This window comes from Cavia porcellus, unplaced genomic scaffold (assembly GCF_034190915.1).
Source record: "Cavia porcellus strain 051 isolate PalLab524CR breed Dunkin Hartley unplaced genomic scaffold, mCavPor4.1 scaffold_29, whole genome shotgun sequence".
Lineage (NCBI taxonomy): Eukaryota > Metazoa > Chordata > Mammalia > Rodentia > Caviidae > Cavia > Cavia porcellus.
The window spans coordinates 14720333-15297048 of NW_026947512.1; the positions used below are offsets into that span (position 1 = coordinate 14720333).

General features: G+C 37.6%; 2 protein-coding genes, 2 long non-coding RNA genes, 1 other non-coding gene and 2 pseudogenes across 12 annotated transcripts; 3 read left to right on the forward strand and 4 right to left on the reverse strand.

Moving 5' to 3' along the window:
- Positions 1-30817: 30817 nt before the first annotated feature.
- Rgs7 (regulator of G protein signaling 7) lies at positions 30818-470956 on the reverse strand. Of its 7 annotated transcripts, XM_063239886.1 has the most exons (18): positions 470826-470952; positions 260541-260637; positions 189305-189355; positions 144392-144498; positions 140975-141026; positions 102474-102538; positions 100975-101051; positions 100786-100867; positions 73036-73110; positions 64936-65034; positions 63794-63855; positions 62710-62820; positions 57830-57955; positions 53272-53458; positions 50070-50159; positions 48453-48506; positions 47525-47605; positions 30818-31516 (listed from the first exon to the last, which is right to left on the reverse strand). In XM_063239886.1, the coding sequence occupies exons 1-17, from the start codon at positions 470901-470903 to the stop codon at positions 47531-47533; spliced, it is 1488 nt and encodes a 495-aa protein (XP_063095956.1). In that variant the 5' UTR covers positions 470904-470952; the 3' UTR covers positions 30818-31516; positions 47525-47530. The 7 variants fall into 7 exon arrangements, with proteins under 7 accessions (XP_063095956.1, XP_063095957.1, XP_063095959.1 ...); XM_063239887.1 differs by lacking the exon at positions 189305-189355 and having other exon boundaries at positions 470826-470956; XM_063239889.1 differs by lacking the exon at positions 260541-260637 and having other exon boundaries at positions 470826-470955.
- LOC134473888 (small nuclear ribonucleoprotein Sm D3-like) lies at positions 195619-209467 on the reverse strand (annotated as a pseudogene).
- Positions 365515-372067, reverse strand: LOC134473954 (large ribosomal subunit protein uL10-like; annotated as a pseudogene).
- On the forward strand, positions 372191-399295 carry LOC134473955 (uncharacterized). Of its 2 annotated transcripts, none has more exons than XR_010044461.1 (6): positions 372191-372268; positions 373247-373453; positions 374024-374222; positions 378623-379003; positions 379532-379672; positions 399109-399295. It is a non-coding gene; the product is annotated as an uncharacterized LOC134473955 (long non-coding RNA). The 2 variants fall into 2 exon arrangements; XR_010044460.1 differs by lacking the exon at positions 372191-372268 and adding an exon at positions 372640-372775.
- A 1297-nt stretch (positions 470957-472253) lies between the features above and the next one.
- On the forward strand, positions 472254-476903 carry LOC134473956 (uncharacterized). Its single transcript, XR_010044462.1, has 2 exons — positions 472254-472446; positions 472560-476903. It is a non-coding gene; the product is annotated as an uncharacterized LOC134473956 (long non-coding RNA).
- An 86113-nt stretch (positions 476904-563016) lies between these two features.
- On the forward strand, positions 563017-563153 carry LOC111758367 (small nucleolar RNA SNORA2/SNORA34 family). The gene has a single exon (XR_002792553.1). It is a non-coding gene; the product is annotated as a small nucleolar RNA SNORA2/SNORA34 family (small nucleolar RNA).
- Positions 563154-567298: 4145 nt separating this feature from the next.
- On the reverse strand, positions 567299-568323 carry G0s2 (G0/G1 switch 2). The gene is made up of 2 exons (XM_005005855.4): positions 568053-568323; positions 567299-567949 (listed from the first exon to the last, which is right to left on the reverse strand). The coding sequence occupies exon 2, from the start codon at positions 567922-567924 to the stop codon at positions 567619-567621; it is 306 nt and encodes a 101-aa protein (XP_005005912.1). The 5' UTR covers positions 567925-567949; positions 568053-568323; the 3' UTR covers positions 567299-567618.
- Positions 568324-576716: the final 8393 nt, after the last annotated feature.

A 576716-nucleotide genomic window follows, 5' to 3' on the forward strand; every position in this document is an offset into this window, starting at 1 on the left:
TAAGAGTTTGGGAATTACAAATATAGTTGCTGTGAGCAAATTTGAGGCCACTCTGAGGGACAGGAAGCCTGATAAATAAATCTAGAAGAGCCCTTACTCTGGAATCAGAAGGAGCAGCATATCAAAAGCATTTCCACCAAACACGTGGTTTCTGGTATAGTATTCTGAAGCTCACAGCTACAGAGATGCTCAGAAAGATAAACTAAAAGACAAGTATATATGGATACATATGCATGAAGAAGAAGGTGCCCTCCTGTTTCCATGGTCTTGCTCTTTCACCTGTCCTGACGGGACCAAATTGGAGGTGGCCTTCAGCCTCTGGCACCCTTGTCCTCGCTGACACAGGCATGCTTTATTTTTGAAACATTAATTACAAGTCAAAGAAGAAGTAATTTTCCCTTTAGGAGATTATTGATATTTTTGCTAGTCTTACATAGACATTTTTAATTTTCATAAACCTTCTTCTATGTATTACTTTAAATATCTCATTAAGCATGATGCAGAGGGAGAAAGATAGGCTTTACAAGAGAGAATCATGGTTTCACCTCTGTCTCGGAGATTGTTGTACTTAAAAGTTTTTAACCCTTCTGAACTTCAATTCTTGTATCAAGGGAGTACATGCATACCTAAAAACCTGTTGTGAACATTAACAGAGATAAAGAATAAGGGGATACCTAGAAATTTCCTAGCATGTTACAGGTGTTTGAAAACATTTACTATTTATACACATGCTTGCAGGTGAATAAACACTGTCACCCCATGGTACCGGTGGGACTGGCTCCAGACCACCATATGCCCTAGTCTCTTATGCAAAATGGTCCAGCTTTTACATATCATTTATGCAATTCTCTGATATGCTTTAAATAATTACTGGATTAGTTATAGATTCTAATGCAATGAAAATGCTGTATAAATGGTGGCTATATTATTTTGGGAATAATGACAAATAAAATGTTTGTGTATGTTTAGGACAGAAGGAAATTTTTTCAAATGTTTTTCATAGTGTGATGGTTGAAGAACCCACAGATAAAAAGGGCTGACTGCAAATGTAATAATGAAAAATAAATCTGTGGGTTCCATGGGTGAGCAACCTTCAAAAATAGAACGTTGACTGACATGGGATTTTGAAACATAAATTGTTGAATGTAAAATGCACTGGTAATCACAGATCATTGAATCTCGGTGATTTCTGAGCAGCCTGGATGATGACAGTAATATATATACAGTTTATTTTATACATACATCAACATATATGGTGGGAATAAATATAAGAAAATAGACACAAATGCCAAACAAGCAAAAACAAAGTTAGTACAGAAAAGATGTATATGCAATCAAATACCCCAGTAAATAAGGAGAAGGGGAGAGAAAAATTAGAATCCTGGGAAAATTCATGGAAAAGAAGGAAGGAAATGCATGCTTCAGAAAGAAGACCACAAAGCAGCACAGTGAGAGAAGGAAGCATTTCTAAGAGAAAAGAAATAAAGCCAGTGAACATGGAACCTACGAAAGAAAAACTATTTGAACAAAATAATTGGATAAGAATAAGAAAATCAGTGGAAGTTATTAAGAACAAATTTTAAACTCTTTTATTATTAACATAATAAACTACCAATTTGGAAATTAAGAGATATTTTTAAAAGGCTGTCAATATTATTTTAACTGAAAAGAAGTACTTAGAGTCCCACTGATGATGTGCCTGGTAGGAAAAGTTGGGGTGGTGCCGTTACCCACAAATGCTGCTAGTGTTTCTTATTTGATTCTTTTGAGGTCAGAATTCCATAAAACTTTAAATTTCAGTTTAGATAATAAAGCTGCAGTTAGAGTGATATGAATTTGTTTAGGGTAAGTTTGTACGTTTTTGTTTAACTGTGTTACCTATGATTTCAAAAGTTCTTGATTTCCAAGAGGAAATGCCAGTACACTTTCCTTGATTTGGCCTTTCCTGAGTTTATCCTTCTTCATAGATGTAAATATGGAATAAGGCCAAGCATGTCAGAAGATATTTCCTTCCCTTTGCTCTGTCAGTTTCTGTCTCTTTCTCTTTCTCTCTGTCTCTGTCTCTGTCTCTATCTCTGTCTCTCTCTATCTCTCTCTGTGTCTCTGTCTCTCTCTGGCTATCTCTCTCTCTCTCCCCTTCTCTCTCTCTCTCATCTTTAGCTTTGTAATATTTAACCAGGTGACTTAGTTAAATCACTACATAAACTTACTATGTCACAATGTGGAGATAGGACAGCACATTGACACTTTTTTATATGGTGTCACAAAGTGCTTGACTAATGGTAGGTTTCAAGAGGATGTTCATTCTAGACTCTGCACGTATCACCTAATCACCAATCATCTTTCAAGTCTAAGCTCAAACACACTTCATCCAGGAAGGTTTTTCTGAACCTTCTCCTCTAGTTGGTACCACCATTTATGCTTCCTTAACACCCTATTTTGAAATGCACATGATTTTTATAATGATGTGCTCAGTACAGAATTTCTCAGCCCAGCTACTGTATAAGGTGCATAATAACTTGATTCTGGGACTTGTTCAAAGCTGGAAGTCTAGCACCTACCACCTTAGCTTGCCAGATGGCCTGCATTAGTAACTGTCATTTTGATGCATGAATAAGTAAATGAATAAGTAAATACATGTATAGAATAAAGAGACAGATTTGAAAGTGGTGTGAACCACAAGGAAAATGATTCCTGAGCTTTTAGTCACTTGTTCTTCCTAGCCTTGCTGTCAGCCTGATGAGGTAGGCATGTATGTCAGTCTTTCACACAGAGACATGATAAAATCAAGCCATTACAGACTTCCTGTTTTTGCCACAAGGAAAATGCTCATTTCTTTGAATTCATGTTAGTTCATCAGGACATATTTTGATTGTTTCCAATCTAAACCTTTATCACATCAATTCCCCATCATAAGTTTCTTATTTCTTAAATTTAGGCTGGTGTCAAGTACGGTATGTTGGCTTCCCACCAGTACATAAAGAAGGGGCTGAACTCTCAGAAATCTTCAAGGATCATGAGCATATTTCAGGTTTGTATAACGAAACAAATTGGAGCAGACTTGGATAAAACCAGAGTTTATTCAGTGAAGCGTCTTTGAATACAAATGGAGAGGAAACTTCAGGGATTGACAGGAATTACTGCCAACAAATCTTGGCAGATGAGAGAATTTTCAGTCACAAATAAAGATTTGGTTTTCTGGGAGAAATCATCAGCTGGATCTCTCAGTGCTTGTGGAACAAAGACCCCACCACACTGTGCAAGGGCTTCCCCAGTGTCCCTGGATTGCACGTCCCCTTCTCATAGTCACTCCTGAGCATCCTGAAATCATACCACAGCAGATTAACTCAACATGAGCTTACTTTTCTATCCAGAATATCTGTAAGAGAGCTTTGTTCTTCCCAGAGGGAAGTTATATTTGATCAGTGAATGCTGGATGAGTTTATCACCCAGACCCCCATTAATATGTGTAATTAGTAGAATTTAATAAAAATAAAATGATAATTTTAAAGAGAATTTTCTTTTTGTAGCACCCAGTACTCCTGAGAAATTCATGCTTATCTTTTAAGAACAACAAGTGTGGAAGGAATGATCAATATAGAATTATTCCAGGGGGAAATTTAAATTAGTTATAAAGGATATGACACATTGTCAGAGGACAAGGCACTTCAGGTGGATAATGAACAGGCAAGAATCAACAAGCATCACAAAGAAAATGAGGAAAAAGTGCAGGAGAGAGGACACTGAATGCCCAAATAAAGAGAAATTCTAGTTTCATAGCACAGTTTCTTAAATTGATACAAGGAAGGAAGGCAGGGAGGAAGGAAAGAAGGCAGAAAAAAAGGAAGAAGAGGGAGGAAGGGAGGAAGGGAAGGAAGGAGAAGGAAGAAAGAAAGAAAGAAAGAAAGAAAGAAAGAAAGAAAGAAAGAAAGAAAGAAAGAAAGAACAAACTTACCATGGCTTGACAGACCCTAAATACAGATCTTTCTTGGCCTCTAAGTATTGGTTTGGAAAATCTCAAGGAACTTGGTGCTATAACCAGTAGACTGACAATAAAAGTAATTTGCTCCTTATTCCATAGAAGTTCATTGGTAACTTTCTAGATGAAGATAATTAATAATAACATAAAATCACCAAGTACAGAAAATTTCTGAATATAAACTCAAAACCTCAAATCAACCTGCAGAAACACATAACAAGAAGCCTAACATGGGTGAGTGCCACTGTGTGCCCTGCTTTTGCTTGCTGGCATCCAATTTCACCCCCTTCTGGGTAAAAGTGGTGCATCCAAGGCTGATGCTGTGGATTGAAACTCTTTGGTGAAAGTCTGGCAGAGGGTGACATGTGACATGGGCAGCTGGGCAGAAATTCAAGTCATTGTGTGCAGCAGATGCCCCTCCCATACCTGCTAGTCGCCAAGGCTAAAATGAATTGTGTTCACGGGATTGGAAAATGCCTGAGTGAAAGCAACCAAAGTAATTTCCAGGAGGAGGAAGTTATCTGGGAGAAAGTTTTTCTTCTTTTTTGGGGAAATTTTTTCTACAGACATACAAGAAAAGAAATGTCTTCACTTGACGATGTGTGGATAAAATGAACAAAAGGCAGAGAGGACTTTAAAAGGCAGAATTTTCATTCCACTCCTTCCCAGACTAAAAACATTGATCATGAAGGCACCAGCCTTCATTTGCTGAACTCAAGTTTAAAATAAACATCTATGTCTCCTCTCTATCTCCTTTTTTACCCTTCCTACAGAGCAAAGTTGAGTAGCACATTCTTTTCCACTAAGCCAGAAGCAACAGAACACAGAAAGTCTACTCACGGTTTTAAAATAAATTACTGGGTACAAAACTAACAATAACAGTCCCATAGCTCAGCCAACCAATCAAATGTTTTGGATGATTAAAATGCAGGCACAGTCCCAAATCCCAGATTTTAAAAGAAATAATATTTAGATGCTATTAGAATTTCCATTTCACAAAGTAAATCCAGTGAGCTTTTATCTTCAACCACTGAAGTTTTTCTCAACAGCCTTTCCTACATTTCTGTGCAGTCAAGCCCTCCCCATTTCTTCACTTCCATTTTTAATCTGATTAAACAGCGGCTATCTCCTTGGAAGACAGCCTTGGATCAGAACCCTTCCTGATCTTCATTCTCTGTTCCCATGGCACTGAACTTCTTCATGCTTCCTCCCGTAGCCCATACCTTTCTGTCCCACTCCGGTTGATCTCCGTCCACTTATCCAGAGCTAACCTTTCTGCATACTCTTGGTGATTGTCTTCTTGGACCAACAAGTCCAAGAAGAGTCCAATCTCTTCACTCAAAAGTCTGCTGTAACAAGGAATGGTTCCAATCACTCCTTTTTTACTCATCTTGCCATTGTTGTTTAATGCTTTCTCTTATATTTTACTCAATATTACATTTTCCTATTTTTGTCATTTTATGCTTATACGTTTGTCAAACTAATGGCCACTGAAAGGTCATATTGATTTTAAAGTAGTTTCCCATCTAGTTATATAATCTGTGTTCTAAAGACAAATCAATTGGTTGAATCTGGTTCAGTTCAAACTTATAAACAAAACCTTTATATTCCATTACTCTCAAATTTAACTGAACAGCACAGCACACTACACATTAACTTTCCCATCTGCTTTTTCCTAATAGTCTCTAAAAAATGTTTCATTAAGACAGGTAAAGTTTAAAAGAAAGCACAATAATGTACAGTGGGAATATTGAAAATGAATTCTTACATTCAATGTCCCAGAATAAATTAGTTCATAATTATTGAGAAATACAAACAAATCCTAGTCCAGGAACTATTTTCCAAGTTCTAGTCTTTTAGAGTAGAGATTCTGACTTTCAGTAGCTCAAAGGTCGTTTCTTTGACTGCATACCCTGTGTCCTCTCCTCCTGTCTCTATATTCTTCCTTCCTCTGGCCCGCTGCCCTCTTTTCTTCCATTGTTAATGCCCTGGTCAGTAGACTCCTGTGCACTGAACACTTTGCTATTTGCTCAGGGCCTCTACATCCAGCAGTCAAACAGATCAGAACCCTCAGACATGAAGGTCAGGCACAAGGACTTTGGGGGGACTATTTTCAGTTTAGAATTGAAACAAAGTCAAGTATGACTCCTATAAACACTAAGTTAAATATCTATCCAACTTACTTTGGTAATTTGATAAAGGCGAATCTATTCAATTTATGCTTTTTCAAACAGTCTTTGTATAACTTGCATGATGCCAAGTAATTGTGATAATACCAACTTGACTTTGGTTGGGAGGCAAAGTAATACGTTGCATGCAGCAAGATTTTGGTTTAGAAACTAATCTTGTTGCAATTCTTCAAACCATGTCAAGTTTATCCATTTGCAGTCTGTACTACTTCATCCATGCCCTTGTATTGTTTTGAGGTCATTGTCATTTCCCATTCTTCCTCCTAGTTTATTAATTCTTCTGGAGAATTGAAGGGAGAGATAGCATCTTAACTATCACTCACAGGCTCTTAAGATTTTCAAAAACCCGTAAGGGATTTCTGTACAAACTGCTATTTAATCATACTTCTCTCTTTCCACACATTCTTCCCAGTCCCAAGCAGACTCTAACTCTATACCTTCTCCAGGAATTTTCAGGTCAAATAAAAGCTGAATGGTTACTTGACATCCTGCAATCTCATCGTGCTAGACTTTCATCTTTTAACTGAGTACAATGCTATTTTGCTTAGATACAATTTAAATGTAGTATTTACTTACGCTGCTTAGTGATCTGTTCATAGAGCTGATGAGGTTCTCATTTGGTTCAACATAAATTCCCTGTTTTAGGTCATGGACTCTTCACAGAGGAAGGGATTCTATAACGAATCTTGAAAACCAGTTATGTGACATGCACTGTGCTTGCTATTTTTATACACAGTCTGGCCTTCGTTTTCACTGAGTGGTACTATGTTCATTTCTATTTGCACTGTACAATGTCTAGTAAATCACAGTGGACAGATGCATATTCAGTCTTCCTTTGAGTCTGATCAGGATGGTGATATCCTTTATTAAAACAAAACAAAAACCTACAAATAGCAGCAGCCAAAACAAAGCCACAGATCACGCCTCCCAGACTGGAAGAATATCTTTCCAAAGTACAAAAGAGAAGTTTTTTCCTGAGGGTTAGGGTAGTGAGTGTCCTTGGGGCATATTGTTTTCTTGTGACATAAGTAAATCTGACAGCAGCTCTCGCTCTTCATGTTGATTTGTACTCCTCACTGTTAAGCCAAAGACTAAAAGGAGAAGGAACAGAGCAATAGGCCTGGGTTCCTTTGGGGCCGGGCACCCTCAAGTCCTCTGCCTTCCTGCTTTAAGGTTAACAGAGAAATGGTTTCCCCAAATCCTTTCCATGCAGAGTTACTTCCATCCAGCTCACCTTTCAACAAGTCTCTCTTCCCCTTTGTCTCAGCCTCCTCCCCCTATTCACTCTGTTCTCTGAAGCTGGCTATAAAAGACTTTGCATCTTGGTTTTGGGCTGGAGTCACATCAATTCCAAACACAGCAGGCAGGCTCCAAGCCTGTCTAGTTCCAAAGGGAACTGTCAGAAGCAAGGCTGTCTCTGTGTCGGAAGCCAGTGCACCAGGGGAAGCCACATATTTCAGACCCTGAGGGGGAAGAGCCTTGGCTCCACAGTGACAGACAGGAGATTCCACAGCTTCTAAACAACATGGAGCTGGAGCCGCCTCGAGCTGCACCCTGCTGCTGGGAGGTGGCACTTTCTACATTTTGGCTGGACTCTGGTTCTCCCCTTCTGTAGACATCGAAGCCAGTGATTAATGGTGGGACTCAGGGACTTGAAAGTTATGCAAGTGCTCTGTGGTCTCCAGGGAAACTGGTGCCATTTCAATGAATAGGGATACCGGTGTCTCTATTAGGCACTTGTAACTGAGCTAGGTATTTGGGGAAGAGAAGATACAAAAGAAGCAAATGACATCCTCCTTCACTTTCAGAGCTGCTATGCCAAGGAGAGAGCATGCATTGAAGTTCCATGATAGATAACGGAGTGAAAAGAAGTTTCAAGAATGGAATGGCTTATATATGACCTAGAGAATAAATTCCTTAGATATGAGTGAAAATATTGTCATGTGCCCTACAAAATGTGTAGTTAGAAAAAGAAATAAAGAGATAAGGAATAAATTTCACTTCCAAAGCATGGAATGATGCATGTATGTAAAAAAAAATTTTTTAAAGAAACTTATTCCAAATAACTCACTGGTAGTTAACAGGCAAGTAGGGGAGGAGGCTGGATGGAATTGCTTACAGCCAAATGGAGTAGTTGGGATCCAAGGCTCCAGAGTTCAATATAACTGGTTTAGAGACTGTGTCCAAGTTACCTCATCTCTCTGAGGCTCAGTTGTGAAAGAGGATATAACAGCACCTCATGGTGCTACAGTGAGAATTAAGTGAAATAAAGGCTGCCAGAGAATCACCTTGCCTGCCACACTATGATTACTCTAGCAGTAACACAGCCCAGGGATGAGCCAAGGGGAGAGGGCGAGGGTAGTAAACACAGAAACACAAAGACCTGTGTTCCAGAGCTCACTTAGTTACCAGTCCACTGCGTGATGGTCACTTAACCACAAGGTGGTGACCTTTTCAGCCCCACCATTTAATGTGCTACAAGTTGCTGTCACCTTTCCCTGGATTTCTCCCCTCCAACCAGCTATAGACACTGTCACTGGAGAAATCATTGGAAATTTTCAGAAATTGCAAGACTTCATAAGTTCCCTAACTAATGGGAATTTAGACCTGTTTTCCCAAGCAGGGAAACAGACTACAGTGTTTTCTAATCTCCTCACATTTTTCTGGGTGACCAGGAAACTATTATTATTCTTTGCTGTCTCTGCATGCTATTAAATAGATGCCAGATTCAACTTGGCATTTCATAAAGAGAAACAAAAAGTTTCAGGAACACAGACTGCATGGGGATGTAAGATTTTTATGCAAATATAAAACATTAATGCACTGAAAAACTTTTCAAACTTCAGTCCCTAAGAATAGTTTGCTTTTAGGTGCTCAAGTCAGTGCTTACTTAGTAAGAACTTAAGAGCTGTGAGGTGAGTTCCCGAGCCTCTCCCTCTCTGTGTAATGGTAAGGAGTTAGATGCCAACTCTGAAACAGTCTTCTTGAGATCTTGGTGGAGAAAGAAGAATGGAATTAGCTTCTACTTAATGATACCAAGGTGAAACAAATTACAAAGTTTGTAAGATAGGACTCCTAAGATCTGTGGTTCTACCTATTACATGGCAACTACACATCGTCTTCTCTCTTCCTCATCAACTTTTAATGGATACTGCCAAATTAACCCTTAGAAACACTGTCGCAATTCTCTTCCCTAAAAGTAGGTGAACAGAGTGCACAAACCTGATGAAAATCTGTTCTTTTCCTCAGTGGGAAAGAAGAATGGAACAAAAGTTAAATTGAGCGAAAATAAAATTTCATATTCTGAGACTCTTGCATATTCCTACCACCCACCAAAAAGATTTATGCCTGTCACTAATTCATGTAGCTAAGCCCAGTGTGTTTGTGATGGTGGGGGAAGGAGGGAGGTTTGTATAAACTTTGGAAACTGGGCTTGGATTTAAATTGTCTAAAAGAAAAATTTAGCTCAGAGGAACTCATAATCATGAAATACTATTCTCATATAATGTAGGCAGCTTACTTTTTAAGAATATTTGTCGTATTTTCAAAAATAATAATATATATTTGTTATAGAAAGTCTGGGTAAAATAGCACAAAAGAGGATACTTGACAGTCTCCAATACCTCAAAATAATATTTTGTTCATAGACTTTTTTTTTAATATACCAAGGATCAAACTCAAGATCTTATGCTTGCCAGGTAGGCACTTACACCACTGAGCATATCCCCAGCCCTGTTCATAGACTTCTGATGTACGATCTACATGTATTTCATATTATTGTTTAGGTAATATATATATATATATATATATACTTTTAAAGGGTGTTCTACTTTAATAAATTATGAAGATTTACCTGGACACCAAATAGTCTACTATCTAACATTCTTAGCAACTTTTTCCATCCTACAGATTCTGCAATGAGTTTTACCTAGGGTCATTAAATAGAATCCAAATTCGAACTAGGTAGAAGGAAAGCTAATCTGTCTTCATTCTCCACAAGATTTCAAGAAGACTATTCCAGAGTTAGCACCTAAATCCCTACTGAGATGCAGCATATAGTTTTATATGTTTGGACCACAAGGTCTGTTACCTCCCTTCCCACAGGTACACATACAAGTGCTTCCTTAGGTTCCCATGAAATGCTCTCTCATTTTCACTGTTTTTTAAAATTTTTTTTTTTTATTTTAAAGAGAATGGAACAAAACAATGCAAACAACACAGGTTTTCAAAACAAGATAATAGGAAATCAACAGTGGCTACCATAATGTCTGTTATTCTCATTTTCATCGTTATAAGAAAGACTTTGTATCATCTACAGTTTAACTGTGGTTGGTGCTAAAGTCAGTTTTTCTCTTTTTTCCCGTTTTTCTTTTCCATCTTCCTTCTTTTCTTATCCCTCCCTTTCCTCCTATTCTTATCCATTCTCTTCCACTTCTTTCTGATAGTAATTACATAGCCAATTACGGAGCAACCCCCAGCCTTTATATTGCTGAGCAAACCTATTAGATGTTAAATTCCAACCCCACCATGATGATACTAAGAACTGTGGCCTGTGGGAGGCGATTAGGTTAAGAGAGTTCTGCTCTCATGCATAGCATTATTAGTGTCGTAAGAAAAAAGGGTGAGGGAATCTGTCTTACCATGTAGGGCTACAGCAGAAGAGCCACAAGGCCTGGGCACTTAAACTGCTTTGCCTGGATCCTGGACTTCTTAGCTCACTGCTAGAACTATAAGCCATAAATGTCTGCTGTTCATAAGTGACCCAACATCAGGAACTGTGTTACAGCAGTTCGGGTTGAATTAAAACATCGTGTTTATCATTGACACAGCATTGCATGTGCATGGGTCTGCTTCTGAGCTGTGGATGCCACTGCATTGGTTTTTATTTGTTAATTTCATTGAAGCAGCTATAAAGAAAAAGATGAGATTAAATGCTCAGCCTGAGTTTTGTATTATTTAGTATGATAATTTCTCAGTTGATATTTTGGGGTGTTCTATTGCATTTTACTTCTTGATATTTATGAAAATTTTCCTGTTTTCTCATTGTGCTGCAGAGTGATTTTCAGAAAAAGTTTTAGAGTTGGTGCTGTTATGAATTATTATACTTCTTACATACTTAGATTGGCACTGTTATCTCTGACGTTCAGGGTGAGGCTAGCTTTTTTGATGAAGATGTTTTGTCATGTTAAGGAAACATTCTTCTGTTCATAGTTTATGAAGAAATATTTTTAAAATTATAAGTAGATGTGGAATTCTATAAAAAGAGTTTTTTCCTTGTTTCAAAGTGGGCATATGGTTTATTTGCTTTGATTTAGAGATGTGATGAAAATAGTAATATATTAAGTAATATCAAACCATCATTGGAATTCAGATGTTTGCATCTATGTTCATAAATAATGTATAATTCTTGAACGTTGGGAAAAAGTCAAAATATCTTTTACTTCTACTATATTAAGAAAAAGAAAAATAAGTTGAAGAATTTCAGATTTGCATTTAGTATGATGTTATTTTCCTTTCTCAAAAAAACCCCAACATGTATATGCATATATTTGCATAAATATAGGGGAAATTGTGGGAATATGCAGAACAAACTATCAGTTTTACCTGTGTAAGGAGACAAGAATTAGAAAATAGGAGAGTCTATTTGTATACTTTGTGTGTTTCATTATTACATGCATTGAACAAATGTGTGACATTGTGTTGTACCTCTGTAGTAAAAGAACGTAACATTTTTTTTCAAGAAAGAAAGATGTCAAATAATCCAAGAGCCAGGGATGTAGCTTAGTGCTTGAGTACTTGTCTGGTGTTTGCCAGTCCCTGTGTTCCATCTTCAATATTGGTAACAAACAAACAAGAATTTAAATAACATACTCACAACCACTTCATTTCTCCTAAGTAGAGGCTCCCAAGAAACTTACATTCCAATGATTTTGCCAAGGAAATACTTCTTTGTTCTTTGGTGCAAACCTTTGAAAAATGAGCTATTCCTGTCATTTTACAAGTTGAGGAACAAAAGGCATTGTTTCCTGCGTCTAGCGGTGAGTGTTGCTGGAGTTTGCATTGAGAGTTTTTCTGTTTTGCATCCACTTTCTGACATCCCATACCACTTGGACACTTCTGATGGAGATTTTGCTGCCACGTGTAAGCCAGGTTTTGTTTCCATAAATGTCCATGTCCTGCATCATTGTATTCTGCCTGTCTCTGACACAGGGGTCTGGTGTTTTCAGACAATCACATCTGGCACTGCTTTAGGGACAGGGGACACAGAATTAGTCATCTTTTGCCTTCAGAACACATAGGAAGCATATCTACTAACATAATAATAACTAATTTATAAAGGGTTTCATATTCCTTCCCTTTTAACTCTCCCATCTCTGAGTCAGTAGTGGTAACTCTAAAATACCAGGGATTCTCATTCCTTACTCATCCTCCCCCACCCCCATTGCTCACTCTTTCTGGTCCCACAACTCCCAAATCTTGCAGTGTGACCCTCATTAATTGCTCTGACCTCGCAATATCCCTCATTTGTTCCCCAGAGTGTTGCCTTAGATCTGTAGATCACTTTGATTACTTCCACATCTGGGATTCGTCACACGCTCGTGTTAACCATGACCATGTGCAGAATTACCCAGCAGGATTTAGGAGACACTCAGTCAGAAAAATCATCCCTACTAAGAACAACATCTGGAGAAAATTAAGAGAAGATACTTTCCATTGAGAATCTTTTGGAAATATATTTACGATGCAGAGACAGACAGACATTAGCACACAGGCAGAGCGGATGCCCTTTCTCTCCTGAGGACTGAGGAGGAGCGATACTCTTCAGAAGATTCCCAAATTAATTATTCACCATAAATGCAAATGTCTGGCAAAGTCATGAATAAACAAGGGATTTTCTCAGAAAAGTCTTGTTTAGAAGCAGGCGTCGTCTCCAATAGAAATGTCTCCATGGACTTTTCTGGTACCATGTGTGTGAACAAATAAAGATTCTATAAAAGGGAGAGGGGAAGTAGGCCATGTTTTCCTCAGTTGGATCATTGAATATCTCCAGCTATTTTTCCAAAGCTTAGGTTTGGCAAAAGCCAAAATGAGCTTTGCCAAGCATTTTTTCTCTTAATTTTTAAATCCATGTGCATTAAGGGAAATTTAATCCGTATGTTTCTGATTCATTTACACTTAACTCATCAAAATATTGTTTAGTTAGAGTCATTTGGCTCTCAACGAGACTTAAGAGCTAGCAGCACACAGATCCACATGGATGTACGCACCAGGCAGATCCACAGGCACACACAGCCTTGGTTCCTGAGTCTCAGTGATCACTTCCTCTCCCTGAACCTGAATCCAAATGGCTATGTCTCAGTAAGCCAGGGGTATTTAATTTTGGTTAGCTATATATTGACATTTAAACATTTTTAACAAAAAAAAAAAACATGCAATTAAAAAACACACATTTCTTCTGACTCTACTTGGAATGAATCATTTCAGGATTCCACACACTATCTTCATTCATAGCCATTTTCGTAGTTGAGCTGACATTACACGACTTAGTTTTTAGTGTTTCTTCAGTGCCACATGTGAAGCATAAATGCATTATTGTTGTTATTACTATTATTTGCAGTGCTGGGGATGGAATCCAGGGCGCTCTATTCAACTACTGAGCTACACTCCTACCCCACATTAATTTTTAAAAAATGGATTATAATAGTTCGGAAGAAGCCGGGCATGGTGGCTCACGACTGCAATCCCAGCACTCAGGAGGCTGAAGTGGGAGGATTGTTGTGAGTTCGAGAGCAGCCTGAGCTACAAAGTGAGCTCAAGTCCATCCTGAACTGCATAGCGAGACCCCATCTCAAAAAAGACAAAAAAAAAAAATAGTTTGGAGGAGACCATTAATGATGGACATAAGCAGAAAACGGACACACATGACTCTACGGAGACTGGGACTGAGGAAAGGCAAGCAATGTATGATGTAGGACGATGATGAATTTGGGAGGTTGCACCAATGTTTTGCTTTTATCCTGCCACACCTGAGCATACAGAAATGAGCCCAGACTGTAGTAAACATTTCAGAGGAGTTTGTGAAGTTTAACATTGCAAAGTGTTAAAATGTACTGTCAAGGGAGACATCAAAATATGTGAAGCCATCAACAATATGCCTTCAAGCAGCACAGCAAATTCCAGGACATCTGCGGGCTTAAGAAATTCTCATCTGACACATATTTTTATTAAGTTCCATCTTCCTATCTGGAAGGTAGGAATTTGGGGATGTACTTAAGGAGGCAGAAGCATGCTCAGATGGCTTATTAGGTATCAGTTACCTCTGTTCTTTACCCAAGGCAACAACTAGAGATTTGGGGAAATCAATTGTCATGTTTGCAAATCCACCTTGTAAGACACAGCCGTTTGCAAAACCACACTTGTGACTGGTGACAGCATCTTTTATGAAGGGATCTGTTTTTCTTTCTGATTGTTAATATGACATCATTTTTCTGCCCTTAATTCCCCACAACCACTTTTTTCAGGGAAAAGTGAATTGTTTAATTGCGTTTTTTACATTTGATAGCACATATTATTCATCCATAGCTGCCATTTTGCAAAAGACAATTTTGTCAGATTCTCAGAGACTTTTAAGTTATGAATGCTTGTAAGTTTTTCTGAGTATTTCTTTCCCAAGTGAAATTATGCTGGTTTACTTCTGCTTAGGATTAAATACTATTTATATTTCTCTTCCAGATCTTGGAAACAGAGTACCACATAATGGGCTTCATAAAAGGAATACACTTAATAGCCAATTAGATTAACTATCAGATGTGTTTGTGGAAAAAAGAAGAATCTAGTAATGGTTTGGTTTCACCAAACTACTTTGTATACTTTTATTTTCTTCTAAAAAATCTTATTTGCAGAAGTTTAAATTCTTCAAGTTTTTCCTCCGACTTAATGGAAACCACTATTTTCAAGGGAAATGGAATTAAAGAAAGATGATATTTTCTCACCCTGTAGAAAGTTGTACGCATGTGAACATAGATTGTTCACTGATATGGTTTTTCCCTCGTTTATGGTATGTTGAGTTGGGGTGGAGACCATTTTTCTTATTAAAAGCAAAGGCAACATAAAGTTCATCACATTCAAGTCTCACTTCTGGTCTGTCACTTTCACTCATCCCCACATTAAGGTTGTTGTTTCTCCTGTCCCAACACACGTGCCAGGACAGGCAGTGGGGCCACACCGCTGCACCTACAATGTCTTTCTCCTGTTTCCACCAGAATCTCTCTGCTGAACCAAATCAAGGGTGCTTCTAAAGGTCATAAGAGAATGTTTCCTCAAAAAACCATCCATTTGCTATTTTATCATGAGAAATTATAATAGTAGCTACCACTCACAATGCTCAGCACACGCCTGGGACTTATAAAGACAGCAATATTTGAACTCCACCCTCTCATGGCCAAGCATCACTTCCTAAGGTGTGAATTTAACATTTGTGTTGGGATCTATTTTCCCCAGTAGACTGGGAACTCCCTGAAATCAGGGATGATGTTTTATTCAGAATTTTAAATTCTGTCCCACTATTGACATGCTATGAAAAACACCCACCACATACTGATAGATGTTAATTGTTAATATAAAAGTTATAACAATGAATATCTTCTCAAGTAGAAAAATGTAGTTCTAAGGCCAAGACAGAATGACTCAATATCATACACCTGTAATATAGTACACATTACATCCCACTGTTGATTCGTTGAAGAATGTACTCTTTATTCTTTTTGCTTTGGTTTTTTTGTTGTTGGTGGTAGTGTTTTTTTGTTTGTTTTCTTTCTGGTACTGGAGATTGAACTCAGGGAACTGCTATCACTGAAGTATAACCCAAGCCTTCTTTCATTTTTTAATTTTGAGCCAGGGTCTTGCTAAATTGTTCAGGCAGGCTTCAAACTTGTGATCATCCTAGGATCCTACTAGGTACCAGGCACTGTTTTAGGTGCTGAAGACATAGTAGGTAACATAGAAGAAAACTTATTTGATCTCAGAGATCATAAATTCAAACAATGGGGAGAGAATAAACAATTGTATAACAGATACACCTTATATCATATAATAGGTCCTGTATTGAAAAATAAAACATGATAAGAAAAAAATATAAAAGGAAAAAGGGAAAAGATTACATGTATATAGTTATACATGTATACATGTGTGCATATATATATATATATACACAAGATAGATAACTATAGTACTAATCTCTATGTTAGTTCATCATAAACAACAGTCTGTGTTTTCATTGACTGTTTGATCATTTTTGTGCCTAAATCTTGTAACCTGAACAACTACTTCTGAGATACTATGCAATACATTAACTAGTGTTAATTTCCTACTATTTTTTAAAAATTCTGTATTGTTTATATCCTTTTTCTGTCTTGATTTTTAAAATAAAAATATGAAAAAAATAAAGTAGAATTCTGTATTTAAAAAAGTAAATGCAAGGAATGGAGGGAAGGAACTTACTGTAGTGCTAACAAAGAAAGTTTTGCTGATCAGGGAATATTTAAGCCGAACTGTGAGGAGAGCAGAGATGTTGGCCAAGCTAATGTCTAAAGGCAACTGTTCCAGACAGCAGGAACCACCCAATAGTGTCTCAAGATGAGAAGAGGGAGAGAACAGTGGGTGATGGCCACAGAGGGGATGGAGCCAGTCAAGTTGAGGTATTACTCAAATCGTGCAGGGGTTAGTGGTAGAGGGACTGTGAACAGAGCAAAGATGGTGTGGTTGGACTCAGTTCACAGAAACATTCTGGATGCTGTGTGTAGAACGAACACAGGGATTGAGAAGTAAAGTAAAGGACTTTGGAGGGAACTGATGCAATGTTTCTGGTGAGAGGAGCTGATGCTTGCACTGAGGTGTTGTGCTGGGCAAGATAAGAAATGTTCAGATTCTAGGTATACTTTTCAACTTGAGCCAGTAGGATTTGTAGTATATTTGAGAGTGTGAATCGCAACAGAAAGAGAAGAAACAAAGAGAATTTCATAATTCGAGGGCTTGAAAATTAGAGTTACAGTTCCTGAGATGGAAAAGAAAGTGAGGTAGAGAGTAGAGATCATTAAGGTCACCTATCTAAGACCAACCTAGACAAGGCCCAGTGCCATTGAACCTACCGGTAAAGATACACCAAGCCACTTTTCAATTTACACTGGGTGTTACCTAGATAGTGAAAATAAGAGGAAGTGAAAGGTACCAGTTCCCTGTGATCCTTGTCCCACACTCCAAAATAATGAGCCAAGAGAAAAGGAGCTGGATGTTGACAGGAGGCCTAGGAGATGCCTAGGAGAGGTACCAATTGTTAACGTCAACATGGCAACCACAATTTGAGGACTTCCACACTCTTCTGTTTGGGAGACTCTGTAGACATCTGCCAAAGCTAGCTATGGTATTCCAGGCCTATAGTCCGAGCACTTTGGATTGGCTCAGCAGGAGGATCACAAGTTAGAGCTCAACTTAGTAAAACTTAGTGACTAAGAGAGCATCTGCTACAAAATTAAAAAAAAAAAAATCAACATAGTAGCATGCAAACCTCTCAGCCCAGAATTTTCATGTCTCCCATTCCAAGGAGAAGTTAAATGGTAATCAGAGTAGAAAGACCCTGTGCAGTTGCCTGCCTTCTGAGAGCACACAGGCACAGAGAAATGAAACTATCTGCTTACTCATGCAAACCCAGTGGATCCAAGCTGTGATGCTACTCTTGTGAGAATGCTTGTCTTCCCCTTCAGAGCCCCACCTTGCCAGAATTCTCAGTACCAAACTCTCAGTGACAATTTTTCTGTCCAGAGCGTCAGTCCTAGGCATTACCCATGTGCTCAGACTGCTGTCAGCGCTGTCACACATATGGCTGCTGTTGTTAGATGATCTTGCTGTTGGGCCTGCTGGAGTCATTGTCCCCTTGGGTCAGATCACCAGTGAGCTTACTAAAGTGACATTTAACCTTGGCTTTGCAGACCTTCCGAGGTCTGGTCTAAACTATAGCTGTAATCATCTCTCTGCAAGTAGGGGATTGGTACTAAATTTAGCTAATGTTGCTCACTGACCACAAACCTGGCCTTCCAACCTTAGCTCCTAGTCATACAGCTCTTTAGACAAATAGATTTCACAGTGTCTCCACAAAGCCACTGCCCCAATGTGGCTCCCTATGAGGCGAGTAATCTTCTTGTTACCCCACTCTATCTTTGTCCTGTGTTCTTGACCTTGGTGAATTTCTACTCCATCTAATCTTATTTACCTTTGAGACTGCCTGCAGGTCAGAGGCCTTTTTTCAGGTAGGCTAGTGGAAGTTCCTTGAGTCTAAGAGTGATTCCCATCTTCATGGTAAACAACAATCCCTCCCCACCATGAAAACTGATGATTGCTAGGAAAACAATTGGGAAAAAAAACCCATAAAAGTAATGAAAACAGGTGGCATTCAAATACACAGAAATCTCTGCTCATGCCCAGGAAACACATGAATATTTCTCTCATTGATTTATCTATCTCTCCCTCTCATTTCTTTAATCCTATATCTGTAAACTCCTGACCCCTAATTGTTGGTCAAAAAGTTAATTAGCAAGTTTATCTGTCACTTTCTCTATTCTTGGACAAAGATGAAAACCTCCTTTGATGCTCAGCTGGTGTTTTCTCTTGTTGGTAACCCCACAATTCTAAGAGGGAAAAGACCCCATTTGGAGTAAAGTATCAGTAACAATCTTGCATGAAGCAACATTTAAGCTTCAGCCAGGAGAGAAAGCCTGATCCCAGGCCTGCCCATATCCTGCTCTAACGTTTCTTTCCAGGGCATGTGGCCCATGTTAAACATCCAATAACTGCTGTAAGTAGTGGAAGCTACATAGTTGAATGAATTCCAGAGGCCGTTCTCTCTTCCTGAGCATCACACCCATGCCCACTCTGTGATCACACATAGGAACACTTTCCAGGTCACTTGATAGGTGTATTTTTGGATCATAGGCCCCCAGAAACCTTACATTAGATCATTCATTGCAAGGTTTCTGACTCAGAGGAACCTGGAAGGACATCATAGGAAGATTCCTGAACAATTTGGAGATTCAGAATTTTTCCAGAAATTATGAACTGCAACTTGAATAATGTCATAGGTTATTTAGAGTGACTCAAAATAGCCTGCCTGCAAAGCAGTTTCAGGTCCATTCATGGTTACTGCCTAGACTCTATGGTCTGTAAATTTAAAGTCTTAGATCAGTCATGAATTCTCTAAGGGCTGGGCCTCAATTGGAACAATATATAGAGCATTGTCCTACTAGGAAACCATAGAGTATGGAAACCAAAATGGCACCCAAGAGCAAATTTGTTCTCTCAAGGAAATAGGGATAAGAAGGGAATACAAATTTCCTTTTTTCCCCCCTTTTCTTCTCTAAAATAGTCTCCAGCTGGGAACTATGATGCTCTAAAAGAGAAAATAAACAAAACCAAAACAGAGTCAAAGAAAGCTTGTCAAGATCACACATACATGTGAATAACACACACACTCAGGATAACTGTATTTGGGTTTTAAAAGATAATTTTTTTCAACCTACGCATTGATGACTCCATATTAATTTGTCAATTTCAAGAAGGAAAATTGCTCTTATATCTTCTTATTCAATGACAGAGACAATATGATGGGCTATTTTGTTCTAGTTGAAAAGTTTAAGGCTGAGGATAATGATTTGGCTCTTCCAACTCTTATTTATAGAAATTTGGCAACTTAACTTCTGTTTCACCCATGAAATGAACATTATAATATTTATTTTTCAAGGTTTCTAGGAATACAGCAGGGTTTAAAGCATTTTGTAGAAGACAGATCAAATAGTGTCACGTAACAGAGCCATTATTGTGATTGTTATTAAGAAATATGAACTGTCTGACGATCTGTTTTCTTTTTCTAATCCCCCTTTCTCTGGTGAAGTGACTCCAGAGAACTAGTGTCTCTAGGGTCCAAAGTCAGTTAACTCAGTCTCTCAGAGACAAGCACCACACACACACCTGAATGGCTTCCATAATTTCCGACCCTTAGATTCTAACCCAGTCTCACTGAACCCGATGGTCGGAAGCCTAGGACAACTTTCAGGCATTTTTCTATACATGATCTCAAACAAGGGTAGATCTGTCTCCTTTAGTTAACTTCAAAACATCAACTGGCCACTAGATGTCGGGCTTGTTAAATAGTTACAAAGGCATTATCCTGCCATCCCCAGAAGCTGGGAAACACATAATATTTTAAATTTCTTTTTAACGAAGTTTTCAGTAACCCTGACAACATTCCATGAATTTCTTGCTTCCTCATGTTTAGAACGTGCCTATATTTGGATCAATTTTATTGCTCCTCCTGCTTCGTGATTCATTCTGATATAATGTGCCTTGTGTTGAGAGAAAAGTTCAAAAACAGGTTGCTGTCTCTTCAGTCATATAATGGAACTGCTGATGCGTGTGTCTGTGCCCGTGGATCCAGGTTATACTGAGGAGTAAGGACAGCTAGAAAGTACGAAGGAAATCAGACGGTGATCAAGGAGACCAGGCTGGAAGAGGGAACTGATGTCAGTGACAACGATAAGAGGCTGTATCTAAAAGAAATAAACCACCTCTTCTTCTCCTTTAATTGTTCTGGATGCAGAAGCTGCCACGGAGTCTCTGATCAGGAAAGAGCTGGTTAAAGGTTAAAGAAGCATCTGGGGGACTCTCCCTCAGCTGCCTTCCCTAGTCACTTAAGCATTTAGTTCACAGCCATTTAGACAGCCGTTGATAAAACTGCCATAACAAGATCTAGAAAAAAGGCTGGATATGAGGGCACACACCTGTGATCCAAGCATCCTGGAAATGCAAGACAGGAAAATCATTAGGGAGAGCCCAGCCTAGGCAACTTAGCATCTTATGAACTTAAGGAAGGAAGGCTTAATTTAAGATGTCCAGTTCATCAATTGGAAGTAATAGATTCACATATATTGACATATACTGATAACTGATTTTTGACAAAAGTGCAAAAGTAATTCAATGAGAAAATAAATAGACTGGGGATGTGGCCAGGAGTTCGAAGACTCTAGGTTCAATTCACAGTACTGACAAATAATATAAAATCAGTTTTTCTTTTTTACACTAAATTCTGAGCTCTAAATACTTTCAAACTTTTGTCCAAAATGACACAAATGAAAATGAACAGATCCACATGAATAACTTAGAGATACGCTCCCACCACCACCGTATTAAGGAGTACATCTCTCAAATACAGGCATTTGCGCTGCCTGTCATCGCTGTGTATGTGGCCCTCAGTTCCCGCGATGGTGCAGGCTGCCCTGTGTGAATGTGACAAGAACACGAGCTTTGGAACCAGGTGCATCGGCGTTCCTCTCCCAGCTTTTAGCAGTTGCTAGTGGGCAGGGTAGCCTTCCCACACAGCTAATAAAGCAAACGTCTTCTGCCACACAGTGAGTTACCTTTTTGTCCTCATCACAGGGATTTTGAAGAGCAGAAGTTTTAAATTTAGATGAAATTCATTGTATTAATTTGTCCTTTTATGGTCCATGATTTTGGTACCATATCTAAGAAATGTTTGCCTAAACCGAGGCTGCAAATATTTTCTTCTATGCTTAGCTTTAGAAGTCTCATTGCATGTGTTTTATACTCCAGTATCAGACCGTTATGAGTTAATTACTGTGCATGGACTGAGGTCCAGTTGTGTTTGTTTGCTTTTTCAGATGTTGTTACTGATGGGTATCTGATGGTTCCAGCACTTTTTTTCCTGAAAAACCATCATTTCTCACTGAATTACTTTTGCACTTTTGTCAAAAATCACTTATCAGTATATGTCAATATATGTGAATCTATTTCTTCCAATTGATGAATTGGACATCTTAGATTAAATTAAGCCTTCCTTCCTTCCTTAAGTTCATTCATGGTTGAAGTTTTCAGTATATAGATCTTTCAGTTATTTTGTTAATTTTGTCTCTATGTAATTTTTAGGCCATTATAAATAATATTATTGAAAATTTCTATTTCTATTCATTGCTGCTATATAGAAAGATAATTGATTTTTATTATAACGATAATATACACATCAGGGTACTTTTTAACATATTTAACTCAGCATTTTTCATTCATTCATAGAATTGCACAACCATCACCATACTCTAATTTAAAAAAAACTTTCACTACCCAGAAAATCCACCCTGCAATCCCACACTCCTTCCAGCCCTTGGCAACCACTAATCTAATTTGCTCTCTGTTTGCCTGTTAGGGATATTTCATTCACTATTTGGTGAAATATTATTCTCATACTTTCCTTTAATTCTTTAGACATGGTTTCCTTTCATTATTGGCCACATTCACAACAGCTAAGTCCTTTAAAACCTTTGCTTAGTCAATTTAACATCTGGGTTTCTTCAGGGAAAATTTCTCTAATTCTGATTTTGTTCACTGTGTATGGGCTACACTACCTTGTCTGTGTAAATATCTTGTCAGTTTTGGATGAAACTGGATATTTTGAGTATTATATAACAACCCAGGAAATCGGACTCCCTCCACTGCCCTCCTCAGAGTTTCTGTTGTTTGTTCTTGATGTTACTCTGCTGCTTGTTGTGTGACTTTCTTGACTTAAAACTGTATGTTTTGACGTTTGCATCTACTAACGTCTCTGAGCTTACAGCTTTGTGGTCAGCTGAAAAACAGAGATTTCCTTAAGTACTGTGTTAGTGAGCTTTCCCTCACTGTCACAAAATAGCCCAGACAGTTTTCAGGGGTTCTAGTCCACAGCTGATTGGTGCTGCTATTTGAGGGCCTGTGACAAGGTGGTACATCATGGTTAGGAGCAGGTGACAGAGGAAGCTGTTTATGGCAAATTGGGAAGCAAATAGAAGACGGGCTCAAGGTCCCCACATTTCCTTTTGAGGGCATGCTTTTCAGGGCTATAACTCCTTCTCTCTAGGTCCCCCCATCTCTTAAAGCTTCCATCACTTCCCAATAGTGCTACAGTATGGAGACCAATTTGGGGGGATGCTTTTCCCAAACCATAGCACATGTCTGCACTGGTGAATTTCCAAGCATATTCCAAGTGACTGTGTATGTGCACAGGTAGTTTAGAATTCTGCCTTCACTTTTGGTTGCTGGTCTGAGTGAGGGATGAGTAGTTGGGCTTCCTGGTCTTCTTGGCATGTGCCAAACCCTGCATCTGTGTATGTGCAGGTAGATTCCTAGGAATATGTTCCACCTTTCCAAAGCTCCCAAGAGAGATTTTATTCTTCAGTTTTTCCTTTTAAGTTTATTTTTGTTAAATTCATTTAAATTCTTGCTGGTATCATCACCTCAGGCCACTGTGAGGTTAAACAATTTGTACTAATTGTTTTTTTTTTTTTTTTTTTTTTTTTTTGTCTTTTTCCTTTTTATCAGTACCAGGGATCGAACTCATGACTGCCTGCTTGCAAGGCAGGCGCTTATACCGCTGAGCTAAATCCTCAGCCCCTGTACTAATAGTTTTTAACAAACACCCCATCAATTGGGCTATTCTCACAGAACAGAGTCAGGTCACATATGAAGATATGGGCTGCGGATTTGGCTCAATGGGAGAGTGCATATCTAGCTCAGCAGGCATTCTGGGCCCTGGCTTCTACCCCCAGCACAGCATTAGAAAAAGTGTAAAGAAATGCTCTGAAAATGGAAACTTGCAGGAAGTTACTAGACAATCCAAGTGACATTTCTTTTGTGGTTGGGCTGTTGGGATGCTCCAAACCCACTTCATCCCATCCAGTTGCTTTTAGCCTGCTGTTTTTTTTTTTTTTTTTTTTTTTTACTATAATTATGAGACATTTGGATTTCAAGGTTACTGTGGAGCTGGCAAGAGGGGAATGGGAAAAGGGTAAATCAAAATACCAAACACTCATTGTTCTTACCAAAATGTAGTTGGCTTACATAAATGTTCTTCCAATTGTTGCAAGACTTTGGTTAGCTTCCAGAGTTCCAAAAAAAAAATCAGTTTTGATAATTTTTGCTAATGTTTTTTGTTTTGTTTTGTTTTTAATGGAGGACTTTACCATCCTGGAAGTACTTCTAATACCATTGGTTTTCATGTGTAAGTCTTTCAATTTAGAATCTTGCCAAACTCACTAGTTAGTGTCAATAGCTTTTATTTATTTATTATTTTTATCCTCTGTGGATTGAACCTAGGGCTTCTGCACTGAATTCCATCCCCGGCCCATTTGGAGACTCACTGGTGACTCACTCAATTGAATATGTGACCCTCTAGCCTCAGCCTTCTAGAGTGAGGAGATCATAGATGTATACAAACACGTATTGCTCAGTAGCTTCTGTGGTAGACTCCATGAGTCCAAAAATGTGGACCAATGAATCAGAATGCTCTTGCTAACCTCCTTTCATGCTCTGGGAAGAAGGACCTCAGGGTACATAAAGAGGCTAGACACGTTGGCAAACATTATTTTGGCTCAAAAACAAGGACCAGAGGCCTGCCTCTATTTTCTGTCCACAGGTTATAAACTCTTATGGGCACAGACTCCTCTCAAGGAACAAGTTCTCCATTATTTCTCTTTTATCAGTACGTGATTATGGGGAGCAATTTGAGATTTTAAAGTCTGACTGGAAAAAGTGCTCCGAACCTACCCTGAAGACTCAACTCTTTTTATAGATTTGCCAGAGTAGGTCAATCTCATGGTTTGGGTTGCAATTTATAACGTCTTTGCTTTACCTCGCCCTGTCTTCCTATAATTTCTCTGAAAGTTCTGATTGCAGTTATTTGCCAGTATTAGCCATAATTCTTAATAGAAACATGTGCTTTCTATTTGCATATATACAAAGATCCCTGCTTTTCCAGAATTTAGCAGAGGACAATGAGTCATTCTTGTGATGAGACCACTGAGGGAGAGTTTCTATTGAACTGTGTACAGGTAATTCCTACCTGTTTAATGGCTGTTCAGACATATGACTGAGGTGCACTGTTTGGACTTGAAACAAAAAAAGAGTGCTCAGATTAATGACTTGAATTTGTACTTACGATACAGAAATGTGAGTGGCAACAGGGCCTTATGGTAGCTCCTTCTACAGCACTATAATTTTTGCTGATTTTAGTGTACAGTTCTGTAGTTTTATGTTCTTCTATACATTACATACAGTATTCATGCGAGTTATGCAAATAAAAGCAAAATGAACAAGCTGAAATTCTTTTGATCTTTGTCCTGAATTTTGTAATATATATACTATATATAATTGCTCATTTAGTGACCAATTTATTTAACAATGTAGCTGCAGGAATGGAACTTGGTTGTTAAATGAGGAATGTCTGTATTGCAACGTTACCTGCCACATGCCCAGCCCAGCTTCCACCTGATTGGGATGATCACTCAGCCTAAATTGAGATCTCAGGCAAACATCACAGATGTTGTCTCATGAATGGAATCAAAATATTGACTCTCCAGAAATCGCCAAGACATTCCATGCCAAACTGTTCAGTTTTCCTGTGGGATGAATACCCTTGAATCAAGAGACTAGATAGCAGTCCAGCTGGAGAAATAGGCATGGTCTGTTAATTGTAAAACCCCAGGACACATTAAGAAACAGTTCCTAAAGCCCTGCAGAGATTTCTCATGAGAACTCCAGTGAGTTTCCCATAGGATGGCCTAGTCCTAGCAATCAGCCTGAGGGGCGGCATACACAAGACAGCTGCCACTGAGTTTAGGGCGACCAAGCATTTGGTTTTTTTCTTTTCTTTCTTTCTTTTTTTTTTGGACAGGGTCTCTCTATGCAGTTCAGGCTGGCCTTGAACTCACTATGTAGCCCACACGGGCCTTGAACTCTTGGCCATTTTTCTGCCTCAGTTTCCAGTCTTCTAGGATTACAGGTGTGTGTCACCATGCCTGGCTGACTACTGAGTTCTTTCATGGCAATCCACTCTGATGCTGTATACCTCCTTTTACTTGGCCCAAACTCACTCCACAGAGCATATTTCTTTTCTTACCTTTGATAAATGTAAAACCTCACAACCTGTTGTTCTTGTTTGACCAGTTCTTTGTTCAGGACAGAAAGAACACACTCTCCCTGTGTAGTGAAGGAAACCTCTGGAAACTTTATGTTGTGATAGAGATGCTCTTATACTACAGTTCTAGACAAAAATATCTTTGTGAAATAGATCAGGTGCCCTCATAGAAGAAGAGATGGTACTTCAACCCATGACCTGTTTCTTTTTCTCTAGACCCTTTGCTAATAACGTATGGAATGCATCTCCCCTTATTCCCTACACTCATTGTATCAAGGATTAGATGTGCTGAAACAGCCAGAAGGGCCCATGGATGTCTCCAAGGATGAAAATCACACTGATTCACATTTTACGCTAGGAGGAGATTCTGTAAAACACGAGAAACGGCATCAAAAACAAAATCCATACTCATGATCCAGTGGAAAACTACCACCCCTTAGTCCGTCCCGGAAGTACAATAAAAGCTCACTCCATTCTTCTGTTAATGGGCCAGTCTGTGCTCCATCAACTCTGTGCCCGCTTCAGCTATAGCTTCTCCAAAAAAGCATCTTCCTTATTTTTCTCTTCTTTCTCAATTGTCCTGTAAAGTCTTGCTACTACTGAGTCAGTTTTAATGTCTATTGAAATCAAAGTGAGTATTTTTGTGTGTCCTATCTCATCCGAACCCCATAAACTGGAAAAAAATAGTGTGCATTGTGGTTTGGATTTCAGATGTTCCCCAAAACCCATGTGCTAAAGTCTTGGCGGTAAGCTTGTGGTACAACTAGGACGTGCTGGATCCTCTAGAAAGTGTGGCTTAGCAGAGGGAAGGGTAGGTCACTGTGAGATGCCCTGGAAAGGAATTCTGGTACTCTGGCCCTATCATCTCTTTCTTTACTTCTTGGCCACCATGAGATAAACAGATCTCCTCTGCTATGATGTACTGTGCCACCACAAAGCATCAGAGCCAAAAATCCATGGGATGAACTTTACAAAACCATGAACAAAAATAAACCATTCATTTTCATAAGTTGTTTACAAGCATTTTGTCCCACAGCAATGGGAATTTGACTAATGCAGCCGTCACCTTACTACTTACTGCCATCTATTCTTGTGTTGGCTATACTCTCAGATAAAGTTCCATTCTATGCACGAATCAGGCAACAGGTGCCTTTGGACACATTGCTGCTTCTATTTCAGGTGCTTTAGTATTCAGAATCAACTTCCGGAAGACACAGACTCCTGATTTGGGCCAGTGTCACCCTTTGACACTGAAGCTTTACTGACACCACTTGATTGAGTACCAACCCTCCATCCTACCTGACATCACTCCGTCACTCCTGGTATTTCCCAAGGTCTCCGATACACGGACTCACTGCTCTGTTTTGGCCTTCTGAATTTTATCACTGTTTCCATGCCAGCTAGGATGTTACTTTTATCTATTCACAGTAATGGTCTTTTAAAGAAAAACAAAGAGCTGAGGGTAAGATAAGCAGTATTTCTTGGTTCATCAATTATGGACCAAGCAACCATATTTGCTGATTTATGTTCATTATCTTAATTCTTTCAACCAATCCTGGAGCTGGATATAATTAAATTTTAAAAGATATTACACATGCCCCAATTTATTGGATTTCCAAATAAGTGTGAAATGATTAAGGTCCTATAACCTAATAAAGACATTCAGATTTATGAATCAATTTATTAATCAAGAAGTATTCTTGTGTACTCAGCCACTAATGATCTTTTTGAAAATGAAGTTATAAACACATTACATTCCAGCTCCAGGGAAATGTCCCTCAACATTCAACAGTATATGCAAATTTTGTTTTAATATGACTTTTAGAAAATAGCATTTTATGTGCGATACATTATTTTTTAAAGTAAGTTCCAGGGCATAAAACTCTAAAGAGTTCCAAATGCTTGGTCACATAAAAAATGTATGTGGTACTTGTGTTATACATGAGTTTTTTCTCTTTGCATCTCTCACATTTCTTAAACCCTTCCCTGTCACTATTTCTTGAAATGTCTTAGGGCATAGATTGATATCTTTGCTTCTCTCCCACTGATGTTGTAGAGAGCGACTGGAATATGTAAAACAGTCACGAGTACACTAATACTGCTCAAAACCCAATGTGCCCTTTCATACGTGTACCTGTGTGTGGAAATAATAAATACATGTATTAAAATATATGGAATAAAATCCTGCTGATAGCCAAGATTTACCTCTCCAAAATTATTTATTGCTTCTCCAATAAATATATCAAAATTATTTATAAACCCTCAAGCAAAAGTGACTATTTAACCTGGACTAAACTGTGAGTCTTGAATATCAAGATCAGGTCAGACCCTGTATAATAATGGAAGCTTTCTGTCTTCATTGCTTTCTTTTGTTAGCAGCGAGCGTACAGTCGCAAGCCACACTTCTGTTATTCCGATCCAAGGAGAATATCTTTTGCAGAGCCACAGAAAATATTACTGTATATGGGATATTTGGGTTGATGTAATTTAGAGGATGAAATACTTTTGCAATGTGATTGTAAAAGCTCCGAGTTACTGGAGGATAGCATTTAAGATAGTCTTAAGGTAGAGAAAGACTTCTTAAAAACTATTTTATTCAGTGGAAATTTTTATATGACATAGATAAACAATAGTGGGGCAAGTGGGAAAGTGTTGACAGGTTTACTGGACTTACCTGCAGGAAATCCAAAACTTTTCTTAGTAATTCTCCTGAAATGCCAGATTTTTGTATCTGAGTCTTGTCTAAATCACATTAAACGGAATCACCAGGCCAGAAACCTGAGTGAACTTTTAAACTAGGAGTTCCTGATGTTAGACACACTTAGCAAAGGGTTCTCCTTTTCCTATTTTTAGACACTATTTTGCCCTTCATTTTTTCATGAATCCATTATTTGGAATTGCAAATTAGAATGGATGGCTAAGGACTCACAAGTCAAGAAAGCCACGGACAACCAGGCATCTTTGTGCACAATTCATTGTTTACACACCATATTTTTTAACAGGCCAATAATTTCCCTCAAATACTCTTTTTATTAAGTAGAGTTTAATGTAGCTTCAGTGCTGGGTGTGCCAACCTGTCTTGAAGCCCATTAATTTAATTTGCACTTAAGTATTTTTTAAAAAGCCATATAAGGATATAATTAAACCTTTCTCCAACTGTTTACAGTATTTAGATTATAGCCTATATACAAATTTCTCCAACAAATACTCACTTTGTGATTTTTACTAACTAGCTACCAGACTCTACTACTGATTGTTCATTAATGTTGGCAAGAGTTTTCAGTCTGTAACTTTACCTACAATAATTAAAAATCATTAATAACTTGATTTTTTTTTAATACCCAATGTCTGCAGTATCTAGGTACCAACATAAGGTCAGGCCTGGGTCCTGGCTGAATAACCTTCTGTGTGACCTATCTAGTGCTTTTAGGGGTCAAGCTGCTTACCTGGGGTCCACGGAGTGGCTCTTGTTTGGTCTGTGAGTCCTGATATTTAGAGCAGACGTTTCCTATGAGAAGGTATATGTAGATTTTCACATAACTTCTTACCAAAAGTTATTGGGCAGGTGTGATGTACTGTGCCCTGTCGTCAGAGTGCCTGGATTTGCATGCACATGGGATTCAAAACACTATTCCAAATATGGTATCCAGAATGTTGAACATTTTAAGCTGAAGGAATTTGAGAAACGGCAAGTATGAAAGATTCTGACTTTCTCTCCAAGCAGGTCCTAAGATCCCCCTGTGAAAGCTGCCCTCCCTAGACCTTCAGCAAAGGAGCACTCTTACCTCTGAATGTGGAGCGACACTATTGGAAGTCTGGATAATCACGTTGTAATGTGGCTCCCCCAGCTTACCATCCTTACTTCACATTCCCTGTGCTATGATATCTTCCCACGACTCAGTACTCTTTGTTGAAACTTTGTTTAGATCCTCTTTCTTTATGAAGTCCGCCACCAAAGAAAACTTCTGTTAAGTAAATGATTATGCTTGTCTTTTGTAAATCTTTTGTTGTTGTTTGTTTTTATGCAGTGCTGGGGATCAAACTCCGGGTACCACACATGCGTGGAGCCACATCCCTGAACCTTTTTATCTGTCTTTTGCAACAGAGTGCCGGTTGTAAAACTAGAAGGGCAGAGAAAAAACAAAGTTTTTCCCATAATCTTTTTTCCAGGGTTTCCAGGGATTGAACTCACGACCTCACATCGCGAGACACTTACGTCACTGAGGTAAATCACCAGGCCCATCTTCTATAATCTTAACTCACTACTTGGCTATGTGATTTCAAACAATTAACCTCTCTCTTCTTTTTCACAAAATTGCATATATATGAACTTAGAAGGCTTCTGTGAGGATAAAAATGTAGATATGCAAATTCATTACAAGGCAGAAAGCCCTCCTGTATAGCCATACATGTGGGTGTCCACATTCTTTGTTGTTCAATGGCCTGTAAAAGGTCTACCTTGCCCCAGCTTGGCTGTCACGTGAAACACTTTCGGTGCTGGTCATGGCTGCTGTACCATGCATGCTCGTCTTGAAACACCAGCATAAATTTCAGGGTGACAGTCTAACTGACAACTGTATGTCTGTGACTTCTTTCTCATCATTTTCTTCTACATTTACTGCTGAAGACAAAAGCTACGAGAGCAAGGAGATTCTGCATCTTTTAATGAAAGATAAAACAACAATATAAACATACACAAATTTACAGAGAAGGGATCAACTTTAATACATTTGGAGTAAAAGGTGTTTCTTATTTAAATATGGTATAAAAATAAACGCGGGAAACATTAACCGAGAATGTACAGAAAAGAGACAAAGACATGAGCTTGTTTTGGACTGTGAAAACACCAGTGAAGTGAAACTTTCTGTGCTAATTTATTGTTTAATAAATGTGAAGCCATATGTATACATATTGATATATGCATTTTTTTTACAATTCTTCCAGTTTGTGATTGATTGAATTATCAGTGAACAGTGTGTCTAGCAGAAGCTTTAAGAGAGAGGGATTAAAAAAAATGGTTTTACTTCACTTGACCTTGTTAAAAAGGAAAAGACAACAAATTCAGCTTAGAAGAAAGGAAGAGGAAGAGAGCAGACAACAGTTTGAAATGAGGCATTGAGATGGCAAAGAGTCCCTTGGAGATGGCGATGCCTTAATGTACACACGAGAAAGAACAAGTCAGGTCCTCCGTTCATGCAACAGCTTGGTCTAATGTCCTCTGCTCCAGGTTACATCAGAGAGCTACAGAGTATATGCCACGATGCCAGTCTGCTTCCATGCTACAAGGTGAGCCTTTTAGTAAGACTGAACAAGGCTTGTTAACCTCTTAGATGTGAGCGTTTTCCCCTGAGAAAAAATATAAAAGAAAGAAAGAAAGTATGATCACTGCAAACTTGCTTTCTAGCAGCATCCATTCATTGCAGATGATTTTTTGTGTAAAGATCATAAGTGAATCATCCCTCCCTCTTTTTGGTTTAGGCTCTGGGGACTTAACCCCAGAAGGATCACACATGCTAAGCACGTATTCTCTCAAAGTGCTAAACCCCCAGCCCCCAAATTTGAACTCTTTAAGAACATATTAATTAAAAAGTTTATGACAAATCTTCCTCCCCCCTCCTTCCCCTGACACACCAAACAGAATGACCCCCTTCCCTCTCCCTGCCCTCCCCCCAAGATCTCCCCACTGCAAACAGACTGATGGTTTCACAGCACAGATCAGCAAATCATAACACATGTCCATAAACGTTCCATCCAGGCTTAGCAATGAGTTTACACCTAGGTTCCCAATTAGTTAATAAACACATACATTAAATCTTAGTAAGGTACTCTGAAAGATAACAATGTGAATGCATTCTGTGAAATAAGTGTCTCACTGATAAATATTGAGAAATGTAGAGGGTATAATTTCATTAAATAAGTTTTTTGAGGATGCAATTGGTGGAACTTGATTCTACCCCCTCTGTTGTGCTGTTAATGGAAGAAAGGATGCCAATTATACATCTAGAGATAAAAGTTTACTCATTCCTTATTTCAAACTGTCAGTATCTTTCCTTTCCCATCCTCACTTCAAGCTCAACTGCAAACAAACCTGATATAATAGAATTCCATTCGTTGTGCTAATACGAAGTACCTATTTTTTTTTTAAATCTTGAAAATTACAAGTACGCTAAGGAAGTAAGTTTGACAATTTTAAATCCAAAATAGTTTGTGGACTAGTGTTTTGCCTCATCTTTCATTTTATATGTTCTAATATAGTATAGAATCAAACTTTTTTCTTTTTGGATGATGAAATAGTAAGGGAAAACCAGAAATTTTTAAGAAATATAATGTATTGGAAACAAATTCTATCATGGCAATAATCTTGATTTTTCCTAGTTAATTTCCTAGTTAATCAGAATTTGACAAAGGGGTTGGTATTACTGGGGGAAAAAATCATAACCATGGCCATTGTCTTAGTTGGTCTGAGCTGATGTAACAAACATCATAGGTTGAGTGATTTACGATCAAACATTATTTCTCATAGTTGTGCACTGGGTTTAGCCAGCACGCTTTTCTGGTGGCTGCATCGTGCATCCTCACTGTGCCCTCACATGGTGGAAGGAGCAGAGAAGCTTCCTGGGCCTCTGATACAAGGACACTAAGACAATTCTGAGACTTCAGTCCTTATGGCCCAATCACCTCCCAAGACGCCCCTCTACAGCCGTCACCCTGAGAGAAGGAATTCAACATAAAAATTTGGGGGAGCACAAACATGCAGATCATAGTAGCAACATTTTGGGCAAAGAATAATATGCCTAAGAAATGATTAATATCTACACTTTATAATCAATATGTTTTCTTTAAACACCACAGTTACTGATACGGATTTTTTTGCTGCTGCCGTGACTTCAGCAATGAAGACCATGCGCCATTTCCTCCTAGTTGGCACAAAGGGTTCACAGCAGCTTTTGGCAATGAACAGTAAAGATGCCCAAGATGAACAACTGTGTTTTCTCTAGCCTATGCTTTTGCCACTTATCAGAGGAAAAATAACAAGACGTGCACAGTGCTACTGAGAGAATCTACTTACACACACATGCATTCTTTGCCTGTGGCCATCTTATAAAGGAGGGCCAAGTGAGCTTGTTTGACCCTTTCACCATATGAGGACACAATGAGAACTTGCCACCTGTGAACGAGGAAGCAAGTCTCAACAGATGCCAAATCAGGTGTCATCATGGGCTTGAACTTGTATGTCTCAGAATTGTGAAAAATAAATTTCTGTTGTGTATAAATCACTCAGTCTATCGTGTTTCTGTTACAGTATCATGAATGTACTAAGATACCATTTCTATTTTTGTGTCTGTTTCTTCTTTCTAAAATGAGGATAATAATTTATTTTAAAATAAAAATACTGAATAAAAATAAAAATGAGGATAATATTTATTTTAAAAACTTGGCCCAAGGACTCATAAAACTATTACTCACTTAAAACTATTTTTTAGAATATCCTACGTACTCAGTTTATGCTAGCTACTACTTTATTATTGTTATTACTACTAATATTGTTATTTATATTCCCTCTGGGAAACACTAAGACCCAAGTCTTACCTATATACCCAGAGTCAAGATGACTAAGGGAGAAGATCACCAATGAATTGAAAACTCAAATTGTACTACTTCTCACCCTAAATTGGGCAATATATTAATCAAATAATATTAGAGTTTTAAAGCACTTCTCCATAGTTAATGTTGTTCTTACATTTACTACCTTAGTTTTTGTGCTACTGATATAACTGCATATGTGTGTATATTTTTTTTCTGAGATGCAATAATTTGTATTTAGAAAGGGTTTACTCTAATGCCATTTGTAGGATAAGGAAAGTAAATATTGGTTGACGCAAAAGAGTGAATTTTTCTGTGGTAGACATTAGACCACAGATGCTGATATAAAAGTATTTCTTTTAAAAGTTCAAATCACTGGACTTTGTTTCAAAGTTCTGGGAAAAAATGATTACATTCACACAGGACATTAAAAGTGAGTAACTTTTTACTTGAATTATGGACACTAATATCATATTTATGAATTTGATAAAAAGAATCTAAGGGCTTTTTCTAATTGTTTTTCAAATATGTCATGAAAAGTACTAGTACTTGGCCTGGTATGTACTTCATTAAAAATGGGATATGGTACAAGCTTTGCCTGACAATCTCTAATCCCTGGAAATAATTTAAAAGCATTCATTAATAGAAGTCCCTAGAGCATTGCAGGCTCACAGTGAAGCCTGGGGTTTGTGATAATACAAAAATAATAAGTGAATGTTGGAAGACCTGGATGTTTGGCTGTATTTGCAAACCACGTCCGGTTCACATACAATAAAGAAAGATACATAGGCCTCATTCTGGAGTGTGAAGAAAACATTGTGCACACACTATCCATTTTAAAAGTACTAAATTTCAAAGAATTGTTCCTTTCTTCTAGGGAAGTCTTTATTGGTCCAAATTTGCATGTCAGCACTGGACACCGCCCCTTTTAGGCACCTCTTGGGAAGGCAGATGAACCCAGCCTGGCTAATTATTTTTCGTAACGTTTCCATCTTGAATAACCTAAGACATGTTTACAGCTAAGTTCTAAAAATCACAGTTATAGCAATTAAAAGGACTAAAAAACAAATCCCTCTATCCTCCCTTAATAGCATTTTAAAACCAAATTGGTCACAATGGTTCAACAATTTTGTGTGAATAACATTTATTTTTACCACATGATATATATGGGTTAGGGATTTAAACCATTCCTGTTAGAGGCTAAAGGAAATAGGTGACATAGGAAGCAGAGATCTTTAAGGAAAGACAAACATGGACTCTTTAGGACAGACCACAATTCAGGATGCCATGAGGTTACATAATACCTAATGGACAAGATGCTAGAAAAAATAAGTGTATAATCAGTTTCAGGACAAAATAAACCTGAGACTTTAACTGGCACCTAAGCGAACCCAGAGCATCAATCTATTAATTCAATAATCATATAAACAAAGTTTTCTAGCATTGCAATAAAATTTCACTTTTGCCACACCAGTGCCTTTCAATCTTAAACACTATGTAGAGATTCTGTTATAATTAGTGGGAAACCCCAAAACTCAGAATTTCACAATTTTGAACTTTTCCAGAAAGCTGACAGAGAGCTCTGAGTCAACAGACATATACTCAGGCTCTTGGTGACAGCCTGAGTACCTGCCTGGAGCAGTTGGGAGACAAGCCCTGTCCACTGTCCTCCTCTGGGCACCCCATTCATATCCACAAAGAGTTAGAGAGAAACTACACTTGCATGTGTGACCGAGCCCACATATTTTATTACTGTCACCAAAATACATAGCACCCTGAACAGACCGAGCAGAAAAAACTAGGGTGCAATTTTAGAAGTTGGCCATGAAAGATTGATAGAGAACAGAGGCTTCTCATGATCTTTGGGAATTTTGTTTTAAAATTTAACCCTGAACTCTTGCTATTTTCTTACAGTTTCTACTTGTTTATGCCCTGTCAGTTCCTCCATGTCTTACCCTGATTCATAAGCAAACGCTCTAAAGCCTCTTGGGCTGCAGAGGCCAGGGCGAATGAGTGGGAATAGGAAAGTGCAAATCTTAGTGAACGCCTTTCTTCTGGCTTAGGTGATCCAGCTGTGTGATGGGATGCCCAGCCTCACAGACATTTAATAGAAACAGCAGGCAGCATGGGGGGCGTGGCATGCTCTTGGGGCAGACACAGGAAACACTTTTGTAAAAGACTGAATGAAGGATGTACTATGTTCTTTTAGTCCCATATTAAAAGTGCTTTGTTTTTCTTATAAATGCCAATGTCTTTGCTTAGGATCCAGAACATTCATCTTTGGCTTCTCTGGCTTTCTACACTCCCTGCTGTCTCTACTCTGTTCTTTGGCCGGACTGCTGCTCTTTATGCTGGGCCCTTCTGTGAACACAACTATTCAGATCCTACTCTTCAAAGATGAACTTCCTACCGGGTCCCTGCTGAAGCCTCTACTGCCCTCTCAATGCTGTGGTTGTCATCTTGGATTCTTCTTACCCATGAATCTGCACTAGTACATTCACAAGGTGTCTTGTATAATTTTGTCAGCTGCCTGGCTTGGGGAAGCAGTTGATAGCTATTAAGCAGCATTAATATCAGAAATGTCACCAAGTAAGTACTTTATTGTTTGCATGAACTGAACTACTTGGTTGGAAATTTTATTCTAAGAATACATTTTCTAGAAACCAGGGCAAGAAGATTTGAATACTGTGGAATAAGTTACTTTTAAATTAGGGAAGAAGAGGCTTAGGGGCCAGGAGTCAGGATCACTGGTCATATCCTTCACTCTAACCAGCTGACTACAGAATCTGGGTCTCTCAGCTGGGAAAGCAGAAAGAGGGAATTGAAGCTAGGTCAGATGTTTGGAAAGTTGTTCCCCAATTTAAATGAAACTAGTTCTTCTATATAAACCTAGGGCAAGTTTCCTGAAACACAACAAAATTGTAGAGAGTGTCTATGTTCTTAGAACACTAAAGATGAGCTCAAATTTTTGATGTTTAAGAAATAAAGAAAAAAAGGAAAGAACTCTATAAAACTGGTTGTATTTATTTTTCAACCTGATGATAAAAATCCTATAGTCCTAAAGTACTAAAACAAGATAGTTTATGAACACATATACATTTAAATATTAACTACTAGCTTGTCTGTTGGCTAAGGAAAAAAAGTAAATAAAGCAAATATTTTCTTAGTTGGAAATATTTTCCCATAATAAAACCAGTAGGTATTCATTAAAGAAAATGTGAAAAACAATGTAAACAAAAAGAATTACTAATTGAAATGCAATTATTTACCTATTATGCCTTATATTTTTAAATATGAAAATGCAAGTTTTAAAAATTTTTATTCTAATCAAAATGAGTTTATAGTGTGAATCAAGGTTTATTATGAATCACATATCAAATTAAATCATATTTTAAACAGTTACTCATACATGTTTTTTCTAAAATAATGTTGTCATTCAAGTGCAAGGCATTTAGTAGGTGAGGAAGTCTTCTAAACTGACATTTAGAAGAAAATATAAAATGGATAAGAAATATCAAAATATACTGCATCAAACAGTGGAAAGAATTGCTTGTGAAGCATTGTTTTTGTTTCTATGCACATATAAACATACATACACACAGTGTGTATGTAAATATATTTATACACATAAACTCATGTAAAATGTATTGGCCAAATGAGTCGATGTGGGTGGTATCAACAAAAGATAAAAGTCACTGCTCTAAAATCCAATTTTTAATATCTACACGTAGTCTATCAGTAGATATGCCTTGATGTATTTTAGAATTCACAACTAGTGCATATTCCAAGTGTGTTCTATATTTTTAATGAAGATAGGATGATTCAAAGAATATTCTTATACCTGTGGGAACTACTGTACTTTCTTAGTAGTAATTAAAGTGAGAGATTTTTGAGTCTTTTGGCATATTCTGTCAAATTAATAGTATTCCAGAAAAGTGATAGCTATAATCATAATAAAAGTGATAGCAAAGTCATAATACCACGGGCAGTGTATGAAATTACTTATTTTCTTATCTCTTTTATAAGGCTAGATATTATTTTAAGAGAAAACTAAACTTTTTGGAGGACTAAGTTACTGTATTGCTTTCTAAATTTTACTTGATTATCAATAGCTTTTTGTTTTCTCATGTATTAATAGGCTCTTTGCATTTTGCTGTTAAAATTTCCTACGCTCTTCGCTAAATCTTCAGTGGCATGTTGTTCTTCTGGTTGTTTATCTGTAAAGAACTTCTGGTATAGACTCTAATAGATCTTTATCTGTCATGGACATGCGCATTTACATTTTTTAAAAAGGGTTTACCAGGTTTGAGGACAGGAGCTTGCTTTAAACAAAGGCTCTTGGGCTAAGTAAGGCATGCAGCAGTCTTTCATGGGATCTCTGTGGATGAGACAGAGAGAGATGCAGTTCGTAACTAAGTAAGCAGCTATCTTCAAGGCACACTAATTATCAGCGCAGGAATTCTCCCTGTTCTTATGGCATTTTAATTCATAATGTAAATGACTAAACTAATGGAATTCTGATAAAATGCATGCATGATGCAAATCTGATTATCTCAGTTAAAAATCGGGGCAGCAAAGAGATACTTCAAATGTTTATGCAGAGCTATGAAGACGAGCTGCGAAATATAACCACCTGATAAAATTTAGTAGAAAAAAGGGTAAAAAAAATCAAAATTTTACTAAAACACACACAAAAATACAGTAAACAGAAAACCTAGAAATGAAAAAAACAAGACTGGAAAAATGTAATCACAGTGTGTGAGAAGAAAATTTAATGCTTTTAAAAAATGTTAAGCTCCATAATTGTGTACTGTGGTGTGGGTGGAGGCTCGGGCAAGGAAGCCAGGGCTGTCCTCAGGCCAGATTGGAAAAGCTCCAGGACACAAAGTCAGGGAAGTGACATTCTCACCCAGGCATCTGGGGAACATCTCAAGTACCATGTTCTGTTAGGACATGTGACAACCACTGATGAACAAATTTAGGAGGTGAGCAAAGATGATGGTGAAGGAATAGGAGATTCTTAGATGAGAAAATGTCAAAAGCTCATTTTCAGTGAAAATCCACTCAAATTTAAGCCAATGTAACTTTTAAGCTACTTTTATAAAAATCTTTTTAAGTGCTCAGTTTAGTTTTCATAGAAATGTCTTTTTTTCCGTATTCGCATTTCAATAGCATATATGCATATTTTAATAAATTGCATAAATGCATAAATTTGATTGCAAACAGCAATAGGAACACACACAATTAAATACCACACAATTCAACTGAAGGTTGCAGAACCGTGGGGACAGGACAAGAGCATGGTGGTTCAGCTGTAGCATGGGCTGTGTCCTTGACATTCATCAGGGCAGAGGGAAGAGTACCGGGTAAATCTAGGCCACAGGTTTTCAAAGCATGTTCTTAATGTCAGCTGCATCAGCAGCACAGAGAATTAATTTTAAGTGAAAGTTTTTGACTCCACCAGAAAATAAATGACTTAATTAGACTTTCTGTAGGCAGGGTCTAGCAGTCTGTAAAGAAAGCTCCCGTGATGGTGATGCACCTGAAATAAGCAGCACTGGTGTTTGGTACAGAGCTGTCAGGTCAGGAGATTTCTGGCTAGGGCATGATACTTACACCGCACTGTTCTTGAAATGACTGCGATCAATGGGGGGTAGGGGAGAGAATGATCTAATTTACTTTAATTGGAGGTTATAGAACCTGTGTTTCCCAAGTTCCTGGTGACTCTGAGATACAGTTGAACCATTTAGAAAAATAGTGAACTATAGATGTTAACCAGGGAAACAAAATAAAACGTGTGTGTGTGTGTGTGTGTGTGTGTGTGTGTGTGTGTGTATGCAAAGTGCATCTTCAAGTAATTAAATATATATATATATATAATTTTGGGGGGGGTGACCCTGGAAGCAGAACTAGAGCTAAAACTTGGAATTTTCAGAAGAATAGACAAAGCTAAAAATAGGGGAGGAATGTATAAGAAATGGAGCAGATCACCTCTAATATCTAAGGGTACTGTATCTCTAAAAGTCAGAAGGTATGTATCTCTAGAACTTAGGAGCTAGCAAATGTTGAATAATCATTTGAGTCTATGGGTAAGACCCATGCAATAGTTAGAGATAGCCCAGAAGAACAGAAGTCTTTTAAGTTCTTTCTTGATTCTGACACTCCAAAAACTACATCATTTTCAACACCTGAAAATACCTGGAAGATTAAATTGTAAAATTAGAAAAGAGAAAGACTTCACCATCTTTTTTCTGGTATTAGCATATGTTCTTGCTAGATACAGTACTCTGTATATTTCAACTGAACACTCTTATTAGTAGGTAATTGATATTCCCCATTTTGGTAACTGAGCAATGCCTACTGTGTCATTTCTAAATTTGTGATGAAATAGTGAAAAGTAAAAGATCTTCAGTGCTCCAATGAAGTCTGTATGACTTGCAGAAGTAAAAAAAAATAAGACTGGAATAGTTTTTTTTCCTCCACAAATAATACAGCAATAAAGACATTGGATTCCATCGGCTCAGTTAATGCTCTGTCCTATTTAGTACTGGTCTGTGCTGTTCTAAATTATAGATAGAATTAATGCATTTAGTATTGTCCAGTGTTTGCTCCTATTACTATCCTGGTCACTGGAAAATAATGACAACAGGCATCAAAATGTGTTTCATAGTGCAGAGGACACAGACTTTTGCGTAACGTGGGCAAGCTAGATAGTCTGCCAAAAGGATTTGAGGCATACAGTGTGTTGATAAGCACATAAAACATGCATGCTCAGATATAAATGCAATTTAGAGAAAGAGGTCTTCTGTCCTGCTATTTTAAATTGTCTGTGTCAGTGTTATTGCAAGTATTAGCACATATTATGGAAAAGTAAAAAATACATCTATAGCTTTTCATCAATCTGATACTTTCTTTTCAGAAAAATTTCCTTTAGAGAGGAATGCTGATGAATATACATGATGATACATGTGGCTTTAGAAAAGGAAAAATTAGAAATTGGTAGCTTGGTGATGCTATACAGCTGCATACTAAGGGCCTTGATAGCTAGAAGTCATATATTACTCTGTTATTAGTGGAAATTAAATATGGTATCATAAGAAGTCAAATTTTTATCTATTTAAATTTATAGATGTTTCCTGGCTATATGAAACAACTTTATAAAAAAAGAAAATAAAAATATTTTGTTCTTAGACCACTGATGAGCTTGTTTAACCTTATTTATTCTATTCACTACCATTTAACTCGATGAGGTAATTGAGATTGAATTGCTATCTGCAAACTACTTTACCGAATGCTATGATGCAACGTACATAAGTGCACAGAAATATGAATCTTTCTGCTTGTTTCTCCTTGCATATTAGTATGATATTCAGATTATATTTGAATAATATTTCAAGTATCTTCAAACAAAATCAAAGTGATAATGCAAACAAATGTGTTCACAGTTGTATAACTCTTAAGATTTCTAAGTGAGACAATTTGAGGGTTATTTAAACTTATCACTAGTAAAATGTTCTGTCACTATTATTGGTTCTCCGAGTCTTCTTCCTCCTTTGCTTCTATTTCACCATCCAAGTTTTTGTTATCACCTAATGTGTGTTTCATTAGAGAAGCTGTTGGTCCTGCCAAATCACCCTCCGATCTCTACTCTGGCTTTCTCTCCACTGCCACCTGCTGCAGAGCTGAAGAAAGCCCACATATAAATCCAGAACATGGAAGATCATGATTACTTTCTGTGCAGAAAACCTCCACAGTAGTCCTTGCCTAAATTTGTTGAATCTTTAGACCTTCTTTTTGGCTTTGCTTTTGTATTCTCCCCTGCAACGTTGGTTTCCCTAGATAGTGAGCTAGCTCTTTTCTTTGGGCAGTTAGGTGTCATGAGAAGAGAGAACCAAGGTAGATGCACATATTAGAAGCATCCCCAAAATAGTAATCTCGGTTCACAAAGGGTAAGATTCCTAAGAACTGGGGTTCTATGTTTTATTTTCTATATATTTTCAGATGCAGAAAAAGCACCCTGGCACACAATGTGCACTCAATAACTATATAACTAATTTTCATTGGATAAAAGAACCTGGTAGTATCTGCACACATGGTATTATTGGGCTATAAACTTGTCAAAAAGTCTCCAGAACGGTCTCCAGCTGAGGTCTCAGCTTTCACCACAGACCTAGGGCTACATGATGATCTGAACAGTACTTTGAGAAGTGCTGTTGACTTCTGCCTCCAGCATATGTAGCAGCAAAAAGGACATCCACACTAGGGCATGTCTGCTCAGAAGTCACATCAGCAGGGTTCACTGGGTGCTATATGACCCACTGCCACTACACAATTCACAACAAGAGTGGTGATTTAAGAACTAATGATGCCACCAGAAGAAAACCAAGACATATTGCCTGAAGTAAATGGGCTACATGGTCTGATACATCTCATACCAATCGATTTACATCATGCTTCGGGGAAACTAAAATTGTTTTCTCAGGCCGGTTATCACCACAACCAGTTGCAAAATATAAGACGAATAGCCACATCTGCCAACAGAACAATGATAAATGGGGTGAGTTTCAAGTCCATAACAGAGAAGGAGAAAATAGTTTATTTTTTTTTTTATCAGATTCAACTTTCTGTTTTGCTGGTAATATCTATTGGTGGGAAAGTCCAATGACAAGTTCATAAATTATTCTCTTGTAAGATGCTCTAAGAATTTTCTAACATAGTCTGTCTATATTAATATACCCCTGATTCCAATAGACAAAAGGGATAGAGTTTCATCAGAAAAGAATATGTAGAAAATCTTATGATGAATTCACAGGAGCATAGATAAAAAGTTAAAATCTTCCTTCTCATAGTTTTTACTTTTTAAATTTTTATTTATCTATTTTTTGGTGCCAGAAATTGAACTCAGGACCTTGAGCTTGCCAGGCAGGTGCCTGTGCCACCTTCTCAGTTTTTAATCTGCTCATCTGTTATGGCAGATATTTATATGAAGCAGACAATTTGATCTTGATAGTGGGTGTTTATGTAAATCGAGGATCTGACTTGCTCCCTGGAGGTCTTACTATGCTGTAACTACCTTGGTATAAATATGATGTAAAAAGTCATCTTTCCCAAGGTTTCTCTCTACTTCATTGATGTAGAAATTGACATCATAGGGAATGAAAGTAATACAGCCAATAGTTTTGTTTTGTTTGTGGTGCTGGGGATGGAACCAGGACCTCACATATGCTAAGCCAGAGCTGTACCACTGAGCTAGAGCCCCCAAACTAATACATGCTGATAAAGACTTAGCATAATGGTATACGAAGCAATGATATAATTATAACATGTGAGTTGGAACAAAGCTCCAGGTCACATTTTTTATTGCATTATTCATGTTGAGCAAATTCACTGGCAATAATACTTGCGCGTTGTTCCTAGGGTTACCATGGCTCAACAGAGTGGCTCCCAGTTTTCAATGTTGGTGGTTCTTTCACAAAAGAATTTAGCTTTAATAAAAACTAAGTTAAAAATCATTTAACCAGGGACTGGAAACAAACTCTAATGTGTTTTACAGTACCTTAAAAAAACAAGCTAAGCCTCCCAGAAACTGATTACAAGTCTTCACAGATTGAGGATCAGCTGGCAGGAGAGGCCAGTCATGAATGTCCATCACAAGTAGTTTTAGAAATTAGGAATACAAAGCCTGACTTGCACTGTACAGAGTAGGCTATTTTTCTCTCTGATGTGTGCTCAATGTGTTAGGGGAAAAGTTCAGGTAAAGGAGGGACATAAAAAAATAGATAAAGGCATCTCTCTTCTCTAAGTTCCAAGAAATTAAATTTTTATGAATATAAGAAAATCAGTATTTAACCTGAAGAATATTTACATACATAAATCTATAATAACAATATTAAAGGACAGCTTAAATGTTTGTCAACAGAGAATTAGAAAAAAATGTGTCATGCATGTATCCATTTAAAAGAATTTTGTGTGGTTAAAAAGGAGAATATGTGGAATAATATGAAACTGGCAAACATTTACATTGCATGATAAATGAATAAAGTATGCTTCAAAAGAATAGTCAAATATACTGTTATCTTATTTTTAAAATATTAACATATATTTGTAGAAAGTGGTAGCTGGAGCCATGTCTAAGTAGTGAGATTTTAGATGGAGAAACTGAGGGTCAGCAACTTAAACAATTTCTAAACATTCACACTGGAAGAAAGTATAAAACTTGTGCTCACTTCTGCAGCACACACGCTAAAAAAGAATGTGCAAAACTAGATCTGATACTTAAATGTGAACACATCAGACTTCCAGGCCTAGGCTCATTTTACCACATTTTTCTACTCAGATAAAATCTGCATAAGGCTATGTGAACTGGCAGCTCCATTATGAATTTGGATAAAGAACTTAATATCCTTTAATCAAAACAACATAGCAAAGAACTGAGTTTGTATCTTTCTCATTTTTAATACTTTAAGAACGTTACATGGGTCATATTACATTTTTCCTATTAATAGAGTTCAATACTGATTTGATCCTGAAAGAGCCAACGTCATCTTGCCCCTAATGTTCAATGAAGCAGGGTTGGAGGAGCAGGTAAGTGATACTGAGCTTGCCTAGCAAGTGTGAGGTCCTGGCTTCCATTCCAAGCTTTGGGGAAAAAAAACCCATAACAACAGTAACAACAATAACAACAACAAACCTCTCATGAGTGTAATTACCACTTCTCTTGGTAATTACACTGTGGTGTCTGGAAGGTAACTAAAAGCCTCAGAGCACTTTAGATATCAGCAGAAGGAATACTGTAGCCAAAAGGCTGTATTCACTTTACTGAATGTTCTAAAGGCTCTGCAGATAACTGTCTGTAGAAAAAGAAAAAGAACTATTCCACCAAAGAAGTTAAAATGGTGAATACCTTGGAGTTTGACAAAAACATTCTCTTACCATTCATTTCTATTTCTGTAGCCCCAATCCAGGCTGATTTAATTTCCTCCACACAGACTAAGAAGAGGAGTGTCATAAAGCTGGCGTGCCATTTATGAATTTTGAGTGAAGGCCCAGCTGATCAACCCTACTTCCCTGTTTCCCCCTTGTTTCTTATCTGTCAAAGTGCAAGGACTGGAAAAATGGTATTGGATTTGGTGGTGGTGAGAAAGGAACAAAACTGTTGTGATAATCAACAAACCTTTTAAACTTTGTCAAAACAGAATGAAGTCAACCTAATACAAATACCATCTAAAGGCATGAAAGGACACAGTAATCTTTGAAGGACAGACCTTATGAGTCTTCTTCAATGGCAAGGAAAATAAAGAAATAAAAGAGTAGGTCTCAGGAGATTAGACTTTTTTTAAGCCAGCAGCCAAAGTGAAGGCATTATAGAAATGTGAGTTATTCTTATCCCACCTGTTTTAGAGATAGTAGAAAAAATAAACGTAATCTGCAAAGAGTAATAGATCTGAAGTAAGAAAAATTTGCTTTTAGCCCTGGCTCTAACACTTACAAGCTGACTGGTATTGGTGATGTAGACTCTGCTCATTTCCTTCATTTGTTCATCTGTGAAAGTAAGGTAATTGCTGTGCTCCTAAGATTGTTATGCACATAAACAACAAAAAAAACCCAGCAAAGTAGAATGGATGTCCTTGGAATGCTGAAAATCTTATGCAACCCACAGCTACTTGTCATAAGTATGGTTGAATGTGTTTATTAATCTGAGTAAGTAACGGAAGTTCTAAAGGGTTGGAAGAGGTAGCTAGAAAATTTTCAGCTCTGGGATGAAACATTTCTATTACACAGTTTATTAAAATACTATTCTGGAAAATGTAAATAAACTCAGTAAAAGAGGCATAAATCTGAAATGGATTCAAGCTGAAGAAGAAGATATCATTGCGGTGCAGGGTTTATCCTGTATCAGAAGATTATCCAGGAGCAGCAAGGTCACTTGGGTAGAAAGAGAAAAAAAGTAGGAACAAAATAAATTTTGGGTCAGTATCATCTCCTTCACTATGTGATTTTGGGCAAATTACGTGCATCCTCTGACCTGTTAGTTGCTGAGCAAAATGTTAAAACAATGACATAATACCCACTTTGAAGGGTCAATAAATGGATTAAATTAAATTAGTCTAAACGATATAAAGTACTGGGACAGAGCTCAGTACATGACTGGTTCCCAATGAAAGTGAGCTAACTCATCCTCCAGTTCCTTTCATAGTGTGCACACTTGCTCATCCATATTTTCCCCATTGGGATAGAAAAATGTTTTTGGATATTGCCAGTCTGAGTCTCCCTATATCTCCCAGGACAACCTGAAAATAGGACTCTATTAAAATGTTTATATAAACTCCATCTTTTCCCATTATGTCTGATTATAACATACTCATAAATTCATCTTGTACTGAAGCTATTCTGCTGAACCCATACAGGTGCCTATTCAGTATATAAATACTTAGGATGCCTGAGACAGATGCCAGACCTAAAAATCATGATAACGTGGAAGAACATTCCAAAGAGAGCGTTGAGAGAATGTTTCTAATTTCCTTATTCCATGTCTTTGGAGTACAGTACACCAAAGCAAAATATTCAGTGGAAAAATGCCACTTTTTATTCCTGAATGGAAAAAGGTTAATGCATTCTGAAGTCTAGTTGAACATTTTTACAATGTATGTGTATGTATAAGGGGGTGGTGTGTGTGTGTGTGTGTGTGTGTGTGTGTGTGTGTGTGTGACTCACACTCTTTCTTGATTTTTTTTTAAGCAATTTTAACGGCATATCCTCTTTCAGAGTTTTTCCTTTCTTGGCTTACTGAAATACTGTCCTCCAGGTAAATGCTACTCTTTCTGGGAATTTGCACATTATATAGGGGTCTTTCTTCACCACCCTAACACCAAGCAGAGACAGTTAACCTTTTTTTATCCATTGTAACATTTTCTCTAAACCATTAGGTACCTTTTCATTTACACTTTATACCTTCTACATGTTCCCAAGATTTAGCAAAGTATTTAGAATGCAGTTGGTGCTTGCATGAATTTTGGTTAAGATGTGACTGATCAGTCCTGGCTTCCCTTTATTTTCCATTAATTCTCACTTAAAGTTTGCCTTATGTGACAAACAGTTGGAAAGTGAGTTTGATTTTGGTTAGTGTTAGAGAAAAGATAATTCTTTACTTCCCTATTCGATCTTTCCCAGGTTGTGTTACTATTTTAAGTATATCATAGAAACTTACATTATGGTCTCAAAAACAATAGTTTGTAAGCACTACACTAGAAAGTGATTCATTTGAAATAATTTTTAAATAATACACAGAGTACCTTGTAAAATTTCAGGGAAGTTTTTGACAGCCTCTTTCACTTTCCATGGTGACTTAGGAGACACATTTAAAGAAAATTCTATTTTAAAGGATGAAGGTTCTAGGAGAGCCAAGACTTTGTGAAGTTTATTGTATAATTAATTTCTGGAAACCCTCATTCTCCATCCCTTTAATTCATGCAGTCACATTGAATGTTCAAAGTATATAGTGCTGTTTGAAATACTCTGTGTACAGTCTCAATGGTAATTCAAAAGGAAAATGGAGTAACATTCCCCACCACAAAGAACCTTAAAGGAAACTGAAAGCAAAAACCATATCTTTGTTTCATCCACTTTGCTTATATTTTTACACACAGAACTCCACTTAACTGGCAATCACAGCAAAAGCCACAACACACACACACAGCAGCAGCATGGAGGTAACCACACAACTCAATGGACAATACAGACAAACTTGAGTATAAACCAAGATTTTTCTACCTCTTTTCATAACAGGTTAGTGCTGGCCCTCAGTGTTGGTGTACAGTTTTTATGGCATGGAAAAATAGGGATGTTTCTGCCCTACAAAAATAAATGTGTTGAAGGCTTTAGTTTGTGCTTATACAATGTCAGAAAGTTCCAAAGGCACTGGCACAATAACAAAAAATAAATAAATATATGAAAAAAAATCCCACGAACAAATATATATCACCAAAACACATGGCAAGATAATAAGAAAACTCTGATAGGAAAACAACTGGTTTCCTAGATGACTTATGCAACAGCTTTTGACATATTACTGACACATAAAGAATAAGAAGGCATGCTAGTGGGTCTTTGGTGGGACATTATCTTGTCATCAACCATCAGTCACATAAATTCTTTGGCTTTAAACTGCTCATTAGATCTTTTTTTTTCTCTGCAGAAGTAGAAAGCAGAGAAACTTCTTTGTCTTTAAACTTTTAAAGCTAAGGAAGGGTTAAGGGTAAAAGCATATACATGCATGCATTATCATTGATAAGAAAAAGGATACATGGAATAAAAACATAAATAATAATTTCTAAACCTTTATTTAATATATCATTATATACACTTACTTCTGACCCTTAATTTGACACATGGAGTTGTTCATGTGTGACATTTTTACCAGCTCTACAAAGGGTTGGGACAGAAAGGTAAGCAGGAAGCATGAAGTTCTGGATTTGAATAAAGGCAATTTTGACTTTTATTCTTTTTTCCAGTGCTGGGAATTGAACTGAGGTCCTCACACAGGCTAGGCAAGTGGTCTAGCTCTGAGTGACATCCCCAGTCCAGGGAAAAGATTTTTGCTGTTACATCAAAAAATTGCTAGATGAGCAATGGGGCTAGAAAACTGGGAAAATTTCATTCCACTTAATAATATGTAATTCCTCAACAAAATAAAACTTACCATATTCTGTGCAATTTTCTCAAAAGATGTTCTGCGATCCATTGAGTTTCCAGACTTACATGTAATAAGTTGGGGCAGGTGAAGGAAACAAGGGAAGATTTAAAAAAAAAAAAAAGAGCAAGAAAAACAGAGCAGAGAAAGATGGGGTGATGAATGATGTGACACTATATCCACAATGTAAATCAGGGGTCCCATGGAGGTGGGAGGGGTGACAAGGGCGGCCTCCTGGTACTGGATGTGGACTCTTTTGTGCTTTCATTTTTAACACCAAAACTTCTTGTTATGGGCAAACAAAATGGTATGATCGCCAGCAAAATCAAACTAAGCAAAAATAAAGTAGATAGGTGAAAAAAGTTTTTCTCCTGACCTTTGCAAAGCCTACCTATTTGAAAATGTAGTCGCATATCTTTAGAATTTCCTCATACTTTTCTCTTAGGGCTAGATTTCTGCTGATGACATCATCAATGTTGTAGATCTTTCTGATGGGTGGAGATTCCATTCAAGCTGTCCAGTAGTAAAGCCTCTATTTGTGGTTACTGAGCATTTGAAATCTGGCTAGAAATTTACGGATTTCTGATTAACTAAAATTTAAATGTAAAAAGCTCCCTGTAGCTTGTGGCTGCTGCACAAGACAGTGCAACCACAGAGTATCTATTTCCAGTTGCAAAGGAAATAGATTTTTTAAAAAACTCATTACCCTGAATGTTACATAAAATTATAATTTAGTCTCAAAATTTCAAGAAACTATGGTTTAAGCTGGGTGTAGTGGCACATGCCTATAATACCAGCACTGAGGGTGATGCAGGGGTATTGCTCAAGAGGCCAGCCTGGACTGCACAGGAAATTCAAGTCCAGCCTGCATTACAGAGCAAGACTCTGCCTCAAAAAAAAGTCTAAAAACAAAACAAAAAACACACTATTATAGATTTTTTAAACATTGAAACACAATGAATGATGCCGATATTTTGGTCACATTTTCCATATCCTATTAAACTGATCACATAAAGAGATACAGACAGTGAGACTTTGACCTTTGACTATATGAAATCTCACACAATTCTCCAAAAATGTGTCTGGGTACAATTTTTGGTGTATAAAATTCATCATATGGATATTAAGTAATTTGTGATACAAGTCAAATGAAAAATTCACATAGAAACATTACTGTATCCTGGCAGCTGTCTTTGAAACTGGATCTTACAAAAACAGGGTTTGTTTTCAGTTATGAATACACAATATAGCTTCTAAATAAAACCCTCTTTAAGGTTTTAACATTTTAATGTTTTGATACTGTTCTTGCTTCATTATGATGTTTTGATTTTCTTTAAAACTAGGTATACATAAGATTAACCTGAAACACGAAAAGAACATATAATAAACTTTGCAAAGCATGAACATCTGCAGAAACAAACAAAAAGCAAAAATAATAAAATAAGCAACCAATGAACAAAAAACAACTTAAATGACTCTTATAAAGTGAAATGTGTGTGGGGAGATAGGTTTTGAAGGATGTTCACTTACCATTTATTCAAGTACCGGGGCCTAGCCTCCATAATTAATCTATGTAATTATAACTGAGAACTAGGTAAGAACAAGAAAGTCACAAAGAACCAATACCTTTTTCTTTGCCTGTAGAAGTTCCTGATAGGCACTGGATCTTATAAAACGTGGGTATGAATCACTTTTCATCAACTTGTAAATATGCTCCTAAAAAGAGATGATGGTTGAGATGCTCTGTTATTGCTTCTCAGGGAAAATAAAATACCATGATAAGAACACCACATGTAGTGAAGAACAGCTCAAAAGCAGCTTGAAATAGCAACGGTGCCGCTGATGAGAATACCTTATGTTTACACCATGCTTAGATCTTCCAATTTGTTATTTCATTTATGGACCAATGTTTGAGGTGGTTTGGGAACCACTGAGGAGGAAATCATATCCAGGCCTTTGAAAAAGTAGAATTTTGTTTATTGGGATATTATGAAATAATTTCAAATCAAGTTATTGATTTATGTAGAACATTGGAGACTATAAATGAATCTGCTCTTTAAAAATGACTGTAGGCCAAAATGGATAACATGGGGTCAAGACTGAATCATCGTCCTGGTTACCCTGGGCTCCACACTTGCTGGGAGGCATAGACAGCCCAGAGGAATCCTCTCTTTGGTGCAAACTACATAGAGAATTGTCACCCACATCTCCTTTGGGTCAGAGCTCATTCTGAAAACAAATTTTGTGATATTTAATTGCTAACCCAAATTGTATTTGTACGTTTTCTTTTAAAAATTATGCAGCAAGCTGGACCTGATGGTGCACTCCTGTAACTCTATCACTCACAAGGCTGAGGCAGGAGGATAGCCACAAATTCAAGGCTAGCCTAGACTACCTAATGAGTTTTAATGCTAGTCTGGGCTACAGAGTGTGATCCTGTCTCAAAAAGAAAAAAAATCAAGCAGATTATGTAAATATTAAATCATTCATTCTTAATAAGTATGCAATGTTCTATTTATTTATTTAGGCAGAACTGGGATGTTACCCAGGGCCTCAAGGTTACTAGGCAAGCATTCTACCATTGAGCTACACCTCAGCCCATGTTCTATTTTAATGATGAATGTTTGCTGAAACAAAAACTAAACAAAGAAAAAAATGTATTCATTTGATTCAGTTTTGGTCTTGGGGAGATTGTCTAAAGTTTATGGCAGCTCAGGGAAACTGAAATGTTCCTTGGTCTTTCTAGACTACTGAAATCCCAGTTAAATGTAGACTTAGGAATATTTGAGCATGTACTGGATGTCCTAATTGCTTCTTATTTAGATAAAACATATATTTTAGGAAATGATTACATTTGTTTAAAACACCAGGAGAAATTTGAAGTTAACTGAAATCCACTCAATGACATTTAAACTTAAGCCTTAAGATCAAGCACAACTTTAACCTCTAAGGACATGGTAAACTTAGTTCTGCATCAAAATTGATTTGAAAAGTGAAAGAATATTTAGATTTGGAGATAAGCATTTTGGGATTGTGATCTGATATTGTCCAAGATCTACTACCTTCAAACAGTTCACATTCAGATCAGTTGGTTCATTTATCTGATTCTTAGTTTTCTAACATAAAAAACAACTCTTGTGACAATTAAAGGAATGAAAATAGTGGAGTTTGGGGTATGCACAGTAAGTACTTCAATATACTTGGTTACATGAAGGTCACTCTAGGAGCTGGTCCATTTTAGTTAATTTAGTACTTACAAAACCCTAAAGAGATTGCAAGGTGCTATTATATTTGGAGAACTGAGGTACTTGTAAGACCTTGCAAGCAGATTCAGATCAGAATAATCTCCAGAATCTGAGTTCTTTACTTACCTTGCATCTTTTCTCAAACAAATAACTGGTGTTATATCTTTGAAGGCAGGTTAAAAACATCCATAAAAACTGGAGTTAAATAATTAAGCTTAAATGAAAAAAATCCAAGCTGAAGGTCAAGTAGTAATGTTTTATGTATGGAAACTTTTTTTTCATTTTATTGAGGAGCCTGCTCAACTAGAATTTTTTTAGTGTCACAGACAGCAAAACAATGTTTTTGTAAAGACTTCGGGAAGGGCATGCAAACATTTTCCATACTGTAGACTCTAAAAAAAAAAAGCTTGACATGTTTATCTTCAATTCAAAGAAAGATAAATCAGAAGAGAAATGAGCAATAGGGCCTGAATGCTCATCTGCTTTCTGTCATGTGCCTTTGTAAAATGCAATTATTTCTCTATTCAAGACCATGGCTTAGCTACAGGGAATGGCTGGTTGTCTGGTTAGCTGTTATAATCTGCGTTTATTTTCTATACAGTGGCTCACTGTTTTCAGCCAAAGTCAAGAAGGAATGTGTTTCCCAATAAGAAATAGGAATGATATTTGTGTACACCCTTCTCTTCCATCCATATTTTATGTTTAGAAATGGTGTTATTAAGAATAAGATACTTTCAGAATTAAAATGTTTCTAATATGCCCACATTTAAAAGCTAACATTAACATATCATTAGGAAATACTATTCCCCTCTTTACAAGCTTGTTTTTCTCTATAGCACCAAATTATCTTTTCTTTTCCTGTTTTTTGGTGAGGAGAAGGGTACCGGGAATTGAACTCAGGACCTCATGCAAGCAGAGGCAGAAGGAATCACTGAGCTAAATACCCAGCCCAACACCAGTATTTTTCTCAGAAAAAGATATCTTAATGGTTTTCTAAGAAAGAAGTTAAGCTTCTGTTTAAGAAAAGAACACTGAAAATTTGTCTTAGAAACTTAAAATATATTACCTTTATTATTTCTATACATTCAAAAACTTAATTTAAAAAATTAACACATTCCTGAATTTAGGTTTTTTTTTTTCATTTTTTCAGCAGAGGAAAAACCTGATTTGAGTTTGACTGAACTTAATGCTAGTTGAGTTATGAAAATTCAAAATAATGCATAATTTAGGAAAGTCAGAATATTAGAATTCACATATCAAAGTGCACACACTAGGGTGGCACCCTTGTTAGAGTTTGCTTGAATACTGCATGCCAAACATGGGAAAAAACACAGTAAAAGTTTTCAAATATTTAGTATGTTCCTTTACGAAATCTCATGCAAAAAACTATTTAAATTTATGGAATTTTTAAAGGTTTTAGAAATCTATTGAAGTGAGTTTGCTTTTTTCTTAGATGAGTTATTTTATATACAGTTACTACCCAAACTGAAAATTTTACAAGTATCTGCTATATGCAAATGAAAATAAAATGTCAATTTCAGAGTTGTCCACATCTCTGGAGTCCCTCAGTGTCACACACCTACCTGAGCATCTTCAAACGTGTATCGTCCGGGTTCCTTTACATTGTGTGTCGTTTTGTCATAACTCTTAGAATCCAAATTAATGGCACTGGGGGCCCCTGGAGCCAGGAATTCTTGCCATATTTCTTGAACTCGCGAGGGCACTTCTCGAATGGGCCTTTTCTTCAGGTCTTCCACTGCCAGCCAGAACCTGTGCAGAATGCGACAAGAAGTGTTCACTTTGAAGGGCCAGGATCTGAAACCCTTCTCGTATTTCCTGATTGCACTGTTCATGAATCACAAAAGCAAACTTACTTTTCCTGACGGCTGTGGTATCAGGTCTGTGCTGGCTTTCTCTCCAAGTGTATTCAAAGATAAACTAATTCTATGGAAATTAATATTGAAAACTGTCTCTTTCAAATGGTTGTTATTAAAAACAATCTGCCAGATCCCTGATACTATACAATCTTAATTTGATGGAAGTAAAGTGGTACTGTTAGAAAATCACTTATTAGGAAGAGGAATAGAAAAAATTTCACAGCATGGGCACAGAGTTTCTAATGGGGGTATAAAGTAGTGGATTCTAACACATTCTTTGGATATTTTGTCCATCTGAGCAATGATGACTGGTACAGAAAGGCATTTCTGCTCTACTGGGTAAGGGGATTACCATGAAGCTTTCCTGGAGATTAAAGATGCCTATGCACAAAATCAGAAAATGCCCTACCTGGACAAAGCAGGGCAGTTATTTTAAGCAATTTATAGTAACTGAAGTATAATAAATGACAAATGTAGCAAGCTTTTGCATACATTTATTTGAAAGGCTTGAAAAGCAAAGGTATCACAGCATTTCATAAGCTATGGAAAAAATATACATGGACTTCTGCACACATATTTGCATAGAGAATATATACACTAACAGAACACAAGAGTACTTTGCTTTATAAACAGCAACATACAGAAGTGATCCAGATACAGGGTGAAATTTTAAATAACAAAAACTTATTACAGTAGAAGACATATTGCTTTTAATAGTCCACAAAACATGCCCTATTGCTTTTATCCTGTCCTACTTGCCACTTTCTGGAGCTGTTATGAAAGTCCTCTTTCCTGCCCACTATGAGATATGAGCACAAATGCATTGCATGCTATTGTGCAGTGCATTCCGGTGGGAAGCCTGGCTTGTGAAAACATTCCAGTGTATTATCACCTACCTTATTCACTGGACCTAGCACTATGTGACATCTGCTTCTTCCCAATGTCAAAATGACCAGGAATGATAAATGTTTTGAATTGATTCACAACATTGAGGCAGTCATCACAGCACAACTAAAGACAATCAAATAACAGGGCTTCCAGAACTGCTTCAAAAAGTGCCAAGTTGGTGGGGATTTAGCTCAGTGGCCCAAGCTCAGCGGTACAAGTGGCAAGCACAAAGTTGTGAGTTTGATTCCTGGTACTCCCCCACCCAAAAGTGACAAGAATGATAGGATATGTGTGTTTGAAGTGAGGGGGCTTTTCAGGGGATTAGTGGCACTGCTTCGTTTATTATAATGAATTAAAAAATTTAAACACTACATTTTTCGATCATACTATAAATACTAAGAAGGTGCCACATCACCATAAATTTAAATAACATGCTTAATCTTTTAAAAAATGACTAAGTTTTATCATTTTGGTTAGATTTAGAAATAATATTGAAAGGATGGATGCAGATATTTTGATAATTTGTAATAGAAATAATGTGTGACAAAGGAATTGTGAGGGTCCTTACTAGGTATGATCCTAAGTAGGCTAAATGTTGTTGCCACGTGCCATGCAAAAGAAAGCCACCAGAACAGCATATGCTGTGACCTGATCCACTGTGTTTACCAGATCTGGCACTATGTAACTTTTGGCTCTTCCCCAAAGCTAAAATGACTGTGAAAGGTAAATATTTTGACTCAGCTCAGACATGGAGGCAGCCATGCAGAAGCAAAGTGTGCACACTCTCCTGTCTCTGTCCGAATTTCTTTCCTGTTCTGTTTTTTCCCCCTGATCCTTCTCATCATCAGCTCTCAGCTTCTTGGAAGTCAATTCTCCTAGATTGTCTTTGCTGATCTCCACACTAAGGCACTCCTCTGGACGTCTACCTAAACTTTCATCATTTTGTGTTTCTTGTCTGCATCTGCTACAAGGCTGTAATTAAAAGAAAATCCAGAGCCATTATGTTTAACTGGCTACATGTCTCTGTAAGGCTCATGATTTGTTATTTCCTTGTCATGATTCTCATGGTGTCAGAATCTTTACAAAAATTTAGAGAATGACAGGAAAATCCATCCTCCTATTCACTAAAATGCCAAAAAATCATGTATCTGCTTAAATTTTTATGCTTTTCACTTAATCACTAGTGATTCAATTTCAGTGTGAAAAATACAGATCATAATCATCATAGGGAATTTGTACCTTTACATAATGTATTTTGATTCCTCTTTTTCTTCTTAATTTCCTTTCCTCTCTTCAACCCCTTTTCCCTCCCTATTTACAAAGGTTTGTTTCTGTTTTATCATTTTTTTCTTTCCCCTTCTTTCCTTCTTTCTCCTTTTAAATTCCTCTTTACTTGTGAACAGTTGCTTCCTATTTCACAATATCTATTGTACATTTTGGTCCTTATTTACTCTTTCAGATTCTCACACCAGAAAGACAACGCAATATTTACATGTGTGTCTGATTTATTTCATTGAAGAATATGTTCTCAAGGTGCGTCCATTTATGTAGAAATGTCTTGAGGTTATTCAGAGCATTACAGTATACAAACAACAAACTCACAGAGAGAGAGAAACAAGGGAAACTATACCTTTCACAACAGCATCCAAAAAAGGGGGAAGAAATACTTAAGAACTGATCTAACAAAATAAAAATTACAGTACTCTAAAAAGAAGATCAAAGAGGAAAACAATGCCTTGCTCATAGATAGGAAGCACCAACTTACTGAAAATGCTCATATTGCCAAAATTTTAATATAGATTTAATGCAATCTCTACCAAATACTGCTAGAATACCTCACAGAACTAAAGAAAATATTCCTAAAATTCATTTGGAACAGGAAGAGACTTAGAATAGCAAAAATAATTCTTTGCAACAAAGTCATCACACTCTCTCATTTGAAATTATACTATGAAGCTACTGTGATAAAAACAGCATGGTACTGGCAAAAACAAAATAATGAAAAAACAGACCAGAGAATCAACAGAACAGATTACAAGATGCAGAAACAACTCCAAACCTACTCAGTCACCTTATATTTGACAAATGCGCTAAACATATTCACTGGAAGAAAGATAGTCTCATTAATAAATGGTGCTAGAAAAACTGGCTTTCCACATGTTGAAGACTAAAATTGGACCCCCATGTCTATTACCTTGCACTAAACTAAAATCAATATGGATCAAAGATCTAAATATTAAAACAGAAACAGTAAATCTGGTATAAGATAGAATAGGCAAAACTCTTAAAGCTATAGGTGTAAGCAAGTATTTCATGAACAAAACCCCAATCATATGGGAATTAAACAAAGCTTCTATAAACTTGAAACAGAATAGGAAACTTCATGTCAACAATGCATGATATATATATAAAAAAGAACACCTGTAGAAACTAAACTCATCCAGGTAATATTTGTGGTTATCTTGCCTTTTCCTTGATGAATCTCTCAACCTTTCGCATATTGCTGAATTATTTGGTGTTGGTATCTGTTTAATCTCCTGAAATTAATATGATAATGCCTGGTGATGTTTAGTTCTGATGAAAACAAATGAATGACCTTTCTATAAATGAATTTCACAGGATTCTGTAAGTCATGGAAAGGTAAAAATAGAGTATCAGATTTCAAAAGAATAATGAATGAAAGAGCTAATGGAAAAAGTTTCATGTAGGGAAAAATTATCACTCACTTAGGTGATCTCACACAGAGCTATTAAAATCCACCCACGTGTATTACATTAATGAAATGCTGTTTCCAGATGTACCTTAAATTAGGATATTCCAAAAATAGATAAGGATGTTTATAACAGATGGGTAGAAGTTGTGTCTTGGCCTCATTAGCAGCTCAGTATAGTACTGCTCCCAACTGTCCTGTGGCTGTATTTAAAATTACAAAATAAATAAAGGGCCCCTAGAGTTTTGTCTAAAGATATTTGATTAACGTATCCATTCTCTTCTGTTACTCATTTGCAAAGAGACAAACAAAGTTAATATTGACAGACAGGTGATATTTTACTTTTTACAACTGGCCATTCTCCAACTTGACAAACATTGGTATAAGAATTAAACTTCTTTATGGAGTTCTTTTCAAAAGTACTAAAGTAGTATAGCTAAAAAAATTCAGAGGTAGTATGAAAATAAATTTTTTTTTTAAAGAACTGATGTTGTTGAACACTTTTTTTGGCTATCTTGTATCTTTCAGTTAGGTGGCAGAAATTCAGTGGGTCCATAATATCAGGATGTTGGCAGATGATTAACGCCTCTGTTCAATCTAAAATATCTAGACACATCATAGATAGTGTCTCTCTAGCTTGTATAGGAACAAAATATTATATCTTACCTTAAATTTTCTGAGCTGAATTCTGACTCTAGAAATTTAAGAAATTGTTCTCTCCCAACTGGGTCTTTCAAGGCCTCATCCATGCCAAAACCCCATCGTTTTACCCTTTGTTGGCTTGGTTCTTTGCTAAAGGAGATAAAATAAAGCCCATATATTACTTTCAGTATAATTCTTACTTTGTTACTACATTTCCCTTCAAAATCATATATGTCCTAAAGTTTCCATCTTTTACTTATTTTTAAGAAAAAAAATCACTGATTTTTTGTCAAATTATAATAATAAATAAATAATAATATTTATTGCTCATTGTTTGTTGACTTATTTGATATCTATTGATTTATACATATATTGATCATTAGATGCTAAGTAGTGCAGATAAAATATCTTTTAGGTTTTAGTACTAATTTTGAGACATAAATACTATTATTCTGATTGTACAGATAAGAAAACTGAGGCACAAAAACAATTATAATTTTCCAGTGTCAGATAAACAATCAAGAACAGAGATTCAGGCATTCTGACCCAGAGCTTCATTTCTTGTCTTTTTCCTTTTTTTTTAATTGGTACTGGGGATTGAACTCATGACTGCCTGCTTGCAAGGCCGGCGCTTATGCTGCTGAGCTAAATCCCCAGCCCTGGAGCTTCATTTCTTGATCATTATTTGCTGCAGTATCATGGTAGCGTGTCCTATTAGGGAAAATTTAATGGCAACAAAAAGGCCTTGGTACTAATTTATGACTGCTACAATGAATGTGACCTAATCCTTGCTGATTAATGACATTGTGAGGATTGAGTTTACTTATTTGTAAAATGTGTAACTTGTGGTTGAAGAGTCCTGGGCTTATGGCGTGTTGAAGCTCACGGCTGCCTATCCATAAATGTAATCTAGAGAACTTCTACAGAGACATGATTGCTGTTTGCTTCTGTCAATGTTGTTGCTATGATGCTTCCCTTACCTAGCTCATTAAAAACCTAGCAATCCTACATTATAAGTTGTCCCCCTAAGCCAGTCAGTTCCTTGTCAGTTTTTCATAGTGTTTATGGTAAATTCAAATAGTCATTTAATTGAATTTACAGACATACTTGCATTGGGCTTAAGTAACTATAGATTTAGCATTCATTTTATGTGAATGTATAGACATTTGTGACTGTATGAATTTTCAGAGAAGCTAACAGTAATGAACTAAATTTCAAGAACTGAAGATCTGAATATTAATACATTTTGAAACATGAGCTGTCTGTAACCTTGGTCACCATAATTTCATTCTCAATTTCTATGATGTCAATTTTTCTTTTAGATTTCAACATATGAGTTCAACTCATATGTTTCAACTCATAGTTTCAACTCATATGTTAAAATCTAAAAGCTTATTCCACTTGAATGGTGACTTCCAATTTCACCCATGTTGTCATAAATTAGAGAATTCCATCTTTTTATGTCTGAATAGTACTCTATCAACAATGAAAATATTAATACAAAAGCAAATGATGATGGTTTGAAAATCATTATCTTGACTTCTGGGAGAACATGGCAGATAGATAACAGCAGCTATGGAGGCTCTCTGAGATTGCAGCTTAGAATCCAGGAATGGTGTGGTGTAAGGAGTCCTAAGCAAGGGGAGATATACCCTGCCAACCCAGGAATGAACTACGCTGAGAGAAACCAACTGGAAATGCAATCCCGGTGCTATAACAGGAACAGATAAAATCTCAGCACAGAAGCTGGAAGCCCTGCCTCTGGAAATCGTGATATGAATTTCCTGCCACCGCGGCTGTGTCTGAATCAGCATAGCAGGGAGAGACGCAAAAGCTCTGAGAGCGGGAATCGGTGAACGGAGTTGAGAGCGGGACTGGCGGGGAGCCCTGCGTTGACCTGTGGTGAGTGAAAAGAATGGGGACCCTTCCATAGACTAGGAGGCTCCAAAAGAGGACATTCTGGGACAGGACAGACTAATTGGAATAGGACGCTGCAGTGACTTTAGTCACATATTCCCCTCTCAAGCAGGATTGGTGGGGAGTGCTTGGCCTGGGTGATGCCGCTGACTAAGACCCAGTGGGCTAGCCCAAACCAGGTCCCAGTGCCTGGTGGTGCACCCAAGCAGTGGAGCCTTCACTAGGTTGACCTGGAGGGGTGGGCCCAGCAGAGGCTGCCCAGGTCTGTGTCTCCTTAGTACACTACAGTGGGCGGGAACATCTAGCCGACGGATTCAAACAAACTGTAACCAACAAAGTAAAGAATTGGGCCTCATATATTCGCTTGTATGGAAGGAACAAAAAGTATGGGAAGAGGAAGCAACAAGAAAAGGCCCTCAGTTCCCAATCCTGAGAACACTGATCAAGGAAAGGTAAATGCAAAGGGGAATGAGGACAGAAAACATGCAATATCAGGCACGGCACCAATAGACATAAAACCATATCTCCGGAGCCTCATAGACAAGTTCAAAAGTGAAGTATTTAATGAAATAAAGCAAGATATAAGTAGAATAGTTAGAGAAATGCTAAGCACTGCCCAAGAAAAAAACAGATGGTAGAATGGAACAACAGAAAAAAAGGGGATAATTGCTTGATGGAGAAAATAGAGAAAACAATACGTGAAGCAGGTTCAAAGAGATTACCAGGAAACTAAAAAGTCTATTGAAAGCTGGTATAACAGCTTGAAAGAAACCAAGGATAGATTATCTGAACTGGAGGGCAGATTTGTAATGTGGGAGCATGAAATGAAAAACTTCTTAAAAATAACAAGAAAACAAATAGCAATAATACAAAGGCTAATAATACAAAGATGATAAGAGGATCTATAGTTTAAGAATTAAGAACATAAAAGAAGAAATAGGGACACAAACAATTGAACTACAAAAGCTACTCACAGAAATAATCTAGGAGAATTTCCCTAATTTAGCAAAAGGTAAAGATACTCAGATGTATGAGGCATACAGGACCCCAGCCACCTACAACCCAAACAGAGCTACACCCAGGCATATAATAATCAAAATTCCAGAAATCCAATATAAGAACAGAATATTAAAAGCCGTCAGAGACAAGAAACAGATCACTTACAAGGGAACACCCATCAGAATTACAGCAGACTTCTCAGTAAAAACCATCAAATCACGAAGAGCATGGGGGGAAATAATTCAAACTTTGAAAGATAATAACCTCCAGCCAAGATTGATATATCTTGCACAACTGTCCCTAGAAATTGATGGAAAAACAAGGTGCTTCCAGGATAAAGAGGAATTAGGGGAATTTGCAACCACCAATTCTACTCTACAGAGATTACTGTGGGATATTCTAAAAATGAAAAATACCAAGATTCCAGAAACAGTGGCAGAGAGGCCACAATGAATGAGGCAGAAAGCGAAATGAAGAAGACAAAGTGACAACTAATGACAGAAAAAGAGCTCAACAGAAATGAGGCAGAGAAAGTTGGATGGTAGGAACAGCTATTTTGGAGAAAACAAGACATCATAATAGCTAGTGATGATTTAATATCATCTTGTTTTAAAGTCCCATCAAGCTCTTGTTCTTCTGTCTCCATTGGTCTTAACATGTTGCATCTTATTGGATTTTATTATATGTGATAATATAAGCAAAAACTTTTATAGACAAGGATATTATACAGAAACTTTTGTTCATTTTCTGTTAGTTGATTCTAAATACCCTGTAATACTGTCATTCTGTTGAATGGTTTTACATTGTCTTGATATGTTTGATGCTACAGTATACGAAGTTATACTCAAAGATTTCAAGGAAAGAGACACTATCGTAACTACTTTTATGTTGGGATATCTTGTGGTGAAACACTATTTTGCTTAAATGGTTATGTTTTGACCTGTGCTGTTTTGTTGTTATGTCCTCTTTTATCTCAATTTCCTTTTATTATTATTTACTTTTTTATTTTTACCCTTTTAATTAAGGGAAAAATAAAAAATAGCAGGATATATTATCGTAACCCACTTTGATTGCCTATTAACTTGATTTGAAACCTTGTGTTGCTCTCACCATCTTGTTTTGACTGATTTTCCTCTATTCTCTTTTGCTTGATAGTACCAAGTTCAAAAGTATAGGCAACAACTGTGAAGACAGTAAGATTCATTATGACGCCCATTCTGGTTGACTATTATCTTCTTTTGAAGTCCTGTAATGTCTCCAATGTTTTGGTTTTATTGGTTTTGTTCTTTGCTGTTTTGTTCAATTTTATTATAACTGATGATATAGGCAATTCTTTTTAAGATAGCAAGAGGCAGTAAGGTAACCATTGTTATCACCTAGTATTTTGTTTTTACATTATGTATTATGTCCATCCTTTTGATTTGACTGACTCTATTCTGTTATGTCACATTTGGTTTTACTCTCTTCAAAAAAAAAGTAATAACAACTGTGGGAGTAATAAAATCCAAAATGTGTAATTGTCATTGTACAAAAGAGAGGAAGAGAAAGTGCTCTCAAGGATGTAACTGCATGTATATTTAAGTGTGTAAGATAGATAACCATATTACTGAGTTTTGCTGGATCATTGAACAGAACTGTTTGCAGTCTCACTGTTTGAAAGTCCATTTTTTATGCTTTAATTTTGTAACTTGAACAACTATTTCTAAGATGACAATATGTAATCTATTAACTAGTGATTTCCTACTGTTTATTTTTTTCTGAAATTCTGTATAATTTGTACCCTTTTTCTGTTTTTTTTTCCTTTTTCTCCTTAAATAAAATTTAAAAAAAAAGAAAATCATTATCTTGAAAAGAATATTATACCATGGGCCTATTTAGATAAAGGGGTAAAATCATTTTTTCAATTCATTATCTACAAGATTCTTCTCAGTAAACTCAAGTCTCCAAAATAAATGATACATTTGGGAGGAAAAGAAAATGCCACTTACCTTGCTTCAAGTTCCCAGAAAGTAGTGTCATCAGACAGCCATGGGTTGGATGGATCAGGTGGCACAAGAAATGGGTCATATTCTACATATTGTTCCGTATAACTTAGTAGACTAGGGAGGAAGAAAAATTCTGCCTTTTTAGTTTTCTGTCTGAAGATATGCCCAGGCAAAATCATGGAAACAATATAAAAATGTCTGGCTAAGGGACTACTCGTTTATAGAATAAAACACAATGGAAAAATTTCACGTTTCAATAGCACACATGAAGCAACTTATTGCACTTTTGGTAGACAGATGTGATTAAAGATTTCATCTCTCCATGAAAGTCAAAACAAGGCCACAGGCAGGCTGTATGTAAAGCTGATAGGGTCAAGTTTTGTCCTTAGTAAAACAGTTCATTCACAGGAGAACTGATTTTCACCAACTTGAAGAAGGAATTAAAAAGGATTTTATTTTGTTGTAAGTGTTTATGGGATTAGATAAAACAGAAATTACTGATTTAAAAAATTTTTTAAAAATCTGTATTTTATTACAAAAGTTAGGAGGACACAAAGATGTGGGAGAGGTAGGACATGGCACTGTCCCGAAGTGAAAAATATGAATGCCATTAAGAACAGATTTAAGTGAAGAAAAGGCAATTTGAAAAATCTGAGTTTAATTCAAATGCTAAAAACATTCAATAACAGAGTAGACTGCAAATGTTAAAACAAATTTACAAATATTCTCCAAGTTGCTTAAAACATAACCAGTTATATTAAGTTTCACTTCTTCTATCAAGAATGAAAGGAATTATTTCCTGGGGTCACCGTCTGTATTTTATTTTTGGTTGCACAAGGACCAAACCTCTAGGGAATTAAAACAATAATGAACACACTGTCCCTAAAGTATAATACACTGTCCCTAAACTATAACAGAAGAGTATGCTGAAAGATTTCTTAAGCGCTAAAAGGCAAAATAAAATTATATACTTATAGTGCTCCAATTATTTATTCCAATTCCTGTCTCTCAACAGTTTTCTTACCATTTTTAACCAACATATCTTATGACAAATGTAAAAATTTATAATGACATCTTGAATACTTACCTATCAGCAACTTTTGACATTTTTAACCGATGTCTGTCCAACTGTATTTGCCAGTATTTTATCTGAAAAATTACAGAAAATGTAAGGAAGGACATCTCAATTCTCATCTCTAAATTCTGATTAAAATATGTTTGAATATAACATAACCAGTGTGTTTATAGATTAGTAATGAGTGTGACTATTCTGGTTACTTTAACAAGATGGAATTTTATTTCAAAAGTGTTCTGAAAATTTTAAACATTTTATTATTGTGAATAAACAAATGCAGAATTAATTTCCTTACAAATATTTAATTCAAAAATAAATGTATTTTTTATTTGCTCTTATAATTTTAAAATAAATCCCACCTCCTGGCTACTATCCCAAGAAAGCATCAATGATTTGTGTTTTGAGAGTATTTTACCAAGTCATGACATAGGTAGGCTCATGTGCATACAAACAGACATGGAAAGCTTTTAACAACTTTCTAAATTACGTGTCCTTCATGGTGAATACAGATATAGCAGAAAAGTACATATTACACTCTTAATAAACCACAGTACAATAAAATGTTGGGAGGCAAAAAAGCTCAACAATTAAACCAATCAAGAGATATAACTATTATTTGATATGACACCTAAGTGTTTGCTTTGCAATATTTCTTGGAGTCAAAGTATTGATCAATGATTTGGAAAAAAAATTTTTTTCAAATCCATTTTGTTTCAAACATAAGAGAAAAGAAACAAAGAAGAAAAAAGTTACAATGAAATTTCAAATCATGTCAATCAGGGAGCATCAATAGTATATACATAGCACATTGTCATCCCCAAATCAATTGGAAAAATGATTTTTAAAAAAGTAATATTTGACCAGTGTTGATAGAAAAAAATTCCAAAAGGTTTAAGGAAATCAGCACTGTAGTAAGAAGAATAAGCACTTTTTTGTGATAATCATATTATATCATTAGCTATGAAAAACAGATTTACAGAATGGGTTTAACTTTTTGGCTTCTAATTGGCACAACTTACCTGAGAATATTTCAACTGAGACAGCTGACCATACACATTACCTTTGAAAATATCCACTATTCACGTTCACTATCTGGTGTTCATAGCTGTTTCTTTGCAAACCTTTAACAAAGGGCATTCTATAGGTGGACCCACCTGTTGGTGTAGCTCGTCTTCTGTAGGAGGTTTAGTTTCTGGTGTGGGTGTGTGGGTAGGACTGTGACTTCTAACATCATTTTGTAAACCATAGACAGACTATATTAAAATAAAACAATATATTAGGTCAAAATACCATTTGAAGTGACAAACTTTTATACTGTCCTGAAAGTAAATCTGTACTGTATATTCAACATGTAACTCCAAGTTTATTTGATGAAGATTCTTACCAAAATCCAAAGGGCATTGCTATAATAAATATAATATGCAAGTATAAAATAGAAGCACAGCTCTTTAAAAATATGTGGTGCATTATAAGCTTGAACAGGATAATTGACTACAAGTAAAAAATATGCTCAGAGCACTAAACTGGGGGTGACAAGGTTAAGTAACATTTAATAATTATGGATTGCAAAGTAAAATAGAGGTGGATAGAAAGTAGCATAGCAATTTAATAACCCAAAGGAAGATAAATATAAACCAATCACCACATAAGACTGTACTCTGGCACTACCCAGAATAAGTAGGTTAACACTTCTGATTTGGGTTCTGATGGCATGAACCAAGGGCCCCATGGTGTTCTGACTCTCTTCTTGACACTGGGCTGTGTACAACACTAGTCCTGTGACTGAGTACATCTGTAAACATTGGAGACTACAAAGCCTTCACAGGTCTTTGGGATTCTTGATGCGTATGGCTTCTTTATTAATTTGCTCCCAAGACAAAACTTACTATTTAAGAAGACTCTTTTTAAAGAAAGACCCATTGTTTTTTAAGTATAAGGAAGGCTGAGGGAAGACAAAACCAAGATCAGCTGAGCAGAGAAGGCAACTGTCTTTTTCTTTAGTATCAAATTACTTTTATTTTTGTAAAACAAAAAGCATTTCATGTGTACTCTCTTTGGACCTGAGGGTGAAAGGTGAGAACATAATAAACGTGCATGCACCTGGCAAAATCAGAACTGCCAGATATGGTTTGCAAGGAAACTGTTAAAATAAGACCAGAGGAGATGTAGATGCCTAACAGAACCTATTTCAGGCTCATCACTACCTGGAAGTTCAAATGTTCCTTGCTCCTCATCTACTTTTTCTAGGACCTTATGTGCTAAACCTTGCTTTTTGTTTCTATACCTGAATCCTTTGGATTGACTTTCCCCCACTGGGCTTCCTCAGTATTCTGCTGTTAGTGCCTTTGAAAAAGATTCCCATTTGCATTTAATCATTTGGATCCTTCAATTCTGGACTATCTTGGGCTGAGCCTTTCATCCTTCCTCCTCTCTTATGTCTGACCCATTAGAACCTGATCTCTGTTACTGGCCACCTTTCATTTCCACAAAGGACTGGCACGTGCTTTTCATTCACTGTTAACAGGGTTGTGTTAAGTAGCTTGGCCTTGCCCTTTTCATTCATTTATTCATTCATTTAATTTCTTTTTTAACTCTACTACATGCTGGAAACAGTGCCAACCATTAGAGATATAGAAACAAATATGCTTTCTTGTCATTTGGTACTTACAGCCCAGTGGAAGGGAAATCAGTTACACAATGACACAAATACAAGGTGTGATCCAAATATACAAGGAATGTTTAAATTTTTTAAAATTGTTACAGTAAAAGACATATTGCCATTAATAGCCTCAAATACTGCCCCTCACTTCAAACACACATCATTTCCTGCCACTTGTTTTTATTAGTGCACATTTGTAGTACAGAATTATTTTTGAAGCAGTTCTAAAGTTCTCTTTCTTTATTATACCATCTTTATGCAGTATAATAAAAATATACTGAATGGTGCTACTCAGTGCTATCTAACAGAGAGTCAAGCTTGTAAAAATTTTATAGCATGTCCTCATTCTCCTTATTCACCGGATCTGATACCCCACAACTTCTGGCTCTTCCTCAAAGACAAAAGGACCATGAAAGGTAAATGTTCTGTATTGGTTCAGGACATTCAGGCAGCCATGACAGCAAGACTTGTGACACTCATAAAACAGGACTTCCATAACTGCTTCAAAAAGTCCTAAGAATGATTTGATCAATGTGTTTGAAGCGAGAAGCAAGGTTTTGAGGGGGTAATAATAGCATTTGTGCCATTAATGTAATACATTTTTAAAAAGTCAGACACATACTATAATTATCAATGAGACTTTTTACACATATGAATAAATCTGTGTTAGGTATTTTGAAAGAAAAGAATTAAGAAGACCAGTAGATTTAATTTACACTTCTAAATATGGCCTAAATATGGCTATGATACTAGCCATATTTCAACATGACTAAATTAACCTTCTGAACTTTGAAATAATACTTGAAGCTGATTTTAAAAACTAGGCAAGTGAGAGGCCACCAGTGATATAATAATTGTATTTTCGAATTTTTCCACTTTATCACTATTTTTTTTCATGCTGAGTATTGAACACAATGTCTCATGCCTTCAAGGCAAGTGCTTTAATACCAAGTTACATTCCCAACCCTCACATTAATTTTTGGTAAGACAAAAACACTGAGACTTGAACTTTCCTTTTTTACTATTGTTTAATTATTAAATCTTTAATAAGAATTTATAAGTCATTAAGTAGTGCTTGCAAAACAATATAGCTGATAGTTTTAAAAGTAAGCTTCATGGTGAAGATCATAAATAATTAGAAAGACAGAAAAATGTGGGAATTTGTGATGTAAAAAATGAATTGATCTCTAAGTTACATTCAATCTCTACATTTCTATAACTATAACATTCAGGCATCTCATGTGAGTTTCCTGAAGTTCCATATAAGACTGTGACTCAAATCATTGGGAGTCTTGCTTAATGTCTCCCAGAAGCCTATTTGTTCTGAGCTTATATGGAGTTGTTATTTTATTGTCTAACAGGCAAGTAATTACACATCAGGAATTCTCACTGTCATCAAGCTGAGTGCAGTTTCTTTCCTGGGGACTTGCAATGGCTTTTAACTTTGATTCTTGGCTATCATAATGAATACAATATTATGTTGGGGCTTCTTTTATGGACAAAAGAGGTAAAGATACTGATCCATTTTTGACAGCCAACTCTGAGGTGTCTTTGCAACATGAAAGACTTTGCATTTTTGCAGAAAAAAATATATTAAAATAATTGTGCAGGGTTAGAGGAAATAAAGCTAGTGGCAGGTAGGGCTGTAGAGGAAGAGAAGTACAATGTTTTTTAATGTATTAATATTTATAGATGGGGAAAGTCAAATGAACAAACTGGGATTCATTTCATTTTTAATAGCAAAATGAATTGCTTAATTGAGATTCTTTGAATTAACATGCCCTATTATCACCCCTATTGCCTAGAAAAGATTTTCATATATGCCATTCAAATTATTCATTAAATGAAGCAAAGACAATTTCTACTCTAACTGGTTCATATGTAAGTTGTCCTCATATGTTAGAACTAAGAAAAGTTCCCTCTTAACTTTTGCAGTGCTATGTGGTCTTAGTATTTGTGACCTCCTCAGTTCATATGTTGAAACTGAGACTCCCTAAGTGATGGTACAGAAAGCTGGGCCTTTGGAAGGTTGGTTTCTGGGTGATAAGTGGGATTAGTCCCCTTATTCAGGAAGCCTGGTGCAGCCTGCTGGGTCTCTTCTGCCATTGTTAAGGGCACACTATGAAGAAGTCCCCTGTGAGACAGAGTGTACTCCCACAACATATCAGGTCATCTTCCCATGTCTGGTGTTGGACCTCTGCAGATCTTTGGAAGGTAAATAAACTTACGTTGTTTACAAATTGCTAAATCTAAGTTGTTTTGTTAGAGCAACCCAGGGGAACTAAGATAGACACTTTACAACAGGAATTTAAATGGGCAAAGTACAAGCAGCTTTTCTGTTTGTGGGAGTGTAATGCTTGGGCATTTACTTTCCTGGGCTCACAAATGAGACTATTTCTCTTTCTTTGTTGATTACTCAACTCTAGCAGAGAACAGACTGTGACCCTGTCTCACTCCACATGGAGGAAGGCAGAGCAGACAGAAGCAAAGAGAAATCACAGAGGGAGAGTGCGAGAGCTCTGGCGGTATGCAAGGCCCTCGGTCTGGCGTTACCCCTGCCTCCTCCAAAGGTGCCATCCAGACAGCCCCCCTTTATTTAGTGCAGTTTGAGAAGACCTGCTGTTGTCAGCAACTTTTCAGAATCTCTTACCCATTGTAAGACATGGGTGGTTAATTCTGCCATGTCATACATTAAATTTTAGATTCACACACCCCATAACTGGAAGTGAGGAAATGGCCACCTTCCAATGTATACACAGTTATGGCACTGCATTATTAATAGCACAAACACTACATATCTAATCATCAGTTTTCTAATTGCCTTCTCAGGATACGGACGTTAATAGCTCACATATGCGTTGACTGTAATGTTAACCATCCTAAAGTCCAATTGGAGATGTTGGGGGAAGGAGGCAGAAAACAGTCTGCTATTGTTCTTTAGTGTGAGTTCTGAGGGGACTGGAGACCATCCAAAAAGCAGCTTCAGTCCTTCACATGCAAATACCTTCCCACCCCCCACAGGGTTTGCTTTCTAGGATCCCTCCAGCTAACCTCACATTGATGGACCCAGTCTGAGATGCTTAATTTTATGTATCAACTTGACTGGGCTATGGTACCCAGATATGTGGATAAATATCACTCTAGATGTGTCTGTGAGATAGGTTCTAGATATGATTAACTTTTAAATTGGTGAACTTGGAGTGAATTACATTGCCCTTTGTAATCGGTGTGGGTCTCATCCAATTAATTGAAGGCCTACCTGGAGCAAAGACTAGTCTTCCCACAATAAGGGTGACCACCTCTAGGTGCCCTGGGGACTGGAACAGCATTGCTCACTGTGGTCTCTATGGTGTTTGTGAGTGCCCTCTTCTGAGCTTGGTCTAAGCCTCCATAATCATGTTAAAGCAATTCCTTCAACTCTCTCTCTCTCTCTCTCTGCCCCTACACACACCTGGACTAACACACAACCTGATTTTAACATCAGACCAAAGAACATCAGGCACATGGTGTCTATACCTTGAAACTTGTCTAAATTAGCTCAGTTTTCCTTGGCTATGCAACACTGTCATTCTTTCTTAGACACTTCAGGGAGTAAATATTTACCAATTTCCTTCTGTTTTAGTAAAGCTTGAAAACCAAGTGATCTTAAGTTTTTAAAAAGATCTCAAATCAACTATACATCTAAGCCATCTTTTCTCATATCTAGTAAACATGCTTGAAACTTAATGTTAAAATACAATATCCCCTACCCCCCAAATGTAAAAATAACCCTGATATTTTGAAGCAATAAGCTGGGTTATGATTTTAGGTATTTACTGAGTCTTTTATGCATGATACATAATCGTTAGAAATATTATTACAATGGACTCCCCAAGAATATGGCTCTTTTTGCTAAGAGCAGCAGCTGTTTTCAAAGATCAAACCTGGCTCAAGGTTTCACGTCCTAAGTGGCAGCAGTTAAGACAGAGGGCAGTCACACAGAAGCAAGGAGAGAAGCAGGGAGACAGCCCGGTCACTGCCAAGGCAGTTTCGTGGGGGAACTGGCCACTTCTGGCTAGTATTTGTCATTACACCATGTGGCCTGCTCCACAGGGACCAAGGGTGGTAGAAGAGTTTGTTACTTGTTGTCATGGTATTTACTGATAAAATTCTGAGGCAGTTTAGAATCACAAGCTTTTTAAATTCCTTTTATAACATATAGCATATAACAGGTTGAGGTGTACCCTAAATTAACATGCTAAATCTAGAAACTTTATATAATTCTACTTGGAGACTAGGTCTATAGAAGAAAATGATAAACCAGAACTCACATGCTCGGTCTCTGTCTCTGTCTCTGTCTCTGTCTCTCCTCCTCCCTCTCCCTCTCCCTATGCAGTCACAGAGGACACAGCAAAAATGCAGCCAGGTTCAAGCCAGAAAGAAAGCCCTCACCAGAAACTAACTTTGCCAGAGCCTTGTCTTGAAACTTGAGGTTTCAGAACTGTCACATATTCCTGCTGTTGAAGAACCCACCCAGTGTGTGGTGTTTTTTGAAGGCAATGCCAGCAGACTAACACATAAAATATAAGTAACATATGTAGTCAGATATGTGCTATCTGTTCCAAGTCTATGTCTTTATGAGACCATGAGCTGTGGGAGAAGGGCCTTGCCTGCCCCAGCCACTGCTGAATACCTGAAGGGCTATCTGTCTTTGGCACTTAGCTATTCTGATTGAGCTAATATAACGTGATGATAATTCTTCTGTTGTTTGAGACAAGGCCTCACTATATAGCCCAGGATGGCCTTTAACTTGCACCAACTCTTCTACCTCATCCTCCCAAGTGTTGAGATTATAGATGCACATCGCCATGCCCAGCATCAGCGGTAGTGATTCAGAAAGGCAAGTCACTATGTAGCTTAGAGTTTTGTAACCATCTATGTAAAATGGCATCATTATCTGTGTAGAGAACAGTAAATTCAATACTGCTGATGAAAAGCAATATTGATCAAAAGGTGAGAAAATCGGTTTCCTTCAACTCTGGAAAACAAGGGAATGTATGCTTGCTACATTTTATGTCTCAGAACTTTGGTTTTTCTCTAGTAGGTTAGCACTGTACAGCTCTGCAGTCAGGGCTTGTCATTCTATCATTGAGTCACAGGAAATTAGACTGCATCTTAGACCAATTAAGCTGATGCTCTATAATTCCTCCTCTTTACCAAGCACTTCACCTTGGGATGTCTGGTGGTTTTCCAGCATTAAATGTGCACTTACTGTACTCAAAGAGCAACACTGTAAATGAGTGCTTTTCAAACCTCGAGCACGGATGGCAGGTGAAATGCAGGTAAGACATCAATGCCAAACAGAACGCTAAAATGGAGAGGGTAAGTGATCACATTGCTACATTTAGGTTCTGTCATGTTAATGCAAACTCCTTCCCTTCTGAAGCAGAGCTGGAGCTGGTGTCAGGTTGGGGAAAACACGATAGTGAGGTGTTTGGGGATTAACTTCACAATTCAGAAGTACGGAGGAGTGGTTTATTGTGCTTTTTGGAGAGCTGATGGTATTTTTGAATCTTGCTCCTCTGAGCATCCTCTGGGGCACCGAGGGTGTGAACAGAGGATGAAAGGAGCATAGTGTGGCGCAGTGTAGGGAAAGCTGCAAACAGGTTTGCTTTGGGCTTGTTTGGCCTCTTTCCTCAGAGGATTCCTAGGGGCAAAACGTCTGAGTCTTGCATCTAAATGGGTTTTGTGATGCTTTCCTATGGTTTCCTTATTCTAACATCAAGGTAAACTGCCTTAAAAGGAAAAGATACACGGGTCATATTGGGGCCTTTGAACATGATGCTGTGTATCTAGGGACAGGAAAAAAGAAAACATGAAATAATAGTACAAAGTATTTAGTTCAGCCTGGTCTGCAAAGTGCTGCCACCACATAAAGAAAAAGCCACAGAAAACAGGGCGTGGGCTTTGTGGAATGTTTTCTTCCAGCTATATCAACCTTTGGGATGTATCTTCAGAGTGATTGCTGAAATTCTTATGTACATTATGGTCAATTCTCACAGAATAAGGAAAAATGCTCATTCCTTAAAGGAATTATTTTAAAAACTTGTCCATACAGTTGCTTTTTTCAAGGGGCTATTTAAAATGACATTGAATTCAGGACAGCTCTTTTCTCCAAACTAACTCTCCCAACGGAACAGACACTGAAATAATTCCCTTATCCTATGGCTGTGTCACAAAAGTCTCCCGTGTAAGGCTATGCTCACTTCCTCTCTATAATTAAATACCTTTTAGATGACTTCTCTCTATAAAATTACCCTTTGTGCATTAGCATTATTTTTTCCTTGATAATTTCCAACCCCATTTCCTGTCTTGTGGGGCCTGAAGATCACATCCTTGTCCATAATGGAGAGCAAGAGTCCTCAGTTTCCCTGTTCTCCTCTGGTCAGAGCCAGGCAGCATTCCCCCTCCTGCCTGGCACCCAGAGAGAAAGTGCGAGGAGAGGACAGAGAGGACCAGGAGTCAGAGGGGACACAGACACAGTGTTTTTGCAGTTGACGTCCTATAAGTAAAGCAGCACATCCCCCAGATCAGCCAGCGCCTGTCAGCTTTTTACCTTCCGGGTTTTGTGTGGGTTTCTCATTCGGGATGACTTCTTAATGTCCACTTCCGTGGTATTTACACATCCAGGCTGGAAGGAGAAAAACAGAAAGACAAAGGGATCTTTTGGTGTAGAGGTTCTGTCCAGGACACTCATTAATAACTCCTCATGGTGATACAAGTCACATCAGCGCCTTCTCGGTGGCAATAGCCACTTCCATCAGCTGTGATAGAAGAATGTATTGCACCTGGCAATCAACAAAGCTTCCACTACCTGCCAAATTCCTCTACTATGCACCAAGTTCCTCCACTGCATGCCGAATTCGTCTACAAAAACAATCTTGAATAGCAACTGGCAAAGGCTGAGGAAAACTGCAAGCATGACCATTTGTCCAAAAGTGACAGTGACTAAAATGACAAGTTAAATTATGGAAGCACACAGAGAATGTGCATTGACTCTTCCTTCAAATAGGTTTCTGGAGAAACAGACCAACTATAAAAAGCCCAAGGACTACATTTTCTTTGCACATCTGAGTCTCAATTAATTGAACTCTGCAACTCTTTCCATAAAAAGCTAGGATTCTAAATCAATTTGACTTTAGACCAATTGGGATAATTAACAAATGGCCTCAGAAATTGTGTCAACCATTGAAAGCAGAAAGTAGAAGAAATTTTCCCTGACAGGAACACATCTGAATGGCAGTTCAAAAGCGAATTAAACTTTTCATCCTTAAATTTCAAAGAATGTGACCTTTTAAATTTGATTAATGAACCATTAGCAGACATTTAAAATTCTTGCTTAAGCCAATTATTAACATCACTAACCAACAAATTAATAAGAAAGCAGTGACTATAAAAGCAAACATTATTAGAGTTTGAACCATGGATAACTTTTGTGACCCAGATTGCATTCCAGGAAAATAAAATCTAACAGTTTAAAATTTATCACTAATGGTACAATGATTAAAATTATAAAGCAAGAAGCAGGACCCAGGATGCCTGACCCAGTGGCTATATAATTCCTGTCATCTCTAAAAGAACTCTTGGGACAGCTCATAGTTAAACAGATCTATGAAATCTAAGTTATGTAGGGAATTTGGGGAGATTAAAAAAAACTTATTTGCCCACATTTGTCCAGTATTATTCTAAATAATTAAGGACATATAAACATTGAATAGCTCTTTCAGAAGCCAGAAACTGTGGTGAGTGAAATAGGACAATGTTTTTTACATATTTGTTTGTTTGGCACTCTTTTATTTAACAAATATTTCTTCCCACATCTAATTAAGTGTCAGGTCTCATGATGAACGGTGAAATAGAGAAATGAAGGCATCTTTCATTCCTTAATAATTTCCCAATGACAGACACAGAATAATCACATATGGGAGCATAACGTCAGGGTAAAAGATGACACAGGACATTATACAAAAGAACACTTCAGATATCCCAACTTATGTACATCCTTTTGATTTTCTCGAACATGGCACATAAATATTTTTAAAGTTTTGTTTTAAAATAAAAATCTCAACAGGACTGTGATTTCCTTTGTTGTTAAAAGAGAAAAGAAGTCAATTGTGTTTTTGAAGCTTATAATAGATGCCACTAGCTGGCACCAGATCAACATGAAATACTATGCATAAATTGGTTTTCCGTACAACTAGCTATGTATCACCAGTAAGACATAAATAACATTATCGTTAACAAATAGGCACTCCATAAAAATGTTCAAATGTGTTCTATTTGCTAGAAATAGTATTAAATACATAGTACTGTCAGATTTAGGGAATAATAAAGTACTGTTTACAATGATATAAATGGAATCATTATTTCTAGTGATTCAAAGGTAAATTCATTTGCAACCAAAGTAAGCTGTGCTGTAACATTGTAATATTACTTATTAGGCAACAGAATCTAATATTGTGGGGCCCATTCCTGAAGGAGAAAATGAGAATATCTTTGAGAAACTGAGACATATTACTGCCGCAGGGCTTCTGTGTCTTTATGAAGCTGCAATTCTTCATCCCATTATTGATATTTTATTGGAGAGAAGCTAAATGCCATTTAGTTCCTTCTAGTTCTGCATGTGTGCCTGTGTGTGCGTGTGGGGGTGGGGTGAATGGGTTTTTTCTGCTTATGTTAAGCAGCGCTCTGTCACTGAGCTACACCACAACCCACAAAATCTGTCTTCGTCCATTGACTGTAACAGAACAGGCCCTCGCGCAGGACCACCCGGGACAGCTTTAGGTGAGGGGCAACAAGGAGCATTATGAACGGGGTCAGCTCTCCTTCAGTTCCACTACTGGCGCCAATGAGGCCCTGAATAATAACTGACTAGAAGAAATGTGCACGTTCTGGCAATTTCAAAACAAAATCACGGTTCTGCGAAAATTAAGATTTTAAGTGCATATATATATACATATGACTATTGGTTCAAACAGAATTATATTAATGAAAAATACATATACTGGAATAATATAGCACAAGCTTTAAAAATTCAATGTATCCCATACTGGGCTTCAATTAAAAATGAACTTTTATCTTTATAGAAAGTAATTATAGATTATAGATTTGGAAAGTGTCTCAGGATTTCTTTTCACGGCCCATTTTAAACTTTTAGGTTTACCCAAATGGGCTAAAAACTTGTATGCACACACACAAAAAAACACACATAAGTGTTTATAGTACCTTTATTCATAATTGTCCAAACTTTAAAGCAACTTTAAAGATGTCTTTCAGTAGATAAATGAATAAAATGAATATTCCATCTAGGTAATGGAATATTCTTCAGCACTAGAAAGAATGAGTTATCAAGCCACAAATAAGACATGGAGGAAATTTAAAGACATATTAGTCAAAGAAGGAAATCTGGAAGAGCTATATACAGTATAATTCTAACTACATTTTGGAAAAGGCAAAACCACAATGACCATAAAAAGAGAAGTGGTTGACAGAGCTTTGTTTTGTTTTGTGTTTTTCTCTTTTTCCTCTTAAATAAAAAAAAAAAAAAAAAAAAAGAAAAAAAAAAGAGAAAAAGGGATGAGTAGCCCAATCATACAGGATTTTTAGGATAGTAAAACTATTCTCTATGATATGATGATGGTAAAGTCATGTTACTATACATTTGTTAAAACCTATGTAATTCGTAAGAATGAACCCTAATGTAAACTATGAATTCTGAGTGATAATGGTATTTCAATGTAACTTCATTGATTGTAACAAACATACTACTTTAGGGAGAGGGGATGTAGTGATAAGAGCTATAAATATGTGGGAGAAAGGATAGATAGGAATTTCTTGTACTTTCTAATCAATTTTTCTCTAAAACTAAAACTGCTCTAAAAAATAAAGTCTACTAAAAAACCAGGAGTAATGATTAGGATTGGGGCAAAAGAAGAGGCAAAGGAACCAGTTATAAAATTATTGCAATTACCAGGTGAGAAGTTCCAGTGATGTGGATTTGCATGTCATCATTAGATATGAGTGAAGTGGCTGTGTTGAAATATATTTTGAAACTTTAGTGAACAAAATGTGCTGAGCTTGATAAGGGAAAGCAATAGTTAAAGATGTCTCTTGGTTTTTCACACCTTGTGGAGTAGTGCCCTCTACTGGGATGGGGAAGCCCGTGAGAAAAAACTCTGTAAAAGCAGAGAAGACTCAAGAATGATTTCTTAAGGCTAGGAACTGTCATGCAGGCACAATTACAGACTCACAATTCTCAAGGACAACCAAGAGGAGACTAAACAATAGTTTACCTATGGTTTCTTTGCCATCCCTGGGACTGTCAATGTATAATGTTCACTTAAAATACTTAATATGTTCCCAGATAAAATTACTTTGAAACAAAAAGTAGCTAGGTAGAAACTGTGTTGCCATTGTAACCCTTAAACTAGGGACTTCTTGAAGAAATAAAAAGCCTATGGCAAGTATGCATGGACACCTCTTCCTCCTCCTCTGTCTCCACACTCTTTCTCCTCCTCCTGCTCCTTCTGCTTCAGTATCTTTTTCTCCTTCTCTTTCTTTTTTGGTGGTACTGAGGATTGAAACCATGGCCTTCGCACTGTGCTACATTTCCAGCCCTGCTTTTACTTCTGAGACAGAGTCTTGTGAAGTCTCTAGGTTATTCAGGCTGGATAGAATGTGTGATCTTCCTGCCTCAGCCTCTGTGAATGCTGGTATTACAGGCTGGTTACATGGATACTACTTTTTGGTTACACCTAACCCATCCTGCTGTGCAGATGGCTGAATGATATCCTTCTCTTTCTATGAATTTTATTTTATACAAAGCTGGCTTCAATGTGTAGACTTGTGAAGATTTTCAATTAGGGGAGAGAAAAAAAGGTTCCTCTTAGATTAGAGACTTAATACGCATGTGCTCTCATTTGCTCTGCTGCCACTGATTGGCACACCAAGCTCTTTCATAACCATCACTGACACTGAATCTTGATTCACATCACGTCACTCAATAGGCACAGCCATCATGGGATTGTGAGCAGCCACAGAGAATTCTGGGATTCTTGATCCATGGGTTTATTGCCATCAGCTACCTTAAACATTCTGATTTTAACCCTGAAATGTCTGTTGAATGTAGAAATTAAGGAGTAAAATCTAGGCTACCTCTCTGATGATCAAAGGAAAATCATCCCAGCATAAAAGTGAAAAGCCAAAGAGTAGGGAAATGGACCAGTACTGAATGAGTGAAAACAGTTTTTAGTTTTACCGCTACTGCGATTAGTACCGATGATTTAAATGCTGAACAGAATAAAACAATCCTTTGTAGTCTAAATAGTCTTCAGGAAGTTCAGAAGGCATACAAAAGGTATTATAATGGGTAATCACAGGTTAACTAGAAAATAAGTTTGTGAAACTCATAGTTAGCATTAACCTTAAATTACAATAGTAGTCTTGAAACTGTCAGAGGCTCCCAGATGGAAGATATAATCTCCCTGCCTTAGGCTTTTAGTCTGCTTTAATAAAATACCATAAACTGTGTGGCTTACAAACAATAGAAATTTAGTTTTCATTATCCGGGAGGCTAGAGAGTCTAAGTGTTCACACAAGTTATAAGAAACTTGCTTTCTGGTTTATAGAGGGTGATTTTACTGTATCCCTACCCACCAAGAGATCTATTTTGGGTTCTATAAAGGCATTAATCGCATGAAGGAAGGCAGAGCCATTGTCATCTGAAATGCGGTACTGCCTAATCTAATCACCTTGGAAGTTAGGATTTCAACATATGGCTTTGGGAATGAAGCACTAACATTCAGATGAGAACACTTCCTTTCCAGGTCAGACACAGCACTGAAAGGTTTTCTGTAACATACACCTCAGTTCAGCAGATGCCTAAAATTAATCGCAAAGACACATTCTGCTGCATTAAATGTGACTTCCAAAGGGAGAAAAAAGTAAGTACTTTATCCATTAGTGATGTTTGTCAAGAGGGTTTCAGATAAAATCCTTTTCTAGATGATGTATTTATTGCAGAGTGCTAAAACTATATTTTAATTTCATCATAGGGAAAAAAAATCTAGAAAAATCCCTACATATCTTTCTAGTCTCCACAATCACATCAAAACATGACTCAAGGTCATTAGTGGAACAGCACGATTTTGCTGTCCCTAAGATAGGAATGCCTGTGAGGCTAGATGGCCCTAATTCCTAATGCTTTCTGAGCTTTTGTGTCAGTTTATGCCATTTTTAGTGCCTCTGCCTTCCTCAGTCAGTTGTCACCTTTGTTGCTCTCGATGTCCTTGCCACCAGCAGTGCCCCTCACCCATTACTTTGTTATTTGGGCTCTGATGCTAGCAGAAAAGCAAGTACACACTTATACACAGTTTTAGCAAAGGCACCGATCAAAGCACATGAGTTAGAATGTGGGAGTTTTAACAACTATTTTGGTTAAGAGGTTAAGTTTTATTCCTCGGCTAAGTTTCAGAAAGGATTTTATTCTTGGGAAATACGAAAACTGTAAAAATATACAATATGGACATATTCTCATGACATCTTTTAGAAAACAACAGGAGATAAGCATTAGGCAAGGTCATTAAGGGGTTTGGAGTTAGACGGCATCAAATACTTATGTGGAATTCTAAGACAGCAGGCGGCATGGGGTTCAGGAACTGGGAGCTTGGTCTCTGAGGAATGGGGAGACAGACAAAGCAGTCACTTAAAACTTTGGCCGCTTCATGCCATGCTCCTCTTCATAAGCCCATACACGCCCAGTCACACTTAGGATACAAGGTGAACAATTTAAACTATTACACAAGGCACAAGACAGGCCTCTGGCTGCCTCTCCAACTCCGTAGGGTAGCTGTCTTCTTTTGGTCGCTTTGCTCTGTAGTCTCACTGTCCTTCCTGCTTGTTACGGCTTGTACCTAGAAGTCCCCCCAAACCTCATGCACTCACTGGTGGAGAGTTTCAAAAGCAACTGGATTAGGGTGGGAATGTGAATTAAGGGTGTGATCCTGGGGTTAGGATATGGATAATGGGAGCCCCAGCCTGGATAGAGGTGGCACCAGTCAATAGGTTTGTAACCTGGATGGAATATAAAAGAAGAGATGAAAGGCAGCCGGGATGCTTGTTGCTTACTGCTGTTGCCTGCAGCCTGCCACACTGTAAACAACTTCTCCTGTGATTCCCCTCTGTCTTATCACCGTGCCTTGGGGCCGGCTAACGATGGACTGAAACCTCTACGAAGTATGAGACAAAGTAAAACTTGCCATTTTCACCTTCAGGTGTTGGGTATTTTGTCTCAGCAATGAGAAAGTAAGATATTGTTCCTCTCCTATCCCAGGTATTTTCCTTTGTATCAGCTGTTACCTCTTTCCCAAAACACTGCATATTTGGTTTCTCATCCTTCAAGTCTCACAGATACCTTACTCCACTGTAGAACCAGTGTCCTCCCATAGGCTCTCGGATAAAGGCTAAAACCCTACATGAAAAAGTCTTCAGGATTAAAATTAATAAAACTAAAAATGATAATGAACCTCATATTGTGGAGTATTTTGATATTTCCAAAGCAGACCCACTGTCTAATTTGATTTCCCTCTTAAAATTATTATTATTTATTAACACATTTAAAGTACCTAATACATTCTCTGTGGGGAGTTGGTTCAAGTATATAAGACATCCCAATTCCTGTTTTCATCCTTTCACTCTTCCCTTTGTCCATCTCTTGATCTCCTTTCCATTTTAGAAAAATGTATCTCCCTATGTCCTATTATCTATCCATCAGTTAGCTCTTTATTTATAATCTGATCTTCATAAGCATTCTATAAAGTACTCAAGTCAGTCATAATGTATCCAGTTTTCACTGAATCACAATATTAACAATGCATATAACTGTTATAGATAGCAACTGTGTACTACTAAACAATTAAAACTATATAAAAAGCATAATTTGTAACAGTTAAATCTTGCAAACAACCAAAATGCACATCAACTGAGGAATGGATTAAAAAGATTTTTTTCATGTAATATAGTACTACTCAGCTACAAAGAAGGATAAACTCGAGGCATGTGTAAGGAAATGGATACAACTTAAGACCATATTCCTAACTGAAATAAATCAGACTCTCGTGTGTAAACATCATATTGTGTTCCTACTGTAAAAACCTGAGAGAGTAAGTAGGACCAAAAATGTACAATAGACATTGTGGCAGTGAAAAGGTGAAGACACTGCTTAAAAGGAAAGAACAACTGGGATGAGGGAAAGGAAAAAAGAAGGAAGGGTAAAGATCACATATATCTATATATCTATATCTACACATACACATGATAGGTAACTATATTACTAATCTGTTAGTTCACCAAAAAGAAGTTTGTACTGTCGTTATTTATTTTTTCATACTATATCTTGTAATCTGAACAACTACTTTAAGATAACAAGCAATATATTGTTAACCACTGTTAATCTCCTATTATGCTGTTTTCAAAATCTGTATCATAGCTTTTGTTCTTTTTTCATTTTGAAAAGAAAAGAAAAGAAAAGGTACTGTTATATCCACATAGTACTGCTTGGAGTGGGGAGATAATTTATATCCTTTTCTTATTAATTTAGATTTGTTTTTCCTAAGCAAGTTCACTTGAGGAAGACATTTGATATCATATTAAGAGAACACAGCCTTTATTTTTTCTTTAAAAGACATACTTTCAACATCTGTGGGAAATCAAGTGAACAGAAAAGAACTAGGCCCAGATAATTAAATGTTCCTTGAAAAATCAGAGTTCATAAGCTAGTTCTGTCAGGATTGGCAGACTGAACACACTTCTATTGGCCTACTCAGGTCTTAACACAATACATACATTTGTATGCATGTGTTTGTGTACATTTTTAACTTTGATTTGATATCAAATCAACAGAGAGAAGTACAAAGTCCTTCAATGAACTACTTGTGACCACTTCACCACGGTTCTCCAGTTGCTAACATTTTGGCCCTTCTATACTCTGTCCATTATTAAATGATTATTTATTGACCTTTGTTACAGGCAAACAGAACTTTACTTACACTACTGCTTATAGAAGGACCAGCCAGGAGAGGTGGTTTCTCAACAGCCCAGTAAAGCAAGAGGCTGCCTTTCCTGACACCAGCTCAGACACCCATATTTTCAGGCTAGAACAATGCTCTCCTCCCAGAGAATCAGCTGTTAACCTTTAGGGTCTTCCTCCTGCATAACCCTGATCATTCTCCACATCTTCCCATGTCAGAGGAAATGGGACAGAAATTTGGGCACTCACATCACTTTTCAACAGTTGCCAATCCATGGGCTACAGAAGCACTAACTTAGTAGAGACAGAGTTTTTATTCTCTCTGGCTACCCACGGCTTACATAAATAGCATCAGATATTACATAATAATAGGACATTATAACCACAAATGCATTGGGTGATAAAAAGAATAGACAGGGTGAGGTCATGAGTTCGATCCTCAGTTCAATCCAGAGAGAGAGAGAGAGAGAGAGAGAATAGACAGAAGTTAAAAGATGTAGCCAGGGAACAAAAAAGAACAATTTCGCTCATAGAAGCTCAGGATAGCCACAGCGTCAAAATATTTTTCAATCTAAAGGAAGAGATGGAAATAATAGATGGAATGCTGCCCTTTTTACATGACACAAAGGAAAGATTTGAATTTGGATTAATACATTTTAAGACAGTTAAAGGCATCAGTAATGAGATCATGGACTACTGATAGAGAGGCTTCATGTGCCAATTTGACCATCAAAGATAGGAAACTGTACATTCCTGTTGTATCCATTATTTCTCATGACTACCACAAAAGTGTCAAGATTATATCAGAAATATTACAGATATCTTTGCAGAGAAATGTTACAGGAACTGTTACCGTGTTCCTAGAGTCTAAGTTTTGAATGAACATTTCTTGAAATTATGTATGACAGTTGCAAAATTAAAAAAGAAACCTCACCATAATCTACAGAATATTACATGTTCTGGGTAAAGCTCAGAAGCAGACAAGAGAGGTTCTAGGAAATATCTTGACCTGCCACATTTATCTGTCACATTTCATGCACTGTTATTCTCTTAAAACAGGATACTGTGGCTGGTATTTAGCTGTGACGCTATGCCAACAGCTATATACTGCCCTCTGCCTGTCTCAGAGATCAAGCAGACATGGGAGGTACAGGAGACCATCTAATAAATGAAAAGCTCAGTCCATCTCTTCACTATATTTCACTAATACAAAATAAAAACTAATTGATGCACACAAAGCCAGATCTGGTGCAAGATAATATCCTCTGTGCATGAATAATTGACAAAGACAGACTGCAAACTACTCAGTGGAGATGGAGATGGAGTGGCGTTATGGAGCACAAGTCAGGCTTTTAGGCACAATTAAAGATTTACTATTGGCTCTACCACAGACAGTCCAACTCAGTTCCTTAAAATCTTGCCTTTTCTTGGTGTAAAGACAATCATTACCTACCCTACAAAGTCTCTATACAGAATAAGTGATGTAATGAATACAACAAAGATTTAGTAAGTGATACAATGAATCAAACCTATCTAATCAATATGAATACTGGTATAGGTAGTAATCCATATATATTATTGTTCTCTTATAGTGCAAAGTCAGGGCATGCAGGGAGGATGCATTTTACGCATGTTTTGGTGGACTACATTATGTGGACACAGGAATGGTTTGACCAGCTTTAGAGAGTGTGCCAGCCAGCCTCGTGCATCAGGACAGCCCACTCAGATGTGGTCACTGACATCCTGGTTGATTCAAATAGCAGAGCCTTGCGACAGAAAAACCCACATGGTAATAAACTAAGGTCGTGTGTTCAGTGTCTTCCAAAGGAGTGTGGGAGGGCTTGAAGGGGAGTAGATATTATTCATTCACTCATTCGAAATATGCCCATGGAGTGCCACAGGACTGAGTAGAGGGTCAAAGACAAGCGAGGCACAGATTTTTTAAAAGGCCAGTCATCACTTTATACCTACCATCTCATTCCCTACTATAAAAATCAATTACTTAATGTACTTTCACATTCATCTTGAGAGCTTTATTTTTTTCAGCATAAAGGAATTATTACTCTGGCTAACTCTGCTTAACAGTCGTGGAAGTGAAAGTTGAAAAAACTGAACACAACTCACTGAAAGTTACTGTGCATACTAAGAGGTATTTTTTGTTTTAGGAATTACTCTTGCATGTTCTTCCTCTGGCGACTTACCAGGGAAATCACCTGCACAGCCATGAGAAATATGTAGGGTCAGCCCCCATCCCAGGTCTTCTCTACTTCCTGCCTGAGTGAGGCGATTCCACTGTACTTGTACAAGTCACTCATTACCACGGCAAAGATTTTACTTATGCAAGAGTCTGGCCTAGCTTTAATTTTTTCCACCAAATTTCCAAAGTCTCTCTATTTAGTCAAATTCTACAGGGGTAGTTAACTCTCACAGTCCTTTATGATTTCCTCTAGTTTCTGGTTTTCTCTCTTCTGTGTGGTACTTCCACACCTCACATGGTACCCAGGTTGGTCTGTGTCAGCAATAGCCTATGAAGAGGTCATAGCTTGCCGCCTCAAGATGAGGCTATAAAAATGACACTTTAGACATGATGCTTTCTGTGTATTTTGGGTTGACAGAGAGAAATTACATGTTAGACATCCCTAAAGGGTTCCATGTGGCAAGAGGCTAAGCCATCTGGCCTGCTTCCAATCAACATAGGAATAAATGACCACTAGGTCCTTTAAACAACTACAGCCCTGGCCATCAAGAAAGACCTTGAGCTAAAATTACCCAAAAAAGCCACCTGAACATTGCTGATTCTCAAAAGCTGCATAACAATTGTTTGTTACTTTATGTTGCCAAGGTTTAGGGTAATTTGTTAATAGCCATAGAAGACTAATGTATTCACACTTTGAATTACAATTCTAGTTCTTCTGATTTCCACAAATCTTCCTGATCTTAGCAGGTATTACTATCTGCAAACCTTTCTGAACTACCTTACTGCTTGCTTGCTGGTCTTTTTTCAAAAACAAGACGACTCAGAACACTGATTACCAATTATTAGTTACTCAACAATGAATATGTGCCGGGTACCGCCCTAGTCAATTTACATACATAATTCCATATAGTCTCAGTGTCCTTTGAGGTATTTCAAATGATGGATTTGAGACTTGGAGACATTTTATAAATTATCTCACAAGAAGGGAGCTGGAAATTGAGTGAAATCTTTTTTTATCTGCAATGGCATCTACTGGACGTTATAGTTCAAAAACTGTATACGTGGGCTTGTTCATCCAATTGTTCAGTATTTAAGACCGGGAATACACAAATGAATAGCAAGCATCATATATGAAGTCTGTGTAGTAGGAAGCATGAATCTTTATCTAATTTATCATCTGAGCATTTAACTCATTCTAAAATGTTGCCCTTTACATAATCTTCCAACTATATTCTCCAGTTTAAGGAAACAATACAAATTCTTCACAAGGCTTTCCTAAATAGAAGAGTATGCTAAAATCAAGTAACATTACCATTCTTTATAGTAAAACTTTTACTGTAAAAAATCAGTAAAAAATCTAGTTTAAGTCCATTTCACTTTTGCATATACATGTCCAAATTCTAATTCAAGACAAACACACAAAATTCAAAGTTACATTAAAAAACAACACATCGCAACCATTTTAGGTTTATTTTCTCTGCAGTTTCAAAGACCATTTAACAGTAACAAGTCCATTCATAGAATTTACATATTATTAATGGATTTATAGACAAAAGGTATAACAATTTCCTTTTAAAATCTGCCATTAATTCCTATTTATAAAAACAAGACACAAAACAACAATGGTTTTCTTTCAAAGGTTCTCCAAAATCAAAATGATTCCCAGAAACTAAGACATTATTTGTCTTTCTTACAATCATTTCCTGTGAGTGCACAGTAGATGATCTCAGAGGCTGCATGACAGATGCTGTAGCCGAGGACAGACCAGGCAGGAGTCATTCTGCAGCTGTCTGCCTGGGACATCAAGATGCAAGCCATGTGCAGAAATATAAAACAATGCGACTCCTGCCACTAACTTCCCTTGGAAAATGCACCCCATTTGTTATTTAAATTATGCTGATTTTGTTATTAAATTAGTGTCATGTTACTATTTTATGAAGTACACAAATGTTTATAGTACATCACTTTAATTTTTAGTAAAATAAATACTAAGAGATAAAGCCCATGTAAGGTTGGGTTTATAGCTCAGTGTTACATCCCTCTTCTACCGTGCATGAGGACGTGGGTTTGCTTCCCTAAACTATAATAAAACAAAGCATAAACCAGAAATAAAAACTCCTTAGGGTACATACAAGTTTCAGCAGTGAAAAGGAAAAATATAACCAAAATGTCCAAAAACTGCAGCTTTATAAGACACAAATTAATATCTACTTTCTTAGTAGTATAAATAGTTTTAAAAATATTGAAACAACATTTCATTAAAAACAGTAACGAGTTTTGTTTTTCAAAAAATCACTAATATGAAATGCATATAACTTGCATGGAAAATACATTCTAATTATTCTATAAATTAAAACTAGCCTGATTAAAATGTCAAAATGACCCAAAATATAGCAAGGCTGAATACACCACAATATCTGATTTCAAATTATAATATGAAGCCATAGTAATAAAATAGCTTTGCATTGGCACAAAAACTGACACACAGACGAATGGAACAGAATAGAGTACAAAGAAACAAGCCCATGAGCTAAATCAGTCTGACACTTAACAAAGAAGCTCAAAATTCCTATTGGGGAAATGACAGACTCTTTAATAAATGGTGCCAGGAAATTGGAGAACCATATTGCAGAAGACTGAAACTTGATCCCTATTTCTCACCTTGTACAAAAATCAACTCAATATGGATCAGACCTAGGTAAGAGTTCCGTAACTTTGAAGCCAACAGAATAAAATATAGGTGAAACACTTAAATCAGTAGACACAGGCAAAGACTTCCTTAGTAAGACTCCAACAGCACAGGAAACAATAGCAAAGAATAAACAAATTGGATTATATCAAATTAAGACATTTCCATACAGCAAGGAAAACAACAGAGTGAAAAAGAAAACCTACAGAATGGGACAAAATGTTTGCCAGCAACTCTCTTGACAGGATTAATATCTAGAATACACGATAACTCAAACTTACAAAAATTTAAATATTCCAATCAATAGAGGCAAATGAATTGAACTGATAGTTCTTCAAAGAAGCAGTGTAGATGGCTAATAACATGAACAATACTAAACGTCTTTAGTCTTAGGGAAATGCAAATCAAAATTATACTGACATTCCATCTCTCTTGGATACTTCTCATCCTATTATTTGAAAAAATAAGTTAGTCAAATTAATCAAATGAATAAACAAATAACTAGGGAAGGCCTAAAATGACAAGAACACATGGGTGGGTGGAGCCACAAGAGCCAGCTTTTTATGACATTAAAGTATACTAAAATCAAATCAGTGAGGTGCAGGAGACAAAGTCTCCTACCCAGAGCATGTTAGGAGCTCCTCTTCCATTCCTGGCATACCACCCTGCAGTACATTTAAATAATAACATTCCTTGCTTTTTTCTCCTTTCCTTTACTCTAAAATTTTCTAGCATAATTCTATCATGTAGTGTGAGATTACCATACAAGAATATTCCAGAAAGAGGTCCATTTTCCTTTGGCTTTGTTAGTTTCACTCAGCAATCATACCTTCCTCTCCTTTGGTTTGTCTTAATTGCATCGTTTTAGAACTTGTCATGGTGACCCGAGGGCCTGGCCTTGGTAGCCCTGAGTTAGTGGAAGGGGCGCTGAGCTGAATCTATGCCTGGCTCCCATTACATGAGACACCTCTGGGGAAACATCACAGTACTCAACCTCTCTGAGCTTCAATTTCCTCATCTGTGAAATGGGGCTAAAATGAATGCCAACCTAACAGGGTAGTGTAAGCATTAAAAAGAGAAGATGTAATGGACCATATTGCAGTAGAGTCGGGCTTTGCCAAGAGGTGGGAAGGTATTGTGCTAAGAATAGGGTCCCTGGCCAGACCATCTGCCTTTAATACTAAATGCTCCATGTTTAACATGTGAAATGTCCCATTTCTGAGATTTCTTATCCATAGTAAAGAAGATAATGGCCTTAAGATGGCTTCTTAAGGCCATTGTAATGATTGAATGAGCTAATTTATATAAAGTACTAAGCGCTGGCAAATGGTTCTTAGGTTCTATGATCACCATACCATTTCCTTTCCTCACTGGCCAAAGTCAGAGACTAGTTCTCCCAATATTGCTTCTCTTCTCTAGGAAGACAGCTGCTGGGACCCAAATCCTTACACTCCTCCTTCATAATCAAAGGTAAAATCAACCAACCCTTCAAACGTTGAACCAATTAAGACAAAAAAGAAACCGCAATATAAACATCACATTTCTCTGTTTCCTAAAACATAGGCAGCTCAGCATTTGTAGCACTGTTTTGCCGTTGAGCTTAAATGATGCATTTCAAGAGTTTGAGACTTAACAAAGGAAAAGACAAACTTCAGGTAACCTAGAGAGTGTGGAATATCATCTGTGATGACCCTTGCAAGCATGTGGTGCAAGCTGGTGGTGAAATATCAAGCATTAATGAAGGTTGCTGAGGTTAACCACACAATTATATATATCTTCTCTAGCACATTTTGAGCACTAGAAAATGGATACATAAAATGTAGGATAGCCTATGAATAAATAAGCACATGCATATTTAAAGCAATTTTTAGGCTTGATTTTCTCAGAAAAAAAAATGTACTAACTATATTCTTTCCTGAAGAAAATTTAGTCTTGGGGAATATATCTGAGTTATAATTACTTTTCTTAAAGTTACCTAATAAAGAACATTCTTAACAGAAATAACAGGAGTGGAATACATGAAATTTTAGAGAAATCTCTTCCTCAAGATAAATGTTATCAACATGAAATAAGTATAGAAACAAATTATTTTTCTTATGAAATTCTTTCTCAAACATAATATAAGATAGGACTTGTTGATCCAAATTAATACAAAAACTACATTTCCAGGAAGTGAGGAAGCCAATGATGAGAACTGTTTGAAAATTTATCACCAGAAAATTTATTTCTGACAAAAATAACAATTGTCAACAAAACAGACACTATTAGTTGCAAAGATGGGTTCGATTTTTTTGAACTGGTAAGGAAACCCAAGCAATAACTCAATATGCTACTAGATTTCAAAGCATATTATTCATTTTAGAAATGACAAATATATGAGTGTCCATGCTGATTACTGTGAACAAGAAACAAGATCAAACAGAAAGAGTCAGGTTGAGGTTCCTCATATACTATGCCTAGAAGAAACAAGCGACCAGGCTTTAGTTATATCTACATCCAAGTAAACTTGGGACCCTATGGAAGCTGGACAAACTCTTCCCAGGACACATTAAAACTGCGCTAGACCAAAGAATGCTTCGTCTTGTAGTTTATGTGCTAATAGTCATATTCAAAGTGTATATTCCAATTCCATAGATTGCAGTAACCTCTTTTAACTCCATTCCTTTCCTAAGAATTTCTTTGTCCTTATCCTTCCCTGCTCCCTTGCTGAGAACTGCTTTACATATATTCTTCAAGTCACCCAATCTCCTTTCCTACAAGGCAGCTTTTTAGCTATGTGCATCACTCTAAATGCTTGACAAACTGATGTAACCCCTTTTCTACTCAAAGTTTTTGCCTTTAAAACTTATTTGAAATTAATAAGTCCCAGAACACATGTCCAATTCTTAAATCTGTGTCTTCTGTGCTACAACTCCAATCAGCCTAAATAAATTCTTTCTCAATCAGTTTGTGCCTCAGTTTCTCTTACATGTAAACAGCAAGAAATGATAAAGCTATTCAGTCATGGAACATCTGGAAAACTCTTCCTGGAACTACTTAAGAGGAAAGTCATATATACATCTCTGAGGGTGAATGAGATAGACAGTTTAGAAAACAGGTTTCACGTGTGTGAAAATCACACCCTGGTTTGACTAAATACCACAACATTGCCAAAAGAAAATTAGATTTAACTGCATGCAAAATAATAAACATTAGTCACGGGAAAAATTCAACCAAGGAGCAAATGTCACTCTCAATAATATAACAAGTAAATCTCAAATTCTTTTTCCTCCTTCTTGCTTCTCTAGCTTTTGTTTGCTTACTATGAAACAAAGTATAATATTTTAAAATCTGAAATGATAAAAAGCATGTACTATTTCTTTTCATTAAATTGGTTAGAATACAACCCTCCCAAATTTCAGTCTGAGGTCTTTGAATCGATAGCAAATTCCAATTTTGTCTTTTCTGAATGAAAAGCACTAAATCTTAGAAGCAAGGCTCATATGGTAATCTACAGAAGGGAAAAGTTTTGCTTCAACTGTGAACTATTCAGAAGACGGTCACCTCCCTGCTCTGTGATAAAATAACTGGGTAATTAGAAGGATGAATATGTTCTTCATTTAGACAAATCTCTCTCTTTTTATCCAAAGCAAACCAGACCAGTTCTTCTCCCTTTTCCAATGACAGCTGTTCAAATTCTTGAAGACAGATATGTAATAGCATCTATCTGCTTTGGCTTAAGCTTAATTTCCCACTATCTCTAACTTACAAATCTTATCACTCTCTCTGCTTCCCTTGTTATTTGGCTCACTATGTTCCAAAGATGGCCAGCACCTCTACATGTTATTCCAGACAGTGCAAGGCCAAGAATGGACTCCAAAGACCCAGGTATGCATTCAACATTTCTGGGCATGGCAGAAGCATGCCTACTCCTGGCCCAGAAGTTGGGGTTTAATTACAAGGATCTGAGAATATGTCATCAGACATAATTATTCCAAGTATAAATGTGACATGTTTCTTATAGAAAATTAAAATTGCCTATGATGTCAGCTGCCCTAGAATAACTACAGTTAACATTTAGTATATGCTCCAATTGTTTCTCTAGGCATCTGTTTTTAAAAAATAAAATAAAATTGGGCTTATACTGCATATTAGTTTGAATGAAATAAAATCAAACAATTTCAACTCACAGTTTGACATACAGATTTTCTCTGTATCTTTAAAATTCTCTGACACTCTCAAGTTGTATTATCTTATGGGCATATCTTAATCAATCTTTACAGGTAAATAGTTATGTTGATTCAGATTTTAGCCATCCTTACATTAACTACTTTAATTCCTCTGCGTAGTTTTGGAAAAGTTAATCTACTTGTAAACCCTTTACTTTATATTGGAGGAATTATTTTTCAGGAAGACAATATCAATGCCCAGAACGATGATAACATTTAGGATGACTTATCTACCTATTGCTTCTGCCAGGATTGCATATGGTTAACTTTAACTTAAAAAGTAAATGTAATAAGGAGACCAAGAGATAAAGAGAGGGAGGAGAGAAATGGGAAGAGGAGGGTATAAAAAGAATTAAAGGCATGTTATTTTAAAATTTATTTTAAAAGACTAAATTAAAATAACAATGAAAAACATACTGAAGAAAATTGGCCTTTTGCATTAATTTGCTTTTTTAATCATCAGAAAGGTTAAATAAATCTTTTGGTAGTTTGAAAAGCCATATACATACTTTTTGATAAATTACCAAAGATGGCCAACTGGTTCCAAGGCAGGGTAGAATGCACAGGGGCAACAGCTCATGGTGGTGGCAAACAGCAAAAGCAATAATATAAATAAATTTATGTGAAATCACATTTTCTTTCTAAATTGTACAACTATTTGTACAGTCAGAATTCTAAAGTTTATTTATCATATCTGTTCCAAATGCTTTTCAAAGACTATTTTCTCTTCTTTTCTTTTTTATCGGTACCAGGGATTGAACTCACAACTGCCTGCTTGCAAGGCAGGCACTTATGCCACTGAGCTAAATCCCTAGCCCCATCAAAGACTATTTTCATTTTAGGTATATTTGTGAGCATAAAACACTAAATTTTAAGAAAAAAACATTTGCCACTTATCTTTGTGCTTCTTTTTGCTGTCATTATGTACAAAGTTTTTTCTTTTTCCTAATACTCATTATATGCAAACTTCTATTTTTGAGTAGCTATAGACATAGCTCTACTATAAGTCTCGTCACAATATTTACTATTTGCACAATGATTACCTGGTATGTTGGTTACTTTTCTCTTGTTGCTAGTACAAAATACTCAACTCCCAAAATTAAGGAAGAAAAGGTTTATTTACTTCATAGTTTGTGGAGGTTTCAGGCCATAATCAACTGGTTCCAAGGCAGCATAGAATGGCACAGGGGCAACAGCTCATGGTGGTGGCAAACAGCAAAAGCAACAAAAGCAAAGAGGGAGGAACATGCAGAGAAGATGCTTTCTGTCCCTTATATTGTATGTAGGCCATAGCCACCCACAGTCCTACCCCCATAATCCCAGCATTGGACCATGAATTGAATATAAACTCTAGAAGCCTGACCCATGACCACATGAGGCTTTGAGGGAACATTCAAACCCAAATCATAACATTCTATCTCTCGCCTCCCAAAGACTCATGCACATCCTTTATGCAAAAGGCACTGAGTCCATCTCTAAGAATTACCAAAATCTCAACAGTTTCAGCATTTCTGAAAAGTCCAAGTCCAAAGTCTCTGAAATATAAGGCAAACTCTTAGCTGTGAGTCCCTGTACAAATGAAAAGTTAACACTTTCAACATTCAATGGCACATGATAAATTTTATGATTCCAAAGGGTACAAAAACACGGATACAAAGGAATGGGATCTAAGGAAGTCCAACATCCAGCAAGGCAAACATTAAGTCACGGAGTTCCACGAGCAGCATCTGAAGCAATCTGTGCCAAGATGTGAGCTCCAAAGGGCTTGGCTGTTTCTGCCCCTTCAGCACTTCCAGTGGTTGTAGCTCCCATGGCTTCTCTCACGGGCCTACTTTGTTCCCTCTTTGAAACTTTCCTTACACAATTCACATTCATGGCCTTTCCAAACTTCTGGGGTCTCCACTGCTCCTCTGGCTTCATACTCACAGCTTCAGACAATGCTCTCAAAGGCACACTGCCTAGGGTTGTAAGTTGAGGTGGAAGCCTTTTAAACCTCAGACCTCTTGCATTCTACATGCACTAAAACCAGAGCCACATGGATGGTGCCAAGGTCTGCTGCCAGGTGGAGCAGTAGACAAGCTTTCCCCTCTCTCAGACGCAGAGGTCAGGTGCCTGAATCACTGGACACACTGAATCCAATTCCAAGGAACAGATTCTCTGGGCTGCCCCCATTCTGGAATAGCCATCACCATTTGGAACCTGCTACAGCTGCTGTCATTGTAGAACACAGTTTGACTGCTGCCATTCAGCTTTTACCTCCAGAAAAAGTCTTTCACTTTTGCAGTTTTGAGGCTGCAAAGAGTAGTGACTTGCTGCTTCTTGTGGTGCCCTCAGGCCATCTTTAAATTTCCCTGTTCCTTGTCAGAAATTGAGATCTTCTCAGCTCTACTTTTGCAGTCTATAGCTTTACTGGAGCTTTTCTTCAGTCCAAATTCATAATGCTTTAAATCATCCTGCTTGGCTCTTTGCTCTGGATTCGCAAAATAGATGGCTAAAAGCCCCCAACAATAGCCATGCCACTTCCTCAACATTTGACTGCCTTGAAATTTCTTTTATCAGATTAATTAGTGTGCCATCCTTAATCTCAGTCTCAGGCAAAATCTCTGGACATGAGCAAAATGCAGGCAAACTTTCTTCGAAACCATAGCACACATTGAACTCCAACAACCAATGTAGTCCTTCTTCCTAGCAGACACCTAGTCTCTACTGGAAGTATTTTTATCAGCTTTCTGGTCTTCTGAGCTTTGACCAGAATCTCTTATCCAGAACAGCCCGAGGTATTCCAGCTCTACTCTTTCAGGTGACATCTCTGAACTTTTCTAACTCTTCCCACAAGCCATTCCTAAAGGTTCTTCAACCACATGGTCAGGCTAAGTCACAGCAATGATCTCACTTCTCTGGTACCAAATTCTGTCTTGGTTACTTTTCTCTTGTTGCTAGGACACAATACTCAATGCCAAAAATTAAAGAGGGAAGGGTTTACTTATCTCACAGGTAATGAGGTTTCAGTACATAATCGTCTGGCTCCAGGGCAGGGTGATTTGGCTGAGGAAAACAGTTCATGGCAGCAGAAGACAATAAGAACAAAAAGCAAAATGTAGTAGTGCTGAGAGAAGATTCTTTCTTTCCTTTATATTGTATGTAGGCTACACCCACCTTAGCGTGGGTGTAGTACTCATATCCATAATCCCAGCACTGGAGCATGAACTCTAGAAGCCTGACTCCATGACCACATGAGGTTTTGGGGGGACGTCCAGACACAAACCATATATAACACACAGATAAATCTGTGCTTCAATTACATAGGACTGTGAGTGCTCAATCTCAAGGACTATATTTTACTCAACCTTGTCTCTACTCTTTAGTGCAACAAGCTTCCATAATTGTTGGTAGAAAGTTATATAAATGAATGTTTAATAGTTTAATGTACAGATTTGTTCAGCAAAAGTCAATGAAATTTACTGTTTTATTTCATTTATTCATTCCTTTCTTGCAAAACTTTTCTATTAATGATGTATTTAGAAAAAGCTGCTTCCCAGGGGCAATCAAATCCTGTGATGTAGTGGTATGAGGTGCACAATTAGTAGATGGTCATGTTTCAGAATAGCATGTGGGAGGTAAAGATAACTTTGGTGCAGCTACTTCTTAAGAAAGAAAATTTTGAATTTTTCTTATTTTCTGAAGCCAATATTTTTAATGTACTTGTTATAATCCAAGAGAAAAATCATTTGCAGGGTTTCCTGTGCACTACTCATGAGGAGAAAATTATTTCTCACATGGAGCATTAACTAGATCCTTCAGAGAGACTTTTAAAAGAATCAGTAAAGTCCTTTTGTGGAGATCTGTATTTTCCCCATTATTTTTAATATATTCACTAATAAGACAAACAAAATCACGCACTCTAAATAAAACAGAAAACCAATAAACATGCGTCATTGAATTGTATTTCAAGATCTTGTCTATGCAATGCATAAAGAAACACAATGAAAGACCTAGCAGCTTTCCTACAAGGAAGGGTCCGACATTAAACCAAGAAAATTCATTTGTGTCTGCTAACATTATCAAATGATACTGTTTTGTCCTTTTGGTCAGAGATTATGTTGCGTTCATTAGTTTTCTTGTGAGAAGCCTCATGTTTTCACTTTGTAAAAATAGTTTCATCTATTTTTTTTAAGTCACAGACTGTTTATGAGAAATTTTAGGTTCATAAAACAAAAATACTGAGCAGAGTACAGTATAGAGAATTTTCCTACTCCCTCTCAGCCTACCAGTGTCCCATCAATTAACATCTCATATTAGTGTGGTACATTTGCTTCAACTGATGAGCCAATATTGATGCATCATTAAAGTATATATGTAATTAGGGATTGCTCTTAATGTTGTGTAGTGTATGTGTTTGACAAAGGCATAGTAACGTGCATTCACTGCTCATTTTCTGTCCTTCCTATTCAGTACTCCTGCATCACCCTCACTCTCTAAAAAACCACTGGTATTTTTTCTGTCTCTTAAATTTTGCTTTCCCTAGAATGTTATAAAATTGGACTCATACAATATATCTGGCCTTTTACTTAGCACTATGCATTTAAAGTATCTACAAGCCACTTATTTACTTTATTTGGTTTTTGTTTTACTTTGAAATAACAAATTTTTGGTTTCATTGATTTCTCACATTTATATTTTGCTACAATATGCTTGCTATCTCTTTGTGAATGTACCATGCATATTGAGAATAACGGATACTCTACTGCTATTGTGGAAAGATGCTAGATATGTCAATTATATCTATCTGATTGATTGTTCTGTTCAATTCAACTATGCCCTTTGTTACTTATTTTATGTTTGTTTGGACTACCTGCAAAGGAGTGTTGAAGTCTTCAAATATAATGACCTATTCATCTATTTCTCATTGCGTTACTATCAGTTTTTATTTCATACTCTCCACATATATTTGTTTCACCAAAATATTTCATATTGATTTATTTGAAGTGAAAAGAAAGATTGCAGGGAGTTTAAATACTTTTTCTGGAGTCATGGGACTATCATCAAGGAAGAAGAAAGACAAGAGACTACCCATCGATAGCAACTCTTCTTTGACCCTCATGCTTTCTTCTGACAAACAGGTTCTGCATCAGGGCTTGGTTACCTTTAACTTAATAAGTTTAAAAATTAATTCTGTATCCCAAAACATCTTGCAAACTTTGGTCCTGTGTCTATAATTACTGACAAGAACTCTGTCTGGATGTCTTATTGGCATATTCATGATGCTCTTAAACAAACATACCTTCAATGTCTGCAAAATCCTTTGAAAATCCAAGATTTCTACCCTGTCCTAACACTCCAAATTTTGCATTACATTGTGGGTTACAAAATGTTATGCTTAGTTTTAGGGAATTTTAGACAAAACCTCCGCTCTTTAAAAAGACCACAGTGTAACAAATTTCAAAGTATGTGCTCTGAGGAATTTCAGTGAAACCACTGTAAAATGCTAATACAGACGATAAAAAGCATTGGCTGTGAAAGGCATAAGTAAATCATGTATTTTCATAATTTTGCAATTAGTGTTTGCTTAACTTGAAAACTTGAAATGAGGAAGAGCTAGGTAGTTATTATTTTATTTGGAACATTCTTATGAAAGATATTTCCATTTCTCTCTTAAGTATTTTTATTCATGAAGTTTTCATTGAATATTTAGCATGCATTCATCCATAAACTAATGAGTTGGGGTAAAAAAAAGATGGTGATCTAATTCTTATTCAATGCTGGAACTCTAAAATTACTAATTTAATTCTTTATCCAAATACTGTCTTTTCTACACTCTATTTCTGTATCATTATTTCCAATCTCTACTTGAATTTACCTTTTCTATTATTGGAAGCTGGCAAAGATTTTAGATAGTTCTAAGCTTTAAGAAGCTTTTTCATTAGCATGTGTAGTATATAACCTCCCCTGACAGGTGTTATCTGCAAGGTCGTTGAGTACAAAGGTCAGAGCTTACAGTGTTTGCAAGATGTGCTGAAATCTGGACTTTTGAGAATTTCCAAAGGAATGGAAACAGTACTTGAAAACCACAAATAAATCATATCACAACATACCTATAAACAGATCTATCATTTGTGGAATGTAGGTAAGTACTTATGACTTCCTTGTGAAGGATGAAGGTATAAAGCTACGAGATCATTCTTTCTTCAGCCACTTCCTCTGCCTGGAGCCACACTACTTTTTGCCTTTAATTCTTGCTTCACACCAGCAACTATGTACACGCCCAAATCATATAAAAACCCATGAACATTCCACAAAGTAACTGACGTAGTCACACATATCTCATGATGTATTAGTGCCATGCCCTTAAAATGCTTCCACTGGATTGTGAGTTTTAGCAGTCACGACTGTATTTTAATCACTTTGCAGTGATTGCAGGTCTTACTACAATGTCTGGAACATACTAACACAGAGTCAGTCAATAGTATCACTACATGATAATGCATATTATGGGAAGGGTGACCATGGTCTGTTTCATGAGTTTCAATTCAGCTTTTCAAGGAAACAGAGACTAATCATTCCATTGGAAGGTAGCTCCAGTACAGATACATTTAAATTAAAAAAATGAGGACAAACATCATCCTTGTACAGCTCAAGAACTTCCATAGAGTGTCTTTTTAAACGGTCAACACAATCTAACTCATTAAAGTTCATCAAGAAGAGCCACTCTGCGGTGATTCTTGCATTGTCTCAATCTATGGGGCAAAGTCTCATTTCCAAAATAAATACCTAGGGGAAAAAGCATAAATAAAATTGAAGAGCTCAAAAATACAAACAGAATGAGAGAGAGAGAGAGAGAGAGAGAGAGAGAGAGAGAGAGAGAGAGAAAATGCCAACAGATTAGAGATTAGCACCATGATCATCTCAGATCAAATCAGCCCATTTTACACAAGGTACTCCCCCCTGCCCAAAGAACAGACAGAATCATAAGGCTGGAGGCAGGGAAGTGTTGTCAGAAATTATTTTTGTTGAGACCTCTGGATATAAAGGAAGGTTGTAATTCACTGTGATTGCATTCTGCTTGATGTACAGACATTTTTGAAAGTGACTAAATGCTGATGTCACATTTACTGTATCTGGTGAGATTCCATTTTTCTTGCACTACCCAATTTGGGGATACTGCATGCATCCCTTCAAAACTGAAGTACACATTTGTTATCCACATGCCAAATAGTAAGCCAGCTGCTCTTAATGCATCCAAGCTCTTTGAATGTTCATTACACGGCAAAGAAAAGTATATTTCCATTTTCTAAATGAGACTTCTAAATCTCAGAAGACAGATAATTACAGTATGCAAGTTAGGCATAGTAGATAACTTTCCTTGCTGCAAAACCCACTGCTTCCCACTCTGTAGTAGGTCTCCCATCTGCTATGGCTACTAGCCTTTGGCTGATAGATGAAAGCTGGAAGATAATACAAGATGACTGTTTCCTGCACTCCACAGGGGAGTGTGTGTGCAATAGTGGCCCTGGGCTGCACCAGGCTCAGCCTCTGTACAGCAGACCCTGTCTTGTATTTACCTGCATCCAGTTAGGGTTCTACATTTCTCAGGAGGCATCATTTGACATTAGAATGCAAAACCTGGCTTCACTGATCCTGTCTAGAAGATATTAAATTTAACAAGATGACAACCACAGGGCAGAAAGATTCTTCCAATAACTGCCACAGCAGGACCGGCCATGAAGGAAAAACCCAGTTACTGGAATGCCTATTCCACGTTAACTCTGCAGTATAGGATTTCATGTCTAAATATATTTATTTAAGGCTGATTACAATAGCTGCAGAATTTATTTCTAGAGAGGAATGTAAAGCAAGAGTCTCTTGGGAATTATCATAAATATTGTTGCTTTTTCCTATTCATTATCCACTTTATTTCCTATCCACTTTACTTTGTTATCTCAGAAAATAATTATTAATTATTAACTGACCACAATGAAGAAAGGTATACCTTATGTATCCGACCGAGGAAACAAACATTCAAAGATTTTTGAGGTTGAAGGCCCATCCGCGTCATCTTTATCGTTTAGCTCACTAAGTGGTCCTCACTAAGGACTCAGAAGGCTAAAACCAAGATAAAAAGAGCTGTGCAACAGACATGGCCTCCAGACAAGTGTTGGCATTTCATGAACATCTCAGACCACTTTCAAATGTTGAAATTTTAAATCTGCCAGTAGGTAAAGCTTGTAAAGTAGTGAAAGTTTAAGAAAAATAAACCATTGAAGGCAAAGTTGATTGAAGTGAATGCGATTCTCAAAAGCACACAGACAACCTGAAGAACCTCTAGAAAATAATCGACAGTTTTGCCTGTCATGGTAGATGATATACGGCTTCTCATAGGTGTCTTTAAATTGAATAAGGGAGAGTCGGGATTTAGCTCTGCAGCATAAGCACTTGCGTGGCAAGCATGAGGTTGTGAGTTCAATCCCTGGTCTCCTCTCCCCCACCCCCAAAAAAGTAAATTGAATAAGGGAGATGCAACTAATGCCTTTTGGGTGACTTCTGAAGTTTGCTTTCCTTGGGTTGACCTCCTACTTGGAAGCCTTGTAAGGGATGTGGCAGGGACTTGGAGGACACTCATTGTGCACCTTGCTGATTCAGGAAGGAAGAGAGGGACAGGAACCTGACTCCCATTAGAGAGAGAGAGAGAGAGAGAGAGAGAGAGAGAGAGAGAGAGAGAGAGAGAAAGAGAGAGAGAGAAAATGTAGGCAGATTCTGCTTGTTTCTACCAGGATTGCATAAAGGCTGAGTCCTTAGGCAAATGAGCAGAGGGACAGTTGTGACTAGTTTTCACATTCTGAAAGCTTGAGTATGCAAAGGCAGTGGGCGGCCAGAGGAGCCAAGGAGCTGGAAGTTCTATTAGGTTACCAGGAAGACATGCGTCATGTAAACTCTGTGAGGCTACACATGGGCCACCAGCTATTCAGGAAGCATAATGAGGGATACATGGTAACATGATATATTGAATGGTTTCCAGAGGCTGGTTAAAACAAACACACAAGTAAAAGTCCTACTTTGTATTCTTGCAAAAGCTGTGTGAGACTTCATCTTTTTTTCAATATGAGTAATAAAACTCAAACTGAATTTTGAATAGAAAAGTCAGTTAGTGCTTATTTATTTATTTATTTTTGTCTTTTTGAGACTGGGTCTCACTATGCAATTCAGGATGACCTTGGGCTCACTTTGTAACTCAGGTTGTTCTCCAACTTGCAACCTCAGCCTCTCAAGTGCTGGGGCTACAGGAGTGTGCCACCACCCCCAGCCTCTATTCTATCTTGAAAGAACTGAAAAGAGCAAATTTAAAATAGAAATTAACAATTGCTTTGCTATTTGAAATTGAAACATACATACAAACAAACATTTGAAGTCTATTTTAGTCTAAGTTGACAGGAAAATTTTTAGGTATCCCTAAGTGATTTTTCTTAATGATCTCTCATTTTGTAAACCTATTGTTTATCTTAGTAATATTTATGCAAATATTATTATCTACTACCTAGTCTATTTAAAATTGATAGAAGAAAAAAACATTGCATCGAAACAGAAATAAATGTAAGACAAGACATGCTATTTTACAATGTTCATAACCTGGTTTTGTACTTCCAATGAAGTTTTCTGATATTAATTAATTAACTGGATACAGTATTTGTCACACAGAGGCAAACAATGTAATGTTATTAACGAAGAAAAAAAGTATATTAAGATCTGATGCTACAACATTAAAAGTAATTTTGAATTCAAGACTACTTAAAATGTTTGTCTGTGAGAGTCATCAATAGGTGATTAACACTTTTTAAAAAAAGAAAAACAAATGTTTGACTTATCTATTCACTATATAACCAAAAATGTAAACAGTAAGCCATAAAACTGCTTTATTATTGCATTTTTCTTTTAAGTGTTTATAGTAGTACCAAGCACTTCAAATGTCAAAACCAAGTGGGCAAGTGATGTCGTGGTGGAAAGATGCATATTTTCATAAAGTAAACAACACTATTGAAGTGCAATCATCTTACTGAAAGTGGAAAATTCACTTAACGCACACTCCGAAGTGTGAGATGTGTGGTAGAGAATCCCAGCCTTTCCCTACTCTCAGAGCACCCTCATGTGTCACAACTGGGAACAGAAATCTGGAGGACATAGATGCGTTTGCTCACCACAGGTCTGTGCACATCCCAGAAGGCTCTCTCTTGGCTATCGAGGATCTTCCTTTCAATTTTGTCTCTCTTCTTGTCCACTCTGTCAACATCACAACAACCAAGAATAAGTAGAGTTAAGTAGAGTGTCACTATAGACAAAAGGTCACAACGTGAAACAATTCTTCCAAAAGACTCACAAGGACTCACTTTGCTTGAGCTTCTGCTTGCATAAAAATGAACTCCCATTTCCGGGCAAAAGCTCTCTGCAGCCTGGCCAGGCTCTCCTGAAAGAAAAGCCACAGGTGAAGACACTGTGGTGCTCATCTTTACAGTTTTCTGACAGCTTCTTTACCATATGGATTTGTGAAGGAGACAAATACAGAATTTCTAATGTAATAAGTATGGTCTGGTTCTAAATGACAAGCATGCTCAGTAATTCAGCTGCAGCGGTCGTGACAGTTAAACTGGATTGTCAACATAATTGGTTTCAGAGCTGAGGTATCAGAGAGCTCACTTGCCGGTGTCTATCTGGGTCGTAGAGGTGTGAACTCAAGCACTATAGCTGGTCTCTGGCTCTTTTTTTTCTGGCGCTGTCCCTGTACTCTACTTCCAGTCAAGAACTAAAATGTTATACTGTACTGCTATCTTTCCACAATGACGTCCCTGTCTTGAAGTCAGTAGACCATGAAGTGCATCCTCTGAACGATGAGAAAAATAAATCTTTTTCCTTTAAATTGTGTATGTCTAGTATTTGGTTCCAGCAATGGAAAAGATGCCTGATACAACAGTCTTAGAAGAAACAGAAATAAACAACGTATTGATTTTTAAGAACGACTTACGTTAGAGAAGATAACTAAATTCAATATGTAGTCAAATATTAAACCCAGTATATGCTAAATACCTAAGTTACCTCATATGAGAAAAAATGCTCAAGGCAAAGCTCTTGGATTTGTCTGTGCCCACTTATGTAGACACAGGAAAACAATGCACACATAGTGATGATTTAATCAGTGCACTCAGGTCTTGGCAATGAACATAAACCTTTTATAGCCAAGTCCCATTGCTACATGGTGGTTTGAATTCAGCAAAACACAACCAACACAGCAGCCATTTGTTCAAATTATACCCAGCTGTTTCATATGCCCTTGGTGGTCAACCTGAAGGTTTAGCAAAAACCATGTTTTCAGTGAAAATGATTATCATTCTCATTGTCTGGGTATTTCCTTTTTGTTGTGGGTGTTGTACTGGGAGTAAACAACAGAACATTCTACTACTGAGTCACATTCCTAACCCTTTTGGTTTTTATTTTGTGACAGGGTCTTACTAAATTGTCCAGATTGAACTCAACCTTGTCATTCTCCTGCTCCAGCCTCCTAAGTAGCTGGGATGATGGACCTGCACCACCACACCTAATACCTACTGGTATATTTGTCTGGAATCTTTAAGTTAAGTCAATGTTAGGAAATAGGATGAGCTTTCCCCTCCTACACTGAGAAAATGCGCTCAGTATTTCATCATCTTTAATGTAAATGAAGAGGAGAAGGAAGCACTCAAGGACTTTTTAAGCCATTGTGCCACTTGATCCATTGATATTGACCCTGATGATTCATAAATGCACAAAGTTAATGGGCAGCGTGCCAGAGATGACCAGCAACGTTATTCCCTTTCGTTTTCTCTCTCTTTCCCAGAAAGTCCTTGGTACTTACAGCTTCATAATCTGCTAGCTCTAGCCTTGCTTTGTTTTGCATTGTTCTCTTGCAGAGGTAAACCGCTGAAAGGTAAAAACAGAATCAGTCATTTTCACCTGCTTGACACAGAGGCGCTATAAATAAAAATACAGCATTGCAAACCAAGACAACGGTCCTCCCCCTCCCAAGTTGCAATTTTCTATTCTATAGAAAATGGTGCCTTTTTAAAGACAGAGCAGCATTACTGAAATTCAAACATAGTAGAATTTATGACGGCAAAGTAAGTAGACATCTTAAACAATTTGGCAACTGTTTCTTTAAGTGGTTGTCATAATTTTAGCATCCTGAACAATAAGTAGGGATAAAATCTCTTTAAAAGGACATGAGTTAAATGTAAAAATCTAGACACACTAGTGAAAATATTTCTTGAAAGGGAATTATATGAAGAAAGAATCACTATTGGCATATTCAATTGTTTTTAGACTCTGCTGTCAACTTCAAGGACCTGCTAATGTAAAATTGATCCTTCTTGACATCTTTGTCATACTCCTTCACAAGAGCCAATAATCAGCCAAGTACTTTGCTGCTAGAAAAAGGGTAATAAAACGTCTCATTTAGCTAAAATACCTTCCTCTCCTTCCGTTGTCCTGAGAACTCAGTCCCCATGGCTGCCATATAAAGGCATCTTGGCACAGCCTTGACAGGTGACAGAGGCAGAAGAAGATGGTGACAGCAGCAATGCCATCAAATAAATGTATTTAATTACTTCAGGGTACCCAGGTGATTTGTGATATTAGGACACAAAGGTCTTCTGGTAGTGTTCCAATTTCTTGAATATCCTTAATACTTTTCCATTAAATGATGTTTGAGTTAGTGAAATCCAATATAAATTTATTCTAGATGCTAAGTCCACTGGTTAAGCATGTTAAATACTACTTTCTGTAAAGCTAGCTCTGTGAAGATGCTTATAAATACCATCTTTGCATTAAATTTTATTAGCCTTAGTTTTGGATAAAGAAGTCTAATTTGTATCCCTGAGAAAAATAATGCACAGGAAATGCAAATGCAGATGCTATTTTCTCAATTTCTAGTCCCTAAGGTTTCTTGTATGAGGGTCAAAGCAATCACAGAATGATGCTACTATAACTACAAATGCAAGAACCTTGTATCAGAACAAATCATTCTACAATTTACCATTTATGTTATTTTTTTACTACCATTAGTAATTTTCAAAAACTGAACTTCAAAACTAAAAATGATTCAGTATGTTAATATTCTCATTGTTACCATCACTCCTGAAAGGACTCTTTCTGTAGATGCCTCTGTAATTCTAACAGAATAATAAGATATTCTCAACAGGTACTATAACAAACTGCACTATATGTGCATTATCCATGAGGGAGTCTTTTCAGTAAGAGAAAGATTAAATCTTCTTTAAAATCTCTAATTTTAAAAAAATCAGATTTCCTCTAGAATTACCTTTAATCAAATCTCAAGCCCTGCTTAGCATTTCATCAGCCAGATTTCCTCTGTCACTGTGCTGTTCTCCGTTTATCAGTTCTGGTCATCTTTGTTCCTTCCGACATCGGTCTCCCTTTGGGAAACATTTCTAAAACTCAGTAGGTAAACTAGTAAGTCATAACAGGAGTGGGGAGAGGTGTTTTTAAATTAGTTTTTGATTCTGTGCTCACAGAGATAGTGCATTCTGTAATATAAGTATCCCATGATGTTAGAAAATTAACTAGGAAAACAGTAAAAGTGTAGACAGAGAGTACCAGGTGCGGTGTAAAAGTTTCACATATATTTGTTGAGTGAGTGAAATAACTATATGAATGAACAGGACATTTTCAGGAGGAGCTATTTAGAAGTAACTAACTCAACGGATAAAGTCTTTGTAAATATTTACTAGATTATTTGGTAAAGAGATAAAAAGATAAAAGTCTAGTTTAGCAGAGTAGAGAATAATCTAGATGCTGTTGAAGACAGAGCCAATTTGTTTAAAGACCCAACCCTCAGCAGTGGAGAGTAGACAAAGTCGTAGCACGCTGACCGATAAAGACAGAACCTTTATTCCTTATCAGCAGGGAATACCAGCACTGAGGAAGACGTGCAGGAGGTAGAAGATATGGATTCCAGTTAGGATTCAACTGCAAATGTAATACGGTCTAGGTGTTTTGGCAGCTGTGACCCTTACTTATTTTGGCAATGAAAGTGTTGTATATGGATGTATATGTACGGATGTAGGTTAAGAAACAGCCCTGGAATACTTTCTGCAATATACTGAAAACGTCAATTTAACCAAAAGCATTTCTGTGGTTTTATTTTAAATATTTCCTATCATTGAGGACTTCAAATCCAAGTTTAAACATGTGTTCTGCAGTAGGAGACTCATAATGAGACAACTTTGAGAGCTTGGTAGGATCAAATAAACAAGTAATTTCACAAGAGATTCTGACACTATGAAAAAGAAAGCTTGAAAAGTCCTCATGTGCTAATCTTGCTTAAACCATTGGGTGATAAAAGCACAGAATTTGATTCAAGGGGGCCCTGGAATTCAGGTGAAAAAGTAAAAGTTTCTATATAACATCTCTACTTGAATAGAAATTAAATAGAAAGTGAATGCTGGCATTAGGTATGTCCTTTAACTTCCTAAGTCAATGAGGCACAGCAGCCTCTGTGAAAACATTGATGTCCACAATAAAAGTGCTTTATTATGCCACACAGATCAGCCACACACATCAGCAAAAATATCACCAAGATCCCAATACCCAAGTATGGAAAAGACATGAGATATCCAACTTATAACCCAAGCAATGTAAATGAAACTTGTCTGCCATGATACAATTCTATTTAAAAACAATTTTATGATGTTTGTTGTGTAGGATAATTCTTTCTCTCTTCTTGAATTTAAAAATTCAGGCAATTTCTACAATTTGGTTGTTCATTATTCAGCATTTCAAAAAGTTCAGAGTTACTGCAAATGTCCACCTCAAGTAACAAACTCCAACCAAAACGCCAAGCTTAGTTTAAGGCTGAGGTTTTCTCCTCAATCCACCCTGAGAGGGATAAAAGCATAGGTGTTACTTTCTCCACCTAGCTTTTCTGCTCCTCCTTCCCCAAGAACCGCCAAAAAAATGCTTCTAATCCTTCTGGAGTTGCAGTATAGGGATGAAGGAGAGTAAAGGAAAGCATTTTTTTTTCTTCACTGGCATAAATCGTTAGGATATTTGATCCATAACTTGAAAAACTGTGCAAATACAAGGTGAATCTGGTAAGTAATTGAATTATAATTTCTGTTTATTTTTTAAATACATGACAGATAAGTTTATGTTGCACAATGTTATATTTGGATATATGTATTCAGATCTTGGCTTGGATATATGACTAAATAAAATAAATATATCTACCACTTTATATCCTTACATGTTTTAGTGATGAGAACATTTAAAATCTATTCTCTTAGCAGTTTGTAAGCATGCATGTTAACTGCTGTCACCATGCTGTAGATTACATCTGCAGAACTTACTCCTCTTAATTAAAACATTTTATCTGCTATCCAACGTGTTTTCTGATCCCTGCCCATAGGCTCTGTAACTTTCATCCCATCTATGAGATCAACTTGTTTTTAGAATTTTTGTTTTAGATTTCACGCACGATTGAGATCACATAGTATCTGTCTTCTATGTCTGTCTTGTCTCACTTAACATAATATCTTCCAGGTTTACCCATGTTATGATTTATACAATTTCATCATTTTAAAGGGCAAATAGTATTCCATTGTGTTTATGTGCTAAATTTCCTTTATCCAGTCATCTATTGATACTTAGGTTGTTGATTTCATTATCTCCATCACTGGGAATACTGCTGCAGTGAATATGGAAAGCAGATTATCTCTCTGACATTCTGATTTCAATCCTTTTTGATAATACCCAGTAGAAGAATTGATAGGTCATAAAGCAGGTCTATTTTTAATTATGTGAAGGACTGCTCTACTGCTTTCCATAATGGCTACACTAATTCTACAATACATTCTCACCATAAGTCAGAAGGGATTTTGTTTTCTTAACATTTTTATCAAACATTTCTTTTTCCCCTTTTGGATGGAAGTCATTCTTAGAGTTGTGAGGTGCTATCTCACTGTGGCTCTGGTTTGCATTTACCAAAGAAGAATGATGCTAGGCACCATTTCACGTATCTTTTTGGGCATTTGTATGTATTTCAAGAAATGTCTACTCAGGTCTTGGCTCATCATTTACATAAGTGATTTGCTTTCTTGCTTGCTTGACAGCACCATGGACTCGTAGAAGCTGAAAATTTATTACCTTTTTTTCATGGTAATTTTCTGTGGATTTTATCTGTGGAATAATTTGGAAGCATTTTTCTGTGGAAAAATGCTTCCAGTTTCATCCCTCTGAGGGATGAAATGACCACTGTTATGACCTTGGGTTGTAGGGTCATATGTATGTGTAGGATGCTGTATAGGCTATCCTCTGGGACAAGACTGTTTCTTACACCAGGGTTAGGTCATGTCTAAGGAAGTATTCACACGTTCTTTGCCTTGAGTGAAGGCCACAGAGCATATCTATCTCCTTTTTAACTTTTCCATCGATGGCCTGACAACTTGTCTCTTGCTTTCTACAATTCTGTGGCCTGGAGCTTTATGGTCAATATGTTCCTACCCTTGACATATGACTTCTGTCAAGCATTCTCAGCAAACCTTTAAGGTCTCTCACAGAAGAGGAGCTGAGAGACAGGCCCCCCCAGCATCCTTCTCTTGAAGCTGGTGGGAGCAAATAACCCTTCTACATCCAAACAGTTGCAAAATCTGTCCTCAAGCCACTGTTTTGCCTTGCTCAATGTGAGCTAAAAGCAAGTAATTATGATCATTTGTATTTTACTGCAGTGCAGTTTGAACACAACAGTGTGGGTGCATTTCCACGTTAACGTCTGGATACACAAGTCATATTCTACTCAGCTGAATGGCAAAGATATTATAGTGAGAACAAGCTATTCCCACAGGAAGAGAGTGAAATGGTGTTGCTGCTGGGCAGGTAAACAGGAGAAATCTCTGGAAAGAGTCTGACAGTGAGTAATAAAGCCTGGAGACATTTATGACTGTGGCTGTAATACTTGTTCTTCTGGGAAAATGACACATGGAAATAATGGGAAAGCCCATACACCCATGCCATGGAAAAGAGGAACATAACAGAGAAAGGAAAAGGAGATATAAGACTATTCAAGGAGATATAAGACATTCAAGGAAATATAAGACTATCACTCAATCAATGTGTACAACATGATTTACCTAAAGTGCTGAAATATTCAAAACCTTTAAATCCCTCACTATGAATGGTCAGACACAACAGGAAAAAAACATATAAATATAAAAGGAAACATATCACTATAAAGTCACTATAGTCATTATTTTGCCTCTGGATTTCTTCTCTTACATTTACACTACTGACATGCACATGGATATCTCTCTTTGAAAAAAATCTATATACATATAGCTACTTTAAATGTGACTCAACTCTACAGTGTATACCCTCTTATAAGCATTTTGTTTAATGCTACACTGTGGCTAACATTTCATTTCACTAAGCACTTTTCTGTAATACTTAATAATATTATTTTATGGGTGAGACGTACTGTAATTTATTTAACTAAGCCCTTATTGTTGGACATTGGGTTATAACCATCAGCTTGCTATTACCTCCTGATCCTTCTGTAAATATATGTATATATATATGCATGCATCATTAGCTTTTATAAATTGCTCTTTTCCTAAAAGTACTATTACTTAGTCAATGTGCACCTTTCAATGCTTGTAGGCAAATTCCAGAAAGCTTAGAAATGAGTATGCCTCGAACCCTCTTTACCCACTAGGGAGACAGCAAAGCAATCACAGAGTTGTTCTTTTAAAACATAAATCATAAAATTAAATACTTGTTCTTTTAATAAATGAATTTAAGTATGTCCATTCAGTCTTATAACAATTGTTCAGTTTTCCTTTCTCAGGGATCTGTTTCTTTTTCTGTCTCTAGCTCGTTGTCTGTCTTTTTTCCCCTCCCTCCTTCTCTCACATTCTATTCCTGCATTTTCTACTATTTTTTGTTACATAGAAGGAGTTTCCTTAATTCCAACGTTAGTAATTCAGGACTAACAAACTTTGATACCCTTCCCATTACTGGCCATTCTTATGTCTTCAAATCAATCATATATATATATATATATGAACTTATATATATATATATAATATATATATATAATATATATATATATAATATATATATATATATATAATATATATATATAAGTTCCTAATGTCTATCTCCATAAATGATGAAGAAATTAGCATAGGAAGACTCTCTTCAGTCACCATAAGATCTTTTAATGACTTCAATTTATTGTACACTTTACATTAATTATTATACTCACATTCCATTTAGTAACCATATTTTATTGCACTTAGGTAGATACTAAAGCGAATACAGAGAAAGACAATGTCTTGCAAAACTAAAGCTAGAAATATCTCTTTTTGCATAGCTTGTGCTTCTATATTTGTTGAAATGATTCTACCAAGGCTCAGATCTCCTAAAAGCGGTGACTCTTCCCTATGCTGGCCTCCCTTCTTACCTCTGGTCTCCCAGTTGTTTGCCCATTTGCTTGGAGACAGTCTGCTGCCTTGGTCATGTGGGTTGGGAGAACAAGTGTGCTGGTCCCAGTTTACTGTTACAGCTGTTCACCAGCAGTTCCAGGGGCTCCTCAAGGATGCTGCTGCACTGCTGTTCTGGTTCCTCCCAAATGTCAGAGAGCCCCTGCTGATTTGTGAATCGAGGACAGGGACAAGGCTCTCCCTTCTGGTGACATGTTCAAGGCTAAAAATCTTTGATCCAAGCTGGGGCAAGGGGGGCACATTTTCTGCCCTCCCATGACTTACTCATTTCTCCAACTCTTATATGCGGGTATCAGGAATCACTAATGGGTTGGCCAAGATTTCATCCAATTTGGAAAAGCTTCCGTAATTTCTTAAGAAACCGTAAGTGTGATATCACCATATCCTTTCCATATAGCGACATTCTAGTGATTCCAGAAAAATGTTAATCTTTCAAATAAGAGGTATGTGGGACCGTTCTCTAATGTCCGTTCTCCTGTAAAGACTTGTATCCAGTCTAATTTGCTCTTACTCTTTTCTTTTTATTCTGTGCAGGAGAGTAGGAAATAATCACAGCAAAATCCTAGGAATTACATTCTATTAGTTGTTACTCATATCTCCTCTAAATCCAACTATATTTTGTAATTAGATCTGCATTAAATGAATTTCTTTAAAACTTTCAGCTATGAGACTTCAAATATATATATATATATATATATATATGCTGAAATTATCCCTCATTTCACTGTAAAAGATAACTATCTTTAAAAACAGGGGTTCCAAAATAATTTTTCAAATGAAGCCACATTAAATTTAATGTCAATAGAGTACTTAAAATCTATCATTTATTTTAAGATTTGTACACTTGCAGTGCACTTAAAGCAATGAAAAATTACAGAATAAAGATAATGCAGAGAATTTAATTTTTAAAAAACTGATGTCTCAACAGCAACTCAAACCTTAATTAACTGCAAGGGAAATGAAACATTCATAGACAAAAACAACTAGAGATAAGATTACAAAAATGATTTTTAATTATTTTGCTAACTTATATTCATTACTGTGTTAATGTGGAGTAGGTGTAGGAATTGGTTACTACATGGGATCATAAACCTTGAAAAGTTGGGACAGAAAGCTTTCTGTAGAAACTGAGGACCAGGACTATGGAAATCATTTGCTCTCTTGGAAGGCTCAGTGCTTTGGGACAAAGAACCCCTTGCAGACATCTCTGGCATCATAGCTTGGAACTGTAAGTTTGGAAATAATAAGAATGGGGTCTCTGTTCTTCCTGAAGGAAAAGGAAATATTATTTCATGATTCTGTCACTAGCCTACTATGGTTCTGCTCTGTAATAAGCTGCTCACATGCATTATCAGTCCAGAGCTTGAATCAGCTATCACAGAAAGAAGGTATCATTACCTTTATTAATTGACAGAAATGGTGAAACCCAGGGAGGAGAGTCCCTCCCAAGGCCACAGAAATAGTAAGTAGGCAGTGATGGGGTTCTTGGGTCTTTGTGGAGCTTGCAGATTCTTATGACACATAATACACGAAGGTGGGCCAGGGAGGGAAAGTCCCAACTGACCCCAGACACTGCTGAAAGGAGCAGGAGCTCCTGTGGGCTAAGGCTCATTTCCCACATGCATCTATTTTCCCCATTCCTTAGAATGTTATTTTCAAACCAAAAAGCCATTACAGCTGTTGTGAATCTTCACGTATTTTCACCCAGCTCTACAATTCATCCATAAATTAAATTATAGATTTTGTGTCCATTACCATAGCGTAACTGCTTAAACTGCCAAAGAAGCAAAATAGACCAGTAAGCTACCTTTATTTTAGGGCAAAGTAAAAATGATTAAGATGCAAGATTAACATACAGTATGTATATGTACCAAGGCCCCTGGATGAATGTAATTAAATAGCACTGACATACACTAACAAAAAGTTTACCCTGAAAGTTTGACTTATTCCTAATATATGTGAGTTTAATGACCTGTAATAGCTTGTACGGTTTCAGACACATTGCTTTCTTAACCTCTCTTAAAAATTATTTCAATCTTTCACTATTTGATGATTCCAGATTTGCTAACGTCTACTTGATAAGGTTTATCATAGCCTCCAGGTAAGAAACTCATGGTATAACTGGCAATTGTTCATAGCCATTCAGCCCGGCAGGAATTTAAGCACATGTTTCCAGCTGAGGTCAAGCGCAGTGTGCTGTCTTCTTGTTTTTGAGCTCCTATTGTGAAAGCGTCATGTTTGTGGTACATTTTATGGCACATTGCTCACAATTGTGCCACAGAGTATGTGTGGTAGGTAAGCTCTGTTCAGACACGAGTTACAGTGTTGCTGGCCATGAGTTCAGTATCAATGAATCAATAATATTTATGAAATAAGATGCTTTGAAATAGAAGTTCACACGCATAAGGTTATGTGCTGTTGCCAACTGACAAAAACATCAGAACCAGAGTCTCACAGGAACTTTACTTTGTATTTTCCCTAGGATCAATGGTTCCAAATCTCCTGATTCAGTTTTCAAAGTAACTTTATAAAACATTACTACTACAAATAGTAAGAATTAACCGAGTGCATTTCTTTCTTATTTCATACTAGAAAGCAGTGACTAAAATGGGTGTTTTCTATTAATAACAATATCAGTAAAGCTCTTAAAGGAAGGAAATACAATAACTCTGCACTTCTCATTCTTTCATAGGTGGCATTATTGCCTCTTTTGTTTATAGTACTTTGAGTTCAAAGCCAATAACATATTTTTAAAACACAGCAGAATAAGCGTTGCCATAACTTATTACCATGACATTTCTAAAGCACTTCAATCAAAATGATGAAAATATTAACTTTCAACTGAATCTCCCACTCTTAAATTGTTTATGTCTCCTATTTAAATTAGTCAACCAAAGCAGCTCTTTCCAAAGAGGACCTCAATGATGCATTACTGGAACATGACATTCAGTGTTCTAGCCCCCAGGTGCTATGCAGCTTTTGCATGCATTACTAGTGTGCCCTTGCTGATTCTGTAACACAGTCGCGACCGGTACTTTCAGATACCTAAAACTTATTCCTCTCCACCTCGCTCTTTTTTTTTTTTTTTTTTTGTTTCTGAGATAAAAGGAGAGAGATCCTGTAGGCAGCATGTTAAACAGTTACAGTACAATAAAGAAATGAGGCTGGTGATCCTAAATGACTATCTTGATTACCTGGGACGTGAGTGTTACACTTTAGTTACTGACTCATCCTCTTGTCATTAAGGTGGAACGAATAAAAGAGTAGAAAGACCTTTGGTCAGTGTGTTTGAAGATGTGGGTTTTCACTGCTCTCATTAGTTGTATTTTGGACAAGTCACTTACCCTCCTTGAGACTCAGTTTGCTCAGCTGTGTAACAGGAATAAAAATAATTGATGTAGCGATTTTACTGAACTGAGGTTAGGATTATCAAAGGGGACGTGTTGAAAACTGTTGTATTAATTACAGAAGAAAAGAAATGTGTGGCATTAGCCTACTTGTAGTTCACTGGAGAATATCTATGTAAAAGAAAATTATACTACATAATTTTGTGTGTGTGGGCGGCAGGAATTGAACTCAGGACCTCACCCCTGCCAGGCAGGTGCTGTACCGCTGAGCTAAATCCCTGGCCCAATATACTACATACTTTTATAAATGAAATATGTCTATAAAAATCTTGTCAGAGATGGATTTTTATATAAAATTATTGGCTTTCTTATTTCAAGTGAGAAATACTGTTACCTTCACGTTGCAGTTGTCAGAAGTCTCTTCCTTACAGAACTGCCATGAATTAGCACCACGTACTTTAAATAATAAAACTTAAACACGAAAGTCCTGCTACACCTGGAATATCCTGCCAAACCATCTTGAAATGTTTTTAAAAATTTTATCTCAAAACAATTTCAATTTTAAATGTATGACAAGTTCACTCTATAGCTAGCACTTTAGTGTCATTAAATTATATTTTTAAGAACACTTTTACGTTTTCACTTTTTAATTCCCTCACTTTTCTTAATCCTATCAATTATTGCTATTTGGTCATCCAAACCCTACATGCAGTTAATCAACTGATCAATATTTTCTATTAGTAGCTACCCCTAGGTTTTGCTGGGCCATGTGGAAAGAAAAAGATCAAAAACAGTTTTCTATTAATTTGTTTGTTCATTTAACAACTATGACCTTAGTGTCTACCAAGTGCCAGGCTCTGCCTTAGGTTATGAGGTTGGAAGCAAACAGACTCTCTTATTAATGAGGTTACATTCTAGGGAGTCTAAAGGAAAGACACAGAGGACAGAGAAGAGACAGCATCTCTAGAGCCACATGTGTACAGTGATGTTGGTTAGAGGCCCAGGTCCTAGACGTAGGGACACCTTGATCCTATCCTTTGCTTGAAGAGGGTGCCATATCAAGTATTCCTCTGGCCCCAGCAGGCAGAACTAACAGATTGTAGCTTAGGAACTCTAAGGAGATAAGGACAGTGAGGGGGGTGATTGGACGAGGCTCCCAAGTATCTTCTGAAAACAGACAATATGTTCCTGACTGATTTAACTATGATGACCTCTGGGACCTTTGGCTTGCTTTTTCTTTACTTATGTTGGTATTAGGGATACTAATACCAAAGGAGGGAGGTCAAGACTTTAAATGTGCTGAACATATGTTCCATGCCGAGATTATGGAGATTATGCCCTTTTTAGGAGATTATGACACTTCTGATAGTAGTTTGAAAATAATATCAAGGATGATGATAATAATAATTTAGAACCTGCCATGTGCCAAGCACTTTTATAATAATTTATAAATTAGTGATTTTATTCCCACAAATATTCTATGAGAAGGATATGTTACTGTTGTCTTCTCTTTATAGATGAGGAAACTGAGGCACAGAGAGTTGACATAACTTGTTCAGTTCATACAGTTAATAAATGGCTATGTTGGAATTTGAACCCAGTGGTCTGGGAAAACAATTCTCATTTTAGGAGAGATTCTGAATTGAAGGCATACTTTAAAATGCACAGAAATTTGAGGAGCAGTTTAATACATCTCCTGTTGGAATCAGGGACACAGAATAGTCTGGGGAGTACAAGGAAAAAAATACTCTAGCTTGATTGATGCAGAAAAAAAGGATTTTGTAAAGCTCTCTCTTTACAAAGCTCTCTCTTTGTAAAGAGACAACTTTGTAAAGAGAGAGCTTTGTAAAGAGAGAACTTTACAAAACGGTAAGAAATGAGTAACTGTGATTTCAGAAAGACAAAGTTTAACTTTTATCTTTAGCAGTGTACCTGTTTATTCCATGCCTTTTTCCTTTAGAATCTCTGCTAGGTTCATTTTAAGCATCATTTCTGGACTGCTTCAAGGAGAGCAGCGAAAGTCACCAGTGAAGTAGCAGCACTTCAGAGCTACCCAGGGGCTAACCGTCACTTTTATGAAGAAATGAGTAAAAGAAGCAGTTCCGCAAATCCAAGAAAAATAGGATTAAGAGTCACAGTTTACAAAGATGAATACAGACTCCATAAAAGTTCAGTCAAATATGCATTGATCCTGTACAGGTGGGTCATGTGTCCTCTAGATTCCTGAGAAATGGGCATTTTGATGATTTATTTTCTAACTTCTGCGGGTGTAGTTGTAATAAAGGAAATGTCAATGTAAAGGATTTTTTAAAACTCACAATGTGTTATGCAAATATGAGATTAAATGTCTACATCATTACTGATTATCAGTTCATTAGTTAAGTGTAATTAAAAATCTACCGGTTAGTTTCAGACTGGAAAATAATGCCTAATTCTAAGAAAGAAATTAGAATTTGACTTTATATGCTTCAAAACTTCAGTTTTTAGAAACAGCAAAAGCATGTTTGTGTTGTAATCTCTCCCTAAATCATATATTTCTTTAAGGTGTAGTAAAACATATTAAATAATAAATAGAAATGGAAGCATTCATTTTTTAAAAATGGAGGATGAGGGGCTGGGCATTTAGCTCGGCAGTTCAACATTTGCTTAGTAAGTGAAGGTCGTGAATTTGATCCCCAGTACAAAAATAAAGGATGTAATTTTATATCAAATTGAATAAATACATTCATTCGTCTACTCAATGTGTGCCAGGTAACATTCTAGGGGTTAAGCTACAGATAAAAAATTCAGATCAATGTTCCTAGTTTCGTATTTCCTTGTATCAAACAAAGAGGAGGCACACAAGAAGGTTAATAAAAATTACTTTTACTATTTGACTATGTAGTTCACAGACAAGTGAATAACTACTATTACTTTACATATCAATTTAGTGTGTGAATCACTCTCATACAGGTTACCTCCTTTTTTCTACACTTACCAAACAGGCTCAATATTGATAATTTAACATGACTCCGTCCTCTAATATTTCCATGAATTTGATTTAGATGTGCAATAAAAACCTTCATAACTAATGGAGTCTCCTTCTTGCAAATAAGACACAAGGCCCCTGTTTTCTTGTGTCTTCTGGCACAACTGAAATGAGTGGTAAATGGTTTATCCTCTATGAATAATGTTTCTATCTTGTAGTCTTTTTCACATAAGCTACACTGCTTCAAGGTATCCTGGCAACCCTCCCTCTATTCTGTATTTACTTTCTGCTCAGAAACTTTATCTGATTATACTCGCATGATTGAGTTGTTCTCTTGGCTTTCAGAACTATACGCCAGGGGCTGGGGGTTTAGCTCAGCGGCATAAGCATCTGCCTTGAAAGCAGGCAGTCGTGAGTTCGATCCCCGGTACCGGTAAAAAGGAAAAAGACAAAAAAAAAAAAAAAAAAAAAAAAAAAAAAAAAAAAAAAAAGAACTATACGCCAAACCCAAGAATTCCTGAGTTGCAGGGTTTAAAAACTTTGGAATAGTCTTTGTTGATATGTGTATCTTTAGGTCCGTAACTGGAGCTGAAATAGTTCTTTGGCAAATGGTCTTTTGGCAAAAGGTGCTTTTTTATCCTTCTGAATTACTCAGCTCATGGGAAATCTTACATGTTTCTCCTGTAGTACGTGAAAACAAATATTTAATCATATTTCACAATAGGCCTCTATAGACTTCTCTATAAAATTTAAGTTCAAACTGCTTCCAATGATGCATTCTTTATACAAGTGATTTTTAAATGTTTTTTGTTCATATGCCTCAAAAGAAAAAACTAAAAAAGGTATATTTTTCAGTTGACTTTAAATATTTCTAACATAAATTTTTAAATTTGCAAATCGGTAATTGTAAATATTCACAGTTAAAGGCCGGGGATTTAGCTCAGCGGCACAAGTGTCTGCCTGGCAAACCATGAGGTCATGAGTTCGATACCTGGTATCAAAAAATATATACATATATGTATATATACTTTTTCACAGTTAAAATAGAGACAGCCCTTAAGTGATAGCTTAACCTAACATTTTTTATACTTCCCAGTGGTGAAAGGGTCATATGCATTTTATACGAAGCATTGAATATTTATTTTTCCTGAATTTTGATTTTTTGCTAGTGATATGCAATATAATATTACCCTGTGATGCTAAACAGAGGCCACAAGCCATAGTCCCAGTCAGTCTTGAAATCTTGAAAGGTAATCAAACAATACTAAAAACTGTACTGTACTGTTAAGCTATTATATTTGGTAAGATAGGTGTATTAAATGTACCGGATTTACTGTATTTTCAATTCATGTAGAGGATGTCACCCCATTGTCAGCTGAGGAGCATCTGTAAAAGTATTACCCCATTTTCTTACATATATATACAACAGAGTCAATATCAGAGAAAGAAAATGAACAAGTGTTTCTGTGTAAGAATTTTGGATTATTTTTTCTCTGGGAGCTTACCTATCAAATACAATGTTTTTGCAGATGTGTCTTGAGATTTTTGTATCAACAATATATCTATTAATCAGTAACTTTAAAAAAAAATTCCCATGATCAAGAGAACTCTATAAAAGAGTTCTTGGGTCTTGGGCTGGGTGGTACACTGACGATAACTTCACATTATCTGCTTGGCTTGGTTGGGGTCTCAGTCCCTCTTCCTTATCCAACGTGGCTCCCAAGTCATGTTGACTTTCATTTTGGAGACATATATCCCCATCCCCAGCTTACTTTTTCTTGACACTCAACCCAATCTCTTTCCAGACTTTTGTAGACTTTCAAACTTATTATTCTTTATTTAAATTCATTCTTTTTTCTGATTTTTCTTAGCCATGTATTGTTATATTTTAGCAGCTGTTTCTTTGTGTTTGAAAAAAGAATGCATTTCTTTCAGGTATGACAACCCCTTACATCAAGGACTAATATCACCATCAGAATGTTTCTCCAAGTTTGATTTATTAGACAGACCACTTTCTCTCAGAAATTGTCCCACAAAAAAATATATCTGTTAATTCAACCAGTTGGTAAGACAGAAAGTTGCAGCTGCAAGGAATTTCAAATGCAAACTGTATTAAAACAGAAACATAAAATCTAACATTTCGTACCAACTATGGAGAAAAATGTCATCACAAACAATGAGGTGAGTTTAAACTACAGAAAATATTTTACAAAATAGAGAACATACATCCTTTGAGGATGCATTTTATGCACTGTAGAAACTTTTCTCCAAGGAGCTAATTATATACTAATATTTTGCTAAATTTCAAAATATAATTTTGCTTTAAAATTAAAAATCTAAGCCGGGCTTGGTAGTACACACCTGTAATCACAGCACTTGGGAGGCTACAGCAGGAGGATTGCTGCTAATTCAAGGCCAGCCTGAGCTATATAGTGAGTTCAAGGCCAGCCTGAACTGCATGGTGAAATCCTGCTCCCAAAAAGACAAAAAAAATAAATCTACTTAGCTGATGCTATTATCTCTGTTTACTCCAGAATTTACATTACTGTTTTTATTTGCTTCTGTAACAGTAGTGTTTGGTTATGATTATATGGACAGGTTCTTAGGTCAGGGAGATGTTTCTAAGAGTTTTGCTCTGTCCTATCTACGAAGTCGTATATATTCACATATTTAAAACTAAATGTTTAGTTCTATTATAATTAGATAAAAGCAAAATGAATTAAAAACATTCACATTCAGATCTTCAATTTCAACTCAAGAAATTTATCTTAAAAGAAAAAAATCAGACAAGTGCAAATATATGGTTTAAGATGATGCATTATGGGTTTGCTTATAATAGGGGAAAACTGGAAAAATAAAACTAAATATCCAAAGAAACAATGAGACATCCAAATGCTAAGACATCATACCATTAAATATGCTTTTGAGGAGAATCAAATGATATTAGTAAATTATCATAGTATAGGATCAAAGCAAATGTCAGAACATAAAATTAGATTTTGCAAAATTTGTATGTATAAAAAAGTGCCAAAATGCACAATACAATACTGTTGGGAGTACTCACCATCCCTAAAAGTTTTAGGTATTATGCCATATTTCATTACAAGGAATAATAATTGCATTTGTAATAAAATAAAAGGAAAAACACTGATGTCCTTGTAACACATTCTAAGTTATCATAAATGCAGAACGAAAACTTCCCAAAAGTACAGACAAAATGAAGAGACCACACTGCAAAGATCTGTTGAATGATAAGAACATGGGTTACACAAAAAAGAATCAGCTGGGTATAAAAAAAAGGAGGAAGCAAACAAACCAGGAAATCTGCTCATCAGTGTTACCTAGCAGAACTTCTAGCAGTAATGGAGATTCTGGAGTAATGGAGATTCTAGCAGTAATGAGATTCAATACAGCAGGCAGCAGCCATATGTGAGTATAAAACACTCAAAATATGACTGGGAGAGTGAAGAACTCAATTTTTAATTTAATTTAAATTAATTAACGGTTAAATGATCACTTGTAAGTAACAGCTTCACTACAGGATGGCAGGGGTATATTTAACCACTTAAGACTATCAAACATTTATTAGTGGAAAAAAGATGTTTATTTCACTATGTTTAAAATATACTAAAAGTAAATATTTTGGTTGGGGAGGACTAGTCATGATATATTCTCCACAATAATGCTGATCTTTCCATCATGACTCAAAGACCATGCACCCTTTCGTTTTTAATTACAAAGCTGACATCTATTACCACTCTGCATCCTGGCCTTCATTGCAGGTGGCTAAACTCTAACGCTTTAACTTCTTAGTTCTGAGATATAAGAAAAATTATTCTCTCATATTAGAAGGAGGGAGTGAGAAAGGACAACAGAATGGAAACCAATGATTTTTTAAAAATTAATGAATGAATGAAAAGTAAGCAACAAAATATCTTCACCCAGAAAGGAATCCAATCTAGGAGTGGTACAAGGCTCTGACCTGTCCTGTCCTGCTTGTTCTGTCTCCCCTTGTCTTTCCTTTCCCTTCCTTTCCTTTCCTTTCCATGTTCAGGCAATTTAATCCAGGATCTAAGGCACACCAGGCCAAAGCTCTACCACTGAGTTATCCCTGCAGCTCTGACATTTCTTTTTGTCTTTCATTTTTATCGGTACCGGGGATCGAACTCACGACTACCTGCTTGCAAGGCAGGTGCTTATGCTGCTGAGCTAAATCCCCAGCCCCCTAGCTCTGACATTTCTTAAAGCATGCTTTGCTGCATAATTTTTGATGGTCCATGTGTAACAGCTCCTATTCAACATACACACATACATTCACAACGCAGAGTACTAACCACTATATGATCATGGCGACCTACCGGGGAACAACATACACACATTTTGAAAGGTGAGGAGTGTATGTAAGATAAATATATTTTCTTCTGTAATTCTGGAGTAACTCTAATTAGTCATAACTTGAGTACTTTTATTGAAACATATCTGCTACTTATACTAATACAAAAAGGATAATATTTATTCTCTCTTTGTATGTCTGGAACTTTAAAATTACTCAGAGGTATTAAACAATAGATATTTAAATTTTAGATAAAGCAAAACCAAACCAAGACAAAACAGAATAAAACCAATCAAAACAGAATACTGAATAAAGCAAAACAATCAGAATAAAACACAACAATGAGAACCATGTTAGATTTCAAAAACAAGCTAGAAGGAAATCCCCCGTAAGTGCTATATTGCATACTGTCATCCACCCAACAGATGCTCAGACCACTGGCCCGTGGCCTGCAAAATCAACCAAACAATACAAGCATCCAGTTGCTCTTTGTACCTCAGTTGCTATCAATGCAGCCTGTCCTCTGAACCAGTCAGCTGCTTACAGGTGTGGAGAGGGAGGGTACTGACATCAGGAGGCTCACAGGAGCATTGACTTTTCTCTTCCTGGGCTCTGCATGGATTGCACAGCTCACTAGAAAGGCTGACTGCTTGGCTTCTTGGTGGGCTTCTCACCATCCCAGCATGGCCAATTCTTGGGAGGCGCTGACTTTTCTTTTCCTGGACCCCACGTGGCTTGCCAACACATAGTATTTTAAGTTTTTCACATCCCGATAAATATTCAAAGATCATAAATGACTCTAATTCTTTGTGGTAAGCCTGCATTTTTATCAGTAACTACTAGTTTTTCCAGTTCATGGTGCAAAAGAATGAAAGCCCATGAGGTAATAAATGATCCATGTCACTAGTTATGAACCTTGAAATTTAGAATGCATACCTTAAGTCATTAAAGTTTCCAAGGAAACCAAGAAAGGTAACCGAAGAGAAGAATATAATTTGCAAATAAAAATTTACTTAAAATCATTGCCACAGTACTATGTGTTCATTGGTGCTTGACACATTTTTTTTTTTTAGAAAGCCAGAAAAAAATCTTACATTGATGAATCCCAGAATAATTGAGACGGTAACCTTTACTTCATTATCTGTCTGCTTAGTTAACATGATATGTGTCAAACATAATGAATAAGGCGTAAAGAGTCCTTTGGTGTAAATGAAGACTGTAATATCTTAATTAAGGAGACAGGACTAGAAAGAATCATCAGTCTGTGGGAGAGGGAGGAAACAGGAAGAAAGAAAGTATTCACTGCTTATGACTGATGTTCTTTTGGGTGTAAAATGGGTTCTAATTTTGAGATCCAGTTTTAGATACATAAAAACTGAGGCTCAAAAAAGTTGTATCATTGACCAGAGATCCCAGCTATTAAATCCTGAGCCAGGATATGAAGCATGGTTTTCTGGCTTCCAAGGATCACACTATTCTTTTATGCAGAAGAAATGAGAAAGTACTGGGCATGTAGGGTACCTTGTGGAAGTGTTTGTGTATGGAGCTCAAGTGCTGAGATGATGTATGTCCTGTGGGCACTCTACTAATACTTACTGAGCATTTAGTGGTATATAAGGCACTCAGTGATTATCAGTGTATGTGAATTACCAGATTTGGTCTTGTCAGGCATGATACAAAATTAATCTAAGCCTGACAACTGGGGCTTTGAATATGAAGCTATTAATTTCTTAGGATCTTTTTAACATCTAGTAAGGTCCTATTACCCATATTGTGACACAAGACTCAGCAGGGAGGTCCTTTGTGTGCACTTTAGTAGAGTGGCTTGACAGTTAGAAATATTAGAGGAAAACTAGGATCTCTAAGCAAATATCTATAAAGTTCCCCCAAGGGCATGCTAAGTACTTTGGAAAGAGGCTACAGACTTGCAAAATCCTCACGTGACAAAGAATCTTATGAGGTGCCTTCTCAGGGCACTACACCCATTTTGGACAGTACTTGTCCCTCTAAGTGTGCTCAGCAACTACAAAGTAGGGTCCTGGTTATTCTTAAGATGTCCTGGCACATCTTATATCTAGTATGTTTTATAAGATGGTTTTAACTGAGAATCAAAGTGTCACCTGGGTAGAGGTATTGCCAGTGTTCCCTCTAAGCGAAATAGAGACATTTTTCTTCCCAAGCTCATAAGACCTGTCTAAAACAAAAATAGATCTAAGAAGTCTTTGCCAGCCTTGCCCTCTGCTTTGTCCTCCAAGGAATCAGCCTGAGTTATGTCACTGGAACTTGACAAATAGCGCAATGATGCTATCAGTGGTACTTGTATTATAACAGCTAAGAGGCTGTAAAAGCTTCACAAATAAGCCAGAATGATACCAGGCTGATTTGGAAAAATATTTCTTGGATCAAAGGGAAAATTCTTTAACAAGAACCTGACACTCAAACTTAGCAAGACAGCATAGCCTGAGTCAATCACATAAAACACAGCCTGACTTTTCTTGTTCAATAAAAATGCTGCAAATACAAGGGTGTAATACATTTAGTATGTATAATGGCCTGAGAAATGCTGCAAAGCATGTGTTGTAGAAAGTATTCACTGTATATTCTACTAGGAAGGCTTTCATGTTTCTTGCTACTTATCTATTTTTTCATTGACTTTCCAACTTGACCAGCAGTGGCAGGTGTAGCTTGATTTGGCAGGACTTGAAGCTCTCTGGAATTCAGCTGCTTCACATTTACCCGAGATGGCAGAATTGGATGACTATGTGGGGTTCCTCCAGTTCCGACATCTCAGGGCTGGAGAAAGTCAATGTTTAACACCAACACTGACATCTTGGGCAAGGACATTTTAAAGCACGCAGCTGCAAACATTAAACTCCGCCTACATTAAACTCTGCCTACGCCTCAGATTCTTTTTTCCTTGTTCTATGTAATGTAAGATGGTATAAATTTCCCTTCTTTCAAAGTAATGTAGAAACAAAATACTAAAACTTCTCTATTCTCTTTTTGCTGAAGCTCTGGATGAATCTACATGTCACCTTTTAAACAGACTTTAAGTAAATAATTTTTTGGCAAATCATTTGAGTTTAAGCCTGACGTTCAAAAATAGAAGTTTCTACTTCTATCATGGCCACCATGATTAGCAATTTTTCTTTAGTAAAATTTTAAATGTGGCTGTGGTTATTAGCCTACATAAATAGAGAGATAGATGGCTACATAAATGTGCTTCTTAGTCCTACATTAACATAAATGGGGATATTTGCTTGTATAGAAACCTTTCTTTATTTCCCCTCACCCCAGGTCAAACGTCTATTGAAGGCAAAATAATTTCATCCGGATGCATGTGTCAAAATACCTTCTCCCTCACCTGTAAAGGAGGTAGGTATTATTATCAGAATTACTATTTACCAAGTATTTTGCCTTGCTGCTTGAAAAAGGCCCCTAGTTATCTAGCTCGGTGATTCACAAGAGGTGACTCAAAAGTCTTCCTGATTACACAAGGACTCAGGACTGGGAAAGCTGTAAATCCAAACAAACCCAGCTCCATGATACTCAGAGCAGGTCTGCAAAGAAGGCCACAGCTTTGGAGTTTAAAATGACTCAAAGCTGCAAAGCTTTCCTCAGTTGTATGGGAAAAGGGCAAACAAAGATTTGTAAAACATGAACTGAAATTAGCTTGTTAGTAGAGTTTGCAGAAGTCTCTAATTATCACCTAACATTTGGCAATGTCACAAAGTTGCAAATGCACTTTGCTGCTGGGTAAACAGGATTCCAGTTATTTTCCAGGAGGACAATTTAGGACTGGTCCTTAGTGTTGTTTGGTGTTGGTCACGATTGTCAGAGACAGATGCTCATGATTTAAACTGAAAAGTAATGTTTACTTCTTGTCATCTCCATCTATTTAGTTTGTTATAAATTGTTTGCCTAATTACGTGAAATGTAATGAAACATATTTGCATAGATAGCATGCCTTGATTATAAGCCTCCAATAATTTCACAAGTAAACAAATGCACACATTACAGTTCAAATGTGAGTCATCCGCACTCCCTGTTCTAAAACAATTATGTTTTCCTTGTGTGTTCTCATCCCTGTTCCACAGTTTTGCCAGTATAAGGTCACTTCACCATTATCACTAAATCATTTCTTTTTTACTTAACACTTACTGATGGTAAGATAATATAACTATAGAGCCTTTTGTCCTACCTAAATTGTCATAATCAGAACGGTTTGAAACTTAGTTCTAAATAATAGCATGGATGAAAAATATCACGCCAACAATACTGCCTGATAAAATTCTCTTTCTTCCTTTTTTGATCCTGCACAAGAAGCTGAACATTTATGCCAGATATTTAGGTTCTCTCTCTCTCTCTCTCTCTCTCTCTCTCTCTCTCTCTCTCTCTTTCTCTATCTCTGTCTGTCTGTCTGTCTCTCAACTTCTCTCTTCATTGAAGCTTCCCTTTAATTCTCAAATAACACAAGTCTCTTCCTTGAATACTGTGCCACTGATATTTGGCACCATATCCGTCATTTGAGCATGCCCCTCTTCTATCTATCCATCCACTCATGTCTCCATTTATCCAACCATTATCTCTTTCTCTCACTCCACTGGCAGAGATTGGGAAAGCCATGTAATCTCATTGCTGCCTTTGCTTCCTCATTGTCCACATTCTTTCTAAAAGCATACCTCCTTACATCCTTGTTATTCTTGCATGCTTTTCTTCGGGTAGGTTTTTCTAAAATGTTGACATTATCTAAGGGCCATCTCTTTCTCTCTCTATATCATGCCCTTCCTGAATAGTTTCATCTATGACCTGACTTTAGTAGCCACTTACACACTAATGACTCAAAAGTCTTCCTGTCCAACAATAGCTTGAATCTTCTACTTCAGGGTGCACATCCAGCTACACACTAGGCACTTGTAATTAAACATGCAGCTTGTAAATCCTCTAAATGATGCCAAATTATGTCATTCCAATTGAAAAGCACTCATTTCCAGTGAATCATGAAAGCAGGGCAACTATGATAGAACGAGAAAAGCATAAAACTAAGTCAGAAACTAATCCTAGGTTGTGGGTTCCAATCCTGGCTATGTCATCTTTAGAAACAGAGTGGGTTCTGCCTGAATCTTTGTGCTTTCATCTGTAGAATGGGGCTACTAGCATTCATGTAGGACGAATCCAAGTAGAAATGTAAAGATTTGATGTAAACAATTAAATGTTATGCAAATTTCTGATATACTTTTACTTATTAGACAATTGGGCAAATAGGAATAACCATTCAAAATGAGACAAAGTATAAAAATACCAGAGATACTAAGGGAAATTTAACTTATTCTGGTGAAACTAAACTAAAAATGGCTGTTTTTCAAATTTTAGGTATTTCTTCAGCTTGTTAAATAACACCAGTACATAGGCTGGAGTCTCAGATTGAAATGGTTGATAAAGAGGCCAGGATTCCATATTTTAATATTATTCCTATTAATACAGGCAGGGTAGAACCACGCTTTGAGAAAGAGTGAAATGTACTTCTCTTGCATGATGGCTGATCCCCAAAACCCCATTCTAATAACTTGCAAAGTCATCAGAACTGCTTCTCTCTCAGGAAATATGTTGCTCATTTTGCTTATTCTAATGGATTTCAGTTCTTCCAAATTCAGTCTTCAACACAAAGCAGTCATCCCCCCATAGTACCCCCACACACTTATATGTGTACTTAATGACTTACTATGACTTCATTAATGACATTTTTCCTGCTCAAAAAATGAGTCAATAATGATGTAAAGTCACAAATAATTCAAACACATATCAAATACTTAAGCACTGAATATCCATTGCTACTAAATGTCAGATCTTCTTTTCTTTCTCTTTTCCTATCTTTACTGATAGGGTGATATAAAGAAAAGACTATAAGTCTGTATACTCATCAGGAGAGTGAGGAGGGGCCAAGATAGAGCGTACACCATGAGGTTTTAACCTCAGCACATGGGAAGACAAGTAGCAGGATGTCCCCAGCTGGTGGCTCAGTTAATTTATGAATCTATTTTCAGGCACTATAGAACATCTAGAGATGGGGAAGAGAAATGAAGGACTGATGTCAAACATATTAACATGGTCTTAATTTATCTTATAGATATTCTATTTAGGAATAGTTTAGCTTTCATTTGAATAACTGTTTGTGTGTTACACACAGGCATGGTGCACATATACACACACAAAACACGCTTATGCCTATAGTTACATGTAAATATTTAGTAAGAGTGAGCCAGGCATTGTATCCTTTGCATAAGTAAAAGCTAGAACTTTTAATGGTTCGCATCTTTCATTAGGATGTTTTGTGTCGTGAAATGACAATAATTTAGGATATTCTACGAAAGAGGAGAATAATTTGAGCTATAATTTGAATTATTTAAATTTCTTGGTGTGTTAGTTTCTTTTAATTAATAGTCTTAGACAAGTTGGTTCCCATTTTGATATTCATAAATTATTTTTGCTTTGTTTCTAAGAACAGGCTTTGTTGTTGTTTGTTTTTTGTTATAATTACTTAATGGTGAGTATTTATTTTAGAAATTAAATTATAATTATACTGCCAGGGATGGTTTCTAATAGTTAGCAAAACAAATTAATAACAATGATTTTATTTTGTATTAAGTAAGATACTGAGAGTGTATTATTTCTACATAATAAGAGACTGCACTGCCACATTTTTGCTGACTAATTGGAGACTTTAAATTTTTTTTTAATTTTAAAATTTCAACTGTGCTATAAAACTGTAATTTTGAATGATGACAAGATATTCTTGAAAATTTTCAATCTTTTTTTTTTTCTTTCTAGATCCATTTCCAGTCTTGTCCCAAGGCATAACAATTTAGAAACATCCATTAACTGTGATAGTTTTGGGGGCAACAGTTTGGAACATTAGTACACTACATATGTTTTTCTTAATGATGATATAGTTTGAAAACATGCAAGGCGTACTAGGGCTCTACTGAGATAAAACAAACTGCTGCTTTATTTATTTCTGTGTACTTTTACCATGCCATTCCAATTGAGATTGTTGGATTTCTCTCCCTTTGTCTTCCAGGGTGACTCTAAAGCCATGGAACATTTTCTATGACAATAACAACTGGACCCTAGACAATTGACGAAGCTCAGACGAGAACAGAGAAAACAAGGAAAATTCACCACCAATCTTAATATCCCATTACTCTCAAGTGTGAATTCAGAAATCATCTCAGGATGAAATATTTAAGAAAACAAAAAACAAGATAAACACAAACCAGATATGGTGGTACATGTAACTCTGGCATTTTGGGAGGCTGAGGAAGGAAAATTACAAATTTCAGTCCTATTGGGGAAATTTAGCAATTTAGTAAGAAACTATTTAGCAATTTAGTAAGAAACTATTTCAATTTAGTAAGAAACCACATATATCCCCAGATCAGCATCTCCAGATCGTAAGTATATTGATCTGGGGATGTGGTTCAGTGCAAAGGTCCTGGGCTTAATCTGCTGTATTGTCACAAATACACCCCAATACACACTAATATACACTCTCATACACAAATAATAGGAAAGAAATAGAAATGAAAAGGAAGAGAGAAAAAAAGCAACAAAGCACACAAAAGCAACATGCTAAGTTGTATTTCATTTACCCTTTTTATGATGAAACCTGCTCTGTAGCGGTGTCTGGTATGGAATATGGGGAACTTGGAAGTCACCACTTCTATCCAACTTGTGAGAAGAAAAGCATAAAGAAAATAAATCCATTAGAGGATTTACAGAGCTCTGTTAGAGTAAGAATCAGATGACAAACCACCACGTCAATCCCATGACTGGAGAGACAGACAGGGACATATAGAAAATACAGAGAATATATGCACAATACAGAGATTATACAGAGTATCAGGAAACAGCAGAGAACAAACCTCTGGGAAAACCAATATTGAGATAGGAAAACTTACACTTCAATGGACAGACTAATTGACAGAGGCTCAGAACAGACAAGTCTGAGGATTAAACACTTGAGGGGGGCGGGGGTTAGGGAGCAGTGTTAAGGAGGCCACCCCAAATTAGTAAGTTTATTCTTCAAGCATCCTACCAGGTTATCATAGTGATGACTTAAGAAAAACAACCTCATGCTTTCAATAAAAAGAGGGAAAAGGTAAGAATTTTGTTATATAACCTGAACATACTATATTTCCTGAAAAGCCCTGCATCTATGGATACTAGTTATGGATTATCAGAACCTGACAGACCTAGGTTACACCAGGGCCTACAATATGAGAGGTAAGAAAAATACCCCAATTCAACATCTCCCCACACTCTCTGCATATTGAAGCTATGTGGAAAAAAAGTTCTCCAAATCCAAGAAATACCTGTGATTGTCACTGGCCAGGAGCACACACTCACCATCAGACTGAGTCCTGACCCTAAGAGTGTACACTGCATCCTTTTCTTCTGCACCTCACCACCATATCAGTGGGGTCTCTAAATAGTAACAGATGAATAGAACTGAAAGAATTTCATACCTCAGACCTTAATGAAAGAGAATTTTCCAGAGGAACCCATGAAAAGGTGGGAAAGGACACAACAGGAAATATTAGTCATTGATACCGGTAGTCACTGAAAAACAGTGAACATTGCCTAATGATAGATTTTGCTAGACTGGGGTTTAGCTACAGCCTCCCAACTTGGTACCAGGATCAGAGAAGCAACTTATCTCTCCAACAGTAACTTCTACGTTCTCCTTCTCATTCCAGAGATAAACCTTCTGCTCCCTTTTTGCACATATGCCAAGCCCTCTCTAATCCCAAGACTCCATAACCACCCAAGCCTCACCTCCAGCACCCGTTAAGTCTTTCTGTCTCCTGTTTTACACAGGCAGATGCTCTTCAAATCAGTGGTTTATGTCATTTTGTCCACCTCCCAAACTCCTCTCCCAGCCAAAACTGATAAAAGTAGTCCCACTTCTTTGTCATTGTTTGAGGGCCTCTGTATCCCACCCCGGTCCCATGAAGCTTTCCCATGTCCCCATTACAGGCCTTATCCTTCGTCTCCTTCTTATCTCTCATTTTATCTGCAGTGCTTCAGATTGCCAAAAATATTCAATACCCAGCACTCAGCTACATAAACATATAATCTCATGTGATACTTAAATATTTTGTTTCTTCTACCCAATTCAGTATGCCTTGTAACTAACCCTAACAGAAAAAAAACCCAAAACACCAAAACAAACAAACAAACAAAAAAACCCAAAGAAAACAGAATAACTAAGAGCTGTGGCACCATCTTAAAAGGCACAATATACATGTAACAAGAATATCAAGGAGAGTGAAAAGAACAGAAGAAATATTTGAAGCAATGATTGAACATTTTCCCAAATTACTGATAGACATTGCTAGGGGTTGAATTATGTATCACAATTCACATGCTGGAGGCTTAACTTCTAATAACCTCAGAACTGAACTTTATTTAATGATAAGCTCATGAAGAGGCAATTAAGTTTAAATAAATTCATAAGCGTGAGGTTCTACTCCAACATTACTGATGTCCTCATAAGAAGAAGAGAGAGCAGGGACACGGCTGGGCAGAGCAAAGGGCATATGGAGGGAGACATGGCAAGGCGGTGCTGATCTGAAAACCAAAGATAAAGCCACGAGACATATAGGGGGCATATCTTGGACTTGCAGTTCCAGTCTCAAAAGGACTTATAGTCTGCCACTGATTGACAAGAGAATAAATTTCTGTTGCTTAACCACAATAGTCAAGTATTTTGTTATGTTATTCTTATCAAATTAAAGCCCCATCCTACAGGAACACAAAAAAAGAATACCAAAGCAAATTAAAAGAGACACCTAGAGAAATCTTTAAGGAAAAAATCTTGACTCAACAAAGTGGGAGAGATCTTACTTAAAAAGAAAAATAGAATAACAATTACATTGAATTTCCACTCAGACACCATGCAAACAGTGAGAGAATAAGAGTGAAATATGTACAGATGAAAGAAAAAAAATCACTAACTTCGAATTCTGTGTCCTGCAAAATTACCCTTCCACAGTGTAAGAGAAATGGACTTTCTCAGACAGATATAAATTGAAGGACCTTGTTGACAGAGGCCTTGCAAAGAATGGCCTGAAAAAATTCTTCAGTTAAAAAACAATGATATAGGTTGAAATGCAGATCTAATAAAGAAAAAAGATGATCAAATAAGAAATAAATGAAAGCCCTAGATAATCTTGTTTTCTTGTTCTTAGTTATGGAATAGATAAAATTTAATTAGAATAATAATAGCAAAAATGTATTCAGTGGCTACAGTAAAATAAAAGGAATGACAACCATATTATAAGGAGTGAGCAGTAGAAATTAGAATACGTAATTACAAGGTGTTTGTATTACACATGAAAGACAGCATTACCTAAAGGGGACTTGGATTAGTTAGTTATAAGCATGTACTGCAAATTCCAGTGAAACCTTAACATTTTTAAAAGAAGGATAATTGATATACCAGAAGAGAAAAGGGAATCATGAAATTCTAATTTGAAATCAGAGATGGCAGAAAGGCATGGAAGTAAAAAGGATACTGATTACAAAAGTTATAAATATTAATACAAACCAAATCATTTTATTAATCTAACAGTTAACAGATACAAGAATATCTCAGAGTTGAGCTAAGTAGCATCACCAGTTAACCAGATACAATGGACATTTATAGGATACTTAATACAAGAATAGAATACAAAATCTTCCCAAATTCTCATCACTTTCCCTGACACAGACCATACTGTGAGTCATAAAATGCACTTTAAAAATGCAAAATATAGCACTCATGCAAAATACGAATTTAGACAATGATAGACTTAAGCTAAAAATCAGTAACAGAGAATTAACCAGAAAAAAAATCTCTGAAATAACCATAGATTAAACAAAGTTTTCCCAAGCATGGATAAAAGAGTCAATCTTAAATAAAAAAAGGTTTGGGCTAAATGAAAATATAACTTACTCAAACTATGGGTATAGTAAAAACTATGCTTAGTGAGGAATTTATGGCACTGAATAAATATATCAGAAACAAATCTAATCTAAATTTCCATTTTAGGAAACTAGATAAGAGCAAACCAATTCCAAAGTAAGTAAAGGAAAATGAGTAATAAAATTGGCGTGTAAGTCAGTAAAATTGGAAACAGGAAACCAATATGAAAATTCAATGAATCTAAAAGCTGGTAGCTTAAAGAAAATTAGTTATAAACATCTTGCTAGGCTAAGCAAGAAAAATAAGAGAAGACACAAATCACTAATGTAAGAAATGGCAGGGAGGCTGTTGATGCTGACCCAGTGGACGTTAGGATAGTGGGGAACAGCTGGTAAGTTTTTTCCCACTCCATGGGTTGTCCTTCACTCTGTTGGTAATTTCTTTGTAACACAAAGTCTTTGTAATAAGATGAGACCCTAGTTGTTGATTCCTTGTAACACTCCCATGAGATCAGAGTTTTGTTCATAAAGTGTTTGCCTACATTTACTGTCTTCAAGGGTTTTAACTATTCTGTCTTCCAGCAGATTTAGTGTTTCTGTTTTGATATTTAGATCTTTGATCCATCCGGGTTTTAGTTTACTGCATGATGAAAAAAATGAGTCTAGTTTTACTCTTTGGAATGTGAAGAGCCAGTTTTTCCAGCATCATTTATTAGGTTACCTAAGGTGTTTGGCCCTTTATCATTGGATAAAGTGGCTGAGTGTGTTAGAGTTGTTTCTGTATTTTCAAATCTGTTCCACTGATCCTCAGGTGTGGTCTTTTTTGGTTTGTTTGCTTTTTTGCCAGTATTCTGCTGTTTTTATGATGGTAGTTTATAGTATAATTTCAAGTCAGGGGTTGTGATGAACTCTGCCTTGTCTTTGTTGACCATATCTGTTTTTGCTATTCTAGGTCTCTTCTAGTTCCAAGTGAATTTTAGGATTGTCTTCTTTAATTTGGTGAGTAGGCTTCATAAATTAAAAAACACAAGATGGAATGGACCAAATCTGGGCATCTGAAATGAACAGAGACTTCTCAGATGAAGAAGTAGAAATGACAAATAAATATATGAAAAGATGTTCAACATCACTGATCATTTGAGTATTGCAAATTAAAACAGAACTGATACTACATATCACTCAGAAAGAATGGCTATCATTAAGAAATCAACCAATAACAAATGCTAGCAGGGCGGTGGGGAAAAAGGAATACTTCTCCATTGTAGGTGAGAATGCACACTAATGCAACCACTATGGAAATCAGGATACAGATTAGTCAAAAAACTAAAAATAGAGGTTTCATTTGAGCCAGTTACTCCCCTTCTTGGTATTGTCCTGAAAGAATGGAGAGTGTCATATCACAGTGATATGTGCACACCTGTGTTTAGGGTAGCACAGTTTACATTAGCTAAAGTTTGAAAACCACCCAGATGCCCATCAGTCAATGAATGGATAAAGATAACATACTCTTAAGTGAAATAAATCGAACATATCTTTGTTATTCTAATGGTAGAAGCCATAATTGAACAAAATAACCAAAATTTATAATAGATATTGTGAAACAGGAAGAAAATATTCAACTGGGAAGCAGAACTGGGAGCGGGGAACAGGCAGGGGAAAGGACAGGAAAATAAAAAAAAAAGGAAAGAAGGAAAAATGGAAACAAAGCTTTTGTAGATATGGAAGGGAATAAAGGTTGAAAGGAAGAGAGGAGAATGGGAAAAACAAGAATCAAGATATGTCATCTACATGTAAAGATTCTCTATGATGAATATGATCTTCATGTATATCTAAATAGTACCAGTAGACTTAATTCCTTAAAAAAAATGATGAGGGAGTATTATGAGCAATTCTTGCCATATATTTAATATCACAGGTGAAATGGGCCAATTTTTTTGAATTATACTCTACTAAAACTCACCAAAGGGGAAATAACCAATCTAAACAGCCTATTCCTATTAAAGGAATTGAATCAACAATTAGCACCTCATTCAAACAAAAAGCACTTAGCTCAGTTTCACTAGTGAATTCTACCAAACCTTTAAAGAAGCAATGATACTCTGTATAATCTTCTGGGGCAAAAAACTAGAAAGAACACTTACCAACGAATTCCATCAAAACTATAAAATATCAAAACTATAAAAGGCGATTGCATTAGATCAATATTTTATGAAGATATGTATAAAACATGAACAAAATAATAGCATAGAATTTTTAAAGAATTATACATCATGACCCCATATATTTATTCCAACTATATGATTTAAAGTTCAATAAATCTAAACTATCACATCAAAAAGTTAACAAAGAAAACTCATGTAATCATATCAATAGATGCAGAGAAGATATTTGAAAAAAATCTAGCACCACTAATGATTAACAAAAAACTCTCTTCAAATTAGCAATATAGGAGACTTCCTCAACTTGATAAAGAACACTTACAAAAAGACTAAAGCATCAGAGTAATTAGGTGTTTTCCTGCTATGGTCAGTAATAAGACCATTCCCTGTCATCAATACTACTCAAGATGGTCCTGGATTCCTAAGTAATATAAAATAGGAAAATTAAATGAAATAAATTGAAAGGAAGAAAAATTGTTCAAAGAAGGCATGTTTGTTTACACAAAAATGTTAATGAAACAACAACAAAATCCTAGACACAAGTGACTTTTACAGTAAGATTGTAAAATATAAAACTCACTTGTTTTTCTCTATACCAGCAATAAAAAAAACAAAAAGATAAAACCATTTATATTAATATAAAAAGGAATATTTATTGGGAACAAACATAATAATATATGTACAAGATTAATACTAATAGAACTGTGAAACTGTGATAAGTCAAAGAAGGTTGAAATATACAGCCAATGTATGGAAAAACAACTAAATATCATTTAGATGTTGTTTTCAAACTTGATCTGTAGATTGTATGTAATATCAATCCAAATCCCAACAAGACACTTTGTGGATATCAACAAATTTCTTTTACAATATAAATGGATTATGAGATTGAGGCATGAAAAAAATGATCAATCAAACAATGAAGGTTCCAATTGTTCTTTTTAATGAACCAACAGGGGTTAGTAGTATAGTGATCTGTCTTGTATATGGATATAGATATAATAGATATGCATGAGCATTGGGAATGGCCTAATGGTCCCTTCCTTTGTGTAAAAAAATGTAAATGGAGTCGTAAGTTCGATCCCCGGTACCGATAAAAAGGAAAAAGACAAAAAAAAAAAAAAAAAATGGAAATGGAAAGCAGAGGACCTAGAACAGACAATAACACAATACCAAAAAGAAGTACAAAGTCAAAAGATTGACACTATCTATCTTCAGGGCTTTCTACAATCAATGTAGCATGCTATTGGCAAAAGAACAGAAAAAAAATCAGTGAAGCAGAATGCAGGTCTACTCTGAAAGCAATAAACAATTCAATGAAAAAAAACTTATCAAAATGGTGCTAGAACAAATGTGTAGCCACATGCAAAAAATGACATAGACTCAGATTTTATAACTTTCACAGCAATCAGAATGGATTATTGGCTTAAAAAGTAAAATTCAAAACTACAGAAGACCTAGAGGATAATGTGGCTTTGCTTTGATGTTTTTTGTGACAAGGTTTCCCTATGTAATTCAGGTTTGCCTTGAACATGAGAGCTCCTCCCAAGTGCTGAGATTACAGGTATCCATCACCATGCTCAACCTAAATGATAACATGGGAGAAAACCTAAATAACTTTGAATTTAGCTGACTCTTTATATACAACACCACAAGCATCATCCAAAATATAAAACATAATGAGGTAGACTTTATTAAAATTTAAAGTTTATATTCTGTGAAATACAACATTAAAGCAATGAAAGTCAAGCTAAAGAATAAGGGAAAAACATTTGCAACACATTTCTGATAAAGGATCAGTATCCAAAATGTAGCCCTCCAAAAACCCCCATAAAATTCAATAGTAAGAAAAGTACAACCCAATTAAAATATATGCATATGAAAATAGTTCCACATCATATGCTATTAAGGAATTGCAAATTAAGCTAATGATATATCACATTTATTAAAACGGCTAATATTCAAAGCATTTAAAACAGTAGGGTGAGTATTTGGAATAACAGAAACATTCATTACTGGTGGGAATATAGAATAGTACAGTCACTGCAAAATTGGTGATTTCTCCCCAAACTAAACATATTCTTACTATATGACCCATGTCCTAGGTATTTTCCCAAAGAAGCTGAAAACTGGTATCTTCCAAAACATTTATAGCAGCTCCACTAATATACGTGAAAATGTGATAGGTGAAGACGTCCTTCAGTGGATGATGGGGTAAACTATGGGATATTTATGCAGTGTAAGATTATTTCATGATTTAAAAAACAGCTATCCTCCCATACAAAGATGCAGAAGAATTTAAAGGCATCTTGTTAAGTACAGAAGCCAGTCTGAAAAGGTGCTATTCTCTGCAGGATGCCGACTACACAACATTCTGGAAAAGGCAAACTATGAAACTGATAAAAAGATTAGTGGTTGCTACAGATCGAAGTGTGAGTGGGACCAGGTAAAACGTGGAGGAATTTTAGGGCAGTAAAACTGGTCCATATGAGACTATAATAGCAGGTAAGTGCTACACATGTGTGAAAATTTACAGAATGTACAAAAGAAAGAATGATCCCTCTGCAAAGCATGAACTTTAATGAACAATGTCTCAGAACTGGTTCATTAATTGTAACAAATGTGCTACACTAATAAAAGATGGCAATTATAGGGGAAAATTGTGGGTGATATTGGGGCAGAATATAGAAATTCTTTGTACATTTGGCTTATCTTTCCTGTAAAATTTAAATTGCTCTAAAAATGAAGTATATTAGTTTCTGAAAATCTGTCCCCTAGAACGTAGTCAACTCTGGTCTAGAAAACAGATATAGCAGGAATGGATGTGCTAAAAGTAAGTGACAAAGGCTGGGAAATTCTATTGGGGTCTATGAACTAGACCTATAAAGGCTCTATGAAAAGTCATGAAACAGGAAATTCTATAAATTAAGTGACACTGAAAATCAAGAAGGAAAACTACAAATTTTGTTAATGAGATGGATAAATCTGAAAGAAATGAAATATTTTAAATAAAAAAATAATGTCCTGTATTGACCAGCTGTCCTGTTTGGCATGAATTATAGAACACTCTTAACTAAAAGGAGGAGAGATTTCATGTGGCTCACAGTTTCAGAGGGTACAGTCCATGATTGGCTGACTTAAGGCAGAAACATCAAGGCAGAAGGGTGTGGGACACCAAAGCTGCCCAGTTCATGGTGATGGAAGCAGAACACAGGGGAAGGGTACCATAAAGCAATTTACTCTCTGCAGGCACATCCCTAATGACCCACCTCCAACTGTGCCCCAACTCCTAACAATGTATTCAGCTATGCCACTGATGAGCATAGAACGGCCATGGACCATTCACCTGTACGGAGTATTTTACCTCAGTTAAGCTGGCAACTAAGATTAGCATTTATCCACTTTGCTTTTTTAAAGGATTTTTTCATATTCCCTAATATCTTAAATTCTGTTTTCTAAGAACAATAATATATATAGTTACACACAGCTGTATGTATTCGTTGTTAATGTACATATACTTACAGCACTTTCATTTTGTTACCTAGCAGTTATAAAACACAGTTCTAAAACTAGATAGGCTATCACTTGGGTTTTGCAAATTGATATGTTTGAAGTTACCTTAAATTACTGTGTATTTGGTATCTTTAACTGACAAGAAATTCCTTGTCATCACTCCCTTAAACACAAAACACTGAATATAGTAGGCTTTCTACCAAAAGTAACTGAACAACTTAAAATCTATTCCCAAAATAAAAACATTTAACTTAAAGCTGCTGTAATTATATCAACATATAATTCATATAGTTGGCCAACTAGGATACTTTGCTTTGATTGGTCTCTTACTACCATTAATGGAAAACATTAACTCTTCATAATCTTTAATATTACTTTATCATGATTTGATAAGAAGAAATTACTCTTGTCTGCTTGCTTAAGGTCACCAAGCATACTTTTTCTCTATGGGATTGGAACCCTTCACTATATCTTGGAGAAAAAAACAGGCCTAGGGTTAAACATTTTCTGAGATACAAACATTTATCCTACCAGGTAGTACAAAGTCTTGACCTATTTTCTCTGCTGGAAGGCTCTAATGTTAAAAGTAAATGTTTCCTCTGCAGTGGTCCTGCATTGGTTTTGACAGTGTACACAATAGAAAATTCTTCAATACTGCATTTCCTTTTTATTGAATATTGCTAGATCCTTTGGAGTGTCTTCTTTAAGGTAGTTTTCAGTATTTTAATGCCATATTCTTTAAAAAGTCTATTTTGTCATAAATCCCTTATTACAATGCTTTAAAATGAACTGTAATATCAGTGGCATTACCACGAGGATAAAGATAGTGAAACAGTCACCGCTGGAGCAAAATTTAAGACAGTGCCAAAAATCTCAGGATTCAAGGCAAACAACATATGAATGTGACATTTACAAAAAACACAAATATTAGTCTTAAAATTAATGAGCAATAAAAGAATATTTTAAATAAAGATGGGGCTAGGCTTGGTGTAGGATACAGAAGCTGAGAAGTACAAGGACATCTCCAGTCTTTATTGGAAATTTCAATTTCTTAGAGTTAAACAATCCTGTTTGAACCCTGGAGACTCAAACCTCCAAAGGAGCTGGCCTAAAAACACTGAGAAATGAGCACTCATATCTAGGAAACCCAGTGTGCAGTATGGGTGCCTAGAGATACCACTGACACTGTGGTCTCTGGCCTCTGCCGTAGGTTGCTACCACTCATGCAGCCTCTACTTCTCGCCAAGATTCTCCTGATGTTTCTTGCACCTTTGCGTCCAATTCTCACCAAGTCCTTTAGACTGGGTCACTCTTGATGGTGCAGATATACCTGGGAAAGCTCATTCCCGACTCCAGTTAAACTGGCATGGATTTTTTTTTTTAACTGTACGAAAAGTACTGGAAATTTCACCCTACTTGATTTTCAAAAAATGGACTTTATGGATATGTAAAATCTGTTTTTCCTTAGACATTGAACATAATGCATTACATTTGTTTTGAGATCAAGGTACCCTGGAAAAGCATTTTTCCCTATAGACTCATCTGTAGAAGTTTATGTTCCATAGAATGTGCCTCATAAATTCAAGTTGGTGGTGGAGGCAGAAATCATGATCCTAACAGGATATAGAAAACAGGCTGTTCTTCAAATACATCTTAGACAATAAGCATTCTCTGTCCCCACATTGTCTTAGAAAATACAGCCTAAATAGTCACCATGCTTTGGACATCTCATTTGAAGAACCTAACACCATCAATATCCCCTTTTAAAAGGGTCTATGTTTCACAACAGTATATTTTAAACAAATAACAGTGGGAAATTCAAAATTGGATGATTCAAATGGCTACTGTAATGTATTTACACCTAAAAAAGAAAATCAAAGAAGGTGAAACATCACGGCCTGCAGGGGAGTTATAAAGTCTGAATCACCTTCATTACTCTTCTTATTCCTCCCCTATAACATTTTGTTAAATATTTTATTCTCCACTTGCATATAACCCATGAAAGATATATGAAAACAAAATATTTTTCTTCTGGGAGAAAACAAATGCAAAAATTACAGAATAAGTCTACATCGAGTTAGCAAATAACAGGCATTCCAGATTTGGAGAAATAAGTTTAGAAGATGAGCCTTTTGAGATGAACACCAACAAGAGTGGGAAACTGAACACCATTAATCACATTGGTATAATCTATTTTAGGGGACAGTCTATAAATATTTCACGGTATAAGCCATGGTATTTCCGCAGCTCACCACTACATCATCAATCTACTGCAAAACACAGGCGTTAGTTGTGATGATTCTAAGCTATTTATGAAAAACAAGAAAGATAAATAGGAGAAACATGAGAATAAGAGTTCTCTTTTCAACAGGGAACAGTGGCAGTGTAGGTGATGGACAATGACAATGATGACAACAAAACAGGACCTTCAATTTACCACGCATGTAACGCGTAGCAGTTTGCATGATCCTGACAACTTTATGAATTCAACACTGCTATTCTTGTTTGAAAAGGGAGCAAACTGAAGCTCAGAAATGAGACACATCACTTGCAGCCACACAGCTGATACATGGCTGTCATGGTAGTCAGGCTCAGATCTCTCCTTCTGACAGCTGAGCCTCCTGTTCAAGCCCGGCTGCAGCTGTTCAGGTACCGTCCCCCAGGCTGAAGCTTCTTCAAGGGGCAGTCCCCAGACATCACCCCAGGTTTGACAAATGCTCCAGTGAGTTCTCCATCTCAAAGATACAAATCATGATTATTATTATTATTATTATTATTTTTTTTTTTTACTTCTTTCTCCAATGGCCTCAGTTTTGAGGAATGTGAGCTATGGATCGAGAAGTCAGCATTTCTACTACTGAAAGGAATCATCTATTCTATAAATTTATAAATATTCTGATTTTCAGATGATTTTTTTCTATGAAGTTTGTATGGATCCTTTAACTAGCACCTGACTGCTCATGATGAGCTACTGAATTCAGAGTTCTGCAGTGCAGAGTCTGAAGCGCAGCTCCCTTGGTTTCCCATAGGTTTTCTCACTTACTCTTCTGCCGATGGCTCTCCAGGAGCAATACCAAAGAAACTCAAGCTTCTCACTAGTATGTGCTTTACATTAGATTCTCTTCTTCAAATGCCTGGCCAGCTCCATTACCTGATGAATTCTTCCTGCTTTTCATATTCAGCTCAAATGTTACCAATTCCTTTGTAAAAGTAACCTGAAGTCCACATCTTCTAAATACAATCAACCTCTAGTTCTTTTAAACTTTCACATCATCCCTTCACATTGCCACTACTGCATTCAATTGGCACTCTATAAACTCTTTTGTGTGATTCTTCATTCTTATCCAGCCTATGAACTGCCTGATTCAGAGGCATCAAAGTTGTGGCCTGTAAGTTGAACACAACTGGGTAATAACAAAAATACATTGTATTTTAATGAGGAAGTTTTGTTGTTTTTATACATTAACTATTATATATAATATGTACACATATTATAATATGTACATTATTATATATATGAAGGGAGTTTATCACTAATTTAATATATTTCTTATTTCTTCCATTTTCTTTTTAAAATTAAGTTTAATGGTACATTTTAGGTATACACAATGATCTCGTTCATCACAGGGAATTTGTACTTGTACATGGAATATCCTGACTGTTTTTTCCCCATTCTCCTTTTCTACCTCCTTATTTACAAAAGCTTTGTTTCCATTTATTGCTTCTCGGTTTTTTTCCTTCCTTCCTTTCCCACCCTCCCTCCCAATTCTCCTTCCCGTTTGAACATTTTCTTCTTATTTCTCAAGATCTATTTCTAAGTGTTGCCCAGCATTCCAGCGGGTGCAGATGGAATCAGTCACCTTTGTTATCGCAGCATTTACTACAACAATTGGCGTAGAAACAATTCTCAGTAAGTATTTGTAGAAATGATGTTCGAAAACCATGAAATCTTGTTTTTGAAAACTGTCGCCTTTAGGAAGATGTAAATATTTAATAGGAGCAAATATTTTCCTTGAAGAACATAACTGAAATCATGGATGTTGAACCAAGTTCATTCTAGGTCCATACAACTTGATTTAGCAGGATTAAATGTGTTATTGTAGTCATGCTTTTGCTTGCAACTGCCACCTCCATGCCTGATAGCATCTTTCCTTCGTTCAGTCCACAACATCTCATATAATAATGAGAAACACATCACAATGGATCTTTAAAATATCAACTCCTATAGCACAGTGAGAGCGATGAAGCAGAGTTCTGGCTTCCTGGGACTTACTGATACTCTTTCTAGTAATTCAGACTACCATGAAAAAAAAATAATAACCTTTTAAAGGTAGTTTATAGCTATTGACTAAAAAAAAGTTTTTCTTTAATACTTGCAGAGGCACTACACCATTGAAAAAGTTGCCACCAAACAAGGCCAATCATAAATTTTTAGAAGAATCCGTCCTCTGTTGAGAACTATGGTCTCTATTTTAATGATTAAAGAAATAAAACACGAATACACATTCATCCAGACTTAGTAGTAGTAAAAACTAAAAGAATAAGATATTGCACTGACCATAGTCTGTATTTTCTGGCTCCCAACAGTTTGATGGCCAAAAATAAGGTGTCTGTGGGAGAAAAGGGGATAAGTCAAGTTAGACACATAAAAATCTTATAGTTCTGATTTATGAACTGTTTATCTTCAGTAATTGTCTTGAATAGTTTGCTAGTGATATGTGTTTTGTAATTCAGAACAAATTATCAGAGAGACAGTATTTTTCAAACAAAAGTTTTATCCACAGAGAGATCTAAAAGGAGAGCATTATTGAACAAGACATAGGATGAAATATGTTTAGATACAATACACTGTTTTCTATACAGCATTGTATTTCAACACTGCCTTTGATAGATCCAAAAGCTCAAATGACAAAAAATCTTTGAAAGATGTACAATCATTTGCCTGTCTCCATTCAGCACACAATGTAGTTGTGAAAATTATCCAGCCAGATTAAAGCAACTTTTAATTTTTACTTTAAGTTTTGCATTTGTACATGTTTGCAGTGCATAATGTTTACATTCTGTGTGTGGAGCCTTCCCAGGCACGTGAACATAACATGTCTTCACTATTTTTCACATCCCTTTCCCTCTATGACTGATTTAAAGTATGAAGAAAATATCTGATAAAAAATAAACCATTGTTATTATCAGGATTTTACATGTCCTAAGGGATGTTGTTAGCCCTGCTAGCTGGACCTGTCTGACACCTGCTTTACTCTACTTACCAAACCCTACTCCCCAAAATGCTGATGACTCCGAGGCTCAGCAGAATGATGCCTGCAGACATTAGTGTTGAGGGGTTTATTGTTTATTAATTAAATATAGAAACAGTCCATGTGCAGTGAGCATATATGCAGTAATGTCTGATTACCTGATAATTCTTTTCTCTAGAAAGGTAATTCTCAAAGAGGGAAAATGGGTAGTTGGGGAGAAGAGCTGGGATCTCTGGGAGAAAAAAGCCTTTGCCTACCCTCCAATCTGTCTTGGAAATTACTGCAGTATAATAATACAGAAGGCTACTAATATTAGTTTTGTGCACATAGGAACAAAATCCCAGCAGGAATTTTAGAAGAAAAAAAAGATTGAATCACTAAGGAAGAATATTAAGAGTTACATAGACCATGCTCATCACCCCAATCCCACTTGACTCTGTGGGAGAGGTAGCTTTGAAGATTTATTTCTTAGAAATAAAATTGGGTCAGGATTATAGGAAAGCCTGAGGGAGATAAAGGAACTAAAAGCTTGCTTTCATGTGAGGTGCTGGTTTGAGTTACTTCTAGAATGCTCTAATCTTTCTGCATTGCTTTATTTTGTATGTGTATCTGTTTATCTGACTTTAAAACACCTATTTTAGTCATACTGGTCTGGTATATACCTTTCCTTCAAAATGGTCAGAAATCTTCTTAGCTGTGTACTCGGAACTCATCTTTACTTTTTTGTCATTTGCTTTACCAAAAATTTCCTGATTCCAAAAATAAAGGTTGAAAAATTCTGTCATATTTTGGTGATATTATGTGGAAATGCCATTAAGAACAGCATTTTCTTTCACTAATATTGAAAGAGTTTTTTCCCCTAGGGGAAAATGTTTTGACTTAAAAGTAATGGATACTATAGAGAATAACAAACTCTTTTAGTTTGTTAAAAATTGAAGACATATTTTTACAGTACTTGATTTTGGGATATTTAATTCAGCAGTATTGCTGTTTTTTACTGTTTGTTTCCTTAGTTCTATAAAATGTATCAGAAACTCTCCAGCCATTTCTCAATAATGGCATACATATTAATAGTCAAAGTCATGAAAGACACCTGTCCAAGAATCCTTTGCAATTTCAAGTCCAATAAGCAATAGATAACTGGAAAATTAGAAGTTTATAATGAACACAAAAATCAAAGGATTAAAGTGTCTGCTAAAGATATGAGACAATTTTACTGTGGGGCATCCATCATTACATAAAGAATTCTGTTTGTCTCAAATTCCTGCCCTGAAGCCTCTGTAGATTCCTAATGATGGATGCAATTTCCATCATTCAGTAGAGGAACACAACACAGTAAGTTCCTGTCTTAATTCATAATTTTAAAACTCTTCCTGAGGAGGTGAATTTCAGTTCATCATAATGAAGGCCTTTCTGCTGCTTGGAACCAACATAAAAATGGAAATGAACACCTTGAATAATAATGTATCTCCTATTATTAAAACTGCTCAACTATAGATTGATTAATATTTTGGTGGGCATTATAGTAGAAATTCAATTAACCAACTCTTCTGTTTCTGATTTTTAAAAACAACTTTGACTTTAGAATTCTAAGAAATATACAGGTATTTATATAATATTGTAAGTGTTAATGGATTGCTAAATTATGGAACATTAAATATATATAAATGTGATTTTATTATATTTATACACACAATGTATATCATATATCACATATAGAAGTTCATTAAAATTGATAATCCTCTGCCTATACCTTACAGTTACTTAATTTATAGATCTTTTGCACCCACTGCCTTGATTTGTTCTAAAGTTTTTAAAACATCTTCCTTCTCTAGGCTGTACATTGTCCATTCCTACTTCTGCTGCTCTTGACTCATGAGCCTGATCAAGACATGTAAACCACATTCACCTACTAATTTCAGTCTGAGGATGACAAGAGCAAAGCCAAAGGTTTTTTATTAATGCTAGTTGAAGCCACTTTCATTTAGACAAGGACCATGTCTATAGACTACTGCACAATGCTTTCCCTATAGATTCTTTTACATATGGACTGTCTTACTAAAAGTACTGATTGTCAAAATGAATACGATTCTTTATCTTTATAAACAGGCAACACCCTTTCTTTCAGAATTTGTTGTATTTTAATAATAAATAAGACCCTTTAAAAATTAAGCAATGTATCCCTAACTAGCAACGATGTATTTGCTAATCATCAATGCTTCTTATGTGCCAAAATGTTAAACATTAGGAATACATGTTACTTTAACTTAATAATAATCTGTTTCTAGGGTTTTTATGGTTAGTTAAATTCTAATTTGGATCTTTCAGCATTCTCATGACAGTGTTCTAGGCATGAAGATGGTTTTGGATCACAGGCAAGCATCAGACCTAATAAACTTAATTTCATTTCTCAACTTCTTCCTTCTGGTTAGATATAACTTGTAGATGGAGTCTCACATCCTAAATTCTACTAAGTCACTTTTTGAACTTTCTCAGGCTTTCTATATAAAAGGGCATGTCAATCATTGTACCATCTGGCTTCTATAAATCAACTTCACTGAACACACTGGTTTTTCTCTGTGCTTATTATTTTTACTTCTTAAGTCTAATATTAGTTTCTAATTAGCCTACGTCAATGTTTCCAAAAATTTTATTGAAAAAGAATAATAAACAAGAAGTTGTCATCCAGTTTTCTGTTAAAGACTATTTTCATTTCCACTTACTTGAAATCGGTAAAAAGTGCCATCATCCTTGAGAGTGAGAACGTGATCCGAGATTGGAAAGAAGTAGCCATGGGCAGCCATTAATGTTCCCAAATGCAGCGCCTCCACTGTTTCAGGAAAGCAAAGGGGAAAAAAGAACACACAGAGCTTTAAAAATGTATTTTGAAGTTTTACTGTTGATTTACAATATTGTGATATTTTGTCTGATGCTTTTTGACCACAATCTTGCATTCAAATTCTTGATGTCTCTACCTGGCTTTAGATTTTTTTCAGTTCTTTCTTAAAAGATGCTAAGATGGATCTGGTCATGCACAGTGACCACACAGCCACCAGCCTCAGCCCATGATCACCACTGACAAAGAGGACTCCGCTCGATCCTCAGAATCTGGCTTCCTTATTTCTAGAGGAGACATGTGTTTGCTCTGTGCTATTCTTCTCCCACAAATAATTCTATTTGGTATTTATGCAGCACTTGAAACTTTTAAGTGTTTCACACATATACTCCTTTTCCTATAATCATGAATAACTAACACTATCAGCAATTTTTCTGACAATGGACCATTGTCACATGATGCTACCAGGGAATGTTAATGCAGGACCATCTGTGTTGCAATAGTCCTGTGACTGTCCAGGATGGCTTCTATGATTCTAGACAGAACCTAGGAGTGAACTAGTGAGAAGTTTATTTAACAACTATGTTCAGTACAATATTGCAATATTCATACTCTATGTAGTGGGATTTAATTTCTTCCAACACAAGTGCTAATAAATTTTGGTCAATAAAGTTATTACCACATTTGAGTAGAGCTAACATGATGTATGCTAACATGAAACCTAGAAATAGGGACCTAGCAAAAGAGTTTTCTGGTCCAACATAAAATGTAAACAGATAGAAAATATCACAAATAATAGATTTATCTATCGGTTTAAGTATCTCTATATACAGTTCCTTTATAGATGTATCTGTGTTTCTTACTAAGTAGCTCAACTTTAGGAATCTTATACCAGTTCTAGGACTATGTTGATCTATCTATGTATCTCTCTCTCTCTCTCTCTCTCTCTCTATATATATATATATATATATATATATATATATATATATCCAATATAGATCATGAAAAGCTCTTACACCTCAACAAAAACCACTAAGTTGCTTGTAATTATGTAGCTAAACATAAGAATTTTCTCTCTCCTTTCCTTTTAGCACCTATATTGAATAATAATTGTTTAATTTTTATCTGTCATGGAGCGCAACAGTGCTCCTTTATACTGTTTTTCAAATACTTCCAATCTCTCACCACCTTGTTCTTGTTGATGATAAAGAATAACTGCCAATCATCTTCTTTTCCATGTCTCTGGAGATACACACACACACACACACACACACACACATATCCATATTCTTTCACTCCAAAGTCAAGGCCTGCTAAAAGCCCATGCTGCTTCCAACAGTGTATCCATGTATTTTTGTAAAAACTTAAGGTAGTGTAATGCTGTAGGTGGAACACACAGTTTTAAAACACCTACTAACTTTTACCTTCCCATCTATTAATAAAGGTAGTAAATGTACTTGTGGGGCTTGTTTGAGAATTATATAAGAATACATGCAATGAAGTTTCAATACCGCCTTTGCGTAGTAGCTATTCAAGTACAGTTACTGTGCTTCATTATCTCATGAATGTTGAATGAGTTTTACTATTCTCCCAAGTGCTCTAAGGTAAGTCACATCCGTAAATTTGCCTTCAACTAATTTTATCGAGGGAAGGCAACAGTTCTAAATCACGTGAGTCATTTCCACATCCCCTTTATTATTTTTTTATTCAGTGTAAAATCAAAATTTCAAGAGGATCTCTGAGAATAGCTGGGCTATAATGAAGAGCAGGTGTCACAGCTCTGGTCAAGTTCTGAGCTCCTGGCACACCCTGTCAAGGAGCACTGGGAAGAACAACACCCGATGTCCACTGCAGGTCTCCCAGTCAGGTGATTTACCTGTCTTCTTATAGTCACACACATTCATTCCAGTCCCAGAGTCTATGGCCTGCGAAAACAGTACTAGTGCACTTACCAGCAAGAGTGGAAAGATATGTCACATGAGGTTGGTTACAATTACAGGTAAACAACTGAGTTGCCCAGAATACTAATAAAGAGCTTCTGAACTCTAAGCATAGGAAAGAATGCAACTAAAATAAAACAAACTATAACAATAGAAAGCCAGTTGGGTGCTAAAATTCTAGTGAGGATTAGAAAAATGGAAAAATGTGGTAAAACGATGAGGGCTGGGAGGGAAAAACATTAGAAGCTAATGTGCATCAGGATGTTTCTGATGGCCTGCGTCTGCTTAGGTAGTATAACTGTACATCTCACACACATGCAGGGGCCAAGGAGGATGCTTGCAGAGTTCTTCATCATGCATCACAATTACTCATTAAAAAAATCCTTGATGGAAACAAGAAAGACTGAATTGGCTATTAATCTCCACTTCCATTTTTCAATAAATACCCTTGTTTTGTTTGACTTCATATATATTCTTTACTCTGCCTCCAAAAGATACAGAAACTATAATTTTAAAATAAAGAAATTTTGTTTTGGCAATTTTGCATCTGTCTTTACTTCAGGAGAGTTATATTGGCAGATATATACATTTATAAGCTTTCAATTTACTTTCTAAGTAACACATTCTTTCATGTGTCAAGTAAAGTCAAACCATTTAATATTTAAGAACACTGGCCTTCCAACAAGGCCTAATAAATGATTTCAAGTTCTTGATCAGAGAACAACCTGGAGAGACTGAGATTACAGATGGCATCGGTTCCATTACAAAATCGCCTGAACACACAGCCTCAGGGCAGAATAAACGTGAAAAATCGAGAAGCTGTCAATAAAAAAGTAGCTACTGAGTCAATCTTGCTTAATGAAAGAACAAGTATATTTATGAGTAAATGCCCTATTAAGAATATGGAAAACACAGCACTGCATGGAAAAATGCCAAACTAATTATTTTGTTGGGATTATAACCAATTTATTCAGCTCCTCCAAAACAATGTTGATGTTCATATTGTTTTTTTTCAAAAAAATTCTGTAATTTTTTGAGGTTAGGATACTGTCACTATTTTGGAGTGGAAAAAGTAATAATGATATTAGTGGCATCACTGTCAGAAAGGGACCTTAGCTTTCTGACACCGGAATCATGCTTTCAGGTTGTTCATTGTCAAATGTAAGCAAGGAGTCACGCTTTGGGATCCCAATGTTTCTACATCTCAAACTCGCCTTTGAGTAATAAGAACCTGGAAGTCCAATGACAGCTTCAGATTATAGTATTGAAAGAATTTAATGAGGAATCCAACAAGATCACCCTTGCTATAAAGCCACACCAGATGGCTCAGCAACATTATGCTTCTCAGCAATACAATTACTAATTAATCTGTTATTCACTTCACCCACACAGCTGAAGTTCAACAACAAGCTTAGTAAAAAACATTCTACTTTATTTTTCATTTGGATATTCAAGACATAAGCAAACTCAGGAATAAAAATCCATCTCCAAACAACTGTTGCTGTGTGACTACCTAGTGCAGCTTTGCTAAGACAGATGTGCTCACAGCCTACTTTACCTCAAACCCTGAAAGCAGCAGAACCACCAGCATCCTTTAAAAGCAAAGGAAATTCTTCAGAGCATAATTTGCTTTTGAGAGGATTGAGTGTTTCAGGATAAGGTGCCCCAAATTTATGATACAATTCCAGAACCAAGTTACAGTCTTCTGTTCAGAGATCCAGTGCTTAGTAGCCTCAGCACCCCCAAATACTGTCCATAATTTTGAAATACAGAAAAATGTTTTTGAGTCAAAAAAATAAAACCATTTTCACTAAATCCTGTATTTTTATTTCTATACATGACATCTACTTTTATTTTATGTGCATAGATTAAGCAATCAGATATTTCACACTCAATAGAAGGCATAAATCTAATTATTGTATGGGGAGAAGTGTTTTAGAAGGAAATCTATAGAAAGAAAGATGTCAATGGATGATTTATCCAGGAAATTGAAATGCGAAGAAGTAGACAAAGATAAGTTGCTTAATAGTAAAATAACAAACATTCATCAAGAAGATTCTGAGTCATTAAGGAAAGGCTTCACTGGATTTATTACTTAAGACAAAGAATTGGTCATTTCAGAAATCCATCAAAATATTATATATATATATATATATATATATATAACTGGCATTTGAAAACACAAATGAGTCAGGTACAGGTTTCAGTTCATAGTCAGCTGGCTTTAAGGCAGGATGGCGGTGGAGAGGGGCATTGCAGAGCAGAAACAGTAGATGGCAGAACAGGCAGGAAGCAGCAAGCTTTTCTTTCATAGGTGGAAAAAACACCTACGAAGAACATTTATTCTCCAACAAAACCAGATGAAAATAGACCATTAATATATTCAGGAATTTCTTAAGTAAGTCTTAAGACTTACTTAAGTCTCAGTGGTTAGGAGTTAGCTAAAGATGTATCTGAGTCCACCTCTTCTCAAACATATTTCAACATAGGAAAATCAAGTATCACTTAAATTTTAGCAACCATCCATCAGGAGACTTAGTGAACAGTGAATGCTAAGAAAGTGATAAAAAGCAGATGAGCTAAAATAGATTCTGTTTGGGAGAAATAAACAATCATTTAAATCAACAAGAATTAAGTAATTAATAGAAGTAAATGTTCTTTTTTAAACTAAACAAAAAAATCAAAGCATAGAACTTGACCATTCCACTATGAGCGTATAAATCCCAGAGTCCTCTCTGGCTAGCTGCATTAATTAGGCAAGAGACTTTACTCCTTGGCCTAGATACCCTTTTCTATGAGATGAAATTAATAAAATACTGGTCCTCAAGTTTTATGGTGAGGATCAGTTGAGATAATACATATAATGCATGTAAAACAATGATAGCCATGCTAAATCCCTCCAGAGATGTGAAGTATGATGAGTTGATATGAAGCAACACATTCAGAGGCACTTAATTTAGTTCAGGAATCCAAAGCGAACATAGTAGCTAGTGCTGGTCTAGGCTTCCCAGTAATACTAATCGCTTTTAACTCAATTCTGTTTAATAGTGATACAAGCATATCCATGCTTACAGCAACAACAGTTGCAGTATTTGCAGTTGAAATAACCTAGATATCCACCAACGAATGGATGGAAATAGACTAGGTGGCATATATACACAGTGGAGTATTAGTCAGCCTAGAAAATCTTGTCATTTCCAGGAAAATGGATGGACCTGGAAGTTACCATGTTAAAAGGAACAAGCCAGTTTCCAAAGTTAAAACTCACATACTTCCTTGTATATAAGCAGTCTAAAGATAAATAACTAAAAATAAGTGTAAAAAGAAAAGATGGAGGACAGGAAACACTAAGGTAGTCTTCTAGAGATGGGCAAGTAGACTGGGGGAAGGTATGGAAAGAGAACAAGGTAGCAGTGATGAAAATAATCAAACTACGTTATATGCATGTGAAAATAGGCCACAAAGAATCTTGCTATGCTGTATACTAATATACACCAATAAAAAGGTCTCCCAGGTGATCAAGCTGGTGTCTTTCACATATTATGGTTTCTATGCAGAGGTTCTTGGGTTCATGTACTCACAGATAAAGTTTTTCAGAGACAGCTAGTTGTAGGGTGTGTGATACTGGGGTTAATGGTGTATAGTACTGGATGACACCCTTAATTGGTTTATCACTGTTCAGGATATACATAATTGGGAAGCCCACCCTGGGTGTGGGTAACACCACCCAAAAGATGTGCAGTTTGGACAGGATAAGGAAAGAAAGCCTGCTGCTTCCTGCCTGCTCTGTTTCTCCTCTCCACTGTCATCCTGCCTTAAAGCCAGCTGACTATGAACTGAAACCTGTACCAACTGTGAGCTAAAATAAACCTTTCTCCTTTAACTCATGGGTGTTAGGTATTTTGTCCTAGGAATGAAAAAGTAAGACTATGAGTCTGCTCATGAATACTTCTGTAGTTTTTCCTAGGTAGCAGAGAACAAAGTCTCAAAGAAGTGCTTCATTGTTAAGGAAAAAGATTTCCAAAGGCAACACTTTCTGTACACTGGGGTTTAACAAACCAAAACATAAAGAGAAGATGCTACATAATAGAGTAGGAAGGACTCATGAGGACATACAGAAGCTATGCTGTGGAGGGTAAGAAACAAGAGGACATTCATCAGTGGTCAAAAGGAAGAAAAATTATTAGGGAGGAATGCTGGCTCCCCAGGAATTAAAAAACATTAATATTAAAAGAGCAGTCAGCACTGAGAGTAACAGATGATCATAAATTATAGATCTTTGTCACATACAGGGATTAAGCTCACCTACTTGCCTAATACCCACTGTAAAGAACAATGTTGAAATTTAAAAACCACCTATGTAATTTTGGTATAAAAATCTCATTTAAGATCTATGTTATATAAACTATATGATATTAGCAAGTGCATTCCCTAGACTTAGATATTCCACAGCAGGATTGGTAGTTCCCCCATTGTACAAATGACCTCAATTTTAATATGATTCTGATATATATTTGTGTGTGTGTGTGTGTGTGTGTGTGTGTGTACCAGAGATTGAACTCCTGACTACATCGATTCTGTTATATTTGCTTGCATAAGTATGAGATACCATTTTGATGAGAGAAAGATCATGCTGAGTTCATCAAGGCACACAGCAAGGAAACTATATAAGAATTACACGAGCCGCATCATTGAGGAGTGACAATGGAAAAAACAGTCTAACTGAAATTCAGCATATGCTCTGCAAAATTTCCATTAGTTAATCTGGATGAATGAGCTGGAAGCAATTGGCAGCATCCAGTTAACTTTTTAATACACAGCGTCTGCAGCATGTGTTGCTTTCATCAGACAGAATGCACTCCTCAGCACAAGCTCAAGTGTACCTCAGAAAACACACACTCAACTGCAACCACTCATGGTTCTTGGCTCCCAACGCTAGTTTTGTTTTAGTCTGCACCGTATAAGGAAGACATTTCATTTTCTGGTCCTCAAGAGTTGACATTTGTAAATGTAGCAGTCAATCATCAATTCTCATTCAAACACAAGCTGAAAGTTATAGGAACAAAGTCACCATCTTTACTTTGCCTCCTGTGTCTAAGGAAAATTTATTTATTATTTATCAAACATTTTGCTATTGGTCAGTTTCTAATGTACTAGTAATTAATGAAAATGTAAAATGTGAAACATAAGATTAGATTTTAATTTCTGTTGCTTACAAACAAGTTCTCACAATGAACAAAGGTTGCTACAGTACTGAGTTTTATTTGCAGAGATCAAATGTAATGCTTATTTCAGATACATGGGAATTGGATTTATGTGTCCATTTTATGTACATGTTTTCAAACACTCACTGTAAAGTATACACATTTGAAATCAACACTGAGAAATTAATATAAATAGTACTTTTTTCCAAAGGCACAGAGTATAGAGTTTTAACCAATAAAAAAATTTATGTGGAAGAATGCCCGGAATGTACTTGGTTTGAAAAATCAATTGTTACTCATTAAGAATAAACAACACAATCTTCTCACAGTATCTGCTAACAGTACCTCTCTTTAATATCATTATTTCTTAGGGAAAGAAAATTAACTATCATGAAGTATAGGGTTAATTTTCAGCCATAGCCTTGGCTATTGACAAGCCAGTTATTACATTTCAAAACCAAACCAAATAGAATGTATTTTTATCTATAATTTTGTGGAAATAAACACTTGAACTGGATGGAGAGCACAAGACATCAAAATGATGTTCACAACTATCTAGATGATCTTTGTAGGATAGTGTCCTTCAAAGAAAATCTCAATTTACACAAGTACCTGTAACTTAACAGTTTTTAAAAATGTCTCTGTGTATATTTTTATATATGTGTGTTTCAGAGACCAAAGTAATCTGGAAATAAATGACTTGTAGGAATATCTAGATTTTGAACACAATGTATTCAATGGATTAACTGGCAGAAGACAACTTCATCAAACTTAGTTTACTAAACTACAGTTGTCAAATTTATTAAACAAGGCATATTAAAATATTTGACTTGCTATTCTAAAAGTAACACATTTTACCCCCAAGTTGAGTTTAATTTTAAGAGCCACAATGGAAATTATAACTACTGCATAACAGCAACAATGCAAAGCAGTTTCAGAATCCATGAGAAAGAAACATGTATGAACTATTAAAAATTAACATACTGCCCCCAAATTTCTCTATTTTTGTGTAGAATTTGTCAGTTGCTTTTAAAAGATTAAAATTATTTAGCCTTTACAAGCACATAATCTGGTTATGTCCTTTTAATAAAGTATATGAAGCAGACGGTCTATTTCTAGAATTCATGAAAGAGTAGATGATAAAACTGACTTGATGGCCAATGGGTGTAATCTCTGTCCATAACACTTACATATCGCCCCTGGTGGACAGACCAGAGCGTCACATGTTGGAACAGGGGTCACACTCCTATTTTTGAGCACAGTGCTCTACTACATCTTACCTAGCCACTAGTTTAAGGCATTCAAATTTGTAACACTTTCCCTGTGTGAGGAACATTCTTACGAGGATGAAAAACCTGTGCATATCACGTATTTTCAGACTGACTTCTCCCCCAGATCTCCTTGTTATATTTTCAACAGCCTTTGTGCCATCTCCACTTGAATACTGAATAAGCATCTCAAGGTCATCCTGTTAAAACTCAATTGTTGAATCTCGCTTCAAACTCACTCTTCGCAGTATTCCCAATCTTATTTAAATTCAGTCCTTTTCTCTCCACTGCTCAGCCAAAAGCTTGGATCCTTGTGAGCTGCCTTTCTTCTGTTTATCACATTCAGTTGGCAAGCACATTCCGATGATTCTACCTTTTGACGGTATCTGCCCATTGATCAGCTAACCACTTCCCTCGACACCAGCTGCCCAGTCCAGGTGCGTACTACACCTTGGCTGACTCACTACAGTAACATTTAAAATTGTCTTTATGCATGCCTTGCTCTTTGTTTCAAGAATTATTTTTAAAATGTACATCAGATCATTTGATCCTAAAACCCTCCATTAATTTCCCACATTTCTTAGAGTGGAGCTTATACTCCTTTGATAGCCTTTGCAAACTGGCCACCAGTTACTTATCCGTCTCCTTCCAATATTACCCTTCTCTTCACATACCCTGCTCTAGCACACAGACCTGCCCACTGTTCCTTTAACTCGCCAAGCATGCACATGGCCCAGAGATTTCAATTTGCTTTTCTCTCTGCACAAATCAGCATATTTCCTCCAAAGAGCAGACGTTCCACTTCCTTCCTTCAGACTCAAATCAAAGTTACCACATAAGAGACACCATCCCTTACTACACTGCATAACACACAATTCATGCTCTCCATAGTTTTCATTTTGCTGTGATTCTCATATGCTACTCATCATTACTTGCCCCATAATTTACCTATTTTTTATTTAATATTAATCTCTTCCAATGAATGTTTTAAACTCCATGTAAGTAAAGTCATTTTGGTTTGACTGTGTGATTTTTGTTTGTTTGTTCTGCTGTCTTATCAAATGTCCTAATTTCCACCATACTGCAAGAAACTAAAAATATATTAGCCCAAATGGACAAATGAATCCTACATTATTTTAAAGAACAATTTTTAGAAATAAAATAATAAAAGTAAAAGTACATATATTTTAAAGTATAAAGGTAAATATTGCATAATTAATTTTAAAATTCATGTAATTTAAATACTTAGCAGGTGAGTATAAATGTCTTGGTATTCATATAAACTTGTGAGCTGCCTGGCACTATAATTTATTTTCTTTCCTCCATTTTCAAAGAAAGAAAAGTACTATTTCTTATTTTGAATTAATTTGTATTGTGTTTTAGCACATTTAATTTTAGCTAAAATGAATGTAGAACCTAACTCACAATATTTCAACTTACGAAGTTTTATAATGGCATTAAGCGGCTTACATTCACCAGAAATCATATTTTGCATTTTTAACCTGGTCTTCCACTGGGAGAGTAAAATATATTGTGATATTCTCTCAACAATTCCCAGCTAGGAGATAATGTAAGTGCTCTTAGCACATGTCATAGTTATTTTTTCATTGCTGGAATAAAAAATTTGACACCAATAATTTAAAGAGGAAAGGTTCTATTTTAGCTCATAGTGTGTGGAAGTTTCAGTCCCTAGTCAGCTGGGTCCAACGCAGGGAAGCATGGCAGAGGGACATGGTATATGATAAAGAGTTCATGGCATATCAGGCAGGAAGCTGATCAACTTCCCATTTTATTCTATCCAGGCTATAAGCCTGTTGTTTGGTGCCATCTGTGCCCAGGGTGGGTCATCTCTCATCAGTAAGTCCAAAAATCACACCCAGAGCTATGCTAAACCAAGCAGTGGACTATTCATTATGACACACCCATCATCCAGTACCACACACTCATGATAAAGTCACCTCCCCACAGCACCACCTATGAGCACATGAGGTTTGGGGAGACATTTAGATATAAGCTATAACAGCATGTTTATGATAAGCTTTGATGTTCAGTAGTTTAGGTGTAATGTATTTCTGACATATTAATAGCTTCAGTGGGTTGAAAAGTATCTGACAGCAAGAATGAAAGAAAAAAAATTCAGAATTATCAAGACAGGAAGGCTTTTGGACTAGGATGGAGAGTGAGGTTGTTCAATGATTCTTAATTCTTCTAAAAGATGCTCCTCCTTTTAATTCTTCTTACCCATCAATTTTAACTTGTTTTCTTGGCTTATTTTATGTAATTGATTAATAAATGTACACTCCCTTCTTATTTCTCCTTTTTGCTATATATCAATTTATGTTATTATGTCTACATTTATTCTCCATCCATCCATTCTGTTATTCATCTATCACATAAATTATTCAGTTTCCTTAATTTTGGGCACTTATGTACTATGGACCTGAGAGTAAATGTGACATTCTCCCTGCCTCTACCCTTACAAGACTTACAGTGCTGTAAATAATATCATACTTTAAACATGGCATACAGTGTTTTTTGTTTTAACCAGAGAAATGCAGAGAGATTAGCAGTCATCACTTACATCCTTCTAATGAGAGAAAACAGCAAAAATCAACAATTTTTCCTGGACCAAAAAAGCAAATGCCATACTCACAGCTGCACAGACAAACCCAACCAGAAATACAACCAACATCTCTTAGAATTGAAAGTGTTAGGCCCATAAAATGGTAGAACATCAGCACAGCTATTTGATAAAGAGCTTGAAACTTGGTGTAGACCAGTGTGTGAGCAAGGAAGTCAAGCAACTAATAGTTTTGCAGAGGGTAGTGGTAGTACCTGCTTTTCTTGGGCAAGATTTGTAGGAATCCCACCAGATTTTTATGGTGAAAATCTAGAAGAGGCTCCTCATAGCTCTAAAAAAGAGAGCTAATATCAACCATTGTGAGATATGCTTAGAGACTTCTCTATAAAAAAGACCTATATTACAAGAAATGCTTGGCCTACCTTATGCCACCAGGGAAAGGATCTTCTTCCTGTTAAAACTCCTTTGAGAGTTCCTATCTTATGTAAGCAAGAAAAACAAAACATTTAACAAGGGCACAACTTCAACAAAATAGCTTGGGAAAGCAATAGCTAGGGAAAGAAGAAAGTTGGAGAAAACAAGGGATCTATATGAGAAAAACTTGAGAAAGACACAGCTCCAAGAGACAGTACCATTAAAACACAAAGACTTAACTCGAACTCTCTTGTTCACCAATACCTTGACACCACAACTATGGGCTAACACAACAGATATCACACATATGTGAAACAATCTCATGGGAAAGAGGAAGGGGAAAAGTTAGTGAACTAAGTAATTTTTGAAGACTAAATACAAAGGAAACCATTCATAACCACTATACTGTGGCTGATAGTGTTACATTTTGGTCATAAGGCTAAGAATTGTGATAATCTTTGTATGTGTGTAATTGAATTGAGCAATTAAAGGATGGAAAATGGTGTAAGCTACGTTTTTTTTATCATTGGAGTGAGAAGTTACAAACCAGTAAAAGACTAGATAGAATGATCTATGAGGTAATATTCATCCTTATATAGACACAAATGATTGCATATAGACATTTTTATAAGTAGATATATATGTATGTTAGTTCATATACACACATATTTCCTTCCTCTTTCAACTGGCAGAATTGAGAAGAAATTGTATCTCACGTGAATGAGTACACCTCTGCCTCATTTTGTAAAACTGTGATTCAATAAAAGGAGCCACAGTCTCTCGGAGAGGTTCCTAAATGCAGGAACAGGACAGGAGACGTCAGTGAGCAAGGAGCACCTGGATGCACCAGAAAGTGAGAAAGGGTGTGTGTGTGTGTGTGTGTGTGTGTGTGTGTGTGTGTGTGTAGACTCAACTAATGTAGCTCTACAGAAATTATTGATTGGATAACTGAATAACCAAGAAGAAAAGATAAAGCTACCATGTTAAAGAATCCAAATACTTTAGATAGGTACTTCACCCCAAAAAGGGAAGAACATAATCTCCTATTCCTATAATGTGGGCTATGTTTAGTGATGTCTTTCCAGAGTGATTATGGAAAAATGGAGGATGAAGGGTACTTTATAATGAACTTTACATCAGCAGTGACAAGTCACATTCATAATATGTACCCTTATATGCAGATTACAGACTGAAAGAAGACATTCTAAAAAGGATGTTGATTACACGACTCCACTTATAGAGCATTCTGGAAAAGACAAAACAAGAGCAAGTAAACGCAGCGATGTTTTCCTGATTTGATGACAATGGTATTTTCTCCTCTAGTAAAAATAAAGCAAATTCCAAGTCTAATCATGAAATACAGCATCAAATTCCAACTCATGGACATTTTATAATATTTGTCAGTATGTCTCAAAATTCAAGGTCACCAAAAGGAAGAAAAATCTGCCCGTCACAGTCACCACAAATCTGAGGAGGCATTACAACTTAATACAAATATTATCTCTGGGGGAATCTAGGAACAGGTAAAGGATATTAGGTAAAAAGAAAAGAAATATGAGTAAAATAGCAGTATTTGTTAATATTAACTTCCCTAATTAACATTAACCAATTCAGCTAATACAAACATTAGCTTCCTTAATTAATTTTAACTAATTCAGTTAATGTAAATATTAACCAATGTTAGATTTATTTTATAGTTTAATAAATGTATTTTGGTAAGGTAAAAAATAATAGGAAAAATTGGAGTTCTGAAATATGGAAACTTTGTAAATCTGAACTAAAATTTAAAAAAGAAACCAAATTATAATTGACAATATCACTTTGCTGTATAATTTGTTATAAAGGCCTGTCCATGAAATTAAAGAGACAAATAAGACAGAGAAGATAAGAAAAGAATGAGCATTTGAAGAATGAATGGGGACTAATGAAGAAGAGGGCACTGAACCATCCTGGGGAGTGAGTACATATACAAAACACAGCTTGATTTACTTTTTTTTGTTTTTGTTTTGGTACTGGGGATCGAACCCACAACTTGCAACTTGCCAGGCAGGTGCTGTGCCCCTGAGCTGTATCCTGTACCCTTGATTTACTTTTCAATCTCTTCTTCACCTCTCTCCTCTAAATCTCTTTTTCTCATTTTTGTTCTTGTTTATATTACAAATCTTACGTTTATGACATATAATGTTTACATTTAATGAGATTAGCATATCTTTACTCTACTAATTTCCCCTTCCTGAACCCCTTTTTAATTCTCAGAAATTTATCCCCTTGTCTCCTTTTATCCACTCTTTACTGTGCTATTTATATGTTTCTTTACTCAAATAAGAGGTACTATACGGTGTTTAAACTGGTGTGTCTGATTCATTTCACTTAACATTTTGTTTTCCAGGTACACCCATTTTCCTGCAAATGTTTTGAATTTGTTCTTTACATCTTTTTTGTCTGTTTGCTATACTCTGTGCTTGAACACGAGTTCAGGTTTTCTATGCTATTGAAAAAGACACACTTTGATTGCAGTCTCTGCCTTCTGTCTTCCAGCTCACTTGTGAATGATCTCCCCGATAAACTTGCATTCTTCTTGCATAAAGAATCTGCACCTTAAACTCACAAGTACCAGCTCCTCCTTGACATCACACACTAGTTCTTACAAACTGGATCACAGTGACGTAGGGCAGACCAGCACACTCTTTTGACCTTTTCCTTTGACACTTATAAATATCTGGAAACTCTGTTTCTTTCTATCTTGGATTCACTGAGATCTAGCACTTCATCACTCAACCTTTCAGATTTCTCCTTAAGCTCTCCTCCAATGAGCGCTACATAGACATACACAGATACAGCTATATATGTTTTAAGGATATTTTAATATTCTTTGATACCTATAATAAATGCCCATTTTGATGTGGAATCTGACAAAACTTTGTTTTCTTTGAGCTCATATGTTACTTTTGACTAAATTCAAAGAATCAATGCCTTAATTGGAACTGCTCACTTACAGTCATTCTGAGGATATATTTGTATGTAAGGATTTTAATGTTATTCTGTATCTAAAACAAATTACACGATTTAACATAACATGTCTTGAGAGTTCATTAAATTTCTAAATCATACAGTATAGGAAACTGCAAATGCCATCTCTTCTTTCTTTCAGAGGTCAATTGTATTTATTGTGTATAATATCATATTGTGAAGTATATTTACAGTGTGATGGTTAAATTTAGCTAATTAACATATGCATTCCCTCACATAATTATTATATTTATGGTAAAAATGCTTTTCTTCCACTCTCAAGTTTCTTAATAATACAAGATCATTAGCTATAGTCATCATGCTGCATAGCAGATCTCTTGAACTTATGACTCCTATCTAACTATAATTTTGTATTTTGACTAATATCTCCTCCAAAACACCGTACTAACAACAACTTCTCCAGTCTTGGTATTGGCCATTCTATTCCTACTTTTATGAGATTAAGCAGTTTAGAGTTCACAAATGAGTGAGATCCTGCAGTCTTTGTCTTTCTAGGCCTGGATTATTTCACTTTGCATAATATCTTCCAGGCTTATCCATGTTGCAAAGAACAAGATTTCATTTTAAAGGCAGATAGTATTTTATTATAGATAAAGAATAGGGATAGCTATATCTGTTTCTGTAGAAGTATCTATATTCATCATAAATATCTCTATCTATATTTGTATATTCTAAATTTTCTGTGTCCACTTACTTATTGGTAGACACAGACTGATTTCATTCCATGGCTATTATGAATAATGCTTCAAAAAACACTGGAGTGTAGATATCTGTACAACTGATTTGATTGGCTCTGAATATGCATCCTGTAGTGATATTAGAGAAACACAGCATCATGTGTTACTTCTAATTTTCTTATTTTCTGAGGAAGTTCTATACTATTTTCCATAATGCCCATACTAAGTTCATCATCTCTGATTTTCATTATCATCTAGTGTGAGCACAAAAATATTTCAACTTGAGTCTACATTTAAAATGCAAATATATGGTTACATATCTATGAAATAGAAAATGGCTGAAACAACAATTTATTATTCTTCCAGAAGGCTCTCAACCCTACTTAAAAATCAAGTTAAAAGATCAGTGAACTTGTACAGCTGGAGATGAGACTCATAAACTTGGAACGTACCTGTCCCTCCTCACATGATGAGCCTTAGCCTATGTGTTCCTTTCATTCTCAGTGGGAAGCTACACTACCTTTCATAACAGGAGCCTGAGAACACAGTTTGAGAAGAAACCAACTGACACAAATTCTAAAAATGAAAAATTTATGAAAGCAACACAGCTTGAGACCTAATTATGCAGAAAAAATGCAAGTTATCAGTTTTCTTATAAAATTCTATTAATGATCTTCAGTCTAATTACAAAGATATCTGACTAGAGTGGTATACCAAGGACAATTATGGATAAAGGGAAGTTTGTAGAATCAATTTTAATTATACTGATACTTTAGCATTTTGAGAGTGGAATTTCAGAGTTAATAGGGATTTTGAAATTGGGATTTAAAAAAGCTATGAATAACAAATAGTTGGCTCCAGAAATTCTTATTCATATAATCAATAAGACAACTAATTATTTGGATTATTCAGTTTTTGTTAACTAAAATGGTAAAAGTAGTAAAAATAGTCTATAAAGAAAAGCAGATAAATATAGTGAGTTTGAACATAGAGAGCAAAGTTGCTGGAAAAATACTGGAATCAAGAAAATTAAAACAATACTTTTGGTAATAGATTATGCAGTAGTCAAAAAAACATTGTAACAGAAAAATGAAAATTTCACGCTGGTACTTGGCCTCTTTTTGATCTCTGCTACCCCCTCTCTATTGGATAATGCAAAAACGATACCAGTGCACTGGTGACAGGGTGTTCGTATAGACAGGGCATGTTTATCTCTCTGTTATAGTTTTGATCAAGAATGTCCTCCAAAGGTTCAATTATTTAAAGGTAGTATTTTGGGAAGATGATTGAATCACGGGGACACTATACTCAACAATGGATTAATCCACTGGTAAGTTTATAGCTGAATGTGCTACAGAGATGGGGGTTGGATGGAGAAGGTGGGTCACTGGAGTGTGACTTAAAAGGATATATTCTTACTCCTGCTCTCTCTCTCTCTCTCTCTCTCTCTCTCTCTCTCTCTCTCTCTCTGTCTCTCTTTGACTTTCTTTCTCTCTACTTCCAGCTGCCATGAACTGATGAGATTTCCTCTGCCATGCTTTTCTTCCATGATATTTTTGTGTTGGAGGAAGCCAACCATGAACTGAAATCATGAACCAAGTAAAACTTGTGTGCTTTAAATTGTGTATTTCAGTTATTCAGTCCCAGTGATGGAAAACTAATACACTGCCTTATAATAATGATATTATAAATTAATAAATTAAAAATGCATTATACATTATGTAATTATTCAGTTTAACTTCAAGTGGGCCTTTGGAAGTTCACAATTCTTTTTTTATTCAAAGAAAGATAAAACAAAATAGAAAATGGGCAGAAATAATGTATACTTTCAAAAAAAAAAAGAAATAGTAATAAATCACTAGCTGATGTATACATATTGTCCCCCTATAAATAGTTGTTCAAGGTACACAAGTGTAACATATAAATGGGATTTCAACCAGGGAGACTGCAAATAGTTGTGTTCAACTATCCAACAAAAACTAAGTATTATGGCTATCAATCCTATACACTTAGACATGTACACATTTATCCATATCTTTCTTTATGTTGAGACCTAACACAACTTATTAGATTAAAATCCTTCCGAAGAAAGATTAATAATATTGCTGGATTTCACATCATAACATTCTGGAATCAGGATTGAGTACTGCAGTGCCACTTTCTTACCTTCAAAGATTTGTTCATTTCATCATATGTCATCAGATCAGTTCTCATAAACTGTTTATACGTTTTACGTAAGCATGAGTCTTAACATATATTTCTATACTTTCTACATTAGAGGGAGAAAGATTACAAAGCAGGACAGAACTAAACTTTTTCCTAAAAACATAGAACACTAAAAAGACATATAAATCTGCTGTTTAAGGAGTTCTACGCTGGTCACTATGCTGTTTCTTGTTATTATCAACAGAACTGACTATATCATCAGATAAAGTATAATTGAACGTATCAGTACATAACAGGATTAACAGAAATACAACTTTGTAGCTAGTGTAGACCTACAAAACCAGGTAGTAATCAAATCAGAATGGATATCATAGTGAGTCATTGTCATTTTTAGTATAGTTGTCTATACTCCTCAACTTGTTACCATCAACCTTACAGTTTTGAGTAAAATCTGTCAATAAGCAGCAATCAAACAAGTCAGATTTAACTAAGATCAGTCATGATACAACAGTATAAGTCATACATGAATCCTGATTGAGTTAATAGGGAGTTAAAGATGTCCCCTGTGCTATGGATAGCTGTCTGTGCCCTCAGATCCAGTTCTTGTATACAAACTAGGATGGAACAAGTTCCAACCAAGCAGAGTGGTACAAGTAATAGGGGTTTTAATTCCTGATACACTATTAGTTATATCTTCTGCTGTTTTTTTTTTTGAGGACTATTCCTCCCTTTTACTCCCCCAGAATGAACTGTGTATTTTTGGGTCTCCCCAAAACTCACGGTTTTGTATTGGAGGGGGGGGGTCAACCTGCTATTTACCTAAGTGTTTTTGAACTTTCTCACTCCTGGGCTGGATTTCTAGTTATATTTCTTCATTTTTTAAAGCCTATCTGTTCAACCTATCCATAAATACTGGTCTAATTACCCCTATTACTCTCTGGTTCCTTATCACACCAAGTTCCATTTTCTCATGTTTGATTTTGGTCCATATAACCTTCTTCAGGCTAATTGTATTTCCTATAAAGAGCCTCTTGGTGGACCCTACCTCTTGATCCACTCTGCCTGTGATTCTCTCTTTTTTCCCTTAAGTTAGTATATCTAGGCCATCTATATTAGAAATTATATCCAACCTTCTCTGCCTCATTTCTGTTGAGTTCTTTTTCTGTCATTAGTTGTCAGTTTGTCTTCTTCATTTCGCTTTCTGCTCCATTCATTGTGGCCTCTCTGCCACTGTTTCTGGAATCTTGGTACTTTTCTCTTTTAAAATGGCCTGCAGTATTCTCTGTAGAGCTGAATTAGTGGTTGCAAGTTTCCCTAGTTCCTCTTTATACTGGAAGTACCTTGCTTTTCCATTAATTTCTAGGGACAGTTGTGCAGGACATATCAATCTTGGCTGGAGGTTATTGTCTCTCAAAGCTTGAATTATTTCATCCCATGTGCTTCATGATTTGATGGTTTGTGCCAATAAGTCTGCTATAATTGTGATGGGTGTTCCCTTGTAAATGATCTGTTTCTTGTCTCTGACAGCTTTTAATATTCTGTTCCTATACTGGATTTCTGGAATTTTGATTATTACATGCCTGGGTGTAGCTCTGTTTGGATTGTAGGTGGCGGGTACATGCCTCATACATCTGAGTATCTTTTCCTTTTCCTATATTAGGGAAGTTATCCTTGATTATTTCTGTGAATACCCTTTTCAGTTCATTTGTTTGTATCCATGCTTCTTTCTTTACATTCTTAATTCTTAAGTTATAGATCCTCTTATCATCTTCTAGCCTTTGTATTGTTAGTGCTTGTTTCCTTGTTATTTTTAAGAAGTTTTTCCTTTCATGTTCCCACATTATAAATCTGTCCTCCAGTTCAGATAATCTATCCTTAGTTTCTTTCAAGCTATTATGCCAACTTTCAATAGAGTTTTTAGTTTCCTGGTGATCTCTTTGAACCTGCTTCACATATTCTATGCTTTCTCTATTTTCTCCATCAAACAATTCTCCCCTTTTTTCTGTTCTTCCATTCCACCATCTGTTTTTTCTCGGAAGGTACTTAGCATTTCTTTAACTATTCTACTTTTATCTTGCTTTACTTGGTTAAATACTTCACTTTTGAACTCGTCTATGTGGTCCTGGAGATATCGCTTTGTCTATTGGTGTCATGCCTGATACTGCATGTTTTCTGTCCTCATTCTCCTTTGTATTTACCTTTCCTGGACCAGTGTTCTCAGGATTGGGGACCGAGGACCCTTTCTTGTTGTCTCCTCTTCTCATATTTTTGTTCCTTCCATACAGGTGTATATAGGAGATCCAGTTTCTTTCTTTGTTGGTTACAGTTTGTTTGAATCACGCCAGCTAGCTGTTCCCATCCACTGCAGTGTACTAGGAGATACAGACCCAGGCAGCCTATGCTGGGTCTGCCTCTCCAGGTCAGTCAACCTACTGAAGGCTTCACTGCATTAAGGTGCACTGCCAGGCGCTGGGACCTGCTTTGGGCTAGCTTACTGGGTCTTAGTCTGTGGTGTCACCCAGGTCAAGCACTCCCCACCAATCCTTCTTGAGAGGGGAATATGTGACTGAAGTCACTGCAGCATCCTGTTCCGACTAGTCTGCCCAGTCCCAGAATGTCCTTTGTTGGAGCCTTTTTGTCCATGGAAGGGTCATCTCACTCACTGCAGTTCGATGCAGGGCTCCCTGTCATCTCTGCTCTCAATTTGGTTCGCTGATTCCTGGTCTTAGAGCATGCATGTCTCTATCCCGCTGTACTGATTCAGATGCAGCAGCAGCAGGGAATTCAAGTCACAGTTTTCAGAGGCACAGGTTCCAGCGGTGGCACTGAGACTTTAGCTATTCCAGTCGTAGCACCGGCATTAGATTTCCAAGTGCTTTCTCTGACTCACTTTAATTTGTAAAGTTTTTTGTGATACCTATAATGATGAAGTGCAATGGGGTACACCTAAGGGTTCAAATGGCATTTAGTGTTAATTTGGCATCTGTCTGAGGATAATTGTTTATAGTGGGAAGAAATGTTTCAAGTATATTAAAAGGCAATGGCGAGATCCACATTCAGAAGTCTTTATAATGAGCTGAACTTCTACATTCTGTCTTTAATGGATCACTACATCATACAGAAATTTCCACTTTATTGGTGCTCAAGTATCCTGCTTGCTCCTCCAACTCTAAGTTTGTCTTTATTTACATTAACTAGTGATTTCCTACTGCGCATTTTTTTATTCTGTAAATCTGTATAACTTGTACCCCTTCACTGTTTTTTTTTTCTTTCTTTTCTTTTCTCCTTAAATAAAAATTAAAAAAAAAATACTCTTCTGAACAGACAGAATTCATTTGACTTGAACTCATCAACTTTTTTCTCAAATAGGGTATTGTCCTTGCCTTAAAACTCCCCTGTCACATTTCAAAAGAAAGGACATTTGTCTTCATTTCTATGAAGACTGTATATGTGCCTTCTTCCTCACTACACAATCCATTTTTCCTCACAAATATGAAAGTGTTGCTCACTAAACAATTCCAGGGATTGTATTCCACCAAGTAAACACTTCTTAAGAATCACCAAGCTCTTTATCCTGACTAAGTTGCTTTTACCTGACAGTTCTAGAAGTATGGTCAAAGCTTCCTTATTATTAAAAGAGAAAGTAGAAAAAAGAGGAGACATAGAGACTGAAAGCTAGAGAAAAAAGGTAGAAGGGAGAGAGAAAAAGAGAATAATGAAGAGGAAGGGACACTGAAAAGAAAGAAAGTAGGAAAGATGGGGAAAGGGCCAGAGGGGAGGGGAGGAGGAGGAGGAGGAAAGGAAAGGATGAGAGGAGGAGTGAAAAGAAGACAGAGAGGGAGAGGAGGGGCAGGGGCAGGAGAGGGGGTCCTGTTCTTACGCTACTCTTAATTTCATTGTCTTCCTAAGTAGCATCCTATTGCAGTTCTGCAATTTGCTCCTCTTCCTGTCAAGGTCACTGCTCATGAAAATGTATACTTAGGCATGCATGTCCCTCACTTACAATTCCCAAAATCTACCCTAGCCACTGTATTCTGTCTTCAGTCCCCAAATTCTACAGAATGTGCTCTCTCTCCAAGGTCATGAAAGACTTCCTAAATGAAGTCATTCAGTCTCCCCTACCCCCAGCTCTCTCCTTAAGCTACCAGTAAGCCCTATTTCTGGAACAGCCTGACTCTTGTGGCTTCTCCTTTCTAGTGCCTCACTTGTCTCCCTTAAGGATCTTCTTCTCTTTCTATGATGAAAGAATTGTTAAATTCTGCCTCCACAATGAACTCCTTTTTCCTTTGTCTCTTTTTATATTCTTTCCTCTTTGGCAAGCTCACTTAATCTGAAAGTTTAATTACCAATATACAGCTCAGTCATCTATTCAGTTCATGAAGAAAAATACTAAAACAGATGTCAGTTAATTCTTACGAAGTTTGGTTTACTTAATGAGCACTTGGGTAAGTGAAGAGTATTTTAGAAAAATATTTCAGATCCACCTCTGCCTGCAGGACACTGCCACCAGAAGATACTTTCCTCTGCATGCCCAGCCCAGGCAGAGAAAACCAGAAGATCTGCCTCTGCCTGCTGGTTGTTGCCACCAGAATGCCACATCCTGCAGGTGGCCAGTATGGGCAGAGAGAACCAGAAGATTCACCTTCACCTTCAAGGAGCTGCCACCAGAAGGCTCCTTCCTGCAGGCAGCCAGCAGGAGCAAGGATACCCAGCTAGGTAAGCCCTGTGCACCTGCAGGTACCATTATAGGCCCTTGGTTCCCTTGGGCAGCCATCACCCATTAGCAGAATCAGACAAACACACTCTTGTGTGTCTGCTACCATCATGGAAGTCCCAGTGTAGACACACAGGTTGAGAGAAGCAGCCCCACCTACATGCACCCCTGATCATCAAAGAAGCCCCAGTGTAGCTGCACAGATCTGTAGAAGCCTGCTGCATACCCTGCTACCACTGTGTAGGGGCAACGTGGGAAGTGCCTGGGGCCCCACAACCAGCTTGTTGGGAAGAACCCAGGAGAATGACAAGAGGACGGAGCAAAAGTCAAACTCAGACCTCTAGCCCACACAGAACAAGTTTGGGAGATGTAGTCACGGAAGAAAACGGAAATCACACACTTGAAATCTCTGAGAGAACATCAATTGAAATTAAGGAAACAACCTCGTGAGACTGTAAAAGCAGTCAAGTCAGAAACAATGTGTCATATAAAAGAAGAAATCACAAATATTCTGAAAGAATTGTTCAGCAGGTCTAAAGAAGACAGAGACAATAAAGACAAGCATAGGAAAATGATGGAAACCTTGAATGATTGTAAAAAGAAATTATAATGCATGAAACAGATTCAAAGAGAGATGCAGGAAATTAAAAATTCAATCAAAAGCTGGCAAAATCACTTGAAAGAGATTGAAGATAGACTTTCAAACCTTGAAGACAAGATTGCAGCTAGCGATTGTGAAAGGAAAGATCTCTTAAAAATAATATGGAATCAGGAACTAACTCAATGGCTGCAAGATGATGCAAGGAAGCACAATTTAAGAGTGATATGCATCAACGAAGAAGCAGGGGTCAACACAAATGAAATTAAAAGGATGTTCATAGAAGTAATAGAAGAAAGCTTCCCAAACACAGGGAATGGATCTGGCATGCAGGTAAGTGAGTGTATAGGACTCCAACTGGCTATAACCAAAGTAAATCTACATTCAGACATATAATAATCAAGATTCCAGAAAGTCAGCACAAGAACAGAATATTAAAAGCTGTTAGAGAAAAGACAGATCGCCTATAAAGGAAAACCAGTCATAATCAAAGCAGACTTATCAACACAAACCATCAAGTGAAGAAGAGTTTGGAGTGAAGTGTTTCAAGTCCTGAAACAACTTCCAACCCAGAGTGATCTACCCTGAAAAACTATCTTTCAAAATTGATGGAAAAATAAGATACTTCGTGATAAAGAACAACCAAAGGAATTTATAACTACCAAATCAATCTACAGAGAGTGCTAAAGGATATTCTAGGGGGAGATAAAGATGACCATGATTCCAGGAACAGAAGCAGAGGAGAACTGCCAAACAAGACCGACAGTTGATAGAAGGGGAAAAGTGGAGGGCCAACAACACAAGGACAGCAGGTCAGAGACAAACCACTGTATGCTGTTTGCAACCATTAATGTAGATTGCTTCAGTTCAGCAAAAAAAAAGGAACACAGGGAAAGTGGACCAAGAAACAAGATCCATCCATATACTGTCTACAAGAAACACATTTAACCGAAAAGGAAATTCACAGACTGAAAATCAAAGGAGAAAAAACAGTTGCTCTACGTGACAGGAGACCAAAAAAAAAAAAAAACAAAAAAAAAAGCAAGAGTAACTTGCCCATCAATCATAGAATGGATAAGAAAGATATGGCATTTTCATGCCATAGAAAGCTACCCAGCTATAAAGTAGAATAATCTCAAGGCTCTTGTAGGTAGGTGGACACAATCGGAGATCATGTTCATGGGCAAAACAGTTCAAATTCATACATGTGAACCCTAGTATAAGAAACAGAAGGAGTTAATGGGATCCAAAAGCAAAATAGTTAATGTAAGAGTGACAAACGAAAAAACCAGCTCAGTCTAATATTGGGAGTTTCGGACAATTTTCTGAAGACACTGACATTTAGTTCAAATCAGAAATGAAAAACAGAAGTTAAAAAGAAATGAGAGGTTTCAAGAAAAGACAGCAACACATGCAAAGAGATCAGCATAGGCAGAGACAGCAGCACATGCACACAATGGTCATCAAGAGCACATAGTCATATCACTTGAGAAACAGCCAGCTGGCTGGTGGCCAAATGTGGTGATAAACATGGTTACACTAGAAAGAACTTCATGTTCAAGTTAAAAAGGTGGACAATGTGTTCCCAGGACTGCCTGGGCTTGACTGGTTGAAATTTATCTTGGAGTTGTGGTTAAATTATTCATTCATTTATTGGTTTTGCTCACTAAATTCCTAAGGGCTATGAAAGATCAACAAAAATTACTGAACTGTAGAAGAAGCATGATTAGATGTGAGTCTTGGAAAGATCATTTTTGATGCAGAGAAATTAATTTACTACTGTGGGGCAAAGGGAGAATGTACAGTTTTCCCTAGGGATGTATGGCTGATTAGTAGGCGTCCCCACCCCACCCTCACCCCAAACATCAAAATCTGAGAATGTTCAGTGCCCTGATATAAAGTAGCACATATATGTGCATGTAATCTATGTACATCTTCCCATATACATTAAGTTACCTCTAAATTATTAAAAATAAAAGGTAAAAGCTCGGGAATCTTGAGCTCATCTTGCTCAAGGAATAATGAACAAAAAAAAAGTTTGCATATGCTTAGTACACAAGCAACTTGAAGAATTTTTCTGACTTCCAATGGATTGAATCCGTGAATGTGGAGTTCACAAATATGGAATGCTGACTTTGTAGAGTAAGAAAGATTTTGGCAATGCTTAATGAGATGCGACTGTGGTTAAAGAGAGATGGTAGGGAGGAAGATAAATAGATCAAGGAGAGAGATTTAGGAAGCAAAATCCACATCAACTTTGAAATAAAATGATGTCAATTTTGAAATTAATAAATACATAGGTGACTATTAAACATGTATGTGGAGTTCTGGAGTAACCAGTTGGAGCTGTAGGTCAGGAGTTCAGAAAGGAGTATAGAATTACCATGGCAACTCTGACACAAGCAGGGAAGTGGGATGATTAAAGTGTTTTTGCCTCCCTTAACTTTGCTATCATACTATATTCTCTATCATCCTTAATACCAGACTATACTCTTCAGAGGAAATGAAATGTACTCTGTATCTTTCTTGACATTCTACTGTTTGCAAATAATTTCTCACTTCACACACCTCCTTTACTGTCGTGGCTAAATTGCTGATGTATGGCCTAAACCATAGGCTCTGTCTTCTGTCTGGAACATCTAGTTGATCATCAGATAAACTCTCCAGGGTTAGAAAGATTATCATATTGAACTGTAATCTTTATTTCGGCATCTCCTAAGAAAATGTTTTAAGCTCTATTTTAATATTCTCACTGCTTGTTTCTTAACTCTTTAGTGACTTCTGTGTCTCTGAGTCAACTCTTTCTCAGGTTCCTAATGTTGTCAGTGTTTGTAGCAAACAATATCCCACAAAGGCCCTGTTTAAGATTCTGGGAGAATTTTCACATCATTTGCATGCTATAATCAAAGCAATAGCTATATTTCTGCTTTAGTCTTCATTCGGAAATTTTGTATCTTTCTGCCAATTTGTATGCATCTTTTTCTCTCACTCCCTGTGCCTGAAACAGACCATTTGGTAAACTGCCTAAGGCAGTTACATAAGGTGTTTCCAACCACATAGCATTTAATGCTTAGGGTCCCACATAGAAACTGTGTTTCTAGAGTTTTCACAGAACAAGAGAACATGTAAAGTGAGTGTGCTTTTAGCAAGGGCACAAATAGAGAGCAAACAGTGTCACCAGAATCAGCTTCCATGGTCCCTCTTTCTCAGCATCAAGAAAGTGGAGGGGTCACAGGTTGTCAGGTATTTCCTGCTGCACTCTGTGCTTGTATTTCTCTTCTAAAGAGTCAATAGATAACTCGCATAGGTGTGAAGCCATGATCTCCATAACTAAATGTTGGAGCTATCGCATAGGTGTGAAGCCATGATCTCCATAACTAAATGTTGGAGCTATCTCTAAGCTTGATTAAGCAAGCACTGGATAAAAAGACTTTTAAACTCCTAATATTTTTTTCCTATTTATAAAAGTAACCAAAAATCTATTAAGATGCCATTGGACATCTGTTAATAAATTAGGCATATATACCAAGTTTAGGGTCCCAGGAGCTAGAAAGCACTAGTAAAACTTACAGTAAATGTTCATAAGAGACAAGGCAGTGGAAATTTACCCATTGTACAGCGACAAGATGTCTCTTCTTTTGTGGCTTCATTGCCTATCATCCTGAACAAAACCATCTCAGAAGAGCAAACCCAGGCTTTGTATGACCCAACCACTCAACATTTTCATCCTGTCTCCTACTTTACTGGCACGAACCTGTTATTCCAGAAGAGCTGACCTACTCACTTCCTCTGAACCATAAAAAAAGAAATGTCTAAATTGATATTTTTAAAGGCACAAGTAAGTGATCTAAGCTTGAATCATGTTTAGGAATATAGAATACCTGCAGGATGTCAAGATATTTTAAAACGGCTTTAAGTTTTTTGAAAAACTCACAGGGTTAAAATTAAAGCAGGACCTATGTTGTCATTTCACTTGATAGGATATAATTTTAGACAGAGAAAAATTTCCAACTGAAAAAGTTTGAAAATTATTTTTAGGAGATTTTCATGATGACCTTGCTGTGCCTGGGCTTGTGTTTTCCAGAATACTGCATCACCTCAACCAATCTATCATATTTTCTTCTAATAGGAGCTAATTTTAGCTCATAAAATCATTTTCCATGGAATAAAATCAACTTCAGTTGTTTAGAATATTTAGAATATCTTTCTGCATGTGAGTAACATTTTCCTTATTTTTGTTTAAATAAAAATTGATTATTTGGAACCTATGGATGACAACTCTGGTAAATTTTATTTTCTATTTCCTAACTAAACAGTTTCCATGATATAGAGGGTCATGGGAACAGCTTTTGACACTGTGGTAAACCTCTAATAGGGGTACTATGAATGTGGAAATGTCCCTCTTTTATCTTTAAGTGAAATATAAGAGATAAGAACAACCTATTTTAATATCAATATTCTCCTTAAGTATATTCAGTTCAATAATATTTATTGTACACCAGCATATGCCATGCACTGTATAGAAGGCAGACAGGAACCAAAGAACAAAACAAAACCCTTTTGTTTATAAAACACATATGTTATTGAATGTGGCTTAGACATGGGGAAATGAGCTGAAGTCCAGATTACCACATGACGAGGTAGAGTAGATCATGTTAAGATGACCTTGGAAGAGGTCAATCTTAAAATGTTCTTGGAAAAAGCCAGTAAGAGAATTAAGGAAGAAAATTCAGAAACTGTGGCTAAAAGCAGGAAAAAGGAAAATTTTATTTTTTCTTTTTGGCTAAGACCCATATTAGGAAAGTTTCTGAGTCCAAATATACCTAGAAGATTTTGGATGCTGGGCTATCTACCACTGTCATTAGACATGAAAGTCACAGAGAAATAACTTCTGCATACTCAAGAACAGATTTGGGCTGTGAAGCACTTATAACAGTATGTGCTATATTTCCCTTCTATGGTCACTGACATAATAGTTCTTGTGAAAGGTTGAGTCTGATGCTCATGGGACAAGTCTGTGGGGTTTGCTATCCCCAAGGGAGGAGCAGCACCCCTGCTCAGGGTCACCCTAATGGCAGGAGAAGGTCACACAGAAGCCCAGGCCTCTGCAGAATACACATATATTCACGGATGACCTCAGAAAAGAAAGAATCAAATGTCACATTTGCTGAAACTTCCAAGTAACACTGGCAACCTCCTCTGCCTAGGAACATTCAGTAGAATCAATAACACCTCACAGATTAAAATTTTTTTTTGTTTCAACCAAAAGAGTAACTGTTGACAGAAAATGACACACAGCACAATCTGGGCATGTGTGAGCATCTCCTTCCTGTGAATGCAGTGAATCACAATTCTATGTGATGCACATAATGTTCCCCAAGGGGTCTCAAAGCCCAGGTACTAGTGAACACAGCAGGAAGCAGTACTTTTGAATAATTCAAGAGAATCCAATCACTTTAATTATACCATAAGTACAAAATTTAAAATGCATTTTAGTCTTATTAGACTTGAAGACTCTCTTGTTTAAGGAAACATTCTTAAATGAAAATAATCATGCTACAATCAAGTTCCTTAGACCCACTGTTTTAAAAGGTGCCATCTTTTTACTGTTAAAACAGCAATCTGCATATGTGGTTTGTGATCAAATGATAGTGAAGACGTGGGAACATTCATACCACAGTAGATCATATTCACATTACAAAGCTTCTATCAGGATTCCTACACCGCTTTCCATGCTGCAGTAGGCACTTCCTATCATCCTTAGTTGTAATGAAAGAAAGTTTCATGAAATATGACATAAAATCAGAACATGTAGCATTGTTCTCAATTGAAATACAGAAGGAAGAAAACAACTCATTCCTCAACTGGGAAATAAAAAGCACTGTGCTAACTTTAGTAAAAGATAAAGAGGGCTGGCTTTAGACAACTGTCTATGGCCCTTTCTAGATAACACACATAATCCTTTACCTTTCCCCATCACTTTCTGCGATCTTGATGAATAAGTCTATCTTTAGGTGGTATGTTTCTAGAGTTTATTAGTTTTATCAGATCCCATTTTCTCCACTGTATTTTTCTTGCCATTTTCCTTATTCTTTATTTTTTATTCCTGTTATAAAGAAGGCTGCTTATGCCCTATTTTTTTAAACAAAAAATTCAGTTGCCTTACACAAGGAACACACACACAAACACACACACACACACACACACACACACACACACACACATAATAATTCAACAGATAGTGAAGTTCTAAAAAAGAAGAAAAAAAGAAAAGGACCAATCAGCTACTGAAATAATTAGACAATACCATAAAATAATTACACTTGTCCATGTGGTCTGTGGAGTAATGGTCACTTTTGTTTTCCTATGGACAGTGAAGAAACGGCAAGTTCTACAATAATAGGAAATGTTTCTAAGAGAAGTGAGGCAGCTATTTAAAAGTCTACTGAATCCCAACCTCATTATGACTGTCCAAGTTATACAAAAAGAAAAAATAGAAGTTCTAATTAGGTTTCAAGCTACTCTTTGTATTTTCCAAAATAACTTATAACTCCAGTAAGAAATACACAAAAATAATGAGTGAAGAAACTGCTCAAAGGGAAATTACACTGTTTGATCAGTCTTGCATGGCTGTATCTGGTAACGTGAGCAATTACTTTGAAGATAACAATATGCCCTATAACAACCATTATTATATCCCTATCATCTTGTTTTGAAACCCTATATTGCCATTGATTTTTGTTGTTGCTGTCATTTTGCTTTTGTTGTTGAATGTTTGCTTCTGATTTTTCTGGGTTCTTTTCTCTTTAAAATAAAAAAAGAAAGGAAAAAATGTGAGAGAGCACAAAACTCTGGAATTGGCATCTATAGGTATGTGCTGGACTACTATCCCAACAAATAAACAAGCAAACGAACTGGGATGGACCGCACTGAGTCAAATAAAAGTATGTCCATCACACCAAGTATGAATCCCAAATCTACACTCAGTTCTGCTCCTCAAAGTCTTAAAACACAGTCTTCATCATAAAGCAGAACATGTTCCTGTTTTTGAAATCCGTGTATCTGAGTTTTATTATTGATTTTCTCTTATTATATTTTTAATCTGAAACATAATTGTCTTGTCTATCACCTACTCATGAAGCTGTTTCTATCTTTCCTTTTGAAGACTGACACATAACAAATTCTCAACATGATGCATGACACATCATTGGTGGTTTGTAAATGTGAGTTTTCTTGCCTCTTTTCTAAATAGAAGAATTAAATAGGAGGAAAACATCCAATGTAGGACCTGGGTTCTCCATAAATTGATCTGATGTCTTACAATTCTTTTTTACTACAACTGCACTGACACAGTAATATGAATGGGAGTGAAGGAAGTCAAAAGCCCAAACCAGAAAAAAAAAGTCTATCAACACGACAGTAAAGATGAATGGACACTAAGTCATGGCGTGGGCAATAATCTCTAGTAATAAAAACTTCAATTTAGGGACTTTGGGAAGACTTTTCAGTGCATTCTGAGTTTGGCATTTTAGGTGTACAGACAATTGTATCCTAGTCATGGAGAACACTACTTACTTGTTCCATTATGAAATGTGACATTTAAGTGCAAATGCAAACCGTAAGTACAGAAGGTGAAAAAAGAAAACATCACGGCTAGCTAAGTCAAAGAGGACAGTTCCCAAAGACTGGATGTGATTGGATAGTACTCGGTGACGTAGATTACTTGGAATTGCAGATATCATAAACCAACATTTGTAGGATTTTTACTTTCTGCTTTGCAAAAACATTTCTGAGGCAACAGGGTCACCAATGTCCTGTACTATTAAATTTACAGGGCACCACAACATTTTAAAAATTGGGGTAGACTACAGACCAATGCCTTTTAGACCTTCCAGCACCTACAGACCTTTTAGAGACAAGTAGCCAAACTGTAACCTAAAGCTTATTTATTGCAAACTTCCAACACTGCAATCAAACCTGAATACTAAGATTTTAGTTTTGAAAAACTCATACATTCACATCTTTTGTCTTAAAAAAAGAACAAATAACATGCATGCCATAGATTTGCCACCCCTGCTACAGACTGTCAGTGTGTCCCCCACTTCATTTGTTGAAAGCTAATCCTCAATTGAAGGTAGAGCACTCAAGAGGCAATTAGTTAATGAAATTGAGCCTTATCAAGGGATCATCACACTTATAAAAGGATCCCTGGGAGTTCCCTTCCTTCTGCCATGTGAGGCCATGGTGAACAAATGAAGACTGGAGTTTATGAACATGGATGTAGACCCTCACTGTACACCAAATCAGCCATGCCTGGACACTCGACTTCCCAAACTCTAGAACTATGAGAAATAAATGTTCCATTTTTTGAATCACTTGGTCTTTTGCATTCTATTATTCCAGGCTAAAGGGACTTAGATGGGGCACCAACAGAATATGTACAAAAAGCAGTTGCTTATCCTCTGAAAGAAAGCTAATAACACACTGAGATGAATACTCAAAGGAAATAATGACCCTTGTTCATCTCCCATGAACCAATGACAACACACAGGATTCCCTGTGCACGTGAAGCCCTCACTAGGAGGGCCATGTGTTGACAACAGGTTATGTACCCTAAGACAGGAGGAATTTGATATTTTTTCTTTGATTATTATTTACAACCTAAAATGCACATTTTCAACATGGATATTTGGAAAATACCTATTATCTTGAAACTACTTCAAACTAATCAATCTTGTTGAAGACTCTGATTCATGGCTACTTGTACATTGCCATCAGTGTTACACGAGGCTCTTAATCTTACGTGTTTTCATGCAATAATTTGACTAAACTGTAACAACACAAGGGTCACTTTTATTTCATATTGACATGATCACTTGAAGAATATACAATAAAATACAAATTTTATAGGTCCATAAGGGTCATAGTCATTTGTTATCAAGGGTGTTTTATATACTTCTATTCTCTTTATAGCCAAACAAATTAGTGTTTGAAACAATTTGAAGAACATATAGAAAAATATTCATTTTATTGAGCCTGCAATACTTAAGAGTTGAAATTTGTAGAAAATCCTTCCAAGTAAAAGGATGTGGCCTTGATATGGAAACAATGCACCAAATTCAAGAAAATCAATTACATTATTCTAAAAGGCAATGCATAATAGGTCATCTGGTCAGACAGATCTTTGTCTCTCATAGTAGCTGAACATTGATCAAAAAGCAAATCCAGATATGAAATAATTGCTTGGAAAGTTTAATATATGTGAAGACTGGGAGATCAAAGTTCTACTTCAAGGTTTTTATGTCAATGTGGGTAATCACAAGCTCTTCTTTGTTGATTGTCCGATAGCAACATGATGAAATATTGGCTGGGCTACTTCATGTCATGATACTGATGTTATTAAAAAACATATTGAAATGTTTTAAGAAGCTAAAGCTTCTTAGCAACTCCAAAACATTGTCAGGGATAACAGAGACATTCTACACTTCCTCAGTTGTGAACCATCTACGTTTTTCTAGAGCTGTGATCTCACAGACAGTGAAACCAAATCTTTGTAGAACAAAGGCTACTTGTAACAGAATTTTACTAAATTAACCAATAGAATTTAGAGTGTTTGTTCAGAAGAGTTGTGGCAGGCTTGGATAGCAGAAGATAGACTCTGTATAACAGTGGGAACAACAGATTGGTTTAATTCATCAGGGGTAATGAAGTTACTCTCAATCTAGTTGTTAATGTGTAAGTGACATCTAGTGGATTTTCTTGAATATTGATTTTTCACTGGTACATCTGCAAAAGATATTGCTTCAAGAGGTAGACTTTTGCAATTATTTAAAATTGTGTTTTGATCCTGGATAAGTACATATTCATCATATTTTATGTGTATTTTAAGCCATTTTTAAAACACATCTTAATTAAAAATTAAAAAGTCCCCTTAAAATTTCTTGCCTTTTTTATATTTCACTTAGGAGAGTGACAACTTTAATGACTGGTTGCTACAGCTCTGATACAGTAAATTTCCTTTAATAAAATTTTATTATTGAGAACTGATTGACCTTAGCATTTCAGTCAATGGCTGAAGAGAGTGTACAGTATGTATTTTTCTATTGTTATGTTTCTTAGATTAAAATGAAGTAATAAGAACAACATAAATGAAACATAAAAATGAAAACATAATTAAATTAAACACCAAAACAGGTGGAGTAGAATCAAATGTTAATATTAATTGTAAAGAAAAGCAAATGGAACCTGAAGTTTCATGCAATACACTGCATTTTCAGGCTAGTATAAAATTACATGTATTTTTAAAAAATCAATTCAATTCACTGTGCTTACAAAAAGTTAAAAAGAAACCGGTTAATTTAAAAATAAAATCAAGACCCCAGCCACTTGAATGTTGACGCATTCAAGCTTCATAAAATACAGTATTAAGACATTTTTCAGATGAATAACAATACAACAATAGAGAACAGATGTGAGCTGACTCAGAAAGACAAATATCACATGTTCTCCCTAATATGTGGATTCTAAGAAATATGACAAAAAAATAAAGGGAGACTATTATTTGATGAGAGGAAGATGAGAGTGGATAAGGAGGAGGAAGAAGAGGTAATGGGGGTATTAACATGATTACAATAAATTATACATATTGACTCTGCCAATCCAAAACATGTGAACCTGGGCAGGGGTTGAGGAGGTGACTAAAGTAAGCCATATGCAAGTACTAATCTGCCAAAACAAAACCCATTTATCTGTATAACCAACTAATTAAAAAGTGTGGAGGAAGAAAGGATATAATTAATGTGCTCAATTTCCATATCTAATATACACTCAGGATTTGAAGTCAAGCTTATTTGCAGAGCAAACATGAAGAGCAAAGGAAGAGCAGGCAGGTGTCATTTAAGGGACACAGGAATGTATGTTTCTTGATACTCATGGTCACAGTGAGATTCACTTCAATTCCTAGCTACTGATAGTCCTCATCTTGGTCAGCATCACTTCAAGAGCTTGCTCACCATTACTGATGGATGGCCCTGCCAGTCACAGACAGCCAGGAGCACAAACAGACAAGGCAGTAAAAGAGACAATTTATATATCTATAATAGTGTGACAAGTTGTAGAAGAAAGATTCTGTAAACCTAACTCAAAAGACAGCAGAACATTTCATGGAAAGACAGTTTAAAAGGCAGAGGAAACAGAGATGTAGACAACCTTCACATTAATATAGCCCTGGTTTCTTCACATATATCTGCATCCACACTCTTACATAATCTTCTCTACACTGGCTTTGTATTTGATCATAGTGTTTGGTTTCAAGGATGAGACAGTAGTGAATGTGATGCCAGTGAAAATCCGTGGTAAGCCTGGATGTCTGAGAACACCATGGTTAGAAACCCATGCTATCAGGCTGTGGATAAGAGGACAAAAAAAAAAATCTAGGTGACAGCCTAACAAGAGCACATGGCAGATATACCAAAAAAAAAAAGCCTGAGATCATCCACACACCAGCTGGCTACAGTGTATCAGAGAGCAAAGTTGGAAACATCCAAGCAGCCTCAGGCCAGAAGACCTGTCCAGCAGAACCACAGAATCATGAGCTAAATGAAAGGGCTGTTTACTTTAAATTACAATTTTTTTTTAACTTTAAGCTTTGGGATAGTTTATCACATAGTAAAAGCTAATAGTTTCAGACAACTAGAAAAGCAAGCAAAAATGCTCATATACACTAAAATAGTGTGTGTACTTAGTCCCCAGATCCTTGGGCATTTAAGGGGAACTATGGCGTAGGAAGGAATGCCTGGGCTGTCCAGCCATAAACAGTTGTGGGCAGCTTTAGAGAATCTCATGTGTCAGAAGGGTAAGAAAGCAGAGAATCAGCTTCATGCAACTGATGGTAAAATATAAAAATAGCAGACAATTTACAAAGCACAGTATACTTTACCAGTGTGAGGTAGGATCACTTGCACCGTCCTCATAATGAGCCTGGATAAGCCAAAGTGTGTCAATAGTCAGGAAGCAGCTCTGTTAATGCAGATAGGTAACAACACAGCAACACCTGAATGGGCCACCAATTCAAGACATAGGTAGAGGAGCAAAGATGGCAGATAGATAACTGGCTACAGAAGCTCCCTGAGATACTCAACTTAGAATTCAACATAATACAGAGTGCAGAGCCCCAAACACAGGGAGAAGAATTCTCTTGTGCCAAGAAGAATTTAAGGTGATTTGCCAACCATCCAAGGTCCCACTGCAACTGGCTAGGGTCCCACCACAACTTGCCGAGCCATCAGAGGTCCCGCTGCTTTGACTCACTGGAGGCGCAGTTACATTAAGTTCCAGGGTCAGTGAGCCGAACGGAGAGCTGAGTTGGCTGGGAGCCTACATCAATCTAGGCTGAGTGATGGGAGTGGAGCCATTCCATAAATAGGGGGCTCAGGCAGACAACATTCTGGGACTGGGCAGGAGGGCAAGTACAAAGGGCAGCAATGACTTCAGTCAGTTGTTCGCTTCCCAAATGGGATTGGTGGAGTGAGCTAGGCCTGGGTCACGTGACCAAGCTGAGACCCAATAGGTTATCTGAGGTCAAGTCCCTGCAGTGCTGGCGCACTTGGAGGTTTGGCTGGTCTGGAGGGGAGGTGGCGCAAAGTAATACAGTAGTGCAGGCCACAAAAGTTTGACTGATCTGGAGGGGAGGGGCAGGCATGCACTGTCCCTGTCTGCAACTCATTAGCACACTACAGTGTGAAGGTCATCTAGCCAGTGTGCTTCACAAGAATTATAACCAACAAAGAAAGAAACTGAGGCCTCCTGGAAGAAGCAAAAAAGATAGGAAGAGGAAGCAACAACAAAAAGTCCCCAGGCCCAACCCTGAGAACACTGACCCAGGACAGGTAAATACAAAGGAGAATGAGAACAGCATACATGCAATATCAGACAGCGCCAGGGGACATAAATAGATATATTCGGGACCTCATAGATGAGTTCAAAAGTGAAATATTTAGCCAAATAAAGCAAAATATAAGAAGATTAATAAAAGAGATACTAAGCACCCCTCAAGCAGATACAGACGGAAGAAGGGAGGAACTCAAACACAGGAGAGAACCATTTGGTAAAGAATATAAAAAAATATATAGAATACATGAAGCAGATTAAAAGAGATCACCAGGAAATTAAAAAACTTTATGGAAAGATGGAAAATCAGCTTGAAAGAAACTAAGGATAGATTATCCAAATTGGAGGACAATTTTGCTATGTGGGAGTATGAAAGGGAAAACTTTTTAAAAATAACAAGGAAACAAGCAGTAACAATACAAAGGCTAGAAGATAACAAAAGGATCTATAACTTGAGAATAAAGAATGTAAATGAAGAAGCTGGGATACAAACAATTGAACTACAAGGGTTATTCACAGAAATAATTAAGGAAAACCTCACAAACATAGGAAAAGGAAATGATATTCTGATATATGAGGCATACAGAACTCAGCCATCTACAACCAAAACAGAGCTACTCCCAGGCATATAATAATCAAGATCCCAGAAATTCAATATAAGAACAGAATATTAAAAGCTGTTAGAGACAAGAAACAGATACAAAGGAAGGCCCATCAGAATAACAGCAGACTTCTCAACACAAACCATCAAAGTCAAGAAGAGCCTGGAGTGAAATATTCCAAGCCCTGAAAGAAAATAACCTCCATCCCAGATGGATATACCCTGCTAAACTGCCTCTAGAAATTAGTGGAGAAACAAGATGCTTCCAAGACAAAGAGGAACTTGGGAAATTCGCAACCAGCAATCCAACTCTACAGAGAGTATTGCAGGGCATTCTAGAGAGAGAGAGAAAAGTACTAGGACTCCAGGAACAGTGGCAGAGAGGCCTCAGTGAATGGAGTAGAAAACAGAATGAAGAAGACAAGCAGACAACTGATGGCAAAAAAAAGAGCATAACAGACATGAGGCAGAGAAGATTTTATTCAAAACTGATAGTAGCAAGTCTGAGAGTATAGGCAACTACCCTGAAGATAACAAGACTCAACGATACATATTCTGTTTTGATAACTGCTGGTTTTTGAAGTTCTATACTATATACAAAGTTGTGTTTTTATTAATACTGTTGTGTACTGACATATTCAATTATACTGTGTCTGATGATATAGCCAAATCTATTGGAGATAACAAGAGACAACACAGGAACTATGGTAGAACGATTTATACAATGGTCTTATATGTTTATTTCATTTCATGTGTTTATAGGAATATATTTTGTTTTGCCTTGCTTTGTTTTGTTTCTCCCTCTAATATAGAAAGGATAGAAATACATGTTAAGACTCATGCATGTGTAGAATATATAATCAGTTTATGAGACCTGATCATATGACACATGATGAAATGAACAGATACTTTGAAGAAAAAGAGACACTAAAATGCCCAGTGCTGATCCTGGAGTGTCATAATGTAAAACCCAGCAATAGTATTATTCTTTGTTCAGAGTGATATTAGCCTGCTTGGGTTTATGCAATCTCAACATAATTGAAGAGATGGATAACTGCATGTATATTTAAGTGTATAGGATTGATAACCATATTTCTAAGTTTTTGTTGGATAGTTGAACAGAACTGGTTGCAATCTCACTGTTTGAATCCCTACTTTATAAGCCTCACCTTAGCATCTTGAATAACTATTTGTAAGAAGATAATCTGTAATCACCAACTAGTGATTTCTTACTGTTTTTTTCTTTGAAATTATGTATTATTTCTACCCATTTTCTGTTTTGTTTAGTCTTTCTTTAAATTAAATTAAAAAAAAAAAGACACTACAGTACCCAGTGCTGATCATGGAGTGTCATGATGTGAAATCTAGCAATACTATTATTCTTTGTTCAGAATGATTTTAATCTGCTTTGGTTTGTTTAATCTAAACATAAATGAAGATATGGACAACTGCATGTATGTTTAAGTGTATCAGATTGACAACCATGTTACTAAGGTTTGTTGGACAGTTGAACAGAAATGTTTGTAGTCTCACTGTTTGAATTCTCACTTTACATGTTCCATTTTTGTATTTTGAACAACTATTTGTAAAACAACAATATGTACACATCAACTAGTGATTTCTTACTGTTTATTTTGATCTCTGAATGTATGTATTATTTCTACCTATTTTCTGTTTTGTTTAGTCTTTCTTTAAATAAAAATTTTTTAAAAAGACACAGGTAAGAGACGTTATAATTCCCAAAGGATACTATAATACTTGATGTATGAATTTGGACAGGCCATTGCACACGGATATTTGGTCAAACACTAGTCTAGATGTTGTGAAGGTGCTTTTAGATAAGATTAATATTTAAATGAGAAGCCACCATCCTGTAGGAAGGCTTCATCTCATTACCCAAAGCCTTAGAAAAAAGCAGATTGACTTGCTCCAACTTAGGTATGTTTGTAGGAAGAACCCTGATAAGTACAGATTTTCATACTATGTATACACATTCACCAAGGGATAAATCTTCCTTTCTCTTACACAAAACTTTTGTGCATCAATTTTCTTTCTATGAAATCCAAATAGCCATTTTATTTATTATCAGTAGTCTAACCATAAGACTAAGGCAATGTATTCTGTGCATTACATTTGCATACATGAATTATTATGGAAAATAAAGACATACATCTTCTAGATTCCTAGTGATGTGGTTGAAAGGTACTAATAAAAATAGCTACTTATGGCACAATGGCATCATAAAGTTTATAAATATCATTGGCACACACACACGAAAATGAAACTATACTGGCTCTAAAAGTTAAGGTAGTGTGCCAAAGCAGAGGCTCCCAGAATGTAAGCAATATACCCTACATGGGCCAAATAACAATATCTCCCTGAGAGAAAACCAGACCCCAGAAAACAACAAATGATTAAATATGCAATAGTAGATACATTCCCTATTAGCAGCAGTAAAGAGCTAAATTTTCAGTGAAGAAAATTAGAGTAAATGCTACAGTAAATGCTATAGTAATCTCTTAAACAAATTTAAGAGATTAATCTAGACCAGAGATGTTGGGGGAAAAGCTAAGAAAAAAAAGATATGTTTACATGAGTGAATCACAATTAAATATTGTTTTAAGAAGAGCAAACCAGGACAAATCAACAGACAATGAATTACAATTGCTACAATAACTAAACACAAAATGTATCTCTTTCTAATATGTCAGTAACTATTATGTAAAAGGTGCAGGAGTAACTATTATAGGACAGTACTTATCAAAGCTTTAGGACAGTATGAATAGAGACTACTATTACATTACACATCTACTTTATAAATCAAAGGATGACCTTTGAACAACAGAATAGGAAAAAATTTTCAGCTGAAGAAAATCTGAATCAGCAGACTTAAGTCGTTCACCAAATATTATAAATATATAACAAAATAAGCAGTGAAATGCCAGCAATCTCATATATTTTAAATTTCAAGTAAAGGGAAGATAAAAATATATCAAAGATACATATGTATATATCTGAATATATACATACATATATACATATATATGCATATAAAACCTATGGTTGAAATCAGTATTTTTCATATGTTACCAGTATATTGAAGGTATGAGAGTAATGAATCACTAACCATAGTATTTTTAAAACCAAAGTTTGCTCATCTACTTGACTATCTAGCCAAGAAGTCAACATATACACAGAGAACAGAAAATCCTGCTAAATATGTAAAAGTTCAGGAACTGATGGGCAACAAACAATTTCAAAACTTCTGGAAAAATTGTTGTGTTTTCCAATAAATTGATTAAAACATTTTGTAAGAATAAGAACTTAGCAAACCAGTGAAATATTGTTAGCATATACAGATCAATAATTTTCATATGCAAAAAATAACCAGTTTGTATATGTAATGGAAAAGAATACTCATATATAATACTAACAAAAAACATTTACATCTCTTCAATGATCAGTGATGTTGAATGTTTATATGTATGTGTATATGTATATATATATACTGCTTGTACTTCTTCATCTAAAAAATACCTATTCATTTCAGATGCCCATTTTCAGATGGGATCTTGAAATCTGGGAAGTCTGATTCTTTTGAGCTCTTTATGTGTTCTAGACTGTCTTTTGTATGAGGAGCAGCTGGAAAAACTTTTTCCCACACCGTGACTTATCTCTTCACTCTCTTGGTGATTTCTTTTGCCATGAAAAAGCTCTTGAGTAAGATAAGATCCCAGTTGTTGATGTGTTGTAATATTTATTGTGTGACTGGGTTGTTTCTGTTTTAATATATAGATTTTTTTTTATAAATTTTGAGCTTAGTACATGGTGAGAGACATGAGTCTCATTTACTCTTTGGCATGTAGAAAGCCAGCACCATTTATTAGATAGGCTATCTTTCTTCCAGTGAAAGTGTTTGACCACCTTGTCAAGATAAGGTGGTTGAGTATGTTTTGTTTTTGCCAGTACCATGCCGTTTTTATCACAGTATCTCTGTAGTGTAACTCCAGGTCAGGGATTGTGACGTCCCTGCCTTGCCTTTGTTGCCCACAGAACAGTTTGCAATAGCTAAGTCTTGGAAACAATCCAAATGCTCCTCAACCAATGAATGAATGCAGAAGATGTGTTGTTTCTATACAATGGATCACTACTTTGCCATAAAGAAGAACAACTTGAGCCATTTCTAGGTAAATGGATGCTCCTTGAGACCATACTCTTAAGTGAAATAAATCATGTACATATGTTCAAACATTTCACGGTTTCTGTGGAGTGAGAAACAAAGTGTAAGTAGGATGCTCATTTTTTAAAAAAATTTTAATGTATAATAGATACTGTGAAATAGGAAGAGAATGTTCAAATAGGAAGGGAAACTGGGGAGGGGCAAGTGGAAAAAGAAGGAAGGGAAAAGAAGGGAAAATGGAAACAAAGCAGAGGAGTGAACAGAAGAGAACAGAGAAAAAATAAAAGAAAACAAACCTGAAAGACTAAGTAAGATCCAAATGTCGACCACATATTGTGAAAATGAAAGGGAAAGAAAGTGCTCACAGGGAAAGAATACCTGGGATAGGGAAAAGGAGAAAATAAAAAAGGGGAAAGATGCTATATACACACATGTATACGTATATATGTACGTGTATGTAAACATATACAAGATAGACAGCTATACAACTAATCTCTGTTAGTTCATCGAAAAGAAAGTTTGAAAGGAAAAATTGTATGTATGCTGGTAAACATAAATAAATGTATGTATGTATGTATGTGTATTCTAGATAGGTAACTATACTACTGATCTCTCTTAGTTCATCAAATAGAAGAGTTCGTGCTGTCATTGTTTGGTGATCACTTTTGTGTCTAGATTTTGTAACCTGAACAACTTAGTCCTGAGAAGACAATATGCAATATATTAACTAGTGTTAATTACCTATCTTTTTGCTTTTTTGAATTTCTGTATCATTTCTATCCTTTTTTCTTTGTTTTTTTTAAAATAAAATACATTTTAAAAAAGAACAGTTTGTTTTCATTGTTTGATTGTTCAATCATTTTTTCATGCCTATATCTTGTAATCTGAAAAACTACTTTCAAGATAACAATAATATGTTAACTAGCATTAATTTCCTACTTTTTTTTGAAATTCTGTACCATTTTCATCTTTTTTGTTTTTTTAAATTTAAAATTTTTTATAAAAGATAGATCATATACAGGTACAAATTCCCTATGACGAATGTGATCATTATGTATCTAAAATGTACCAATAAAATTAATTAATTAAAAAGTAATCAGGATAAGCTTAGTAATAAATGTGTAAAACTTCTATGAAGAAAACATTAAAGCACTCCCGAAAGGCAACAGATCAACTTTCAATAAAGTGGAGATGTAGCGTTTTCATTAATAGCAGATTCAACTCTTGTAAAGGAAATGAGGAACAAGGGAAGGAGCAAGTTTGATCGTAAGTAGAAATCAGGGCTCAATACTGATGGCATTGAGTGTGATCCTTCATGGGAGAGATCAGAGGGGCATAATGTAGATGCAGCATGGGAGGCCTGGCAGATGCTGTGTGGTGTGTGAATGGATAGAACACAGGTGCTCTGGAACATGCCGAAATGCACGAACTCCATGAACAGTGAAGAACCAGGGCAGAGCGCTGAAACCAAACCAACCGTCAGTGCAAAAAAGAAAGATGAGTGTGATGGCTCCAAGCCAAAGGACATCAGTCATTCAAAGGAGGAAATGTACACTCTTCATTGGCCAACAGGAAGAATTTTTTTAAAAGAACTGTTAAATGAATTAAAGTATAAATGAATCAAGAAAGAAATGGATTTTTTTTCCTACAAGAATATACATTATCAAAGTGAAGTCAATAAGTCAAAGGAAGAAAATATTTTGGACTAATCTTGTATGTTTGTATTACAACTAAAGTGTACGTGCTTCTCAATATAACTAAATAACCTTACACTGTAACTAAAAGTTCAAATCCAGCTTCATTTTGAAAGAATAACACTGTGATTAAATGTATAATAGCACTGGACTCTAGTAAAATAATCTGCCCAATGTCCACTGAATTGCTATAATAGAAGTGAAAAGGTTTAATGTGTAAACAATAGTGGATACACTGATCTTGGATGAGACCCCGAAGATCATGCATCTCTCTCATCTTTTCTCTAGAAGGACCAGATGAACCTACTCTTGTACTTAGAATTAATCTCTTCCTCCAACTTCCCATAAAATCCTCTTGCAACAAACTACTGATATCCAGAACTTCACATGACCCCTTAGCTACCAAATAGATAAGGAACGGATGAGGTCAGAACTGGATGCGGCATGATAAGGGATGATCAAACGTATGCTGAGCATTTAAACTAAACAATTTTATTCCAGTAAAAGACACAGGATCATCAATCTCCCTTAAAATACCCTCACTTGCTTGGAACACCCTTATCCCACTGTTCTTGCCTCTTTCTGGTGCAAGTTCTGGGAGTCTTTTTGATGAGGTGTGGTAAAATAAAATCTAGTGAAAGCTGCTGTCGTGTCCCACCCATAGAAAAAGCAGACTCACAAAACATACTGCAGTGAGCTTTTATTCATCTTATTCCCAGGATCTGAAACCAAGTAACTTCTGACTCGTTCACAAAGTCAAAAGGATTACAAAAAGTAAAAGTTTTAAACTGACTCAGGACATTGAGGCAGCCATGACGAAGCAACTTAAAGACACTTAAGAAAGAGGACTCCTAAACAGCTTCAGAAAGCAGCAGCAATAATGGGATAAATGTTTTTGAAACAAGAGAGTGCTTTTTGAGGGGGATTAATAGCAATATGTCTTTTACTGTAATACAATTTTAAAATTTAAATATCATATGCTCTGATTACACCTAGTATTTAGTCTTTACTAAACAGCTCCAAAGTATTATGATTGACTTCATGTATACTGTCCGCAAAGTAATGACCATGACAGTTAGACAGTTAACCATATTCAATTAAGACCTGTTACCAAGAATGATTCATTTTCTATATATTCAGAACAATCTTAGATGCTCTTTACTATTAAAACTTAGTAGATTCGCTTGTTTTTTTCATTCAAAATAAATCCCAGTTAAAAAGTTAAAAAGTAATTTTCAGCATACACATATATAAGATTTAAAAATGTATATGTCTTCCTGAATATGATTTAATTTATCTCTTCATATACCTTGTAATGAAGCTTCACAACTTCTTCAACTATTAAGCCAGGCAAGAAAATAAATTTTTCATGCATGTTATAGTTAAATTGAGATCCGACATGTAAAGTACAAATAGTGCTTGTTCCTTATCAGTTAATTATATTGTATTTGTACACACTTTTCTTCCTTCTCAAACTGTTACTGAAGCACATCTTCAGACTTTTAACTCACAAAAGCAAATTCCAAATTCACTTAAACTTTTGATCTATAATGTTCTCCGCCTATCAGGACTTCCTTAGTTATCACTGACTGTAACAATCCAATGTAGCACTGGGATCATTTGATGGGGTATTACAGATTATACCAATCAGGCCTGCCCGTGGGGTGGGCCTGAAATGCCAACTCACTGACAGTGTGGCTTTCTTTCCTTATAATTATCTCTTTTCACTTAGTAATAATATGATGCTGACAATAGCTATTTCATCTTTACTTAATTGCTTTCAAGACATAAAACCTGCTAAGATATTTTAAAAACTCATGGAAGTGAGCGGAGGGTGTACACAGGCTTTGTGTACAAAATTCTGCCAGCATTGTCGGATGGCTTCACAAACTTATCTCACGACCAGGAAACAGTGACAAACCTCGCACCTCTAGGCACTGAATTCTAAAAACCCTGAGGTGAGGCCATGGCTAAACCATGCCAACCTGCTTTCCAATCGATGAGTGGAGTGTTGTGCACATGTGTGCATCTCTGTCCTCCACTGCGTCATTTCCAGCCAGCCTTTTCAAAAGCCAGTGTTTTTGTTTCTCGGCATCTTTAAACAACAGAGAACTTATTTTCATTTCAGTGATGTGAATTTTTTGCCACAGATGAAGGCTTTCACATTATGTTTTTGGAAGGCATTAAATGCTTCCTTTAAGTGGGCCTTTGTTCCAGACAATGCAAAATGCCAGTGGGGAGAAACTCCTTCTGAGCTGTGTGAGTAAGCGTTGTGCTGCATAACTGATGCGACAGCTACCAGTTAACAGGTTTGTGACTTCAAGAAGGACAACACACACACACACACACACACACACACACCATGTTCACCTGACAAAAATTCGGGATTAGAAATAACATATTGCTTTCAAACCTCACTCAAAAATAGTTAAGGTAAACATAATTATTAAGATTTTCTTTTATGTTTCTAACAAAAACTATTCTCATGACTTCATAATCACTTGCCATAAATTATACACAATTAATTATGAATATGTAAAAAATATACATAATTATACAATCCATTATGATATGTATCTATATATCATCAATTGTAATAATAACCCATAATCTGATTTAAATAATGTAAAGTAGGGTGTTCAATATGTAAAAACTTATAAAAATATACATTTCAGGTAAATATTTGTTGACTGACAAGATTTGTGTAAATGCTGAAAGCAGAGGTCAAACTTAATTATAATTTCTCAGGGGATTTGCCTGCTTAGCATATTAAATAGCCCTGAGAAAACATATTTCTTAAAGCTACAAAGAAAAAAATTCTAGCAATGGGAAATGATTTATTTACCTGGATCTTCTATAGTTAAGTTCTTTATTAACCACTGAACAATGTCTGACCCTAGAAAAAGAAAAAAGAAAAACACAAATAGATGTAAATATTTTGCTCATACATGGTAACTTTAAGAATGTTCCACTTTGGTACTCAATTAGTAAAAAATTTTCTAATTTCTACAGTTACAGTTGAAGTAGTGAAAAATGCCAAATGTGAATACATTTTTAATGAGCCAAGCTGCACCCTAGTACATTAAATATACTGAGTTGAATATATTCAAATATAAGTATCAGCTAGTGAAATATTATTAAATGTATTTACATAGATTGATTTAAGCATAAATAAAAGGTTAAACATATTAATAACGGATAAAGCGATTCATTCACCAAATAAATGACTACTGCATGTCTACCATGTTTCAGGGACAGTTCCTAGCATGGACTAGTCATTGCTTCATAGGACAAACCCTGTCTCATTTTAGTTGTCCCACTGTAGCCTTGCTCTCATTGTCAAACCAAGCCAATTTTGATGCTAGCGTTTGAACACTCGTACATTTTAAGTCTCTGTGGAGTTATAGCACTTTGCTCTTGGACTGACATGCCTTCTCGCTATTTTTAAGATCTCTGAGATTCATGGACACAGTAGAGCTCTCCTCGTGTTTCAATTTTGTTGTCTGAGTTTGCAACACCTGCCACAAACCCTCACTTGACTGCCTGGAGTCTTTTATGTCTGAGGTGAATCACACCACCCCATAACTGTTTATTTGATTAAAGCCACAGTGATGGACCTTGAAGTAGGTCCTCATATTCATCTTTGATTATTTGAAGCAAAGCAACTGCTTAATAAAGCACGATGAATAAAAAACATAAGTGAACATATTTCTACTTCCTATAGAAGGGATAAAGGCATGTCTGCAGAAACATCAATGTCTGAACTAGATTTTGAAGTGCACATTGTGATACATGGAAAAACAAATTTAGTCACTGAGGGGCTCTCTGAAAAAGTTAAAAAGTAGAAAATAGTAGACACTATGTGTTATCCATGTTCTATATATTGAGTGCTGGTAATAATAAGAATTTGAAGTAATAAAGGTATTACAGTGCATTTGGAAAGAATATGAGTGAAAAATCTGGATTTTCCCTCCCACTAAGTAAGGCAGAAAAGAGACATGCGATGGTTTGAGTAGAGGAATGACATCAAATGCCTTTAAGGAATCTGACTGGCATTACATGTGGGATGCCTTAACCTAATCAAAAAGAATGTGGAGCAGCATTATTTCGACTAGCTGTAATCCAGGACTGAGCAGTAGATTTAAACTGAAATCTCCAGTAATATATTAAGAAGTAGATTCAAACTTAATATATATATATATATATATATATATATATATATATATATACATATATATATATACATATGTATAATGCATAAATAAGTAACTCTCCTAAAATTTTCCATGTAAAATATGAATGCTGAGAGTCTTTTTAAAATCTTTATTCTAGAAAACTCAAGGAAACACGCAGGTTTTTGACTCTTCACTCTGACTACAGCCTAGTTTTGCCCTGATCAAGTGTTACCCACTTCGTTTTGAATTCTTAAGACCATATGTTGCTTTTATGATTACAAAGCTATATGTTCTTGCTAGTTAGAAGAAACAATAGAGGCTTTATGATTGGATAATCCTAGTAACACATGAGAATTATATTAGAATAAGCAAAAAAGAAATAAAGTTCCTTCTCACCATTGTGCTTATAGTTCTCCACCTGCCATACTGTTTCTGTCTTCCATGATTTTGGTAATCTTTCTCCATCTCCCTCGTTTTTCTGATGGCTAACCCAAATGGACATTCAGTTTAGATTCTAGCCACTGCAGAAAGTTACCATATTCTCTCTCCTGTCAGGTGTTTCTCCTTTCTGGCCTGTTAACATCCTCATAATTCGTCTCACTTCACAATAGTTTCACCTTCTTTTTATGTTTTAACTCTTTTGCTTTGCACATTAGTCCCTAGGAAGCAGGAAATGTGGGTTATTCAATTCTGGATCCCAAACACCCACGTTAGTGTCTGACATGTAAGACGCAAGCAGAAAATGGTGAAAGAACTGATGTATGAATATTAAGATTCTCCTCCTCTCATCCCACTGTAAGAGCATTTATCAAAGGATAGCATGGCTTATACAAAGAATATTCTATCAGCCTGTAAATTTTCAGCTATTATTGCAATCTTTCATAGACATTTTGACACGCCTTTTCTAGGGCTAACTGACCACTCCATTCATAACTAGAACAAAGAGATAGATCAAAGATAGTTGGACGTCAGTATTGATTCCTCACCCATGTTATGGACTGATGGAAAGGCCCTCCCCACCTTGCCCCACTGCAGGGACAAGGCTGTGCCAGCCTGTGTCCTGAGCCTATCAGACATCTGTTCCTGTCCAAGTCCCTCCACAAATGAGTGTACATTCTCAGATTAAGTGTCCACATGCTAAAGCCATCCACATGCTGAAACTGAACGTGAGGTCCACAGCACACATTCATTAACAAAACCACTGCAAAACTTTTGTAAATATGATCAAGGAGGACTTGGTAAGACCTCCATAATGTTACCAATTTAATCTATATCCTTCACAAAAATAATTTTTCATTAACTCCTGCTAACATCATCATGAAAATATTGACTGTTAATTATAATAAGAGAGATTCATTTTACTCCTATGGCAAAGACACTGAACTTTGCAATGTTTCCCATTCAGGAAAATCAATGGGATCCTTGCACTACCGGCACACTCTTGATGCCTCAGAATACACAGCTATACTAATGGAATCTGATATTATTTATTTAAAGAATACCATAAATAACTTCTTGAATAACTTCTTAAAATATATGACAAAATAAAAGACACAGGTCTATCAGAAAATAGTTTACATTATTCTTAGTTTCTTGAAATAATCATCGAGTAGCATGTGATGAACGTGCATGCAATTTATGTGGAAGTCTGGCTGTGGAGCTGCACTTTCAGTGACAAGAACAAAAGTCTACGTAGCAAGGCAGATTCACTCATCTATGACTCCTGAGGGACAAAAACTGCCTTACTCATTCAGCCCTCCCTCAGCTCTTCCTCAATATAGATCGGCAGCAAATGTTTAGTGACAGTGTGATTCAGTGTTTATAGATAAATATCTATAAAGGACTCACAATGCCCAAAATAATCAGCTGTGGCTATGACTAGCACTTTATGACACCCTGAATATCCCTAATTGTCATAATTTCTGAAATTCTCCATGAAAAACAATTTTAACTGAGTTTAATTTTTTAAAGCTGCAAAAATTCTTTCAGGTTTGAGAAATGGAAGGATTTAAAAAAAAAACTAGCCTATAACCCTTTTGTAGAGTTAAAATACTGAACAGAATTATCCTCAAGTTTCAAAATAATTAGTTCATAATTATCTAGGATCAACGTTTTGTTTCTGATTCTTACTTTTGTTCCCTACTGGTCAACGTAGCTTATTTGGAGTTTTAAAAGGGCCTACAAGGCCCTTGTAAGATCTGAGGATTGAAGAATCATTTGCAACCAAAGGAACAGGAGAGACTGAACCCAGTCCAACTGAAATCTGTGGTGTTTAAACAGCCTGCTGATCCAGTAAGTCTCAGCAAAAAAAAAAAAAAAAAAAAAAAAAAAAAAAAAAAAAATTCTGGGTATTACGAAGTAATTTCCTAAGTCCTGAATCTGTCTGCTGTTGACCAAAAGAGGAAACTGAAAAAGAGAAATGAGGCTCCTGCTTCCAGGAGCAGACTTGGTCCTCATAGCAAGCAGAATTTTCTTGATAAACATAAACAATTTTATACAATGTTAACATCAGAAAAGGTCACTGGTCACCATCCCTTCCCTTCGATTCTGGAGACCTTTCAGCAAAATCTTTCATTCACAGATTTATGTTTTCACCCTTTTCACTAGAATCAATAATGGCATGATGAAAAAACCCAAAATTCATTGTCATTGTGACCACACTCTATGAAGACAAAAACAGATTCCAACACAGAACAAAGACTTGACCCAGGCCAAAACATACCAGTTGTAATGCACTGTAGCCAATATGAGTGACAGCTACTACCAACCCCACACTCAGTCTTTCTTCCATTTTTCCCCCCTTTTCTTTTCTTTTTCTGCCTTACTCCCATTTTTTTTTCCTTTATGGTACTGAGAACTCCATACATTGGATTTCCCAATGACTTTCATATGCTAAGCAAGTGCTTTACTACCAAGCCCTACTATACCCGGCCTTTCTAATGTGCTCCTCTCAACAAAATGCTGATACATTTATACTAGCCATAGAACTGCCCCTACTGTTTACAGCTTCCAGTCTTGAGCAAAGTCGTACTTCTTCAAATCTTCTTCAAAAGAATCCAAGTCCAAATCCCGTAAGGCCACTATTGATTTTACACTTTAATGAAAAGTATAAAAACAAGTGAAATGAGTGAAAGACTTTGCTAAAGGATATTTGGGCCTCAATGACAAATGCAAGCAGTAATTCTAATGTCAGCAGAACTTTCTCTCCTGATTTCACATTGGTTTGTTTCTGGACATCTTTATTTTCTGCCTCAAAAATAACCTGTGGTATTTCTTCCCCACAAAATACGCTTATAGAAGCCTCATAGGTCCCAGGATTACATCTCTGCAACCGAAACCAGCAAGTAATTTGAAGCTGAAATTGTGTACTCTCAGTTTTTAGCTCCTGCTGGAGCACCTCAGCTAGGGGGAAGGATCCATTCGTCTACCCAGCAAATGTGATGACAGTAAGATTATAGTACATAAAGAAGGCTGTTTGTTGGAGGCATAGAGAGAAACATTTTCCAGCAGGAATGGGTACCTGGCAGACAACAAGGAATGGAAGACAGCTTCTTTCCAGTTTCTATACCTCTTATACTTCTATTGGAAATAAACAAGAAGGTGGAAACTCAAATGCATTGATTCAAATTCACTGGAAACAAGAAGGTGGAACTCAAATGCATAATGTCAAATTCTGAATGAAATGAATGTTATAGATTCATTCAATAGAATTACTGTATTTCTGAAAAAGCAAAGTGTGAATGCACTTTTGCCTGTGAATAAAGTCAAATTTGGGTTCAGTAAAACAACTACTTAAGGGAACTTTGTTGTGTGTTTATGATTGTGTGTTTTTATGAGTGTGCATTCTCTTAAAGTTTTTCTAAATAAAAAAAACACTAACATCTGAAGTTTTATTTTTTATAATTATATACATTAAGTAAATTTAAAGACAATTAGGTTTCCATACAGCTGAAATAAATTATTAATCACAGCTTGAGACTGGATCAAACTTACGATGTAAAACGCACCTTGTAATCATACCTGACACCAATGACATCCAAATGCTGATGGAAGGGTAACAATCAAAACAAATAATTCTTTTCAATAAATATGAGATACTTCTCAAAGTTTACATTAAAGAAAAAGAATAAAAAAGAATTAAGATGGTTTGTACATGTACCTACTCCACATATACTACAAGCACGTAGTAATAAAAAAATAGAGGAGAGATAATTGATATGTGTTTGTAGATATTACAGTAAAAACAATTATCTGATTGATCATATTTTGTTTTCAGATCACTGCTGCTCAGAGTTTTATGACTCTAGTCCTGAAAGCAGAATGACAGAAAATGTTGAGCACTGTAAATATAACTTGAATCACAAATCATGGAAACAGAAGCCCAATAGCCATTGTAATTACTGCTAGTGTGCTCTGAGAATAAGAAGAGTGAAAATATCTTTCCCTACCCGCTGACACAGTACAACGAAAACAAATTAGACTTTGGGGATAGAGCTCATTGGTTGCTTCTTGAGTTGATACTTAAACAAGTTTATGGGAGTTTTACTGAATTTTTAACCTCAGTTGTGTAAGTTCTAAAAGCTATAAAAACATTGACTCAGACACAAAGCAGGGCTTTTGGATTTCCTCAAAGTCTAAGCAGGGTTGCAGACAGGCAGCCAAAACAGCAAGGCATGGGAATAATGAGGGATACAGAGCCCCTGAAATGACTCTTCCCTACACGTCAGGATGATTACTGATCAAACAGAGAGACGTCTACAAATCATGAGAACAGAAAACACTTCCATCGCCACAAAGATCCAGCATGATGCCCAAATGCAGTCACATCCACTCATCTATTAGCAACCAGTGACCCGTCCTCCATTTCGACAATCTTGCAACTTCGACCATGCTATGGAAATGGAGACACACAGGGTATGCAGTCTTATGGAGACTGTTTTTCTGTCCTACACAGTATAATTCTCAGAAATTTATCTAGGTTGTTGCACATACCAATACCTGTTATTTTCAATTTCTGAGAACAATTATGTGAGACAGATATAATACAGTGTGTTTTATCATTCACCTCTTACAGGCATATAGGTCCTTAGTTTTAGATATTATGGATAAAGGTGCCATAAACATTTGTGTACAAGCTTTTGTGCAAATATAAATCTGTATTTCTCTGGTATAGATGCCAAATAGTGCAGCTGATAGGTTGTAAACTAGCTGTCTATTTAATATTTTAAAGAAGTAGCCAAACTTTCTCACGATTGGTCATGGCCCACCATTGTGTGAGTGGTTCAGTTTGAGATTCTTCAAATCCTTGGCAGAACTTGGTGGCATCATAAAAACAGTTTATTTTAACCATTCTAGTAGTATTTGCTGGTACACACTGTAGTTTTAATTTGCATGTCCCTGATAACTAATGGTGTTCAACATGGTTTCATACACCTATCTGATGTCGCTATTTCTTCTACTCAAAAATGTGACATTATATTTGTTGCCCTCCTTAGATTGGGTATTTTTACTGTTGGTATTTATACTTCTTTACTCCTGTTTCTCCTGCTGCCTCTTCCTTTTCTTCATCTTCTCCTTCCTTCCCCTTCTCCCTCTCTTTCATTCCCTTCCTCTCTTTCTGCCTCTACCCTTCTCTTGTATTATTTCTTAAAAAGCTTAACTTTCCTCAGTTTAATTATTTTCTGTGCTACTTCAACTTCTGAGTTCTGTATTCTCCCCAATCTATGCATTATCCCTCTACTAACACTGATGTTGATTGCTGGTTATATAATGTCTTGATTATATAATATAAAATAAATTAATCCTACATTAATTATTTTCTGAAAAATTATTTTAGCTATTACAGACTCTTTACTTTCCTTATTAATTTTAGAACTATCTTGACTTTTACACAAAAATTCTTTTACTAGAATGTTGATTAGAGTTACATTAAATTTGTACAACAATTTGGGAGAAACTTAGATCTGTATAATGTTCAATCTTGAAATTCATGAATATAGCATGTTTCTCCATTTATTTTTTATTTTATTTCTTTCACCAGTGTTTTGGAATTTTCAGCATGTAAGTCCTATATTTACTTTGTTGAGGTCACACTTCAGTATTTAATTTTATATTCATACTTAAAAACTATTCAAGTTTAGAGTGACTTTAATAGTGCTGTATTTTCAAATTTAGCATATACATGCTTACTGTTCAGATACAGAAATTATTCTTACTGTGTGTCCTGAAATCTCTCTGGACTCAATTTTCATAGCTTTTAATTTTTTATGTAATACTTTTTGGAGATATTCTAGGTAGACATCATATTGATTGCAGTTAATGGAAATTTCAAATTTCTGCTTTTCTAAACTGTATGCCTTTTATTTCTTTTCTTGCCTTATTTCTCTGGCTAGAGGTTTCAATCTTATATTTTTTTAAAAAAACCTTGCTTTGGTCTTAATTTTAAGAGACAGCATTCAGTCTTTTGCCACTGCATAAGGTGAGATGTTTTTGTAGATGATCTTTATCAACTTGAAAAAGTCTTTACAAATTGAGTAATAGTTATCATTTATTCTTGTCAAGAGAGTTTCTATGTCAAGTTATGAATTTTGTCTACTGATTTTCCTTTCTTGATGAACATTCCACGTGATTTTTATTCTTACCCATAAAACATGGTGAGTTACACTGATTAGTTTCTGAATATTAGCCACCCTTCTCAACCATTATGGAGTCAAAAACTGGTAGTCTCTGATTGTGGGAGATCATCAAGCCACATTTCCCTGAGAAATGAAGCCCGTTGCTTCCATCTTCACCTGACCTTTACTTTAACCCTATTTACTGAGATACACAGAGCTGGTTATATAGAAGCAGATGTTCCCTTAACTGGCCAAGAAAATGTGATAGGAGTCCGGGTGAGGCACTAACCTGACTCATTGCAGCAAAGAGGATCAGAACTGCCCACCTCCCCACCCTCAGGTGACAGCTGAAATGGAGGTTCAGACAAGGCCCTGTGAAAAAATTTCAGGGTTAAGACATGGGATAATATCTCTGCTAAGGCCATGAGATTTGAAAGGAAATATACTTTCCAGGAGTAAAGGTGCTAGCTTCCCAAGTCTCAAGATATTTGCTGAGCCACTAACTGAGGAGCCTCGGTGGCTGGTGCAAGAGTGCTCTGTTTCTCTTTACACTCCATGCCTGCAAAGATTTTCTTCTCATGTGCTCTGCCACTATTCCTACTTGTACCCCCAATTACTAGTAATAAAAGCAGTGGTCACTCTGACTCTTGGCCCTTTATTCCACTGTAAACAATTAGTCATCCAGAGCCCCTTCATTAGTCATGCAGAGCCCCTGCAGATTCAACTGCAGATTTCTGTCTTTTTTTCATCCATGTGATGCATTGCTAGGCGGGAGACTGAACCTTCTGCAGAGTTTGGCACCTTTTGGTGCCCTGGAGTAGGAATCCATGACCATAAACCCAGAAATCAGATATGGACACCTTTGTTGTCTTTATATTTGAATATGTATATGAGAAGGTAAATTGTCAGAAGCACCACCATGAAGGACAAATTGAAGAACCAAAAGCATGAGTCAGATGAAAGTCAGATGAAAGTTAAATAAATAAGATGGCATTTGGACAGGAGCTGGATGGACAGAAGTAAGAGATAAAATATGAACACCTGGTTTAACTATCTAAAGGAAACCATTCAGAGATTACTCTCTGGTTCTGAGAATGAAAAATCTGATAGTGGTAGCAAGCCACAACCTGGGTGCTTATTATAGAGCCAAAAACCTTGAATTTTCTTACAATTTAACATTTCCAACTTTTATGAACATGGATTTAAACAAAGAAGGCAACAGCAACAGATCCTGTTGTGTTCTTAACTGAAACACACCAGGAGAAAGTCGCTAATGGATTAAGAGCCCCGCTCTGTGATGATCAGTCCCTGACAAGTGAAACACTCGAAAGGAACAATTGCTGCTCATACGTATGTAATATGCCATGAACTGAACTGAACTGTAGGATTTTTCTTACTCTCTTCTTCCTACAGGCCAAGAGGCAGAAAGTAAATTGAGAAAAAGGCTTAACTTGTCTTTTAGCAACACACACAGACACAGACACAGACACAGACACAGACACAGACACAGACACAGACACAGACACAGACACAGACACAGACACAGACACAGACACATTGTTAACATTCATAAGACTGGTCTCTTTGTGCTTTTATGTCTTTCAAATTTTTTTTTCTTGACCAAAACACCAGTTCATGCTGATCCTATCAGTGGGTGTCATCTGGAAATCGCAGCATCAGGGATGTCCCAATGGAAAATATGCAGCCTGCCTCCAGTGTGAGAGGTCTGAGCATCATCAAAGCTTGATTTTTCTCACCAGAAATTCTTTCACCACCTTCCTTCCACATGCTTTTCCCCCTGTCAATGTGGCCCTATGCCTGGTAAATCTGTGTAATAGGACAGTTTTCATAAATCACATGTAATCAGCACACAGATGGTTTTGTCCTCTAACCAGGACTATTCGGTGTTTTATTTTAAGTAAACTGAGGACAGAACTCTAGTGCAATAAAAGAATTTTATTTTTTCTCAAACAAACAAAAAAAAAGTCTTAGGGAGAGCTGAGGGAGACTCCTCCTTGGGAGCACTAATTCTTTTGTATGAGTTAAGAAACAAAATGAGTTTTGCTGTTAATCTTTTCTTTGAAAATTCTTGTATTCCAATAGTCCACAGAAAGTACTCACTTTATTATCACAAAAGGAAAAAGTGCTCATCTTTCCAGAGTAATGCTGTTAGGCTTGGTGTCTACAGACGGAAGCACTTAGGTGCTATTTTCATCTGACACTGGGAAAGAAATTCAGGGAATGACAGACAGAAAAGTAGGGTAATTTCGGCAAAGAAGCAATGGAACCTGGCCTTAGCTAATGAAGAAGAACTATGAGAGATGGAAGACATGGAAAAGTTCTGGAGTTTCTTGAGTCTTGGACACGGAAGCCAGTATAACTTAAGACTTAAATTGCCTGCCAGGAACTCTGCACAGTGGAAAGTGAAGGACTTACAGATGTGAGTGACCAGTCACAGTAAACGGTAGCAATGGTAGAGGGGAATGTGACATCACACCCCACTAAGAGAACAGACCAGAGGCTACTTCCAGTGGCAGGGAACTGAACAGAGGATTGCAACTAAGGTAGAGACCAAGACCCAAAGACACATCAGGACATTATAACTCAGTGAAGGCTAAACAAGAACCAGAAGCCACCCAAGTCCCAGGCTTCTCTACACACAGCCTACTCTCCCCTTTGGAATGCTGTTTAAGGAATGGAAAAGGGAAGTGTGCTTGAAAAGAAGCTTTAACCCAAATGACAGTAAGTCACCCAAAGCAACGAGTGACCAGAAGTGTTCCATGACAGAAACATTTCCAGGTTTTCCCTACCTCTTTTCCTGACCCTTCGTCAGTAAATGGAGTAGGGTACATGAAGAAATTCAGGTCGGCTATACAAAAACACAAGTGTATTCTGCTTACTGTCATTGTGCAGTTATGGTCATTTTGGGGGGTATACAGAGAATCAAACTCAGGACCTTGCACTTACCAGGTAGGTGCTGTGCCACTATATATCCCCAGGCCTAATGGCAGTCAATTTTAAACAAGGTGCACCAAGGCGTGAAAGGGATATTCCACTTTGTTTCATATCTCTGCAGGATTGACTCCTGTCTCCTCTCCACTGGTAACAAAAATGCCACTTGATAAATACACCTCTCTCTCACTCACTCTTACAGCACAAAAGGAAACAACCTTGCCAATAGACTGAAGTTGCTTACCAAAAAGTGGAACAATAGAGACATTACATAAAACCAGCTCCTCAGTGTCAGGCTACATAATTAAAATGACACTCCTATATCATATCAGTAAGGTACATAATGACAGAAAGAGACAAAGCAAGGTAATGGCATTCCCGAGAGTCAGAACAGTGAGCGAAACTTTCGATTAACCTTGTTAAATCCAACTCTCAGTAAAATCCAACAAGTACCACTGGAAGCTCACTGTCCTTCTCAAGGACACTCACTGACAACACACATTCATGTAATAAGTCATAGCAAGAGTCTTTTCTGGTACTAGACTTTAAAACACTATCTCTAGAAAAGTCTGAGATGTCAAATTTTGGGTTCACATCACCTATAGTTTCACCTCTCTTCTCTTTGTGAAAATATTTTTTCTTTACCATCCTTATCAGTAATTTTCAAGCTTTTAAGTCTTCAAATACAAACAAGATAGTGCAGCAGTACCTACCTATAAGACCCAAATCACCTTTAGCCATGCACGCTTTATTTTTACAGACAATTCTAACTACACAAAATGTGAGCTCATCTGATAATCAGATAAAATTTTCTAAATAGAATCTCTATATAAACTTTTCTAAATAGAATCTACATGTATTTATGAGATTATTTTCTCTACATATTTAAGATAATGACCTTAGGATTTGTAGATTTGCCTCATAAGATTATTGGTGAAAATCATTTGTAATCTATGATGAAGAGTTGAAGCCTACATCTAATACTAAGAAATATGTGATATGTAAATTAGGATATTAATTTAGGATATTAACTATGTATTATATTACCTATATACAATGTTATCTAAGGGTCAGATTTTAAATACTAACAATTCACACAGCACTTTATAATTTTAATGTACAAATTCAGTATGTTGTTTTTGCCATCATCATAAAGTGAATTTATGTAATTTAACAACAAAATTATACAATTAGAATAACTTCATTCTGACAATTTATCTTTTAAAACTAAGAATTTTAAAAAATAAAATTCTCCTTTTTAGTGGTCAACTGTAAGACATGTGTTACAAGAATCAGCTCAGATCAGAGAAAGGCATAGACTTGTTCTAACTTCCCAGTAGCTCTTCATATAAAGGATTGGAAGGCTGGGTATTTAGCTCAGTGGCATAAGTGAAATAAATCAGACACACAAACTTAAATATTGCATGGCTTCTGTAATATGAGCAATCCAAAGTATAAATACAGAGCAAAATGCAGACAGATAATAGGAAAAATGGAGTTGCATCTTTTACAAAAGGGAAGAGGACCAAGACACAGAGGAAAGGGAAAGGCTGAGAGGGAAAGGGGATTAAAAACATTTAGGATGCTTCATGGATATGTACTATTTCCCACGAAGAATGTCATTATTACATAAGGATGCATCAATAAAAATACAAATTTTAAAAACGTTCCTAGGACGTTATAGAACATGCTGGATGAGTAGTGCTCTATGTGCTGTCTCCCTCTGGGTGAGCCCATCTCCAGAGATTAGTGTGACAGGTTAACCTAGGACCTCAGTTCCCAAGGCACACAAGAAAGGCCATCAACTTTCCAGTTTGTTCAGGTTTCTGTTGTCTTAAGAATGTGAGTTGTGACTTCAAAGCTCTTTGCATAATACAGATTAAAGCACAAGTCTCATATTTTTTTACCTGTGAGAACGTTAGCAAGTTACTAAACCTTCATTCATATGACTTTTTAAATCTGATAAAACAAGTACAAAATGATACAAAATGACTAGCTTTATGAAGTTGCCACAAGAGGCTAACTACTAAAGTCATCTGAAACAAAGCCTGGCATGCAATAGGGATTCCTATCACCTATAATGCCATGCAATTAACATGACTCAATTAAAAGAAATGAACTAATTATCCACTTGATTTACAGTAATATAAATATGGTATACTCTTATATTTAAATAGATTCTATTTTATAATAAGGTGTCAACTACTGACTTCACCAAACACGTCCAAACACTCCAAAGAGCTCTCTCCTAATCAATTGATTAGGACAACTGCCTAATCAATGAAATGTGCATGTTTTCGTTTCCTAGGGATGCCACAAAAGTTGCTGAAAACTTGAAGGCTTGATTTTTTTTTTCTCAAAAAATGAAACAACCAGGTTTATTTAGCTTAACATTTCCTCTGATCTAAAGAAAAAGAAAAACTAAGACATTACACACATACAAGTGGCCACTGCCATAAACTCAAGATATCCTAAATAAAAAATGCACGGACAGTTCTGCTCAACAGAGAAAGTTATCTTTGCTTCTGGAAGATGCTTCCACGTCCTGATCCACGTCCTCTTCCTCCTGCAGTCACTTGGGCCTTCAGAATAGCAGCTTTTCCCCGGCCAGCCCCTGAGCCTTGGTTTTTATTTTTCATGCTCTTTAACATGGGTGCATATTTCAGCATGTCAGGCAGAATCAGAAAGCAGATCTTGCCGCCATGGATGTATGCCTGCTCAAGCTGTGCCACTCAGCCATCTATGTACCTGACTGTGATGATGGACATCTGGCAATTCATGTGGTCCCCTGCTTCAACGAGCTTCTCCAGTATACTTCACCATTGCTCGTCTCGCATATTACAATGTAGCCCTCAGCCGCATGCAGGACTTTAATTGGCACACCAAAGGCATCCTGACAGGGAGAGAGTTCTTAAATCTTTTTTCACCTGCTGGGGTCTCCTCGCGTGTGCAACTAACGCAGGGGATATGGGGAGAAAGGTGTGCAGAAGGCGAATTGCAGCCCCTGCGCTCTGGATGGCTTGGTTCAACAGCAGGATCTTCCTTCATAGTTCTAGAGGTGAGAAGTCAAAAATCAAGGTGTTGGCAGAGCCAGACTTCTTTCAAGGCTCTGAAAAACTCCTTTCTTCCCTCTTTCAGCCTATGTAGATTCTAACTTTCCTTCTGACTGTATAACTCCAAACTCGGCCTCTGCTTTCAGATGGCCTTTATTTTCCTTTACTATCTTTTATACTAATAAAATTCATAGGTCACCCATATAATCCCATATGATCTCACTGGAATCCTTAATGGAACTCCATCTGCAAAAACCTTTTTTCCAAATAAGATCAAATTAACCAATTCTGGGGCTCAAGGTATGGCCACTTGAGGTGGGCGGTAATTTTAAACCCTCTAAAACATATTAGCTAAACCAATCTATTAGTTTTATCAAAAAATTAATCATAAAGTCCTGCATAAAATTCTAGATTGCCCTAGAAAAGGAAGAATTTTTTTTTCATTATTTGACCAATATAATAGATTACATGACACAACTATTAGAGGTAAAGACTCCAGCATACTTGACCAACTGTATCAGTATCTCTCTCAAGTAGATCACAATTTTTATTCACAGAAGCAATTTTGGATTATTCCTTCAAATAGAGAAGAACCAATATGGTTCTTACACTGTAAATGGCAAATTAACACAAGTGTAATCCAGTTAATGTCTATGGTTTGATTACAAATGCTGACAGAAACACTCACAGTATTGGTAGGACTTATTAGGGTTGTCAGCATCACTGTAATGCGTCTTCTTATTTTCTTCCTGAAATTTCAATCTCCAGAACCAAGGAAGCTTCACTTTGCATGCATCAGTAGCAATGAGCAATTTACACTCAGCTATCCTCTGTAACAGGACAGCAGCTGTTCCAGAGTCGTCATTTTACTGAAATAAGCAGGTTCGCTGTTTTACTCATGACTGGTTCAGTGCACACACCAGGCAGGGTGAAGGACTGTGTGCGGAGGACAGCCAAGAAACAATAACATCCTATTTCTAAACAAACAAACAAAAGGGCTACTTCAAAATGCAGCTTGCTATTTTCATTTCCAAATTTTTTACATGTTTGGATATTCCCTTGGCTATAAAGCTTTGGCTTTGCTTCTAAGCATATGAGCTGCATTTAAAAAACAAGCACACTTTTGATTGGGGTACAGCTATGACTGCAGAGTGCCAGAAAAGACGGGTTCACACTCCCTCACTCTGTTTCAGAATAAATAAGAACCAAGTGTTCCCTGACAGAGTGCTATGTGAACATGTTTAGATTTTCTATCTGTAATCTTTAAACCTTTAGAGAAAAAAAAATAGAAGTGGGAGAGTGGACTGCTAACTGAGACCTGGTCATTTTTATTTGCTATTCAAAATCTGTGTGAAAACATTCCTAATGAGTATAATTCATTTTTGTCCTTGTGAAAAATATTTAATTACTCTCCACTACCATAATTGCTTGGTGGCCCACCTTGGATGCCTTAGACTGCTCTCTAGTACATTAGTACACTTTCTGCCCATGTAAGTGGTGAGGGAAAAGGTGGCAAAGGGTCAGCAACTGAGCACCTGAATTGGAAGTGGGTGGCAGTCAGTGATGAGGACCGTACCTGTGTGCCAGGCAGGTGGCCCCTCTCTGATCACTGCACATCCTGCGGGGCGGCAGGCAGCAGATTTCAATGCAGATCAGGGAGCTAGGACAATAAATATGCAAATAACTTTTGTTTTAATTCCCCACGTTTTTGTTGTGAGAGTGCTGTTAGCTACAGCAGATATAGTTTCACATGCTCTCTAGCCCTGCTGCTGTAGTGACAGGAAGTGTCCAAGGACCTGGTCCTTTTCTGATTCACACCTGCATTGGCTAAGTGAGTTCTTTTAGTTGAAAAAAGTTTTTGTCTCATGAGTTTTGATTTAGTCCTCTAAAACATGGATATACTGTGGCTCATAAATGATAACTGGTACTTTTTTGAGCACTTATGGCATTATTGTTATCCATGTACACAGTTTTATACATTTGAACATTATAACAACTTATAAGATTATAATAGCTACACAGAATATTACTTGTTGAGCAACATAGCCTTGGTAATTTTTTTACCTTTATTAAACTTTGAGAAAGCTTCTCCCTGACTCTGGACCCCAAACTATCCCTCTTAAGAGAATTTACTTTTGAAAACTTGTAAATTCTGTCTCAACTGTAACATTTTAAAAAATTTCTTAATTTTGCAGCCCACTACTGTCTCAAGAAGCAGAAAGTCACCCTGTTGAAAAGTAATTATCAATAAAATTAGTACCTCCCAATTTCTGTAAAAGGGTGCATACATGTTTAGCTTGATTCAACATCCTGTCACAAGGATATTAAAAAAAATCACCTCTCTTTCAGGTAAGGTCAATTGGCAAACAGAGATGTCCTGTGATACTCTTCACTCCAGAGTTTAAAAACTTTCCCATCTTTTGTTTCAGTGGACTTGAGTTCATGTTCTATTTTCTATTACTGCAACAGCTTTGAATAAAATCTTTTTTGCTTTACATTGCATGGTACAGCTTTTCATTGATAGCACTTCTATACACAGCCATTTTTAAAGATAAGAAAACTGAAACACGAGGAGATGAGTTAAATGACTCACGATCACATAACCAATAGGGCCAGGACTGACATCCTGGCTGTATCATTATGCATCAAAGAGAAACTGTATACATACTCACAGGACGATGGGAGGCACGTGATGCTCAGTTCCTTTACATAATACTCAGAACCTGAAAACCATGATATGGAAAGAAAAAAGGACACTACGACTTAATTTCAGGCAGATCTGATTGAATCTGGGTAGCAGCTCTTAGGGATCCTGAAACCCTTAGGAAATCACAGTGATGGTACTTGAGGCCTGAGCTTCCTCTCTTTCCCTGTGGCTGCATGGTGTACGACACCTTGTATAACGTAGGTTTTAGACTCATTTTCATCTATCAAACAGACATCACAAAAGATCTCTGAAGGATGACAGTGATATTTCTGAATAATATTCTATTACTGTGAAAGGCACGAAAAAACTGTGAACTCACCATTTGAAAAACAATCAAGTCAAATCTAAATGGTATTCAGTAAGTTTAAGGATGCCAAACAGAACACAGTGTGGTACAGCAGAGTCAAGGATAGTCACAGAAGTTAATATATGATACCAAAACCAAAAGAAATTATGGAGAAAGACATGCATCAATGCTCAAAAAGTCCTTGAAGCTTAAGGATTTGAAATACTTATGTGTAATTTTAACTGGGGATATTTAGGCTTGTTTTGTACTGTGCTCAAATGAAAAAAGGAAATGTGATATTCTCACTCTATCAAGGACTATAGTAAGTCAGAGACCCCTGATAGCAAATTAAAATGTTAATTTCTGCCCAATTTAATTTACGATAAATTCCTATTGAGAGGTACTGATTTTAGAAGCTTTCAAGTACTACAATAGCTTTCATTCCATTGAGTCTCTTGCAGTGAACTGGGGTCAACTACTTTCAGCCTCTATTATCAGAAAATCTAAAACGGCATCAGGAGAATAAATGCCACCCTTTGGTAGGGAAAACAGATTTGAATCTGTAGAAGGCAAAGCTTCAAGAAATATAACGTGTTCTCAAAACCAAACAAGAAATCGAGGTTACTAGCTGTGTTGGATTTCAGTTACTATAATTAAATGCCTGGAGAAGTTTATTTTTGATCACAGTTTTGGAAATTCTAGTCCATCGTCAACTGGATCCCTTCCTCTTTGGGGCTGTGGCAAGGTATCACATGTCGGGGGACATGTGTGGTGAAAGAGGCTGCTCACCTCATGCAGTGAGAAAGCAAAGAGACAGAAGGAGTAGTGAGTGGAACCAACAGCTCCCTCCAGGGTATGACCCATGTTATCTACCACCTCCCACTACTGCAGCAAGCCAGAGGTCAAGTCTTCAACCTTTGGGGAACTTAGCCACTTGCTTTTACAAAGGGTCAAATGCATGATGTTGAAGAGGACAGACCAGTGGTTAATAGAAGTAGTAACAATAGTAGCAACAGTAGCAGGTATAGTTGTAGTTGTAGTCATCAGATAGTGCTAAGCTTTCTTGTATTATTTATGCATTTGGTACTTTAACCTCACAACAATCCTTTAGAAGTTTAAATGCTATCATTACCTCAGTATATAGCCACAGAAAAGTAAACCAGAGTTTAGTCATTTGTTCAAGGTCACATGGATAAAAAGCTAAGATACAAAGCAACCTTCTGACCCCAGATCCACGCTGTAAACAGTGGAAGTGCTGAGTGTCCTTGGGGTTGTGCAAGTAACTTTCAATTCTTCACACTGCTGAAAGCCAACAGAACCAAACTTGAGAAGAAAGAGCTGTCTTTGTCCTCTAATTATTCTTGAGAACCAGAAAGATGAAGTATGCACAAAAATGGGAAATTCTACAAAGTTGTCTTTTAAAGAGGATACTACATTTCATGAAAAGAACATGTCTACTGCTGGAATCATTTCCTAAGAATTCACTTGCCTAATAAAACTGTCACAGGTGAAAGCAGAATCCAAATGCTCACACAGCTGCCAGCTAACTCACAAAATCAATTTGTTTTAAGTATGATTGATAGTATGCTAAATTTTCAGGAAGTGACAGCAGACTAGTGCTTAAATTGAATCGTAGTGGGATGACATATCCCTGTAGTGAAATGCAGTATAAATTCTTAATACTACCTGTGCAGCATATGTAAAGATACCACAAGGCAATGTAAGCATGCATCCTAAATGTAATATGCCATATGTATATCGTCGTCAAATGGTCCCTTTAATAAATTACTTAACTGCTCCATTGCACTCAGCATGATTTCTAAATAATCAACTGAAGAATCATTGGTTTACTGTCTGCCTCCGTCATGTGAATATGGCGTGGAATGGACAGCAGCTCTATGCTTCTATTATACTTTGTCTCTCCAGAATCTAGCACAGGACCTCACACACACAGAGCAGTTAATATTCTTTGTTGACAATAAATATACGGCAGTTTTCTACACAGGACAGAATTCTTAATTTATTCTTTTAATTTTTGTTATAACATTTTATAATGCTAGGTGTGAATGAGGCAGGTAAGGACATGTTTTGGTGGCACTTATGATAAGAGAGACAGACAACTGTAACCCATGCATAAATAATAATATAGATATTAAGTACGGTGAAGGCAATCAAAATCATCTGGTGAATGCAATATTCAATTGAGTGGGCTTAGGAGACCTTTCTTTGATTCTAGGAAGACATTTACTAATGGATAGAGAAGAAATTTGTGAGCTTAAGTAATGATAAGTGCAAAGATCTTGAGCTGTCATGTTTGAACAAAAAAAGGTCCATATGTCTTGGAGTAGTAGCTGAGGGAGAATGGAGAAGAAACTTAATAATGAGCTAGAATAATGTAATTTAGACCAAGGTAAGGAATTTGCTTTTACTCTAACTGCAAGAGGAAGATGGTAATCAATCTTAAATAAAAGAGCACCATTTGATTGCATTTGTAAAGATTAATTTGCTTGCTACATGGAAAATGTCTTTAGAAGAAGCACAGAAGTCACAGGTCCCATAAAAGTGATGTCGTATCATGTAGAAATGATGCGGTGATGATAGAGATGAGAATACATAGCATTTTGGTATTCTTTTAGTGACACAACACATGGGACTCACTGATGATGGGAACAACGGAAAAAGAGATAGACAAAGAGAGTCCAGGTTTGGGTTTGCAGAGCTGAGTGAAATCTGGGGCCATCTGTCCTGAGAGGAGAGCAGAATAGGGAAGAAACAGGATAAAGGGAAGAAAATCAAGAACTGGGCTTTGTTGAACTTCTTTAAGCTTAAATTTGAGACATGTTAAATATTCAACTGTATGAGGTATCTAGGAGAATAAAGAAACTTTGTCATGATCGGCATACAGTTGACATTTGAGGCTGTGTGTGCCAGTGATTGTCAACTGGATTAAGATTCTGCTACATAAAGATGAGTACAAAGCTAAGGAGGAGATAGACTCACTAAGAAATGGGTCAGGAGGAAGGCATGCTCTTGGGGGCTATGTCTGGTACCTGGTCCCTTCCTCTTAGGCTCCTTCTAACCTGCTCTGCGTCCACCATGAACTGGGCTACCATGAACTGAGCAGTTTTTCTTCTCCATGCCCTTGCTCCCTGGGTTTCTGCTTTGGAGTCAGCAGCCATGGACTGAAGACCTCTGAAACCAGGAACCAAAATAAACCTCATCTCCCTTAAGTTGTACGTGTCAGATATTTTGCCTCATGGTAGAAATACAGGATATAACAGGGGATATATGTGCTAGTGGAAACCTATGCTAGTTGGCCCACTTTCAACTCAGATGAGAGGAAATAGCTTTCTTTCGGGGACACTACAAAAGGAAATGTATCATTTGTGACACCCCTCTCAGCAGCTCAGGGAAATCAGTTAATCTTTGGCTTTGAAGAGAAGGTTTTGCTTGGGGAATAAAGAAGGATAAAATTTAAGAGGTAGGGATCAAGGCTTAGAGTTTTCTGGAGGTTAGTTCTTTAGGATAATAAGGCAACACTGTTGGAAAAGACATAACAAAAATACAAGAAACTGGAGTTTAAGATATCTAAAAGGTCATATAAATCAAACTATTTTCTGACACAAAATTGCCGCAAGAAAAAGTAACAACCCAGCAAAATCTTTTGCTTTCAATTTCTCTTAGCTTTAAGGACAGACACTGATATGTATTTTCATTGCTATTTCATTATTTTGTTTAGAAACCGAAGTACTTTTATTTGCTTGTTTTAAAAGTCACCAAAACACTAGTTTGAAAATAAGGCCTGATATGGGGTTTTAGAACCGTGACTAAGACGACTTTGTTGATATGCCCAACATTTTGGAAATGAGTTAACACATACCTTGAAAACTGATAAAGAACCTGTTGCTGCCATCTGAACAGAATATTCTGAGTGTAATGCATGTGAAAAATAATAAATTTTAATATCCTAAGTCTTCAAGAAGAAGGTTACAACATCTGAACAAAAATAAGTGCCATGATTATACAATTACCTGGCTTCTCAGGATTTTATTTATTATCAGCTTTCCCAATGTGCTCATCTGTTTATTGCTAAATTGAATAATTTCCCCTAAAGGAGATAACATACTCTTGCTGACAGCTTGTCTCTAAGCTCTAGATTTCAAACCACTGATACACAAATGGACTTTATAGAAATGATTGCTGTATGATCTGAAATAATACAAATAGGAGCTGTATTAGTTTGGGCTTTTCATTTATTACATTTCATTTGGTGACATTCTCCCTTTGCAAATATGGTTGCTTGTGGAAAGATGTGACATGAGTAGGCACCAACAACATACAGTTCTTTTGTATCAGTGATGGGTCTGTAGCTTCTCTTGAATGCTTCCTGCAGTGATGCCTAACTCAATGTTATGGCTTCTGTTTGTCTAAAATTACTCAATTAAATTATTATTCTGAGAGTAAAGATTACTTTTCTTAGGTTACCATTTATCACTAATGCTTGGCAAGTTAAAGAAGTAAGTTAGGCGTAGACACCTCTTGCTCCGTTAGGGTAATGCCATAATTACCACAGGAGTGGTTTCTTCTTTTACATCAACCATGATGTGTTGAGATACAACAGGCGCATCGAACAACACTGATGAACTTAGATTTCTACTCTCCCACAGAGTATGGCATCAAATTAGGTTAGTCTAATGTTGTGTCTAAATATATGCACACGTAAATTTCACAGGTACAAATGTATTTCATATTACAGATGGATAGATAAATAGATAGCCTTCTGCATCTTTGAGTTCCACATCTGTGTATTTGACAAACTGCAAATAGGAAATACCAAGATGAAAACTGCAACTGTACTGAACATAAACGTCTTTTTATTATTATCTAAACAATCCAATATTGGAACAATTTGCGTAGCATTTGCATTGTATTAACGTAAGCAATCTACAGATGATTTAAAATATGTAGGAGGATGTACATAGGTTATATGCAAATATGATGTCATTTTATATAAGGTATTTGAGCATCTTCAAATTTTGGTATCCATACGGGGTTCTGGAACAAGTCTCCCATTAATACAAAAAGCAATCGTACCTACATTCGCACATGCACACACCTTCCTTCACAAACTCATTAGATGGCTCCATCTCTCATTCAATTACTCAGACCAAAACCTGGAGTCTTCTGGATCTGTCTCTTCACTGCTGCCCTCATCTACAAGTCCTGTTGGTTCTGTGACTAAAGGAATCTCAAAACTTGATTCATTCTCATCTTCTCTGTCACTACCTCAGTCTAAGCCATGATTACTTTTCTCCCTGCGTTACATAATGATTCTCTGAGAAACCCCAATCTTATTCCTTAAGCCATTCTCTAAATAGCAGGCAAAGTCACATTAAAAATTAACCATCCAAAAAATCCCCCCCGCCTGGTAGTAATGATGGAGCTGGACATCCAAGGCTGAATGGCAGGTTCACGTGGGCCAGCCCAATAGACACTCTTTCCTTGACCGAGGAGCAGGAGGAGCACCCTTGCCCCATGACATCTCTGAACAAGTCATACTAAATGGATTCTTCCAATGAAAAGTGCAACTTCTGATATCAAGTGAAAGGGGAAGGAATGTCTCATAAAAATAATGAATATGTATTACATGTTCATGATGAAATTCTCATTTTTCTAAAATGAAATAAATTTATATTAAAATGTAAGATATTGTTACTTTTTAAAAAATTTAAAATATGGTTACTTTCTTTTCCTTTTGTTTTTAACTGCTCTTTTGAATCGTTTGTTGTTTTGGTGATGAAATTCCCTTTCTTTTAATAGATTATGGTGATAATAGATTATACTTTTCTATTCATGTCTTTATTTGGCAAAATAAGATCAACAGCACTATGACAGTCCCCTAATACATTATTTAATTTTATTGGTTCATACTCAAACTTTTGGGGAATTCTTAATTTACAGCATACAATTCCAAAGTGCTTTCTAAACTGTTTGCAGAGAAAGAGAGAGAGAGAGAGAGAGAGAGAGAGAGAGAGAGAGAGAGAGAGAGATTAATTGCAAAATATGCTGAGAAGTGCTAAGTTAAAAATTATTTTGGAAGGATCTTTGTTATAGAACTTATTGTAGCCTTAAATGTTAATACATATTGTGAAACTCAAAAAAAGAAAATATAATATACAGCATATCCCATAATTATATGACCAAGGAACTCTTCCTGTGAAGAATCACTATATATACCTGATATGGGAAATATTAAATCATGCAACATTTGAATTCATGTTTAATGTCTGTCAATAAGTATCGAAGCACCATTATAATTTTTATGACAAAAAATCAAGGAATGCAACAGAAATTAAGACACAAATTCAGATATTGGTGTCATTCCACCTTGAATTATAACTCTTTTTATAACCTAATCTGCATGTTTGTAAAAAATAGTAACATTCATATGCTTATATTTCCCCAAATAGCTTTGACGTATCAAGCCATTATATGAATTTGAAACAGCATCTTTAGATCCTTACCAAGGTTTATGTAACTATCTATACTGACGTTACAGTAATTACCAAGTATCATGGGGCAGGGGAAGACAGAAAACTATCTGGTACCAAGCACCTAATTAAAAAAGATGCCTAGAAATTAGTTATGGAACAGGTTGTTACAATACTATGGTCCTTGCACTGATAAATTAAAAGTGAAAAGTTTACTTGACGAGAGAGTTGAAAAACATTTCAAAAGGAAACAATAAATACTCCTTGGAAAGAGTGAATAACAATGCATCTTGCTGTAAAAGTGTGCTGGTTACATAACAGAAAATAAGTAGTTCCATAATTAGCTCTTGTTTGTAAACATCTTATACTATGTCATGCATGAGGGGTAAATGAGGTTATGATTTAGTCAATTCAAATAGAATGTATTGAGGGCATACAGAGAATTAAGAGACCCAAATCACAACTGTGCAAATAATTACAACAAACAGAATGATAGATTGCTTCATAAACATTTTATACGGATGGAAAATGGTTAAGAAAGCAGGAAACAACACCCATTTAGGAACACAGGGGTAGTTACCCATTCCTTACCACTCAGCTCTTCTGATGCTCAGTATTAACGAAAATCCTGGCAGAATGAATTCTTTTTCAAGAAAGAACCTAGTGAAAAGGAGGAGTTGTAGAGTGTTTATGCTGTGGACTCACAGCACAGCAAACTGGGAAGCAAGTCTCAGGATACTATAAGAAAAGAAAAATCCTTGTCTGAGGTGGTGACTGGTGGCAGGCAGCGAAAACACCAAGAACACACAGCATCTGTTTGGTCACAGAATACAAGGATCGGGTCGGGTGATCAATACTCGTTCTGAAATTAAGAAAATGATGCAAAAGGGAATGTGTATGTTCATCCCTAAAGATTTCTGGCTAGACAGCTCATTAAAATAGGGAACAAAACAAAGACTTAGACTTTCTGCCAAATCCAATCTACCTTTAGCACTCGAGAACAATGATCAGATGAGGGGGTTAAAAAAACCACGAAGAATTCTGAGATCGTTTCAAAGAAGCATCCATAGGAATTTAGAGAAGGAAACATTTCCAACTGGGATAATTATGAAGATTGTCAGAAGTGAAGTACGGCTAAAAAAACACTTAAAAAATTATGTAGTCTGCTTTCTTACTGCGTCTCAGAGTGACTGAGCACTCAAGAGTGCTGTAAAATATTTTACTAAAGTTATGGCCAAATTGAATTAGCCAGTCTCTAATAACACCAACACTACCACTGCCACCATCTCTGGCACCATCGTTCCCACTGTTTCAGTGGACCCCTAATATCATCCCCATTCACTCACCATGATTATTATCACTGCCACCATGTTTACTCACCACCCATGCCACCATCACTGTCTCTGCCATCACAACCATAGCAAACATTTACAGAATGCTTATTCTATGCCTGTCATTATTTGAACCTCCTAATATGAATTAACTCTTTAAATATAGTTTTCTTTAAAATTGCTGTTAAAATATCCTCTTCTCCTAAACAGATTACAATTATCTTTTTATCCAATGAGATTTTCTCTTCCTCTGTGACGTTCTTTAATGGAAAAATTGCTCCACCTTATAGTACAGATGAAAATTATCTTTTTTTATGTTCTTTGCTATCCAGCCCATTAATTTCCTAGCAAATGCTTAATAAATGTTTTCTTTAGGGGGAACACAAGGGAAAAACTACAATGATAATATCTGAGGGTATAATATTTTTAAGTGTAAATCTCATTTTTTAATTCAAACATATCTTTGAATATATTTTTAAAGAGGTCAACAAACTATCTTCAGCCACTATGTCAAATTACGTCTTTAAAATTCCCAGAAAGTGAAGGTAGTCTGGGGACTTAGCTCAGTGGCAGGGCACTCCTTCAGCCTGTACAAAGTGTATATTTGTTACCTTCTCCATATCATCATAAATAAACAGATAAATAGCAGATACATATTTAAAAAGTAAAGGGCAAGCTAAATACAAGCTTTGTACTATTTGCGATACAAACCTAAGAGATAGTCTTTAGCACACTGAAAGAAAAACAAATACAAGATAATTGTGCTACTGGATATTTATACAATATACTTTTATTTGCAACAGATTTGTTACCATTTAGATGACACAAAGAAGTGTTATCATCTAGAAAATAGCTTTGCTGTAATGTGTGCTTGCTACATCTATGGTTGTTGTCTGCTCTAACACTACACTCAAAATATGCAAGAGTGTCAAGGTCTAACTAAATCTTGTGTTTACAAAATTAGTAAACTTCTCATTCTAAAATGTCTTTGTCCATTGGTGTCTGAGCAGCCAACAGAATTTCCCAAAGAAGCTAGTTAAATTATAAGATAAGCAATTTATTGAATCTTTTGAAAACTAGGTATAATTATAAATAGGAATCAGATTGATGACCTAAGCACTCTGTAGTAAAACTAGCTAGAGTAGTTCTTCTTGGCTACATAAGCCACTTATGCCCAGGTATTACTGCAATTGGCTCTGCTGAGGTGACATAGCGCTAGCTAATATAGGGTAACTAGAAATTTCCAGTCCTGGTGCATAAAGACTTTCCACATGTGAGCTGCCAGGCATCTTCCCGTTATACTCCACTGACAAGTGTGGAGAACATGGGAGGCATGTACTTGTGTTGAGAGCACACACATGTGTGCGCACACAAATGATAGAAAAAACCTTGAGTTACTGAATCACAACTAGGGATACATTTAAGACTTTACATGAACAAAACATAAGCTATCATAAAAATTCACTACAGTTTGAAGGTTAATCTCATCATGCAGCTATTAGAAGAAAATAGTATCTCAAAAGGAAATACTGCTCCAGCAAAAGCCTTAAATTGGCTTGGTAGTCATGGGGTATGCAGCTAAAAAACATGTATCAGAGGCTGAAAAGAAAACAATTTATGTTATTTATAGATAAAACATTTGGTAAATCTGATATCTTCACAACTCGGAAAACCAACTAAATGTTCCTTTGGCCTGAAAGTTTAGGTAAATAAGATGGAAGAAAGTTAGAATATGAGTGTGTACTTGTCACTATTGATTGTCTCAGAGTTGTCACAATTCAAATAAATTTAAAATAAGAGCATTTTAAGCCAAGATTCTGCAATTGTCTAAGCAATTAAGGTTGCCACAAGTATGCTGTAGTATTAGAAAATCCAGACTGCTTATATGTAGCAAAAGGTAAGACTGAAAAACATCTTTGAGTATAAAGATATTTCAGTTGAAATAAGTGATTCAAATTTACAGAGACCTTCCTGCAAAAGTTTGCATTTTTACAACGCAACACTGTATCCACAATTAAGCTGAGAAAGAGAAGAAGGAGCCAGGCAAGGGAACCCATACCTGTAATTCCAGCACTCAGGAGGCTGTGGCAGGAGGACTTGCCTGAGTTCAAGCCAGCATGGACTATCTAGCAAGACCCTATCTCAAAAAAGAAATGAGAGACAGACAGACAAATAGAGAAAAAGGGAGAGCGAGAGGGAGAAGAGGAGGGAGAGGGAGATAGACGCACTGCACCAAAGGCAGAAAGCAGATTTGACAATTATATTTTGAAAACTTGTTATGTAATTTCTGACCTATGAAAATAAATGAAGAAATAAACATTAGAAACTCCCAATTCCTTGAAATAACTGTGCTTCCAGAAAAGTTTTGAGCCCAATTTTGTTATTAAGAGGTGGGTCTTCATGTGTTGCCCAGGCTCTGGCCCAGAAGTCCTCAGCTCAAATGATCCTTTTTCCTCAATCTTTGAATATCTAGGACTAAAGAAACATGTCACTATGCCCGGTCAGACCTCAATTTTAAAGATTTTAATTCTTGAACCCTTAGACAACATTCAGAACCTCAAGTCTAAACCAGGAAAAGATAAGCAATGAAAGTCAAAGAGGGATGGTAATGCATATCCACTTCTGATATCACCATAAAGAATGAGTGACAAAGGAATATATCTATAGATCAGAATCTAATCAACATACTCCCCCTACTTGTAAGGTTAGGGAATTTCCAATATACACCCAACAAGAAGCTTTGGGTCAGGGAATGCTGTCTACCTTCTATTCTTCACTTTTCCTAATGGAATTTGATCATGTGCTTATCCATGTGCTGCTGTGGAATTACAAAGTGAGGCTGAGATTGTGCACTGCAAGGAGAGAATAACTAACTTGTTTTTCTGTTCATAATTAGTCCACGGGAGTCATACCGAGTTCTGACAGATGGCTGAGCATCACTGGAAGATACCTACTCCTCCATAGACACACTGGTACAATGAAATCTGGATTACCTTTGTCATGCACTATCTTACATAAGAGAAGGGAAAGAACAGATTATCTGGAAACCAGGAAGTAGACTGTAGGAGCAACTGGTTAGTTGATCACAGAACTCATTTCGACCTTTTCCTGGGCATGCAGTGAGATAAGATTTCTCATAATCTTTTGCAATCACTTGTCACCTTGCAACTGAGCTCCCAACCTTTGAAACAAGTAACACATGCTGCCTCTAGCCTTGTGAAGTCTGCACGCGATCCTTCATGCTCTTTCCTCTTTTGGCCCAATGCTAACATAAAGCTATCTGATGGCAGAGAAATCAGATGTTTAATGCATGCATAACCATTTGGAGCTGAGTTGACTACTAATCAGGAAAACCTGCCTGAGAATATACATGTGCAATAAATAAATTCTTACTGTGTTATACAATAACACAACAGGACCTTTACTGCTAGGGCATTACCCTAAAAGTACAGCCAAACTTCTCTTTAATGAGGCTGAATCTAAAGAATTCAAGGGCCCAACTGCTCTGTCTTTTAATGTGTTTACTTAACTTTCCATTACTATAATACATGGCTGGGATAATCAATTTATAAAAATAAAAAGGTTTATTTTGGTTTAGTTATAGAGGCTTCAGCCTGTATTTGGTTAATTTCTTTAGGCCTGGGTTAGCACATCATGGTGGGGGCTGTGGCAGTGAAAAGCAGCTCCACTTGTAGCTAGAATGAAAAGAAAGGGACTAGGGTCCCACTGTTGCTTCAAAGACACACCTCCAATGACCTGAAGCCCTCCCAGTAGGCTCTGCCTCTCAAATTTCCACCACCTTCCAAAAGCCTCAGTCTGAAAAAAAAGCCTTTAACACATGAGGGGAAGGGACACTTAAGATCCAAACTAGAGTACTGCCCTAAACTCCACTGTGATGATATTCTAGGAAGGACACAGATGAGTAATGTGGATGCATTAAAACAATTTGCCTCTACAGGAAAACTGCGAAGAGAAACCAAGGTGACCACACCTCCTTTTGACTATTCTTAGCTTTTCAGTGTTTGCTATATATAAAATCCATTCATTAGCAAACTTCCAACTAAATTGTGATGAGATAGAGCTACAAGGAAAAGCAAAGAGTCACTGAACTAGATTCATTTTCGAAGAGTTTTATTGATTTTGACAAATGTGCTTCTAAATATATTTGACATGCACAGGCACAGGTGCTTAATGAACAGCTTTTCCTACAGAATGGCATTTTTACTAGGCTCTTTTATATGCAGCTTGACATATGTAGATGATTGTGGAAAAGTGCATAGACTCACACTTTTACTTTACTTTAAAAAATACTTTTCCTGTTCTCAGAAGTCTTCTTTCTCTATTATAAATCTTCCTTGTTCTGTTTAATATATGACTCATCCATAAAAATATGTGACTCACCCATAAAATCAGGTACCAAGAAGTGTATTTCTCTTTATGCGTATTATTGAATTAAATAAAGTTCATACAGATATAAGATTGTGCTAAGACTTATTAATCTGAGGGTCTTAGTTACTTTTCTCTCATTGCTGGGACAAAATACCTGACACCCAAAATTAGCAAAGGAAAGGCTTATTTATCTCACAATTTTTGGAGGTTACAGTCCATACTCAGCTGGGTCCAAGGCAGAGTGGCATGGCACAGGGGCAGTTGTTCATGGCAAGGGCGAACAGGGCAAAAGAGAGGAAAAAACATGCTTCCTTCTCTCCCTTATATTCTGTGCTGGCTCCATCCCTGGGTGAGTGCAGCACTCACACTGCCAATCCCAGCACTAGACAACAAACCAATCATAAATGCTAGAGTCAGCTGCCTCTATGACTGCATGAGGCTTGAGGGGCTGCCCAGACATAAACCATAACACTGAGTAAACTATGAGCCAATCAGAAAACATGTTTTTGAAGATAAGTATTATTATGGATATTACTTTTGAAAGTAAACTGAAAGAAAAAAACTTTAGGAAATAGAAATACTTTTGAAATATTGATAAGCAGTGCATTGTTTTTATTGTTTTAAATTTTTAGTTTTATGAATTCCTCTGAATTGTGAAATATTACTGGGAAGTAAGTTTTACTATTTCACTAAGTTTCAGCCACAGTTGTCTGTCTAGCAGCAAAGATGTTATTCCTTCAAATCCCAGATTTTCACTTTCCTCAATATGTCATGCAGAAGTCATTTGCAGGGATAAACCCTCTCCTCTGGTTTACATGTACAGTGTTAACCACAGGCTCCTGTGTCAAAGGCTTAGTCCCTAGCTTGGTGCTGCTGGGAGGTGGTAGAAACTGTGAGATAAGGCCCAGTGGGAAGTCTTCTGGCCTCTGGGCAGGGGATCCTGGGGGTGGGGAGTAGTGTCTGTCCTTAAAGGTGGACAGTGGGACCCAGGCTCTTCCTCTTCTATTCGTTGGCATTTCAGACATGAGGTGAACGATTTTACTATTTTATTTTATATGACTGTTATATAATGTGCCCCCCTCCCCTATCACATGCTAAAAGCAGTGTCTGCTGAATTGTCGATAGTGTCTCCAAAACTATGAGCCTAAGTAAACCTTGTTTCTCTATCAGGTGATTCATGTCAGATATTAGTAACAGTAACAAAAAGCTGAGTAAAATATATGTCAGGCATTAGACCAAAAACCAGACTTAAATCTCATTAACAAAGATCCTGGCCATGAACTTAACACTCTCTTTGGTGAAAGAAGAGATGACAACACCCTTTGAGAACAAATTGCTCATCTAGAATTTAAACTTATTGAGGATTGAAAGTATATCTCATTTGTTGTGTCCCTAGGACCTGTCAAATACTGAACCATGGTGAGCTGTCTATAAATATCTGTGGGATGTCTTACAAAGTGAGGGAGGAGTTAAGACATCCCTGACTAACCATAGGGTCCAAGACATCACAATGGCACACCTGCTATTCCTAAATTAACCGAAAAGATGAGTCTTTCCCAATGGAAGTTAGGAGGAAAACGGTGAAACCTGCAGTTATTTTCCAAGTAAATCCTGTCATACATGTGGGGGCTTGGTAAGTATGGTCATATACAATCCATATGTGTAAATGTTCACAAAGATATTTTATGCTTGCTGTAGAAAATGCAGGTCATACAAAAAAAGACTATGAAGAAGCAAAACTCTGCTAAAAATCCATCATTCACAAAAGAAAACACAAAAAAGAAAATGCCTCCACAATATTTGTGTAAGCATTATCCCAAATAAAACTTTATCAGATTTATTTGTATCTAGGCTTCTTATAATTTATTTTAATTTCTATTCTTGTTATATGCTTTGTAAATTTTTCCTCTTATAAAGCTTTTATGTTTCTTTTTAATTTTACTGTTATTTTGCTAAGTTTAAGTAGTGTATTTTAAGAAATTCCTTAATACATTAAATTTAGACCTAAAACAATATAGATAAAACATATAAAAGATCAAGAATCACTTATTTCCTCCAATCTCCATTTTATTATAACCTTTATCATAATGAAGTGATCGTTACTTTCAATTATATAATATAATATTTGCTTTCTTTTGTGAAGCCAATTATTTCTGATGGATATTCTGAACAATTACATGTTCAAATGATTCTAACGTTCATTACTAGTCCATTCATTCTGTAAATGAGTTTTTAAAATTAGCAGTAAGTTATTTAGGATTTATCTCTTATATTTTCTGAATCTTTGAGAGGTTTTGAATCTTTCATTATTTAATGATGTATTTCTATTTTATTTTTATTTAGGCAACAGTTTAAGTGATTATACAATACTTCAGTTGTACTATTTTGCCTCAAATTTTGTACATGTCACTGCACTGTCTTTGGAACACAGTGACTCTGAGTAGGAAGTCAGAAATCAGACTAATTTTTACCTTTATAATATATTCTTCTGCATGTACAGTTATAGATATATTTGTAGATATTTACATTTAAATGTCATATCACCACTGCCTTGATATTACTTACTTAAAACACACATGCCAGGAACATCCTGAATCATGTTGCTCTATAGACTGGTGGAGAATTTATTTCTACAAAATAATTTTGAGCTTTTCAGTGCTGCTATTATTTTAGGTGTAACAACGTTCCATACTTGATATTAATTTATTGTCTCCACATCTATAACCTTTTCTCTTATAACATAATTTACAAGGAAACAATTTATAGCACTTCTTTACAGAAAAGAAATGCTCAAGATATTAATTATTCTTATGTGTAACTATTTTTACTGTATCTCATACAGAACAAAATTTTATTTCATTCACTTATTTTTGAAACAATTTTAGATTTTTAATTTTTTAACATTTTTAAAGTTTATTTTACTGATGCCTATATCATAACATGAGCAGCTACTGTGAAGACAATAAAATTTTACTTTTAACAAAAATAAACTTACTTTTTATAAACAAATATTCATTGTTCTCATTAATTACTTTTTCCAGAGCAGACTTACTATAACTGTGAGAATAAAAACCATTTCATGTGCTTATATTGGTTGATTAATTTTTCATGCTTATACCTTGTAATCTGAGCAACTACTTTGAAGACAATATACAATATATTAACCCCTACTAATTTCTTTTTTATTATTATTTTGAGGGTAGTAGAATACAACAGAACAAGACAGAACAAAGCCAACTGAGACAGTGTAGTGAAATTGCTACAGAACTTCACAGCAGGTTACCAGGGTAACAGCAATAGGTATCACAGTGTACCTTGTTATCATCACAATAGCTGTTCTTTCAATCACGTATAGCAAAATAAAATGAAATACAGAACATTATAGAAATTATCAAAACAGAATATTGAATAGAGCAGTACCATTAATCAGAACAAAGCAAAACAGTAGTAAAAACATTTGCCTTCAAAGAGACGGTAGAAGGAAATCCCCCTTATTTGCTATATTGCATATGGTCAGCCTCCCAAGAGATGCTCAGATCTCTGGTTCCCATTTCCTAACAGGGGACAGGGGAAGTGGGATGTTTGACTCTCAGCCCATGCACCGGTAGGCTCAGTATTGCTTAGCAAGGAGGCAGGCTGGTTGCTTAGTTTCCCAGTGCCCTAAGTTCCAACACGTTGTGGATCTCGGGACACTCTGATGGTTCTCCCCCTGTAGGGGCTGCAGCCTGCCACACACAGCCGCTTACCAGGGAGGAGAGCTGGTTGCTTGGTTTCCCAGTGTCCTAAGTTCTAACATGGTGTGGATCTCAGGAGATGCAGGTGGTTCTTCCCCTGGGGCGGCTGCAGCCATGTGTAACTGTTTTAAACTCCTCTTTCCCTCTAAATTCTGGCTGGTTTTCTCAGTCTTCCTCTCCCCATCAGTGATTCAACTCTAGAGCACTGATTTTTTTTTTTTTTTTTTTACTTTGAGTTGAAAGACTTTTTCATTTCTGCAAAGACAATTACTTTTCATTTCTTTAATATGGCTAACATCCTTTACAACTATCACAATTGCATTTTTATTTCACTTTCCATTCCTTGAATCCGAGTAATATTCACTAAATTTTACTAAATTCCTCATGTCATCAACCAGTGTCTAAACTTTTTCTCATTCCTGAAGAATAATGCCTTTTGAAATGTGTTCTAAAATCAACCTTTTTTTCAATCTTGTAACAGTGGAATCCACACAGTATATTTTAGGGCTACATACTTCTGAATGCTTAAATTCTCAGTGCTCTACTGACTCGCCATTTTCCCTCTCTTGAATTTTTTCATCTGACATCAATTTTCCTGTAAATAGGGCTTTTTCCCATTTGGTGTCATCCTACAGATCAACAACCTCCAATGCACATTTTATAGGAATTTCTTTCTTCCTGACTCTAAGTCTGCCATGCTCCAGACATGCATTGAAGTCCACAGGCTTACAATTCACTCAGGCTCAAAGTTGGACTTTGAAATTATTACCGCTCAGGATTATTGGTGCTACATTTTTAAGCTGCCTTTGTGGGCTGGCCTACAAAATGATATACTATTAATATTACTGTCAATATGGGAAATGTACTACATCCAACAGACTGATGAGATCACTTGTGAAATAATACCTGGAGATCCTTAGGCACCTTTTGTATTATGTTTAGCTTCTTGCATGTCTCTCTCTTAAAAGTTATATAAGCCCTTTGAAGGAAGAAAATATCATGTTATCCTTTTTAGTATCCATATGGATATTTCAGAAAACATTACTTTTAAAGTGTTTTATTTTTAATAATAGCTTCTTAGTGGTTATCTTGCCATTCTTTATTTGCACAGTGAATAATAATCTTGCTATTACAGGCAAGGTGTGGCAGTATGAGTGCCTTCAAACCCATTCATTGAATATTTAGAATTCACCGCAGGAAGATGCTTAAGGAGCTTTGGGCTTTAAAAGGGAAAAATGTAAAAAGATTTTCCAGAAACAGTAATTACTGACTAAAAATACTAATGATACTGTAAAATACTAAGTGATAAATAAAAGTTTTAGCTCTTGAAAAGCTTAGCTGAAGTCATTCCCTCTAAGAAGATTTCCCTGACTACTTGGGTGGTGCCAATTCCTTTGGGTACATATCATACCCTATGCATAATTTTGTCTTAGTATTGACCACATTTTTGAAATTATCCACACATAAGTGGCATACTCAAGAATAAGACAGCACCCTAATGATTTTTGTAGTCATGGTACCTGAGTGCCATGGGTACAGCTTAATTCTCCCCAGAGGTTAACTTGAATGGTCTCTATCTTAATGGTATACATCTGTAGATAAAAGTTTTTTATGTTTCTTAAGTCTTTACCTTATTTGTAGACAGAATGTTTTAAATTCCTGAAGGTTTTCATCCTAAGAAAAGTTAGTGTGTGTCTGCCAGGTCAGAGGGTTCCCTCAGTCATTGGTTCCCAGGATTAGGAAATGGTGATGTCATTTTTCTATCTACTACAGGTTACAATCAGCTGTGATTTGGCTGTGCTCACTCCTTTAGACGCTGTGCCAGAAGCTCTAATTGCACCCTCTAGGTATGCTGAAAGGGATACCGGAGAAAGAAAGAGAGGGAAATGAAAGAATTCAACCACATCCTTTGCCATTTGCTTCTAACTAACTTTTCTCTCCTTTCTCTCCTCTCTTCTCTCTTCTCTTCTCCTTTCTCATCTTCCTGTCTTTCCTTCCTTTCCTTCTCTCTCCATTTTCTCCTAATATACATCATGCATGGTTTGGAAGAGCAGAAAGAATTTAAAGAAGGAAACTAAATGAATTACATAAGTCACACGCAAATACAAAAGGTGGAGAACACAGTGCTCACCTTTGCTTGCTGAATGACAGGTGACAACTAACATACACTAAGCGTTTCACACACTTATACCAAGCACTTGACATGTGTCATCTTATTCTGCCCTTAAAATTTCCCTATTCAATAAATACTACTATTAATGGTACCTCACTTCACAGGAAACGGGAATATGGAAAGGTTAAATAATTCACCCCCTTACCATACACATTCAGTGGAAGACTTTAGTCTTCAAATCCAGCCTCTACAATCCCATACTGAGACTTTAAAAGGAAGTCTCACTGCTAAGGTTCTCCAGGATGTGAATGCCTCCCCTAAGCATAGTCTGCAGGTCAGGCATGACTACCCCTGATTCAAATAAGTTGATCTTTCTCCAAGAACCTAACAAGCAACAGGGTTTGAATTAGATGTTAGGAATAAAAAATATAAGAAAACATTGATACCTTCTGTGTTAGTTAGCTTTGTTCCTGTAGCAAAATTATCTGAGATAATCAATTTAAAAAGAAAGGTTTATTTTAGCTCTTAATTCCCAAAAGTTTCACTGCTTTGGACCTAAGATAAGGCAGCAAATCAGAACCAGGATGAGGGTGGCAAAGGGAGCTCTTCACACCACGGCAGCTGATAAGCAGAAAGAGAGAAGAGAGGGCACGGTCCCACAAACCTCTTCAAGGACAAACATCTAATGACTAGGAGATTTCTCACCTCTTAAATTTTCCACCACCTGCCATGAGCACCAAGCTGGAGATGAAGCCTTTAATACACGGGACTTTCAAGGACATTTCAGATCCAGGCTATAACACTGCCTTTAAAAATCTTACAGTTTCTAAGGGAAAATAGACATATAAAATATTAACACAATGTGTGACGTCTGAGATCAAAGTGTGTGAGAGAAGCCCAAAAGAAGGGCACTCAACGATCATCGTTGAGAAGGAAACAGAAGTAGGGTTAAAGTACAGAAAGTTTCCAGGGAAAGAAATATTTGACATGGATCAGAAGAAATGAATGTGAAATTGGCCAAAGAGGAAGGCGGGGGAGGTATTTCCTGCTGTTGCAGTGTCATGGCCAGCGATATGGGAAAAAGGAGCCCAAATGTGGAGTCATGCATTTGTACTATGTATTCTGCTCCCTCTAAGCCCTTTATTACTTTCTCTCTGGTATGCAGCATGTCTTGGTTTGATTTTGTAAATTTAAATGAGCAGCAAAATTCACTTCTTCCTCTGATATGTTATGTGAAGGTTGGAAAGTATCTACTTTAAAATTTGTTGAGTTGATTTCATTTTAGGTATCTTCCAATAAACACAGTATCATCCTTAGTAATTTCTAAGAAGAAGTGTTAAAGTAGTAGCTATTCCCTAAAAGAAAACCAAATTTTTCTCTGGGGATGCTGAAAGCTTGAATTTATTTCATTGTGTGGATTCTCTCTCTCTCTCTCTCTGTCTTTTTCTCTCTCTGTCTCTCTCTCATTTCCCTCCCCTTTCCATTCTTTCCTTCCTTTAATCTATTTGCAGTCCTGGTATTAAATATAGAGTTTCCTGCATGCTAAGTATGTGCTCCACCACTGAATCACAGTCCGGCCTGTTGGTTGCTTTTGTTTTTTTTGCAGAGAATATTGATATATGAAAATAGGTAGAAAGATGTATTTAGACATAATGTAATCCTGTTATGTATTTGCTACAGCCTTTCCTAACACCTAGGGAAATACTACATTTGCTCATTTACTTATAGGTGATACTAAAAGGGTACAGATGAACTTCCAGTGGTAAAGTTTACATAGGACAAGTCAAGTGGGAAGAGGCACTGAGTCTCCGAACCCTCTCTTGAGTGCTCCACCTGACAGCAACCACCACATGTTCTGCTACACAGAAGCTATTTGCCCCTAAGTGTTTCCCCAGCACCATCCCACATCCAGAGGCTTCCAGGAGGCCCCAGCCATAAGTCATCTCCTTAGTTTACAAAAGGACATTTACCACCTTGAAGATTCCAAAAGCTTGGGGAATTATGGGCCAAGAAACAAATAAAGGTCAAAACATATCTCTCACTCTAAATGACAATATCACATTAGGTTATATGTATTTATTTGTAACACAAAATATAATTTTTCATGAATTGTGATAAAACAAAACAAAAAAAGTTTATAGAAACAAAAACAAAAACAAAAAAAAGATTATAGAATCTGGCCCATTTTCTCTTCAATCTTATTTTATACCAATACATTCTTTATTTACCTTACTATGTTATTAATGCTCATTCTAAACTTCACCAAGCAAGATTATGCCTGCTACAATATATTTATTGTTTTAATTATTTTTCTCATTACTGAGACAAAATATCTGACACCCACACATTAAAGGAAGAAAGGTCTATTTTGGCTCACACTTTGTAGAGGTTTCAGTCCACAGTTGGCTGGCTTCAAAGTAGGGTGGCATGGCAGACAGACATTGCAGAGGAGAAATAGTCCACATTGTGGGAGGCAGAAGGCAGGAAGTAGTAAATGGAAGTGGCAAGCCTCCCTCTGGCTATTATCCCATCCAGGCTACATGCCTCTGGATGGTGCCACCCACACCCAGCATGGGCCTTCCCATCATCCACCCTTTGAATTTGCTAAGCTAATCTGTGGACTGATTTAGTATCACACACCCTTCATCTCATTATCACATACCTTAGATTTGACCACCTCTGCAAAGCCTCACATGTGAGCCGATGAGCACATGGAATGACTTAGCTTTACACTTTTCATATGGATAGTTCTTTCACACTACTAGTCATACCTTTATTCAAGTATTACCACCTAGTAAGCATCCCGATGTAAAGCAGCCTCGTTCCACTAGCCTCCGCCCTGAGTGTGTCAGCACCTTTTTAAGACTCTTCTTCTGCTGCATCATGTCCCCTCATTCATTTTCTTTTGCTCATCTGTCCATGTCTTTGTTTTCTGCTTCAGTCTATTAGAATATAAACCCCCATGAGTTCAAGGGCTACATCGGTCTGTTTACAACTGTACATTCAATTCACACCAAAAATGTTTATCATAAATAGGTGTCTGTAAGTATTTAACAAATAAAGCAACTTAAAGACATACTTCCTCTCTGAGGAGACACAACTGGGGAGATCTGTGGTCTCTCTTCTTGGGGTCCCATTTAGAAAAGTAGAAGCAGCAGAATTAGTGCTCAAAATTCCTCTCTTTGGCTTTGTGTTCAGTCCAAGAGGCCATTCATTTTGGCACATTAAATAGTTTTGGGGTTTGGCTTCTCCTTTCATTATATAGAAGGAATAAATAGTTATTATTGAATAGTCACTTAGTACACAATAGCTTCTTTCAGGGCAAACATTATTAAAATTGCACAAAAGCATACATAAATAAAGCCATATATTTAAAATTCAGACCAAGCAACTTAATAGATTCCACTTTTCTTCTCCTCACCGTTCTATGTATGACCTATAGAATAACCCATAGTAATTTCATTTCAACATAGTGATTTTCTGTGTCATTACAGATTTGCCTACCATTAGTATAGACACAACATAACTTTCTTAGCCCAACTGAGAATTATGTAGTACATGTACTGTATGCACATTGCTTTCTCTGAATTTTCATAGGAAGTGAATGGAATACAGTTTGCTAGAAACAGAAAAAACAGGACAAGAAGTTCAATCACAGCGTCCTGGTCTCAGTTCTCACCTTAAACTAGCTGAAATTTCTGAACAAGCTATTTAAACTCCTGGATCCTTAGTTTTCTCATCTGTGCTGTAAGAGAGCCAGTTTGGGTTAAAACTTCTACTCAGTGGGACTTACTGCATTTCAAATATTATTTTAAGTTAGTCTTCAGTCCTCATGCAAACCTTATGAAGTAGGTGGTATTATTATGTACTGAGAAAATTAAAGATAGTGAGTGGTGGAGATGACTTAAACCTATATAGCTTAACTCCAGAGGTCACAGTCTCACCACCTGTCGTAATACAGGATTTGCATTCTGTCCATATCTAAGAGTAAACTTAAGGTGTGAATCCCTAAATCTTAAGCTAGTCTATCTGTATACTCATTCCATTCTTCCAGTTGACTGGAGCTGTTTATGTACAGAGATTTCACCAGGCTTTGAACAATCTAGGACAGCAGGCTCAGTGCCTTGCATGTAGCAAGTGTGAAAGCTAACTTAATACTGGTCAGGGTCAAGATGGATTCAGGTAACCGTTATGAAACAGACGGCATCTAAACTCTTTTCTGAAAGTTGGGGGTTCAGGTTCTGAATATTTTGGAAGGAGCCAGCTCCTTCTGCACACATTTTTCTTTACTTACTCCTCAATTTACTGCAGTGTGGTTCTCATTTCCATTAATGTCACCGAAGCTGCTCCTGCCAAAGTGACTGACCGACCTCAAAAGACATTTCTCATAGACACTGATCACACCTCCTGAGACTATTGTTGTTTACTTCTATCCCTCTTTTGTAAAGTCTTCATTCCCCATGAATTGGATGACAAGTACTGTCCTGACATCTCTTGCTGTTCAGGGTGCTATACTTAGTATTCATTTTAGAATCCACTTCCCCTGCCTATACCAATCACACTAGTATCTCCTGAGGTTCTGTCATATGCCTTGCCCTTCTCAGTTTACACACTTTCCTCTGAAGATCTTACTTCCTCCCTTGGCTTTGATCTACCATCCATATGCTAGAGATTTTTAAATCCATTACCTTCAGCCAAGATATTTCTCATGAGCTTCAAACCTGGTATAGTAATACATAAAAATAACTTACTTAAAATAACTTACTTTAAAAATCATATGATACATGTGTAGAATTGATTAATTAGCATTTACGTATCCAAATAAAAAATCTACATTCTGCAGATGGATAACTAATATCTGAAGATGAATCCCGCGTCTGTATTCCACAGGTGTCACTATAGCTACTTTGTATTCCACAACCACATTCTCTCCCAGGGAACTTAATTACATAGCAATGTTAGAAATTAAATTTGGGGGCTTGGGAGGGTTGGTTTTTTAATCATTAACTAAGTGTACTGGTACAGTTTAGACTCACATAATGATCACACTCAATATATGGAACTAGACCGGTACATGATATACTCTGATTCTTATTTTTTCCCCAATTTCCTCCCCACTTCTTCTCCCGTCCCTTCATATTTACAAAAGCTTTGTTTCTGTTTTCTGGTTTTTTTTCTCATTTTTTGTGAAATTAGTGATGTCTGGGCTATACATTTGCCTATATAAGGGACTGCATGAATATCCAGCAGGCCTGAGAGTGTTACCTTTGAATCTTCACTCAAGGTCCACGATTCAATGGACCTGTGTCTCCTATTTCACAGCAAACTCATCCCAATTACCGTCTGGATAGTGTCTTATATATTAAGCTCAACGTGTGCAAAACTAAACTGATCATCTTTACACAGGCATGTTAGTTCTTGTATTTTTTTGTGTGTATGTGTGTGTAAAGACCCATCCACTCAATAGTCTAAGCCAAAAATTTGACAATAGTTTTAACTTTTCCCACTCTCATCATGTTGGCAGTCAATCATACCAAGTAATTCTCAAATCCTTCCATGGCTCTCCATCCTTGCTGGCACTTCCCCAATCTACGTCAGCAGCTGTACTCTCCTCTGAATTACTACAATGTTCTGTCCTTGGTTTCATCCCTTGTATTCTATTTGCTACATATGGAACAGGGTGGTATTTAAGAAATCTGTGTTCTAATTTTATTTAAATTATTTATGGTAAAAAATGATAAGAGTTTTATTCAAAATATCTAACAATAGCTAGCAGTACAGGTACCAACCAGTGACAACAAATGCCAAACCCATTTCCAATGAAAAACAGGGGTGACTTCAGCTTTGAGCAGCCTGTGCTTTTTTGACAGCTGTATTCACTCCTAATCTTCAAAGGCCACTCTGTTATAGATTATGCTGGTGTTAACATTTTTGGTCTTTTGCATCAATTGTGCTTGACATACAGGAGACTACTGTTGAACTTATGAAAGAATAATAATGGGAAAAACTCAATTAAGATAAACCAATATTTTCAACCTTGTTTCTAGTGCCCTGGTTTCAGGATCAATCTATTGTAAATTAGGAGTGGGGAGTAGTGTGGAATTTGTAGACATGAAGCTTAGCCCTACGACTTCTTAAATCATATTTGTTAAGTTTCTAATTCTGATATTGAACCCAAATATGCACCTTATTATCTGCCTCTTTCTATGCATCTTTATGAAATGGAGTGATTCCTTTCTCTTTCTATTCTACTTCCACTCCCTTGCCCAATTTTCCTATTAATACAGAAATTCAGATGTTCCTGAGGTCTATGGATTGATAACCTGGATTTAGTGCTACTGACATATTTGTTTCCTACCAAAGTTCAGTGATATCTAATTCAACAAACATATATTGATAAACTTGTAGAGTAGAAAAATGAATGAGTCATACTCTTTTATTTAAGAGATGACTTTATATTGGTGAAAATAATAGGTCAAATGAGTTATTTAAGTAAAGAAATGTCACAGCTTTGTTGGGCAACAGTCAACCTAAGCACAGGATAGTAGGGGACTAAGGACACTGAGGAAAAAAAAATCAGAAAAGTTTTACATAATTGATTAAAAAAAGAAACAAAAAAATTACCAGTGAACAAGTTCAGAGTTGTATATCACTACTTAACATTATTCTAATTTTATTATATTTATGATATGTGTTACATAATAGTTTTGTGCTCCCTAATGAAGGAGCTCTCTAAGTCTCATCCTATTCCTAATAAATGCTAAGACAGAAATATAGGTAGGATGCTATGTGAGTATACAAGAAGATAACTAAATCAAAAGAAACAGGTAAGGATATAAGACAGGTAAAGAGAAGGCATTTCAGAGAGAATGGTGCCTAAACTAAGCTCTCAGGGACAAATTAACCAGGCCAATCATTGGGAAACTGGGCGAGGTAAAGGACCACTGGTGGGAGGCATGCATCACCTTGGGTTAGATCCCCCAGGACATCCTGCTGACCTGCACCATCATCTGTTGCTCCTTATTTTCTATAAATTGCTGAAACAAACCTTCACTTTCTGCCTTATGCTGCATCTGTATCACCCAAGAGGTGAACTTAGTTCCAGTTCCCATGCTTGACTCTGTCCAACATTCAAGACCCACAGCCCATTTATGACATCCCAGTAAGGCAATTTTGCTCAGTCACTATTTTTGCTCTTCCGTCAATAATCACCTGCATGCCTGTCAGTCACTGAACAAATGTCAACCTGCATCATTGGCATCATAACACTTTATTTCAAAGTTTTCCTCTGTGAGGGGTAGGAGAATGCTATAAAGGATTTTTCCATCTCTCCAAAAGTGACCAATGCATTTTTTATGCTGCATGTTTATAAATATATATCCAATGAAAACAGGTATCTGTATGACAATTCATAACTAAAGTCATTTAACTATGATGGTAAATTTTTCAGCTGACTGATTCCCATCTGTCTTTGTTTCATATTGTCTTATTATAACCTCAACCATTGAGTAGAGAAACACTCCAAGCTTTACTGAACCTTCATTTAGTTTTTATTTAGCCTTACTCCCACATGATTTCTAACCAACATCAACTTACTTGAAAACTTTACCAGAGTGAGTCAGGTGAAAGAATTGCAAATTTCTCAAATATCTGGATGGAATTTAATAGTTTTGAAGAATTAGAGCATTTCATCTGGGAGCAATATCAAAATAAATGACCTAAAACTAAAGTTGTTTCACTAGAATCTGCACTTACTAAATTGTCTCTTGAGGCTGCTAATATTTTGAAGTTCTTTCTGAAGAGAAAAATAAACAACTAAAGTCCAGATTTTCCTTAAAACTTTTGCTCACCTATAAATACTAAGGTGATATTTCAAGAAGTGTGTTCATTAAATCCCTTAGCCTCTAGCCTAAAAGCTCTTAAAAAGAATTCTTTGGGAACTAACTTTAGGACACACTATACATATAGTCCTGGTCTAGAGGTTCACAATGACACTAACATGTTAAAAACTGTAGTATATTGGTAAATATGCTACCTTTGTTTCTTAAGGGTAACTGAGTATAGTACCACCTCTCTCCATTGTTATCAACACTACTCCATAAAATAATGGACTGAGAAGGATTCTACTGATCCCTCCACTGTTTTAAGATATGCATTGATGTTCTATAGTCTGTTATACAACCTCCACACAGAAATTCAGCCTTCCATAGTAATTCAAAGCATGAACATCTTTTGATGCTTTTTGTATTTGACTGCAGTAAATAAGCCTGGGGTAGACAGATCTTCACACTAATCCTTTACTTTTATGACTCTTCTGTGTATTTTCCCAATTTTGATCACGTGTAGCAGTTACTACTGGTATGCGAAAGAAGCAAAAATAAAAATAGAAATTGAAGGAATGAGACATTACTACTGAACCCTAAAGCTGTAGTCTCAGCAGATACTCCATAACTGGGCTCAGGGTGAATACGGAGTGGAGGTTCCATTCCCATAAATACTGACTCTGTATTCTCCTCTGAAAAACGCATCACCAGTCTTGTTCAGGGTTTGGATTAGGGCCCAGCCTACTACCAGGCGAGCAGCAAGTTTCCTCACAGAGACTCAGAGCAGAATGACAGCTTCTCAGCATGTGAATCCCAGGAGAAGGTGATTTAGTTCATAAGCCTCAAAGCAGCTATTTTAAACACAGGGTCTGTTCTCTTTAAAGTAACAGGATTTATTTATCTAAAAATCACTGAAAATTCCTGTTGTCATTTGACTTTTTCTTTCTACCCCATTTTCTATTTCCAGATGGAAATAGAAATAACAAGTAAGTAAAGAATCCATTGTATTTCAACATTACCATTCACCCAAGTTCAAATTTTGTGAACTAATCTTGCTGAACATTATTGCAAATAGTAAAAAAAGAAAAAGTAAGTCACTAATAAAACATCATAAGCATAGAAATTCAGATACTAATCCATAACACCCTTTAATCCTTAAAAGAACCTTAGCATCAAACACATTTAATGCTCCTTTGCCCTAGATTTATATACCATGTTTTGTCTTGGTTTCTAACATGGAACAATTTCTTGCAATTATTATATAATTTATCCATCCATCCATTTTTGAAAAGTTATTGTATCCCAGGCACTGCTTTGTATGACACTGACAAATTGTGACAATGTTGTGATAGATAAAATCAGCATTTGCTTTTACATTTCAAGTAATATTGACCTGTTTTGAATAATCTTTAAAATTTTGTGACAAAATACAGACCCCTCATACTTGAGGGAGATCAGATATGGGATGGGCTGTGCCTGGCTGGCATTTCTCAAAAGACACCTGTATCTGAGTCAACTGCTCATTTAAAATGCAGTCTCATAGGCCCTTGACAAGACACAGGAATCTGAAATTTAGTTATCACAGATATTTCACTATAGTGACAGGTTACAACCATATCCTCCCTTAAACAGCAAGTTCTTTGTTCATTTGCCTTCCTGTTTAATGTCATTAAGGGGAAAAAATGGGTGCCACTGCTAAAATTTCTTTGAAAAAAATCACTTCTGTTAAGTATAATGCCACTAGAAAACCACACATGAGATTCTTTAGCTGCCATATCTATCATATTTAAGGATGGCATAGCAGAGAATGCTAGGGTTCCAGAATCAGGAAGATACTCCTCAAGCATATGAGCTGTTTTAAGCTTGACAAACTAAATGATCTCCACAGAGCTTGGCTTTCTCAGTACAGTCTAGTCATTAGCAAAAACTAATGACTAGACTATCTATAAAACATCTGGCAAAAGGACTTGGCTTACTTGAAGATGTCACCCTTTCCTAATTTTGCTAGCTTTATAAAGTAGTCATAAAGCATTATTTTTGGTGTGTATTTTCTGAAATGCTATTCTTGAAGATACCGGCCTTTATGTTATATAACACCAAATATTAAATTTCTTTTGGAATTTACTGCCATAATTAAGTTAATTTCTTGGACTAAAACATTATGTTTCTATTGTATATTAATGGTAATTATTAATATTTAATAGTTATTTCTATGCTAATTTGCCTATATTCGTCAGCTTTCCCACTGCTGGAGCAAAATGTCCAACCTCTCCAATTTAAAGGAAAAAAGTTTAAATGTGGATAATGGCTTCAGAGGGCTCAATCCATGTTTGTCTAACTCCAAGGCAGGTACTGTCATCAGAAAGGAAGTGGTAAAGCAAAGCAGTTCAATTCATGGCATTTGGAAAGCAGAACACAATGGGAAAGCACCAGAGGGGCAGCCAGAGAAGAGATACAAACTCCAGTCTCACACTTCCATGACCCCCAGGCACACCTAGAGTGTGCTTCATTTATTCTCTAAGTAGGTCTGAGTCAATCAAGTTGACAATTAAGATTAACCATTACACTTCACTCCTTGACACTTACCTCCCCAAACCATAATCTTAATATTTAATCTTCAAATAAAGATCATAATAAATTAATAATTTCACCTAACATGTTACAACTATTCTACATGCAACAAAAATGCAGTAATTCCCTTCACAAAATCACTGAGAGTTCCAGTATCTTTCAAATGTCCAAAACAAAGCCTGCAAGGAGACTCTAAAACTGATAGAGTGAGTGACTTAATCCCATGATACACTGGCACAGGGTAAACATTCCTCCAAAGAAAAGAATAGAGGGATAGAAAAGAATACACTGCCATTTGTGGACTGCAGGGAAAGAGAACAAGAATTCACCAACAAGCCATCCCTCCCTGTAAATCAGCGCCATGCATGAGCTGCTGCCGAAAGGGAGACAGCCAGACTCCATCCTTTTCCCTCAAGTCCGTGCCGTTTGCCAACTGTGGGGGAAGAGCACAAGAATTCACCAAGAGGCAAGCCCTCCCTGTGAACCAGCATGACGGTGGGGTACAGCCAACAAAGAGACAGCCAGAACCCAGCCCCTTCTGGGAAATAAGAGCCAATACCGTCTCCCTACTCACCCCCACAAGCAACTGGCTGATCCAGAGAAACACAGGCTGCAATAACAGCTATTCAGGTGAAATGCAATTTGATGATTACAGTGTTTAGTGCTTCACTGACTTTGCAGGTCTCGGGCTGGTGGCCTGATCATCTATTCAGAGTAGAACGATATGTAATGTGGAATCTATTGGGGATTTCCTTCTGAAGGTGGTAGCCATTGTTAATTCCCTATTATCTTGTTTTGAAGTCCTGTATCATTTTCATTGGTTTGTTGGGTTGGATTTTATTCTGTTTTGTTTGACTTTTTATATCAGGTGGCATGCGTAAGTATTTTAAGGATGGCAAGATATATTATGGTAGCCATTTTGGATTCACTGTTGTCTTGTTTTGAGGTCCTTTACAGCATTCATGATTTTGTTTTTATTGGTTCCAATTCTGTTTTGTTTTGTTTGATTTTTACTATGTCTGAAGATATCTACAGCTATTTTGAACACTGCAAGAGGTATTATGGTAACCATTATGGATTTTATATTAGTTTAAAGTCCTGTGTCACACTGGTTTGTTTTATTGGCCCTATTCTGTTTTATTTTGCTTGGTTTCATTCATTTTAAAATACAATTAAAAATTAAAAAAGAAAAGAACATACTAAAGTGAAACAGAAATTTAGCAGAGCAAGCATGGAGTCCTGAAGCTTTATGTTTAGCATCCTAAGCACAGCCCACATAGTTTCACTCCTGGGCTGTTTTACTTGCTGCCCACATCATTCCTTGGCAGATACTCCACAGTCGTGATATCTCCAACTTCCCACAGTCTCTCTGCACCTTCAGCTTCGTTCCTAAAGCTTTATGCACGCTCTTCTCAGAGATACTCGGCCTGGCTGCCCAGGTCTTCTTTTGAAACCTGGTGTAAGCCTTCATGACACACCACTCTTCCATTCTGCACACCTAATAAAAACACCACCTAATTGATAATCTCGAGGTCTGTTGCCAGTCAGAATTGCAGCCAGTCCTCCTTGAACCATGGCTGCAGTAGCCTCTGATTGCCTGGATTGCTGAGGATGGTGAAATAAATACAGCTGTACTTCAGTTCATGAATTTAATTGTTTTCACAAACCGAATTGGACAAGAATTTGAATTTGGAATTCAGATTTCCCCATATGGTTAACGTGAACATAATCATTGAATTTGATGCTGGTCTCATCCAATTCACTGTATGACCAGAATCATAGAAAGACTTCACTTTGTGAACTGAGATATCACTGTACCAGGGAACCAATATCCTAGGTGGCTCTTCCCAAGTAAGGGCCCAGGATCTCTGTTTGCAAATGAAAATTTTTTTACTTTTATACCCTTCAGCCTACAGTGGGTGGGGTTTTATTGATTCCTGAGATGCCCTCAAGACATTTTTGGTTATCACAGTGTATGGAAGCGGGGGAGGATATTACATGGTAAAAGAAAGTAAAATGGTTATATAAACCACCTAAGTAGAAGGGCAGTATTTATACTAAATACTGCCCTAAAAAATGAGTAGTGAAATTAATGAGATTCTCATTTATCTCACGAAGGAAAATTTATCTGTCATATTTATGTAATTTTGACCTTGACATCACTAGTAATTCTATTTTCATTGCTTATGCAGTCATTTCTAACTTAGCCTCCTTGAACTTTGTACATGAGCGAATGGATGAACAACCAGAAAGACATATGTGCTGATACATGTTGGATGCAGACCCTTGAAGAATCTAGCCCATTATCAGATGGTCTCCTTTATATAAATCATGCTGAAGAGGAGACACTTCTGCTCAGGTTTATTCTGATTTCCATGGCACAAGCAGTGCTAGTGAAAGAACAACGTAGGCAGGACTCTTGTTAACTGGTTAGGTTGAAGCACTCATTTCTGTTCCTTTTTCCTTACCCATCTTCTAGGTTCACCTATTATTAACAAAAATAATGCGATGTTGATTTAATATTTATGTTTGGAAATTCTGGGCCTCAACGCATCCTTTTCATTCACTTCTTTTTTCCAAGAAGTCCCCATCTATGTAAATGAAACCAACTGCTTACTTATTTCCTTACTTTTTATACGGACATCACATCAAGACTCACTTAATGACACTCACTGAAGCTTTTAAACTAAGGTAACTGAATGACTTAGATACAAGGACGACAAAATTGAAATCTATGTAGATGTGTTATACAGAACATTACTGAAACTCTTTTTAGATACTAAGGTGACGTCACACTACTTGACCCTTTAGCTAAATGTGTAAGGAAATAAAATAAAATCTTAAGACAAACACGGTTGTTAAGAGTGACTCTGGGACCATAGAAACAAAGAATTAACTATTTTGCAGTCAAGAGAGAAAAGAAATATTTTCTTTCTAGACCAAAATACAGTGTGTTCTGCTTTATAGAACTCAAATCAGAAAATACAGATTTTCTCAAGGACTTAACCGAGAATTAGCTATATGAAGTTGGTACCTATGCATTGTTAATCATTAATGTCCCCGTTAAATGCTGCAAGAGTTGGATGAGCGTAAGGAACGATTTCTGCTACATGTTAGAGTTCACTTAGTTGTATTTTCCTTTCTATTCCAATTTAAAACTTTGGGCACTATTCTGTGAAGATCACATCTCTGTTCCCTACTAGACTGAAAACTGCTTCAAAGTGAAGATTGTGCCTTTCTAAATTATATATTTCACAATCCCAGCTTGACAGTATGCAATCAATTGATGTTTTCCAAGTAAGTGAGGAAAGCATCAACACCCCTGAGACTTATCTTTCGAAGGCTTTGAATACTTACATACTTTGTCAGTGAACACTCAAAAAACAGAAATTAGGATGGGGATATAGTTAATTTGTCTTGCTCTGCCATTTGAGGTTCAAACCCGAACATCAGAAAATAAAAAACAAAACAAAATAAGTAAAACCAGAAACCTATTGAGAAATGAGACCTTTTATAAAAATAAAATCTGAAAACAGAATGATAAAAATACTTGTTTCATAACTAGCTTCTAGGTTAATGACCTGAATGCATAGGTAAATGGTCCCCTGGAATTAAGATGAGTATAGTTTTTATGAGGTATGTCCAAAAGGAAAGAAGCATAAAAAGCAAAGCCCATGCTTAGATTTCTACAAAAGGAATAAAATAAGATGGACTAGACTTGACAGCAACTCCTGAGTTTGATTGCTGACCACAAGTGCCCAAAGTCAGTAATTAGGCAAAATTAATAGAAAATCCAACACAGCATTGCAGCTGCCTTAATTGGGTGGGTCAGCATTTATAGTTTGCTTTGCTTTGGGTTCTATTCATAAATATGTACTATTTGTAATTCAAATAATCATTTTTAAAGACCCAAATAAGAATAGCTAAGTAAATATGGGTACTGTAGATTTCCTTTAGCTTTTCAGCCTCTTAATGATACCTAATAACCATAATGAAGACTTCCTGAACATTTTAACACTGACTGAGTACTAGGGTGATTACACATCAACACACTTATTTACAATGACTGCTGCTATGTTATTTTTTTGAAGATGAAGAACATGAAACAGTAAAATTTAATAAGCTGCATGAGCTCACAAAGGCCATGGAAGGAAGAATGAATATAATTGAAGTTGAAGTTTTAGGGTCTACACTCTAAATCATTCTCTGTATTGTTTCTCTTCAAAAGGTGCTAGAAATGTAACATGAGAAATTTTGGAATCTTGACGAGCAGGAGAAAGATGTTTGCAATATAGAAAGCATGTTAAGAAACTGATATTGTCTTCCCAAATCTTGGTAAATATCACATCTTTTAATTTAACAGAGATCTACAGATACACTCCAACTGGTGATGCATTTTCTTATCTTAATAATTCTGATTTTCACTGATTTCATTTCTCCAATGACATATTACTGACCTTTGCATTTAAAAGCAATTTAAAAGCATTCCAAGCTTGAGATGTAGTTAAGCAAGTGGCAGAATCTTTGCCTAATCAGGCATAAGGACTTGGGTTCAATTCCCAACACCACAAGGAGGAAAAAAAAAAAAAAAAGGAGTAGTTGTATTACCACCTAGTGGTAGATTCACTGAAATACAACAGATGCCCCAGGATTACCCCAATGCTTCAGCGTAAGGAATAATAAAGGGCAAAACTGTAAACTTAAATTGTAAGTGGAACTATGCATTTTAGCAAATCTTCCCTATATAACTAAAAGTATTACTGAATGACAATCCTAATGTGGAGAAAAAAGTCAGACAATGATATCAGATGTCTTTGGGGAGGAAAGACAGTTCATTATCTCTCCCATTTACAAAATTTTTCCATATATTGCTCTTTACACTATTGAATTTGTACGCCATCCATGAAGGCATACCCTGAAAAAGATGCTGAAGAGTGTACTAAAATACAGGAGAAACATTTGGCTGATTTGTTTTCAAGACATCAGAAAGTAATGCTGATCAAGTATTGCTGATAGGCACTGAGAGTCCAGACAATTTCACTGAAGCAGAAGAAAGTGACAACATAAAAACAACCAAAATTTATATTAGGAGGAATTTATATAACAAGCATACATTATATTTTGGTCATTTAATTCTTGCAACGTTATGGAAAAAGTAACATTCTCATTTTACTGCTGAGAAAATGGGTTTCAAATGTACTCGGCACCTTGCCCAATGGTACGCAAAGTCAAGCAGATTTTGTAAAGAGGCCCAGGCCCATTCAAAGGGGTGGAGTCACCCTATTCGCAGGGTGATTATCTACATATCTGCTCCTGACACCAGAGTGAGGTGAGCAGAGGAGCCAGAGTTGAGGATTATATATGAAGAGGGACCTAGAGCAGCCGGATTGGATCATCATATAAAAGATAAATTGATCGATGGCTTGTTGATAGTTTGCAGTGCTTTATCAGCTCTGCCAACCAAATAAACCTGTGGATTTCTCCACAGCTGGAAGGAAATGTAAAAAAGGCCACAGCCAAGAAGTCATTAGAGTAGGCCAAACAAAATCAATTGGCTGATGACTTTCACCTTTCAAAGCTAGGGAATTAGAGGTTTTCTAATGCTAGTCAAGCAATTGTTTTTTGGCTTCACTGTTGAACTGCTTTTCAAGTTCACCTTGACTTAGAGATGGGCTCAAAAAATCCCTGACAATACTTGGAAAATTTCTGTTTTCCATGTGTCTATGAGTACCACAGCAGGTGCTTCTTCAAGCCTGGACTAAGGCTGGACAGATTTGAGCCCACAAAAGAGAATGGCTGTGTTGCAGGCTGAGCGATCCTACTTGAGGGCACCAGAGGAAACCCACTGCAGGCTGGGCCAGAAATGGGAAATATTGATGTTACACACGGACTTCTGCAAGCCACTGCAGGGAAGTGTCATGTCAGCCCCACAGAAGGCCATATCGGAGTAGCCAGCCATCGTGTACAACTTCGGAAGGGAAACTGTATTTGGAGGAAAACATGGAGAAAACCCACCATAAGCACATAACTCAAAACTATCCATTGCTTCTCAGAAAATCTGGCAAGAGGGTTGGGTTTCCAATACAAAAATACTGTGAAACTAAATTTAAAAATGAAAGAGCTCCACTGTGTGCCTTCTTCTGATATTTACCAAACATGTATTCTCTAGAGATCTTTGTGGCAGGTGCTATTTGCTATAAAAACATAACGTCCTTAAGTACTTCTGGATTTCCTTACTTCCATAGGAATTTCATCTTTGTTTACAGCTATGAGATGTGCTCTTGATTGAATTCTGTGTCCTTTCTGGAGTTTGCGGCTTTGGACTGTGGTGATTGTGTTATTAAGTAAGAGAATATTGCTCAGAGCTAGAATGCTTTTGCTGGTTATTTTGAGATTCATAATAAAAAGGAAAATATATCCAGTCACAGTTTTCATAATATTAATTTAGTAGATGGTCTGTGGTTTCTGTTAGGACATAATCCTGAACAGAAGTCTGAATTAGTCAAAGTCAAATCAAGAAATACAGGATTAAAATTCAAATCTGAACACTATTCTTACTTTCTAACAGTTATTGTTACATTGCAATTATTTTCCATTTATGGATGAACATGCGATGTATCACCCATCCAGATGAAGGCAACATGAAAGAGAGAGGGAGGGAGAGAGGAAGGAAGGGAGAGAACAAGAGAGGAAAAAAGGAAGAAGAGGAGGAAAGGAGGGAGCAAGGGAAACAGAACGGCAACTTCAATGTAAGCCCCTGGGTTCAAATTCCAGTACCATAAAAAAATGGGGTGTGGGGTATTTATGTGGTTAGCATGTCTACATAAAAGAATCGAATGAGACTTAATCCTGATTCTAAGTAGTTCATACACCATAAGTAATGAAACGGGGACTCCTATCCAGCTGCTTTAGATCCATTCTTTCAATGAATTAATCTCTCTTTGGCCTTACTCCTCAAGAATCTCAGGGTCCTAATATACATTGGGCTAACCAGCTATTTCTCACCACCAGCTCTCATTTGGAAGTTGGTTTGTAAGTCTTTCCATGCAACTAAGCTAGTTACTACTCTTCATTTCGTTCCTTAATATGTACAGATAAAAACTATTTACAATTCTCATCCATTGTTTCCTTCTCACCTATTCTCCTTGTTCTTGTAGATTACCACGTGGTAAACTCTTCTTTATTGTCATTTTTGTAGGTTTGGAAAGGAGAGGAAATAGACTCACTTGGAAAGCTTTCTATCTGTGATGAGAAATTCTCATTGCAATTGGATGCAAAGAGCCTCTTAATTTTCATCAACATGTTTCACAAAACATGGGTGTACAAGTTGCCAACAATGACATTATTACGGAAGAGCTAGTTATCTATGACAAATGTGCATTTTGAGTACAAAGATAGACAGGCTAGAATGGTTCAGCAAATATTTTCTGAACATGCATCAGGATCATTAATATTTAATGTAAAGGTAGAGACACAGAAACATTACTAAACAACTTCAGGATTGCCAGTATCACCTCCCACAGTGACTAGGGATGCGACAGTCATGGAAAAATGCCATAGACAGGGAACAGGCTAGACACAGACCTGTTGAGAAGTTAAGCTCAGGCCAGGAAAGACATAGCTTCTGCCTTTCATGCTAAGAAAACAAGATCCATATCTGTGGCTTTTAGAGGTGGCTGGATCTGAAAGTGCTGGCATTAAATATAGAAGTCTGCATAAACCTTAATTCTGGTTTTTATACCCAGCACAGATAAAAAGGCCTAATTGCTTTCCACATCTACCAGCATGAAAAAGGCATGTCTTGGCTGTTATTGCCACAGCTCAGAGTGAATGGACAGAGGGATACCTGCAGAAGTGGAGCATATCACAAACCCACAGGCCACAAAGCAAAGAGGAGAAAACTGTGATTTGCTGGAATCCAAAACTGCAGATCCTGGAAAGAAAGTACTCATTCAAATATATAGGGCAATTTTTTTTTAAATTTCTTTTCTCCATTGTGTTTGGGGGCAAGGGAAACGAAATGCTTCCAGCATAGTTGGTTCCAGTACTTGAGACCTGTTGATAAAACCAAGTTTCAGTCCATCACTTGGCTCTGCTTTCCTTTTTGCTGACTTCACTGTCAAATTTTACCCTTGGCTTTCTGCCTACTGGTTTAGCAAGCCACACAGATTCTCTCTTTGATGGCTCTAGCAAAGGTAGCAGCTATGAACCTAATTTGCCGAGCACGCGTCACATTCTCTCCCCTCACTCCAAATCCACAGATTTGGACTATCCCACTCAAACCATATGGAAAAGGATGAGGTGGAGTTGTTACCCAAAGAGAACTCAAGAAAATCGTTCCAGAAAAGAACAAGGGTTTCTAAGCCAGGAAACAGCACAGCTAAGATAAATGTAAGAAAATACTAGCCTGGGACTTTTGCCTACATCACCCTTTTGAAAAAAATCTTTAAATTCTGAGACAATCAAACTGCTTAGCACTTTAGTGTAGCTTTTAAAAAAATTATTGAGTGTTCTTCCACCGCATTTGGCCCTAGCTACTGTGAGCATTCCTCTCTAGCTAAAAGGCCATATGACCAGAAAGGTGGAGAGAAATATCCAATAACCTCTGCTGAAAGGGTAGAAGACTTATTTTTAGCATTCTGGTATTTGATCTTAATTGCTTTCAGCTTGGAATGACTTCAGTGAGATTTGTACATTTGAAGGCTGCCAGAAAGGAAAGGGGGAACAAGTCAAATATTAAAGAAAACCTCCTTATGCTTGTTTGAAAGAGGATGCTTTAAATTTTTAAAGAAAATGTTAGCTCTATTTTTAACTCCCTTTTGGGTTTTGTAATGCTTAGGCTAAGAAAAGGTAAAATAGGTCAAGTTGCAAAAATGCTTCAAAAGCAAAAGATTTTGTGCTTGGGAATCAATCATTAACCTTTCATTAACAGGTTTTTGCTAAGGGAAAGAAAACAGAGAAAGCAAACCTTCCACAGGCCATCGAGGTCTCATCAGTTTGAGAATTTTCTCCATAGAGATTTTGGAAGATTTCTAAAAGTGAATTTGTTTTGAAGAACAAAGATCTGTAAGACTCACAGTATCATGAAGATGTATGGGTCATGAAAACTGTCTTTCTAGGAAGAACTAACCAAAGGAACTTGTCATCTTAGGACACCACGATGTGACTGGTGGCCACTAATCATACATACTGTTAAATCAAGTTTGCTTCCCAAACATTTCTGCATGATTAGCACAACCCTTTTCAAATGTACATCTTCTAGGCTGACTTGCAGAATGACACACCTATCACGAAACTACTGCAAATTCGACTGAAGTTGATAGTTTCTAGATTCCAACTTGCAGTGACTTAACATTCAACATTATTCCAACACTGGGGCTGAGAACAAGGCAGCCCACCTGGAGGGCCGTAAAGAGGCACTGAGGAATGGCTGATGTGCATGTGCTGTAAGTATGCAACACAGATTACTGTAATTGGCTCTGTCTTTATGTTTCTTAAATAGAACTTTTCACGGATACTCTTCCTCTCCTTTCACCTCTTGCTTTCTTCCTCCCTGACTGCCTTAGCCTTTCCCCATGAGTTCCTTCCCTTACAGACAGGAACAACTCAGCACAGAAGGACAAATACTCTGTCTAACATTCTTTTCTAACTATTCAAATATGAAATTATGCTTTCACGTTTGGAATTTTAGGAGTGATAAGTACTTGCTGGTTTGGTGCCACACTCTGGAACAACCTAATAACAGAGGTAAGAACTGACTGCTTGTATCTCAATGATAATGAGATTTACTATCACATGAAAGTGAACTTGATTTAGGGGTCATCTGTACACAGTCTGACGGAACAGTATGTGTTTAAAGAACATCTTGTCCAAACCCTTGCTTCACGTAATAGTCAACTGCTTTTTGTTTTCTTCTGAGCAATTCTTTGCATGTTAGTTTATTCCATATGAGAATCATGCATTCTACATTAAGCAAAGGAGAAAATAAAATTATCCTTTTTGAGCTTGGCATGGTGGTGCATGCCTATAGTCCCAGCACCTGGGAGACTAAGGCAGGAGGATTGCCATGAGTTTGAGGCCAGCCTGGGCTACAAAGAGAGTTCAAGGCCAGCCTGAACTACATAGTTAAATGCTGATTCAAAAAGACAAAAAATAATAATGAAATAAGATAAAATTATCCTTTTGGTTCACCTGGTAGACTTTTAATTTGTGCCAATAATTTCATAAACCCCAGCTAGAGAGAGAAGTCCACTTAGCAGAGCAAAGAAAAACAAAGAGCAGACAAATTTTACAACTTCTTTTTCTCTTTGCTTCTCCTTGGTCCAACCCAACTCTGAATGAAACATTCCCTTCTCAGTAGGAACCTGTGTACAGGAGCAAAATGAGGTTAGCGCAGAATAAAAAATTTACACATAATTTCTATTAAAAAAAGTGTTGCATGAGAATCAATTTTTAAAACTACCCCAAGTATTTCTCCATAAAAATCAGGACAAAAGGTAGTTACACCACACTGTTAGGTTTACACAGAAAAGCTGTTCCCCTGGAAACAAGCTAGGCATTCATGCAAATGGATATAGGATCATAGAAATCTAACCCAAAGAATAAAGAATAATAAGAGAGATAAAAATGGCTGGCTGGGGTGTCAGGATGTTCTGCAGAGATCGGTGAAGAGCAGCTCCTCAGATGCTAGTGTGTAGAGAGATTCTGGACATGTCAAGATCTGGCCTGGATTCTAAGAACATTCTGTATTTTTATACTTGATTCTGCTGCTGAGGGTCAGGGAAAGGGGAGGAGAGAGGAACTGTGGTACAACAAACTAGGCACAGCAATGGGGACGCTCTAAACCACAAGGGACCTGCATGTCCCCACAAGGACTGACCTGCTGGAGCCCCCCAGCCATTGTGGTCCTGCTGGTTCCAGAAACTGCACTGATCCCTCGCACACAGCATTCTCTACCACTGCTCAGGATGCCCCCTTGTGTCTCTTTCACCTACACTGGCTAAGTAAGCATGAGAGGGATGGACCAATGGCTGTCATACACGCTAAGCCTTAGAATAAATAAACACCGTCCATAAAACCTTACCCTGAAAATGTATTACTGGTCTTGTTTCTCTCTATAAAGAAAGGGAATTTGGGGGCCAGGGATATGGTTCAGTGGCACCACACCTATCTGGCAAGTGCAAGGTTATGAATTCAATCCCTGGTACCAAAAAAAAAAAAAAAAAAAAAAAAAAGAAAGGGCATTTTCTAAACTATAGGATGAAACAGAACAGTAAAATTTTTATTGTATTGTATTATGATTACACAATTTTTCAAAATATAAAGAATCAGAAAGAGACTACTGAAATATGTATATAAATATGCATATATCATATCACATATATCATAGAAATGCACTTATCATATGCAATATAATAGACTATCAGTTTATACATGTTAAATAAATGTATATTAAATAATTAGATATATTAACTATAATACATTTTATGTAATTATATTTAAAACATAAAATATTACTATAGTTTGTACTTTTGCTAAATCAGATATAAGACAAACCAGAAGAACGCAGACTACAGAAATTTTATATTTCATATATTATTTCTGTATTCTTTGCTGTGTGCCTTGTATATATATATACATTTCATATATATCATAACTGGTGCCGTAAAAACACAGATTACCAAAATATACTATATATGACGTATTATTTTCACAGAAATATTATATATTATGCAAATATACACATATATACATACACATATATAATAATAATCTGGTCTATAAAACAGTACTTTTTAATCCTTTTGTGTCCCAAATATGTTAAATGAACCTAGATTCAAATGTCAGTTCTATTACTTACTAACCAGTAATACCAAAGACAAATTACTTCTCTTAACTTATTGTGATACAGCTAAATATTAAAAAAAAATTTAAAAGTTAGCGTTTTCTGAGTTCTGAGTACAGCATAAGCAACTCAGTAAATGCTAATAGTTGCTATGACAGCTGCTATCACTGAAACATACTCATAATCACATTTGCACCAGAGCTAGAGCTGCCATTTAAAATACAATGTTCTTATTTACATCACAAGAAATAAGACTGCAATCCAGGTCTCTTCTCTGGCAGTATGTACTTTTTCCACTATTCCAGAATGGCTGGAATGAGGAATATTTACACTGGAACGTGAGAATAACCAACATTCTGAAAATTAACTCTAAAGCAAAAAGTAAAAATTTAAATTGGGTGTATTTGGGGGCTCTGATGGACTGAAAATCATGCTCAGTTTCCCTGATCTTGATCAAGAAGCCTCAGTGTATACTCAGCAGCACAACAGAGGTGTCACCTTTGCAGTGTTCCCTGTAGAGAGAAAAGCACTGTCCAGGTCAGCAAGGCTAAGAACTAGGCTGAGCATGCGTCCCCACTGCTCTTGAGCTGGAAAACTAAATTCACTGTGGATGCACCTAAAAGCTGGGACACCACCAGGCCTGCTCTTCAGCAACATTTGCTGGATGTCTACTCTATGTCCTGCACTGGGTACTACAGGGGATGCACAGCGAGACAATATTCTTGCTCTTGAGGTGCTAAAGCTTCATGGAAGAATTCTGTCACTCAAGGGCAAAATGTCAGGTGAAATAAATTCGATGAACAGAGTGGTAGGAAAATTTAAAAAGGTGTATATGGGGTGATTAATGCAGACTAGCCTGGGTATGCGTATATAATGAAAGTAAAAGTTCTCTCTTTCTCTTAGAATCGTCGTATGTGTTCAAAAACAGAAAAAAACATACAAAGAGAAAATGTGCTCTGATCAGGATAAAAGATGGTGTCAAGCAATAGATCTCATACACACTGTGGCTGTGTTACTAATTTATTATTTCATAAAAACACATTCATATTAACAACTCCATTATCAACATTTATTCACTCTTGAAAATAATGAAGATTTTATGTCCTGCTAACCAAGTGTCTATTGCTAGGGTTAATTTTATTTCCCTTTCAAACAAAAGCAAAGTTAATGTATTAATTTGAAGAAGTCAACTCCAAACCCTAGTCCACTCAAAAGTTTTTCATCAGCAATCTGTAATTTCTCAGATTTAAAAAAAACTCATCCATGAACCAAATTAAACTTTTAGGTCTGTTGCTTTAAACAAATGTCAACATCTGTGAGAAACAATTTTTAGAGTAAATCACTAAAAAATGAAAATTTAGTCAATATCAGTTAAATTTCCCAAAACAAATTTGCAAGATTGCCTCTAACTTCCATGATTTTCTTTCAGTCACAGTCCAGATGGCACCATCCACTGAGTATTGACATTGTCATAATAAAAAGAAATCAGTTAACAAAGTCAAAATGTGACTTACTTTAAGAAAAAAGTCAGTAGATATTGGCAGGAAGCTCAAATGATATGGTATAAAAACAGTTAAGCAGGCTTTTAGCCCTCTAAAAGCTTCCTAAATGCCTTTCAACTTGATACACAGTTATTTGCTGTGAAAAATAAAAGGTAGGACATGTTAAAGAGAGTTAATGTGCTACAAGGGATGTGAGACTGTGGAGGTGATTACAACAGTGAAAATCACAGCTAAAATTTCAACAAATATGTTTTACATATCCATCTAGAAAAATGCCTGCCAGATGCCACATTGCATCCAGCAGAGATAATTCCCTGGCCTTGCAACAGATTATCTAGTAGGAAAAAGAATGTCCAAATCTGGGGCAATCCAAGCCTCTGAAGCTGATAATAAAGTCACATTTACAGGAATGTTAATAAATATAAGAATGTTTCCACACCTGCTCGATTGTTCTATTTTCTAAACATAGACACTGAATAATGATATCACCATAAAAATTAAGATAAAGCTCCAATATACTATTTTTTCTTGCTCATCTGTTGTATATGTGTTATCCATAGATTTTAAGGCTTTTTGAAATATTTATATTTTTAACACATAACTGGTAACAAGTTCTCAGGTTATATAAATGAGTAATATCTCTTTTATATCCAAAGGTTGCATTCTTAAAGGATGCTCTTTTATTGAAACTTTTCAAACTCTGCTAAAGATTGCCTTGAGACTGGATTAAAATGTCATGAAATAGCCCAAAATTAATTTATGCCAGAGGAAGCCCATATATGTATGGTTCTGAATATGATTAAGATAAATTTTTCTCTCCCACCCTCCCCCTTAATAAATCATATAATCTTACTGTTCAAAGGGACACACTGAAACTGTGACTTCATGAGCTTTCTAACTCTATCCACTCAAAATATGACCTTGAATTATTTTTTATGACTGCACTACTTTCCAAACAAGTTACACTGAATCTCTTTAAATACCTATCTTACCTTCACACATGTCAGTGTCTTCATTTTTTTAAAATTTCTCTTTCTTGGCTTGGATTTATACACTTTTTGTACCATTTGACATCACCTCTAAACCTGGAAGATTTTCTTTTTGTACCAGAGATCGAACTAATGACCATGTGCTTGCCAAGGAGGCACTTATACCACTGAGCTAAAGCCCCAGCCAACTTGAAGAGTCTTAAGATATGTCTTAAGATAAGATAAGATATGTTTAAGTGCTAACTAAGCTAAAACTCAACACCATCTAGGATTCCTAGGCATTTAGGAAGCTGTTTATGTCTGCACAATTTTTCTACCTTCTATATTGTTTTTTAACCAAGCCAAAATAATCTCACATTACCTATTACCATGAGTAGTCTTTTTTTGTAGAAATGTATTACATGCTTTGGGAAATAATAAAGTACACAACTTCTCCTTTCCTAAAATCCAAAAGAGAACGTTTCTTTTGGTGGGGTTCAGTTTTTCTTCATGGGTTTGTGGCTATATACTTTTACGTACCATGTCAGATTGCCACGTAGGGATGAAGAGCTAGAAGTTCATCATTTGGTTCTGGAGTCTTTTCCAGAGTATCCTAGAATTAGAGATACACTGTTCCATAGATACTATGGAATTTATCACTGAGAATTCTGCATTCTTGCCCCTCATTCATGATTTATTCTTAAACACTTCATATAATCTGAACTACCCTTTATCAGAGATTTATTTATACCTGTTGCTCAAACAGCAATGCATTGATTTGGTATTGCTGGAGACTTTCTACCACAGCATCACAGGGACAAGCTAGCATGTTTTAAATACTCTATAGTGAAATATAACCAGTCCGGAAAACCAACATAGTTTTTTAATCAGAGAAGCACTTTATTTGTAGGCTTTGACAGACATGTTTATGTATCTGTACAGAGCTATTCTGCCTAGGAATTATTTTGAGAACAAAAAGTTCATCTGAATTTGGGACTAAACCTATTTTCCTGAGTTAGGAAAAACTCAAGCTGTTATTGAATTCATCTAGAAAGTCTCAAAAACGTGTAATAATTTTTCTCATTCCAAAATCTTTCTAGTTCCAATAATATTCAGTTAAAATATAAAATATAAATTTCAGATGCTCAGGAAAAATTACAGAGAAATGACATGACTATCTATTGTTACCCAGGAAGAGAAAACCCTTACTAATTGTATGCAAAGTCATAAAGAAAGTTGATGCTAACATCAAAATATTTGAATATTCCTGAGTTTTTACAGTTCTTTCAATTATACTAATGAAAATAAATTGGGGCTTGTTTTTCACATCATTCATATGAAATTGTCCTGTCACATTTTAGGGCTACTAGTGCCATTTTCCAGCAGGATTTAGATATTAGAATGACGTAGAACATATGTTTGAAAGAGTGTTAGTGGCTGAGTTGAAAAACTACTATTTAGTAATTTCCTGGTGCTACTTTACAATAAGGTAAAAATAACAGTGAATAAGGAGCGAAGATTCTTTCATAACAAAGAAAATATGAGCATCGGTTTGACTCTAACATCATGGGTTCTCTATGTAGTAACACTGTCCAAGTCATTTTAGTGGCATAATTTCTGACAAAGTATTTTAAAATTGCTTTCAAAAGTAATCTATTTCTATTTAAATTTCTGTAAAATCTATTGCAGCTATTGCTATCATGAAAGGAAAAAATTTTGCAGGAAGTTGTCAGTTTCAGAAAATAGTATCTTAGACTCAGAATTAGTTTACAAGTACCTAGGTAATATTATTGCTGTAGAAATCTGATAGCAAACCAAATGGAAGACCCTTTGCACTGAGGAGTTGGAAGACAACTGTTTATTCTGCTAGCAGGCTAGTGGGGCCAGGTCCAAATCACAGGCCCAAATTAAGAGTGAAACAAAGACTTACATTTATTTTGTAAACAGGAAATAGAAAAGCTGATAGCAGATTATCATATAACAATATATCATATAATCAAGTCGTGTGTTGTCAGGCAGGTTTGTTCTGGGCAAGTTAGAGGGGTTGTTTGTTATAAAGCAGAAGAAAACAGGGAGAGAGCAGGTGCTGACGAGATGGTTGAAACTAAGCATGTCCCTGACTAGTTTATCTTAGTTGGACAGGCCTTGGAAACAGAACATATTTGTATGTCAGGCAGTACAGGCAGCACAGATGGATGTGGTCAGACTGAGTCAGGTCGGAGTATCTCTAAGTTGCAGCTGATGTGGTCAATCGAGGCTAACTGAATCTAATGGACTATGTGGTAGGCTAGGTGAGCATGTCTTGACTTAACAGAGCAACAGACTGTTAATTTTTAACTTTTCTGTCACATTATGATGTGACAGAAAAATATTACACCTTTTTTATTCTGGTCAGTTTCAAACTAACTCTGAGTAAAATCAAGATAAATTCATCCAAAATATCTTAAAAGTTGTTCTCAGAAACATGTAAATGAGAAGTATCTTCTTGATAAAACTTGCATTGGCCCAGACCATCCTACTAAGTTTGTTCCTTTTACTAGTTACCAGTATTGTTGATCATATGGCAAATTGAGTCCTACATTAATCATCATCCCAGGACACAGATAAATATTCGTGCAACCTATACAAGAAACAAGACATGTCCAAATTGTTACATTTAAAGCCAACTTGCTTTATAACATTATACACTGTCCAGTTTCATGTATATAAATGAAAGTAACCATCCCAGAAAACCATGCACACTACTGGAGGATCAAAATAAAATACAAATGATTATTCCACATCCAACTATTTGAAATATAGCTGCTCTTATTTTATGCAATTGCAGTAAGTCAATGTGTCACTAATTATGGCTTCCTTTGTTATCAAATTTGGGATGGGGGAAGATGGCTGGAATTATAAAGATGCACTTTAAGATTTGAGGCATCTACGATGTAGTCCAGTAAACAATGTCCTTGTATGTATCTATGTAACATGCACAAGGCCTAGGGTTCAATCTCAAGCATCCAAAAGAACAGCAACAAAAAAATTGAGTCCAGCCACATCAATATGACACAAGCACTATTAGACAACTGTGACCACAAATTTTGTCTTATCAATTAACAATAAGTAAACTGCAGGGAAGCATGTCAAATGTGATCAATCCAAATGCAGAATGGAAGATGGAAATGAAGACTAACAGAACTATGCTCCTTAATTATCAACAGGCTTCTGAAAGAAAAACTTTTTAAGCTAATCAAAGAAGGCAGAAACATAGGAAACATAGGAATGGCTGACTGCAGCTCCCTGATAATTTTGGACCACTTCCTTCCCTATTTACAGTCCTTGGTGATCTGAAGCAGGCCCCTGACTTATGGCTCTTAAGAATATTCTTTGAGCAAATTCAATCTTAAAACACATTTAGCAGCCTGGTTTAACAGGAGTATTTTTATTTGACAGCTGACAGCAAGCAGCACTATAGACTTTTGACATCTCAGTGGGCTGCTTCACAACCATGGTCAAATTCAAACTTAGTGAAAACCTATATAATTTGAAAGAAACTAGGAAGAGAACTCTGGTTTGCTTTCTGCTTTGGCTTACACTGGAAACACAATAATTTCCTAGTCAAACCATGGAAGGAAACAAAACTCTAACTGGGAAAGTCTGGTTTTCTCCATGCTACAACAATGGAATGAATTGGCCAGACAATGAGAACATTATGGAGCATCAAGTCATTAAACAAGCCCCATTTTCAGCTAGGTTAATTTGTTTTGGTGGGGGGCATGGTACTAAATATTGCTACAGATATGACCTGAACTTTGGCCAAACATTGGCTTTAAGCTTATAAACTAGGAAACCAGTAATAGTGTCTTTCTCATACTTGTTTAAGTATATAGATGATCCGTTTTGAAGGAAGCAGACTAGTGGAGAGTATGGATTCCATGTGCTGATTAGATTGCTTTGTTAAGACTCAAATCATCAAAATTCTTCTCCCAAAGTGCCAAATCATAAACAGCACACTGTCATTTAAACGAGAGCTTTATGGTCATAAGTCCATCTGCCTTTGGATTACTATAAATAAATAAATAAATCTTTTTAAAAGATGAGAATATTAACAAAATCTTTACAAAATTCCAAGTGATTTACAAATGTTTATAATGCCACATAATTATAAAAGCATACAAATATTATCACTAAAATATTACAATGACTAATCATCCATCTAATGAATGTTTAATGAACATCTCCTATTTCACATGCTACTTTTGGTAGTGGGATTCCAAGAATAAGCATATGGAACCTTCTCATGATTCATACTACAGTCAGGAAGGCAGACATTAATCGAATACTACCATTAACAAGTTTATAATTATAAAATGGAATGAAGCACTTTGAAAGAAAAGAATGCAGTTTTATGAGTGTGTGTAACAAGAGAAACTGCTACACATCTAAGATGAGTGGATCAAACTTGGATGAAAGGGAAAGGATACGAAGCAAAACAGACAAAGAAAAGCATCACAGCAATCGGAAGAGCCCACAAGGCCAGAGGGAACACAGTAGAGACACAAATGAGGAAAGTCACTTAAAGGCTACAACCAAGAGAACACAATGAGACGAGATGTGAGAGGCAGACAAGGTCAGAAGCACACGGGCACTCAGAGGTGAAGGGAAAACAAAACCCAAAGGATGTCATATGTCACTTCAGCACACCAATTGTTTTGAGCTAAAGACAGATAAGAAACAGAATCTCTCTCTTTCTGTCTACAAGCAAGAAAAAAGCTTCCTTTGAGAAAGGTACCAGGAGGCACCAGGAGGAAGAGAATATTTTATTACTGAAGATGAAAAATCTACCCCATGATTGAGTCTCCGTAAACAAAACCTACTAAAGCAACCTCTGTCTTCTGCCAGTTTCTCCCATGTAGTTCCTAGTCATTATTTCACAATCTATTTCCTCTAAAAGCCCCAATGCCTTTCCTTTTTCTATCAAATTTTATCATTCTTTTGTTAAACGGATACATAAACTCCTAAGTCTACTGGAGGGGGTGTTCACTTCTTTTCTACGAAACCCTCCATAGTATATGAAAATATTATCATCAAATAAAACATACATGCTTTTCTTCTCTTGGCTTTTGTTACCTTAATTTGCGCTTCTCACAAACAGATGATGAGATGGTAAAAGTTTTGCCATCCTACAAGGGTATTGTTAAATATTCTAAACCTACAATGAGGGAAAGATTTCAATGTATCAGATTGGCAACTTTGAAATACCAAAGTGGCTGAGCAAGGATGAGGTGCCCAGTGTAATGGTTAGGGGTCAATTCCATGGGGGAAAAGATGATATTCTGGACTAGAACAATAGAAGAATGGATGGTCATAAGTCCAGGTATTTACCTGATGGACACTTAAAAGAAGGCATCACCATTTGTTGGTGGAATAGATAGGAAAAGAGGAGAAAAGCATGTCAAGATCACTCTAGCATTTCTGCCAATGCAATCTTTACTGAAGCAGAGAACAGCAAAGAGGCTGAGTATAAAAAGATGAATCTCTCTATGGACACACTGAGTGTGAGGCTTCCTAAGCTATTCAGGCGGAAATATTGTATGAAAAGTCGAATCTGATGGAGTAGAGGAAAAAACTAAGACTTAGAGACCTACATTTGGAAGAATGCATAAATTGGCATGGTTGACATTGCCTTGAGAAAGAAACAAAGTGAGACTTGCATTGATGTGTCACCAATTCAATTAACTTGTAAACAGTCCATCATGTTCTGCTACTCTATTACTCTATTTGCTACTCTTTTCTCTTTACTGGATTCTTTGAGTTCTGAACCTGTATGGAAAGGAAATTTGGAGATCACTGGGACTACTTTTCAAGTTTTGGAGATGAAGAGGCTTTCTCAAGGTGACAATGCCCCTCATAGGAAACAAAAATGCAGACCTTTTTGATAAATATGCTAAATATTGGAGGAGAAATATGACAGTCCCTGCTACCCACAGCCCACAGATTTAGACGTGTGTTTGCTAATCATGCCGAAACAACACAGACACATTATGCAAGAAACAATCCCAGGTGGTATTGAGAAAGAAATGGAGTTTTTGAATTGGGCCCACTGTAGTTTAAATACTTGTAAACTATGCAAAATTAGACCAAAAATTTGAATTCTCTTACTCTCCATTTCCTTCTCTATAAAATAGAAATAAACAATTTCTTGAACTATAAAGAATAAAACTAATGTACTTAAAGACATTAATCACTTAGTGGGTTCTCAAATTGCTAACTAATATTTTCCTCCAAAGATATTGTGAAACTAACAAATCCTTGGTTCAAACTCTTGAAATACTAAACTACTAAAAAGGCAATATTCTTTAAATATCAGGATTTAACGGCTAATTATTAAATGCTACAAAATCCTAAAACTCTATGAAGCACCATGATTATTAACCAGTATCCACATCCAAATAAGATTCAATTTTACTGTAATGTTTCTAGAAATAAAGCGCAACAGTGGCACAACACCTGCCTGGCAAGTGCAAGGTCATGAGTTCAATCCCCAGTACCAAAGAAAGAAAGAAAGAAAGAGCACAAAAACATGCTATTTCAAAATCTGGTAAGTAAACGAATGCTGATATCACCAGTTTTCATTCATTCAAATATGCTCAGTATAGATAAAGAGCATAGTCATAAAACACTATCAAAATGAACCATATATCCTTAAAATCTAAAATTATTTCTTCTTTTATTCATAAACTTCACTGCTCTTTCTGAATTTGGATTTTTATTGTGCTTACATTCAGAGTTGAAATACTGAAGAATATTAGCTGATAAGTGTATCATAGCTAGCTTCACCAAAGATTTTCAGATGAGAAGATGAATAAATATTGTAAGTTATAGGATATGAATTCTAATGAAAGCGTATATAAGAATGAGACTTATGGGATTATTTAGAGGAAATCCTCAACAAAATCTGCATATTTATTGGTTTTCTTTACTTAAAGATACAACTGTGTAAAATTGCATAAGCAAAAAAATGCATAAGCACTTTTATGAAAGTACTAATATTTAAACTTCAGTGTGCATTTTACACTGTAATGGGATACTTATTTCAAAAGCCCAAATGTAGCCACTCTTCAATGGGGAGGTTTTTGGGCGAAATCACTCCTTAACACACAGCAGATGTCTCACATGATTCCTCAGGCCTTCCTTATTCTTTCGCTTCTAAATATGACTTCAAGTAACTTATAACACTGACTAAATCCCACACTAAATTAAAACAGTAATAGACAGAACAAAGCTACTAGCAAAAAAAGAAAGGTATATATGTCAGTGATGATAAACTACAAGTGAAACATTAAATTTAACAATTGAGTTCCTGACAACTAAAAAAAGAAAAAAGGAAGTATGTATACGTTTCTTACTGCTTTATGAAAGGAAAAAGTAAAGATATTTTTTGCAAAAACAAAAAAAATAGTAGTTTCTTAGAGAACAAAGGCACTCATTGATTTTATGAGAAATTTAGAGAATGCTAAATAAATGTTTGATTATAATCTTGAAAAAATTACAAAATGTTATGCAAGTAATCATGAATCTACCTACTCTAAAAGCTTTGGTACTATTATACCCCAAACTGATAAATGTGAATTTCTTTTAGAAGATAAAGACATTCAGATCGGGTTCTTTTTGAAATAATAATGTTAAGATGCTAGCATTTAAACAGTTCTGTTACCACAACTGACTTTTTTGCCTCTGCTAACAGAACTCATTTCATCTACCATAACAGTAGTGACCTCTAGTAAAACTAAAATGTTAGCCCTCAAAACCCAGTAACTGGAACACAGTGTACATTTGATCGATGTTTGTTGAATGTTTTAAAAATTCTAGAGGAAAATATTAAGTATCTCAGACTAGCTTATGCCAATCTCATTTTTAAATGAGTATAAAATTTTAAATTGATACAGAAATATTTATCTGCTTATTCTACTACATTCCTAATGACTTCTATGTCTGCAGCTTGAGTCTGAAAAATTTCATTCCTACAAACTCTTTTTCACATCAATGAATAGGACGTAGCCATGCTCTAGATCAATATCCCACCCAATCTAAAATGTGAATTTTCCTTTTACAAAAATATGTATAGCACTCCCCCCCAAAAAAAAGTAATAAGAACTAAGGAGTAATAAAATCCAAAATGTGTAAATTTTGTTGTAAAAAAGAGAGGGGGGAAAAAAGAGCTCTAACGGATATAACAGCAAGTGTGTTTAGGGGTGTTAAATAGCTGACTATATTAATGTTTTTGGATCATTGAACACAGCTGTTTGCAGTCTCTCTGTTTGAATGTCCACTTTGTATTCTTTGATACTGTGATTTGAGCAACTATTTCCAAGATGATAATATGTAATCTATTAAAAAATATGTATAGCACATATACACACACACACACAGAGAGAGAGAGAGAGAGAGAGAGAGAGAGAGAGAGAGAGAGAGAGAGAGAGAGAGACTGTGACAGACTGAGAATCTCCAAAGAATTCCAAGGGAGGGAGAGCTGATGGGGCAGGCTCTGGTCAACATCCATGACTGGTCTCATACCCTGAACTGGAGGCACCAGGTCATGTAGCACCAATGGAGTTGTCTACACTATGTCTGCCATTAGGAAGGCAATTCTGGGGAGGAAAACAAAATTGTGATGGGATCTACCCAAGGATATCTTTCATCTCAACCAGCATGGAGGTTCTGTCCATATTTTCCTTTTGGTCTGCAGACCATGGAAATTAGATGCCAGGCATCAACAACCCCAAACTAAAACTTTTAAAAATCAGAGATGTTAGTTGGAAAAATACATTTAGCAGGCAAAAAAAATACCCAATCTATTACTAGGTATTTTATATTTGGAATAGGATTCTTTGACATAATTCTGAGTCTGGATACAGGACCCAGAGGATGGACTGTGTCATCCCATTCATTCCCAACAGAGTTTCTCATTTTAAGTCAATGAAGGCATAAGTTGTTCACATGACATGTATTTACTTTTCAAACATGGTGTTACTTGGTGGAACTGGGTAGTGATCACCCCTCCACAAGGTGCTGACACTCATCAGTCTTACAGTTTCTTGGGGCTCTAGGCCTAATGGTAGAGAAAGCAGAAGAAACTAGGTTCTTCCTACTCCTGCTCTCTCCCTCAAGTAAAATTTTTAAAAAGCAGATGGACTGGTAGGATTTTCCTGATTGAGATCAGACTGCAGAAAAGATGCTCAAAGCCTTTGAAAGGAAACCAGAAGGATCTTAACAAGCAACCCCGGGTGAACGGAAGTGGTATTTGGAGCCTCATCCGACCCTGCCACCTGGTTTCTGTGGGCGCACTTAAGGCAATGCCTTTTATACTGCAGTGTAAAAAAAATTCAGGTTCTGATTTAGAAGATCTGGGTGAATGCAGCACCTGCCTTCGAAGTTTCTAAGTAGTGCTGATGTGCTGGTCTGTGGACCATGCTGAGAGTCCCAAGACTTTAGACAGCATAAACTGGAAGCCTGAAAAAGTGGGATGAACAGTATCTGAGATCTTTGTCCTCTGTGGAGTGGCCCACTGCAAGGACGGACTGCTGTCCCCATGATTCCACTGCTCCTGTTTCACAAATCACAGGCTTTCTTCACAGCTTGTTTCTGATTCCACTAAAGGTGACAAAGTTAGCAGATCCTTGGCTTCAGTAGTAGCTTTGCAGAACGGAAGAAGGAAAGTTCCAGAAAATAAAGAAGTGGAACAAGCCTGGAAAACAAGTATGAGCAGCAAGATGCGCCGTAAAAGGACAGTGGAATTAATAATACCCAGGGATTACAGTAAAGGTCTGGGAGGCTGAAATTCTACTTTACTGGTTGAGGCTTAAAATCATGATAATTTGAGGATATCATTATAAAGAAGTTTATAAATATTATCCATAACACCAGACATACCAATTAAATATATAATAAAGTATCCAATTTAACTGCGCAACAGAGAGCTCCTGCGAAGTCTAGAGAATACAGAAGGATAATTTGAATATAAGTGAATTAATATAAAAAATGTCATTGATGTACTCTTTATTCAGTACTTACCACTGTTGTTTTATATCCGTGAATATTTAAAAATTTGTGATAGATTTTCAGGATTTATTCTCAATTTATACATCCAACTCTATTTTTTAATTAAGATCTTAAACTTGTCAATCAAGAATGTTTTCAATGGGTTGCTGTTAGGGTATTGCCATCTAAAGAGCTCAGTCAAAACTTTTAAACTCCTGTGAGATGTGGTGCTTGTACATAATCCCAACACTCCTGGAGGATCACAAATTCAAACCCAGTCTGCGGAACTCAGGGACACAGTGAGATTCTCTCTCAAAATAAAATATGAAAAGAATGGAGCTGGGAACACACATGAGTGAGAAAGCCTTAGGTTCAATCCATTGTACTGAAAAAAAATGTTTTAACCACCCTAGAACAGATAACTCAAAATTTCAGACCATCTTAAAACAATGAGCAAAGCATTTTTTGGCCTGTACACTATCACAAGAATTCCTGAAATGGAAAATGTCATGCATGGGATAAATGGCCGCAGTTCTCCAGGCAGATAGGCAACTTAGTGTGTTTATGTGCCCAGGTTCCAAAGATAAATTTATCTTTTTTTGTGGTTCAACAAAACATGAATATTTTCATGGCTGTACTTAGACATAGTTTACTCTCTAGGTCCTTGACCACAAGCAGTTTAAGCTTTACCTGGAGATACAGGGCATAAACAAGATAACTTAAAAGCATAGTGGGTCAAATTAATTGCCATCAGAAAGGTATGATACAAACTTTTTGAGAGTAGGAAGGAAAAAAAAATCTCAGTATAGTTTAAATAACTATTTCGGCAAGGACCTCACACGCCACAATGACTACAGCCCTTGGTTAATGCCAATTAATACTGAGCACGTGAATCATAACATTCCACGCAGAAATGCTGAGTGTCCCTGTGGTTCCCTATGTGTCAGATTCCTTTGGTTGGACTTCAGTGATCCTCACAGTCTGTCCCAAGTCCCTTTCTCTCCTCCCTGCTCCTGCATTCTAGTCACTGCTCAATTCTGCAAGCACAGGTCAGTGGCCATGGTCCCGGGGTGACATGAAGCCTCCTCATCTTCAAATTCAGCATATCCCTGTGGCTCAGGAACCTCTTCCTGACTTCTCATCAGCGTTTTCTTTTGTTTTGTTTTATTTTGTTGTCTTGTTTTGTGGACGACTCTAACTTCAATGCATAATCTATCTGAGGCTGTTTCCTGCATCTATATTTATTTTAACATTGTTTCACACTGTTGCTTTCTCCTCACATTTGTTCACACTGTCTTTACAAATTAAGTTAAAACAGGGTCATGACTTTTGGCGTCATGTCTTGTTCTACTCTCATTTCAAGTGTTTATGAGGAATACTATTGTCAAGAGTTATTGAATAATGAGTAAGAGAGTTCCACAGGTAATAACTGGAATACATTTTCAAAAATAGTTATGTGAAAGGTGCTGGAGGAATAGAGCTATGCTGGATGCAAACTTACCAGAGAAGACACTAGGTATCTTGGAAAGAAAGCTTTTGACAGTACGGATAGGAATTCCATTTTTTTCATCTTGCATGCGTGCTATGACGTCTTCCATCTAAATAATAAAGTAATGAAAAACTTTAGAAAGTCAAAATTCTGGGGAAAAATTAGTTCTCACAATAAATTTGTACTCAGTTTTCACAGCTAAGCTTAGTACCATTTTCTTGCTTTCTAGAATTTGTCACATTAATATTTCAAGTTTGATTGACATAAGATGGAAAAATGCCATTTGGATGTTCATTGATCTATACATAGAAATTTTGTGCTTTGAATATTTACTCTTTCCTGATTTTACACTCCTTGGTTATAAAAGTTGAAATAGAAGAGTGTTTAGTTTTGAAGTTGTTGGGAACTACTGTCATAGAAAATTCACACTGTATTAATGTTATCTCTGTTGAACTCAGTGTGTAAGAAAATAGAAGACTTAAAACTATCTGCTTGGATTCCTCTTCAAGCAAGAAGGTTTTCATGATTTGATTTTCCATTAAAATGCTACAGCCTGCCAGGAAGCCATCAAGGTTAACTGGCAGCAGCTGCCCTATCTCTTGCCCAGGCACTGACTTACAGTGAGATGAAACACACAACACACACATCTCTCTCTCTAACATGAGTTTCCAACTAGTGGATTCTACTGTCTCTTTTTTATCTTGCTATGTTCTCCCTTCCTTTGAAATTTTTTCACAGTTCTAGTGGGCTATGCTTCACAAAGTTTAACGTGGGACTTTGGGACTTTGTTCCAAACATTTATGCAAATCACAACCTCAGACATTTCTCGGGTGTTTTCTATATCTCAAAAAGTATTAACACAAAAAACCCCTAGAAGAGTGAAACTGGACTTAAAATTCAGTCATCCATTTATTCATCCCACAATTATTCATCAACTGTAGATCAGACTTACCATGAGGCACCTGGGATATGAAAATTAATATTACATCATTCCTGCCCTACAGAAAAATCATCGCATTATGAAAACTCAGTGAAACTTGAATCAAGTTGGAGTTTAGTCAATACTATTGTGTCAGTGTCAATTTCCTATTTTGATAATCATATTGTGATTACATGAGAGGTTAAAATTAAGGAAGGCTCAATATAGGATCTATGGAAATTCTCTGTGTTACTTTTGCATCTTTTTTGTAAGTCTAAAATTATCTCACTGGGAAAAGCTAAAAGAAGAACCCAGCCTAAACTTTACATCAATGAATTATACAGCCTAAACTTTACACCAAAATAGTTTCAGAATTATTGTCAACTAAGAAATTTAATTTGCTTTGATAAACACCATCAGATTTATTAAGATAAGAAATAACTGGGGACAAAGGGAAAAATGAGTTTTAACATAAAGACAAGTGTATATCTGTCTCTCAGTCCTTCTAATTATTATTCATGCCACTATGAAGAAATAATTATCTTCTTTAAGACTCAGTTTCCTCATCCATAAATTCATGACAATAACTTAAAACTCCTTTAAAATGTTCTTTGTGGCTCTGGGTAAAGTATGAGTTGGTAAAGTATTTTGAGGTTAAATGACAGACAAGACAATAAATATTGGACTCAAAATGCCCACATACCTGCACATCCCTAGAACACAGGAATCTTCTTTTCCCCTTGTCCTCATGTATCTTAACATGTGGAGGGAACAACATTACCTTCATTTTCCTGCCTCTTTCTGCCCCTAAACTGGCTCCTTCAGCTTCTTCAGGGAAGCTGACTGACTTATCAGATAGCCAGGAATGAACTGGAAATGAGAAACTGGCCACAGGGTCCCTTTTTCTTCTGGTTGGAAGCCCACATCCAATTCAACTGATGGAGAGAGGTCTGCTCCAGGGGGTGAGCTGGTGTGTTCAGGACTGTGTTTCAGAATTGAAGCTTATCTCTGCACAAACATTTCAATAACAAGCTTTATCACCAATCAGGGTGATTTTGTGATCCCTATATACGTCTATCTCTTCCGTTGTGGTTCTCCATTTAGAATTCAAGTAGGAAAGGATGTGTTCTTAATCAGGCTTCTAGAATTCCACAACAATAATCAGATACCCCATGTATTGTATATAAAGATACTTAAAATAAAAAACATAAAAATAGATATTGGCTCATAGCTCTTTCTTACTATTTGTCCTTGATTCACCTGATGCAATGTTCAGAAATGAAGAATAAGCTGCTTTGCTTTGCTTGGTTATCAGGCCCTAAAACCTTGTATTATCTGCTTAATGGTTTAAAGCAGGCCGGATTAGATAACATGGAGACTTCTCTGACAGCCACTTTAATCACCTAGCACTCAGGGATGTGGCAAACAGCACCTCTGCTGATGGGCTGAATAAGAACCATCGCAAGGTGGAGCGGTGTGTTCTCTATGTCACATTACCTCTGGTTTCATTAGAGTCCAATGAAATAAGAGCACGAGGCTGGCAACTCAAAATGGCTTCTACGGTTGCATTACAAAACGTTCCATTTTTTGAGTCATAATTTTTATAACAGCAAAAAATTAAATTGTAATGCAAAAATAGAATTTGTATTTTAGACTGGAAATGGGATGATAGAAATACATTCAGCCTTCTGCATTTTTATTCAGTTGTGATTTATTCATGAACCTTGCCATGACCCAGAATGAGCAAACAAACAAATCAGTAAACAAAACAAAGCATGAGGACTAAAAGCAATGACATCAGAAAAACAACTCAGTTGCTAAAAACTAAAATCAGTCATAAAGCCACAGATAAAAGCACACCCATCTGATCTACTGAAGCGCCTTTAAACATTCATTTGGGCTCATTTTTTTATATTAATCCTAGCTTTACACATTTGATTATGTGCCTTTCCACTTAGCAACAGAAATTGGGTGAGAAAGAGAATGCTAAAAACAGATAAAGTACCACAGCAAGCTAGACAGAAAGAGAAATGTAAGCTGTAAGAATAACTAATGAATAGGGAAACTCTGCAACTATTTACTTTAAGACAAAAATCTTGGATACATGAAGAATTCTGAAAAAGATATATGTGCATATGCATGCATGTGTGTGCGTGTATGTGCATATACATACACATTTTTCCCACTGTCTTTGGGGAACTGATTTTAGGACATGCCAAAGATACCAAGACTCATGTATGCTTAGGTCTTTTTTATAAAATTACATATAACCTATACACATTTTGTTGTATACTTCTTAAGTCACCTCTAGTTCACTGTAGTACCTACTACAATATAAGTACTGTGCATATGGTTGCTAAACTATATTGTTTAGGGAATAATGACAAGGAAAAGAGTCTTCACATATTCAATCCAGATGGACTATTTTTAAAATATTCTTCATTCATGGTGGGTTGAATTACTGATAGAGAACCTGCAGATACAGAGAGCTGACTTTGCACCTGTATATCCACGGTGCAACACATATTATGTTTACATATATACACATATGTTTAAAAGGATGCCACAAGTGGTAAGAAGAGTGTTTTCATTTTCCTAAACAGGCTTCTGAGAGTAAAGACAGGGAGCCCGGGATAACAGGATGCTGGACATGCACAGGAGAGCTGGCTTGCCATGAGTCACTGAGGTTTTCTCTGAATTTTATTTTCCATTAGAAAAGGAGTTTTCTCCAGGTTACAAAACACCTGAAGTCTGGAAATAGCCATCAGTGTTCAGAAGTGGGTAAGTTTCCTTACAAGTGAAAACACCAATTCCCTGCCAGAGACAAAGAGCTAGGGGTATTAAATTGAACAAGACCTTTTACAATGCATTGGCTTCTAACCATCAGCACGGTTTAGTTTCAGTGAAAAAGATCATGCCCTGAGAGCTGCATGGGCCTGAGTTTGAATCTTGGCTGTGCTACTCACAGCTAAATACCCAAATAAGTTAATCTGTCACTCTAAAATTCAGTTTCCTCATCTGTAAAATGGAGATGATCATCTATCAACTATGAGGATTAATGAGACCATGCTAACTAAATGTTGAGCATATACCCATCCTCATTCTCATAGTTTGATTTCCCCACTGTATTTGAAAACCACAGGCCCTTTTTCTTTTATGGTCTAGCTGCCAAGCACATATAATCAAGTGCCAGATGTTTATTAAAAACAAGAATTTCTCAAGCAATAAGTAGACAGAGATGCTTAAGAAGTTGTACCTTACATTGCTTGTAGAAAACTGGGTTTATGTTGACAACTTGATTAGAAGCTAGAACCATATAAACTGTGAAAACATATTTAGAACAAATGGGAAATGAGATCATTTTCTGTCAAAATGACAGTGTCTTTTCTCTCACATTTTCTTGATGAATTTGCCTCTTTATGGTTTCTTTTTTAGAAAAGCAAAAAACTAAATTGAGTACTCTGCAAAACTAATCTTTTATTCTACACAAACTAGTTCACTGTGTGTGATAAAAGTAAAATATTTTGCAAAGTAGCTTTGAGAACAGCTATGGCTCACTGTGTTCAAATATTTTATACTACGATATCACTCACATTTGACTTACTAATAAAATTCAGCAGGAAAAACCTAAGTTTTCCCTTAGACACGAATGTATTGAAAGCTTAGCTTACTCATCTGTATAGTCAACATCTAAAGTGCTTGGGCAAAACAGAGGCTAAAGTTTTAAAAATTGAGGGTGAGATGCTGAATTTTTCAAAGCCATGGGTATATGTTTGATTTTTGTCTGAGAAACTCAAAGTAAAAAATTAAATTGATTTGATCTTGTCAGATGTGAAATGGTATCTCTTTTTATTTACATTTGGTGAAAAAACAAAACATAAGCTAGAGGAAATAATAGTGGCATCAAAAATCTCCACGTTGTAAACTAAACTACACTTATTTGGGGGGTTCCATTTAGTGCAGGGATTCTTCAGCTTAGTGTTAGAGGAATTCCTTCTTTCACGGCCTTAAAATAAATCGGTGGCCATTTATGAAACTATCTTTCTGCTTGCAGGTGTAACACTCAAGTCGACTATGGTGTGTAAGCTCACAAGATGAAAGGCTCTATTGAAATACAAAACACAGCTCTTTTTTTTTTTTTTTTTTAAAGCCATAATTAGCCTTTCCCTTGGAGTACTTTAGATGTGTTTCAAACACTGCTCAGGTTAAACAGTCCCCACCCACACCCTTGGGGGAAAAGAGAGGGGAGCACATTATGCAGACGTATCTTTGAAGAATCACTAGTTACTAAAGAGAGCCCTGGCAGACAGAGCTCCCACATAACTGATGAAAACAAAATCACTGCCTTGAAACCTTCCTCGTTCTCTAACATTCAAAACAACAATGAGAGTTTAATTGAATTTACGTGTAATTATATTTGCCACCATATCACTACTATTGATTTCATTAATCCAATAGCTTCACAGAGACGCCCTGACTGTAGATGAAAGGATGAAGTCAAGATATTCGGTACCCTGTAGTTCTGAAAGAGAAATAAATCAATCAAAATTTCAAAGAAGTCTTCCACCTTCTTATAGCAATTGCCCATTAGACACAGATATTTGGAGATACAAACGAGAGACAAACTGTACACACTGATGGGCTTTTTCCTTTCTGTACATATTTCCAATTTATTATGGGCACCTTCATTTTAAGTGTTAGCTATGAAAATGGGATAAATGATCATTAAACTGCTTCATAGATTTCTTAGGCAATTAGGTAGTGATAGGCACTGTATAATTTAAATCTGCCTATAATTCTTTTTTCTTCAAGAAGCCTTTCTAAGAAATGATTTGCACTTTTAAATTGAGCAAAGAAACCAGAGTATCTCTCTTAATGAAAGTTAAATAAGAATAATTACATTAAAATTTTCTACACAAATTGTTTTTTTGCTGCAATAATTCAATTAAAGCTGCTTCTAGTTGATACGATTTCCTTTACATTATACATGGTGGCAGTCAGTACCTTAACTCAGAATTAATTACTCTTCTTATATGGAAAAGCTGCTAGTGTTGTTAATAATTACAACTAAAATATAAACTAGTAAATCTAGTTACATGTAAATCTGCCCTAGTTCATCTTGAACGTATATTTATTTTTCAAAAACCAATGACTACTTTAAAAGCTTTTTAAAATGCTTTTTACAGAAATATAGGCAAACATTTTTCATATATAGATATCATTTTTGATGTCTGTAAAATAATGCATTTCTCTCATTCATTTCAAAAAATACAAGTTTTAACTCAAATCAATAAGCACAATTTTTTTCGTTTTGGTACCAGGTATCAAACTCACAACCTCATGCTTACCAGGCACTGCACTGCTGAGCTGCATCTCTGGCCCATAAATGTAATTTTTTAAATGATGCTCATTATGTTTGTCCGAATTACTTGAATTAGAAGTGACCCAGTCCCAATTTAAATCATCATAAATAAAACTCTAAGTAATGTGAGATGTTTAACACAACTCAAAGATGAAAACAGGATCTGGCCCCAGACACAGAGTGCCACTGCCTCCTCTGGTGGTGGCTCCCTCTGTTCCTGGCCCTTCTCTGAGTTTTCCAATGCAGCCCACCGCCGCCTTCGGAGTTCTAGACCAGGAACCCAAGAGAAAAGTGCTAATCACTCTCATTCGTGTATTTAAATTTGACAACAAAATCCCTGACCTGTAACACTGGAGGGAAATGCAATTGGAAGGGGTGCTGGCCAGATCAAAGAATGATGGTTAGTTGTTGCTTGATTCAATCTGAAAACACACCGAAAGACAAAGCCATGGAATTACAGAGTAGAAAAAATGAAAAAGAGTAAGAACAGTGAGACAGAGAGACAGAGAGGCAGAGACAGAGACAGAGAGAGTACATTTAATATGAAAAGAGAACAGAAGAAAAGATTGATTCAGAAAAGGGCTTTGCGTAGACAAGCAGATCTGTAGGAGTTTCTGCTGCTATAAAATAAAGAAGGAAATAACCAGGTCAAATATGATACTTGGTTAATTACCAAGTTTTGGACAACAGCAGCAGTCTTTGCCCATAAGGTAGAAATTCTGTATCAACGTTTTTATCCTTTCTTCTTTTTAAAATGAAAAAAGAAACTACCAGCATGATGAAGTAACTTGAGTTTTCAAAATTCTCTTTTTCCTATCAGGTGTCACCTTACTTCTCAAAACAACACTGGTGGCTAACCTCTGTTGCTCTCAGAATAGGGCTCAGTTGCCAATGCTCATTGAAACACTGGGGAAAGAAGACAGTAACTGTTTAAACCAAAGGAGAAGGAGAAGGAAAGGGAAGGAAGGGACTTCCACAGTCCCTGGCTTCATTCTTGGCTTCAAAACAGGAATGAGTACAGCTCATGGAGAATGAAGATCTGGGTTGGAACCCTCCTCCCTCCGCCCTTCTGACCTCACAATTTCAGTCTCTCTGAAATGTGCCTCTGTAGTGATTTCTACCTTTGCAACTATTAAAATTTACAGGTGGTCATTGGCCTGGACTGAGCTCCTGCACTAGATTCAACAGATCAAGCAGAAATGTAATGACTCACACTGAAGTTCCATACCTCTAAACAGAAATGAAGTTGCTTATCTAATTTGTTTTCTTTTCCCCTGGAAGATACAGGGAGGAGGAGGAGGGAGAGGGGAAAGGGCACAAGCAGGGAATGGGAGGGAAGTGGGTGAGAAGAAGGGAAGGGAAAAATTGCCAAATCCTCAAACAGGCCAGGTACAGCCAACATGACCAGGAAGTCTCCTTTGCTCTGACCTTGAACAAGGACTGTAAATTGAAATGATTACTGTTTTTGCCTTCCTCAGCCCTCTTCTGCCTATAAAGTCAGCCTCCCCTGCTCAGTCCATCAGAAGGTCCATTCTGTTTTATAGCATGAATTGCTGCTCAATACTAGAATAGCAAAAAATCTAATTAAGACCTGCAAACTAGGGGCCAGGGATATAGCTCAGGGGAATAAGCACTTGCCTGGCAAGCACAAGGTCCTGAGTTTGATTCCCAATACAAAAAAAATCTACAAACTAAATTTGTTGTGATATTTCTTTGAGACTGTCAGTTTTTTTGTGAAGCTTACTTGAAATTCCCTCTTATATGGACTTCTTAGCTTCTTTGCACCCGTGTTAGTCTGTTCAGTTGACAAATCTCATAATTAAATTGGAAATAAGCCTCAATATTTCACCTCTTAATTAAAATTTCCATTGAAATGACAATTACATAAATTCTCTATAAGTGGTTACTCAAATTTCGCCATAGCATGATCCAAGATTATTATTCCAGACTTACAATTTGCTGCTCTACTCATATCTCATACTCCAAATATGCTTGGCAAACATTCATGACTTCATCTCACAGACTATACCTCTTCAGTTTTGTAATCTGCTGTTTCAACAGTGCCTGCAGAAACCCAGTTTCACTTGTAGGAGCGCTCAAAATTTTGCTTTCTCACCAAAGTCCTTCTTTACCCCCTCACCTAGTTCACTCATCCCTATTGAATAGAATTATAGCTATTTTTGAGTTCCTTAACATCTTTCTTTGTCCTTCTTTCTTGAGATCTACCATGGACCTTCTTTTCTATGACTTAGATTATTTCTATGTATTATTTCTATGTATGTATTTCTATGCACCCATTTCAATTATAAATGCTTTGAAGGTTTGAACCAATTTTGTTATTGGAGGAATGGACCATGAGGGAAATATGGAGGAATCTTAGAGCTCTTTTACTTCATATACTTCCATATTTTTGTATAGTTTGTTTTGTTTTACCATGCACACATATAGTCTTATATAATTTTCCCATCTGTATTAAGAATTGCTATCTTAATAGGGTTAATATCTTAAACACTGTCTTTTATTCAAGCATCTGCTATTACACATTCTGGGGTCAAATATCTCCAAATATCCAGTAAAAGATACTTGCAAACATTTTGCGCAACTGTCAAAGACCCTCAACAACCCCACTGGTTGACCCAGAAATGATGTTATAGCAAAAAAAAATCTTTTAAATTCAGATCTTTAGACTAACTTGTTTATATTCCTTTTTTTAGTCACATCTCTTATAACCCCAGAAGATGAAATCAATAGTCATCAAATTAATACTCTAAGAAGAATAGAACACAATTCCTCACAGACAAAAGACACCTTTTGTGGACATTTTATTGAGACAAGTGCTCGATTTCAGATGAACTCTTCTGTCTTCTCTTATTTTAGCTTCCAGAATCAGGTTGAAACCCTGCCAGCCTCCAGGGTTTAACAAATATAGATCAACAATTAACATTAGCAATAGACATCTAGAAATCAAAATATCTAAAAACAGCCATTGATTTCGATGAGAGAAAACAGAACATGCCCTGGATTCTCTAGAGATTCTGGCAAGAAAGATCAGTAAAAGACGTCAAGGTTACTCTTGGCTGCACTGGCCATTTTCAGAGCGCTCTCTCTAACAGAAAGGCCCTTCAAAATACCTTCATGCTGTATAGTACATACATGATAGTGTGGGCATGGAAGAATTATTCCACTGTTTCAGTTCAAATGAAATCTCAGCTTCTCTCTGTAGCCAGTTATGTCCTTGCTGTGAATAGATTTGTACAAATCTTTCTGAAGCCATTTACTTTTCCCAGCTCCTTCGGTAATGCATCCTCCACACAAATTACCTACCTAAATTCATGCATAGTTCCTCTTATTTATTACTTCTGTTACTTAAGCTTAACAGAAGCCCCACACTCTCAATTTTGCAGAATTTAGCTACCAGCACCTTGTTTGTCATAGTGACAATATTCATGATTAGTCCATAAACTGATTGTGAGTGTTGCATCCTCCTTTGCATGATCAGCAAGCCCAGTTTGACATACAGATCACGTCTTCTATAATTGTACACACACACACACGCACACACACACACACACACACGCACACACACACACACACACACACAGGTATTTGTGAAGAAAATCTAAATGGTGGCTTGTCATTGAACAACACCGATTTATTTTAGGATACTTGTGAAATAAATGTTCTTCCTTGCTCCAATCCCTCTCCATTTGTCCATGCCCTATGATAAGCAGGACAGCAATATCCTTCCGGTTCATCTGTACACCAAAAACCAGAGAATACAAATACATAAGCGCTAAGGAGAAGGAGCACCTCTGCCCTCCTCACAAACGGACTGAAAACAGCAAACTCAACGAGTGCTGAAAAGAAAGCTCAGCTCATCACTGTATTTTGCAATTTAGAGGATATCACAGTTGTTGAAATCCCTGGACACACCCTGTAAATATGCAAACTTATCTCCTGGAAACTTTGAAAACCAATGATGGTTCTATGAGCTTCAGGAAGCTTTGCCCCTCATCTTTTCCTCAAGCCACAATTTCTTAGTTTTCCTCACATTTCTACCTCAAAAAAAATTTGCCATTGTTTTCAGGGTACTTGCATCTTAGAGATCATTATAATTTTTTAAATCTTCTATTGAAATTTAAAAATATTCACATTTACTCCTGAAAAGAACAGCTGTTACCTGAGAAATATATTTGAGCTCTTAAGAAAAAAAGATTATGTCAAATTTATCAGATACATTAGAGTCACTACTGTCTAACTTGATTACAGAAAACCTAAATGGTTTCAAAAAAAAGATTTGGATGAATTTATGAGACAAAAAGACATAAATGGTTATCGAAAAAAGAGAGACAAGATTTAAATCAAGAGACTTCACATGCTCCATTTCAGCTGTTACACTAAAACACAAAACACATAATTTGGCAGCAATCACAGATAATTACCTACAAACCATAAAATGTACTTAAATCCCCTCATCCATATATCCACAAACACTCCTATTTGTGACCAGGAATGCCATAATATATCACACCCAAATTTAATATTCATACTTAAACATTGAGAAATACAACAAAACCTAGAATTTGTTTTACTCCCTCCTTTGTTCCTCTGTGCCTGTTTAACCAGCTCTCACATCAAGCCTACTTAATTCATGCTTTTGGCTAGGGGATGAGGTGGACTGCTATCAACCCAATAAGAATAAATACAAGCAGGTAGATGTGGTGTTTCATCACTGGTGAAAGAGACCATCATGTATCCATTATTTTCACAGGCCAAGGCAGAGTCTTAGAGAACGGTTTAAAGAAAACAGAGGTGTGAGGTCCTTCCCAAGGAAGGAGGAGAGGCTTAACAAATATTTTACGGAAGTCCAAATTCACCTGGGTTGGACTCCTTTTTTTTATAAAACCACAAAGGACTGTCAGCGAAGACAATGCCTGAGCCAATCGCCTTTCTCCTTGGAGAATGAAGCTCCTCACAATAGCACGTGTATGAATATCTGTTCAGTTCCTCCAAGGTTGACTCAGGACTAGTGTCATTCCAGATACACGGGAGAGATGTTAATTGATTACACGCCACAAATGACTCAGGCCACGAGGATTAACTCTTTCTCACTTGGGGCAAGGAGCACTGTTCCTGGAAGGACCTAATCATCAAGGCACAAATGCCACTGGCAGCTGCTCTGCTTCCCCGAGGGGAAACGAAGTTGCTAGAGTCAGTGTAGACAGAAGGGCTGAAAACATGGAGTTTTAATGATGTGGAACAAGAAATATTACTTACAAGATTTATTTTTATGATGATTTCTTTGGATAACGAGACCCAACTATACATGTGGAACCATTTTAATTATTCTTCCAGGAGTGTCAGAAGAATGACCTTAAAGTCTTTGCTGCCTTGTATGAGAGCAGAGCCTAGCTCAGTGCACCCAACCAGCTTAGCCCAAGAATTAATGGCCTGCCTATGATTCATGTTTCAAAGAAAGAGAAAGGGTTATCACTGGGTGGTGAGGAAAAGGCACTGAGACAAAGGACAAAAGCATCATCATCCGAGAAAGAGTCATCTGACACACTGAAAATAAATACAGCCATATGTCACATAAGGACATACTGCTCAGTAACAGACTCCATGGATGGCTGGTCTCATAAAGCCAAAGGGAGCTAAAAGTTGCCTGTTGTCCAATGACTCTCTTCCCATCACAGCATCACAGGGCGGGAGGGGAACCCAATGTACAATAGTGCAACACACGTGTCTGTGGTAATGTTGATGCCAACTGAACACCAGAACCACTAGTTGTATAAAAGCATAGTATAAATAACTAGGTCCAGGATAAAATACCTGGTAATGACAATAAGTGACTGTATTACTGGCTTGTGTGGTTTTTATACCATACATTTTCTTTTTTGGTGCTGCAGATGGATCCTAGGGCTTTACATGTCCTAGACAAGTGCTCTACCACAGAATGACATCCCCAGCACTGTGCTATGGTTTTTACCATTATTTAAAGTACACAGTGTCTACTAGAAAAAATGTTACTGTAGGTCTGTGCATTATTAGTAGCAGACTCATACATATCATACTTACTCTGCTTTTTTTATTAATACATATTAACTATAAATAACAATGAGTCTCATTTTGACTTATTCAACCATGCACATAACATACTGGAATTATTTCCATGCCCTATTATTTCTTCCTTGCCATGTACCAACCTTTTTATTTTTGTCTTTTCTAATAGCCCCCCTTCTATTTTCATGCGAGGTCTTTTTCCCCCATAGATTCCACACTCAAGAGGAAACATGTGATATTTGTTTTTCTGAGTCTGGATTATTTACTTGACTTTTGATCACATTTCTTCTCTTTTTCCACCAGATTTACTCTCCTGTGGTTGCATCCATCCCAGTCCAGAGAGCCTGGGTTCCTCCTATACCTAGTCTGGGTGTGCAGGGAGTTACACTGCCCACGACAGTGGAGGTACACTCCATTATGCCCAAGAGCACATTTCCATTGCTCAGTGACGTAAGGCTCTATGTGTGTGGCAGTTTGCTTATTCATCTTATGGGTTTCATGCTTTTCCAAGTCTTAAATTTGCTTCTGCTGCTGCTGAGCCTGACCTTTTTCTTCGCCTAACATTAATGTTTTACTTATTTCATACATTGATTTTTAAATTTCCAATTCCTAGAATTCTTCAGAGATCGATGAGCAAACTGTAGAAAGGCAAAAGGAAAAGAGTTTTCACTTTAATTGTACCCTTGCTAGGAGGGCCAATTCAAGGCACTACAAAGTTAAAATGGATTTTATTTTTCAGATGCATGTGAACAGCCATATTGATCTTTCCAGCTCACTGAACAGTGAGCTTTAAACAAAAAAGTCAATGGAACTTTTCTGATTCACCCTTTATATCTGGAAGGCTGGAGACAGGGATTTGGCAAAATTACCTCCTTCTTGCCAATCTACCTATGAAAGAAAGTTTTCTGAATGGGACTTAGTTACAACTATTCATTCATTCTGCCATGCTCTCAGGAGAAAATTAGGACTGGTGGTAAAGAAATTTATACAAAATCCAGAAACAAAGTAGGTCCAAGCCTAACACACAAACATGTAACTTTTATAACCACTGTGATTTTGCTTTCTGCATGAGTCCCAAAGGAGTCAGAATGATTGGCTTTTTGCTTCTTAAAAATAGTTCTCAATCATTCTATGAAAGAATGAATTCTTTGAAAAAAATAAGTGTGCTTTTCTTCTTGCTATGTAGCTATGACTTATTGTTTTATCATTGGATCATGGAGATCAGAAGGTCCTGGCAGTAATGTAGAATTATTTAAAATGGTTTCCCATTCTGATAATCACTAAATCCCACAGAGACTCTGAGATAGTTTGAAATGCCCTCTAGTGAGTGTCAACAGTCTGTATGTCTCCACCAGCCAAGAAGTCCTCTAACCATCAAATAGCATACTTTGAACTCCAGCATCCTTACATGCCAGCAGCAGCTTTTTGTTTATATTGACTTGGGTGGCCTCCATTAATATCCCCATTTTTAAACACTTATTTACTTATCCAACTACATTCCTAAAAAGGACATGGGAGTCACTCATCTTCCAAAATGATGCCTTTTATAGGCTACAAGTCCCTTTCCAGCCTGAATGGAGATTCTATGACTGGAGATGTTGAAGTCAAGCAAAACACTGACTTAATCGCATTTAGAACAAGTGATCAGAAATACATGATTCCCGTGTAAGAATGGTTTCTTCTGAACTGCTAGGGAATTTCTGCTTTAAGTTTTTATATCTTAAAAGTGCAAAAAGGCTTACTTAAACTCCAACTTTATCCTTAAGAATAATGTAATGTTTAGTTAATAGCCATTGGTATAGTTAAATGATTGCTTTTGGAAGACATTTATCCATTTACTATATATAAATACACTTTTCAAAAATGCACTGGCCTATTCTGTGGGTCCTGAAAACCAAGAACAAGCAATGGTGGAGAAATGATCCCCTGCTTAGAGTACTAGTACCAACAGAGAACGTAACGGGTGCTGGGTGCCTTGCACCTGACTTCCTCTTCCCTTAGTGATAGTCCTGAGCACTTGTTTTGAATCAGCTTCCCTTAGGGGAATATCAATATTCTTCACTCTTCTGTCTAAAGGGCACTCCTTGTGTCATTCTAGTTGATGTTGGGCATTGATGAGCATAAGAAACAAAGAAAATGTTCTAGCTAGGAAATCTGTGAAGTTAAAAAGTAGAATTATATGAAACCAAATTTCATGTGACCTATACTTAAGCTACTCTACAATTTTCATTACACATACACTTTTTAAAACTTTTGTGGTTGAAATTTTAGACACAAAAACAGCCAGCATACATTGGATCCCCACATGCTCATCACCCAGTTGTAAGAACCATCAAATTATTATGCCAACTTATTTAAAAAGAATACAAGCTCTTAAAAAATCTTATTTAGAAAAAATTCGTACTGATTTTTCCTAAATAGTGATGGTGAGACTTGTCTAGTAGGTCTAGCTGCTGGCCTCCTGGCCTTTGCTACAGTGAATACTCTGGAGAATAGACTTGACTTTGTTTAATCCTTTTAACGTTTTATCTCTCACAAGACTCTAAATATATGGAAGAAATGCGAAAATAACACTTCATATACTTTTTATTTGTATATAGTTTCAAAGTTTGCTCCTCATAACCATGTAATAAAGACGAAGCAACTGAACCAGCACTCCTGAGATATGGCCATGTTGGGACTTAAGCAGCTTATTGGCCTGCCCTCTTGGTAAGCACCCCAGGCGTGGGCCAGGAGGAGAACCAGTGGCTTCTGTGAGCCTACTAGCAAGGGGGCTGAGAATCAAACATTCCCCCTTTCCCCCCGTAGCTACTGGGGATAGATACCTCAGCATCTCTTCGGAGGATGACCATATGCAGTATAGCAAATATGAGGGATTTCCTTCTATCTTCTGTTTGAAGGCAAAGGTTGTTTTCACTTTTTTATTTTGTTGTTTCTTTTGCTCTATTCAATACTCTCAATTGATTTTATAATGTTCTGTTATTGGTTTGACTTCGCTATACCTAATTAACTGGACAATTACTATGAAGTTAACGAGATATACCATTGTACCTATTACTACCATCCCAGTATCCTACTGTGAAGTTCTGTACCAATTCCACTCCATTGTCTCGATTGGCTTTGTTCTGTCCTGTTCTGTTGTATTTTTAGTACTTTCAAAATAAAATTTTTAAAAAGGCAAAGCAATTATTGCTAACTCCATTTTAAATGTAACTTTCAGAACTAGGGCTCAATTGACGTACTTGAGGCTGCAGAGTTGGTGAGAAGGAACCTAGTGGGCAGCAAACCAGGCATGTCACTCAATACAGCAACAAAGGAGGGTATTTCAAAAAGAATACTACGGACAAAGTCAATTTTCTCTTCCAATAAAATAGAAACGTTCCTGAATGCAGTCTCCTCTCAGGTAATTTGAGGAAAGGATTGTGGAACACTGTAAATGTTCTGATTGTGTGCAATGAGACCAATCCTTTGCACTTCAACCAAGACTCTGACATGTTCCTGCTTGTCCTCTTACATTTCTTGGGAACTACTGCTTGGATTTACAGAATTTTAAAAACAAAATGAGACCCATGTCAATCAATCCATCTGACTGCTGCTGAAGAAAACATGCAATGATTCTAAACGCCTTGCTAAAATAGCTAATCTCTGTTATAAATCTACCATGTGGTAATGTCAAATGCTTGCGCTGGTCTGTGGCTGGTGACAGGACAGGCGGGAGGAACCGAGCTCTCGTGTTTTGAATACTGAGCACACATCAGATCAGTCAAGTGGGCAGTTGGAAACACACTGATAAATTTGACCAGCACAGATAGCCTGTGGAGTGATATCTACAGGACAAAGCAGGAGAGCAAGATGTACAGATGCATAGAAATAGAAAAAGAAGAACAAAACGAAGCAGCCACAGAGGAAAGAGACGCAGCAGTGCAATTCAAATCAGATTAATCTCCGGTCAGAGTGGAGAAGCCAAACAAAGATACAAACTCTCTCATGTAGGAAACCAGAGAATGACACTGGGAATAAGAGCCACCACTTCAGACGCAGGAGGTTAGAATCCAGGCAGTTAGGTTAACACAATTCTCTCCTGCTAAGGTTTTCTGGTTTCTTATGGCAACCTACAGTGAGGTAACCATTGTTCATCATGACCAGATATTCAATATGTCTTCCTGTAGAAACAGATTTATTTGAAATAAAAGTTTTTCTAAACACAGTATATCCTTATGATAGGGTGTGAAAAATATTACTTTCTATGTTATTCTATTATATTAAAATAAAAATATTACTACTCTCTCAACCTCTAGGAGTACACAATTTAGCTGGTATTTTCTAAAAACTGTTCTACTGAGTACATTCCACATAACATATGCAAGTAGTTTTTATCCATCCTTAGGATTAACCAAATCAAACCATAAAAACAAAACAAAACAAAAAAACTAGAAAAAAAAAACCCAAACAGTACTCTGTAACAACTTCATCTCATTCCATTTGAAGTCACATCTCTTGTCTTACATCTACAAAGAGTTTGTCAAACCCAAGGTTCTCAAAGTATTTTGTCTCCAGGACCGCATCACATCTAAAAAGTTATTGAGAACTACAAATTTTCTTCTTATCAGGTTCTTAAAATCTTTTATTTTTATTATTATTTAAGACAAGGTCTCACTGTGAGGTTCAGACTGACCTTGAGTTCACTATGTAGCCCAAGCTGGTCTCAAACTCACAGTGGTCCTCCTATCTCAGCCTCTCAAATGTTAGGATTACACATGTGCACCACCATACCCAGTTCAGATGGTCTGTATCTACTGATATTTAACCATTTTTTAAATTAAAACTGACCAATATAAAATTTTATTAAAGTTACAAAGTAAATCTACTACATGGTAATACGAATGCTTATCACAAAATATTTCTCCCAAAATATTTAATGACAGGAATGCTATTATTTTACATTTTTGCAAATCTCTTCAATGTTTGGTTTAGAAGATATCTGATTTTCACGTATATTTCTGCAGTCAGTTGGTTGCAGTAAGTTATGTTCATTGAAGGAAATCCAGCAGCACACAGAAAATTCCTTGAAAAGAACGGGAAGTTTTGTTAGTCTTGTCAGGTGATAGAAGATACTCTTCTTTGCTACTATGCTAATTTCACAATGTTTAGTTGAGTTGTAGAATCTGAAGCCTCCTCAATGAAGTTATCACACTCTTAAAATTCAGTATTGTATTTTATGTTTTGAATCGATCTCTTATCCAGGAATAGCAAGCGCTGGTCATGTGGAAAGTATCGATTCACTGAGTTATTCAGGTTTCTCAAATGCTTCATTATAAAAAATGACATTATCAAAAATGGCACGCATTAGTATCACCACTGATCTCACAAAAAACACATTTTACAATTGAGAAGTTGCCAGGCTTCCAAAGTTCTAACTTTCACTCAAAATCTGAAGTTTATTGGCAACTAATACAGTTAGTTGTTTTCCTGAACATGACAGGCTGAATTTGCTAATATTTTTTAATTGTGAGTTATCAGCATCTGAAAGAGCAGAGCTGGTCCTCCACTTAATGATTCTAATATCAATGTTGTTTCAAGAAAAAAGCAACTCACTCAGATTGTAACACAAATGATGGCACAGTGCTTTTCCTGGAGACAGCCAGACTTTAGCATGCAGTCTTGACCTTTTTAGAGCTATTTTCCACCCTGGGACCACAGTGATGTGCCATGTTACAAGCATTGTAAATCTTATCCTTTTGCTCTGTTTTGTCTTCAGGACAAGTTTAAAGGACTTGGCGTAAATGTCCTGCCTCATCTTTGATGCAATCCCCATGTCTTTCTTTCCTTCCCACCCTGAAGTTCTGAGTCATTTTCCAAGTACACCCTCCTCAGGCATGCCTGCAAGCTCAGCATGGGCTGCCTACTTGGTGAAAACCAGCTGATCCTAGAAGATTCTGCTCAAATGTCAATGGCTTTAGGAGGCTGCTCTCTCATCTTACTGTCTGACTGCCTTTACCACAGACTTACTACTTGTTCTGATGCTTATAGCTTATTTACCTCTTCCATTAAACTGTAAATGTCTGAGTAGAAATCTCGTTTAGTACATTAATCATCTTACCTCAAACACATGTTTAAAATATAATTGTTAAATTCATGAGAGGGTTAGACTTCTGTGAATGGGCAGAACTGACCTTGGGCCTAAAAAAAGCCACGATCTCCAGGCAAAAGGGACAGCTGACTGCACCAGTAAAGGGTACTCCTGTCAAGAAAGCAGTAGGTTGCTGAATTTTTGTAGATAGTTTGGGAAACAGGACACAGAAGGTTTAAGGTGGAAGTGTATAAACTAGGGTATTTTAAACATGTTAAGTATGCTTGCTTCACACCACAGTCTAAACTTTGGAGAAAGATTAGACAAAGTGTGTGCATGTGCGTGTGCGTGTGTGTGTGTGGGTGTGTATGTAATGTGTGTGTAGGTACTTCAATAATTCAGGAACTTCAAATTTGTTCTATAATTTTAGAACATAGGGCCATGTTTGTGTTTGTGTAGAAAAGATGACCTCAGTCATGTTTGTCACCTGATGCAGGGTTTGAGAAGAAAAACAAAATGGTGGTGCACACCTGTAATCTCAGCACTTGGGATGCTGAGGCATTTGAGGCCAGCTTGAACTACACTGCAAGATCCTGTCTCCAAAAAAATTTGCCAAACACTTCTGTTTAAGACGCAAATTGTTTGTGAACAAGAGCATTGATGAACTGAGGTACCACTGTACCTCTGTGTGGGTGTGTGTGTGTATTTATGACCTATTAGAATTGCTTTGACCCCAAATCTCCTGTGTTATAATTTGTGAAGTTGACTTGTGCAAGAACCACCTATCAGATTAGTAAAGCTCCGCTGGGCCTATGGATGACTGACACATAAGTCACTATTGTAGTCAGGGGTTGTGCACAGAGAACAATTAGAATCAGGACATGGCGTTTATAATATTTTTATAATGGCCACCGGGAGTTAACACAAAAAAATGCAGGAAATCTATCCGCAACACTAAAAACATAGAATATTTAGTCAAGGGCTTAAATCCCACAGCAATATCCTACATGAGTCCAGTTAAAAACCCAGAGCTCAGGACAACGCTTCCCACAAGGCCAACTGGAGGTCCAGAGCCCACAAGAAGAAAACAATGTCAGTCTTTCACAGATCCGTGCTGGGAAGGCCCAAAGGTCAGTGGGTAAAGCCAGAAAGTCCATGCCAGTGGGGTGAAGGAGCTGTGCTGGTGGGATGAGGGTTCTATGCTGGAGCTGAAAAGTCACACTCACAACAAAGACCAGGGCTGTCCTGAAAGGCACCACAGCCATCCTCAGCCACACGAAGGCCCTGAGCTCCTCTGACGACAAGCACAGTTGGGTACATGCCAGGAAGCTAGTGTGTTGAGTTCATCCTGGAGACCAAGTGGCACATGTCTTCCCCTCCAGAGCCAAGAAGCAATGCTCGATGTGAGGACCAAAGCTTTTCCAGGAAAACCAATGGCTCAAACAGCAACTCATAGGAGAACCCACAATGCCTCAACACAACAATGCAATAATGCCTTAACCTTCTCCAACTATTGATGATGGCACCTTTCCTCATGTGGAGCATCTTTGCTCAATGCCATGCTGATGTAATCCAGCTGGTGTTAAGTTGACCACCAGTTCTTAATCCATAACAGTCACAAACTTAGGAAGGAAGATCCATCCCAAATGTTGGTGGCACCAGCCAATAGGCTTGTAGCCTAGATAGAATAAAAAAGGAAAGAAGGAAACCCCTCCCATTTTTGATTCTTCAATTGGTTCTTGCCAATTCCTTTGGAAGTTCATCTCCAGTTCCTCCAGGCTTCCAATGCAGATTCTTCAACTTTCTAACACAGGCTCACAATGGACTCTGCAGTGAACTTCACACCTTCAACCTTTAACTGGCTCTTCCAACTTTCCAACAAGCAGGCAGTCATTCTGCAATCTTCTACCTGATTCAGCAGGCAGCCATTGTAAGCTTACTTAATTATATTATATTATGCTATACTGTTCCTCTAGTCAACCCTAATGCATATGTTAACTGTCTTGGATACTTCTGTAAACATTGTGATCTCACTGTAGGTTGCTTTCCTTGCTCCATTAAATACCCTCTTCTAGACCTCACGGGTCTCTCCAGGCTCTAAAATATCCTGAGAGAACAGATTTGGACAGATAATACTTGAGAGGAGGAAAATGGAGTCAGTGGCCAAATTGTTTGTGAAATAATGGATGAAAAAAAAAGGGTTCAAACAGATGTCTCCAACATAGGCTTTTGGGCATTTTACTTATAAAACTTACTTTAAAACTCTCTAAAAGAGAACTGCACTTTTCAGTGCTTCCCTAACAATGTTGCTACAGAATTGTGTCTGGAGGAGAACTTTAGGAGCTATGGTTGAGCAGGACACACTGGGGGACTGATATGGGAAGAAGAGGAGGAAGGAAGGAAGGAAGGAAAGAAAGTTTGGAACCAGGGAGAGAGGTGGAGGGAGGGAAAGAGGAAGTAAAAGTAGCCGAAACAAAAAATATGAATCACTAAGGGGCAGTAATCTTAAAGGTTTGAAATATGCCTTCTATCTGATGGAGCCACACATAAAACCTGATAAGCGAGGGCATGACTTTCCTGTATAATACATGAGCAGAGGGAGTAGAGTAGTCTGGGAGCTTAAGGAGACCACATTCGGCCTTTCTAGCTGTGATCAACTTGCAACATTGTGGATTAGGGAAGAAAGATTATATGTTGGTTCCCCTTCATTGTAACTGCTAATTCTTTTCTAAAGCTAATTAACAAGTTCTGTCTCAGCGCTGTTTTTTTTTCCACTTTTTAAAAATCACTTATTGTGTTGTTGCCTTTGGTAAATCCCTTGTTATGCAGGTGCATCCCCCCCACTTTCCTGAACACTTCCTGGGACAACCACCAGGCACCTCTTTCACCCTGTTGGCAAACTGAAGGAGTAGAGATGCAAACTGGATGACTATGTGTTAGTACTTGTGCTTTCTGTTTAGTATTCTCTCCATGTGTCCACCATTCAAATGGCTAGCAGGTAGTATACATTAGGTGCTCAATAAATGATCAAAGGAATTTTTTAAAAGCTGCTGCTTTGTTCCAATCCCAGAGGCCTCTGCAACTCAGTGCAGCTACTCTCACAAGTGCCCGTGAACTCTAGAGGACATCAGAATGGTGGCCTCAGTCTGGCCTCTCTGATGATGTGCTCAGCTGCAGCAACACCCTCAAGTCCGAGTAGGGTGACAGGTCTCTCTTCCTTAATTCTCCTCCATTATCCAATCAGCCTCTAAATTTTATCTATTTAACCTCACTTAGGCCTCTCAAGCCAGCTGCTCCTTACTGTGCACCAAGCAACAGCCTTCATTCATACAATTACAGCTAGCCTCAGCAGAGGGAGTGCCAATCCTCCCTCTGCTCTAATTACACATCACAACCTGGCAGATGAAGCTTTTGCTGCTTCGCCAGAATCAATCAATCAATTAGGGGCCAGATAAGAGAACACAGTTTTGAGTTTTGATGTCAAAAAGTTTGGATAATACTAAACCCCAGAATGACGCTGACTTAGTTTAGCCACCTACTCACTCTGTCACAGCAGCACAGCACTGGGCCTCCTCTAGCCCCACCCTTGGAGGGGACCTTCCCTTTTCTCAGCCCCAGCAGTTGGGCTCTAGAGGGAAGCTTGAATCCAAGAAGAAAGAGAGCTGAAGCATGCTGACCTACTGTTCTGGGTTACTGCTTATCAACAGATGCCCTGTGGACCAAGACTGGCAAGGTTTGGAGAAGATGATTACATAAATAAGAAGTCTCTTAAGAGACTACAGCTTTTGCTTCTTTCTGAGACACTAGACAGAAAACACTTTTGATGATCCTAAGTAATTTGCTACAGTGAAACATTTTTGCTTCATGAACTATAATCCAGACGTCAGTTTAGGACTCTCTCTGTCTCCTTGTGATACACTTAGGGTTGTCTGGACCCTTCAAAGAGCCAGTCAGAAGGACAGTTCAGCCATCAAAGAGGTCTTAAATTTCTTTTCACAGCTCAGCTCTGTGCAAACCTGCACCTCACTGAGCCCTAACTTGGTCCTTCCACAATAAACACAACTCATTTAGGAAGTTACCTAGAACTTACTTAATATTTAAGGGAACAACAGAACCCTATATTCTACTGCACAGGGTTCGAATTTCTCTAGGTGGCTCCAGTTCTCCAGATAACACATACACACACACACACACACACACACACACACACACACACACCCCTCAGCTTCCCTGTAGGAGGCAGAAAGCCTCCTCTGTCTACTGCAAAACAACTCACTTCACTCTCTATTTTGGGCTTCTTCCCAAAGTATAATCACTTTTTTCTTAAAAAGGCAATTCTCTACTTAAAAAAAATAATAATAAATTGCAATGCCAACCCTCAAAACAGTAAAATAAACATCCTAGTTTTCCAGACTAAAACAATCAAGGCACAGAGTAGGTGCTTAGAATAGAATGTCCAGGTAAATACTGATTTACTGCTCCAATAAGGATTCTTCCCACTGTGACCCAGTAGGGAAGCAGCCTGGGCTGAATTTCCCAGCTTGCATTTCCCATCTGATTTATAAAGGATTAGGGCAGCATACATTAAATCCCTTCCACTATAGCGATCTCATTTCCTCTTAGGAACCTTGAGTGCTTTCCCACAATAAATCACTGATCCTCAGAGCTTCTCTCTGAGGTAGGAAAAAAATCTTATCTCCAACACACATCAAGCAGAGAGAGATGTAAGTTAAATGACTCCCAGGGCTTCCCAGAGAGAGCACAACAGAAAACCTAAGCACCAGCCTCTCTGCAAACGCCATGCTCAGATTCAAGTTCGCAGACTATGTTTTCTCGCAGAGGTTTCAAGGCTGCTGCTTTTTGCTCTCCAGATGCACCCAAGTTTCCCAATTTGGGCTCACTGAGAGGTAAAGGGCATGGGAATGAAAGCAGTAGAGCTCACTGATTCCTGCTCCTCTGGCTTTTGACCTAGGACAAGACAGGATCAGGGTGCCTCAATCTCGGCACCGGGAAAATAGAAATGATAAATAATAGTAACCACCTTTCAGGGTTATTATGAGGATGCAGTGATTTACACCCTCCCACTCCCAAGCCCCACACGCTGACTAGACTGCTCGGGAAAGGGCCCTACATGGAGAAACACTATGTAAGTGTTAGCTATAATTGTTTCTTTTCAAATTGTACATTCTTTATTTAGCAACCTTAAGTCGACTTTTTTCCCCTGGGGGTGGGGGGTATAGCTGACAACATTGCCTAACAGCAGAAACAAACCTTCCAGGGTCCTTAGCATATGATTAAATCCAATATATTACTATCCCATTATATCCTTATTTTCCCTTCCTTCCTTCCTTCTTCTACCCTCAAGTACTATCTAAATGCCTACTAGATGAAAAGGAACATATTAGATTAAGCATTATAATAAGACAATTGAGAAGACTATTTTATTTATTTTGTCTTTTTTGAGACAGAATCTCACTATGCAGTTCAGGCAGGCCTTGAGCTCACACTGTAGCTCAGGCTCGTCTCAAGCTCACAACCATCTTCCTGCCTCAGCCTCCCGAGTGCTGGGATTACAGGTGTGCACCACCATGCCTTGCTCAGAAGAAAATTTTGACCTTAGGATTATATGGTCCAAAAAAGATATGCACACAAAAACTTCACTTTCGATTCAGTGTCAAAATAATTTACAGAGAGAATCCAGGAAAAGGGACATCTAAACCTGCCTGAAGCTACCAGCATATCCTCAAGATGATGTTATAGTCGAGTCGTGAAAGATAAAGTAAGAGTTTTGCAAATAAAGAATATTCGTAAGGTTTGAACAATTTTTTCAGTTTTATATATATATATATATATATATGCACTTAAATTCACGTATAACAATTATAAAATATAACCATATACTAGTCATAAAGGCTTCTTGATAAACTGTGAGGGCTGAAAACAATTCTACTAAGCTAGAAATGAATAAATCAGTTAACAATGTTATCAATTAAAATTAAAATATTAGTAAATGTTTAAAGAGCACTACTACAAACAGCAGCAAACAGACGTTGCTATAAGTTTGGATCTGGGGGTCCTTCAAAGGTCCATGTGTTTCAGGCTTGATCTTTCCCTCAGTGCTTTTGGAAGGTGCCAGGACTTTAAGAGGCCTTGTAGGTAGATGTAGGTCATCAGAAGATGGAACTCCAAAAAGCACGGTAGAGGGTCAGGAAATAGTTCAGTGGCAGAACACTTGATACAAAAGAACTCGAACTTCCAACCCGTTAGATCTCAAATATGCTGTGTCTGTGGCCTGACACCATCAAGGAATGGAGTCAGGAACCAAAGGGAGAATTTAGAAGATTTTTATTGGAAATAAAGAGAGAATAGCTCCTGGATATCCAGGAGAAGTCACATGCAGGGTGGCCACCGAGACCCTTAGGGGTCATTTATACACAAAGTCACAATGTGAGTACAACATGGGTCAAATCACAATCAACCTACAGGATTACGAGTATAGCAGCTCAGCTAATATTGATGTAATAGGGAAACGAGTTACAGCCAGGGTACATGGAAATTACTCTTTATCCTCCAGGAGGCATGTAGGCCTGGTCACTGTATCTTTATCTTGGGGGCCAGGGTTCTTCAGATGCACTCCAGCCACAATTCTGTTTCTTTATTTTTATGCTGACTTCCTTGACAGCCCAGTCCCTCTCTGACTGTATATTAATTTGTATCTAATTTAGTTGCCTCTAATACACTCACCTAGAGCACAGCAGAAAACCTGAGTTTCATCCCCAGCAACACATACAAAAAAAGAGCATGAGGCCAACAGACCAAAGCTTAATATCTTAAACCTATGAGCCAAAGAAAAACTTTTCTTTTTTTCAAGTTGATTGTCTTGGGTATTTTGTTATAGGACCACAAACTTGACACAGGAATCCATATTTTATGCACCATATATTTTCTGAGATTTTTATATGTAAGTGATTTAACATATTTCATAAATACATGATTCATGTCAACTGAAACAAATAAAACTGAGCTTTGAAAAGTATAACTGAATAGATTTAAAGGGGAAATACCAAGGAAAATGTTTAAGAAATTATAAAGCAATTTCTCAGAAATTGGTAACATAAATGCTATTTGAACCTGCAGAATAATACCAACAAAAAAGAAAAGCAGTCTGTCAGAGAAACACAAAGGGAATTTTGTATAAACTTTATGTTAAATCACATTGCTATGGTTGATACATTATATAAACTTGAGAAGTTTAAAAGTTTAATGGAGAGGCTCAGCAGGGAGCCAGGGTTCTTAACACTGTAAATATCCTCATCTTGTTCAAAGGAAGACACAGAGATTTTGGGAGTGCTACACCTGCTGGGGTTGGGGGGTGGCCTATGTACAATATAAGGGAGCAAAAGAGGCTTGTTCTTCCCCCTCTTTTGCTCTGGCTGCTTTTGCTCTAGCTGCTGCCTTGAAATGTTGCCCCTGTGCCATGCCACCCTGCCTTGTAGCCAGCTGATTATGGACTGAAACCTCCAAAAACTGTACCCTAAATAAACCTTTCCTTCCCTCATTTTGAATGTTGGGTATTTTTTCCCAGCAATGAGAAAAGTAACCAACACACACATTTTTCTTCCCGTACTGATATGCTTCCTTAGGCCCAGAAAGAAAGAAAATTAATATTAAATAACTAAGTAGTTATATTGATGTTCCTATCCAGAAATATTAACAGAAGGACAACTACTCTGAATTTCAATTAGCACTGGGAAAAGGGGCAACTAACTGAACACAAAGAATTTCTCAAAATTGCAATTTCACAATATTTTGAAGACTTTTAAAAAGAGATGACATAAAAAGAGGTGACTTTTAAAATCTTCAATCTTTGTGATAATGTACCATAAAATTCACTTGAAAAATACCATAAAAACTTTGCATGTTCAATTAAGGATGTTGACCATGGGAAACAAAACAAAACAGCTCAAAGTGCGTTAAGCAGGAGGGTGTTTTTTGTTTTAAAATTATCCCAAAATGAAATCCTGTGATAGAGTGACTTCAATTTTAACTTAACCGGATTCATATCACAGTTCTGCTTTATCTCAGTATGTGCCTTCATGCTCACGAGAGGGCTGCACGGGTTCCCAATGTAACAAAGGTCCAACCATGGGGTCTCTTACTTTTTCTTTCTTTTAATAGGCTTTCCAGTATCCACCTAGAAATCCTTTCAGGTCACAGAATTAAGTGCATTTCATAAGCCAATCACCAGGAAAAGGAATGGAATAGTTATCGTCCATCTCCCACCCACCCCCAACGAGTAGTTTGAACAGTTCTAAAACCTGAAGGTATCCCAGAGTTTCTTACAGAGTTTAAGGATCAACAGCTTCAGGGCAGAGCCCGCGGGTTTCATTTCCTTCTCATGCATGCAGGATGCTGGGTTTGTTCTCCTGAGCACACCCTGCGCTACCCTACAGCTTGAGCAGCCCCATCCAATGGAGCACAGCTTAGCAATGGGGCAGGAGGGACCATATTTTAAATGATCAAAGTTCATCCTATATCTCATAGTATTATTTGAAGATTTCTTTTTTAAAATTATTATTGTTAAACTGGATTTAATTTGGCACAAACCTCTTCTGGACACATTTTAAATCTGATTCTCAAATTTTCTCTGTACACACTGAATGGAAACAAGATATGTAACCAGACCATAACCTTTCTTTTTGATCTCTTACTAAAGGAAGTAATTTTTAATTAAATAATTTATTTTTCATTAGTACCTTTTTAGTACATAATATCTACATTTCTTGTGGGGGAATTGATACATCCTGAGACCTTTATTTCATCCACTTTTCCTTCCCTCCCTCCTTCTCAATCCATATCTTGATTTCTTTTTTTTTTTAATACATTTGCAATATTTAATGTTTAGATTTCTTAGGTGGAGTTAGGATATGTACGTAACATAATCTAAATTCCTTCTACATTCCCTCCCTCTCTTCCTTCATCTTTTTATCCCTTGCTCCTTTTAGAAAAGTTTACCTGATTTCTTATCACCTTTTATTTTACTCTTTATTTATACTTTATGTTTCTCATATAAGAGAAACCACATATTTAAGTTTGCAACCTATCTTGGTGACAAGTAGCTAAGACTCAACCAATCATAAACAGCCAACTGTTTAAACCACCCTCAAACAATACAGACACAAACTGTGACCAATCAGGTCGCCTCTACATCACGGCACTTCTGTATGGCATTTCTTTTTCACTGGCTACAAATATATCCAGCCCACATGTGGCCCACTCTGTTCTGCTGGTCAGTTCTAAAAATCAAAAAGCTAATTAAGATCCAAACTAGATTTGTTTCAATTTTGTCTTTTTTATAACACATCACATTAAAGATATGTACAAGTTTCTTCTGGGCATTTCAGAATTGTAACCATTTTATACTACATTATCACTCTGATATATCTCTCTGATACTATACTAAGGCAAATTTAGTAGTAAACTTCTATCACCGATCAGCAGAAGCACCTTCAGTATGTGATTACAGACAGAGCTATTAAACTTATGCGGAATGCATGCTGTTTGACAGACTTCAAAAAGGAGAGAAAAAAAATGGAGGTGGAAATTAAAATTTTTCTAGCTCAACAAGAACCCACTTGGTAACCACTTATACAGAAAAAGCCCCCAAATAATACACTTCACCAGATGTTTCTTTAATTTTCCAGGGATTAATTTGAGAGTTAATTATCCATTTTAAGTGATTAACAACAGCAAAAAAGCACTGGGCTCTGAACCAGTGTTTTTAATTGTACTATGGACCATTGTTCATTTCCACTTCTAAAAACTCGAATCCTTTTGACATGTTAAAAAAATCTGGAATGAATTTGCTTGTCTGCTTGGCAACATTTGAGCAAGTAATTATTCCTCCAAGTCCTGCAGGCGGCTTTCAATTGTTCCTGTCTGTTGGTGAGAAAAGGGACAATAAGAAAAATGCTAAGATGAAATTCAGTAATGACTTCATGCCAAAAATATATCTCTATATTTCTGAATCAGTAACTCTAAGTTTTTCTGCATTATGTATTGGATTGTTAGCAACCAACAGTGGGAAACACAGTGCACTAAAACCCAAAAGATCTGAATGTTGCCAGTCATGTCCTTTAGCATTGTTTTCCTGACTTGAACCACAAAGGCTTTGGACTGGGTGTTTTGGTTAACATTCCTCACAAATATAATCTAAAGGTGACAATCCCTTTCTCTCTCTCATCTATCTTTGAACATCTGTGTTGATAGTAGTTAAATGTGAACTAACAGGAGAAAGAGATTCAATTACAAAATGAGAAAAACAAGAGATAGATAATTCTGCTGTTAAGGAAGAACGGGCTGTAACATGATCGAGTTGGCAGCAATTTTGAAGCAACATTAACTGATTTACAGAGATTTATTTAAAACCAATTTAGAATGATATCTTTATGACAATAGCATGATTCACATTTCATTTTTAAAAACTGAGTGAAATATGTTTTCCTCTTTTAGACTTTATTCTGTCCTTAAAAATAAAAACACCTTCCCAGAGTTGCACATGAGTCATACTGACTCTCAAATTAAACTAAGCACTCATAGCACATAGGGGACAAAGCCAAATGATTCCAAATAATTATTTGGAAGTGTAAGAGGTTTGAATCCCTGCTTATTCACTTGGATCTAATTACCAAAATGAAGATGCTGTTTTGCTTTTTTCTAGAACAACAGTTCTCAAATTTGAGCTTCTACCAGAATTACCTCCAGAGCTATAACTGGGACCCCAAAGAAGAGATGGGAACTCACTTAAGTTCTTGACTTATTACTTCCAAAAAGCATGTGTAGTTACATCAGTGAGAGGCATGAACAGATGCATTAAGCAGAGTTAGTAAGATAAAATGGGAAGAGGACATAAGTTTAGTATATTAAGGTGGCAGAGCTCTGGTAGAAAAGATCACACTGACCATCAACAAAAGGAAGGGGAGTTGAGGGAAAAGGACACAGTCTAGTTGACCATTTTCTCAGTTCTGACTTTGCAAGATGTCTCTAGGAGTCCCTATTGTTAAATGGGCAACTTGGTCACCATGAGATGATTATTTCTGACTGGGGCAGTCTCAGTTTTGCAGAGGGTCTGCTGGAATCCAGGGTGGCCTTATGTTTCAGAGAATGACTAGAGACTGCCAGGCACTCATGGGTAGCTGAATGGAAATCTCTTGGTGTCTTTGATCTTTTGGGGGGAAGAAAAGGAACAGAATCGCACTAGGTAGACCACAGTAGCCCAGAACTCCCCTCGGTATCTAAGGATGAGCTCAAACTCACAGACTCAGTCTCCAGAGTACTCCACCATACCTAGCTAAGAGGTTAGGTTTTTTAGATTTATGTTTGGGGTAGAGGCTGAAAATATATAAAAAATACTCAGTGGTGGATTATTTTTGCCCAGCACGCATGAGGCCTTGAGTTTAATTCCCCAGCACTGCATAAATGTCACATACATACCTACATATACATATACATCCATAAAATAAAAGGTATCTGACCTGTTATGGAGCCACTGGAATTTTCCCTTATAACATAACTGCCCTCAACTTTTTTACCTTTTACCCAAATTTAAGCCACACAAATGAATATATAAGGTGGAGTGGATTATGCATAATACATAATGCTACTTCACTGGTTAAAAAGAAAAAAAAAATACTCTGACTCTTTGCCAGCTGCCTTATAATAAAATACAGAGGAAATATTTACTATCAAAGCAGATGGTGGAAGACATTTTATTAATGGTTTGCCTTGTTATATCAATTTGAATCACATTACATATCCTGTTAAGAATAAATGCTTCAAAATTCAGCAAACTAAATGTAGCATCACCTCCATCACCCATCCTAACTAGAAAACTGATGGATCAGACAATAAAAAGAAAGGAAGGGGTAAGAAGACTGTTAGTGTTAACATCTCTCTAAGCACTACCAGGATTTAGGAACCACAGATTGTGATCTCCTTTTGATGAACAAGAATTCCCATGAATAGAATTTTAAACTGCTTTGAAAGTCTGAGAACAGTATTATATTTGCTTTTATGTGTCATATACATAGATAATTAAAATGCAAGAGAATTGGGGAAGGGAACGTTATACTTTTTTTTTCGAGTGGAAATTAGTAAGAATTTGGTTAGAATGTCACAAGAGCTTCTTGATTGGTTCCTTATACATACACAGAGAAATGTTTATTTCTGTACCTGCTCAATAATCTTTCTGAAGCCCCAACACAAGGCCAGATGTGCTGAGTGAGAATAAAAGAATGGGCATTACAGACAAGACTTTTGCCCACACAAAGCTAACAGTCTGCCAGCCATAAACACCTGGGAAAGTGGAACGTTGGAATCGGTATTTGGTTAACTACAGGTAAACTAATCATGTTACAAATTAAACTCAATTATCCTGAGTGCAGGACACCAGCAAAACTCTTGACACATACAGTATTTAAGGAAAGGGGAGAGTGTGTATATTACTCTAAAATTTCGCAGAATACAAGCAATTTCTAATGTAAAAGTTAGTTTTATTACTAAAGTTTGCCAGTAGTTAATTCACTGGAATGAATTTCCTTCTGAAAAATTTCTGAAAAATGCTGAAATGCTATAATTGTACTCTATGATACTGCAGCAAAATATAAAGCACTGTAAAAGCACAAATTTCTTATAATATGAATACAATAAGTTTTATTATACCAACTGAAACACTATATTAAAAGGGTAGAAAATATAATTAGGGTAATATTATTCAATAAAAAGAAACTATTTTGTATAAAACTGAAAATAAACACAAATAAGTATAATACATATATATATAAAGATAAAAACAAAAAATTCAAATAACTTTAATTATATCTCTTTGATTTTAGTGAGATATATAATCCTAAGGACAAAAATTTAAAAAGGGTCTGAAAACAAATCCCAAATTTCACTTACTTGATTTGTTAATAAACACACTGATGACACATCGGTAATGATACTGACATTCTAGTTGTAAGAATCTCTATTGCTTACTGAGCAGCAGAAAATGTGAGCTTTATGTGAATATTACCCTCCGTAGTGTTTGGACTAAACATAAAATAAAGAAAAGATTCATTATTCTTTCTCTCAAGTTTTTGATATTAAATTCGATGAAAACTGGTGTGAAATAAAGAATATTTATATTTCCCTCTCATGCTTTCTGCTGAAAGCTCTGTGAAACACTGATATAGTAGCACTGAACAAATCTCATTTCCTGAAGCTGATTTCTAAGTGACATGCCCCACTAGAAAACTAACCAGCAGGGGCTGGGGATTTAGCTCAGTGGCATAAGTGCTCATGAGTTTGATTCCCGGTACCAGAAGGAAGGAAGGAAGGAAGGAAGGAAGGAAGGAAGGAAGGAAGGAAGGAAGGAAGAAAGAAGGAAAGAAGGAAAGAAAGAAAGAAAGAAAGAAAGAAAGAAAGAAAGAAAGAAAGAAAGAAAGGAAAAGAAAGAAAGAAAATTAACCAGCTGACTCCGTTTCAGCTTAACAAACTGAGCATTATTTGCCAAAATTCTGCATCCTCAAAGTAATGAAGCATTCCATCCTATGCGGTGGAACACAGTAGCCACATGTGATCATACAGATTTAAATTCTGAATGAGTGCAATAAATTAAAAATGAATTTTTACATATGGCTCATGGCTACTGTTTTGGACATCACTCAGGAAGACTTCCAACTTCACAGCAAATTCTATCGTACTACTCTAGACCTAACTTCAAGTTCTAGGAAAGACAGCAAATAGGGAAATAAGATGAATGACAGCACGAGGAAACAAGTGAGGGCAAATGACAGGATGCTGTGGGATTTTTACTGCACTCCCAATCCAGACTCTTCACCCCAAGAAAATAGTGGGGGGTAGATTTTTTTATTTAAAACTATTTAAGGGCAATCAAGTGCAATATGGAAACCTTGAGTGAATATAAAATTTAGAAAGAAACTTGGAGGAATTTGAAAATGGAATGGCTGTTAGATAGTTAACATTGCACATACTCCTTACATGCAGAAGTCATTCCTGTATTTATAAATGACCTGGGGGAAAAATACTGCTCATTTTCCCAGACAGGGGAGGGCCTGGAAACAAAGGAACATGAACAGGAAAGCACTGACGCAAGGTGCTGAGAGGTGAGAGAGACTCATCACAGTGGGAAAGGGAAAGAGGTTTACACATTTAATCTCCGCCACTTCTGGGATGCCTCCTCCCTCTTTAACACTGCTTGGAAAGAACAATGGCCTCTTGCTCACCTATGAGGAGACAGATGATGCTCCATGGCTCCCAGCTTAGAAAAGATTCCTGAGGAAAAAACCTAATGACTGGGAAATGTTCCAAACAATCCATGGACCAATTTCTAGAAGTTATGGGATTTGTATGGAATTTGAGTTATTGATCCGCAATTTAAATGTGAATTTCAGGTCCCATAAAAAGGCCTGGTACAAGAGTGTCCACCTGTGTATTCCACAGGAAAGGCCCAGCATGGACACCGCATCCCTTTCAGTGGTCCATGAAATTCACAAGCTCCCTAAGCACAAAGTCTTGGAAAATCAGCAAGTGAATACTGAAAAATCGATAATCACCACCTGAGAGATATTAAGCAGTCAAAATACTTACACATATAATTCTGTTTTGATTGTTCTGTAAGGAACATTTTGTGCATCTACTGGCTTTCTCATAATGATGAAAGCTAATTTTTGATAAAGATATATTTGTGGGTAGGAGTGTAGTTCAGCAGTGGCAGAATACATGGGTTCAATCTGTAGCGCAAAAAAACAATTATATTTGAAAAATGAGGAATTTTATTGACTGTGAGCAAAAAAAATCAAACAAATAAAGAGTACTGTCAACATAGTATGTGGGTCTTTTTGATGAGAATTAAAATATATCAAATCTATCAGTCCACTGAATCCCTTCACTAAGCTGGTAAGTAAACCTGCTCCCAGTGGATGAAAGTAGATGATGGAGAAAAGATAAAGAAGCTTTGTTCAACTCTAGGAACATCTTAGAATAGTTGATACTGTCAGACACTGTAAGCTCCAAGCAGTGTGAACAGTTACTTCAGGAACTTGATAAAAGAATGGATTTGAAAGCTCACCTCCCAGAGATGCTGACTGAGCCAGTCTGAAGCAGGGTGCAAGAATCCTCATTAATTCCCTTTGCTCCCCATGCTCTCCATGGTGACCACACTTGGGGCTTTTATTGGACAGCACCTTGTGAAAACCTGTTCTAGTGTTTTGGAGGTTAAGTGGAGAGGTTTATAGCACAAGGGGTGCCTGTCACTCTGCAGCACTGTCCCAAATCACACAGCCACCGCCCTGTCACACAGGGAGGGACTGTCATGTATAGAGCAACTGCCACTAAGCTCATTACTATGCCACTAAGCCCAGGATGTGCAACCAAGAATCTGAGCAATAGAAAATAAAACCAATGCATCATCTGAAATTGGCCATGCTCTTTATTTTTACACAACAAAGAAAATGTTTTTTTTTTTCCACTTAGTTTTCATTTTTGTCTTCGAGGACTGCCTTTATTTCCAACTGAAGTGCATTTGCAAATGCATCTGTTAAAAAAAATATCACTGGGAATCATACCATTCTCAGTTTTACAATGCTTTGGAATTCAGATTATTTGCATAAAATGTCTAATTTTCATATTTTAGACAGAAGGGTCTCAAAGAAACCGTGGAGATGAACCTTTTGTTAATCTATTGGTTTCCTAGAACATCACTGTGTTGATGTGCAAATATAAAATTCTATAAAACTATGCATAAAACAATGTCTATTAAATCTACCTGCTATTGCCAGCTCTGCTGAAGCAGTTTCCAAGGGTTAGACAGTTCCCCAGGGTTCCATTCAGACATCATTTCTTCAGAAAGTTTCTCCTTACCTCTAAAGACCTCCCTGCTATTTCTAAGTCTGGGATCACTGCTTTTTTAATTTACCCACACAGAGTGTATTTTACTGGAATTACCCCCATTTGTCTTTTCCATGGTGGACCCTCTGAGATGCGTACTTGTATTACCTTGATCTTCACACTAGGGCCTAAACTGAAGCATGACACAAAGTATACATTAAATAAATAACATTAATGCATTATGACCAAACTGAAAGCATTGAGCTTTTACTACCAATCTGAGATACAAGGCTATTATTAAATATATTTATGAGCTGTTTCCATGATCGTGTCTTATATTTATATGATGTCTTTTATGACTTGAGCTCCCAAATTTTATAATCACATAGACTTTAAAAATTCAACTGGCCTAACCTCCTTCACAGGCTCAGACAGTGCAGGTACTTGGAGTATTAGGATTAATCCCCTGATGAAGTGTGCTGGAACTGACACAAACCTACATGTAAGCACCGATTTTTGAATTCTCAGAAATTATGTAAGCAGTGGTCAACTGATACATTCATTGGTTGCTAACAGCTGGCAATGGCAGGAGTGTTTATACTACCACCAACACTGTGAGTCAGGACTTTTCCCACAAAGTCAGTCCATCCTATCACGATTTGTAATGAACTACCGAAAATTGTGCTTCTATGGTACCCCAAAGCAATGTGAAGAAAACCATTTGCAAAGATAATATCGATAAACACAACAGAGTTTTTAAAATAATAAATAAAATATTATTTATAAATAAAATATCCAGCATTAAGCTTAATATAATCAAAAGCCAGAGCTTTTAACACTGGTAAAGAGGGTATAAGTGTTAGAAATAGGAGCTGTCAGAGTCCACCAACATTTCTAAGAAAGCATCAGAAAAGAGGCAGGAGAGAACAGAAGACAGGCGAGGAGAGAGTTAAGGATGTAGAACCAATGAACTACAGTTGAGCAAATAGTGCTAAAAACCCTAAATATGTAAAAGAGATGGTGAAACAGGCACCTGAAATAAAACACACCATGCAGCATGGCAGAAGAGTCCCACGTCGAGCTGTAACAGAGTCCTAGATATTAGGAATTTGATCCTGCTATAAATGCACAGGTGGCGTCTCCTCTTCATCATGGGTCTTGCTTACTGTCTGTAGTCTCAATTTTAAAAAGCCATTTCTGCCTTTTCTACTTACTGCCTTAAGTAAGTACGTCTTTAAAAGCTTTGGAAGATATTTCCATTTTTATTAAACAGCTTTCCTGTCCCCCACACATAATTTGCTTTTTTAAAATAACAAATCTCCATAATCCAGATTAGAGCTAAACAAATGCACCTGACAATAACCAAACTACCAAGTTTGGACCTTTTCTATTCAAAGCCATCAGTAACACTCAACGCAGGACCAAAGAAAGGAAAAATATCATTAATGCTTAAAATGCTTTAAATTTCTGTGACTTTATAGATTTATCTTGTCTGGACATTTTATATAAATGGAGTCATAGAATATGTGTCTGTCTTTTCTTACTTCATGTAATTTTTTTTTATATTTATCCCATGTCAGTAAATTCTACTGTATTACTGGTTAGCAGTACAACAGTAAACTCTTCTCCCTATTCTTCCCTCCACTTCTCTCTGCTACGGCTTAAAGGACTCTCCTAAAAATCATGCTGAAATTTAATTTCCACTGCAGCAGTAATAAAAAGTGAGTGTTTGTTTGTTTGTGTTGGTACCAGGGATCAAACTCACAACCTCACACTTGCCTAGGTAGGCGCTGTGCCACTGAGCTATATCCTGGGCCCAGAGGTGAGGTCTTTAACAAAGAACTAGGTGCTAAGGGCTCTGCTTCATGGGTGAATTAATGACCTTATCACATGAGTGGATTCCTGATTTAAAAAAGAATGTGCTTGGTCTGATTTTTCTCTCTCATACAGGCTCTTTCAATGTGTTAACTTCATTATATGACAGCATGCAAGTTCTCTCCAAATGAGGCCCCTTCGTCTTGAACTCCCTAGCTACCATAAGCCACACAAACTTCTGTTTATAAATTACCCAGTCTCTGATATTCTGTTCTAACACAAAATAAATTAGGATAGAAAACTGGTTCCAAGAATTGAGGCTATTAGTGCAACAAATATTCTCAAAAATGTAAGTAATTTTGGAACTGGCTATAGGGCAGAGAATGGAAGAGTTTGGAGAAGCAAACTAGGAAAAGTTTAGATGGTTATAAATGGAGTGAGGACAATTCTGGTAAAGACGGGGAAGAGGAGATGTAGGGAAAGTCTTAATCTTCTTACTGATTTTTTAAGTGATTATGACCAAAATGTTAGTACAAATATAGATAGCCGATGTCATTCTGATAAGGTATGAGACAGACATAAAGAACAAAACAATGGAAACTAGAGTGAAGGTTACTCCATTATTAATTATTTAAGCAATTACTGATTGCTTAAATAGATGTCACCATGCTAAGGTATAGGACAGAAATAAAGAACAAAGCAATGGAAACTGGAGTGAAGGTTATCCTTGTATATTTTCACAGTGGTTAGTGCACAGATATCCATTTCTTGGGACTTTACGGAATACAAAAGAGCAATGAATAATGCTATATGATGGAAGAAATACTTAAACAGCAATGCATTCAGTCTGATGCATGTCTACTTTTAACCACAAAGAATGATGCATGATTGAAAATAAATTACTTAAAATTGGGAATTATGATTAAAGGGAAAACAGTAGAAAATTCACAATATGGTCTTATTAAGAGTAAAAAAGGCATTTTAGGGGAAGAATTCTAAGAGGGTGGCCAGTCTGCCATTCACTAGAGATCAGTAGAGATAGAAAGAAGCCAACTACTATTCATGAAGACATGGAAGAATTACCCCAAAGTCATCTCAGAGATCTTGGAAACTGCTTTCTCACTGCAGGCCCACAGCTCTAGGAAGGCAGCTTCACTTTAAAGCATGGCCTGGGGACCTTTCATGGGCTTACTGCCCAGAACTTCACTGAGATTCTGCTTCGTAAATTCCAATGTGTAGCACTTGGCCACCCCAGCTGTGACTCTGACTACAACTCCAGAAAGTAAACCTGGTGGCGTCCATGTGTTGCTAAGTTTGTGCATTCAGAGAATGCAAAAGCTGTGGGGCATGCTTATCTTGACCTCAATTTCAAAAGCTACAATAGAGCCCCTACTAGGACAATCCCTAAGGGGCCATGGAAGAGGAGTCACCCCCCCAAGACCACGGAATTGCAGAGCAACCAATGTGAAGTGGCAGCCTTGGAATGCTGCAGGCAGGGACTCTAATCTGGAATATCTAACATGAAAGCAATCATTGGGGTGAGACTTTCTGAAATTCTGGGGACACCAAACAACCTAGAACATCCAGGATACAAAGATTCAGAGGAGGTTACTCTCCAGTTTTAAGACTTAGTGTTGGGTACTGGACTCATTTAGACAGGTTCTCCCTCTTTTCTTTTCTGCATGAAAACAGTTTTGCGGGCCTGTCCTGCCACTATATTTTCAAAGTATGTAACTTGTATTTTGCATGCTCATGGCTGGGGGGAATCCACCCCAGGATGAAATGTGCCTTGAATCTTACCCATATCTGATTTAGATGAGGTTTTGGGCTTTCGTATTCTGAGTTGATACTGAAATAAGACTTTGGGGGCTCACAATGTATTTTTTATGAAAAGCCATGAGTTTTGGAGGACCAGGATTAAAATGCTGTAGTCTGGTGTCTACCATAAAACTCACTTTGAAATTTAATTCCCATTGTAACAGTATTAGGAACATTTAAGAAATGAAGAACCTTTAAGAAAAAAGGAGGACATGAACACCTTGCTGTCATCAACAGATCAGTACTATTATCATGGATATGGTTCAGCTGTCATGGCAGTAAGTCCTGATAAAAAGGATGGGAGTTTGGCCTGATTTTTCTCTCACGCACATCTGTTCTCTTGCTTTCTACAAAGTTATGATGAGTAAGACTTCTAACCAGATGTGACCTTCCAGTCTTGGACTTCTCAGCATCCAGAACCATAAGCCAAATAAACATCTACTGTCTATAAATTTAACGGGTTCTGTTATGGTAGTACAAAACAGGCTGAGACACTGTCTTTCCCAGATATAGTGTACATTTGCACAGATGCACCACATTCTATTTACCCATTCACCAAGCAGGGCAGACACGTGGATTGTTTGCACTTTGGGACCATCGTAAGACTGCAATCAATACTAATGTGTAATCTTTTGAATAGGCACGTGTTTTTATTTATTAGGTATCTAGGAGTAGAAGTCCTGTGTTAATCTGTAAATCCTTGATTAGGCTTCGAAGAAACTACCAACTGATTCCCAAAGTGGTTATAACATTTTACATTCCTAACACACTTTTCCATTTAGTGAGGGTTCTCACTGTTCTATATCCTGGCAACATTTGTTATTTCTGTGTCTTTCTTTCAGATTATAATCACTGTTGTGGGTGTATACTAGCATCTTATTGTAGATTTGATTTATAATTCCCTAAAGGCTACTGATGTTCATCATCTTTTTATGTGTTTATGACATTTAAAAAAAAAACATTCAGTTTCAGGTATATTTCCTTGACTATTCTAACTAGTCTTTGGCAGTATAAACCCTGAACTGAGAGAACCTTGTAAGAGTTTTGTCTCAGTAAGTATCTATAGTCGTCATCTCAATGCCAGTCCAAGTAGATTCTTATAGCCCATGACAACCAATAACCCACCTGTTTCTGTGTGTTAGTCCTTAGACAAACGCCCTTCCTTGTTGTTCTTGGCTCTCTTCTCCTCTGCTCTATGTTTTCAGGGCTGGCTTCCATTCCAGAATCCTTTGTGTCTGGCTTCAGATTGAGTATAAAAGCAGGAGGACAATAGTATTAAGACAGCATATTTCCTCTGTTGTTCTAGGCTGCAGTTTGGAAATGCCTACTCCTTTTCCCATCCCAGTTGTCAGTTCTTGCCAGGCAAACCCTTTCCAGAGGCTGGGTGCATCTGACAGTTCCCACCAAGAACTCCTTCCTCTAGCACCTTCAGGCCTAGAGAATGAATGAACCTTCATTCTTTCTTAACCTCCTGATAAATCTTTTAATTATGACTACACTTTGGACAGAGCATCTTTAGTTTTTATTTCTTGAGCATGTCTCCTTCCTGTTGAAGCCCAGCAAAGGCACAGCGGTGACAGTATATAAGCCTTTGGGAGCTCAAATTTTCCACTGTGTTCAGGACTTAAGACATGGAGTTCATGACTTGAATCTCACCCAGATCTGATTTTTAAAAAACCTCCTTTTTAAAGCACAAAAATAAAAGGTTAACAATAATCATCATCTTAGATTCTTTGGACATATGTGACACAAGATAACCACTAGTGTCTGTTCCCCCAGATCTTGTGACATTTTGGGCCTCTATTCAGGAAGTATCAGCCCTACCTTTCTTTATACTCTTGCAGTAGAAGATAATTTTAGCTGCCTTTTACCCAAATAGCATCAGAAGTTAGAGACCACACCTTTTCAGTTTTCCTAAAGTCATCTAAGCAGCTTTCTCTAATCTAAAGGAGTATAATTATTCTAGGAGAGCCAGTATGTTTTTATAATAGGTATCTCTACTCATTTGGAATTAAGGATTCACTAAATTCTCTACTACTAGGAGATGAGATGAGAACTGAGAAGACCAATAGAATGTGTATCACTCCCTGCCCAGGTGGGGAAGCCCAGTACAGAACATCTCTAAGGCAGGTGGACTTTCCAAGCCATAGACAAGGGCCTGGGAACCCCCAGTGCTGTAACCACTTCCAATACCACACGCAAATGTACATCCCTAGCCCACTCTTGACCCACAGACTTTGAATCTCTGTGGGAAAGTCTAAAAGCTCACTTTTACAAGCCCTCAAAGAGACAACTGTATCCTAGAAAGGCGTATACACAGGCAGCTCGGGATAGAATTCCCAAGCTAAACAAACGGAGCAAGGGAATCACCCATAGAATCAAATCACGTACTTATCTGGAATATCACAACTCTGTGGCCTGGATGTTTGCGTGTGACCTAAAATTCATATATTGGCATCTAATGTCCCAGGTGATAGGAGATGGTGATAGGAGATGGGGCTTCAGGATATGAGTAGATCAGAAGGGCAGAGTCCACCTGAATGGAGTTAGTAGTCAAATAAAAATTGTTTCTGTGCATCTTCAAAATGTGAGGACACAGATACAGGGAAAAAGGTATCTTGATTTAGAACTCTCCAATCTCTAGACAAGTGAGAAATGATTTTTCTGTTGTTTATAAACCACCCAATCTGGTACTTTGTTATAGTAATGTGAATAGACTAATATAGTAAGGTATACATTTTACTAATTTTTCAAATTTATTCTGTAATGCATCAAAAATAAGCACATTTTGCAAAATGACTACTTCTAGAGGATGAACTACATACAGTACTTGCTGTTTAAAGTTCAAATTTTCATGGTGGTGGATATATTTAGTTTTCAGGTCTGTATGTAAAACTTCTGGCAAATATGCACAAGTTCATGTACATACACACACACACACACACACACACAATATAGATAGGATTCATTACTTTTGTCAATCTCATCTTACAGTGAAGCTTGGCAAAAAAAAAAAAAAAAAAGCCTTATCAGTGAGAATGTGTAGACACTATTATGATTTAGTGAGGCCCTGAGGTTTAATCACAGAGGCAGCTTTGTGAACATCTATAAAAATAGCACCTTCCTTGGGAAGCCAAGGCAGGGTGTGAACCTGCTGGGTGGTGCTTTTTACTCAGCAGAAACCTAATCATCTCTGTGAAAGTGCTGTCCTGGGCCTGCCCAGATAAGTGCTGTTTACATTACTGTATTTGCAAGACACCCACAGTGGGATGCTGAACTTGGGACTTGAAATCTGCTGTACCCCATGGTAGCAAGAAGCCCACACAACAGATCTGCCAGCCAGTCAAGCCCACAGCCACCTGTTGGGCGAGGAATCCTGCAACTCACTGGGTCTGCAGGAGCCAAAGATGGTGTCATTCCTTCTTTTCACTCTCTTGTCCCTTTTTTCTCTCTTGAAATCTTAACTGAACTGAGTCAGGAGATGATTGAAGGCAGCTGAGAGAGCTGGGATGGTGCGTGTGTGCGCGCATGTGTGTGTGTCTGGGTGTCTTTGCTCTTTCTGTTTTTCCATTTCTGCTCTTCCACCTGAACATTAGTGTCATCCATAAAATGTGTCATGTATCTTCTCATTTCCGTCAGAGACTTATACCCATTAGGGAGACTACAAAACAACAGGGAAGTGATAGGAGCAAAGCTTCCCCATTCCCACTAGCAGCAGGCAAACGGGATCTCTGACAAGAAATTTTCAGTTTTAGGTGAAGGTCAGATGAGACAGCCTTCAAGGGTCTGCCATTGTAAAATTCTACTAAGTCATGATTTCACTCTCTATCTAATTAGTAGTTCCATGGCTGAAATTTTGGATGAAATTTGAATTTTCCTTGAGTACTTTCTCACCTTGCCTAGTTCTCAGTATTCTTTTTCCATTTTGAAAAAGATACAAGTTTTAAGATCTCTCTCACTTAAATTCTCCTGTACAGGGAAAAACAGAAGCATGGGAATCTCGTGATACAGAAAAGACAAAATGTTTTCATCAGCTGGCTGAAAGCAAAGAGGGAACAAAATAGCTCAGCTCTATGGGGCAGGTGGAGGCTGAGGAAGGGCGAGCAAATACCTAGGGCTGAGCACTTCCAGAAGCTTCTGATAGGGGAACAGAGTAGGCACAACATGGCTCCATTTTCCATAATAAAATGCTAGCATCAAAAGAAGTATCTGGAAAAAAACCAATCTTGTCACCACACCTAACCCTCTGACTACAAATGATTTATTTTAAAAAAAACCAAATGCAATTCTTTTATTTCTCCCCAGACTTCTCTCATTGCCTTTTTCTTTCAAAATAATGCTTCTCGTTGTCCATTCTGAGCTGCTATACAAAATAGATAGATAGATAGATATAGATATAGATATATTTAAAGCAATGACTTACAGACATCAGAAATTTATTTCTCAGTTCTAGATGCTTGGTGTCTGATGAGTACCTACTTTCTGGCTCACAGAAAGGGCCTTCTTATACTAGATTCACTTGGTGGAAGGGGCTAAAGGTCTTTCTTGGGCCGCTTTTGAAATAAAAGCTCTAATCCATTCAGGAGGACTCCACCCTCACAGCCCAATCACGACCCAGAGGTCCATCTTTTACACCAATGAAATCAGCTGAAAGCCTGAATGCAATTGGGTATAAACCCCTTAAATAGCACAGCACTACAGGTATTTTTCAGATCTACACAGACAGTTTGTAGCCAGTTTTTGAAATGGGCATGCACCGAAGAAGCCAATGCTTCTAAGATCAAAGATGTTTTCATAAGTTCAAGATCTCCTACACAAACATGGTAATTCCCACAAAAAGAAATATGCACCCTGAGACAAGACAGGATGACCATCAACATCTGTGCAAGAAACACTAAAACTCCCTTTCGCTATCCACCCAATAAGCAGCTTTTCCTTCATCAATAAAAAGCTTTTTATCCTTGCAGAAAGCCTGCACCACGGTCCTGGCTCTGTAGGGATCCGGCATCACGTCCTTATGCAGCAATACCATCACCTGGGAAAATGAGGGTTTCAGCACTCTAACTTTGGGAGCACATCAACACTCAGGCCATTATAGTGCTCTTTTTCTTTTCTTTGTTGATAGCTAAATTTTGCCACTGTGTCTGCACATTCATTTCATACTAGAAGCATCCTTGGTATTTATAATTAATATCTGAAGCCTACCACATAAAACTAAAATCACATACCGGATTCTATTTTCCATCAAAGACATTCTCTGGATAGTCAGAGAAAAGATTTAGAGATCACCGTTAAAATCAGGCAATGAATAATTAGAAGAAATTAATTCATTCAGTTCTTTTCTCATTCAGAATATCATTTCCTAAGTGCCAAAGAATAATCTAAATTAATTTCAATGTTGCCAAAGTTTACACCACAATAGTTTCCTATAATAAACAAACCTTAATCTAGAGAATTTATCGAATTATTTTCTTAGTTTTATGTGAGTATAACTTGGAGTAGCTCACATTATCTTTTCCTATTTTATTTTGTACCATCTTCAAAATAATTGCTTTCCTTCTCCATATTTTATGATTCAAGAAAAAACAGGAAGTAACAAAAAGGGAGTTAGCTCTAGGCCTAAATGATCAGGTATTGGCAACAAGTTATCAGTTAATCCCACTGTTTCTAGGGGCAGGCTCCTAGCAAAATGCATCTTTCAATCACTTTAAGAATCAACTCAAAGTTCAGTCCAGAATTTTCATTGTAAAAATTTTGCCAGATTAACTCTCATCTAAATCGTTATATATGCAAATAATACAAAGAGTCAAAACTGTGTTATGTCCTCACTCCTTAATATGTTTCTCATTTTGTTTTCAGGAAGTGTTAGACAACACAAACTAAGTATACATAGGTGCCTGGTAACTGCGCAGTTCCCATGTGTGTTTGTTTCAAATTTTCTACTGACTTCATTTCCATTTAGTAAGTGCTACACTTTGTATCTGGAGCCACTCCCAAGTTGGCACTATCAGGAGATCAAGGAAACTCTAAGAGGTGGACCCTAGAAAGAAGTCTTCCAGGCACTGTGCTTGGCACCACAGTGCCTAACACAAAACAGGCTTAAATAAGAATTAGTTAAAATCTAAATGACAAAGAAAAGCTCTTCCCTGTGCTGTGACCTAAGACAAACTCATTTGATGTATCCATCATTCATAAAGTAATAAAAGATAGATGTCAATACTCAAGTTACTGTAAATACCTGAAAAGTCATATGCATGTAAAAGCAGAATACATTATCTGCTATATGTGTGTGTATATAAATATACACATAAGATAAACATAATTGTTTTACATATTATACATTTATCTGCTTAAGAAAACGAGTTGAAAGAACTGTAAAATTTACAGACGTTGGTCAATGTGTATTTTCTTAATGAAAACAAAAAAGTACAATTACAATGATTTTGAAATTTTAAAATATATCATATTCCAACTAGTTGTTACTGGATTAGATCATCTTTAATCTCCAAGGGATTTTGCTAGATGGGAAGCGGCACAAATATTTGTGGGTCTGATTAAGCAAAAAACCGAATTCATCCCTCAAGAGTTCACTGTGGTTCTATACATAGTGAACAATAAAATGGAAAATAGGAAATACAATTAGCTTCATTAGTAAATGATGTGAACATATTTTTTACTCCTTGGTTGTCCAGGAACCCCCTCCTGTGGCATGCTACAAACCCAAAAGGCAGTTTCCCTTTGTGCGCTATAAACTGTCAAGCCCTATTTACACACGCTAGTAACTTTCAGCTAACCATACTCCATACTCACAGTGTAGTGACAGTAAATACAGTGGGGTGAAAATTAAGGCTGGGGCACCTCCTGCATGTTTAACAGAGTGACAGAGGAGGAGAGAATGAGAAGCATTTCTTCAGAACCATTCCAATCTGTCCTGTATAGAACAGGATACATCTGATCTATGGCAAGGCTGTCCTCATGTGTCCTTGGTTTACACTTAAGCATGAATGAATTAACAATAATGCAGATTATACAGTGAAGAGAGATTATAAAATGCTTGCAACTTATAAAGTGTACTGACCGATGAAACTACATCTGGGTGCAACATACAACCCATTTATAGAGATGTATGTGTTTACTCTATGTTAACTTGAAAGGTGATTTGAAAACAAATGTGTATGTAAAGGCAATAAAGTAATTTCATTATCAGGTTCAGCATAGGTCTCAAGTCTTCACCTTCCAAGATTTGAAAACAAGAAATCCAGGCGGAAAAAGCATGATTGTTTATCTCTCAGCTCCATTGAGGATATAAAACTGATAACATTGTTTCAAAATGTATTATAATACAGTTTATTTAGATAAATTGTGCTACTAACCCCTTCAGAGAGTGTGGGTTATTTTGCCTCTCCCCTTAGTCCTAGTGAAAAACTTGGAAATACTCACATGCATTTCCTGGGAGTTGGAGACTGTATTAATTCTACAGAGAAGCAGAACCAATGAGAGGGAGGAGACAGATATGATAAATGATGATGATGATGATGATGATAATTACAGACTGACAAGCAGATGGACAGATTTAAATAGAGAGAATTAATTAATTTATAAGAGGAACTGGTCTACACTGGTGTAGGCTGTGAAGTCCCATAACAGAGTATGCATAAACCAGAGGAGGCAGTGGTGTGATTCAGTCCAAGTCCAAAGGAAGCCGATGATGGATTCTTAGTCTGAGGCCAAAAGCACAAGAGCCCAGGGAGCCACAGCTCTGAGCTGTGGACTCCAAAACCCAGAGAACCTGGAGTTCTAACCCAAGCCCAGGGAGCCACAGCTGTGAGCTGTGGACTCCAAAACCCAGAGAACCTGGAGTTCTAACCCATGTCAGAGAAGGAGGTCTTGTCTCAGCTCTGGGAGAATGTGAAAACAGACACTGACATTTTTTCCCTGCCTTTTTGTAACATCTAGACCTCGAGACACCTGCCCACACTGAAGGTAAATCTTCCACAGTCAGTCCACCAACTCATGCAATCTCTTCCAAAAACACCCTCGCAGACACACCCAGAAAACAATGCTTCAACTGTTGGTTAGCTATCCCTCGATCTATCAGAGTTAACACCTAACATTAACTATCCAAGAGACAAATGTCTGATTTATGCCAAAAACGCTGTGAAATGAGAGACAGTGGTTGACAAGCTCATCTTATGCTGGCCTGAAAGGCTGTAACCTGTGCCCCAGGGCATCCGGTAAATCTAAGCCTCTCAGGCGCTGTTCCTGAAGGCGACCTAGTCATGTGAGCAGACTCCAGAGGACGAAATATAAGTGGGTGTCACTGGTCTTGGGGGGTGAAAAGGGACTGAAAGCAACTATAAAGGGAAAAAAGTACACTTTTGTTTCACCCTGCAGGTGGCGATGCTAAGTGATCTGAGAGGAAGGGTGACACTCCAGAAGCCGAAACACTGTCAGTATCTAATGAGATGGCTCCATTTCCACTGCCTTGATATTTTAGTTAATGAGAAGAATTTCTCTTCAATTAATATTAAGAAAGTTGACCTCAGTGGGAGAGGCACATTTTCATGTTGGCATCTATAGGTATGGTGAATGGAATATAGGTATGGTAAATTTCATCCCCTTATTCTCAGCGTTCAGCTCCGTGCTCCAGTGCCTGACGAAAAACAGGATTCAGTAAGAACTAGCTGAAGTATAAATAATGATCATAAACCATCAAATCGTTTTTTAATGCCATATGGTTTTTGATGCCAGACGGTTATCTCTGAATGTTTTCACTCTCTTCAGCTGTAGACTAAGCCACCATAGCAAACTATACCAATGGCACACTCGTTTTAAAAACACAGCTATTCCAGAACATTCCATGTACTTGCTTTTTATCACTTCACGTATGGCCCCAAAGGCAGCATTTTTATAGATTCCAATGAGGAGCACCATGGAATTCAGAGAAGGAAGTTTCTCACAACTGAAGCCCTTTAAGAGCTAAGAAAAGAAGACTTAAGGCCAAATCAAATTCCTGAAGGGGAAGAGAAATGAAGATCTGGGTATCAGCTCCATGTACGTTTGGTATTTTAAACTCAAGCTCTGAAGCAAAAAATCTGCCCAGCAATATCAACAAAACATGACATCATTATACTATCTCATGTACATCATTAAAAACAAAAAGTGTTAAAACACAGGTCCAGGTAAAGTCTTTTGCATCATGATTTAAAACGTTATTATTCATTAAGGATAGAGCAGTGGTTCTCTAGGAAAGGCTCTTTCAAGTTATTTAAAATACTGGGCATTTCACTAATGACAGTCGCTATTTTACAACTCCTTCCTTAAGCTCACTGAATACTCGATGATTCTGGCCACAACACAGCGTGCTCCGGTCCATCTGATACAGGGTACTAACAACACAGATACAGTCACTCATGTTCCTTACATCATATCTCTGGCTCTCCACTACCTGAGAATACGCTCGAACGATGCCACTGGAACCTCTGGAGTTCAGTGGAGCCACATGACTGTCCCTGACCAGTAAGCTAGGAGTTGGAGACACAAGCCTCTTCTGCCGAGGGAGAACATAAATGTGCTGTATGAGAACAGTTTCTCCTCCCACAGGGTCCTGCAGTGCTCTGTGCCTGAGGACCATGAGAAGCTGCATCCCCAGATGCCTCAGTCAGCCATGCGATCACAGGCTGAGAATCAGAAATCCTTCTTTTGGGTTTGTTGTTCCTCCCTCTCATCGTCAGTTACATCTTAGCTCTCCCTTTTTTCCCAGTACCAGGGATCAAACTGAGGGTCTCTATGCTAGGCATCTTCATCCCCAATTCCTTCCTACATAGCTAAATAAAGTCTAGCAACTACACTACCAGAAGGAATTATGACCTCTACTGAGGTCATCTCAGGAGTAAATTACTTGTATGGTGGCCACTGTTTTCAGAAATATGATGTTACAATTTCTAAGCACACGCATACTAAGCAGGGAGATAGGTAGGTAAATAGGGAGGTGGGAGGTAGACATCTAGATCTCTTCACTGAAACACTGTAACACAAGTCTTAGAAATCAAGTCAGCATACAACCTTCAACTGTATCAACTACTGTCTCAGCTGCAGAGAATTTCCCCACCTTCCTGGTGTCTCACAGTCTAATGCCACAGCGAGTGTGAAGACAAAGATCTGCGGTTTTTGGCTCCCCTTGTGATAGTTCCAAACTCCCCACACAATTCTGTCACTGGGCCCCATCACAACTCAACTTCTCTGCCTCCTCGTTCTTCCTTTTTCTCCCTTCCAGATGTCAGACACAAGATATTTCTTCATTAGCATCCTAAACAATCAGCTTCTTGTATCTGCATACAAACATATGTATATAAATGTCTACTTTTTTTAATAAAACATTCTTACCAAGGGTAAGCATGCTACTGATCAGTCATCGGGGCAATTTGCATCTTGTGCCACTGGCAGTTTGGGGAGAGAAAGAAAAGACTGCCAACAGGTAGCCTAAAGATGAATGCCACTCTGCTCCTGCTCACAGTCCCCCTTCCTTGCTTCTACCAACCCCCAGGAGCACCGGCCAGCGCCAGATCCTGAAAAGGTAGGTGTTCTGACACTTCAGTGAAAGGAAAGAGAAGGAAAGACAGAAAAATTTCAAAAGTATGCAAGGGACCCTTCTTTATAGCTTTCCCTCCAAGACTCACAGAATGTTCCTTGGTTTGCTCTAGGTAGTAAAAAAAACACCTAACATTAAAAAGCAGTTCATTGCTGGTGTGAGAATCATTCAAATTTACTCAGTAAAAATTTCTTCCTAAGCAATGGTTGTTTCTCATCCAAGGAGCTTGGACAGGCCACCCAGAAAATTTAGGCAGATATTCTAGATGTGGAGATATCACTACTATCAGAGTCAACAAGCATTGGCCCATGGACTAAATCAGACCTGCCACCTACATTTTTATTGCCTAATTTTAAGTTTTTCAGCAATTAAAAAAAAAACATAGTATTTCATGACATATGAAATCCAAATTTTTTATGAGGAAAAAGATAAAACAAAATTTCACAACAAAATAAGAGAATAATAATAGTTTATACATTATCTTTAAAGTTGTTGCTCGGGGTATAAGATATGGGTATAAAAATTTCTCGAATCAATATTGGCACAAATCTTCCTTTCTAATGAACTAAGAGATACTAACAGTACAACTGACTTCTATTTATTCCCCTTTTCCCTACTGTCCCTTTCCCTAGTTCCTTTACAATAGCTATTGTATATTTGGGACCTTATTTATTCTTTCAGCTTCTCACATCAGCGAGGCAATATGATGTTTACACATGTGAGTCTGATTTATATCTCTTATGAGTATGGTCTCAAGTTGCATCCACTTACCTATAAAAGTCCACAGTTTACACTTCTTTATGTCTGAGTAGTACTCTATTGTATAAAAATACCACGTATCTTTTTTATCCATTCCTTGGTTGATAGGCATTTGGGTTGTCTCCAAGATTTAGCTGTTACAAATTGTGCTGCTATAAACATATATATCGCTGTTATGATGCTTTCAATTTTTCTGAGAAAATATCCAGAAGAACAGCAAGGTGGAATGGAACCTCTAATCTCAGTATTTTTGAGGAACCTCCACAATGAGTGAAATTCAAATTTTAATGCTCATAAACTTTTATTAGAACTCAATCTAGTCATTTATTTGTTTTGTTTATAGCTGTTTTTGAACTATGACCATGGAAGTGAAAAATGGTGACAGACACCAGAAGGATCACAAAGCCAAATAAACTCACTGTCTGGATCTTGACAGACCTGGTCACGATGTGACTCAGGCTTCCGCGGGCACAGGTTAATATCTTTGCTTAATGGCAAACATCCTGTTTTGGAGATTGGCACCGATAGACTTGCTGCATACACCCATGCCTACCCAGCCTCTCCCAAACACTGAACACTTTCTACCGAAGTACACGCTGGTTTACAGACCCCAATGTTGACTCAAATCACTGGCTATCTTTCTCCATTCGCTTTAGTTCAAAAATATCTGCCTTTAGTATAGAACTAGAAAACAGTATTTTTCAAATTAATGCAATGATTTTGATGCTAAATAGCTGAATGGAGGGATGTATCGTTTAACACAGGAGCATCAGGGAAAATGTAACAAATACGATGATAGCTGTTTACTGCAGAGTATTTTAGATCTGCTCTGAAAGCTAAGGTAGAAAATATATCCCTGAGCTTTTGTCTAATAGTTTTAGAATTTCCTCTTAATTCTAAGTTAGTGGCTATAACACAATAATAGCAGTTATTCCTCAGATACCTAAAATTATAAGCACAAAGATATCAGAATGTTACAAGTACCGTTTTCAGTCCCAAAATATGTTATAGAGCAATTAAACAGAAATGGCCAGAGTTCTCAAATGCGCTGTAAATCATAAAAGGCAATTCTGTCACAAATCCATCTATGAAGCCATTTATCTACCTCTGCAGGCATCAATTATTTATGCAGTATTTCTCAGCATAGTGCCTGAATGCTTATGTTTGGTTCTTATTTTTTAAGACACACTGAGGTTTATGGAGTATACAAACTCCACAAATACCATATGGCATCCACAAAGGAATGATAATTTTTAAAAATCTTTTATTTTATTTGTGAACATATAATCCACTTTTATTACATCACTCACTTTCCTAAAAAACTTACAATACTTCCTTTCTGTTTCTTCTGGCTTTAAAGCCTTTTATAAAATTTAACCTCCCCTGATGTGTCCAATATCATGGTCTATTACCCAAATGGTATCACCCTATGTCCCCTATTTGTTTTACTATACACCAAAACAATTATTCCTGTTTCCTACTCACCATTTATTTTTATTAACCTCATGTCCTTTGCATGCATTGTTCTTTGTATCCAAAATCCCTTTCGTTCTTCTCTTGTTGACAAAGACCTATACATCCTTCCAGAACACCCTGAACATAAAAAATTTCTTCAGGCAGAAATGATCATTCCTTCTATCCGTTCTTCTGTTCACCTACCCACTCTTATTCCTTAATAAACAAGCATATAAGGAATACACTCAAAAATGAATAAAAGATGAGCTGGTTTTTTTTGGGTGATAGGACATTAAGATAGGAGCAAAGTGCTATCGGCCACAATAAAGAACACAGGAGAAAGACACTTATGTCAGTTTAGGAAGCCAGTTTGGAAAGCATTTCTGGCATTCAGAAATATATAATGTTAATAACATGCAGAACAAGCAGTCCATAGATGGGCACATGGAGAATGTGAAAGCAGAAGGTGCCTGCTCTGGACCAAAAGCACAGCAGGTGAAAAACCAGGTTACTTCTGGGAAAGGCTGAATTGACATGGCAAGAAGGAAACCTGCTTCTTGGGTCATTTTGCCAGACTTTTGATAGAGTACATAGAAATTCAAATTACCAGTAAGTAAAATGCGTCAGAGATTCTTGTTTTAGCTTATACAGATGAATTTCTTCCACTTTAGAATCTGTCAGATGCATGATTTCATCTGGAAACATACAGAGTTAGGTGTCATTAGGGAACAGACTTTGGGAAAGTGACATTCTACCACCCTTGTCTAATCATCTTATGACGCAGGCCATGACTGAGCTCATGGTATCAATGCAGAACCTTTATTTGAAGAGCTCACAGAGCTCTGGGGAAGACAGCGCCCTTTTTAAAAAATTTACATCAGTCATGGAACGATAGATATGCTATTGGATTCCTCTTACAAGTGAGGGAAAAAGAGTGATTCTCTGCCTGAATGATGTGTCTAACCAATGAAAGGAGAAGAAATCAAGAACTGGGGCACGGGACTTGTGTTTGAATGTACAACAGAATAACATTGCTAACTGTTGCAATATTCATACTCACAAAAGTCATTGTCAGTTTCGCATTAGCTGTTTATACACATTACCATTTATACTTTAAAATAAGAACTGTTTCACAACAGTTATCAACCAGCTTAGAATTAAAACAATGATTAGTCAATCTGATATCAAACTGTCCTGGAGTTTAGAGGAAACACATATATTGTGGCACAGTTTCACTTTATTAATTTTTTTCATAAAATTGATTTACTTTTATTCTTACTTTTATCAAACCATCCAGGCTTCACCATGGATAGCAAGATTTTTCAAAATGGATTTGTGTTTTTCTGCTACATTTTTCTGGTTTAGAATATGGAAATGTGGTAGATGATGCATTTTGTATTTAGTGAGTCATGAAATAATGACATGCAAAATGATCTGTAGGAAAAATTATATATTCATCAAGCAAAATACCCCCTCTTAAGAGAAGTTTTAAACACTATCTACATTGTCCCAAGGTCATGTATGGATATGCAGCTGCGGCTTCAATATACTGCTTATGGAGTTTATCTGGGAGATGGGACATAGTTATCAATGTACGATAAGTAGCAGTCAGAAGAACCTATAGGTTTTCCCACTAACACAAGGAAAACCACTGCACAGACAGGCCAAATCTGGACTTGGATCTGATCAGTAATTGTCAATTAACTACTGGTGGTTTGTTTGTTTGTTGCAGTTCTGGGAATTGAACCCATGGGCTTCTGGTACGCTAAGCAAGATTCTTCTGGTGAACTATCCTCTTTTACCCATGACTGGCATTATGACATGATTTAAAATGCTTACAAGGATGGCATGGACTGTGACACTATTAGAATAATAACAACCCACTTAATGCTCATTTCAGTAAATCCCAGAAAACGTGCCTAACAACATTGCATGTATATCATATAATTTAATCGTAACTGTTTCATCAAGTAGGCATTGTTACTATGATCTCCATTTTACAGACGAAAAATGCTGGGTCTTAAAGTTGTAAGCTCTTTCCCAAGTTCACACAGCTAATGCATACAAGGACTGTGTGTATTAGCTAACAAGGTAATCTCACTCCACTTGGAAACCAGTTTCCAGTCCACCCATAAGTAGTATCTTTGTAAAAGCCTGAATCGTGTATATAATGCAGACCTGGAACTGTCACACTGGAAATGACACTACTACTTTTAAAACTAAGCAACAGCTAGGAGTGCAACTGACTGTCCTAGAATTTACCACTTCAAAAACCCTATGATGAGAACGAGGAAACACAAAGGTGGATCAGAGAGAGACTAGCTTCATAGTTAGAGAGGCATAACCACTTGTGGTTTAACACAGCCAACAGGTTAAGAGATTTATCAGAGGAAGTGGGAAGGAGTTGGTGCCCAAAGCAAGCCTTGGGAGAGATCTGGCTAACAGTGGAAACAGGGTGACAGTCTAGACTTCAGTGTAACTTTTCCTGGAGAGAGCTGTACAGTGCCCCTTTCTTCAAATACAGCCATCAGACCACTTCTATCTTATTTTATCTGTTGAGGCAATTTTGATTAATGAGACACATTTGCAGCACCACTGGCAATTATGTATTTCCATGCAATTAATAAATTCTGTCCTGATTTCTGTGCCAATATTAGCAGCCCAGAGGATGTACATTTGCATGCTGGCTCTCCATGTGCAAACCAAATCAGGGCTCTGAGTCTGTGAGACTGGGCCAGTCCCTGTCACACAGTGGGCTGACCTCCTGTAAGCCACATTCATAGACTTCTTGAGAGGAAGACAAAGGCAGCCCCTGGCAACTCCAAGAGCTCTCCTTGTGCCTCATTAAAAACTCCTAAAGCCAAGTCAAATCTAAATGGGACTTCTATTACAACCCACCAGATTAAACATCTTGAAGGGCAACAATTTTTCCCCCAATTACCTTCCTGTTAATCCTCCAGAGTTTGCCCGAGACCTACCACTCTTCAAATCAAATTTCATTTTGGTGAGGTACAAGCAGCATGGGGACTGGACAGCAGAAAATCAAAGAACACTGGCTCTGCTGGAAATTTAAACATGATGGCAATGCTACTCATAACAATCCTTCCTGGGGGCTGAAGCTGGAGGCCAAGACCAAAAGGTAAAAGAATGAAAAGCCCAGCAGGGCTTTTAACAACACTCTCAGTGGGATCTCTCTAACACACCCCCAGGCTCCAAGCGCTGAGCGCAGGCAGGACCACCCCACGTGGCTTACTTTTAAAGAGCTATCTCACGCCAAACACATTCACACTGCTCTGAACACACTAAGCACAAGATAATGCTTGACATCCTTCATTTGCCTTCATTTGCGCTAGACTTTCAAGAAGTTTTAAAGTCTTTGAAGTCTTAAAGATATATTCTATTTGAGTACAACAGCGGTGTGATAATTTACATATTTCTATACTGGAAATTATCAGACAAAGTCTTATCATTGTGTCCTCATATAAAAATATTTTTACAGCACAAAAAGTGACATAAAAATGGGGACAGTTTACATATCCATGCTCAAAAGAACACAATGATAAAAGCTATAAACAGTGCTTAGTGAAGCAGGAAAGTAGACAGCCAGTGGCGAAAGGTTTTAGTTGTAAGGGTGGACAAAACACACAATGCTCAAAGTCAAATGGCATCCACACTTATTTTCAGAACATATCAAAATTTGGATCCTACTTTGGATCCTTAAGTTTGGATCCAAGTAATTATATACACTTAAACTCTTGCTTTCCTTTTGGTGAAAACCTTGGCTGATGGGCCCTCACATATTATTTAAAGTATTTCCATACAGGAAAATCCACTAGCCTAACTTGCAAAGGCTTTAAGCAGCCTGCATACCTCAATCTCTACATGAAGGTTCTGGTACTTCATTCTTTTCCACAAGGAACAAATATAGATAATCCAGTTCATCATCCTGAAAGGTAGTAGAAATTCCTCTGGGCAGACTCAGGGAGCAGGAGAGAGCCTGGATACTATCACAATCACAGAGACGGTTCTCCTGCATGTTCCTATACCAACTCCTATTGAAACAGAACTTACCCAGGCAATTGTTATGCATCACACATTCATGTTAAAAATAATTCCATAAAGTAAAACAAATAGTTGATGTGGATTGTCTGGTAGGTCAGAGTCAGATAAAACCAAAGCAAAGCTGGCCAAACACAATGCATATTGGTAGTGGGGGCAGCACTTTATTTGATTTTTTTATTACTATGTATTTCTGTAACATTGACAATGAGGAAAACTTTACCATGTGCTTGACACCAAAAATAAACAAGAAAATAAGATCTAGGGCCTTGTTATTACATTTCTACACTCCCGAGCAAACATAAGAAGAACACAGTCTACTTATTTTTACTAAGAATGGTTACGTATAAAACAGAGAAAGAAAAGTGGGGAAAGCTCAGTAGAAGCTGTGTACTTTGCTGAAACTCATTCTGCACTGTCCCTTATGTTCCCTTATGTTCCCCCACATCTCTGGCATCAATTATGCAAAGCACCACTGAACTACTGTTAACATTACATTTAATTTGCTTCAGTGGCTGTCTCTCGCAATAGACTAGGTGTATGGACCGGTAGGCCTCCGTAATCACCTCTTCACGTCCAACTTTAACTTGTGTTTTTCAATTTTAACTCTTGATACACAGTAACATGTCCACTAAATTTATTATATAACACAAAGACAGTTTTTAAACTCAAATGTCTAAAGATAAAGACCAGACAAGTAATGTGAATTAATGAAAGCATTTATAGGATGAGGAATAAGAGGCTGCCCCCACCTGAGGAGTCCTTGACCCTGAACAGAGCAGATCTGACACACAGTGCCTGGGGCTGCCAGCCAGACTTCACCTCCCAAATTTTCTAAGGAAGCTAAATAACTGAATATTAATGCAAAAAATTTTCTACATTCAAAAAACACTGTGCAAGTCAACCCAAATACATCCACTAGCCAAATTCTGCCATGGGCCACCAGTTTGTAACTGTCACATGTCAATATATAATTGATCTCAATAAATTCTAATACTGACATAATGTTTGTTCTCATCTGGTAACTATTCTAAAGGGTGCCAATAGTTCTTACATAATCAGAACATTATTTGAACTGGCCATAACCATAACCATAAACACAGAGTTGACCTAGACCATTCACATAGTATCCTGTACAGTCAAATTTCCACTGTACCCCACTCAAATTTTCAACTGACACTGTGTAAAGGGCTTCCTCCTTCTCTTTATCATCTTTTAATGGATGTACTGCAACCTAGTTACTAACACCGCAGTATGCAGTAAGTGCTAAAGTTGTATGGGACTTGATTATTGGGCACAGCAAAAGATAGATATATAGATAGATAGATAGATAGATAGATAGATAGATAGATAGAGATATTCATTCTGGGAATAGAATAAATGAGATGAACAAAATATGTAAGAATTTTTAAACCACCAATTTAATCATTTCACTCCACCAATATTTAATTATTGCATACCATGTGTCAGACTTCATGCCATAGACTGAACACACAAAGTTTATAAAAATAATCTTGGTTCCACACCTTAAATACCTGCACTGGAAAAAAAAAAATCTCAGTTTGGGTCCCAGTTCAAAAGCATTAGCATTATCTGCTGGGAAACTGATAGAAATGCAAATCCTTAGGTCCCAGCTCAAAACCTCAGATCTACCAACTATAAAACTGAATTTAAGACCCAGAAATATGTGTTTTTACACCCTCTAGGAGACTCTGAAGTAAGCTCATGGCTGAGGGAATCCTTCCACAGCCATTGGGGAGAGAATCAAATGAAAAAGATGGTGTAACAAATTACCAAACAATATGGTTTAAAACAACAAAAAATTGTTTTTTAATGCACCAGATTCCAGAAGTCAGAAATTAAAGTACCAGCAGGATCAATATTCCTCCAAACATTTAGGGAAAATGAACTCTGCCCTGTCTATTTCAGCCTCAAGTGGATCCAGCATTCCTTGGCTTGTGGTAACACAATTCCCATATCTGCCTCCACTTTAACACACTATTTTTCTTTGGAAGATCCCCTCCTCTGTTTACGAGGATATCAATCATTAGATTTGGTTTACAATCCCAAAATGAGTGTATCTCAAGATCCTCATTTTTACACCTATAAAAACCCTATTCCCAAACAGACTCATGTTCTGACGTTTGTGATATACATGAATTTTAAGGGGATAAAACTCACTGTAGAACTCACAGTGTATAACAACAAGGTAGTAGATTTTTATTTTATTCTTTCTTCATAGTAACAAGCTACCTCTATTTCATTTCCATTTCAGTTGGAAAAGATCTATCTCCATTTTTTCTATTGTTTATCTTCTTTATTTATATTTTGTCTCTCATAAGAGAAAAGATGTGATATTTAAACTTATATGCCTGATTTATTTCATTTAATATTGTGGTCTCAAAGGGCATCCATTTTTCCACAAAGAACTCCATTTTATCTTTCTTTATGGCAAAGCAGTATTCAACCATGTATAAATACTACATTTTTTTAATCATTCATTTGCTGATGGAACGAACTATAGACCACTTCCAAGATTTAGCTATTATAAATTGTGCTGCTACATATGCACCTCTCACTGTAATATGATGGGCTTTTTTAAATACCTAAAAGCGGAATAGCTGGGTCAAATGAAATGTCTAGTTTCAGTTCAAGGAATCTCCATACTGATTTCCACAGTGGTTATACCAGTTCACATTCCTACCAACAATGTCCATGGGTTCCTTTTTCTCTGCAGCCCTGCCAAGATTTGTTTGATGTATTCTTTTTATTTATTTATAATTACTATTTTCTGCAGTAAGGTAGAATTTCAATATTGTTTCAATTTGCATTTCTCTAAAAGCCAGAAATAGGATTGAGGATTTAGCTCAGTGGCACAAGTGCCTGCCTGGCAATCGTGAGGTCATAAGTTGGATTCCCTAGTTCAAAAAAAAAACAAACTATCTCTTGAAAAGCCAGCAATATTGAAGATTTTTTCATGTATCTACTGATCATTTGTACTTCTGAGAAGTATCTACTTCTAAGCTGCTCATATTTTGATTGGGTCTTTCAATTCTTTATGTATTCTGGATATTAGTCTAGCAAGGAATGGTTAGTGAATGTCACACGCTCCCCATAGATTGTCTCTTCATTTTGTTAGTTGTCTTCCATTTCTGTGCAGGAAATCTACAACCTGATATTGATTGATTGCGTTTTGTATTATTTCTCATGCAACTGGGGTTATGTTCAGAAAGTTCTTATCTATGTCTATCTTCAAGCATTTTACCCATTTTATCTTCCAGTACAGTAAGCATTTGTTTTAACAAGTTTAGAGTTCTATGCTCACCTTTAAATTTTATTGCAGCCAAGCTCCCAGAAAACTCAATACTAGAAGCAATAATGTCATCTTTTTAAACTAGGAAGAGGTGACTTACAGTAAAAATAATCTAATTAGACCAGCAAAGCATTCTAGGACCATTTAACAGTTTAATGTAGGAATCATCAGCCCTCCAAACTATTTTTTATTTATTTTTGGTGTTTTTGAGACCAAGTTTTCCTATAAGTTCAGGCTGGCCTTCAACTCACAATGCAGCCCAGGTTGGTCTTCAACTTGTGGCACTCTTCCTGCCTCAGTTTCCCTAGTGCTAGGATTGCAAGCAAATGCCACCATCGCCAGCACATGCTCCATACTTTAATCATCAAGAACAGATTACTGCTTTGTGTCACACTTAATAATAATAATAATAATAATAATAATAATAGAGTCCTTAAAATAAGTTTAAATTACATTCTTTGTTCTGCTTAATATTAGAAAGAAACATGTACTATATTTTCAATATATTTCTGTTAAATTAGTCATTTTCTGAATGTTACCTAAATAGGTGAACTAAAGTTCAACAACTATATCATTTTCTCATAATGTTGGAAAAATCTAACATCACCATGCTAAGAAAAGTATCACTTTACATCTGAATAGTTATTCCTGGTCTCCAAAGTTTGATCTTTCTCATTTCTCCCAATAACCCTGGAAGGCAGAAATTATTCCCACTGTACCAGTGAGCAATCGAGGCACACACTCCCTCCTCCTAATCTTAGCTGTTTGAATCCTGTAAGCTTTTTTCATGTATCCATAGATTTACTCATTGAACTCATTTACTGAACATTAACTATTTCATGGAGTAAAATGTCAGGAAGTTTAAATATAAATATGAATCTGTAGTCAAAGCATGCTGTGATTTTAAAAACCTCTGCAGTTGGGTTTTATAGTAATAAGGGAACCCTGGGGGGGGGTTTACAGTCACTTTATAATGAAATACTCCCTGTTACTGAGTTATACATGGGACTAATTTGGATATTTTGAGTGATGGATTGAGTTTGTGCCCTATATGCATGATGAGACAGAAGCTGGAAAGAACCCCAGCATTTTCTATATGCTCTTCAGATATTTAATTTAAACAATCTGAGAATATTTGTTAATCACTCAGTGGGTTGAAAACAAAACAAATTGGTAAAGGTAAATGCATCCTAATAGACAGGTGGTGGACTATATATTTTTTTTCCATGGTCTATTTTAAGGCTCTGTAGATTTGATATTTATGTACTTCTTGAAATGCCTCATATAATAGTTAAATCCAGAAAATTTTTTTTTTGCCTTCACAACTTAATACATGGAAAACTGTGGGGCAGAAAATTTAGATGAGCTAATTATGCTCAGATAAGCTCTTAGCAGCACAGGGTTTCACTCTTAGAAACTGATATGTACTAGATGCCACTTTGCATCATCCTATTGCTTATATAGTCACTTCTGTGTTGTCAAGGTACAGTAATACCTTGGTTCACAAATGCTTCCATTTGCAAACAATTTGGTTTGCAAAGAAAAGTGTCCAGCAAAACTTTTCTTCCATTTTGCAAATTCTGCATTGTGTGACAAGCATAGCCACAGCCATCTCCACACAAACCTAAATCAAGCCACCTTCCCCAAAATCACTAAAGAAATCAGTTTGTAAACTAATTATTATTGATTTTGTCTTGTTTTCTAATACTGTCAAGTTATTAAAAAATGCTAGAATATATTTTTGCAATCTAAATTCCAGAGACTTTCTGGACATTCCATTTGTAGTTCTGGGTGTTTGAACACACTGACTTTGATAAGAAAAATGCAAAAGAAATGTAATAAAACTGAAAAATAAAAGAGAGGTACTCTGGTCATGATTTGAGACAATTATATTCACTGTCAGAAAACAATAGCACTTTAAAATCCAATGCCTAATAGACATAGTAAGGCAAAGAATAGCATATTGTTACTTTTAAAAAAAACACCTCAGTGGCTATAGTTAAGGCATAATTCACCAAAAAAGGGTATATGGACAAGAAATTTTACTCACGTTGGGAAGAATTACTCAGGTTTTAAACTGACAACCCAAGAATGAAGCAAATCTGGTTCTATGTCTAAACTCTGCATTGGTTTTGAAGAATCAGTTAATTTTCTGATGACTTTGAAAACTTTACATCACTGCCATCTTCAAACCTTGAAATGAATCATCTGTTTCTGTCAAGTGGAAAAAGACAAAATCTGCAGGGAAGGAAATTTCATTTTCAAAATGCAGACAGTGCAATAAATAGGGAATTAATTACCAGTAACTATGCTATTGGATTTGTCTGTAGAAGTTTCAATACTCCCTGTAATACCTTGGATCTTGAATGTTCCCTAAAGGCCCACAGATTGAAGTTTTGGCTCCCCGGTAGTATTATATGAATGCAGTGAACTTTTAAGAGATAGGACCCCAGTGGAAGGAAGTTAGGTCATTGGGGGCATGCCCTTTAAGCAGACCATGGGACCCTGGCACCCTGGTTGTTTCCTGCTCTTCCATTTGCTTCCTTGCTGCCATGGGGTGAGCAGCTTTCTCTATCATGTGCTCCTGCCACGAGGGGCTGCTTCATCACAAGCTCAAAACCAACTTACCATGGATTGAAATCTCCAAAGGGAGTCATAATAAAACTTTTCTCTTTATAAATTTATTTACCCCAGGATTTTTGTTACAGTAACAGAAACATTAACTAAAACACATTCCTTTAACAAACACAACAGGAAAGCAATTTTAAAGACACATGTGGCCATTAGGTCTTTTTTTCTGAAATCACATCACAATTTTTTTCTTTAGAATCAACAAACCATTATACCATCTTTGTGTCTGAATTACGGCTTCTAATTTATTTTCCTTGTAATGAATCATACAGGAGATTATTATTATCTTAATTTCTCAGATGCATGGACTGGAGCTCAGAAGTTTTATATCACCTTCCAGTCAGCACTCATAAAACAAAGACACAGAATTTGAGATACAGTTTGTGAACTGCATCCTCTGTCCCCCGTGGAAGCTCATTTCTTCCAATAATTCTAGACACTCTGATTGTCTGACGCTTCCTTTCCTTTTCTATACAAATAAAGAGATCATTGTTATGGATGTTAAATAGTATATGTATATAAACGTGATTAGTTTATAGCCAAGCATTTTCATTTCAACTCCTACAGAAAGTCAATTGGTCTCAGAAAACAGTGATCATTCAGGTTCAGATAAAGCTGTTTTAATGGTAATGTGAAAATCAGCAAACTTTGCTTCCTGTCCCCTACCCCCAGACTGCCCTCTCCCAGCAAATCCAGAGAATTCTGAAGATTTATAGAAAAACATACAGCTCTGAAGTCCACATTTCCATCCTCCAAACACACTTAGCCACAACACCTACTCATAATGTAAAGGGAAGACAAGTAAGAAAATTCTACTTATGCCTCTGAGTCAGGTTTAGCCAAATGCTACTCTTCATAGAGTTTGGACAAAGGTGCCAATGATTCCCAAATACTTTGACTTCCTATGATCAACATGCCCTGAGGTCTACTGGAGGCAAACCAGAGAAAAACATGGTCACACAAATTCATTTTCTTGGATAGTCGGAAGACTTTCCCAGCAATTGTTAATGGTTCTTTTAGGACAGAACCCAATTTTGAGATTTGCTAAAGTACACTGTCTTAAGGAAATTGAAAACCAGACATAGAAAACCTCCACCACTTTCAACAGTATCTATGTGCTACAGAGTCAAAGGCAAAAGAAAAGAAAAGATAAAAAGAACAGAACTTTTGGACAAGAAACCTTCACCCAAAGTACAATTTTTTCAGAGCTCAATGCTCTGCTCCTGGTATGAGTTAAGAAACTGCATTATTCAGATCCACCATGGATATCATCAATACGGGCAAGAATTCAGTGTAGATCACAGTTCACCCAAAGAATACTTTTATTCTGAAGATCTCAACTCAACCATCCTATCTGTAAGGCACAGGACTGTGTACTTTCCATGAAGCATAGTACTTAAACCTGGCAGGTCAGCTAGGTGGGACTATTAGTGGTCCCCGTTTCATATATCATGAATCAAATAATGGAATCTGTTGGGCGCAGCCGCTCAACATACCATAACCCACCCGGGACTCAGGACCACGTCAGCTTCCGCAATGCGCTACGTCCCTCTCCAAACTAGCCACCCCGTGCGCACCCCGTGCCCACTCCGTATTCGCCCCGTGCCAACTCTGTGGCAGCCCCTGATTGGCCACAGCTGGGTATATTAGCCAGAGCCCGCGTCTCATCCCAACCCTGCCTCCTCGTGGCAGCCTGTGATTGGTCACGGCCGAATATATAAGCCAGAGCCCGCGTCAATAAAGGGGGGCAGTTCCTGTTACCAACAAGAGCATCCTCTGTCTCATTGGGGGGCTGCGCCGGTCAGGAATCAAAGGAATACCACAAACAATATTGCACTATCTTCAAATGTTAGCAAAGGAAAACACACACTGAGCAAGCTCCAGCTTTCTTGTCCACATGTCGTGGACCACAGGAAGAGCACTCCTGTGAGGTGTGGCTCTATGAGCCTGTGGAGAATGCTTTAAAGTAAATTGCAGAGTCCCTCTTGTGTACTGGAAGGGGAAAAACGCCTTACATGTGTTTCTAGACTCCAGTTCACAGGATATATCAGAAAAAAGGTATCCCAGAGAAAGGAATGCACTTTTGCCTATTACTTATTAGCAGTATGTGATAGTCTCTAGAATTTTTATATTGAAACTAAAAGCAAGATATAGAAGAGAGTTCATTGCTCTAGTCATGGCAGCATGGCTAATTTTGATAACATTTGTTTGGCTCTCTGGGTGTCAGCTTCCTAAGCTGTCACACGTATAACCTCCTAGAGGAGATCACCTCTCTAGAAAGGAGACCAGGTTTTGGCCCACAGTTTCTGAGTTTTTACAGACCTCAAGGTGCCTGGAAACTAAAAGGGGATGTGAACCAATGAACTAAGGCCAGGATTAGGCAAGACTTCGTTAAATACTTAGTATTTCAGAAGGAAAATAATTATAGTATAAAGAAAGGAGTATACAAAGCCATGTGGCAGCAGAGAATTCATTACAGATGAGAAAGAAGGCCTTAAGCTGTTAGTAAAAGCTAAGTCCAGAAGGACCCTTTGAGGGATCTGCCTGAGAAGACAGGAACTTACTTAGCAATGGGGCAGATGCAGTAGCTGGGGAGGAAGGAAAAGAGGGGCGCTGCAGGAAAAAGAAAACAGCTGCAATCAATCACACTGTGACAGGAAGGTACAGGGCAAGTTCAGAGACTCACAGCGAGGGTTAGAAAGGTCAGGCCTGCGAGAAGTGCTCTGTATGTAATATTATAAATCTCCTGGAGAAAAACTGTCACTCTTAAGAAATACAAAATGAAGATGGACCAATCACAAAGCTTAAACTGCAAAGAAGAGTACAAATCTGTGCTCCAGTCCATTCCTTCCATCTATTCCCATCTGAATTCTAGAAAGGAAGTGGGATGGCAACATTATATGCACAAAAACCCTGGAAAATGTTGGAGGAAGCAAACGGAAACACTAATAAGAGAAAAGAGTACGCTTTCTAATTATAGATGATTTCAGAGAACCTAGCATCCTTGAAGCAATTTCAGAACAAGATACCTCGTTGGTTTTACTCTAAAAAGAGAGACAGCAATAGCTAAAAGAAGTAAGACTGAAAAGTGACACCTTGTAGAAGCAGATGAACAGAAGAGAAGAAAGTAAGAGTGTGAAATTAGCTTCTGAAAGCAGCTCACCAGGGGCCGTGGAATTGTGGGAATCACTTCCATGGAGATTTGTGTTAGTGAACAGAGAAACAGGGGGATACATCAGAAAAGTCTCTTGGTAGACTACATTATTTACGCACTCAAAAATGATCAACAGTCTGGTAGATTAATCAGTAAAAGACTGTACTGAGTGAAGTATTTCACCAGGGATCATGACTCCACAATTAAGGAAGGTCAAGAGCCAGAAACACATAAATTACCACTTTGCTCAAGATAGCACAGAAGTCGTATCCATTTATTCATCTTATTTGTTTAAAAAAATCCCAAAAGACCTAACCACATATTGCATTGCTATCACAAACAATGGGGAAACAGATTACTGAGTTTTTCTTTGAAGGCATCCCACCAATACATTAATATAACAGAATTTCATGTGCCATGATAGAAACATGAAGAAATACAGGCGCTTGTATTTACTGGGGTAAAAGCGCTTGAAAACGTTTACTGAGCATATGACAGCTGCATTGAACCTACCTACACAGAATAAAGGAGGAAAAAAAAAAAAAAAACGCAGAGGTGTGTTTTGCAGGAGGCAGAAATTAAGCACCATACTTGGTTAGGAACCATACTTGGTTTGGCACCATGGCAATCTTATTAGGCAAACAACAGCTCATTCATAGATGAGGGATGAAGTTTGGAATAATAAATGAATTTTCCACAGCAATATTTCTAGTAAAGCAGTTAAGATTTGAATTCCGAAGTAGAGATTGTATACCTTTGCTCATGTGTCACCTGCAGGTAGAAAAATCATTAAATACTATAAAACTGTTCTTTTGTGAAAAAGAAGATATTTAGAGGAAATATTTCAATAGTTTAGAAAAATATAAACTTATTTTTTCAGTGTTAGTTTTATATGTTATGTATCTTGATAAGTAAGGAATGTCAAATATGTTATCAAATCCTTTAGCCTTAGGGTGTTGTTCCATTCCTGGGATGGATAAGGCCTTTATTACTAAGTTTAGTAGTAGCCAAACACATACTACCATGTCTCTGTCTTGCCTCGTTTTTCAGAAACTTTTTTTTTAAGAACCAGGAATCAAACTTAGGACCTCCAGCTTGCCAGGCAGGTGCCGTGCTACTGAGCTATGCCCCCGGCCCCTCAAAACTTCCTTTCCATAGCCATCTTCACCTTTGCATATTTGCTTTTTGTTTCCATTTAGTTTAGTTCCATGTAGTTTAATTCCATTACTGAATCTGGTGTTATATTACAGGATGCAAACTAGGAAAGACTTACTGTACCCATCCTACTATATTATCTGAAAATAATAATAAATTTAAATTTTTATGTGACCTCTATTATAAAACATCCACTGTAGTCTCTTTCATTTTCACAAAAAAGCCTTTAATAATGATTCAAAAAGTTATTCACAAGTTAGTGTGTTAATTATTGTTAATTACTTTTTAAACAGTTAAGGGTTTTCAGCAAAATATGTATTTAATTTAATAAACATGAAATATATATAAGAATAGAAACTCATGACAAACTTCTTTTAATATGAAATAATACAATTATGTACCTCCAAGTCATGAAAATTTACTGTAGGATTCTTATGATCATAAGATCATCCTCCTTTATAATAATTTCTCTCATTATATTATAAAGAAAGTATTATAAAGAAAATACATTTGTAAGACTACAGATCAGTGCCAAAAAACATAAGAACCACCTCAGCAGGAGTCTTGAAAAACAAGGAAAGCCATAGGACTGATATTGAGGCTGGAGAAACAGAGGTACAACTCCTCAAATTTGGCTACTAAAAAACGCTGCCCTTGGCCTGGCTACCCTGGAGGCCTCCCATGGTCATTTCAGGTTACATTTGCTTTGCCTGCACCAGGCTTCAACCGTGGATCTACCCTACATGACTCTGCCCTGCAGCCTCTCTGGATCATTCTGTCCTTCCACAGCTCCACTCCTTTAGGACCAAAAAAAGACATCTCCCTCCCCATGACCAAATAGTCTGACACTGCATATTTATGAGCCTGCCTTTTTTCCTCTTTATAAGCAACTTCTTATACCCACAGCAAGTTCAGTTCATATGCTAACCCCTCCTTAAGCTGCAGGATAACTCTGAATAAAGGCTCTTCGAGATTGCACACTCTTGTGTATTCAACATTCTGTCTTGTAAAGTATGCCGAATTGGTACACTGAAAGCTGATAACACCAAAGATTTCTGGTGCCAAAGTAGCCAGCAGCCATGGCTGGCAAAACTAAAGATGAATAGGATCTGGAAAATGGTAAATGTACAGCTAAGAATCCAGTCTAGCAAGTGACAGTAATAATTGGCTTCTACAGTTCTATGAAAACATTATTGTGTACCTTTAAATAGCAAGTTGATGACTTCATAAACATGTTAACTTATTTAGGAAGAAAGATCTAAGGTTCCTTTTCCTATGACCACCTCAAATGAGTCTTGCAAAATTACCTAAGAAAACAGACACAAAATATTTCAAGTGTTTAGAAATTCAGCAGGAAGTCAAACTATCGCTCAGAACAATACAGAATGTGCCTCTTACACAAATTTTAATTTCTGTGTCTTATGCATGAAGAAACAAAACAAAAATACCCTATTATTGCTCATTTTACATTTTTAATTCAATGAAGCAGCAGTGTTTCATCACTGTATGTTCTACTTCACTTTTGTATGCATCTGCAAAACCCAATATGTAAGGCCCACATCAGTACTCCTGGTATGATGCTACACATTGTGGCAGAGATGGAAAAGGGCATGTGAAAGACATTTGCTGCCTGCTCACGGGGCACACAGTCCAACTGAGGCTAAGTTAAACCCCAAGAAAAAGCAAAAAACAGTATATAGGATTGTGAAGCAGAAACCTTTAAAAGTCAAGAGAATTGGTCAGCAAGGGGTTAAACAGTCACATTATCCATGAATTGAAGTTTTTTTCCCACTATAAATCACTATTTACATTTTAATCAAAGATTTCATTGTGAAATAACTGTGGATTACATATAGTCATAAAAAATGAGATTCTGCAACCCTTTACCCAATATTTATCAAATGTAATACCTTGCAAAACCACAGTATGTTCCTATTTCTATAATTTTATCATTTCAAGAATGCTGTGTAAATGGCATCGTATACTATAATTTTGGGGGACCAGAGATTTAATTTAGTGGCATAAGTGCCTGCCTGGCAAGCATGAGGTCATGAGTTCAATCCCTGATACCAAAAAAAAAAAAAAAACAAAAACAAAAACAAAACTAAACTAAAATTTTTGAAATAGTTCTTTTTTCTCAGTCAGCATGACACTCTAAAGAGTCATCTGGGTTGTTCTTCCATGGTCTGGATGTATTGTAATTTCTTTAACATTCCATCCATTCAAAGATACAAACACTTTCCATTTTAAGCTGATAAGAATAAAGCTGCCATAACAAAAAAGATGGCTCTGAGAAAACTAATATAATTAATAAATGTTTGGTAACACTGACCAGGAAAAAGCAAAATACATATGAATTAATAACAACAAATAAAACATTACAAATTCTACAGACACTCAAAAGGTAACAGAAAGGTATTTTTAACACCTGGGTACCAAATTGTTTGATAATTCAGATAAAAGGAACACATTTCTAGAACAAATATATACTGAATTGACATATATACACAAAAAAACAGGAATAATTCCATATCTATGAAGGAAAATGAATTTGTAATTCAAAATTTTTCTATAGAAAATTTATAACCTAAATACCTTCCCTGGTTAATTTCAGCACACAAGCTAAAAAAAAATAATGCCAGTCTTGCACAGAAATTCCCAGAAACAGAAAGAATATGAAACAACTTTTGGTTGTTTCTGAGAAGTTAACAGAATCTTTATAATAAACTGACAAGAAATTTACAAGAGAAATCAAAGACCAATCACTGCTACAAAAGTTCAGTGAAAAGCATAGAGTTTTGCTAATCAAATCCACTAATAGAGAAAAGCAATAATGCATCACAACTCAGTTTAGATTTACCTGTTCCAAGAATCAAAAATTGGTTCAGGAAAAAAAAATTAATTACTGTAATTCACCATTGAAAGAGGAAAAAGGGAAAAATTACCTCAAAAATCACCTGTTAAATTCAAGTTATTTATAATAGAAACTGTAGCAAGCCAAGAAACAAAAGCAATTTTTATTTCAGAAAAGATATAAAAATCCTCTAGCAAATATATTGAAATGTCAAAAACTATCCTTTAAAAATCAAGAACAAAGGCAACAAGGCAAAAAACGACAAAAATGTCTGAGAATTTTAAGGGAAAAAAACATGACCATTATTTGCAGGAAACATGATTGGGTTCTGAGAGAATCCACAAGAATCTGGTACTACAATATAACATAATACAAATTCCTTACCTTTCTTGGTCCCAACAGTCCCTAAGCTTGTATCTGTTTCTGGTCTCACAATTCCATCTGCTGTCTATGCTTCTTGTTCTCAGAACTTTTTAAATCTCTATATAAATTAGGCCACAGCACATATTACTTACTGATTTCTCTTGTAACTAGTAATTCTAACATTTTTACAATGACGAATAGAACTTCAAAGCACATTTTAGTGTCCATGACCAATAATCCCAATTTATCAACTTTGCTGGATTAAAAAACACCTAGTAGATTAGTGAAGTATATTCCTGGATATAAATGGAAGGAGCAGGAAGGTGTGACCTCAAAAACTGTTTTCATATATAGTCCCTAGCCAGTTTGTCTCAGCTACTGGTCCTCAGTTTCCTAGCCATCTCAGCTCAGTTGTTTTTCTCTGCTAGGCCCTTGCATCATGGCCTTGGAATCTACTATCCATGAACTGCATCCCTTTAAAACACAAGTCAAATGAAATCGAACCTCCTTTAACTTATGGCTGTCACTTATTGTGTCCAGTAATGGGAAAACACAAAATCAATACCAGAGAAATGGGGTTGTTTTGTTATATAGTAACAGCAACCATGTAGTTTAGAAAACTTGGAACTGACAAAAGCAAGGAGTTTGGAAAAAACTGGAGATGTAAGCTAAAGAAGCCTTACCACACTGTTAAACAGAGTTTGACATAAGATTCTGGTCAGAAGTCAAACCAGAATGTTGGTAAAAATGTGGACAATAAAAGCCAGGCACCAGACATTTCCTTTGGGTACAAGAATTTCATTGGCATTAAAACTAGATTGTGTGTGTGTGTGTGTGTGTGTGTGTGTGCACGTGTTATATTCTGGCAGAAAATTTGTGTACATTTTGCCAATGTCATGAGGCTATGAAAGAGACTGACATTAAGAGCAATGAGTTAATCTGGCAGAAAAATTTCAAGACATCCCAACATTCAGGTCGTGGTGGGCATACATGGCTATCTTAGCCGGATTTACTGTCAGAATCAGGGACAAAAGGTAGAACAAACAAAATTGAAACATTCAATTTTGGACCATAAAGAACCATGTATAAATTTAGGGCCAAAAGAGGTACAGGCTGCTAAAGAGATTGGCACCTTAAAAAGAAACAAAGTATTTTGCACAGGGACAACATAAAGATGCTTTGATGGCATCTCAGGAATTAGGAAGACTTCACCCTTTTTAGACAAAAGAGCACCAAAGCATCAACCAATCGTTTGAAAAGATAGTCCTTGGAACCCTTCTCAAAAAGGCCTACTGGTGAACTGGTTCCCTGGAATTCATGTCATCATGCTCAGCCATCCAAGGACTCAGACACTACTGTAACCATGTTCTAAGGGGGCCTTACTTCTGCTTCTGCAAACAGCAGACTTGATGTTGTCCATGTGTTGATGGTTTTATTGGCATGCAGAATAAAACAGAATAAACAATAAAATCATGAAGGCTTCAATTCAGATTTCTACTGAGCCTCTGATAAGACAGTGGAAATGAAGCCAAAGGTTCAGTGGAAACTCCATCAGATTGGAGAGGGAGAAATGTAGATCATCTATAGAGAAAAGCTGTAGCCTGGGAATGGAGCCAGCTCAAGCAAAAAGCTGTATGGGCTGCAATCAGCAAAGCCACAGGAGTGAGACCACCCAGGACACCTACAAGCTTACATCCCACCAACACATGCCCAAGGCCAGACAGAAAGCTACCTTTTGGAATGAGAATTTTTACCTTGTGCCTTGGGCTTATGCAACTTATCTTTTTAATTTTCAGATGTTCACAGTTAAGGGTTCGTCTTTAATCTCAGAGGAGACTTGGACCTTTGAAAAACTGCTGGAACCACTGAATCTTTGGGAAAGGATCACAGCATTTCTGATTGTACATGGAATAGCTGTATTGTGTTAGGTGAATCACAAACTTAATGCTGTCTCTCTTTAGAGATTAAGTATGACTTTAGGAGGTGTTTTTGAGTATGAAGTTTAGAAAGGATCAATTGTGACCATTAATCCTGATTTTTCAACTTAGTTGAATAACGAAATGCTTAGTAAATTAGTAAAGCGTGTTCCTGGATGGGGATGGGGTGTGATCTTGGATGCTATATGTGGTCTCTAGCCTATTCCTCTCTGGCATTGTTTTCTTGCTCTGCCTCCAGGCCACTATGAACCAAGCAACTTTGCTCCATCAAACCCTCGCATCCTGAAGTTTCTGTCTTGGAACCAGCTGACCATGGAGTGAATACCCTTAAAATGCAAGCCAAATGAAATGGGAAAGTTGAATAATACATTACCCTAAGTAGGTGTTCTATATAACTGTTTCATTGGGAATAAATACCAAAACTGGAATTATAAGGAAGAGGCATTAATTTCTTACAGTTTCCTAATATACTGGTTATTTTATTTAGAAAAAATTGGCACAAATTGAAATTTCTATCAACCAAGTGCAAAGTTACACATTTTGCTCAGTTCTTACCAAGTACCCGAACCTTTGTTTGTTGGTAGGTAAAAATTAGAATTCCTTACATTCACTTATTTTTCTGTTTTATTTGTCATTTGTCGATTTCCTAATGTTGAATTCTTCACAGTAAAATTTCAGATCAGTCCTTTTATAAGTCCTATTAGTACAAAACCTTGCTGACATTTGCCTCTGAAATCCTTTATGGAACAACCAGATAAAATTCAAATATGTGTTCTTTACCACATCTAATATCACTTCTAAGCTTTAAGATTTATTCTCTGTGAAGTGGTTTTAAAAATATCTTTTCCTTTATAAATGATTCAACCTTTGAAATGGTAATTCAGACCCTTGGAAGCTTATTTTTATTTATCAGAAAATGAAGATTTAAACTGAGTTGAATATTTTTAACAGGAACATTTTAGCAATTAGGTACTATCACTATAACTTTACTTCAGAAGGTAAAGGAGATGAATTGGGAGTGAAATTTCACTGTTGAGAAGCAACCCTGTCAATCTAAACATCTGGCCCTGGAGATGTATCCAAATACCTACAAATGTTTTTAAGTGGTAGATGATAGTTAACTAGATATTATTTCCTAACAAATATTTTTTCTCACTCTATTTCTGTTTTAAAATATGACTCCATAGGAGTCACAAAATTGAGCAACTTTTCTTTCATAGAGCACAGGCTATATTATTTTCACATGGATATCTACAAATTTTGTAAATTTTGTGTTTATTTAAAATTTACTTGTTTTACATCTAGAATAAAATGTTAATTTATGGTCAACATTAGTGAAAATGACTTGGAAAGCATTTGTGTTAAAGAAAACCCATATGAAATTATTTCTACTGATTATTTCAGAAGTCTTTAAAAACTGAAGCATTACATGCATTGAATGAAAATCCAGAGGAGCCAAGGCAAAACAATGTAAACATTTCCTTACCACTTTAAAAAAGATTTCTAAGGGCTGAGTGAGAAACTTTATCTTCCTGTCCACAGCCTGCTTTCCCTTCCTGTCCTCTCTCCCTCTTCTTTCTATTCTCTTGTATCTTTGCTTGGTTCTTTTCTACTGGACATTGATTACCATAGGTGAAGCAGTGGAGGGGCTGGATACGGTTACAGGGACTCCAGGCTCACATCGTGCCATCACTGGTGACGGGCCATAACGAGGGCACTTGCCTTCTCTGACATCAGAATTTAAGACCCCAGAGAGATTGATGTTAAAAGTGGTCAAATCACATGTCTGTTTCTACAGTTTGGGTGGGGAATGAGGCGGGCACAACTGGTAACCCCAAGTGGAAATGAAATGGAATAAAAGAAACCTACGCCCCCAAAGAAAACAGAGTATTGCTTCCTGAAGGAAAAAGGATGTTGACCATGAAATAAAAGCAGACATCTACTATACTGACCTTGATGATCCCCAGCCCTTACATACTTAAACAATTTATACCATTCTCTTTTTAGCTGACATCAACATGAACTTGTTTGTACCTAACTGTGAAGCTTTAGCAGATCATGCAACAAGCCTAGGATTCAGCTCTTTCATCTGTGAAATGTGGGTTACAGACATGCTTGCCTCCTCTGCCTATATGAAAAGATTAAATATAATTACACAATGTAGTAATTCTTAGCATATAAATACTTAAACAGGTTTTAAATCATGTTTTACTGAAATTATTAGTAACAAATCCTTTGTTCCTTCAGTTAGGGAAACTGCTGAAGTTAATCTCATATGTGGATAAATTATACCACAAATCTAATGCAACCAGTTGTAAGAGGTAACTTACAACTAAAAAAGATAGAGGTTTATGTTAATGAGCTGGTATTATGTTACTACTACCACATCCATGAATTACCTTTTTTCTCTTTCTTATGACGTTAAAAAAAATCCCTTTTCATTGATGTATATGAGCAGGGAACACAATGGATTTTTACAAACTGAACATGCCCATACAACCAAAGTCTGTATCATGTTCTCCCATGAGTTGATCATCTGGGAAAGTCTTTGAAACTGACAAACTCAGCTCTGGGTTCAGACAACCCAGACCCTAATTCTGGCTCCAGTAGAGATGCACTGGCTTACTTCAGTTAAGCCTTCCCTGCATCCTTTCAGTCAGTTGTCCTCTTCTGGAAATGAAGAACAACACACCGCCACTTGTTCCACAGCAGTGTTGACAGTGGCTTTGTTTAGTTTCTCTCCACTGTTCAAATGCAGACACTGCCCAGGAGTCTATCATGACCCCTGCCCTCCCCGCTTGCCACTTTCTTATTCAAGCCTTTCATGGTCGGTTTCATCTGATCATGTCAACATCATCATGGGAAAACTTAAATAAACTCCATGGCTCTACTTTCCTTCGGTTGGTTTTAAAGTTGCTAATTTTTAGAGTTCACACAGCTGAGCAATAAATTATTAACTTCCCACCGGCTTTGCTGATCATGACACCTCTGAGTGGAGCCAGGTCACAGGTTTAAACCGTTCTTCTGTGAGAAGCTGCATTTCACGTCTTGTCTAGTGAGAGTGACCTTTTGTTATCTTCACTCATTCTCCCGGGGACAGATGCCTTTAGCTATTCTCTGATGAAAGATGCCTTTTGTATCCTAATGATTAACTTCAGGGTCAACTATTCCTGGGAAAAGAACTTAAGAACTCATGAGTCATAACACTTTCTAATCCCTAGCTTCTCATCAGATTTATAGGACGGAGAACCTTCTGTGCCTTATGAATAACAGCAGTCTGTGCATCAGAAAAGCAGGCCACCTGAAATTTGGAACTATCTTGGCACCCACTGTGTACCCCCCACTAAATTCTGATAAAGCCTTGAGGCTAAAAGCCCCTCCCCCTAGTATGATGACTTTTTCTTAAGAACAAAAGCCCTCATCTTCCAACTTGCCTGGTTATTGTCAACAAAGATTTTCCCCTTACCATCCTTCTGACTCAGTGGCAATGGAACTGGATCTTTCAAAGTTACACAAATGCCATGACTTGCAAGTATAAAGTCCTAACCCTGATTTTTCCCCTTAGTTGCATTCCATATTTTTATCTGCCACTGAATATTCCCTTTTCATGTTGGGTTGGTAAATCAATCTCAGCCTATCAAAAGAGGAACTCATCTATTCTCCCAAAGCCTTCCCCCTATAATACTGCTTCATTTGATTATCTCTTCTGGTCATCTAAGTCCAGAATCTTGAAACCGTCAGTTTTCCATTGCTTACCTGCCAAGTCTTGTTAATTCTGCTAGCATCATGACTTTTGAAATGCCCCTTTCCCTCTCTTCATTTTCTACTTGTCTAATTCATCTCCTACCTGCCCTATTTCAAGACTTTGCTCACTAGTCTGCTACTCAGCAATCTCACTGTTCCAATCCGACTTTTTTCCTCTAGTACACTGACCTTCCTAAATGTATGCCAGATAATGACAGCCTCTGCTTCAGCTGTCCTGCAGGGGATTAAAGAAGAAACTCCTCAGTCTATCAACCAGAGTCCTTTTCAGATCTGTGAGCAGATTCATACAGGTTCAGCGAAATATTCACTGTTTCTACACTTCTATAAATTCAGATGCTTCCATCCAGTTTTCTGTCGCTTCTCTACTCACTAAAACAGTATAGGACCTTCAGGGAAGTTTAAATTTCTTCCTTGATCCTCACAGCCAAAATAAATCACTCCTTAATTTCAGACTCAACAACTCTTTTTTTAAAAAACACACATAAATAAGAACTTAAAAAAAAAGAACAACTTGGTTTCTGCTCTGTGCCAGGCATTCTAATAAGCACATTACACATTATAATTTATTTAACCCCTATTAATTTAATCCTCCTAGCAACCTTATATTTTAGAAAAGACAAACATGGGCTAATTAAGGTTAAATGATTTATCCCAGGTCTTATTGCAGCAGAGTAAATACACAAGTCAAGTTCACAATACAGGGTTTTGAGATTCTAACATCAATATTTTTTACAAAATAATTTCTATAATTAGTTGTTTATACATGGCTCCCTCAGAATACTGTAAGCGCTTATTGCTAACATTGTGAATAATCTAATTTGGTTCATTCCTTTAATCTTGCAAACACACACACACACACACACACACAGTATAGTTTCTTATACAACAATTTGTCTCAGTAAATGATGAGGAAATGAATGAATAAACTGTCAAAATTCATTCCAAAGTACCTATTCAATTCTTATGATAAACATTAGTGACAAAAAGAGTAGAAATTTACAAAGATAGAAAACAGCAAGGAAACAGAATCAGTAGCATGATCTATGAATCTAGGCATAGCTCATTTGCAAGACAAACATAGTTGTAATATACTTCCCCTTTCCCTCCTAAGAAAACAGGTCTTCCCATGCAAATAACAAAGACAACTAATTTGATCTACAGCATCCAGTACAGATGGAATTCATCAAAGTGAGTTTACATCCCGAGAGGCTTTGCTCTGAATACTTATCATGTGATCCCCTGCCTGGAAGATTCTTTTCCTTCTGACTGTGATGCTTTTCTCACTCAAACGCAGGCCATTAGTTCCATTCTGTCTTCCTGCGCTAGCATATTGTCGCTGCTAGGCCATTTAGGGCACCTTGGTTCCTGTTCCTTTCCAGCACTGGTCCTCTAGTCTCCCACTGGTTCTGTGAACACCTAATGCCCCAATCAATATGCTTTCAACCAATATTTTTCTGCTTATCATGTTCATGAAAGGGCTGTGATTTGTGTGTACCTTGCTGGGGAGTTTTGAACTACTGGTAGGTAGAACATGCATGACCATCCCATCGGGCAGCATGGGACAGTCCCACGGGGTGGTACAAGCTGCCTGATGGGACACTTAGCGCTGGTGGTTCAAGCCAGGGGAAATGAGTCATACCAAACAAAGTAAGATTCTGTGGCATGAAATCAAAAACCGTGCCTTACACAATTACAATTCCTTAGTTAACACATAGAGAAAAAAATCACCAAACCATTACCATAACCTGCACAACTCTTATTTCTTTCGATTAAAAATTAATATTGTTTCTGCTTTTACTTATTCACTTATATGGCAAGTATAGTTCTAGATAAATGAAGATACAGCAGTGGCCAAATAATAAAACATACTCCTAACCTTCACAGAATTTAGAATACTTCTGGTATTTTTGTTATAGGTAGCCAAAGGATATAACTTGTGTGGTCTTATTAAGAAAGTTAACTGGAAACAGTTAAAAATCATCTTCCTTAAGTATTTCCTAGGGGGAAACCCTTTTAGGAGTGACTGTTAGCCTTTCAAAATGATCAACAATTTAAACAAACACCTTAAATGTCAAAGTCCACCAGAAGTAAAAAATGAGTGTTTTTTTCAATCTGTGGAATTAAAATTCAAATAAAACTTTAGAAAGAACAAGCCTATAATGTAATTATGTGTGGAAACAGGAAAGATGGAGACATATAAGGTTAAACATTTTTAGAAACAGCAGAAAAAAATTAAGAATCATGTTTAACACACAAGGAGGAAGACCACCATGCTGAACAGGGTCCCGGAGGAAAAGAAATCAGAAGAAGAAAGCGCCAAACTTCTCTGTATGTTCCTCAGAATCTGCAGTATTACGGTACCTAGATGACTGGGATAGCATACATGAGGTCTGCTATGCATATTTCTAAAATGCACCATGCAGTTATCACAAACAGCAGGTGGCTACTGCATGATTTTCTTCATGAATAAAGGAGAGATTCATCAGGAAAAAGAAAAAAATAACATAATTATAGAACCCTTTGACCTTCTCTCTGGAAAGCTAATAACTATGATGCCTGCCAATTTAGAATAGAAATATTTAAAAACAAATGAATCCAATTTAGGGCACTCTCTTTAAAAGTCAGCCAGATTTATCAACAGAAGAGAACAGACTATTGTCTGAAATGTCTTTTTGTTGTTTTATTCTTCTTGCCACCCCACACAGAAAAAGTGAATATATTAAAAGAAATGCTAATGATGGCAAACCGTGGAGTTTTCATTAAAGAATTAAATAGGCTTTTACAGAGCAGCAAAAATGTGAACCATAAAATAGATAGTACTATTAAACAGCACCAACAATAAAATACTCCATCTGGCTATAAATACCCTGCACTAAAAATTCATACTTGAATGTCTTTCAGTCAGAACTGTTGACTTTAATAACAAACTCATTCACATACTCATCAAAACACATAAGTAAACAATAATGTGATCTGTAGATTTGAATATATTTGTAGATTCATCCTTCTCTATGTATGACTTATGAAGCTCAAGAATTAATAATAAAACCAAGAGATAAGCCCCTAAAGTCATCTGCCCCTAAAAAATCAATTATTTTTAAAACTTCTGATTCTTAAACTAATCAGTTAATGGATAAAAACAATAGCATTTGTAGAATCAATCATTCCTAATCCTAGCTTTAAAGCAGTGCCTACGTGTATTATTGTAGGGTACCAGGTTATGAGAAACAGTGGCAAAGAGCTTGATAATTTCCCAATGAGTACAACTGTGAAGGGTTACTAAGATCACTGACTGCTACTCATAGCTTTGCAGCTGGTTGGCAGGCCAGAATTGTGGACAGTAACTTATTTCTTTTTTTCCTTTTTTCACACTTGTGACAATCTAGCAAATTCAGTTGGTGTGAATCCCAAATACTCCTGGAACATGTCTGCCTCATCACATCGTCAATACAATCTCCCAGGTCTCACTGACCACTATCTCTGTCCTGAACAAATACAACAGCACCTTTTTAAGCTATTTTGTTTTTTATTAACGTGTATCAGTTATGCATGGTACAATGATGGGGTTCGGTGTGAAATTTCAACACATCACACAGAACGCACTGATCAAAGCCAACCTCCCTTTAGCTACAATCTTCTGGTCCCTTACATTCTCAACCCTAGTAATAATTATTCTACCTTCAAGTTGATTTTCTGTTAACTCTTCACATGAGAACATTTGATATTGGCCTATGTCCGGCTTATTTCACTTAACATAGTGTCCTCCAGCTCCCTTCACTTTGCCTCAAATGAAAGGATTTCATTCTTTAAGGCTGAGTAATATTCCATTGTGTATATCTACCACATCTCCTTTATTTATTCATCTGTTGATGGGCATCTTGGACACAGATCTAGCATGAGATTCAGCAGCTGTTTCCTCACTGGTCTTCCAGCTGTCATTCTTTCCCAGTCACAGTCCATCTGCCACATGAACAAGTGAGTAAACTTTTTTATACCTAATCAGTCTCTCAAGCTCACCAATTCGAATTCTTCCATAAGGCATATGAATTTGCTGTCAGTATTTTTTCTTGCCTGTTTTGCTCACCATTCAGTGCCAATCTTAATTCAAATACCATATTCTTGAAGAGATATGACCACACAGTTTAATGTTCTATACTTCTCTAGCCACTTTCCAAGGCTCAATTTTAATTCTTCCACAGAACTTAAAGCAGTCCCCTTCCTTTTCCAGCCTGCCTGCCTCCCTCTCTTCTTCCCTCCCATCCATTCTTTCTTCCTTTCTTCCTCCCCCCTTCTTTCCTTGCATCTATTCTGATTTCTCCCAGTTTCCCCCTCCAAAAAGATAAAGAATCATGTGTTCTCGGCTCACTACTGTACTAAAAACAGAGTGGGCATTTACAGTTACATAAACAGATTACTTGCTGATGTCATTATGGAAACAGTTATAAAACATGTTTATTCATTCGGTGAATATTTCTTAAGCACCTGCATATTCCAGGCCTGAGGATATGAGACAGATGAGATCACTCACTGTCTTTCTGCAGCTACACTTAGCCAGGGGAGACTGAGGACACCCAGGCACATGAGCAGGCAAGGAAATTTCAGGCTGTGATAACTGCTGGGAATGAAATTAGAAAGGTAATATCAAAGAGAATTAGACGCACTTGTTCAAAATGGTCTATTACCCAAAGATACCAAAACAATCAAGTGAACTTTTCATTAAATATAATTTTTTATATCTTGTTTTCCAAGATCTTCAATATATCCAGAGGCAGTCACTCCTAGATTGCCCTTAAATGGAAGGGTCAATGAATTGCTGCCCCTGAAAAATAAGTATGGTTCAGTGTGCAAGACTAAAATGAAGAATGGAATGTCTTTTTGAGTTTTCAGGGAAAAAAAAAACCCTCTGATCTCATTGTCATCTGTTGTTTTCTCCACAATAAAACTAGTGAATTTTGCATTGTGAATATTACATAATTTGCCTTTGATCCACATCACCGCTATGGCTAAGCCAAACCCTAATCTTGGGACAGAGCGACCAGTCCGAGCTCAGTAACGTTCACAGGGCACGAGGCATTTTGAAACCAAGCTAGGATTCTGTTGGAAACAGGTCACCAATTATGTCTGCTATGCTGCTATGTTCTCTGCACCTGTGCTACCTGGCAGATTGAATTTCTTCTCAGCACCTGTCTCAGATTTTTTGCCTCAGTGACAATAAACATTTCTTTGAGCTCGTCTAATTTCACTTCCTAGCCTTTTAGTCAGTTCTGTACCTCTGCAGTCCCCTTCACTTTGACAAAGAAGAATGCCCAGCTGCGAATCACACTGTACTTTCCACATTCCCCTTGGCTCGCCCTTCCCAGCCTCATGCCGTGATCAGAAACAAGAACCCACACATCCTCAACAGCACTAAGATGCTGTGAAGCCAGTTTTCCTGTTCTTTCCAACGTGCCTGTGTGGTCAGGAAAATGTTGGTAAGAAACCTGGGGAGACCGAAAATACAATGACTAGAGGGACAGCTGCGTGAGGCCGCCTATCCAGCGCTGAAGGGACTTAAAGAGATCTGCGAGCACACAGGTGCAAAACAATACCTGCCCAGGCAGAGACCAAGCTTTTAACCCACCTTCCAGGACCTGTCTTCTCATAGAATAACTTCTGGTAGGCCTTTGACTGGTGTCATCTGCATTTTATAAGGACAAAAACTGATGCACGAAAATAAAAAGTAACAAAATCTATCAACGTAATTGTCAAAATATTAATGCAGTCATGATGTAGTTTTTAAAGGGTCTAAATTAAACTCTGGAAATATTATTGATACTTCAGACTACCCAAAGGTAGTACTTGTGCCCTATGTATAAGATTATAACTTATTTCTCCCAATTGGAAATAACTCTGTAAAACAAACTGTCCCTTATTGTTTTTGAACCCTCAAAATATGAATATTTCAAGGGTGTGCGGACATGAAGCAAAACTATAACCATCTGAATTAGGGTTCAAGAGGTTTTGATTAACTTTTGAACATTTTTATTTCTTTGGTTCATGGCAGTACACAGGATTACATTCCTCATGGGGAGTTGGAACCTGTACATAACACAGCTTAATTCTTTTTTTTTTTCATCTCTTTCTCCTTTGAACTTTTTAAATTTGTTTTCGTAATTTCCACACCCATTTTGCATTTGTCTTAAATTGCCTTCAGTACAATGCATATTGTAACTATATTCAATAAGTTCATTAAAGAGTGTACCTTTTATTTTCTTGTACAATATAACTTAGCTAAATTTACTTTTGTAAAGTTTATTTCAGGTGTTCTGCATTTGATTTGACTTTTGGCTTTGTTCACTTGTTGTTCTGTGATATTTACTGTTGTAATTTCCTCCTAAATTCAGTTTTGGCCATTTTCCATTTTTACCAACTCATTAAATCCCTGCTTTAAAACTATTCATCATGGTTTATTTCCCATTCCTGGAATTACCAGTCATCAAACTGCTAACAAATCATTCTTAAAAGATCCTTCTATCAACTCTCCTTCTCCTAAAGAAATTAAACTAAAATCACGTAATTTTCAGGGAAAAAATGACATTTCTCTTAGTCAATACAATTATCTTTTCTAATAGTTACAAATATTTCCTCATATTTTAGACAGATTAACTAATTTACCCAGGATCACAATTAGTAGTGAAGGCTGGACTTTGACCCCAGGCCCCTTGTGTTTCTTCAGATGCCCTTCTCCCAACCCTGACCTCACCATGAAAGGAAAGGCAGGCACAGTATAGCATAAGCTGGAAACAGTCAATGTTATTTGGGAACCATGCCATTTCATTCCTAAATAACAACTTCACTACGACATTTAGACATTCTTGACCTTCATAACTGAAGACCCATCAGTCTTGCTCTAGTAAAAACTATGATGAGGACTAAATTCATCATTCATGTAGGTCTCTTCTGTAGCCACAGAAGATCTCGCAGCCAGGTCTCCGTTAACACATTGAGCCATCCCCTTGTATCAGTAGAGAATTGTTCCCGGGTCTTCTCCCACCATGGACACTAAAATCTAAGGATACTCAGTTCTCTTATAAAATCACATAGTACTTTTGTGTGACCTCTGTAGACCCTGCTGTATGTGCCAAGTCACCTCTAGATTATTTATAATACCTAGTAAGATGTAAATGTCAACTACATACTACACTGTATATTTAGGGAATAAGCAGCATATATATGTATATATATAAGCATATATTATATAGTATATAATATATTATATGTTTATATAAAATATATATTATATATAAATGTATGTTTATGTAAATGTATTATATGTATATATACATATATGTATATGTATATATATTACATGTGCTTATATAATTAAATATAATACATATTACATATGATCATATATAATATATTATATATATACACATATTCAGTATAGATGCACTTTTTAATATTTCCCATTGGCAGTTGATTAAAGGTATGGATGCAGAATCCAAGGATACAGGGGAAACTCATATTCAAAAACGTTGAATGGAGGCTGACTTCCTAATTATAGTACCAGTCCTGTTTCTACAAGAGTCAAATTCCAGGAATTGCATCAAGTGGAGTCTGACATTTCTGGATGAAACTGTCCCTATCTGCCAGCCTGCTTTAGTTCAGGGAGATGACACAACGGAGTATCAGGGTACTGGTTTGTCAGAAAGAAAACTGGGCCAAGAGTAAAACAGCAGATGAGACTCATGACCTGTTCTCAGTGCTTTAGTTTCTAAACCTGGAAAATCATTCTATCTTTCACAGATCCTAACCCAATAAAACTATATTAATGGAAAAATATTCTGTGTATGGTGACAAGCATTTAAGAATCAGCATCACTGCTAGTAATTAAACTATTTTTATCAGTAAAATTTATAATTATCATTATGCCTCCTACATGTTAGATATCAAATCTGTACTGTGAGGAGGCCAATATATACAATCGTGGTTTATGAATGCATTGCCAACACCCAATATATACTATTTACCTATGTGTCATTTAAAGTAATCTGTATCACTGCTTCACACTCACAAGGCCCATGGAGCAAGGCTGGCTTCGTATGTTTGTGACCTGGGTGTTCACATGGCTCTTTATGTTCAGTGGACCTTATGTTTGCTTAATTTTCCACTGTCTTCTTTTTGAAATCATTTTCAGTATTTAAACAAAGCACCTTGCACTTTTATTTTGTGCAGGACTTTACAAAATATAGAGCTGGTCTTGCAGGATAAAGTCTGAGTCTGAGGTTCCTAGGGGTGGGGGAAGTTTGAAAAACAGCTGGCAACTGCTATTTGTACAAGGAGGAGGCACACGTAGAATCCTAGGAGTCTCAGCTATAATTCAGACCCACCCTCTCATTTCAGTTGAAGAAACTGAGGCGCCCAGAGTTTCAGCAATTTTCCCAAGGCCCCTAGCTCACCAGTGCTGTGTTCACCATGTTCGGTCTAATAAATGACCCACTCTGGAATGTAAGTAGATACTGTCACAGGACTGTTTTGTGTCATAGATGTCTCTTTCTTAATCAGCTCCTTCTTTTCTACTGTTCTGTGGGCCACAGCTCATTCATATGGTAACTGCTTCAGCTTTTCTCAAAGGCCTTGAAATCAGTCATGAAGAAAATGGAATGATCCATTATACCAACCTGAGTGCTATGGACTTTTGCTTTTTTTTTTTTTTTCCTGCCATTTATCTTCAATTATTACCAGGCTGCTGGTGAAATGTACCTGAGGATAACCTTCAAACAAATGCTATGGACTGTGTATTGATTGTTCTGATTCAGAACACATCTGGGGTGTTGTGTCATCTATCTATTAAAATGTTTCCAAAGGATGAAGACTCATTGATAGATAATGTCTTGTTTATAAGCATGTCCTTGGGTATCAGACACTGCAGTAGCAAAGCATTTCAAAGGCCTCCTGCTCCAATCATTCCTTTATGCTCACTGCATACAAATAAGAGCAGATTCTGAATGCAAATCATCTTTCAAAGTTAGCTGATTCAGGCCATCAGAACTCATGGAAAAATAAACCAGACAGAGCAGGAGGTGAAAGTTAGCCATTAGACTGGAAACAGGAAATTGCATTGCAGTGTGTATAAGAACCAGTCAATGCCCTACCTCCCTTCTCAGTCACACTCAACAGTATTTTTAGGTATTCCTTTGTGTACTTTTAGTTGTTGCCATAGCAATGGTGATATGCATTCCATTTTTGAATTAATTTTAAACTGACGTAAAAAACACATAAATCGTACATATTAGTGGGCACCATATAATCTTTTGATACATGTAGACAGTACATGATGCTTAAATGAGGTTCAATATATTTATAGCCTCAAATATTTGTGATTTGCCTGGTGAAAACCTTCAAAATTCTTTCTTCCAGCTTTTCAATATGTACAGCATATTACTGCTACCTGTAGTCACTCACGGTACAAGATCCTTCCAGAATGCCTCACTTCTATACACTCACTGACCAACTCACCCTAGCCCACCCCATCCCCACACCCCACATTTCCCAAACTGTGCCAGCCACCCTTCCACTCTCAAATTCTATGAGATCAGCTTTGTTGGATTTCACACATAAGGGAGGTTATGTGGTATTTGCTTTTCTGTGCTGGACCATTTTACTTAACGTGATGATCTCTAGCATCATCTGTGCCAAGACAGGATTTCATTTCTTTGTATGACTGAATAGTACTGCACTGTGGATGTGTACCACATTTTCTTTATCTCTTTATCAGATGACGAACATTTAAGTAGCATCTGTTTCTTGATTCTCGTGAACGGTCAAGCAGGGAACATAGGCGTTCACATCTCCCTTCCACATACGATTCATTTCATACAGTAGTTCTAGTCTTACAGTAATTCTAGTCTTAATTTTCTCGACAACTTTCACCCTATTTGCATAAAAAATAAACTGATATGTATTCTAAGCTTATCACAGTTTACCTTGAATTAATATTATATCTCTTGCTATGTAACATGACACTTTCAACAGTTTGATCCCACCAATAGACAGTCCTTTTATTATTGCTAAAAGTTTACTCTTATTTAAGCTATAATCTCATAGTACTCTGTCCTTACTTTAAATATGAACAGTCCATTGATTTTAAATCATTAAAAAAAAAGTAGTCTTCACACTTAGGTACACACTAACAGTATCCTCGTTTGCATGTATCTCCAGTATAACTAAATTTCCACTTGGCATCATTTCTCATTAGGTAGAAGAACTCCGCATTAGCACTTCCAGTACTATAGACCTCCAGCAGCAAATTCTCTGTTTTTATTTACTCAAAACTGTTTTATTGTGTCTTTAAAAATAAAAGCATTATTATCTTTAATATCAACTTCTAGATTGTCTGGGTTGTCACCACTCAAAAGAAATCATCACTGTATTGTTGTCGGTCTCAGTTGCTCAGGGAGGTGTCAGTTATCTCAAAACAATTCTTGTCATTTTTACCCCAAAATAATTCTTGCCATTTTTATTCACTGGCTGCCTCTTAATCTAAATGACATTAAGATTTCATTTTGTGGAGCTGGGCATGGTGCACACACCTGTAATCCCAGCACACGAGCTGAGGCAGGAGAACTGCTGTGAGTTTGAGGCCAGCCTGGGCTACATAGAGTTCAAGGCCAGCCTAAGCCACACCGCGAGACCCTGTCTCAGAACAAAAGCGAAGATTTTCTTTTGTGGATGTTCCTGGGAATTTTTAAACATTTACTGACTGAGATTCCTGTATTGATGAATTAGTTTTAGATCAAATTTGAATAATTTTCAAAGATTTTTCAACTGTTATTCTTTTCATTTTTCTCTCTTCTCCTGTCAAGGCCTACATTAAAATTATGTCCAACTACTTGACTCTCATAGCACTGAGAATTTGTTCATGTTCCCAATGTATTTTTTTGTTTTTGTGCCTCACTTTCAATGATTCCTACAGTCTTCTCACCAAACATACTACTCACTCATTTTTTAAGTGTTATTTTAGTGTATGACTAATGTCATACTATGATTTTTTTCTATTTTAGCTACTGTATATTTCAATACTTAATTTTAATTTGTTTAGCATTTGTCTTTTTAAATATTATTTTTCTGGAAAAATCTTCATTTCTTTACTCATTATACTTCTCCTCCTTACAGATTTTTATATATTTTCATAACTGACTTAAAATAATTATCTGCTAATTCCAATATACATGTTATGCATAGATCTCTGTGCATTATATGATATTTTCTTGGTGATGACTAGTAAGTTTTGACCTGTTCTGGTCAAAATAACTCTAGGTAATACAGTGACAGGCTGATGATTCATTGCACAGTTTTAGAATTTGTTACCTTTCTTTGAAGAATATTGAGTTTTGTACCAGCTGACAACTAAATTACTGATGAATCACATTCAATAGATGAGAGTTGATATTATGTTTTATGAGAATATGCCTATTTTGGTTATGCTTTTAGTTTTAGAGAAAATCATTCAGTTCTCATACACTCCTCTCTATTATTACTTCTTTCAGATAAGATGATAAATACTCAATGGCTGAGCCTGTTACACCCCATACGAATGAGCAAGATAATGTACTTTCATGTGGAAATATCTAAAAGAGGAAGAACACTGTAAAAAGTGATATTGTTAAAAATCTCTCAAATACTGGCTCACTTATCAGCAAGAATAAATTGCTATGTGATTTATAAATTTAGAAATTCAGTGAAACATACGAAAAAATTAAATTCAGAAATAACTGAAGTTCACTTCTATCCAGGATGACTTGAAAAACTTCAGTGTTCACACATATTACAGACACTGGAATTGGAGATTAAACGGAGAATGAAGCTCATTTCAATCAGTAAGGGCCCATCGCACTGGAAGAGCACAAACTGCACTAACCTTCCAAAGGAGAAGGAAGAGAAATGAGGTCATCGCCATCTTAATCTTACAGATTTACAAGATACCTGATGAACAGAGAATTACTGTAATGAAGTCTTCAAATAGTGTTCATGAAATGACTTTAAATTCATTTCACTCTTGGAAAAATATCCCTACCGACTAGAAGAGCACCCTACCAACACCAGTAGAGTTTTGCAGAGAAGGCCCACTGTGCTAAGAAAGGAATACACAATGGCCTGCTGTTCCCTCTCCACAACTTCTTCTTTCTATTAATGCCATGGTACGTGTTCCCCGCATCCCTTGCTATGGCCACAAAATCCAAGTCTGAACAACTGTCCTCCTGGTCAATGTGACTAGAATTAGCTGGTGGCCCAAATAAATGGAAAGAGATAAAATCTTGGAAATTTTAAATTAAAAGTTTGTAAAATGAAGTTTTCAGAGAGACAGATGTGAGCATACGTAGTTAGAACTGGCATAGCCATCCTGCCATTTTTAAGAATGAAAACCATGGCTAAGAAAAATAGAAGGAAAGACCCCTTATGACTTCATTTACACCCAAATCCAGCAATTATATGAAGTTCTCGAAATTTCCATTAGTTGAACCATTCAGTTTTTTGCTTTTTGTTGTTTGTTTTTTAAGAGCAGAATATATTTACTGAGAGAAAAAAAGCTTCTCTCTGGGAAAGAGAGAGAAGGGGTCCCAAGTGCATTGCCAAAGACTCTATCTTTTTTAGAGCCTTTAAAGAGCAAAACCACAAGGTGAGATGGGTTCAAGATAGGAAAAATATGGGAATTCTCAAGGCAGATGGGCATGAGGTGGGACAGAACTATATTCGATCAGGAAGACTAATTTTTTAAGGTAAAATTGACCAAATCAGGGACAAATGGGGAAGTGAGTCACACAACTAACAGGCATGCTTAAAGAGCAGTGACTCTTCCTGTAGGGGGTTAAGATGGTGACTCCTGGTTTCCTAAAGGTGATCCATTCATATTTAGGATATCAATCCATGATGTTTATACTGGGGTGTGGTTGCATTTGTTGCTTTAGCTATAATTATCTCTAAATTTTTGATAATGTATGACCAGTGAAAATCTCTGAATTTTTTATATGAACAACAATATGTATTGTATTTGCAAACACCAGTCTCAGCCTTATTTTGAATAGTTGGCATATATATATATATATATATATATATATATATATATAACAGCATTTAGATAGGATATGACCTCTCCAGAATTGGAGTTGAACTTTTAAGCATAACTAAAAGCAATGAGTAAAAAGAAAGCTATCCCAGTTACAGTTTAAGCAATGTATACTTTGGTGACTGTTTACTGAGGAACAATGCCTAGAAGGAAGATCAGATTGAAAAGAACAAAGAGACAGGTGCCAGTATCCAGCAATCGGCTGGTTTCTTTCTCTTGTCACGATACTCAGGGCTCCTTCACAGAGATGCCAGGCAGAGAACACAGTCAGGCTGGAGGGAGGAGAATGACTACCACAAGTCCCTTTGGTCCTAGTGGACCAGCTGATAGGTTGGGTCTGAACTCTGGGGCTTTGGCCTCCCAGGGCCTGTTCAGTTACTGTTAACGTCCTTTTAAGACATCTCCAATTGAACTGGTGTTACAGAATGAATGTCTGTAATGATTCCCTCCCAAAATTCCTATATTAAAACCCTAACCCTGAGTGTGGCACTTTGTGAAACAGAGCTTTCTCAGTACTGGTGTCCTAATGAGAAGAGATGCCAAAGCTTGCTCTCGCTCCATCTTTCATGGACATGCACCGAGGAAAAGCCATATAAAAACAGAGAGCAGGCTACCTGCTGAAAGCAGAAAGGACGCCCTCATCAGAAGCCGCATTTTCTGACATGTTCCTCATGGACTTCTGTCCTCCAAAGCTGGGAGAAAATAAATGTCCATTGTTTAAGCTGTAGTATCTATTTCTGGCAGCCAAAGCAGACTAATACAGATCAGGTCACCTAAAACTGGAAGTCTTGCATAATACAGGAAGTAAGAGTCTAAAAGCAGGTTTGCATTGTGGCCCTGTCATACCAGTTCACTCTATATGCAAACTTCACCTCAATTAAAACCTGCACGATTTCAAAGAACCAGTATAAAGGCCAGAAAAAGACTCCACTGAAAAATTAAAATGTACTGTGCCAACAAAATCCTCTCAAATACACAATTTAAACTTTCATTTTCCTTTTTTGAATGGTTCACAGGCAAAAATCAGTGTTTCAATTAAACCTAAAGGGCTGTCCAATTATCTTATTGGCACCAATTATTCATTTAGCTATACATATTTTAGGCTTAAACTAATTACATTTCTTTCAAACCAGAGCCATTTCAGATCTGGCCATTGAAGATTATTTCAAACTTGGCACGAGAAGCTAGCATTGAAAATGGCAATGAAGAATTTGCTCCTGCAGGATAAGCTTTCAGACAGTTTTCAATTTTGCAAATTCCAAATCTCAAAAGAGCAAAGCTAACTTTTCAGCTGTTATATTCCTTTATAGGATTTTAGGCATTAATGAAAAGAAGGATTTATATGAAAATCATAAACCTAGTGAAGTTATACACACATGATATACCCATCTATGGTCTACCGGCACTGCATACATACCATGTGTACTTATGTGCACACATTTCCTCACTCTTAAATTCTAATGGACCTTAAGGAAGAAGGATATACGTTACATCTTACAAACATCTTTTTTCACTCTCTTTCCTTGCCCCTTGTCCAAATGGGAACCTTTCTTGCTTTGAGAAAAACAGAATTTAATATATTAAATTTACTCCATGAAATTCACCAAAATATCTCTCATCTCATTCTAAGATCCATAAGATCCATAAAATACACACCAAACTGAACCCCCAATAAGTGCTGTGCTACTTTTAACCCACTGGGAAGAAAAATGTATTTTCCTAACATACCTCAAGACCATGCTTAACACACACTAGATATCCACTAGAAAAGATCATTTTGCAGATTGATCTGAACACTCAGATTCAAGACTACCACAGGCCACATTTGGTTTGTGAGTCAGCTTTCTTTTGCTGTAAAAGTACCTAAAACAAAAAAAGGAGAACATGTTTATTTTGGCTCACGTCATTAGGGGCAGGAGACAGGGTTCCAGTATCTCCTTCAAGGCCACCCCCACCCCTGTGATCTAACTTCCTTCTACTAGGCCCCACTTCCTGAAAGTTCTACCACCTCCAAATAGTACCAAGGGCCACGAACCAAGCCTTCAGCGTGTAGGCCTTCGGGAACTATTCACAATCCAAATTGTAAGACTTGCTACCAGCTCACTTGGTGGTAAAGCTTAATAAAAAGAAAGTACGTCACAGGGTAGGGTGGCCTTGAAGGGAATGTTGGAACCCTGTCCCCTTCCTCTCGCTCTCCTTGCTTCTGGGATGGAATGAGGTAAACCGGCCACTGCTACATGTTCCTGCCATGATGTACTGTGTGGCCACAGGCCAAAAGCAAAAGGCCAAGTGATAATGATTCTCAAACTTAAGCATGCATCACATTTTCCTGAAGGGATTAAGATACAGATTGTTGCCGAGAGTCCTTCCCCTTCCATCTGGGAATCTGTGAGCTTAGGGAAGGACCTGTAAGTTTATGGTAGGATCTGAGCATCAGAATTTTTAACCAGTTTCCTGAGACTGACAAAGCTACACTTTGAGAACCTCTGATGAAGGCGCCTAGGACAACAGATGCAGCTTGTTAGCAGGAAAGCACCAAGGCCTGCTCTTCCTGGGAAGTCACAACAGCCGTTAACCCAGTTGTCTGGAGCTACAGGACTCAGATCCAGTAGGCAGAGGACATTCTGATTAGAAGTCATGCACCCTTTTATCTTTTGTAGCAACTCTTCCTACTCCTGTCACATCCACCTTAAGATTTTAAGAAGTAATTCTTAACCCCTGGCCACAGTCCCCTAAAGGCCCTTTTTACAAATGCTGGTGTCTAAGCCACACTGCAGAACAATTAACTACAAACAGCTGGGCTTGATTCCGCACATGGAATGTTCTTAAAGTTCATCACGTGTTTGTTTCATTTTGTGGTGCTGGGAATGGAACCAGGTCCTCATACAAACTAGGTAAGGATACTACCACTAAACTACAACCCCAGCTCTCTCCAGATGTTTCCAATGTACAGCCAGGACTAAGAACTTTTGAAAGAGTCAATCCCCCAAAGAAAATTATTTATCTCTCCTTTTACATCCCTCATATTTAAGTAGAGGTAGAGAAGGAAATACTGAGAAAGAGACCCTAGGTTCTAATTAAGTAACTTGGTTACAGCTTTTCATGGACCCAACTGTATTATCAGAAAGGCTGCTCTAACATTGGGGCATGGGACTCGTCTAGCCATGGTAGTGCACCTGTTAATATTATTGTCAGTATTCTTTACACATATGTTAGGGACTGAAGTTCAATGGTATTAAAAAGAAAAAATAAACATAAAACACAACTATAGATACTAAGATAAGGTCCTAAACTTCAAGTTAAAAAGAAAAGAAGTGAATAGCACTTCACTGATTAATGAGCTAGTATTTCTCTAATTACACATGCAGATATGGAACAGATTATCTAGCTGCTCACCAACCTATTTCCTTCCTCCTGAGCACCTACCTGGACTATGTTTCCCAACTTCCTTTATCCTTGAATAGAGTGATATAATTAAGGTCAACTCAGTGCAATATGGCAGAAGCAATAAATGCCACATACACGTCTGTTTAATGACAATTACTCATGCATGACTAAGATGATGGTTAATTTTATGTGTTAATGTGGCCAAATTATGGTGCCAATACGTGTGACAACTTTATTCTGGATGTTTCTTGAGGGTGTTTTGTGGTAAGATTAATAATTAAACTGGTAAGTAACACATGGGTCTGATCCAATCAGTTGAAGGCTTAGGTAGAATAAAATACTGACCTCTCCCAAACAAAAAGGTATTCTGTAGATGATAACCTTTGAGTCTGAACTGCAACATTAGCTATTTTCTCTGCGTGTCCAACCTGATGCATCTTCTAGGATACTCATCTATGTAATCAATCACATGGGCAAATGTCTGGACACACACACATACACACATACACACACACACACACACACACACACACACACACACACACACACACACACACAAATTGGTTCTCTTTCTGGAAAATCCTGACTGATACAATGACTTTTCAAGAACTCCAGGACTTAGAGGAGAGCAGTACGTTAGTTGTGCCACTGCTGGGACCAAACACCTGACATGACATACATAAGTTCAAGAAGGAGGGGTAAATGTCATGTCAGTCAGGAAGCAGAAAGAAAGGGACCAGATATAATGCCCAGGGCCACTGCCCATGAGCCACACAGACACACCCAGAAGTGTGCTTTATTAATCTCTTAAGTACCTCTCAAGCTAACCAAGTTGACCATCAAGATGAACCCTTACAGGTAGTAATGAAAAATGGAAATGATTTGGGTTGCTGTGTTGGGAATCCTTAGCCAGTCAAGAATATCCTCAATGGAGTTGGTATGAGTGGGAAATAAACCCTCATTTTCTAAAGCTGAGTTTTGTGGGTTCATCTATTATAGCTGTTAGCATTACTTAACTAATATAAGTGTATGTTAAATTAGAAAACATTTAAGTCTCTTTTAATCCAACAACATTCTCAAACTTAGTTGCATTTGAAAATAATTTCAAAGTCTGAAAAAATACAGATACTTGGTTTCTGTTCCTAGAAATTATGACTTCATTCATTTCTGAGTTTAGCCTGAGCATTAAAACACTCAAGTCCTCTGGGTGATTCTAACATGCAGATAAACTGAAGAACTACTGGCCAATAGGACAACAGAGGCCAGATGTAAAAGTTAATGCATAAGAGAAACCAAGAAGGTTCTGTTAGCAAAAATTTTCATATAAATGAACAGTGTGACGTGTTTTCACCATAAAACTACATTACTAACATTGTTCTTAGTAGTATCCAGACTATATTCATTCATTACCTATCTCAATTATTCCTCACAAAAAATATTTTCTAAATATTATGATTCCCATATTTAAGGTGACATCCAAAAATTAAATTGAGAGTTTAGGGTAACTCAATAAAAGTTACATAGCTAAGGGCAACAGCTCATGATCTGGATCTTAGGTTATAATGCTTCCCATTAAAGAAAATATTTACAACAGGTAAAAATCTCATTGTGCCATCACTGGTCAAACACCTGAAATACTGTACTCAGGTCTTAGACTTCCATTTCAAGGAAGATGATGGCAAATTTATGCTTAGAGGGGAGCAACTAAGTTTTTGGAGGACCTGGAAAGCATATATAGGGAATAGCTGAAAAAGAAAGTGGATGTAGAGAATTACGGAAGAAACAAAACTTGGTAGTTCCTTCAATTAATGTCATGTGAGAGAGGAATCAGTTGATTCTGTTTATGTCCAGAGGAATAAATTAGATCCATCAATTAGATACTACAAAAAAGAAAGCTCTGGCTGCTATGAAGATCTCTTAATAAATGGAACTGTTTTGAAATTAGCAGTGTTGCTGGAAGAGAATTTACTAAGAAAATGCACTTTGTAGAAGCATATAATGTGCCATGTACTTTTGTTTCTACTCTCACCTTTGTGAGAGTTCCATCCATTGAAATGTTCAAGTGCACACTGAAAGTGTGGTTCCTCATACACTGGGAATAGGAGACATGGTTATGAAGGCCCATTCTGACCCTAAGATTCCATATATCTTTTGGTTCCCAAAATAGAGATATTTGGTGGAGTGTCTGACCTAATACCTGGTGAACAAAGCACACACCATGCATTCATGAAACAGATGGTTTCAGGCTAAGTCATTTAGCAGGGTATGCAACATTTTTCTCTCCAACACCAAAGTTAGAGAATTTAGTAATAAATTACTTGGCTGTGGTTTGCTGAAGATTTCATAGGGGGATAACTCTGAAATGTTCACCTTATGAATGCATAAAAGATAAAATATCACAGTGAATACAATTTTTCTGGAAATAGAATTAAGGCCCATGCCTCTCCTGTTCAGCCTCTACTGCAATCATTCCACTTACATCTTTAAATATGCTTTGTCTTGCGTTTTCCACGGAAAGCTCTTTCAAACAAGGCCCACTAGAGCTTGGATCTCCTACATAGTTCAGTATAGTGATTACAATATCGTAGGTTTGATCTGATTTGGAAGTATGTAAGTCTGATTTGGAACTATTGTAGATCCAGAGAAGCTGTCAATGATCTTACACCCAAAGCATAGTAGAGAGCTGTGGAAAATATGTAATAAAGAAAAATTTTACACATTAGGGGGAAATACAAGAACAGGTCTCTGATTACTCAAACAATTCATGCAATTCTCCCAAATGACACAATACAGCATATACAGCAAATGTCTTAAGGTACAATATGTCAGACCTCATCACTGATATTCAAAGAACTTTAGACAAATTTTCAAATTTATGCTTAGCTTCCTCTCTCATAAAATGAAGCAAGACATATGAGGACAGGAAACTGGTCTCTTGTGTTTACTGCTGTATCCCTAAGCACTGGCACAAAGAATCTGCTTCACATATGCTGGCTAGGTGAATGAATGAGTAAATGAATGAATGAATAGCCTTTAGATGTGAAATGTTTGTGGCACCCTTTAGAGAGCTATTACAGGCCTTTGAGTGACTATGACATTTCCACCAAGCTTCTCTTTGAGCATATGACTTATTTAGTAACTTAAAGTTCATGTTGACAGACAGGGTGAAAGTATGAACACTTTCCTGAGCTCGGTTATTTCTGACTTGTTAGGTACAGTTACCAACAGTGGTAACAGTCCAGCATGAGCTAGACATAAGCAGTAGCTGTATGCCAACTTTCAAATTACAGTTTCCATGTTACACTGGCTCTGTTTTCCTGCCACTGAATAAAGAGTGCCATTTAGTACCCAGTGGTACTGAACAGCTGAGCTCGCCTCAAGGAAGCTGATACTTTTTCAACAGTACTCCACACTTGGGCTGGGAGCCAGCAGAAAGTCTCAAGCCTTTGTTCAGGAAGTCCTATTTTACCCACAAAGGCAGTCCCATGGTTGGATAGCAAAGCAAGAGTGATGAGAATTAAGAGCACCCAAGTCATTTAAAATTTTTAAACACACTCATTAGTAACAGAAGGGGACAGCGTTAACCAAAGAGCTCCCGTCAAAGTAAGAAAATCCATCCTTTCCTCTATGTAAAAAGCACAGTATGTCTTATGCTTTTCAAAAATGTAGAAAGTAATCACCTCACTGTCAGACAGTGCTGCTCTTGAGTGGAGGCTGCAGGAAGGCGGAGGTCCTTAGCTAAGTGATGGCTCCTGCCATGCCTGAGAGAAGCCAAGTCTCAAAGGGTTGTTAAGATAACTGGATTATCTCCATCTTTGAGTTGCGAGTGCTATACATCCTTCATTCCAATAGTCAACCTCATCCAAGCACCTACTAATGGTCAGGAAAAGTAATACTCATAGCGACACAATGAGCAAGACAGACACTGCTGTACTCACGGAGTCCACACAAAAGCAGAAGTAAAGGGTCATCAACATTGCACCTTTTCAATAATAAATCTAACAAGCGTAATAACTGCTAAGAGAAAAACAAGAATTTATCTAATAGGAAAATGTGACCTGGTTAATCCAAGACGTGACATGTGAACTGAATGCTAACAAATAAGCAGGAATTGGCCATAGGAAGCAATTGGCACCCTAGACAAAAACAGGAAAAAGCTATTTTGAAAACTCCTGACTTGGGATCTGACAACAGCAATGATTTTCAGCTGACAATATAAATGCTGGACGGCTTTGGTCAGGAATTCCAAAGATGTTAAAATTCACTTACATAAGTTGGGGGAAAGCTTTCAAAAGGGGAGTGAGCTACCACAGCAAAACCAAAACTACATACACAGATGTGCTGAGAACAGAAGTGCAGGAGTCAGAAGATCCATTTACCCCAAATTTCTCAGGCCTCAAATGACTGTCCAACCAGGAAATAACACAATCTGAGCTTAGTAATGCACACTGAAATGGTATGAACTGCATGGGTAAAATAAAGCCTATGACAAAAGTTAGAGGAAGAAAGTAAGATCCATTAGTTATTAGGTAGTAGGTAATTATTTCTTTTTTTCTTTCTTTCTTTTTTTCAAGATAGGGTCTTCCTATGCAGTTCAGTCTGGTTTTAATCTCATGACCTTCCTGCCTCTGCCTCCCAAGTGCTGGAATTACAATCGTGCGCCACCAAACCCAGCAGTAATAGGTAATTTCCATGGAGCCTGAAAGCCCAGAACAATTTTATTTGTCCTTATTATGCAAAATGTCAGACTTCAGGGTCAATAAAAGAGCTAGGAAATGGAAAAGAGAGGAAACTCTAAGAGTCGCAGCAGACAATCTGATTTGATTAGTGGGCTATGCTAAAAGGTATATTCTATTTGTTTTAGGAATTTGTATTATCATTACTTTATTTAATGTTGTGGCATATTCTGTTTTCCAAAAATGCACCCCCCTGTTCTATATGCCCTTCTCCAGTATGACCTTGCCTCCCCCCATAAAGAGAAAACACCCAGTTTGCCTCCCTTGAAGCCGGGCTAGCATATACCTGCTGGTAGCAAACATGGTAGAAGCGGCACTGCGTGACTTCTCAGGCAATGTCAGAAAACGCATGGGGCTCCTGCAGAATTCTCTCAGGGGAAGTTACTCAGGAGGAGCTGTTCATCATGGGAAAGGACCCTTCACCCAGACAAGGCCATTCCTGCTCTGATCAATAGGTCAAGATGAGCCCAGATTCTCATCAAACCCTACCAAAAGCCAAACTATGAACAGAGAAACCATTGTAGAAGTGATCTCCTGCTAGCCCCTTGAGTCTTTTCACCTGCCTCCCTTTACTCATGGAACAGAAATAAGTCTCCTTACTATGCTCTGTATAAATGTTTTACCCACAGAAACCATAACCATAATAAAATCATATAAATACAAATATATCAATTGGATTTGCAAGGACTTTGTTGTTTCAGGAAATAAATGAGGAACAAATGTTATATTATTTTTGATCAATTTTTATGCTTTTATCTTATAATCTGACCAACTACTTTGAAGATAACAATATGCACTATATTAACCATTGTTCATTCCCTATTAGCTTATTTTGAAATTCTCTATCATTGTTTCTATTGTTTTTTCTCTTTAAAATTAAAAAAAAAATTAGGTCAAACATGATGTAATAAAAATTTGCATGTTCTGTAATCAGAGTGAGGCTGATTTCATCCCTGAGTAGGTTTATTTTCCACATGGTTTTACCCACACATAGGAAAAATACAGAGAAAGGGAAATACTGGAGGAAATGAGTGATAATTGAAAAATTATAACTTATAGGCTCAAACTAATATTGATTTCCTGGTTTTGATCACTGAACTATGATCATATCAGATATAAATAGTATGGCGAACTGAAAAGGGACAAATGGAAAACACTATTTATGGAACTTTGGTAAGTCAAGTCTCAAAATAAAAATTAAAACTTTTTTTAAAAAACAAAACAAAATATCTACATTGGTAGAATTGTTGGACACTTTCTGGAAAATGCAGTACCTAATACATTACTGGGAAAGCATCTACCTATAGTTCTCCCTTGTTACACTACCTGCTCTCACAGCCCCAACCCCTAACAATGCCAGAATAGACGGCCCACTGACATGGAGTTCGTGCTTTCTCTCTTAAGAAGAGTTATCCTATAAAATAGTTCTAGGTCACCAGGTGTGGTGGCCCATCCCTGTAACTCTCAAAAATTCTGGGAGGCTGAGGCAGAAGGCTTATCCTGCCTCCTGGGCAACCTAACAAAATAGCAAGACCCTGTCTTTAAAAGAAAAAAAAAAAAAGAAAGAAAGAAAAGAAAAGAAAAAAAAGTGGTTGGAGAATGTAGCTCAGTGTGAAGGTGTTGGCTTAATCTCCAATGTGTGTGTGTGTGTGTGTGTGTGTGTGTGTGTGTGAGAGAGAGAGAGAGAGAGAGAGAGAGAGAGAAAGGGCAAGTATATTACAGTCAAAATATTCCTGAGAAAATGAATTTTAGCAGCACACAATGGGAAACATCCCACAGTAGTGAAATCTTTAAACCTTTTCTCTGACCTCTGAATTCTTGGCAGCCACAGATCTGGTGGTGCCAAGATCTCTCTATGCATGCAGCTTGAGCTCAGCTAGAAGGCAGACAATGTACACATCCTCCACACTCTGGCCATCCAAGGCTGTCTGTCCATAGTCATGCACTAGCTGAACACTCCAAAGCTACCTTCCCCAGCTAATTGAGCTGCTTTAAATATTTGAAGAGACAGAAATGGGCTTGCACCATAGATGGCTTAATAAAACATTTAAAGGGCTTTTTTTTTCTAGCCGTGTAGTATACCACTTCCTTTTTTTTTTTTTTTTTTTTTCTCCTTAGGGAAATAGGCATCTTATCATTTTATCATCTAAATTGAACCTGACTCTGTCTGGGAATCCTGCCATACCATCACAGGGAGAGTGAGGGAGACATTTCCGGGAAATTCTCAGAACTGTAATTTTGCCAGAGCAGATCATAAAATTCTGGGAATGTACATAAATCTTGCCTCTGAAGATAAAGGTACTGAACACACAGAACAGCAATGAACTAATCCTCGTGCCTCAAAACCATACAAAGTGTCTCTAATAGGAAATAGATAACCTCTATGGTTCAGTGAAGGACCTCCAAGATGAGCAGTCTTCTTCAAGTCACAAAACCAACTACCTCCATCAATCCACAGTCAAAGTTTCAAGACTGTTCTTACAATATTAGGCTGGCTTCCTATCTGAAGTTCTTGCCTTGTCATTCTCAGAAATTACTACATAATGAAAGTCTGTAGTCATTAAATGAAGTGAATCTGGGGGCACATAAGCTAATTTTTCTAAAAACAATTGCCAGATATGTCTCAAGGCCCATCTTTGATTGTTATAATTCTCTCTTTGAGTGAGCGATGATAGTGGCCCAACTTGTTCAATGTGTAAGCATTTTCTGATTAAGTAAAATTATGTTTAATAAAGTCCTAGGATCAAATATGATTTGTTTTATCCTCATTCCTTGAAAATTAGCTTTCCTTGGATTTGCATGAGGATCTCTCAATTAGAGTCACACATAATTAGGACTCACTATCCCCCAGAAATACTAATAAAGTAAGGTAATTAATTGTGCACACATCATTTATTCTTATTCATTGATACTTGTATATATTCTGGGAGACACTGCTTATCTCCTCTGCATCCTTCTTTCTCTAGTCACTCTAGTACATATGACAGTCTATCACTTGTGACTGTCTCTTGAAGACATCAAATAAGTCTCAGAAGACATACAGTATTCTTGGTCCCCATCAAGAAACAGACACCTGATCAGGCTGTTCTTGTCTACAACTACTACGCAGTGTTAGTGTGTAGCAAAGTGCAATTCTACCACTGGGGTTCCAGAATATCAGTAAGAGGAAGATGCTTCACATTTACAGAGATATTACCATAATAGATGAATTTTTTATCAGAACTAGAGGGGGTACTATTAATTTTATCTAAAAGTCTGTCATATTTTTCTGTCCTCAAACGGGATAATGAATAGATACTCTTTCACTTTGTGAAATGCAAAAGTAATGGCAGAGTCTTCCCCTCAAGGGCCATTTATGTCATTCTCTTGCCTAAGTCATATAGTATATTTTACAGACAAATTAATAAACTGGAAACCATTTTGGATCTAGCTTGATCAAAGGCAACTTGAGAAAGAGGAGTGATTTTTAGACTAGTCAATGAGAAAAAAAAGACAAGGTATTGACCACGAACAAATAAAAGTATTAATAATCAGAGACTGAACCGGGGAAGATAAAGAAAAATGTGTAAATGGCTGAGTTATGTCCACCACTATGTCCTCCCTCTTCACAATTTGCTCTCTCCTTTCTCTAGCACAGTGAGGGGATCAGACTGAGTGTGGGGACAGCCAAAATGCCTGTTTCCATCCTGAGGTTCCTACCTCCTTCCTCCTTACTAGTAGACCACATACAACCCTTGGGTGAGGGCTGCCCAGTCCTTTATCTTCTCTCCCTCTCCTGTGTCAGCTTGATTCCTTTTCCTGTGGATCATCTTTCTCTCATAGTCACCAGCACCACTTACTTCTGATCATCCAAATCTACATTGCAGCAGCCCTAAGCATTTCCCGAACTGCTGCTCATCATAAGAATGATACTAATAATTGCAAATAGTTATGTAAGACCATGTGCAAATAGCTATGTACCTCATGTGTATAAACTCAGTCTTCAAACTTTATGAAATAAGGCCTAATAAAAAGTCTTATGATATTCATTTTATACACAAGTAATCATTTTTGCTCTCACTTTAACTTATTTTTCTCTAAATATATGGAGCAAGCTCAAAACAGGTCTCTAATTCTGCTAATTATCTTCAAATTCATCCTCTGCTACACTGCCATTGTTTCATCTCTAGAAGATAAATGCAGGCCTGGCCCATGCCTAATTACAAGTTCCTAGTGTCTTTCTACTATATCATTATCTAACCATCCACATCACACTGATAAATACTTGTATTCAGAATCACTGTCCAAGCCCATTCCAAATCTAGAAAACCTGAATAGCCAGATTTAGGTCAAAACATATGTATATTCAGAAGTCTTCCTAGGATTTCTGATTTGTATCTCTAACTCAAACCACATATCACAACTGTTACAGAATAGCTTTATCATCTGTACAGAAATCCTTCGTGCTCATTGGTAATGCAACCTTTCCAGCCGCCACTCCCAGGAAACCATTATCTGCTTCCTCCCCTACAGATTTTCCTTGTTCTGGTCATTTCACATGAATGTAATAAGTCAGTATATAATAAATTAAGGCTGGCATCTTTCATGTCCATAATGACCCTGAAGTTAGTTCATTTTATCCCTACTTCGTAGTTTGTTCTTTTTGTCGCTGAATAATATTTCATTGTTTGTATGTACTTCATTTCGTATAGTCATTACTGCTTGATGGACATTAGGATTGTCTGGCTTTTGGCTACTATTAATAATCTACTATGATCATATAGGGACAAATTTCTGTGTGCACACACATTTTCAACTCACTTGGGTAATCCATGGGGTTTCTTTCTCTCCACACCCCAAACAATATTCTAATTACTTTCCTCACACTAGCCATTTTAGTGGGTGAAGCAGTATCTCACTGTTGTTTTAATTTGTAATTCTCCAATGACAAATGACTCTGGCTTAGTAGCTATTTATTGTAGTTGTTGCAGTGTTGATTCAGGTCTTTTCCTGTTTTAAAAATGAGTCATTTTATTAAATTGTAAAACCTCTTTGTGTATTTATCAATAAATTATTTTCAAATACTTTATCAGAGGCTGCAGCCTGTATTTTCATTTTCTTCATGGTATTTTAAAAAGTAAATGTTTAGTTTTGACAAAATCCAATTTTTTTTTTCTTTTATGAATTGTGCTTTTGGGGTTAACTGGTTGCCTAACATAAGATCATGAAATTTTTCTACATTGTCTTTTAAAAGTTTTATAATTTTAGCTTCTCATGTGCAGTATAAATAATCTGAATTCACTTCTTTAAATGTAAATTTTGAAATGTTCCAGTACTGCTTGTTGAAAAAGACAAATTATACTTACCTCCTTTGAGCTGTCGTGACATCTTTGATGAAATCAGTCAATCATAAAGTCTTATTTATAGATCCCTTAATTCTGGTTCATTGATTTGTGTGTCTGCTGGTAAGCCAATATCACACTGTTTGATTTATGTAAGTGTATAATAAGTGTTGAATTGAGTAGTCTGAGTTCTGTTTCTTCTTCTTTTAAAAATATTGCTTGGATATTCTGGATCTTTTACATTCCCATATATATTTTAGGCTCAGTTTGTCAGTTTCTAGAATATGAATTTAGAAATCATAGTAAATCTATAGATCAACTGCATAATTAACCATCTTAACTATATGGAGTCTTTCAATCCATGAATATATAATATCCCTTCTTTAATTTTTCATACACATTTTATCATTTTCAGCATATACTTTTTGCTCTTCTTTTGAAACATATATTTCTAAGTGGTTTTTATTTTTATGCTATTTTCATTGTTGAACAGTCCATTGTCAATACACAGAACTACAGTTAATTTTGTAGGTCAAAACTATTTAGAAGAAAACAAGAGACAATATGATAGACAGTGAAGATCTCCTGTTGTCTTACTTTGAAATCTGTGTCTCTTACATTGTTTTCTTCTGATCTGTTTTTGTTCTGTTGTTATGTTTAATTTTACTCTCTTTAAAATAAAATTTTAAAAAAATTTTTGTAAGTCAATAATTTATATAAAGTACTTGCTTTGGCAGCACATATACTAAAAATAATTTATATGGAATAAAATCTTATGGTCTATTTACAAAATTCATATGGTGATATGAAAAAGAGTGCCTGACATAAAATGTCTGCTTTTTACTTCAATGTCATTTCCTAGCATCCATAATCAGGATGTGTGTGTTCCTTTACCACTGAACTTTTAGCTACTACCCTGAAAACCTGTGATGAGTCCTGCTTAAGTTTAACTTATCTCTCAAGTCTCAGTTTATGCTTTGTTTCATCCTAGAAAGCTTTTCCAACTTCTACCAGCCCTACCACTGAGTTTTCATTGTAAATTACACATATGTGTACACACTGTCATTCCTACATTGCATTTTAACTCTAAGTAAATAACACATGCATCTTGAGAAAAGTGAGTCATCAGGTAGAGCCAAGCTTACTGGTTATTCATAAATATCCATCTCCTTCCAAAATAATTGCACCCATAATAATTTGCGAGGCACAAAACTATAAAAAATATTTCCCAGTTCTCCTTGCAGTTAGATGTAGGAGTGTGACTATCTTAGGAGTTTGTGAAGCAGCTTCCAAAAACCATGTTAAAATAAACAACCAGTGCATACGTCTTCTCTTTTTCTTCTTTATACTTTTGTCTTTGCAAGCTACAATCATGCCTGAGAGATGAAACTGGAGTAACCATCATGACCATGAGGTGGCCTTGGGAGCAAAGACTCACACAAGGCAGAGTAACAAGAGTGAGTTTCCTGGTCTCTGTGTACCACCCTGAATTGCTTAGTTTTGGGATTTCCATGAGAAAGAAACAATTCTCTCTGCCTTACTTTGTTGCTTGGAGTCTGTGTTGCCTATTGCTGAACTTAATCAAGGAGATACATATTACATCCAATTGTTCCTCAGTACCTGGCACTGTGCCTGACACATGGTAGGAATGTGACTGATATCAGCTGATTTAGTACAAGAAAAGCTTCATGAGACACCAACTTCCAATTCTATGCTACTCTACAATCACCAATTCTATTTCCAGGATACTAAACTCTTATTTTTGATGTACAATTTGGCCTTTAGAAGACTCTTGGGCTTATAAAATTAGCCTCTCAAATTTGAAGTGAGATTTTAAACCTAATTTCTAACCTATTTATCACAAGATTAATAAACTGATTTTTAGTGTAGCAGAAAAAAAGCAAAAATATTCAATGATTTTGTGGATATTCATGAGATAAAAGGCTTGTAATAAAATAGATCTCACAAGAGTCACAGAACTGATAGTGACAACAGGATTCACACAGCTAAACAATTTGACTCCATCAGTGACAAAACTGAAGTTCAGAGAGGTGACACGGCTACTTTCAGGTCACACAGACACTAAATGGCAGAGCTGATGTCAGAATCCATTTAATCTGATTTCCCACTTGGTGTTCCTGGAAAGAGTTAGGGTGCCTTTGGTTACAAAGAGCAAACTACTAACGTAAGCAAAAAGCCTTTTAAAATTTGAGAATTTATAGACTCCAAAGCTTAGAACAGACAGGAACTAGGCAGCGCTGTTCCTGCCTTGTTTCCATGGCAATATCAGTACAGGGTTCACGCTGATGTGACCAAGAGCATGAATGAATAAACTTCAACAATGTTTATTGTTCTTTTTTTTTTTCTCAGTCTGATGATGGTAGAAGGTTTTTTTTTTTTTTTTTTTTTTTCTTTCTCTCTCTCAATATTCATTCCTCTCCCTCAAGCTTCCTTTTGGACTCAGTTTGCTCCCAGAATAGTGGCTTAAAATGCCAGGCATCTGTTTTCCCTGTTTCCCTGCACCCAGAATAGGGGCCTGAGACATGAAGTGAAGTTCCCTGGAGACGCTTTGGGAAATGCTTGTTTTCAGAGAGTTTGTTCTCTGACTTTTTCTGGCTATTCCTCATTTTCTAGTTTTAGATTTTTTTTGTGTCTACATGTTTCTAAAGTCTATGGTGAGGGACCCATGAGATAACAAACTAGAAAACTGAATGCCAACTGTTCGAGGATAGTAGAAAGTGAAATGTAATTCATAAATTAAACGAACTCTCTATATTACTGAACTGCCGACCTCCTCCCCTACCACTGGACCATCTCATCCAGATCCTGAGTTATAGGGAAGCCTCTATTTATTTCTTGGACACACAGTACATTGGCTTATCTCCTGTTTTCTGCCACAAAGCATCCCTGATAGTACCCTGTTCAGGATTCTGAGTCTACAGAAGAGAGTCTAATTACACACTTTTGAACTTCATGCCTATCTGTGGGCAAAACTGGTGCATGGGGGCAGTGATCCAGTAGAAGGAGCCTCTAGGACTCTCAAGCTTTCTTTAGCACGAAGCCCAACACTTTGATGTGCCTACCCACTGAAGGGCTGCTGGGAAAGAGCAGAAGACAGAACATCCCAAAATACTAATGCTCCTAACATATACACATAGAAATATTCTATACTGCTCACATTTTAAAACATAAAACTGGCCAGTCCGTGAACGCATACATAGGAACACTTAGAATCAGTGTCCTAGTCCAATTTTCACAACTTTGGGTAAATTCATAAAGAAGAGATGTTCATTTGGTTCACAGACCCGGGGGTTCAAACTCACTGACCGGCATCAGCTTGGCTCTAGTGAAGTCAGCATAGCAGATGACATGTGGGGGATCGTGTGCAGAAGAGGTCAGATCTCAAGACAGGAAGGCACAGAGTGACTCAAAAGCTGGACTTGTGCTTACAACAACACACTCTTATGAGAACTAATTCAAGGTTCCATAAGCACTATGTTAATTACTTTCAAGGGTAACACTCCCAATGAGCAACGGATCTTCTCCAAGGGTCCACATCTCCTAGAACCACACCAGCTTCTAACATCACCACACTGAGGACCAAGTATCCACTATGTGAACCCGTGGGGGAACAGAGTAGATTCAAGCCACAGCAATCAGTTACCTTGTGCTTTCATGGAGAAATGAATAAAATGTAAAATGAATACAGGAAGACTTGACTATATAATATGCAACCTCACAATACAAGGGTTTCATGTTTCTCAGCACACAGAGTTAGCCAGGAAGTAAATTTAATCTATAGAAGCTTCCTGAATAGTCTGTCTTTTTAAGATTGTATAGTGTGACCATAACTAAAGATTTCTGCGCATCCATTACATGTGTGATACAGTGTTTATTTCTTGATTTTATACTTCTAATCCATAGACACATCAGTTATGAACAAGAAAGACTGCTTATGAAGATACATATTAACTGCCACCAAGCCATGAGCAAAGTCCAATTTGTACTGAGTACAGTTTAATCTGACAGTAAACAAAGATTGTAGGGCTAAACAAACTCAGGTGGGAGGTTCTAGAATTATTATCAGACCCAAGTTACATTACTAAAGAACTAATACGGGCATAGTTGAATTTAGAGCTGACACAGGTTAAAACTTGACTATATGGTTGAGCAGAAAACTTACAGGAAGAAATTTTTCCATAGATCAAAGATAAACACAGTTTTAGAACCTATACACAATCTACCTGACCATCAATCTATAAAATTCAAGGAGCAAACACGTCTTGCCAATATTAAAAAGAAAAACTATCTTCATTTTCCGCCAAAGCTCTGTTTTGCCTATTTTAGGAAATACTATTATACAGCATTTCCCATGGAGAGCAGGACAAGAAAAATGTTCAGCAAACACTTGTCTATGGTTTTTGGAGAAAATTATTTAACTGTACAGGCAAATCCTGTGCAAAACAAATAAAACAAAATATGGAGAAACATTTGCTAATAAGTGAATTGTATTTGTTGTCCCTATAAGGACAACTAAATAGAAGCTTCAAGATTTTAGCCATTTTTTTAAAGAGAATTATGCCTTTATTCCTTGCTTTGCCCATCAGGCAGGCTAAGTAGTTTGCTTTTGGTGATCGGCCAGAGACCAAATCCCATATCCTCATGTGACTCCTCCGACTCTTCCTTGGTTTCAACCTTGGCTGGGGTGGCTGCAGTAGCAGGAGCAGAAGTGGTGGCTGCAGTGATAGGAACAGCAGCCACAAATGCAGATGGGTCAGCCAAGAAGGCCTTGACTTTTCTTTCAGCAGGTGGGAAGGTGGAATCAGTCTCCAAGACAAAGCCAGGACCCATTTGTACCCATTGAGGCCTTGATGCAATCTTTGGGTAACTGATCTGCAGACAAACAATGGCACATCGAAGACGCCCTCCAGAAAGCGAGAATGCAGTTTCCTCTGCAATGCCAGCACTTCAGGGTGTAGATGCCACCGCTGTCAAACACATGCTGGATGATCAGCCCAAAGGAGAAAGGGGAGATGTTCAACATGTCCAGGAAGGTGGCCTTGCTGGCTCCTACTCTGTCTCCAGTTAGATCGGGTGTGTATCACTCAGGATTTCAATGGTGCCCCTGGAGATTTTCATAGTGATGCCCAGAGTCTGAAAGGAGGTCTTCTCAGGTCTCAGACCAGCGTTCTGGGCCAGCACAGTGACTTCACATGGTGCAATGGCACCAACACAGACAGCAGCTGGCACCTTAATGGCCTCAGCACATCCCTAATCTCAGGGAGGGCCTCCTTGATGAACATAAAGCCCATGTTCCCCCCATATGATGCAACAGTTTCTCCAGAGCTAGGCTGCTCTCCAGATGTCCTCGGATGGCCCTGCATGTCACGGTGTTCTCACCCATCAGCAGGAGGGACACACGAATCTACCGCCTCTGCCTGGAGCCCACAGCATCTGCTCCTGAAGCATTCTGGAGGCAATCGGAAGGAAGTAGTTGATTTCCAGGTCACCCTGTCTTCCCTGGGCATCACGGCTGTGTGTCAGGGATTGCCACACAGGGTTTAAAGATGATGTCACTCTCACAAGGACACCTAGAAAGGGCGGCCATGTTTCTAAAACTTTCAAGAATTAGAAACTGATTTTGAACCATGGAATTTTTAATCTTATATCAGAATATTTTAAATCAATTTATGGCCAGGTTGCATAACTTAGGGAAAAGTTAAAATTTAAGGTCTCAACTCATAGCCTCCCTTGCTCATATTAATTATAATTATAACAGCACTCATCACTGTTTAATTCTGCCCAGCTGAGCATTTTGTGCATGCAACCACATGTGCCAAGAGCTTCACACTACACACACATGTGCACATATGTACAATGCTCGAAAATCCTTAGGAGTTTCCACAATGTACAGAGGGGCAAAAAATCCTCTAAGAAGCATTCTTTATACCCTTAATTTTCAGAAACTGAGATTCCACCAAACTTTCCTGGCAGAAAGACGCACACAGGAGGCACACTTTAAAAAGCTTTACTAAGTGATTTATTTTGAGTGAAAATATTTGACTTTTAGAAATGGGAACTGTAAAACATGTTGAGAAACACTCTCTCTGGTATTGAGTATCAGAAGGAGGTGATCTAAGAGAGACAAGGAGGATGTGGCCAGGCAGCCAGGACCCATCCACCACGCCCTGTTTGCATAGTTTGTATCCGAAAACTGTAGTCTTTCAAGAGCAAGTGACACATGATAAAGCTCCCAGACATCCCTGCTTAATTACAACTCAAACAGGAAAGATGGCAAGGTGGGTTTTTACTCTGTCCTGAGATTCTCCAAGAAAGTTTTTCTTATTCTCCTCTGAGAACTCCAACTAGTTCAGGAAAGAGCAGATTTACCACGACATTTGCAGACATCCTGAAATAACTAGTTTTCTTTACATGAATTTAAAACTTCATCCGCCAAGACAGTCTGTGGGACTAAACCTGGAAGCTGAAGAACTTGCTTCCTTTGCTACACTTTCCTAACAGTTCCTTCTGTGTAGGGCCTAGAAGGGGAGAAGACTAGAAGGGGAGAGAGGGACGCATAAAGAAAATGACAGTGCAACATGGCGGATGCTGTGAGAGAAAAGAGATGCAGATGTAGGGGTGGACAGGAAGGGACAGACTTGGAAAGTCTCACAGCACGAACATGAATGTATGTGCATATATGTGCACAGATTTAAAGACTTGGGGAGGAAGAGAGCAAAAGAAAAAGAAGCCATAGTGATTACAACTTCTGGACACAGATATTGTATCTTCCCAGGCTTTCACTCTCCAAACCTGGAGGACCTATTGGAAACCAGCTCCAACTGTATCATGAAGACAGACCTCAGTGACAGCTTTATTACAGACACAATTGCCCCAAGAAGTTTGAGAAATAATATTTTTCTTTATGGCAACTTCACTAACCCCTTCTTCAATTCAATCCACTAAATCTATTGAACGACCTTGGAAGAGATTATATGTAAAAAAAGAAAATAAAAATTTCACAAAGTAAATACATGTATATATCTGGACATATTAAAGGTGGAAAGAGAAAGAAACTAAACAGGCTGATGATTAGGGGTAGGGGGTACCGAGAATCTAACTGAGGACCTTGTGCTTAAGCCACTGAGCTACATCCCCGGCCCTGATTAATTTCTTGACATTTGCTACAAGATACTTTTTAAACTTCCATGTCTAATTAGCCACTAAATCTCCAAACAGCTTTTTTCAAACTCTCTGATTCTTTTGTTTTTGTCTGTAATTTGTGTTTGCTTTTTGGAGTTGAGTACTAAGCCTCGGGCACTACACATGCTAAGCACTGAGCTACACATCTCTTCTCAACCTTTTTCTTTTTTTTTTTTTTCTTTCTTTTTTTTTTTTTTTTTTGTAAAACTAGTACATATGTGTAATACATAATGTTTACATTCCTTGTGTGGAGTTGGTGCATGCACATAGCACATCTTAAATCTTTTTAGTCACCCCTTTCCCTTCCCTCTCTCTTCCTCCTGCCAATCTGTTTGGCTCCTTCCTGTTTTGGGGTCTTCTTGGTTTTCTTTTTTTTTTTTTTTAATTTGGTACATGTTTGCAGTACATAATATTTACATTCCTTCTGTAGGTGCCACTACAATGATTCCACGTCACCTGTCTTACTCAACTCCAGACATTGCTTCTAATGGTTGGCACCATTGCTTTCACTGTGGAACCCAGCCAGGATGTCTTCCACCCAGCACACAAAATGTTCTTTGTAAATTACCTCTGGTCATGTCCCTCCCTTGCCTGAAATCCAACCTCATCTTCTCCCACCACCTTTTCAGGATCAAGTCCAACCTCTTTAGTCTTATTTTAATGGCCTTTTGTAATGTGACTCGTTTTCTCATTATCTATACATTGTGTAATATATGCTCCAGACAAAGGAGCCATGTAGTACTCCAAACATTCCATTGCTTTTTGTCAATGCTCTTGCCAGAAATGAGCTATCTCCTGGTAGTCCAGATAAACAATTCCCAAAAGTTAGCAGCAAGGCGCAGCAACAGGAACTTATTAGAAATGCAAATGATCAGACTTAAGCTGGGACTTCCTGAATCAGAACATCTAGGGGTTGGGGCAGCACTCTAGAAATGAGGACTGTGCTGCACATCTGCTCATTCTTCATTTGTTGTGCTTCAACAACAGAGAGGCTGAAAGCATGCAAAGAATCAGACCATCTTCAGTGTCTGCACTGCCTCAAGTTTAGCATGTGTGTCGAAAGTGAAGGCTTCAGGTCACTTTTTCAAGCTAGAAGTGTTTCCTGCAAACTGAGTGGATAATGAGCAAGGCTCCCTCCCTGCAGCTTGAGCAGTACAATTCTAAGGGCCCAGAAGCTCAAACAATCCAATCTCATCACTTCACAGAGTTTGAACTGAAGTCCAGAAAGGTGAAATGACTACTGTGGGAAACTAAAGTGTTGCAGAAGGAAAGGGGCTCATGGTCAAAACAACTGAGCCATCTAAAGGCCACAGACATGGGCAAGTGCCTGGGTGAACACAGTGCAGAGTAGGAAACGTGACTTACGTGGCTCTGAGCAACTCCAGGAGCTGGTCCTGCAGTTTGGAAACCTGCCAACAGACGGATGCCATGCCTCAGCAGGACTAACGTGTTTCTGATCAGGTGCAGCTAGCTGATTTGTTCTTTAAACATGGGCACAGATATTATAAACAGGCATGCATATAAAAACACTGCTTGCAAGAAAGCAAAACTTTATTAGATTCAACCAAGATTGCTATTTTGAAGATAATAATCATGTAAAATAATAGACCCCCACAAAAATGTGTCTGCTAATGTATGTCCATAGGTTTGTGTCTGAGTGTGTATATAAATGATAAGGAATATAATCATAATACTAAAAATACTGTGAAATTATAGCACTCTAGAACGTTAACCGTAACGTTATAGTGTTTTTAAATCTCATTTTAAATTATAATGTTAAAACTAGGTAAAATGCTATTTATTCTTTGAAAGCAAACTTTTAAAGAGGAATCACTGCTGTATCTCCCAGCCCTTTCTTGTGGTGTTTGGAAATCTCCTGAGAACTCAGGCTCAGGAAAACTTGACATCAAAATGCCTTTGGGTTCCTTCTGACAGCTGCCATTGCATCTCCATCCGAGGTGACCCATTTGCCCTCCCAGCAGGTCAGAGCTAATTAAGAGCACAGCCTCTGTCCACCCACTCAGCCTGAAATAGTGGGATTATGACCCTCAAGGCCTCTGCAGGAGGAACCCGTTTCTCTTTATGGCAGGAGAGAGCTAGACTTGGAGGCTCAGTACATACTTTTCTGCCCAACCGGAAGAGGAAGTTTCCATTGGACAATTTTAATAAAATAAATAGGTCTTCTCAGGCCCTGGCCCCAATACTAGCCTTGTAACTAGGGGGCATCTTTTTTTTCTCCCATAAACACCATCAGCAATGCCTCGGCAATAAATACTGAAGCGTAAATTGTTTAGATCTGTTTTCTGATTCATCTCCAGTCTATGGACTTCAGTGCCTAAAGGCCAAGACAGTAACTTCTGTTCAGCTGCTCCTTGCAAAAGAAGCTACAGTATCCCTCACTTTCTGCCTCCCAGGAATGCTAGGTGACCCCATGAAAAACTCACTAGAGCTACTTAACAAAGCACCTATGGTGCCCTCTAGAGATTCTTTCTGCTACATGTGTTGGCAGATGCCTGTGATTTCAACACTCTGGGAGGCTGATGCAGGAGGACCACAAGTTTTGAGTCAGGACAACTTAGCAACTTAGTAAGATCCTGTTTTAAAATAAAAAAATAAAACCAAGGCTGGAATGTACCCCAGTGGGAAAGGTCTGGGTTCACTCAGTACTGAAGAAAAAGAAAAGAGAAAACGAAACAATTCTCATCATCTTGCAGGTGTTGATAGTTAATTGTGATGTCAACTTAAACGGATTAAGAGACAAGCAGTGGATTAATGGAGCATAGTACTGAGCATGTGACTGGCACCAACCAATGGGCTTGCAGCCTGGATAGAATAAAAAGGGAAAGAAGCAAAAAGTGTGCCCTTTTGCTTCTTCAGAGGAGCCTTCGTCTTCACCACTGCCTTAGGAGCCTTCGAGCTCCTTGGGGTTTCCAGCACAGACTCTTAAAACTTTTCAATGCAAAGCCTTTGGCTTTCCCATACAAACAGAGTGGACCCTGCAGTGACTCCAAGCCTTTGACTTCAAACACAGTCCTCCAGCTCTCTCTCCAGTGTGCAGGCAGCCATTCTGCAGTCTTTCACCTCTGATTCCATGGTTCCACAGGCAACCACTGTAAGCCAGCTTACAGGTGTGCATGAGCCATTGTGGGATCCCTACGCTCCCTCTTTACTACCAGAGACTCAAGACACTGGAGCAATCTGATACCTAGTCCACTCACATTAACAGACTGTTCTGGCCACGTTCCTTTACATGCTTACCACCTGACAAGGAGCAGCCTAGAAGCAATCTAACCCATTTTTTCTTATAAGTAAGGGTATGTTTGTCTTTTGAAATTTCTTTTGTGAACATTTATAATATACTCACTTCTCTTTCATTCTCCTTTTTCTTTTGCCTATTCCCCTCTCGCTCAGTCCCCAGTCCAACCTTGATTTCTTTCCTTATCCTCTAGCAGGTGATTTATCCAGAAGCCTGTTCCTCGCATTTGAACTAAAGCAGCAGAGTTCCTGAGAATCACCTGAATTTGCTGGATATTTCATAAAGCATCCTGACACCTCTACTCCCTCCACAGCTAAGAAGTCACCATGAATCAAGGATTCTCCCTGCCTGGTGCAGCATTTTGTAGGCCTTGGAAGAGTCTCGACATTGAAGTGTGGCAGGAAGCCACTGTTTGATTTCTAGCAAAACAATGACATGATTAGAATTCCACTTTAAAAATACAACTCAGGGGACTGGGGATTTAGCTCAGTGGCATGAGCGCCTGCCTGGCAAGTGCTAGGTCATGAGTTCTATCCCTGGTAGCAAAAAAATAAAATAAGAAAACAAAGAAGCTTAAAAATACCACTCAGGCTTCTAGGCAATACAAGAATGGTAGCAGAGGCCAGTGAGAGGACCACTCCAGGAATTATGACATCATACAATGAGAGGAGGGGAGGGGCACAGATTTGAGATGGACTTTGTGCAGAGACAGGAAGACAACAGCTCATGACTTGGAAAGAGGAAGCAAAGGGGTGGTGAGAAGGGATCAATCAGTTCTTACCACCTGAACAACCAGTAGTTCTTCAGGGAACTGGATAGGGTTTGGGGAGGTTGGAGAAAGATGGGAGACAGAGGAAATCAAGAGTTCTGTTTCAGCCATATCATGTTTTAGATGCCCACTACATAGCTAGGAATGAATGAAGACAGTCACTTCTTTGTAATGAGATACCAAGAACCTCAAAACCCTGTCATTTTAGAGCATTGAGCAGAGACATTTTCTACTACAAGAAGTAAACACTTGATTTTTCTGTGGAGGCAGACCATCTCAATATTCAGAGAACATGTTTTTAGAAGGCCCATGAGCTATGCAAATGTATAGGAAATATTTTTTTCTTATGGGTACAGAGGTGTTAGGAGCTAAAAATAATAGCACATGATGATATAAAAGAGATCCTTTGAGTGGGGCAGCATGGAAAGCCTGCAAATTCTTCCCTTTTGAGCAAGACTGCCTGTCCAAGTATGGCTTCTACTGTCATATACAGGTGCATAGTAGTATTTTCTTAGAAAATGTGTGTATCTGTGGTGATGAGGTGGAGGTGAGGATTGGGTGAAAATCAGAAATTCCTGCAGAGAAAATCAGGAATACTCCTCCCCAAAATGGCAAGACTTTGGCTGGGGGCACTTGTCTGTAATTACTTGGAAGGCTCAGGCAGGAAGATCGCTTGATCCCAGGAGTTTTAGACCAGCCTGAGCAAAAAAGTGAGAACACCCCATCTCAAAGAAAAAGACTGAAATTCCAGTACTCTGGGAGGGTGAGGCAGGAGGATCACAAGTTCAACCCCACCCTGGGCAACTTAATGAAGCCCTGCATCAAAGTAATGAATGAATTAATGAAGATGTAGCTCAGTGCAGGAAGGATATATAGGCTACAAAGGCTGCCTGAAAGTGAGATATGACTGTAAAAAAAGGATTGAGATTTACCTATTTTTCTCCTGTTTGTCCTGTTTTTCTAGAAAACAACTCAAAATGGAGAGAGATACTTCATGGCTTAATTACTGTGATCCACACGTTTATGTAACTGAAATCTCAGATCCTGCACCTGTGGGCAAAAGGTAAAATTTCTTCCAAAGCAGACGTCCACACTGCCCATGTTCCCCTGAAGAAATCCTTCCTGGTATGAATACAAGACTACAGAAGGCATGTCTTAAAGAAGGAGAATGGTGAGAAGAACAGATACTCGTGTTCGCAGAGATAGGAAGGAGACTTGACTCTGAATTTTGGATGCATAACTTTTACACATGAACAATCACTTGAAGGCGGTTAAGCTTTCAAATGTTTAAAGAATGAGTATATACAATAGTAATCCTGTCACTATTACATTAAGAAACATGCAAAAACAATGACATATTGTTTCAGAAAGCTGTAAGAGTATAAGGAAAAGCTAGAATTAATAAAAAGTTCGGGACAAGTAACTTTTCAATGGAGAGAGAAAGTGATAAACTTGGGATAGCGTGAAATTTGTATTTCTTAATCTTCATTCCAAGTATACAGATGTTTATTGAAATTTTATTCCATATAGCATGTATATGGTACACTCATACTATCATTTTCTATTTAATATTTAACAAAAAGCTTTTGTTAAAAAATGAAGAGTAAACAATTTTATTGCATGGGAGAAACAAGGGTAAAATTAAATCTTACACTAGTGGAAAAGGGCAAAAATACTTATATCTCCTTTTCTTTTACACAACTGTATAATTGATATCATATTTATACTATTCTGCTTTCAGCCTAGGAACTACAAAGCAATGTCCTAAATAATATCAGGAGTCACCAATATAAGCCTGTTAATATTTTTTTAAACACGCACCTCCTGCAAAGAAAGCATTTAAAAATGAGAAGACATGTTGTTTGGAGAAAAACACCTTGGAAAATTATGTAGCAATGCCCTCCTCCTCTACCCCAGCATCCTGCACCAGCCATCCAAAGGTAAGCACCATGCCTTAGTGCAAGGTCTCTCAACAAATGGCTGTTTAAAGAGTGTTTGCACACCTGTCAGATGGTGCTCGTCATGTGTCAAGTAACAAATACAAAATCTGATATTAGAGAAATAAACTGTACAAGCCAAGAAAAACCAGTAACATCAGAAGGTAGGCACATGATGAGCCCTGTGACTATCTGAAAGATCCTCTGAAGAACAAGTTGTCCTGAAATATTTGTTATTTTGTCAGGACATATATTAATTGTGCACAGGAAGGGGGTTCAGCATGGTATTCTTATATTTCCATGCACACGCTGATCATTTCCATCTACCCTTCCTCAACTTGGCCTCCTTCCCTCCCTCACACAGCACTCTTTCCAGGCCCCACTAATCACTATTTTACTTTCAAGTCAATTCCTATCTTTCATATGTTTCCACATATGAGAGAGGACATGAAATACTTGTCTTACAGTGTCTGGCTATTTCACTTAACATGATGTCTTCCAATTCCATCTACTTAGTTGCAAAAATGAAAGATTACATTCATTCTTATGGCTGGATAATACTACATTGTACACATACATATATGACATATTTTCTTACCTATTCATCTGTTGATGGCACCTAGGCAGATTTTGTGTCTTAGCTATTGGGAAGTGCTTCATGCATTTGTTAGATGCGTGTCTGTCTCATCTGCTCACCTAAAAACAAAAGGTCTGTGTCTTGCTCATCTTTGAATTGGACAGAACCACTGTCATTTACTTGGTATATCCACATGCGGGAAACAAATAGTCTGGTGTCACTCTAGCTAGAGTTGGTCTCCCTAAGAGACAAGTGAGAAATAAGGACCCAGGTGGCTGGCTACAGTGGTTCTGGTCTGGCCTGAACATCCATGGTACGTGTTTTTGTTATCATTTGACGAAGACTTGTTCCCACTTCCTGATTCTTGGTGAAGTCTTTGGCAGCTGTAGATCTCTATGACATTAACATCCTTTCAGGCATTTAGAAGATAGGATGGACAGTTGAAATGCCACTTGACAAAAGGAGACAGTTTATGTCTGAAGTGGAAATAAAAGTGAACCCCTATTTGTGCCAGAGGCAAAGATAAGACCCCCCACTTATAAACAGTCAATAGAATAACTATTTGATGACATTATTGCACCAGGGCGGCACATGTACACAGGGCCCAAAACACACATCTCTCTCTTCCTACAGCTGGGATCCACAGGTTGCTCTTGAGAATAATGTAGGTCATGTGGATGCTAAAAATTTCCCCAGTCTCTATTTTAGGATCCTCTTTCTTCTCCCATACAAAACTAATGATTTAAAGCTAGAAGTAGGGATTCTTCTTCACTGTTTCAGAGACAGAGGAAGAAAAACAATCCAGCAAATGGCCTAAAAAACTCATGATTCTGGAACCAAAGAGGACAACATCACATGTAGTTAGGAAACTGAGAAGAGCGCTAAGCAGAGGTCACCGACTGTAGAGTTAGTGGATATTGTTAAGAAAAAAGGGGCTGGGGATTTAGCTGAGCGGCATAAGTGCCTGCCTTGCAAGCAGACAGTTGTGAGTTCAATCCCCGGTACTGATAAAAAGGAAAAAGACAAAAAAAAAAAAAAAAAAAAAGAAAAGAAAAAAGAAAAAAGAAATGAATATTATTAATGGATACTGTTAAGCCATAGGTAAGAAGGACATGGAGGCAGTCCAAAAGATGACAAATTCATATCTGTATACAGTGAGACAGTGAGTATTCAGAGAGCATCCAAGAAGTTTGGGTTGGTATAACAAAATATCATTGCTTGAGTGTTTTACATAACAAACATTTATTTCTACAGTTCTGGAGACTGGAAATTCCAGGGGCCCAGAATGTTCCTCGTCCTGGGTATTGTTTGGCATTTTACCATCTGGAAAGTGCTAGAAATCAACACTTCTTCTTTTTTTTTTTTTTTTGTCTTTTTCCATTATATTGGTACCAGGGATTGAACTATGACTGCCTGCTTGCAAGGCAGGCGCTTATGCCGCTGAGCTAAATCCCCAGCCCCAAAACCAACTCTTCTGATATTTCCTAATAAATATTCAATGTATTTCTGAGGCTGACACTAAAACTGACTCCGTGCTGAATCAAGCAGGGTATTTGCTGGTTCTGAATCAGCTGTATCCAATTTCATGAGATACAAATAAATGTATTTTGAACTTTTCCTGGGAATGAGAAACCTACAACATAGCATCATGGAATTTCAGAAATGTGAGATCATCCCATCCAACCACCTCCTTTCAGAGATGAAGAAATATGGTCCTCACGCAGGACAGAAGGTAACTGTGGAAGTCATCTTCCGAACCCTAGGATGTCTAATTTTAGGAACTAGTTTGCTAAAGTACTCACTATTCTTCTAAACAAGTGAACAACGCTTTCTCCTGATCCAGATTACATAATTATTAGTCAGCAGCTACTGTTTTTCAGTTCATCTGGGTGATAAATGTGAAAGAGTAGTGCCAGTTCTGAATCAGCTGTGTCCAATTTTATGAAATATGAATAAATGTATTTTGTGTTTCTCCTGGGAATAAAGCTTCACTCCTGAAATCATATTTTTTTCAAAAAGAGATTGCCATTAATCGCCCCCCATAAAACCTAAAGACCTCCACCCAAGGTATTGGCAGGTGTAATTAGTAATGCCCAGAACTGCAGCCAGCATTGTCTAACCCTGATCAAACAGAATTGCAGGAACAGACTGTCCATGACACAAAGAGAGAGCCAAGCCAAAAACATTCTCAGGACAGTCAGAAAAATGAGCAGGTCCTGGACTAGGAGGAAAAACAAAACTGGCAATAATTACCACATTTCAACTGGATAAAAGAGGAGAAAAGGAACTGCCAACAGTATTCAGACAGCTCGCAGTGCAAACTTAAATAGGCAGGACTGAGTATGTGACAGATTTGCAAAGTGATTCCTTCTTTAGTAGATGCAAAACAAAGGACTCTGGTTTCAGGTCTGACCAGAAAGAAAGATTTTCCTGTCTTTATGCACCTTACTAAAGTTCCCAAGTAGGTGACCACGAAGCAAACGTGCATTTGAAAACACAACTTGGGTAAGTACATCAGCAAGAGAAACCAGAAATTTCATCTCAGACTTCAAAATATGTTTATGAAAATAATACTTACACTCTAAAATCTTGAGACAACACAGGATGAAATGCACTAAAAAATTCCAGTAGTATGTCCAGGGATACAGCTCAGTGGCCCAAGCACCTATCTGGAAAGCGCAGGGTCCTGAGTTCGATTCTCGGTACAAAAAACTTTAAAAAAGAAATTCCACTAAAAAGAGCAAAGGTTAAGAAAAATAACATACTGGACACGTGCCAGGTAGCTTCAGGATCTTTGAAGATGCCAGTTCACCTGTTTGAAACCTCTATTTTGGAATCCTTTAACTCTCCCTAAAAATAAATTTGATTGCAGCAAGTTGAACTATCAATGTCTTATTTATCAGATAATTTGGGAAATTAAGGTGTCAATAATTTAAATTTTATGGTATTTTAAAGTTATGCATCTCTAAAATGGCTCTGGATGCTCATAAAAATTTGTATCTTTTCTCCAATGACACAGAAACTATTAGCTAGCATTTGCTCTGTTTATCCAATACCTGGTATGCTTTCAGAGACTCCTCCTGCATAGAAAAGTACCAAGAAATCGTGATCCACTAAAACTCATAGCAAGGGAATCCTCCCTCATTACTTATTTGCAATTAGCACTATTCTGAGGCTGAGAAATCCAAAATCAAGGTACTTCAGGTCTGATATCTGGTAAGGGCCCATTCTCAGCTTTCAAATGGTGGCTTTTTTACTGTGCCCTCACATGGCAGAAAGTAGAATGTAAATTAAGCTTTTCTTTTCTTCTATCTTTTTCTCTTTTCCTTCCTTTCTTCTTTCCTTTTCTCTATTTATTCATATTTTTTGAGATAGGATTCTGCACTATAGTCCAGGATGGCCTTGAATGCCCCAGATTCACAATTCTGTTACTTCATTTTCTCAAATGCTAGGATTATAGGCATGTACCACCACACGGGCTTCTTGTGTCTTTCCTTGTAAGGGCACCAATCTCAATCACGAAGGCCCCGCACTCCTGACCTATTTACCTCCCAAGATCCTAATTACTAATCAGATCACATTTCGACACATGAATTTTAGGGTTACGGCATATTAATTGTCGGGGACACAAACATTCAATCTACAGCAAGGAGATTCTCAAACTTCTCCCATGAGCCAATGTATCAATTACTTTTAAATTGCACTAGAACAATGTATATGTGCATTACTCTTCTAACCCCACTGTTTTAATCTATTTGGGTCTCCATACAACATATCTTACACTGATAATTTATAAACAATTGAAATGTATTTCTCTGACTTCCAGTGGCCAAAAAGCCCAAGATCAAGGTAGCGGCAGATGCAGTGTTGGTGAAGCCTCGCTCTCAGCTGCATGGATACCATCCCTCTCTGCCATCCCCTTTGGAGACACAAAAGAAAACCTGCTCAAGCCTTTTTATACGCACACCACTGTCATCCGTGAGGATCCTGCCTCATCACCTCCAAAAGGCTCCTCCCATAAATATTACTGTGCTTCACATTAAGTTTCAACGTGAACTTCAGAAGGACACAAGTCTTGCTACCTCTTGCTGAACATGTTGGAACACCACCTGGAAAAGCCAAAGTAACACACTGAGATGGTACCAAAATGAACCAGTCTGTGAAAAAGAAATCTGAAACTTTTGAGGCTATGCCTTAAACATCCCAGGTAATATCGGGAACACACAGTGCCCATCATCAAAATATTTGTAATCTAAGTTAAGGACAAACAGTATATTTCCTAGGGAATTAAATTCTGTTCAAGAATAAAAACTCTGTCCAAAATGTGAATAAAGCATCCATTTTAAATCTGATAGAACAAAAGTAAGGAGCTTCTCTCCATACCTCCTTTCTTCCCACCCCTCATTTTAATATCTCTTTTGCAAGCACACACAAGGAAAAGAAAAACGTATCTGTTCTGCTGTCCTCACAGACAAGGAATTAGCTACAACTAGAATTAGCTTTTACCCTACTGCATGAGACACAAAGTGGAAAAGAACAGATTACTGTGACTGAAAATTAATAATTGATGATACAATGCAGATAGAACAATGTAAATGGTATGTTTAAAGATATTGTAGATTCCAAACACCTACAAATTTGTATCTGCTGAGGACCTTGCATATAATTAAAGTCTACTGACTATGCAGTGACACACTGGGTTAAGAAACTTTCTTTTTCTTTTTCATTCATGTAGTTTTATGGAAACCAGGAAGGCTTCCCTTTCCTTACAGACATGGAACTAACTGAAGCTCTTCAGTAATGACGGTGAACCCCAATTCCCCTGGAAAAATGAAGAAAAAGCCCTAGATACTATGTAAATACAACAAATTGACAGGTAATATGGGTGGAAGGGAAATGAGAAAATGCTTATACACTAAAAAGGTCTTCCATGTTTCCGACACGAGAAATAACAGTGGAATTTCAATGGAAGAATTTCATTTCCTTGAATCTCATAATTTATAATGTTTAAGGCTACCCCTGACCTTTTACGAGGCAATTAATTTACTTATATATTTAGTGGAGCAACATGCAATTTTCAGTACTTACACATGCATCCCACATCTCTGAAGGAATGAAATTAAGTAGGTAATGAAATCATAAAGTATAACCCTTTCCCGGGTAGCCGCAGCTTGTTGTTAATCCAAGGTTCCATTAACAAAGACCAAGGTCACCGAAGTCAGACCACCTCAAGTCCTAACAAAGCACAGACACTCTTTGGAGGTTTTAATTGAACTCATTTAGGATAGGAACCCATGAATATTGCTTAAGTTTTTAACAAGCAAAAATTCAAAGGAAAAAAAACTCGTCTGATCTTCGATGGGAGGCAAAATACAAGGAAGATTTCCGACACCAAAGATATTTGACATTTTTATATTTCTCTCTTTTTTGCCACACATATGTGTAGACCCTGCACAAAGCACTTAACCCCTCTGAACCGTGAAAACCCCATCCCTACTTGTGAAAATTAAAGACAACTGTGAATGTCAAGTACAAACCACACTAGTGCCCATTTTCTCCATCCTAATTTGTTTCTATTCCTTAAAAATCAGGAACATCCTCTGTTACATTTCACAAATTTCTGGGGAGGTGCTCACAGATATCTAAGAAGTTGATTAAGGCGGGATTTCTCCTCAGGACTATGATTTAGCAAAAGATTTGCAACACAGAACTTAAACCTCAAAGTTCATATAATCTCAGCACTCAGGAGGATGAGGCAAGCGGATAAGAAAGCCAAGGCCAGCCTGAGCTATATAGCAAGTTCAAGGTCAGCATGAACTACACAGAGAGACCCTGTCTCGAAACAAATCTAAAGCAACCCTCAGAGAATTGAGGATTCGCCTCTTAACGTCTTGGATTAGGCAATGCAGTGGAGCAGATGTTTGGGAAGAGGACCTCCTGCTCCGGGGTACTCTCACGTCACCCCACAGAAGCAGCAGCGCAATGTGTCTTGTGACAAGAAGGAACCAGAATCCCTGGGCTCTCATTTCAGCCCTTCCTTGAGTTTCAAGTGGCTCCTGTCAAAAATAAGGGCAATGACTTAGTCACCAAAATCTTTTCCAGCTCTAACATTCTATTCTACCCCCCCTTATAACTGGCCCAGAACTACAATGTTAGCAAAAAAATATATCCACTTCATGATCTTAAAAATTTGTAGAAATGCACAATGATTAGCAAAACCAAAAAGAAAAAAAAACTTTAAATGATATGTTCCCTGATCCTTTATGGTTTGTTTACAGATGGAAAAATGAAAATGTGTTTGAAATTAAAATAAATAAGTATTTCATATACACTCTGCAGCTGTGCCAGGAAATTAGTAGGGTTGGTTTTTTTCTAAAGGACAGGTGGGAAAAAAAAGATTTTTCAATGGAAAGGAAATTATCATCACGATGAACACACATTTTATGCACCCTGTTAAGTCTAAAGCACAGAACCTCTCACAAAAAGGTTGGGAACTTTCTGCTCTGTTCCATTCCCCCTTGACTACTGCAGTGGCTTCATAATTCAGTGTGACTCACAAGAGGGGAGGAAGAAAGCATCTCTGAGTAGATGCCAGGCACTGTAGAGTCTCTCGTGAGACACATGTATCTATGGTTAATATTACTGTCAGAGTTGTAGTTCTTCAGATATTTAGGGTTCCTTTTCAGCTCATGAGGACCCAGGCGTTCTATGATTTTTGGATGGAAACTGCAAACCATCTCACTGTCAATCATATAGATGTATATTTGATCTTAATAGCATCATATCCAGAGCAGAAATATCTTTCAACCAAAGAGCTGCCAGAAGCTCATGGACACTATCAATAATCTCAATAAGTCTCATGAGAGAGGCCACTACACCTGTCCTTAATGCCCTGCAGAAACAGAGATCTGTTCGTAAGCTTTGAGGCAAATCCAAAGCTTATTAAACTCTCAATCATTAGTTCTCAACTGTGACCACATTTCATATTGCCACTATTGTTAGTAGCAACATAACAGTAAGTCACCAAAGTTTAAAATGTGTGTGTCAGGTATTTCCCAATGAGACCTCCCTAAGCCTCTTTCCGGTTTCTAAACAGAATTACTGTACTTCAAGAAAGCCACAGCTACAGAGCCTCTGCTTTTGATGTTTCTATTTGCATTTTACTAAGAAAACCAATATATTACAATATTTATCTCATTTATTTAAAACATCATCCATAGCTCATAATGGACACACTTCTTGCAATGTCTCCAATTTGCTTCAAGAGGTAAGCAACCTTTTGCTGAGAAATGGGTGGTGCCCAACTAGGAATCTATGTGGTTTTCACTAGAATTGCTCCAAAGAATACAGAGGTACAGCTCGCTAGGTAAAACCAGTGGAGCAGGTCATTGGAACTTGTTTGTCTTATTTTGAAAGAAAACAAAGTAATATCATTGCTGTCCACCTGCCAGTGTCTGTCAGGTGTGCAAGGGCAGGAGACACTGTACTTGTCTGACCTAGGTGGACTCTAAAATCCTTAGCATAACAGAGAAACTGGTAACAGACAGTCCTATCTGGAAATCACTCCTTAATATATTTGCTATTCAGTAGACATTTGGAGGGTGCCTAGTATCTTCCAAGGTAATGAGGAGACAGCACCAAAACACCAGCTCCACAGAGCATCTATTTCCCAAACTGCTCTGTATCCTGACATTGCAAACTGGGGGCCAGACTCAGGAAAACAGGCCAGCCTGGATGCTCTTCTACTCATGGAAAGTACAAGGGAAACAAGTCAGAAGTACTGGAACTTCATGTCATTATCCCAATAAACAATGCTTCTGTGATTTTATATAAGAAATAGGACAATCCTAAAGTTAGTTTTTCACGTCACCACAGGCACCATCTTGAATTTGAAGAAGTTTTAATGATTTATCTAATGTATAGCATTATTCACTTAGCTATTAATCTTTTAACATATCTTTATTTCTTAGTTTTCATTAAGTATGGACACGTTTTCTCACAAGAATGTATCTTTTTTAAGATATGATATCAATCTATTTATTGATAGACAACCTCTTTTTTTTTTTTTTTTTTTTTTTGGTATAGTTAGGAATCTAACTGAGGGCCTTGTGCACTCTACTGCTGAGCTACATCCTGAGCCCTGAAAAAACTTTTAAAACATCTCAGTTATGCTTTTCAGAATGCTATTTCTGCTCATACTCAGCTACATGATCATGATCAGGGTATCACCCAGCCTCAATCGCTTCACCTGAGAAATGAAATGTCTCAAGTGGACAATACTGAGGCCTCCAGCATTGTCCATTTGAGACACTTCATTTCTCAGGTGAAGTGATACCAGCTATACTATCTTATAATAATAAGATACATAACAATGGAGTGAGGATGGACTTTCCCATAATGTCATAAGTGACAGAGGATATGTGCAGGAATAGGCAAGGAAAGGACAAAGCAAACAGACATGCAAACAAGACAGGAAATACAGAAAAACCCCGTGGTACTCAGGTCTAAGGTAAGGTTCAATTATCATATGTGCTTTGACATTTGGTAAAATCAGGAGGACTCTAAATGGCCCAAGAGCAAGTTCTCATTTCTGCAGTTAAAGTCCCCTATATGAACAGCCCTTCTTATCTAGGCATTCATATAGTGTCTTGGTTACTTTTCTCTTATTACTGGGACAGTATTGTCCAGTATTGTCCATACTGGACACTCAAAATGAAGGAAAGCAAGATTTATTTAGCTTGCTGTTTGTGGAGGTTTTAGTCCATAACCACAGGGCTCCAAGGCAGAGTGGCGTGTACCAGGAAACACTTTAAGGCAGCAGCCAGAGCAAAAGGGGAAAAAAGAACATGCCTCTTCTCCCTTATATTGTACGCAGGCCACACACAGCTCCACTCCCCATTCCCCCAGGTCCCCTAAACCACCTAACCCTCCTATCCCCCTGCCCCTACCATACCCTACTGCTACCCCCATCCCCAGCCCCCATGCACCCCCTAGGGCAGATGTAGCACTCACAAAATCTCTGTGCCCTCCTCTTGCATAGGATGAGGATATTTACAAAGTTAAGGATCCTGGCTCCCTGCTCAGTCTCTCAGTTAAACTTCTCAAGTTGACACAATCTATCAGTCATAATCTACAGGCTCCTGCTTCTCCCTGAATAGTGGTTTTCAGTGCCCTTCCAGCCACCTTTATTCAAACAAGTCCATTACACCCAGAGAGCTCTCAAGCTTCTGTTCTTACAAAGACTGCTGCATGCCCACATCTCCTGCTGTTGAGTCTGTTACTCAGTGCACCTTTCATGTGGCTGTGCTGAGGAGCTCTCTACTCCCAGGTGATAAACACATGTGAATAATAAAGTGTTGTTGACAAGTGCCCAGGGTTGAGTGCCCCGTGTTTAGCCACCTCCATAGTCCTGGGATAGATTCCTTCCCTTACCAATGTGGTGAAGAGATGCTAAGCACAGGGAAAAGGACTCCTTCAAGGAACAAAGGTCAAACACAGCTGGGATGGGTGCAGGACTCTGAGATTTCTATAGATCAAGAAAATAAGGAAAAACACGCACCAGTTACAGAGACAAAGACTAAAACACTGGAAAGCAAATATAAATGAGATCATGAGAGTCAATGTCAGGGAAAAACAGGACCCTGATTACTCAGCATGAATCATGAAGTAAAATATGAGCAACCGGGTCACCTTGATCCCAAGTTACCTGAGTGGTAGACTAGAACAATTCATATTCACTTCCCCATTTTCCTCTCTGTCTTTCAATAAACAAGACAGACTTGTCCAGGGACTGGAACAGAACTGCAGAGGCAGTCTGAGGAGAGCTCAAGAGGAATTGTAAGCTATGAAAAATTCAGCTCGTTTCCTTGCGATCTGAGAGTCTCAGAGCTACTTGCCATTCTTCTGCCTTATCTCATTTTAATCATGTTACTGTTCTGAGGATTAACGCTAAACTTTGAAGACTGTGATTCACATATTTTTATAACTATTGTGCAGCCTCTGTGCATAACTCTGGTAAAATCCAGGTCTCCTATGATTTTCAAAATAATTGGAAGTGCCTCATTAGATCCATTAGTTAAACCCCTAGGACTGGGGAACTGATTATTGTCAAGATCATCAACTTTTTCTATTTTTTAATTTTTGAAAGTATTCTTACCAGGATTCTTTTGGCTCCATAAATGGTTACATCTCAGCATTCCCTTTCCTTTAATTTAAAAATTCAATCCAGTTTTTAGTCACTGTTGAACTCATTTTTGAGCTTTCTCATTGGGAATTAGACTTATTCTGCTTGCATTGCCTTTCCTCATTATTTAGCAGTCCCTTATTATCACAAGGCCTGGGCTATATAAACCCCTACGACACCAAATTCTACAGATGCACCAGTCCAATATATATATAAAATGGCACAGCATTTGCACAGTCTACAGACATCCTCTCACATGCTTTAAATCACCTCTAAATTATTCATGGTTCCTAATACATATCAAAAAATGCTAAGAAATGAAAACAGCTAATATAAATACTAAGAAAGTTGTACTGTTTAGGGAAAGATAATAGGAAAAAAAAGTCCATGCATGTTCAGTACAGATGCAATGTTTCCTTTGAACATTTTCAGTCTGCAGTTAGTTAAATTCATGACCACAAACTTCAGAGGGTCAGCAGCATTTACTGATGGTCACCGTGAGGTCTTCTGTCTTCTTCCCCAAGTTATGGGACTAAGATCCACTCTAGGAATACTTATTCTCAGCATACCTAACCATTGCTAAGCATTAGATAGAGACTTCAGGATTCTAGCAAAGAATAGTTTCATTTTAAGGAGTGTAAGGATTCTTTTTGGATACCAAATGTTTAGTCACAGTTGTTCATCACTATAACAAATAGAGGTATCAGTACCTGATCAGAGGGTCCTATTGCTTTTGGCCCGTGGAGGTACACAAAAGCAAAGTAAGACTTCTCTCCTCATGGCTCGGAGGCAAGGAGAGAAATCAGCCTGGGGTCCACAGTCCCCTCAAGGGTTCACCCGCAAAGAATGAGTATGTCCCACTAGGCCCTGCCTCTCCAAGCACCACACTGCGAAGCAAGTCTTTACCACATGAACCTTTGGGGAGGCACCTACTATTCAAACTATACAAAGTCAAGACGATTTCTCCTTCTTCCTTTATCTAAACGCACCTTAGATCTCAGACTAGAGTGCAAGATCAGAGGGGCCTCAGCCTTGATTCCTGGTTAGACTGGGTTCTTGTATGAGCCCAGCTGCTCTGTACCTGTCGTTGGACACGCTCTGAGGTTGACTATTTCCTCCTGTGTTCCCAGGCCCATCTTCTTCGGTTTCTCCTTTCCCAGATCTTCACAGAAGGATGTATGAAGGTAAAGTTAGGCTCTTGCCTGTCTGAAACATCTTCACCCCATGTCTGCCTTTCACAGAGGGATGATCAGGACCAGAATACAAACTGGATGAGTGTGACCAGGTCACGCCATGATCTTCAAGGCAGGATCGCTCTACTGGCTTCTAGCACAATTGTGTGCTAAGTGCCAGATCCTGTACCTGTCCCCAGTCCTTTGTCTGCCCTATTTTTTCTCTCTGGTGTCCCAAAACGTCACAATTCCTTATTGTTCTCCTTTACTTTTTAGTGCCCACTATTTGGCAGAACTTTCCCTCTGGGGACTCGTTCCTCACTTTGGGGATTATCCTGGCACCACTTTTTCGACCCACTTCTTGGCCCTTATCTCTGTCTGTCCCCATGGAACTTCCAGTAATCACATGCTAGAACCCTGTTTTCTTTCCTCTCCTGATGTCAGCTTGTCTCTTAATTCACCCTCGAATGGATTTATTCAACTTTATCCTCTAATTCTTCTACTTTTAGCAGTCATTTTTATTTTCAGATAACTATCTCAAGTCCTTTGATTTTTCTCTTTAGAATGGAATACACTAAACCTCTTATTATATCTCTGAGAATAATAACTATGAAAATTTGAGCAATCTTTCCACATTTGGAAAATTTTATCTTCATGTTTAAATTTTAGCCTTTCTTTTTAGAAGTTCTTCTAAAATGTCTGATTCTAATACATCTGTAAAATTTCTTCAGGTCATTCTTACTTAAAGAGGTGAAACAGCTGATGGGAACACTGTGCTTACAGGTGGGCTTGCCAGCTGGTGGGCCTGGATGGAGGGTGAAGATAAGAACATTTTATAGAGAAAAGTCACCATCTAGATTTTGCAACAGTCATTCAAGCTCATGTCTGCCACTCAGCATTCTAGGAGCACAGCAGGGAAGGGAGCTTGGATTCCCACTGTTCTGCACACAAAGATCTCCTTTATTCTTGGATTCAGCCCTGTGTGGTTCCCAGCCCTACAGCAGGTTTCTCAGTCCTAAATCAGTGCCGATCCTTTGCTTTGGGAGGCTGTTCTGAGTGTCAAAGATGTTTACCAGATCCCTGGATTCTCTTTACTACATGCCAGGAACACACTCAAGTGTGACAATCAAAAATGAATCCAGGACTCCCTGAGAACGGAGATTTCCAGTTCTATCTCTCCTGTTACAAAGCTCTAGGTTCCTCTAGACACAAGACAAAGATGCCTGCCTGGAGCTAAGGGATATGGGAGGGAAAACAAGGGTCTACACAATCATTTATGTAGATTTTCCTATAATTTTGCCTCATGTGTTAACCTTGATGCTTGTGATATAAGGAACCTCCGATCAAGTGGAATAGGGGTCTGCAGAGTGGATCAGCAACAAGCTGTAGCTGCTACGGCACAGCTTCCTGTGCTAAGTCAATGTCTGCTCCTCCAGCTGCTTTACATATTCCAAATATAATCACCTCTAACTCAATCCCGGTTCCTCTTGCTGTTGACCTTGTCTTACGCCAGTCACTGACATTTGCATGGTGTTTGGGAAAGGAACAGAGACGAACCCCTCGTTTAATGCACATTTAACTATAAACCAGTACCATCACATTTTAAATTTGAATCCTTGTATATATTATTCATTTAGATAACTAATGAACTTCATCCACAGACCATTCTAGAGCCTAATTATGCAGCATGATTGCCCACACTACATTTTTCCCCTAACTTAACATCAACCAACTCGCGTTTCCAGATTAGTTTTAATTGCTTAAGGAAAATAGAAGAGCTGAAAGACCCTTAAGTCTGTTTTTCTAAATTTCTTTTGTAACCAGCCTAAAAAGCTTTGGTTGAATGTGGCAGAAGGACTGTGGAGGTGGCATGAGTTGTAATCCAAAATGTAATCGTTTTTTGGAAACATGGGCAGATGCCTCCTGGTGGACATATAAGGCAACTCCTAAAGGATATCAGCCTCCAGGAAATAGAAATAAACCTGAAAGAGAGCTGGGTTCAACCACGCATTCCATCCCACTAAATCCTCAAGCGAGACCTCCTGCCAAATTGCCATTTTCTTGTTGTTTTGTCATCAATGATGCTGGGAATTGAAACCAGGACTTCATGCATGTGAAGCATACACCATACCACTGAGCTACACCCCTAATCCCAACTGTACAATTTTTATCAAGATAGATTCTTCTATGCAGTAAGAGTGGTAATATAATTATCACACAATTTGCCAAGGCATTTTCCAAGAATAATTTCCAGATGTGTGCCTTCAGCCTGCATGCCCATATGCTCCTGCTAAGATTTAGAAAGCAAGAAAAAGGGAAAAGAAAAAAGATAAGTCAAATGTTGCAACGGAAATAAATTGGAAAAAAAAAGGCAATTCTGATGATGAGCGTGCAATCTGCTGCTCTTCGTTTAATACACATTTATAAATACCATGAATATCATTCTCTCCATCAAATATATCACCCACGTCTCCAATTAGGCATATTGCTTTTTTAAAACTTAATTTATGGATTTTACACTGCTGCCTGAACAATACAGGCACAAATCCTGCAATACTGTACATCATTCTAATCATTTAGGACCGTGGATGGTAAAACTGGTTGGCTTATGAAGCTGAATTAAATATAGCTCACTGTCCCAGAGCCTTGTTACTTTGGCAGTAAATGAAACAAGCTGAACAGCACACAGGAGCAGATAAAAATTCTTTAAAATAAACTTGGGGGCCTTGAGTGCTACAAAATTTTTGGTAGTTCACTTCATTTTCTTCAAATCTCTGCACAATCCTCACCCCTCTGGAGGCGTGGTGACAGCTCCTGCCTTCAATGCAGCTTTCCCTCTCCCATGAGACCAATTCCAACTCTGCACTTCAAAGGGCCCAGATAGAAAGGGGTTCTCAGACTCCAACGCAGGCAAACTCAAGCCTTGGTCTGCTTCGCCCCATATTTTAAACTGGATGTAGGGAACAACAGAAATACATCTGTCTACCTTGGGATACAGAAATAATCTTTAAATATTAATTATCTTGATTTTGTTTGGGGCACTAAAACTTCATCCAAAATTACATAAACTTCCTTTTAATAGACAAAATTAATCCATACTCCCACAGCTTATATGAAAACTGAAGCAATTTCCTCTATTTTAACTTGTATAACTCAGAGTATACTTATAACACAATTCAAAAATATGCCTTAATTTAAAGAGAACAAGTGCCAATTGGAGCGGGGATGAGTCTGCTTTTCTCCCTTCAAGGACGGTTACTACCCTATGTCATGAGCAATACAGAGGATCTGACATGCAGAATGACTATAAAATAACAGTCATAGAAATAAACCTCCCTGCCCAGACGTATAACATTCCTTTCAACTTTTGCATTCCTAATTTAAACATCACTGCCACAGCTGAAGCACTCTTCATCTCATTCTGATCTTTGTAGAAAGTGAATCTGTGTATTTTCTATTGGTGGGAACTTCCATGGCTAAAATGACTCCCTCATAATATGAACCAAATCTCCTTAATTATAAACAAATGTTATAGCTTTTAAAAATACTATGATCTCACCCAAGGATGATTGTAGAGGCTGTTGATGTATCTGACTAGAGGGAGTGGTGTCACATAAGGACCAGTTTAAAAACCTGTACTGATTATAAAGCTTAAGTCTTAAATGGAAATCAAACACCAAAATTCACCTGGATGTTCCAGAGTCCAGATAATTCCCAGTGAATGCATAGACCTCTCCTGTGAGTGATCACAGCAACACAGGCCCAACTCTTCTGTGATGGTTAATGTTATATGTCAACTCTATAGGACTCAGGGGCATCCAGATGTCTGATTTCTACATTGTGTCTCTGAGGGATTTTGAAAAGACATTAACATGGGAATTGGTGGGCTGAATAAGGCACATGTCCTACCTGTGTAGGTGAGCTCACTCATCCCACTGACACCTCAGTAGAACAAAAAGGCAGAGGAAGAGAGGACTAGCTCTAATTTTGAAAACAAAACTGGTTTCACTTCCCACAGTTTCAGCTAAACAGGGTGACTACAGTTAAAAAATACTCAGTTGAAACTTCTTTTAAAAAGCCGCTTTCTAAGTTTAACATGGCACTCCATTTGGTACAGTGGGATAAAATCTTACACCATTCCATCCCATCCCACAAGGATGTGAATCACACATTTATTCAGTATATACACACTGTATATGCTACCCACCCACTAGTTGCTTAGTCCATCCCAGTTATCAGATTAACTATCTTGGTATCACAGTGCTTGTATTCAAGTAACATTGTTTTACTTAACTCTGGCGCCATTGTGCAAGAGTAATGGTGCTCACTAACTAGACTTGCCAAAGAGAAGTAAAAAATTGAAAGCACAAAAAATAACTTGAGAAAGGCAGATAGATCACCTTCACATAACTTTTACACAAGCATATTGTTAAAATAGTTCTATTTTAGTTTTAGTTTATTGTTGATATTTTCTTGTTGTGCCAAATTAATAACTAAACTTTATTGGAAAAAAAATTGCATATACAGTTCAATAGCACCTGTGGCTTCTGGCATCCACCATGAGTCACAGAACATATTCCTTGAAGATAAACTACTAGACATACGCATATACAAATAACTACATGTAGGTGCTTGTATATATCATTAAACATGCATGTGTATGTTTGTGTGTGGGGTCTCTACTGGTTCTGTTTCTCTGGAAAGCCTTGATAATAAATGCATGATCTGACCTCTCCAAATGGCCTCCTACAGTTTCCTCTTCCCTGGTTCCCTACTGTCCTCAAACACACCATGATTACCACCAATTTAGAACTTTTGCACATTTTTTTTCAACCTAGAGTACTCTCAATTATGGTTCACTATGAGTTATAATTTTTTCTCAAATGATAGTAACGCTAATGGGCTTTCCTTAAACATACATTCTAAAAAGCAGCTCCTAAACCTATCTGCGGTCAGCTTTTTCTAGCTTTTTAACCCCTGGTGGAATAGTGTTTTAGATTTCCAGCCACGGTTTCTTAAAGTATTTCTTTGTTCTTACCTTTCCTTTTCTCTCCTTCTGTATAAACTCTAATTACCTATGAATAGGCCATTTGTTGTTGTTCCACGTCTCACGTAGCTTGTTTCATTTTTCATTTATTCTCTCTGGATTTAAAAAAATTGGATAATTTCTATTTATAAGTTCAAGTTTATTGATTCTTTCCTCTGCTATCTCCTGTCTACTCTTGAGCTAATGAAATAAATTCTTTATTTCTGATATTGTACTTCTCATTTCTAATGTATTTTTCTCTCTTCTATTTACTTATTTATTTTGCTCACTGATCCTTTAATAGATCTCTATTATAATCTCTCTGGTAATCCCACTACCTGATGCTCCATCCCTTGATCTGTTTTGTTGACTATTCCATCTCTTGATCTTGAGTTATATTTCTTGTCTTTTATAGGCCTAATTATTATTATGGTTTAGACACTGCAAGTAAAATAGTATTAGAGACTAAGATAAGTAGTAATATTAAGCCTCAGAAAAGCATAGTTTCTTCTGTCAGGGCTGAGCTAGGCTGATTTATAGCTGAAATGAATCTGAGCTTAAATTAGCATCAGTTAAATTCAGTTAGCCACTGGCTTTAACAGTCTGAAGACATTTTTAGGACTTTTCAGCAAGACCAAGTAGCTGAATATTGCAAAGTCTTTAGAAACACTGTTCCACTTCACATTCCAGCCACCATGTGCCAGCTCTTTTCCCTCTGAACAGTTCTCTTTTCTTGTTGTTGTTGTTGTTCAGTCCCACTTCTGGCTTTGATCTCCTCAAGAAACAATGCAGTACCGCCAACTCCTAGCTGTTAGCATCCACGACCATGCATTCTGAGAAGAAGGCCACTATTACTTTGATGCAGTTACTCTCAGCTTTTGTCCCACTACCAGCCTTCATGCAGGTTTTGAAACGTTCTTGGTTAAGGCCTAAGGTGCCTCAGGAGAACTTTTCTCAATTCTCCTGCCCTACCTCTTTCTTTCGGTGGCCTCATCTTGTACTTAAGAAAGTTACCCCTCCTGTCTCAGGGGTAAATTAGGTCAGCAAACCTTTTCTGATGCCATCAACTGACACCATACTTCTGCGCATTTGGTGATGAGCCCTGGAAAAGAAATGCAGACAGATGCAGATTTTCCATGTGTGCATCTCCTTAAGGTTTTAATCCTAAATCTCAATTCATGTGTAACCACTAAAAGTTAGACTGGTTTATCTTTACCCCTTTGTCTCTGGTAGATTGTTCTTCTACTACTAATATACCTAGAAGGAACATATCTCCGGGTCTCTTCTCCTATGGAAATAGTGCATCAATTTCTAGGATATAGTTCATTGTCTCTGCATATTCAACTTTGATAAGTTTAACAGACTAAATGTAACAGAGTATCTGGTTTGATGTTAACAGTTCAGTATATCTCTTGCAACTTTCTACATCAACCTAGAACTGGAAATTCCCCCATGTCTTTTTCCTTTGTACATTTTCAGCATCTGGACTGATACCAGTATTTGGTATCTGCTCAATTAAAAAATTTTTTACTATGTAAGTACACAAAAAGAAGTAGTATGAATTAGACAAATAATGGGTTATAATAACTAAACATTCAGCTGGGCAAAGATTAAACTAAATTTGCTCTGAAGTTTTTGAAAAGGCAAGGCTAATAGAGCTATATAAGTCACTTTTAATAATGCTGCCTGCCTTTGTCATTTTCTTGCCACTGGAACAAAGCACCCAACACTCACAACTGGAAGGAGGAGAGGTTTATTTGGCTCGTGTTTTTAGTTCATGGTTGGCTGTCTCCAAGCCAGAGATGGATGACATGATGGAAAGGCCTGTGCAGAGGATGGCTGCCCATCCCATGGCAACCAGGAAAAAGAGAGAAGGGAAGTGCCAGGGAGGTCTCTTCCAGGTAACAACCCCAGTGATCCACCTCTCCCTGCAACCAGGTTCCACGGATGAGTACAGCATTCCCATGACCCAATCCCCTTCCAAAAGCACTCAGACACACAAGGCTTTCAAGGGATATTTTACATCTAAACCACAACACTAGCATTCTATGGCAAGTTTGTACTTGGAGATATTACTTACTATGATCTAGTAACAATAAATTCTGTATAGATTTTACAGATGAAGAAAAAAATCAAGGTAATCTATGTCGATTACATTATTATGACATTAACTGAGAAGGAAAAAGTGAACTCTAATTCATTTAAGTAGAAAATATAGAAATTAAGTTAGAATATATTTTACTGGCAGGGTCGAACTGGTTTATTAACCATGACTCTTCCAGGTTTAAAATGATCACAATTATATTACTACTACAACCTCATTACTACCCACGGAAATGCCCTGTGGTTATATTCACCATTCCCACCCAATCACTTGACTGACTATGGAAAATTATAAGTCTCAGCTTCCCCTGGTTCATATTAGACTGAGAAATTACACTGAATGATCTACATCGTTCCTCTTCCAAAGTTAGTACCACAACCAGATAGTATCACAACCAGAGCATGGACAAGACATTTCCTTATACAGCATGGATTATTTAAACTAACTTTGAGTAAGCACAATTCTGTATTATCTGGACAACTTGGTTTTACTGACTAAAATAAGAAGCAAGGGTCAGAACAGTCAGCATATCAGAGTATATGGATGGCATCAAATACACCAGCAGGCTAGGGTTGTCTCTGCAGAATTTTTCAGACCTCCCTCACCATAAGCACTGAATACAGATGGCCTCCATTCAGCTCTTCTGGGGAACAGAGCAGCTCTTTGGCTACCACCACATTAAGGACCACGAGGCACCAATAATGCTTTCACATGGAGTTGACAAAACACTGCTCAATCAGTACCTACTCACTCAGATATGTACTAAAACAGCTATTTTTTTTTTTCAATTTTAGGAAAGAATAGTTTCAGGAAAGGTCTGTCCAATGAGTCATTTACATCTGTAAAAATCATGTTAGCTATCTGGTGATCTTGGGAGTGTGATGGCTTCCTATTTGCACCCTACAGTAATTTTAAATGTTGAAAAGATTCTTAAAAATCTTCTATGGTAGGAACCATCGGGTGGCCCTCAAAAGTATCTTTCTCTTTTTCCTAGCAATTCAGATCAGCTGGCAGACCTTTACTAATGGTCCCCAGATTCTCATCTGGGGACAAGTTAAGATCAGGCGGTATATTTATCCATACAAGCTTATCAGGAAATTCCTTTTTCCCATAATTTCATGGAGCCCTACTCTGACAACAATTGGGAGAAATCAAGCATGCAGCCAGGGTATAAGCACAACCATCCTAGAGAGTACCACAGCTATAACTTTTTCCCCAACTGCAACCATCCTGGTACATTATACAGAAGAATTACGGCAGCCAATAAAATCAAACCAGTATGGAAAAATGTATTTGTTTAGCAGAGTTTTAGCAGGTAAGGCAAAACCTACCCATCGTTCAGATAAACTCAGTCATCTGAAGATTTTGATTAATCTAACTCTGTGCCTTATATAGGCTTATGTGAATTAAATCACAGTTGAAAGATGGATGCCATCTTTTGAATTATAGTGGCTGAACGTGTGTGGTCGTATCTGAGAAACTGAGGACATCCAATTATATTTATCATTTGCCTCCTCTTAAAGCTTCTTTCTGTTCTTACCTCTTGAATTGACAGTGGGAACATGGAGGTTGCAGTGGAAATTGTCCTAAGGAATTTGAAAATAATTGAAGTATGAGTCAGACTTGGAGATCAGTTCCGAATGAATCAGAATGCAAAAGACCCTTGGGAACCTCATTTGTCCTTCATTCTAATAAATAGCAATGATCAAAATTGTTTCACTTGAACAAAATGAACATGGGGCAACTCTTGCCCTCAGCATATTTAGCTCATGATAAAGTCTGAGCGGTGAACAGGATTCTGACTATTCACAGAGATAAATGCTTCTGGCAAAAGAAGAAAAAGGAGAAGGAGGAGAAAGGAAAAGGAAAGAGGAAGAAGAGTAAGGAAAAGAGGAAGAAGAGGAAGAAGAGCAGGAAGAAGCAGAGGAAGAGACAAAGTTCTCAGAGCAAAGTAAGAAAAGGCTTGGAAATGATAAGTTTATTTCCAATTCTCAATTCCCTGTTTCATTTTGCTAAGTGGGTTTAAGGAGCAATGCTGGCAATCTGCTAAGATTTGCATACTTAAACACAGTATGAATCATCTTAAGTGCCTTCTTTTGTTGTTTCATTTTAGCTCAGTGAATGTCTGGACAATCAGTGTTTACCGAGCATCTTCTCTCAGATAAAAGTATTTTGAAGAAGAAAAACAAAAGACTATAATGGTCCTTCTCTCCTAAGGGACTCACAATTGGCTACCTGGCCTATAAAGATTTGCTCTAAAATGGAAGGCAGTAAATAAAACTGAGGAGTAAATCCAATGAGAAAGTTTCAGGATCATATAAAGATGAATAAATGACTTTCATTTCTTTTCAGTTCTTTAATAGTACATGCAACAATTTTACAAAAGACTGATAAAAGTTAAAGATTAGTTTTTTGAGCAATGCCTAGCCTAAGTCAATTTCTATTATCAGTTTTTGTATTTGAAAATAAAACACAATTTCATAATAACATAAGAGAATAAAAATACTTGATATACTGTGTATCATCATCTTCAAAATATATACTCAGTATAAAACACAGACTTAGATTCCTACAAAAAAAACTAACATAATAGGAAGAAACGCTTAACTCTATTATCACATGCTCGCTTCAGCAGCTCATATACTAATAATTTTGAAATATATCCTGGGATATACTACAAAATAGCATCTTATTGTTCTTCACTTAAAATATCTTAAGTCCGTCTTATCATTAGTGTCAGAGACGCCTGCTTTCCTTTGTAGTCACATACTTGTTCATTATGTGCCACTTACAGATAGTTCCACTATCTTCTATTTCTGTTCTTAATTATTCTGAGGAAAAGTCAAAGTTAGGCTCATTGTTTACCATCTTCTACATAAAATACCTTATTTTTTTCAGTTTTTAAATGTAGTAAATCTACTAGTATATTTGTTTACTTTAATCACTATGTGTTAATACTTTTTGGCACTCTAATTGGGTTCAGGCTTCTTTGGGTTATGAAAATCTTTCTGGAATTGTATCTTTAGCTTTCCCCCCATTTCATTATTTGATTCTCTTTTTCAGAAATACTAAATATTTGCCTGTTATTACATTTTGCCTCCCATATTTATTATTTATAAAAATCAGTAGTTTGACCTTCTGCTCATGATGTTTTATTTTACCAGCTTTTCTCAGAGCTGTCACATCATTTTTTTTTTGCCATATTCGCAGTACTTTTTAGTTGCCCTTCTGTTGTTTCTAAGCAGAATTCATATGTGATCATTTCATTGTGGCCAGTTATTTTCCGAGATCTTCTTCCATTGCTTCACCACATCATCTTCTTACATACATGAAGTTTTGATGAAGATAGTTGATTTGTATAAAAAAAATTTAACATAGGCTAATATTTTAAATCCAAACACCATCTGTTTTTGGAAGATTTTTTTTAGGTGCAATGTGTCCATCTGCCATTTATATTTGTTTTTTCTAATCCTTTCTCTATTACTTCTCTCTAGAGCCACTTCTTGGCTCTTTCCTCTCTCACCCTTCAGTTTATTACCTGCCTTCACGGAGCAGATGTTTGTGAGGGTCTCTACGGCACAGAGCTGATTAAAGAATTTTCTAGAACTTCCAGAGATTCGTAGTGCAGATCCTCCCCACCACACAGCTCACAACTACAGCACGGCTGTGTCATTTCTCACTTACACATACCCACTACTTATCCTTCCCCCAAGAGCCCACACACTCGCCACCATTCCTAACTATGATGGTTTTACTACTCAGATTGTGACACCTGCTTGGAAAATCTATGTTCTGTGGATTTTGCCCAGGAACCCCCATTTCACGCATACTGGCTGTATCACTCCACACTTCTCCACTTCTTCACCACACCTGTTCACCTTTGTTCATGTTCTGTGTTTGGGGTGGTAGACGACTCACAGTTCCACTGAGAATGGATCTGTTTCATGGTCCTAATCTCCTTATTTTCCACAGTAAAAAATGGATGGAGCACCCTCTTTATTCCATCATAAAAGGACCACGTAACATTAACCACTCACCACTAACATACTTGTCCCGTGCCTTCCCCCAAGACACAGTTGATGCCTGCTCCAGTTGATCCTTCCCCAGCCAAGACCACGGATGATCTGGCAGACAGTGAGATACCATAACTTCCTCACAATGCAGCTGAGACCAGAAACACAGTGAATAACATGCAAGAGAACTGCGAAGAACACTTCTGTTAACAGCCAAGACAGCTCACAGAGCTCCACTTAGAGCTCCCAAGGAGGACAGAGCTCAGGATGGGGAAGAAAGAGTGGTGGCTCCCACTGAGTTCCTTAGTGTTTCTACACGTGTCCTTTGAAGGAAGGTTAAAAACAAATGCATTCTGTACAAGTGATCTCAATGCTGAAACTGTAGGGAAAATATGGGTTTTATCAACAATAATGTTAATGGAATATCCTTAACAGTAATGTTAGCTGTAGGGCTTTCATAGAGCTCTTTATCAAGCTGAAAAAGGTTCCATTTATTCCTCACTTCATGAGAATTTATTCTTTCAAAAATAGGTTTTATCCATTCTGCAAAAATTGATATGATCATGAGAGTTTTTCCTCTTAGTTTTCTAACAGGAGTTTATAATGGTTGATTTTCAATTGTTTAAATAGCTTGTGTTCCTGAAATAAATTCCACCTGGGCAGTGTAGAGTTATTTTTATATTGCTGCATACCATTTGTGACTATTTTGTTATAAATTTTTCCATTTATATTCATTAGAAGTATTGGTTCTTGGTCTGAGAGAATCTTTTTTGTACAGTCTGTCTTTGGATACAGTATTACTATCTTCTTAAAAATTAAGAAGTGTTGTTTCTTTCTGTTTTCTGAATAAATTGTTGAATTGGTATCAATTTTTAATCACATGGTCTAATGTCCAGGGAAACCATCTGAGTCTATATATATCTTTGTTGAAGTTTGAAATCATTAATTTTCTCAATAGTTACAGGGTTATCCAACTTATCTACTTCATATTGAATTAGATGTAGTAACATATTTTCTAACAGTCTGTTTTGGCTAAGGCATGAAACAAATGGAGTTGAGGATAGATTTTTCTCCCTATCTTATCTGCAGGATTTTTAGTAATAACTTACAGGTTATCTATATATCACATATATATATATATATACTTGTTTTTCTTGTCAATCTTGCTACATATTTGCCAGTTTTATAGCTCTTTTCCAAGTGATTTTCCACTTCATTGATTTTTTTGCTTTTAACTTTCAGTGTCATTATTTTCTTATGTTTATTATTTTCTTCCTGATAGCTTTAAATTATTTTCTTTTCTTTTTCAAAATTATTAGAGCTTAGATTATTGATTTAATACTTTTCCTATTTTCTAATATTTGCATTTAATACCACAAATTTCTCTTAGCACTTTTCTAAATCCCACAAATTCTGATATACTGAGTCCTCATTTTCATTTGGTTTGATACATTTTTAAAATATCTCCTGTTTGTGTTCTTCTTTGACTTCTGAACTTGGAAATATGTTATTAAATCACCACATATTTGGAGATTTTCCTGTAATCACTCTATGATCAATTCCTAATTCTTTTTCACTGAGTCAAGGAATACATTTTGTAGGGGTTTCATTCTTTACAATTTATTGCAAAGTATTTTATATCCCATCGTGTGGTCTATCTTGATATAATTTCTACAAGCATTTGAAGAAAACAGGTAGACAATCCTTGATTTATGATAATTCAACTCATAATTTTTTTTTTACTTTACATGGTGAGAAAAATAATACACATTCAGAAGAAAATGCACTCTGAATTGTGAATTCTCTTTCCCCAGGCTACAGCTATGCAACACAACACCCTCTCAGGATGCCTGGCAGCCACCACCACAGGCTGCAGCTCCCAAGAAGCCAGCCACATAAAGGAAAACACGTCAACAATATACTGCAGCCAGTGCTTCGTGCCAAAGGGATTTGATAAGGTGCATGAGATATCAGCACTGTGTATTATAACACACTCTGTGTTGAAAGATTCTGCTCAACTCTTGACTAACACAAATGTTCTGAGCATGTCTAAAATAAACTTAGACTAACCTGTGATGTTTGGTGGATTAACTGTATTAAATATATTTCTAACTTCCCATATTTTAATCTTAGGATGAGTTTTTCAGGATGGAACCCTACTGCAAGGTGAGGGATATCTCTATATCACTGTTGTTTTGTGCAGTGTTATTTAAATATTGATTCGATACATATGTCAGTTGATGAAGATGCTCAATTCTTCTATGTCCTTACAGATTTTCTGTCTAGTTGTTCTGTCTATTTTTGAGAAAGGCTGTTACAGTACACTGTTACATGTGTGACTATGTATGTTACTCTATCATTCTACCAGTTTAGCTTATTTATTTTGTGGTTGTCCTTTGATGCATAAGCATTTGAAATTACTGCCACTTTGGTCGGTAGACAGTTTGACCATTATATAATATCCTCTTTGTGGCTAGTAAATTCTTTGTCCTGAGGTCTAGTCTGCATGATATTGATGTATCTACTTCTTTGTTTACAATGTAGTTTTCTTTTAATTTTCAGGTGTTTAATTATGGTGTGTTTGGCATGTGTTCCTTTGGATTTATTCTGTGTGGGGGTCATTCAGTTTCTCGAATTCATAGGTTTATAGCTTTCACATTTGGGAAATTTCCAGCCATTATTTCTTTGAGCCCTTTTCCACCCATTCTCCTCCTGTTCTCCCCACAGGATTGTGATGGCACAAATAACAAATCTTTATGATAGTTCCCCAGGTCCCCAAGTCTATTCACTTCAGTTATTTTTCTCTGGTTTTTCAGATTCAGTCATCTCAGTTTCTCTGTCTTTCTGTTCACCGATTCTCTTCTCTTCCTTCTTTGTCCTGCTCCTGAAGGCTTCCACTGGATCCTTTTTGTTGGTTACTGATTTGTTCAGTTCTAAAATTCACAAGTGCTTCTTTGTGTGTTGTTTGCTGACACGGTGTCCCCTGGCTGAGGCATCTTAGATTTGTCATTTGTTTCTCAAGTGTGTCTGCTCCGTGAAATACTTTTATCACAGGTACTTTAACATCTTTGTCAAGTGTCTCCAACTTCTCCATCAACTTGGTATGGATGCTACTGTTTTCTCATCCTCTTTGAGAACTTCCGGGTCTTCAGGACTGCTTTTCAACTGAAACATAGACATTTTTGTAATATATTATGAAATTGTGTACTTAAATCTTAGTTTTAGTTCTTTTCCTTTTGCTTTGCTGTATGTTTTGTTTGACACTGCGCTGGCAGGAAAGAAGAGGAGGATGTCACCCCATCACTTGGAGACAGAAGTATAAGTTTGCAGCTCAGCCTCCACTGACTCCTGGAGCCTGGGGACAGTGCGGTCATCACTGTTTGATAGGGTGGTTGTTCCAGCTCTCTGTATGGTATCCACTGGGAATGTCCTTACCCCAGCAACAACAGTGAATGTCCTGACACTCCGCTGAACAATGCCTCTAGGAGGAGTGGGGGTCCTTTGCTGCCACCCCGTAGAGGCTTAAGTACATACAGCTGTCCACCTGGTCTCCCCACTGACACTACTGAGTGAGAAAGGAGTCTGGCACCCTGCTGAGTCTTCTCAAATCTTACCCTATGAGAATACTGGGGTGCCTCACTGCAGCCTAAGCATTGGGAGGTCTGGCCTCCCCCTTCAGCCTTGCTGCTCTACGTAAGCATGAAGCTACAGCTACTGCTGTGGTGCCTGCTGAGAAGCATTTGTTGTCTAAAAGTTTCTGTATTTCTAAGCTGCTCTCTTCCTGGCCCTTTGATTAGAGAGATCCATCTTTGGGTTAGGTTTTGTCTTGTTTATGCTTGTCAGCATTTCTGAGTGCTTTGATTCTTCTACTTTAAGTATAGGCTATGAAAGGGGAAAAAGAAAACATTGGGAACTGATTACCATGTCTCTCTGTCTGTCCCACAGTCCCTCGTCAGTCTGCCCTTACTCTTCTCCTTTCTTATTCTCCTTATGTTTTTAATTGTACTCAAGATCCAACAAGGATCCAACTATGTCTACCCATGTTGAGGCTCTGTCTTAAGTCATTCTCACAATAACCATTCAACAGCAAATTAGTAACATCTCCATTTTACATATGAAGAAGCTGAGTCACAGAGTGGTTAATCAGCCTGTCTAAAGTCACACAGCTCATTGTGACAGAGCCTACTCTCAAACCAAGAACTTTGGCTCCAGAGTCAAGGAGATTGCTAGCACTCTTTTTAAGTAATAAATCGTCATGAGGAAGCTCTTCATTTGCCTTAAGTGGCCTGTCCCTACAGGGCTGGATTCCTGATAATTTCACCATAGTTGAAAGTGTTCTCCACAGAACATACTTCTTCAGGGTATGTACTCCAGTCTTTCTTCATTCCCAGCCATGAATATTCCTCAAACTTCAAAAGTACATGTTATAAGTGTAAACATTATTAATCACATTCCTTTTTTTGAAAGTCCACTGGAAGAGCCAATAAGAACTTCAAAATGAAAGTCATGCATGTAACTGTAAGCCATTTGTTCACTGATCAGATCCTCTTAAATCAGTGTTTGATTTTCTGGCAACACCTTGCTGGATTATAGTCAAGGAATAATTCTTTTGCAGGCTCTTTTTTAAGTCACTGCTATGCTTTCAGTCTTCACCCCATTCCTCTCAATATGGGGTCCCCATGTCTACTACCTTCTTCCACACTGTGCATCATGAGAGCATTGAGACAGAAAGACCCTGGGATCACTTCACAGGGGATAACTACATCACTTAGATAACAACATGCTGTTTCTTAATGGTAAAACTAAGACTAGAACATAGTAATACACCACACACACACACACACACACACAGAGCCTTCTTCACCTCTACTGAAGGATAGTAAAACAGTCTTATTTCATGGACAAAGTCATTTCCATCCCTTTTATCCAAACTTTTCCTGAAAGACCACCAAAAACAAGCACCACTATAAAAACATAGGTGGGGAAGAAGAGCAGGGAAAAGAGATGGATGGTGCTGCTATCCCATCAACAGCCTGAACGCGCACACTCTGTTGGCCAATCATGAAAAGACTATCAAACTCACTTCACCAGCAGTAGTCCCATTCCATCTCTGAGCGCCTTCTCCTCCTCTCCATCTGGCCCAACTAGGATCTTTCGTTCAGATTTTTCCAGCTTCCTGAGTGAAAGCCAGCCCCTTTGGCTTTCTGTTGTCAGCCTACTGCAGTAATTTTCTGGAAGCCTCTGGTTATGCCATATTGCTCAATGAAGAATTGTATTATTAAAGTGACTTTATCATTCCATAAACATGCCACTTGCAGGCTTCTTGTTCCATATGGTGACCTGCATCACCCACTGCATTCAACCCAGGTCATTAACACTCATGCCAGGTCCCTTCCACAACACACTTCTGTGAAAGCCTGTGTAAAGCCTGTGTCCTAGTGAAATAACTTGTCTTTGATGCTCAACTAACTGCAGTATTTTTAAAAGGCCACCAGAAACTAACAAATGCAGATGTTATGAAATTATTGTAAACTGATCAATGCTTTTAAAAAAAGGTCATGATGTAAGCAAGAGAATGAGCACAGAAAGAACAGTCTCTGCTCATTAACATAATGGATTTCACTAAAGGTGAACCCTTTTCTCAGGACACAGAAGATAAGGGCATGGTGATGAGGTCATCTGCAGAGTATATAACATTTAAGTCTCTGGTTATGGTTTTCCCAGTTTTATTTTTCTGTGACTCACAGAATGTTCCATCATGGTCTTGGGCAAAGCATGGTCTGCCTGGTTATCCTTAATTCTGTAGATTCCTATTGCATACACACATGACAGATGGGCTTCTCCTCTGTAAATATCATACACACTGCCAGGAATCACTCTGTCCTACAGCAAATAACTGTCAAGCTTGAAAATATGTGGTGACTGAGAAAAAAAATCAAACTACATGACACTGGCCAGGTTTTTTTGTTTATGTTTGTTGTTGTTGTTTTGTTTTGTTTTTGTTTTGAGGAAGGTCTTCCTGTGTAGTACAGGCTGGCCTTGAACTCACAATGATCTTCCTACCGGAGTCTCCCAAGTGCTGGGATTCTAAGAATATGCCAGCCACTACATCCAGCCTGGACAGATTTTTTTTTTAAATGGGACCCTCCTAATATTGGGGACACACAGTTGCAAATCAATTAATATTTTATTTGCTGTAGAGACCTTCAAGAAATAAAAATGCTTAAAGCATAGAAATTCTGAAGTTTTGGCAACGCAGAAAAAATATTATCAACTGATCATAGATTCTGTGTGTCCAAGTACTTGATAATCAGTCTCAGAGTGAGCAGGGTCTCTAGTTGCACTACAAAAATATATGAGGGGCGATACAAGTTGCCTAAAGTCACAAGAAGCTCAGGATTTGATTTTCAGGCACATATACTCTTTCTCATATGATGTCTTCATCTCAGGGGGGCCAGGTGACCAGTATGCCTGCTTCTTCTCAGAGAAGGCTTTCTAGAGAACGTCTCAGAAGTCTGAAGAGGTTAGCCAGTAGATCCTGTCCCAAACTCGATAACCAAAACAACCTGCCCGCCGCGTGTTTCTATCATTCCTTTCAGCTTCTGCAAGTGTCCTGGCCATCTATTATTGTTGCTGTTGTCATTGTGGTTGTTCTGTTTGGACTGTTTAATATGGAAAATAAGTCAAGCACCATTTTTTTTCCTCCAGGAAAGGATGCTGTTCTCAGAGGAACAATGCAAGTCAGCCTTTCCATGAGACACTTGCATATCATCTCTCTGTGGTCCAACCCTTGCTACTCTAGTAAACCCAACCAGATAACTCTCTCCCTTCTCCAGTCAATTAAACTGTTTGTAAATCTCTAAACATATGATCCTTGATCTTGGTTCCAACGCTTATTATAGTTTTCAGTAAAGTCTCTGCAGTGAACCTTCTTATCTTGCCAGGAGAGTAACAGTAGAATTGATGCAACCGATAAAGAAGTGTTTCATTTTCCATTTTAGAACTTTAGAATCTGGTTCATTTCACTCATGCATGCAAATCTCGCTTTTAATTCAAACGTCACATTAGAAAGTACAGTGTGTGTGTACAGGTGTTTGTAAATGAGAAGTCTGTAATTTAGGGAGTGTATATGTAATAATGTCTCTCCCAGAACCACTGCAGACAAGATAATCAAGAGGAGAAACAGCAGCAGCTGATGCCAAAATGTGTGACTCAGATGCTCTGAAAATCAAGTGGTGTTCCCAAGCATGTGTGCAAATTTCCCTCAGACATAGTCCACTAGCTACCGATTGAAATTTTAAGATAATACATGATTGACTTCTCTGACAATAGCTTACAAAAATAGAGCATTAACTTGGAAAATTAGCACAGTTACATGTGACCCAAATATCTCTCTCATCATCCCACTATCTCAGAGTGCACAATACAAATAATTTGTTTCATTTTTATATATGCAAATAGGAAGGAAATTGTATCCTATTCTTGTTTCAAGTCAGGTTAAATAAGTGGATTAAATAAGTGGATGAACTCTTCTAGAATAATAAATAATCTACTCAATTGCACATTAACTGAGCACCTTAATATAAATTCATAAAGAAGGGAATTCCGTAGGACAGTGGGACAGAGACTTCAGATCTGGTTTGACCTGTATTTTGGATACTAGCTCTGTCACTCTGCAGCTGTGCAAGTCTGAATAAATCACATTAAATCTGCAAACCTCAACTTCCTCAACTGTAAATGGGGATGACAGTAGACATTTCATGGAATAGCTGGATGGATTACAAATTTGTCATTTACAGACACCTGTATGTATGAATTCTACTCATTACTGTGCCTTTAGAACTTAGAAAGAAAAGAGACTGGCTAGCATGTATGCAGGTAACCAGAATGTAGTGGCAGCACAAAACAGGACAAGTAATGTACCAAACACTGCAGAGTGAGTATTTACATTTCACTTCTGTCTATACTACTTCCTCACCAGATTTAAAGACCTTCTAATTAGAAGGATAATTAAAACAAGGTACTTCTTTGTCTTTAAGACAGAGAGACATACAGATAGACATCTACAGACACAGACATAGATAAATGACAGAAGCTAAGCAATATGATTCTATAAGCTGATACAGAATCCTGTGAAGAATTTCCACGCGTTATCAAATTTTGCAACAGGTTTGAGGATCACAAGCCAGAGGAAGAAAAAGGCAAGGTTTATCCTCCCCTCTGTGGCTTAAAACTACCCAACAGTCCACCCCAAGAACTAGGCACTCTGCATCTGTGGTGCAACCACTGAATCTCTGTGGTGGCCTCTCCTTCAGTGAATACTATCCTTTCTATAGCCTTCTGTGGAGACCAAATACCAAAAAGAAAATGAAGGCTGAAAAGGGGATTGTGCAGAATATAAACCATCATGGAAGGAAAACAGCCTCTACAAGGAAGAGGGAGGCCTGTGGGTGCGCTTTGGAGAAAGGTTCTGCTAACAGGGGACATTAGAGATTACACACTTTCCTGGACTTTACAATTCAGCCAATCAGAGAAATAGTGGAGGCAGAAGAGGATACTGCTGAAATAACAAAACAGAGCAGGACAGGGCTAAAAGGTGTTAAGGGCAGCCTCTCCTGAAAACAGGATATGCCAGTGGTAGGGAATCATGGCACCCATGCCGCAGTGGACTGTGTGCTTTCACTGGAAGTTCTAAGACGTTTGCCATTGCTAGGCTATGCACTCTCAAGATGAGACTACGTACACCATGGACAAGCCACGCAGCCTGCCACGGCCACTTAATCTATCATGAACAGTCCTCACCCAAGGGAAAAGAAAACAAGGACCCACAAGCTTCAGAAAATAATTATACCTCCTTAAAATAACTTACTACAAAAATCAAATGATTTTGAATAAATTATAATGCATCCATGTGATACAATAGTTTTTAGGTATTAGCATTCATGTTCTCAAGTAACATTTAATGCATCAGGGAATTCTTAGAATGTAATATTAAGTGAAAAGAGCTCAATCCAAGGTCTGTATGTACAGTGCTTGTTGTTTTTACAAAACTGCACAGGTGGCACATATACAACAATGGAAAGAAACTGAAATGTTACAGTGGTTCTTCCATCTGCATGAGGTGATTATGCCAGAATTTTAGTTCCTTCTTGCTATTTTTTCCTATTTTCTTCCAAAATTTCTGTGAGATTCCTTTCACAATTTAAAACTTCTTACGTTTCAAGAAAAAGAAGACAGATAGTAGAGGTTCAGGGAAAGAGACTTCAACACAATGAGGAAAAAACAGCGAAGACAAATCAGTAAGGAAACACAAGCCATGACTGGAAAGTCTCCACTGAACTAAGGTACACAAGTGAAGCAGAAAATAGAGACTATACTCAAAATGAAAAGGGCCTTCAATGCCACATTTAGGATCAGGTTTTCTTCATCCAGAGCACATATTTTGAACATCAGCAAAAGCTCTGATGAAGCAGTGTTTCTGGAGAGTACTCCAGCAAGCAGTACAGAGGACCATGAATTCACAGTGGCTAATTCTGCATACTTCCCCAAGGGTTAAATGGAGGCTTGGGATGATGGTATCACTTCCCATTAACTCAATATAAGCCATCTTCTCCCACCCATTAAGACTAAAATAAAACTACTAAAATGAGAAAGAACCCTCCAGAGTAAGATCCTCCTTAGAATAAAATCATCTCTACCCTTCAGAGTCACCTCAGGATTATCCATTGCCTGCAGAGTCATCGACCTAGAATCTTCTGCTGACCTCTGAACCCTCCACTAGCTCCTCCTCTTAGAGTATTGTACACACCTAATAAATAGTGGTTGGAGTATCTGGGCCTTTGCCCAGGCTGAGGCACTGACCTCCCAGGCCCCACCATGCATGACTAAATTTGTCTGTTTCTTATTTTATCCTTCGCCATACTCCTCATACAGCAGTTGGGGATCTTGGCCATGTCCCCGATAAAACAATGTCATAAATTAATTGGATTGGAGGGATAAGTTCTTCTGACTGTCAAAGTGTCAGGCTGACAAAGGGGTCCTAGTGTCAAAAGAGAGGATGAGACAGATAAAAGTGCTGGCTACAAGATTCAACCAATGGTTGAATATAAATGGCTTGTGAGACGAAAGGATGGAAGAAATCCTCAAAGACTGGATTCTGGGCCACCAGTCAGGAATCTGTATTATGTATAGACAATGTGGGTGTATGAAAAAGGTTTATTTTGAATGTGTTGAATTTAAAGTGTCCACAGAGTATCCTGAGAAGATTCTAACTACAAGTTGGAAATGCAAATTTGCACCCTGAGACAGAAGTCTGAGCTGGTGATACGGATTGGGGCACCATCTGTACAAACACAAGACGTGTCCGATAATAACGAAGACAGGAGATGAAGATCAGGAGGAGAGAGGAGGGGAGGGATGGATGCAGAGAAGTCTGAAAGGGAAGGAGAAAGAAGTTAGAGGACCACACCACAGGGTACAAATAGCCATCGGCAGAGCTTCAAGAAGCACACAGAAAGGTGAGGCCATGCTTCTAGGCCAAATGGGAGTTCCTGAGAACAAAGTACAAAAGGCTGAACACTGAGAAATGACATGGTTATTAGGAGGTCAACTGACACCAAAAAGTTAAAAGACATTAAGACATTATCTTATTGTGATCATAATAGATATTTCACTTTGGGCATTGCCAAATTTAAAAATGCATCAAGGGGGCCAGGGATATAGCTCAGCAGCACAGCACCTGCCCGGCAAGTGCAAGGTCCTGAACCCTAAACATCCAGTACCCTAATCATCAACTTATTTCTCCTCATCCATATGGACTGAAGATGTTCATCTCCTGAGTGCTAACAGTTTGAAGTCACTGTCACAGCAACCAAGAGAATAGCTCTGCCTGTCACTGACTACACCCACTGTGGGGCCTGCATGGGAATGGAGATGTCCTTTCAGACATGGGGGCAGGGTTGGATCTGGTGGCAGGTGTCTGTGAACATGGCCCAATGCTGGGTGTTTTCTATAATTACTAGAATTATAAAACCTGTCATGCCAGAAGGCATCAAGCAGGGAAGGCAAATTGATTCCTAGCTTCTTGAACTAAAAATATATATTCATCAAATCCACTTGGATTTGTTTTCATTATTTTATTCCAAAGTCGTAGTTTTAGCAATTCTTTTAGCAACTCTTCCCTTAATAATAAAGAGAACATGGGGCCGGGGATACAGCTCAGCAGCATAAGTGACTGTTTGGCAAGCACAAGGTTGTGACTTTGATTCCCAGTACCCCCCCCCAAAATAATAATAATAAAGAGAACAATTTTCACACACACACCAAAAAAAACCCTAAACATGATAAACCTGTCACCTTGCTCATGCCTTACCTTATCCACAGGGCTAGATTAGGATGAGGACAAGAATCACTTGTCCAGTCCATTCTACTTTTCAAATAAATTTATCTTCCCTTTATTCATTTCTATGAGCTGATGTAAGATTTAAAAATTATTTTAATCTATTGTATGCATTTAATTGTAGCTAATAATAGTACTAAAATAAACAACAAGCAAAATCTTCTTGAGAGGCAATCTGTTGAAGATCCATGGTTTGTTTGTTTGTTTTTTAGGTATCAGATTCAACAGAAATGTACCATTAGTGCAAAGAGTAACTCTCACAATTCCTAATCATGTGACTCTGACCTTGCCACAGGCAAAACCTGCAGTCCTCTGAGCACACCACATGGGACCACACAGCCACTTAACAGAGACACGGCAGAATGCTTCCAGATCTACTGACTGTTTGGAATAGAACCGTATTTCCAAAACTCACATTTACATCCCAACCATCACAATTTCTGCTAGATCTGTGACCTACTTGCCTTGATAGGAATTTAATTTTTCTTTAAGTCAACATTTTTGGCCAAATGTCTGTTCAGCATACAAATTGAACTTAGGGTATAAAGCAGGTGAACATGAGCAGATACAGTAGAATTTACACCTTGCTGGCATGCTGATACCTTTGCGAGTTCTGAAACTTAAAGATTTATTTCACTTGCAATCTGAAGATTTTGTAACATATTATTTTTATGCTATCAAGCAGTTTGCAAACCGATATTTCAATGAACCCATTTCCAATGAAACCTATTCTCAATAGGAAACTCCTATGTCCAGAAAACTCAATTAAAATGACAATTTGTCATAACCAGAGAGATTTTAGGGGTGCCAGTCTTATCACAAAATCTGGGACAGACTCAGACAACAACAGGTACTTCTGTCTGGAACTGGGGATGCAGCCAGGAGAAGGAAATATGGTCCCTAGCTAACAGACCTGGAAGCCAGGCAGAAAACCAGCAGAAAGCACTCAGGAGGTTATTGATAGCACAGGGAATCAAAATTGGAAAGCCCAGGGGAATGTCTTCTAGCAGAGTTCAATACTGACATTACAGAGGAAAGCACATATCAATACACCAGAGCAACTGCAAGGAAAGCTTTTCATTCCATTCCTTGTGAAAATAATGTTACTTTAATGTGAAATAATTTATAATTGTCTTCAAGACCCTGAGCCTCCAGGATTTGAGGGAAAGGTATGCACAATCCAAATGTGTGCATGTGCACATGCATGTGCGTGTGTGCGTTTGTGTGTGTACTGAAGAGTTGAGCGATAACAGCCCTGGCAATTAACAAAGGGAGGTGAGAGCAAAAAGGCCTTGTCTCACATTTCTGATCTTATGCTCTAATTTGGATCTGGACCGGTAACCAAAGATCCATGTGTTAAATAGCTGGTCCTCGCCTCCTGGAAGGTGATGGAAATTCTGGAAGATGGAGCCTCCCAGGTGTCTCTCTGGTCTCTGTGAATGTGGCCCCAAAGGGGGAACTGATGCCCCTCCCACCCTTTACTCTTCTTTTACTTATTTTCTTGCCATTCTACTCAACCACACCCTGTCACCGGCACCTTCTGCAGGTGCCTAGATGCAATGAGTCTGTCTGATGATGGACTGGAACCTCCAAAACGAGGAGCCAAAGTAGGCCTGTTCCTTTATAAGATGAGTTATCTCAGGAATATGTTACAGGGCTGGAGAGCTGACTAACAGCCATTGCACTGCTGGTCCTCCAGTCTTCATCTTTCTAATAGAACTTTCCACCTCTAATTGCATGAGCAAAAATGTAAAAAATAAAACTAAAGTAGTGGAGTTATCCTAAACGTGTTGCTTCCCTGCTTATCCCATGTCCAATCCATCAACAAATTCTACTAGATCTACCTTTGAAATTTACCCTGAATCCTTCTTCTCACCTCTTCTCTGACCATCACCCTAAGCCAAACCCCCATCATCTTTGGCATGGATTACTGCAACCATCTCCTAACTGGTCTCCGTGGTTTCAATCATATTCCTTTAAGCCTATTTTCTAACAACAGCTAGCATGAATCAGCTCATATATAAATCACTCTTCTCAGCTTTCCAGGGACAATCCATCCCAATCGCAGTAAATGCCCAAATGCTCTGGTGGTAACACCCCTGATGGCCTATGTCCTGTTATTTATTGGAGTGATCCCCTTTTCCAGATAACACTGCTTATTTTGCTCCAGTTATCTGGTTGTTTCCTGAGCACATGAGTCTCCTTCTACTTTTAGGCTTTTTACCTCCTTTTTCTCACCACCATCCAACAAGGAGTACGTGGTATTTTTTGTGATATTCATCATATCCACCTTTTAGAATGTGGACTCCATAAGTGGTGGGCTGTTTTATCCTTGTCTGTTGTGTCTTCAGATTTTAGTTAGTATCTGGCCCACAAAATGTGCTCAATTGGTGTTTGTGGAATGCATTTATGGAATGAGGGATCTGAAGAGTAGAAAGACCATGATAATGAATTCTCAGAAGGATCACAGCACTGTCAGAGAATGCAGGTAAGAAGAGTAGACTGACTTCAGAGAGGATATGCAAAGAACGTCCTACCTACTTGAAGAAAGGATGGGAACTGTAATGAGTTACAGGAATATTCAACCAGCTAGCTTTTTATAGAGAGTTTGGGTGTAACTTTGATTCTTCAGCACTAATGCAGACCAAGGACTGCAGAATAAACTTTGTGATCCTATACATCTCATTTCAGAAATTTAGGAATTAATTAGCAAAGAAGAGACGCCATGTCACCAGAGAAAACAGCATCATTTTAAAAACCTAGCAGCATAATTTTCCAAGGCAAGGAAGAATCACATAGCAAAGGTTGAGGCACTCTGATATCCATATGAAAAAATTTCAATGCTGAACCACAAGATAGCATCTGACTTCCTAAACCCTCCAGTCTCATATCAATCCAGTCTTCACTAATTGACTGATTAAAAGAGTTATATCATTTTTAAAATATGTTAATCCTTAGAGCATGTAACTGTTTTCTAATGAAAAGTATCAAAGTAGAATAAAATATATCCACCTAAAGGCTTCAATGATGGTGTCCCATGCAACAGTGAAGGGACTCCTCTAACTTGCTGCCAAGTTTAATTACTCCTTGATACACACAAACCCTGAAACAAAAAATGTTATCATTATAAATGGCTAAACAATACATTAACACCTTTTGGAAAAGGTCACTCGGAAAACCACCACACTCATGTGTAAGAGGAACTGGAACCACACAGGAAGATCTATATGCCAAGTCTGCTACCAAATCATTCTGCTCAAAGGATAAATTGGTTGGTCAACAACCAATGAAACACGAAAGAGGAATCACAAATGAGGCCAAAGTACTCAAAATCAGGATGATAATGGGGGGAAAAATGCAACTCCTCTGGAGATTACACAGAAGATGATTATCAAATCATGGAAGGAATTAACCAAGAGACCAACTTAATAGTCTAAGTGAAGACCTTAAAGATGGAGTTTATATTATGTTTGAAAAACTGAAATAATAACTGAATAATTAAAGTCAGCACTTCCCTGACTGACACAAATTCGTTCTTATGTACCCACTTATACCCGTGCCCTTGCCCCACTACTTCAGGCAGACCTTCCCCACCTAACCTTCCAATAAACTGAGGTCTTCCCAGATGTCTCCTGATGGTTCTTCTACTGTTGCTCCATAGCACTGGACACATTACCTGTACCCTCTGATATTATTATAAAGATGCTCAGTGTAAGCATAAGGAACCAAGATGCAACTTTAGAGAACATTCTAGAGCCTACAAAAAGTAGGTCAGAGAATCACACAGAAACTGCCTTAAATATGGTCATTTCTTTCTACTATGCCAAAGATCAAGCAAACACTTGAGCAACTGGCAGAGCAATGTCAGTGAAGTTTGAGGTTCTTCCAAAGTCTCCAAGGCTCTTAACATCTAATCTCCCAAGATCATATAGTTATGGAGAAACAGTTTAGTGTCTATTGTTTTTGTTTCTTTCATTATATTTTGATTACCTTAACATGAGCTTCTAGAAAGAAATGAAAAAGGCAATGCAGTGAGGTCAACTGAGCTGCACCTATTACATCTGGGGACATTTGTATCACATAATTCAGCATCCAAAAACAAGAGGCTGCCAAACTTCATCTCCAGAGACTTAGAGCTGGCACGGCAATCTCTACAGATGTGAGGAACACTCTCCATTCACTGTAATTTTAACTCTGTTGTAAACAAGCTTAAGTATAAGATCAGTTCCCAAAAAAAGGTAGTACGTTCAAAGAAACAGGGCTACCTAACCTGAGTAGGTGGAGCTCTGAAACCTCTGGAGTTGCCTTTTCACCTTTGATGCTTCTAGGTTTGTTAACAGTTCAAGCCAGCCAGTGTTCCCATTATTCTGTTCTGTTGCCAACACTGACTATACTATGTGTGCCACTTAAAGGATAAATAGATTTTAGTTCAACAATATTACTGCCTTAGTTTCTAAAATAAATTCAGAGAATTTAACAATTGAACTATATTGAACAATTCCAAAGACTTTCTTGGCAAATTTCATCTCTAAGAGCTTTGTGTATAAACTCTATCATCAGCTTTAGCTGCTATGGTAACTGGAATATTTCGAATGTGACTTGAAAAAAGTATCCTACATATCCAACACCTTCTGAAGGAAACAGAAAAGACTGAGATTTAATCCACTCTCAATTTCAAAACACAGTATCAATGTTCAATCCTAAAATCTTATCTATGCTGCTATTTGTAAGTCAATAGATAACAACCTGGTACAATTACATACAAGCATGATCAAAGAGCCTTTCATGTTATTCCTTAACTAGTCATATGAAGACATCATTCAGGTATTCTCCTCCCAGTGTTATTGGATTTTTAAAGAAAATACTGTAGAGCAGTTTTAGGTTCACAACACAATTGAGTTGAAAGTTCTAAGTTTCCACATATTCTCGAATGCCCCATAAATAAAATTACCCCATCAACATCTTGCACCAAAGTAGCACATTTATTATGATCAATGAACCTGCAATGACACATAATAGTCACCTGAGGTCCACAGTTTACATCATGGTTTACTTCTGGTGTTGAACATGCATTTGCACAAATGTGTAATATTATGTATCCATCATTATAGTACCATATGGAGTATTATGACAGCCCTAAAAACCATGTGTTCCACCTAATTCACCCCTCTCACCCTCTTGAACTCTTGCAACCACTGATCTTTTCAGTCTCCAATTTCACCTTATCTAGAATGTCATGTGGTTGGAATCATACAGAATTAGCCTTTCAGACTGGCATCTTTTCACTTAATAACTTGCATTTAAGGTTTTCCCATGACTTTTCATGACTCAACAGCTCATTTCTTTTTAGCACAGAATGATACTTCCATTTCCTGGAAGCACCAAAATTTATTTATCCATTCATCTACTGAAGACATCTTGGCCACTTCTGAAGGAAATAGAAAAGACTATGAGATTTAATCCAGTATTGCAATTATGAATAAATCTGCTGTAAATATTTGTGCACATGCTTTTTATGTGTGCACAATTTTGTAAGTCCTGTGAATTATGCCAAGGAGAATGATGGGTAGATCATATAATATGTTTAGCTTTGGAGAAACTGCCATCATTTTTTTTGTTTTGTTTTGTTTTGTTTTGTTTTGTTTTGTTTTGTTTTGTTTTGTTTTGCCTTGTGTTGTTTTGTTTTATCAGTACCGGGGACTGAACTCATGACTGCATGCTTTGCGAGGCAGGTGCTTATGCCACTGAGCTAAATCCCCAGCCCCATCATTTTTTGTTGTTGTTTGCTTGGTTTTTTGTTTTGCTTTGTTTTGTTTTGTTTTGTTTTGTTTTTTGAGATGTAGTTGTGATATATTCTCCAAAGTTAGCCTGAAACTCACTATTCTCCTGCTTCAGCTTCTCAACTAGCTGGAATTACAAATCTCCTTAGTCAGATCTTTTAAAATCATAGCACAAATCTGCATATCCAGGCATAATGAATGTGAGTTTCTGATGCTCTACCTCCTCACCAATATTTTATGTCAGTGTTTTTTTGGATTTTGGCCATTCTAATACGTATGTCATTGCATCTTACTGTTGCTTCAACTTGTAATTTCCTAACAATTTGTGATACTAGGCATCTATTCACATGCTGACTGCCAGGCCTTTGATATTTGTCCTAGCTCATGCCGATGCCTGAGTGTTACACTGAATCCTGTGCAACAGAATGAAAGCAAGCCCTTCCATGACCAGTTGGCTGTGATTTAAACAAAGACCCAGCCACGGTTCTCACAGTTGACACTCAGAGCTATTCTTCCTGTGCCACTGAGACAGATAATCTTGTTTCCTGAAGCAAAGAAAGTAGTTTGGAAATGAAAGGAAACACACAGTATTTCACCTAGACCCACACACTATCTACGTATATGAAAAAGTATCAGACAAGTTCTCAAAGTGCCATCACATTGAGGAGGACATATAGTATTATCAGCATTTGCTTGAAAGTCTGCAAAATAACAATTATTCTTCCTTGCACTCCGACAAGGTATTCCACTGAACACTTAGGAATAATGGTTAGGAGGTTTGGAGGTTTAACAACACAGATGAAACTAGCAGAGAAAAAATACAATGAGTTGTATATGGACAGTGTGGGAATGAGGGGAGTCATGGGGCTTCTGATAATGAATAGTGAAGAAATCATTTTCCAAGTAAAGTAATCAAACTATTTACTCTGTCTTCTCCTGAGACTTATTGATTTTTAAGAAAAAATCCTACCCCACATTTTTGTATAGGAACAAGTTTTAAATGACCTTTTGAAGAAAATATAAAGCAATGTGCACCAACTTTATCCATTTCAGATGGTGTTTCCAGCAGCTCAATCTTTCAAAAATATACTTTAAATCTAGTATCCAGTGTAGATAATATATTGGAAGTGTCAAGCAAGAGAAAACAAATTCTCTGACATTCACAGATAGGACTGACAACTACTCCTTCAACAAACACACTGCTTTGAATAAACAGGCACTGTTCTAAATAGTTAAATAAGTTCAAGTTGATTTGAATGTAATAACTGATTTACATATGTAAATGATATGTTACATTAGAAGATCATACATGATGTGGGTGAGGGGTTCTACTCTAGAGCTGTGGGCTGAGTAGGGCATTCTCTGACTATAGGCCAGAGTCCCAGTTATGACTTAAAACGCCTACACTTTCAGAAAAGAGAAAACAGCTAGTATGGGAGGAAATGAGAAATGAGACGTGTGATCACTTGAGGAAGGTACTCTGAGCAGACAACAATCAGAGCAAAGGTTTACCACATCATAGGTAGAAAATACAACGAAGCCAAAACACATGAGGCTAAGTGAACCTGGATCATGCTGACTTCTCTGCTCTTCCTGCTCTTCTCTGATTGTCTTGCTAGGCCTGCTCCTACCTCAGGGCCTTTTTACTAGCTGTTTTCTCTTTTCTGAAAGTGTAGGCGTTAAGTCATAACTGGGACTCTGGCCTATAGTCAGAAAGGGAGTAGCTGGAACATCTTAAACAGAAGACATGATATATTTTGTATAATCTTCTGTCATACAAAATCTTAAATCTATGCAAAGCAGAGAAAACCACAATAAACTTCAGTGGACCTGTGATTCAGTTTCAAAATCATTAACTCATGGTCTATGTTGTTTGGTTTACACCTCCCTCTCACTCAAGATCATGCAAAGAAAACGTTGGACACCAAGTCATTCCAACCGTAAGTATTTTAATAGGAATCTCTAAAAGTCGGGCACTATTTTTGAATTTTTTATTGTTTTAACATGACTGAAATACTCTTGTCACACCTACTTGGGCTGCAGCAGCTCTGACCTGTGTGACCAGTAGTGTCAGCATATGCCTCTCTTCCCACACAAAGAACCAAGGACTTCAAGTGGATGGCTTGAAACTGGCGAATGGAGGAATACATACTTCATTAAAATAAAATTTAATGAACTAGAAATCCAGTTACTAAATATTTACCACCTCACCTCTGATTCACATTTACACAATTACAGATGCTTACCTTCTATTATCTCCTCAGTGGTCACATTCCCTTGGTAAACAGAATTGTTTTTTAACTTCCTATATTTGACAAGAAATTAAAATAAGATCTATACTTTGTGGTCACTTGATATCTCTTAAATTTTTTTAATCCATGTAGTCCCCAACATCTTTTTTTCCCCTTGCATTTGCTTTTATTGTTATTAAAGAAATTGGGTTGTTTATCCTGCAGAGTTCTCCACAGTCTGGATTTTGCTATGATTTCACTAAAGCAGTTGCTCTGTTTCCTACAAGTTGGTCACTAGATCTAGTAACAGGATCCTTTTTCCTTTCTTTCAGGCAAGATTGGTTCATCAGAAGGAGTATGAACTTGCACCTTGAATGCTGGTTGTGATGCATTTTGTGGTGGAAGCAACCCATTGACGATCATCTTAATGATAATATTTTGCATTCTATCACTGTAATGGCTTGTGTTTAGATGTCCCTGCAAAGACACATGTGGTCATTGTAGTTACTTTTCAAAGGTGACTGGATTTACAGTGTGTAGTGATGAGATCAAGGGTATGGGATTACTCAATCAGTCTACTGATTGGTTTGGCATAGTACTGGTGAGTATTAAGGGTGTGAGTGCTACACCTACCTTATGGCAGGTAGCCTGTGTACAATATAAGGGACACAGAGATGGCTAATGTGTTTTCACCTGCCTACTTGCCATGGATTGTTTCTCCTCTGTGATACCCCTCTGCCATGCCTTGCCTGCCTTGAAGCCAGTGGCCTATATACTGAAACCTCTACAAACTGTGAGCTAAATAAACCTTTCCTCCCATGACTTGTGAGTGTTGGGTATTTTATCTCTGCACTAAGATAAGTAACTAAGACAATCACTTATCCTGTACTTTTTGTTTAGAATATGTACAGAAGAGAAAAATCCACAAATCAACTATTTGGTTAATTTACATTTTAACAGGATCAGTCTGACAACTCCATGAGGAAAAGACTGTAGAGGCAACTGTGAGAACAGAGAGGAATTAGGAGGGAATTACAGTCACCCCAAAAAGCCAATGTCACAATGAAGACCAGGTTAACCCTGGAAATGGGCAAGAAATGTTCCAGTCTAGCTCTACCTAAGTGTGCTTTGATGCTAGCAGTAACAAAGACCTACTTTAGATACTGCCATAAGAACCCCTTATTATGTATATTTAGGTAGTTCAGAATTAAATCACAGGTAGTAAGTACAGTGAGTAAAATCTATTATAACCCTCATGACCTGCCCAACAAAGTTGTTCAATTAACCATCAAATTTTAACTATCAAATCTGACAATGAACCTTAGTTATAATAGTATTTAAAGGCTTTACAATTTCATGTTTTCTCAGACTGATGCATTTTACAAGTTTTTAACTGCTTTCTCTGCTACTTTCCCTTTCCAAGTTTTCATGAAATCATTTAAATGTGGATATATTTTCACACATTTAACCCTGTGGACCAGCTTTCCGTAACTGGTTAACGGAAAATGCATAACTGGAGAAAAGGCATCAGTCAAACACTGATCCTGAATTCTTCCCATGCCTCCAGATCAAGTTCTACCTCACTGATTGCTCCTCTGTTTAGACTCGGGCACGGATACCATGGAAAATGAGAATTCAGGAACGGATGCAGGGAAAGGAAATGAACGACTTCCTCCAGGGTATTTATACAAAGGACAGAATAGTGTTACGCTGGATAGACCACAGTGATCTTCTGAAAAACCTCATCTTCCCTGTCTTCTTTTTCATAGAAGTAGAAAGGTATAGAGCAGTAATGTGACTTCCTCTAAAACAGGGATGGCAAACCTTTTAAAGATCAAGACCAAAACTGCAACCTGAAACCCACTTATTTATTGGGAAGTGTCAATACTAAATACTGAGGTTTTAGTTTAGAAAAAAACAACCGTTATCTGAGGCTCAGCTGTTGGGACAACCTGGCTCGCATGCCACTGAAAGGGCTCTGCATGCCCACTATGGCACACAGGCCATGTCATAGATTCTCCACCACTGCCCCAAAGTCACTTCAACCAACCAGTAGAAATGAAGTCAGAAACAGTTTGAGTCTACAGGCATGGAATTCAGACCACAATAAATAGAAAGCAGGTTAGTATACATTAGCATATTTTCCAAGAAACCTTAGGTAACTACAAACTATATTCTCTCTCTCATTCTCTCTCCCCCCTTCCTCCTTTCCTTTACTCTCTCTCTCTTTTATATACACATATATGTATACACATATATGTATACATACACGCACACACACACACAACTAGAAACCTCCTTTGGAACAGAAGAGGTTAACCAGTAAAATAGATCTGACATCACGCCAGCATTTCCTTTCATAGCACACTAACAACCAGGTAATGAGATAGTATCTAAAAGAAAAAGCCTGTAAACATGAATAAAAGCCCCTTGCTAGAACAAATCACTATTTGTTCATCTGTTAAGTATGTTTTGTTTGAATAGATTTTTAAATAGAAAGATTATATCCATTGTGTTTCTCATGGCTCAGTTATTATTTTTCCAACTTTGTTATGAATTTGACCATAGAAAATTCCCTTCTTCCTGTTCATTGTCTATCTGCAATTTACTGCATGAGTCATTTATAGAGAAAACTCTGAGAATACACACCATAATACGAGTGGGCCCTAGAATGCGCACTCTGATCCTCCCTAATGAATTTAAAAGTGGTTAAAGGAAAACTTATCAAATTCATTTGGCTATTCATAATGCCGCAATGAAGCAGAATCTAATGGAAATCTGGTCTAACCAATGAAATGGGAGATAAATAACAAATGAATATTATATAGAAATAAACATTAGATTGTTTTGAGCACTTATCTGGGTGCTTCTGAGTAAAACCAATGAGCAAGCTTTTGAATATACATTTTATTAAGTTCCTGATAGTTTTCAACTGCTAAAACAGCTGTAGATATTCATTGGAACCAACGAAAAGACATAGATGTCCTTTAGAAAATTAAAGTCTGGGTGTTGTTCACTGATCTCACATTCTGTGGCATGCTTTTTATTAAGCACTAAGCATGAGTTATGTCAAAATATGAATATTTCTACCACAGGACAAAAATTCTACAGGAGTAACAGGCTCATTCGTTTTTATGTTGTGTCTCCAGCACCTGTAGCATCTGACATACAAGAGAAAGTTAAGTTTTGAATGAATAAATGAACAAATGAAAGGACTATTTTTGCAGAGAAGTGCTAGTCCCAAATTCCCTATCATTCAGTGGATATCCTTAGCAAAAGTCCGCATCCCACTTGGCCTCAGGGTACAGAAACAGGAAGCAATAAGAAATGTATTCAATGAACTCTTCAGCTGTATTGTAACACTTGGCTGCCTCATTCCAACAACTGATTTCATTCTTAAGATTTTACTTTTAAATTATTTATGTATATGGATGGGCACGTTCTTACTGAGGGGCTATTAAGAGTAACTTTGGAGACAATGATCTTTATTCTTTTTCAAGGGTCTGTTTCAGGCAGTGATGCCACTTGAGTACCATTATGGTTGCCAGGGAGATGAGGAGCATGCAGGAGGGTGAGGGGGACTCTGAATGTTTTCTTTAGCTGGCAATCCAGGGCACAGTGACCAGAATGGGAAAAAAAGGGCCAGCTTGGCCTCCCAGTCCAGTCCCCTGCACCCCATGGGTAGAAGTAGCCACAATCCTATATTGGTATTTAGCCTTGAGCCACCAAAATATGAGCCTAAAACAGCTGTATCCTACATACTTCAGTTTTATTTAACTTATGGGTTACAAAGCTACATGAGGGCACAAAATAAAGCAAGTTTGTGTTTTTGTACTGATATGGATTAAGCACCCCGGGGAAGCATCACACTTTAGACATCTACCCTGCAGGAAGCAGCAACAAATCTAATAGACAGACAAAATGAGTTGCCTTTTATCAGCTGCTGTATTTCCTGAGCGACCAGGGAGGATTGTGCTCAGCTGTGGGAATACTTTGGAAAGCCTGAGCTAGATGGTTGCTAAGTATTCTTTAAGGTTTCTATCATGGATTGGATACAAGTGCCCTTAATCTGGTAGATTTGTCCATGACTCTGGGCTGCTTTTTACAGCCTGCTCTCCAGGCTTGTTCATTGATTCACAGCACAAGTACTCACAGTGAGTCTACTGTTTTTGAGGGCTTTTAGTTTAATGCACACAGAAAAGACACTTTAGTGAGAGAGAAAAAAGGGAAGATTTATTAGGGGAAAGCTGCCTTATTTAGAACTTTTTTCCAAAGATATCTGGAATATTTAAAATTTTTTAACAGATAATAACTGTACATCTTTACAGTGACAGTGTGATATCTCAGTACATATACCCACTGGGTATTGATTAATATAAGATACTTACATTATCCATTATCTCAAATATTTGTAATTTCTTTGTGATGAGAACATGCAAAATCCTCTCGTCCTCCTATTCTGGATTATGGACTACAAAGTTGTAGAGTGTAATCACCCTCTGGCTATCTTTCATTTGTACGGACTAATTCTTATTAATAACAGTTCTCCTTCCTCAGTTTCCTTTCCATCTTCCTCTCAAACAAAGGACAATAATTATGTTAGAGAGACAGAAATAAATGGGTATGAGAGCAAAGGAGGATTTCAAAAGTTCCTCACTATACATCATTTGCTTCTCTATCCATAATTTCTCTTGTGATATTCAAGTTATGCAAACATGTGATAGAAAATGATGCAAATAAAGGACCTAAGGAATCCAAAAATACAGAAATCATCCAATCACCATGATCATACTGTAGGCTGCAGAGAGAAAGCTCACTTTCAAAGCATTTTTTAAGTACTAGGCATCAAACTCAGAGCAACAACTGCTTGCTAGGCAAGTGCACTTACCACTGAAATGTAATGCCAGCCCTCCAGTATCATGTCGCTAAGGGCTGTAGTTTCTGGTGTTAAATGATAGGCACTGGCAATTTCCACTGAATCCAGAGATTTAGACAATAAGCTCACCCTTTAAAGACTTACTAGAATGCTAACGTTGGAATTGATAGAATGCTAAAGGTCTGAAGAACATTGTGTCACACTTTATACTGTCTTCTGACAAAGGAGTTCTGGCTTAATAAAAATCTAGGAAAAGAATACAGATTGTGATATTTGATTCTCTGGCATAGTAGACAAGCCAAAATGCAAATGTTAGAATTACTCTCCTATTAAAACACTGCACTTCACATTTGAATTGAAGTAGCATATTTTCACAAATCACCACGATTGCCTCAGTTTAACAGCTCACCACACAGGGCTCAGATTCTACTCTAATAAATTTACTTTAGAAGAATCAATTTGTCACCCTGGCATAAACATCTTTAAGAGCTTTACTGAGTAGGATGGTAACACTGTGGTTGAAGCTACTTAGAGTACATTAGCATTCCAGGGCGAGATAAGAAATGCATCAGTCCAAAAATGACAGTCATGCTTTCCTGTGAGCAATTCCTTTACAAGTTAATAAGGCAGACAATATGCTTGCTTCTACTTAATATCTAACAACAGGTGTGATATAGTAATCAAAGAGCTAATCTTCCTTACAAGAATAAAAAGAAACCAATAGTGTGTTCATTCCTCTTTTATAAAAGAAGTCAAGAACTTGAGAAACTGAAACTTGACAGCAAAATCACCTTCTAATGGGAAGGGCTGAGTGAAGAGGAGTGATATGAGAAGAAAGATAACCCAACAACACTAGGATATACTCTTATGTGTTACCCATTAAAGTCAAGAAAGTTACCAAAATTGGAGCCAATATGATGAGCATCACAAAAGTTCAAGGAGATCAAAGACTGTCCATGAAAAGCTTATAGGAGTAACTAATGAATGAATTATTCTCAACCTATAAAAGCCTCTCTCACTCAATTCAAAATTGTCACTAGACCCATGTCTATCACCATGCGCTAAGCTAAGGTAAAATGGATCAATGATCTAAATATGAAAACAGGAATACTAAATTTACTGGGAGAGAAAGTAGGTAAAAATCTTGAAGACATAGGTACAGGCAGAAAATTCATAAACAAAATCCATACTTCAAAGAATTGAAAACTAGGATCTCATTAAAAGGCTTTTCCACATCAAAAGAAATCACCAATAGATTGAAAACACAACCCACAGAGTAGGAAAAAATTTTAGCCAGTGGTCCCTCAGACAAAGAATTTCTATCTAGAACATATAAAGAACTGAAAAAAATCAGACCCCTCAGATTCAAAGATCCAATCCAAAAATGGGCATCTGAGATAAATGCATACTTTTCACATGAAGAAATACAAATAGCAAATAAATATATGAAAAGATGCTGAACATCACTGATCTTTTAAGAGATTCAAATTAAAACAACACTGAGATTCCACCTTACTCGAGAAAGAATGGCTGTCATCAAGAAAACAACCAATAACGATTTCTGGAGGGGCTATGGAGAAAAAGTCACCCTTTTCCACTGAAGACTGGTGTAACCATTATGTAAATCAGTATGCAGATTTCTCAAAAAGCTATGATTAGAGGTCCCATTTGACCCAGCTATTCCACTTCTAGGCATATTCCCAAAAGAATTGAAAACATCATACCACAGTGATATGTGCACCCATGTTTATAGCAGCACAATTTGTAATAGCCAGATATTGGAAACAACCTAAATGCCAATCAACTGAAGAATGGATAATAAAGATATAGTATTTTTATACAATGCAGTACTACTCACCCATAAAGAAGGATAAACTTGAAATTTTAAAAGTAAATGACCACATGCACAAGTGACATACATCAAACACACATGTGTAAACATCATATTGTCTCCTAGTGTGAGAAACTGAAAAGCTAAATAAGATCCAAAATGTACAATAGATATAGTGAAATGGGGAGAAATTGTTCAAAAAGAAAAAGGAACTAGATTAGGAAAAAGGGGAAAAGAAGGAAGGAAAAAGGAAAAAATGAAAGTTAGTTACATTACTAATGTCTGTCAGTTCATTGAACAGGAACTAAGTTCATTTTAACACTGACTGGAGAATTTTCCATGCCCATATCTTGGACCATATGTAGCTATTTTAAGATAACAATATGCAATGTGTTAAACATTGTTATTCTATTACTTTGTTTGTTATGAAAATTTGTTTTAATTTGTCCATAAAGTAAAAAATGAATAAATATTACATGCAATTTTAAAAAATCCTATTTAAGATTCTTTGGTGCTGGTTTTCAATGCACTGCTAAACCAAAGGCATTCCTTTGGCTATTAGAAATCTGTTCCCCATGCAGGGTTAAGCAACAGATACTAGAAGAAAGTGGCCAAAAAAATGAGTCTGCACCCTCTCTTCCTGGTCCTGGTGCTGGTGGATACAAGAATTACCCTGAGAGAGCCAGGCATTTAGCAGCGTAAGCACCAGTCTGGCAAGTGCTAGGTCATGAGTTCAATTCCCACTACCGAAAAAAAAAAAAAATTGAACTGCTCTAACACTAGCTAACTTTTGATCCTTGATCAGCTTTTATCTTCTCATCTTTTGATTTTCCATATGTGTAAGATTTTCCACTAAGAATACAAATGAGATGTAAATGAAGACTACAGATTGCAAATCATATTTTTTATTATAAGATATTCTGCTGGTCCCTTTGAAAACAGAGTTGGCATGGGTGTAACACAACACAGGCATTTCTAAAAATATTTCGAGATGCAAAATTATGCAATGAAAACCACAAAGCTTATGAGGAAAAAAATAGAGCTAGGGACACAACGTTTTTTTAAAAACTGCATCTGTTGCACAAAAGAAATAAACATAGGGAAAATAGTACTACAGCTTTTTACATGCTAATTGATTAAGAAATATGTAATACCTGTAGTAGCAATGTATTTGGAAGATGACGTATGATTCCTCCCTTGAAAAAGATATGAAATTGGGCATGTGAATGTGGGCACCTCAAGGGTTACAGATTGTGAGTCACAGGGAAGTAGTGGAAAGAGAGCAGTCCGAAATCCATTTGCAGAGCCAGAGCGAGGTGGGTGTGGTTCATCATATAGGTAGCTGGGAAATGTTTAAGAAATGGGGATTTGCTCTATTTCCATATGGCTCAGTCCAGCCTGTTACTGTTGCCTTCGTTCACACACAACGAACTGAAATTCACACTATAGGTGAATCTCATTCTAATAAGTCAGTTGTGTTGGAAGACATTTGTGTTCTCAAATGTGCATTATGACCTAACTGACAGTATCAAGGAACATGTCCTCAAAACAAAAAATGAAACTGCAAAATGAATAAATCAATAGATTCTCTTTGCCCCTGCTACTTTGAGAGAATACACACACAGAAGCAACATCTAGGTGCTGCTCTGAGCTCTTCCCATCAGCAAAGAGGTGAACATTTGAACCTTGAAATTTTAATCGTTGAAGAGTAAACTTCATCATACCTGGGTCTTGCACAGCCTCGCAAAATAAAGCTGATTATTTTTAAGCCAAAGAATGTTTGATTAAGGAATTAAGATCACTAACTGACAGGTTACCAACCAGAGATAATTAGCATTTGTCAATTAATGGTATTTTATAGAAGTAGAGCACAGATAATGGTATCTGCAGTAAAACAATTAGGAAGGGACAGGTTTTTGAGTATTACCTCCTTTTAACTGAATGAATTGTAACTTAATATAATTTAATAATGGCCATATTTAACAACCAGTCCACAGAGAATTTAACAACTGGCTCTTGTGAAACAGTACTGATCCATTTCAGCAACCCACTACAGCCCGTCTAGTAAGCAACTTGTTAAGATGATCCCAGGTGAGAAAAACCTGCCTCTTTTAACCTTCTGCATTTCTTGTTCTGGGTCTCCCAATGTGCCTGAGGGAAGCTGCTGTCAATCATTCAGCTGCATTAAACTCTTGAACCCTTAGCCAGGATTCTTAGGATCTCTCCTGGAAGCCATGACAGCACTACATGCCCCACCAGGTGGAATTCCAATGACAGATTTGCAGAGGAAAGACCATCAGTGTTTATCCATACATAGAAGTATGCATCCTTTACAAAACATCATGGAATAAACCTCTGTCTCTCTTATTGATGTTACAGATGCACCTCTCCAGGTTATCAAGGTTTTAAGTTTCTGGTTTTTGCCAGCTAACTAGTTGGATATATTTTTAGGCTCTGAATATATTTCACAAGGACAATAATATCATCATTCCTTTGCCAAAGCAGAAGATAATATTCTACAGTAAACACTGAATCATATGCCATCCCAGTTTTATGAGATTCCAAGGACTTGACTTCCCTATATAAACTAAATTCTTTCTTGTGTATCTCACACAAAAACTGTCAGATAAAGTCTGATGCCCTTGACTTTATCATCTCAACAGAGAGTTTGTGCATACTACTTATTCCTTCTGTGACAAGTTTTTTTATGTATTATAGACATACCGTCTGCCACTCAGGAATTCATGTTCAAAGAGTATTTTGAGCGGATAAGTACATACACAGAAAAAAAGTTAAAGTTACAAAGTCAGGACTCAGGTAGCTCAATGATGGAGCATTTTCCTATCATGTACCCATTCCCAGCACCAGGAAAAAAAAGGTGTCAATAAAGGAACCTAAACATCAAACACTAGCAGAAGCATCTCAGTTATAGGAATAAAATGATAAATTTATAGATAAACTTATATATTTTGCATTAAATATGAAATAAAAGTTGGTTGAAAATTGTCAAGTGAAGGGCATAAAAGAACTTCACTTTAAAAGTCAGGACTTTTATTTGATAGCATTTTAAGATTGTCTGTGAACATGTGTGTGCCTGCCAGCATTTCAGTGCTTCCATCATGGAAACACTGAATCTTGCTTGCAGTGTTGTTTTCCATGCAGAAATGATCAACATTTGTATTTTTTAATGATTATAGTTATTTGAGTATGCAATCACTCATTCAAATATTTAGTTGTCTAATTTATACAAAGCTGCACAGGATTAACCTTTTAAAATGCAATGACATTTGACTTTTTAAAAATACAGAATATAGAAGGAGATGATCAAATAAAGGGCACCAGTCTATAAATTACTCCTCAAGTAAGACATTTGGTTCATCTGTGATTTTTTTCAGATGATTCATCTGATCACTGCAATGATTAGTAAACAGCCGAAGCTCCAAAAGGAAGTTCATGTAATGACGGCATCCATAGGTACTTCTCATTCTCTAAAAAGTATAGCTTCTCATAACTCTAACTTGGTTCAATGATCATATTTAATAAGAAAAATCTAATCTATGTCAGTAAATGTTAGTTTTCTTCTCCTTTACTAGAAAGCCATTTAATGATGACTTATTACAAATATGTGACCTCACTCTGAGTTTTTCATACCTTATGTTATGGTTTATATTTAAAATGGACCCCCAAATCCTTACATATTTGGCAAGGGAGTGTATTATGTGATTATAGCTGCTGTGTTGTTGGGTATGATTCAGAGAAGTGGATCATTAGGGATTTGACCAGGAACAGTGTATCTCCCTCTCCCTCTTTCTCTCTCTTCTACCAGGCTTCCATAGATGAGTCCTTCCACTAGTTTCCTGCCCTGCAACCAGCCAACTATGGACTAAACATGAGCCAAAATACATCTCTTCTTCTTTAGTGATGGGTATTGGATACTATGTCTCAGAAATTAGAAAGTCCCAAAAGAAAAAAAAAAAAGAAATTAGAAAGTGACTATCACAGATTTTGGTGCCACAAAAGTGATGACATTACTATGCTTAGACCTTGTGCTTTAGAAGCCTTTGGAACTGGTTGTGGTAACAGTTTGGAAGGTTTGGAGACACGAGCTGAAAAAGCGGCCCTAAAATGTTATAAACCAAACTTGATGTGAGATTCTGGTTGGAAATCATAAGATCAGAATGCTGACAGAAACATATACAGTAAAGATCATGAGGTTTCGGTTAAGACTCTGGACTCAGCTGACAGCTGGACTCAAGACCATGTGTATTATGCCCTAGCAGAAAATGTGTCCACAATTTGTTCATGTCCTGAGACTTTGTAGGAGAGAGAGATTAAGGGAAGTAGACTAACTTGGCTGAAGAAACTCCAAGGTAGTCCAGCATTCAGGTTGTGGCACGGGTTCTACTGGCAGCTTTTAGCCAGACCTATATTGAGAATCAGAAGCAAATAGAACAACTCAATGATTTTAAAAGTATTCCTTTTCCCCTTGGTAAAGTTGGTGTGTATAAAATTTTGGTCCAAGACAGCTTGGTTGCTGAAAATTTCAGCTTTAAAAGGAATCCAAATATTTTTTCATATGGATAATAGAAAGAATGCCTTGAGGACACTCCAGGAACCAGCAAGATACTACCCTTTGAAGGCTCAAGGGTCGAAAAGTAAAAGATTTTGCTTTGAAAAGACAGCCCCAGGGCAACCAGCTGGAGAAGAACTGCCTAGGAAATTAATTTCTTCGGATTCAGTTCACAGTGCTCAGTTATCCAGACATTCAGAGGTCTCTGCCACCATGACTTAAGAAGTCCAGCTACAGCTCAAGCTGGTAGCAGACCTTGGTGTCATCCAGATAATGCTGGCTTCATATGCTTGCAGAATGTAAAAGTTGTGGGGGCATGAAGGCTGCCACCAAGATTTCAGACAAAACTCTAGCAAAAAGCCAGGCAGTATGCTCCTGAGAAGGCAGTGCATGAAACTCTGAGACTAAATCCAAAGGTGCAGTGAAACCCCAGAACGTTGGAAAAGCCAGGAATGTGAAACATTTGAGGAAAACCACAGGGAGTGAGCAAAGCTGCCCTAGGAGAGATGCTGTGAGTGCTGCAACTGGAAGGGCCAACGGTGCAGGACCATTCAAGCCTGTAGGAACTCATATTTTTTGCCCTAGGTACTAGACATGGTGCTGCAGAATTTAACATCAGATTTTCTGGGTATTGGTCCTATTTTGGTCCCATTCTTTTCTATTCTCCTACTCCCCCGTTTAGAATGGGAATGTTTACCTTTTTTACTTTTACAGGGGTCTAAAGCGAAGAGGTTGCCCAAGTATCAGAGGAAACTCTGAACTTGTACCTTTCAGGAATGCTGGACTATTAAAACTTTGGCAACTCTTAAAGATGGACTAAATACTTTTTACATAAAGAGATGTCTTTTGAAGACCAGAGGCAGAATGCTACAGTTTATATCTAAAATGGCCCCCAAAGTCTCGTGTATTTAGAAGGTAACTGGATTGTAGAGTCTGCTGTTAGGAGGTAGGGTCTGGTTGAAAAAGGTAGGTCACTGAGGACATGGAAAAATATATCTCCCTTCCTCTCTTCTCTCTCTGCTTCCTAACTACCATGATGTGAGTATACTTCCTCCACCCAGACCCTCCCACCATGATTTTCTGGATCTAGCCAATTATGGACTACAGTAAGCCAAAAACCCTCTCCTCTTTTAAAGTGTGTCTGTCATGTACTGTGCCTCAGTGATAAGAAGTGACAAACATATCTTACACCCATTAACTATAGATATTCAATACAGACACAAAAACATACAAGAATGCATCAGAATATTATTGCCAATAGTGTCTGTCAAATATTGGCATTAAAAAGCTTGTAATTGACCATTTGTGGGTCACAGAGAGGAGAACAAGAAGCCAGCTAGCTTCTGTGAGTCGGCATCTTGCGCAGGCTGCAGAAGGAACAAGAAGCCAGTCACCTTCTCTGAGTCAGCACCAAGCATGGGCCACAGGGAGGAGAACCAGATGCCAGCCCCTTCCTGTGAGTCAGTGCCATGCATCAGCAATGGGGAGGAAAACAAGAAGCCAACCACTTCGTAAGTCAGCATCATGTGTGGGCCGCAGGGAAGAGACAAACTGCCAACCCCTTCCTGTGAGTTGGTGCCAGGCGCGGGCCACAGGGAGGAAAACCAGACACCTTCCCCTTCCAGCACACAGGCTGAGAGACAAGAAGAGCTAAGGATTATCCTCCTCAAACCGATAAATGACTGGCTGACCCAGAGAAACACAGGCTGAGACCATAGTTATTGAAGTAAAATACAACTTAATACTTGTGGTGTTTAGTGTTTCAATGACTTTGCAGTCCTAAAGTCAGTAGTCTGATTCTTTATTTAGAGTATAACAATATACAATGTAGCATCTAGTGGGGAAATCTCCTCCTGCAGGTGGTAGCCATTGTTAATACCCAATTATCTTGTTTTAAAGTCCTATATCATTTCCATTGTTTTGTTTGGTTTTATTGTGTTTTGTCTTGTTTAATCTTATCATATCTGACGTCATGGGCAACTATTTCAAAGACAACAAAGTGTATTATGATAACCATTTTGGATTTACTATTATCTTGTTTATCTTTTTAAAGTCCTGTATTGTGTTTACTGTTTTGTTTTTATTGGTATTATTAAGTTCTGTTTTGCTTGATTTTACTATGTCTGATGGTATGGCAGTTAACTGAAGACAATAAGAGGCATTATAGTAGCGACTGTTGATTTCCTGTTATCTTGCTTTGAAATCCTATTATCACTCAAAGTTTTGTTTTGATTGGCTTTATTCTGTTTTATTTTGCTTGGTTTTATTCTCTTTAAAATAAAAATTATTTTAAAAAATAAAGCTTGTAACAAAATACACCAAAATGTTAATGGTGGCAGTGTTACTGAGTGGAGAATCACAGGTGGTATTACATTTAATTTTGTTTTTCAATGTTATCCAAGTTTCTATAATGACAGTACATTGAAAATGAGAAATAAAACTTTATTTTCAATAAGTATAAATGAATAGAAAGAGAAAACATAAATATATTCCGTATCACTTATTAAATATTTCCATGAAAACATTTTACAATTATGTTGGGGTTTTTTTCGTTGTTTTTAAATGTCCAAAAGAACCTATCTACTCTCTAACCATGCTGAACTGTGTAGTTCCCTGAATCATCATGCTAAGCCCAATTCTATGCCCTTCTTAAGGTGCTGTTTTTTCTCTCTCGAGTATCCTTCTCTGTATCTTCAATTAACTCCTACTCTTTCCTTCAAATCCTTTTACAGGAAGTCTTTTTGAGGTGCATCATAAATGGTCATTCTTTGAAGAGAGCCCCAAATACAGACAACAGCAGTAAGCATTCTAACACTGTAATGACTGCAGGAAGTGTGGTATTCCTGAGTGACTTAGCACAGTGCCTACTGAATAAAAAGATGAATTAATGAATAAGCAATTTTGACATTTCCCTAATTTAAACAAAATAATTGATCTTTTCCTTTCTCTCATTTGTGTGATTGGCTGCTTGACTAGAATGCCAAACCAACTAGGTATTCTGTATCTTAAAGAGAATAACAGTTACTTACATAAACACAATTCATTAATTTTATTAATAGTATTCATTCAATAAACATTAACTAGTGGCATGGTAAGAACTAAGTTCCGGGTTAAGTACAGGTACATAGAAAAGATACACAGCACTGTTTCTCCAACCAAATGAAGCAGAAATAGTAAATCTATAGCTACAGTAGAGAACTGTTAGTTCTGTACTAAACCTTGCATTTTCTATAGCAGTAAAATGAGGGGTGGCATGGGGTATGGAGACAAGTCATCCTAGTTCTAACAACATAAAAATAATATGGATCTGAGTGTACAGTACAGAGCAAAACAGATACTGGACTGAATAGGTGCTTAAATACAATCAAGGTGAATAAGCAATGCCGTATAATTTGGATGAACAGATGAAGCAGCAAAATCCATTTTTTATCAATATTTAAATCACTACACTAGAGGACATTTTTTTACTCACAGTAAAATGTATAAATTTAGAAAATATTATGAAAAAAATCTTAAAATTAAAACCTAGTGTAAATGTATTATTTCCCAAGTTCAATTCTTGGTCCAACATTGAACAGGAAAAAATGGTGTGTGTGTGTGTGTGTGTGTGTGTGTGTGTGTGTGTGTGTGTGTGTGTGTGTTCTTCTTTTTCTTGATCCACCACAGAGACATGATCTTGTGAATTCCATTGTTGTGGAATAACAAAGTCATTTTTGGGTATTTGACTGTGAATATTACTTATTTCACAAACAAATGAACTGAAGAAATAGTGTCAGTCTCAGTCTGTCTCTTTTTCTCTTAAAAAGAAAATCAGCCTGAGTAGTTTTTCAATCCCACAGCTTTCTGTTTCCAAGCATTTCAGTGTCCCCAGCTGTGCTCAAGCTTATCTTCTTTCCACCTCACTCTGGCTCCATGCAGCTATGTAGATATGGGCACAGCTAACTGAAAGCGTAATGAAAAATCTCCATCAGAATCACAAGCTTAGGTTTTAAGTTACTCCAAAGGTCACCTCTTTCAAACTTTTCTGATCTCGAACCATAAAATACTGTTCTTCATGCAGAACAACATGAAGATAGAGGTTGCAGTCACTCCAATTATGTCTGAGAATTCCCACATATATATTTGCTTCCAACCATAAAGAACAATTTCTACCTGGAACTAATACTCATATTCCTAAATAAACATTTACAATCTATTCCACACATATTAGCCAAATAGCCTTCTTAAAACACAGCTTTAAAATGTTTCCTGTGAAATAAAGTGCACACCACTTGTCTGAAATTCACGCTCTTCATAAGCAGCTCCCGTGTGTCCCCTTTGCTGATCAGAGTCAATTTCTCTTATAAAATCTACATCCTTTTCCAAATGCCTCCTGCTCTTCTCAGGGCACTTGGACCACTCTGCCATCTCCAACTCTACCGTGTTTGTTCTTCTATTTTTGCGCCACTACACTCACTGTCTTTCCAATGCACCTGTCCAAACCCAGCCTATCAAAGCCCTGCTCTAGGTCACTTGTCCAAGGTATCCCATGTGAGGCTGTGACCTGTGTATTGACCACTCTTACTCTTCTGGTTTGTATCTATATTGCTACCTCTACCATACCTCATCCATGTTTAGAACCTCTCCCACCAGACAGGATACAAGAACAGAGCCAGAAGTGAGTTATTGTGTTTTTAAAAAATAACTACTGAGAAATCATTCCAAAATTGTTTCTTTTCTCCACACAATCGTTCATATCCACTACCATGATTTGATAGGTTCAGATATGTAAGACACTGGCTGACTCTACACTCACCCTATCACTGACATCACAAGTTGCTTGAGTGGATGAATCCCCGATAGCATCTTATCTGCCACTTGTTTATTTCTCATACGAGAGCATAAAAATATTCTCTCTTCATAACCCACTTGTACAAACTTAAAACAGGAATTAGCACATCTGCCACCCTAAATTCAATTATTTGCTGATGCACTGCTCTTGTGGGAAAATGAAGCATTGATGCAAAGCAACCTCTCAGATGTTCTTTTTGTTCCAACTTCAAAAAACTTTAAGGCCCTTGTAGCATAAATTAACAAATACCCACATGGCCACTATTGAAGATGCTAGTTCAGAAATCATTGTAGATCTTAAAGTACTTAAGTACCAGTGCCATCTGGTCACATGGCCAATAGTCTTGCCTTTTAATAGCAAAATCTTTTACAAAATATAAATTAACAGTACTGCATTTGTGAATTTCCACATAAAGCAACAAATAAATAATCACAAATATCATTCAGACTCTGAATTTTTATGCTGCAGTATTACAATATTTCAAAGGACAGATTATCAATTTGGTATTTCCAGGAAATAAAATGATTTCTAATTCTACTGACAGAAAAAGCAGATATATAAATTTTATCAAGGTATAAAACAAAAGTAAGGGATTTGAGTATAAAATTTCATCATTTAAATGATATTTATTATCATAAATTACAAACTCCCCAAGTATATTCATTTGAAAATGAGGGAGAAAAAGTAAAGCATATGATTTTATGATAACTCAACATTTTGATAGTATTATGTACCAATGACTATAACAAGTTCTGGGAAATACACAAAATTTTAAATAACAGCCTTTCTCTTAAATAATAGTGCATTTCCAAGATACACTGTCTACTGTCTGTAACCTGAAGAGGTGCCATTCAGAGTTTGTGCTATTCACTGCCCCTGTTCATGAGACATGGCTATGACGAGCAGGATTACTGCTTCTGTCTTCCCCTCACCCCTAGATCTAGTTATAGGAATAAGAAGTGTGCTTTTGCCCAAAGATACCCAATGCACAGAGTGGCTAGTAGCAAGTTTATACCCAAGTGTTACAAGATAAACTGGGAAAGTACGCACCAATTTCATAAACTTGGACTATGAAATCAGGAGAGGCAGCCAGTGCAAGTAACACAAGGGAACTGAAAAGATGAAGTAAAGGATGAAGGCTGATCAGTAGAAAAAGTATATGAAGATGCCCAGAAAGAGGCAGAGGTGGCTTGAGAGCTGTCCAAGGTCCTGACACTCCAAGTTCCTCATTACAGCAGAACTGGGGTTTTACAAACCTCCAGCCTCTCCTGAGATTCGCGCCATGTTGGAACTTAGGACCCTGGGAAACCAAGCAAGCAGCTCCCCTCCCTGGTAAGTGGTGGTGGTGTGGCAGGCTGCGGCTGCCCCTGGGGAAGAACCATCAGTGTCTCCTGAGATCCACACCATGTTGGAACTTAGGACACTGGGAAACCAAGCAAGCAGCCTGCCTCCCTGCTAAGCAATAGTGAATCTACTGGTGCACGGGCTGAGAGTCAAACATCCCACTTCCCCTACACCCCTTCCCCTGCCCCTCATTAGCAAATGGGAACCAAAGATCTGAGCTCTTGGGAAGCTGACCATAGCAAATAAGGGGGAATTCCTTCTGCCATCTCTTTGAAAGCAAAAATTTTATTAGTGTCTTGCTTTATTCTGATTAATGGCACTGCTCTATTCGATGTTCTGTTTTGATAAGTTCTATAATGCTCTGTATTTCATTTTATTTTGATATACGTAATTGAAAGAACAAGTATTGTGAAGATAACGAGATATAATGTGATGCCTATTACTGTTATCCCGGTAACCTGTTGTGAAGTTCTGTACCAATTTCACTACACTGTCTCAGTTTGCTTTATTCTGTCTTGTTCTGTTGTATTTTACTACCTTCAAAATAAAAATTCAAAAAAAAAAAAAAAACAATTACTCTAAAATGTAGTCCAAACTCTGCTTCCATCCAGTCTTATGATGTATCTGTGCCCAAGTAATTTGGATAGATTTCATCACCTAATAACTATATCATTTAACATACTGATATAACCCTGTGACAGAGAAGTAGAGACAAACAGTAAAATTTTTGAGACACAGTATGTGTGTATTTTTATGGTGATGACAATAGATGCCTATAATGTGTAAGAAGCATTTCTATCCCAAAACATTGATCATTTCCATGTGTTGGGAACCTTCATGCTCCTCATTTCTAGTTAAATGTTGTAATCAATGGTTACCCCATGTGCAACAGCAATAGTAAACCAAATGCAGAACCTCTTACCTAGCAGCCTTCCAGTGCCCTTTCTCTTGTTACTTTATTCTCCCACCACTATCTAATCTCTCTTAGCTTCATATTGCTAATCTGCACAGTTACATTAACAGTGCCTCAAAGGGTTATTATGAGTAATAATGAGCTAGTGGCTGCATAGTGCCTAGCACAGGCAGCCTTCAATGCTGTTAAAAAATGACTGCGACAATAATAATGGGAACAATGATGATGATTTCCTTTCCCACACTGGCTCAACAAAGAAATAAATGAGTTTTAAGTTTAAGCTAACTTTTTAGTTCCTTATAACCAGCTTGTTCATGTAAAAAAAATAGACTATTACAGTTAGTAGATTAAACATAGGATGCATTGCCTAGGAGACAGCTTAGGATAGAAAAGAAATAGAAATGGAAGCAGCCCAAAATCACAATTTGACTTAAAACCTAGATTCTTCATTGTCTTCCATTAACAATAGTTCTGGATTTCTTATTTCCCACAAATAGCATAGCTCCAGGATTACCTCTCCTGGAGATTTTAGCAAAAAAATTTTAGCCATATCAGCGGGCTCCCTACCTTCTCATAAGTGCACCCTTGGGGCTGCCTCAGAAGAAAAATTCACAATCGCCTCCAATTAAAACCTCTTCTACAGCACATCGTTACCTGTTGAATAAAGTCTAGCACCCCTTACTATTCACAATCTGACTTCAGTTCCCAGCTTCATCTCCTCACACTGCCCACCAACTCCCCATGGCTTTCTCATAGCTATTCATGTCTTCTGGCCCTGTTTCCTTTCCTATAAACCTCTTCTAATTTAAACGCTTGAGTAATGTATATTTTTTATATATGTGTTCAGGTTTAGCGCAAATGTTCTTTCTTTATGGAAACATCTCTTATTCTGAAATTTTCTTTCCTGTGGTCACATTTTTTATTTACATCATAATGTATCATATTCTATTATAAAGCATTCAGTACATCTTTCCAAAGAAAGCTATAGATACATGTTAAGTGGGGAGGAGGGAAAAATAATCGTGACATTCATAAATAGGGTAAAACTGAGGCAGGAAAATCATTGGTAAACATTTGAAACCAAGCTATGTTATATATCTTCATGTCCACATGTCCCAGCCCTCAATTCTGAGGAAATAAAAAGAATTCCAGTTATTCGGGCAGGGTCGGGGAAATAAAACTTTAAAATGTCTAAGTTTTTCTCTTATTTTGATGTGATATACTTTCCCTAAAAACTGGTACTCTTATACAATCAGGTAAAACTATTAGAAGTGAGGGCAATGTAATGCATTAAATGAATTCTCTAAGTGGTCACAGTGATGCATACTAGTAGGGCAACCTCGTCCTCCTAGTTACATGGAATTCAAAGCATGGCTCTCCACATTACACAGAATTGCAAAATGCAGAAATGCAGAATGACCATAGGACGACACTGAAAGGGGTACTTACATGAGACTCTCAAGTGAGGGAGGACTAAAGAATGTAACTCAACAGCTTCAAGGCACCAATGTTCTCATACCAACTGCTGGATCCAGGTGCATCCTCACACTACAGCACCTGCTTTCAAATAAATTTTTGCCAACTTCTCCTTCACTCCCATAGGAAAACAGCTACATATGTCTGTCGTCAAAATGTTCTCCCTCCACAGGGTCACTGGCAAGCATTACACAGAGACCACTTGGCAGACGCCAAAGCATCATACATAGATTTAGATCTGACATTGTCGTGCATGTATATTTTGTGTTTTAAGACAATGTTCTACTCACAAGTAGTTTTTTTCTCAATTTCATTTCAAGATTTGAAAGAGGGGAAAAGAGAAGGAAGACAGAAGAGAAAGAAAAGGAGGAGGAAATAGAATATAACATCTCTAAATCAATTACATTTGAAAATTAATTTTTCTCCCTTCTCCAGGGAAACAAGATAACTTGAAACAACCATTATTTTTTCTTTTTTTCTTTTCTTTTTTTTTTTTTTTTTTTTTGCACAATGCCTCAAGTATCCTTCACTTGAGAGACTACATGGTTAAGTAGCTAAAATTCAGGGTAGTAAGGATTTATTGATAAAACAAAACAATATCTTTGGTATTTCTCCCACAAGGTTGGCTGCCACAGTGACTACTAGCTTTCTCCAGAAAGGAATAAAACTCTTCACAGTATCAACAAACAATAAACTCTAGGATTTGCACCCAAACAATAATTTCTTTAGAAATTCATCTTTGATTACATTATTAACTGAGAATTAATAAAGGAAAAAAGAACTCCCTCAAAACCCTACTCCTGGGACCTGGCTCCTGAGTTAGGAACAAAGGAACATACTCAGCTGGCAGATCCTAGGGACCCTACAGAAACAATGACATTACACATTCTGGTCCTTATTTACACCTTAAGTTTCTCACACCAGAAAAACAAGGACATATTTAGACATGAGTGTGTGATTTATTTCATGTAAGAGTATGGTCTCGGAACGAGCAAAGATGGTGGATAGATAACAGCAGGCTACAGGGGCTCCCTGAGATATTCAACTTAGAACTCAACATAATACAGCGTGGGGAGCCCCAAACTGAGGGAGATAAATTCTCTCCTCCCACGAAGAAACTAAGGTGAGAAGAACCAACCAAACATGGAGTCCCAGTGCTATTATTGGAACAGCTAAAGGTTCAGTGCTCCTGCCCCAGAGGGCAACTTGCCAAGCCATCCAAGGTCCCACCACTTCGACTCACTGGAGGCACAGTCACACTGAGGTTGGAGGTCAGCCAGCCAAACGGGGAGCTGAGCTGGTGGGGAGCCTGTGTTGACCTCTGGTGAGTAATGAGAGTGGACCCATTCCACAGAAAGGGGGGCATGGGCAGACGAAATTCTGGGACCCGACAGGACTGAAAACAAGGGGCAGCAGTGACTTCAGTCAGTTGTTTCCTTCCCAAACGGGATTGGTAGAGTGAACTAGGCCTGGGTCGCACAACCTGTCTGAACCCAATAGGTTATCCGAAATCAATTTCCTACAGAGGTGGTACACACTAATTCAGTGAAGCCTCAGAAGTTTGACTGACCCAGAGGAGAGGCGGCACATAGTAATATAGTGCAGGCCTCAGCAGCTTGACTGATCCGGAGGGGAGGGGCCAACATACACTGCCTCTGTTTGCAACTCCACTCGCTAGTACACTGCAGTGGGAAAGGTCACCTAGCCAGTGTGCTTCAGAAGAATTGTAACCAACAAAGAAAGAAACTGGGGCCTCCTGGAAGAAACAAGATGAGTAGAGGAAGCAACAACAAAAAGTCCCCAGGTCCCAACCCTGAGAACATTGACCCAAGACAGGTAAATACAAAGGAGAATGAGAACAGTAAACATGCAATAGCAGACACAGCACCAGTGTAAATAAAGAGATATCTTGGGAACCTCATAGATGAGTTCAAAAGGGAAATATTTAGCCAAGTAAAGCAAGATATAAGAAGATTAATAAAAGAGATGCTAAGCACCCCTCAAGAAGACACAGATCAGAAGAAGGGAGGAACTCAAAGGAGAGAACCATTTGATGAAGAATATAAAGAAAATACAGACTACATGAAGCAGATTCAAAAAGATCACCAGGAAATTAAAAACTCTATGGAAAGATGGCAAATCTACTTGAAAGAAACTAAGGATAGATTATCCAAACTGGAGGACAGTTTTGCAATGTGGGATTATGAAAGGAAAAACTTTTACAAAATAACAAGGAAACAAGCAGTAACAACACAAAGCTTAAAAGATGACAGGAGGATCTATAACTTGGGAATAAAGAGTATGAATGAAGAAGCAGGGGTACAAACAAAGGAACTACAAAGACTATTCACAGAAATAATTAAGGAAAAACTTCCCAAACATAGGAAAAGGAAATAATATGTAGAGATATGAGGCACACAGAACTCCAGCCACCTACAACCAAAACAGAGCTACACCCAGGCATATAATAATCAAGATCCCAGAAATTCAAAATAAAAACAGAATATTAAAAGCTGTTATAGACAAGAAACAAATAAACTATAGAGGAAGGCCCATCAGAATAACAGCAGACTTCTCGACACAAACCATCAAGTCAAGAAGAGCCTGGAGCAAAATATTCCAAGCCCTGAAAGAAAATAACATCCATCCCAGATTGATATACCCTGCTAAACTGTCTCTAGAAATTAATGGAGAAACAAGATGCTTCCAAGACAAAGAGGAACTTGGGAAATTCACAACCACCAATCCAACTCTACAGAGAATACTCTCTAAAAAGAGAAAAGTACTAGGATTCCAGAAACAGTGGCAGAGAGGCCTCAATGAATGGAGCATAAAACAGAAGAAACAGTTTTCTTACTGTTTTTGTCATCTGCGGATGACAAAAAAAAAAAAAACAGCATAACAGAAATGAGGCAGAGAAGGTTAGCTATAATCTCTAATATAGATGGCCTTTTTTTAAAAAAAAGAACCACACATGGAGTAGATCAGAAGGTAGGGTCCACCGAGATGCTATTTATAGGAAATGTAATTAACATGAAAAAGAGTACATGGACTGAAAATCTAATATGAGAAAACAATGCTCTATGTGACAGAGAACCAGAGAGTAATAGGGGCAACTAGACCCGTATTTGTGGATAGGTTGGAAAGACAGGCTTTAATAGGTAAAGGAATACAATTAGAGATCAAGTCCAGGAGAGAGAAAGTTCGGAACCACTTAGGTAAATAGTAGGTTACCCTCGCCCAATTTAAAACCAAGGGTCTTGGTCAGACCCAAAAATGTACAGTGTACCCTGGGGAAGAAAAAGGGGAGGGAGAGTCTTAAAAAAGATGACAGAAGATATTATTAATAGTGTATCAGGATTTAAAACCCACATTACTCGCACCACTCTGCTTAGATTTTATTCTTTTTTTTTGATAGATTTTATTCTATCCCAGTTTGTCTACTTGCATTAGATTTGAAAGCACAGACAGCTATCCCAAAAACAGGATATAGCATAGTAATCATCTTTAGTTTCCTACTATCTTAATCTGGAGCCCTGTATGACTTATACTGTTTTATCAAGAAGGATCTTAGTTAAAGCTGGTTTGTTTGATTGCTGTTTGATATCGACAGATTTTATTCAAAACTGATATGATTGACAGTATCAAGTCTGAGAGTGTAAGCAACTACACTGAAGATGATAAGACTCTACGACACACATTCTGGTTTGATTACTGTCTGTTTTTGAAGTTTTATACTATATACAAAGTTGTGTTTTTATTAATACTGTTATGTACTGATATATTCAATTATACTATGTCTGATGACATAGCAAACTCTATTGAAGATAAGAAGAGACAACACAGGAACTATGGTAGAATTCTTTGTACAATGGCCATATACATCTTTTTCATTTCATGTGTTTATAGGAATATGTTTTGTTTTGCCTTGCTTTGTTTTGTTTCTCCCTCTAATATAGAAAGAATAGAAACACATTTTCAGACTCATGCACGTGTAGAATCTATAAACAGTCTGTGAGAACTGATCTTATGACACATGACGAAATGAACCGACACTTTGAAGAAAAAGAGACACTAAAATACCCAGGGCTGATCCTGGAGTGTCATAATGTGAAACCCAGCAATAGTATTATTCTTTGTTCAGAGTGATATTAGCCTGCTTGGGTTTGTTCAGTCTCAACATAACTAAAGATATGGATAACTGCATGTATGTTTAATTGTGTAGAATTCATAACCATATTTCTAAGTTTTTGTTGGATAGTTGAACAGAACTGGTTACAGTCTCACTGTTTGAATCCCCACTTTATATGCTCCACTTTAGTATCTTGAATAACTATTTGTAAGAGGACAATCTGTAATCATCAACTAGTGATTTCTTACTGTTTATTTTTTTCTTTGAAAAAGAAGGAAAGGCTATTACTTCTACCCATTTTCTATTTTGTTTAGTCTTTGTTTAAATAAAATTTTTTAAAAAGAGTATGGTCTCAGGCTGGGGATTTAGCTCAGCGCCATGAGTGCCTGCTTGGCAAGCAAGAGGTAGTGAATTCAATCCCCAGTACCGCCAAAAAAAAAAAAAAAACATGCATGAGGATGGCTGGGGATTTAGCTCAGCGGCATAAGCGCCTGCCTTCAAGTGTGTGGTTGTGAGTTCTATCTCCAGTACTGATAAAAAAGAAAAAGACCAAAAAAGAAAAAAAGTGTATGGTCTCAAGGGTGCATCTATTTGCCTTGACATGTCTTGAGTTCATCCTTCTTTATGATTGAGTAGTTCTCCACTGTATTAAAAAAAAAACACATCATCTTTATCCATTCATCAGTTGATAGGCATTTGAGCTATTTCCAAAATTTAGTTATATAAACTGTGCTGCTATAAACATGGCTGTACATACGTCACTGTGGTATAATGGATACTGTGAAACAAAATGAAAATGTTTGAATGGGAAGGGGATCTAGGGAGGGTGAAGGAAGGAAGGGAAAAGAAAAAAACAAGGAAAAATGGAAACAAAGGAGGGGAAGAGGGCTTAAGGGGAGGTGAGGGGACTGGGAAAAAAGAATGAAGTGTGCAGTGTAAATTTCCTATGATGAATTTGATTATTATATATATATCTAAAAAACTCAATTAGTTTTTAAAATTCAGTTAAAATCACAGAGCCAGGTACAGTAGCGCATGCCTGGAATCCCAGTATCCAGGAGGCTGAGGCAGGAGCATCGTTACAAGTTCAAAACCAGCCTGGGCTACAAAGTGAGCTCAAGGCCAGCTTGCACTGCAACAGCAAGACTCTGTCTCAAAAAGACCAAAAAAAACCAGCAGGAAAAAATACAGAAAGGCACACATTGTCTTATGGGTGCAAATGACCTCTTCCTTGTGTGTACAGCAGCTTATACTAAATGCACAGAATCCTCCTGCCCTCACTTCCTGTTTTCATTTCCCTATTAAAGATTTTTTCCATGTATGGACAGGTGTGTCCACAAAATATCAAACTTTGTACGTATTTATTGTTCATACTTCACCTGATTCTTTTTTAAAATATATTTTTAGATTTATCTAAATTATTATTTGCATCATTTTATTTTTTGGATTCAAATGAAATAAAACAAATATGGAATAATAAAATATGGAAGTTCAATATCATATTCTAAAGCTTAACAAATGTCAGGGAAGCAAAAATAATAGTAGAAAAGACATAGGTACAGTTATATAATTAAAGTATTTTCCATGTAGTCTCTTACACTCAGAAATCACCTCTGAACATTGTGTTTGAGGAAAAACACAACTGGCTTTAAGACAAATATTTTCAGAAATGAACTTTATGAGACTTACTCTTTAAAATGGATTCTTTCTTATTGCAATATAGAGGGAAAAGAACTAAATAACCTGAAATGTAAAAGCATTTATAGTATTATATATTAAAGGCAAAAAGAAAATCCTATAATGTAAGTTTTCATAATTCATCCAAGCATATGGACATCAATACCTGAGTGAACTGAATTCCATTACTGTACGGACAGAACCAGCAACAAAAAGAACTAGATGCTCACAGCACACTTGCCTGCGAGGCTGTGCCATTCGTTAGTAAACGGGTTGATAATGTGGTAACAGTTCTGATGATGAAAGGAAAGAAAGATCATTACTCTAGACCAGAATTAGAACTAATTAAGAATAAATTTACTTAAGGATAGTTAGGTTTTACAGCTATACATTTACAGGTATTTTAAACATTCTTAATGCTTAAATCCTACAAGAAAAATAACTGTAATTAGGAATTTGAAACTCTTTCCTGTCATTTTCCCAAAGAAATAATTAAGTTCTTCACTTTCTTTCTTTTTGTTGCCGTCGTTTTATTTTTTGAAACAGGGTCTTGCTACGAACCCAGGCTGTCCTTGTACTCACTATGCAGCCCAGGCTAGCTTCAGACTCACAGCACACCTTCTGCCTCAGCCTCCCCAGTGCTGAGGTGACTGCATGAGCCACTATGCCCAGCTCTTAACTCCCATTTTGGTAGGAAAAAGTATTCTTTAAATTATGACTGTTGGCTGGGGAGTTAGCTCAGTGGCATAAGCACCTGCCTTGCAAGCGCGTAGTTGTGAGTTCGATCCCTGGTACAAAAAAAATTACAACTGTCACATTGTATTATAGGCTGCAAAGCACCGTGAACATATTTTTCAAACTATAAATAAGGATATGTGACTTTAAAATATTTGAATTTGGAGGGTTATTTTTATAAAAAGCTTACAATCTGTGTACATAAGACACATTTGACTTCTCCCTAAGTAGCTTTTTTGGGGAATTTCTATTAAGTAAAATTTGTCAGAGGAAAATCTTGAATATACATTTGGCCAGAGATGGATCCTTTAAAGAACAGCTTATTGAATTGTGTATAGTGATCTATTCATGGAAACTTTATTTATTTTTGGTACTAGGGATTTAACACAGACCCTCATACACACTAGCAAAGCACTCTACCACTCAATATTGCCAACACTTTTTCTTTGATTTTTGATATAAGTCTCACTAAGTTGTCCAGGCTAAGCTTGAATTTACAATTCTCCTCCTACCTGACCCACCAAGTACCCACAATTACAGGCATGTGTCAACACCCTTAACTATGCTAACAGTTTTGGAATGTGGTAGGGGACTATGGTCAGCCTCCCACCTTGCCATGAGCTAGCAACACTAAACAAGTCACAGAAATTTCTAAAAGGCTTTATCTCCTCATATGTAAAATAAAGGTTTGCCTGGTCATTTGTATGCTCTAAGTGCTGTGACTCTAGTCTTCTGAAAAGATCACTTATCTCAATCACTTCCTCATCCCTGAGACACAATACCAGACATCCTCAACTTAAAGGAGAAAAGGCTGATTCTGGTGAACATTTTAGTCCACAAAAGGCTAGCTTTAAGGCAAGACAGCACAGCAGAGCTGCATGGCAGACAAAAGCTGCTCATAGCATAGCAGATTGGAAGCAGAGCGAGGGTGAGGGCTGGATTCTGGGAGGAGATAAATCCTTCCAGGCCATGCCTGCAGTGGCCTACCTCCCCTAGCTGGGCTCCACCACCAATTATGTTTAGCTATAAACTCCTCAGTGAACTGATTCACTGCTGAGTATCATAGCCCTGTGATCCAATCACCTCCCCACGCTCCCTGTATGAGTGCTTGAAGATTTGTGGGGGTGGAGGGGCATTTAGATCCAAGCCACCATTATATACCATCTGTAAGCCAGTCTACAGCTGCTTAATTACCAGAAACTACGGGCCCAGGTCTACTTTCAACCTAGGACTAAAGTTGTCCTGGCAGATTGTAAATCAAGCTTTTGTGCCAATGCAAATTCATTTAGCCACAAAGTAACAGCCAGTACTTTGAATGGATTAATTTAATATATGTGAATTTCAAGTTTCCACCCATTGTCATCATTAATTTTCATCTGCCTCATAAGCAATCTTCATCAAGGATATCTGTTCTGTCCCCCAGTCACTTCAGTGTGCTCATTTACCTTCTGGGCTTGGTTAGGTTGTGATATGCCTGCTTTAATACCTAATGCTTTCTTCTTGTAACACTGAGTTTATTTAATCTTGGGTATCTCCATGAATGTTTCAGAAAAGGCTATCTTTAACTTTTGTTATTTACCCAAAATAAATCTATAGGAGATGATTTCTGTTATGGAAACACTCCAGAAATAAAGCTGATGCTCAGGCAACTGGTCTACCAGAGATAGATGTATCTTTTATTTTCTCTTCCTCCAGAACATCTGTGCACATACTCACATCTAAAAATTAACAACAAATATGAAATACTCATCACTACTCACCGTCATAGACAATAAGCTCATTTCCCGTGAGGGCAATGTAAAGGGGTGAAAGTAACCACCTTTGTTATGTATTCATTATGTTTCCATTTAATAGCAACCCTTTATGCTTATATAATTCCACTAACAATCTGCATACCCTTCCTCACTGGCCAACTTTGAGGCCCCCATTTATCTACTAGTACCCTCAGGACTTTGTCTAGAATCTGTATTCACACCAAAACCTTCCATACCCAAAGTATGGAAATGAGTTACAGAGAGAACCAACAGAATCACAAATCGTCTCCAAATTTTCCTTGACAGGGTACAATAATATTATCATTAGAAAAGACAGTCCTATTTGAGAGGGGGGAAAAAAGCATCCTATCCGTGAAAGTTAAGAGTTTAAAATTTCCTAATTTTAATGAACCTATTTACAACCGCTTAGAGGTCTCCATAGATGTAATACCCATCACTAACAGAGGAAATTTGTCTCCTTTCAGCATTATCCTACATAAAATTATTCACAAGAGACTTAGTGGTTGTGATACTTCAATGAAGGGCTAATCTTTTACAAAGGGCTTTGTGTCACCATGTCGCGTAAGTCTTTTTAATGCTACTCCATGAGGATCATAAATTGCCTAGTCATCGATATATATTTAAGAAATAAGTTCCAATGAGCCATCAATTAACAAATAACATAATACTATCCTTGGTACAAGATGAAAAGGCAATACCCTGTAGCTCTAGAAAGTTTTATGTCATCCTGGAAGATACATGATGAATTTCTTTTGTGCTGACAGTGGAGGAGGTGTGGATATTAAATATGTAAGGAGTGATCAAAAAACATGGTATACATTTAAATATTTTAAATATACTAAAATAAAGACACATTACTATTGATTTCCTCAAAATATTCCCCCTCACTTTAATACCCCACCCCCATTATTTTGGCAACTTTCTGAAGCAGTCCTGGAGGTCTTTCACAAGTGCCGTTATGAAGTGATTTTTTAAAAATACAGTGAATGCTGCTACAGAATACAGAAAAAGGAGATATCTTAAAACACTGGCTTATTTCCCTTCCTTACTCTCCAGACCTGGGACTATGCGACCTCTGGCTCTTCCCCAAAGTCAAAAATCACTACAAAAGGTAAATATTTTGAACAACTCACACTTCAAAGCAGCCACAGTAACACAGCTAAAGACACTCATGAAAAAACACTTCCAGAACTTCTTCCAAAAGTGACAGGTACTAATAAACATTTTTTAAAAAGTGATTCAAAAGAAAAAGAAAGAAAGAAAAGGACAAGAATGATATGTATGTCCGAAACAAAGGGTAGTATTTGGAGAGGAATGAATAACAATGTGTTTTTTACTGTAATACATTCTTAATTTAAACATTCACCATATCATATCATGTACATGATGGATTATAATTAGATTTTTTACACACCATAAAGCACTAATCAATGAGTTAACAAAAATTTGACAGCAAATTCTAACTCAAGTGATGCCCCAGGGCTCTCTCATCTGATGTAATCTATCAGAAGCAACAAATGTCACACATCTCAGTATGAAAGGTAATATAACATATACCCTATCAAATTAAAGAAAACAACATGATGGAAAGCTGAAGTGAATTTAATGAAATGCAACCAAACTGATTTATGTATCAAGCCAGGGTTCAGGTTTAAGTAATCACAAGAGAACTTAAGTCACATAATACAGAAGTTCATCCGAAAAATACAATCTTCTTTTACTGCATGATCAGTAGTAACTAAAGGAAAAAGGAGATGATAAAATCTTTAAAGTTCCTGAAAACATTCATGCTTTAAAAGAATTATAGTGTCCAGGAAACGAGTGGTAAAAATACTACTGTACACTGCATTAGTCAAGACACCTCAGAAATTTGATTTACTCTTGACACCTGCATTTCATCCTGGACTCTAAAGGCATGTTCTTCCTCACCACAAAGCAAAATAAAATCCTGTTTCTATTTGTGTGCAATGCATGTTTCCACTGACCATCTCTATTTAGTTTGGCTCTTTCATGAATCCTATACTAGCTGCGTTTTTCTCAGTAGATTTTTCCGTTTAGTTTTGAAACTGTTTGCTCCAGGAAATGTCAAAAATCAACTAATGAGGCAATTAAAATATGCTGGCAATTATAGATCCTATCAAAAATGAGAGGAAAAAGTCTAATTTAAGGAAAAGGGTATTTTCCTGGGTCAAACTTTGGGCTGCTGTTACTTAAAGTCTCTGCTAAGAGTGCAGAACCTTTTATCTTTGTTTTGATGGAGAAGCAATACTAACAAAAATGCATTGAGAGTCTACTGACTTAAAACATGATAATGTGTGAGTGAGCAAGCTTTAAAAACAAAGATCTGTGTTAGCATCCTTGTCCTTGTTCTGCCACATACAATTTAGCCAAGGCATGTTCTTTAACTTCTCCCAACCTGTGAGTAGTTTAAGCATTAAATTGTAAGGCATATGTAAAGTGCTTAGCATAACGACTTACACAGGAAAAAGAAGCAATATATTTTCATTACTGTATGGTGGCTATAAATAATATTACTATTATTAGTTCACTTTTGTTTACGGTGAAACAAAGTTAAAGAACTGGGATATAGCAATTGTGTATGATATTTTATTTCTATATTTATTAGTTTCACCTAATCTATAATCTCTCTGAGAAGAGAGATGTAAATAAGCAATTATTCAGCCTTGAGCCCTGGGAAATTTTATTAAGTCTGCTAGAATTTTGATCAGCAATGTTTAAAGAGAAGCAAAATAAGCAACAAAGCTTATGTTGAGATATCTGAAGGCAAGTAGTCATAGGAAGATTATTCATTCACTCACAGCACAAAGATTTATGGTAATGTAAGAAGAAAAATGATCACGGTCATAAGAGAAATATCAATAAAATGCTGGAGGAGCTCAACAGATTCGGGAGGAATTGGACAGGCCCAGGAATGTTTTAATCGTAGTGACGCAAGAGAATCCCATCTCTAAAACTGTTTTTGGTTCACTTTTATGGCTGAATCTCCGTTCCACCTACTCCATCCTCAGCACCTGTTACAGCCGTTACATTTTTATGAGCTGACTTTTAGACGTTTATTTCCAACATTACCATCTAGTAATCATATGAGGTAGACTAACAGAAGTGTCAGCCCAGAAATGGCATTAAGCAAGCATTAGCCAGTTAGAGTCCAAACAGAAGAGGCCAAGAAGAAGGATGATGGACCCAAAAGCCACATCAGGTGAGACATGGTTAAATAAAACAGAAACTTTAATCCTGTGACAGACAAGACCAGGAGAAGCCATGATTGATGCATGGGTATAGCTAACTGCTCTTGTATGAGAGAGATTAGACATCCTATGTAAATATAAAAATGTAAATTAGAACACATGGGAAGAGTGCAGAAAAAGAGATTAATGTGAGAAACTAATTTCTAATGATTTGAGTTGCTCAACCACAACTTACTCCTGAGGTTGTTGACTCCCTTCTAATAAAAGAGGTAATCAGAAGAGGGAAAGTTCTCACACAATGGCAAAGAAGGAGTGAATTAGATGACTTTCATGCCCCTTCAAAGTCTAAGTGGGATTGAAATATCTAAAACAATGAAATATTTCCCTCAGAAAAATAATCTAATAGTAGAAAGCTGCTTTGAACACTTGATCATGTTTTCTACCTCTCATTTGCACATTTGTTAGCAAACTAGAAGGAGAAAGTATTAGCAACTTGATGTTCCTTGGAGAGTTTAACTGCAACGTTCAAGGAAAGAAAGCTCTCTGATTTCTGAAGTGTAAGGAAGGAAGTTAAAATTCCAACTTCTGAACCGCCACCCACAGAGGTGGGTGATTACATGGATGTGATGGACAGCCCACCACATGGAAAGTTTTATCTTAAAATGATGAACGACAATGTCAGGCTGTGCCCAAAAGGATAAGAAATACAAGGTCCTAGAGAAGAAATTCAATAATGCAACTTAGAATCCCCAAAGCAGATCACCAGCGAGACAGACTACACTTAGAGCCCCTTAAAGGCATCAGCTACTACAATACTGTCACTTGCTTTCCTTGGCTTCCCCACCGCTTTCCTCTCAAAGCCTGCTAGATTACTTGTTTTGACAGAACACAAAATTGGTGAAATGGAGTTATTGAAAATGAGAAATTTCACATGTGGAAATTTGCCGCAGGTAACTTAGTGAGTTTGAATAGAAAATACATCATAGTTTCATGAATACTGATTCCACAACATATGAGCATAAAAGCTGTGACCACTAAGGGACTTGCTCGGGAAGTTAGTGAAATGTACAAACTCTTGAAAAGTGTTTTACTCCCCTACTCTGCAAAAAAAGAAAAAAAGAAAGGAAAGGAGGGAAGAGGAAGGGGGAATATAAAAAGCAAAATTGGGGCTGGGGATTTAGCTCAGCAGCATAAGCGCCTGCCTTGTAAGCAGGTGGTAGTGAGTTCAATCCCTGGTACCGATTTAAAAAAAAAAAAAAAAAAAGAATCAAAAACAAAAAGATAAGACAAAACACAAACCTCTGGAATAAGCTTTTCAGAAGTCTCAGCTTCTGGACTCAAGTCCTCAAATTAGTGACTAATTAAAAGCAATGGGTAAAACGGCTACATGGGGTTGGCTGGGTCGGTAAGACAGTTCCAGCCCAAGGGGTTCTCAGTGACACTCCCACTGCCCCCAAATGGCCAGAGCCTCTGAGCTGCTGCACAAAGATCAGCACAAATTTGAACCCAACCTGGGAAACTTTGCAATTCTGGGACAACCTATCTCAAATCTTTTTAAAAAATTAAAAAGAGGGGCTGGGGATTTAGCTCAGCGGCATAAGTGCCTGCCTGGCAAGTGTGCGGTCATGAGTTTGATCCCTGGAACCGATAAACAATGAAAAAGACAAAAAAAAATTTAAAAGAACAGGTAGATAGCTTGGTGTGAAGACCCTGGGTTTAATCCCCAGTACACCCCCACACCGCCACAAACAATCATTAAAATAATCCGTGGATTTTTCAATTTCTTGAAATGTTATAACCATTTTGGATTAGTACTAAGAGAAAGAAATTGCAATTTTAAAAAAGGGTAGTTCCTGGCAGAAGGCCTTATTGCTAGTTCTAGTTTTAAAATTTCAACAATCATTAATTGAGTTATGCAGACTTTCTGAGACAGACAAATGCAAAATACGACAAACATTTATTTCCACAAGTATTATTAAAGTACGACATTAGCATCATTAACCATCGCAGGCAGGGGCACTGAATTTGCCAGCTTAATATGCTAAACAATCAAAATAATATCTACAGGGCAATTAATTTCCTGCACATTGATTATTGTGATCTCCATTAACTCTAACCCTGATAAATGCACTAAACCAAATAAAACTAAACCAACACAGCAAGAAACTGGGTCTGTTCCACTTCTAAGGGGATCTCTGACCTTGTAAGATTAAAGTTACCTTTCAGGTTATTTCAGGATAGCAGAAAGCTCCCGGGGCCTAAATCATATCTTGAAAATGTAGCACTACACAGTAGTCATCTTTCCTTCAGCTACAACCTTTTCGCATGCATAAATTTAGGAAGTAAGTATGATTCTCCAAGCAGGTAAAGTCAAGCCCAGGAATTTCAGACTGGCCCCATGTACTCTCCACCCGAGAGGATTCAAGTAGTATTCCATGCTACTGGAACTGGAGCAAATGCAATCTCTATTAATTCAACGAGTGACAGCAAATTGTGAAACTGCCCTTTTTCTCTGTTTGCAGAGCTATTTATTAAACAAATATAAGTCAACAAATGTATTGATTCTGTTGTGAACATTTTAACCTCAATTATAACCCACCTTCCTTCCTTCCTTTTCTTCCTTCCTTCATATAGTCCTTAATCTTTCAGACATTTATTAAATATCTACTACATTTGCCAGGTAATATATTACTTCCTATGAGGATACAAAGAGACAATCACAAAAAGATCAATCTTAAAGAACTCAAAAAATGAGAAACAGAGAGACAGACAGACAGACAGAGAGAGAGAGAGAGAGAGAGAGAGAGAGAGAGAGACAGAGACAGAGAGAGAGAGAGAGAGCGCAATATGCTGATAGATCTTTACCTAGTAGCTTTCAGAGCCATGAGGCAGAGGGAGGAAGAGAGCTCATTTGTAGCGTTTGCCATTTTCTGTGATGTGATCTTAATACTACGATGGTTCTTTCCAATCTTTCAGCATCAGTGAATGTGGCTTTGTGGAAATGGGAAGTGTCTAGGCTAGTTCTTGTGCAGCATGACTAATGTGGACATGCAACTGAAATGAGTGTGTACACACTGACCAAACAGTTTACAGTTGTATCTCGGGGTAGTAAGATTTGGGGTTTTTTCCTCTCCACACTTTTTTTTAGTATCCAACGTAATTTTACAAAGAATAGTTTTTAGGTCAGTACAAGCAGCCAGATTCTTATCCTGAATCACTCTGTCTAGAGCTGGACTTATCTGAAGAATAGAGAGGCTGAAATATTTTGCGGGCATATCTGATGAGCTTCTGAGCTACTTGATCTGGTAGCCTTATGAAAGGAGATGCTGTATGAAGTGTCCTGCTTCTTGGAGGCATCACAATACTTCATTTAGCCTTCAGTCTTCACGAGTTTTAACTCTGTATAACTGAGTAACTCTCTCTACATCCCACAACGTGTTTTTACAAAGCCTGCTCCTACCACATGTTCTTTTGTTTTAATAGGCTTTTTATAAATTGCCCAAGCTGGGCTCAAACTTACAATCCCTCCTGTTTCAGTCTTCCAGATTACAAACTATAGATCTGCATCATCATACCCACATTCTTAATCATTTCAAGTGTTCCATCATAGAATGTCTGGATGTGGAAGGAGAGGACAACATGAAAAAAGGAGATGTATCATCACTTAGATTTGGAAATCCAGGTAAAAATGTCACCGCCTCTAGAGAAACACCTAGACAGGACTGGATGACACACCACTGCTTGGCTTTGAGGGTCAATTTCAAGTGTCTACAGCTGTAAACAGTGACTCCCACTCCAGTTTTCTCAAAATGCAGGTGCATTTTGCCTCAGAGTCAAATATCTTTGTCTCACCCTCAAAACCTTCCTTCTTTCTCTTTTTATTTCTTATAACTCTTACATAACGGTAACAGCAACTCTTATAACTTATATAAACTCTTAACTCTGTAATCTTAAAAATCATTTATATTTATGATCACTTAATAGAAAGAGCTGGAAGCCCTGTGGAAGGAAAATAAAATGCCTTAATGCTTGCATAATGTTTTAACATTTGCAAAGCACTTCCATAAGAGCTATCATATATAATTGTCGCTATAATCTTCTGAAGTGGCCTATTCCTGGAGCAACACAGAAAACCCACTGGTTCCGGCACCGTTTTCTCAGCACATTTTCTGTTACATTGCAGAGATACAGCAGCTGGACACGAAGCACACATACCCCGGATAATGAGCACACCACGGGCGAACACAGGCCTGCACAGGCTGCCCATCCTTACCACACTGTTCTCCTGGGTGCAGTCTGGCAGAATGCTGAGAAAAAGATTTAAAAGTCTTAACTGTTCCCCGCTTATCTATGAGAGATTCATCCCAACACCTCCACCGGATGTCAGAAATCAGACATAGTACTAAACCCTATATATGTTTACAGTATAAATATATACATATATATCCTATTAAACATACATTTTCCTATATAGACACGCCTATGATAAAATAATTTATAAGTCAGTAACAGTAACTAATGAAATGGAATTACAACAATATACTACGATAAAAGTTATGTGAATGAAGTCTCTCAGATCTCTTATTGCACTGCGCTTATCCTCCTTCTGTGCTGACAGCGTGAGATGATACAGCACCTACACGATGAGACGACGTGAAGTGAACGCTTCAGGGACTGTGAAGTAGCACTAGGCTACTACTGACCGTCTGACAATACATAAAGGGCCACCTGCTTCAGGTGATCATGGATCATCTAGCCAATGTTTTCTGACTGCAACTGACAACCGGGAAGTGAAGCTGCTGAAAGTGAAACCACTGATCTAAGGAGGGACCACTGTACAAAACAGATAGTCAAAGTCATTTCATACTGAGACTGTCTCTGGTCTTCCACCTGCACATTCTCATACTGTGTTGCTTTCCATCACTGTGATAAAATACCTAAGAAAAACAACTTACAAGGATGAAAGGTTTATTTGGACTCATGCTTTCAGGGGTTTTATCCATGATCACTTGGCACTACTGTGTAGGGGCCAAGGAGCATGCTGCAGAGGAGACTGCTCACGCGTGGTATCTGTGAGGCAGAAAAGAGCAAGAGGTTAACATCCCATATCCGTTCTAAGAATACAACCCAATAATAAGTCACTCCTCCCCATTCTAAAGGTTCCGCGATCTCCTAATAATGCCACTGACCAGTGACGTGTTTAACAGATAAGTCTTTGGAGAACACAGCTAAACCATAGCAGGTGCTAATGTCCTGATCACATTTAGCTAACACTTTCATCAAGCTATCTTCTTCTCTATGTTTTAAAGGTAAAGCCTGGGATTTAAAGGTAAAGCCTGGGATTTACTGCATTATTTCTTCATCTGTAGGTAAAATTAGTATGTTTTCATATCTGTGTTAATATTTCTAGTAAGATTGCTATTGCTTTGGTTAGTGCTTAGTAACAGCATTAAATGTTTTCAGTGGCTGAAATGCTTTTGAATGATCTATTCCAATTCTATTTCTCTCAACATGTCACTTATTTTTAGTGTGTGATTTTTCAGAATTTGAGATTTTTTAAAGGAATACATGCATGATGTTATTATAGGAATGCTTTTATTTTACTTTTTATGAGGGCATATTTTATATATCAAGGCATTCTAAATTTATGGACTTAACTCTACATTAAAATACAATCCAACTACCTTCCTTCCATTGAAGGTGCTTGTCCCCTTTGTCAAAGATAAAGTGGCTAAGAATGTTTGGACTTGTTTCTGCATCTTTCAATGTTTGGTCTTTTTTTTTTTTTTTTTTTGTATGTTTATTTTTGCCAGTTCCATGTAGTTTGTGTCACAGTAGCTTTGTACCGTAATTTCAAGTCAGGGTTTGTGAAGCCCTGTGCTTTGCTTTTGTTGCACAGAACTTTTTTTGCTATTCTGGGTCTCTTCTGGTTCATAGTGAATTTTAGGATTGCTTTCCCTAATTCTCAACTATTAACAATTTGATCAAGATTGCATTAAATCTATATAACGAGTATGGTCATTTTCACTCTCTGCTCCTTTTACCCAATAGCAAAGGATATCTTTCCATTTTCTGATATCCTCTTCAATCTCCTTTTTAAGGGACTGTAGTTTTCAACATGAAGGTCTTTTTATTTTCTTTGTTAGACTGATTTCTAAGTATTAAATAGTGCTGGGAAAAATTGGCTTTCTTCATGCCAAAGACTAAAACTAGACCTATATCTCTCACTATGCACTAAACTAAAATCAAAATGGATCAAAGATCTAAATATTAAAACAGAAAGTAAATCTGCTGGAAGATAGAATAACTAGAGCTTTCGAGGGCATGGGTATAGGCAGAGACTCTATAAACAAATCCCAATCACACGGGAAATATTACAAAGAATCAACAACTGGGACCTAATTTTATTAAAAAGCTTTTGCATTGCAAAATAAATCACCAACAGAGTGAAGAGACAGTTCACAAAGTGGGCAAAAAATTTTGCCAGCCATTCCTCGGATAAACAATTAATATCTAGAATACATAAAGAACTCAACAAAAGCAGACCCCTCAAATTTAAAGACTCAGTCCAAAAATGGGTATCTGAAATAAATAGATGCTTCTCAGATGAAGAAGTACAAACAGCAAATGAATACATAAAAAATGTTGAACATCACTGGTCATTTCAGAGCTGCAACTTAAAATAATGCTGAGATTCCATCTCGTGCCAGAAAGAATGGCTATTATCAAGAAATCAATCAATAACAAATGCTGACAGAGCTGTGGAAAAAAGAACTCTATCGCCACTGTGAGTGTACACAGGTACACCCACTGTGAAAATCAGTGTGGAGATTCCTCAAAAAACTAAAGTAGAGATTCCATTTGTCCCAGCTACTCCCCTTCTTGGCATCTTCCTGAAACAATTAAAAGCATTATACTACAGTGATAAACGCACATCATGTTTATAGTGGTACACTTGGTAATAGTTAAATCTTGGGAACAGCCCAGGCGCCCATCAACCAATGAACATTTAAACAAGACAGCTTTTTTTTTAATACAATGGAGTACTACTATGCCCTAAAGGGTCATTCTGAGACATTTCCAGGTAAAAGGATGTACCTTGAGAACATACTCTTAAGTGAAATAAATCAGATGCACATGTTCAAATATCACATGGTTTCTCTGATGTGAGAAACCAAAAGTGTAAATAAGGATCAAAATGTATACTACATATTGTGAAACAGGACGAAAATTTTCAAATTGGAAGGGGAAGTAGAGAGTGGGGGAGAAGGATAAGAAGGAAGAGAAAAAAGGGGAAAGGAAAAAAATATAAACAAAGCATTTGTAAATAAAGAAAGGAAGATGGTTTACAGGGATGGAAGAGAACAGGAATAAAAGAAGCAACATAGATCATGTACAGGTACAGAAATTCTTTATGATGAATGTGATCATTATGTATATCTAAACCACAGCAATAAAATTAATTAATTTAAAAAACTTCAGTTAGAACAGCAATAAAGAAATAAATACATAAAATACAACTAAGCACCTCATCACCATAATTAAAGATGTACAATTTATATGAAAGGCAGGGCTAAGGGAGGCAATTCATACTACTTTTCATAAATATGCTCAATAAAATGCTTCTAAACATAAAATAGTGTGGAAGACCAGATAAGAAAACTTAAGCTCTGATCATCCTCTTCTGTGAGCTCTAGAGAGAAAACTGGTGTGAGTATCTGCCAACACAAAGCAGGAAAATTAACACATCTGAGATGCTGCTGTTTACTCAGGCATGCACTGTGGATGCTGGGAGACAGGCACATCCTGTTTCACCCTCATCGCTTGTGTTTATGTCTGAGTGAATAAACCCAAAGCCCACCAGTCACTCAAGGCAAGACCACAGACCTCTGGGTCCCCAGATTTTTAACCTAATTTTGTGTCACTTTGTGTTTCATCTGCATTGCCCCTTGGTCAGGTACAAGTTAGTAGGTTGGCCCCCTAAAAAAAACAGTGTTCAAATATAATGTTCATGTAAATGTATGTAGTACTAACCCATCTCTACAACTCTAAACAGGTTTTGCTTTACTATATAAAATGATGCCATTTTAAAATCAGCTAAATATTCAAATAAGTAGACAACACAGAAAGAATATCTTCAGTTACACAGCCTATAACATCAATAATCAATTTGTGTTAAAAAATAAATTTAAACAGTTTTAAAGTTTTTCCTCTCACCTCTAGATTAATTAATTGGCTATAAAATGAATCAGAGTGCTTTTATTTCCATTTTTTTTCTTTTTGGTACCAGGGATCAAACTCAAGACCTCATACTTGCTAAGCAGGTGCTTGTGCCACTGAGTTAAACCCCCAGCCCTATTTGCATTTATTTTTGAAATGGAGGAATGGTCACTTTTCCATACTTAAATTTTCTTGTAGAAAAAAGAATTTTTAAAAATTCAATAATCAGTCCACCATTTTTATGAGGTTATGTTATATATCTACATTCATAGATGGGTAAAATATAGATACACACACAAAAAAACTCTGTATAATTCAGTTGATTCTCTACTTTTGGGATTATGTGGTTCTCTGACAAAGAATCTGTTTCATCATGACTGATTCTTTATCCCCTGACACTGCCAGAAAATTGTCTTGTGCATAATAATTATTCAATAAATATTTGCTAAATTAAATTGAACAAATTCATAATCAGACTTTTAATTAAATTGTTTAAAAGAAACTAGATTTTTCCTAAGGAGCAAGCATATTGTTCTTAAAATTAAAGATTAATATTCTAAAAAAAACTTGAATCCTTTCAGCATCTTGAAGATTAAAAATATAAAAGGCATTGGATATAGTGGTTCAATTACTTGGAATTCAATTTAGTTGCAAGTGACAGACAATCCAAAATAAAGAAGAGATGAGTTTTTTCTACATAATGTTTCTGTAGGCAGCTCAGGCTAGTACAGTGACCATAATCATCAAGGACCCAGGTTTTCTCTTTCGTTGTTCTGCTATCATGAATTCTCAGCTTCTGCCTCCTGGGTAGGATAATTATATTTCAGCTGGCAGAAATAAAGGAAGACAGGAACTACCTGCCATCCTCTGAAGGCACTTACTATATACTGCTTCCCATGTGTTCCCAGCCCAGTGGCCAGAATGTATCATACGATTGTGTCTAGGTGCTTGCGAGCCTGAAAAATATGATCTTTGCTCTAGTGGCCAAATGTTTAGATGAAAATGGAGAGTGCTATTACTCCAAAAGAGGAAAAGAAATATAAAAGACAAAGAGGCTTATCCATTTTAAAAAGTGACAAGCAGCTTTCAGTCAAACAAATCAATATGGAGCAAGTAAACAAATTAGTTTCTAATAAACTTTCAGAGCAAGAATATCACATGAGCTTTAAAACCACAGCTAATGCTAGTTAATGAGGAGAGTTAGAACGCATTTCCAGCAGATAAATTGCTTCTGATTGAAGCCATTACAATTCTCATCCCAAATGATCTACACTAAGGCTTAATACAAGGAACTCCAAATTAGTTTTTTTTTTTTAAAGTATGGTGAAAAGAATAAATAATGCAATAACACCAGGATCTAAGATGAATGGGGAGACCACTTGAAATGATCTTCCTTGGCTACTCCAGTCATAATCAAATGCATCCCTTTCTTCCCTGCACAACAGAGTGAATGCTCTAGAGTCTCATATTGCCTAATGCCAAAGGCCCTAAGAATAAAACAATGGAGAGATTGAACAAAACCCGAAATAAGGGCAATATACTTTTGAGTCCCTTCCTGTCTCTCAGGAGCTCTCTCTCTCTCTCTCAATAAAGTTTTCCTAGTTTTACAAAAAAAAATCCAATTAATAAAATAATTTGGAGAACCTGAAATATTCTATAAGGTATTTACAAGATTCTTTAAGAGATATGGGTTGGCTGCCTCAGCCCAATACACCCAGAGCAGTGACTTCACAGATTGTATACGAATAAAAGTGAAGTTACTTTTCAGTGTGTTATTATGTTAGTTTTTGTTAACTAAGCTTCATCCTTACCATCACCCCAAAGGATCATTACTGAGGTTTCATTCTGAAACCTAAAAGCTAAGGATAAGAAGATAAAAATAAGCAAAAGATAAAAGTATAAAAACTAGAAAAAAAAATACTGATGAGTGACTTGGAGCTGGAAAGAAAAATAGAAGCAAAAAGACAGAGCAGGAGAGAGAGAAAGAAAGAAAGAACAAAATATCCATGACAGAAGGAGTGATGCACAAAGTGGTAACAGAAAAGGCAAAGGGGACATGAAAGCCCTTGTCACAGGAAGGGCTCTGAACTGGGGTGCTCCATGTAGGCCACAACATTTAATATGGAAAACTGGATCTGAATTAACCAGCTTTGGGAGGACATGCACTGTGCCGGCCTTATTTGCTGTGATCCAGATTTTACATATTAAAACACAAGAGGTTGAAGAAGCGGGTTCTGATGGTGCCATGCAATCAACACAAGACAGATCAGAGCTTGGCTTCTTGGGATGTCAAATTCGATCCTTACAACATCATTATGATGCAAGAATCTCCTCTCCACTCTGCACTGAGGTTCAGAGAAAGGGATTCATCTAAGGTTACCTTGTGCTAATTTGAGTTTTAGGTCTGCAAGCTGCTGTATGTGTTATGGGCAAGTCACTTAACCTCTATGAAACTTGTCTGTAAAATGGAAATTACTATATTACTAATATTATGCAGCTATTCATATGAATGTGGTTATATATGTAAATATACAACATAAAGTGAAAAACATAATTCACCTGGTAACTCTAAAATCTACAATGTTTGCTGCAAAAGATTATATGGAGTACTGATCTTCCTTAACACGTTCTCGCTGGCTTGAGCCACCTGTGGTTCATGCATGATTGTCCCACTGGATGGCACAGCACAGTCCCATCAGGTGGTACAAGCCAAATGATGGGACAGTCATGCATGTATGGCCCCATCATGAACATGTTAAACATTATGATGGAAGATGGAAAGAATGAAAAAGGAAAGGGAGGAAGGGAAGAGAAGGGAAGGGAAGGGAAGGGAAGGGAAGGGAAGGGAAAGGAAGAGAAGGGAAGAAAGGGAAGAGGGAAGAAAACAAGGAGGGAGAGGAGAGAGAGAGAGAAGAATAGGAGACAAACCCTAACAATGAGCACCGCTGTGCTTATAGAGTGCCAGGCACTGTGGTAGCTCTTCACTCATTTAATCCTCACAGTAACTCTACCAGGCAGATGCTGTTATTACCCTATTTTGCAGAGAAGAAAAGTAAGACCTGGCGAGATTTAGTAATCGGACCACGTTACAGCTAGCTGGTGGTAGAGCCTGAATTCAAATCCACACTAACACAAGTGGGAAAAGATTAACTCTTGTAATACCTTGGTATCACTCAGCTAGAAATAACAGTCTGGTGGGAAATAGTGAACATCATCGTAACCTCATCAGAAGCAGATCAGGAAAATACTAAATCCATCACCACACCAGTAGGTAAAAATACTATCACTATCAAGAAATTCAACACATGTTATTTTAACACCCCATGTAATGAGGGAGAGTAACATTAGCTAACTGGAGGGCTGTAAGATGGGATAAACCCTCTATGAAATTATTTCAATTACTAATGAAATTACAAAATAGGTTACAGCTGTGAGTTCATTTTTCTTCAGTTAATATTGAGATAGTAAGTAAATGAAAAGTAATTTAAAATTTTACAAAGACTTTACAGGCCTTCCCATCATAAAAAGCTGGATCAGAAATCCAAATAAAAATATCAGAACATAGGTTAGACAAAAACCGAAGTGGTCATATAGTCTCTAGGCAAAACTCTTCCTCACTGAAGCCAATTCAACCTGCCTTTATCAAACAGAGTTCACAGATTCTCCAAGAAGATAAATTGTCAAGCAGCACCTAAAAAGAAAATCATTATGAAAATGCAAATCAGGGCCTCCATGAAATACCACTTCACATGTATTAGGAAGAGTATTAGTAAAGTAAAACCAAAAATATAGAAAACGTGTTGGATGTGAAGAAACTGGGCCACTAGGGAGCTGCTTGTGGAAATGAAAATGGTGCAATCACTAAGGAAGACCTTTTAGTAGTTTCTCAAAAATCTAAGTACCACATGATCCAGCCACTCAGTTTCTTGGGATACACCAACATTGTTGAAGTCACGGACTTGAAAAGATGTCAGCACACCCATGTCCATCACTGTGTTAGTTATAGTAGCCAAAGGTGTAAGTAACCCAAGTGCCCATTGATCAACTAAAGAATAAGCAACACACAGTATAGACATACAGAGAAATGTTACTCAGCACTAAAAAGAATTCGGGGCACATGTTACAACATGGATGAATCTTTAGTGCATGTTAAGCGAAATAAGCCTGTTAGAAAAGGGTAAGCTTAATTCATAGAGACAGCAAGTAGAACGGTGATAAAGAGGAAGCTACTGTTTAATGGACACAGAGATTCAGTTAGAGATAGGAGGAGAGTTCCAGAGAAGATGGGCTCCCTTGTTGACATCTGCATAACAAGGTGAACGTACTTAATGCTACTGAACTACAGATGTAAGAATGATTAAAATGCCATATCTTATAGTAATTATACTTAGAAAAAGAAAAAGAATAGGTGCACTTGGCCAAATATTTAAAGCTCATAAACTAAGCTATGTCGTTCTTCTAAAGAGCCAAGACAGTAAGTTATTTACCCTCACCTTCCTTAAAAGTAAATTAGATATACACTAAAGAATTTATATCCTAAATGATATACTTCATAGCATTTGCTTTAAAATATCAATGGAGAATAGCAGAAATAAAAAAGTATAAACAAAACAAGATTTATCCAGGGTTGATTGTGGACACTATACAGTCAACACATGAAGTTCCTGTACATTGCTTTTCTGGTCTTTCATGTATTTTAACTGTGCCACAATGCAAAACTTTAAGAACCACTTATTGTACAAGTTGACTAGACAAAATAACTCTAAACTAAGTATCAAGAGCCAGTGAAAAGCAACAGATTCTAAAATATATAAAAGAAGGAACAGCTGTAAAGGGAAATGTTTCTTCAAAGTCATCCCTTCCATTTGTGAGGGAACCCAAGGCTGAAATCCAAGTCTTTTTTTAATTCATAATTAATATTAACATATATTAATATACTAACATGTATTATTTCATAATTAATATTAACATATATTTAAGGATTCTCACTTATCAGAGATTTACAGCACTATTCATGTAACTCTAAAAACCCTGTTATGCACATCCATACTTTACAATAAAGAAACTGAGACTCAAAGAGACAAAGTACTTTGGCTGGTATTAAATGTATTTTAACCCAGGCAGGCAGACAGGAAGCCCTTATGTTTAACAAGAACATTTCTCTAACTGGAAGAGTGTCTCTCCTTTTTTACAACCTAATTCAAAGAATGTCACTATCCTGAGTTGCCAGAACTAAGGAGACCTGATTGAAAGCCTATGAAAAGAGGTATTAGCCTTTTTAGGTGATAAAATCAACACTTGTCTGACATTAAATCTGTCTCAGTAAAATCCCGAGGATTTTCAACCCTCAGTTAGCTCAATTTAGCTTATTTTATTAATCCCTTACTGGCAAAAGCTGTTAAGACTTTGGGGACACTGTGCTAGGCACAAAACTGCCACCACGAGATAGAGCTCAACATAATGTTTATTGCAGAAACCAGGGAAGCAAAAATAAGTAAGTTTTCCTATCGCCCAGTTGTTTCCCTTTTGTGGCATGAATCACCCTCTACTGAGTTGGTTGATATTCATGTTCACAACTGTAAAATAAACTGTGATGGCTCAGATTGTGCCTCTGTCCTCTGTACTTACATAACACAAAGTGTCTCAATATGTAGCCAAAGCTGGATGTTAGTGCATGTTATGAATGGAATTGAACTCTGACTTACTGTATCGTCTCCACTTACTTATTTATCTGACAACCACACACCAAAGAGGTGAGAAAAGGGTTTGTGGCCCAGGCATTGCTATTCATTAATTTTGCATTTATTCCTATGTGTACTTATGAAACATTCAAGAATGCCTACTTTGTTCCAGTGTTTGAGGGGCTATGACACAGCTGTGTGGAACAAACATTTCTACCCTCTAGAGCTCTGCCACTAATTGCTTTGCAACCTTAGTCAATCACTGTCTGCATGAGTCAGTTTTCCACTTTCTTATTAAGAAAAATAGACTACTAGTACCCAACACACATTATTTATTTTTAGGAGAATGTGTCATACATGTAAAAAGACCTGAAATACAGTAAAGCCTCAACAATGAACAATGAAAGCCTAAAATATAGCATGCTAAGTATAAAGTTTAGAACAAGTGACAAAAAGACATTGATTTCCAAAGGAAACGAACCTAGAAAGGTTGAAAGAGAGAAATATTAGCAATAACATTATCAATTATGTGTTAATGTAAGGAACACATACTCTGGCAATTTATTTTCTTCAAAATCATTTTAGCCTACATCATCTTAAGTATAAAGGGTAAATAATTTTCAGAGACGTCTGTACATAAGAAAAACTTTCCACTGAATCAATGTAGCTGACACTGAGAGATGTGCATGGCTGACAAAAGTTATGGAGGCATGCACTGTTCCTGGCGTCTTCCAGCAATGGTCTAAGAGGGGAAATCAACAAGGCTTCTAATCTCCTACCGCCCATGGGGATGCTCAGGGACAGACTGATCAGGAAGTCTTTTGCAAGGCTTGTTCATGCAAGGAAGCCAGGAGAGATTAAGAAACAGGCTCAAACTCATGTAGCTCTTCCGGGCTGGGGTCAGATTTCACTTCTAGGCCTTCTGATTTAGTCTTCTGGCCCTCCATTGTTTCTCTCTGTATGGGCTAGGCCTTCCTTTAAAAAATGCTGAAATAGGGGGCTGGGGATTAACTCAGCTACATAAACCCCTGTCTTGCAAGCAGGCAGTCATGAATTCAATCCCTGGTACCTATAAAAAGGAAAAGGACCAAAAAAAAAAAAAAATGCTGAAATATAAAAGTAAGATGGGAGATGTAGATGGTCTTTATATCCCAATTTTAAACTCTCAAAAAAGAGTCCAGTGAGTTTAATCCCTTTTGCCCAAAGTCATCTGGGTTTTTCTGCAGTCTTGTCAGGAAATGGAATGATTGCATTGCCTCTTTTGAGATGCTACTAAACAGAGATTAGCTAAAATCCCTGTAACATCCGCAAATCATGGCGGTCCCCTGCATCATATATGCACAGTGTGTGTATGGTTTCTTCCTTTCTGAAAGACAGCTGTGCCATCTGATACAGGCAGAGCCACTTACTTCAGACCACTGAAAGTTTCAACAACAGCAGCAGGTAATCAACTGAGTGGATAATCAATAACATTTATCATGTCTATCATTCTCCTATCAGGACATGGTCTTCCTTGAAAAATTTACTTCCATTATATTCTTTTTTAAAAAAAATCATTGTTTTTATGGGGTTTTTTCTCTTAAAAATAAAAAAAAAATCATCTGTCAAACTCTCTCGGGTTGTAAGTACTGTATGCCGCATATTAAACTAAGTACAACATACTCTTCTATGTCTTCTCTTACATTCTATACTGTTTTTCCAAAGTCCTTTATCCCATACCAAATCCAATAGGCATCACTCACATGGAAATTTAAATCTGAAATAATTAAAATTAAATACAATTAAAATTCACATCCTCAGTAACCCTAGTAATTCAACTGTTTGATTTTCTTATATGGGAAGAGGCTACAACACTGGACAATGCACATATAGTCTATTTCTGTTATGACAGAAAGTTATACTGGACAACACTGCCATTCACTCAGAGCAACAAAACCTGGAGTTTTAGAGCCCAGTTGTACTTGCAGCCAGAATCAAATAAGAACAGAACTGCTAGCTCAATAATTCAAACTAAGTCTCCAATCTGATTATTCCTGGAGTTCCAAGAGCTAAATTATAGGTCAAAGGAAGAAGCCACCTAATCTTTTTAGAGAGGGTGATTAGATATTCTGGTGCAATTCATGGATATTCATGGAGCAACCAGGATGTTGATTACTCACTGACACTGAACTACAAACACAGAGACTTATTGTATCAGGTTGTTGTTGTTGTTGTTGTTTTTGGAGAAAACACATTAAAAGACAAATAAATAAAGACCTAGATTCAAACTGAGTGACCTTACAAAAATAATATTGCCTCTTTGATTCTAAAATCATAATCTGCAAAATGAAAAGATAAATTCTGAATTTCTTCTCCCCTCTGAAATTTCTAGATCCTAAGGATTTATTTAGTTTATATAGCATCAAAGGAACTGTGCAGATTTCAAAAACATGTAAGATACAACTGTTAAGAAGTAGAAGAAATGCACATTAAGCAATATAAGCCAGGACACTGCAAGTGTCGTGCAAGCAGCATTATCAAAGCATCCTACAGAAACTGCCTCTATATTACTGAAAGATCCGACTGGAGGTGTCCAGGTTTTCACTGAGTCAAAAAATACAGCAACATACCCTACTTTGCATGGTGCATACAAAGAATCTAATAACTTGTCAAGCAAATTGTAATTTGATAATATTATTAAATATAATAATGGGCATTTTAAGACCTAATATATGCTAGGTTTTATGCAAGACATTTTCCTGAGGCTCTCATTTTATCATTAAACAATCCTATGCAGGAAGCGTTTTTTGTTTGCTTGCTTTTGTTTTTGTTTTTTACTTTTCATTATTTCACAGATAAGAAAACCCACCATCACACTACTAAGCAGGGGCAAGTGAGTCTTAAGACCAAGTGTACACTCTTTTCTCATTTCAACACCTTGCCTTGTTAAGAAAACTTTTAACTTGCTAATCACCTGCAAAGACCACAACTAAAAAGGCAGTCAGTCTTCTTAAGAACCGACGCAATTTCACAAACCTGCCACTTTCCTATTTTCCAGAAGTCAGAGTAACAACTATCTTTTCCACATAGGCCCCCTCCACCAAAATATTTTCAGTCTAGACCAAGAGGCCAATTTCTTGGAGCCACAGGAAAATCCATGACTGTCTATTAGAGTTCCAATGTTCTGAGACCTTTGTTAATTGAGTTAGACACAAGACAAAGGGAATTACAAACAAGGCAAGTTACATATTATATTGCCTTGGGCAAGTAGCAGAAAGAAGCGAGGCCCTTTCTTCCTAAGGAAATAAGTATCACTCTATCACTTATAATTATCGTATAATTAGATTGATATTTTATAGGATATAAGTCTTTGTAAATGTGGCATTTAAATGTCTCATCACTCTTATGGAGTAGGAAACAAGAGCCAATTCTCTCATTCATTTTCCACAACATTGTTTTCAAGATTTCATAATGATTAGGACACTAAACTACCCAAATCCAAAATATTTCCATATTCTCTGCAGTGATCATATTCTATCACCCACAGCATCTAAAAATACCCTGCTTTCCATCACTCAATGAACCACAAAGTCTATTAGGAGGCAATAAAATCCCTAGATAGCTTCTCTTCTGTACATCTATGCTTTCCTCTAATCAATTAGATTCAGAGATTAGAGATGGGAAACAAAGGAAATAAAATTTGAGCCTCAACTCCTTATCTTAATTCCACAAATAGCACTCACAAGCAACAACTGGGGAGGAAAGAGTTCAATCACCACAGGCTTTCCTACTCCAAACTCAAGTTAATTATTAGCCAAAATTCATCATTAAAGCATCACCCATACAATGTTGCTCTCTACAGGTCCTGGAAGTTTCATAGCTGATGATCCTGTCTTATCTCAGGCAGGGTGCAGGTCACTAAGGGACAGGGTACTTTCATGGTAGGAAACACAGGTCTGGATATAGTTACAGCAATCAACATTCTTTGTTTCAGAAAGTTCTTTCACATAATCTGATCAAAGAAGATGCTACACTTCAGAATTTTTCAAAAATGGCAAGACAATTAATTCTATTGCTGCCTGCCTCCCATTGGAGTCCCTCGTTTAGAAATCTGAGTATTTCTAAATGTCCTTGTCCTTTGTGATGACCTATTTACACTCATCCTTTTTCTATGGACCCGTATGTTGCTGTCACATAGGAATAAATGATCTCTACTACACTAACATGTATAAACCCAGACAGATCAAAATAAGTAAGGTTTGAAAGTCAGACTATGTTTTATAATGGAACTGGGTCACAAAGTAGTGACATCCTCAAGGTTGACCAGATGGGCAATGCCGCCAAGTCAAACATACAGAGTTCCTGCAGAAAAAGCTGCCTAACTCACCCACGCCCTCTGTGGCCCTTCTTCTGCAGAGATCAAGCCCTTTGTATAGATCAGACTGACTTCAGAAACACATTTCAAAAACATCTGGGTCAAGCCCATCAGCACAGTGACCTCCTGTGAGGCACTGGCTCTCTTTGTCCTTCAGGTGAGAAAGGCCAGCAGTCCCATGTTGCTCTCCGGAGCTGAAGCAGCCTGAACCCTCACATACTGATTTCGTGCCAGGACCACGACAGGATGTCACATTCAGAAGGACTTGACCAAGCCCCTAGACACGGAAGGTCTCAGAGGAGGCTGTATTTGTTCTCTTCTTCAAAAGACAGTGTGACTTACAAAAGACACAGTTTTCTCTTTTGCAACTGAAATGAACAGTATCTTAGCCGTGTTTATATGTTTATCTTTATGCCTGTTTTGAAAAGGAAAAATTAAAAGAAAGAAATAAAAGGGAAATAACTAGATAGAAGACAGAGAGGAGAAAAGGAACAAAGAATAGCATTAAGAAAAGATGAGGAGAGGAGAGACACACAATGAACGTGATAGGTTTGTTATTTCCAGAAGCATATTTATTCGAGGAAGATAATCAATGAGGGAAACAGTCTTATTTTTGTTTCTGACAGCTGGAACATACACGGTTACTGTGATAATATGAGAAATTACTGGACGTTTTAAGCAGTCTTGCTAGGGAAAAGCCAGCATTATAGAAAATTTGAAATACTGGTCCCAGGTGCTCTAGAAATTTTGTTTTTCCAGTGCAAGAGCTTCAGATGAAAGTGATGTGCACTGTCTAGTGGGCAGCACGCTGGCCAGACACCAAATGTGGAGTGTGACTTCCTGTACTCTGGATTCCAGCCTGGCTATCCTTTCCAGCCAGTGCTGCCCCATGCATGAATAAGAGTTTCTGACAAAGCAGACTGATACCGGGACTAGTGCTTAAGATTCATCAACTGAACACGAAACTCAATCCTGACGTGTCACCTCCAAACACTTCAAGAAGCTGGTCTGGATCCAACGCAAGTGGGAGCTAGCTGAATCTCAAAGAAATTACTTCTAGCTCCATCTAGTAAGGACCTGTCTGAAGGAAACCTAGAAATCCCCAGGAATAAAAATGTTCAGGTCTCAAAATGGTATGCACCTTTAAATCAGACATCCTCATACATAAAACAACATAAGCACTAAAAAAGGCAGTGCGATCACTCAGAGAATTGGGAAGCCAAATATTTCATCCACAGAGATTTTCAAAATGTGTCTCTGACATCAGATGAACTTTACAGAGACTCCTCATACTAAGCCAAAAGCTACTCTCCAGTGTCTGAAGCAGACCTGCAGGTACCAGTCCTGATCATGAGGCAAGCCTGAAGCCTTTACTATGCCTGTACTTCCTTGGCCTCCATGAGTTTTATCTGCTACACAATCACTAGAGATGTCTCCAGGAAAAAAAAAGACCCCTGGGTTTTTCCGTTATTTGGAGAAACCTCTACAAACTATGTGAGGCTAATTCTGATTGGGAGAGAGACATCGGACAAACAGAAGGCATTCACACAATCCAGTTTGTAACCATTCACTATCTTCTGTCTCTCCCAGGAGTGTTTGTAAGACTCATTCATGGCCTATGAAGATAGAACCAAAGCATCACATGCATATCTTGAGAATGGATGAGAATCTTGAGTGGTAGGTAAGTAAGCTGTGGTCCAGGGGAAAGGCAAAGAGAGAAGTGGTGACAATACCAGGCACGCTGCTAGCTCAGAGCAGCTTTCAAGAATTATGCTTTAGCAGTGAAATAGAAATGGACAACTTCTATGAGCCGATAAAACAGAATTTCTCTCTCTATTCTCTGTGGTTTAGGAAGCAATGTACTGTTAAGACTGAAGTTGTTTTCTAAGCCTTTGACCTCTTGATTTATAAGCATTGCAATATAGACCTTTTTATGAAGGTGGAACAGGTGAAATATCCAAATATACACATTCAACTTATACCCTTCTCCACTTACATAAGTTTGTTCTCTATTAAGAGGATACGAAAATGAAAAACTATACAAAATACAAGGGGTTCATTAGTCAAATAAAATTCATGAGGCATGTATACACAAAAGCATAGGCTGTTTCATTTGATAACCAGTAAATGATAACCACAGAAACTGCATTTCTTTACAAATCATTTGCCACTTATTTACAAATTATTACTTATATCACAGACAAAAGCAAAAAATGTATGCTCTAAAACTATAAAGGAATATCAACAGAGAATAAAAGGATTATTCACAATTGAGCATTGTTTATAAAATTTACTGATCTGATTATTTTTTCAAGAAAGTTTTATCAGGGAAATTTTTCCTGAAAAATAAGGGAAATTTGTCATTAACCCTAAACAAAGAAGTCACTAAAGGGTAGAATGAATATCACAAGCAGTCCTAGGCTTCACTAACAATAGTACTTTAAAATATGAAGTATTGAATTATCCATGAAATCATCCTAGCCTGTTAACTTAAAACTAGAACTAACAGCAATGTCAGGTTACACAACAATTTATAAAGTCAAAATTAGTAGTACATATTTATGTTATCGTGGTGTACAGTTGTCTTGGGAAGTCAGCACATGTACATGATACATCTCGTTTATTCATTTATTTATTTATTTTTGTTTTTTGTTTGGTACCAGGGATTGAACTCATATAAAGTCAACATTAACAACATGACACCCAGGTATCTTTTTAAAATCCCTGCCTTCTCATTTTATTTGTTCTCATGACAACTGACTATATTAGACAAGTTAGCTGATGTCATTTTATGTTTATGTCTAATTAACATAACCGTTACATGTCGAATGAATTCATCCATCTATTTTTTTATAGGGAAAAAGACAGCAAATACTGTACATTGTTTGACTTTAAGAAATAGCCAACTATTATTATTTTCCACCCAAAAATCCAAACCTCTTCCTTGTATGTACCCAGAAGACAGAATTTTAAATTTCACATCTGGTACATTACAGCATTCAGCTTTGTACCAAACAACAGACAATATTTTGACTTATTTAAAAGCAACTAACTGCCACCACAATGTTTTGTTCTCAGTCCCAAATCTATGTAGAACACACAAGTATCCAGTTATTTCAGTCCTTGTAGGAATACAGTAGCAATCATTTAGGCTCCAGTGGATTATTTTCGGTATTTATTCATTCATTCATTCAAAGTCAACTAACCCCTAATTTTTCTTTCCTAGCATACTGTGTTGTCCCAGCCATATCTAACTGCATTCATAAGTACACAAAACAGTGCTGTCCACAAGACTGGAGAAGCAAATACCTAGGATTACGCCAAGATATCAAGCATCTTCTCATTGAAGCAATAACCTTATCCTCCCTCCAACACATATTAAGCATTATCTTTAATGGTTCTGGACCACAGACAAAAACTTCCGATTTCATTCAGTCAAGATAGCACAGAGCCTTTTGTTTTTATCCATGATCAGCTCTGATCTTACTGAAAAAACAAATGGATGCTAATCTTGGACTCGTCAGTGTGCTCCCTGTAATCAAAACCTTTAACAATTTTTGTAGTTTCCAGGTATGATTTCCTTTCTACCACTGCTGGTGTTAACAAAAGAAATATCTTGCTCAATAAACAGTCCAAATAATATGCTAAAGTTATTCCAGTATAAAATGCAAGAGAAACAACTGGTGCGGAAGTTACATAAAAATACTGCATCCTTAATTTTAATAAGACTGTTGATTATAACGAAAATGAAGTTACTGAAGCAACCACTATGCAGCACATGCAATATCCAAATGCATCTTAATTACAATGGCTCAAGAGCTAAGATTCACTTCTGATAGGATTGCTATTACACGCAGAAAGCTGTCATATCTATTTGTGGCAGCCAAAACAAAGCCTCTGTAATACAAAGACTTCTCTGAAAGGCAAATGATACTAGAATATAAATACCTGTAAATAAAATAAGAGAAATCATAGAAATAATATAAGCAAAAAATGATTAAGGCTAAGACAAAAAAAAAACCCTCAACAACTAGAGTTGTGAAATTAGGAGTCAAATCATTAGTGCACATATATTCACACATGTAAATTCACTCTGGCTACAGAACTGCAAAGTGGTCTATTTTTTATTTCTAAAATACGATAAGACTTATGTAACTACTATACCCTAAATGTGCAAGAAGAGTTTAAGGAAAAACTTCTACAGATTATATGGTTACTATTAAATCACACAGAACAAAAAATATATATAGGATACCCAGTGATTAATCTATGTAAGATCAGGAGGGAACGTGAAGTCCTCCTTTACATCATGTGTTTCTACACATGTCACCTGACAATCTCAGATCATGTTCAAGGATAGATGTCATCATTGGTGATTTGAGAATCCACAAGGCCACAAAGTTGATATACGCTTCTGTGGGGGAATGAGAAGGTCCTAAACACCACAAGTTTCTCATTTTCCAAAAAAAAAAAAAAAAAAAAAAGAGAAAATTCTTACCTTTCTGTACACCAGCATGTTGGGGGATTCATCTGCCACCCCATTGCTGGTCTGCCCATAATTATTCCCCTGGGCCATGTCACCCAAAACTTGATGAGTTCTCTGATATAAGAATTACCAGTCTGTCCTGCAAAGGGTTACAGAGACTTCAGTGAGATCCTCCTGGCCCGGTGTAAGAGGGATGACTTCCCTGATTCATATTTCTAGCGCACACCCCACTGGGAACATGTTTACAAACTGGGGCTGGCTGGAGAAAGTAACAGGGGACACAGATTTTAAAAAAATATTAAAATGAATTTACACCTCTAATGCCCCAGGGAATTGTGACAAATTACAATTCTCCAATTCGATACAGTCATTTGGCTGTGGTTTTAGTTGACTTTTCTCCGATACTCCGTTTACAAAGTAGGAGATGCTCACCCTAGCAACCATTGTTACCATTCCACCGTACTGAGACTTATCTGCTCTCCCTATACTTGCACCTCCACTGTTCAAGGCTTCCCCAGCGCAGTGGAAAAGCTGCACCCAGGGCAGGCACTTTCTCCCAGGTTTGGGTCCGTTTCCCACATGCAGGCGCCTCACCCATTCCGGGCTTGTTCTCCAGCGCGAGGGTTTCCTCCTGATTCCCCGGGGTCTCCCACACAGATCCTGGGTGTACGCTTCGCCTACTCTCACCTGCCTCCGCCGCCAGCCCCGGCTCCAATCCTCTCACCCCACTCGGTCGGTCAGGGCGCAGTTTGCCTAGTCTTTGCAAGAACGCATCGCAAGGGGTCCAGACACCAAGAACTGGTGGGAGGGAGGTCAAATCTTTGGGCAATTACCTGACTCGCCCCGGGCAGAAGCCTAACTGCGGAAGCGTGCAGTCTGCCCGGCGAGGAGCCAGGGCCATCAGCCCCAGGTCCGCTCACCGGCTCGCCCGGCAGCGCCAATGGCAGCGGCGCGCTCGGAGCCCGCAGCAGGTTCAGCACCGCGCAGCGCGGCGAGCGCGAGGCGCCCGAGCCCTGCCCGGCGCGGGGCTCCAGGCGCGGCTGCCCAGCTGCGCAGAGGCGGGGCGGCGCGGGCCGGGCAGGAGGGCTCGGGACGGCGCCGCCCCCCGTGGCCCTCCCGCCTCCTCCATTTACCTCCTGGCCAAGGTCACGACCCGCGGCGTCGCCCTCCCGGGCGGGCTGAGCGCGGGCGGTGTCAGCTGGCGGCGCGCGGCTCGGCGCAGCAGCGCAGCTTCATCACACTCGGCGGATGCGGATGCCGCGCCGCCCCTGCCCTCGCCTCGCGGCTCCGCCACCGCCACGCTCGCCGCCGCCCGTGCACAGGCGGCTCCGGCACCGCCGCTCGCGCCCGCGCCCCGGCCGCCTCCTCCGCGTCTCCTCCCGCGCACGGGGCCGCCGGGCGCGCGCGGAGTAGACACCGCCGGCCCGCGCGCGCCACTCGGGGGAGGTAGGCGGCGACGGTCACGTGGGAGGGGCGTCCGAAGGTGCCGGCTCGCTCGCGCCTGGCTGGGCCGGGCTCCCGGGGACCCAGGCCTCCCCGGCCTCGCTGCTCCGTCGCCCCCGCGGGTACGGCCCACGCAGCCCGCCCGCCCCGCTGGAGATCAGAGCCCGGAGACCGGGGCTGAGTGCCCAGCGTAAGCCGGAAAGGAAGGACGGGCTTGGCAGTGCGCGGGCGGGCGGGCGGGTGGATGGACAGATGGACCGATGGACCGAGGGACGGGCGGATGAGTAAACGGGGCCTTTGCAGCTGGCAGGTTTTATCACGTGTCTGACGACTCCGCTGACGGTTCTAGGGAAGCAGATGATTGATGATTGCTGTGCTTAAAAGAACAGAGCGATATTGAGACATCCTAGGACTGAAAGAAAGGCAAAGGCGAAGACTCAATGAGTCTTTCCGCACCACCACCCCCGCCCCGTTTGCCTCAGGCTTTCTCAGCTGCTTCTGAATTGGAAAAATGGAAAAGAATTTGGAGGCTGCTAAACCAAAGTGAAGGTCTTACTACCTGTGAAATTAAAGGAACGCCTCGATTCTTTTAACTCGAGATGTTCACAAGAACTTTATTGTTGCCCTGGCCTCTCCTCTAAGCTGATGTTCAGAGGGTCTGGGGTGTGTTCCAAGGATCTCCGAATTATTCGGCAAGTTGCTGCCAGGAATTCTAGGGTTAGGAGGACAAGCAAGAGAAAAGTCTTTTTTTTTTTTTTTTTTTTTTTTTTTTTTTTTTTTTTTTTTTTTTGCCAGGGTTATACTAAAGGACAAGTTTGGAAAGTTGTTAATAGCTCAGATAGTTTTCATTCTGCTGGACCAGGTGTGGAGAGCGCAGGGAGAGAGAAGCACACTCCCTTTTGTCTAAGCAGAGTGGAACATACTCTGGGTCAGGAGCACTGTTGTCAACCAGAAGATTCCCCCATTTCCCTTCTCGTGTTAGGGGTCACTCAACGGGACAAATGTTAACTGACTAAATGCCACAGAGCTCATTGGCCCAGGCTACTGTACCCAAGCCCTAGTCTTACCCTTCTCTACTCTTCCTCAATTCCCCATATTTTCTCATTGCTCAGCAAAATCTCTTTTGTTTTCATTTTCTGTGCCTCCAACATTCTTGATGTAGCTGAAAGCTGCTTATCCCCCCTTTATCTCCTTTCTTCCCCTCTGCTCAGTCTATTCCCGGGAGGTTGCTGTAATTTAGATTAATAAGTTTGGAAAGAATAATTGGGCAAGCTTGCTATGTTTGTCCATTTTCCTCCAGAAAGGAAACTGCATGAAGGAAGGTTTATGGTTTAGTAACTGTTGCCAGGCGGGTAAGAATTAAGAGGAAGATTCAAGCAATAACATATTTCACTATTGTTGCTACCACTATTGTTAATTTTCATTAGCTAACTCATAATATATGTCACTGTATTGGAGGAAAATTATGTTCATCACCTTAACATTTCCAAGATACACACTTTCCAAATATAAACTGAGGGAATTAGACTAGATCTCTCAAAACCCAAATGACTTTATATCGATCAAAAGATTTTATTTTGGGAGCTGGGGATTTGGCTCAGCTGCACAAGGGTCTTCCTGGCAAATGCAAGATCATGAGTCCCATACCCAGTACCAAAATATTTTTTTAAAAAAACAAAAAACAGATTTTACTTTTTTCTGACAATTCACATCTGCTGCCATTAGAAAATCCTGTTGGCTCTGCCTGAAAAACATAACCACAGTGGAGTCACTTCTCATCATCTCCCCCGCCCTCCTTCAAGCCAAACTTGTCTAATCCCAGAAGAAGAAGGCCTACATCCCTCTTCTCTGTTGGTGTCCCTTCCCATCTGTCTTACTCATGCAGCAGACAGAATGATCATTTCAAAATTAAATCAGATCACTTCTCTATTTAAAATCTTGCAGGGACACCCTGTCACTCAGAGTGAAAGTTGTCTTTATAATGCAAACAAGGCCCTGGAGGATAAGTCTGTTGCCATTTCTGACCTCAATTCATGCTCCTCTGCTTCTTACTCTGTTCCAACCACATTGTCCCCCTGGACAGTCCAAGTGTGCTGGCCCCTCAGGACACTTATTTGCATTGGCTGTTCCTCCTGCCTTTAGGCTGGGATGCTCTTCCTGCAGATGTTGCTCCTTTTCTTTCTTGAATTTGGTATTCAATCTCTCTCTCTCATTAGGCCTGCTCTGTCAGTCTTACCTAAATGCATGCATCCTCCTTACACACTTTCCCCTTACACTGATTTTTTTTCATTAAGAAATGAAGGTCATCTAACATAACTGCGCCATTTACTGAGCAACTGTGTTTGTGGTTGGGTCTCCTAGATTTTAACTTCCATGGGATCAGAGATTTTTTTTCTGTCTCCTATTCTGGACTATATCCCAAGTGCCTAGCATAGAATTCAACATATATTATACTCTTAAGATTGTCAGCTGATTTACTGAATGAAAAAACCATAAGCAGAGTTGCATTTGAACCACTGGAAAGACTAGATGAACCCAGCCAACAGCTTTGACCTGAACGGAATTACCATCAAGTTCCACCGATGCACTCTTTAACACACTTGCTATGCAGCATAAAGGGAAAGAATGATTTTTTTCCCACCACATACCCACTTATCAGAGGAATGTTTTGAAATAAACGACATGGAGGAAGAATTTTAATTTTCCAGGAGAAAGCATTGCATTAAGTTGAGGCTTTTTATTATGTGACAGGATTGTAAGTGACAAGGGTCAAGTACAAAGATGAGAACAGGGTTGACAGTATTATGCCACCCCTACTGCTACACTCGCATTTTATAGAATCCTGGCTTTAAAAGTGGTATCAGGCAGGAAGAAGACAAAAAAATTGATTTTGGAATTCTTGCCCTAAATAACAAATTTTTAAGAAATACCTTCTTTCTTACAGCTGACTTTCAAATATTTACAACACAGTATGCTCATTAATAAATTATTCTCCACTTTTCCATCTTTTCATCCATTTTGTGGTCATCTTCCTGCTAATTAAAACTTCTGTTCCCTCTTCAGAAGCCTGGCAAAGAAAAAGGAGGATTAAAAACTAAGATTTGTCTTTATGGCAAATTTATTCCTGTTTTTTACCCATTAAGATGTTTAAATTCAGATTTAGAGCACTTCTAAAATTATTCAACTTTTAAGTGTTGTAAACTTCTCCAGTAAATGGCGAATTAATTGAGCACATGGATAGTGTTTAAGTATCAAAAAAATACTTTTTCCTGCCCTTTTGACCATGAGACAACACCACTAGAGAGTGTTGAAAGTTTAGCCTTGACCTCACTGCCTAAAATTTAGAAAATACTGGGCAAGTGATTTGATGACACTGAGCCTCTGTTTCCTCAACCCTAAAAGATATTCATATTACCTCCCTTATTTTGCTGTGTTGTGAAAATATTTTAATCCAGTGTGTATCAATCAGTTTTCCATCACTATTAACAAATACCTGAGATAATCAACTTAGAAAATTTTGAAATTCTCAAGAATTTTTTCAAAGCATGGTAGTTTGACCTTAAGTATCCCATAAGCCCATGTGTATAAAAACAATGGGTCTGCCCAATCATGAACTAAAATCTCCCAAATCTGTGACCCATTGCAAGGTCTGGGAAGGAGCAGAAGCAAGAGGTGGGGCCTAGTGGGAAATACGCTGGTCCTCAGGGTCGTGCCCTGGAAGAGTGGAACCCAGCCCCTTCCTCCTTTTTGCATTCTGCCAAGTGGAGAACAGTTTTGCTATGCCATGGTGTGCATCTGTCTGTCCCCTTTCCAGTTCTTAAGTGTAGAGTTTTGAATACTTCAAATGCGGTAGCCATGAGGGTCCATCCGACAACCACTTTTGATGTTTGATGATCCTGTTTCATCTGTTGATACAGTCCCCAGATTGACAAATGAAGGTCATATTAAGGCATTGTATTGTTCAGCAAAGCAATTCACGGGGTTCTTCCATGTTCACTTTGCAAATATGATGGTAAAATAAACATTTGAGTAACAGTTTATTGGACTCAAGCTGGTAACGCTAACATAAAGAATGCTGGTAAAGACACCCTGAAAATGAGGACCTCATGTGGAAGATTCAGAGTTTTACTCTCAGAATTTTCCTATTCTAACTGAGCCTGAAAACAGGGACTCAGGAACTAAAGGGAGTAACCAACCTCATCAAATTTATAAATGGCACAAAACTATGAGACATAGCTAATGCATTGGATAATGGCATGGGTACCCATGGAGATCTGGGATTAACAAGTAAAATGAAATTCAGCTGGATACATGTTAAGTCTCCAATTAAATGGATGTAACTGTCACAGTGTTGGCCTCTTCACAATTCACATGTTGAAGTCCTAACCCCCAAAGTAATGATACAAGGAGATGAGGCTTTGGGGACATGATTGATCACAGGTGAGGAGACCTTGTGAATGGAATTAATTTCTTTGTAAAAGAAGCCTAAGGGATCTTTTTCAGCCCTTTTGCAATATGAAGTTACAGTGAGAACACTGTCATCACAAGGCAACAAGCCCTCGCCAGACTCTGAATCTGCTAGCACCTTTATTTGGGACTTCCCAGTTCTCACAAGGCGATAAATAAATGTCTGGTTTTTATAGACTACCCAGTTTGTGATATTTTGTTATAGTAGCCAGAACAAACTAACACAAGAAGAGAGATCTGAATTAATACTAAGTATAGGAAGAACACGATATAACTGACATCTCTTTGAATGGAAAGAAATAGTTGTTTTTTGGTGATTGTGTTTATAATTGAAAGTAAACCCAATGTTTTTCCAAAAAAGTTATAATACAGTCAAAACTGCATCACTGACAATGTAGTGGTGAAGTATAGAGCACACAAAGGCGGGGTGTCAGTAACTGGGCCCCTCACAGCACTGCTATGTACAGACACATCTAGAATATTCTGAATGCCAAGTGCTAAGGACATAATCATCCAGAATCAACCCTTTACTTATGTTCTGCCTCTCCCTCTGTGATGTAAGATCCATCAGCAGGAGAATTCTGTCCCATCTTCCTATTCATTGCATACTCAAATCCTACACTGGTACTGGGGATGTAAGATGAGTATGTGTGGAAGGAATGGCTCAGGCCAGCTGAAGCAGAGCAATAGTGACTGTGAAGGTGCTCAAAGCCATTCTGATCACTAGGAGGAAAAGAAACATTTTATCTGTGCAAGAATAAAGATTTGGTGACTTTCCCTAATTATCTTAAAACATTCAAAGACTCTGAGTCAGAAAAAGAATCAAATATAATTTTTCAAATCCCAGAGGACAACTTTAAATTTAATTGGTAGACATTTCAAGGAGATATTCCAGTTCGGTGCAAAGAAGTACTTTCTAACAATGAAGGCTCTTCAATGTGGAATTGAGCTACACACCCTTGAAGGTGTCTGGGGAAGGCTGATAAGCTCCCAAAGGAAAGGTTGCTGAGATATGAGGCAGGACAGGGGTGTGGTCCTTGTTACACAGAGGATGGTGGTTTTGGGGACCACAGAAAATATTTCCAATTCCCTTACAGTCTTACAAAATAAAATGATGTCAGAGAAAATAATTTGAAACCTAACCACTATTTAAAACCATTCTAGTCTAAACTGGGAAAAGATTGGCATGACATGAAAAATGACAGATGAGAGATAGCAGTGATAAATTTTCTGAGTTGCTTTTGGGCTTTGGTGGTACCTAGGAAGACCTCATGAGGGAGAGAAGAGTTATTCGGCCTTGAACACCAGACAGACAGGAAGTGGGTGTGATGGTCCTGGCTACAGGGTGAAAGTGGCAGGAGCTGCGTAAGCTTCAGTGCATGAGGGAGGTCTCCAGTGCTGGTCTCCTAATACTCTTCCCATCAGCACAGTGCACTTCTCAGAAGATGAAAACCCCTCCCCGGTCAGGATAAGAAGGTACCCGCTCATCCCAAGTCAAAAGCTTACTTGTAGTTACTTTGATCTTCATTCCTGTAAATCTCTTGTTCTTACAAATTACATCTATAAGTATTTCTTCACTCTTCAGATTGATCAAGCATATTCCTTAGCTCTTTATACTACTGAATTCCTACAAATTTAATTTCCTTTTAAGAAGAAAACATACCAAAAGGAAAAAAAGTGAAGAAATTGAAATATTTACAAGAACTACTTAGTACACTTCTATGATTTATACAAAAATTGTAAAAACTTATTTATAAATATTATTATTATTAACTTTTAGACATTACCAATAACATACAATGTGATTGATTGAATGGTTATAAAGCAATTTATGGTGAAAACCTGCCAATGTGAATTAAGTTTCTATCTGTATTTGATAAATTAACTTTTTTGTTGTTTTTTAGGGAGGGAGGGTGTTCTTGTGTTTTCTGTTGTTTTGGTTTGGTTTTGGGTTTTTTGAGACAAGGTCTAACTATAAAGACCAGGTTGGCCTTGAACTTACCATGGTCTCTGTTGTAGTGAGGGGTTGCACACTGAGAACAATTAGAATCAGGACATGGAGTTTATAATATTATTTTTATAATGGTCACCGGGAGTTAACACAAGAAAATGCAGGAAATCTATCGGCAACACCAACGACATAGAATATTTAGTCAAGGGCCTAAATCCTACAGCAATGTCTCAATGGGTCCAGATAAAAACCCAGAGCTCATGACAATGCCTCCCACAAGTCCAACTGGAGGTCCAGAGCCCACAAGAAGGACTCACACCAGTCTCTTTTATGGATCTGTGCTGGGAAGTCCCAAAGGCCAGTGGTGGAAGCCAGAAAGTCCATGCCAGCAGGGTGGAGGAGCTGTGCTAGTGGGATGAGGGTTCTACGCTGGAGCCGAGAAATCACACTCACAACAAAGACCAGGGATGTCCTGAAAGGCACCATAGCCATCCTCAGTGACAGGGAGGCCCTGAGCTCCTCCTCCAACAAGCACAGTTGGGTACATGCCAGGAAGCCAGCTGGCATAACGAGTTCATCCTGATACCAAGCGGCACACATCTTCCCCTCCAGAGCCAGGAAGCAATGCTCGATGTGAGGACCAAAGCTTCTCCAGGAGAACCATCGGCTCAAACAGCAACTTATAGAACTCACAAGGCCTCAATGCAATAATGCCTTAATGCCTTAACACCTTCTTTCTTCTCCACCTATTTATCCTGGCAACTTTCCTGAGGTGGAGCATCTTTGCTCAGTGCGATGCTGATGTAATCCAGCTGGCATTAAATTGACCACCAGTTCTTAATCCATAACAGCTTCGAACTAGCTACGATCTTCCTGCCTCAGCCTTTGAGTGCTGGGATTGCAAGTGTGTGCCACCACGCCTGGCCTTAACTTTTAATCTGCCTGACAGAGTGGGGTTTTTTGCTTTTTGTTTTTGTTTTTGTTTTCAATTCTCCATAAGCATTAGACTCTTATTTCTTACTGTGAAAAATTTTCAATGTATGGAAATCAATGTTATTTACCTTGGACTAGTAGAGCCCATTAAACTAAATATTTGGACAGTGATATTGTTCAATGCCTTTTCCCCCAAGATTCTCAGCCTAACCCATGTCTCTCTGGAAGCCAGTGTTACCTGAGCAGCAGGCCAAGACTCTAGCATCATCTCTTGTTGTCCTTTGTCCTTTTTATCTACTAAACATGACACTAAGCTCCACACCACCACAATTTTTAAACTCAACAACTACCTATTCTTTACTTGGCAGAAGAGTTTCTGCTTTTGATTTCAGTGTTGAGAAAGAGTGGGGTACATTTAAGGGGTGGACAGAGGAATTCTGTGACTAACAGTCCCTTCCCTGTGTACAAGTTATGATGTGTCAGACCTTACACTCTATCCTGGCTTAAGGCTGTCTCTCCCTTCTGGGACTTGGACATGGTGCATATGAGATATGGTCCAGCCTGAACACACAACTTTCCATCCCATGGAAGCCTGGGATGAGCTCTTATATGTGACTAAGACAATTCTAGCTTGACCCAAAGCAAACTGGTTATGATAGAGCATCTTTTAGGAGAGAGGACCCAAAGTCTTCTAGTTGAGTCACTGTGGGTAGAGAAAGGCCTGGAAAGCAAATGAAAATAAATACTGCAAGGTTGTGGAGATGGAGAAACCCTTCTACCTTGTTGGTAGTGGTATAAACTAATACAACCACTATATAAATCAGTATGGTGACTCCTCAAAAAAACTAAAAATAACAGTTTCACTTGATCCCTGGGGATCTTCCTAAAAGAGTTAAAGACATCATATTACAGAGATAACTGCAAACTCATGCTTATTGCAGCATAATTCACAATAACTAAATTATAAAAAGTGGCTAATATGTCCATCAACAGAGGAGTCAATACAAAAAAAAATGTGTATTTACACAGTGCAGTATTACATATATAGCCATAAAGAAAGATAAACGAGCCATTTATAGAAAAATAGATGTTCTTGAAACCATAATAAGAAGTAAAATAAATCACAGAACTTTAAATATTGCATGACTTCTTTTGCATGACAACCCCAAAATATAAATAATTTAAATAGCAAAATAAAGGAGATAGGAAGGGTCTCTGAAGAATAAAGGAAGAGAAGAGCATGAGAGAAGAAGGGGAATAAAAATGATTGAGGTGCTATATGCATATGTACTAATTCCCCAAAAGGCATGTAAATTATTATGTATTAAAAACATATACTAATAAAAAATTCAGAATAAAACAGATCAAAAACAGATGTCTTCCTCCAAATTTCCAGAATTATTCACATATGTAGAACATTTTCTACCCAGTTATATGAACAAAAATCTAGTAGTTATTCTAGTAAACTATAATACCACTTTTTTACTTTTGTGAAATTTATTGATAAGTCTTGTCAGTATATCACAAAATAAATATCACAACAGAAAAGCTGTTTCCCTACCTTGTCTACCATCTGCTAGACCAAACCACCATGTTCTCTTCCTCAACTAAATAAGTAGCTCCCAGCTAGTCTTTCTGCTTAACCACTTCATATGCATTCTCCAGATGGTGCATCAAGTGATATATTTCAAATACACAGATCAAGATGTTCAGCAGCTTGACTCCTTTAATAGTTTCCAAATGTCTTTTGAATAAAGTCCAAACTTCTGCCTATGCCCTATATGACCCTAAATCATCTGGTTCCCCATCACTTCTTTAACTTCACCTTGTGTCACATTCCTATGTTAGCTTTCTGTCCCTTTAACAGTTACCTGAGAATCAAGTTACAAAGCAGAAAAGCTTCGTTTTTCTCAGTTTTAGAGGTTCCTGTTCATGATTGGTTAGTTGGTTACAGTTTTTGCCTATGGAGAAGCAAAATATGCTGGTAGAAGTCCATGTGCCACAGCATAACCACTCACTTCATGACCGTAAGGGAGCAGAGAAGAGGAGGCAGGGTACAATTATTCCCTCAGTTCCACCCACAGTCACCTGCATACCTCTCACTAGACTCCAACTCTGAAGTTTCCACCAGCTCCCAGTAGCATGAAATTGAGGGCCAAGCCTTTAGCAAACAGGCCTGTAGGGAACATTTCAAATCAGAGTGATGGAATCCCCTCTTTGCTGAAAACCCAACGTATAGGTCATCTGTATCTTACACAAGATATTTCAGAGACTAGAAAAGAGGAAACATCTGCAAATAAATAAAATTGATCTAAAATCAAAATAACAGCCGGGGATTTAGCTCAGTGGCTTAAGTGCCTGCCTGGCAAGCACATGGTTGTAAGTTCGATCCCCAGTACCAAAAAACAAAAACAAAACAAACCCCCCCCCAAAAAAAAAAAACCCAGTTACAACAAGACAAGAAAAGCACATGATAGATCAACTTCACTAGTAATTTAGAGTCATAAATAGGTAAAAGATGAGTGTATTACATATAATATATCTCAAATATGTCTTGTCTATATTCCTATTCTGTATTATAAAGACTACACATTAAAATGCAAGGTTAACAACATCAGAAAATTCTTTAGAAAAATGACACCCAGATGCTCTGCCATGTTGGGGACTTTGAACTGAAGGTCATCGGAAGGGCATCAGTTTCTTTCTGAGCTGCTTCTACCATTCTGTCCCCTGATCTCTCCTCCCATGTACCAAGACCAGTCATAAAAACCAGAACTCAGGGCTGGGGATTTAGTTCAGCGGCATAAGCACCTGCCTTGCAAGTGTGTGGTCTTGAGTTCAATCCCCGGTACCGATAAAAAAAGAAAAAGACTAAAAAAAAAAAAAAAAAAAAAAAAAAAAAAAAAAAACAGACCTCCTCTTCAAGCCATAAGTGAAGCTTGGACCTCCTCTTCCCCAAAGCCATAAGTGAAGCTTGGAAGTATTCCTGTAATGTTCCAGAAGGGGTCCTACCCTGGACTTGAGAAGCACCAATGCTGCACAAAGAGCACAGGAAGAATCTGGCAGACAGCTTTCCCTCAGCTTCTGATTCAGGCTGGCTGTTGTGTGAAGTCGTACACTTTTTGTCCACTCACATTTCAAAATGTCCATTCACCTAATTAGTCATAAAAGTTGAGTTTCCTTAGGTGGTTCTGAAAGCTCCTATGTCATGTAAAACAGATTAAATAAATGTGTTATGCTTTCCTCTTATTAATCTATTACATTAATGTGTAAGGAGTGTTAACCATGACCCTTGAGAGTGGTGAGGAAAAGCATCACATTTTTCTTTTCCTACAATATTAAGAGACGAAAAACCAAAAAAACACCCCATATTATCATCTTGATAGATGGATAAATTATCCAGGACAGATAGGCCATGCTGCAACAACAGAAAATTCTAGGATCTCAGTGGCTTAAAATAAGAAAAGCCTATCTTCTACTCAAAAAATAAATGTAATGTATATAAAATACATCATATGTTATACTGAAAACAGAAAAATTGCAAGCCATCTCCCATCTTATATGCTTGAAATAATAGTGTGGCCTGATTATGCATATAAAGTAGCAGACAGCACAGTTTCTACTCTAGTGAACATTCTAGTCTTCAATCTACCTGTAAAGAAGGAAGTGGTCCAGAAATGCCATACTCTAATTATCCCTGGTAAAACTGACTTGTAGCAGACTTTCACCATATTTCACCTCTCCTGCAAAAAAGTATGTTCCCAGGGCAGTAGGCTCTACCCTAGAAGTGTAAAGGCATTCAGAAACATGTTCTACATCCTTACAGGGCAAAACATGAACTTTGAAATTAAATAGAAATATGACTGTATGGACCTCTTCCCTGAAATCCAAAGTGCCTGTGTTTCATTCATGTCTACAAAGGTGGGAGGGTGAGTGTGCAAGAGAAAGCAGACCAAGAGGCAGCCCACTTCTACATGGGACAGGGGCATAACCTTAATTTTGCTGTCCCCCAATGTCCTCATTTGAAATAGTCAGGGATTATAGAATGTACGTCATACTATTGTCATGGAACCAGATGTGATAACAACTTTGATCATCTTGATGTGGGATCTAGCACATATGGAGACCTCACTAAAGAACAGTTCACTTTTTCCCTTGTCTTATTAATAAGAGAGCTTTACCCATACTTGAAGTAAATCTTGTTCTCTAAAGCAACTAAATTGAGAGCATGGTTAGGAAAAAGTGGCAAATGTCACTTGTCCTCTCTGCTAATATTTATACCATTAAAAGGATTTTTGGAATCTGGCACCACTTATGAGTGATGCACAGATGACTCATACCAACATTTATAAAGTACTGTGGCCTTCTTAGGAGAAAGAAATTAAATAAGTACAAGCAAAGTTCCAATCATATCATTCTTCAGTGGAAATAACCCGCTTAACCATCCACATGCAAACTCTCTAAAGTCGCTTATTTTTCTTTCTAATACCATATCCTCTGGGGGTCCTTATGTCCATATTTAGCAATACTGTCTCTGTCACAAAAAATAGTGATGGGACACCACACAGAACAACCAACATTAAAAAGGACAGGAGACTGGAGAGATATAGAACATCAGCTTCTCCCAGGAATAGATTTGAAATGAGATAGTAGGAAGCACTTATGGAAACTTGTTTGAAAAACATGGTCATCTATTACCTTGACCATGAGTTGAATTTAATCATATTATAATGCCAAAGGCATATTCATTTTTCTAAAGTGATGTTAAGGACAGTCAGTGTCATCTAGTAATCTACAAAGCTCTTTAGTGATCTCAAATTGATTAATGCCCATTGGCATTTCGGTTGGTTTGGAGTGAAAGAAAATGCACCCTTTCAGTATGCTGGGTGAAAGTGAATAAGAGGTCTTTATACTTGAAACAAAAGCCCTCAAATGCCTGCACTTAAAACCTCATTCCCAGCATAGTTGAAAAAACAACAAAACCCCTGGCCACTAGTCTTTGATCAGTGTGAAGAACACTGCTCCTGGTCTCTGTGTGTCCTTGTGGTGATGCTTGATTTAATGGTCACAACTCAGTTATTTGTTTCTGTAACCAAGACATAGCTATGTACCAAACCCAATCTCTTCCAAAGAGGATGACTGGGCTAAATGTCACATCAAAAAAATTACAGTTGGAAAACACAAGAGAAATATAAAAAATTGTAAGCTCATACAAAGCTTATGAAAGAAGACAGAAATACCAAACACAAAATTCTGGGAAATCCTTCAAGACAGAAGGATGGCCAGAATTCTACAAATTCTCTTCATGAAAAACAGGGATATAAAACATCTGAGGGAAAGAATGATAGAAAAATATACATTAAGAATAAATTGATATGTGGGATGGTTATGCCAAATTAAAAAACTGGGCAGGGATGTCACTCAGCAACAAATGTCTGGCACACACAAGGCCTGAGTTCAATTTCTAGTACAAAAAAAAAAAAACCCTAAATAAAAAAAATTATTACAATACAGATATGTTGCTATTAATTCCCCTCAATATACTACCCTCGCTTTCCAGAACAGTGCTGGAAATCTTCTTTCATGAGGATCTTTAGTTATGATGTTGTGCCTGCACTGGCATCCTGTATAGACTCAAAATGTTTAATCTTTCATGGTCATTTTGACTTTGGGGCATCGCCCAAAGTCACAAGGTACCAGGTCTCAGGAAGAGGATAATGGAGGGTACACCATATTTTCACGAACTTGCCTTTCTGTTAGAAGGCACTCAGGATCAGTTTTCACAATTTTTTTTATCATATGTCATAAAGACATGAAAAAGAACTTTCAGACCTACGTCAGAGAGTGGTAAAACAATGGGATAAGTGTATTAGAAATGAGTGGGAGTATTTTGACAGAAATTAATGACAATGTGTCTTTTTAAATTTAAATAGTTATCATATATTTTGGTCTTGTGAAATTATTTCCAAGAATAAGTTGTCTGCCTATTTTGATGAAAGTGATTTTTCAACTCATGACATTTAATAAACAACACTTTGTCTTCTGAGGAAAGGAGAAAAACAAGAGAATGTTTTTGTTTGCTTTTCATTTAATTTCTGGGGTCCGGTTGATAGAATTCCTTCAAAAATAATCAATAGCAAAATACGAGTGCACTTAACCCTTTTGAGGGGATCACAGAGAAAAGTGTAACAAACAATATATTCTAGTGTCACTATGAAATATGTCCATCCCTCTAGACTTATTTCCAAACACAGTCAGAAAATAGAACTAGAGTTTGCACCCTACAAGAAAAGAGCAAAAGACACAAGTTCTTAGTTCAGAAGAACTGCAAATAGTTTTAAGAATATGAAAAATGTGTTATGCCAAATTGCTAAATAAATGCAATTTGAAACAAGACTGATCCACTGAGTAGCTTCAGTCAAACATCATTTTACACAGATTCTACCTATATGATAAATCATTTGAGGTTGAATTGTTGGAACCAAGACAGATATTTATTTTTGTAAATTTCATCTCTGTAGATTGGTGTTCATATACATTGCCACTGTATCAGTCAGCTTTCCTGTTGCTGGACAAGAGTAACCGACACTCACTACTTAAAGGAGAGGTTAATTTGGCTCACAAGTTCTAGGAATTCAGTCCATGGTCAGCTGGCTCCAAGGTAGGAACATCACAGTGGAAATGTGTGATGGAGAAAAGCTTCTTAGTTCATGGCTGCTGGGAAGCAGGACAGGGAAGCAGTGCTAGAGAAGAAGGCATGAGGGACCAAATATAGACCTCACTGCCACACCGTCCTGACCCAATCAAACACATCCGGAACTGTGCTCCACCAGTCCCCTGTGCTCCCAAACCAGTCAAGTTGACAGTTAGACTTAACCGTCACCAGCTTTCATTTCTGACAATCCTTTGCTACATAAGAAAACATCATAGACATAATTTCCTCTGTATAAAACAGAAGAATATTGTCAATTTGAGTCACCCAAAGCACATGGCAGAATTATTCCAATGTAACTAAAATAGGGGGAAAAAAACAAACAGGTAATACAAGAGCTAGAACCTAACAAAACTGCCTAAAGCTGGTGTCACTGCTAAATGACAAGATAGAAAACTCCAGTCATCTTTATCTTTTGTTTGTAGTCTTTCAACCAATTACAACCAGTTGTGGACTTTTTGTAGCCTACGTAACTGCTTTGGGCCAAGCATCTTCATTTGTTAAAGCATGAGTGTTTATGACCAATAAGATAGTCCTGACTACATGACTGAGAGGCAATTACCACAAAATTGGTTTTTTTATTTTTATTTTTTTGGTACCAGGGATTGAACTCACAACTGCACCTGCAAGGCAGGCGCTGATGCTATTGAGCTAAATCCTAAGCCCACAAAGTTCATTTTAAATGAGGTGCCTAGAGTTTAAGCCAATAAACAAACTTTGGAAATTATGTACCTTGTTGTCTAGTCGTGAGAAGACCATTTCACTAAATTGATCTCATAAGATGAGGCCTTTGAGGTATTTTCCTTGGAGTGAAAATAAGTTTGCCTTACAATTTTTTCTTCAAGTTTTCTGGAAGGCAATTATCACAGTATCATTAACAAATCCAATGAAAATTATGCATTTGATACACCAAGTAACAACTGATTGTACGTTCTGTATATGGGAACTTGTATATAGAAAGCAACTTTCATATTTAGATACCCAGCAGCAATAAAACAGGTTAAACTCCAACCGTCCTCAGTCATGTTGTGTTTTTCTGCACTTTCCAATAATTATCTCATTTACGCTTTGTCTCCAATAACTTACAAGCTTAAAATTCTTTTTGTGAAGCAATATTATTACAATCCAATGCTGACTTCAAGCCAAAAACTGTTCCAGTCATTTAAAACTATAGTTTTTCCTGGTGAAAGAAATTAGGCAAGAATGTTTTCATTGATTAAAAAAGTACAAGAGAAATGGAAAAGCAGCAGGAACCATAAATTCACTTCTTTCCACCCAGGGGAAGTACAGTTGGGTGTCATGAAAAGCAGCAAGTCAAGACTACCTCCACTGCTGTGTGTAACCACAAACCAATTTTTTCATAACCAGTGAGCACAGCAGAGCTATCTATACACACACACACACACACACACACACACACACACACACACACACACATACATTCAGAGAAATGTGAAGAGTTATAGAGTACTAAAAATTCTATAACTGTTTTTCTCTGCACTGTGCAATAATCAGCTGTCTATTACTATTACAAAATACCTGATACAACCAATTTTAAAAGGGTAAAAGTTTATTTTGGCTTAAACTTTTGGAGGCTTCATTTCATACTTTGATTGGCCCATTGCTTTTTTTTCAATTGATGCAGTTTATTAGAGAGTTAGTAAGAAGCTTTTTAAAAATACAACCAAAATTAAAGGATGAGCTAAAAATAAAGAACCGATTTTAAACACATCAGGCCAAATCACACCATCCTCATAAGCTCACTTGGATCTATTAGCCCACATAGAGGTGACTACTACACACTGAGGAGCACTCAATTTTACAAGACCTGAGGGAAGTATGGATATTTTAGATTTCTGTTTGCTTGATTCTTTTCTCTTAAAACTATCATGCATCCAAGAAGTCAATTTTCCCGCCCTCTTGGTAAGCGCCCCTGGTGCAGGCCAGGAGAAGAACCAGTCAGCTGTTCCCATGAGCCTACCGGAGCGCAGGCTGAAAATCAAACATCTCCCCCTGCCCATCAGCAACTGGGGACATAGGTCTGAACATGTCTTGAGAGGATGATCATATGCAATATAGCAAATAAGGTGGATTTCCTTCTATATCTTCTGTTTGAAGGCAAAGGTTATTTTCACTGGTATGTTTTGTTTTGATGGTTTTGCTCTATTCAATATTCTCCTTCAATTCATTTTACAATGGTCTGTTATTGGTTTGATTTCGCTATACCTAATTGACCGGACAACTATTGCGAAGATAATGAGATAGTATAGTACCTATTACTACTATCCCAGTATTCTGCTGTGAAGTTCTGTACCAAAGTCACTGCATTGTCTCAATGGGCTTTGTTCTGTCTTGTTCTGATGTATTTTTACTACATTTCAAATAAAATTTTAAAAAAACTATCATACATCATTTAAATCAGTCATCATTGCTTTTGGGCCTGTGGCAAGGCAGCACATCATAGTGGGAGGATGTGGAAGAGGAAATCGCTCACCTCATAGACCTAGAAGGGAAAGAGAAAAGGGCTGGAGTCTCACTACCCTCTTGAAGGTGTGCCTCTAGTAACCTAACTCCCCACCCCTCCCCCAGTGGGAGACCTGATCTGTCAAAGATGCTCCCAACTGCACACCACAGGTTAGTAGACTTTAACACATACACTTCAGGGAGATACTTGTCCAATCCATAGCACACTGCTGGACATAAACAACACTACCTCCAAGAAACAGTTATTCATGAAAAAGCAGGAAACCTCAGTGATCTCTCTGACAGAAGGTTTCTCTAGTTGGATCCTTATTACTTCTCTGAAGTAACATTCTACTTCTGTCTCCCAAGTCTCAAAGGACTCAATAAGACTAACTCACTAGAATTTGCTGCCTGATCTTTTGTGTTACCTTGGTACGTCTGCTAGCTCGAGTTCCAATCAGTTGTATATATTCAGAAACAATTACAACTTTTTAATGATAATTCATAAGCAAACAAAAAGAACGTGTTCAATACAGGCAGAATAAGTCTCATGTCATTCACCCGGTGCTGGCACAACTCAAAATATTTTAATATCTAGTTCTTTCACTTTCAATCATGTCTCTGCTCCCCGAATTTGGAACAAATAAAATCACTTTTATTTTATTTTATTTATTTATTTTTGGTCAACTACGTCAGCTTTCATCTTCCAACTAAAATATCTCCAAGTTTTATATGAGGCTTAGGAAAGGGAAAGTCTTCTTGAAGACATAATCTGGATCAATATTTTTCCCTTCAAATAAAATGTCAGAAACCAGAAGAGACCTTGAAATTCTCGTAGGACCTTAATGACAAATTTGGAATTGTGAGAACACAAGATTCCAAAGAGAAGAGAAAAATAAATAAATGAACCCTAGGAGAGCCATTTTCCCCTTTAAGAATTTTCCTACATCTTAACTGAATGGCATGAGAGGAGACATTCTCGGAAAGGCAGTGCATTTGTTTTCTTTCATCCCTTTGTGATAGAAGAATTAAAATTCAGGACTTGCCATGAGGAAGTCCCTCAGTGAATTTAACAGAAGAAAGCATTAAAAATCTACATCTTAGGATTTGGGGTGAGCAAGTAGATGGAGCCTTTCAAAAAATAAAACATACTTCTGGTTCAGGACAGTTTCTGATCAAAGTAAAACCAAGCCCCACTCTCAGTGCCCAGCTGAGAAAAGATAAAGACTAGAATGAAATATCAGGTGCAGGCTCTACAAATTTAAATATGTAATGTCTCTTTAAATTTAAAAAATTATTAAGCGTGCCAACCATCAGTGTATAAGGTCATAAGCCAAGAAAAATGAAAAAGGAAAATAAAAGCACACAAATGTGACCAACATACTAAGTTAATCAACAAAGGTCTTTAAGCCACTGTGGTTAGTATGTGCAAAAATGTAGCAGCAAAGATGGACAAAACAGAATAAAGATATAGACCTTCATCAGAGTATTTTCATTTACAGAGAAATAAAAATTTTATAACAGAAAATATTATAATAGAAATTAAGAATCTAAACAGATCTGTTAGCAGTAGTTTTGACACACAAAAACTAAAATTACTCAACTAGAAGGCATATTAACAAAATAATCGAGTAGAAGCACTGAAAGGGAAAATGAAAAAAGGTACAGGAAAGATAAAACATATTTATAATATACAATGATTGGTTCTAAGCAAAGAAATAGAAGCCATGCATGGAGAAAAACATGTATGAGAAATTTCTAAAACTGATCAAAGATAATACACAGATCATCACCAACCTAGAATTGTGTATGTCGTAAAATCATCTTTCAACTGAACATAGTACATCCTCCTTGGGGGAATCACAAGTTCAAGGCCAGGCTGGGTAACTTAGTGATATGGTGTCTCAACTAAAAAACAAAACAAAACAAAAAACAAAAACAAAAAATGGTTGGGGATAGAGTTCCAGTAGTATAGAGTCTGTTAATTCAATCTCTAATGCTGAAAAACAAAACAAAACAAAACAAAAAACCCAACAAATGAAACTTCCAAAATAAAGGAGAAGTAAAGACTCTCTCAGATAAACAATAATTAAGGGAATTTTTTTTACCACTGGATCTGCTTTGCTGAAAACATCAGTAGACATTCTCCAGAGGAAAGGCAAATGGGAGCCGGGAGTGGTGGCCCACTCCTGTAATCCCAGCACTGTGGAGGCTGAGGCAGGAGGATTGTTGCAAGTTCAAGAACAGCCTGGGCAGGGCTGGGGATTTAGCTCAGCGGCATAAGTGCCTGCCTTGCAAGCAGGCAGTCATGAGTTTGATCCCCAGTACCGATAAAAAGGAAAAAGACAAAAAAAGAAAGAAAGAACAGCCTGGGCTACAAAGTGAGCCCAAGGCCAGTCTGAACCACATAGTGAGACCTTGTCTCAAAAAGACAAAAAAAAAAAAAAAAAAAAAGGAAAATGGTACAGAAGAACTGCAAACCACAAGTTAAGTAAAATCAAATAAGACATAAGCACATACAGTAAAGCCCTTTAATACCAAAGTAACAATACTTAAAACTGACTAAAGAGGGCTGGGGATTCAGCTCAGCAGCACAAGTGCTTGCCTGGCAAGTGCAAGGTTGTGAGTTCGATTCCCAGTACCAAAAAACAAACAAACAAAAAGGGACCTGAGAAAACTGACTAAAGAAAATGACAAATTACTTAAAATGATGATTCAATTATCGTCATAAACAATAGAAGCCAGGAGACAACAGAATGATGTCTCTTGAGGTGGTAAAAGAAGCTAACTTAGAATTCTATGACCAGTGAAAATCATCTATGAAGATGATTTAAATAAGGACATTGTTGTACCCCAAAAACAAGCCCCGTGATGTTGTCAAGAAAGGGACAGGATGTCTTTAAAAAAAGAAGCACTTCTATTTAAGCTGGTACCCAGTGGCACAGTGCAGATGGAGTTTGCAAAGCTATGCAACTGAGTTAGAATTTTGACAGATTTTTATAGTTCATTTACAATTAGCTCATTGACCACTAAGTACATAGCGATGAAAAACAGAAACAAGGTGGGCCTTTGTTCCCCTTTGCTTGAGGTCAGAGGCATTTCACAGTGGGTGGTTAGCCAATTTTGGTCTGCCAATTCCAGGAACATTTGTCTCTCACAAAGGGAACAGAGGTTGACACAGCAAACAGTTTATTTGGGGGACAACACATACAGAACAGCAGGAGGACGCAGTCAGTTAATCTATAATTGTGTGGTTGGTGCTTCATAGTTACTAGGGTAACTAGCACAGCACAGAATGACAATACTGCTAATAACCATCTTTTTAACTATTTTTGCTAATAACTATCTTTCTAACTAACTTTTAGTTTTTTAGCATTTTAGTACAACAGGCATCTTGAGAAAAAAATGAATTCATTGTTAGAAAAGTTAATAATGAAAGAACAAATAAACAGCACTAGAAAAAACAAATACGTGTGCAAAAATAAATAAATATTAAGTCCAGGCATGGTGGCTCCTGCCTGTAGCCCCAGCACTCAGAGGCTGAGGCAGAATGGTTGCAGGTGGGAGCCGAGCCCAGGCACCTCAGAGACTCACCAAGATCTTATCTCAAAATGTAAAAAGTAAAAAATAAAAAGTAAAAACAAAACAGGACTGGAGATACAGCTCAGTGCAGAGGCCTTGTGTTCAGTCCCCAGTTCCACAAATAAATATTAGCTTTAAGAAAAAAATACTGTGTGGGATTTAAAACATATGACTGCGTAACTATTAGGAGAGAATTAACACTAAGATGTTCTAAAATTCTAGCATTGCTGGCTAAATGCTAAAAATTGCTTTTATTGGACTTGAATAAGTCAAAGGCATATGTTGTAATCTCCAAGGCAGCCACTAACAGAATCATAAAATAATAGATATATATCAAGCTAGTAGAACAGAAAAGTAAATAATTTAAATGTTTCTGAAAGACATTAACATTAATTAATTGATAAAAATTTAGATATCAGTAATAATGGAAACAAAAAATAGACAAAATTGAGGTATGTAAAGTAAGAAAAAATATCATAGTATAAATCCATATGTAAATAATAGCAATAATAAAAATACTAAGACTTTGATTATTTTAATAATGGGTTAAAAAGAAAATAGCTTAACTATATGTTACTTATAAGCAAAACGCCTTAAATCTAAATATAGAAAGGCTGAAGATAAGAGTGGAGAAGTATTTACCATCCAAATATTAACAAAAGAAAAAGTAGTATACTCTTATTAATTCAAAATATTATATGATAACTAAACAGCATTATTAGGGATAAACAACAAATTCATTTATAAATGATAAGACATAACAAACTCATAAATAAAAGAATTGCATCAGACTTCTCTTTAGAAGCCACATAAGCAAGAAGAGAGCACAGTGAAAACCTTTAAAGGGTTAAAAAAAAAAACTCACCAGCCCAGAATTCTTTATCTAGTGAAATTATCCTTTAAAGTGAGGAGATACAAAGCTTTCCCAAATAAACAATTACTAATAGACTTGCAATAAGAAAGAAAATGACATAAGTCAGATGCTCAATTTACATAAAGAAAGGAAGAATGTCACAGAAATATATAAAATAAAATACTTCATTTTACTTATTTTTGACTGACCTAACAGGTAACAGTTTGTTTTTAAAAAATGATAATTGATATCCTGAAAAAGAGAGAAAACTGAATTCTTTAAATTACTAAATTAAAACCAGAAAAGATAAAAAAGTAGAAGACAAAAAAGAGACAGACAATCAATAGAAAGATGTTTTGAAATGTTAGACATTAACTCAACTATATGAATAATTACATTTAATATAAATTGTCTAAATATATGAACTAGAAACTACCAGAAAATCCAGTGATAGATTGTGTCCTTAGAATGTGAAAAACCCAAGGTTTAGTCTCCAGCACTCCACACAAGGAAGGGAAAAGGAAAGAGACAAACTCCAAAGATTTAAGAAGAAATAGTAAATTCTTTCAAGTATAGAAAAAGAGGAAAATTTCCCAGTTTGTTTTGAAGCCAGCATCAGTTCAATATCAAATTTGAAAAAGAAGTTATGAGATAAATAGATCAATGTTTCTCATGAATAGACATCAAATCTTAAACTAAATAGGCAAATAGAATCAAGTGTTTCAAAATAAATAACATTTCAAACATATTCATTTTATCACAGGGATATAAGAATGTTGTAACACTCAAAGAGCAATCAAGATAATTCATCATACTAAAATGAAGAAAAATTACAAGAAAAATTTGATAAACTCAGAAATACAAAAACTCAATACCTATTAGTAAAGATACAATGAAAATAAGAAGCAAATCTTAGAAAATCTTAGAGAACTTTCTTAACCTGAACAGAAATAGCTATGAAAATCTACAGCAAACATCTTCTTAGTTATGAAACATTGATATATTTTTCCCTGAGCTCAAGAATGAGCCAAAGATGTTGACATTGTAAGAAAAACCCAAGCTGGAACAAGAAAAGGAGAGGAAGTAGATAGAACGACTAGAAAACAGGGCCAGGGATTTAGCTCAGCAGCCTAAGCACCTACTTGGCAAGCGTGAGTTTGTGAGTTCAATCCCCGGTACAAAAAAAAAAAAAAAAAAAAAAAAAAAAATACTAGAAAACAAGAGATATCTCTCATTTTGCACAGCCAACATGATAATATTTGTAAAGACACAAAGGAATCTGCAAACTATTTTAAATAATTAATGCACCTAGCAATATATACTTCATTACTTCATTTCTGAGAATTGCTTCTACTTTCCAGAAGCCAATTCCAATGAGCAGCTCCATGCTGAACCCTGGTCACCATAGGAAAATTAAGCCTGTTGAGACATTGTTATGTCAGGGAATCAAGATGTTAAAAACAAAGGTACAATCTAGCTTCAAGCAGGTGTCTTCACCTAAAATCTTCATCAGTGTGCCAGCCCTATCGATCTTCATCGGGTTTATCACCCATCCTATGGCACATAAATGCTTCTCCAGAACAAAATGTTAAATCCTAAACTGTAGATGAATTCTTTCCATGTCAATAAAGTCACCCCTTTTTATCTTGCTTCGGCTTCCTCATTTGCCAAATCTAACATCCTAAACAGTACTTTCCATGGAGATTCTCTCATTTCATCATGGCATATATTAGTAATGCCCTGCAGTTTCTTCTGGCTTGCTTTTGGCTGCTTTTTCTTAATACAAAGGTTTATACTTCCTTTTTAAGGTTTTGCTGAGATTTGATTCTGTTTATTGGCCTAAAGTCCATGAGGAGTTGAAAGGAGGGAACTTGGAATCTACTATGATTTTGCACATGAATTCCTTTGTATAAAGAAGTTTTGTACAATATCCAGCCAAGGAAATCTGCTTATCTCTGTCAAGAGTAAGAAAGGTCCTTTGTTTGCCAGAAGAATTTGGGGGTAACTTATTGGCATAAGCTGTAGACTGGTTCTCCCAGATATCTCTATGCCAGATCTCAAGGTTTTCTATTTTCCTATCACAGCTCTGACTTTGACATAGGAAACTTGTGAAAGTTATGTATTCAGTCACTTTTCCAACTCAGCTATGCCTGTAATTAGTTATTCAATCTGAAATTTCAACAGAATGGGCCCTCACATTGCTGAAGTGTCCCTAATTTTAATCTCTTATCTGAAATGCTTAGGACAGGAGGTATTTTGAATTTTGGATTTTTAAATTTTTGCATATTTTCATATGCATAATGAGTGATCCTGAGAGTGAGTCCAAGTAAAATATGAAATATATTTATTTCATACTAACTGATATACATAGCCTAATGACAATCTTAGGAAATATTTTCAGGTCATCTACATTTTCACTATGACGTGTCAGGAGATCAAGGGTGGAATTTTCTATTTTATGGCTTGATATTGCCACTCAAAGATACTTGAATTTTGGAATGAGGATGATCAACTTACATTCTTTAAGTTGGCAATTAACTAGCATTCTGGAGTTCTATTTTTTATATTTTTGCAAGATTTTCAGTGCTGCCCAAAACATTCAATATATCTCACAACTCTTGCAATTATTCTTGCCCTGCTATCAACTTAGTGCAGCACCCAACTGGTCTCTCATGTCCTTTCCTTCCTCCTGTACTTTTGATACATTACATGCCTGAAGAATTTTGCTATTACTCAAGAAATAGACTTCTTTTTGCCTTTAGACTGGTGGGAAAATCATTACCAGAACCCTGCTACATAACTGCTGTCAGTACCTGAGTTCACTCAGGTGTTCACTGGGAGTTCACTGAGTTCACTGGGAAACAACCCAGGCAAGGGCTCTAAACTTATGTTCTTTCTTTAGATAGGAAGCACAATCCATGAAATTAAGACTAAGGGAAACAGAAAGTGGGGGAAAGAAACGTGTGACTTTATATGGCCAATTTGATGACAGGCTCCAAGACAGCAGTTAATTTTCTCATTCACATGCTTCAGGCAGGTGTTTTAAGAACCTGTTGGCACAATCAGTCTCATATCGGAATACTTCATCTGAGTCCAGAAGCGATAGAAAAATCAGAGCCTCCAGACCTACTGAGGACAGGCTTGGAGGACAGCACTGGAGCAATTTCCAGTGTGCTGGGGACAATGGAAACTATGAGAGCCTGCTCCACACTGGACTGGCTAAGCCTGCCGGCAGTGTTGACAGTCAAGACTGTAGCAACTGGGTCTCTCCGGGAAGCACCTGACCAAGTAGGAGGTAAGATGAGCTAAGCAGATCTGGAGAGGCACAAAAAATTGGGACTGACATATTTACCATTTAGACATCTGCTTAATGAACATCTTCACAGGACCTGGAATAGGTGTACCCTAAACTGAACTCATCAGGTGCACTCACGTGTATCCCCCCTCCCAATTTACTCCCTTCTGGAGTGACCACCACCATCTACCTACTCACAAGCTGCAGAACAGGGGCTGTTCATCTCAATTCTCTGTTGCCTGCAGCATCTACATCAAACCTATTCCCGTATCAACCTAACTTCTGCCTCCACAATTTTAAAACACTCAGTGTTACTTTCACTCCACAAGTGTGTTTCTTGCCTTTGATAATCACAAGAAGACAAAGACAAAACAATATCTTATCAGGTCTCATTGTCTTCATTCTTGTTTCCATTTAATCCTTTCCTCAAGTGAAGAGGCAGTACAAGCAGGGTTTGAATCAAAGGCATACACTCGAGTCGGACTCCATTCAGTTTGAATGTAGCTCCTCTACTTAATGATAGGTAACCTGAGCAAGTTAATTAACCAGCTTTTATTTCAGTTGCCTATTGCCTTTAATATTCAGGTAAGGGCAACCAGAAAAATTCTCTAAAGGGTGAGAGTATGACCCTTATAATCACTGAGGATCAAAGTGCTTTAGGGATAAAACTGTGCATTTATATTGTTTTAGTTTTGCTTCCTCCACAAGAAAGAGATGCTGGTCACAGTGCTCTCCTGTGAAAGTTTTCTTAAAGGCCAATCACATGGGCATTGTGTGCACTGTAAAAAGTGCCATTTTTCATAGTCTTTTTCAGGCTACTAATGTGATTGCCTATTTCTCTGTCAGGTTCTCTTGCAGGCCTAGGCATTACTGACACAATCCACTGAAAAGTGGTAAATCCAAATGCTTGTATTAACTTTTGGTGCTATCATCTGTGCTGTAAGTGCCTGGCTCAGAAGACTTTCAAATGGCAAGAACAAATGAAGGGTATTTTCAAAATTGAAGTCACTTTAGAATGCATTTTATTTAAGAGGTTTGTAGGAGAAAAGAATTTTTACAAGGCATGTTGAAGGAGCTAAGTAACTGCCAGGGTACTGACTCCAACAAATGTGGCAAATAAAATGTCTAGCCCCAAAATGAGAGAGGGAAGGTCATGATTTAGAAACATACACCGACAAAGATGAGGGGTCCTAGAGGTAATTTACACTCAGCCCCTTATTTTACATAAGAAATTGTCTCCGGGAAAAGAACCAGTGGTTTCCAGTTTAGCCATGCATCTGTCCCCTGCCATGACAAATCACCACGGAAATTTATTCGTACACAGTTCTGGAGCCTAGAAGTGTGAAATCAAAGGGCTATGAGGGTCACCTTTCCCCTTAAGAGCTTAAGGACGAATCTTTCCTTGCCTCTTCCAGTTTTTGGTGACCGCAGCCTTGTTACTCCCACGCCACCTCTGTCTTCACCTGTCTTTTCCTTCTGCGGCCTTCTCTATGTCCTCCACTCACGTTAGAAGGACACCAGTCATTGACTTTAGAGCTCATGCTAGATATAGAGTGATTTCATTTTGGGATCTTTAACTGCAAACTTTATCTGCAAAGAGCTATTTTCAAATAAGGTCACATTCTGAGTGAGCTCTGAATTCTAGGGGGTAACACTCAAACCTCTCAGACTACATACACTCCTCTTCCAGGATTACTTGTGGGAATCTGAGGGAGCATGTGTGGATTCTGAACCTTTCCTAATATCTTAGGTCAGTGACAGAGAACCTATGGCATGCGTGCCATGGCAGGCTGTATCACTAAAAGCTAAAGAAAATTCACCATCGTTGTCTTAGACCTTAATTCATGCATAAATGTTGTCAGACTACCCAAATTCGAAGTATATTGACCCCAAGAACTTTTTTTTTTTGCAGTCCTGGGGATTAAACTCTGGGCCTTAACACTGAGCTACACCCCAATCTTTTCATAAAAGTATTGTTATTTTGAGACAGGGTCCTGTTAAGCTACAAAATTACCTACTTAGAGCTCAAATTTCCAATCTTTCTGCCTCAGCCTTCAGAGTGGTGAGATGGCAAGTGTGTGCCACCCCACTTAACCCCACTTGGTTAAGTAAGTCATTTCCAAGCCTCCTTTTCTTTAGTTACAAAATGGTAAATACACTATTGTCTTCCTGCTGGGGTGCTTATAAGTTTCAGTTGAGGATGAATTGAGACAGCCTAGAAAAAGCACTTAGCTACAGTGCATGATTGCTGGTGAGGCTCAATAAACATTAGCTACTAATCAATCAAAGCCATCATGGATACTTTAGAAGGATTTACATAGCGCACAAAACAAAAGAATCTTCTTCAAGGCTTTGTGGGAAGTACCATATGGAAGCTAGCTAGTTACTGTCAACTGGGTTTTCATTCTATCTTGTCCTAGGAGAAGATCTGACCTCCATACCAATACTTTCCATGCAGCTCTTTTTGTCAGCTCCAACCAAATCTATCTGGCTATTGTTAGTTTTTTTAGGTCAGATTTATATTTGGAGACAAAAATGTCAGTATCTGGACAAAGGAATAGATGAGGAGAAATGTGCAAAAACATCCAAGGTAATTATTTCCAGAGCCTGAGCTTTAAAAACATATTTCTCAGGAATTTCTCCATCTCTGAGTCGAGTGGCAAGGTCTTCTTGAAAAGCTAACAGGGAAAGAAGCTGGGATTCAGACCAGAAGGAGAGGGATCACTTAGGGTAAATTCAATGGTTGCAATTTGAAGCCCAATGACAGTCTCCTAAAGAAAGACACAAGACTCTGTCAAGATCAGGTGAATCTTGGGCTTGGATGCACTGAGTCTAGTGGACAATGTGGGTCATTCCTCAGATCTCCCTTTATAGAAAAAGCACTCATTCTCCTAGCTCTTAGGAAATCTGCTCAAGCTAAAGACAGCCACGTAGTCCAAAGCCACATATTCTCCCTGGGTACAGCTTACATGCAGTGTGTGCCCCCAGAGGGAGAACGTAAAGCTTGTGCCACAAGCAGGACAAATGTGGAGGGTCATACTAGCTCAAGCCCCTATAGCAAATGAGATTTCTGTTGCAACTACACAACGGGTCTTGATTCTTCTGTTACCTATAGATGTTGATCCTGAGATCAGCACAATGTAAACTGCCATCTCATTCTGACATCTATCTTCACAAAACCCTTGAGAGGTAAGCTTTTTATCAGCCTCATTTGATAGATGAGAAAATTGAGCCTTAGAGATCAAACAGACTTCCTAAAGATGTACAGCTAGTGAGTGGCAGTATTTGCCTGTAAACCCAAGTATGTGCAGCCCCAAAGTCCCTGGTCATTTCAGCCCATCTCTGCCTTCAGTGTGTCACTAGTAATAAAATACAGATTTTAACATCCTCAAGTGTGAAAAGCAGGACCATAACCCCACAGTTATATGGGTAAGATTCCTTTTATGCTCTCCCTGGCTTGCTCAAAATCCTATGATTATAGCTGTGATTCTTTTTCATGTTATCTCATTCAATACTAGTTACTAAATGTTTGTTTTCTTTTATTAGCCCACTGTATGCTTAGGCACAGGCTCCAGTTTCCTGGTCATGTTTGCCTAGCTCCTTCTGAGTTTGAGCCATCTGTTCCTGTCCTGGTGGATGGCATTTTTTCCACAAAGATTTCCTTGCTTTGTATTGTATTGTATGGTATGGTATGGTATGGTATGGTATGGTATGGTATGGTATTGTACTGTATATCTCATCTTATTTTATTTTGGTTCTGGGAATTAAACTCAGGACCTTGTGCTTGCCAGGCAGGTGCTGAGCCATTGAGCTAAATTCCCAGCCCTCTTTGTATTTTATAAAAGAAACTAGCCTAAGTATTCAATATTCCCCTCTCTCCTTTTCCTCCTCTTTCTCCTCTTCACCCATGAGAAAGAAAACCAAGAAGAAGCTTCAAGGAATGACACAGTGGCTGTCTCCATGCCCTTGAAATTATGTCATGTGACGTTCTCAAGAAATGTATTGTGTTTGATTTAGAACTATGATCAATGTGAAGCAGTGAATCTTTGCAATTAATTGAACAGGACATTTGAACCCAGAAGACCTGAGTTTGAATTTCTGTTTTAGCACATACTAGCTAAATACTGTTGAGCAGATTGCTTAACTGCTGAAAGCAATCTTCTTATCTGTAAAATGGGGCTAATAATTATTATTTCATGGGTGAAGATTTCTGATACACATAAAAGGTTTAACATAGTGCTATAAATTCAACAGACATATGCTCGAAGTCACCTGACAATGTGTGAAAAGTAGAAGGGAGAAATTTGAGCTTTTTATTAATATGATACTGTATGTTATTCAGAGCAAGTCAATTAAAGGATAATCTGAGTTCTAGGAAGGAACAGTCTTAAGAGAGCCTTTAGTGCGACTGTCATACAAACATCCGTTCTTTCCAAATGTGAATACTGTCTTCTTTCATATGGTGTAGACATAGTTGGCTTTTTTGAGATCTCTTCAGAGAGACAAAGGTATTTTCAATCAAGTGATCAATGAAGATCAGAGCAGGAACAGCACCTGCAGTCTTCTTGTATCCCACTCAGAATCAGAACAGATCATTTATCAGGAAAGCCTGGGAGGGTGTTTTGACTTTGGAGGTTAAGGGTACAGTTATTTACTTGGCCTTCAATATGGACAACTGCTCATTCTGTGGGACCTGCTGAGAAAACACAGAACGTTATTTGCACAGTGTTTCTCCAGGGAAGGGGAGTGGCATAATGAGTAAACTGTAATCCATCAACACTTGCTTCTTGGTTCTCAAAATGTCACTCTAAAATGTGGGAGCACTCTATACTTCTGGCTCCATACATATGGACCTTTGCGGCATTAAGAGGTAAGCCTGGCTCTGGATGATTACATACAATGTACAAAGACATTCTGCAAATGAATAAGCACACATCAGAAAACCCAATAAAAAATTGGCAAAACACTTAAGCACTTCACAAAAGGGGACATTTAAATGACCAGGAAACATACAAAAAACATTCATAATTATCTTATAACTGGAAATTAAAAGCACAAAGAAATATAGCTTCACAATTACTGTAATAATGGCCAGAATTAAAACACGGAAGAGATTATATGCTACCATGGCTGTAGAGCAACTGGGACACTTCTATGCTAGTGATGGGAATGTAAGTTTATAAAAATTCCTTTGGAAAATGGGTCACATATTCTAAAGTTGAATATGTGCCTATGCTATTAGTCAGAAATTACTATTTGCCCAAGATACATAAGCATAAGTCATTTAAACATGAATGCATCAGTGTTTGTCATCAGATTAATGTAATGATCTTGAACCAGGGTTTCTTGATCCTAACATTATTGAGACTATGGATTGAATAGTTGTTGTGGTTCTTCTTGTGCTTCATAGATGATTAGCAGTATCCTGGTTTCTACTCCCAACTCATAACAACCAAAATATTTCCAGATATTGCCAACAACTTCTGGGGTAAAAAAAATCATCCATATGTAGAAGTCACTGCCCTGAATTAAAAACAATTCAAATATCTATTGTTATAATTTGAATATAGTCTGTGTCTCCCCAAAAGTTCCTGTGTTGGGAACTTGGTCCTCGAGGGGGTGTTATTGGGAGATGGTTAAGAACCTTTAGGAGGTGAAGTGTAATGGAAGGTCCATAAGTCATTGTGGGCACAATGGAAGTTAGTTCTCATAAGACTAGACAGTTTGGTTGACAGTTCCAGCAGAGCTTTCATCTCCCCTACAGCAGGCATCATCTGTCGGACACGTGAGAGTCATCTTGAATGGCCAGCCAGTAAAGTTGCTTGTGACCATAGTTGATGTCTGATACAACAGCTCAAGAAACTCTAAGCAAGAATAGTCTCACCCAACTCCTCCAGAATTACTGATCCATAAAGTCACAAAGAAAACAAAGTAGTTGTCTAGACCCCTACATTGAAGATTATATTTTTATGCACAAATTATAATCATAATAGGAACAATCACAATTTCCTTTGAAACACAGCAGTTCGGTCCAGTTGAGCTCAACCAGTAGGCATTGAATTCCTACTGTGCAGCAGACACTGCACCAGGAGTCAGAGATCAGAGATGATAAAGTCATGGTCTCTGCCTGGTGAGGAGTCGTGAAGAATGTAGCAAAATCACAAGCAAAAAAGACGTATTGATGAGGTAGTTGGCTGTTGCCTAGAGGCATCAGTGTGCCGTGGCCTTGGAGTTGTTCAGCCCAGATACAAATTCCAATATTAATGCTACCTAACGCTACAATCCGGACATACTGCCTGGTCTCAGGCTTAGTGTGTCCTTCTTCACAGAGGGAGTTTCTTTGGTGTGGCACTTATTCCTTCCCAAACAAAGATGCATCTTCAACTAACTGGTGATTCTAGGACCTACAGTGGGCACATGCACCATGCCCTTCCCGGTTCTGTTTCCTTTGGTTTGCATCTGCAACAAGACTCAGGAATTTGCTCTGGCCCTGCAGCCTGTTGGAGGAAGTCTTCCCCCTACAGTTCAGAGGCAGGAACTGCAGTGGAACAATCTGGTTTGTATTTGGGTAAACTGGTCTAACACCTTATTAGAATCCCAGATGCCCACAGATTTATGTCATATGCTAAATAACAGCTTTATCAATGACAACCTAACACATGTTTACCATATGCTTCCTTTATTTTTTTTAATCTGTTTAATATTTGGGCAGGGGGCAAAATACTTTGTTCTGCATCTATTGTATTGAGCCGGAAATCTGAAAACCAGACTGAAACAACATGGCATGAGCTTTTAGTTTAAGGCAGGACATAGGAATGTGGACTTCAGTAAGAACATAGTGCTGACCCTGATGACCTCAAGCCACCATGAATCCAGAGGCTTCTTTTTTTTTTCAACTCTGCACTTCCTCGGCTTTATTTCTGTCTTTGTGAAGGTTTGGAGGTTAGCCTTAGTTACAGCCATGTGGGAATTTTCACCTTGGTGGTTCACATCTGCTTGTGGCAGCTTTGTCCACAAGAAGCTGCTTTGCTGTAGAACTTTATATTTACTAGAGCTTTGGAGGACTGTGCCATGCCTTGCTGGTCACCTTGGTATGATTTCTCTAAGTAGTTGTAGGTAAGAATTCCACTTTCGAATAAAGAAAACTTTTTCATACATAAGTGTTTTAGGCATTGGTGGGCTGGAAAAAAGAAACTACTGCTTTTAAGGCAGCTACATTCTACGTGTGCTGAAACACTAGGGAACTTTTACCTCTAAATTATTAATGCCAAGCTTAGGTGGGTACAGGTAGAATCACTGCCCAATTCCATTCCACTTTCATAGCCAAGGAAGAAATAGTGAATGAATGGCCTTGGATATGTAGCTCAGCCAAAGGTTGAAGGTTTTTTAAATATTGAAAAGTTGGCTGCATGAATTTCAAGGAGATGTAAGGACTTGAGAGTTTTAGAGAAAGAGCAGATAAAACTGTTAAAGTGTCAGAGACAGGAAATAATCCTAAAATAGGAAAAGAAAAAACAGCAGCGCTGTATCCCACTCCGGTAAGAAAGTAGCACAGCAGATAGTGCTGTTAGGCCCCCAGATACTGAACCAAAACAACAACAAAATCTAGTCTTTGCTAAGTTCTAAAACTTTGAAATTATCCACAGCAGCTTCACAAAAGTGGGGAGTGTGAAAAACTATTCCACAGCGAGTTTCACAAGTGTAAACAACTCTTTAGGAAAAGGAATGCCTTGGCCATATAACATGTAACTGGAAGACATTCCAAAGAGATCATAGAGTTCAAGCCATGGGGCAGAGCGCATGTGCAGGTCAAAACTGCCCAGAAGCATGGGCTCTCTAAAAATGAAGACACATGGAGCAAAGCGAGTAGCAATAGAACCTGGGACAGGACCCAGCTGCTTGGTCGCAAGGTTGTTGCAAATTGCTTGACTTTGCATAAATGTAGCAATGCCTCAGATGTTACTTAAATGCCTTATGGAAAAAGGAAATTACCTTATCAGCATTAATTGTGCCCTGTGGCTGTAATGATGGGAGGGAAGTTACATTCTCGGTGGACACTTTATCATTAAAGTGTGATAATGCCAGCCAGTGTCATGCAGAATTTAAGAAAATCTGTTTGGAGATGAGACTGGATGTGACCTGAGGTGGCAAACAGAAGAGAGGATACAATATAGTCTTCCCTTGGAGAATTGTTTGCAGATCCTTCCTGCAGTCACCAAATTCTCAGATGCTAGAGGCTTTTGTATAAAATGGTGTACACACACATTATCTTGATTACTTATAATACCTGATACAATTTAAATGCTATGCAGGTAGTCGTCATGCTGTTGATAGGGAAATAATGACAAGAAAAAGTCTGTACTTGTTTAGTACTGAGGCAACCATCATAAGCCTAAAAAAAAGTATTAAGTACGCCGTCCCTGGCTGCAGAGCTCACAAATACAGGTGGCTGGTTGAGCAGAATAAGGAATGAGTTTCCTGGCACAGAGTGTGAACTTAAAGTTAATTTCATTAATGATTTGTTCTGATCTACTTTAAAATTTTTTGAAGGTAAACTATAAACTGGGATCTTAGAAAAAGAGACATTGTGGAAAGCAAGGCTGTCTAAAAAATCACTGACTTTCTTCCTAGAGGGGGGTAAGTGAAGTGGGCTTTAAAAAGAATAGGAAGCCAAGGAAGGCTGGTAACTTAATACTGCTTCTCTGCCCTCCTCTGCTCCCTGTGGGGGAGCTCATCAGGGGGCTGGTTACTCCTGGCCTCTTGCTCACTAAACAAGAGGGTGAGTGAAGTGAGAGACTGAAATGTGTAGTCCAGGAGCATCTCTTTTCTGTTTTTATTTGGAATGGAAGTTCCCCAGGAGTCATTTCTTTCCTGTGTTCTGCTAAGAAGTGGGAGGAATCAGAAGGTAGAGTCTTAGTCACTTTTCTCATTGTTGGATAAAGGAGAAGTGTACTTTAGTTCACAGTTTACAGAGATTTTAGTCCACAGTCAGCTGGCTCCAGAACAGCACAGTGTGGCAGAGGGGAGACAGTCCGTGGCATGCAGACAGAAGGCAGAATTTCTTAAGCTTTCCCTTTTGTTCCATACAGGCTGCATGCCTATCATTTGGTGCCACCCATATCCAGGATGTGGCTTCCAATGTTAAACCAGTCAGTGGATGAATCCAGCCCTCACACGCATAAACCCAATATCACACATCCATGATCCAGGCACCTCCTGTGAGCTGCACCTATGAGTGTATGAGGTTTTCAGGGACATCTACATAGATATAACCCTTAACAGGTGATGATCCACCACGGTGCATGGTTGAAGAAACGAATCTGTGGGGGCCCCAGACGTGATGGGCAACCAGCTGCAGGGAATGAAAAGGAGAGGAAAAGAAAGCTACGTGCCAGCCAGCTGCTAAGGAATTTTCCTGAGTCATACGTGAGCCATGCCCGCAACAGCCCCTCATTGCAAGGAGAGCTAAGAGACAGTCTGTTACCTGAGTAACAATACCTCCAACAGAACTGGGTTCTTACTGGGGACCATAGGTGAATGTATTGGAATAAGCAGCTAGCTTTCTACCAAGGAACCCTCAGTGGAATCCACTGAGGGAGATTTCAAGACAGCTTCTGCCTTCTTTTTTTTTTTTTTTTTTTTCTTTTTCCTTTTTATCGGTACCGGGGATCGAACTCACGACTGCCTGCTTTCAAGGCAGGCGCTTATGCTGCTGAGCTAAACCCCCAGCCCCTATCTTCTTAATAAAATAAACAAATGTGTAGGCCACATAGGCCTTTGCCCTTCTGATCTCACCGTAACCTTGAATGTGGAGTGATGCCAAGAGGAGGAATGGCCCTTACATAACATCATTAACCGGTATGAGGTAAAAGGATAAATGGCAAATGAATCATAAGGTTTCTGGTCTTGTCATTGTCAAGTTACTGAACCAACATTAACAGCTACTTATCTCCAGTGGTCTCATTATGTGAAAAGTTCTGTTTGTGGAGTCACATGTTCTGCTGCCTACAGGCAAATATTCAGAACTATTATAGATTCAAAGCATTGGTCCCTTGCTTTTGTGTTTAAATTTGTGTGTGTGTGTGTGTGTGTGTGTGTGTGTGTGTGTGTTGGTGGAATAATGTCCAAAAGTTACAGCTGTCTCATTTATTCCTCATAGAAATTATAGAAAGTTTATGAGATAATATCAATATGAAAGTTCAGCTGAAGATTAGAAAGATCCCTAGAATTCATTTAATCTATTTCCATGACAATGTTATCTACATTTTCTAAAGAAAATATCTTATTCAGACTAATTTTTTTTTTAAGACAGAGTCTCGCTATGTAACTGGCTGGACTCGAACTCATGGTGATCCTCCTGCCTCAGCCTCCCAAGTGTTGAGATTACAGGTGTGTGATACCTTGCCCAGCTTGGACAGTTTTTTTTATCATCTCAAAACATCATATAGATATGTGACCAGAGTTTTTCTTCATCTTCATTTAGCATCTTACTGAATTATAAGTCGTTTTCATCTGTCTTGGCCTCAGCAAATGCTGAGAACAGATGTTGCACCTCCCTTGAACAAAATCTGATCTCTCCTCAATGACTGTAATTAAGTGCCACTTCAGTCACTCAGCTCATTAAAACCCAGGCTCAGAGGGCTAACATTTCAACCTTTTGGTCATCACTGCCATGCTGGTCAAAGCCTCCATATTTTAATTCTGCAACTTGTCAGATGCCAGAAAAAATATAAAAAACAAAGTCCTAGAAATTTCCTGGAACTGAAGGACACCATTTCAAGCTCCTTCAAAATGTGATAGCCTTGAAAATATTCTTCACTTGTTAACATTCCTCATAAGGTTATACATGTCTTCGTTGTTCTAGAGCATTCTGACTGTTCTTTGAATTCCTCTGGGGACTTTTAAAAGCATGTTGATACCCTGACTCCACTCACAAAGATCCTGATTTCAGTGGAGTAGGATGGGTTCCCGCACTGACATTTTGTGAAAGTTCTTCAGATGCTTCTGATGCAATCTAGGTTCCAGAATAAGTGAGCTATTCCCACTTTTAGCTTTTCCCAGCTATTCTTTAAATTTCATCATTGTCTCTATCTTGCTCTTGCTCTGTGAATTTTCTTATAACCCAGTGGAAACTTGCTTCCTATGACTTTACTCATCTATATAAAATTTTACTCTGTTCTTCCCTACCAAAGTAAAACCAACAATAAAGCAAACCATAACAAAAAAGAAAAAGAAGAGTTAGTTTTCTGTTTTGAAAATTCCACTAGTTCTCCTGTCTGCTTTCCTTCACAGCCAAGCACTATAGCTTGGATATTTGTCCCCAACAAAGCTCATGATAGAATGCATTTGCTCTTGTATCAGTACTTTTTTCTAAATTTTAAATAGAATAAAACCAAACAAAATAAAACAGAATATAAAGCCAATCAAAACAAAACAAAAAATGAACATGGTACATGACTTCAAAACAAGATAAAAGGAAGTCAATAATGGTTACAATAATGCCTCTTGTGATCTTCAAACTAACTGTCCTTACCATCAGGTGTGATAAAATCAAACAAAATAATACAGAATAAAACCAATAAAGACAAAACAATGGAAGCAATACAGGACTTCAAAACAATTTAATAGTAAAGCAACAATGGCTACCACAATGCCTCTTGTTATCTTCAAAGTAATTGCCTATAGCATCAGACATAACATAAAATGAAATACATTAAAATCAATCAAAACAGAACAATGAAAGCAATGCAGGGCTTCAAAACAAGATAATAGGAAATCAATAATGACTACCATAATATATTTGGTGATCTCTGAAATAGCTGTCCATGCCATCAAATATAATAAAATTAGACAAACCAAAGCGGAATAAAACCAAACAGAATAATAACAACAATATGGGATTCGATGCACAATAATACATTAACAATGGTCACTGCTTTCCCTTGTTCCCTTTCACTTTCACAATATACATTGTGCATTTTGTATCCCACTAACTCCTTTAGGTTTTTATATTCGTGAGACAGAATGACAATCACCCATGTGACTCCGAGCCATTTCATCCATGAGCATGATCTCAAGTTATATTTACCTACCAGAGCCTTGAGGTTTTCTTTCTTCATAGCTGAGTAGCTTTCCATTGTATAAAAATGCCATGTTTCTTGTCCACTCTGCAGCTAATGGGTAAGCTACCCCCACTTCTTTCTGGTTCCCTGTCACATAGCATTGCTCTCTCTCCTTTGACTTTTAGTCTATGAACCCCCTTTCAAGTTAAGTGTTTCTTGTATAAAGCATATTGATGGATCTTGTTTCTTGATCCCCTCTTTCTGTGTTCCTTTTTATTGGTGAATTGAGGCCATCTATATTAATGGTTACAACTGGCATGCATTGGCTCATCTCTGCAACACTATCTTCCCACTGTTGGCCCCCCACTTTTTCCCTTCGTTCATTTGCCTGTCCTGTTTGGTGGCTCCCCTCTGCTGCTGTTCCTGAAACTGTGGTCATCTTTATCTCTCTCTAGTATATTCTTCAGTGCTCTCTGTAGGGTTGGTTTGGTGGTCATGAGTTTCTTCAGTTGTCCTTTATCGGAGAAGCGTCTTATTTTTCCAGCACTTTTGAAAGATAATTTTTCAGGGTACGTCAATCTGGTTTGGAAGTTGTTTCTTTCAGAACTTGAAATACTTCACTCCAAGCTCTTCCTGACTTGATGGTTTGTGTTGAGAAGTCTGTCGTAATACTGATGGATTTTTCTGTATAGATGATCTGTTTCTTTTCTTTAACAGCTTTTTAATATTATGTTCTTGTGTTGAGTTTCTGGGATCTTGATTATTACATGTCTGAGTGTATATTTATTTTGGTCATTGCTATCTGGAGTTCTATGTGCCTCTCTTATCTCAATGTTACTTCCTTTTCCCATGCTTGGGAAGTTTTCTGAAATTATTCTTGTAAATGGACTTTTAATGTCATTTGTAGTGACCTTGCTTTTTCACTCACACCTATTATTTTAAAGTTATATTTCTTTGGGTTGTCTTATAGCCATTGAATTGTTACTTCCTGGTTCCTTGTTATTTTTAAGAGATCTTTCCTTTCATGATCACATGTTGCAAACCTGTCTTTAAGGTTTGTCTATCTTCAGCTTCTTTCAAGCAGTTTTGCCAGCTTTCAATGGAGTTTTTAATTTCATGGATATCTCTTTGAATCTGTTTCATGTGTTCTAAATTTTTTATATGGTTCATTCAAGGTCTCCCTCATTTTCCTATGCTGCTCTGTTTTTTGACTATGTCTTCTTTAGAGGTGCTTAGTAATTCTTTTATTATCTTTTTCATTTCTTCATTAACCACAGATAGTATTCTGTTCTAATTTCTTTTGTAGCCTCATAAAGTCATTTGTTTACTTCAGTTGCCATCACTTGAGAAATTTCAGGTGTGTGACTCCCATTCTCTTCCATGTTTACATCTCCTGGACTTGCTCTGCTTGGGTTGGAGACCAGAGTCTGCTTTTTTGTTTCTTTGTCTTGAGAACTTACTGGGTTCTTCCGGACAAGTGGGTAGTGGGTCCCAGGCACTTTCTACATTGTCTGCAATTTCTCCAAAGTGAGACTGTTTCTTCTAGCCAGTGCTGGGTATCCGATGGTGGCCATTGGGAGCACTGGTGCAGAACTGGTTATTATTTTTCCCACTCTGCCCTGGCTCCCTAGTAGGTGGTGGAATACGTGGGGTTGGGGAAGGCCACTGCCTGTGGACCTGGGATGGTCACTGATGAGGATCCTCCACAATGGCCCCTGGAGTGTACATGGGGATGGGGCCAGCTGCTGCCTCCAGAGCAAGCTGGCTATCAGCAGGAAACCTCCTTGATGGCCACTAGAATGCACACAGCGGCAGGGCTCAGTGTGAGCAGTTTCCACCAGTCTGTACTCAGCTTGGAGCCGCTGGCAGCAGTTCTGGTTCCCAGCTTCTCCAGTCCGACTCCAAAATGGCTCCCAGCCAATTGCTCTCTTCTGCAGGAAGACTGAGTCCTCTGCACTCACCACCAGCCAATGAAATCCTTTGCATCTGCTGCTCCCCTCCACTGCCTCTCCTGTTTGCAGAGGCCTCTGAGGTTGTCAACCACCACTATCATAATGCTGTGAGCGTGCGTCCCCAGGTTCCAACAGCTCATCTTGCATAGCGGGTCTGGCTCAGGGTAAAGGCACTGCCAGTTACCATCATCTTCATTTAAATTTTTTTTTACTCTTACTGTGGGCTTCAGTTCTCACTTTAGATCACTTCCTTCCTTCTTGTCTTCCCCACAGTGCTATATCCAGCATCTGGACTGTGTCCCTCAGAGAAGCTGTTTACTCTGCTGCTTACCGTTCCACCATCTTCCCAGTCATGGTAACAGTATTAAGGTCTTTCATCCTTCCACTTCCTGCCACATGCAGACCAAGCGCTGCTCTCCTCCGGAGGCACAGCATCTGCAGTCCTGTGTGATGTCAGAGTTGCCAGCTCTGACTAGATCCTGAACTCTCAGCCTCCAGAACTGGGAGCCAATAAGTTTTTGTCATTTGTAAATTATCTTTGGCCTAAGACCTACAGGCATTCTTTCTTTATCTCCATTTATTCCTCAATAACCCACCCAACTTTCTACACTCCATCCCTTCCCCCCAGGCTGGAAGCTCTGAGTCATCAAGGTACCAAATCTCTGCCACTTCTCTGCCACAGTTGGCATTATTGTCTATGTCTCCTTCCTTTGTCTTTAAAATCACACTCCTTTACCTATCAATCTCCTGCACTGGATCTATCAAAATGTGAGTGTGCCCCAGGCAGCATCTTTACCTCCCTCTAAAATTTCTAAACTCTTCCTGAACAATCCCAGCCTTTCACCATCTTCAATATACTTGCTAATGTGCTATAAGTACATCTCGGGTCATTTCTTGAGCTCCACACCTGTGCAGCTGCTTTCTGACACTGTAATATCTGATCATAATTTCAGACCTGATATCTGCACAATGAAATTATTTTCCCTTCCTCAAGTCACCCATTTGCTCCTCATTTTAGTTTTTAATTAATTTCTTCTTCATTATTTGAACCACTAATTACTCAGATACCCAAAGCAAAAGCTCATGAATCATTTGTAGCCTTCATTGGTAGATTTCTGTGGTATTTTGAACATTAAATTTCATTAATTCTGTTCCTAGAGCATATCTTAAAACTTTCTTCTAATATATATTCTTTAGTCTAAAATTTTAATTCCAAATATAGATAGATAGATATAGATACTCGCTGATTTATCTCCTTCCTATCTAGGGTCCCTATAATTCATTTCCACCCAGATGCTAGAATTATTTTTATAAAATAGAAATTTTATTCAATTACTTTCTATGCAAAATACACCAACTTCTCAAACTCATGCAATACGCCACCAATTTATTTAAAGATATCTGTGATTTGTTTTTTCCTTATCTTTTTGTTTTTACCTTCTTCCCCTCTCCTTAGTACAATGAAATCTTTTGGAGTTTTATAAACAAGCCATGTCTTCATATTTTTGTACATATTTATTATTCCTTTGTGAAGAATATCACTAACAATCCTTCTTTCTCACAAATTCTTCCTTGTCTTTTATGATGGTAAGTTCTACAAGGACTTGCTTTTTATTCTATATTAACATGCATCCTTTGTGTAGGTATTAGTGGGATCCATGCATGCATAATGGTGTGTACTGATTAAACCCACCCTTTCCTCATTGCGCCCCAACAAACCTTTCCAATCTCTAGTAACACTATCTACATTCAGGTTTACTTTTTGCATGTAAGTGGAGGGATACTGAATATTGAACCCAGAGGATATGTTTTCAGCTTTTTGTATAGTGACACAAAGTCCTAATAAGCCGCCTGGTCTGATCTCCAATTTAGGATCTTCCTGCCTCAGTCTTCCAAGAGGATGAGGTTATAGGCATGTGCCACTTTCTTTTAACTTCCACATATGAGAAAGAATATGCTCTACTCGCCTTCTTTTTTTTTTTTTTTAATTTAACATACTGTCCTCAGTTCCATCTATTTAACTGCAAATGACAAGATTTTGGTCTTCTTTATGTCTGAATGACATTCCTTTAGAAATATTTACTGCATTTTCTTTATCCATTCATTCATCAGTTGAGGCCTTGGTTAGTTTCAGACCTTCTCTATTGTGATTAATGCTGACTTTAACATGGCTGTGCAGGTATCTCTTTCATATGTTGATTTTGTATACATTGGACAGCTGAGTAGCTGAATCATACAGTGGACCTGTTCTTATTTTTTGAGGAACTTGCATACTATTCTCCATAAGGGCTTTACTAATTTGCAATCCCACTAATACTGATGAGCATTCCTTTCGCTACCCATTTCATCACGATTCATTCTTATCTCCATTGCATTGTAGCCCTCAGAGTAGTATCTGCAAGACAGTGGGTGTGTGGTCAGTACTTACTGTGTGCAACCTTTCCTGCTTACCCATCTTTCACTTTAGGCAGAGTCAGATCTAATAGCTATGGTCTCAAATCGCCATGTAAACAGAGCAATAATAACCATCTTCCCACTAGATTTTAATTGTTTGTTTGAGTCCCTTATTGAACCACGAGCTCTTTGAAGAAACAGAATGCATTGTGCTTGCTTTTGTATTCCTACCACTCAGCAATGTCTGACCAGCATAACTGATATGATTGCTTTTTAAATAAGTTTATTAACTTATTTATAGAAGTGGAAGATGGATGGGTTGTATCAAGAATTTAAAACAAAGAATTTGCAATTTTCAAAAAATGTGTCTAAACATTAAACTTTGTTTTTAATGCATATAAAACAGGCTTGAGTATATACAAAATAGAGAAGTATAGATTTTTTTATTTTATTTAAGGAGAAAAAGAAAAAAACAGGAAAAGGGAACAAGTTATGTAGAATTTCAATGAAAAAATAAACAGTAGGAAATCACTAGTTACTAGATTATTGTCATCTTAGAAATAGTTGTTCAAGTTACAAAATTAAAGTATATAAACTGGACATTCAAACAGTGAGACTGCAAACAGTTCTGTTCAGTGATCCAACAAAAACTCAGTAATATGGTTATCTAACTATATGCTTAAATATACATGCAGTTGTATCCTTTAGAGCACTTTCTTTTCCTCTCTTTTGTACAATGACAATGACACATTTTGGGTTTTATTACTCCCACAGTTCTTACTACTTTTTTTTTTTTGAAGAAAGTAAAACCATATGTGACATACCAGGACACAGTCAGTCAAATCAAAAGGATGGACATAGTACATAACGTAAAAACAGAATACAAGGTGACCGACAATGGTTACCATAATGCCTCTTGCTATCTTAAAAAGAATTGCCTATATCACCAGTTATAATAAAATTGAACAAAACAGTAAAGAACAAAACTAATGAAACCAAAACACTGGAGACATTACAGGACTTCAAAAGAAGATAATAGTCAAACCAGAATGGGCATCATAGTGAATCTTATTTTCTTCACAGTTGTTGCCTATACTTTCGAATTTGGTACTATCAAGCAAAACAGAATAGAGGAAAATCAGTCAAAACAAGATGGTGAGAACAATACAGGGTTTCAAATCAAGTTAATAGGAAATCAAAGTGGGTTACTATAATATATCCTGCTATTTTTAATTTACTTTTTCCCTTAATTAAAAAGACAAAAATAAAAAAAAATTTAAAAAGGAGATTGAGATAAAAGAGGACATAACAACAAAATAGCACAGATCAGAATATAACCATTTAAGCAATATAGTGTTTCACCACAAGATATCATGACATAAAAGTAGTTACCATAGTGTCTCTTTCCTTAAAATCTTTGAGTATAACTTCATATACTGTAGCATCAAACATATCAAGACAATGTAAAACCATTCAAGAGTATGACAGTATTACAGGGTATTTAGGACCAACTAACAGAAAATGAACAATGGTTTCTGTATTATCGTCTTGTCTATAAAAGTTTTTGTTTATATTATCACATATAATAGAATCCAGTAAGATAGAACATGTTAATACTGATGGAGACAGAGGAACAAAAGCTTGATGGGACTTCAAAACAAGATGATATTAAATCATCACTAGCTATTATGATGTATTGTTTTCTCCAAAATAGCTGTTCCTACCATCCAATCTTCTCTGCCTCATTTCTGTTGAGCTCTTTTTCTGTCATTAGTTGTCAGTTTGTTTTCTTCATTTCGCTTTCTGCTCCATTCATTGTGGCCTCTCTGCCACTGTTTCTGGAATCTTGATATTTTTCTCTTTTAGAAGTGTCTGTAGAGTATTCTCTGTAGAGTTGCCGTATTCTCTGTAGAGTTGAACTGGTGGTTGCAAATTCTCCTAGTTCCTCTTTATCCTGGAAGCACCTTGTTTCTCCATTAATAGGGACAATTGTGCAGGATATATAAATCTTGGCTGGAGGTTATTCTCTTTCAAAGCTTGAATTATTTCCCCCCACGCTCTTCATGATTTGATGGTTTATGCCGAGAAGTCTGCTGTAATTCTGATGGGTGTTTCCTTGTAAGTGATCTGTTTCTTGTCTCTGACAGTTTTAATATTCTGTTCTTATATTGGATTCCTGGAATTTTGATTATTATATGCCTGGGTGTAGTTATGTTTGGGTTGTAGGTGGCTGGGGTCCTGTATGCCTCATACATCTGAGTATCTTTACCTTTTCCCATATTAGGGAAGTTCTCCTTAATTATTTCTGTGAATAGCTTTTGCAGTTCACTTGTTTGTATCCCTGCTTCTTCCTTTACAGTCTTAATTCTTAAGTTATAGATCCTCTTATCATCTTCTAGCCTTTGTATTGTTACTGCTTGTTTCCTTGTTATTTTTTTAAGAAGTTTTTCCTTTCATGCTCCCACATTACAAATCTGTCCTCCAGTTCAGATAATCTATCCTTAATTTTTTTCAAGCTGTTATGCCAGCTTTCAATAGAGTTTTTAGTTTCCTGGTAATCTCTTTGAACCTGCTTCATGTATTCTACGTTTTCTCTATTTTCTCCATCAAACAATTCTCCCCTTTTTTTCTGTTCTTCCATTCCACCATCTGTTTTTTCTTGGGAGGTGCTTAGCATTTCTTTAACTATTCTACTTATATTTTGCTTTATTTGGTTAAATACTTCACTTTTGAACATGTCTATGCAGTCCCGGAGATATTGTTTTATGTCTATTGGTGCTGTGCCTGATATTGCATGTTTTCTGTTCTCATTCTCCTTTGCATTTACCTTTCCTGGATCAGTGTTCTCAGGATTGAGAACTGAGCACCCTTTCTTGTTGCTCCCTCTTCCCATACTTTTTGTTCCTTCCATACAAGCATATATAGGAGGCCCAGTTTCTTTGTCAGTTACAGTTTGTTTGAATTGCACCGGCTAGGTGTTCCCGCCCACTGCAGTGTACTAGGGAGACACAGACCTGGGCAGCCTATGCTGGGCCCACCCTTCCAGGTCAGTTAACCTGCTGAAGTCTTCACTGCATTAGGGTGCACTGCCAGGCGCAGGGACCTGGTTTGGGCTAGCCTACTGGGTCTTAGTCCATGGCGTTACCCAGGTCAAGCACTCCTCACCAATCCCACTTGAGAGGGGAATATGTGATTGAAGTCATTGCAGTGTCCTGTTCTGACTAGTCTTCCCAGTCCCAGAATGTCCTCTGTTGGAGCCTCCAAACCTATGGAAGGGTCTCTGTTCCTCTCAATCACCACAGGTCAATGCAGGCCTTCCTGCCAGCTCTGCCCTCAATTCAGTTTGATGATTCCTACTCTCAGTTTTGCATCTCTATCCCTGCTGTGCCAATTCAGATGCAGCAGCAGCAGGAAATTCAAGCCGCGGTTTCCAGATGCGCAGGTTCCAGCTTTGGCACTGAGACTTTAGCTGTTCTAGTTGTAGCACTGGGTTTGCATTTCCAGTTGTTTTCTCTCAGCTTAGTTTGTTCCTGGGTTGCCAGGGTATATCTCCCCCTGCTTAGGACTCCCCACACCACACCATTCCTGGAATCTAAGCTGGCTATCTCAGCGAGCCTATCTCAGAGAGGCTGCTGTTATCTATTCACCATGTTGTCCCAGAAGTCCCTACACAGCATTTCTTAATGGAAACAGAAATGACTGCCTCAGTTGCATTTCCTATCTGCTATAATCCAGGTACATTTCCATTCTTTATTTTTTTTTAAGAGGAAAAAGAGAAAAACACAAAACAAAACAAAGTGGTGTAAGGGTACACGTAATACAGAACTACAAAAAAAAAAAAAAACACACACACACACAACAGTAAGAAATCACCTGTTAATAGATTACATATCATCATCTTGGAAATAGTTGCTCAAATCACAGTATCAAAGAATACAAAGTGGACATTCAAACAGAGAGACTGCAAACAGCTGTGTTCAATGATCCCAAAACGTTAATATAGTCAGCTATTTAACACCCCTAAACACACTTGCTGCTATATCCATTAGAGCTCTTTTTTTCCCCTCTGTTTTTTACAACAAAATTTACACATTTTGGATTTTATTACTCCTTAGTTCTTATTACTTTTTGGGGGGAGGGAGAGAATACAGTCAAATATAGCAAAACAAAGCTGTCAGTCAAAACCAAGGATAGACATAGCATATGATGTAGAACAGAGTGCAAGGTTATCAACAATGGTTATCAATGTTGTCTCTTGTTTCCTTAAAAAGAATTGTCTATCTCATTAGATATTATAAAGTTGGACAAAACAGTAGAGAACAAGACAAATAAAACTAAGGCATTGTAAACATTACAGGACTTCCAAAGGAGACAATAGTCAAACCAGAATGGACATCTTAGTGAATCTTATTGCCTTCAAAGTAGTTGCCTATACCCTCAAACTTGATACTATCATACAGAATGGAACAGAGTCTAATCAGTCAAAACAAGATCGTGGGAGTATTACAGGACTTCAAAACAAGTTAATAGGAAATCAAAAAGAGTTACTATTATATATCCTAATTTTTTAAATTTTTCCCCTTAATTAAAACAAACATAAGAAATAACTAAATAATTTTTTTAAAGAATAAGAGAGAGATTGAGATAAAACAGGACATAACAATATAACAATAGAGGTCAAAGCACGACTGTTTCAGCAACTTAGTACTTCACCACCAAATAACCCTACTTAATAGTAGTTACCATAGTGTCTGTCTTTTTCCTTGAAATATTTGGATAAAACTTCATATACTATAGCTTCAAATATTTCCATATCAAGAAGCCCAGAATAAAGCCTTTCTAATTAATGAGTGAAAACTTTATAAGGCTTCAAGGCCACATGATGGGGAATCATGATTACCACATATTTTTATATATTTGAATCATTACTTACATTAGGGAAACTATTCGGTATTCATACATGCGAGATTGATTTATTTCACTTATGAGTATGGTCTCAAGCTGTGCCCATTTATTGATAAATATCTCAATGTGATCATTCTTTATAGCTGAATAATACTCCATTGTATAGAAATACCACAACTTTTTTATCCATTCCTCAGTTGATGGTCACTTGGGTTGTTTCCAAGATCTGGCGATGGGTTTCCTGTAAACAGCATATTGTTGGATTTTGTTTCTTGATCCATTCTGCTAGTCTGTTTCTTTTGATTGGTGCATTGAGACCCTTTACATTAATGGTTATTACTGTTAAATGCTGGTTAATTGTAGGAATGTTATCTCTCTGCTGTTGCATCTTTATCTTTCTGTTCTGTTTAATTATTTGCTTTGCTTAGTGGTTTTTTCCTTTGTGTATCTAAACTGCCTTTCAATATTTTTTGCAGGGTTGGTTTGGTGTTCATGAAGTTCTTCAGCTGTTCTTTGTCATGGAAGTATTGTATTTCACCATCTATTTTGAATGATAGTTTTGCAGGATATATCAGTCTAGGTTGGAAATCATTTTGCTTTAGGATCTAGAATACTTCACTCCACGCTCTTCTTGACTTTATTGTTTGTGAAGAGAAGTCTGCTGTGATTCTGATAGGTTTTCCTTTATAAGTGATCTGTCTTTTCTCTCTGACAGCTTTTAATAATCTATTCTTGTGTTGGATTTCTGGGATGGTGATTATTATATTTCTGGGTGTAGTTTTATTTTGGTTATGACTATTTGGAGTTCTATATGCTTCACTGATCCTGATGTCAGTTTCTGATCTCATGCTTGGGAAATTTTCAGCTATTACTTCTCTAAATATCCTCCTGACATCCTTCATGTTGTCTCCCTCTCTTTCATTAATCCCTATCATTCTTATGTTATTCTTCTTTGCATCGTCTTGCAGTTGTTGAATTGTTGTTTCCTGATTCCTTGTTATTTTCAAAAGATCTTTCCTTTCCTGTTCACTAGCCGCAATCCTGTCTTCAAGGTCTGAAATTCTATCTTCACTTTCATTAAGGCGGTTTTTACAACTTTCAGTGGAGTTTTTTATTTCCTGTATATCTCTGTGCATCTGCATTATGTATTCTGTTTGTTTCTTATATTGCTCGTCTAGGGATTCTATCTTTTTGTTTAGTTCCTCCAATTTTTTATCTGTGTTTTCTTTAGATATATTTAGAATCTTTTTCATTTCTTTTATCATTTCTTCTTTTATCTGGGAGATTATTTCAAGTTTGAATTTCTTTAAAGCTTCCTGGAGTTGCTTGTCAATTTCAGTAGCTATTGTGTCTGATATATGAGGTGGATGGGATATATTTTCTTCTATATACATTGCTCCTAGGGTTTCTTGAGATGGGCTGGAGGTTTGAGGTTGTAATTTGGTCTTTTGTTTTGTCATTTTCCTATATTTCTGTGTTTCAAGTGTTATTTGAAAGCTTCCTCAGGATCTGTTGAAAATCCCCTTCTATGTTTGCAGCTACTGAGACTCTGGCACCACGCTACCCCAAACCATTGGGCCTGCAGAACCAATGGCCCTCCTCTGCCTGCTCAGAACTCTGCAGTTCCAGACAAGCTGGGCCTCAGGGACACTGTGCGCCCACCTGCCCCTTGGAAGCTCCACAGCTCTTCAATCGCAGCTGGGTTAGGGTACTCACCACAGGCTGTGGTGCCTCAGGAACCTGTGATCCCTCCCTGCTTGCAGAGATATCCACAGTCCTCCAGACACTCGGAGAGACCGATGCAGGCACCCCAGATCCACTCAGCCCCTCCTCTGCACACCGATGGCCAAGCGTGGCAGCAAAACAGGCTGGGTTGGGGGGGGGATAGCGTGGGCCCACCCACCCGTCAGGAGCTCAGCAGTTCTCCAAGTGCAACTGGGATGGGGAGGTGGATGTAGACGCCTCAAACCCACCTCTCCCCTTCACTGCACCTGGAAGCCTGGAGGGATCCAAACAGTCTGGGCCGAGATATCCACAGTCCTCCAGACACACAGAGAGGCCGATGCAGGCACCCCAGATCCGCCCAGCTCCTCCTCTCTCCATTCTTTATTCTAATTCACAATGCTGGTAAGAACAATACAGTTCTATTATTGTTAGTTTTCACGAATGATTTAAGGGAAACATTCTCTGAAAGGATCCCTGACGAGCCTGGGAGGAAAGGTCAGTGCTGTGGGCGCTGTTTATCACATGAGCCACGTGAGTGACGTGTGCAGAGATGGAGCTGATAGGAAGTAGGCTGCACTCCCAGCAACCATACAGTTGTGTCAAAGGGTCCCTGCAGGTCTGCCAGACTCCCACCATACCCTGAGAAGTATAAATTATTTACAAAAAGAAAATCACAGGATACATGTAATGAGAATGAGAACAGAGATTTCTGGTAATCTCAGGACATATACAGTATGTCATATTTATTTTTTTTTTGAGTACTTAGTCCCCTGAATGACCTTTGTCATGCATAAGTAAATGGTTTCTTACCCCAGTTTTGGATATTTATATGGACCAAGGTTTGTCTATAGTTTTGGGAGTCAGAATTCCAGGACTTGAATCTTGGCTTCACTATTTAATAATTTATAGGATGTCAATACCTGTCTTTAAAATCTTTTAAAATGGAGTGATTGATTTTGGATGTCAATTTGATTAGCCCATAAAGTACCTTGAACATTTGGCTGAACATTGTTCTGATTGTCATGATGCTCTTTCATGAGATTGTGATTAAATCAGTAAAGGAGAATGTTCTCTGTGTACAGTTAATCTTGTCATCTTGATTGGTTTAAGAGATGCCTGGGGATTAGAAGGGTATACTTATTGGCATGAGCAGGTCACATAGGAGCATGATCCTGGAGATCATATTTGGTCCTGGGCTTCTTCCTTTCTGACTCTCCCCCTGCTCTCTGCTATCTGTCTGCCATGAGTTCAGTAGCTTTCTTTCAGCATACTCTTTCACTGTGCTGTTTCTGCCCTGGAGTCAGTCAACCATGAACTGAAACCTTCGAAACACTGAGTCAAAAATAAATCATTTCCTTCTTTAAATTGTATATGTCAGGCATACAGAAATAGGACTACTAGACCCTCCAAGACGTGTGTGAGTCTCAGGTGCTCAGCTTAAGGTCTGAATGGGACAAAAAAAGTACAGTAAAAGCAATCCCTTCTGTCTAACCTCCTTCAAGCTGAGACACTGGGAATTTTCCTACCTTCAGAGGGAACTAAAACATTGTCTCTTGCAGAGTCTCTTTTCTGCCATGTTTTGACTTTCCTGGACCTTTGGTTTAATCATATGAGCAACTCTTGCTGTTTGTATATAGTATATAATATTTATATACATTTATCTCACATCTGTCTATATTCTATCATATATCTATTATCTATCATCTATCTATCTATCTATCTGTCTGTCTATCTATCTATGATTTTTCTGGAGAACCCTAGATAACATAAAAGCAAAAGAGTAACAGGGATGGGGAGATTGTTCCCATTTTCATGCACCATTTAGTTTTCTTTCTCAGAAGATTAAAGAGAGATGGAGAATTAAAAACTTTAAAATGCTACTGAATGTAAAAGTTCCAATTATTTTTTTTATGCCAGGAGAAAAGACTATATTCTGCTTTATCTGAATAAATCCAGTATCAGTGCTCTCAATTTCAGGCATTCCAAATTTAGGTCCACTTGGGACTGGGGGGACTGCTATGTTTGAAAGTGCCTTTTTCTTTGTAATTTCTTAAAATGAAAGACTAGAAATCAGGGAAACAGAGAGATCAACAAAATGATTTCAGTTTTTATTTAGGTAACTAACAGGATATTGCTTTTCTCATGCAGGATTCAGTTATACCTTCATTAAACAAAGAGGCTCTGTTTTATACAATTAGCAAATTGAAAAGCATGGAAGGCAAATAAGTATCTCCCCAGACTGAGGAGAACCTGACAGGCTTAACTGTGGGTGTTTTGGGAAGCCTCCCCGTGACTCACTGAGCTCAGCTTCCCTCTAGTTTAACAGAGATATAAACTGGCATATTCCTCTGAATAGCTGGCACCCACACCTAAAGCCAGACTGCATGGTCCCCTGAATGACTCTTCTCAGGCAGATTCTGTAAGCAGACAGAAGAACAGATGACCCATAATATTAATGTCTGTATGTCAACTCATACCTGCCTCTCTGTAGCATGTCAAGAAGAGAAAGGAAATGCTCTGTGGAGTTCTCCACCTATGAGTTTCAATTTACACTTAGTGACAATTACCAGAATGTACCTAAGCCAAAGTAGGGTGTACCTTGTTGGATGCAGATTCTAGTCTACCCAGAAATAGCACTACAAGAAGAAGAGAAAGAAGAATGAAAGGAAAATTACAAATCTAACTGTCTCTGTCTGCCTGTCTGTCTGTCTATCATCTATCAATCTATATCTATTTTAGAAAAATAAAAACTCTGGAGGTTTTGCTGATAGATTCATGCTTTTACTTCATTGATCAGAGGCTCGTATGGCCATTCCTAAGTAGAAGGAAGTCTGGGAAGCAGACAGCAGTAAGGCCACTTTGAAGATTCTTCACTAAATGAGAAGTTAGCCAAGTCTGTCACAATTGGCCTTTGGCCACCTAACATGCATTCACCCGTGTTTTCAAGGTAGAATATGCTCAGCAGTGGTTCCCAAGACCACAACCCCAAAGCCTAATTTAGTTGCTTCCTTCAACTGTTCAGAGTCCCCAGGTTGCAGCCCTTCCATCAGATGTAGCTGGAACTCTACCTAGGCAAATGTCTGGTTAACTGAGTGACAAATTCTCTTTCCCAAGCACACTCAGTATTAGTGGTTTAAAAATTTGGAACTTCTGTGCTTTCTGACTAGGACCTGACCCTTGGTTACCCAGTCCAGTATCCTCAGGTCCTGTCTCTTGGAGATTCTTCCTTGTCTATTGTCATCCATGATCACATAGAAAGCAGGAATTGTAGATAATTTCTTTTTGGAACCACAGATATTTAGATCCATTTCCTATTATTCTGAACATGGAGTAAGGAAAGGCATTAGGGTTTTAACAATTAAGGGCTCCTAGACTTTGGCAATATAATTCTTTTAAAACCTAACAGAATAATTGCTCCTAGTAAATGAATTCCATATATGAATAACCACAGATAACCTAATAAGGCCTACAGATCAGTAGCTTTTACCTACAGATCTCTGGCTTTCACTAAGTCTTCTATTCTACAGCTTTGTGGCTAATGCCTCGAGGTCATTCAAAATAATAACAGGGAGATGTCAAGGATGATGCAAGTTTGCATTTTTCTAGAAAATGCTTAACGAAACTAGATGGGAATGTTCTAAGGTACCCACCTATTAAGCCTCCAGACTTGCTGTCACTGTCCTGCCTACTCAATGTGGTAAGAATAAATTTCTTTTTAAAACTCTGCAGTACCCAAAATAAAAGCTTCTCAGTCAATTTAGAAAGCAAGCTGCAGGTAAAGAATGCACCCTCCTTTTCTGCTGGAGGACTGGCTAACTCTAGTCTGAGTACAGATTTCTCCCTCAGGAGAAAAAAAATCTGTAACCATATGCTAGGGATTTGAATCTTTTTCATATTGCTTATTCTAATAGCAAAGCTGCCATGACACATGGTCTGCATCCCAAAGAACAGCAGGTGACAACCTGACCAAATGTTTGGCTACCATATCAGGGCCACCAGATTTGCAGCCCGAAATAGCCGAGACCTCACTGTTCAAAGCTCCACTCCTCCCCTCAGCCAGTTCCACGTTTTAGAAACTTACGTGCTGGACTGTGTTCCAGGAAGAAAATTCTATGTCCACTGGCAGGCATTCAGTTGAGGAAACTGAGTAAATCAACAGAAACACTGTTGCCCAAAACCTAGAATCACAGCAAGGAGCTGTGGATGCAGACTTGCTGGTGGACACACCAGGATCTCTAATGCTAGAATCGTGCCAACCTTTGTAAAGAGCATCTTTAGTATGTGATCTAATTTACCCCTCACAATGACCCTATGTGACAGGTGGTATGTCCATACTGCTGGTGTAAAGATGGGTAAACTGAGGCTTATATACGGTTTATCTCAGTGGACAACTTAGGATGGAAACATGATCAGAAAATAATGAGTCAGGTTTCCTGAGCCATCTGTTCCATCCCCAAGCCAAAACTGTGGCATGACTGCCAAACACTCCTGCAAGCCACTAAGTCACCACAGGAAGATCATGGCTTGTGAAACAGCATCCAGGGATCTGCAACGCTGGGCTGGACGATAAGATCTGTACTGATCAGCCCGGCAGGTTTTCTTATTTGCTTCTCTTTCAGAAAAGGCGCTAGGCAGAGTTTCCCTCAAAATGGGGTAAAAGAGTGAAAAGGAGAAGCAGGAGGTGCCTTCCTCCCGACCAGAGTGATTAATTTGGTTTGCAATTGCTGCTAGTTTTCATGTAACAGGCACAGCCAGCCATGTGGATCCCTGCCCGGGCCCGTGTCCCCTGTCTGCCACAGGCGGAAGCGGATCTGGCTGAAGTAGCAGTTAAGAGATTGAACCACCCTGTTAGTTTTTACCTAGTCAGTAGATGATAACTCTCGGAAGGGAAGACTGTGTGTGCCTGTGTGTGTGTGCCTGTGTGTGTATGTGCCTGTGTGTTTGTGTGCCTGTGTTTGTATGTGCCTGTGTGTGTGTGCCTCTGTGTGTGTGTGTTATTCCCTACAGCCTTTCATGTAGTGATGGTGACTTTGCCATTTGACTTTTTGAGAGCCCCAAAATGTAAAGTGGTTTTTATTCATTGTAACATTAAATTCCAGAGTAGGACAGAAATGGAACTGGACAGATTTTGGTGTAAAATAGTGATGTGAACAGTGTTCTTATGTTGCAGATATACATAAGGATGTAGATAGATATAAATAGAATTATACAGTAGATAGAAATATGTGTCACCTCTCTGTTTATACAGTAGGGCCTCATTGGGATCCGTTACCTCAGAGGTTCATGTGTTAAAGGTTTGGTCTCCAGCCCAAGATGCCACAGGAAACGATGGAGTGTTTAGGAGCTAAGAGTCAGTGAGAATTCCCCCTGCTAGCAGGAGCATCCCTTGAAGGGGATATTGGGAGCCCAACATTTCTTTTTCCTGTCTTTCTATTGTATCCCAGCCAGAGGAGACATCTTTATCATACACTCCCACTGTGATGTGCTGCCCCTCCACAGGCCCAGAGCACTGGGGCCAACGGATCATGGACTGAAATCTCCAAAACCATGAGCCAAAATCAGCCTATCTCCTTGGTGGATTATCTTAGGTGTCTGTTACTGTAACGGAAGGCTGACTTACACAAGAGAAATCTGTACATATACAGATAACATTTGCACACCAAAAACATAGACATAGCCAAAGAAAATAGAGCAAGAATTTTTAAAATTCACGGTCTAAAAGCTGTTCCTCTTGGAAGAGGCAAAAACACACTCTCTCTCTCTCTCTCTCTCTCTCTCTCTCTCTCTCTCTCTCTCTTTCTCTCTGTCTCTGATTGTCTTTGGTTTCCATGGCACTAATTTTTATTTTCATGGAACTCCTATTCCCAGGGGTTTCTAGTCTCATTCTTGGGCATCCACACTGAAGAGCTAGAGAGCAAGAGATAAATGTCTGTTTGCCTTCCCTTTATCTTCTTTGTAATTTTCTTGTCCAGAGGGTTGGGGACTCACTCTGGCTCTTTGTAAGCATCCCTACTGACCTTAACATGTGCGGCCTGATGCAAGTTGAGAAAGAGAACATGAAGAAACTCATAGTATCATGTGTTACTGCACCAGGAAATGTGCTAGTTATTCACTGAACATTTATTACCCTGCCATTTTGCAAGCAACCTTGCCATTTTAAAGCTCATGGATATTTACTTCACTTTTTCATAGCTAATAAGGAGCAAAATTACAGCTTGAACATAGTTGTATGTGATTCCCAAGCCTGTTTTTATCTCTCCATTACTTTGTTAAAACGTGGAATTCAAACATGTAGACAGAAAGCCCAATATCTTGAAAATCATTTATAATTAATTTGTGCTTCATCTTATTTTTCTGATACCACTTAATAAATGATAACAAATAACTGAATAGACGCTTTCCTTTTTAATGCAGTGGTTCAACAAGTATTTGTTCAATACTATCTATGTGTCAGACAGTGCTAAGTATTTGGAAAACATCAACTAAAACTATAAAAATCTATTGTTTATAAAGCATATTTCTAATGGGTGGAATATAGGAGATAATCAATAAATTTAATGATAAATTACATAATACAAAAAAATAATCAATAAATATAATGATATAGTTACAGGCGATAAATGAACAGAAGAAAAGAGAGCAGAGAAAGGGCAATTTGCAATTGTTGTGCATGGGGAAGTAGTCTTAAAATAGAGGGCTGATTGAGAAGCGAGCATTAGAAAGGCAAAGATCTGAAGGACGCCAGAGGGCAGCTGGCTGGTGGAAGACTTTCCATGGATAATGAAGTGACTGGAGGGGAAGGAGCTGATGTCAGGGGAGGGACACAGACAAAGCATGTGAAGGTCATTGGAAGGCTTTTCATTTTACTTTACTGAAAAAGGGGTCCTTGGAGGGCATTTGAACAAATTTCTGGCTCAAGTTTAAAAGATTATTGTGATGAGAATGACTGAAATGGTTTAAACATCTAGTTTATGGTTGTGTGTGTACCATGTCTAATCAAAATCATGGCAAAATCATGTCAAGCTGTACCACTAAGAGCTGCCTAAAATATTAGTATAGCAGTGCATATGACCTAAGGGATAGAGTAGCGACTAGAAAAGGGAATGTATTTTCTGATTTGGGAATCTTATGACTTCAACGTTATAGTTAAATTTGCTTTCTTACACGCACATTTCCTTTCTCCATTTTGTGGAAAGATTTGTTTCAGAAATGGATTTTCTGAAAGATTCCATTTGTACTTCAACATAAAACTTCAAATTACCAAGTAAGTGTTCAATAAATAAATGCATGAAAAGACTTGGGATGCAATTCATATTTTCTGAGCCTATCCCATTGGTTTACATGAGTCTTTTAACACCTGTTGACTGCTTCTTGTATTCTCTGCTTTTCTTCTCTTTTGCCTATTTCCACTTAAAGAATCCAACACATGTTGAGTAGGACAGCTTCCAAATAAAGATGTCAATTTGCAGCTGTCTCATGCTCTTTCGTGCCAAACATTTTCTTTACCCCAGAGTAGAATTTAAACAATGAAGCAAGACATCTGTACTCTCACACAGCTATATTTAGTGTCTTCACAAACTTTCCTTCTTGTCTAATTCATGAGTTTTACTTATATTTTTAAAATACAAATTAAAACTGTGCTCATTGAGAACCTACTGAGTTTAAATCACCAGGCTGAGAACTGAATTATAGGCCTGAGCAGGCACATCCTCTGCGCCCAAAGACCTCAAAATATAGTAGTCAATCACTCTAGTGGGAACTTTCTTACAAGACCCTTATTTAGGGTATTCTCTAACATTGTAACCTACAACATGGCTGTAGAGAACTAACTGAATATGACCAGAGCATAGGCCACGTCTCCTTACTGCACTGATATTAGGGGACATATCAGACAGAGCCTTAGATGCCCTCATATTTCTGGACAAAGAATAATTTGGAGTCCCCTTTCATTTCTGGCGATTTTCTCTGCTCATTCTTATCTTGTAAAATCACTTCTAGGATTCAGTCTTGCAGGAGTAGCATATAGTTGAAAGATTTATAAATAAATCCAGCCCATAGTAACTCATATTGAATAATAAGCTGATAACTGATAATTTTTACCAAGATTCTTAACTAATTACTTTAAGGAGTAAGTTTTTATGCAGTTAAAAATATGATCTAATCCATTGACTATTCATGGCTGACATATTGCTCTTTAGGGACACAAGTATGATAGACAGAGAGGCAGGTGTACCTGAGCAGTACTGCTCACTCCTATTGGCTCTGCAAAGGTAGGCAAGTGGTGGAAAGCATCAAGGTCATACATGGGCAGAGCAGTGGAGGTGAATGCTGGTCAGAGCCAAGGAAACCCGAAGAACATGGCAACAAAGTGGAAAGAACCTGAGCTTGGTATCAGAAGCCAAGTGCTAAATCAAAAGGTTAGAGAGGTGAGACTGGATGTGGCGAGAGGAAAGAGGAAAGAATCTCCTGAGTGACCCAGTTGTCTTGTCTTGTAGCTGGACTGAGAGAACAGGATGCATGTGGTATCTCTGGAATTGGGATGCCCAAGTCCATTAAAAAGTCCTGCAGAGAACGGGGCAGCAGGACCTGTGGCCACACCACAGCCTTCTCTGGCAGTCTGCAGTGTGCACTGATACTCTCCTCACATTTCTATAGACAGCTTCCAGTTTGGGAAAACCAGAAAAAGAAGCAGGACTGGGAACCATTAATTCTCTTTCTCCTTAGATCAGAGGGACTATTATTTCATACTCTGAAGCCAGAAGGAAAACAAAAGTGAAAAAATGGTATTTTTAAAACATAGAGTAAGTTTGAGCCAGTACTACACGGTTTCCATGGATGCAATGAGCCATCAACACCATGGCAATAAACAGCTGTCTGCTGAGTAAATGCCTTTGGAATGTAAGTCATGCCCCCAGCCCCCAGGCAGACAGCCCTTCCAGCATCCAACCTCCCCACTTCCCTGCCAGGAGTGGTTCTGACCACGCGTCACACTGACCTGATTAAAGGATTTCTCAGTCACAACAATCACTATAAGAGGTGTCTGAGAAAAGAGTTGCAGAGATTTGCATTCTGCTGTATAGCAGTTACTAATAAATATATCATTATCTTATATATAGGTAATGTAAGCTTCTACTACTTAAAAACATTTATCCACACAGATGAATCATATAGTAGAGAGAGAAAGTGAGCTTCGCGATTTTACTTAGCTAATTCTAATAAGGGGTTAGGGACATAGTTTAAAGAGCATGATGTGCTTTTATCAACAGAAATAGGAAGGTCCATGTCACATATATATTATATATGTTATGTATGTTACTCAATTTGCCTTAAAATTTCAAGAATGTTATACATATATGTGTACATATAAGTGTGTATAGCTTGATGAATGTTTTCAGACTGAAAGACCTTGTAAACTAGGACTTAAACAAAATAAATTATCTATCCCTCCACCAAAAAAAAAAAAAAAAAAAAAAAACCCAGGCATCATTTATCAAACTGAAAATAGGACAAGAAGGAAACAGCACTCTTTCCTATTTGGTTCTCATTTTGAAAGATCAGAAACTTGACATTATAGACTCATTTGAGTTGTCTTATGTCTACTAACAAGACTACAAAACAAATAAAAAATGACTTTCAGATTTTGAAGGAATCTTAATAATCACCAATGTCAGTAATCCCCAAAGAACACTCCATGAAACACTAGTTTCTCAGGATGTTGATAACCTTCCCTTTGGGGAAAACATCCATGATGAAATAAATTTAGGAAACACTAGGGTGAATATTATTAAGCATAGTTTATTGCAATATTCACAATTTGTCATGCTAATAGTCTATATGAATCCAAAAGAGAATCTCCAAAAACTGCTTAGCCATAAAATCCTCTTTCCATTGAGCATCTTTTCTTTCTATGCAGACTTTATGTGTATGTACTTTAAAGAAAATCTGCACAGAAAGAGTAGAGCTCCTGCTATACTTCTTAACCTTCCAACCTTACCCAGCTGATCTTATAATTAATACTTTTGCATTAGTGTGACATAATTGTTATAACTGATGAGCCAATATTGATGCATTATTGTTAATTAAAAGTCCAAAGTTTATATTATGGTTCCCTCTTTAGGGCTTTACAAATATATAATAATAATATATTCACATTTACATCATCATACAGAGCAAACTCACTGTCTTAAAAAACTCTGCCTCTTGTTCACCTTTCCTCGTTTACCCTGAACTCTTTATAAGCACTGATATTTTTTACTTTCTCCATTGTTCCCCTTTCAAACTTTCAAATACTTTGAATCACTTAGGAAATAGTCGTGTCAGACTGGCTTTTTCACCTAGTAATGCACATTTTAGTTTCATGCCTGGCTTTTAATGGCTTTATAACTCATTTCTTTTGATCTGTGAATATCTATCTGTAGTGGTTAATCTTGATTGTCAACCTGATTGGAAAACACACTTCTGAACATGTCTGGATGGGTCATGACCAAAGGACTGTATCGGGTTTCCAGCCACTTCCTCTTGGGCTGTTGTTTGTTCTGTTCCTTCCAGATGCCACGTGATGCCATGAGATGCCATGAGTTGAGTGGCTTTCCTCCACCATGGACTGAAACCTCTTTAGCCAGTTAACCTCTCCTGCTTTACATTGTGAATGTCACATATTTTGTGCCAGTTAGAGGAAATCTGATCCACACACATTCTGTGATACAGCTGTACCCCCTACTATTCATTCACCCACTGAAGACTCTCTTGGTCATTATGAATGATGACAGCAAACATCTATATGCAGGTTTTTATGTGGATAAAAATTTCAATTCATTTGGGTAAACACCTAGGAAAGCAATTGTTAGATCATATCATAAGAACAGGTTCAGTAGGGGCTGGGGATTTAGCTCAGCGGCATAAGCACCTGCCTTGCAAGCAGGCAGTCGTGAGTTCGATCCCTGGTACTGATAAAAAGGAAAAAGACAAAAAAAAAAAAAAAAAAGAATAGGTTCAGTTTATTAAAAACCTGCCAAACTGTCTTCCGAAGTGACTGTACTGCTTTGCATTTGTCAAAACACCATTTGATGTCATTTTTTTTTTTTTTTGGATTTCATCACTACAATAAATCTATAGCAGCATTTCATCGATATCTTGGTTTACAATTTTCTAATTTGCCATCTGTGTATCTTATCTAGTGAGGAGATCTATTGTTCATTTTTTCACTTGGCTTGTTTACTTTGTTATTGAGTTTTAAGAATTATTTATATATTTTGGATACAGTTATTTATCAAATGGATATTTTACAAATATGTCTTCCTGATATATTATTTGCTTCATTTTATGAATAGTCTTTCACAAGGCAAGAGGTTTTAAATTTTAATGAAATCCAACTTAATCAGTATTTTCATTTATGAGTCATGCTTATACTGTTTTGTCTAAAAAGTCACTGCCAAACTCAACATAACATAAAGTTTCTTCTATGTTATCTTCAAGAGTATTACCTTTTTTATCCTACATTTGAATCTATGATTCATTTAAGTTAACTTTTGGGAAAGTTTAAGGTTTGTATCTAGATTCACTTGCTTTGCATGTCTAACAACTTGAGCACTTTGCTAAGACTTTCATTGCAAGGCACAGTTGGGAAATGCCTAACTCTTCTCATGCTCTAATTGTGCAAGTGAAGAAATTGTTTTTCTTCACCAAGAACGTAATTGATTTTGTCAAGGTCACACACTGAAGTTAGCTAAATCAAGATTGAACACTGATCTACAAAAGAGAAACTAATTTGAATTTCCAATGGAAACTATCTTTCAGTGACCAATGTGTTTGCATCTGTTGCCTGTTATCTTCCAAGTTAGTAAGATTTTCCATACAAATTAAATAATCAGATGGTTTGTGTAAATTGTGTTGTAATCTCAATTTTTTTCTCTATTTTACCTTTCTAGTGATAGAAATTGTCATATCTCACAGAGACAATTTTTCCTTTAGTTGTCTCACCCCCCCACACACATTTGGTTTCATTTGTCCTTGATTATACATGCCAAAATTCTTCCATATCCCCTGAGGCATAATATTGATAAATCCAACATTTGGTTCAATATCTTTTTGCAAAAGTCCTGTTCTTAGACAGCCATTATAGAGGGATGGATTTTGTTTTGTTTTTTATGGTTTATTTTTTGATAAATGTTTCAGAGATTCCTTTATGCTTTGGTAAGCTTTTGGAAGCTTTCGTAATGTTTTTCTACATTTAGGCACAGAGAGTTAATATATTTAATTTATGTTTACTTCTGACCCTGCACCCAGTTCCAGGAGTCAGTATGATTTGGGACATGACAATCCAGAGGGACTGTCAAAAGCCAGCCTTCTATTGGCTCTAATCACTTCTCCTAAATAAATATCTTTTTGAAATCTTTGGATGTAATAGCACAAAGTCTTATTCTAGTTGATTCTATATTCACAACACATAATGTAAAATATACTAAATCTGCTTCTCTTTCTTCCTATGGAACTACGGCTAAGTACTTCAAAGAGGGCATTGCCCCTGGATGAGTGGAATTCACCCATGTTGTCTCCAGAATAAATCACCTTTATAATGTGAGACCTTGCCACCACTCAGAGCACAGCATTGAATTACTGACTCTGCAGGGCTTCACCTGAGGAGGCTAATTACTTTTCCCAAAACCCAATTATCTTACCACATTACAAAGCCTTTTACTCTAGGAATTATATTTTAGATTGTGTGAGTTGAAATTCCATTATTTATACGGAAGTGTCTATCATTTACAGAAATAATGTATAGGAAATGTAGGTCATCTAGAGAGATTCATAGGACAGAATGTTTCTAACTTTTACTACTGACAGTAACAGTTCAGTGAAAGGAACAAAACTCACCAAATTTAAGAACAATAACATGGATATCAGCTTCAATCAATTAGGAACTGGAGAAAAAAATCTGGAATGCATTAACCCAAAAACCTGCACGCAGTTCATGCTTAATCCAAATGTGATTTGAAATTGAATTGACTTCAGTTAATTCATGGTTGATTTATCTAATGAAACATTTATTTGAAATTGTATCTCTTGAAGAGTTATAGTTTAGATACCAGAAGTTCTATAAAATCAAGCTTCTTTTATTAAATTTGTGTTTATAATGATTTCTAAAAACTTTGTTATTATGAAAATAGTCAAGCATAAATAAAAGTAGAGGAAATAGGAGAATGGACTCTATAACGAATCAGTCAGCTTCAATAATTGTAAACACATCATAAGTTGTTTTATCTGTATTTCTCCACCCAATGTCCCTTGCTAGTTGCTATTTGTTAGACATATTTATTGAGGAATGACTTACCTACCACAAAATTTACCCGCTGTACTATATAATTCAATAATTTTTAGTAAATTTAGAGAGCTGTGTAATAATCATACAATAGTAATTTTAAGACATTTCTGTCATCCACCCCAAAAGTCCTCATGTTCATTTTTAAATTTGCCTTTTAACCCCAAGCCAGGCAACCACAATCTGCTTTCTGTCTCCATACATTTGATTTTTCTGGCCATTTTATGTAAATGGAATCATGAACTCATGACCTCATGCTAGCCAGGCAGGTGCTTATGCCACTGAGCTAAATCCCTGGCCCAAATCATACAATATGTTGAATTTTACATGTAGTTTTTTTCCACTGAGCATAATGTTTTTGGGGTTTATCCATATTACAGCACGAGTGAAATTTGTTTTCTTCTCATTTGTCAAAAATTCTACTATTAATAAAATTTAAAAAAAAATTCTATTATTAGTTTCCAAAGCCTATATTATCATTGTTTTGGGCTGTTTGTTATTATTATTTATTTGCCTCTTTTGTTTCTTGTTTTTCTTGTATTTTGTTTCATTTTTCCCTCTAACACAGAAAGGATAGATGTATAGGCTTATACATACTTAGAACTGGTCCTAAAGATTTTATTACATGTGATGGTACGAACAGCTACTTTGAAGAAAACAAGACATTATGGTAGCCATCGCTGATTCCTATCATCTTGTTGTGAAGTCCGATAATGCTTTTATTCTTTGTTTTGATTGGTTTTCGTCTGGCTTGCTGTTATTTGATTTCAATATATGTGAACGTATGGACATCTATTTTGAAGAGAACAAGATACATTATGATAGCCATTATGGATTTTCCTATTGTTTGGTTTTAAAGGCCTGTAATGTTTTCATTCTTTTGTTTTGAATGGTTTTATACTATTTTTGTCTTGGTTGAATTCATTGTGTGTAAAGATATGGACAACTATTTTGAAGAAAACAAGAGACCTTATGGTAACCACTGTTGATTTCCTGTTGTCTTGTTTTGAAATCCTGTGTTGCTTGCATTGTTTTGTTCTGATCTGCTCTGTTTTGTTTTGTTTTGTTTTGTTTTATTCTCTTTAAAATTAAAAAAAAATCTATTATATAGTGTATATAGGGATACACTACATTTTGCTCACTTGTTAATTTTTTACTAGTTTCCACTTGGGGACCGTTACGAGATAATACTCCTATAAACATTCATGTACAAGCTTCTTGCAGACATATATTTTTATTTTTCTTCTAGACCTCTGAATTACTGGCTAGGGTAAAATTGCATTTAACTTTTTAAGAAATGGCCAATCTGTTTTCTGAAGTAACTGTACAATTTACAGCCACTTATAAAATTTCAGGTATAGTATTTTTGTTTATACACAGTTTAAGTGTTTTCTAATTGTCCTTGTGAATTCTTCTTCCATCAATGGATAGTATAAAAGTGTGTTTTCTTACATTTCCAAGTAAATATTTGGGTATTTCCAAAATTTTATTCTATGCAGTGCCTGCCCTGCAAGCATAAGTTTGTGAGTTTGATCTCTGGTACCAAAATTTTTTTTCATTCTATTAATTTCTAATTTAATCATATTTTAGGATTTTAGTCACTTCAGATGTATTGAAACTTGTTTTATGACTGAGTAAAATCATTTCTGGCAAGTGTTTTATACACACTTTAAAAATGTATATTCTGCTCTTGTTGCATAGAATATCCTACAAATATCAATTATTGTGTATTGATTGACAATTTTGTTCAAATGTTAAAAATGTTTGCTAATTGTCTAAATTGTTTTAAAGTTTGTTAAGATGGAGTTATTAAAACTTCAAACTGAAATTGTTGAAATTTTTACTTCTCTTTTATTCAGTTTTTGTTTCTAATAATTTTGACGCTCTGTTGTTAGTTATATATAAATTTATCATTGTCATATATTCCTGATGAATTGACCTTTTTATCATTATAAAATGACCACCTTTGTCTCATAATTTGTTTTCAAGGCAATTATGTCTTTCTCATTCTAACCTTTATTAGCAACTCTGTATATTAATAATAACCAACTCCGTTATTAATGTGTATATATTAAATTCATGTATACTATAAGCCAAAAAAATCCTATTATAATTTATATTTTATAGACTCTGTTTTTTTTAGAGAAATCAAGAAAAGAAGTGAAAGTAACCCAGTTATGTAGCATTTTGTATTAACCTACAGTTTGTGTTAACCTACCTCTTCTAGTGCCGTTCATTTCCTGCTGATTTAGGTTATTGCCTGATATCACTTTCTTTTTTACCTGAAAGACTTCCTTTTGTATTTCTGTGGGGCTAATCTGTAATAAGCACATTTTCTTGGCCTTATTTTTTGTCCCCACATTGCTTTATCTCCCCTTCCTTTTTGAAGGATAGTTCTGTTGGACGTAGAAGCATTTTTGGACCTATTAGTTTATTAGAACTTTTATTACTTTAAAATGTATTTAAAATTTTTGATCAACATAATTATTGTACATATTTATGAAATAAATACATCTTGATTCATGGGTATATTAGGTGATGATCAAAACAAGATAATTATTGTATCTATCACTTGAAACTTTTAACAATTCTTTTTGATGACTACATTCAAAATTCCATATGGAGATACTCAAAGCATTAGTGTTAATTACGTTCACCCTACTCTGCCATAGGACACTTGGAACTTTGTCCACCTAACTAACTGCAACCTTTTGCCCATTCACTGACAGACTTCCTTTAAAGGGCCCCCTGCTCTGCGCGGTCTCTGCTAATCACTCTTCTACCTCCATTTCTATGAGATCAACAGTTTAGCTTCCACAGTAAATCAGAGTATTTTCCTGGTAGCACTCTAAATATTCCATTTCATTCCCTTCTGAGTTCATTTCTCTTAAATAGCAAGTCAGATAACTCTTAATCACCTTGTTGGTTCTCCCCGCAGGATGAGTCAGTACTCAATAGGCTGTATCCTCCACTTTCTCTTTGCTTCAGCTGGGTTTCAAAAGCTCGATTATGATTTTCTAGCTGCAGCTCTCTGTGTCCAAACTTCCTGGAGCTCTTTGAACTTCTTGATTGTGTTGATTAATGTTTTTAGTCAAATGTGGGAATTTGGGGTCATTATTTCTTCAAATATTTTGAATCTAGCCCTCCTCTCTCAGGCCCTTCTGAAACTTCTACTATGCATGTGCAGTCATCTCTTATGGATAGGGCAGGGTACATTCCAAGACTCACAGAGGACTCATGGAGCTGAAGGGAGTGCAATCCCTGTGTATATATTGGTGTTTCTTATATAGACATACCCATGATAAAGGTTAATTTATAAATTAGGTACAGTGAGATTAATAGCAACAATAAAATATGGAACAATCATAGCAATATGTTATGAAAAAGTTATTTAACTGAACTTTGTATGAGAATCAAATTTATGATCTATTGATTTCTGGAATTTCATATTTAGTACCTTTGGATCCTGAGGCACCATGGGGAAGTGAAATGGCAGATAGCAGGTGCTACGGGTGCTCTTGAGGTTGGCCCACAGCCTCTCCTTTTTCACTGTGCTTTATTTTCTGTGACCTTCAGTTGATAACTTCTATTGCTCCATCTGCAAATCCACTTATTCTTTTTTTCTACTTTAAATTGACGATTGTGACTCCAAAACTGGAGAGAAAATGGGGGCATCCCCAGACATGAATGTCTCAGATGATTCTTACTCACATTTTAGTGGTTTTTCATGATTAATTTCTTGTCAATTTTTATGACTCTATCAATTTCCAGAGGACTAAAATAGTCTTTTTATTTAAGCTACTGCTTTTTGAGAGCTGCTGAAGCTATTACCCTACAGTACTAGAAGTCCTGCCTCCACGTTCTTGTACTAGTTTTGCTGTTCTGCTGTAAAGACTTACCACCAATTTAGTGGTTTAACATCACAGAAGTTTATTCTTGCATACTTCTCAAGGCCGAAAATCTGTTGTCAAGGTAACATTAAAGCTATAGTCCGTCTGAAGCCTGTAAAGAGTAATTATTTCTTATCTCTTCTGGATTCAAGAAGCTCTCGGTATTCCTTGGCCTATGCAGTACAGCTCCAACTTCTATCTTCACAGGTTTTCTTTGTGTTTCTCTTTGTATGCTCTCCTCTTCCTGTAAGGACAAGCATGATAGAACTAGGAGCCTACTCTAAATCCAACACGATTTTATTTCAGGATCCTTCATCGTATCTGCAAAAATACTCTTCCCAAATAAGGTTACATTCTGAGGTTTCAAATGGATATGTATTTGGGAATGACACCATTCAGCCTATTACACTTGCTGCTCTGAATTGTGAAGGTTATACGTGTACATTCATCTACACAAACCCAGCTTATTACATGTACTTGGGTATCAGTATTACTATAGTCTCACAGACAAAATAAATACTTGGACTATTCTCTTGCAATTTCTGTGCCTCTATTTTTTTTTACCTTTCAATGAACATTAGTACCTAATTAAAAACAGCAACCTCCTACAGTTCTTGCAAAGATTAAATCAAATGTTTTCAATATTCTAATAAAAGTTTTGTTGCATTTAAAACAATAACGTGTCAAGTAAGTATGTCTTTTATGACTTTGTTTATTGTTTCTTGATGATTTGATAGGAGTTTAAAACAAAACACATCAACTAAATCCCTAACATATTTAGATAATATTTTCAGCTGGTATCAGTGAAGATAAGTTTGCTACATAGAAAACTAATTACTGTCATTTAGACATCAGCAGTAACTGCTGAAGTGCTTAGCTCCAAAGCAACAGAAGTCACCAAAGATGTTCACTTTTATACTGAAGTGTCAAAATGTAACTCAGTGTGCACCTGAACTTGAACTACCCCAAAGATACTTCCGATCAAAGCATTTGCCTCTGCAGTCTCTCAGCTCCCACTTCCACAGCAAAGGAGAACATGTGGAGAATTACACTGGTATTAAATACTTACTTTTAAAGAGCATGTATTCCTTATCAAATGCCTGATCTTTATAATCAACTGAATTCATGTTCTGAGTGACATTACCTAATACCCTAAAAGTAGCTACTTCAGTGACTGAAGTTGGATAAATTACATCATTCAGAATGATGTAGACTTCAGTTTTTAGAAAGCCACTTGTGTCTATGTCACTTAGAGGTACAGAAATCTCTACTTCAAGACACTTTCATATATGAAGGTAATTTACTGAAGGATACTAAAGACTATGTTAAACAGATTTCCATTATATGATAAATATCTGAGACGGTCTACTTAGAAAGAGAAAAGATTTATTCTGACTCACAGTTTTGGAAGTCTTGGTCCACACTGATTGGTCCTGTTATCTTAAGGAATGTGGTGAGGCAGCGCTTCATGGTGGAGGCTCATGGCAGAGCAAAGCAATCGCCTTGTTGTTAGGGAAAAGAAAAGAAGAGGCTGGTAGCCCACTCTCCCCTTCAGAGCACACCCCTAAACATCTCCCATGAGGCCCGATTCTTAGAGAATCCAAAACTTCCCCGTAACACCAAGCATGGGACCATCCTGCAATACATGAGCCTATTGCAGACCTAAACTAGATCACTCTCTTCAGTGAATGACATTCATTTTGCTTAATAGCTTTAGAAGTAGTAGATCCAATCATCTGTACTAAGTTTACAAAAATTTTGTCTAAACTGTTAATGAAGAGGCAAAGACACTGTCTCAAAAATCTTTCATCTTTGGGCATTATCATTTCCTCTGTCTAGTAGTACATATGATTCTTTTAATCCCAAGCTGCTTTCACACAGAAAGTAGTTATAAAAATCTAATAAGCCTTAAAATGATTTTCTTCCATCTTAACAAATGCCCAGAACTAAATAATAGAAACAGAAAGGATTGTTGTTCATTTTATCAGATCTCAGATATTTTTTCAATGTAGAGTAGATATGACTTATCATTATACTGATAGAGACATAATAATGTATTCATTTTATTCATTGAATCAACTTAATAATTTGTGGCTTTATATAGCTCTGGTATTTTCACATTATTTATATCTTTTTAAAAATAGGCTTTGAAATCCAAAAGGGAAACCTTATCTTCATTTTAAAGGGCAAGCACTGAATAAAATCCAAAATAGGTTAAAAACATGTCCAAAGTCAGAGAACGAGTGGCAGTATAGAAATAAAGACCAAGAACTCTGAATCTCCATGAAACTTTGCAAGTTGTTATTTAATAGTTGAATGCTATGATTCTAAGTGCTTTTACTCATATTTGTTCCTAAAGGACAGATATACACATTTTAATCCTTACGGAACATGTTTTAGAGCATTCATGAAGGTCTTTTGGGGGAATTCCACCTGGATCCTGGATTGGATTATAGTTTAGGGGAGAAAAAGTGCAAAGAGAATTATTTTAGAGTCACTGGCAACTACAGAATGCACATCCTGACTGCTTCTGCTACATAGGTCCATAAAGGGGAAAATATTTTCTTAAAGAAAATAAATTCTATTTAAATGATTTATTATGATTGACACAAATAATTTTCTCCATGTGTTAATGAGACCCCAAAACAGTAACATAAAGAAAATCAAACACTCAGGAGGCAAGGAAGAAATGGAGATGGTGAGGTCATCATATTGAAAATGGTTTTTTAGAAATTCTTATATAGTATTTAATGATATGTTCTTTCTGATTTTTGAGGAAATTGAAAATGTAGACAGCCATTTAGCTCATATCCTAGAAGACATGTTTTATTAATCCTTTACTTGACTTTCATTATAGAAAAAGAAAAGTAATGAATCTTTTTGTTCTGCCCCTAATAATGTTAGCTTTGGTGCTCTTCAGAACAATCAGTGGGCCCTGTAATATTGTGGCAGAATGCAAAGCTCCCAGAGCTACGGTGCATCATATTCTTCAAGCTACTGAAGAAGTTAGTGATAGTTTCATGGAAGATTCTTGACCACATGGAACTTCCTGACTTGGAGCCCATCTCGTTGGAAGCATTGTTTGTTTAAGTCAGTTCTCTTGACCACAGAAACCATCAGTAAACCCTACTGGTGGGGCCTCTTCCACCCTACAAGGAGCTACATCCTTGGAAACAGCTATTTATATGCATTATAGTTCATTTATTTCTTACATGGCGTGAAGAATGTCCTGATATGTAATTTTAATGTTGAGTCTGACAACCAAGAAGATTCTTTCTTCATGGAAAGAATCACTTTAAAATTTTCATGTATGATAAAAATGGGCTATGGAGGCATATTTGGCATGAAAATTATGGCTTTGCAAAAGCAGGCTTTCAGGTGGTCATTTTGTCTACCATTTTCCTCTTATTGGAATGAGGAAGCAGAGAGAGAGTACCATGGACTCCATATGGGAAAAGGTAGAGCTAACTTGCATCGTGTTTTAGAGCCAGCCCTTCTTCAGCTCCATAAAACAGGCAAGAAAGTCGCTGTATCTGTGACTCCAATATAGTGCTCACTGTGTTTACCTTGTGTTTTTGCTCTTGCCAATACGTCCAGACCAAACACTGTGTGTACTATATCTCTGTATTGCACTATATATACATGACACCTGCTCCATGGAACATGCTTATATCTGTAGAAATACAATGAAGGAAGGGAGACAGAGAGAGATGGAGACAGAGACGGACAGACACAGAGAGAGAGAGAGAGAGAGAGAGAGAGAGAGAGAGAGAGAGACAGACAGAGAGAGAGAGAGAAAGAGAGAGACAGAGAGAGAGACAGGCAGAGGCAGGGAGAGACAGACAGACAGAAACCGACAGAGATAGAGACAGAGACAGATACAGAGAGAAACAGAGACACAGAGAGGGACAAAAAGAGCGCTCCTCTTTGATATCAAGAAGTGTTCCTCTTTGATACCCAGAAGACAAATATTCCCTAGAATTGTTTCAGCCTAGCATAGCTCTTAACTTTATAACTCAGAAGTTCATCTATTCTGATGTCAGGTTTTTCACTACATTTTGATAATTTTTAACTAGAAAAAGGGGCAAGATGAGAAAATACATTTTATTTCTACAAGTGTTTATTGAAAGTCACCTGCGTTGCATACTGTGCTTATAGTATAGAGATCCCTTCACTCCATCACAAATAAATTCAACTAATATTTGTTCTGCACTTAGTATGTATGAAGGCAGAAATTTAAAAAAAACTAAGTCCCAGTACTCTTGTCTGCACAGTATCCTGGAAGTGACACAAGCTGGAATGGTTGAGGTGTGGACATGCCTGCTATGACCTTGACTTTCTTCTTCCTGCAGGTCCATCAGACATCAGAACTGTGTGTTGAAGCAGCAGAGCCTCTTTAGCTTCAACTCCCAACAACTCCAGGTGCAAAGCTCCCTACTACGTTCATTCCATCCCTGCCCTACCCCTTACCAACAGGAACACCTGCCCGGAGCTCTAACGCGAACAATGAACCAACTTTTACTATGCTAGCCCCTGAAACTGGAAGGCTTGTCCCTCCCTGCAGTTATTGACCCTTATCTATGACACCCATCACCTCCCACCCAACCAGGCAAACTCCTCTGAGGATTAGCTCTGGTATCATCTTCTCCAATAAAATCTTCCTGACTACTCCATCCTTCTATGCCTTGAGTTTTAGTGCTATTTTTAATACGCCTAAATTTCATTTACCAGTCGTTTGTTGTTTACATTTGGGTGTCCATATTCTTTCTTCAATAAAATTTGAACTCCTTGGGAAAGTAAGTTTAATTTTATTTTGTTTTGCCTCTTCAGAGCTGACACATAACAGTGCAGAAGAAATATTTGTATAAAATATACATTGTATTTGAGGATATAGTTTAGATTGTATTTGACTGAAAAAGGTACTTGAAAATTTAGAGGTGCAGACTGAAACTGGGGAAGTGCTGCATTAACATGAAATATGAAAATAACAATTGTTTCAATATTTATTACAAATACAAAACTGTGAAAATTTTGGAGGCCAAGATTGAAAAGGTGTCAGTAGGTTTTGTCAGCTTATCTGGTCATATCTGTAGTATTATAAACATACAACTTGGAGCAGGAATCTCTGTATTTCCAATGAACCACTTAAAGAAGTCTTGGATTTTTAGGAGGTACCTGATTATGGCATTTTTGAAGTTACAACAAAACAAAACAAAAAAACCCTAATCTTCCAATACATCTGCTAGCTGAATCACCTTGGGCAAATTATATTCCTTGTCTGAGCATTAGTTTCTTCTTTTGTAAAAATAGATGTATTTCACTCACCACATAATTGGTAGGATTAATGAACTAGCATATGTCAAAGCTCCTGATACCCAGAAGTAAATCAATAAAAATAAGATTCTTTTTCTTCACTCTGCAGTACAAATTACTTCCTCAGAATATAAATTAATGATATTTGCAACATTTATCTGTCCAGATTTAAAAAAAGCACATTGATTTAATAAGATATGTCTTATTATATATATATATATATATATATATATATATGCTAATATTTGGGGTATATGTCATGTTCTATATATTAGGCAACTATTTAAGCCCGAAATGACTGTTACATGCAAAACTGTGCACAGATATAAAAGCTACCAGAATGTATTGTTCTATACCTCTTAGCATTTGCTATATAACAGATGAAATTCCATAGTTTAACATAACGGTTTACTTAACTCATGATTCTGTGAGTCAGCAGTTTGGGTTGTGTGGTTCCTTGGCTGACTTCGGCTGTATCCACACATTGCTGGTTGACTGGACATCTTTACTTGTAAGGACAGTGAGGGTAACTGGGACTGATGCCTCTGATTACCTTGTAGGTTAGCCTAGATTCCAAGAACAGCAAAAGAACAACCCCAGTGTCCACACACATTTCAGTGCTTTCTTTGGGTCAAGTTCACTAATATCTCATTAGTTAAAATAAGCCAGGTGGCCAATCCAGAGTCATGGAATAGACAAATGAACCCCATTTCTTGGAGAGAAGGGGAAAAGAAGTGATCATTTTTGTAATGTATAACACATAATCATCAAAGTGCAGTAAAGCCACAACCACAGAGAAAAGGTAGAATAGCTGTGGTATCACTGACCAATAATTGATACTCCATCACACACACAACAGCAAATGTCTTAGACTGGGTCTCCCAGAAGGCTAAAAAGGAGACTCTTGTGCCCATGACTTATTGAGGGAATGATGTCAAAAGGCCTATTAATAAAAGAGAGATACAGGGTACAGGAGGAAGCTCAGCAAAGATGTGGTTTTATGTACAGCTTAGCAGCCTGACCCCAGAGGGAGCTCAAGCATATGAATGGCACCACAGTTGCCTTTACTTAAAGCCACATTGCTATTCCAGCCTCCAGATCACATTAATCAGTCATCAAGATGCTAAGTGACTTAAAATGTGTACACATCTTGATCTGAAGGAGAGATATCTCCACCTGAATATTTTCATCCCAAGACCCAGGCTTGGAAACTTGCATTTTGATTCTTTTACTGAGAAGTGATTCCTGTATAGAACTGAATTTGCCATTCATAACAGCTTTTTATTTTTGCACACCTTTTTCTAATGAAAGTGACAGGTTTTTCTTGGCCTTTTATATGGGTTTCTATTTTACATGTGGTTGTTAAATGTCTTTTTAAATTGTTATTCGACCCACAGAAATATAATATAAACACAAATGAAAATTTAAGTATGCATTTATAAGCCAACGCATGGTAGATACACTGGAGAGTTTGGAATGTTGTATAGGAAAGAAGGAAAAGAGTGCAGAATCCATAGTCTCACGTGGTTGAGTGGCAAGTTAATGGCAAGAACAGAGAGCAATTAAAAGAAAGAGAAGTGGCAACTGCCATCTGGAGAGCACCCTTCATATAAAGACCAAAAGTGTAATATTTTGTACTATGTTCATTAACTTCCTTCTTTGACCTTCAAGACTTATCTGGCTACCCTGATTGCTTTGAGGATCCATTGATGTTAGGAGGTAGAAATGGATGCAGTGAGCATGAGAGGATAGCAGTCTGGATGGGACAACTGTCTAAATTAAGGGCCAGCAAGGGCAACACCAAGTGTCAATGCAGGGGCAGCCAGGGATATTTGGGTTATGCGCACAGGAAGAAAACCCAAATCATCCTTTGCATTGATTCCAAGTTCTCTGCTTCCATTGTGGTCTGTATGCTATCCAACTACATTCACCTCTAGACAGAAAATAAGACCAAATGGCCAAAAGACCATCCAAATGGTGGTCTGGATGGAAGAACAAACCCAGTTAGAGAGCTGGAATGTGTGACTTAGAAATTGGTACCAGAAATGGGTATTGCTACAGATGCACACACACACACACACACACACACACACACACACACACACACACACAAAACAACAGCTTTGGAAATGGGTGATGGGTAGAGAATGGAAATATTTGAATGTGCATGCCAGAAAAATCTAGATTGTCATAAATGGAGTGATAGTGGCAGTTCTAGTGAGAAAGGTGAAGGAGACTGAGCCTAAATCTTCTTAGAGATGACCTAAGTGATAATGAGCAGCATGTTGATAGAGATACAGATAGTAAAAGCCATTGTAATGATACAGTAGAAAGAAATAAGTAAAATCTTATTGATATTTGGAAGAAAGGTGATACTTTTTTTTATATGGGGAATCAAACTCAGGACCTTGTGCTTTCCAGGCAGGGATTTAGGTTGCTGAACTATATCCCCAGCAAGGTCATCCTTATTATTAAATAACAAAAACTTAATTGTCTCTGTGTTCTAGTCCCTGAGGTGAGGTATAGCTTGAGAGTGATGGAGTAGGATATTTGAGGGACTAAATCTCAAGGACAGTATGCCTGGTGTCACGTGATGTCTCTTGCTTGCTTATAGTGAAATGTAAACAGAAAAAATAAGTGATATAATTTATAATCAAAAGGGAAGCAGAACTTCAAGATTTAGAAAATTTTCAGCCCAGCTTGTAATCCTTAAGAAAGTATATTTGGGATAGAATATCAAGGATGAACTCAAGGGTCTGTTGGATAAAATTAGCAAGAATAGAAGGAAGCCAGATGGTGTTCATCAAAACAGTGGGAGAATGACCCCAAAGGCATTTCTGAGATCTCCTTGGGAACATTACCCAACATAGGCCCAGCATGCTAGGATCTTGTGGAGAGGATGGTTTGAAAGAAAGGTCGAACAGTACCTGTGGGCTTAGTTCCCAGGATCACATCAAGTAACACAGTGCTCCTTGGCTGTCCCATCTGTGGTTCAAATGGGCCCAGTCTGGGAAGACACAGGTCATATACCACAAATGGTGTCAATTCAGCAGACAGGCAAAGCATAGGAGCTGAGAGACAGAGGATGACTACCCCCACCCAGATGTCAAAGGATGCTTTATAGAGCCATGGGGCCCAGGCATAGAACTGCTACAGATGTGGGATTGCTACAGAGAGTCCCCACTAGATTAATTCATATAGATCCATGGGAAGCAGAATGGTCAGTGAGACCTTGAGTCCTTACACTCTACAGCATACATCACCAGCCGTGGTGAGCACAAGCACTTACTTACCTGTGAGAACTGCAGCAAAGGGCACATCCAGCAGAGCCGTGGGAGGGAGTTCCCTGGAGCCCAGGGACACACCCTGCCTTGTGTCTCTGGAAGTTCAGACCTGGAGTCAAAGAAGAATATTACCATGCCTTAAGGTGTTGCCTTATTATATCTTTCTTCATTTCTGTTATTCCCTTTTAAAATCACAAAGTATATCACCTTCTCCCACCAGTGTATTTTAGAAGAAGATAGCTTGTTTGATTTCACAACTCACAGCTAAAGGGGAAATTTGTCTCAGGATAAATCATACATTGAGTCTTATCCACATCTGATTTAGAAGATAATTTTGGACTTATATTTTAAAGTTGATGGTGGTGTGCATTAAGACTTTGGGGATACTGAGATGGGATGAAAGTATTTTGCATGAGAAGGACTTGAATGGAGGGTGCAGAATGCTATAGTTTAAATGTGGTGTTTCTGTCAAAACTCATGTTAAAGCTTAACTCCCTTTATGGTGGTGTTAATAATGATGCCTTTCAAGAAGTGATTAATTCATGAGGGGTCCACCCACATGAAAACCATAGTGTCTATAAAGGAACTAGCTCCGATTCATTGTTCATTTCCACTTTCTGCCACATGAAGGCACAGTCACAAGGCACTATGTTGGAAGCAGAAAGCAGCCCTAAGAACTGAGTATCTTGGGCAGACTGCGGCCCTTCCAGGGGGAGAACCATCAGGGTTCCCTAGATCCGTGCCATGTTGGAACTTAGGACCCTGGGAAACCAAGCAAGCAGCTCCTCTCCCTCTTAAGTGGCTGCAGTGTGGCAGGCTGGGACCCCTCCAGGGGGAGAACCACCAGTGTCTCCTGAGATCCACACCATGTTGTAACTTAGGGTGCTGGGAAACCAAGCAAGCAGCTTGCCTCCTGGTAAGTGCCTATGGTGTGGCAGAGTACGGACCCTCCAGGGGGAGAATCACCAGCGTCTTCTGAGATTCATACCATGTTGGAACTTAGGGCACTGGGAAACCAAGCAAGCAGCCTGCCTCCCTGCTAAGCAATAGTGAACCTACTAGTGCACGGCCTAGAGTCAAACATCCCACTTCCCCTACTCCTCTTCTCCTGTCCCCCCATTAGCAAATGGGAACCAGAAATCTGAGCATCTCTTAGGAAGCTGACCATGGCAAATAAGGGAGATTTCCTTCTACCATCTCTTTGAAGGCAAATATTTTTATTACTGTTTTGCTCTATTCTGATTAATGGTACTGTTCTATTCAATATGCTGTTTTGATAAGTTCTATAATGTTCTGTATTTCATTTTATTTTGATATATGTGATTGAAAGAACAACTATTGTAAAGATAATGAACTATACTGTGATACCTATTACTGTTACCCGGTAACCTGCTGTGAAGTTCTGTACCAGTTTCACTACACGGTCTCAATTGGCTTTATTCTGTCTTGTTCTGTTGTATTTTATTACTTTCAAAACAAATAAATAAATAGAACTGAGTATCTTAACCTTGGACTCCCCAGCCTCCAATATTGTGAGAAACAAACTGCTGTTCTTTATAAATTACCCAGTCTCAGATAGCTTGTTATAGCAGCACAAATGGACTGAGTACACACTCACTGATAGGGAGCATCCACCCCTTTGCCCCCAATTAGTACTGCCAGGACTTCTTGAAGACCATCTAGACTTCCTGGGCTGATGGTTGGAAAATTCTTCACTCTAACCTATTAGGTAGGATGGACTGGAAAAGCCATGGTGAAATCAGTCTGTATAGAAACAAATCAAATCACCCTCATACAAAGTACCAGTTTAACAAATCAAAAAAGGAGCACAGCTTGGAAATTTTCTTTTCACTAGGTAGAGGTATGTTAGTCAGCTCCCCATCACTGTGGCAAAAATACCTGGAAATATTCGATGGAAAAGAGGAAAGGTTTATTTTTAATCATAGTTTCAGGGGTCTCAGTCCATAGTCAGCTGTCTCCATTGCTTTTAAGCCTGGGATGAGATAGAAATATCATGGCAAAAGGGCATAGCAGAGCAAAGCTGCTCCCCTCATGGAAGCCAGGAAGAAGGAGGGGGATAGAGGGAGTCAGGAAAGGAAAACAGGAGGAGGAGGAAGGGGAGAGGAAGAGGAAGGAAAGAGGAGAAGGAAACAAAGGAAAGGGGATAGGAGAGGGGAGAGGAAGAGAAAGAAGGGGGAGGGAGGAGTCTTTCTGGTGGGCCCCCTGATTTATCTGCTTCTGTTCTACCCCCACCCACATCATGTTGGATGGAGCTACCCACATTCAGGGCAGTTCTCCCTCCTCAGTTTGCTGTTCCATATGCCAGGTGTCTCTGAAAACACCCTCAGACATACCTGGAAGTGTGTTTTACTAATGTCCTGGGTGCTTCTCCATACTATCAAGTGGACAAACAAGATTAACCATTGTAGGAGGCATTGTTGCTTGATTTTCTGTTAGCTAAATTGGCTAACAGAAGTTGCTTACATTGGGTGGTCATTTGTGTCCAGAGTGACTCAGAGCCCTCATAAAGAAACATAAAATATACATACTACCACATGTTTCCAGATCACCCATGACACAAAACGTATCATTCTTTTCCTGATGGTTATTCCTGGTCACGCCCTCAGGACCAGGAATATAGATGTCTCAATATTGTGTGTGTTTCCTTTCCTCTACCATTTTTCTTCATAGGATAAAGAAATGACTTGGGAAATGACTGCAGGTGAAGCCAGGAGGTGACTTTCTGGATCCATTGCCCATGGCTGGCAAACTGTACTGATAAAAGCTCTGATAGAAGAAGAAGCTAATCAAGGCTCTCCATAGTCCAAAAGGAATGATTTCTCCCTTGCATAGAGAACCAGTAAACCTCCGTCCCAAAGACAGAAGTAACTTTATGAAGCTGCCTGAGGTTTCTCTAGAGAGGGAGATTTCACAAAACTCAGTGGTCATGGATGGGCTATGGAGTCAAACCACCCTGAATCAGTGCCATCAAATGAAAGAATCTCAGGATTTCCTGCTAAAAGAACATTTAAAATTCTTACACTGCTGCATTTTTCAGGGTTCTCCAGAGGAATAGAGTGTTACATATGTATATAATATATATTTAAAATAGTATATTTATAGAACACGTCATATAAAAGATACATAGATAGATATGATAGATCAGATAGACTGATCAATTGATCACTATATAGATGGACAAAAATCAGAGACAGACAGGCACACACATACATACAGTTACTAGGAACCAATTCCCATGATCATAGAGGCCAATAAATTGCACAGTCTGCTCTTTACAAGTGGCAGAATAAGCAAAGAAAGACAATTCTGAGTCTAGATTAGAAAAGGAGGTTTAGAATCAAAGCAGCAGTGGTATAAATTCTGGCCTGAGGCGCCTGGCCATAGGTCTGCAGAGGAGGAGCTGGGCAGATCTGGGGTGCCCTCACTGGCCTCTCTGCGTGTCTGGAGGACTCTGGATTTCTGCGCCCAGACTGCTGGAGTTCCCTCAGGCTTCCAGGTGCAGTGAAGGAGAGAGGTTGGTCTGAGGCTTCCACATCAGCCTCCCCATTCCCGGCTTCATTTGGAGACCTGCTGAGCTCCCCATAGGTGGGCTGGCCCACACTACCAGCCTAGCCGAGCCTGTTTAGCTGCCGCGCCTGGCCATAGGTCTGCAGAGGAGGAGCTGGGCAGATCTGGGGTGCCCTCACCGGCCTCTCTGCGTGTCTGGAGGACTGTGGATATCTCTGCAACCAGGGAGGGTCCACAGGTTCCTGAAGCACTGCGGCCTGTGGTGAGTAACCTAACCCAGCTGCGATTGAAGAACTGTGGAGCTTCCAAGGGGCAGGTGGGCGCACAGTGTCCCTGAGGCCCAGCTTGTCTGGAACTGCGGAGTTCTGAGCAGGCAGAGGAGGGCCACTGGTTCTGTAGGCCTAATGGCTTGGAGTAGCGCGGCGCCAGAGTCCCAGTAGCTCCAAACATAGAAGGGGATTTTCAACAGATCCTGAGGAAGCTTTCAAATAACACTTGAAACACAAAAATATAGGAAAATGACAAAACAAAAGACCAAATTACAACCTCAAACCTCCAGCCCATCTCAAGAAACCCTAGGAGCGATGTATATAGAAGAAAATATATCCCATTCACCTCATATATTGGACACAATAGCCACTGAAATTGACAAGCAACTCCAGGAAGCTTTAAAGAAATTCAAACTCGAAATAATCTCCCAGATAAAAGAAGAAATGATAAAAGAAATGAAAGAGATTCTAAATATATCTAAAGAAAACACAGATAAAAAATTGGAGGAACTAAACAAAAAGATAGAATCCCTAGACGAGCAATATAAGAAACAAACAGAATACATAATGCAGATGCACAGAGATATACAGGAAATAAAAAACTCCACTGAAAGTTGTAAAAACCGCCTTAATGAAAGTGAAGATAGAATTTCAGACCTTGAAGACAGGATTGCAGCTAGTGAACAGGAAAGGAAAGATCTTTTGAAAATAACAAGGAACCAGGAAACAACAATTCAACAACTGCAAGACGATGCAAAGAAGAATAACATAAGAATGATAGGGATTAATGAAAGAGAGGGAGACAACATGAAGGATGTCAGGAGGATATTTAGAGAAGTAATAGCTGAAAATTTCCCAAGCATGAGATCAGAAACTGACATCAGGATCAGTGAAGCATATAGAACTCCAATCAGTCATAACCAAAATAAAACTACACCCAGACATGTAATAGTCACCATCCCAGAAATCCAACACAAGAATAGATTATTAAAAGCTGTCAGAGAGAAAAGACAAATCACTTATAAAGGAAAACCTATCAGAATCACAGCAGACTTCTCTTCACAAACGATAAAGTCAAGAAGAGCATGGAGTGAAGTATTCCAGATCCTAAAGCAAAATGATTTCCAACCAAGACTGATATATCCTGAAAAACTATCATTCAAAATAGATGGTGCAATACGATACTTCCATGACAAAGAACAGCTGAAGAACTTCATGAACACCAAACCAACCCTGCAAAAAATATTGAAAGACAGTTTAGATACACAAAGGAAAAAACCACTAAGCAAAGCAAATAATTAAACAGAACCGAAAGATAAAGATGCAACAGCAGAGAGATAACATTCCTACAATTAAGCAGCATTTAACAGTAATAACCATTAATGTAAATGGTCTCAATGCACCAATCAAAAGAAACAGACTAGCAGAATGGATCAAGAAACAAAATCCAACCATATGCTGTTTACAGGAAACCCATCTAACCCAGAAAGATACTCACAGACTGAAAGTCAAAGGATGGAAAACAATTCTTCATGCAGCAGGAATCCAAAAAAAGGCAGGAGTAGCCATTCTGTTTGCAGACAACGTGAACTTTAAACCAACAATGACCATAAAGGACAAAGAAGGTCACTACATACTCGTAAGGGGAAAACTCCAAGAGGAAGAGATAACTATCTTAAATATATACGCACCAAACTCCAGAGCACCCAGTTATATAAAACAATTATTAACAGAAATGAAAACTCAAATTATCAGTAACACAATTGTAACAGGAGACCTTAATACACCACTGACACCAAGGGACAGATCAACCGGACAGAAAATGAGCAAAGAAATAACAGAACTGAATCACACCTGTGAACAAATGGGTTTGATAGACATATACAGAATGTTTCACCCAACAACATCAGAATACACATTCTTCTCAGCAGTACATGGATCATTTTCTAAAATAGACCATATATTAGCTCACAGAACATATTTAAGCAAATGCAAAAGAGTTGAAATCATCCCTTGCATATTATCGGATCATAGTGCTCTGAAATTAGAAATTAATGACAAAGGATACTGCAAAAATTCCGCAAACACATGGAAACTAAATAACACACTCTTGAGTAATCAGTGGGTCACAGAAGAAATTAAAGAAGAAATTAAACAATACCTAAAAGAAAATGAAAATGCAGATACAACTTACCGGAATCTGTGGGATGCAATGAAAGCCGTTCTGAGAGGAAAATTTATTGCACTGAGTTCCCACATCAGGAAAACAGAACGAATACAAATAAATAACTTGATGCTACACCTCAAACAGCTAGAAAAAGAAGAGCAAGTCAAGCCCAAAGCCAAAAGAAGAGAGGAAATTATAAAAATCAGAGCAGAAATCAATGCAATAGAGACTAAGAAAACAATCCAAAGAATCAACGAATCAAAGAGTTGGTTCTTTGAAAGAATAAATAAAATCGATAAGCTCCTAGCCAACCTTATTAAAAAAAGGAAAGAAAAAGCTCAAATTCATGCAATAAGAAATGAAAAAGGAGAAATCACTACAGACCCAATAGAAATACAGAGGATCATCAACACCTATTTCGAAAACCTCTACTCTCAAAAGTTTGATAACACAGAAGAAATAGACAGATTCTTAGAAGCATATGAAGTACCAAAGCTAGATCAAGAGGATATAAAACTGTTGAATAACCCAATCTCTGCTAATGAAATTGAGAATGTAATTGGGTCCTTGCCCACCAAGAAGAGCCCAGGCCCAGATGGATTCACTGCAGAATTCTACAAGAAATATAAAGAAGACCTAATGCCGACACTCCTCAAACTATTCAATGAAATTGAAAGGGAAGCAATCCTTCCTAAGTCATTCCTGGAAGCAAATATTACTCTAGTACCAAAACCTGAGAAAGACCCAACTATAAAAGAGAACTATAGACCGATCTCCCTAATGAACACAGATGCAAAAATCCTCAATAAAATATTGGCAAATAGGATCCAGCAAATCATCAAGAAGATTATACACCATGACCAGGTGGGATTCATCCCAGGAATGCAAGGATGGTTCAACATACGCAAATCAATAAATGTAATCCACCATATCAATAAAACCAAAAATAAGAATCACATGATCATCTCTATAGATGCAGAAAAAGCCTTCGATAAGGTCCAACACTTATTCATGATAAGAACTTTACAGAAAATTGGAATAAATGGTCTTTACCTCAATATAATAAAGGCCATTTATGACAAACCAACAGCCAGCATCATACTAAATGGCCAAAAATTGAAAGCCTTTACTTTAAAGTCGGGTACAAGACAAGGATGTCCTTTATCACCACTCCTATTTAATATAGTACTGGAAGTACTAGCCAGAGCAATTAGGCAAGAAAGAGAAATAAAAGGGGTAAAGATAGGAAAAGAAGAAGTTAAATTATCATTGTTTGCAGATGACATGATACTCTACATAGAAGACCCCCTAAACTCCATTGAAATACTCTTAGATACAATAAATAAATTCAGTAATGTGGCTGGATACAAAATCAATACTCAGAAATCAATAGCATTCCTATACACGAACAACAAAATTACAGAGAGGGAAATAAGAGAAACTGGACTATTCACATTAGCAAGCAAAAAAATGAAATATTTAGGAATTACTCTTACGAAAGAAGTGAAAGACTTATACAGTGAAAATTATAATACACTGAAAAAGGAAATTGAAGATGATCTCAGAAAATGGAAAGACATCCCTTGCTCATGGATAGGAAGAACAAACATTGTGAAAATGGCCATTCTCCCAAAACTGTTATACAGATTCAATGCAATCCCAATAGAAATACCATCAACATACCTTATAGATCTAGAGAAATCACTCCTAAAATTCATCTGGAACCAGAAGAGACCTAGAATCGCAAAGGCAATTCTAAGCAGCAAAGACAAAGCAGGAGGCATCACAATCCCTGACTTGAAGTTATACTACAAAGCAACAGTAGTAAAATCAACATGGTATTGGAATCAAAACAGAGCTGAAGATCAGTGGAATAGATTAGAAGATACAACCACAACTACGAACACACTCAACCACCTTATTTTTGATAAAGGAGCCAAGCAGGTTCACTGGAAGAACAACAGTCTCTTTAATAAATGGTGCTGGAAAAACTGGCTCTCCATTTGCCGAAAACTAAAACTAGACCCATGTCTATCACCATGTACTAAATTAAAATCTAAATGGGTCAAAGATCTGAATATTAAAACAGAAACACTAAATCTATTGAAAGACAAAATAGGTAGAAACCTTGGAGACATAGGAGTAGGTAAAGAATTCATGAACAGGACTCAAACTGCACGGGAAATACTTTCCAGAATCAATAACTGGGACCACTTCTTATTAAAAAGTTTCTGCATGTCAAAAGAAATCTCCAGCATAGTGAAAAGAAAACCCACAAAATGCGAAAAGATTTTAGTGAACTCTCTCTCAGATAAGGGCCTCTTGTCTAAAACATACAAAGAATTAAAGAAACTCAGACCTCCGAAATTCAAAGATCCAATCCAAAAATGGGCATCTGAGATGAATATGCAATTCTCAGATGAAGAAATGCAAATGGCAAATAAATACATGAAAAAATGCTCATCATCATTGGTCATTAGAGAAATGCAAATTAAAACCACACTGAGATACCATCTCACTCCTGAAAGAATGGCCAAGATCAAGAAAACCGACAACAAATGCTGGAGAGGCTGTGGGGAAAAAGGAACTCTCCTGCACTGCTGGTGGGAGTGTAGACTGGTACAGCCTTTGTGGAGATCTGTCTGGAGATTTCTCAAAAAGTTGGGACTGGAAATCCCATTTATTCCAGCTATTCCACTTCTAGGCATATTCCCAGAAGAACTGAAAGCATCATACCACAGTGATTTATGTGCACCTATGTTTATAGCAGCACAATTTGTAATCGCCAGATCTTGGAAACAACCCAAGTGCCCATCAACTGAGGAATGGATAAAAAAGTTGTGGTATTTCTATACAATGGAGTATTATTCAGCTATAAAGAAGGATCACATTGAGATATTTATCAATAAATGGGCGCAGCTTGAGACCATACTCATAAGTGAAATAAATCAATCTCGCATGTGTGAATACCGAATAGTTTCCCTAATGTAAGTAATGATTCAAATATATAAAAATATGTGGTAATCATGATTCCCCATTAGGTGGCCTTGAAGCCTTATAAAGTTTTCACTCATTAATTACAAAGGCTTTATTCCGGGCTTCTTGATATGAAAATATTTGAAGCTAGAGTATATGAAGTTTTACCCAAATATTTCAAGGAAAAAGACACTATGGTAACTACTAGTAAGTCAGGTTATAAGGTGGTGAAGTACTAGGTTATTGAAACAGTCATGCTGTGACCTCTATTGTTATATTGTTATGTCCTGTTTTATCTCAATCTCCCCCTTACTGTTTCAAAAAAAATTATTTAGTCATTTCTTATGTTTGTCTTAATTAAAGAAAAAATTCAAAAAAATTAGGATATATAAATAGTAACTCTTTTCGATTTCCTATTAACTTGTTTTGAAGTCCTGTAGTACTCCCACGATCTTGTTTTGACTGATTAGACTCTGTTCCATTCTATATGATAGTATCAAGTTTGAAGACATAGGCAACTACTTTGAAGACAATAAGATTCACTAAGATACCCATTCTGGTTTGACTATTGTCTTCTTTGGAAGTCCTGTAATGTTTACAATGCCTAAGTTTTATTGGTCTTGTTCTCTACTGTTTTGTCCAACTTTATAATATCTAATAAGATAGACAATTCTTTTTAAGGAAACAAGGGACAACGTTGATAATCATTGTTGATAAACTTGTACTCTGTTCTACACCATGTGCTATGTCTATCCTTGGTATTGACTGACAGCTTTGTTTTGCCATATTTGACTGTATTCTTCCCCCCCCCCAAAGAAAGTAATAAGCACTAAGGAGTAATAAAATCCAAGATGTGTAAATTTTGTTGTAAAAAAGAGAGGGAAAAAAAAAAAAAGAAAAAGAGCTCTAACGGATATAACAGCAAGTGTGTTTGGGGGTGTTAAATAGCTGACTTTATCAATGTTTTTGGAACATTGAACACAGCTGTTTGCAGTCTCCCTGTTTGAATGTCCACCTTGTGTTCTTTGATACTGTGATTTGAGGAACTATTTTCAAGAAAATAGTGTGTAATCTACTAGCAGGTAATTTCTTACTGTTATGGTTTTTTGTTTTGTTTTGTTTTGTTTTGTTTTGTAGTTCTGTATTGCGTGTACCCTTACGCCGCTTTGGTTTGTTTTGTGTTTTTCTCTTTTTCCTCTTAAATAAAAAAAAAAAATTCTGGCCTGAGTCCAAAGTCCTGAGAATCAGCAGAACCCGTGTCAGAGGCTAAAAGAAGATGGGTATCCCAGCGCTGACCAGAAAGAGAATGTCTCCCTCCTCCTGACTTTTTGTTCTATTCAGGTCCTAAGTGGGTTGAATGATAACCATTCCCATTGCTGGGGGTGATCTTTACTCGGTTCACTGATTGGATTGTGAGTCTTTTCTGGAAACATGAATATAGACACACAAGGCAAAGCATTTTGCAAGTTCCCTTACTATCTCGTAGTCCAGTCAAATTGACATGTAAAGTTAGCCATCACAAGTCCAATCCTTATCAATGCAGCCATATATTGGATGGTGATGCATAGTCAGCATCCTAGAGAACCATGCCCTTGTCCCTGTAATGTGTTACCACCAACTGAAGCCATAACCAAGTCTTCAAAATGCTTTACATCATTCTCTCAAACCAGCTGCTTCAGGACAATAGGGAACACAAAAATACCAGTAAAACCCATAACCTTGGGTCCACTGCAGTACTTCTTGTGTTCTGAAGTAAGTTCCTTAATGACACACAATGTTGGGTGGAACGCCAAGACTGTGGACAGGACATTCTGAAAGTCCATAAAGAGTTTTAGCCAAAGAACTATGTCTACAGAAGTACCTGTTTCAGTAAAAAGAAAATATTGACCTTTGCATGATTTGATGCAGTCCAATGTAATGAACCCATCACCAGGTATCTAGTTGATTGCCCTAGGGGACACGTTGGGCATCAGTGTTGGCCCTGTGGCTGGCTCCCTCGATACTTAGCTGTGGCTGTTGCAGTCTCAGCCTTGGGGAGTGGAAGCCCATGTTGCTGAGTCCACACAATGCCCCTCCCTGTCTCTGTGGCCACTTTATTCATAAGCCCACTGAGTGACTAGAGGAGCAACTAAGGAATGACACTGGTACTTAATGAATGGATCATTATATCTATCTGATTATTTAAATCCTTCCCGGTTTGAAAATGTACTTTGGTTAATGTTACAGAGAATGCAAATATTTTCACTTCTTTGTTTTTACTTGTTTGCTCATCGAGAGATGAATGCTCAGTTTCCACTTCCACAAATTTCTTTGTCATAAATTTTCTCATTGTATTTCTTCCAAATTCCTAATCACATAGACAACTATTTGCTATAGCCCTTAAATCAGTATTACTGTAAATCGGTTACTCTTCCAAGTAAAATGCACAATTGCAAAAATTATGATCATTGAAAGAATTTCTCTCATGACTGCCCTCCAAAGATGTTCCAAAGAAGAGCCAAAGTGCTGTAGCTATCCATTTCCAGGTGATGCCTGCATACTGTGCAAAACCATCTTTAGATTAGCTGCAGATCTTGTTTTCTTCTGTTGTCTGATGACTGGGTCATGGGACCATATGTACAGGTTGGTAGAGAAGGCCGTGTAGCAAAAGTGGGGGCCAGGCACATTTTGGAAATTTCTTTATGTGAGTTACTTATGCCTTCCTGCTCAGGCCTGATAACATATACCACTTCCATTTGATGATGGAGTATTGATGTACATGCCTGCCTTAGTTACTTTTTACTCATTGCTGAGACAAAACACCTGATGCCCAGGAGAGGGAGCAAAGATGTCAGATAGATAACTCCCTGAGACAGGCAACTTAGAATTCAACATGGGGAGCCTGGGAGAGAAGAAGTTGAATTCTCTCGTCCCAAGAAGAAACTAAGGTGAGAAGAACCAACCAAACATACAGTACTGGTGCTATTATTGGAAGAGCTAAAGGTTCAGTGCTCCCACCACAGCAGGCGACTTGCCGAGCCATCGAAGGTCCCACCACTTCATCTCACTGGAGGCGCAGTCACACTGAGGTCAGGGATTGGACAGCCAAACAGACAGCTGAGCTGGTGAGGAGCCTGCATCAACCTGTGGTGAGTGACTGGAGTGAAGCCATTCTATAGAAAGGAGGGCTCCAGTGGACAACATTCTGGGACTGGGCAGGACTGGCAAGTATAAGGGGCAGCACTGACTTCAGTCAGTTGTTCCCTTCCGAAACAGGATTGGTGGAGTGAGCTAGGGCTGGGTCACGTGACCTGGCTGAAACCCATTGGGTTATCCGAAATCAATTCCCTATGCGGTGGCACACATTAACCACACTAACAGTGAAGCCTCAGAAGTTTGACAGATCTGGAGGGGAGGCAGCGCATAGTAATACAGTAGTGCAAGCCTCAGCAGGACTGATCCGAAGAAGAGGGGCCAGCATATGCTGCCCCTGTCTGCAACTCACTAGCACACTGCAGTGTCGCTTCACAAGAATTGTAACCAACAAAGAAAGAAACAGAGTCCTACTGGAAGAGACAAAAAAGATAGGAAGAAGAAGCAACAACAAAAAGTCCCCAGGTCCCAACCCTGAGAACACTGACCTAGGACAGGTAAACACAAAAGAGAATGAGAATAGCAAACATGCAATAGCAGACATGGCACCAGTGTAAATAAAGAGATATCTTCAGGACTTCATAGACAAGTTCAAAAGGGAAATGTTTAGCAAAGTAAAGCAAGATATAAGAAGACTAATAAAAGAGATGCTAAGCACCTCTCAAGCAGACACAGAAGGAAGAAGGGAGGAACTCAAAGGAGAGAACCATTTGATGAAGAATATAAAGAAAATACAGACTACATGAAGCAGATTCAAAGAGATCACCAGGAAACTAAAAACTCTATGGAAAGATGGCAAATCTGCTTGAAAGAAACTAAGGATAGATTATCCAAACTGGAGGACAGTTTTGCAATGTGGGATTATGAAAGGGAAATTTTTTTTAAACTAACAACGAAACAAGCAGTAACATTTCAAAGGCTAAAAGATGACAAGAAGGTGTACAACCTAAGAATAAAGAATATGAATGAAGAACCAGGGGTACAAACAAAGGAACTACAAAGGCTATTCACAGAAATAATTAAGGAAAACTTCCCAAACATAGGAAAAGGAAATGATTTGTAGAGGTATGAGGCATACAGAACTCCAGCCACCTACAACCCAAACAGAGCTACACCCAGGCATATAATAATCAAGATCCCAGAAATTCAATATAAGAACAGAATATTAAAAGCTGTTAGAGACAAGAAACAACCTATAGAGGAAGGCCCATCAGAATAATGGAAGATTTCTTGACACAAACCATCAAGTCAAGAAGAACCTGGAACGAAATATTCTAAGCTCTGAAAGAAAATAACCTCCAACCCAGATTTATATACCCTGCTAACCTGCCTCTAAAAATTAATGGAGAAACAAGATGCTTCCAAGACAAAGAGGAACTTGGGAAATTTGTAACCACAAAGCCAACTTATAGAGAATACTGCAGGGCATTCTAGAGAGAGAGAAAAGTACTAGGATTCCAGGATCAGTGGCAGAGAGGCCTCAATGAATGGAGCAGAAAACAGAAGAAAGAAGATCAGCAGACAACTGATGGCAAAAGAAGAGCATAACAGAAATGAGGTAGAGAAGGTTGGTTATAATCTCTAATATAAATGGCCTTGATACACTAAATTTTAAAAAAACACACGTGAAGTAGATCAGGAGGCAGGGTCCACTGAAATGCTATTTATAGGAAATATAATTAACATGGAAAAGAGTACATGGACTGAAGATCAAATATGAGAAAATAATGGTCTATGTGACAGAGAACCAGAGAGTAATAGGGGCAACTAGACCAGCATTTGTGGATAGATTGGAAAGACAGGCTTTAATAGGTAAAGGAACACAATTAGAGATCAAGTCCAGGAGAGAGAAGGTTCGGAACCACTTAGGTAAATAGCAGGTTGCCCCTCCCCCCCAATTTAAAGCCAAGGATCTTGGTTTTAAAATGCACAGTATATCCTGGGGAAGTGAAAGAGGAGGGAGACTCTTAAAAAGATGGAAGAAGATATTGCTAATAGTGTATCAGGATTTAAAACTCACATTATTCGCATTACTCTGCTTAGATAGATTTTATTCTTTTTTTTTTGGATAGATTTTATTCTGTACCAGTTCTCTACTTGCATTAGATCTGAGGGCACACAGCTGTCCCCAAAACATCAGGATAGAGCACACTAATCATCTTTAATTTCATAGTATCTTAATCTAGAGCCCTGTATAACTTACACTGTTTTATCATGACTGATCTTAGTTAAATCTGGTTTATTTGATGGCTATTTGGTATTGACAGATTTTATTCAAAACTTGTGTGATTGTTAATATCAAGTCTGAGATGATAGGCAACTACACTAAAGATGACAAGACTCTATAATACACATTCCGGTTTGATAACTGCCTGCTTTTGAAGTTTTATACTATATAAAAAGTTGTGTTTTTATTAATACTGTTATGTACTGACATATTCAATTATGCTATGGCTGATGATATAGACAATTGAAGATAACAATAGACAACACAGAACTATGGTAGAACTCCCTGTACAATGGTCTTAAATGTGTTTTTCGTTTCATGTGTTTATAAGAATATGTTTCGTTTTGTCTTGCTTTGTTTTGTTTCTCCCTCTAACATAGAAAGGATAGAAATACATGTTAAGACTCATGCATGTGAAGAATCTATAAACAGTTTATAAGAACTGATTTTATGACACATAAGGAAATGAACAGATACCCTGAAGAAAAAGAGACACTAAAGTACCCAGTGCTGATCCTGGAGGGTCATAATGTGACACCCAGCAATAGTACTATTCTTTTTCAGAGTGACATTAGACTGCTTGGGTTTGTTCAATCTCAGCATAATTGAAGATATGGATAACTGCATGTATGTTTAAGTATATAGGATTGATAACTATATTTCTAAGTTTTTGTTGGATAGTTAAAAAAAACTGGTGCGTCATGTAGTCCAATAAAATCTGAACTGTGCAGCAAATTTCTCTCTGGCATCTAATGATTAAGAAAAGGCTTTAATGATAACCTTTGATATTGCTCCAGACCAGCAGCTAAGTCCAAGATCCTCGGGGCTGCCTTCTAGGTTAGAAGGCACTGCAAGTTTACAGGGGAAACTCTGAAAACGTAAGGGCACCTGATGTAGAAGCTCAGAGCTACCTGAGGAGAGAAAAATGGGAGGTGAGCAGGTGTCATCAGATCTTTGAGAGAAACCAGTCTCAGTTAGACATTTGCTTTGAAGCCTCAATGTACCAATGAAAGAAGCTAACTCTTGACTGCACAAAAGAGAGGCATTGTCCCTTGATTCTGTAATTCCTTTGAAATGTATTAATTTGTTGATTTTGACATGTTAAAAGTTATGCATGATGGCTATTGCTATTCTGACTATTTTTGTTTTTTATCAAAATAAATGCAAGAGTTAGGATAATATCACAGTATTATATTGGAAGCAAGAGCTTTTCACAAGGAGACTATAGTTTTGATATAGAATTAAACCAAGAACAAGAAAGCAAAAGGTAGAAAAGGGCTATGTAATCAGTGACCCTGTAATATAGGGGTTCCTCACTCTGGAATACAGACTAAAAGGAACGTCATACACATCTACCAATCACAGAGTCCTCTTGCAAAAATTCTTCAGAGGACCTACCACTGAGCTTAACCTTTTCCTGAATTGGCCTCTCACTATTGGACCTCTCATTATTGTCCCCAAAGACTGGTTTGTGTTTGCTTGGTGACTTTTTGGGTCTGTAGCTTCATTCATTCTCTATGAAATGCTCCTTTAATCTCATATCAGAAATAAAATAACCCAAAACAAAACCAGAGCATATAACCCATATACAAATAAAAGCAAAAACAATGTGCATAGCAGGGGATTAAGCCGTTTAGCAGCAAAAATATTAATCAAATGGTATGGCTCCAAAAGGAAAGGTCTGCTGAACTTACACAAAGCCCTACATTGAACTACAATGATATACTGCCCACTTAAAATGTCAAGTGGTCTTCTGCACAGACCTGTGTCCAGTTACTCAGCGGTGTACCTCCCACTGTGCCTACCAACTGCACACAAAAGTTTGGGTGTAATTATTTACCAGAAAGAGGCCCATACACTAAAGCTTTTGATTTATACAGAAACTGTGTCAGATGATCTTTCACAAAGACCTGCTTGGTTACATATCATAGAAACAATGAAAAATCAATGATATTATTCGGAGCTCAGGGTAGTGTTGAGATTTACTTACCCAGCAGTAGCTCTGAAGAAAAATAGACATTGGACACAAGGATCCCAGAAGTGTACCTCTTGGTTTAAGAGTTCCCTGGAATACTGCTAAGTAAAGTTCTTTCAAAATGCAAACAAACAAACAAAGGCTAAGTGTGTTGCTAAATGCTTCCTGGGCTTAATCCTTGCATTGAAAAACAAAAATCATAGTGGACCCTCCAGAACTGTCAGAAGAGGATGAGACCATCCATCCCTTGGTGTATTAAATAAAGGAAAAGATGACCATATTGCTCATTTATAGTGAGGGTAAACTTATTGCCTATACTTCAGTGAACATGGATTTTATACAGTGTAGGGCTTTTGGTAAGCACTAATGTCAGGGACTGTATACTTTCCCAGGTGTAACTGGGTTGACGTCGTCCTTAGAAGCCACGATTATTAGTTGACTTGTTGACATTTTGAGAAGTATTTAACAGAGTAACTCCCTTCCTAATGGATTGACTCTCAGAAGAAATGGCCTGTTGTTTAGCCTGTAAAACCTTATTAAGAAGTAGGTTGTTATTGATGGAACCAATAGGTTCTAATTACCATGAGTGTATGACAATCAAACTTTTCCTAAGAATGTGGGAACTTTGTAATATTCTCACAGTTGGTATCCATTTGTCTTTATTCGATCATAGTGCAAGATGGTATCTGGCATGGCACAAGGTTACATATTTATTTATGTGAGTAGATCAGAGTTGTGTGAAGAGAAAAGTAGCTTTGCTATGATCACGTTTGAGACCTATTAGTTTCATCCATTCTAGGTATTTTATGAGGCAAAAGGATTAGTGAGGTAAGCTTAATCAAGAAATGCCCTTTTAAAATCATGTGTGTGTGTGTGTGCACGCGTGTGTGTGAGTGTGATGTGGTTTCATTATGTTGCCCAGGCTAGTCTTGAACTTACAATCCTTGTGCCTCATTTTCCCAAGTAGCTGGGGTTACAGGCCTATGCTACCATGCCCAGCAAGAAATAGTCTAAAGATATAATAATACTATCTTTGAAAATGGCACTATAACTATTATTATATTTATGTTTTTGGCTTCTACCATTTAGGTACTGCTCTAAAAACTTCATTTAGGTTATTGCATCCAATCTGCAAAGCTATCCCTCCAAGAAGATACTTTTTTATAAGTCAACAAAGAATATAAGTAGCCTGAGGCAGAGCTAAAGTAATTTGTCCAAGTTGTTAGAGTTGGCAAATAGGAAAGCCAGGAGCCAAACTCAAGCACGTCAAGGCAGCCTGACTTGACTTTTTTGTTTTCCAAACTGACAGACAGCAATATATATATATATCTCAAAAGCCATCTACTTGCTATTTCTTTTTCTGGACATTCTAAAGAGACATTCTTTTCTGGCCCTGAATCAAGGCTGGCAGCTTCCTGATGCTGTTGGTTTTAAGCAGGAGCCTAAAGAGATGTCTTTCTATGATCTGTTGGCCATTTCAGAACTTGGGCAGTGAAATGGTCAATTCAATAGAAAGAAACAGCAATCCCCTAACCCCATGAGCGGCTGTGAGCATGGCAGGCTCCAGTGGCCCAGGATAGGGGTATACTGTCCAGTATACTCCGGTGTATACTGGGACCCACACCATTCTGGGACCTGGAGCACGAGGAAACCAAGCAACCCCTCCCCACTGCCTGTTTTGTTTTGTTGAACTTCAATATACATGAAAGTATGGACAGCTATTTTGAAGAGAACGAGAGACTCTACGACAGCCATTAGAGATGTCTCTATTGTCTGGTTTTGAAGACCTAAATTGCCTTCCTCATTCTGTTTGGATCAGTTTTATACTATGTTGTTTGTATGAATTCTCTGTATGCAAAGACATGGATAACTATTTCGAAGAAAACAAGAGACCATATGATAGGCAGTGAAGATCTCAGGTTGTCTAGCTTTGAAATTTATATCTCTTACATTGCTTTCGTAAATCCTATTTTTTCTGTTTGTTGTGTTTAATTTTACCCCCTTTAAAATAAAAATAAAATTTAAAAAAAGAGACATTATTTTGTTTTAGCAGCCCAGTTACAATCCCTTGTTGGCTTTTACTGAGCTTATTTTTAAATTTTTTTTTTATTTTAGAGAGAATAAAATCGAGCAAAATAAAACAAAATAAATTCAATCAAAACAAGACAGTGTGACACAGAATTTCAAAACAAGATAATAGGAAATCAACAATGGTTACCATAGTGCCTCTTTGCTGTCTTCAGAATAGCTGCTCTTCAGACACAGTAAAATCAAACCAAGCAGAAACAGGATAGAATCAATAAAAACAAAATAATGAACTCAATACCGGACTTCAAAACAAGATAATAGTAAATCCAAAATGGCTACCATAATATATCTTGTTATCTTTGACATACTTGCCCATGCTGTTGGATATAATAAAATTAAACAAGACAAAACAGAATAAAACTCAACCCAACAAAACAATAGAAATGATACAGGATTTCAAAACAAGATAATAGGGAACCAACAATGGCTACCACCTTTAGAAGGAGATCCCCCTTAGATGCCCCACACTGTGTAATTTTATCCTCTGAATAGACAGACTGCTGGTTTTAGGCCGGCAAAGTCAGTGAAACACTAAACACTACAAGCATTATGTTGTATTATACCTCACTAGCTATCATCACAGCCTGTGTTTCTCTGGATCAGCTGGTCACTTACAGGGGTGGCGGGGTGGTGGGGGACATTGGCTCTTCATGTCTCCCTGCCCATGTGCCACAAGGAGATGGCGTCTGGCTCTTCCCCAGTCAGCCTGTGCATGGCTTCACTCACAGGTGGTCTTAGCTTCTGTTGGTTTCTTATCCTCCTGCCATGCAGTCTGCAAATGGCCTGAGCTTGTAATCATTGATAACTTCAAGGTCTTTCTCATCTGATGTGCTACTAAAATAAGCCAATTCTTTAGACACGCAGTTAATTTCATTTATTTATTTATTTATTTTGGGATACTGGGACTCACTCAGGACCTTGTGCTTTCCAGGCAGACACTTAATGCGGTTAATGTTTTTAGATCTAAATTCTACCCTGTATTCTCTCCTCTGTTTGGCTTTGGTCAGTGTGCATTGTATATGGTTCCGTCTTGCTGAGCTATGCTACTTCGGCTGTATGTCACCAACAGAGCTGATGAATATACCTGTCACCTCTCCTGGGTTGCTAATAAAATTGTCAAGTAGAATGGGACCACTGACAGGGGCTTATGTCTGATCACAATCACAAGTATGAGGTCTTATGAGACTACCTCAAAGCCTTTATTTGCATTGTATCAGGCAAATCTCTTTTTCCTTCCTTTCCTCTCAGACTTTCTCAAGCTCGGTCCCATTGACATTTTGGGTTGGAGAATTCCTTGTTCTAGTGAGTGGCTGTCCTGTGTGTCCTGTTTAATGGCATCTTTGGTTTCTGCCCACTAGATGTCAGCCTTGGGCTTCCTCTCACCAGATAAGCAAAAATGTCTCCAGACTGCCAAAGTTCCCTGTGGGAGCAGAACTGCTCCCCTTCCTATGTACGGCCTCCATTCTAACTTAATAACTTAATAAATGGATTGATTAAACAATCAAATGTGCATTAAGGGCCTACTGTTTGCCTAGAACTTGAGGGTCTCTATAAACACTTTGACTCAGGGAAATTTTACTTTGAGAGATACTACCAGCCCCACAAAACAGCTGGGGTGAGAGAGGGATCTATTTCTAAGTGATTCATTGTGAACCCATACTTCATGCCAGTAAGAATTCAGAGAAATGATAATACTATTGAGGAAAGAGGTAATTTCAGTAGTTCAAACACCATTAGGTTGGATGGTTTGCACCAGGGTAGGCATAAGGTATACCTTCTAAACAACACACACACAATGTGTGCATGCATGCATGCATCATATATTTGTATACCCTATATATGTATCATATATATCCTACATACTTATATATAGCTATATATATATATATCATATATATTTAGGAATCTCTATTTTTGTACATAGGTAAACGCCTCAAATATAGGCCATGCCTTTTTCATCAATAATCTGACCATACCAGCAACATGGGAGGTCAATCAAATGGACAACTATGTTTGAGTGTAGCCTGACCCACTTAGTGAATTAATGAGACTGCCTCAAAAATAAAAAGGGCTGGGGGGTGTAGCTCATTGTGGAGGCCCTGGCTTCAATCCTCAGTAACATATACACACACACAGTTAAAAATTAGAACATAATTTGATACATGGTTTGACAGTGGGTGGAACATATGATATTCTACTTTTCTTGGAGACTTTGAGGCATTTATTGTTGGAGGGCACAGAGACTGTGTGTGGAGGGGGACAGAGATGCAGGTGTGCAGAGTAAGGTGAACAAAGGTACAAAGGGCCAGCCAGGAACAGGATGGCACCAGGTCATGATGGACAACCTAAGAGGTCAGACAAGAGCAGAGATGGAGTAGACACAGAGGCGTTGAAACCTGGTGTAGGAGGTTAATCTCTGCTTGCTTTTGAGTGGAGAACAAGAAGAAAGGTATCAAAGTGAGACTGTCTGGCAGGGGCTTATTTGGGGCAAGTGCATTAGAAGGAGTTAGAAGGTTTGAACACGGAGATGATAGACAGTGAGGCGGTGGAGTGAAGAACAATGAACATTATAGAAGAGGCATTCTGGAAGGCCAACCAGAAGGACGAGGTTGGGAGGCTCTGGGGAGGGCTCTGGACATTTAAGATGAGGCTCTCCCTTAATCTAGGGCTAAAGGTCTTTTTTTGGAGATGGAAGAACAGTAGTGTCATTGGCATTACTTTCCTTTAAAATTCCGACTATGTTTCTTTTCCTTGATTAACCTCACCACTTTCTGGTTGTTCTTTGCCTTTGGGAAACGGTAATTTTAGTGAGAGCTGACATTTGATCAGGGCCAGGCATGCTGGTAGGAATGGGGCAGGAAGGACATGGAGGTATCTGTCTGTCATAATAGTGGCTTGGGGGAGTTGGATCAGGAGTGGTGGCATGAGCCACAGCTGCTGGTGGCCAGAGTAAAGCGTCTGCACTGGGTTGGGGTAGGTGACATTAGAAACTGGAGGAGGGTGGCTTCAGGCTCTGCCCCTGGCCCTTGGTGGCACTGTGAGCCTTATAGAGCTATCACAGCAAAAGGACACTGGTCTGAGACAAGCAGCTGTTTTCTTTCTAGCCCAGCACTTCATAGAACTTGGCTGGGGGGCGGGGCGGAGGCTGGGTAGGGTTCTCTTTAAGTGATTAGGTGTCTTTGCGGGAGCTTGCAAAGGAGCTAGTTTTCCTTTCTCTCTCTTCCTCCCTCCCTTTCTTTTCTTTCCCTGTCACACTAAAAAAGTTAAGCAGAGAGGTATCAGCCCCAGGAACACACCTCCAGCACGCTCCCCCATTTTGCCCTGGAGTTCATTTCCTGTTCTGTAATTCTAGGTCAGAACCTGACCCATCTTGTGATTGTAAAACGCGTGAACTTGCACAAATTTCAGTCTTCCCATCCCCGATGGAAGGAAACAGGAGTCAACAGGTGTATGAGCCTGTAAGAGCAACCCCAGCGTTCCCCACGTGAAGCCAGTGCGATCTTGGAGGGCCACAGGGCCTGCCCGCCCTCTTGTGGCTCAGCTGGGACCCCGCCCCGTCCACCGGACGGTAGATAAGGAGATAGAGTATAAAATGCATTTTTATTTCAAAATGCAAAATGTTGATCACTGTAGTAGTAATAACAATAATATAATAATAGTAATGGTAATAGTATAAAAAGCTGTTCTACCTCGCGCAAAACGACGGATTGGCAGCTCCTAATTACACCTTTTGGACATGTCACAATGCAGCGCTGCACAGCAGCAAAACTCAGTGCCAGACCCTCCTGGGGGGTCCGTGTTGCAGGTCCGCAGAGACCTCCGCGAATTCCCAGAGAGCCACGCTAGCTCTTCCAGGCAGCAGGGGGCGCCCTGGGAGGCGGCCTGTGTGTAGGGGTGGTCCCTAGGAGGCGTGCTGGCGGTAGGAGGGCACGCGGTCACACAGCTCCGGTCCCCGGCCCTTGTCCAGGACCGCCTGCGTGCGGGGTGCCTGGCACTCCAGTGCTGCGCGCAGCTCGGCCACCGCGTCTTCCTCGTCCCGCAGGCGACTGGCGGCCGAGAAGGGACTACACATGGTCTCCACCAGGCCAAGCACCACGCCGAACAGGGCCAGTACACTGCCCAGCACGTACAGCTTCACCAGCTTCCCCGTGGGCTTCTGCGCCACCAAATCCTTGGCCAGAGGGATGAGCTCCTGAACCGTTTCCATTGCGGCAGGAGCTAGAGAGGGTGACCTGCGGGAGAGCGTGGGCAGGGGGCCGTTAGCCGCGGAGAGGGCCGGGCCGGCACCTCGTGCGGCCCGCAGTGGCCTCCCCAGGCAGGCACGGCCGCGCTCACCGCGGGACCCTAGGGCGCAGCGTGCGGGGCGGCGGCGCGGGGGCTGCCGCGAGCGCGTGCTGGGTCCGCCGCCGGGGCCGCCTCCTCCTCCTGCTCCTGCTCCTCCTCTTCTTTCTACTCCTGTTCCTCCTGCTCGCAGCCGGGCTCTTCCAGAGGAGACTCTGCAGCTGGGACCCAGTCCGGGGCCCGCGTCGGCTTATATCTTTTGTTCCAGACCCGCCTTCTGGCTGGCCCCTGGCCTGGGCAGCCTGAGCCGGGGGAAGGCGGGGAAGAGCGAGAGGAGGAGGAAGACGGGGGGCGGGGAGCTGGGCAGGCACGTAGAGGGGCGGTGCATGCCTCAACCCACAGGCGGGGCGAGCTCCAGACCTGCAAGGCTGCTCCAGGGCGATCGAAGCCGCACTTCGGGGGCGGGAAGGGGCAGGACCCTCGGGGTGGTGTGCGCCTTCTTAGGAGTGACCGTTGTGCAGGGTTTCTGCTGTCGGGGCAGCTTGAGAAAGGCTCTTTGCAAGGGAATGGTGGGGGCTGGAGGAGCCCTGCCTAGGAAAAATACTTCATTTTAATCCAGAAAGGATTGTTACCGTCTCACGTGTGTGGTCATCTATGGGAGAGAAGACGGGGGTGGGGTGGGGTGGGGAGGACCAGGTAATAAACAGAACTGAATAGAGCCCCGAGCGTGGGATAACGTATTGTTTTCTTGCTTGCTTGATTTCAAAATTCAGAGTTGTATGTCTTGCTAGAGTCAGCTGATAGAGAACTTTTCATTGAAAGTGCTCCCTTGCAAGCACATAAGTCGGGAAGTGTGTGTGTGGGGGGGGTATGCTAGTCTCTGTACTTGCAAAGTGTTTCCATAGGTACTTCTGTGTGTGTGTGTCAGAGTACAGCTTGGAAAGCGGCCTGTTGAACATTTTTCTCATCTGGAAAGGAACTATTTCAGTAAGGCTTTGCCACTTCCCTGCGTCTCACTTCTCTGTGCCTGCCCAGAAGCAGTGTAGGATATGGTGTACATATGTGTGTCTGCTCTGTGTGTAGAGTAGTTTAGGCAAAAAACTAGCGAGGGGTACTGGAGGTGTGAGGATACAGAGTTGATTTGATTAGGATTAAACATAATCCCCTGGAAGGCTCTTTGGTTGTTGATAAACCAGAGTTATCAAAGTAGGCCAAAGGAGAGACAAATAGGCCAGAGGGCTTGAAACAGGGAGAGGAAGAGGCAGGGGCAGGGCCAGCAAGTTGCAAGGTCCCCCGTGGCTATGCAGCCTTGGACAGCCATCTGCATCCTGCTGAACCTGTGGCCCTAGAGGAAAAGGCCACCTTTCTTGGGGGCTGAGGTCATTTCCCAGACACTGCAGTCCAAAAGGACAGCACAGCAACTGCCCTCAGTGTGGGCTGTTAGTAGTTCGAGGAAGGATTTGAGGGCGGAAATTGGTCAAGGTTACTTAACTAGTTAAACGTTGCGTTTTAGTCTGTACTGTAGAAGTCAGGGTGACCAGGGGCCACGTGAAGATGGCTTTTGGGCAAACGTGTTCCTGCTTATTATTCTTTTAACCTTGCCATGCAGGAAGCAGAGCGCACCAAGTTTAAATCCAGTGTTGACATTTTCTTTGAATTTTCCTTATCATTTCAGAGCACTTTTTAATAACTGGAAGAAATGACAGGTGAGTGTCCCATGCATGGCAGTTCCCAGAAGAGCAGACACTGTCTCCCCAGCATGGGGCCCTTGCTTGGTTTCTACTATGAAGGTGATTCAGCCCAGCCTCAGACCCCAGACTCTGACACTGGCTGGGCCTTTCCTGCATTGTGTAACCCCTGGATGCGAACTGTGTGTCTTCTGCTGGTAGCAGGCTGTAATTTACCTGGGATTCCCCTTTTCTGTCCCTGACTGTGTCTGCTCCCTGTTACCCCTCTTTGGCTCCCAGCCCCCACCACCTGGCTGACCCAGGCTGGCAGAGGGGACAGCAGTGCCATGCCTCAGGTCTTGGGTAGGTTTGGTGCTGGTGAAGTGGGAGGTCATGGGAAGAGAAGGCCAAGGAACCCAGGGGTCAGTTCCTGGCTCCGCTGGATAGGGATGAGAACCCAGGTCCTGTGGGGTGAGGGACTGAGAAGGCTTGGGAACCCAGTGGGTACACTGGATGACATCACTTTTAGAGAAGTAAAGCCCTGTGTTGCATCATACAGGGGGACACAGCCACAGTGACTGACCATCCTGTTTCTTCAGGCTGAGCAGTTTTCTGAGATGCAGAGTTTACAGTATGAAAACGGGATAGTCTTAAGCATAATGGCACAGTTAGTCCCCTACATATATTAGTCCATTTTCTCCTGGGTAAGGTATAAAGATAAGGGGTTTATATTGACCTATGGGTCTGTAAGTACAAGGTCAAGGGGCCAGGTGATGGCCTTGTGACAGAGCCCTGATACATAACACAGGACATCACAAGGCAAGACAGAAGACAGAGCACATGTATTTGTCTCTTTTGTTCTCTGATAAAGACATTGGATTAAATTGTGGAGGCTTTATCTAACCCTAATCACCTGATTTAGTCTAATCCTCATCATCTCCCAAAGGCCTCACCTCTAGCCACTGTATTCAGATTAATTATACCTGTAATGTCTTACCCCCTTGACACTTCACACGGGGATTAAATCTCAACATAGGAAGCCTTGGGGACACACTCAAGCCAGATCCAAAACCATAGCAATGCCCTCAAGTCTACCTCAACATGTAACTCTTGCCTTTGGGGATGAGGAAGGGACTATTGTTAAAAATTTCCCCCAAATCTCTTTCTCTTGTGCATTAAAACACCCATATCCATCTTTAGAGGAAAAGGTCACAAAAGGACAATCCATGGTCTGAGTACCAAAGTACCAAGGAGAAAGAGCTGTCCCCAGATATTGAAGATATTGAAGATCCATGGAGAGGAGTCTTTTCGCTGGTTTTTTCCTGTGGAGCCTCAGCTATTAATATTATTATTTTGTTATCAGATACTTGCTGCTGACATCAAGTCAGTGCCACCCTTGTGATTCTGAGGGCTGGATGGGAGGGATCATTGTTGGCGATAGGATGAAACTATTTGTATGTCTGTAGAATTATTTCTCAGTCTTTGAGTCACTTTCATTTGATTTTATTGCTTGATGGATTTTTTGGGGAGGGAAGGATGTCCCAGTGCTCAAACTATTGTCAAGCTCCAATCCTCAAAGGATGATTTAAAAATGTAGTTTGAACAGTTCTCTGTCTGTGTGGAAACCCTGCTATTATCTCACACTTGACACACTCAAAACAAGACTTCTTTACATCCTGTTGTACTCTTTCAAGCTAAGTGCCCTTCATGCTATCTTTCTTTCTAGTAGTGCCATCTCTGTTAGACTGGCTCTCTGGGCTTGAAATATTGTGTGAGCTTCTCAGCGAGGTCTTCCCAGATAACCCTGCCCCATCAGCTCTCCCAGTGTCCTGCTTTACTGATCTGTGTAGATCAGGGCCTGAGTTTATGTTGATGGAATTATGGGTTTGGTTTTGTACTGTCTCTGATGCCCTGTAGTGGGTAAATTTCATGAAGGCTGGAACTTTGTTTTGCTCTTTGCTGTGTTCCCAGTGCCTAGTGTAATCCTCAGCATGTAGTAGGTCCTTAATAGGTAACCATGGGGTTGATGGCAGCCTCTGCTGTGGCCTGGGATGCCTGGCAATGGGGAGGAGGAGATGATGTCTACTGTGCTCGTATACTTTTAGTGGGTACTCAAAAAACTTTTGATTTGTTGCGGAGGACAGATTAATGCTGTTAGTATTTACCTCTAATTCACTCCAAGTATTAACCATAAAGGAATCTTCCCAGAATTTCATTTTGAGAACTGCTCTCTGCCTGTTTAAAACTCGAGATGAAGTCCTGATTTTCTCCTGCAGGACCCTCTGTCCCACAGAGGACTTTCTTCTCAGGTCAGGAAACGACTCCTTCTCATTGCTGTGCAGAGCAGTGGTTTAGCTCACTGCACACTTCTGCTTTCGTCCTGCTTGGAATCTGTCCTCTTTTTATTCTCTCTTCCTTCTTCCCCTGAGACCAAGTTTGAGTTTACATGCTCCAGGAAGCTGCCACTGCCCACGTCAGCACACCTTGATCCCTTGTTTCTGTGAACTCCTTCCTGTGGGGTTCCTGCTGCTCAGGTTGGCCCTGGACTGTATCCTGATTCACACAGCCAGCTGGTTATTTCTCATGGGCCTGCTTCATCTCCATTGGACACGGGATCTTGGTATTTTTCATGATGCCAGCGTATAATAGGGGTCAAATTAATCTGAAAGTCCTGCTGGCAGAGAGATTGCAAAATGCTTAAGACCCTCCCAGGAGGTTATTTTAGACATAGTAGGCTGTCCTTGGCTCAGAACCTGGGGGCTAAAATTGCCCAACCCCTGGCAACTTGGCTAAATTCCCTCAACTTTTGCCTCCTCACCTTTCACTTCCACTTTGTGTGGCGTGGCAGTCTTTGGCTCTCTCTGAGGCACCCCTGCAGTCTGCCGCTGGGACAAATCTCTAAGGAACAGGTTCTTCCTAGACGTTAGCTTCTGTTGTTCATGGCTCCTGGTCATGGAGAAGCCCCAGCTTCACGGGCAGGCAGGCTGTGCTGGGGTGCATGCACTGCCATGGCAGTGTTGGTTAGAACGCCTGAACCCTGGTGCCTGCAGCTTTTTCTGAATGCAGCAGCATGCTTTAGTCTGAACAGTGCAAGAAGCTTGCTTTAAGCTGAGTGCTAGTAGGACCAAGATTACAAGGCTCTGGAGTAAACAGACTTGGATTTATTGAAGTCCTGAATTCTCCACTTGTTAGAGTATAAACCTAACTTGTATGGCCTCTATTTCCTTATCTGTAAAATGAGAGTGATTATATTATCTATTAAATGGGATCTGGTGGAGGTAAAATGAACTAGAATGGACCTCAGTGATGTCTGGCACAAGGCAAGCCATCAAAATCAGTACATGCTAGGCGTTATTATCCATTTGTCTTTGTTTCCTGCTACTTGAACACAATTCCCATGGCCATTAATATCATCCCAAGACATGTCTACTTCCTAGGTGACATTGAGGCACATCCAGAAAGGCCCAGGAACATTTGAGGAAGTCATGCATGGACCTGACACTTTGTTAAGTGCAGTTATGAAAAGGAGAACAGTGCCTTTGGCCTGAAGAAGCTTATAATCAAATAGAGGACAAAGACATGCGGATACGTTATTAGAATAGGCATAGCAATAGGAATGATGGTGGTAAAAATAATAGACTAGCATGATAAATGTATTGATTCAGCTTGGGGAGGAGGTGTCCAGACAATGCCTAAGAGCAGTTTAGAATGTTAAAGGTTAGACAGCGCTCACTAGGGGACTGTGGAAGTGGGTGGTGCTCAGGCTGGGCAATACCTTGACCAACACAGGGCTGTATCTGAAGAGGGAGGGGGCATGTGAAAGCTTTGCATAGCCCAGAGAAGCAAGACTGGCCCTATCTCATCAGCAATGGGTTTTTAGGAAATGCAGAAAATGAGCCAGATAATGAACAATTGTGTGTATGGTTATGGACATGTGTCATGCTTAGAAATAGGTGCCTCTCCTTTTTTCTAGAAACACATGTTCCTGAGCATCTGTGATGCCGCAGTCCCTTCGGTTTCCTCCTAACCTATTTCCAGTATCTTTTCCTTTCATTGACCTCTGTCAGTGTTTCTCAGGACTTAGTCCTGGAGCCTCTTCTCTGATTCTTTGGGGCCCCTGAAGTGATTTCTGCCTCTATGTAGATGATACGCAGACCTGAGTTCTAGACCTGTATGTCCCCTCTCTATTGACATTTTGACTTGAATGTCTTACAGATCACAGGCTTACCATGTGTAAACTAAATTTCATATTTATACCCCATAAACTTGTACCACCAGCTTTCTTAGTCTAAGCATACCTGACCACTTAGCAGCTCAGATCTAAAGCAGGAGATCTGTTCTTGTCTCCTCTGTCTCATGGAAATGATCACCAAGATTTGTCATTCTCCCTCTTAAATAGCGATTAGTTGTATTTGTACCCTCTGAGTTTGAGTCCTGTGATCTTCTGGACTCTCGGTGTGGCCTTGCAACTGGTCTTTCTGTCAGGACCACTTCACTCTACTCCACTCAACCCAGTATAATATTACAAAATAAAACAGACTGAATGTACCTCTTGATGCTTTCAGTTCTTCGGTGGGACCCCATGTTACCCTTTGAATAATGCCCAGATTCCCTGCATGCCTGGTACGGCCCCCTATGACCTTGTCCTGGTCTGTTTTTCCATAGGCACTACTTATTCTGCAGCCCTTAGCCTCTGTGTGGTGGCCATGCTCTTCAGTTTCTTTACAACTTCAAATCCTGTTATTTGGTGGGAAGTCCCCACCCTTCTTCATCTTGAGAGCTCTTACTCATCCTCCAAGTGTCACTGTCCTCTCCTTGCTCAGTGAGACCTTCCCTGGCTGCACATCCCACAGACACCTCACTTCCTCTTTTTGAACTCCGTGGTCTGTCTTCATCACAGAGCTGTAAGCCCCATCCTGGCAGGGGCAGTCTCAGTCATGGTCAGCACGGTGATCTCAGAACTAGTGTGCAAGGTGTGTGGAGTTCACTGAGGTGTTTAATAAACAACTACCAGTTTGCCTTAGAGTGAACTGGCTATCCTGTAGTCAGGGGGAAACTGATGAGCTTGAGGCAGAAAAATGCGACAGCATGATTGGCATTTCAAATAGATCACTGTGGCATAGTGGAGGATGGATATGAGCAGGGCAGGACTGGGGAAGGGTTACAATATAGGCAAGAGACTCGGAGGTGCTGGACTGGGAAAGTTGATAGGGACCACGGAAGGCAGATTTGAGTGATAAATCATATGGATGCTCATAGACTTGCCTTGTGGAAGAAGAAGGAATCTAAAGTGACTCTGAGGTTTGGAGAGGAGAGGAGGAAGATCACATCTAATGGGAAACGAATTGGTTTCATTTTGGATTTATTGAGTTTGGGCTCAATAAATAGAACATGTGGGCAAAGTTGGTCATCAGACTGTTGTATGTGAACCGCGCATCAGGAGCTATGAGGAAAGGTAGGGTCTGGAGTTGGGGATTGGAGAGGTTTACATGAGTTAGATGTGGCTGGGATTTGGGCAGTGAGAGAGATCAACCCACAAGGGGACTGAGGGAAAAGCGTAAAGTATAGAAACCTGTGAAGCAAGGACACAGCTATGACTGCCTGAGACTATGGCAAAGCAGAGCATGGGTCTTATTTCTCCATCAGCTTTCAGAGTAGCACAGTTCAGGGGTGACTCACTAAATATCCTCCTCTCACCCATTCAGATTCTCGGTTAGGAGCCTTCTTCATATAAAGGGTTCATTTGTAAGATGATAAGTAGAATTCTCAGCTAGCCCACCCCACACCTGCCCATTATAATCCCTACAAAGTCTCTGGGACTTGTGTCAGTGATGGGACAGTCACTCCCCTGGTTAGGTTATGTTGTAGAGCACGACCAACTTTATGAATGGGAAATTATCCAGCCTGGACAGACTGGATCTATCCGAGAGACCCTTCAGAGGAGCTGGGTGGGCTTTCTGTGAAGGGATTCAAACCATGAGAGTTCAGAGAGACAGAGCTTCTCCCTTGCTAACTTTGAAGATGGAGGGGCAGGGTGGCAAGGAATATGGGCGGTCATAGAAAAAGAGTATAAACAGCTTATTGGGACTCCTGCTGTGATGACAGGAAAGCATCAGCTCAAACCGTGGTGAGGACTGGGGAGAATCTTGCTTTAACTGGAGGGCCCCTCTTCCTTGCAGACACCTGAACTCCTATATACTCTTCTGTTGGTTTTAGGTCACTGAGAAGGCTAAGACATGGTCAAAGGCAGCGATCTGCTCTTTGAAAACCTGGACACAAGCAGTTTATCATCCAACTTGCTTGCCTGTTCATTTTATTTAAGATCGTGTCTTAGTTACTCTTGTTGCTGGGACAAAATACCTGATGGCCAAAATTAGGGAAGGAAAAGTTTATTTCTTAAAGTTCTTGGAGGTTTCAGTCCATACTCAGTTGGCTCCAAGGCAGGGTGGCAGGGTGGGCCAGTGCTCATGGTCCCTGCAAACTGCAAGGCACCAACTGGAAAGAGAGACACACCTTCTTCCTGCCCTTACATCATATCCTGGCTCCACCCCTGGGCAGATTAGCACTCACACCACCAATCTGAGTGTTAGACAATGAACCAATCACAAATGCTAGATTTGATTGAGTCCATAATTGCATGAGGCTTGGGGGCCACTGACATAAACCACAACAGACTGTGAATCTTAAATGGGCATGTAATCATTATTTGTTGCTTCCTAAGTCAGTTAATTTTATTACTTTCTTAAAATGTTTTCCCCCATACTTTCTCCCCTCTTCCTAAACTGGTTTTTCTTTCCCGTTATGTCATGCACTGGTAAAATAGGAGGAATCTGATGGGACCCATTCCATATTCCATCTAGATCTTCTGTACAGTATCCCTCTGGTTGTGTTTTTTTCACATTGACAAGGAAGAGTTATCCCTGATTCTTTCTGTATGAAGTTGCCTTTCCATGTCATCCTGGATCTTAAGATTTTGGGAGTCCATAAATGAGTTACTCGGCTTGTGGGCTGCACTTAAGAAAAATCTAATTTATAGTGACTTAAACAGCAA

Excerpts from the sequence above, each read along its gene's own strand:
- Rgs7 (XM_063239886.1), bottom strand. The coding sequence starts at position 470,903 with ATGGCCCAGGGGAATAATTATGGGCAGACCAGCAATGGGGTGGCAGAT. Across the intron at positions 260,638-470,825 it reads ACATGCTGGTGTACAGAAAG|ATGGAAGACGTCATAGCACG; the intron begins GTAAGAATTTTC and ends TTTATTATTTAG. Across the intron at positions 50,160-53,271 it reads ACACGTTTGAAGATGCTCAG|GAGCATATTTACAAGTTGAT; the intron begins GTAGGTGTGTGA and ends ATCTCTTTTTAG.
- G0s2 (XM_005005855.4), bottom strand. The coding sequence starts at position 567,924 with ATGGAAACGGTTCAGGAGCTCATCCCTCTGGCCAAGGATTTGGTGGCG.